This window comes from Pteronotus mesoamericanus, unplaced genomic scaffold (genome assembly GCF_021234165.1).
Source record: "Pteronotus mesoamericanus isolate MK-2021 breed Mesoamerican mustached bat unplaced genomic scaffold, CSHL_Meso_final contig_46, whole genome shotgun sequence".
Classification (NCBI taxonomy): Eukaryota; Metazoa; Chordata; class Mammalia; order Chiroptera; family Mormoopidae; genus Pteronotus; species Pteronotus mesoamericanus.
Window position 1 is genome coordinate 9,217,747 of NW_026555170.1, and position 576,716 is coordinate 9,794,462.

The window sequence follows — 576,716 nt, forward strand, 5'->3', positions numbered from 1 at the left end:
GATGAGATTAAGACCTATGAAAAACAAATTAAATACTAAAACAATAAAGCCCCAGAAATACTTGTGCAGAGTTGATCAGCTTGTAAACCCCTCCTTCATGTGCTGGTCCTGAGTGTTTTCTCCACTGTGTAAGGAAGACAGCACAGCTGTGCTTTCACCAACAGGTTAAAGTCACTAGGGTCCATGCCAAATTTTGTTTTTGGAGTTAAATCTAAGTGAAGCAGCAAAAAATTATTAATTCTATAAAGTCAGGCAAGAGAACAATCGCAGATTCAGAACGATGGCAGGGAAATTGCTTAGCTGATTGGGGCCAGTTTCTGTTGACAAAATCACCCTGTCTGTTTCAGGCTCCACATCTAAGTTTTTATTCAAGATATAATACACCTTCCTTGGGCTTTTTGAGGGTTTTGTCTGTGAATTTTTGATGTGAATTTTGTCTGGGAAAGGACAGAAGAATCGGTGTCAGGCTGATTGCAGTATAAGATAACTAACTGTCATAAATCTGGGATGTCCAGGAGAAAAGCTGGGTAATGCCTTGCATCTCCCTTGTGAGGAGGGTTTGCCAGTTCTGGCCCTTTGGAGGATCTTATTGCTGGCGCTCACAAACCATTCCAGAACCCAAGCTTTTCTTTTCCCTTTCAAGGAAGTTGAATGCTAATGGTGTCCATTTACACATTACCCAATTTCTCTGATGGCTTCATGGCTCTGTTAGGTCTCTTTACTGTGATGAAAATCCCAAAACATGCTAGCTTAAGCAGAAAAGGAACTTATTTGCTCTTACAATCTGCAGAACCAGAGTAGGGCTGATTTCTGGCCCAAGGAGTGTCATGAGAACTCAGTTTCTTGTCTTTCAACCCAGCTCTGCTTTCTTCCTTGTTGGCTTCATTGTTAGACAGGTTCTTTACTCAGGAATGCAAAATGAAGAGCAGGTTCAGATGTGACATTTTTTAAACATTCAAATCAGGAGGCAACAGTGATTTCCATTAAAATCTCATTGGCTTCAGTGGTGTCCCATGCCCGTTTCTGTACTAATTTCTGTAGGCCAGGGGGCTGATTGGCTTAGGACTGAGTTACATGCTCAATTCCTTTAGTTGGAGTTCCACCCAAAGCATATATGATAGAATGTGGAAGAGGTGATGTCTGAGAGAGAATAATAAATCCAAAAATCAGGAAAAAACAATAATAATTGAGCTTTTATGTCATTATTATAGCTATAAATTCCATTCTGATCACCAATGATTAATAATTTTCAGGCAACAGTTTCTGCTTTGCATGGTTATCTAAAGAAAGTACAAAAGATGCTGAGCACTCAACAGTAATAAGAGCCACAAATGTCCACTGTAGTTTGGTGTCCAAATATTTTTGGCTTCCAAATATTCTCAGAAAGTATATAAAGTGTACTGATTTAAGCAGCATTCACAACCAGTATGTGGTCATATAGGCATGTGGTTGAAGTGTTTGAATACTTTTATATTTTGTGCACAAAGGTTAGTTTTGAAGCCAGAATTGGGCATTGTTGATAGAGGGTTAACTAAAGCCTTTCTCCTACATGGGAGTCTGATCTTCGGTTAACTTTATAGATCTCTTCCCCTAGAAACCTAAAAATGATAAAATGTCAACAATATTTCTAGGCAACATTGCTTAAGGTAAAATTGACTCTTGGTTAGTAAAAATGGCTACCTGGAAGTAGAGAAATTCCTCTGGGTTGGCCCTAACTCTCTCTCCAAGAGGCGCTGTTTGTCCATTCTGCCCACGGGCCTGGCTCTGGGGGAGCCCCAAGAGGCCTATCAATTCATTATATTCTCTGGCTACATCTGAAGTGGGTGATGAGAGGTAAGCCTTGTTGCTCTGGATTGAGATGACTATAAATCTTAAGAGGAAGCCATAATTTGGGGCTTCTCTGAGTGCAGTGACTGTTATAACTGGACATATCTTTTGCAGGAAGTTAAAGTATCGGGAAGTTAAGCCTATGAAATTGTTACAAGATATTGGCTCCTGTGCAGAACAATGCTTTTAAGACTTTGCTCTTTTCTTGCCTAATGTATTTTCATCGTTCTTAGGCTGTTGTCTAGGGGACAGATAGAATAGCTCCTGGACACTGTGGGTGGTTGCAAGACTGCTGCAGAAGAGCAATGCCCTGCTGGCTAGCTCTCTGAGCAGACCAGTGCCAAAAGTTGACTGGGATAATCTTATGTGTCTGAATGTTCAGCTGAACTTAAGTGTGCCCGCTGATGGTGTTGCAGATACATGTAAAATGCAGTCTGAAACAAGATTCAGATTTCTAATCTCATGATGTGGCAGAGACTAGACAATTGTGCATTATACCTGTTGTTTTTTTCCTTCCTGGGAACAAAACCAGACTTTATTTACCAGCCCTTTGCAGTATGTATGGCCATTTAAATGAGTTCTAACCAATGGAATGTGGGTGGAAGTAAAGAAGAGTAGTCCTAGACCTGGCCCGTAAAAACCTTCCCTGTGCCTTCTCTAAATACCCAATGAATGCCAAGGGTTCTAAGGCTCACAGGGCTGTCCAACCTTCTGGCATCTCTGAGCCACACTGGAAGAAGAAGAGTTGTCTTGGGCTACACATTAAACACATTGCAATACATACTCAGAAAAAAAAATCTCATAGTGTGTTAAGTCAATTTACAATTTTGTGTTGGGCCACATTCATAGTTATCCTGAGCTGCATGCAGCCCATGGGCCACGGGTTGGACAGCCCGGCGAGGAAGGTGAAACCTCAAGATAGACTCCCTGGATAACCACATGCAAGGCCACCTGCAATTGGGAATATCCACTTAGACTTCCAGTAAACAAGAAATACACACTTACTGTATTTAGCTCAAATAATTTGGAAGCTTACCTGTGAAATCAACTAGTATTTCCCCAACAGTTGTTAACTAACAACTAACATTCCTCAGATCTAGGAATTTTCACATGATATGCTAAGGGATGCAGGCTTCACATCTTCAGGAATGGCTTTCAGATTTTTTAAACTTCTAAAATACAAACACAAGATGTCTATACCATGAGCTGATGATTTGGAAATGAAACTCATTTGCTCCTGAAATGGTAAGGATTTGGGTCACAACTCCTAATTGTAATTGGGGGGAAATGTCCAGGAGGAAACATTTTTATAAATGTTGCTCTGTCTGTAATAATGCCACCAAATTTCTGCCTTTCCAATTCAGGATGGCAGAGAATGATTAGAGAAAGACTGGGTTGTCCTGAGGATGAGAGTACATTTTTTTCTCTTCTATAGACTCCAGGCTGCATCAGGAGCTCTATGAGGGGGGACGTAGGGGGTTTTAATGCATGCTGTTTACAGTCATGTTTCCCATACTGTTAGCTGACAGCCATTGGGACAGCAGGAAAAAAAGAATTTTATCGTTAAATTAGGAAAGTACTATATACTATATGCCCCCCATGGGAGAGTCTCAATGCATATCAGCATATCAGTCTCTGAGGGAGTCTGTAATAAGGGAATCTGTTTTTTTGTACCATTGTCTGTTTATAACAAATAGTAATAAATAATGTTATAAATGTACTATATTAGTATTATATTTATTTTATACTTTATTAAATTGTTATTAAAATTTATCTATAAATAATTTATCTGTAATAAACTACCCCAACATCTCAGTGGGTTTATTTCTCACTCATTGCAGCTCTCTGTGGGTCAGTGGGTAGATGGGAGAGAACAGTGGTGCCTCATGTCATTCAAGGGCCCAGGCTCCATTCACAGTGTTCTCCCAGGGCTTGAGTTCTCCACTAGATTTGTTGCATCCAGGTAGAAGGGGAGGAAGGGTGGCGAAGGCACATGTGCTCCTAACCACTATCGACTTTCACTCAAATTCCGTTGCTGAGAACTAGTCCCAAGGTCCACTTAGAGGTAAGGGCACTGGAAATGTGCCAAGGAAGAAGAGGAGAACATGGATATTGGTGAGCAATTCCAGTAGCTGTCACAAGTTTTCCTGCTGTCCCCAAATATCTTTTTGCTCCTTTTCCCCTTACAACATACATATGCACGTCCCAAGGGAGCTACCCAAAGTCCAATCTAGTCTCTCCATTAAGCTAAGAATCCTGGATTTTCTTGGCGATGCAGAGTTTTCTCTGTCAGAGGCGAAATGAGAGACACATGGTCTCTGCCTCACAGCAATTTTCTGAAATCCTTTTACAGACATACCTTAGATACATTGCAGGTTCAATTCCAGAACACTGCAATAAAGTGAATATTGCAATAAAGTGAGTCATAATATTTTTGCTGGTGGAGGATCTTGCCTTCGTTTTGTAAAACACATAGCATCTGTGAACCTCAATAAAACAAGGTATACCTGTAGTCACTCAGGTCTGAAGCTCCCTGCCTCAAATCATTGATCTGGACATGATTCTGCTCTCCAGGAGAAACTTATTTGTTCATTGTTGCCCAAGACCCTGGCTCTGTGCTCTGAGAGGATCTCCTGCTCATTACCTTCCCTGAACTCATCTGAAGTGAGTGGTGAGGAGTAAGGCCTCCTTGGTAGCTGTGCAGACGTGGCTAGCCATTTCCTAACCATCTTACTTCAGAGTCAAGAATATGGCTGGATCTGTAGGTGAGAACTAAAGAGCTTCCACTGACTGGAGTGAGGAAGCTATTAATGACAATATTAACAAGGTTTGACATTTCCATGATGCTGCTGCTTTTCAAATGCTTGTATATACATTATTGTATGCTATTCTCAAAACAGCCTCATGAGGTAGGATCTGTCCGGGCCTCAAATTTGTTGTCATCCATCCTTCCCACCAAATGACTTGCTTTTGGCAAAGGAGGCTGAGAATATTCCTCAAATTTTGAGAAGTCAAATTCAAGTCTGAAACATCTGATCCCACCCTACTCTCTCCTCTCTACAGAACCATGGAATTTTGGCTCTGAAAAGGACAATAACATTGTTCTAGACCCATGATTTTAATTCCATCTTCAGATGTTGAATGATTCTTCAGTGGTGCCTTCAGGGCACATTAGGTAGGGGTTGGGGGTTGAGAAGGGTTCATTAGTCTTCACTCTTGGGTTCTTCTCCCCCCTCAACCGGGGCAGGCCAGATTTGGTTTGTTTCATTAGAAGTGGAACCCTTTGGTTCCACTTTGGTACTAACAAAGACACCTTGAAAGCCATGGTTAATAGCTAATTCCATCATATCTGCAGAGGAAGAACTTGAGGCCCAGAGAGGTTAATTGATTGGCTTGATATTACACAGGTGCTCACTGGAGGAACTGGCATAAGCATTTGGGTTTTCTGAATCCCAAATAAGTGCTCCTTGCACTGCAGTGGCTTCCTGTTACTTCCCTTGGTGTGGCATGTGGCCTAAGGTGAAGGGTAGGAGTCAGGCTCTGACCATGACCAAAAGCATGGGTAACTTGGGCAGGTAGCTTCACTTTTTGCTCTTGGTGTTCTGGTTCCTCATTAAGTGAAGCAGGAACAACCCTGGCTCCTCATCCAGGGCAAAACTGCTCTGTGCATGGCTGATGGTGCACCCTGCTAGGATTTTGGCACCTCTCATGCATTTTATCAGCCCCTATTTGACAGAGAACTGCCTGAATTCCTTCTGCCATTCCATCCCCCCACCCCCTATGCAGTTGGCTAACAGTACCATTTAAAATTTCGAGTAGGAGGAGACAACATAATTGTCTCATTAGATTTTGGACTTCTAGAATGTTGTTCTTACCCAGAGGTGAAGATGGAGTGGGTGGAGGTCAGTTTGATTTTGTCTCTATCCATGTTCTGAGAGCATTAAATATGCAAGAGATATTTAATCTGTTAAGGGCTCCTCTGTCCATGTCTCCTTCCCACTAGTTCTCACCACATCATATTTGTTTTTGCTCAGGACTGGAAATGAGTGATTGCTTTAGATTTGCTTTTCTTTTACCAACTGGAGAAATACCTCACTGTGTCCTGTTTAAATGTGGCTTTTCACACAGCCTCAGCTTTTGTGGGAGAAGGGGCATGAGTAATTTCCTCCTGGGTGTCTTATGGCCCCGAAGAGAGGAAAACAGAGCCCCAATGTTTGGAATGCCAATGATTTGGGAATTTTCTAGCAGGTCTGCCACTTGTTCTGACCATGAGATTTGGTCCCAGAAAACACTCTTGCATTTGAGCTATAAGTGGGGAGGATTCTGCAGGCCAAGGAAAGGTGCCCTAGAAGTTAAGGTTTGTGTGGTGTGCTCCACCCCCAGATTCTAAATCCCCTTCCACGTGTCTGTTTGATGCTCAAGTAAGTGCTGGGGCTTCTCTGCATGAGAGAGGTCTGTGGGTTGGTGTCCATGAGGGTAACTGGTCAGAGCAGCCTTCATTGGTAGGAGTTTGCCCCTGTTTTGAGAATTAAAGCCTATTTACTTTACAATTAGAGTCACTTTCTCAGCTGTTTATATTGCATTCTTAATTCTTTCTTTGTTCCCTAATTTGTTCTTTTGGTCTTTGGCAAATGAGCAAAAATTATTTTTGATAACTTCTAAAAAGGTATTATAATGCTGTCCGGAGAAGAAAAAGTGATCAAATTGCCTAAGAGAGAAACACTGTCCATTTGAGTCTATATTTGTTCAGTAGTAAATCTATATACTCCTCCCCTACTAAATGTGTAACAATAAAGAAGGAGGTAATTTTTATTTTTTCTGAAGTGCCTTCAGGGAAATCCCTTTTAAATCTATGGATTTTAGACCAATGAGGGATCCTCTTCCTTTGGTCTAAATTTTGCATATCGTCTGTTTCTTACAGGGCTTCCGTATTGTCTCAGGCTCCACTGGAAATGCAGCAAGGATTCCTGGCACATCCCAGTTGCCATAGCAACAGCAGTCTTTCCCATAATGAGCTGCATCATCTGAACTGATGTCACAGCATCATGCAGCAGGTCAAACAAGGCATCTCCTAGTATTGCATCCTACAGATGTGCTGTAAACATCAAAAGAAGACAGTGGGAGCAGGAGATGGTGAGTGTTAAATGTCTGGGCATTGATTGCATGGTTGTTTTGTTGGTTGGTCTGTGGCTGCTAAGGCGGAGATGGGGGATGTTGTCTGCTTAAAATGGACTAGGGAAAGAAGGGCTGTTTTACCTAAATCTGTTTTTCAGGCTGCTGGGTTAAGACAAAGGCCTATAAGACTCATGAAGAAATCAAAATGTATGAAATTATTCTTGCTCCATCTCTGCCTATTTTTAGTGTTCTCATGGAATTTTCCATAAACATAAGATAATTTCCAATTGTAAAACCCCCAATTGGCTCTAAAATGAGTAGTTTACAGTTTTTCAATATTGTAAAGATATGTATATATTTTTAATGGGACAGAGCTACTTGGTCCCCTATTTGCTCTTGTGATTTATGAAATATTTAGTGATTTGCAGTATGAAATTCAGAATTTACTTCGGTTGGGTTTTAGTTTCTTCATGGCACGGAATGACTGCTGAATAAGCATTTGACATAACCCTGATGTGAAAGGGGATCTCTCGTAAGACAGAATTTATTAAAAACTGGAGGACCCAAACCAAATAAAATTACTTGAACCTTTTTTATTTATATGATAGTCCTTCAACCCATGTCCTTCATAGTTAGTTGAAGGACTGCCACGACGTTTTTCCATCTCTAGCTAGTCTAAAATAGCTGGAGTTGTTTGCAGGCTGACTTGTAACAAGTCTCCTCTCTGCGGCAGTTGCAGTGAAGGGTAACCCTGATGAGGGCCTCTGGAAGTAGCAGTGGTGTTGCTACGTTTGTTTAACTTTGGCCAGAATCTGGTAAGATGCATAAATAGCAGGGTCCTCAGTGATTGTGAGGAATATAGCTCAACTCAATTCAGAAACTCCAGGTAAACATGTATCGTCTTCATTTCAACTCCCATCTCTGTCTTTGGGCAATTTCATTGTATGTTTTTACCCTAAAAAAATAATGTGGTCTGACAGTGTCAGATAAGGAGCAGTGTGTTGTCTTTTGTTTTGGGAAATGAGATGGGTTTCCCTGGTGCAGCTGATTGCTACTAAGGGAGAGAAAGGAAGAGGCACATGTCGGTTCAATTGATCAATATGTCCACTTGGAATCAGGGAGTGGTCTTTTGGCTCTGTGCTGTTGAGTTGATAGTTTTTATCTTAAAAGTCTTACAGGAAAGAATAGCAACCCTGAGTTCCTTTTCTTTTAGGCTGTTTGTTGAGCTAAAAAGGGATGTAACATAGGAAGCAGGAAAGGGCAATCCTCTAGCCAGCTTGGAGTCTTTTTTTTTTTTTTTTTTTTTTTTTTGCACCGAGTCAAGCATATTGGTCCCATTAGGCACTAGCTGGAATGAAAGACCTCAGATTTTAATTAGTTTGTTTACACACATCACACACATGCTACTCTCGGTCCTTTAAGCTTATGTGGCTGACATGCAGCTGTATGGGATGGGAGAGGTCAGTTCAGTCTGGCTTTATTGCAAGCACTTAGGAGCACGAACTGTTCATTGCCTGCTTTTTTTTCCCTCTCATATAATGTGAACAGAAAGCTCTGCTGGGAGCGCTGGGTGTGAACGCAGCTAAGTCAGAAGCTCTAAGGTGACAGGGAGGGGTGCTAGATGGTGATGGGGGAAGGGACAGTGTGTCTAGTGGCTGGATTATGAGTCTGGAGAAAATCACTCAGTGCCCATTAGAATTCTTTTAAAGTATTACTTCCAAGGAAATGGAGAAAGACTTGTTTGGTAACATGACTTGCTAGGAGTGAAAATAACCAAAGGCAACATTTTAATGAGTTTTTTATTTGCTTAATTTTTATTTCTTTTGTCTAACAGTGCTCTCAGCTGCTTCATCATGGGTGACTTCTACAATTACTGGAAATCTCAAAGCCAGATTCCTTAAGGGCAGTGTTAGAAAAAAGTGGAGTCATGCTCTGAGCGTGGAAGCGGCGCTGGTGGGTGTGGGCTGCCGCAGGTATCTGGGGGAATACGCTTCCAGGTCAGAAGAGCCTGTAATCTTCCCCTGCCTCTGCAAATGTGGAAAATGCAGTTACAGTTCCCCAACTTTATGCTTTTATGTTCTTTTTGCTCCAGGAGAACAAAGCCCTAGCAGTGGGAGCTGTCATTCTGGCATTCGGTTTCTTCGCAGAGGGCCACAGCCTGTGCTGCTCTTTGATTAGCTTCATGTCTTAATTACTGTTTCAGTTGCCTTAGTTTTATGTTTAATATATCCCCAAGGGGAGGACGGGGCAAGTGAGTATGGGGGAAGGGAGTGACTGCTCTATGGCTGCATTTAGAGGTGTTTCACTGAAACTTCCTAGAATTTAAAGAATTTTGTTTCACAGCGATGAGTGAAAGATTGTCATGACCATACTTTCTGTGTGGCCCAGTTTAGACTAGGGAAGCTTCTTCACAAGAAGCTAACCTCCACCATGCTTTTGGTGATGGCTTTCTTTACTGAATTACAAAGTTAGAAAGAAGTTACGTCTTTGTAGTTGACTAGTCCATGGTGGTGGTGATAAAAATAGGGATCATAATAACCATAGCCATCCTTTCATTCAGCTTTTATTATGTATCAAGCACTGGACTGATCATTGTATATATATCTTATTTAGTTCTTATAATGACATTATGAGGTAGAGAGTTAACGATCTTTATAGGATTAGGTGTTATTATTCACATTTTTGCAGAACCCAAGCCTTAGCCAGGTTAACAAATTTGGCTAAGGTCACATAGTTAAAAAGTGATTGGTCTAGGATTTCAAACCAATGTGATTTGACTATGGCACCCTCATGCTTACCCAGTCTTCTTAGTTTTATAACACCTCAACTGTGTATACTATACAGATCAGTCATCTTTTTCACACTCACCCACACCTTTTCCTTTTAATTGGAAAATCAGATATCACGTGCAGGATGCAATCCCATTTATAACACTAAGATCCGTTTTACTACAGGAATGAGCATGATTCTTGGTCAGAGTCTACTCAGATGCAGAATTGACGCTAAGACTTGTTGCCACTATCCTTGCTTGACATACTTTTCTAGTAGGATTTGAATATGGGAAATGCTACACAAATGAGCATGGGCATGATAGAGTTGCACTAAAAGCAGGTCTTACCTGAGTCAGTAGTGATTCAAATTGGTTTTACCTATCTTATCAGCTTCACATCTCATGCCCTGCTAACTTTTAGACATTTGCATTCGCTGCCAACACTAGGCAAGGATAGACGAGAAATCTCTCAGAGTGAGGAAGGTAAACTCTGAGTCCACCTCTTGGGTCAAGAAGATAAAAGAGTTATTTTGTTGAGAGTATCAGTGGCTGAATCCAGATGCTACCTATCTTTGACAAAGTACAAGAACGGCAGTCTTGTGCAATATCCTGGAAGCCCCATGTTTAAGGAGAGCTGATACAGTCATCTCTGCATCATTTTGCCCATCCCCAGCTACCCACGCCCAGCGTCATTACTGGGCTCTAAGGGCTGTTCTTTGTTTGGCTGTGGGGCTAATGCACACACTGATGGTACATTGATATTGATTCTGGTATGGTGAATGCTTACACATATTATTCCACAGAGCTCATTAGCCTTTTCTAGGTTCTGGGAGGAAGTTAACCTTTGTCCTAGCCTGCTCCAAGGAGGCTCAAGTTCGTGTCTGCGTGAGCTACAGGAATGAGAGGCTGATCAGATAACAACCAAGTTACCAAGTGCAGTGACTAAGGGAGTTAGATTCCAATTAGGGAATAAAAAAGCCAGTGGAATTCAGGGAAGTTAATTGTCCTGCTACATGTCTCATTTTCTTCTCTTTTGAATCCTAGAATCAGTAAATGATAATTTGTTTTGATCCTATGGATTCAATTCAACTCAACAAGTATTTACTGAGTATTTACTATGTTCCGGGCAATGTCAATGGACATAGCAGTGAATAAGACTGATGCAAATCTCTTCCCCCACTACATTCTAGAGGGGGAGACAAAAATGAACAGGTATATTTGTAGTGGAAAATTTGTTCTCTCTGATATTATACTATTATTTTTATTTCTATATACTTCTATTCCATGTTAATAGGTAAACCCATTATCTCTGCACATGTGTATTGGTGCAGATGCTTATATGGTCCACATATGCTGGTAAAACAACTGCACCGGGTAATAACTTTGTCTCTTTTTTCTGTTTGTGTTTGGATTAGAATCTTTCTGGGTGTGGACAAAGCCAAAATGGCATTAGCATTTTGTTGGTATATGCTATTCTGAAAACTATAACTATAATCAACCAAAAAGAACATGTCTATTTCAGTTGACATAAACCTGACATATAGAAATATGAAATGTATATGACAGATTAAAGAGAGATTTTTTTTTATCTTAATAAAAGAAATTTCTCAGCTTTAAAAACTGTTTCTCCAGAGAGACCTCTAAATCGAAAGTTCTAGCCAGCATTGTCAGTGGAGGTACGTGCCACATGGGGGTAAGTGTACGGGTTCCCTCCAGCCAGTCACCCTGGTGTGCTTTACAAACATCACTTTAAATGGGAAGCATTTCTCTAAATTATCATATTAACTAATGTATTCAAAACTATGTTATATTTTCATGAAATTTTTCAGGTGTACATTCACTCATGTACAAGGTATGTCTAACTTGTGATAATCACTTGCATGTTGACTATTCCTTTTTGATGGCAATTGCACAACCCCACTCTGCATGTGGGCTATGAGCAGAAAGGTTTTCAGGGGAATATCACTTTTTATAGGACTTTGGCCATAGACATAGATTTTTAGATGTTTTGAGTTAATAAGGTAAAAGCTTTCTTCCTCACAAGCATATATGTTAACAGCTGAATCCTCCATTTGGTTTTAAGACTTGACATGGACAAAGGAGAGACTTGATTTCCTTTGTAAGCCACCAGCCATATTTTATTCTGTTATTCAGAACACATGCTCCAAATTCTTCCCGTCATCTTGCAACTGTGTGCCTTGATTCATAAGGGGAAATGGGGAGAGAATGTGGAATCTTCCGAACAGGGCCTCAAACTGGGTGATTCATGAGCTGAAGCTGGCCTGCAGCTTGCTTTGTATGACTCCTAGGCAGGCTTCTCAGGGCCCTGAGCTCAGAAGGATCCACACTTGGTTTAATGCATCTTGAAATTCTTAATAATTTTTGAGCAAAGAATTCTGCATTTTCATTTTATACTGGACCCTGAAAATTACATAGCCAGTCCCATATGGTCCTTTTGATATAAAAAGAAATGACACACAAATCAGAGTTTTAGGCTTATCATTGAGATGAGATGATGAGGTTCACTTGTCAAGACTTCACTGCCTTCGATGGAGCAGTGTTCTCCATATTGTAATGGTCTCCCCCAGTTCCGGTCCATTTATTCCCAGTGCTTTTGCTTGAGCCCTGTGTGTGTATGAGTTTGAGACTTCTGCTCTGGAACAATTCAGATTGAAATTGTAGAGCTTAAAAAAACTAAAGGACCATTGTCAAAAGAATCCAGAGCCAAGACCCCCATGCATGGTAATTCCAAGGCATCCATGACAATTCAGCACCATGCACAGTAATTCAGTGGCATTTCTTTTATAGGCAGTGGGGGACAGATTACATTACACTTGGAGATATTTGGTAGGTATGGCTTATTTGTCACCACCATTGCTTTCAGGGGAGAAATTAAATCATCTTTGCAAAGCAAGCTAATTAACCATCCTATTGGTTCATTGTTTATATTATTTCTCCTGCCCTTTGTTTTGCTACTTGATTACTTTTATCACCTTCTTTGTTTAACTCGTTTAAATTACACAACATTTTTATGCTGGCTGGGTTTTTTTTTATCCTTTTATTTTATTCTCTTCCCTGGAGGCTGGGGCCTATAACTTGAAGTTATATCACTGCAGGAAGAGTTCACATTTTTTTTAATTAAAAAGGGAATTACAGTCAATACTTATAATGAACCTGTCTCCAACAGGGCAGTTCCAGCCATGCTAATGTTCATAAGTCCAGATCTGCCATTACTATTTACATTAATGAGATGCTGGTGACAGACTCCGGGACTTTATAGTGGGTGGAGCATTCTCACCCAGCGTGTCACAGTGAGAAGTGGCTGTGTTAATTTACAGATGTGTGGAGAAATTGTTAAAGAATTAATATGAATGACCACACTTGCTATGCAGGGAAAAGTTGTGGGGTTTTTTTTTTGGCTGAGTGTAAACAAGGACCTGACAAATCTAAAAGTGACTCTTTGTTATCTCTTAGAAGACTGGGGTGGAATAAGAACTCATGGCCTTACTCTATACCCTGAAACAATCCTAATGCCCACTATATTCACCACTGTACAAGCTATAAAACCAGCTGTGTCAGATAATTTCACCAGTATTCAGCGGTCAACAAATGTGTAAAATATCTACCATGTCCAAGATCATGTGCTAAAGGAACATACACTTTCAAATTAGGATGACGAAAGGAATGCACACATATATTATTTGGAGAGCTTGTTATAGATTTAACACTGTGTTGTTTGGTCTGTTTGTGAAAGGTCCTGTTTAGTTCTTCCCTTAGTCTCAGGTACTGAAATGGAACTCCTGCTTTTTCTTAAATAAACTCATTACTTTTCTTGGCTCACTCAAAATTATTGTCTCCCCTCCGCCCAACAGCACACACACTCAGCTTTTGCAGTTTGTAGTGCTCATAGTTTCTTTCCACCCCACCGGTCTCCTATCAGTGCCACCTGTGAGAGCTCTGAACCCATCATGATACTGCAGGTCAGGAGTCCCCCAGGCCTCCATCTCTCCTGCCACTGTTATTCCCATTACATTAGCATAAAAACAACCCATCAAAAACCAAAGAACACTGCACTTGTGATAGCTAATTCAAATATTTCACTGTATTAAAGCTGTTTTAAAAATGAAACTCAACCACCAACTTACACCATGCACAAAAATAAACTCAGGATGGATAAAAGACTTAAATGTAAGTATGACACCATAAAAGTCCTAGAGGAAAACAGAGGCAGGAAACTCTCAGATATTCCACGTAGCAGTATTTTCACCAATATGTCCCCTAGAGCAAAGGACATAAAGGAAAGAATAAACAAATGGGACTTCATCAAATTAAAAAGCTTCTGCATGGCTAAAGAAAATATCAGCAAAATGAAAAGGGAACCAACCATATGCGAAAATATATTTGCCAATGATACTTCAGACAAGGGTTTGACCTCCAAAATATATAAAGGACTCACATGACTCCACTCCAAGATGACAAACAACTGCCAATTAAAAAATGAGCGAAGGACCTGAACAGACACCTCTCCAAGGAGGACATACACAGGGCCCAGAGGCATATGAAAGGATGCTCAGCATCACTAGCCATCAGAGAGGTACAAATTAAAACCACAATGAGATACCACTTCACACCAGTCACAATGGCCATCATAAATAAATCAACAAACAACAGGTGCTGGCAAGGTGGTGGGGAAAAGGGAACCCTAGTACACTGTTGGTGGGAATGCAGACTGGTGCAGCCACTGTGGAAAACAGTATGTAATTTCCTCAAAAAACTAAAAATGGAACTGCATTTTGACCCAGCAATTCCACTGCTGGGACTATACCTTAGGAATCCTGAAACATCAGCTCAAAAGAACCTATGCACCCCAATGTTCATAGCAGCATTATTTACAATAGCCAAGTGCTGGAAACAGCCTAAGTGCCCATCAGTAAATGAGTGAATCAAAAAACTGTGATACATTTACATCATGAAATACTATGCAGCCAAAAGAAAGAAGGGACTCCTACCCTTTGCTACAGCATGGATGGAACTGGAAAGCATTATGCTAAGTGAAATAAACCAGGCAGTGAAAAACAAATACCATATGATCTCACTAATAAGTAGAACCTAATCAACAAAACAAACAAGCAAGGAAAATATAACCAGAGACCGTGAAATAAAGAACAAACTGACAGTAGCCAGAGGGGAGGAGGGAGGGAGATAATGGGGGAAAGAAGGGGAAGGGTCAAATCAAGGAACAGGTATAAAGGACCCATGGACAGAGTAGGGGGTGGAGGTGGGTAGGGCTGGGGAGAGAGGTGGGGGGAAATGGGTACAACTGTAGTTGAACAACATTAAAAAACCTGTTTTTTTTTGTGCATATGAATTAAAAGGGAATAACTCTTTAAAACTCCTATTAGTCACTCTTGCAGAGAGCCTGTGTGGAATGTAACTAGAAATAAGTAAAACAGCAGGGACTTATGGGTAGAAGACTATTTGCAAACATGAACATGGGTATGCAAAGGTAGTTTTAAAATAATTTTTTGTTTAGTGTTATTATTTTGCATTGCATTTTTAATTAGAAATAAAAAAAATAAAGGGAGGAGGTGGTGAGACAGTGAGCAGCACAGCAAGGTGCCAGCGAGGTGCACTTTTCTTCGGCTTGGCCTAGGAGTGACATGCAGCTTTATGCCACACTATAGGGAAACACCTGTCTCAGGAAAGCAGCTGCATGGAGAATATCAGTCTATGTACACATATATGTGTCAATTGTTGGATTTTAAGATTCTAGAACCTAAAATGGAGACCTTTCATTTGGGGCAAGCCATTGCAACAAATCACTTTAGGTTTGGTAATGTGGCCTTTCCATCACCATTTGAGGTTCTAGAGTATTTTTGAAAAAGGTCATTTGTTTTTATTTCAAACTGGAAGATAGCACTCATTTTGCTATTTCTTGTTTGGGTATCTAAGCATATGTGGTATTTATATAAGGATGGTGTTAAGATCTAGCACCTAGGAATGAGAGAAAATCATCATGCCAGAGACCATGATTTTTATTTTCTGAAAGAATAAATAAAAAATTAAGACAAAGCATATATTTACTCACCTTTACAGCAAATAAACCTAATAATACAATCCAGGACAAAGAACAAAAAGAAAAACAATCTAAGTTAAAAATGATTTGGAGAAACATGTCCCTTCTTAAGCTGGTTATGTTACCTTTTTCTTGGTCCTCTGCTGCTTAGCCTGGCAGGGTGGATGTTGGAGGTAGGTGTATTTATCTTTTAATCTTAGCTCTAACATAAAATTGTTAGATCTGCAGTCTTGAAAATACTCATTTCACAAGATGAAATGAAGTATTTTTTATGTAACCTTATTGGCACAAAGCTAGTATTTGATAAGTACAAGTTATTATTATTATTTCACTACTCAGATTTAGTGGGTTAAAAATATTACTCCCCCAAGAAGAAATGTAACTTTTTCTTAAACTCAATCACAAAACCAAGAAAATAATTTTCAGAGCTTTTACTAATGGGAAGAAAAGCCCTTTAATATATTTAAATGCTTATATTATGATAGGCACATATATTATATTACTTAATTACCTTTTCTCACTTAATTTTTCTCCATGGCACTTATCACCATCTGCAAAGTATACAGTTTACTTACATATTTTTTGTCTCCCTTAAGTATAAAGCTTGTTGGATGAGGGCAGAGATTTTTTTTGTCTATTTTGTTCATTGATGTTTCCTTAGCTCCTAGATAGTGCTGGGCATGTGGTAGATGCTCCATAGAATCTTGTTGCAAGAGTGAAGTGATACACATAGATAGGCCTATGAGGAAGGAAACATGATTGCAGTCAGTATGTGCAAAGTGAATTCTCTTTTGCAGTGATGCTTTTCAAGGTTCTAAATGCCCTTGAATGATTCTTGCTATTACAGATAGCATGAGAAGAAACCCTTGTGGCCGATGGTTGGAGTATCATGCATCATCCAATTATTCTAAATTCTTCCATTGAAAGGAGGAATATTGTCCAGGCAGCTCTGATGGGCCCCTCCTCCCTTTGGGATTTCTATGAGGGAGCTGGGGTTTCACAGCTCCTTCGAAAGCTCCTTCATACCTTCTACTTGTGATTGTCTCTTTATTTCCATTTTTTTAGTGTATTTGAGTCCCCTTCAGGAAAAATTATTTATTCTCCTTTAAATGATGAGTCTTAGCTGTAAATCTCAGATTGACTGATGAATTGGTTGACTTTGAAAGAATCTTCAAGAAAAGCACCAGATAGGGAGAATGATATGCTACAGCAGTCAATCCTTCCTATTGCTATTAAAAATGCTCTACTGAGAAATAAAGCAAAATGCAGGCATGCAACAGTACAGTTGTTTGGCCAGAAGAACATACAGCCTCATAAATGAAGGAAATAATTAAGATAGCTGATCTAAAAATAGGATACTGTCAAAATTGTTTAACTTTCAAGAAAAAAAAATTTCACACCTACTCACTGAGAAATACTCAGTTCAAAAGCATGACATTTAGAATATTTCTAAGTATTTCTCAGTGAGTAGGTATGAGATTTTTTTTCTTGAAATTCAAACCATTTTTTCAGCATCCTATTTTTAGAGTTCCTTCTTCTTTAAAAGGGCAAAACTATTGAATATATCCAAAAGCAATTAGAAAAACATTCTGGTAGAAGACAGTGTTCTGGTTATATCATAATAATAACAGGCTGAATAAGAAAATGTAATGTTGTTAAGTTTAAAAACAGTATTTTTATTTTATGGTTATTAAACATTTAATACACTTGCTTTTAGCAAACATACTACAAGATAAAAATTATGTCTCATGAATATTTTCTTATATCTATAATACATCCCATGGCTGTTGTAATATACAAGGACATTATTATGTTTAAATAGCATGTTATTCTGATATTTTAAAGAGCTCCGAACTGGGAGTAAGGAAGCTGAGTTTTAGTACCTGTTGACTCAATCATATTGTAAACTTTAATTTCTCTCACAATAGAACAAAAGGGTTACATTTAAATGATTTTTGTTTTTTTTTTAGCTCTAATATTTTATGGCTCACTTATAAGGATCTTTACATCTTTCAATTATTCAGCTTTGTGATTTTTCTGAAATGATATTCCATAGAATATTTTAAATTTGCTTAGTGCCCTCATGTAGATAAAAATGTTTTAATTTACATACCATTTAAATTTCATACTTGAGTTTTTCATTAGCTTGTGTTTCACAGTATTCTTGGGGGTTAAAATATAGTCAATACATAAGGTGTCACCAAAATTAACAAATTACTGTCTTTCTCAACAGACTTTTTAATAGTTTGCTTATCTTGCAAATTCATGTATTTTCTACGTTTCTTTCTCTTTTTATCTATAACATGTATTTTCTGCTGATGAGCTGAGTGAAGTATTTGGCTCTGCTCTATCTCTCCTATTGGCTGTGGAATCTCTTCAGGAACTCACACTGCTTCTCTGGACATTCATAAATAATACCAGTGTATATGCTTTTATAAGGTTAAACCTATGGAATTCCAATTTTTGTAGGTCAAAAATGGTTATTTATTGGCAGTTTTATGTGATTCAATCCAGTTGAATCTAACCCAGTTAGTTATCATAACGATGTTAGTCTTTACTATTTTTATAATTCAGTGATGAAAGTCAACCCTTAAATGAGTTAGGGAAGTAGTGGAAAGAGCACAGGGGCCTTTGGTGAAAAACAGATCTTGGACTGAATTCTGCTTTCTTGATGCTAACAATGTGCTTTGGGTAAGGTGCTCACCTTTGCTGAGCTTCAGTCTCCTTGTTTGTGAAATGGAAATGCAGATGCCTGCCTCATAGCCCTGCTGAGAGGAATGCCCAAAACTCCAGGACGGTGCCTTTGCACTCGATAACTGGTCACGACGTTGTTGCTAGTAATCATCATAGTACTCCCTCAGTCATAATTCTCTAAATGTTTAGTTAATGAAACAAACCTATAGACCTAAATAGATTAAACGGGAAATGGTCCACAGGTAGGGGCAGACTCCTGGAAGGAGAAATGCTATTCTCTAGGGCGGTGTATGCCTTTGAAAACATTCCCAGGGGACAGTTTGGGGGAGAATAGGAAAGTTGTCTTTTGTGTCCTTGTCAAATATCAACTACTGTTTCTGAAGCAGTAATTTCACAATTCATTGGGCATCTACTTCAACTATTCTTTTTATATTTTATTTTCTTGAGAATAACTCCGAACTTGTTTCTCTTTTAGAACTGTAACAGATTTCTTTTATGAAAACTATGGACTATTAAATTGTATGTATGTATTTATGTTACAGCTGTATAGAGCAATGTGATGTTCTGTGTAAAATCCAGCTCTCTTTAGATTCATGAGAAATGGTAGGGAAGTTTTAAAATTCCTTGAGTAAAAATGAATATATATCATTGTCCAATTTATGTAAATAAAAAAAGTGTTTGGGCCTTTTTCTTGATTGGGATGGAAAAAAACTTTTTCACTAAACCAGTGCTCACATACCATATACCTGAAGTCATATTCATCAGTTCTAACAAAGATGCGTCGCTAGCATGACAGTTGTGATTGAGGAAGCTATTTGTGTAAGTCAGTGGTAGCCTAAAGTTTGGGTAGGAACAAAATCTTAAACTCTCCTTTTTTGGGATGATCCCATGCTTGTCTGACTTCTCCTGTAGCCATGTGCTGAATTCAGTTTTCTAGCCTCTGGATATTTTTCCTGAGATTCAAACTATTTCTCCTGTTTTTTGTAGGTCTCTTCCTGAATCTTCCACGAATACCTTCACTCTGCACATCTAAAATGACCTCATCCTTTTTCTCACTCCGAACTTGTTTCTCTTTTAGAATTCTGTCCAGAATAAAGCCTTATCTTCAACCCCATCCTTCAGTGTTCAGACTGGGACACTCAACCTTCTATCCCACCTCTCCCCTTGCTTAAGTCCTGCTGAGTCATCAATCCTGTAGCATTTCTAACTCTCTGGAACATGGTGAAAATGAGCTTAGGATCACCCCAAATAATTTTTTATTGTGTAATATAGATTTAAGGCATGCTGTCCACCTCCTGGCTTCTCTTTTTCTAAACCATTGACTTCATATCATTAGATATTTTCTCATGGAAGTCTCTTACATCACCATGATCTTTCTAGGTGTACTCTGCACCTTTTCGAGCTCCGTTAAAGCCTGTATCCAGGACAACGTCAGGTATCCAGCGTGGCTAGTGTACAGTGGTGGAGCGGGGAGAAAATGCAGTGTGAGCACTGGATGAGGACTGTAATGAACAAGAGATGTGTTATCCTAGATGAAAAGAGTTTGTTATTTTTTTTACTTTGAAATAAAAGTTTATGACCAGAGAGTTCTAAAAGTTAATATATAAAGTTACTACATCCTGACTTAAGAGGATTACATGCTGCTGATTTCAGCACCAGGATGATTTTTTTTTCTTTTTTGCAGGCATGATTCTCATTTGTCTTTTGAATTAATTCCAATGGACAGAAGCCAGTTTTAATTCTGTGGCCCACAACAGTGGCATTGTTCACAGTAATGTTCACAAGAGAGCAAAGCAGCAGCTTTTTTTTTTTTTTTTTTTTTTTTTTACCCCTTGAAGGATTTAAATGACTGGTTCCCATGAATAAGGCAGGTGGCATGTTGGTGAGCTGGATTTGGGGTTAGTTAGATCTGAGTTCAAATCCCAAGTACACACTAGCTCTATGCCTAGTATCTCATAGAGGCTCTATGCCTCTAACTTTAATGGGCTCTGCTTTTCTTCATAGTATCTGCCTTGCCAAACTTTGTGTAGACACATTGTGTGTAAAGCACCTAGCATAGTTTTTGGCATACAGGAAATTCTCAGGAGTGGTTGTTTCAGGTTGGGGCTATTCATAATGTAAAAGGAGGTGTAACTGGTGGCCAGCTTCACTGCCTGGCCTTGTTTTAGGAGACTTTCTGTTCTCATCCCAGATCTATGGGATTTCATTGGTTATATTAGTCTTGTACCAGCATCTTGTCCAACTACCCTGCTTATTCCCTAAATTGGACAGGAATCACATCACATGGTCAAATTGATACATCGCATCTTATATTTCCTTTCTAATTTGGGGAAAATGTTTCCATAGAAAATTATTTTGGTCCCAGTGAATAATAAGTTACTGTTAAAATGCATAATCTTGTCAAGGGGAATTCCATATTTTAAAATGTGCATTTACTTCTTTAATACAGATTCAGTTCACACAATCTGATGAACACCTGTGTATTAAAATATTCTATACAGTTAATTTTACATTCCCCCACAGGTGTTGAATATGTAAGCAGACACAAGGGTTATACACCCATTGTCGAGGGACAAAATTGCCTAGAGGGGTTTTCCCAGTACAGATATAGTTTTGCCTTGGAAATGATTATGTGATTTAGCAATGAATCTTTACTTTCCTTACTCTGTCAGCTGTGGTGTAGTCTGGTGCCTCTCAGCTTGAATTGCCTCCATCACTGACATGTCTAGGCACATCTGCTGAATGTCGGCCCTATGACTGTGATGAGTTGGTAGTCTGTCCCCTCAGTGGACAGAGTATATCGGCACCAGGATCAGAAGAGGTTTCTGGAGAAAACTCATCCTAAGAGGGGTGGAATGATTCTGAGCTCAGTATGATGTGGGTCACAAGGAAGTGCTCTCTCTTGGTCATTCCCTGGATTCAGGGTGGGTCCTATAAAAGCTGAGGAGGGGCCATTGGGCTGGACATATGAGCTAGTCCACCAAAGAATCTGTGCCTCATTTGAGCACAAGACCACTTCTTTAGCAGCCTTCCGCAGAATATATTGTACAAGAGAAAGAAAGGCAGGTTTCCCTGTATCCACGGGTACTATAAGCAGAGGTTTCCAAATTATTTTGATTGATACCCTAACCTGTTAAAAAATGTCTGAACCCTCTCATATATTAATAAATTATATATTTTATTAAGCATACACAAAAGTAAAAATTAAAAAGGATGTAACAAAAATTAAACAGAAATTTGAATATTTTCTTCATTCTCTCAAAGGGTTGTCTTGCACCACCGTGGAGTTAGTCCCCGCCCTACAGACCACTGCTCTAGGCCATTAGGGGAAGGGGCCTGCCGGTGCCAGGAAATAGCAGCTCTTCCTGGCAAGTCCTGTACTGAGTGTGGGCAGCTCTTCCTGCCCACACGGTAATGTGTCTGTTCACACGTGAGACCTATGCTGAAACTGCATGAAATTTTACATAGGGCCCTCTTTTTAGGTAGCTGACTCTGGTAAGGCAGGTAGGAGAGGGAGAAAGGTTAAAGAAACAGAAAAATGTGAGACATTCCAGTAATGTCACTTTATTTGTACCTCCAGGATGATGAGCCTTGAGGAAACTTAGGTTATACAACTCAAAGATATTTCTAAGATTGTATGTTTGTACTGGACTTTAGAGTTTACCATTAGCTTTTATGTGTAACTCTTCAACAACTCTACAGGGTATGAACATTGAGAATTCCTTTAAGCTAATGTGATAACACCCAATTCTCAGATTATCTTTGAAATCATAATAACCACCCAAGAAATTTCAGGTAGTGATAGCTGCTCTTCCACATCCTCGCTATCAAGTTGTAATGAAGGCAAACCTCAGACCAAAACTTACCATACATACAGATATTTATTAGACTAACATTCATAAACAAAGTTGGCACAAAATATTTCATACACTCTGTAGGTTTGATGAAGTTTCAGCTCTATTCTCTTTTAAGTGCTCCAACTACATATTGAGTGAAAATTTTACTGGAGGTAGGACTCTGCATTTTTAGTAAGCATTATGCAATTAGAAATTTTTCTAAACCAGTGGTTGGAGACAAGAACAGATTAGGAATTGAGCTTTGAACATCACTGAAGGGTACATCTCATTTGAGAATTCTTATTCTTTCTGCTTGAAAGTGTTTCTACAATATTTTAGCAACTCACATGTCATGAATACCTTTCATTTCTTCAAGGAAAATCCATTTCTAACTTTATGCTTGCTAAATGGTCTGTTAAAGCAATGACTATTGATCAAAGTAGGATTGAGGACATCCCATTTATGATATAATACTGGCTGGCACATACCCCCACCCTTGGACTCTATATTCTAGATATTATTTTAAAAAGCTGACTATGCCCAGAAGTGAAATTTAAGTTAATTGTCATACATATCACAGATTATACTGGAGTATTTTAAAGTGAATTACAAATCTTATGGCATTGCATTACCATTTTACATTGTAAGTTATGACCTATGATTTGCTCAAAGTCTCTTAGCTGGTGAGAGATGAATAAAAAAATGAACCCAGGCATAAATGACTCTTGATCCCATGCTTTCTTTGTAAAACCAAAGCACCTGACTGTTGTTTGAACTTCCAGTGCTGGTCTCTTGGGACTGAAGCCCTCTACCCGCTGGCCACTTTTTAATCAAGTCTAAAGTTCAGTTAATATTAATATCTCAATGTTAGAAAAAAGTAAAGAATCTGCTTCTTCTGCTGACTTGGTTTCTCCTATACCTCTCTTCCTGAGGAGAGGGAAGAAAATACCCATCAGATTTATGAGGCTTTGCTTAAATATTCAAAAGGTGGCTTTGGTTGCTTTGGTTCTTATAACTTTTTTTCCTTACAGAAATACGGATATGTTTTCCAGGGATTGAAGAATATTTGTGTGAAGTCTCATGGCCCCTGAGGGCTGTCAATCAAGGCTGGGGGCGATTCTGGACAGTGAGATGTAGATGAAGGACTAAGCAGGTCAAGGACCTAGAGAAGACAGGTAGGTGGGACCATGATGGGAGCAAAAGCAAAAAGTTCAAGGGGGGCCAGGCTAGAAATAAGCTAGACAGGTGCCAGGGTGCCAGGAGATCTTAGAAGTTGCAACGTATAGTATGGATCACCTGGCTTTGCCCAGAGGAACGTAGGCCTGGGACAAAGCGAGAATAAGCAAAAATAAAATTAGTCCATTTTGAAATACCAAGAGCAAAATGCAGTTACTAAAAAACAAGTAAAAACCCCAAATGTTTAGTAAGAAGAATGTGGATACTGAAAAACTCAGAAGAATTTTGTCAGATCAGAGAACTTCAATTCCTTTCACCTCTTAGCATTCCTCCTGCAGTGCTTTTACCCAGTACCCTAAGAGGCTTCTGATATATCCTAAGCCAGAGTGGCTTTTCCACTGTGTTCCCCACCCATCAGCTCTGCAGGGCTCAGATACTGAGCTGTGAGCAGCCCTGTATCTCTTACTCATTCCTGTTCTGGTGCCCTGAGCCTGTCCATTGGTCCTAAGGTCCTTTTCACAGATTCTACCAGTACATGCCTCTGAGTCTCATGTCCGGAGGATTCCTGGCAGCCACACTAATTGGCCAGAGTACTTGAGGTAGGGTTTTCCTTTAAGTCACCCCCTTAGCACCCTTACTATTGGTTATCTGTTTCCTAAGAGGGACTGTCTAGTACCTATTATGCAAAAAGAACCATGACATTGGTGTTTGACAGAACAGGATTGTCTGAAGGGACTTTTATAGATCTATTGGACAATTGCTATTTCCATACCGATAACATTGCAGTATTTCAAAACAACAGATATTCTGGACAGGAATTCAAAACTGCACTCTATAGTTTCAAAGTGAGTTTGGTATATGGGAATGATTATTTTTAAGTGGCCTTCAAATATTTCATTTAAACTTAAAAACATTAAAGTCAAGAGACATCTTTTTCCACGGAAGTCCTTTGATTTTATGGCTTTGTGTAGATGTTAAGAAAGGAGGGAAAATGTTTCAGGGCTAGAGAATGCAGAACCCCAGGTCAGAGGTGAAGGAATGTCTATCTCTTGGACGTATATGGTTCTGAGTCTCAGAAATATAGAAAGATCTGTGGGCCTAGTAGGGCTTGATATAATGACTAATAGGATACAATTTTGGTTTAGGATTTGGAAGTTCCAAATTTATTAAAAATGTGCATAATAAAAACAATGACAACAATGATAGCTTTCTTGAATTTATTGAGTGCTTACTATAGGATAGGCTCTATATTAACAAGTGCTTCACATACACTAATTAAATCTTCAACAAATTTATTAAAAGGTAGTTGAAGGGACATACTCAGTACCCAGATCTTGTTTCTAAACTGTGTCCTTCAGTAAGAAAAGTAAGGGCTCCTTGGAGAAATGGCTATTGCTGGGCTAGGACAGGGAAAAATTAGATGAGTATGAACATCATATAGTGCAAGAAATTAAGGAAGTGCTCAGAAAACAAAAGGGCTGGTCATGACAAAGCGACACAGGAGCCAAACAGAAAGTGCTCTTAATCGCCAAATTTGAAACAGTTTGAGCAAGAAAGTAAATAATATAGTATTGAGTTATAGTCCAAGGCATAAACAAATACAAATGAATGCATATTAATATACATAAATGATTGAATAAATAAACAGGGGAGAAAAGATAAATCTTTTTCTTTATAGAAAAAGTCCAAATAATATATATAAGTACTCCTGCCTCTAGGAGTGAGAGCTTAACCCATCTCTCTGCCCTCTCAAGGGTGGGTTAGACATAGCGACTTGCTTCCAAGGAGCCAAGTATGGAAAGGGGATAATAATAAATTTACAGTGGAAAAATTTGGCAAACACTACTTTAGGCAAATGATGAAGGTTAACATCATCAGTGATGTCTTGCTGAAATGTTCTCCTGATACGATGTGGTGGATGATAAGGTCACTTCTCTATGGTGTTCTTTACAAAAAACCATGACCCTATTCTAATTACAAGGGAAGCATCAGACAAATCCAGATTCAGGAACATTCTACAGAATAGCTGGCCTGTCTTTCTCAATACTGTCAAGGTCATGAAAAACAAGGAAAGCCCAAGAAACTGTTACAGACCAGAGGAGACCAAGGGGATATGACAAGTAAATGCAATGTGGTACTCTAGACTGGGTCTTAGAACAAAAGAGGACATTAATGGAAGAACCAGTGAAATTCAAATAAAGTCTGGATTTTAATTAACTGTATAGCATCAAGTTCAGCTTTATAGTTTTTACATATATACCTTGATAAGATGAAATGTTAACAATGGAGGAAACAGAGTTGGGGGTATTATGAGAACTCTCTGTACTATCTTTGTAGCTCTACTGTAAATCTAAAATTATTCTAAAATAAAAAGTATATGAAAATGAATGAATGAATAAATAAATAAATAAATAAAATAGTTAAAAGTTTAAAAAAGTAACACAGGCCTTTTTAAAAAATCAGAGTATTGTAAAAAATGAAAAATAAAAATTTCCCTCTTCTCTGCGTAGGAACTCCTAGCCCACCCTATTCCAATCCCAGGGGTAAATATAATTTAATGGTTTGGGGTACATTTCTCCCAATAGTTGCTATGATCTATATGTACATACTTTAAAAATGTAAAACTGGAACCTTGCTTTTTATTTTGTCCTGTAACTTCTTTTTTTTCTCTACTAAACACTAACTTATGGACTTGGTTTCAAGACAGAATGTAATAATATTCCAGGTGATTCTTAAATGCTTGTTTGAGTGTATTTATTACTTTCACAGAGGACTATTGAGTCTACTTAATTTTTAAGTTTTATAGGTATACTTTTTATATGTATTTCTTAGGCATTTATAAATTTTTGTCATATTATCCAAGGTTCTTACCTACTGTGCTCTAAAAATAGCATTTGATAATCATGGATTTAAAAAAATATTTATTAATTTTTTTTTAGAGAGAGAGAGGAAGCGGGGGGAGAAAGAGAGAAACAATTTTTTGTTCTATTTACTTATGGATTCATTCACTGACTCTTGAAAGTGACCTGACTGGGGATAGAACCCACGACCTTGGCATAGTGGGACAATGCTCCAACCAACTGAACTATCTGGCCAGAGCCATAATTATGGATTTTTAAGAAACAAAAATTAAGAAAATGAAGTTATTATCATCAGAAATATATAAGTAGGAAAGATGTTGCTAGTTGACCACATTTAGATCATAACTTTGTAGATAGATGCTGACCGAAGCTGTTAATGATAGAAATTTGTGTGTGTGTGTGTGTGTGTGCGTGTGATGCCTATACATAATTTAAAAGCATTACTTTACTGTTGGTTCAGGTAGGATAAGAATAATAACCCCTGATTATTTAAATTCAGATCCAGAGAAATTACTAATATGAATAAGGTTTTCTTTATATTCACCCCTCCTATAACATAGTGGAACTGGGGCTTGAGCCTGGGTCTCTCAAGTATTATGTTACACTGCCTCCTACCCCCACTGGGTAGCCCTGGCATAGAAGGTGTCATGCAGGGGTGTCCAACCTCCCATCCATGGGCCACATGTGGCCCAGATGGCTATGAATACAGCCAAACACAAAATCATAAATTTACTTAAAACCATTTTTTTTGCTCATCAGTTTTCGTTAGTGTTTGTATATTTAATGTGTGGCCCAAGACAACTCCTCTTCTTCCAGGGTGGCCCAGAGACACCAAAAGTTTGGACACCCCTGGTAGAGTAATACAGCAGAGGGCACTGATTCCTGTGCAACCTTGGGGGACTGTGTGTGTGTGTGTGTGTGTGTGTGTGTACAGGGCCGTCAGCATGTTCCCTAGGCCATTTCTCCTGTCATTGTCCGTTCTCTTCTATTCCCAGCCACATTGTAACAATTCTTTGCTGGCCATCCTAACTACCATTCCCAACCTCCCATTTCTCAATTGATGGCTGTGAAAAGTTAAACAAATTATAGAAATCTCTCCCATATTTTACCTCCTTCATACAATCCGCAATCTGGTACACCCCTCTTACCTATTTTCTCTGAGTTTTATAGAAAGAAGCAAAATATTCAGATGTTGGTATTTTAGGAGATGTCTCAGAGTTGTCTTATTCTCTCCTCATTTTTTTGAATTCTTGTTTCTTCATTCTGTTCTGGTTGACTATTTATTCCTTCGTTGTGTTCCAAATTGTTGACTTGAACTCCGGCTTCCTTCCCTTTACTGTTGGTTCCAGAGGATTTTTCTTTATTTCACTGACTGCAGCCTTCATTTCTTCCCTTTTGTGTTTGCAGTACTCAATTAGTTATCTGAGCATCCTTATCACCAGTGTTTCTTTTTTTCAGTATTTTTCATTTTTATTTTTTTAAATCATGTTTATTCTATTACAGTTGTCTCAATTTTTCCCCCTTTGCCCTCCTCCACCCATCCCACCCCACTCCCCTCTCCCACAGTCAATTCCCACACTGTTGTCCATGTCCACGGGTCATTCATACATGTTCTTTGTCTAGTCGCTTCTCCTTCTTTCCACAATTGTCCTCCCTCCCCATCCCCTCTGTTCACTTTCAGTCTGCTCCATGTTTCCATGCCTGTGATTTATTTATTTTTTTGTTAGTTTATTTTGTTGAATAGATTCCACTTATAGGTGAGATCATTTGGTATTTGTCTTTTACCGACTGGCTTATTTCAATTAGCATAACATTCTCCAGCTCCATCCATGTTGTTGCAAAAGGTAGGAGATTCTCTCTCTCTCTTTCTTTCTTTCTTTCTTTCTTTCTTTCTTTCTTTCTTTCTTTCTTTCTTTCTTTCTTTCTTTCTTTCTTTCTTTCTTTCCTTCTTTCTTCCTTCCTTCCTTCCTTCCTTCCTTCCTTCCTTCCTTCCTTCCTTCCTTCCTTCCTTCTTTCCTTCCTTCCTTCCTTCCTTTCTAAATGCAGATTGATTTTATTTATTTATTTTTTTAAAGTCAAGATCCATTATAAAATATTAAAAAATTTAAATCCATTATAAAGTCTCAGCAGTTAAAACATTAGATCAAGTAGATCAATGAAAGAAAATGAGCATTCTAGAAACAAATGTATCTATCTATCTATCTAACAAAGTAATGTATGATTAAGCTGATATTTCAAATCAATGGGGAAAATAAGGCTTATTCAACAAATAAGGTGCATGGACCACTATTACTTGAAATAAAACAAATATAGAGCCCTGTTTCACACATTATACAAAAAATAGTTGAGTTAAAAATCAATATGTAAAATCTAAGGAGTTTTAGGGGAAAATACAAAATAATATTTTCCTTACCCTGAAGTAACCTATTCAAACCCAGAAGCTATAAAGTAAAATAATGACAATATGACTATATTAATCATTTCAGACTCTACAGTAATATACCTATTAAAAAAGTTAAAGGAGAAGTAATAGAATAGGAAGGTATTTGCCACACATCTAAGAAAGGGTTAATAGGTTTTTGTTTTTTTTAAGGGCAAAAATTCTACAAACATTTAATCAAAAAATGGATAAAGAATACCAAAAAGTCATTTAAAGCTTTTTAAAAATAATAGAAATAGGCAAAAAATATACAAAACAAGTTTAGTTTCAACAAATAAAGTAACAATTAAAATAACACATTATTGTCACAATCAGATTAATAAGTATTAAAAATATTGGTAATATCAAGTATTGGTGACTGTGAAAGGAACTGGGTATTCATAGATTCTTTTTCTTCATCTTCTTAAAGCTGTCCCTTTAGCATATTTTGCAGTGCTGGTTTGGTGGAGGTGTATTCTTTTAGCCTTCTTTTATCTGAGGAGTTCCTTATTTCGCCTTCCATTTTAATTGAGAGCCTTGCTGGGTATTGGTTGCAGGCCTTTGCTTTTCATGACAGAATATTTCTTGCCATTCCCTTCTGGCTTGTAGTGTTTCTGTTAAGAAGTCAGCTGCTAGCCATATTGGGGCTCCCTTATATGTTACTACCTCTTTCTCCCTTGCTTGCTTTAGGATTCTCTGTCTTTGATATTTGACATTTTAATTATGATGTCTTGGAGTGGGCCTCATTGGGTTCCTCTTGAATGGGACCCTCTGTGCTTCCTGGACTTGTGTGACTTTTTCTCTCTTCAAATTATGGAAGTTTTCCATCATTACTTTTTTCAAACAGGTTTTCTATCCCTTGTTCCTCTTCTTCTCCTTCTGGTATCCCTGTTACATGGATATTATTACTTTTCAGGTTGTCCTGCATTCCCCTCAACCCCTCTTCATTCTTTTTGAGTCCTTTTTTTTATATTCTTGCTCTTTCTGGGAGGTTTTTTCTACCTTATCCTCCAGCTCACTGATTTGATCCTCTGCTTCAACTAGCCTGCTTTTGATTCCTTCTACTGTGTTCTTCAATTCAGAAGTTGTATTCTTCATTTCCTCTTGTTTCTTATTGATAGTTTCTATGTCCTTTTTCATGCTGATATAGTTTTCAGGAAGTTCCTCATAGTTTCCCTGTAGTTTTTTATAATTCTCTCTGAGCCCACTGGGCTCATTGAGCTTCCTTAGAACCGTGGTTTGGAACTCAATATCTGATATTTTACTTGTCTCTATTTCATTAAGTTCTCTTTCTGTGGATTCCTTCTTTCCATTTGACTGAGGGGTGTTTCTTTGTCTTCCCATTATTTGTGAGGCTCTCCTTTTTGCTTCTCCTTCTTAAATTGATCTGTCTTGATTTCCTGACTTTGTGGTATGAACTTCTATGGTAGGAGACTGTTGTTTTTTTTCCCTCTGGATCTGCCTCTGATGATGTCAGATGTTGGCCCTGTCTGACCTTACAGAGTCTGTTCGAGACTTTCAGGAATCTACAGTCTGTGGCTGTCTCCTTCAGTTGTTAATCCAGGCACTCTGCCCTCAGCAGGCTGGCTTAGAGACACAAAAGGGCAGGGTCAAGGTCCTCCTGGAGGCGGGTTTATTGGGTCCTCTCATGCTGTTGCACTCAGGGGAGTGATCTGCCTGAGCAAGATGGCTGCTGCCATCTGGGGGATGAGTCAGCACTGGGATCCTGCCAGCTACTCTCTCTGTTCTCTCATCAAAGCCTCCTTCCCCAGTCTCTCCTCAGGCGTCTCCAGCCCACTCTGCTCCTACCTTTGCCAGAGACCAGGGTAAGTGGCTGCAAATAAAAATTGATGTTTGGCCCTTTAAACAGTTCTTTGTGTCTCCAGCCACTTGTTTCTGGAAGAGAGTAACGTTGTCGCTTTTTGCAGCTGGCTGTTTTCTGTGTACTTTTTAGGCTCTGGTGCTGTAGGCTGGAGATCCCTGCTTACGGTTTAGACCCTGTTCTTCTCAGAGGGATCCAACTGGCCATTTCAGTATCCTTCTGGTGCTGCTGCCTGTGGGTGCCCCGCCCACCTTCTCGAGTTTCTGCTGCCCTCCTTACCAGTTAGGTTGTGCTAAAGCTGATTCTCCTGTCTCTGAGGTTATAAGACTCCTCTTGCGCTATTGTTCAGTTGTTTGTTCTAGGTGATTTCTCCACAATTTAGTTGTAATTCCAGATTGGTCCAGGGAGGAGGTCAATGTGACTTCCGCTCACTCCTCCACCATTTTGATTTTTCCTTGTCACCAGTGTTTTGAACTCTGCATCTGATAGGTTGGCTATCTCCATTTCATTTAGTTCTTTTTCTGGGGTTTTGTTTTGTTCTTTCATGTGAGCCATATTTCTTTGTCTCATCAACTTGGTAGCTTCCCTGTGTTTGTTTCTGTGTATTAGGTAGAGCTACTTTGATGCCCTCTGTTGGCGCACCTGTTGTATGGGGTGGGGCCTTGGTAATCACCAGGGTGAGGCAACCCGCTTCATCACTTTATGGCTCTGTGTTGGGGAGGGGTCAGAGAGGGGACAGTGCTGCTGCTTGGCCTCTGAAAGCTTACTTGGCACTGTTCCCATTTCCAGTCACTTCGCCCACTTCCCATATGTGACTGGTGCCCCTCTAGCTGTTGCCCTGGTGGTGGTTCCCAGAGCGAGTAGGCTTACATATATTTTAGAAGTGTGTGGGCCCTTTTAAAGGACTGTCCTGAGAGACTGGCAGTTTCTTCTGCCACCCCAACCCCCACTTATTTTTACAGCCAGAAGTTATGAGGCTTTATTTTCCTGGAGCTGGAACCCTGGGCTGCGCAGTCAGGCCTGGAGCTGGGATTGCTTGCTCCCCAGGTTTTCCTCCTGATTTTTATCCAGCATATGTGACTGTGGGACTCCCAGTCCCACCCACTGCTGCTGCCACCACACCACGTCCTCTACACCCCGTCTCCATGTCTCCACCCCTCCTACCTGTCTGGATGAATATGGCCGCTTTAAATCCTTGGTTGTCAGACTTCCATACAGTGTGATTTTTGGCAGTTCTGGGTGATTTTGGTTTTGAGGTTTTAGTTATGATCCTTCTTATGATTGTGCAAGGAGGTGAAGTGTGTTTACCTGTGCCTTCATTTTGAACAGAAGTCTGTCCCTTCAATATATTTCTTATTGCTTATATTTGATAGTAGTTGGTTCTGTTGCTTACAAACTGATATAAATTCTTTGAAGCTTCTTCTGTGCCTCACATATAGTTGACCCCTCCCTCCTCCTTTCATCCTTGGACCGAGTATGTGTCTCTAGTAAAGTTCATGTTACTTTGTTAGTTCGGAATACATGAATTATAATAATGTATCCTTATATTTCTCTTTTCCACTGAAATATAAAATTTTTGATGAAAAGGACCATATTTTATCCATATTTTATTTATTTATGTATTTCTACCTCCTATCATGGTAGGTAGGAGTTCTTACCATATAGTTATTGTTCCCAACAGATGTTTGTTGACATATTTAGTGAATCACGATTATGTGAGTCACACAGAGAGTAGTTTCTTTTTTCTTCTTCTTTTTTTTCAAGGAATGAGAGCAAACTAATTAGTCTCTTCCATTATAAATCTAGGACAAAATTTGAGTGTAACATAATTGGACCTCTCTCTTGGAGAAACTAGGTCAAGGAACTGTTTTAGTGGAGGAAAAACAAAATTGTAGATATTTTAAAAGCTGGTATGAGATTCTGTACATCAAAGCTTAGCCAAATATATCTATTTAAGGTACTGTTTTAACTGTATACATTATTGTCTAAACTTATTTTTTCTTATATCTATAAATGTTTATCTAAGTAGAGGTTAGATTGACTACAAGTGGAAATTTAGAGAAATAGACAAAAAGTCGTGAATATTTGTGGGCTTTTACTGTAGATTCATATTTAAGAATTCAGGGACAGAATTACAGAGTGGAAAGCAATCTTACAGAATGCAATGAAATAGTGGCTGCTGCTAGCTCATGGGGCACCTTTATGTAAATTAGAAAAAGACATCTCTCCTCAAAACACTTAACTTGCAACTTTAGGAAATTGTCATTGTAGACTTATTTTATTAGAACAGGGTGCTTTAATGACATCTTCTGGAAACAACACTAATAAATATTTAAACCTGTGACATCTGTGATGTGAAGCACCCTCCCCCCCGCACCACCCCAGGACCCAGAAGTGGTATCCTGTGTAATGCACAGCTTACATGGTGACATGTATGACTGCCTTAGCTATGGGACTGTATTCAGCATTTTCTCCTTGTAAGCGGTTTTGCTATCAATTACTTATTGTTTGAAAGAAGGGTTGGCAGGTGAAAAATAAAAAGTATCAGCTACATTTTACTGAACAGGAGAAGTTAAATTTACAAGTGACTCTCAGGCCACCTCCAGACCATTGTCTCCTACAGAATTGAAACAGGACATCAGATAGCACTTTGTTTAGGCTGTTGCTTATCTATCTTGAAAAGTATAGCTCTCAAGGGTTATGAAACACCATTTGCATTAGCTATAGCTCCAAAATGGTACTCCTTCAACTTCTTATTCTAGAACTCTGGGACAGATTTCCAAGTACAAATTTTGGTTATGGTAAAACATCAAAAGTTGAGGTCAGCATTTGATCTTTGCCACTTCTTACACTTCCTTGGTCCAGAACTTGGAATCCCTGTTCTTGGACAAATACTGTGGTTTATGTTCAACATAAGAAGCCAGGAAACTATTTGTTGTCTCCAAAAAAATGAATCCTTGCTTATTTTCTCATAAAGAATGAAGTTTTGGATCTAAGAAATCTAGATATACTTTGTTTCTCTTGTTTTTCCCCCACTAGGTTTGGTGCCTAACCTGTGTGTTAGGTGGGGGTAGGAGACAGGTACGCAGGGAGCCATAGCAACATACTATAGGTGTATTCTGATTTTTAACTTCTCAACAGGATTGTGATAGCAAGAGAGCCATGATCTCAATAAAGCTGGTAGGTGAATGTAATATTCTGGGGATAGGTATGGGTTATAGGTGGGCTTACTTTGGAGCTGGAGTGGTGGGGGAGGGAGATAGTGGAAAGGGAGAAAAGCTCTGGTATGTGGGCCAGATAGGAAGATATCTGGATCCGTATGAAAAGCCCATTGGGTAAGGATCAATGATCGTAAATGCTGTAGTTTCAGTGGTGACCAGGGATGGTAGAGATTTGAATTGTCATAGGACTAATTGGCCTCAGAGCTCTGATATAAAGTTGCATCAGAGCGGACACCTGCTGTGATACCAGGTGCAGATGAGGCCTGGAGAAACAGCAGCTGGCAGGCTGGTCCCAAAGCTAGGGTTGGCGCAGGGACCGGCCTTGGATGGATGGGGGCTTCCTTCCATGACAATAACTCAGCTGACACTCATTGGATTCTAAGTGCTGGGTGGGATTAAATAACCCTTGCCTCAGTAGAGCTGCCAAAAAAAGAGACACATAACAACTAAAAATAAAGCAGGATGAACAGAGTGCTACAGCAGAGTTTCTGAACAGACAAAATCCCGAGGGAGTGCTGCATAAGGAGCCATTTCCCCTTGAGAGGAGCAGCCTTCACCAAGGTGGTCTTCAAATATAAACATCTTTCTGTTTGTTCCTGATTTTTCAAGGAAACATGTTCACTGTAGAAAAATGGAAGTACAAAATACATGTAAGAAGCAGAAAAAGAAAAGGAATACTTTTAAAAGCTATTTATTTTGAAATAATTTTAGATTTATAAGAGTTGCCAAGATAATACCGACGTCCCCATATTATCATTTTTTACCCAGCTTCCTCTCATGTTACATCTGACCTAACCATGGTGCCTTTTTCAACACTAAAAGTTTACATTGTAACACTACTATTAACTAAACTATAGATCTCCCCTCACCAGCCCCCACCCCCAGATTTTCCTATGTTTTCCATTAATGTCCCTTTTTTCTTCCAGATCCAGTCCAAGATCCCATATTACATTTATTCATCATATCTCTTTAGTCTCCTCCAGTCTATGACAGTTTCTCTCTTTCCTTGTCTTTTACGACTTGAATACTTTTGAAGACTAGTGGCTAGATATTTTTTCAAATATCCTTCAATTTGAGTATATCTGGTATTTCTCCTGCATAAATTGAGGATAAGATTTTGGGGAGAATACCACAGATGCGATATGCCCTTCTCATCACATTATATCTGAGGGCTCATGTTATCCACACAATTGGCTGCTCATGACTTTAACTTTGATCCCATGGTTGAGATGGGGTTGCCAGTAAAGCTACTGTTTTTTCCTTTCCATTCTCCATTTCTAAGTCCAGCCACACTCAAGGGGAGGGGACTTGAACTTTATCTGTTGGAGGGATGTCTATCAAAGAATCTGTGGACATATGTTAAAATCACCCCAGTCAATTAGTAAATCACCCCAAATTAGTAAATTTGGGTCAGGTGTTCTGAGGACATGCAAATATCCTTTCCTCTGAACATTTTGCTACTGATTATAGCATTCATCAATGGATCTTTCTTGTAGCAGTTGTTACTGTGGTGTTGTAATAGTGACTTTCTATTTTCCTCATTCCTTTACATTTATTAATTGGAAAATTTTTGGTAAGGAATTTATATATTTATTCAATCATTTATATTAGTATAGACTCATGAATATTTAATTTATATTTAGGCTATAATCCAATATTATATTTATTTATTACATTGTTCAAATTGTTTCACCTTTGGCTATTGCATATATATGTATATATGTATATATTTGAGACACTGGGGAAGGTCATCATAGGCTGAGAACACAGTTTGGGCAAAGATCTGGTAGGGGAGGAGTTTGGTGGGATCAGGGAATTGAGGGTAGGCTCTACTCTAAATATCAGAGGAGGAAGGGGATGGGGTGAGGCCAGTACTCGATAGGAGGAAGCAAACAGCCCAGTTGGCAGCTGTTTCAAAGTACAGTAATGAATCACTGGACTGGTTTAAGGGATGCCATCTAGAGTTTTGTTTTGGATTCTGCTGAGCGAAGTGTGATGCAAGGGACTAGTTAGAGTTTTCTTCATTGCCTCTGAAACCTTTCTCCTTCAGGCAGGCGGTATTTCCACTTACAGTTGTAATAAGGGTTGGGTTCTTACTGGTTTTTATTAAGCCTTTACACTTAATGTGGCTCAATCACAACAGAGACCAGGGCTCACTTAGGCTACAGGGAAAATCGTTTGATTTCTGTTTGTTCATTTATTATCCTTCGATTGCTGTCTCCCATTCATTACAGTCAGTAGGGTGCTACTGTGCTTCAGTGTTTAAAGAAGGCTCACTTCCAGTTGTGTAGGCTACTCTGTGAATTGAAGTCAGTGGGAGCTCTGCTGTTAGCTGGCTGCAGGAGCTTGGGCAAGCCTTTTCTTCTTTCTGCTCTTCTCTTTCCTCAGCACTGAAAAGGAAATAATTTGCCTACATCATAGGTCTGTTGTGAGAAATGAATAAAATGCTTTATTTTTATTTTTTTGAAATCCTCACCTGAGGATATACATATATTTTAAAGATTTTACTTATTTATTTTTAGAGGGAGGGGAAGGAATGGAGGGAGAAAGAGAGGGAGAGAAACATCGATGTAAGCAAGAAACATCTATTGGTTGTTTCTTGTACGCACCTGATCGGGTTGCTGCAACCCAGGCATGTGCCCTGACCAGGAACCAAACCAGCCACCTTTCGCTTTTTGGGACAAAGCTCAACCAACTAAGGCACACAATCACGGCCACCTGAGGATATATTTATTGATTTTAGAGAGAAGAAGGGAGAGAGAGAGAGGGAGAGAGAAAAACATCAATGTGAGAGAGAAACATTTATCGGTTGTCTCCTGTACGCGCTATGTGGCCTGACCAGGGAATGAAACCTGGAACCTTTGGTGCACAGGATGACACTCCAGCCAACAGAGCCACTCAGCCAGGGGAAGACTGATAATCACCTAGCACACCTAGCACAGTGCCTGGCCTATTGTAGGTACTCAATAATATAAGAATCAGATTAGAACCGAGAGGGTCTTTGAAGAGTTATCTAGTCTGTCCCTCTGTCTGTGGACAAATGACTGCCCCAAGCATTCAGGTTAAATGTTTTGTATTTTCTTTTCATGTACACTCCAATATCATCTTCAGGAGTGGTGAAACATTTATTAAGAACCACCTATATGTTGGTATTATATGACTTGTGTGTGTTAAAAAGATATTTGAGTTTATAAACTTATAGGGGACATAGCTGAGTAGACAAAATTAACATTCAGTTTGTTATACTACACTAGAGGCATGAACAAAAGAATGTGGGTGAAGTGTGAGAGAAATGAATGAATTCTGCTAGACTTAAGATAAGCTTCAGAGAGACGGTAACATTTGAGATGGGCCTCTATCTGAAATAGGACTTTTCCAGGAAGAGTGTGTGTGTGAGTGAGTGAGAGAGAGAGAGAGAGAGTGTGTGTGTGTGTGTGTGTGTGTGTGTGTGAGAGAGAGAGAGAGAGACTGGTGGTGGTGATTCAGGTAGAGCAAATAGCATGTGCAAAGGCATGGAAACAGGAACAAACATGGGATGTACTTGTTTAATGTAACTTGAGTGTAAGGTGAGTATATGGCTGGTTGGGGCAGGTAGGTCACAGAGGAGAGATAGAATATGGGACTAGAGAGGTGAGTTAGCACCATGCTAAAGAATTAAGGCTTTACTGCCCTGGCTGGTATGGCTCAGTGGATTGAGTGCCAGCCTGCGAACCAAAGAATTAAGGCTTTACCTATTGAATAGAAAAATTGCACCATTAGAACTGTGTTTTAGAAAATCACTTTTGTAATAACTTGAAAGATCAGTCAGAGGTGGGAAGGCTGAAAGTGGTGAGCAGGTTATTGTCATAGGCCAGGTGAGAAAAAAGAAAGGCTGGTGCGAGGCTGTGACTATGGGGCTGGACAGTAGAAGAGAGAGTCAGTATTTCAGAGATCTGTATCAGGACTTAGATGGAGTAGGGAAAGAGAGGAAAGATTGAACCAAAGATGGCCATAAGGTTTGTAGTGTGAAAGACTGAATGGGTAGAGTGAGATGTGGACTAGATGACACATTTTTGCTAGTTCAATGCCAGATGCATGATCTCTTGGGCACTGGAACTACAGAGAGATACATAGTCCCCTCTGTCAAAGAATTAACCCTCCTAGTGAAGAGACAGAAGTGCAGAACCAACCAACCAACCAAAACCCTACCAATAAACAGGCTGATTATGTATGAAGTGCTGTGGGAACACAGAAAAACAAACATTTAAGTCTACTGAAGGGAAAGAAAAAGATTTCACAGAGGAGAAACTTCCACTGGAAAGATGAATAGGTTATTGCTAATAAGGTAAGAGGGCAGTGTCTAGCCCATGATGAGGGAGTAACATTTGAGAGGTAAAAAAAATTACAAGAGGATGGATTGTAATGGAAATGGCTGATTTCCCCATTGGATTGTAAGCAGGGCAAGGGTAGGAGCTGTGTCTCTCTTGCTCAGCATTGTATCTCCAGTTTGCATGGTAGGAGAGAGAACAGGAGAAGCAGGAAGAGTGGTAGTAGGAAGCTACTTTACACCATGGTGAAGATGTAGAGACAATGAATCAGGATTGTCCTTTGTAAAAGCTGAGCAGGAAAAGGAAGGTATGAGAAAGAAGGTGGCTGGTTTTGAGGGAAAGAAACTGATGCAGAGAAACGAAGTAGATTTGGACCAGTTTAGTTCAGTACTCCGCAGAGAATCCTTCATAGTAAGCCCCGAAGGTAAGTCTCATATTTTACTTCAACCCGGGCCCTTGGAAAATCTGACTGGACCATAAGTTGTGGATGCTGCCTGGTGGGCAGGGAGGAATGGCTTCTCCAACTCTAGTTTTGCAGCTGTAACATCAATGCCCCCGCACAACTCCCCACTCCATCTGTTGAAAGGTGGTGGTGGAGGAGGAGGGAGTGGGACTATTTAAGTAAATATCTAAGTAACTACTTTTCCCTTTGGCTAAGGTAAATAGCCATAATTTCTTTTGATCTTTCACACTGGCTGTATTTTCCAATCTTTTAATTGTTCTGACTACATGCCCCCATTACTTCAGTTCTACCATTTCCTGTCTCATCCCACTCTCCAACGAAGTATAGAAATTTCAAGGGATAGGATTTAAGATTTTCACTCCAAATAAAAGCAGAGAGGTTTTTTGAATCATTTCCCACAATTTATGTTTCCAATAGGGGAAGCTACTTTTCTAGATGATAATTGATAACACAAACAGCAAATAATGACAATCACATCAGGATCCCAGTCAGAATGTTCCCATTTATCTGTTACTAAGTGATAGATTTAGATTGTCAGAGATGTTTGGACTCTGGAAACAAGCATTTAATTTATAAATAGAATTGATAAAATTATAAAGAAAAATGGAATCAGGGAACAGCTTATAAATTGTCTAGATTCTAGGGCAAACCCCATACTTTACAGAGAAGGAAGCTGCTACTAAGAGTCTAAGCCATGCGCCCAAGTTAGCAGGGGAAACCAAATTAGGCTGGAGTTCCGGGCCCAGCTCCCTGACTTCCTGGCACAGGGCTCTGCTTCAGATGACAGGATGCAGCACCACATTCCCAAACTGCTTCTGGGCTGCTCTTATCTCTCCTCTGATCGCATAAGCTACAGGGTGGCAGTATTTGTGTCAAGTGAGTCATCTCAGAAAGATAGTTAGTTTTCTAACGATTAAGTCATGGGACAGCAGGAAGAGACCTCTTTAGGCAGGCATTTTCTACAGCCCAGTAGGCATTTCCACACTCTTCCCCAGGCTGGGCTTAGAGCTCTCCCTTTTGTGGAGCACTCACAGGGACGCCTGCCTCAAGGGTGTCTGATGCCTCACCAGGACTTACTGACAACCGTAGGATGTGTTGAGCCTTCTGTTGGAATTTACCATATAATGTGAGCCTTGTATTGTCAGTTAACCCTGTGGACTACTGATTCCAGCCCTTTCCCACCTCCTCTGAATAGCTTCCTCCAAGTGTGTTGGTCCTTAGGGATTCTGTTGTCTCCTGTGATCTCCCATGGGCGCTACTGCTGGGGCATCTTTACCCAGGTTGGCTGTCTGGAGGACCTCTGGGCCATCAGGCTCTCCTCGTGGTCAGCCTTTCCTCCATCCTTTCAGGAACCAGTTTAAACGTTTACTTCAAAACCCTCGCAGCTACCTCACCTCTCCACCTGGGGGAAGACCATGCCCCCAACTTCTAGCAACTGTTGACATAGGATGAGAACTCCTCAGCCTCTGTGGCCCACGCATGCTTATTGCCATGAAATTTTCACCACTAATTCCTCCTTCCTCAGGGGAGAGGTGTCTTAGCCCTGCCTGCAGTTAGCCCCCGCCCCTCTCGCTTCCTAGGGCCATCGCGTACTGTGGCCCGCTGGTCAGCTCCTTTCTAACTGCCTATATCTTTAAACTTTTTTGTCATCATTGATCCTTCCCCTTATGATACAAATACCCTCAAAATCTCTCCCATTAAAATAACCAACACGTAATAAACCCTCACACATCAAAGAACAATCTACTGGTCCATCTCTCTCCATTCCACCCGTCCTTGTTTGTCTCCCTCCATGAAGAGCCACCTTTGCTCAGGCTTCATGCCATTGCTCCCCATCTATTTGCAGTGACCTGATGCCTAATCGCCAGACTACATTATTTTACTTGGTAAAAGTTCTCCTTCACTTAGAACTCAGGACTTGAGTGAAAGGATCCTGGGCATTGCAAGCATTAATTCTTTGTGGGGCAGTCCCTTCTGGGGACAAAGTCCCCTCTGAATGGATTGTCAAACTGAGCTGAAAGCCGATCTCTTGCACCACCCAGTGGCCAATAGTGACAGCGGGAGGGATGAGGGGATTGAAATCTTTGGCAGATACTCTCTGACTTCAGTCCAAAGTCTTTAGAAATCTCCTGGGACAGCGTGACAGTCTGTCCTGGGAACCAAGCGCTCCAATTTTTCAAATGTTGACTTTAACTGGCATTGCATATTTTATCTCTTGCTGTGTTTCTTTTCTAAGTAGAATGTGAAACCTTTCTCTAATTTGTATTAGAAAATGGGTGTGTGTGTGTGTGTGTGTGTGTGTGTGTGTGTGTGTGTGTTGGGGAACAGCAGTGGAAAGCGGTGCTGGTCACCACAACTGTCACAATCATTTCCATTTATGTTTAGTCTGTTTAATCCAAATGTTAGGAAAATTGAGGTGTTCAAATCTCAAATTTCTCCTCTAGAAGAAAGAAAGGCTTGCGCAAGGTCACAGTGCACTCAGAGGAGGCTGGGGGAAAAAAGATCCAAGGCACACACCAGGGAGCTTTACAAAGCACCCCGACCTCCCTTTTCATGAAACTACAAAATAGGTTCTTGAAAGGGGCCTGCATCACAGCCAAACACGAAGGCATTATAAAATTCCTTGCAGCGGGTTGCTTCCACTCAAACCATGAATTATCCGGAAGATCTTTTGGAAGCTGTCCCGGGACAAGCAGTCCCACTCCCCTAAGACAGGCTCTTTTGAATGAGAGAGGCCCAGCCACTTGCTCAGACTTGTAGTCAGGAATTTCTTTCCTGCCCCACAAAGTCCACAAAACAATAGGGCCTTCAAAACATAAATCAGTGTCATCAGTTTGTCACCTGCCGGCTCATTTCAGGGCCCAATAAGATGTGTACTTCTACACCAGTGACTAGAAGCTTGAGTTAAGAATATAAAGTTGTCAGAATTGTTCATGCTCATGGAATTAGGTGGTTGGAAATGCCATCTCCTTGCTTGTTTGTTTTTTAAAGTACTAATTGCTCAGGAGCTAAGATTATGAACATAAGTGCTATTAGATATTATTTATTGTGAAAAAACCAGATCTATCTCATCACGTTGAATTAAAGTGAACAGATTTTTTAAATTTGCTTTTTATTAAAAGTTGACTCTTGGTTCCCATATGTATTTGTTTATTTTTATTGTATTTTTAAACAGGAATGGTTTGCCACATTTTTATGATTTTAATTTTCTCCTCAGTGACTGTATCAGCTTTAGGATCTTATTCATTAAACCTTGTTTCTTGTCCTACTTGATCGAGACTAATTTTCTTCACAGGCGTGTGGAATGGGGTAGGGATGAATTCCCAGCTAGGTCAGTGAGGTATGCATAGGTGTCGTTTCTGTACTTCCTTTCTAATCTGACCAAGTTGCTTAACTACTTCAATTTCTACTGCTTTTACTCTTTTGTTACTTATTACTGAAACCAATCTAGCCCAACCTCACATTCCCACCAAGTCACAATTTGGCCTACCATGAATGCCTCTGGAGACAGGAAACTCAGTGCTTTATAGACAACACATTTATTTTTAGGCAGTTTTGACTGCTAAAAAGCCCAAACCTATTACCCTCAGTTTCCTTCCATTGATCCCACCAAGGCCATGTGAAACATATTTAATCTTTCTTCTAGGAATTTGAAGGCAGTTCTCATGTTCTTTATTTCTTCTTTCCCTGCCACCCTCATTCTCTCTCTTTTCTAAGTTATATTATTTCAGTTTCTGTTTTGCAGTCTGTTTACCCTCCTGACTGCTTTTCTCTGAGCAGGCAGGAGCTATGTTTCCATTCACATATGGTACTCAGGATTAACATAATCCATTCCAGAGTCAGGCAGACTGTGATCCTATTTCATCTTTATACTGTATCTTTAAGATCACATCAGCTTATTTTCATTAATTCAACAGTACTTTATTAATTGCCTCCCAGGTGGTAGACATTGTAGTAGGTCCCTGGGTTCTGGGACTATGTGTAAGTGCCATTAGAGAGCAAGCAAACCAGGAGAGAGAAATGGTGAGGGAGAGGATGCATGCAGTTAACTGGGAAGTATGCTGAGTATTAGCCTAGGAGAAGCAGAGTGGTGTGGGCATAAATAAATAAATAGTGGGGGAGGGCATTTCCTAGCTAGGGCGTTGGGGAAGGCCTCCCAGAGGAGTGACTTTAAAGCTGGCCCCTAAAGGCATTAGGCAAGAGATTAGGAAATGAGAGGTAGAGGTCCGGGAAGGAGGAGAATATATCAGGCAGAAGGACGAACATGGCAAAGGCCTAGAGGAGAGAAAGGAACCAAACATAACACAATCTAACTGAGGATTAGACTGGGAAGTAGAGAAGGCTGAGATGAAGTAGATGTAGGCAGCGCCAAACGATGGGTCCCTTAAAAGCTAATCATTCAAAACACATTCGAGCACCTGCTATGTGCCAGGTGCTATTCTGGGCTCTGGGGTTATGGCACTTAACAAAAACAGATCATAAAAACAAACAAACAAACCCAGAAAACATTCTGCCTTCATGATAATTAAAGTTTAGTGGTTATTAAGATGCTAAACAGCCTTGTTGAAGAAGTTTGGACCTTAATGGCAGGGAAAGCCACTAAAAGGGTTCAGTGGGAGAGTGAAATGGTTAGAATAATGTTGTTTAAAGTTAGGCATATAATTTCACCCACTTGGGGCCACTTTTGAGAATGAAAGTAATTATTAATAAAAGTTACTACTACTAGTAATTATTATTAGTAATAATTATTATTCTGGCACAATAGGCATAAACTAGGTGAAGCATGAGAGATGGGCACCCTTTTAGACTATGGAAAAAAGACTGAAGGGAAGCAAGTTTGGTGGCAGAGATTGGCCATTGCAGAAACCCAGGTGAAAAATAGCCAGGACTGGCACCAAGACATACAGTGAAGGGGAAGGAAAAGGCTGGGTCTGAGAAGCACTTAAAGGGAGAGGCCTGTTGGGACAGTGAATGCAGTGTGGCGCCAAACACCTTCTCCCAGACTGATAGGAACCCAGAAATCAGTAACAGTTAGACCAGGTCATTAGCTCTGCTACTTTCTTCCTGTTGTTGTATGTTGTCCACATGAGCAACTTAGTCAAAAATTTTGCTGAAATCTAGATAGGGATACACAGCTATTACATTTTTCTGAACCGCTTGTCCTGTAAACCTGTTTAAAAACAAAGGAGTAACGGGATGTTAGCCTGACAGAACTTATTCAGATATTGATCCTGATACTGTTACTTGCTTTCTTTTCAAGTATTGGCTTATGGTTAGTGCCCTGTATTAGTCAGGATTCTTCAGAGATATAGCGCCAATTATAAATAATATATATTTATAATACTCATATATATTTTAATATTTCTATATAATAAATATTCAAATAGTTATAATATAGAAATATATTGATATATATTTATATATAAATTTATAGATTTATATATAAATTTAATTAAATATATAATATATAAACATATCAATATATTTATATAAATATATCAATATAATAAATATAAATATATTTATATTTATATAAATGTATGTAAATATATATTTTTATATAATAGGATATTATATATATATAACTAGGAGATATATATAAAAATATATATAAATACAGTTAACCATTGAATAACATGGGGGTTAAGGACATCAACTCTTGACTCTCCCAAAACTTTAGTTGTCCCTTGGTATCTGCGTAGGGGGTTCCAGGACTCCTTGCGGATGACAAGATTAATGGATGCTCAACCCCCATATATAAAATTGTTCAGAACAAAGCATACTGTTGGCCTTTCATGGATACCCAGGCATGGGTTGAAAATACTGTTTTTGATCAGCAAGTGGTTGAATATGAAGATGCAAAGTCCAGAGATACAGAGGGCTGACTATATATTTATTGAAGAAAAATATGCTTGTAAGTGGACTTGTGCAGTTTAAACCCATTTTGTTCAAGTGTCAACTGTATATATGAGGAGATTTATTACAGGAATTGGTTCATGCAGTTATGGAAGCCAAAAAGTCCAACAATTTGTTGTCTGAAAACTGGAAAACCAGGAAAGCTGGTGATGTAATTCAGTTCGACTCTTAAGGCCTGGAACTGGGGAGCCAATGGTGGAAGTGCCAATCTGAGTCCAAATATCCTTGAACCAGGATCACTAATGTCTGTTTGCAAGAGAGGAATGTCACAGCTCAAGTAGAGAGAGTGAATTTTCCCTTTCTCTACGTTGTTTTCCTATTCAGGCTCTCAGTGGATTGAATTAGGCCTCGCCCCCAACATTGGTGAGAATGAGCTTCTGGCCTCTGTCCACTGATTTAAATGCTAATATCTTCCAGAGGCACCCTCACAGACACACTGAGAAATAATGCTTTATCAGCTATCTGCATGTTCTGAGGCCAGTCAAGCAGACACATAAAAATAACCATCATGCACACAATACATTTATTACATTGAATTAAAGAATCTTCCTTAACGGATGAGGGAGAGAACTGTCCATTTTAAGCAGTGAGTTTGTCCCTTTAGTGGTTGACCTTCTCCAAAAATGTAAATAACAAATCTCTTTGTTCTCAATGCTTTTTTTCCTTTTCTTTAAATGTGTTAAGTTCTCTTTAAATCATAATATCCTAGAGGAGTTTAACATTGGGCCGATATGTGTCTGTTATTTCTAAGCCAGTTTGTTGTGTTCCACTTGGGCCACAGAGCATGGCATTTTCAGGATGGGGTCAGAGGTTTTGAAAAATCTGCCATCTGTCAAGAAGGGACCTAGTAAAAGACTGAAAACACTGTGGACAAATCAGCACAAATCACGCTACAGTTGAAGAAACAACTTGGTGTCAGCCTCCAGGGAAGTAGAATCACCTTCACACAGAAGGGAGAGAACTTCTTGGTTTCTGGCCACTATCATTTTGACACATTGGGACAATGCTCTGACCCACTCAGATACCCAGCCAGGGCACCATCATTTTGCATTTTATAAAGATGATACTATTAGTCTGGTGGTGGTGCTGAACATGCTTTATATGCAGTGTCATTTAAATACTTAATTACCAGAAGTGACTCAAGTAATGACTGAGTTCAATTCCCTACAGACTAGGACTGTTGTTCTCAGTGCACGAACATTTGCAGAGTTCTGCAGTGTTTCTAATTGCACAGTCCTGAGGCTTAGTCATAAATAAGTTACTCATTGATTAAGAAGGAAACCAGTGGTTCCATCAGTGCTGGTGAAATGGAAGAAGGACCAAATAGCTTGCATTAAAACAAAAAAAAAATCATTAACTTCACTGTTAAATCATGGGGACGGGGGAAGGGAGGATAGTCCCTTAAAGTGAAAATATATTACTCTTAAAAAAGCTCTCAAAATAAACAAATGAGTAAGCTGTTAAGGATCTGTGTGGGTTTTGTATTTTCTAGGTTTACTGGCATGCAAATACTTGGGCAGGTTTTAGTACTGGAGGAACCTGCCTCGTTCTTTGTGTATTCCGTCCGTAATTGCACCCTCTTTCCTTGTGTAAGAGGAAGAGAAGTGACTCATGATGACTCCTGGTTTTAGTTTCATTGATTCCTGAAGGTGCAAAACTGAGTCAATAAATCATCTTATTTTAACTCACTCTAGTAGATCTCTATATCTTTTGAGGGGAAGCTATTTGATCATTAAAGCAGTAGTACTAGGAAGTAGAAGATTATATTGAATATATTAAACTACAGAAAGAGAACTCCAACAACATTAAAATTAACTATCTGTGAAAAATAAATGCTGATCTTGTTTTCTCTGACCTAAAAGATGCCAAATCAAGACATATGAACCATAACCCCTATCTCTCCTTTCTGTTTTTCGACCTGCCTATCAGCCTTCCTTCCTTCCTTCCAACATATGTTTACTGAGTACCTACTTTATTCTTGCTACTGTACTGTGTCCTGTGGATATAGGTTGTCCCCACCCCTGTAGAGAGAGAAACAAACAAACCGCTCTACAGAAGGACACAGGTAGTCTGAGGAGGCTAGCATGCTGAGGGCGGCTAACAGGCTGGGAGTTGGGGAAGGCTTGTTATGCAAATAAAAATGATAACCACATTATAAATGCTGTTTATTAACTTAACATTTTTCTTTTACTTTCAATGGGTCCTTCATGGATTTCTGTGCTGTAGAGGAGTTCTGAGTCAGTATCGAAGCTTTTTGTAAAGAAATATACCTTTGGCAGGCAGAAGAGGGAATGTTTTTGTTCAGTGAACCTTGGACTGATACAAATTTAGTGGATTAGATATAGTGCTTCTAGTTATGTAAGAAGGACTAGTCATCCAAATCAAGTACCATCACAATGAACCCAGAAACAGTCACATTGTTTTACCAGAGTAAAACTTTTTTACAATAAATGCAATTGTTAAAAATCACATTTTTGATTTTTGGACACTAGAGATAAAGGAGAGAGAATAGCAAGACTCCAATTTTTGGAATCAAACATTGACTAACAAATTGACAAGGATTTTTCTGAACTTGGTATAAGCAGGAATGAGGGACTCCCAAAGCAAGATTTTGGGTAGCTTTGGAGGCTCTTTCTCATGAGAATGCAGAATGATTGGAAGGAAGTGAAACAAGAGGTTGAAGTGTTACTGCTAATTGTTGCCTATTAAGTTTTGGAAAGATGGGAAGGTTAGATGCCAACTGTGATAAAAATTCTGAGGGACTTTTCAATGCTTCAGAGTCTAATGGTTTTAGTTTTTTATAATATAAAATTTTGTTTTAAAATTTCTGGGATCTTTTCTGTATAAGGTCATTTTTAGCAATTCTAAAAAATAGGTCAAGCATTAGCTAATCTTAAGGGAGCTTCTCCTCTTTTACATATTGATGTAAAAGTCTTCACAGGAAAAAAAATCTTACTACATAATTATAGAAAACAGATTTGAAATGTGTGCAACCCATTTGGATTAAAACACAGCAGCTGTACATCCTGATGTCACAGTTGTCTCAGGTTAAAGATGAGAGTTAATGGGGAAAAACTCGTCATGTGGAACAGAGGACAGACAGCTTGCTACTGAGTGAAGTAAAAGATCCAGAGAGAGCAACTACTTTCTACAAGAAATAGCACACTTAGCCTGGTGTTCGGTTTAATTCACAGTCATGTTTTAAGGGCCTAGAATGTGTTGGGACTATGCTGGATATTTTGTATGCAAAGTTTGAGAGACATATTGGGAAAAACACTTACATAAGCACCAACCATAGCTTAACAGTAACTAATATATCAATCAGTTAATTTTGTCCAGGAAGTCGTCTCAGAAGAGATCTGCTGTTAAGAACAATTAGACCTTTGCCAGAGAGGGAAATAATGCAAGGGTCTTCGAGGCAAGGACAAAGTCCTTGGTAACAGAAGAGTATAGCATGTATGTCATTATTAGATGATATTGACTCATTCCATGTGGCTATAACATAGAGTGCAAATTAGCAGGGAGAATGGGAGCCTGCCATAGTAGATTGGAGTCAAATTGTGGAAGACTCACCTAAGATGTTTGGATGCTGTTCTCTAGATAACAGGGTAGCCTTCATAGTCCTCTGCCTACCACCATTTTATTAGGAACAGTTTTTAAACATACAGCAAAGTTGAAAGAATTCTTCAATGAGCACTTGCATAACCAGCATCCAGATTGTACTATTAACATTTACTGTACTTGTTTAATCACCTGTCTATCCATTTTTTCATGCCTTTATAAACTATCAATCTATTTTTATGCATTTCAAAACAAATTACAGATTTCAGTACATTTCTCTCAAAATACTTCAGCATGAATATCATTAGTTAGAGTTTACTGTTTAACGTATTTAATATAAAATTATAACCTTTATAGTTTTAAAAGTATGTGAATAAAATATTTTATTTCATATTTATGAAATATCATGATATGGAGGATAATTTGGGAGAGAAAAACAAATTAGTAACCTGCTTCAAAAATCTAAGTGAGAGATTGTAAGAATGGGATGAGAACCTATAGTAGGAATGGAGGAGTTCCGGCTAATTCAAGAGGTAATACAGAAGTGGAGTCAATGAGTCAGTTGACCAACTGACTGTAGGGAGGGGGAAGTAGTGGAGGGTACAGACAGGGTTAAGGAAGTATAAAAAGTGAAAAATGGACTCAAGATTTTCTAGCCTGGACAACTGGGTATTTGATGATGAGATATGTAATATAGGGAGAAAGAGGTTTGGAGTAAAATGAAAGATATAGTCAATACAGTTTGCACATGTTGATCCCGAGGTGCCAGTAGGACATTTCAGATAGGCATGTTCAGGTAGTGATTGGAGATATTCTCAGGAGTTACAGAGATATCAGAACTGCGATTGTAGTTATGGGAGGTATTAGGCCAGGTAAGCTGAAGCCATCTCTCAAGGAGAGAATTTAGGGAAAAGAGGGCTAAGGAGGTAACTCTGGGGAAAGCCAATATTTAAGTAACAAGAAGAAAATGCTGAGGTAATAAGGGAGATAGAGAGGAACAGTCAGAAGACTAGAAAGGAAATCTAGTGATAGAGGTTTGTTACGTGTTTGTTATGTTCCAGCTATCATGAGTGGTTATGTTCACGGACTTGTTGAGTCCTCATAAAGCTCTTTTATAGATAAGGAAGAAAGGAAACTCAGAGACAGAAAGGCCATGTGTTTGCTGAAGGTCTTGCAGTTAGTACGTGGCAGAACTAGTTTTGTTAGATTGAAGTTATTTAGATTTACCTTATCATGGTGACTAAGGAAAGACAGAATTTCCAGGAGAGAGTAGTTAACAGGTTATAGTCCCTCCTCCATAATTTGACCCTAATCTACCTTTTCACCTTTGTCTTCTAATTACTTGATATGGGTTGATTTGTAGTGCCTCAAGGCTTTTACACAAGCTCAAACTCTACTAGAGCTTCCAGGGTGTTTTGTGGATCACTAGTTACATGAAATGCTCCGTGAAGAAAAGTGTGCTGCCATCAAGTGAGTTTGAAAAATACTGCCAACTCTATTCTCCTTGGAAATATGCAATTAAATTTGCAAGCCCACCAAAGGTATTGGGAAGTCCTGTAGTAAAGAACCTATTCTCTAACTTTGTCTACCAAGTGTTTACTAAACTTATTTGAATTTATTTGACCTTGGGATGCATCCCCCTTTTCCTCACAGAAAATCTATAAACTTCCCTCAGAACTAGGGTTCTGAAACACTTCAAGTGAAAGGTGACTTGACTTTTTCCTTAGGTGGTTTAAAGCAAGACACACATAGCTTTTATCTGCTTCTCACTCCCGATGGCCATAGAACACATTCTTCCCTGTGATATCATTATTTGTGTCCTGTACCTCCACCGTGCCCAGGAGAATGGAGTCCATGTCTATTTCATTTTGGTGTTTTACTTAAGCCTAGCACAGTGCCTCTCATACACATACTAATTTTTCATCAGATTCTATTTGAGGCTAATAAAATACACAAAACACAGAGGAAATTCGTACTTTTTCTTTCAAATAAATGTTCTCTATTACAAGGATTTATCTAGTTCAAAACATGAATGCAAATTTAGACACAAACCAGGCTTTTATTTGAGAATAAGGAGAACATATGTTTTCAATTTTTTTTTCATTTGAACTGTTTGCTTTGGGTTCAGTTCAAGAGTAAACTGAGGAAGGTAATTAACATTTTGGTCATTTCTGTCCTAAATGCACATGGGATATACCATGAAGTCTTGGAAACATCACTTGTCTTACACAGTATCTGGCCTTGTCTTATAACTTAAAGTCAGACTTGGATTTTTTTTTTAGCTAAACCAGTGCATGCCTATACTCTTTGAACATTTCTTACAGATTTGATGCAATGATTTCTCTCATTCATTCTGACTGACTGTTGTCAGTAGTCCCATTGGTTTCATTATTTCATTTGTGAGTCCTTCCGTGGAATTTAATCAAATGTAATGTTGTTTCTGATTTTTGTCTCCTTTGAATTGTGTAACACATTCAGCTATGCCTCTCTCTGTTTTCCCCTTGGGGATAGAGGACAGATTTCTCTGACTCCCTCCCACATTCTTTTCTGCTTCATGTGACTTCTAACTCCCACATATGGATAAGTCATATAGAAGTGTGTGTGTGTGTAAGAGAGAGGGAGAGAGAGAAGGTGTGTGTGTATAAACCAGTGTGAATCAGGCCAGTCATGAGCACCAACAGTCACAGCAGCATAGAGATCCCCCGGGAGGCCTGAGCATTTGGACAAAAGGGCTGCTTTCCTCTTACACATCAACCCCACCTGCAATTCACTTCTGTTTGTTTATTTGTTAGCTGGATGTCCTACCTCTGGAGGAGAACAGCAGAATCCTTGTGAGTTTGGAGAGCTCTGTCAGAGTTTTACTAGCTCACAATACTTGTTTAATCATAATTATTTTTAGAATGAGTAAGAATTTTTTTTATGGAAAAGGCAAATCCTACTTCTTGAGTGTGTGTGTGTATATATATACATACTTTCAGAGTCCCTTCAATGCCATGAAGAGTGAGTTATTTGAACTTTCATATGTTATGTGGTAATAGTACACTGAAAATGATCACTCAGTGAGGCAACAAGCACGGTGGACACTTATACTGAAAGTTCTAGGTTTCTTATATTAAATGATTTGCAGTTTGGAAGAGGAAGAAAGTCCTGAGAATCAGATCTGGCTATGAACAATAAAAGAACATTACACTATCAAGAATAATTCTTGGCACACTCTCCCTCTCGGGAGCCTTTCCTCTCTACCTCTTCTTCCCCCAAGTGCATTACCTTTGCCTTTTTCTCTCCTAAGCTCCAAGTATTAGGTTATTCTTTTTTAAAAGATGAACAACAATTATGATGTCATCAAAATGGAAAGTGCTGCAAAGGGAAGAAAACACACTTTTGGCTGAATGCACAGGGAATGCTGATGGTATTCATTAAGCATGAAATAATAAGAGGAACAAAATTTCCATCTCCATCCCCTCCCCTATGAAATATCTTCTGTGTTTTCAGCATTCCCTTTGAAGTCAATATACGGTCTTTGCTTTAATCCATTTTTAAAGCTTCCTTTGAAGTCAGTGGGAGCTCATGCCTGGAAGAGAGAAAAGTGGCTAAAGACTGGGTGCCTGCTAGGGAAGAGGGACCAGCCTAATCATCACCAGAAAATAATATTTATTGATTGTCCTCATGTGCATGGTCTATTAGACTCCACATCAAAGTGACTTTCAAATTAGTCTGATTCATTTCCGACTATTATAAAACTGTCAGGATGACCCAAACTGGTTACTTCTTTTTAGGACAGTATTTTCATTTCAAATGAGTGAAGAAAGTGTATACTTACAAATGGAAATAATTCTTTTATTTTGACTCCAGTTCTCATAAATGCTGTTTCACCTCAGTGATTTTTCCAGGTAACTGAAACTAGTAATTATCTAATGAAGGAATTTCCTCTAGGACAATTGAAAAGCTTAGGATTATTTTCTCTTATGTGAAATGACTTCAAACTGCTTAGCTTTATTAAAAAAATTTCATTAAATTCCTTGGAGAAAGGTAGCAAGTAAATGATTTCCCGTTCTTCCTGCCTTTTCCTTTTGTGTGGCCACTTGTCGTCTGTGATATAGGTCGTGTGTCTCTGTTTCCGTTGGGCTTTCTTATTTTACACAGTTGCCTGAGGAAGAACAGGGAGGCCTGAGGTAGCTTTATGACTCTCCCGCAGGGTAGGGTGTAAAAACCGCCCCTTCTGTCATTCCTTTCTCTCTCTTCTCATCTTGTCCTGTTCCTCACTTCCTGTCCCTCTTCTCCTTGATGAACTGTTTCTTTTCCTTTTCCCTGTTGTCCACTCCCACAATGTCAGCCCCTCCTATGAGCAGAGGGGCCTCCACTGATGTCCGGTCCGTGGATTTTGGTTGCAAGTTTGAGCTCTGCACCTCTGATTGGATCTTGACTTGGATGCTTCTCAGGGTCTTAAACTTAGCACTTCAATGCTGAACTCAGCAGATCCTGCCAAGTCTTTATTCTCACTCTCTGTGAGTGGCATCACTTTTTATCTAGCCTGAAAATCTGTGAATTGCCCTTGACAGCACGTCCTCCCTATCATTCCATTTCTAATCATTTCGGCTCTGTCATGTCCACCTTGGACATCCATAATCTGCCATCGCTTCACTCCTCCCTGCCTTGCTCTGATCTAGTCCTTTGTCACTTCTTGCTGATGACCACAACTACCTCCTCTCTGGTCACTCTCTTGTACAAATTGTCTTCACACTTTTGCAAGTTTTCTTCCTAAAATTTGATGCTGACCATGTCATTCTCAGACTTAAGAAACCCCTGTTTGTCTCAGTTGAGCATCTGAAGCATTTTATAAACTGCCCTGACCTGCTTTTAAGCATTTTTTCTATGCCGTAAGCCCATTGTTCCTACTATTAAAAATACTGCTTTAAACACTTGGCAAATGTCAGTGAATCTTTCAAGACTACGTGGAGTGTCTTTTCCTTGAAGCCCGCCCCAGTGTCTAGGAAGCCACCTTCCCCTTCTCTAGGCTCCCACTCTGTTCTTTCCTCACATGTAGTGCTTGGTGAGGTGACCTGTGATGATCTGTTTTTGTGTGTTTCCTGGAGAGTACAGTTTAATGTTTATTTTTTTCTTAATCCTGACCCCAGTGCCTGTTTCACATCAGCTACAATCAATAAATGTTTTATGAATTAATTAATGGCAATTTTGAGAGGTATTTTTCACTCACATTTGGACTTGAAGTTATGTTTTATGTTTTTAGAGGTGCTGGCTCAGACACTAAAATAATAAAACATTTTAACAGATTCTCCCTTCAAGCAGCATGTACTTAGAAAATGTATAATATTTTAATCTTTTTTTAAGGGAAAACAATGCCTACACACTGGGGATGGTGCGGCAGAAGGACGGAAAGTTTTGGTCCTTGGGGTGTCATAAACTCTTGCACCACCTTCAGAATCATTTGCTGTTAGCGTCCTTATCAACTAAGAAAACTAACCCTTATCATAAAGTCTTCTGCTTCAGAGCTTCTACTTCTCAAGATTTCTGAGAGGATTTCAGCTAAGAGCCCCTTACAAAGAGTTTTTTCCTTAGTGTTTTTATCAGGGCCTATACGTCAAACATCAAAATCCCCAAAGTTTGATTTTTAAAAATGATAATAAAATTAGAGAGACACACAGCCAAAGTACCAATCTATGGTAAGAATGCGAACCCTTTTTAGAAAATGTAGAAAGTATCAATGACGTCCCCTTACCTATGAAGAGAAACTTGGTTTTAACTTCAGTGATATTTCTAGGCAATGGTAAAGAGAAAATTAATTGTCTAGATAATTTAAAAATTCAGTGACAGCATCTCACTTTATTCAATAAATATGTAAAAGATGCTTCAGCTCCATTGTTTGGGAAATTAGAGAAAAAAAAATCCAAGACTGTGATGTGGAAGCAGAGCACAGCTTGTGTTAGAAGAAAGGCTGGGAGGGGAGAACAAGCCCAAGAGAGGAAGAGGTTGTTCCCTTAGTTCCCCACATGGATCCATAACCTTCTCTTTGAGGTCTGTGCTGCATTGTCCCTCCCTCCGTTATAACTTACCTCCTCTGGCCCAAGCCATCCTCCAATGGCATGTCTACTCTGGATGCTTCAGGTTCTTCCCTCGGTTTCTAATGCTATCTCTCCTCAGCCTCTGCCCCAGACCCTCACCTGCCCAGGGTCCCACTTGTTGTGGATCTCATACTCTTTCTCTCTTTCCCTAGATGAATGGAATTTCTGTCTCCTCATCTCCAGTTCAGTGGAGTTTCCTTTGGTGTATTATTTAACCTTCTGAGCCTCAGTATTCTCATCTGTGAAAAGAGCACTAGTAACACATACCTCACAAGATTGTGAGTCACCCAGCAGTGCCTTAACAAACATTCCTCCCCTCCTTTGCTCCTTGCTGCTGTTCCCATTGCCTCACTTTCACTCTGCTGACACCAGTGTTCTCCAATTTTCTCACCAACTAAGCCATCAGCTGGGAATTTGCCTCTGGAATTCTGCCTGGAGTTTACCCCCGTGTCTGAGAGTAAGGTCTCAGAGGGAGGTTCTGAAGTGAGGACATCACTTTACCAGCTTCAGAGTTAGACATCACAAGTTCAGGTCCTGTTCCCACCACATAATTGCTATGGGCGCTTTGAACCAGTTCCATACTCTGTTATTGGCCTAGTTTCCTCATCTGTAATTTGGGGATAATATCTATTTCTACTTTATAGTAAGGATTAAGTGAGCTACTAAATGAAAAATGCAATGTGCAATGCCTAGCACATTGTAAGTGCTCAATAAGTGTTTTAATAGGTACCTCAATTTGGAAAATTGGCTGAGTGTCTTATGACCAATGGAACCATGTCCTGAGTGCACCAGCTTCATCATTTTCTCTCAGAAGCAAACTTTGTCAGGATTCAAGTGCTAGTTACAATGGTGTGTCCAGCGCAGGCCCTTGATAGCTACTCTCTGGGTTCACTGCCTGTGGTGGAACGGGAGTGTGGAAGTGGTGCAGTGGCTTCATTCTGTGTGCAAGGGGAGCTGTGCCAACAGGGAAGGTTGCAGTCACTTGGACGTGGCTGCCGAGGCCAGGAGAGGTGGCGGCAGCTCAGCTAAGGAGAGTGGCCAACAAAGGGTGCTACTGCCACCACCTGACCATTTTTCAGAATCAACATGGGCCTCACCCTTTCTTTCACCCTAGCTCAGAAGTTCCCTAATAGTATCTGAGACCAACAACCACTCTTAAAAAAAATACTGCTTTAGAAAGATCATGGTGCACAGATTTAGGATTCCAAAAGAGTCTGTAAGTATGTGTTATAACATGAGAGAGATAAAGGTCCCAAACTGGAACCACAGGGTAGAGCATAGCCTCTGGTCTTGTGTTTCTACAGGGTGAGAATTAACATCCTTTCCTAGTTAACTGAAAAATATATGTTACTTTTTATTGTTAAAGTGATATTGAACGTATGTACAATTATCATTGAGTTTGTTATTAGGACATTGGTGAGGCCGATGCAAATCTAATCAGTTGAGATGGAGGAGGAGATGGAGATGGTCCTGGTTTTTTAATATCATTTTTTTATTTTTAAATTACAAGTGACATATGATATTATATTAGTTTCAGGTGTACCTCCCAGTAATTAGACATTATATAACTTACTAAGTGATCATCCCAACAAATCTTATACCCACCTGACACCATACATAGTTGTTAGACTATTATTGACTATATTTCCTATGCTGTATTTTACATCCCCGTGACTATTCTGTAACTACCAATTTGCACTTCCTAATTCCTTCACCTTTTTCATCCATTCCCCCCAACCCCTTCCCATCTGGCAGCCATCAAAATGTTCTCTGTGTCTGTAAGTCTGTTTCTGTTATGCTTATTCCTTTATTTTGTTTTTTAGAATTAATTTTTCATAGATGTGTATTTATTGTTACTTTATTGTTCATATTTTTTACTTTCCTCTTCTCCTTCTTAAAGAAGACCCTTTAACATTTCATGTACTGCTGGTTTGGTAGTTTACTTCTTTAGCATTTTCTTTTCTGGGAAGCTCTTTAATATGTCCTTCCATTCTAAATGATACCTTTGCGGGTAGTGCAATCTTGGTTGTAGATCCTTGCTTTTCATCACTTTGAATATTTTATGCCAATCCTTTCTGGCCTGCAAAATTTCTGTTGAGAAATCAGGTCACAGTCTTCCAGGAGCTCCCTTTTAGATGACTAACTGCTTTGTCTTTCTGCTTTTAAGATTTTCTTTGTCTTTAACCTTTTGTACTGTAATTATGATATAGCTCAGTGTGGGCCTTTTTTGGTTCATCTTGTCTGGGACTCTCTGCACTTCCTAGACTCATATGTCTACATCCTTCACAGGTTAGGGAAGTTTTCTGCTATTATTTTTTCAAATAAGTTTTCAGTTTCTTGCTCTCTCTCTTCTCTGTTGGCACTGTCATAATGTGAATGTTTGTACACTTGAAGTTGTCCCCAAGGCTCTTTATACTATCTTCATATTTTCATATTCTTTTTGCTTTTCTGATATATAATATATATATATAAAGTTTTCTTATGTTTCAAACCACTGTTTTGATTCTCAGCTTCATGTACTCTATTGTTTATTCCCTGTAAATTCTTCTTCATTTCAGTTAGTGTATCCTTCATTTCTGACTGGTTCTTTTTTATGGTTTTCATGTCCTTTTTTATGTTGTTGTAGTTCTGTCTAGGTTCATCTACTCTTCCCCTAAGTTCTTTGAGCATCCTATAACCAGTGTTTTGAACTCTGCCTCTAGTAGATTTCTTGTCTTTATTTTTTTTGGTTCTTTTTCTGGAGTTTTGTCCTGTTCTTTCATTTGGGCCATATTTCTTTGTCTCCTCATTTAGGTTGCCTCCATGCGTTTGTTTCTATGGATTAGGTAGAACTGGTATGTCTCCCAGGCTTGGTAGAGTGGTCTTATGTACTAGGTGTCCTGTGTGATCTAGCGGTACTGCCTTTGCATTCACCAGAGCTAGGCAGTCCAGGTACATGCCCTGTGTGGGCTGTGTACATCCTCCTTTTGTAGTTGAGCCCTGATTGCTACTGGCATGTCAACAGGTGGGATTCACTCCCAGACCAATCAGCTGCAAGGACTGGCTCTGACCACCATGGAGGATCAGCTATGCAGGAGCCCACCCATGGAGCAAGACTTATTTCAGGGGGACTCTGGTGCCTGTTGAGTTTGCTCTTTGAGTGTGTTGTTTGTGAAGGTGATTGGGTTGTGCTTCAACATGGTCTGAAGCTGTCCAGCAAGTGAGCTGGCTCTGGGGTCCCCTGGGAGGTTCAGGTCAAGGTTGACTGCTGCCTGTGTTCTGCCAGGGGTCACTCAGCATGAACTATAAAGTGCTATGTAGATGGATGCTACTTAGGCTTTGAGGTGCCCAAGAGAGGCCAAACTCTGAATCAAGACTAGCTATTGCTAGTGCTGAGCCTGGGGCCACTTAGTGAGTGATATGGGGTATGCTGAGGCCAGGTACTGCTTGTTTGAAAGATTTTAGGAAAATCTGAAGCATGGGCCAAGACAGGCCATTCATATGGAAAAGCTTCTAGGAATTGCTTGGGTAGGACAGCAAGTTGGGTACAGTAGGGTCTCAGGGAACCACTAGGACTTGGTGAACAGTGTAAGTTAGGTTGATGGAGACTCAGATATGGTGCCCTCTTGCTGGCTCTTTTTGGGGAGGGCTCAGAAAAAGACCAATAACCTGTGCCAGCGCTTCTGCCTGGGTGAAAGCTGCCCCTCCAGCTCTTGCTTGATGTCAGACAGTTCATTTCCTCCCTATATATCTCTGGTGCCTTTCAGTGTTGGAGCTCAGAGCAAGTGAGTCCAAGTAAATCTATGTGTGGGCACTTTAAGGGGGACTGACTGGGACTCTAGAAGCACTCTGCCTCACTCAGCCACAATCCCTGATGGTTTTTTATAGCCAGACGTTTTAGAGACTTCACTTTCTGGCACTGGGCTGGAGGTCCTGGTTTGGGGCTGGGACTCCTTGCTTCTCAGGGTGGAACTGTGCATCTGAAATATCCCTACTGATTTTTATCTACCACACGTGGGTGTGAGATCAGGCTGTGAGTTTCTGCTCCTTTTACTAGTCTTGGGATGTAGCTTCTTCTTTATATCCTTAATTGTAGGACTTCCATTAAGCTAGATTTCAGGTGGTTCTGAATGATGGTTGTTCTGTAGTTTAGTTGTAATTTTTTTCAGATAAATTTTTTTAAAAACTTTTATTTAATGATTTTTTGTTTTTTTGAGAGAGAGAGATTGATTGATTGAATTGTTGTTCCACTTATTCATGACTTCATTGGGTGATTTTTATATGTGCTCTGCCTGGGGGTTGAACCTACAACCTTGGCATATTGGGATAATGCTCTAGCTAACTGAGCTACTTGTCCAGGGAAGTTTACTTGTAATTTTCATGTGGTTGTGGGAGGATGAAAGTACTACATTAACCTATGCTGTCATCTGGATTCGAAGCCAAAATGTTCAAAACATGTATGTTTCTTAATTTGGGTTCTATCATTTAGTTAGAGAAGCAGTTCTTGATTTGTAGATACAGCTTTATTTATTTTATAGCATATTAAAAGCTCTATATTTGCCATGGTTAGAAAGTAAAGGAAAAAGACACTGATCTTTCAAAAATTGTGGCACAAAACAAATTGTACATATAAAAAAAATGAAGTGCCTGCTAAATAACATCATTCATTATTAAGTGGATCCTGGTGTCAGTTGGGACCACCTTGGTTTCTCTTACAGGAACCTTGGTTAACATAAGTTAGGAATTGACTTTAGGAATTAAGTAACTACTTTTAAGGATTAGCAAAATATTTAGGTGTGCAAAAAAAAATGGATTGTCTTAAAACAACTTGGAAAGAATATCTGTTACTTAACTGTGTGTCAAAAATGATATTATATCACATTCTGGACACAGAAATAGATCAATGCTTTTTAATAGGAAACAAGATAGACCTGTGCATATATATATATATATATATATATATATATATATATATATATATAAAGGACCATGTCATTTCCTAGTCTAGTTATAAAAGGCGGATGAGTTATCTTTCAAGGGCCTGTGTTATTTTATGGAATGACTGTAGTTTCTAAAGCCCATAATTTATTACATATTCTGCAGCTGAAACAGAATATCTGAATTTAGCTAGTGCTGGAAAATCTAGTATGCTGCCTGGTGACAGTGAGTTACATCAGTGCTCTATACAGGGTGGGGCAAAGTAGGGTTACAGTTGTTCATGTGGAAAATAATACAATAATTAATAAATAATAAAATAAGATTAAACTCTGTATTTGGCATACTTACAACTGTAAACTTACTTTTTCCCAACCCTGTAGTTATATAGTGAGGTTATATAGTGAAGTTACATCATGTGACATTTAACATATGTGAGCATTCTAAGGATCATTTGGAAAGATTGATATATTGCGAGTTGTTCTACATGCTGATTTACTTAACAAGCCTAGGCCTACCCCAAGAGCTCCCTTAGGGTGGGAGGTTGCTTTTGCTTTTTATCTCAGTCATCTCAGCTTCCTCAGGCTTCCCAGGGAGCAGCATCTTCCTGAACTGGGGGCGATTCTGGTATTTAAACATGACTCCTGAGTACAAGCCAAGGTTTTTGTTTCTTGTTTAGCCCCAGAAAGAGTCACCTGTTCCAGTCCTGGAGAAAAATAGTATTACAGAGGGGCCAAGTATTAATTTCTAATGTGGTGTTTTCCTAATGAATTTTCAAGGATGATTTTCAAAGTGAGCATCTTTTGCCATACATGCTGCCTTGAGAATTTAATCCCTGGTGAAATGTACCTCTTCACTCTACCATTAGTTGCCTCTCTTATCTGCCATTCCACACTCCCTTCCCAAATTTATGTTCTCTTCCTTTGCCATTGTGCATATAAATGACCAGGGTTCGGTGGAAAAAGGGCTGGGTCATGACTAGTAAGCAGCCACCAACAATGGGGTGCTCAGTGCTGGAATTAGAAGCACCTGATTAGGAATTAGCACTGCAAAATAAAGACTTAGTTTTGCGGAAACATTATGAGTGAGCAAAATCCCTTAACTTGTGAAACCAGATTCTAGACCATGAGGAACCTGGTCATTGTGCTTCTGTCTTGTTACAATAATGGGAAGAGGGCTTTCTTTCTAGACTAGGTTAATTCTCACAATACCTGGGCAATAGGTAGTCTCTAGGGTACAAATCCTGTCTTGCATTGCCCTGTTCTGCAGAGTTTTGAGGATATTTTTGATATCCTGACAAATTCTCATGGAGGAATGGGAAGTAAAACTGGGAAATTCTAAGACTGTCACCTCATGTTTTGTTACTGTTGCTTAGTGATATGGGGAGGAGAGAATCAAGGGAGAGTTGATAATGGCTACCTACAGTAAGTCATAGAATTACAAAATTTTGGTAATGGAGGTGACCTCAGTCCTACTTCCTGAGTTTTAGAGGGGTGATATGATTTAAGGTCAAATATGTGGCAGAGCTAGAACGAGAACTTCAGTTTCCTGGCCCCAGGCTGCTGTTCCTCAGGCTATTTCAAAGTCTCTGATGAACTAGTTTAATAGGAACTGGTTTAGCCTGTTTTGTGGAAGTATAGCCCCACCCTTCAATGAGCTCCCAGAACAGGAGAGAACAAAGTCCACATTATTCTTACTTGTTTTGGTTTTAGGGGTATGATTATTACTGGCAAAGTACCAAGATGCCTAAATTCTAAAAATGTTTCATGTTTGTATATGCTGGAGGTGGGGAGGGATTAGAATGGGGTGGGTTGGGATGACTGAAGGGTTATAGATGATGATGAAAGTCACAACTGTAAAAATCGATTTCACTTATGATAATGGATGCTTATGGAATTAATGGGGGTTTTATGAATGTTCCTTCCTTTTATCTGTTTGGCAGTAGGCCGATCAGTAAGGAGTAAATTTGAAATGAGAAACGGTTCTAGATGACTTTCTTGATATTTCACCTGTCATGGTGCTATCATGGGCCTTGCTTTGACTTCACATTCAATAAGGAAACTCCTCTAGCCTCAAGACACCCTGAAAAGAAGAGTGGGCTTAAGAAACCAAGAGCCACTTTTTCTGAGATGCAAAAGGAGCATCCGTTATGCAAACCAAAGCCATTTATTTACATGTTTCCTCTCATTTAAACTTTGAAGCCCAAGACTTCAGACCACATGGCCCTTTATCTTTTGGTGACATTGGTTTGAATGAAAATTCTATTTTACCAAGATTATTATTATTATTACTATTTACTTGCATTTAGTGACCTCTGTTTTTTAAATGTTGCATATGCTGCTAATATAGCATGTGCCACCCAGAAGGGAATTAACTTTTTTAGGCATCAGTGTATAAGGGGCTGCTCTCTGTGCTGTGGCAACTGGATTGACAATAGTTCTCTCAGACCACCTCTACCCAGATGTCTCTCCTCAGTAACACATGGCCAGGTTCTTTACTGGGAACCTTGTTAAAGCAACTAAGGGATTAAGTGTGCAGGACCTCAGGTTGCTAAATGTCAACTTAAAGCAAAGGAAAATAACATGAAACATCATCCTCACATTTCGATTTCAGTGCCCTCTGATTAGAAAGTTGCAAAATTCCTCAACTAAATTATCTCTGCTCTTGTCTTACTCAGATATTTTCTTTGATGCTCTGCTTTTCATTCTTTTCAATGGAGAGTTTATTTCCTTTCACCCAGGATTTTATTACCAACTTTATTCCATTCTAAATGAGAGCTTTGCTGGATAGAGTAATCTTGGATGTAGGCCCTTGCCTTTCATGACTTTGAATACTTCTTGCCAGCCCCTTCTTGCCTGTAAAGTTTCTTTTGAGAACTCAGCTGATAGTCTTATGGAACTCCTTTGTAGGTAACTCTCCTTTTCTCTTGCTGCTTTTAAGATTCTCTCTTTATCTTTAATCTTGGGTAGCTTAGTTATGATGTGTCTTGGTGTGTTTCTTCTCGGATCCAACTTCTTTGGGATTCTCTGAGCCTCTGGACTTTCATGTCTACTTTCTTCACCAGGTTGGGAACATTTTCCTTCATTATTTGTTTAAATAAGTTTTCAATTTCTTGCTCTTCTTCTTTGCCTTCTGGCACCCCCATATTTGGATGTTAGGACGTTTAAAGTTGTCCCAGAGGTTCCTGAGCCTCTTCTCATTTTTTTGAAATATTGTTTCTCCATTCTGTTCTGGTTGGATGTTTATTTCTTCCTTTTGTTCCAAATAATTGATTTGAGTCCCCAGTTTCCTTCTCTTTATTCTTGATTCCCTTTATATTTTCCTTTATTTCACTTTGCTTAGCTTTCACTTTTTTCTCCACTTTGTGACCCTATTCAGCCATTTCTGTGAGCATCTTGGTTACCAGAGTTTTGAACTCTGCATCTGATAGGTTGGCTATCTCCTCATCACGTAGTTCTTTCTCTGGAGTTTTGAACTGTTCTTTCATTTGGGCCATATTTCTTTGTCTCAATGCACCTGTTACATTTTAAGGGGTGGAGCCTTAGGTATTCATAAGGGCTGGGCAACCTACTTTGCTGTGTTGTGGCACTGTATGTGGGGGAGGCGTCAGAGAGGGAACAATGCCACTTGCTAGCTTGCTTCACTCTCGCCCCATTTTCTGTCACTTCCTTCACTTCTGACAAGCAGATTGTGCCCTTTCAGGTGCTGATTCCCAGGTGGATGGGCTTGTGTACATTCTAGGATCCCATGGACCTCTCCAATGGACTTTCCTGTGAGACTTGGAGTTTCTCCTGCTGCCACAACCCCCACAAATTTTTACAGCCAGAGGTTTTGAGGCTTTACTTCCCTGCACGGGAACTCTGGGTTGCATGGTTTGTCTCACTCCCCAGTTGTTCCTCCCGGCTTATCTGCACACGAATGTGGGGTATCCTCATCAGGCAGTCGCTGTGTTGCCTGCCCTGTCCATCTGCCACCACCTTACCTCATGTCCTTTCCACCCAACTTCCCATCTCTGCCCCTCCTACCAGTCTGGATGAATGTTTTTCTATAACTCCTTGGTTGTTGGACTTCCATGCACTTTGATTTTCTGGCATTTCTGGTTGTTTTTTGTTTTTAAATTGTTATCCTTCCTTTGGTTATGTGAGGAAGTGAAGTGTATCTACCTATGTCTCCATCTTGGCAGGAACTGAAGGTCATCATTAACTCTTTTCGATGCCCCTGGGCATCTGATGGGAGTAACTTGATGGGGATGGGGATCACTCTTAACCTATTTCTGGGTGAGCCAAACCAACATAAATTAGTACTCATGCACAAAAGACTTCGTCATGAGTCTTATACCCAAATACAGCTCAGCAAGTTACTAACTTTCTGATTGTCCGCTCTGCATCTGTCTGTGAGTGAGCAAAGAGAGGGGGAGGGAGGGGGAAGGAGAGGTAAAAAGGAAGAGAAGCATGGTGGGTACAGAAGGAGGGCAAAGGGACAGGAGGGGGAGAGATTGGGAAAGAGAGAGAGAAAATACCTACTTGGAGGTAGGAAAAGGACCCAAAAGGAGGCTCTACCTTCTGTTGGATTATGGTAATTTGTGATTTGGAAATCAATCCCATTTCTCAACAATGTCCCTGAAAATGAAGCTGATACATTCAACTGCATTTTAAAAGACAGAGATATATATATGCTAGACATTCATGCCAAAGGAAGAATTTGGCTATATTCCAGAAAGTCATTAAAGAGCAGAAAATATCTCTGAATTCTAGCATGAGAGTTGGAAAAGATCTCAACTTAATCTCTCATTTCCCAGAATCAGAAACTGAAATATAATGTTGCTGACTTTTCCAGAGAACACCAGCTGGCCAGAGGCAGAGCTGGGACTAAACTCAATTCTGACTTGTATTCTGTGTGCTTCCTATTGTACTCTGGACTTATATGTCAGAAAACTTACAATATCTAACAGACTCTAGATAAAAAAGGATTGGTTGGAATTGAGTTTGAGGTGAAGGCAGGAGAGACTGACTTGTTCTGCAGTAATAATAAGGTCGAGGTAAAGATTTTGAGTGAGGGGTCTCCCTCAGGTAGCCTGAGGTGGAACAGGATGGAATTTTCCTGGAAGAGGACTCTGGTGAAATGAGATACTGTCTTCTAATGGCACAGACCTGTACTCTTCACCTTAGCTTGTGGTGATATGTTTCATATCTTGACTCATCTGACTAAGAGGAGAGAGATATGGAGAACACAAGCCATCTTGATGATGCTGGTTGAGAAGGAACTGCAGAGAAAAGAAATGTTATAGGTGCCTGAGATTTATCCTTTTTGTGTACTCTTGAGTCTTATCTAGTACTGGTTCTTTGACTGCCAGCTGTATGCAGGTAAGTAGATTTTTTGGGCAAGTATATTTGTAGCTCCCACTGAAAAACCCTAATGGGGTGTTGTCATTGATTGATATCAAAAAAAGTATGATTTACAAAGAAATATTCACCCATGTTTCAGACCTAGAACAACCAGGTAAATACGGGGTCTGGCAGAAGTTAACACCTGCTTGAGTGTGGCTGGTAGGGTAATAATATGAGTATAATAATTTATAGTTTTAATTTGAACATTTCACCTAAAATGTCATATGGTGAGCTTGAGTATAATGTTGTTGTCTTACAGAGTTACATGCTTATGATTTTGTAATAAAAGATTTTATAACAAAAAAGGGGCATTATTCGTGCTAGACCCTGTATTTGGGGAATTTCCTTTCTGGTATCTCTCTATGCATATTTACATGTTTATACACACATTTATTTTTTATGCAAATGTGATCATACTATAATACTTCTGGTTTTACAGTCTGCTTTATTTAAGGTTTAAATCACTGTTATTGAATCCAAAACTCAAAGAAACAGATGACAATACTCCCTCCAACTTAAGCTTTAGTTTTACTTTTTAAAATCAACTTTAATAATGTATAACTTACATATATAAAATATATTTACTTTATTTTTATTTTTTTTTATGTAGTTTGGTACTGGGGAAGTTCTAGGAAGTAGCAGATAACAATTTCTCTTCCTCAACCCTGGATTCAGTCAAATCCAGTACTTCATAAACTATGTGTTTTTATAGGTTATGCTTCCCATCAACATTAAGAGGAAATGAAAAGAAAAAAAACTTTCCTCCCCCATGCTTGGTTTCAGTGTTGCAGAACGGTCCCCTATAGTACTAACACTTTCATTTCTTTATGGCTGCTGTTCTTTCTCTATTCCTAACTCTTTAATATTTAGCTTCATTTTACCAGCATATCAGAAGTTCTGAATGACATCTTTCACTGTTTCAAAGCTAAACTTCACTTGAAGTTTATTTATTTTTTATGGCTGTGTTAATTTATTGTAATAACCATTTCACAATGTACACATATATTAAATCATTGTGTTGTACACTTTATTTTTTTTCAGATGGTATTTTTATTTTTTAATTTTTTTACATTTTTATTTTTATTCTTTTAAATTTATAAATCATGTTTATTCTATTACAGTTGTCTCAATTTGTACCCTTTTACCCCCCTCCATCCATCCCACCCCTACCCCAACCCACCCCCAGCCCCCATCCTACCCCCACCCCCCACTCCCACAGTCCATTCCCACTCTGTTGTCCATGTCCATGGCTCATTCGTACATGTTCTTTGTCTAGTCCCTTCCCCTTCTTTCCACCATTGTCCTCTTTCCCCATCCCCTCTGGTCACTTTCAGTCTGCTCCATGTTTCTGTGCCTGTGGTTTATTTTGTTCATTAGTTTATTTTGTTGAATAGAGTCCACTTATAGGTGAGATCATATGGTATTTGTCTTTCATCAACTGGCTTATTTCACGTAGCTTAATATTCTCCAGTTCCATCTTCACTTGAAGTTTAGACCAGGATTCTTAGCACTTGGTGACAACTGCAATAATAGGTGGGTAGAATTTGAATGAAGAGCTACTGTAATTCAGTTTCTCTCCTTTCATCTTATTCATCCTATTCTACACACTGACATCAGATTCATTTACCCTGGTTTCCCAATGTGTACACCAGTGATCTCCAGAATAGAGGGGCATGCAAGACTTCCATTTTGTTGTGGAAAGAAAATATCAGAACTTCTATGTATAGTTATTTCTAATATTTCTAAATAAGGAGAAAACAAAGCTTTATTAGTATTCTATGGACAGATTGACACATTTCCCTTACTCAGTTTTTACATTTGAAAATTCCACATCATATGTATTATGTGCAGGTTATCCTGGGGGAAGGCTGACAATAAAGCTTTGACTAATTTTTTTTTCTCATTTAGCTTATTGCAGCTTACTGCTATTTACATGGCCAAGTTAATTGTATTTACGGGCTATATTATATGCTTTTTATTATTAAATATTTTATTTCTTCTATCTCCCCACCCCCTGCCTCTGGCAACCACCAATTTGTTCTATCTATATATATGAGTTTGTTTTATTTTTCTGTTGATGGATTCACAGCAGATTCATATAAAATAGATTCATGTAAGATAACTCATATGGTATTTGTCTTCCTTCATCTGACTTATTTCACTTAGCATATGCCCTCAAGATCCATCCATGTTGTAACAAATGGCAAAATATCATTATTTTTGGTTGAATATTATTCCATTGTACATATACGCCACAATTCCTTTATCTCTTCATTCATAATTGGATACTTAGGTTATTTTCATATTTTGATGATTGTAAATAATGCTGCAACCAACATGGGGATGTGTTTATCTTTTTGAGTTAGTGTTTTCATTATCTTTGGATAAACATCTGAAATACCCTCATTTTAACTATACAGTTTGACGAGTTTGACAAATATAAAGATTTGGATGGGCCTATAAATGAAATAAGTCAAACAAAGACAAATGCCATATGATTTCACTTATATATAGAATCTAAAAAACAAAATAGAAAAACAAAATAAGAACAGACTCATAGATATAGAGAACAGTCTGAGGGAGGGGCTGGGGCTTGGGAGGCTGGGTGAAAAAGATCAAGTAATTAAGAAGTACAAATTGGCCCTGGCCAGTATTGCTAAGTTGGTTGGAGTATTGTCAAAATACTCCTATATGTCAAAATGTTGGGGGTTTGACTCCCTGTCAGGCTAGGCTGTGCCTAGGCTGTGCATTTCATTCCCAGTTGGGACATGTATGGGAGGCAACCAATTGATGTTTCTCTCTCACATCAATGTTTCTCTCTCTCTAAAATTAATGAACATTTAAAATGTTTTTTAAAAAGTACAAATTGGTAGTTACAGAACAGTCACAGAGAGGTGGATTACAGCACAGGGAAGACAGTCAATAATGTCACAAAAACTATGTATGGGGCCAGGTAGGTGCTTGAACCATCAGGGGGACCACTTGGTAAAGCACATGATTGTCTAGCCACTATCCATACATCTTAAACTAATACAGAATAACATTGAATGTAAACTGCAATTGAAAAATATAAAAGAAAAAAATCCTAAAGTTTATCTTAAAAAAAGTCTTGTACAATTAAATTATAAGAAAACAAACAACTCAATAAAAATAGGCAGAAGATTTGAAGAGACAGCTTACGATAGAAGATATTTTTCCATTTGTTTCCATCAGTTTTTGCTTCTTGTAATTTGAAACTCTGTACTGAGTTTGAAACTGGATTGAATTATTATATCCCCTTGATGAATTGACTCCTTTATCATTATTATATGTCCCTTTTGCTCCTTGGTATTATTCCTTGTTTTGAAGTCCACTTTGTTTGATTTTGAAATAAACTCTCTAGGTTTCTTATGATATATCTTTTTTCTTTACTTTTAAACTATCTGAGTCTCCATATTTAAAGGAAGTTTCTTATAGATAGCATGTAGTTGGGTCTTGTTTTATAATTCCAGCCTTTTAGTTGAAATGTTTAGTATTAATGTGGTTGGATTTAAACTTATTTGCTTCTGATTTGCTTTCTATTTGTTCTAGGTAGTCTTTGTTACCTTTTTTCTACTTATCTGCCTTCTTTTGGGTATTTATTTTAGTATTATTATTATCTAACATTATTTAGTAGTGAATGTTTACTATTTTATCTCTGCTATATTTTCTATACTGCTTTATTGATCTAAAGTTTACAACATGCATTTTTAGAATCACAGTTTATCTTCAAATAATACTTTACCACTTCATGAATAATATATGAATCTGACAAACTCCTGGCCTTTGTACTAGTGTTGTCATACATTTTACTTCCACATATGTTATAAATGCCAAAATACATGTTGTTATTTCGATTTGAACAGTTATATTTTATTTAAAGACATTTTTAAATAGGAAAAATGCCATGTGTGTGTGTGTGTATTTACATATTTGCCATTTTATTACTCTCATTTCTCTGTGTAGATCCAGATTTCCATTGTGTTATTTATCTTTCCACAAAGAACTTCCTTTAGCATTCTTCATAATACAAGGTTGTTGATGATAAACTTTCTCAGCTATTTTTTTTTTGTCTAAGAAAAAGTTTATTTTTGAAAGATATTTTCACTGGTGATAGAGTTCTAGTTTGACAGTGTTTTTCTCCTAACACAGTACAATAGTTTTCTTCTGCCTTGCATAGTTCCTGACAAGATCCTAAGATCATTTTTTTACATGGTTCTTGTTACATAAAGTGTCTGTCTTTCCTCTGACTGCTTTTAAGATTATTCTTTAACACAGATTTTCAGCAACTTGATTTTGATGTACCTTTGTGTGATTCTCTTTGTGTTTATCCTGCTTGGAGTTTATTACTCTGGGATTTCTGGGTATATATCTTCCACAAAGGGGAACATTATCTGTCACCTTTTCAGGGGGATGTCAACCATTGTGTATTTTACATTGTGTGTGCTGGATTTTGTTGTATTTCTTTAAAGACTGTTGAATGTCTTGTAGCAGAGGTTAGATGGTTTGCGAACCATTAAAACATGTTAGAGTTTTATTCATAAGCTGTTATGGAACAGCATTTAGTCTATGGGTATTTTAGTTCTACTACTGGGTTATGACTCAAGTTTCTACTGAATACCCTGTACATGCAAGGAATTTAGTCCTAATACTACAGTATAACTGTTCTGGAGTCTCCACTGAAACCTATTTATTCAAGGAAGTGTCTCTACCCTGCCTAGTGGGAGTTAGGGTTTCCAGTTCTATGTGAGTTTTGGGAATTGTTCAGTTTATATCTCTCTTTAATTGTTATTTCCTAGGAAGTTTGCTGTCATTGAAAGATTTCATTTTATGCATGCACACATTGTATTCAGCCAAAAACTCAAGGAGGCTCCTATTTACATGTCTTGAGACTTTTCTCTTTGTAGGTAGCTTCCTCCTCTCTGGTATTCTGTCCTATTAATTTAAGCTTCCATGCCCTCTCCAAACTCCAATTGCTCTCTCCTTAATTTAGCAAGACTACAAGCACTCTTTCCACAGGCTCTCCCAGCAGAGTGTTTTGTAATTTGCCTCCAGGCAGAAATACGGGTCTACCAGAGGATTTATCTCATTCCCCACTGCCCTTTTCCAGGATTCACAGTCATGCTGCTGTCTGTGGGCCAATGGCTAAAACCCAGAGCCAAGACTTGGGTGAGGAGAGGTACAAGAGTACAAAATTTAGGAACACTCTCACTCTCAGAGTCATGCAAGTGTAGGATCAACCTTAGAAAGGAGTGCTTTCGTAACTTTTGTACCCTAAGCAGCTTTCTTGCCTCACCCTAGTCCCAGCCCAATGAAAACAATTGTTCTATATGTTTTATCCATATTCTTGTTTATGGTGGGAGGGTATTCTGGACTTTGCTAATCATTCTCATTACCCAAATTGCAAGCCCCTGTCATCTGTATGTTTAACTCAACAATATGTTACAGACATCAGTCTCCATCAAAGAATTAGATATTTGCCACACTTTAAAATGATTGCCCCGTATTTGATTGTGTGGATGGATCTGAGAAATTATGGAAAGCAAGTAAAACTCATTTCTTAAAAAGTCTCCTCATTCTCCAATGTGACATTAATATATCACTGAAAATGAAATATGTGAGTATACATTAAAAAACTCATTTGGAAATGTAGTGAGTATGTTCATTAAGAAGCATGAGTAGATGGTTTTTCTGTATACTTTTTGATTTGTTACCTGGATGTGTTTGTTAATCTGGAAGAGTGGCCTGGAAATCAAGCCCGTCACCATGGCAGTGTTCAGCATTACATTCTGGAGCTTGAGGTACCCTTAATGGTAAACCAAGATCAGAGTTTTAGGAGACTGACAAAACACATAAATATTACCTTTAGGATTTTACTCAGCTGTTTTTCTTTCTCATTAAATGTTTTTTTTTAGAAAAACAAAGATAAAGGTGAAATAAAAATATTAAGGTTAAAGTCTATCTAGTGTTTAAAACAAATGTAAATGGAGAATAGATTGTCTGACATATACTGTCATCTTTTCAGTTTAACAAACTAGATATCCAAAAAGCTTAGTTTGTTTTAACAAGTTTTTAAACTATTTAAATACTGTTCTCTTTTAATTATCATTTTGAAATTTTAAGGTATATTTTTCATTTCTGAATCAGATATAGAAATTCTTTTAATGAAAAATAAAGACATTTATTGATGAAGATATAAGACACAAGAAACATTGTATGTATGTTTCCTCAGTCCCCTACAAAGTAGGCACCTTGGGACCTTGGGACCTTGATGGCAAGTTCCAATTGCCATCAGCCTGCCCATTTTATCATAATCATTATTATTAAAAATTATGTAGAACCAATAAAAATACCAGAAGGGTATATGGGAAAATGATAAAATATTGATTTGTATCAATGGTAGGATTTGGGGCAGTATTTTTTCCCCATTTTATCCATTGTTTTTTAATGTACTTATCACACTTTTAGAGTAGAAAGTGTATTCCTATATTGAAAGTCAATGTATCAACAAAATATTAGCAAATCAATCTAATAATATATTGTATAAAAGAACTATACACCACTACCAAATGGGATTTATCCCAGGTATGCAAGGCTGGTTTCACATTAGAAAACCAATTAATGTAATCTATTACATCAAGAGGCTAAAGAAGAAAAATCATGATTATATCAATAGATACAAAAAAACCCTGACAACATTCAACACTTGTTCACAATAAAAACTCTCAGCAAACTAGGGATAGAAACTTCATTAGTTTGATAAAGAACGTCTGCAAAAAACCTAACCTACACCATACTTACAGTGATGAACTGGTAGCTTTCCTGCTATGACAAGGAACAAGGCAATGGTGGCCTTTCTCACCACTGCATTTCATCATTGTACTGGAAGTCCTAGCTAATGCAGTAAGATAAGGATAGGATATAAGAGATATACTGATTGGAAAGAAAGAAATAAAACTGTCTTTGTTTGTGGATGACATGATTTTCTGTAGAAAATCTGAAATGAATTCTTAGCTCTAATAAGTAATTATAGCAAGGTTGTAGGATACAAGGTCACTTAAAAGTCAATAACTTTCCTCTATACCAGCAATGAACAAGTGGAATTTGAAATAAAAAACACAATACTGTTTACATTAAGCATCTCAAATATGAAATACATACATAACAAAATATTTAAGCTCAATAGGGAAAAAAAATCACAAAACTCTGATGAAAGAAACCAAAGAGGAATTAAATAAATGGAGAGATATTCCATGTTTATGGATAGGCAGACCCAATGTTGTCAAGATGCTAGTTCTTCCCAACTTGATCTATAGATGCAATATAATACCAAACAAAATCCCAGCAAGTTATTTTGTAGGTACTGGCAAACTGATTCTAAAGTTTATATGAAGAAAAAGATCCAAAACAATACTGAAGGAGAGGAATAAACTGACACTACTCTACTTCAAGACTTATTGTAAAGCTTCACTAATCAAGACAGTGTGGTGTTGGTGAAAGAACAGACAAATAAAATCAGTGGAATGGAATAGAAATAGACCTGTCCAGATGTAGTTAACTGATCTTTGACAAAAGAGCAAATATAATACAGTGGAGCAAAGATAGTCTCTTCAACAAGTGGTGCTGGAAAAAATTGGACATCCATATGCAAAAAAAAGAAAAAGAAAAAAAGAATCTAGACACAGACCTTACACTTTTCACAAAAATTAACTCAAAACAGGTCATAGACCTAAATGTAAAATGCAAAACTATAAAGCTCCTAGAAGATAATACAGGAGAGAATATAGATGACCCTGGGTATGGTTATGATCTTTTAGATACAACACCAAAGCTACAACAACAATTCATGAAAAAAGGAATTGATAAGCTGAATTTTATTAAAATTAAAAATGTTTGTTCTGCAGATGAGCTTGTCAACAGAATATGATAAGCCACAGACTGAGAGAAATATTTGCAAAATACATACCTGGTAAAGGACTTATATCCAAAATACACAAAGCACTCTGAAAACTCAGCAGTAACAAATGAACAACGTAATTAAAAATGGACAAAATACTTGAACAGACATGTCACAAAAGAAGATACACAGATGACAAATAAGCATATGAAAAGATGCCCAACATCATATATAACCAGGGAATTGCAAAATAAAATAACAATGAGATATCACTATACAGCTATGAGAATGGCCAAAATCCAGAATACTGACAATATTAAATACTGGTAACAATTTAGAGCAACAGAAGCACTCATTCATTGCTAGTGGGAATGCAAAGTGGTACAGCACTTTGGAAGACAATTTGGCAGTTTGTTACATAACAAAGTAGATGTGCTTTATCATAAGACTCAGCAATTGCACTTCTTAGTGTTTACTCAAATAAGTTGGAGACTTATGTTCACACAAAAACCTGCACAAGGACAAGTACAACAGCTTTCTTAGTAACTGCTAAAGCTTGGAAGCAACCAAGTTGTGCTTCAGTAGGTGAATGTATAAATAAATTGTAATACATCCAGACTGTGGAATATTATTCAACACTAAAAAGAAATGAGCTATCAAGCCATGAAAAATCATGAGGAACCTTAAATTCAGAAAGAAGTCTATCTGAAAAGACTCACACATATGCTTCTAACTATATGACATGCTGGAAAAGGCAAAACTACGGAAACAGTAAAAGGATCAGTGGAGACATTAGCAGAGAGAGAATGATACATAAGTGGAGCACAGAGTATTTTTAGGGCAGTGAAACTACTCTATATGACAGATACTGTAATGGCCTATATGTGTCATTATATATTTGTCAGAGCCCAAAGAAAATACTCCACCAGGAGTGAAACCTAACATAAATGACGGATGTTGGGTGATGATGTGTCATTGTAGATTCATTGATTGTAATAAACGTGCCACTCTGATGCAAGATTTTGATAGTGGGGAGATTGTGCATATATAATGCAGGGAGTGCACAAGAAATTGCTGTACCTTTAGCTCAATATTGCTGTAAGCCTAAAACTGCTCTAAAATAAAGTCTATTAAAAATTCAATGCAACACTGCAAAAAAATCCTTAATATTGTAAGGCCAAGTTGAGTCTTTGCTTAGTTTTTCTAGAAAGCAGAGCCCAAGGCAAGAATTCAGGTGCTTTCTTGAAGATGCAAACTTAGGTGGTGAGAATTGAGTGTAAAAGGTAAATGAAGCAAGGAAAAAATGTCAAGATATGTGATGCAAAGCATTGTATTCGCTAGTACTTGACAATGAGGAGCAGTTCACTCAGCAGGCAGGTGTCCTTAATACTCCTCCAGAAGAGCTGCAAGAAAGATCTGCACCTTCAGGTATTCCATAATACCTTAAAGAGGAGGAGCAATCCAGTACTAGTAGGACACTAACCAACAGAAAGTAAAAGGGAGGAGGTTCAGGGAATATGAAGACATGCAAGTTTGGTAGTCCTATGCATCAGGAGAGAAAGAGTGAGGAAAATGTAGGAAGACATGGCAGTAGCCACAAACATCAGGAAGGGCAATAGGCAACTATATCGAGATCCCAGACCCATGAGGGAACAAAGAAATTAATTTTGGAGTTAGACTTGGATCGAAATCCATGTTCCATCATGCAGCAGTTTGTCACCTTGGGGGAAGCTGAATCACCTTTCTAAGCTATATTTTCTTCAACTGTGGAAATGAAGTGAAATATCACCTTATAGTGTAGTTTTGAGAAATAAATGTTTTAATTTAATGAAATTCTTGGCACTCAATGTACATTGCTTCCCTCTACTCCAATTCTGTTATCTTACTTTAATTTCACAAAAGCCTGTCATGACAGTTCTTCCCCAACATTTGTTTCTAGGAGGACTGGGACACTAGGGAGGGAAACACTCATGGTTGTTTCCTAACTTTATTGGGAAATGATCCAATAAATTTGAATTCCCCATAGCATCTTCTGTGCTCAGCGTGGCTAAAGGGGAAATCTCTTCATTTTACCATTTTATAGAATAAAAAAGACCAACATGTCTCCTTTTGAAAAGTGAGTCATTCATTCTCAGATTACTTTCTTTAGGTACAATTTAACAATCTCTGATAATATTTTTTGCCTTATATCAAAAAGGTGATTTAATTAGCACATTAACTTTTCTCTGATAGTAAGGCCATGGTATGATTCAACACTATATCACTTGGTGTTTAACTGCTCTTGGAAAGTGCAACTGCAGTTTTCTCATCAATGAAGGTTCCACACTTGGCCGTGTATAATGCACACCTGTGTTTTTGTGTGTACTATACATGGGATTATTAGACCCATTATTATACACATGGTATGAAATCTTTATACCCATGTACAATGTCCATCCTTATTTTTCCCCCCAAAATTTGGGCAATAAAAGTGTGGATTATACATGGCCAAATACAGTATTCTTCCTTACCAGTCAAGCATGAGGTCCGGTATTGTCAAAAACAGCTAACTTTACTAGGTAGCCATTTTCAACTGCTGGGGAGTCTTATTAATGAATAAAATCTGTTTTCCTTTATCCTTGACTTTATTTGCCTTATACAGTATTTTTTATTTTCAATGGTAAGCTGTTTTCTTTCCTTCTACTTTTTCTTTTATTTGTTGCTAAGTAGTTTGACACGCATTTGCTTATTTCTCATGTCTTTTCATTTTCATTTTGGAGATAGAAGACTTTTAAACAGGAAAATGGTAACATGGAAAATATCTCCAGCCTATGGTCTGAACATGGACACTATCACCCTGTCCCCCAGGGTATGAAAATTGGTTCTTGAAGGATTAAAAAAAAATCCTAGTCTTAAATATAGATTGCACAGATATACATATAGTACATGTAAGAGTATATCTGTGGTGATACATTTTTATGAAGGTGATTACAAAAAAAAGTCTAGAATAGTCTAAAACAACACCTGAAGGATGTAACAATGAGAAAAATAATTGAGAGACACTGCTGGTTCTTGCGGCTATTTTTCATTTTTTTTTCCAGTGACAAACTATATATTAACAGAATCAGAGAGGGGGCCATTGAGTTTTTGGAGTAAAGTTTGGAGTTTATAATTATTTGTTATTTTTACATTCCACAACAGATGAGTGCTTTCTCCTTTTAGCTTATGTCTCAGGCCTAAAATAATTCATTAGTTTAAAAACAAAACAAAACAAACAAACAAACAAACAAAAAACCCCAGAACCATTGGTTAAGTAATAAACACAAATTTTATGGTCTCCCTAACCATTCTATTGGACAATACTTTCCCCTTTTGAATTTCCAGGGCACTTTCTATACCACTTTCCTGGTACATAGCTTGACTTTATAGTCATTTCCTTAGTTCTGTTTTATGGTATTTCTTGTCTTCCTACCTGTAATATTTTGGTCTATAGTTACTGGCATTCAAAGGTGTTTGAAAAATATTCATCAATACTTCATTAATTTACCAGATAGTTAAAATATAGCTCAAAAGAGATATATTGCCAGAAATGATAACGTTAATTTCAAACTTATATAGAATTTTTGTGTAGGTGAGGTGCTTTATTGTAGATGAGTGAGGAGCTGTTTCATGCAATTCAAGGAGGCATCCTGCCAGGATTAGGCATGCTTATCTGTGCAATTGGTGTTTTAAGAAACATTTTTCTCTAGGGAATATTAGTTCAACCATTCTAGAATTTGAACAAGCTGTCATATCATTGCCTCCATTTTTCTGAAGAAAATTTAATTCTCACAACAAGACTTAAAAATAAATTATAACCTCTATGAGCTGATACAGAATAGTTTCCTTGATCTATTAAATGAAAAAGGCAAAGTGTAAATGACTATTTGTAGCATGGTACATTTCATGTAAGAAAGGCAGACAAACAATACAATATTTATTTGTTAAAAAAGAAATGCTGGTTGGATACTCCAGAAAAAAATGAGATCGTTTTAGAGAGCGAGGGTGAGGGAATAACATGGGTGAGGCCCTGGAGAGAATGACAATGGAGCAGAAGAGATGAAGGGGGGTGGCTCTTCTCTGAATATGCCTTTTTGTGTGGTGCTGTCTTTTAAAACCATGTTAATGTTTCACTTACAGAAAAAGAAATCTAGGATGTGGGGAAACCCAGAAGAGAATACCAAGAGTAATAATTACACCTGAATAACATAACCATAGTGACTTGGGTGCAAAAGGAGAGTTAACCCAAGTGGCTTCAGAGAACAGTGTTTGACTCTATTTTGTGAAGCAAAAGACCAAAAGCACTGCACATGAATAATTTTCTTTGGTTAAAAACATTCTTTTTCACAAGAGTGTGGGTTAGTAATTTTGAAATGATTTTATGTGTCTTCTAGAGCAAATAAGTAAGTACACTGTAGATAATAAAAACCAACTCTGTCACTGTCAGAGAAAGGTGGTACAAATAAGGAGAGAGAAGGCTAGAATCCAATCCATGTGGTAGGAATCCATGTGGTTGGAATTAAGTATCAATATAAATTCATGGTTTTTAATATATAAACAAAAATGTATAGAAATAGATACAGTTGTTTACATACGCATGGCTTAGAATGCTTACATATATTTCCTAGCCCTGTTCACTGAAAGGGCCAATTAGCAGTAAAAACCCAGTAGCCATGAACTGTACTAGCCCAGATCTTGGTTTCTAAATTGCTTCCTCAAATGAAGGGAGCTTCAGCTTCTCAGAGAAATGGCTGATTCCAGGGTTGAGAAAGAGAAAGTACAAGATGAGCCTAGAGCATCTTATTATGACAGAAAGTAAGGATGACCTCAAGAAATGATTGAGATACTACAAGGTCTGTTCAGAAAATATCCAGCCATGTACTATTAAATATAGAGACTTTTATTGAAGAAGATACAAGAAACATTGTATATAGGATGCTGACACCTCAGTCCCCTTCAAATCAGGCACTTTGGGTCCTCACACAGTTCTCCCAATCTCTATCAGCTGCACTGTTGTATTTTCCTGAATCTCATCAACGATCTGAAATCTCTACCCTTTCAAAGGCTATCTTAGTTTTGGGGAAAGCCATAAGTGGCAGGGAACCACATCTGGGCTGTAGCGGGACTAAGTCACTGGGGTGATTTGATGTTTCACAAAAAAACTCTGCACAAGATGTGATGCATGAGTGGATGCATTATCATGATGAAGTTGCCACTCACCAGCTGCCCAGAGCTGCAGCCGCCTGAATCACCCCAATAGTTTCCACAGAGGACTGGTCAAGCGTAATGCAAAATCTGATACATATTTGTTGCTCTCCTCACTGAGTCATTTTGAATGCCACAGCCACACAGTACACATGCTCACTCAGTGGCATTGTCCCTGCTCCCCACCACTGACCAGTACAGTGAAGTTGTCATTGTTTAGTCCACTCTCCTTGATGTTGTGCAAACTGTTCTCATTATATTAACAATGCCCGGACTTTTTCTGGAGATATCTCATGTGTTGCAAATATAGGAGCCAACTTGAAGGAGCTATTACTAGGCAAATTGAAAACAATTGAGCAACAAAATGAGTAATGACAGTAATGGGTATAATTCATAGAATAAAATAAATATCCAAAAGTCCATAGTGTTAAATTTAATAAATACACGATGAGAAGGGAAATCTCTTTTTATAGTAAAGTTCTAATTAATTATAGACTAAACTAATGGAAATAGAAAAACTACCATTTGTCAAATACTACAATAACAATTATTACAGGCAAGAATCATCAATTCATGATAAAACTAACGGGAAGAAATATTTACATAGTATCTCTCCACAAAATAGTTATGGATTTCAATGGGAAATATAGTAGTGTTACAGTGGCAAAACCTAGCAGACACCCCTTAACCAAATGATCAAAATTAACATCATTAATAATTAGGCATATTGATATCATGTGTCTCCTGCTGTGATTACACTTAGAAAGATACAATATCACTTCTGTGGTATTCTTGACAAAAATGCATAACCTAAATTTAACAATCAGCAAACATCAAACAAACCCAAACTGAGGAACATTCTATAAAACATTAGGCCAACATTCTTCAAAATTGTCATGGTCACAAAAGACAAAGACTGAAAAATTGTCCCAGATTGGAGGAGACATAATAAATAAATGCACACATGATCCTGAACTAAGATCTAGACAGGAAAAAGGAAAAATTACAAAAATTTTTATCAGGTTCCGAGATTAGTTAATACTGTAAGATGTTTATTTTTTTGGTTTTGATAAATTTATTGTGGTTCTATAAGATGTTAACATTTGGGGAAGATAAATGAAGAGTTTATTAATATTCTTTGTACTATTTTGCAAAGTGAAAATATAAAGTTTAAGAAAAAAATTTGAAAAACTAAAAAAAATTATAACAGTGAGAGATTTAAAGACAAATAAAGGTTCTAGTCTTCTTCTTGGTTATTATTATTTCTGGACATGATCAGTAATGATAAAAAAAGAAGAAAGTGCTCTTTTTCTAAAGAAATAGATACATTTATAAACATTGGAGATTTGCCATGTATTAAAGTCATTTGTTTCAATTCTAACTGGCAAAGTCCAATATATTAAATATGAATACTATATAATATTTAGAATGTAAATAATAGGATTAGGTAGGGAAATTAGGTGGAAAGGAAAGAATAATTTATTTAAGGAGAAAAGAAACCATATAAAAATATCTACATTCAGTCAGGTGCCCCAGGCTTAAAGTATTGCCTATTTAAAATCAGTAACAATCATCAAGCTCTCTCATCTACAGAGTCATGTTAAAGGATTATTCTTAACACAGGTGCATGAACTCTGCTTTTTCAAGTATGAAATTGACAACTGGCACTATACCATTCATTAAGGTGAGATTTGAGCAATACATGAAATTGAAAACCATTTGATAGTAGTCTTTCAGGAGTTTTTCTGATGTTCTTCTTGCAAGGTCATTTTCTATGTTCTCGTCAATAAAATTTACTGAGCATTTATGATGTGTTGACTATTGCCCATAAGGGATACATTCTTTGCTTGCATGAGGCAAAGGCAAATGTTTTATTTTATTATTTTTTTATGATTGTTCTTTTTTTAATTTAATCTTTATTGTGTTTTTTTTCCATTACCATTTAGTTCCTTTATACCCTCCTTCTCCCCCTGGCAATCACCACACTGTTGTCCATGTCCATGAGTCCTCTTTCCAAACTGTCACAGATTTAGGATTCCAGAGGAGTCTGACAAGTCTGCGTCGTAACATCAGTGGGATAAATGTCCAAAGCTGGGACCATGAGAGTATGGCCTCTGGCCGTGTAGTTTTACAGGGTGTAATGGAACATCCTTTCCTAGTCAACTGAAACAGCAGTTTTCTTAATTTGAGGTCTGTTATTTAGTTAGAGTAGCAGTTTCTGACCTGCAAGTACTGCTATATTTTAAATATTAAAGGCTCCATATTTGCCATTCTTAGAAACTAAAGGAAAACGGAGGAAAAAGACCCCAGTTTCTAAAAATTGTGGGGTAAAGCAAATTGTACATGTAAAAAAAATGAATTGTCTGCTAAATAGCATCATTCATTAAAGAGTGGATCCTGTCGTAAGTCAGGACCTCTTTGGTTTCCTTTCCAGGGATTTTGTTTAGCAAAAGTTAGGCGTTAACTCCAGGAATTCAGTAGTAACAGCATTAGCCTAGAACTGCCGTCTTTAACTTTTCCCACTAGACCATCAAAACAAATCCTGTTCATACCCAATATATACAGTCATGGGAAATCCGGAGATATGTTTCATCTCCACAAGGCCAAATACACCTCCATCCCCTTTCTCCTCCACTGCTGAAACACATGAGAATGCAAATGATAGTTACAGGATTATAGGGATAACCTGAATCTGCTCTCATTTATTAAGTGGTAAATTATTTGCCTACTCTAGTACTTTATTATTTGTAGCAAGTAAATTTCAATATATCTCAAATACAGCTCTTGCGTTCCCACAGTGAAGTGAGGCATCCTGCCTTTGGACAGGTCTACTGCTGTGTTATACAGATAAAATGCCATGTTGTCTATGGTGACTTCCAAAGACTGTCCAGAAACTTCATCCCCCGCCCCCCTAATTTATCTCTCCAAATCTTTCCGGAGTGCCACCTCCATTCCTGGTATCTTAGACAGAGTCCATTTCTTTGGCATCTGTAGCACATGTATAGTGTGGGCACACACGATCTGTTGTTGCCCACTGCACTGTGTTCGCGTGTGTCCTCCATTTACTGTGCGTCCCAGAGAGGAGGACCCACCCTTACTTACCATTGTATCTCCTTTGCTTAACACTGCCTGGCTTAGAGGTGCTGCTCTCATCAATATCTGGTAAGCTATGGAAATAGCTCCAGGGTACATTATTTGTGAGTGAAATATGTTATTAATTTTCTAGAATGTATATTCATATCACTGGGGAAATGGCCAAAAGACCTCTGCCATACGATAGAAAATTATATTGTTAGGGATGGGAGAAGAGGGAAAATGGTGGGCGGAGAAACAAAAAGTAAATAGTTTTTCTTTTTCACTTAACTCCTGAGGTTGCCTATGAGATTTGATAAATCTAATTCCAGACTAACTTTAGCGATTCATTGATAAAGGGTGGAGTTTGTGATCTTGGTTGCCAGACTCATGATGTTTAGCTTTAACAGCCATGTCAAGAACAGATGACTTCCCTTCCTAAGAGCTTGTTCTTGGAAGTGTGTTGACGGGGGTTGTCAACTTATCAGCCATTTCTTCCTCCTCTTCCCTAGCGGAACCTTGACGTCCTTTTGTTATCCACTGCCCCGCTGCAAGGGGCCATGCCTGTGGGGCGGGCCCTGACTCCACCCTCTGTTGAAGGAAAGGGCCAGATTGGTCATTCCCATCTTCCTGCCCGTAATTGGTTTGGGAATGAATCTGTGCTGCAGTTTGGATCAATGATGCAACAAGAAAGATGTGCTAGAGACCTCTGGGTAAATTTCCCCTCCCCCCGTTTTGGGGCCCGCATCCAGAAGTAAGCCCTCTCTCTTCCTCTAGAGGCTTTTGGGTGCTGACGTGACACTGAACTGCTACCATCTCACTGGCCTCCTGAGGGTGAAGTTAACCCTCATGTGGGGCAGAATTAATAGAATTCTGGGGAATCCAAGCTGGGGCTGGTGTAACCAAATTTTATGCTAGTTTTCCAGTTACGTGAGCCAGTAAGTGTTCTCATTGTTTAAGCTAGTTGGTAAGCGTTTGCAATGACTCAAAGCCAAAATTGTCATAACTCATTAACAAAACAAAACTTCTTTAGTTTGAATAGGTGGAAAGTGGAAACAATGCAAAACAGTTGACAGGTAGGAGAGCTTTTAAAAAGCAGTTTTTTTTTAGGCTAGTGCTTCTCAAATTTGAGCATACATTACAATTGCCTGACAAGCTTGTTAAAACACAAATTGTTGCATCTGAGTCCTGGATCTTCTGATTTTGTAGCCCTGGGTAGAGACTGAAAATTTTGCATTTCTAACAAGTTCCCCAGAGGTGCTAATGCTGCTGGTCCAGGAACCGCACCTTAGACTTCCAAATAGTCTGCCTTTTCCGCCAGGCTGGCCAAGGGTGGGGGGCAGGGCCATGGTGCCAAGAAATGACCTCTAGCTGTTCCTGCAGGAGTCATGGAATGCTTTAAAGCAGGCGTAGCAGGTAAACCCACATAATAGGATGTGGTATCAAAACCAAATTGGTAGTTACAGAATAGTCACAGGGACATAAATTAAAGCATAGGGAATATAGTCAATAATATTGTAATAACTGTGTATGGTGGCAGGTGGGTACTGAAATATCAGGGGATCCACTATGTAACCACTATGCTGTACACCTGAAACTAATACAAAATAATATTGAATGTAAATTGTAATTGAAAAAAAAAACCCCACAACTGTGTTCTTAAATAAATCATATACTTCATGAGGAGAGGGCTTATGGCTTGAATATCTCTGTTCCCTCAGGATTGAACACACAGCTCTAAGCACACGGCAGGCACTCAGTAACACTTGATTAATTTACTGGAAGGAAGGAGTCACCTGCCAAGCTTTTGTAGTTGGATGTTTTAAGATAAGTGTTGGTACAATACAAGGAAGGCTAAGACTAACGCAGGATGATGATTATGTAAATAAGAACTCACCCTGTTGCTAAGAAACTTCAGCAACTTGTCCATTAGAGAAATGGCAGCACTGAAATATCCTCTTTGAAATCTTCGGCTTCTGAATAGCAAAACTGTCACCTATCACTTTCTACTTTTCATACCAGCCACAAAGTAAATCCCTGATACTGCTCTACTGATTTGCCAATGTAGCTTTTCCCTTCAAGTATTTATTCCCTCTACACACACTTCAACTCCAAGTTTATAATGAAGGAGACCTTTGTGTTATGAGTAGATAAACTCTCACTTTCTAAGAGAAGAGAAACTTCTTGCCTTTACATAGCTTGCATTCAGACAAATGACAAATAACTATTTTATAAATAAGGAAGGTAATTGGTGTTTGCACAGGGCCAAGGGTGCTTGCACGCTTTCTTCCCAAGCAGCGAGGTGTGGTCCCACGGGCAGTGAGGCTCTGCCTCTGATTTGTGTGGAAGGAAGGCGGCGGTTGGCAGGCGCAAGGACCTCTCCCCAGCCTGCAGCAACTGTCTCCTCCAAACTCAGGTTTAAACCAGGTGTTCGTTCACCCTGAGGCCAGGGCAGGCGAGGGCTTCTCAGCTTTAAGTTGCTCTTGGTTTGTGTGTTTGTTTGTTTGTTTGTTTGTTTGTTTGTTTTTTGGTGTCAGGTTTGGCCAACTGATTCACCCAGAGGGGAACCTGAAGGAGCAGCCTTTTCTGAACCAAGAATGGATTCAGAAACGTCACATTTGATGAGCATGATTTGATGTAATCCCTGTGCTTTTCAGCCATCCACACCAAGTATCCAGGCCTCTCCCAGAGTTCAGGGTTCAGGCTCTAGGCTTCTGCAAGGTCTAGCCCTCAGAAGCGTGGGGCATTCTCTGTGTTTTGTGTGGTTTCTGACGATTACTGAACAGCAGGCCTTCACAGCAGCAGTGCTCCAACATGGGAATTGGATTTTTATTTTGTGAAAATTGATGGCACTCTGCACCTTGCATTTCCCCTTTATATTTCTACAGGTTATTAGATATAAATTTTCAAGGAAACACTCCTCACTTAGGAAGTCAGAGCAAAAAACAATAATAAGTTTGATAGGCAAGACTCAGATTGAACTCAAAGTGGTCGTTTCTGAAATGTTGGCCTTTGTTGTGAAGTACTGCAAAGTAAAGGTGAAACTATGATAAAGAGATTTAGCAGAGCAATAAATTTCACAGAGCTTTTCTTCAAGTGTTTCTCCCATTCTCTCAAAAATACCATCACCAGTCATTTAGTTGTTGTCCAGGTTTTCACCACATTTCAGCAGGGGACAGGGACAAAGTCTCTACGTGTTGTGGAAGGGTTGGGCACTGGATACCATTTAAGGCATGGCATTTAAGGGATTCCCTGCTTAGATACCCACATTATAAAATGCTGTATGGAGCAACAGAATCAACCTTGTATTTTCCTAGCTTCTCTGACAACTTCCGTTCCAGCCCAAGCTGATTACTCACTGAGGTCATCCATTTATTGCTGAGAATGATAGAAGCTGAAAAATTTCTTTTAGTATGTCTTTCTAACATCTGCATGGTTTTTAAAAAAAATAGTATTTTGTTCCTTTCTCATATGTTAAATTCCTTCTTTTGTTTAAAAATCATTTAATATCTGCTCTCCTGATAATTCTGTTAAGTGAGGTTCCTACTTGTCATGTCTGCTGACTTTGGCCATGGTGGCACGTTCCTTCAGGGTTTGTGATTTGGGGTTGCAGGCTGCTGTTCTCTGTGAGGACCCAGTGTGGCCTGAGTTAAGGATGCATCTTTGTAAAGCGGCCTTCTTTCATCAGCCAGGACCTCAGGGGCAGTGACAATCTGGACGCCAATTTTTATGTTAATTTCTCTATTTGGAATTTACCTGCCCTTGCAGGGAGTATGAATCCTTATATCAAACCCACATGAGGCAGGTCTGTGGTTACAAATTATCAAGGGATGGTTTTCCCTGAGAGTTCTGTCAGAGATAGAGAAGGCTCCTTGTTGCCTCTCTCTCCAGGTAGAATTTTTTCTAGTTCACCTTTCTCAGAGAGTATAACCCTTCTAGGGTCCTGGCTCAACATAAAGATATCAGTTCTGTTGCCCACTTTGTGGCTACCCCATGTGTCATTTGCATACAAGCCCCTTTGTTATTCAGAACAGCAATGACCGCCAGAATAACAGAAACCTGAGTAGCAGTTTTTCAGAATTCTCTGTTTTGGGCCTATGGGGGTTTCCCTTCCATCCCTGAAAGGAAAAAAAGTTTCTGTGTATATCTGGGCTATCTCTTGAGATCACTAAGAAGCTATTAGAACACTCAGGGAGGCCTCACAACCTGGACATTTCTTAGAATTCCTGATCCCAAGAGAGACTGTAGACTTGAAGCTATTTCTGTGGTTAATTTTCATTTAAATATAAATATCAAGGAATTTAGAGCCTCCATAGAATATATAGGTATGGGCTAGAGCAGCCTGCACATTTTAGCTTTGGCATAATGGAATAAAAACTTGACTAAGAATCAGCAGATCTAAGTTCAAATCTTGACTTTGCTATGTAAAATTGGGTGAGTTAAAATAAATTGTCTGAGCTTCCATTTCCATTTCCTCATCTGTAAAACAGAGGCTATCAAAAGTTAAAGGATATAGTAAAGGTAAAAAAAAAAAAGTTGGAACAGAGGAAGCACTCAAAAATGCTAGGTGAAAAAAAATGTTAGATGACTATAACTGCTGGTCCTCTTAAGAGTTGTGGTCTGCCTCAATTGCTGATCCCTTGGCCAGTGTCCTGGTCATTGTCATTGCAAAGGCAACACCCTTTCCACTTTCATCTAAATCAGTGGTTCACAAACTTAAGTGCATCCAGGTCTCCTGAATTCTTGGTAAAACACAGATGGCTGTGCACCAACTCTGGAGATTCTGATTCAGTAAGTCGGGAGCTGGTCCCCGTAGTTTGCATCATCCTGAACCACTGCTGATGGTCTGGGGACCACACTTCTTGGACCAGCAGTTATGATAATCCTGTTCTTCCCATTGGTGATTGGTTTAGGAAGGAGCATGTGATCTAAATCTGCGAGAAGAGATGTAAGAGGAAGTCTGTTGAAAGATTTGAGGAAAGGTTACCTCAATCCTGGGGGGGGAAAGCTAGTCCCGTTTTTCTTCTGGACATTGGTCAGGACATGAGGCTTTAGAAGTGCCACAGGCATCTTGCCTTCATCCTGAGGATGAAGCCAATCTAGGGTAGAGAGCAGAGCCGAGAGAATCCCAGGGCAGCAGAGCTGCAATTCTGACAGTTCCTCTGTGGCTGGGTACTGTCCTACCTCTGTTATTTCAGTATGTGAGATACTGTAGAAGCAAAAAATTAATTAAAAATATCAATACAGTTTGAGTCAGAGTTTTCTAGTTATTTATAGCTTTGAATAGTCTAAGTGATACAGCCATGGTATTGGTATGTTAAATCTTATTTTCTGCAACCTGCACCTGTAGAGTGCCAGAGCATTTAAGGCCATTTAAAATTGTGCTTTTATTTCTTTTTTCAAACTAATATTTTTTCTTTGATACTTTCTTACCCACTTTACCTCCCCACCCCCAATCTCACCCATTCCTCTGGGGATGTGCTGCTATGACACTGTCAAGGTTGAAAGGCAGCAACTGCTCCAGACTTGCATCTTATTTACACATGTGGGACTGCAAGATCCATTTCTGGTTGAACACAGGATGATAATTTTACTCTGTGTTTCTTCCTCATATATTCCGTTTCTATACATTGTTATCTTCTTGCAGCCTTAACTAATTTGTAACTTAATCTGTCTCCTTTCAGACTTTGAATTTCTAGAATTCCCCAAGCAACTTAACATTGATTCTACCAGAATTTCAAATATATCCTGTCCTTCTGTGTTGAATTTCTTTTCTGGAAAGAACTGCAGCAAGAATTAAGGCTGCATGATGCAAATGCCTGAAGCCTGAATCGTGACCAGGATTGCCAAGAAAATAAAAGGGAGCTCTCTCTTGGGAGCTGAGCCTGCTCAGCACCTCCACATGGAGCCTGAGGAATGGAACAGTGATTTTTTTCCCCCTTTCTTTTAATCCTAGTTTGGACAGCTTCTTTATTCAAAGCATCAAGCACAGTTGACATTTGAATAAAAAGAGTAGAGGCTCATGGGATTGCTAATGAGATACAAAACCACCTTGGAATCAAGATAAATTTCTATCTGTTGACTCCTCTGACCATGGGGAAATGAGTTAAGAGACTCAAGCCAATTTCTACTGACATGTACCCTTATCATGGTTAGCAGTGAGATGCATGTTCTAGTTGGCTTCTGAGAGGGACAGCCAAGGACTTCCAGTTGTGTGCTGTGCTCCCAGCAGGGAGCTGGGCCAAAGTGAGCAGATGGTGCTGATGTGCAATGAAGTGCACTATCTGGTAGGAAAAGAAGGTTCTTCGTAATTATAGCTAACATTTTTCATAAAATTAAAATGTTCAGCCCACCAATTCAGGCAAGTATTAAAATGAAGATTTTTTTTCTGCTTTACATGGAAATATATAATTAATCTGACAGTAGAGTGGGTTTAAAGCTTTACAGTAATACCTCAGGTGTGCAGAAATGATTGTTTATTTTTCTACTACTGAATCTAACTTAGCTCAAGCCCCTATTTGCTCAGTTGGCTGAGAAGTGTTACTCTTGCCATAGAAGGAAGAATTCTATTATTTCCTGACATCAAATGCATTTTCTCAATCTCCAATCCTAATTATTTTTCTAGACCAAGGCTTCTTTTGCAGATTTGTCTGATGACCCAAGCTAGAAGTAATATTTTTTTCTCCTGAGTATCTGGAGTTGTTAATGGCCCTATTCTTATCCTGTCTTGTTTTGCAAACTTGACTACGCAGCTTTTTGAAGTCAGGGACTATATAGTATCCTTTCTTATATTCTTCATGCAAGATTCAGCACAGTGCTTTGCATGTAGTTGTCACTCAATAAGTATTAGTTCATTAGTTGATTTTTTAAAAAATAAAATATACAGCGTGTAGACACAGACATTATCTATGAAGAGAGGTTTCTTACATAAGGCCTAAGGATGGGCATCAGGTCTTCTGCACGATCCCTGAACTTGAATGCAAAGTAAACATTTTTTGTGGAGAAGAACTATGGATGTCAACAATTCACAAAGGGGTTCTTGATTCCTTCCTAAGTGGTAGAATTACTGAACTCATTTATTCATTACCTCGTCTCTCTGATAAAACTAGGTACTAACACCATGTCCATGATCTCACAAATGATGTGAGTAATAAAAGTTCTCTTGGAACCAGTTCCATTTTTAGTGTTGTCCCTGAAAGAGAAGCTGAGATCACATGGAATTCATGTACTGTGCCAGCTGATTGTATTTTTTAAATTACACATTATGAAAAGGACTGTGTTCCCACGTACCAGTAGAGATGGTGTATCTCGGCGATCAGGTGTGTGGGCTCAAAGTCAGAGGGACTGCACTTTAATCTCAGCTCTATCTCTTACTAGTGTTAACCTGAAAATAAGAATCCAAAATGAGAGGCAACAAGCATTACTTTGAGATAAAAAAGCATTGTAATCCTTGGGACAAATTCAGGCAGAAACCCAAATTATGGGGGCAAAGAGGTTTTATGAGACAGGGAAGGGAAATAATTACATGAATAGAAGGAAGGAATTTTTTTTTTAATTTATTAATTCAGAGAGAGAGGAAAGGAGAGAGAAACATGGATCTGTGTTCCACTTATTGATGCATTCATTGTTTAACTCTTTTTAAAAAAAATATTTTATTTATTTATTTTTAGAGAGAGGAAGAAAAACATCAATGCATGGCTGCCTCTTGTACATCCCCAACTGGGGACCTGCCCTGCATCCTGCCAAGTGCTCTGACTGGGAATTGAATCAGTGACTCTTTGGTTCATAGGCCAGTGCTCAATCCACTTAAGCTACACAAGCCAGGGCAAAAAAATGAATTTTCTATTAGTGTTAACAAGTTAAGCTACTTTTTAGCAATACATGGCTGGTTATTAATTCTAAAGAATGTCCATAATCATCAGTCCTTATGGCCTGTTTGCTTTCCTGTTTGCTTTGTAAACAGTTGTTCGTAAGACAATGTTAGTTTGGCCCAGTCTGAAGGTTATTTCTCCTAGTTCAAACATTACAAAGTTTTCAAGGAGTAAGGTGTGCAAGATTGTTGTTGCTCTGTTTTTAAATGGCTCCATTTATGTCAACTTTTGACACTAGCTGTCTGAATCTGTTTCTTCATCTGTAAATGGGAATAATAATAGTGATTAATTCCTGGGGTTGCTAAGAGGAATAAATGAGTCAATGATTGGAAAGCATTTAAAACAGTGCTTTGCATGTCATAGTAATTGCATCTTCAGTGGCTGTTTTCATCACCAACTTCTTTCCTGGGTAACCACATTAGGGTCTGGTCAGATTGACGAGTTGCTTTGCAGAAATTATGCAGTTTTACTCTTTAGTAGGTATAAGTCTATGTGTCCTTGCTTGAGTTTGCTTGGTACTCTGAGGTCAAGTTTCACACTATGAGGATATTTTAGTCATTTTACAATGGCAGAGAATCAAGATGTTTTGAATTTCAATGAATGTACCTTTTTTTCTAGAAAATATTTTTGAGAAATATTAACAAAAATATTCTTTATTCTAAGAAAAACTTTTAGTCGAGTCTTTTAACCATCATTTTAGTTGCTGTTAACTTGGAAAAGGATGAAATAAAATGCAGAGGATATAGACAGATTGAAGTCAGTACTGCCTAGAATTAATTCTCTCCACTAGCTTTGTGGTTAGCCTTTTTAAAATGATGAAAGTTTTTTATAAATCACAGAATGTATAAATTTAATTTACAGAGATGATATGACCAGTGAGTTTGTAGTTCCCACTTTTGAGAGAAGGAGGAAAATAATGAAGGGATGTTTGTGGAGGGAAAGGTTGTGCTAAATGAAGCAATTTGTCCAACGCTATTTTTCTAAGGCGACTAGCAAATATTTGAGAAGGCAGGAGATGTATTGAAACTGCTGCTGAGATTCCTCAGCTAAGGGCACATCCTGTGGTATTTTTCCTGACTACCTCAACTGGAATTAAACACCTAATATCAACTACTCCATTTCCAGGGTCCTAAGAATCCACGGAATTAGAATATATATATTCAAGGAAGGGAAAATTTTCTTTTAAGTCTAGGATAATGAAGAGTTGTAAAGGCAATTGGAATTATGAAGAGTAAGAATGAATATTAAGGACTTAGCAGAAAACAGTTGATACATACAAACTGAGTAATTTTTAGAAAGTTTAAATAAAACTACATTTCTAAAAGTGTGAGCAGAGTATAGAGAAATGACAAAGATAGTGCACCATTCCTAGACTAGTTCGGGGTGAGGGCAGTGCCCGTCTATCCCTGGGCCTGGACTGCTGAGAGGAGCAGGTGCTAAATGTAATCCAGAAACAGAGAGAGAGCGGGATGCTGAGAATCAGCGGGAGGAAGAGGCCACCTGTTAGGAGCTCTGAACCCTAGCTAAAGTCAAGGGATGGTGCGAATGTAAACTGATACAGCCAATATGGAAAACAGTGTGGAGGCTCCTAAAAAAATAACCGCAAAAAAACCTAAAACTAGAGCTACCGTATGATCTAGCAATCCCATTTTGGGGTATATATCCAAAAACAAAAACAAAAACAAAAACAAACTGATATCATTATCTTGTAAAGATATCTGCATCCCCATGTTCATTGCAGCATTATCACAATAGCCAAGGTATGGAAACAACCTAGAAGTTTCTTTACAGATGAAAGTATAAAAAAATGTATTATATCAGAATATTATGCAGTGGAATATTTTTAAAAGATTTTACTTATTTATTTCTTAGAAGGAAGAGAAGGGAGGGAGGGGGAGAAGGACAGAAACATCAGCGTGCTAGAAACATCAGTTGCTTCTTGCATGCCCCCAACTGGGGACCTAGCCCACAACCCTGCATATGCTCTGACTGGGAGTCAAATTGGCAACCTTTTGGTTTATAGGATGGCCCTCAAACCACTGAGTCACACCAGTCAGGGCTATGCAATGGAATATCATTTGGCCATAAAAATGAAGGAAATCCTGTCATTTGTGATAGCATGGATGATCCTAGAGGACATGATGCTAAATGAAATAAGGCAAAGACAAATATTGTCTATCACTTACATGTGATATCATAGAAAAAGAGAGTACAGCAGTTGCTAAGGGCAGGGAGATGGGGGGAAAAGGGAGATGTTGCTCAGAAGCTACAAAGTTTAAGCTGTGCAAGATGAATAAATTTTCAAGATCTAATATACAGTATGGTATTATAGTTAATAATACCACATTATATACTTGAAAGTTGATAAGAGAATAGATCTTAACTGTTCTCACCACACACACGAACAAGAGGAAAATAGACAAAGCGATAGGTTAATTGGCTTGACTGGAAGAATCATTTTACAATGTATACGTATATAAAAGCATCAGGTCCTGATGTGCATCTTAAATATATTCAATGTTCATTCATGAACTCTAAATATATATATACTGTTTATTTGTGTACCTTAAATATACACAACGTTTATGTGTCAATCATACCTCAATAAAACTGAGGAAAAAAGTCAAAGGAGGATGCCCGGCTGGGGCGAGCGTGCGAAGCCAGGGGGGGCAGCACCGGTCCTGCTCTTTTCTTTTCCTGACCTCCACCAGCGGGAAGGCTGTCTGCGTGCTCCGAAGAGACAATGGTCTATGCAGTACCCAGAACAGATAATTTTTAACGCTCGTCCCACTGCGCATGAAAGGACAAAATTATTTGCCCTAATCATGTAAATAATCAGTCATAATCACTGTTTCCTTGATTTATCCATAAGTTTCATAGTAAGTAAATAAATCATCAAAAGAAAAGAATAAATTACAAAATTAAAGTTACTCAAATTTGGTAAAATATTTCATGTATGATCTTAAATCTGAGTTTATCAAACAGAAACATTACAGTTGCACTCTGATTTATGGTCTGCAGTCCATTTTATTGTTTCACATATTAAACATAGATTTAAAATTCTAAGTGGTCACCCGCAGTGGCAGAATAGAATAGCAGTGGCAGAAGTTTTTGTTCTTCCTCTTGGAATCACTATTCCTAATCTACTGTTTAAACAAGGTGTATGTAGTACTTTGTGCCTTGGGGGCCAGCAGTGTTCCCGCAGCAAGCTCTAAGGATTCTGGACCCTGAGGACTTACCCTGGAGAGGAATGCCTGTGGCTGGGTCTCTGAGTGTTGGCTGACAGTGTAACCAGGAGCACATTGCATTAACTTCCATGTAGAGCACAATGTTTATTAAAAGTGTGTGTCTAAAAAAAATCTAAAATCTAAAAAAATATATATATATATATATTTAAATATCTTTTCAGGCAAGGGAAACAAAAGAAATAAATAAACTAATGGGACTATACCAAACTCAATTTCTTTGCACAGGAAAGGAAACCATCAATGAAACAAAAAGACAATCTACTGAATGGGAGAACATATTTGCAATGATACTTCTGATAAGGGGTTAATATCCAAAATATATAAGGAACTCATATAACTTAACATCAAAAGAAACAAACAACGGAATTAAAAATGGAAAGAGGACCCAAATAGATAGTTTTCCAAAGAGGACATACAGATGGCTGATAAACATGTGAAAAGATGCTCAACATCACTAATCACTGGGGAAATGCAAATCAAAACCATAGTGAGATATGATCTCACACCTGTCAGAATGGCTAGCATCAATAAATCAACAAACACGAAGTGCTGGTGAGGGTGTGGGAGGGAACACTCCTGCACTGTTGGTGGGATTGCATGTTGGTGCAGACACCATGGAAAACAGTATGGAGGTTCCTCAAAACATTAAAAATAGTACTACCATATGACCCAGCAATTCTACTTCTGGGTATCTGTCTGAAGAACTCCAAAACACTAATTTGAAAAAAATATATGCACCTCTATGTTCACTGCAGCATTATTTACAATAGTCAAGACATGGAAGCAATCCAAGTATCCGTCCACAGATGAATGGATGAAGAGGTGATACATATATACAATGGCAAATTACTCAGCCATAAACAAGAATGAAATCTTGCTACAACAACATGGATGAACCTAGAGGGCATTATGCTAAGTGAAATAAGTCAGATAGGAAAAGACCAATGTCATATGATTTCACTTATATGTGGAATTTAAAAACAAAATAAATGAACAACAACAGCATCAAAACAGAAAGTCAAGGAACATATAGCAAGGACTCATGGACAAAACCAAAGGGGAAGAGCTGAGGGAGGGATGGAGGGAGGGGGCAAGGGAAAGAGGTGGGGGGGAGGCAGAGATAAATGTATTTGAAAAAATAAATTAAAATAAAATTTAAAAAAACCAACAGAAACAAACTAATAAATACAGAGAACAAACTAATGGTTGCCAGATGGGAGAAGAGGATGGGTGAAAAAGCTGAAGGGATTAAGAAGTAAAAATTGCCATTTGTAAAACGAGTCATGGGGATATAAACTACAGGATAGAGAATATAGTCAACAATATTGTAAACACTATGTCTGGTTTTAGATAGGTATTAGACTCATTGGGGTGATTACTTTGTAAAGTATATAAATGTCTGACCACTATGTGGTATAACTGAAACTAATATAAGGTTGTACGTCAAATGTAACTGAAAATAAATTAATATAAAAAACCCCACACAATGATGCATTAATAAGAAATATATTTACACGCATAGGCATGGCAGGGGGTCTGTAAAAAATTCTTGACTAGACAGCACCAGCTAATGCATCAGTGATTTCCAATATAATAAAATCTGGTATGTGCCCATTGCAAAAAAAAAGGAAAAAAAATGCTTCCTAGAGTTTTCAGGAAATAGCACTCTGAGATCATTTTGTGCATATTCTCCTTCTCTGGGAGTCTCCACCCCTCACCAAAGTGTCTCCTGTTTATCTGCCTCCCGCTTCTTTCTGCTTCTATATGGTTCAAGGATATGTTGGTTCCTTTGCCCTCTTGGCTTTCTTCTCACCCCCTTCTTGGCTACATCTGTTGGTTTTTGTGGTTTTTTTTTCCTTCTTCACTGGACCAAACATAAATTTCTTCTGGGAACTTTCAGTAATCTACAGAAAAGGTTGTTAAAGGATTCATGTCAAATATTCAGTTGCTTGGTAACTCAAAGGACATCTTGCCAAGTTTATGTTCAGAGAATTAGACAAAATGTCCAGTCCCCACTGTTTTCAGGCCTGGGCAGCATCAGTTTGCCAGCTCAACGATGTCTGAGGAGGTCCCCTCACAGGCACAGAGAGGAGCCTGGCCCTCCACGGAACACAGAGAGTGAGGGCAGAGGCTGAGCCCACCTAACTAGGCCTAAGGGGCCACCCAAAGGTGCAGCCACCTTTGCAGAGCACCATCAACTGGGTAATTACTGCATGGTGGTGAGGTGGTTGGAAATTTCTCTACTTCCTCCTTTGTTATACTTATGGTCTCTCTCTCATTCTCATTTCATTTCCTGGTAGTTTTCAGGAAACCCATTGTCTTAGACTCAGACTCTCTAACAAATAGTCCCAGGTAACCTCTATATATAATATATATAATCACTATATGTGTATATATAGAGCAATGGCATAGAGCTCACTGTTGTTGTCAACCACCACAAATACACAGAAACCAACCAAACAAAATCACTGAAGATTTTGGGTTGGAAGATACCAATCTGGGGGAAACAAGGCTTCTATCGTGGTAGGTAGGACGAATCTGGGTAAAATATATAGTTTTAATGTCTGTTAGGAGATGAAGCTCCAGAAACACCCTGAGGTCCTAAAAAGAGTTCCTTGCTGGACTGCACATGATATTTAGTGCTAATGATGTGCAGAAAAGCGCCCTAAAAGTAGGCTGCTCCTGGGCCGTGACAGGATCCGCTATCACCTGCGGAACTCATCAGCCTTGTAGCTCCCCCAAACTGGAACACAGTGGAGACGGAAAAGCTTCTAAGAACAGAGAAGCTGCGAGAGCAGGAGAAAAACCAGTGTTTGGTACACCAAGCTAGGGATGGGGAGGGGTGGGGGGAGCAGGTTCTTCTTCAAGACTGGCTGTCTGGGAGCCAGGATTATTCAGGTGGTAATGAACATGGAAAGAGGGGAAAAGAACAAAAGTCTATTGAAGGGCACAATAAAAGTTTTAATGAGCCTTCAAATGTTGTATTATCTGGCAAAATCAGTCAGTGAATAATTTACAAATTAAACTTTGAAATGATTGACTTGAATGGGTTAGAATCTTAAAAATGATTACAATAAAGGAAAAGGTCTCAGATTAGCAACAATATTTATGCTAAAAAGTGTTGAGTGTTCAGAGTAACAGGCAGGATTTTTTTTTTTTTTTTTTTTTGGTGATGGTTTTAACTGTTGAACTCAGCTCATTTAATTTTCACTTAGATGGGCAAGGAGTCTTTCTGAATAATGAAAAGTCAGGTGTCTGCTGCAGAGTTTTCCTTAAGAATGCAGGCAAGTTGCATGTGACTTGATTTTAGCCTCTTTTCATAATCAGGGCTATTCATTATACTCTGTTGTAGTTTAAAATTTTCTCCAAGTAGGAATATATAAGGGAGGAAGATGATCATTGTGTCTCTAGTCTCCCGGCACTAGAGGAGAAATCAGGACCACTGCTTGGTGGATCGGTATTGGCAAGGGTGGAGGCTCGTGTCCAGGGAGAGGGCGGTGCTGGTGACAGGTTGCACATGTGGGATGCTTAGTTGATATAGTCAGTTAAGATTAGTTCATGTAACCGATCTTGCACAGATCTTTTCTTTTGAAAATGTTAACTACCTGGTGTGTTTGAAAGGAGTTAGTGTAGGTGAGAAGGGTTTTGGTAGCATGGATGTTCTGTTACGCATCTCAGAAAGCTTATTTTGCTTCCTCATTTCCTAATGGTGCTAAGGCTTAGGAATATTTAGGGGGCTGCAAAATGACATGATTGAGGGAGGACCCCAGAACTCTTAAACTGAAACTGATGAATTTTAAAGGAAAATGCTTTTTTTTCTTTACACCAATGGATAAAAATGATCAAAGCAGATTTGTCTAGCTTTCTAATTGATTCACAATGGCTCCATTTTCTTAAAAAGGAAAAAAAAAAAAAAGCAGTCCTTTATTCCTGAACACGTTACAGGAATCTTGTTTGCAGTAGTGAATTCTTCCTGGGATGGGAGGTTGACAGGTCACTCCAGAGGTTCCTTTCTACTCTGAAATTGTGTGGTTTTCATAAAACGGTTTTTCTTATATGCAAAGTGTACTTCATATGTTGATATAGCATAATAGCAAAGGTTTTCTTCCTCCTCTAATTTGAAACTAACATTACAGCTGGTAAACATGGTGAAAGATAATACATTTCGCATGTTCAAACAGTGGATATTCATCTGTTAAAGGCCAAAACCTCAGAGGTATCCTCAGGAGAATCCACCTGACTTACTCATCTGTCCTGATCATATATGATAAGATTCTTAGAAAGAGGATGATGATGATGGTGATGCTGATAAATCTTCCTTGAGTAAAAAACAGCAAACTTTTTAGAATTTTATACAAAGTGACCCCAAATTTATTGTCAATAGGTAGACGAATATTAACAGTTTCTTTTTTGTTTTTTATTTTGTAATTCTTTTGGCATCTTTTAACTTTAGATAGTATTTTTTATAAAGTTTAGATAGTTTTTTTTAAAGTTTAGATCTTATAAAGTATTAAGTAATTTCAATGAGAAGAACTAAACCACATTACACTTCCTAAATGATTGATTCAAACATAACTTGCATGTGTTTCTATATTCACCCATCCATAATTTCAGTTAATGTCTAAGAAGCTGATTTTGAAACTCTGAGTATGTGGGAGAGACAGGTCAACTGTGAGCCTTACTGTAAGGCAATGGTTTTCAGCCAGGAGTGATTTTGCCTCCCAGGAGATGTTTGGCAATATTTGAAACCATTTCTGATTGTCATGATTGGAGAGGTGTGAGTACTGTTGGCATTTGGTAGATAGCGACTACAGATGCTGCTAAGCATCCTCTTAATGCATGAAACAGCTTCTCACAACAAAGAATGATCTGGCCCAAAACGTCAGTAGTGTCCAGCTTGAGAAAACCTGCCATAGGGTAACATAGGCTGTTTAACTGGTGGGATACCCTCCTCCAACAATATCTTTAGGTCTTTCATTTAGATCTGATCAGATTCTAATCTCCTGACTAGAGAGCTAAGGCTGTGCTGATAACATTCTGGGATCTGAGTGGAAAAAGAAATGAGATCTTAACATTCAATAGATACATTTGACCTTATTTCCCTGCTTAAGCTAAGGTGCCCCTGCCTTCAACTGTGTTTGGTATTTTCTAGAGCAGAGACTCTCCATTTTAGTCTCTCTAGAGAGAGGCAAGTTCCCAACAGAAGGAATCTGGGGTTCTAGAAGGTTTGTAAATTTACTTCCAGGCAATTATCTCTTTTTAGGTCTACTTCACCGCACTTTCAGGAGGAGCAAGATGGCATCAGTTCTAGGGCACTTGAAGTGCTCCATATATAAATTGAGTTGGTTCTCAGTTTCCTCACTTCAGCTTAGCTCTCTCATAGCTGCTTAAATCAGTTACTTCTTGCCCATTTGTATTTTGGTTTTCCAAATTCCTTTGCCATTATTATATTTCTAACTCTGTTTTAAAAAAATTTTTAGTGATATTTTTGTAGGATTTTGAGAAGGAACAGAGGCTAATGAGAGCATTTGACTTTCTGTCTTCACCAGAAGTATAAAATAATTTTTCCTTCTGCAATATGCTTTTGTAATACTGGCTGCTTCATTTGCCTGCTAATATCAGGAAATGGCTTTTGTTTCATTGTTCAGAGAATGGATTTATTTGGTATCTTGGTTTTTTTTTTTTGTTAGATGGGGTCCAGATTGAGCATTACCTCAAAAGTTTCCATTGTTACTAAAAACAAAACAAAATAAAACATTTTCCAGTACTGCCTTTAACCTCTCTGTATTTTTCTCTTTAACTATTTCATAGTCACTTATTTAATATGTAGCATACAACTGCCTACCAGCTTATTCATATAAAGCCTTTATTTCGTCACTAATTGAATCATTAATGTACTCACACTCTCACTCATTCCCTGACTCATTCACATATTCAGTACATGCTAATCACATGCCTGCTATATAAAAAGTCTGAGTGAGACAATATGTAGGATGCAAAATTGTCACATATTTACTGCTTTTAAGGAGTCTGCGATCTTCTTGGCATCTTTTGGAAGTAAATGATATGGCATGTTTCCATGATAATGTTACATACCTCATAATCTGTCTATGTAATATTAACACAATACCATTGTCCCATTTTATACCATCAACTTTGAAAAACATCTTTTGGCAAAGCCATGTCTACATAAAATTATGGATTATAAATATTCAAGGACCCCGCTTTATCACATGTTATAGCAAAGAAAAATTGCTTACTACTCACTTCCCTTTGTGTCTCTTTTGAGTCTTTAGGAGGTGAAGCTAAAAACTCATGGCTGCATACCACAAAGGTGCTTCCAATTGTCACATTCTTCAAGTCACCAGAAAACGATTTCCCTAAAATGAATCAACATATGCCATTGTATCCATATGCACACTAGATCTCCAGTGATACATGGCAGGGATGGTGGTGTCAGCAACATGCCTTGGTCTAGTCCTATATTTCTTAGGAAATACAGTACCCTTTGGTTGTGGAAAAAAGATGCTGAGGTGGGCTGAGAGTAGGTATAGACAATGCATTTTTGTTTGTCTTGATCTTGAATTTGTAGATTTTCATTGTACACAAGGCAATCAACCCTACACTTGCCATTCTATATACAGTGTCTCCTAGACTTCTACTGTGAAGGCCATCTAGTTCCTTATGAGTGGATATACAAGAGGGGACCCAAAGAAAACCTGAATTATCTTCTGGAGGGCGAGCCCTTTGTAGTACAGGCTTCCCTCACTAGATTCTAGGAACCTATCTGCATCAGTGTACCAGCTGGCGTTGTTGCAAGAGGCTGCATTTGGCTTCAGTGAATTTTTCTGAAGACTTTAAATGTGTTTGCCCATTTCATGATGGGTGATTTATGAGTGCACCTACCCAAACTGCACTGAGCAGTTTTTGACCACAAATGGCATGACCCCATACCCCGCCCTCCCTATTCCCTGGATATTACCTTGACCAACTTATTTTTTGTTTCCCTGGTTGAAAAATATCCTCAAAGAGAAATGTTTTGCCAATGTGGAAAGGGTAAAACAAACAAACAAAGAAACAAAATGGCAGAAGCACTAAAAGGCATCAAAATCAATGAGTTCAAAAACTGTTTTGAGCAGTGGAAAAATGTCTCAATAGGTCTATTGCATCAAATGGAGAACACTTTGAAGGTGACTGAAGTTTAAACATGTAAGAATAAACACACAACTTTATATAAATAAATTCTGGAGTTTTTGGGGGCTCCCCTTGTACTGCTTTGAACAGTCTGTCTTTCTTCGTAACAGCTTCTTGTCCTGATCACCCAAAGATAATATACAAGAATAGCATTGAATAAGTGAGGGAGAGTCATAGGGACTAAAATGAAAGTTTTCAGGGCAAGCTATTCTTATATTCTTGTAATACACATCCAGGGATAGGGGAACTTCACAGTTATTAAACCACAAATTTCTCCATTGCTTTCTGCCCACTCATCCCCAAAATATAACTCAAAGTGAAGTTCCCTGCCAGCATGCCTTCTGCTGAATTCTCCACAGCTTTTAACACAATGCCTTGATGAGAAGAGAAACTCTTCAAGAATATTTCCTCACTGACAGATGGATGAATCCAAGCTGCAAGAAACTTTGTTGGATTTCTGTATCTCTATAGCGCACATCCTCCTTTTCACAGTCTGGGGTTTGCCTATATTGATTAGCCACAAGAAGAAGGATGAGCCCAAAGTAGAGACCTAAATTGACAGGTCTATGCAGAACATCAAAGGGAAAACCTAGACACTAGCACCAACAATGTCAGATTCAGAAATTAGTCATAGATTCAGGTAGCCAGTATCTAGAATGCCAGATGAACAGTCCCAGTTCCTAGATATTTAATCTTTTTGAAGCAATTGTGAATAGGAACTTTTTCTTGATTTCCCTTTCTGTTAGTTTATTATTAGCATATAAAAATGCATCTGATTTCTGAATATTAATTTTCTATCCTGCTACTTTGCTGAATTCATTTATAAGTTCTAATAGTTTCTTGGTAGAATATTTGGGGTTCTTTATATATAGTATCATGTCATCTGCAAATAGAGACAGTTTTACTTTTTCCTTTCCAATTTGGATGCCTTTTATTTCTTTTTCTTGTCTGATTTCTGTGGCTAGGACTTCTTTACTATGTTGAATAAGAGAGGTAAAAGCGGACATCCCTGTCTTGTTCCCCATCTTAAAGGGAACGCTTGTAGTTTTTGCCTTTTGAGTATGATGCTGGCAGTGGGTTTGACATATGTGGCATTTATTATGTTTAGGTACATTCCCCCTATTCCCAAGGATGTAAAAGACCTATGCATGGAAAATTATAAGACACTGAAGAAAGAAATGCACAGGGGTCCCTGTTCACAGGGACCCATCCAGTGATCAGGCAGCAGTTGTCTCGGGGTCCTGGTGGGAGCTACACCTGCTGCACACCTGGTAGTAGGCCTACTATCTGAGGACACAACTGTAGACCCTGAAGTGGATACTTGTTCCAGCACCACTTTACTGAACAAGGTACTAGGGGCAGTCTTATCCACCTAGTGACACCTACTTTGAGACCCTGGTAACAAGACTGCCAACCCCCGGTCTTTCTGCATTCCCAGAGGCAGCTCCGTGGCAGCCTCACACTCACCTCTAATACAGCGCAACTGTGATTCTGGAGGTAATCCTATCAGCCTGGGGGGTAGACAGAAGGTTTTCACTTGCTGAAATGACTGGAAGACGTGTTTGTTCCTTCCAATGCACAGACACCAATGCGAGGATACATGGTTCAGGAGCAGTCAGGCAACTATGACACTAAAAGGAACTAACAAAACTCCAGCAACCAACCTTAAAGAAGTAGAGATCTACAATTTGCATGACAAAGAATTTAAAGTAATTTTCTTAGAGAAGGTGAATGAAAAGCAAGAAAACACAGATAAACAACTAAACAAAATCAGGAAGACAAGGCATGAACAAAATGAGTTTAATAGAGAAGTAGAAACCATAAGAAAGAACCAAACAGGAATATGCCCTGAAAGTAAAGCTGTCCTTCAGAAATGAAGGAGAGGTAAAGATATCCCCAAACAAAAGCTAAGGGTGTTTATTACCACAAGCCCTACCTTACAAGAAATGCAAAAGAAAGCCCTTCAAGTTGAAATGAAAGAACAATAACAGCATGAAAACATATAATACTTGTTGGTAAAGGTAAAAATATACTCAAATTTAGAATCTTAAAAATGTGATGATGGTATGTCTCACTTTTATTTTCAGTATTAAAGTTGAAACAATAATATTAAAAATAACTACAACTTCAATAATTTGATGATATATGCACAATATAAAAATATAAAGTATGCCATCAATAGCGAGGAGGGGAGAGAAAAGTGTAGATTTTTTTTTTTAATGAGGTTGAAGATAAGTGTTTATTAGCCTAAAATAGACTTATAAACCTTGTAAATATCTATAAGATGTTTTATTAAGCCTCATGGTAACTACAACAAGAAAACTTTTTTTAGTAGTTACACAAATAAGAAGAAAGGAATTAAAGCATACCACTAAAATATAAATTATAAAGGAAAACAATAAGAGAGGAAGAAAGCAACAAAGGAACTATAATAACAGAAAGCAACAAAATAGCAGTAGTGAGGTCCTTATATACAACTAATTACTTGAATAGATTAAATTCTCCAATCAAAAGATACAAAGTAGCTCAATGGATTAGAAACACAAGATCTAGTGTTATGCTGCATGCAAGAGGCTCTCTTTAGCTTTAAGGACACATAGAGGTAGAAAGTGAAGGGATAGAAAAAGATACTCCATGCAAATGGAAACCAAAAGAAGACAAGAGTAATATATCCCTCTTCTGTATATCTTCTTTTAAATTTTCATGTTATTTCACACATTTTGGTGAAAGCAAAGAAAATAATTCTCTTAGCTGTTTGTGTTTTACGTGATGTTAAAATGAAATAAAGCAAAACTCTTCATAAACTAGTTTCATTAAAGATCATTCAGAGTGCATTTTAAGAACTTAGTCAGCTGTATGTTAATGAAATATTCTGGTTTTTCATTTTAAGGCAAAGGAAGTGACATTTCTTATTGAGGAAACTCATTCAAAGGACCTTGAGTATCCAAATCAAGGTCTGAATCATATTGGCAGTGATGGATCATGGCAGAAGGCACAATGAATAGAAGCTATAAAAGCAGAATTTGTCTGAGATTCATTGTATTTGGCTGCAAATGGCTAAGTCAGACCAAAATAGCTGTGTCATGTGATGTATGATATGACTGTGAAACATTAATTCAAAAATTATAAATAGATGATTTCTAGAGCCTGCTGGAGAGGAAACAATTGTTTCTGAGTGTCCACGTCAATTGTAACTATTGCTAACAAAGCAAGATATTAAAAATTAAAAAGCTAGGGACAGTTAGCTTTCAAGTAGCTGACTAACTTCCGGATGACAGCCACCCTCGGATAGTGTTCATATGCTTGGACGATGACCATGAATGGATTTGGTTCCCGGTAAGTGATTAAGTCAAATGGCTGGAAGGGTTTTGCTTTCAGTTTAGGAATTAGCACCCTTGTGGCAGAGGGGAGAGAGTGTGGACTAGCATGTTACAGTGATGGGCAGCTTTTGTCCTTTATACTTCTGTGATTTAGAGGGGCCCCTAAGTTTTGAAAAAAAATCTATTTTTCCATCTTTGCTGAAAGGAGGATCTGGCAAATCATTCTGTAATATTCAATATATAACTTATTTTCTAGAGTTGATGAAGGATGTCCTAGGTTTATTTTAGAGGCTTTATGTCATTGGCTCTTACTCAGCAGTTTCCATTATTGCTATTTATTTCATTAAGGGAGAGAATAAATAATTTATTAAGAAAAAGCCAAAAATTCAATGAAGATAAAGATGAATTTATGTTAAGTTGGTTTATGCCTCATGCTTTTATTGTCTACTAGCATACACAGGACAAAATATTTATGAGTTTGTACTTTCTATCTGCTTATTACTAGAAAATATGTATTTTATTTTCCCTTGAAGATTCATGACCTATAACTTTTAGTTGTTCTAGGAATTATTTTTAAGATGCCAATTCATGTCAGAACAAGTCAAAATTTATCAGAAATGTGCCTTCAATTTAGATGACTGATTGGGCAGAAATGCTTGACACTATTTAATAAACTTGATGCATTTTAAGCAAAATAGTTTTAAAATATTTTAAATAAATAGATTCTACCTTGCTGAAATTGTTTCTTTGAAAAGCAGATATAATACCAGACCTTTAATTATTCTTTCTGTAATAAACAACATTCAGAAGGAGAATCTCTGATGACATCAGACCTTTGGATAGTGAGAGCCTTTGCTGTCTCCCTTTAGTATTTTTAAAAAAATCCTCACCCAAATATGTGTTTTATGAAAGATGAAAGAGATGAAAGAGAGAGACAGAGAGAGAGAGAGAGAGAGAGAGAGAAACAGTGATGGGCTGCCACCTGTACATGCCCCACAACCTAGATATGTGCCCCCACCAGGGATTTAACCTGAAACCTTCTGAGGTGCAGGGTGACGCTCTAACCAACCCAGCTACCCAGCCAGGGCTCCCATTAGTATTTTAAATCTGACATCGGAATCTTCTAAAGAAAATCCTTTTTGCTTGTCTAGGATGTTAGGGTGTGTAGGAAATAACAGTGAATAGGAAACAATGCTTTTGAAAATCCTGGTCTTTATGAAAGTTCATAACCTGTAAAATGCCTTCTGTTTATGGAAGAATAGCAGTATGGGTAGTTATTTGATGTGTTCTCATGTTGCAGCATGAACAGCAAAATCAGATGTAACATTAGTTGAAAGATTTGGCCTGAGTTCATTATTTAGTTTCAGCCTGATTTACTTGTCTTCAAAAATAAAAGTTACTCACTTCAGAATATATACCTACTTGTGGGACAAATATGAAATAACCTTCCTTTTAACTTGATTGCTTAATCACCTGTGGCTTTCATAATGAGATCAGATTTAGTGCATAGGAAGCAGTTCTTTCTTAAAGGGATTATTTGAGTGAAACAAATATTGAATTAAGTCACAGGGAGCATTTTGTATTTAAAAAAATAAACCACAGTGTTTTAGGAGGAGAGTAGGCTCACTTTTAAACTTAGTGTTTTAGCCAAATGACCCTACTTAGTTTTGGTGGAGTACCATCCTCAGGTTGGTAGAGTATCACACTCTACCAAAAAAACAAACAAAAAAGAGTCATTTTCATTTTCAAGTAAATTTGAGAATTAATGCACCTTGTATTTCTATTTCCTCTTTGGAGATCCTTAGTGTACCTGAGAGGATTAAAGCCCTGTCCTGTAATTAAGAAACTCCTTTCTTTTTTTTAATATAGATATTTTTAAGTTTTATGTTTGTGTGCGAATAGCTAAGAATCAAGTAGCTCTGAGATTAAGAAAACAGTCCCCAGACCGTCTTCTTTTCCATTTCCCATTCTTCAAGACGCAACTGCTTTTCATCTTTTAGCTGATTACTTTGGTAACTGCCTTCGTTTTGAAACAATACAATAGTGGGGCTCATTATGGAGTATTTTTTTCTCTTATCTTTATCTACCGGCTTTTCAGTACAAAAGTTGAGAATTTATTTAGCTTGTTCTCCCGCCCCACCTCTCTCTCACACCCAGGGGCACTTGTGTACACACAGGCGCACAGACACAATCCCTCGCCCTCTCCTCCCTGGATAAGTATGCGTGATTAAGTATATCAACAGTTATTGTTTATTGTTAAGAAAAAGTAAATGTAATTTATAGCTAAACCACATAGAATAATACAATTTTTCTTCTATTTTTTGTAAAATTTTATATTTTTCTTGGAGTTTATAACTATTATTTGCTCAGTTTTCTATGTGTTTATTTCTCATTCAACCCCCCGACTTTCCACCAGTTGAATAAACCTCTTCTAGGAAGATTTGTCCATTGACATTAGGTTTCCTCTCTCAAGATTGTCTGTGGACACAGTTGTTCTGAGAGCCTGTGCTCTGTTCCCCCCTGGACCGGGTGCTTTCTTGCCTGGTGCGCAGCTGCCCCCTGAAATTCCCCTTCCTTGTCACTCTGGGGAGCTCGGTCTCTTGTTTTCTACATCCCATGACCTCCTCTTTCTTGGTTTGCTTGCTCTCTCTCAGTAGAGTATATAGAGAGATTCTGGTATCTCATGAAAAAAGTGTGTGTGAGATGATGGTCTTAGGTAAACTTAAATATCTGAACATATCTTTATTCTGTCCTGACATTTGATTTCAATCACTGTTATTTTTGCTATACAATCCCATGCTAGATTTCTTTTTCCTCCTTAAATGAAACAATTGTCTTCTAGCATCCAATGTTGCTATTATGGAAAAACATACTCCTCTACTCTCAATACTCCACCTCTGGCCCTTTAGATCACTAAATAAGTGGTGGATTTTCCCATACCAAGCAATTTTCTGATACCAGATGGTTGTCCTATAATGTATCTCAGTTCTGACACTACTTACCGGAAGATGATGTCGAAGCCCGCAGTTTAAGCCTGCAGTCCCACAAGACTGTCTGCCTCTCTCCTCTCACTGCAAATGCTAATTGCCAGTCCAGATTGTTAACTGTGCATCTGATTGACAGACTGGCTATAAATTGAACCCTTCCCCAGGTCCCCACGACCCTCTCCTCAGGTCAGATTAACTTGCAGAACCACTCCCAGAATGCAGAAAAACATTTTACTTACTAGACTACTAGTTATTACAAAGGATATTAAAGGATACAATAAACAGCCAGATGAAGAGATACATAGGGTGAGGTCTGGGAGGATTCCAAGCAAAGGAACTTCTATCCCTGTGGAGTTTGGGGTTCACCACCTTCCCAGCCTGTGATGCATTCTTGTTCACCAAGGAGTCTCTCTGAACCCTGTCCTTTTGAGTTTTTATGAAGGCTTCATTACATAGGCATAATTGATTAAATCACTGGCCATTGGTGATTGATTGAATCTCCAGCCTCTCTTTCCTCCAGAGGTTGGTTGGTACGACTGAAAGTGTCAACCCTCTAATCTTGGTTGGTTTCCCTGGAAACCAGCTCCCATCCCTATAGGCTTCTCAAACGTTACCTTATTAACATAAACTCTGGTGTGGTTGAAAAAGTCTTGTTAGGAGTAATAATACACATTCTTCCACCTTTATGGCTCTGGAACTATTTTAGGAATCAAGGACAACAGATCAAATACTGTCACAAAAAGCACCCCAATTGCTCTTGTGCTTAGAAAACTCCAAGAGTCTAAGGTGCTTTATGCCAGAAATGGGAGCAAAGACCAAATATATATTTCTTATTATAAATACTGTCAGAAAAGGCACTCCCCCGTTGCTCTTGTGTTTAGGAAACTCCAAGAGTTTTAGGTGCTTTATGCCAGAAATGGAAGCAAAGACCAAATATATTTATTTTTTATTATAAATAACACTATTACAGTTACTGCTGAGAAATCCAAAGCAATCTAATTTATGATTCCTTGTGTGGGTGTGGAAAAAACTTTCTTCTCCCCTCAGGGTCATTTTGTCTGGTCTAATAAATAAATCAACATGAACAGATTAACAAGAGAAAATAACCAAATTTAATACACACATATGTATGGGAACCCTATATACACGAGAGAGTCAGAGACCCCGCGTGCATGAGAGATTCGAAGACAGAAGGAGAAAAATGGGTGTATGAGACATTCTGAGGTGGGGATGAGATAACATGCCTTGGGGGCGTCAAAGGGTCTTTGCAGGACAGTAAGAAGGGCATATGTTTAGTAAATCGAAGCTTTTCCTGCCCTATAGATACATCAGAACCCTAGTTCAAGCTCTTCTAAGTAGTTAAGGAAGGGATAGAAGTTTCTCTTGAGCCCACAACCAAAGTTACCTTTACCTCAAAACAATCTGCATAACCACATATGTATATCTTGGAGTGACTAGTTCTGAACCCCGACACTTGCATACAGGGGGGACCCAAAAAACTGGAATTATCTTCTAGAGGACAGCCCCCTTGTAACACAGGCTCCTCCCGCTGGGTGCGTGTCCCAGGAACCCATCTGTAGCAGTGTACTAGCTGGCACTGTTGTGAGAGGCTGTGTTCAGTCTCAGTGGAATTTTTTTGAAGACTCTTTCAACATGGTTGCCCATTTCATGATGGGTGATATATGAACGCACCTGCCTGCATTGCATAGCGCTGAGTATTCAGCTGTTAGGCCAAAAACGGCCTGACTCCCATGCTTCACCCCCCCAATTCACTGGATCTGGCCCCGAGTGACTTTTTTTGTTTGTTTCCTTGGATGAAAAAAGTCCTCAAAGGGAAAAGTTTGGCTGATGTGGAAGAGGTGAAACAAAAAATAGCAGAAGCACTAAAAGGCATCAAAATCAACGAGTTCAAAAACTGTTTTGAACAGTAGAAAAAAGTCTTGATAAGTGTATTTCATCAAATGGAAAGTACTTTGAAGGTGACTGAGGTTTAAACATGTAAGAATAAGCACACAATTTTTTATAAATAAATTCTGGTTTTTTTGGGTCCCTTCTCATATGCCTCTACCTCAACCCACAGATCATTTTCCCTAATATTCTGGAGATTTCAAATAAAGAGCCTTGATGTGTGTGTTTTTATACACTAGGTGGGTCTTTTTCTTTAATTCTTTCTTCCTGCTTTATTTTTTATTGTTTATTTTATTATAGTTGTTCCATTTTTTCTACCTTAGGGTAATTTTAATCTAGAAATTCATGTCCTTCATTTTCTTAAAATATTTTATTTTCCCCTTTCCAATTCCTTTTGCTTTCAAGAATTCCTATCTATTCTCCAGTCATTGAACTTCCTGGACTGGTGGCTAATTATCTTACCTTTTCTTTATCTTTTTGCTTTACTTTTTGTGAGATTTTCTTAACTTTGTTTTTAGCCTTTGCATTGAGATTTTCCTCTCTGCTATCATGTTTTAATTTTTCCAAAGTTCTTTTTTGTTCTATAAATATGAGTATTTCTTTTTAAAAATAACATTCTGTTCTTGTTTCATGGATACAATATCTTATCTCTGATATTTCTTTCCCTCCCCAAATCATCTTCTCCTTGTATAGTATGTTTTCTTCAGGTGAAGATTTTTTGTTAGCTTGCTTTGGGCCTGTCATCCATTGTAGAACTTTCTCTAAATCTCTGCTAATCCTTGCCTGCCTGGCCATATTTAAGAGTGGACCAGGCTCTCTTAAAGCTGACTGAACACCCTGAGTGTGTGGTGATTCGGATGTGTCAATTTCAGTATCTTGTCTTCTTGGATTTGATCAGATCTACAGAGGCGACCTCTGGTCTCGTGACTGGAGGGTGAGGACTTTGGAGAGTCAAGCTGGGGAAGAGGATTGAAGGGTCTCAACACTCAGAACGCCTATATTAATTCTATCTCCCTATTTTCAAGGTACTTCTATCATCAACTGTGCCCAGTGTCTTTGAGTCCAGAGAAACTTTGATTGATCCTTTTGGGAGAATAAACATCTACTCTTCCACCAGAACTGGTAGTGGGAGCAATCACCTAGCAGTACAGAATAAGGAAAGATGCAGAGTTCTGCTTTTGAAACACTTTTAAATCAAAATTAATATTCTCAATTTATCATTGCTGCTTTTGGCCCCGGAGGCCAAACTCGAGGTTAAGGGAATAGTCCCCTAAGACTGCCAGGTCTGCTCAACACTGGACATTAGCTGTAAGCTCAGGGTCCCCAGGGCTATCCTCACTTTGGACCAGCTGGCTATAAATCTGAGGATCCTCACAGATGCCTTTATACTTGATAACTTGCTAGAAAAACTCAAAGAACTCAGGTAAGCACTATACTTATGATCACAGTTTTATTATAGCAAAAGGATACAAGTCAGAACGAGCCAAACGAAGAAACACATAGGGTGGAATCTGGAACTGAGAAGTTTCCAAACACAAAGTTTCCATGTCCTCAGGGATACATTGCCTTCTTGTCATTGATGTGCAGCAGTACTCCTGGAGTATTGCCAACCTGGGCCTTTAGCGTGAGCTTCACTGTCCATAGTTTTTATTGGGGCTTCATTACTTAGGCATGATTGGTGGAATGATCGCCTGTGTGGCTGTCCATAGTCCCAGCCCTCTAATCGCATGGTTGGTCTTTGTGTCCGGCTGTCCCTCACCCTGAATCCCCTTGTTAACATAAACTGTCAGGTGTGGTCTAAAAGGCCTGCTATGAGTAACACAATTGCTCTCATCAGGAAATTCCAAGATTTTAGAGGTTACCACCCAGGAGTTGTGGCGAAGGCCAGACTTCTCTTTGAGTACAGTTAATTCTTCACTACACACTTTTCCCTCTTTACTTCCAGAGGTACCTGGTTCCACCAATTTCAAAATACTTAAAGGATCCTAAAGTTTGGTTCTTTTGTGTGTGTGTGTTCTGCACTGCTGGCTTGGGATTTAGTTTTCTTGAATTAGCTAATTTCAAGCCAGTTATTACTTGCTCATCTAATTTCCAGCTTCCAAAAATATTGTTTCTTCTCCCATTCTTGAATGTTTATAGTAAACTCCAAACCAAATAACCCTCTGCAGTAGTGTTAGTGGGGTTTCTGGAAGGAACAAAGTTACAGACATGTATTCAGTTGGCTCTCTATCCAGAAATCACCCAGCACTATCTCAAAATATTTGTCAATAGCAACTATTTGTAGAATACCTATTTATCTCTGGCAAATAAAGAGTGAATTAACGAACATTTCTACATTGCTACATTAATGCAGATAACCAGCTAATTTAGGCTTCAGAATCTTTAAAAACTTCATTTCCTTTCCGTTTTAAGTACTGAGGTTACAAAAGACAAATAGCCTCTTAACACTTATTGACTGGGGACGGGACTAGGGGGGATACTTTTGACTTCAGTGTTATCTATTTTTACAATGTTTCAATTACTCTATATTACTTTTTAATTACTTAAAAATAATTTTAGAACAAGAAAAAGATGTAAAAACATCACATAAAAGGATCCTTAAAAAATTTCCACTTCAAATATATGATGCTAGGGTTAATGGACATCTAAAAATGGATAATTCTTTTTATATTTAATGAACTAGGTAGGACAGAGCACAGAACTCCTTTAATCACTCTGATCTAAAAGTCAGACTTGTAGCCTCTCTCTCTCTCAATCTTCCCCACCCTCCTCTCTCTGCTCTCTCTCTCTCTCTTTCTCTCTCTTTTTTTTTTCTGGGCTAGAAAGAGATTTTAAGGTTATGTTTTATATTAATGAAGTTTGTCTGGAAAAGAGGATGTTGATCTTCTGATAATGCTGACTTCTCATTTCATTTTCTTGGTAAACAAGAGCACATGTATTGGCTTTTCTGTCGCATTCTAGGACACAACCGTACTCCTGTTTCCCTTCCATAATCTTTGTGGAATCCCTGCTCCATGAGAGACTCATTCTAAATTCCATGGCATGGAGTTCACAGCCCTTTTATAATAAGGCTGCAATGTACCTGTAGCTTTGTCTGTTTTTGATCCCGAGCAAGTTCCCAGTTCCTCTCACCATTAATTACTTGCTGATTCACCCACATTCTTGATGTTGAGGTGTCTTTGTCCAAGTAGTTTCCCCAGCTCTATTTTTTTCCCCACCTCTCTTTGTTTTTTTGCCCATCTAAATTATACCTATTATTATAAGCCCATCATCTCAAATGTCACCCTCTCCCCCTTACCTTTCCTCCAGGATTAATGCCACTCCACTGGGGCATCAAAGGGCTTTATTTGCCCACATCCTGCCTTAGAAATCAGTCGGTGTGTTTGAAAGGGAGAATGGAGAGAGAAATATTGTCCCTATTAAGTTATAATTTCCTTGAGGGTAAATGTGACTCATTATATATATATATATATATATATATATATATATATATATATAAACACACACACACACACACACACACACACACACACACATATAGTTGATTCTCAGTAATGTCAGTTGATTTAAAATGAATCTTGTTTCATTTTCTTTGTGTTAATAACATTGACAAAAACAAGTGTGTAAATTATGTATTAGGGTTTACAAATCTAGTTTATCTCAAGACATTTTTTTGAACAACAGAAAGGTGGCTGCCTAATGGTTAGAGGTGATTATTAGCAAGTCGGGGGTGGGGGCGGTGAGAAATATGAACCCCCATTAGCGTTCACTGAGTCCAGGTCCACATACTTATGACCATGGGCACCATTTGCAGCTGATGGCTGATGCAGCCAAGTGAATTCCAGAGTGACAGGAAGTGGCTACCATAATGGGGGAAAGAAAACACAGGAGGTAAGATGATTAGCTGAGTCAGTCTGGGAGTTCCTGCCACAGGAGAAGGATCTGAATAATTGGGGAACAGTTTGGCAGTTTGAGGGTAGGAAAAGGGTTGAAGCAAGGAAGACTGTTGGTGAAGTGTGTGATTGCTGACAGGAGACTGCGTACTCTGGGCAAGAGATTCAGTGGTGACTGAGTGGAGGCCCAGGAGAGCGTCCATGGTCTCTGTGTGATTAGCAGGATGTAATCAACCATCTGCCCAGGGGGAACAGTTTACACAAAACACATATCAAAGGGGTAAAAAGAGAGATAAGGAAAGAGAGAGGTAACATCAGTGATAACACCAATAAGATCTTTTAAAGTGTAGAAATCTGTCTGGGCCCCACTGTTCACTATTTTCATGCTGTCTCCTCCTCCCACCACCCCACCCCTTTAAAGCCTAAGTCCTTCTCACGGATATCCATTTGCAGGCTGTTCTGTTATGGTGGAAGGATTAGAATGTGAGACTAATCTGGGGCTTCCTCAGTGACCTCACTATACCGTGTTACTACAGGTGAGTTCTGGAGGTTGGGACCTGGAGGAGAAGAGGGCAAAGGAGAAGGAAGAGACAGACAGGGATTTCAAAAATTCTTTAGGAGCATCCTACAAAAACCACTCTCTTTTCCCCTAAGTACAAGTTTAACTTAATGGCTTTCTTCTTTAAGAGCTTAAAGCTACTTAAAGTTTCCTAGCTCTTGACTTTACAAGAGGCCGGGAAGGTAGGTAGACAGCAAGGCTTAAAACTAGGTGATGAATTAGGGCCCCATCCATCTAGGTAGACCAAGACATTTAATTAAGTAATTTCTTAAATGTGTTGTGTTTTTGTGTTTTTGTCACATAACCTGATTCTAGAATCCTGGAATCAGATACAGGATGCATGACTCGAGTTCATTTATTTTTCCTTAATGCAATCAGAGCATGAGAACTAACCTTAAACAAAAATAAAAACATTCCAGTGTAACTTTTTTTTTCCTTCAGAATTCAGTATCTCTATGAATAGCTTCTGTGAAGAGTAATTATGAGAATATGAAAGAAAAAAGGAAGAGGGAGAAAAATGGACACTTAGTGATGCCTCACAATGTTGTTGTTGTTGTTTTTAAGATTTTAAATATTTATTTTTAGAGATTGGGAAAAGGAGGGAGAAAGAGAGAGAGAAAAACATTGATGTGTGAGAGGAACATCAATTGGTTGCCTTCTGCAGGACCCCAACTGGGGACCCGGCCTGCAACCCAGGCATGTGCCCTGACCAGGAATCAAACCGGTGTCCTTTCAGTTTGTAGGATGATGTCCAACACACTGACCCACACCATTCAGGGCCTAATAATGTTCCCTACCTTGGTTTTATAACATGTGCTTTGTAGAAAGCGGCTTGGATCATTTGGCTAGAATTATGCTTTAGCCTCTCACTTGCTTTTGAAGAAGTAAGCAGAGCACAGAAATCTTGAGAGTGAGTATTTAGGCTTGAGGTTGATTTACATAATGGTAAGACTGCATCTCGAGCTGTACACAGAATGTTCTTGCTTGGAAAGAACAGTTTTTTCCTAAGAAACGAGAGAGAGTTTGAACCTATGTAACTCAGGTTGGCTTTGTCAGCTGGATATGTTAATACAGTACTATTAATTTACTTACAAATGTATTTATTCTGCTTTAGGATTGCTCAGTTTTCAGGGTGTACAGTCCCGATTGTTCTGAGCCGTGACTGGATGTGCTCTGCCCACCCATTCTTTTCCACAGTGACCCTTGTTTTGGCAACTGTCTCCTTTTCCTCAGCTCACTTATCACTGCTTGTTTGCAAGAGCCTGCCTATAACCGCACAGGCCTGGAGCTTATACATTAGCTTCCAAATAGGGATAGCATAGTAGCCCTCTCTTTGTAATGCGAGTTAGGCCACTAGGGTGTATGAAGCTGGTGCCCTACAGACCTGCCACTGTCCTGCTGTCGGAACCGCCCTGACACTGTCCTTTAGCTTGTTTGGCCACAAGAAGAGAACCCGAGGGGGGAGAGAAGGAGGAGCCAGACGTTTAATCCTGGAGGACCCTTAGGGACTAAGCATTGACAGTGAGTACTGGTGAGGATTCCTGGCTTTTCTATTCTTTTATTTAAAAGAGAAAATTACAAGAGAAGGGAGAAAGAGGTGGGCAGCTCTGACGGCTGTGTAGCTGCATATTCACCTACCAGTTTGGTAGAACACTTTCCTGATTTAAATGTGTCTTTTTCAAATAGAATGTATTCAGCGAATGTCAGGTTTTGACTTAAAACTTGTGGATTGGCAGGGAGAGAGCAGAACCAGTCCTTGTTAGGAAGAAATCCATGGTGTGTTTCTTCTGTTTCTATAAAATGATATTGAATAAACAGAGTGTAGTTGGAAAAGCTTTTTCACAGACTAAAAAATAGGAAAAGCTTTAAAATGTTTACTGCTTTCACCTTTTGCACTTTAAATGTGGGCTATTCTTTGGATTTGTGGAAAGGAAAGGATTTGACCTATGTTATTTTTAACAGCAGCTGGGATAAAGGTGGTATTATGTCTAATACTGGAAAGGTAGCCACAGATAAGCATTTGGAGGGGGTGGGGCAGCAATGGAGGTCATTGGGTTCCAAAAAGCTGGCTGATCGCTCCTCTCACACGGCTTTGGAGCCAGACTTGTAACTGAGTAGGTTCTTCTATGCACTTGAGTCAACACTGTCATTTGCATCTTCAGGAGTTGTCTACTGGCTTTTTCTCCTTTTTAAATTTCTCTGTGACTAGATAGGAATTTTATTGTAAGATATCTGGTAAAAGAAGAATACAAAACTTATGGAGTGTTTAGAAGAATGTACAGCCTTGTGCTGAATTTCCTACTATTTGTTTGCATTCAAATGGAATAATTAATTTTATGGGAAAACAAGTTTGAATAGTCATGATAAGTACAGGAAAGATATGTACAAAGATGTTATTATAAGGCTTCACAGTGTGAAGCAGTTTTCCTTTAAAATATAAACAAGTTATCTTTTAAATCAGATGTAACTTTGTGAGAATCAGAAATAGAGGTTGTTTATCTGAGGGTGGCCATTTAAATGTGAACTACTAGAAGTGACAATTAAATGTTTATAGTGATTATTTTCCATGAAAATGGGCAATTAATCAAATTTATGCCACTTCCCAGGTTTGCTATGCTATTATGACACATATGGTACTCCTTTCCCAGTGGCAAAGCTATATGTTAGGGAAAGTAGGTACACAGAAGCTAAAATAAAACTTGAATAACGTGCATTGTCTTACTTCTCTGGGTTAAGAAATTCTCTTGTTTATAGTCTGATCAGTTAAATATAGAAACATCACGTCCAGGTTATAATGCAGGTAAATTTTGTATTGGCAGCTTGAATGTAAGTTTTCCTTGCCTTTTACTCATATGTGATACACACCTACCAAGTTTTGTGTAATGTTTTTATTTTATTCTTTTACATATATAACCACGTTGTCTGTGTTGTCAGTCTTAAATTGCAAACTCTCAGAGGGGATAATCTCCTGTATTTGTTCCCCTGGAAAGAATTAGCAACACATACTGTATAAATAATGACTTACAAAATGTGTTTGCCTGGTAATAATTTATTTCTTTCCATTAGGACAAATCTATTGATGGTCTTCATGTGCTTTGGTAAAATGGAAGGTCATCATTTAGGATCTGCATAGCTCTCAGTATGGACAGGATATTTCCAATAGTTTTGAATCTCTGGATAAGTAAATCACAGATTTTTAGGGACAGTGGGATCTTACTGATCATGTAGGCCAATTTTGCTATTTTACAGATGAGGAAACTGAGACCTAGAGACGTGGAGCATCTTGCCCCAATTCCCACAAAACTGTGCTGTGCTTGTTTGGTGCATAGCCTGATGGTATTTATAGAAATGTATGTTGGGACATAAATTGCATGAGCCACTTCTTTGGTATATTCTTTAGTTTACAGTATGATGTACATTCCAGGGAAGGCACAGCCTTGATTTAGGAGTTTCAGAGAGAATGCAGTGACCAGGCATCATTTTTCAGCTGTGCAGGGCTGATGGGCAGAGGTCTAGGCGTGAGTGGGTGCAGGTGTAGCTCAGAGAGTTCATTGTACACTGCCCTGGTGTTTGGTTTTCTCATTTGGATGAGTCTGGTTTCTTAGAAAAGGGAACCATGGAGACATCAGTGTCCTTGTCCTTACTTACCACCAGGTCTATGACCTGCACTAGAAACTTTTATTAACCTTTGTTTATCAAATTCCTTTTCTGAGGTTGTGATTCTAAACAGATTCCCCAGAGGGTAGGAATTGATTAAAAATCTAAAAGTGCCTCTGGCTGGTAAGGCTCAGTGGATCGAGTGCCAGCTTGCAAAACAAAGGGTTCGATTCCCCGTCTAAGGCGTGTGCTTGGATTGCAGGCCAGGTCCCCAGTAGGGTGCACATGAGAGGCAACCACACATTGATGTTTCTCTCCCTCTCTTTCTCCCTCCCTTCCCTTCTCTAGAAATAAAAAATAAAATCTTTAAAAAAAAGTTAAAAAAATTTAAAAGTGTTTTGGGAAATCAGAGTCAGAGCCTGTCTGAGGCTATGGTATGGTTTATTAAGAAGTAGTATGGCACTAAATGGTAACAGAAAATAATACTTTAAAAAACAATAGAAAATATTAATTTAAAAAAAGAAGTAGTAAGGCAGTTTACTCTTCCCAGAGTTTTATGGCTCCCAGGGAAATTTTCATATCTTCTAATTTGTTTTTAAGAATAGCTGGGTATAGTAGTATTTTTTTTTAAATTGTATGCAAGGGTAGTTAGAAATGTAGGGTATAGATTTCTTCTTCTTGCAGTTAGGCAGATAAAACTGTTGAGTTGAAGCCTAAAGCCATCCTCTAACACAGATACCAAAGTGATAAATTTACTTTATAACATATTTTGCTTTATTGTGAATAACTTTGTTTTCAAAAATTCATCTGTAAACGTTCTTATCATTTAATTTAAAAATAAGGTGCTCAATAAATTGGGGAGGGGCAACACGCTGTAGCATTGGAAGGTTTTTGAAATAATATCATAGGACTAACTTATTTTTAAGGCTTTTGTTAATTCAACAAGTCTTTTAATTCCCTGTGCTCATTCCTGTATGGAAAGTTACATATTCCTAGTCAAATTGGAATCTTTCTTGTTTCCTCTCCCGCTCCTCATTTCTATAGGTACAATATTTTTTTTGATACTAAGTGAATATTAAGAATCTAAAGACATATAAGCTACTTTCTGACAATTACATTTATGTTTTATATTTTGATCAGCCACTTTTTATCTTTAGAGGAATGGAGCTATAAAGTAACTTGAATGTGTAGCACCAGAAAAAGCCTTACAAAAGTAAAAGAAACACATTGTCTTGAGTAAACGAAGCTTCCCCTGAAACTAAAAATAACATGTATTTAAAATGCCTAATGTACAAGATCCAAAATGTTATTTTATGATAGACTGGTTCCAGAAGAAACATAAATTACATAGCTAGATAAATAGTAAGCTAATAGGTTTTATCTCAAAAGGCAACCTTACCTTATTATGACTTACACTTAGGTTATTTTTAATGTATTTGGTTAACATTTGAATATTTTGTGTTTAAGTGCAATTTATTACTCTTGAAATTCCAGAGCCTCTAAAAATTTCAACATGACCAAATGTTAATGTCATTTAGGTTGAGAGTTAATTAATTATAGATATATTCTATATAATCCATGATTTATACTTTTCAGGAAAGTAAAGGTTTGGAATTCCTGCACAATAACTATTTATATAACAAATCACAGAAAGGAGCAACCTTTCCTGAATTCAGCAGTGTTTTCACTAATTCAAATATGTTCCCTCTCTTTTTATTCCATATATTGAATATATTGGTTACAATAACTAAAATGATGTTTGGATGCTTATAGTAGAAAAGCCCCGAATACTAGAGACTTATACAAGGTAGAAGGTTGTTCTTCTCTCAATGAAAAAAGTCCAGGGCAGCAGTCCAAGTCTGGTACAGTAGTTCCTCATTGTCATGTGGAACCCCTGTTCCCACCACTCTGCTCTACCATTCTTTCCCTGACATACTCAGAAGCATCTCCTGGTCTGAGATGGCAACTGGAACCCTAGCCACGAAGTCCATGTTACCACCTGGAAAAAGGAGGAAAGCAGAGGACAAAAAGGGAGCCCTTCTAACTGAGTCAGCTCCCTTTACGCACCTTTCCCAGATTTTCTACACAGGAGTTCCCTTCACAGCTCATTGGTCAGAACTTAGCCATTTGGCTGCACCTAGTTATGATAGAGATAAGGAAGGCGGTTTTAGATTCTCAGCAGGAATAGGCACAGTCGAAAATCAGGATTTTGTTACTAAGGAATGAGGAGAGAATGGATGTTGGGGTAGGCACTGTTACATTGTTTTGTGTTTCTATTATATGCTGAGTCTTGGGGCTACTACATAGAAACTTAAAACACCTCTTTCTGTTTTTGCTATGAGCTATGGTTTCTTAATTTAGAAATCTGGCTTAATTTAGAAATCCTGCTTCTTCTGCAAAGTATCATTTCTTTATTTGGCAATCTTGTCTGACTCTTGTTTTCTTCTTTCCTCTTGCCTTTCAGCTGTTTTGGAAAGAAGTAAGGTTTAGACTTCTCCATGTTAACCATGAGTGTGACACTTTCCCCCCTGAGGTCACAAGACCTGGATCCCATGGCTACTGATGCTTCACCCATGGCCATCAACTTGACACCCACTGTGGAGCAGGGTGGGGGAGAAGAGGCGATGAAGGAAATGGATTCTGACCAGCAGTATGAAAAACCACCCCCACTGCACACAGGGGCCGACTGGAAGATTGTCCTTCACTTACCTGAAATTGAGACCTGGCTCCGGATGACCTCAGAGAGGGTCCGGGACCTGACCCATTCAGTCCAGCAGGACTCAGACAGCAAGCATGTGGATGTGCATCTCGTTCAACTGAAGGTAAGGTTTGTGGGCTCAGGTCCATTCCAGAGAGGAGGCTGGAAAGGCCTGTGGCACCTAGAGCCTGAGTTCTGTCATTCTCATGTGGAAATGTCCAGGAAGAAAGAGAGAAAAACAGGTTTGAAAACATTATCTTTGCAGGTAGACATGGACAGAATTCTCTCCTGATTTTACTTCATGGGCTGAGTGTCTAGAATAAAACTGACCTTAGGGGAGAGTGCAGAAACGTGGGGAGAATAAAAATATTACAAAAGGCTTAATAAATAGATTCTTATAGGTAGCACATCCAACTGAGCTCTGATCGTGAGTGTGCATGTGATTATTATTTTCTGTTGAAGTTAATGCTGCCTTTGTGGCCGACAGTGGAGTCTGGCATGATGGGGCAGGACAGTGTTCTCTTTTTAGAACCAGTCATTTCATCCAGGGATGATGCATCATGAAGAACAAAGTTGCTTTTATAACAGCTAATCTAAAATTCAGACATTGAAAAATTTCTGTGGCTTCCAGAGCTCTTACCAAGCCTGGCTGTTGACAATAGTTAAATGGAGATGCTGTTAAAGAGTGCTGCAACAGAAGTTGCCTAGGGACTTCAAAATGCAGTCAGTCTTACCCTGCCATAACCTTTTCTCTCTTCTAAGTCTCTGAGTGCAATGCATGTTCAGATCAATGATCAGCAAAACAAGGCAGATTTATAACCAATCAGGGAATTGGATCCAACCCCTGATGTAAATTGCTAGTCAGTTAGATGAGATCCCAAGGAGAATTCCTTTACCTAAGCCAGTTCATTCTAAATGATATTGAAACCAAAGACCAAAAAAATTCTTGGCTCTTAACACTTAAATGGCTTGTAGCAGGCAGCCTTCAGGGTGAGAGGAAAGATGAGCAGTTAAGAGAAAGCATGTTCCCCAAAGCCTGGAGCACAGCTGGCTCAGCTTTCTCAGGCTGGCTCAGGGGATTCTGGACCCTGCTGCCCCCTGAGAGAATGTCCAGGAGAGGAAAGGAGGGGGTTGGTGGGGGGAGAGAACGAAAGAGCCAGGATGCCAAGGTGACTGGGCTTCTCACAGGCTCTTGAAAAGAAGGCACAAAAGGGTAACAGAGAAATGGCTAGGAACCAGCTTCCGTGGAATGCAGGCCTGGCTGGCTTCCCACTGTGGCAGCAGGGAGGAATGTGTCTCAGCCCTTGGAACACAGCTCCTTTAATTAAAGGAGCAGCTCCCCGGCAACATGAGGCTGGAGTGAAACGGAAGTCGGGGGCTCTACTTCACCCCTCGCCTCTGTTTCCTCTAATGCTACCCTTCCATGTGGTTCCCATAAGTAAGTACAGGGTTGGGTTTGTAAGAAAAGTTAACTGCTGCTCTCCAAAATCTTTGAGTTTCACAAAAAAGTACTACATGATAAAGGAGAATGGGGAGAAAATGGAAATCTCTTTAGAAGACTCCACTAAAATTGCTACAAAGAGCTCCTAGGAGCATTAATGTGTCAATTTACTTCATTTAACCACTTCAATAATACTGAAGTGAAAATTAAAACTTTAATTCCAGATAGGAATGTAAAATTTTTGAACAGTCAACCAAGTTTATATTTAGTGTTTGAGAAATCATCTCCAGGGTGATTTGCTTATCTTTTTACATTGGAACTGCCTGTCGCCTTCCACCTCAGTCAAAAAGCCTCTCACACCTGCCTCCAGCCAGCTCTGTCTCGGTGTGGTCTGTCTCCTCAGCTGAGAAAAACCCACCGGGAAGTTAGGAAGTCAAGAAAATAATCACATGGTAGTAATCAATACTGAAAGGGATGAACTGAAATTGCCTTATGTTAATTTAATTCCAGGGTTTCTATTAATACTTTCTTGACACTTATTTTATCAAGTGATTTAACAACCAACGTTCTCTTGTAATGTTCTCAAATATTCTGCAATAACAGAGCCCAAAGTCAACAACTCTGGTCTGTGAATTGTGGCCACCTCTAAACTAGGGTCTAGTTTTGGTCTCCTAACCTGTTTAAAGTTTATCCTTTATTTGTATAATATTTCTTTACTCAACCAAATAAGCACTTCAGTGCATTCTTGTAAAAAAAAGGATTTTAAATACATGTCAGTTTTTCAGATTTCCACATTGATCCACATGAAAAAAAGTGGGAATTGGGCAGTGTTTTACATAAAAAAGCACAACAAAATCTGACAGAAGCACTCAGCTGAGGTACATGGCAAAGCAGAGGGGCAGGCCCAGCCTGGGTAAGGCCAGCCATCTGCACGGGGTGTCCCAGCTTGGTTCCCCCTGCCTCGGTGTAAATTTATTAATTCACAATAAAAACAACTGTCACCAGGATGGGAATGCCATGGCTTTAAGGAACCATTTAGGCACAGATAATTTCTGAATGTATATACAGGGCATTCACTCCAGTCTTCTCCCAGAAGCCCCAGCTGCCTAACTGACATTTCTACTTGTATCTTGAGTGAGCATCTCAGACCTGATATTCCCATCAGAAAATGCTTAATCTGCTCTGGCTGGGTGGCTCAGTGGGTAGGAGCATCATCTAGTACACCAAAAGGTTGTGGATTCCCTGCTCCGTCAGAACACATACCTAGGTTTCGGGTTCAATCCCCCATCGGGGCACATACGGGAGACTACAGATGCATATTTCTCACGTTGATGCTTCTGTCTTTCAAATTAGTAAACATGTCTTTAGGTGAGGATTTAGAAAATAAAACCAAAAAAACCCTTTTAATTCCCCCTCCTCTTGCCTCCCCCACTCAGTCTTCCGAATTTCAGTGAAAGACATGATGCTTTGCCAAACCGAAGTGTGATTCCCCACCCTGCATATCTGTCTGTTAACAAGTTCTGGTGATTTGTCTCCAAAATGTGCCCCAAAACACGCCCCAAAGCCATTCCCTCTCCCCAGCACTACTGCTGCGGCAGCCCTCGTCAAACCCCATCCCTGCCGCTTCGGCTCATTTTGGAGGCCCTCTACCAGCCGGCACTTTACTCCCACCCCCTAGCCAATGGGATCTTTTAAAAATGTAAATCAGTTCATGTAACTCCCTTGCTTCCTAGTAGCTTTTAATAAAACCCAAATCTCTTTCTGTGGCTCTGCCTCTGCTAGCTCCTCCGGCCATGTTTCCTGTTACTTTCCCCTTATTCATAAAGCTTCAGGCACATTGGAAATTCCAAAGAAATGGTAGGCTAGTTCTTGTCATAGCTTTTCCTGTTCCCTCTGCCTAGAAACTCTCTTCAATCTTCATCTGACAGATTCTGGAGGTGCATCAGGCAGCCAACTGGAGGTGCAGCCAAGTTCGAACAAGTAGAAGCACAAGCCTGGGAGAGAGGGTTGGAGTGAGGTGGGGCCTTTGCTGTGTTTCCGAAGAACGAGGAGAACAAAAAAGGAGCTCCTCTTACCTAACTTGTCTGCAGGCCTCACATGCCCTTTCACATTGTTCGCTCTGTCTTAATCATTATAATCTTCTCTACCATTGTGCTGAGGTATAACTTAGAAAAAAAATAGTTGAAAAATGCTGTTAAAAATAAAATTCGACTGAGTAAATTTAAAGATCTGTTTGATTTTATTCAATGATTTCATGAATCAGGTAGCATCCCATATAACACAAAGAAAGGAGCTCCAAGGGCAGCTTTTTAGAGGCAGAAAGGGAGGAGGGCCAGGGTCCGAGTGGACTGTTGCAGGCAAAGGCCCTTCACTTTACAGGGTAAAATGGGTCTATCTAGTGCTGAACAGGAAATTCCAGACTGACTAAGATTACATTCCTGAGAAAAGCTGCAACTGCAATTAGGTTAGGTATTATTAAGTCTCAGGTGGTGACATGAGACTTAGCACAAGTAAGTCCATTATAGGCCTGTTTGTGTGTGTCTCTCTCTCTCTTTTTTTTTTTTTAACAATGCTTTTGGAAAATGCTCAGGGTAGGGTCAGCTTCTGGTTTTATATTAAATGTTACTTTCAAAAGAGCTATTCCTAATCCCTATTCTTAAAACACCCATTCCCTTCCCCCACAATTATCTAGACCGTTTTTCAGCTTACTTCGTGTAAGTGTTCTTATTACTAGCTGCAATTATCTTGTTTATTTGTTACTTGTTTGCGTTTGCTCCAAGACCTCAACTGTTTTAATTCTCCACTGTATCTCTGTTGCTTAGGACAAGGGCCCTGCTTGGTCGGGGCTCAGTTCATATCTGTGGTCGGATAGATGAGTCCAAGCTTATACGGTCAGTGCCTTCTCTCTCTATACACAGGTTTGCACCATATGCCACATAAGAAAGGCTACTTGGTGAGGATTGAATTAGGACAAAGGTCCAAGTTCATTAGGAGCATTGCTGTTTCGTCAGGGAGAGTCTGTGGGTGGTTCAGAAGTCTTGGAGATCTTGCCTGGGGAGCCTGCCTGTAGGTATCTGTGCCTAGTCTTTCTTCCACCCCCGCCCTCCTTTCTGTTTGACTCCTTCTTTAGTAAGGATTTTAGTGAACTCTGAGGTCTTCTAGACCTAGAGGCACTCTTTGTCTTTGAAGGTAACTTTGTCTTGGACATTATGTTGATCTTAAAATTTATTTATCAGAGACCACTCTTATCAGCTTTATTTCCAAGTTCTTAGGGGAAGTTTTTTGTAACTCCTAGGATGAACTATATAAACCACTATTAAAATATCCCCATGTTAGGGGTGGTGGGGATTGATTGTTCTAGAGAGTGAGTAAAAACATCTACCCTTAAGATTAAAGCATGGAAACAGTGCAATATATTATACTGTGTAGTTTCTTCCATTATTTCTAAAACTGAAAATGTAATCCACATATTTTGCTTTTGCTTCCAGATATTTAGTGAAGAAGTGCAAGAACTAGCTGAACCATTTTTAGAAACTCTGCCTCTCCTCCTCCCTTGTCCTCCTTTAGATTCGGAGATGGTGATGTGCATGAAAATCAGAGCAAGAACCTTAAAAGATTTTGATTTTTGCTGAGACTTCTGGTCTGGATGAATGTATCTGGGTGTTAAATAGGCAAATTAGACACCTCTGCTTACTGATTAACAGTCTTCTTAGAGAAGATATTATTTGTATCCTAGAACATAGTATTGGGGAAAAGGGCAAGCATATACTAAATGATGGGGCTGCATGACAAATAGGAGTCTGGAAGTGACTTGGCTGGAATCAGCTCCATAAATAATCCATATTAGATAAATTCTACTCTCATCTACCTCCAGATGAAATACCCCAAAAGCATATTACAAATCCCAGGAAACTGGGTAATGAAGTTGATTTCTCTATTGGTAGGTATGAAGATGTTATTTTTTAAAATTTTACCCAAAGCCTAATTTTGTTGCTGGAATCCCTTTTTTTGTTGTTGATATATCTTCCTTAGGGGGTATCTTCTCAGAAGAACCGGGTACTAGTTGTAAAGTGTCTAGGGAGCATGGTTCCAGTACAGTGCTTAGCAATGGAAACGTTTTTCCTATTAGCAGTATCCAGATCATGTACGAATATTTATTATCATTGACCAGTAAAGTGGATGAAATAAAAAGAATGTTTAAGGCTTGAAAGGCTAATTCTAGATATTTAGAAGACCCGAATATGTGGGGAAAAAACCTATCTTAATTATTGATTAATTATCTTCCCACCTCCTATACACATACATCTTATGCAGGAAAACATGCCAAGTGCTAAATAAATATTTTTTGATTGTTGAATGATTAATGTGCAGGGTGGGGCAAAAGTAGGTTTACAGTTGAAAGTACATGAAACACAGTTTATTTTTGTTATTATTTATTAATTATTGTATTATTTTCCATATGAATAACTGTAGACCTACTTTTGCCCCACCCTGTATTTTCCTCATGATTTTGGAGATGATCTAACAGTCTCAGGTCTAGCACATGTTTTATAATTCTTATAGACAGTCGTGGTGAAGATGTGGAAAAGGTAACATGGAATAATTTTTGGCAGTTTCTGACTATTATTATGAGTATTTGGGTAATTATGAGCCTTAGCCACACGCACTGATATATTTAGAGCTTGTGATGACAGCATTAATTGTCAAGGTTGCCCAATAAGTCTACCAGATTATCCAGCTGTGTAATTTTTAATCAGCAATAGTATCATGGAAAATGAAGAATATCATAGACTTCACAATTTGAAAGAAACCATGAAAAAAATGTTCAGAGAAAAGTAATAAATATAAAAGGACTTGAAAATGAGCTCAATGAGAAAAGCCTTAAGAAACTGGCATTATTTTGATTAGAGAAGTGTTGTTATTTGTTAGTTAAAAAAAATGGTTTTAAAATAATGTCATCATGAACTATCATTGAGCAACAATAGCCATCATTTTTTATGATTTTGGGGGTTTACATGTTTGTAGGGGCAATCCACTAGAATTAGTATATGAGTTAGCCTTTTCCTTCCTAGAGAGTTTTCAGTTCAATAACTGCATTGAATTCCTGATATGCATCAGGAATTTTTACTTAACAATATTTTATTTAGTCCTCATCATAAGGAAATTGAATCTCAGAAAGGTTGATAGGTGATCAGCCTCAAGTTTAATACTTTTTCTACTTCAGTGCAATGGTCTCATACTCCTCCATAGGTGTGAGAAATTTTAATGACTATGAAGTATAAGATAATAGTTCTAGTTTTCTTATACTATGGTTAAGATAGATGGATGTGAGGGTGGGAGAGCTCATTGTTGTTGTTTTTTTGTAATTTTAATTAAGAAGATCCAACCTACGTATAGTTTAATTCATCATAAGTAAGAATGTGAGAGTTTTGAAGAAGAGATGTAAATGAAATCTGGGGTCCTTTTGAGTAGGGGAATTAATAGCTACCCTGAACTGGGGAGAGAATTTGTTTTTTTCTTTCTCTTTATTATTTGCTGCCACTTTGTCCACTCTCCCCCCTTCAAAAATTTACCTCTCAAAAGAGGGAAATGTGAGATAATTAAAGTGAAATTATAGTACTAAGATGTGAATTGCTAGTATCCCAACATGGAAGTAGGTAGAGGAAGAGAAGAATATTTTTAATGAGAAATGTTAACAAATCAATTGATATCTAGGTATGGTGTGTATATAGAGACAGTTGTAGTACTCATCTTTGCCTACATAGTAGACTCTCCTGGGAAGCTTTAAAAAACCCATTTCCCAGGCCATGCTTCAGACTAGCTCCATCAGAATCTGGGCCTGGATGTAGACATCATTACTTTTAAAGACTCCTCAGGTGATGGAAATAAAGAACAAACTGACAGCGACCCGAGGGGAGGAGGGAGAGGGAAAATGGGAAAGAAGGGGATGGATCAAGTCAAGGAACATGTCTAAAGGACCCATTGACAAAGACAATGGTGGGAGGATTGAGTATGGATGAGGGGGTTTGGGTAGGGCAGGGGAGAATCATGAGGGGAAAAAGAGGAACAACTGTAATTGAACAACAATAAAAAATTTGCAGGGAAAACAGAAAAGACTCCTCAGATGATTCCAATACAGTTCGAGCTGACAGCCCCTGGAAGATGTTTTTGAGCAGAGAGCTTTTGGATACATCTTGTTTGTTCCATGCATTCTCCCTTTTCTCCAGAAAGACAGCCAGGGATTTCGTTATTTAGGAGTAAAGACTCTTACATATTTCTTTGAACTTCTTCAGTTTCTTGAGTGACATGATAAAGTCAGCAAAAACAAAGGGAAGGAAGGGAATAAGTTCATGCCAGTCACCAGATCGTATGTTTTAACGTACAATCTTATATTATTCTCTTAAATTTTGTTATATACAAAAGAAAAACCAAACCCAGATAGAGTAAATGTTTCTCTCTCACTTAATTCTTACAACAATTTTTTTGAACTAAAAATTATTTTACAGAGAGGTCCAGGCACAGGGCTGCCCACCTATGGTTGTGCAGGCTATAGGTGAATGGCACCTTTTGAGGTTGTTCAGTGCACCACCTGCACGGCTGTCTGTGGATGTCTGGTTTGGGATGGAAGATGGCCTGAGCAAAGTGTGCTTTGAATGTGAGAGACAGAGGGCCTCTTTCCCTGGAGCCAAGGAATGATGAATGGCATATATTATTGAGCTTAGTGGAGACATTTTAAAGGGCCATAAATACTTTGAATGCCTCAGAGGAGTCTGGGCTTGATTCAAGAGTCATAAAGACATCTGCAAACAAAGAAATACATGGTGTAAACCTGTGTCTTGGGATGAGTTTGCAGGTATGTGCATGGTTATCTGGGAAAGGGAGAGAGTGAGACAGTAATGAGGACGCATGTTCAGTAAATGGAATAGAGTGCCTGGGCTTCGGTGGTGGAAGAAGGAAGAAAGAAAAAGTCCATCAGCCCAGTAACTGATGCGGTCCCAGAGAGGCAGCGGGGGAATCATAGGCGACTGGTTCTCTGTAGCTTAATTTGCCCTCATCAGGCTCAAACTGGACTGACATGTTGATTGTCACTTGGTGTTACTGCTGAGGTCTGTATTTCTTTGTATAAATGTGAGAAGAATAAAAAGAAACAGAAAAGAAATTGATGCTGTGTTCATTTTAGCAGTGTGGCTTTTTAGTGTAAGCTGCTTCTATTGTTCTGTGACACCTTAATGCACCAATTTTCCTCATGATTTGAATGAGGCAAATATGCCAAGTACATTGTTAAAAGGAAAAGAAATATGTGAGATGAAAACAGAAAGTGACCTACTCTTCTCCTGAGGAGGAGGGAATGGGGATAGGGTCTGCTGGAGAATTTGTTCCCAAGGTGGGAAACTGGCCTTAGGCAAATTATGAAGAAAGTCTTCAGTGCTGCTTGCAGTTTTTCTTTTTTCCAGAAACCTAATTTCTGTCAAAAGACCCTATAAAGTAATTTAAAAAATAGCCTTAACAATGGCTGCAGAAAACCTTTGCCCCGGCAAAAGGGAATTCACATTATCACACTGATCATCTCTGTAACGGTGGGAGTGGGAGTCCGGCATTAGAGACAAGACAGGGAGAGAGCCCTGCAAATGACACCGCCTAGGAAGCTACTCCCTCCTCTCTGTGTGTGCCTATGCCCCCATCCTGGAAATAACTAGGAGTGAAATGTTGTTTGCAAAAATATTTTCACCACAGTGTTTACTTCTCTTAGCTTCCAGCTGGCCGCCCAGATAAAGTCCAAATGCCTGGGCATAGCCTATAATTTCCTTCATAATCTGGCCCCAGCTGGTTTATTGTTTCTTCTGACATTTCCCTTCCTGTACCTCTAAATGGCAGGTCCTTGCAGAAATCCATGACGTGGAGTATGATTTCTTTCTGCCTGGGAAATCACCTCACTCCTTAATCCAAACTTCTTTCTCTGGGAAAATTGCTACACATCCCTGTTTTGTAGCTAAAGATGTCACCTACCTGGTGAAACCATTTTGAAGGCCAAGCTGGTCAATCCTTCTGTGGGTTCTCCCCGTATCTTCATATGATGCTTACTGTAGCACGGCAGTGGATACAGCACTCAGTTTGAGGAGTTATTACTCTAGCTGTTATGAGGAATCTTTCTATTCCATAACTGATGTATTTCTGTTGCTACATTTGCATGACTTTAACACAAGTCAGAAGAAAACAATCAGCATATAAAACATTCCTCTGGTTATTTTGTTGATCAAATACAAGCCTCTAGACCCAGACCTGTGAATAATTAGCAGGTCTTCCTTAGGTAAAGTTAGTTTCCACACCTATGCTGGAAATCTGAGGGCATGCATTTTTTTCATTTTATTTGACCTTTGACAAGACATCCTACATAGTTTGCACTTTAGGGATATGATTTGGGGGAAATCCTCACCTCAAAACTGTGATTTCAAACATAGCGCATTAATGAATATTTAGAGGTGAATTCTATTGGTAATAAAAATTTGATGTCATTGAAGAGCCGTTATTGCAAGGAGACAAAGATGATGAGGCATTTTAGCTTACTTATTTGACTTTTTCTGAACCATATTTTATAGACAAATGTAGGATTTGCGTAAATGAATACACAGATACCTCATTATTGTGGCAAAACCTATTAAATACCCATGTGGGCTTGGTGATTTCCTGGGTTCTGTTTAAATGTGTTTTTAACTCGAGTAGTTTCCCCTAGAGTGTATATATCTTTTGGATTCTGATCTTCAACATTGAGTAACGAGCTAGCTAAATCAAAATTAATCAAAACTCTGCATGGATTAATACAGTAGCTACATTATTTTTTTGTGCACACAATGACATACCTTCCCTTCGATCTCTCTCTCTTTTCTGCTTATGTTCCATGTAGATGTATCTCTTCTAGTTATAAAACTGAGGGATCTATATTTTTAGAATATTTCTTTTTAAACTTTCATAAGTAAAGTTGTAGATGTATAAAAATGTATTATATTAGAAAAAATGGTAAATTTTCTTCTCAGAGCTGGTGGACATCTGTTTTGTTATTGTTGTTTGTCTTAGGTTTTAAAAATTGTTGGGCTTAGCTTTTCCTGTGAATCTACAAGCAATTTTTTTTTTTGGTCTGTGACAGGATCATAAATAAGAATGAATATTTCATAACTGTTTAATGTGGTTATCCTAAAATTTAGTACATCTTTTAAAATGCAATTCCACAAATGTGTTGCACATTTTCAGAACAAATTTATTAGAGCTCACAGTATAAGCTTTCTAAAGAGTATGTACTTATTCAATAGAATTTTATCGTCTCAGCTTTCATTTTTAAAAGCAAATGTTGTCTATTGTATTCCTCATCAAAACTTAGGTTCTTTTGTTTATTTTATTTTGGTCTTTGACTGATATTTTTGTAGGTTTATTTGTCAAGGGCAGTAAACAAAAATCTTATTCCAAACTGGAGCTATTTAAGAAGATGACAGTGCTTTGCTTATATTGTGACCCCAGCTAGATACTGCAGCACAGATTCTAAACTCACTACTATTCTTCTCCACATCTAACTGAAAGCTATTGACCCATGTTCTAGCACACAACTCTTCTCTCTGCTGTAAAGCCTTCCTGGATACTCTTATCCCACACTGCTCAGAAAGCACCTGCTCTCCTCATCCATTATTTAGCACCAGTGGTTGCTATCTCGCATTCTTACTTGCTTTTTCATATGTTGTTTTCTAATTTTCTCAAAGAAGTCTAAAAGATTTTTAAGGGAAAATTCTCCCACTTTTCTATTATTATTATGTTTTATAAAATGGCATTTTGGTCAGCTGCTTGAATCTTCACATTACTATTTTTAAGTTCTCCTTCCTCTCTAAGTGGCATTAGCATGCCAGGGAAAACCATAACTTCCGAAGGATATTTCAGTGAAATAATAAAATGTATTTCTAAGCAATTTTTAATTAGTATAATTGTTCATAGAAGTTTTGGTGCTAGGGCTTGGCCAAAACAAGCAGAATTTTGCTGGAATTAACTCAGAGCAAAATTTGACATTTTCCTTAATAAGAATGAGTAACCTTAATTAAGTTCTTTCTAAGACAACAGACTCCAGTTACCATATCCCAAAATTTTGGTCAAATTAAATCTCTAAGTTCTGTGTAAGTTTTTAATCACTTCAGTTCTTCTAAATTTTCAGTGTAACACACATTTAGGTTTGAGAGAAGTAGAATTGTGAGTCCAGCTCCATCTTGGACTACTTGGCAGCTTACTACCAATTTACATCCATTCTCTGCCCAAGTGAAAACTGGTATGGAAATGGGCTTGCTCATGGCATTCTAACAGCTTCTATAGTGGGAGTCGTTTTGGTTTCAAAGGTTAAAACAGGTACATTGATATATTTAAATGTCATAAATCTGTCCATGCACACTGCTTTTTCTGTAGTAAGGAGAACAGAGGAGGAAGAACTAGAAATGAAATGTGCTGACATTTTGATTAATGATGCTCTGGATCAAAGGTCCTCTTGCAAGAGAGGAAAAACATCTATAAATCAGGTGAAGCTGAATGTTTTTTCTTTGTAGTTGGGTAACAACAATACCTCCATGGCAGCTTCTCTTTGTTCTCAACTGCTTGGACTAGAATCAAAATCTAGTGTCCAAGTTCTCCTCATGGTCCTTATGATGTGGCAACACCTCCCTTTTCTGGGCCTCACCTTCCTTATTTGTAAAATGAGGGATCTACAGAGCTCCTTCAGGCCTAACATTTTGTGAAAATAACCAGGCACACCCTAAGCAAATTGTAAATTCTGCCGAGCTTGTGGCTCTTTCTGCATCTGGACAAGGACCCTTCCTTCCTCTTAAAGTTCCTCAAGTCTCTGCTAGTCAGAGTAGTAACCAGCTACCTTGCATTTAGGCTTACTTTCCTAAGAGTGGCTTGCATGCCTTATCTCAGTTAATCTTTCATCTATTCTTTTTTTTCCTTTTACTTTTGATTTTAGAGAGGGGAAGGGAAGGAGAAAGAGAGGGAGAGAAACATTGATGTGAGAGAGAAGCATCGACTGGTTACTTTCTGTATGTTCTCTGAATGGGGATTGAGCCACATGGGCTGGGCTATCTTGATTAATCTTTACAATAGTACCTAGACTTCTTTTGAAGGACTTGAGTCACAGAAAGGTTAACTGACTTGTCTATGGTCACACAGCTAGAAAGTGCTGGAGCTAGGAGTAAAAACTAGGCTTTTCTAATCTTCAAATCTGTGTTAACTTTTTTAGATTAAAAGTTTCTTTGAGAATATGATTAAAACTTTAAACCATCTTCTCAGGGTATTACACACAATGCCTATAATATTTTGCATACTCTTTAAAGAGCCTTTTGAAACCCATTTTTGGGGACTTCAAGTTAACTCCTATAGTATACTATTTAATACTACATCATACTACTTTTTCAGTTAATTTTTTCCCCTCATTTCAAAGTGGGAAGATTCTGAGAGAGAGAAAGAGAGGGAGAGATTAAAAATGCATACTTCATTCCACACTCTTATGTTTAGTAGACAATTGTTATCTGGATTCTTTTTTTTTTTTTTAATTAATTTATTTACTTTTTAAATACATTTGCCTCTGCCTTCCCCCCACCTCTTTCCCTTGCCCCCTCCCACCTTCCCTCCCTCAGCTCTTCCCCTTTGGTTTTGTCCATGAGTCCTTGCTATATGTTCCTTGACTTTCCCCTTCCCTTCCCTTTCCCTGCCCCCCCCCCCCTTCCCTCTTGTCTCTGTTGATTTCTTTTCCTTTCAGTGTTGCTGGTCATATTTTCCTTGCTTCTTTGCATTGTTGGTTAGGTTCCGCTTATAGGTGAGATCATATGGTATTTGTCTTTCGCCCCCTGGCTTATTTCGCTTAGCATGATGCTCTCCAGTTCCATCCATGCTGTCGCAAAGTTTAGTACTTCTTTTTTCTTTCTGCTGCGTAGTATTCCATTGTGTATATGTACCATAATTTTTTGATCCAGTCATCTACTGATGGGCATTTAGGTTGCTTCCAACACTTGGCTATTGTCAATTGTGCTGCTATGAACATTGGGGTGCATAGGTTCTTTTGTATTGGCGTTTTGGTGTTCTCAGGGTATAGTCCCAGCAGGGGAATCGCTGGATCAAAAGGCAGTTCCATTTTCAGCTTTCTGAGGAAATTTCCACACTGCTTTCCATAGTGGCTGCACCAGTCTGCATTCCCACCAACAGTGGACTAGAGTTCCCTTTTCTCCACAGCCTCGCCAGCACCTGTTGTTTCTGGATCTGTTTATGATGGCCATTCTGACCGGTGTGAGGTGGTACCTCATGGTGGTTTTGATCTGCATTTCTCTGATGGCTAGTGATGCAGAGCATCCTTTCAAATGCCTCTGGGCCCTCTTTATCTCCTCCTTAGAAAAGCATCTGCCCAGGTCCTTTGCCCATTTTTTGATTGGATCGTTTGTCTTCTTGGAGTAAAGTCGAGTGAGTTCTTTGTATATCTTGGAGATCAAACCTCTATCTGATGTATCATTAGCAAATATATTTTCCCAAATGGTTGGCTCCCTTTTCATTTTGCTGATGTTTTCTTTAGCCATGCAGAAGCTTCTTATTTTGATGAGGTCCCACTTGTTTATTCTTTCCTTTATGTCCCTTGCTTTAGGAGACATATCAGTGAAAAAATTGCTGCGTGGGATATCTGAGAGTTTCCTGCCAATGTTCTCCTCTAGGACTTTGATGGTGTTGCGACTTATATTTAATTCTTTTATCCATCTTGAGTTTATTTCTGTGTATGGTGTGAGCTGAGGATCCAATTTCAATTTTTTGCATGTAGCCATCCAGCTCTCCCAACACCATTTGTTGAAGAGGCTGTTATTGCTCCATTTTATGGATTCTTGTTTGCATTAGGTTTCATCACAACCATGGATGTCAGGGGTTTGAGGGGAGCCGCCCTGGAGGAAGGTGATGGGATTGCAGGAGAAATCTTCACCTTGAAAAATTATCTTTCCTGACTGCTCTTTAATGCATGAATATCCTTTATCCTCCACAAGGGCTTTCTTTCTATAATTAGAGATAAAGCATTAAAAATAAATGCCATCAGGATAAGTAATGCATGGGCTTACATTCACATCAAGAATAAATAGAAGAGGCTTTCTTAGAAAAGGTTTTCTGATGGAGGAGAGGGCTCTGGGCCCATAAAAGGTAGACAGAAGGGAAGGGCTTCAGAAAGGGGCCCTGCCAATAAACTTCAGTTTTGTTTTTTTTTACTTCAAGGCTTGAGGACTGCTGGTCTAATTCAAGCAGAAGAAACAAGATTCTGAGCACATTGATCATGACTGCTGAAACAGTTGAAGGCGTTCTCAAAACTGGATATGGCTGTCTTCTAGAGTTTATAGAGCGTATTGATGTCCCAGTCCCATTTCTTGATGGTAGCTCATTTAGATCAAGCTGCCTCAAGATTTCAGAAGCACATTGGGAGTAATGAAGGACTGATGTCTCATTAGTATCAACCAGCTCATAATGCTGGACTGGAAGTTCTTCAAATGAGTGACAGTTCTCATCCCGGTCCTCATGCCCGCACCCCCCCGGCCCCGCCAAACCCCATTCCTGTGGGCCCAGTGCCAGGCGTGAGGCAAGGTGGAAAGCCCCCAGGGTGTGGAGACAGCAGACCTGTTCTGATCCTGTCTCTTACTACAAGTTAGACACCAAGCAATTGAGTAATTTCTATGAGTCTCAATTTCCTTAGCTGTAACTATTCACATCTAAAGACTATTGCAAAAATCAAGGCCTGCCATTCTTTAGAAGAACTTATAAATCTCTCAGGTGCTACATAGTTCTGCTTCTAATCTCCCAGTCCACACACTGCTTGCTATTTTTGTGACTGCGGCAGAGTGAGCTGGCAAGTGAGCGTATGTGTGTGTTAGATTTGTGGCAACTGTAAATATTGCCAATCATATTGTAATACACTGTTCTGTAATTTTCTTTTGACCATTAAAACACAATAAAATATAGCCTTAATTAATGAGGTCTGCAAAAAGTAGGACATTTTTATTTAAAAGAATGAAATAAAAAACAAATTTGATTTTATAACATGCAAAAAGGTTTCCCACTGTGTATTAGTATGCTTTTCCCCCCATTTCAAGTGCATAGTACTGAACATACCTAAATCTTTCTTGGGATTAAGGATACTGCAGCTATTGAAATTATCACTTAGAACATAATTTTCACAAAATAGAGCAATGTAGATTTAAATGTGGTAAGAGAATTGTGTTCAAGTTTCTTTATCCTTAAATATTCTTTTCTGGGATTTGAAAAGTGGAGTAAGGGAAGGACCCAGTTAATTAAGGACCTTGATTAGTTATAGTTTTACTGTTAAGAACGCTTTAATTTGGGTCAATTCTGTTTTTAAGAAGGACTCTTTAAATCCCAAATATAGAAACAAGCCTGTATATGAATTTGTTTATTATATATTTTTTAAAATAGTAAAATATTAAGAAAAACACAAGTGGGGAAAGTGGTTTCACTATTATATTTCACCTACCTAATAATCTGGTAGTAGAAAAAGTTAATCTATGGAGAAAGTGTTGTTTAGATTTATAAACAGATTGGAGTTTGGAAATACCTGCAAATAAACATCCCTCCTGTTTTGTGCAGGTCTAAACATCCAATTTGCCTTAAGCTAGTTTGCATGATTCCCTAAGACTAAGTTTTATACTGGCTGGATATGAGAAACTAAGATATTTTGTTGCTTCAGTATATTTTGATATAACCAAACTTTACAAGTCGAACACATGAGCTTCCTAATCACTACAAAGCCATTCAATAAGTTGAATAATTTATCATCCTTTCAAAAATTCTGGCCCTGCTTTCAGTGCTCCAGCTTCTATTTTCTGCTTCCTTCCATTTATCACTCTTTCTTTTCTGGTCGATTCTGCAGAGCTTGCACAAAGGACATAGCTTTCTTGGCAGAAAGCTATTTATTTGCTAGTATGTGAACCACTATTTAGGAAACTTGCCAAATAGCAGGATCATGCCCAGGTAATGCCGCAGGCACTTCAGCTCCTTAGATAAAGCTGTTATTGACTAATCTATGCCTGTATCTTTTGGTTGTCTCCTAAGCCCAAGGGTTGATTTTGTTGTTGTTGTTGTTGATGTTTAAACAAAACATTGATTATTTTTTCTGATTACAGAGTAATACATAGTCATAAAATAAATATCAATGTCTACTGTGCTGTTATGGTAGCCACTGGCCACATATAGATATTTATAGATTAAATTAATTTAAATTAAATATACCTAAGAAAAGTTCAGTTCCTTAGTTTTACTAGCCACATTTTAAGTATAGCTCATGGCAACTGATTTGACAGCACGGAAGAACATTTCCACAATTGCAGAAGTTCTATTGAACACTGCTGATTGTTGTTTTAGACTATACTTCCTCCACCCTGTCTCTCCTGGCGATATTTCCATTTAATTAACTATAGCCCTGTGTTATCATTTTTAATGCTGCATAGTAATCCACTGCCTGAATGCGCCTTAATTTATTTGCCTTATCTGCTAATGATGGGCAAATAAGTTGCTTCTATTTTTTTTCTGTTATAAAAATCATGATGATTAATGTCTTTGAGATTACATTTTTTTGTACTTGTCTAAAATATTTAATATTAGAATTGCTTAGTCCAAGACTATGTATTTTACAATTTGGTATATATTTCAGAGCTGCCTTCCAGAGACTATATCAATAAACATTCCCTAAATAGATTGTGAAAAGGCAGTCATATCTCATATCACTAAACCGCTTTAAGTCTCATTAATTTTTCTATTCAAAATAGGAATAGTAACACCACTTATCTTCCTGGATAGTTACTAGAAATTAAATAACATTTATGAATAGTTTAAATAAAGAAAAGGAAAGTCACTACTGTCATGTATGATATACATATTAAACCACCTGTTGGTTGTAAGAATAGAAATCAGAGACACTTAATCCTCTGTGATCAAGTTTAACACCCAAAATAAGGAATAATGGTTGTGGTAGTTATAGTGGGAACATGACTTTGAAGACTTCATCATGGGAAAGGAACCCTTGGCTACAGAAACTTATTGCTCAATAAGCAATTACTGCTTATTGGTGCACTTATTGCTGTAGGCATAAATGCACCAATATAAAGATAGCATTTTTGTTAATACAAGGCCATTTAGAAAAGTGGGATAATTTTTGTCTTAAAATTAGAATGAGGTGAAACCTGAGAGATCATCCAACCTCACTGCTCATTATACAAATGAGAAAGCAGAGGTCCAGAGGAGTTAAATGAGTTCTCAGATTTCCATAGCTAACCAGGCTGGACCCCAGTCTCCTGGTCTCCATCCAGCATCCTTTCCTTTGCAGCCCCCAGCTCTAAATAACACAGTCAGGATGTGGCAGAATTTGTGATGTCTCTCAGACAAAGTTTGAGGCAGTGTCACAATTCAGTTCGATAACTAGTATTTATCTAGAAGTTTATTCTTTTTTTTATTTTTAGTTTTTATTTTAATCCTCACCTGAGGATATATTTAATGATTTTAGAAAGAAAAGAATGAGGTGGGGGAGAGAGAGATACATTGATGTGAGAGAGAAACATCGATCGGTTGCCTCTCTTAGGCTCCCCAACTGCGTATCAAACCAGCAACCTAGGTATGTGCCCTGACCAGGGGTCACATCCACAACCTTTGGTGCATAGGATGATGCTCCAGCCAATTAAGCCACCTGGCCAGAGCTAGAAATTTATCAAATGAGTGCTCTTATAGGCTAACTTAGCCATTTGAAAGGTAGACTGTCAAATGCTTATTAGTTATTTGAAATTCCTGTAGTGATAATAGAATTTTTCCAACTGAACTCTGTATGCCAAATTACAAATCAAATTTGTTTCTCATGAATGGCATCCAAGTCAGACGGCATTCTTTAGAAATGAATTGTTTGGTGAAGCTTTCAGAGTTTCTGTCTTTAGCTCATTTCTGACACTTGAAATTAATACCCTATTTACTTTTTGACTTTGCATAAGAAACCATGAGGACAGGCAGCTTCAAGTTTCACAGAAGATTTTGATTAGCTGCAAAACCAACCTACTGCCTTCATCCCCCCATACTGTCTGAATATGCCTTCTAAGTATTTTTGCTGTGTATATATGCCTAATTGCTTCCCTCAAGATCTCTCTTTTTAGTGGCATTTTTTGGTTGTTTAATAGCTGCTAGCAATAAATGACTTAGAGAAATTAAGGTTGATGGCCCTCCACCTAGTTGCATCTGGGTCTTGTAAGAAACTGTAAGAACTCTGAAATTTAGAAAGTGCAGACCCTTCTCCAATGAGTGCTGTGCTGGATTGAAACACAATGAAAATGCTTATCCTTCTTCAGGAAACAAACCTTGCAAGGTTTCCTGGCAAAACATAGCTTCTCCCGTGGCCATGCCAGATTCCTGTATCACAGGGTTTTCCAACATGGAAACACATCTCACACTTGCTGATGTTAAGCAGTAGAGAATGAGGTAACAATGTAAGAATCAATGGTTTGTAGGAGCAGACCAATAGGGAAATAAATTACAGTGAAAAGTTGATTTTTACATGAGAAAAAGATGTGGATAATATACATTTTTAGGTGTTTAAAGAATAATTTTTATTTCATATTTCTCTTTTGCTATGTAGTTAAAAATGCATATTATAACTATACATTTGGAACAGATAGGTTTATTTTCCTCAACATAAATGCTTCCCATGTTGATTGTTTTCTTTCTTTATTCATTTGAGAATGTGTTTATATGTTTTTCTCAATTATATAGCAACTGCATAGTATCGATGTGAGAATTACCTATTGGGACAATGTCTCAGTGTATTTGCCAAGTTGTATTCAAGTATGGTTAAGCATGGTTTACTCAAAGTCCCAAAAAGATATTTTTGAAAATAAATTTGCTTGCCTTTCCTTTTTTGTTAAAATTGGTTTATTCCAAAATTTGCCTTTGTGATGTTGATGCTAGGGGAAAAGATGATCAGCCTTATAGTCCCTGTCTCTTTGCCTCCTTCAGAGTGACTGATCTGTTTTTATCAGTGCTATCTTATTTTTAATTATATAACATTTGTATCTGCCTCAAATCTACTTTGGAAATACCTGAAGGATAAATCCCAAATAAATGACAGACTGTCCATCTGCTTAGATAAAATGAGTTGGTAGGAAAAAGTGATTGGTCAAAGCAAAATATTATGGTATAGCTACTTTGATGAAAATAAGGGACAGAGAAAGGAATTTTGTTGAAATCTTTACCTCATCATTTTTTTAAGGGCTGAAGTTTATTCTTTGTTTGGTTTTCTTTTGTTTGTTTGTTTCTGATTTTTAGTGGTAGAGGGCAGATTTAGAAAACAACAGACATACATGTATTTCAAATATAAAAGTAGTTAAGACTTACATTTTTTTCAAGGTGTGATAAATGCGTGAAAACATTTGATTAAAAAGCAGGTACAATGGGGGACTTTGGGGTCAAGATGGCGGCATATGTAAACACTGCTTGCATCTTTACACAACAACATCAACATTACAACTAAAATATAGAACAATCATCACTCAGAACCATCAGAAATCGAATTGAATGGAAGTCTGACAAATACAGAATTAAAGAAAACACATCCATCCAGACTTGTAGGAGGTTCAGAGACGCAGAACAGGCTGGTCCCACATCCATGTATGATGGATAAAACTTCAGGAGGGATATCTCAGGAGCAAGGAGTCCCAGCCCCACACCAGATCCTGGAGCCCAGGATTCCAGTGCCAGGAAGATAAGTCCCCACAACTTCTGGCTATAAAAACCCAAAAGCCAGAAGACAATGGAAGAAACTTCTAGAGTCCCAAACAGTTCCTCTTAAAGAACCCACTGATGGACTTACTCAAACTCACTCCCTCTGATCTCCATTACCAGGGTAGCAGCTTGAAAGGCACCAGTGGCATACAGAGAGGAACTGAAGTATCTGGCACTGAAGTGAGAGCTGGGGGAAGGCCTTCTCCCAGACAGAAAGGTGGCCCATTGCCTCTTTTCTGAACCTTCCCCTGACAAAGTCACAGAACCGCCAGGCAGGTGCCATATCTGAGACTCCATCAACCTTGTTAACACTGCTCGCCCTGCCCTGGAGAGCCCCAGAGACTCTACAGCCCAAATTATGGTGTCCCACCCAACTTACGGGCCCACTCAAATTGCTTTTCCCTATGAATGGCTGGTCTTGCCTCATGCGTCACAACTTTCTAAATCCTCTCATATAAGGAATAGCCAGTCTCAGTGAGCCACCAGCCCCCATACTTATGCTAAGGGGCCCCATGCCCTACACTAGCAGCAACCAGCCTAGATTCACAGCTTGGCTTCTCCTGGGAATCTCCAAGCCCAGCACAAGAGTAGCTATCTCAGCTTGCTTTATAGCTCAGATAGGGTGGCCCTGGGCAAAACACAGGAGGGTGCTTACCTTGACCTGCACCACCTGGGAAACCCCAGAGCCTGTGCACCCATTGGACAACTACAGACCATGTGGGAGCACCACCACCCTGGTCCAGCACAGCTGATCCTCCATGGAGAGCAGAGATTGGTGGTCAGTGGTCACAGCCAATCCTTGCAGCTGATTGGCCCAGGTAAATCCCTCCCATTGACCTACCAACAGTCATCAAGGCTCAACTACAAGTGGAGGGGGTCTCAGCCACATGAAGGGCACGCCTCAAGTACCCAGCTTGGATGATAGGGGAGGCTGTGCCACTGGACCCTACAGCATACACCTACTATATTAGGCCATGCTACCAAGACAGGAAGTCAAAGCAGCTTTACCTAATACAGAGAACAACACAGGGAGGCTACCAAAATGAGATGACAAAGAAACATGGCCTAAATGAAAGAACAGATCAAAACTCCAGATAAAAAAAACTAAACTAAATGGTGATAAGAAATCACCATGATGCAGAACTCATATCACTGGTTATAAGGATGCTCAAGGAACTTAATGAGGACTTTAACAGCATAAAAAGATCCAGTTAGAAATGAAGGATACATTAATTAAAATAAAGAACAATTTACAGAGAAACAACAGTAGAGTGAATGAAGCCAAGAATCAAATCAATGATTTGGAACATAAGTAAGAAAAAAACAACAAAGTAAGAACAACAAGAAGAAATAAGAATCCAAAAAAATCAGGAGAGTGTAAGCAGCCTTTGGGACAACTTTAAGCATTCTAACATTCACTCATGGAGTGTCAGAAGGAGAAGAGAAAGAGCAAGAAATTGGAAATCTGTTTGAAAAAATACTGAAAGAAAAATTCCCTAATTTGGTGAAGGAATTAAACATGCAAGTCCAGGAAGCACAGAGTTCCAAACAAGATGGGTGCAAAGCGACCCACATCAAGACACACTGTAATTAAAATGCCAAAAGTTAAAGGTAAAGAGAGACTCTTAAAAGCAGCAAGAGAAAAGTAGTTAGTTACTTACAGAGGAGTTCCCATAAGACTATCATCTGATTTCTCTAAAGAAACTAAAGGGATTGGCAAGATATACTCAAAATCGTGAAAAGCAGGGACCTACAGCCAAGATTGCTCTATCCAGCAAAGCTCTCATTTAGAATCAAAGGCCAGATAAAGAGCTTCCCAGACAAGAAAAACTAAAGGAGTTCATTATACCAAACCACTATTATATGAAATGTTAAAGAGACTTATGTAAGAAAAAGAAGTTTAAAACTATGAACAATAAAATGGCAACAAATATATCAAATATCAATAATTGAATCTAGAAAACAAACTAAGCAAACAAGAACAATAGAGACAGAATCATTGATACAGAGAGTACTTTGATGATTGATGAGAGGAGTTCCTGGGGGAATTGGTGAAGAGTCAGGGGATTAAGAAGTACAAATAGGTAGTTACAGAATAGCCATGGGAGTGTAAAATACCGTATAGGAAATGGAATAGCCAAAGCACTTACACTCACGGTCCACGGACATGGACAATGGTGTGGGGATTGCCTGAGTGAGTGGGGGTGCTGGGTGGAGGGGGCATAGAGTGAAAAGTTGGGAAAACTGTAATAGCATAATCAGTATAATTAATTTAAAAACAAAAGCAGGTACAGTGATAATGCTACAGCTGATAGGATCTGGGAAAATTGGTCAAAATATTATCACAATACCTTATTTGAAATGGAATATTCACCATGGTTTCATTTTAGTGCTAGCAGCCTCTGAATGTCATATAGTGCCATAGTATTTAATTTAGTAAATTTTTATATTGAAGAAAAAAGGAGAAATTGTCTTTACTTCACAGAAATGTAATTCAATTTTAACTTCAAAAATAACAATAAGTAGAGATAAAAATTCTTTTTACAAAACCAAAACCCAGAATACAGAGTAAAAAGCTATCATACTCTGTAAACAAATCACCAAATACAACTGTTTTTAGAAGTAAACATGCAAGATTTTTTTTTGTTTCACTATAACATAACAAAAATATGTAGCTAATATCAAGACTTATAAAATGAATTATGCTCTCAAATTGAAAAAAATAATTTTGGTGGATGTGAAATATAAATTAACCAACCTTATATTATGGTTTAATAATTGTTTGTCAAAAAATTGGGTCAAAATATCTGTTTCAAACCTTAAATTGTCATATATCTGTGGGTGGCAGGCCGGGCTGGTCATTACCTGAGTGAGAGAACTGGATCCTTTCCATGAACCTCAAATACAACTGTTAATGGACTTGCTACTTCTTTAGTGCTAATTATCATATGCATTTTAATGAAAGAAAAAATATTGTCTTACCCAAGAGGAGGGTAAAATATATATTAAGAGATATAATTTAATATGAAAAAAATCAATGGTCTTCAACCTGTGATATCCCAAATAAATGATAGTCTTCAAACTACTTTGGAAACTTCAAAAAGCCTAATAGAAATTGTATATTTATCTATGATATAGTTTCACCCACTGACATTTTTTATTGCCTTCTGTCAGGTATTCTGTCAAGCCTATGACCTAACCAACAACTCTTATCTCATATTGGTCAGGGAGCTCTGAGAAGCAGTTGTATTTGACATTGAATAAATGGGAAAATGGAAAAATAATAATTTCCAAATAAATTTAGCCCGTCCAACAGGTAGTCTTTCAAAACATAGGTTTATGGTAAGAAAGGGTTAGATATAGTGAGAAAGCTAATAAAAGAGATTTCTTGGTGAAGGCATGGTTGAAGAACTACTGAATTAATCTACCTAATAGGTCTTTATCAGCTACTGACTAGGGCCTGAGGAAATCCCATACAAAGAGGGTAGTTTTGATCAAATGGGGAGGGGAAGGGCCTGAAGCCTGGAGATGGGCATTTTCATAGGATCAGGTGAGGTCATGAAGATTTTATCTGTGTCACAGCTTGGCCCTCAAATGATGCCGGAGGGGAGGCAGCTCAAAATTAGAAACTTGCCTTGGCCAAGGGAGAGTTCTGTAGTAGAACAAACATGGTAAGGGTTCTGTAGTAGAACAAGCAGAAATCAAGAGAACTTCCCCTTGTTCTCAGCACTGGCCTGGGGCAGGCAGAACTCAGAAATCCCAAGCCTCTGTTATTCTACAATCAACTTCAGGACTTTAACACAGTGCTAGATGAGAGGGCGAAACCAAACAGAAAGATATTTGTGTTATGACCACACTGGAAGTTCGTCACTGTGTGCTGCCCGGACTGACATCCTGATAAAATTCAGGCGCCAGGTGAAGCTGCACAGACAGGGCCAAGGCTCCGGACTCATACTTCTTATCTATGTCATTAATGTTGGCATTTTCATTTCTGTTCACGGGCCGTAAACCTTAATCATGTAATTGGGACCCAAGTTATGCCAAAGTAGAAAATGTAAACATTTCTTTTCACTTGCCTGAAAACTCCCCACCTCCCCAAACTTTGCAAGGTTGATCTGGTCCTCATTTTAGCAACTCACAATTATTTATGGTGCTATTTAGGGATTCCATCAGTTTTGTTACAGAAACTCCCCAATGGTCAAAGTCACATCTTGCTCAGTCTGCTTACGTGATAGCAAATTAGTGTGAATGAAAGTTTTGGCAAACACATGGAAGTAAATAAAAGAAAGTTAACTTGTGCAAAATAACAATTCTTTTACTACCCTAAGTCTATATTAGCAAAGGTATACCAAGTTTCCTTTTATCTTCTAAAAGAAATCCAAAGCACAGGAAAGTCTACTTAGAAAAGACAATTCTTCAGATTAAGACAATGAATCCATTTTCCAATTATGTACATCTTTATATACGAGGTTAATCTGATAACTAGAAACTTAGAGTTGTAATATTTTCCTCCTGTTAATTTGATCATTTTATTTATCATTTATTTATTTTATTTTTTTCCTTTTTTTATTGCTGTGCGATTACTGTTGTCCCCATCTTCCCCCCACCATTCTCCCCCACCCTACTACGCACCCCCACCTCGCACATTCAGTCCTGCCCCCAACCCTGCACTATTGTCCATGGGTCCTTTATGCCTGTTCCTTGACTTGACCCTTCCCCTTCTTTGCCCTGTTATTCCCTGCCCCCTCCCTGCTGGTTACTGTCAGTTTGTTCTTTATTTCCCTGTCTCTGGTTCTATTTTGCTTGCTTGTTTGTTCTGTTGATTAGGTTCTACTTCTAGGTGAGATCTTATGGTATTTGTCTTTCGCCCCCTGGCTTATTTCGCTTAGCATAATGCTCTCCAGTTCCATCCCTGCTGTCATGAAGGGTAGCTCCTCTTTCTTTCTTTCTGCTGTGAAGTAGTCCATTGTGTAAATGTACCATAGTATTTTGATCCACTCATTTGCTGATGGGCACTCATTTGCTGATGGGCACTTAGGCTGTTTCCAACACTTGGCTGTTGTAAATTGCCATGCTACGAACATTGGGATGCACAGATTCTTTTGAATTGGTGTTTCAGGATTCCTAAGGTATAGTCCCAGCAGTGGAATTGCTGGGTCAAAAGGCAGTTCCGTTTTTAGTTTTTTGAGGAAATTCCATACTGTTTTCTGCAGTGGCTGCACCAGTCTGCATTCCCAGCACTGGAAACCCAGTACTAGGGTTCCCTTTTCTCCACAGCCACACCAGCACTTATTGTTTGTTGATTTGTTTATTATAGCCACTCCTGCTGGTGTGAAGTGGTATCTTATTGTAGTTTTAATTTGCTTCTCTCTGATGCCTAGTGATGCTGAGCATCCTTTCATATGTCTCTGGTCCCTGTGAAAGTCCTCCTTTGAGGAGTGTCTGTTCAGTTCTTTTGCCCATTTTTTATATTGGATTGTTTGTCTTGCTTGTGTGGAATCCTCTGGAGCTTTTAACATTCAGTTGTATCAGTTTCTTCTCTAGTAAAGTATGGATAAATACTGACTTCATAAAATTCATGGAGAGTAATAATGTTACCTACTTCTCACTAATGATGGATGTTGTATAATTATATGTTGCTGATGCTATACTTAGTTTTGTACTCTTTTCTTAGGAAGTTTTCCTATATTATATGTAATTGTAAATTTTATTTCCTATATTATATGTAAATTGTAAATTGTAAAAGGGTTATTAGTAGCCATAATATGTAAATTTCCTATATTATATGTAAATTGTAAATTGTAAAAGGGTTATTAGTAGCCATAATAGCAGTAAATAAAATGAACAACAGAAAAGGATGATTAACATATGAAATTGCTATTAAAAAAAGGAAAGAATAAGGAGCAGAATAACATCTTTATAGACAATGACAACATGCCAGAAAGATATGCTCATACAACATATGAAAATGATGCCTAATGTTTCCAACTGAGCCCAAAGCAATTAAGAAAATGATAGCCCTGGCTGGTGTGGCTCAGTGGGTTCAGTGTCGTCCCCCAAAGTGAAAGGTCACTGGTTTGATCCCTGGGTAGGCACATGCCTGGAGTTGCAGGCCAGATCCCAGTTTTGGGGCAGGCAAAAGGCAACCAAACAATGTTTCTCTCTCTCTCTTTCTCAATACCTTCCCCTTTCTCTAAAAATAAATAAGTAAAATCTTTTTTAAAAAAGAAAATGGTAGAAACTATGAAATAAAAACATGAATCACAATTAGAAAAATTCAGAAGCATGATGATTGAAGGGAAGGAAGATTTTAAGAAAGGTGGAAAACTCAGGGAAGAAATGGAAATAAAAGAAAAAATAGTTTCAAGAATGAAGACTTTAAGGAAGGAACACAAGGGCAAATAAACACAACAGCTAAAACCTTAAGAAATATAAAATATGGAAAAGAGGAAAGACATTCATAATAACCCCAAAGTGGAATTAGCCCAAATATCCATTAACTGGCAAATAAAGAAATCACCCTGACTGTTGTAGCTCACTGGATTAAGGACTGGCCTGAGAACCAAAGGGTCGCCAGTTTGATTCCCAAGTCAGGGCACTTGCCTGGGTTGTGGGCCAGGTCCCTGGTTTGGGGTACGCAAGAGGCAACCACACATTGCTGTTTCTCTCCCTCTCCTTCTCCCTCCCTTCCATCTCTAAAAACAAATAAATAAAATCTTTAAAAAAAAGAAATTTTCGTTTATCTCAAAAGTAATACTGTTTACCAATAAAAAGAATGAACATGAATAAATCTTAAAACATTATACTACATGAAATAAGTCAGACACAAAAAAGATTACATGCTTTGTAATGCTATTTAAATTACCGTATTTCGCCATGTATAACGCGCATCTATGTTTTTGTGTGCAGTATGCCTGGGATTGCCCATGGTAAGTAATCATTATACCCATGTATAATGCACAGCTTTATTTTTCCATCAAAATTTGGGCAAAAAGGGCGCATTACACATAGCAAAGTATGGTAGAAAATATAAACTATAGGGGCAGTTAACAGGTCACTGATTTGCCAGAGGCTAGGAGGTATGTAGGAGGGAAATGGAAATGGAGTAATCAACTGCAAAGAGATATGAGAAAACTTTCTGGGTTGATGGAAATTTTCTACAGCTTGGTTACATTCCTACTTACATTTGCTAAAGCTTACCAACCTGTGTGCTTTAAAAAGATTAATTCTGTTGTATGTAAAATAGACCTAAGTAAAAATAAAGACGTAAAACTCTTGCTGCTGTGGCTTAGTTGGATGGAACATCTTCCCATAAACTGAAAAGTCATGGGTTTGATTCCTGGTCAGAGCACATGCCTAGGTTGCAGGTGTAGTACTCAATGGAAGCATGTACAGCAGGCAGCTGATTGGTGTTTCCTCTCACATCAACCTTTCTCTCTTTCCCTCCCTTCCCCTCTCTCTAAAATCAATAAGCATGTTTTCAGGTGAGGATAAACAAAAAAGAAAGTAAAAAGATTCGAGAAAATTACTGTATTTTGCTGTGAATAATGTGCATTTTTTTCCCCAAAAATTTTGAGGGAAAAATAAGGATGCACATTCTACATGGGTAGTACTAATTTGTTACCAGTACATAAAATAACTTGTGCCTTGTGTTTGTTCTTGTGTTTTATAATATTTGTGACATAAAATTTTTTGTACCATAATATGTTCAGATATAAATGCTGAAGTTCCTTTATAATATAAAAAACAGGTATATAAATATACATAAATAAAAAGTTGAACTAGAAAACTAAAATGAAAGGTTTTTTTCCCCTGAAATTTTGGGGCAGAAACTTGGGTGTGCGTATACACAGCAAAATACGGTAGATAGAAGCAGATTTTTGATGATTAAACATGTACATAATAGGAATACCCAAGAAAGAAAACTAAAACAGTAGAATGTAGTCAATATCAGCAGTCAACTTCATGGAAACTGTTAAAATACATTTTTAAATGACTTAAAATATGTTAGAAAGGAACTACATGTACAAGCAAAAAAAAAAAAAAAAAAAAAAAATCCACCCAGAAAACTAAGAGCCACTGACCTATAAAGTGAAGAAAAAACAATTCTATAGACATTCAGGGTAAACAACCAAGTCATTAATAAGGGGGCGGGGGGATGAGCTTGTCACTAGATTTTTTGTCAGCTGATTTTTAATATTTATTTCCAGAAGACAAGGGAGTAGCATATTTGGGAAGCTTTGGGAAAGAAAAGGGGACTTAAGTAATTCAGCCAAAAAGTACTCCAAGTATAAAGTCCACAGAATCCCAAGAAATCAGGGTATCTTGTTTCCTGAGATGTTACTAAAGAAGCTACCTGAAGAATATGTGTTAGGTAGTCGTAATGATCAGAGTCATGTCTACATAAGGACTGCCGGCTGTGATTTCATTGGCTGATTAAAAGAACAACCATTTGCAACTCGACAGAACAGTAAAACACTTTATGAACTAGTCTTGCTGAAAAAAAGAAAAAAGAGAAAGAAAAGAAAAGAAGAGAAGAGAGAAGAGGAGAGTGAAAAGAAACCCAGTTCTGACTGGGTATTTCAGTTGGTGGGAGCGTCATCTTGATATGCCAAGGTTGTGGCTGGATCTTTAGTCAGGGCACATGCAGGAAGCAACCAATGAATGCATAAATAAGTGAAACAAGTATTGTTCTCTCTCAAGTCAATTTTAAAAAATATGAAAAAGAAACCTGAATATGACCAAGCCTTTAGGTCTATCAATTTCCAGGAAACATAGGGGAAAGGGGATTGTGTTAAATATGGGGTTGCAATCAGCAAAACCCAGACTGTGTGAAACGTGAAACTACAGAGTAGACCATCTTACTTCTTCAACAAAATTTCTGAGAGAGTGGGAGAGAGAAAGAAAACCAAAGATTAATAGATATAGGAGCCATATTAACCAGTCAATATATGGGCACTGTTGAGGAAATGACACTGATTTATTTGGTAATACTAAGGTTAATTAATTTTTGTATGGTAATACTAATGGTATTATGGTAGTGTTTAAAAAGAAGAGCCCCTGTCTTCTAATAATGCCTGCTAAATTATTTAAATGAAATGACAAGATGTCTAGGATTTGCTTTGAAATAATTTGAGGTTGATAGGAGTGGGTGGAAACACAGACAAAACAAAATTGATCAAGGGTTAATAACTGTTATTTCTGGGTAATAGGGGTTCGTTATCCTCTTCCCTCTGCTTTTGTGTTCTTGAAAATTTACATAATAAAAGATGAAAGATTAGAATAACTAACATTTATATAATATTTTTCACAAACCTGAAGTGACACTATTATTGTTCCCTAGAACAAGAACAGGAGTCTTAAAGAAGTGATCATTTGGCCCGGGACATGTGACTAGATTGTTAAAATCACAGGTCCAGTGCTGATCCTCTGATATTACATCTGGTCACTGTCTAAACCTTCCTATCTTAGAAGCAAAGGGGGCTCCTTTCTTTGGTTGTTTGGGTGAGCCATCCCAGTGTTCCGATCATCAGTGTGGGAGAGGTCAGAATCCCCAGACGCTGTGTCTGTGATTCCTGCGGCATTCATACCTTTTACTTGTCAATGAGTCTCCAGTCTGTTTCGGTTTTACCTCAGGCACAACATCTCTGTGCCAGGCAATGCCTCTTTCTTTCTTTCCTTCTGTCATTACATGTCAACTTTTCCCTGTTTTATTTGCTTTTAATTTCTATTTTCCTCCCCCGCCCTCTGCTTTTTCCTTTTTTCCCCTAGTCTTTCTGTTCCTGGCTGTGCCATAGATATTATTCCTGCTCCCTTATTCTCACCCTAATGATCACCTCTCTTTCAAAAAGCTGGATTCAAGTGTGTTTAAGAAACTGAACCAGCAAAGAGAGCTCTCATCAGGCAGCCATCATGAGATAGGAACCCCCAAAACAGTATTCAGAATCTAGGAAGACTTGTGATTTTTCTATTTAAGCATTAGTATGAGAGGAACCCTGGCACCTTGAAGAAAGTAGCTACTCCATTAATATTTATGAATGAAATGGATGATGAGGAAATGAAACAATGTACTCAGAGGAGCTGGTTTCATGACCAAAAAATTCCTTACTCTATGCCTTTTGAGATGCTGGAGTCAGTTTCCATTCCTACATGCCTTGCTTTCTCTATCCAGGAAATGGGTACTCCGTAGACTTATGAGATAATACCTTGCTCTCTACAGGGTGCAGATCAGCCTACCTCCTCAGTGTTGCACGGAGACACTAGATTGGGAGTTTCTTGAAGGCAGTGACTTTGTGGATTCAAGTTTCCGTCTCTGTGCTTAGGTACCATGTAATTGTGGGGTATTGCAGGATTTATCTCTCTTGCTCAGATCAAATGTTAGGAAGGGCCTCCGCTAGGTCACACACTTCTGCTACCACTACGTAAGGCAAACTACAACACAGGACTTCTGTTCATGGTATATTTTGTTTTCCTCGCCCCTCCCATCGTGGTCCCTCTGCTCTCTCCCAAGTACTCCACACCCTCCCGCTCCCACGATGGAAGCCTTCCCACCACCACAACCACCTCCAGAGACTTACCAATCCCCGCATGTTCTGTGTTCTAATACATTTGCTTTCTTTGCTCTAACAATCCTATTCCATCTTCATCAACATTATTTGTAGGGTGCTGATCTAAGATGGAGCATTCGTCTAGAGCGATTCTTGATAAAATGCGAACAATAGGTAAGTTTAATCCAAATTGATTTCTGCCTAATGGAACATGTGAAAAGATTGTCCTAAATTCTATAGTGGAACTCACTTTTGGAAGACATAATAATCAGGCATTCCGTAACGAAATTTGCTGATCCCGCCTCTGCTTTGTCACTGCTCCCGGACTTACGGGTTTTAGTGTGAAAACTGACACAGCTTTGGGGAAGTGCTTTGCTGTCCTGCCACAAGAGTTTGCGCCAGGAAATAATTTCTAGACATTGTCTGGTCAAGTTCATCAGCTTGCTTTGATGCTTTGAAGTAGGCCTATAAAAATAATCCAGCTCTTCAACACCTCGAAGGGAAGACCTGGCCAGTGTGGCTCGGTTGGTTGGAGGTTGTTCCGGAAGTGAAAGGTTGCGGGTCCGGTCCTGGCGGGGCAGGTACTAGACTCAACCGATCGATGTTTCACTCACATCAGCGCTTCTCTCTCACGTCAGTGTCTCTCTCCCTCTTTCTCTCCCCTCCTTCCCCTCAATGAGCATGTCCTCCGGTGAGGATTAAAAATTTTTTTTTAGATCTCTAAGGGAAGAGATTTTTCACAACCTCTTTTGTATGACTATGTATCACAACCTTGTGACCATTAAGATTTTTTCCCATGTAATTTAAAGAGAATTAAAAAATGCAGATGCACATAAATGATCATACATTTAAAAAACAAACACTACATTATGTGACTTTAATGCCGGTAGATTTCTATAGTGTTTCCTAGAAGTAGAAAACTCCTAAGACATGCCCAGTAATCTGTAAATTCAAGATAAATTTTGATATTGATCAGTAAGAAGGTAGGCAAGATTAGTGATAATTAAGAATCTAATCCTAACAAGGAAAGGTACTAGCTGTACATTTATGGTTTATTTGTATTGTAGCACCACCTAGTGTTCATAGAGAAATAAGCGCTCTACAGCTTTCCTAGCTTTCCTCTCTGCTTAACTGAGACATAGTATGAAAGTATTCTCTTGGCCTGTCAGCCCAAACAGTGAAGCTGAGAAATGTTTCTAAGTTGTAAAGTACAGATAAATGAAGTAATATGTCATCAGTTACCTAATGATCAGAACAGACATATTAACTGACATGCATATGTGACATACTGTACTGCTTTTAAGCCTAATGTCTATCTTTTTATTTCCTTACAAAACAATCTGTAGGTGTTGGAAAATTACTGATTATTTTTAACTTCAGTTTCTCTTTCAACAAACAAATCTTTAAGTGGTGAAACATCAATTCCTCCAAATATATTGACGCCATATCAGGTCCAAAGTTATTACTTTGGCGCCATTGCCCCTTGCTGCCCCTTCTGAGAGAGAATCTTCACCACTAAAAAAGCCACCAAACATCAGCTGGGGTATTGATGTTAGAATTTTGCTACCCAAAGTGTGGTCTATGGACTGGCAGGTTAGGGGACACCTAGGAACCTGTTAGGAATGCAGAATCTCTGCTGAATCAGAGCCTGCACCTTAGCAAGACCCCCAGGGGACTGAAATGCCCATTAAAATTTGAGAAGCATTGTTTTAGAGACTTACCCTACCTTCCCCAACAAAGATCGAACATCAATCAAACCAAGAATAAAGACCCATTATAATAATTTTGGATTTACGATATTTTATTCTTGGAAAAAGTTACACAATGTTTTTTTTTTTGTCTGACATATCTTACTTCATATAAATTGTGACTTTCATCAGGAAGCAACCAAAGAAGTCACAGTATTTTCCTGCTGGATCTGCCAGCTTCATCTCTTGGGAGACATAATGAGGGAGCCATTTAAAGCATTGGAGAGGAAAATCTATAACTCTGAAATTTTAGGTCAATGAAATGCTAACAAAATATTTGTTTGCTGTAATAGAAAGACTCAGTTTGAACAGACAGTAGAAGTTGAGGCTTCACTAATTTCTGGTGATTGAGATAGAAAGGAATGCTTAGAAACTGTATTATTATTAAAGTTGGAAATTTTAAAGCTTGATTTATTTAAAGCCTTAATTTTATCTCTTTCTTCTAAATATTTATACATCTAGTAAGTTTAGTATAAAAATAAGAGCAGTTACTTTCATTTGTTTTTTGGTTAATCTTCAATTAGCTCATAAGTTTTAAGAAATTAATATCATTCACAAATTTAGTTAAGTTTCCTAAAACATTTAACCTAGCAAATGATTTCAAACACCTTAGATGAATAATAGGATAAACTTAGAAACTGATCTTTTTATGCATTTAGATAAGTTAGAAAATATAATAAACCAAACCAAGTATGATAAACTAGACTCTTATATGAAAAAATAATCAAATTATTTATTTTACTAAAATCATAGCTTGTATCTATTTAGCATTTGAAATTAAAACTTGAAGGCACTATTACATTTCAGATTCTTTAAAACATTTCAAAAAATTTAAGTAGTAAACACAGAGATTATCTGCACAACTAGAAAGCTTACTACTAAATTTAGAACAAAGGACCATGGATTATGTTACATTTCTATACTTATTTCTGCATTTGCCTAGTGTTTCATAGTTGCTTGTACAACCAAAGGAAGCAGAAGTTACTGGATCCATGACCAGTCTTTCAATTCATTCGCAGACAGACATATATAGGAAGAGATACTGTGGACCAGAATGCCAGACCCAGGCACTGTTTCTGAAACTATAGATTGCCATGCTGAACATTCATATATGTATATTATATTATTATATAATATATATTATATATATATATATTATATAATATATATAATGTTTAAGCCTTTTCTGCCAGTGTGGCAATCCAGGTTCGTGGCTTTCAAGTGGGACTTAGTTACACAGCCCAGTGCCTCACTTTTCCCTAGGGGGTATTCTACCTTTATTCATTTTTTATTGGAACATTCTCTCACTCAATTTGGGTAGATGGGATTGTGTACCCCCCAGTAGGGCTGCAGCTTAATTAGCATTCATTGAAACCTGCAACCCCATCCAAGATATAAACTGTCTTTACAGTTTGTTATCTGTCTCATCTGCCTCCATTTTACAGTCATTCTATTGACATTGCCCCCATACTGGAGTTTGGCTACAAGTGAAACCTGTACATAGTGTTACTGGACTATACCGGGTAAGCACAGATATTGCAGTGAGTCAAGCGCTCTGGGTTATGACTTTTGTGCTGGCACAATTATCGTGAGTAAACTGAGAACGATAGTCCTTATGAAATTTCTTTCAGACTTCAACATATGGATTACTCCTTAAAAGAAACCAGAGGTTCGAGAGTGTACTCATTGTCATAGATTGGGTTCCTAGGAAGCAGATTCTGAGGCTCTGAGAGTTGCATGCAGGAGGCTTATTGGGAGGAGCCATTGGGAGCACACCTGTGAGAGGTGAGGCCTGTCGGATCAAGCAGGGGGAGGAGCTGAATTCCACTGCAGCTGCCATAGAGGTCTTAGTCATTCCTGTGGGGAACTCCACAGAGTTACGCTCCCACCTCCTCTTGGCCCGGTGTTAGAGCCCACCTCCCCTCCAACTGAGCAGGCATTGCGTGTGGAAATACCCCAGGGAAGGTTGTGACCTTGGGCGAGGCAGCCGAGAGCTGTTCCCAGAGAGGGTCTCAGCTGAGAAAGCCTCCAGCACCCCTGCCAACAAGGGGGGATAAGTGCCACAGTCAGAAGTGGTAGGGAAGTATAAATGCTTCTCGTCATACTCACTAGTTTTTTCTCTATTATTATCATTATTGAAGGGCTTGGCTCAGAAAGATCGTGGCCTTTAGCCATGGAACTTAATTCTAGGAGAGGCAATGTAACCGCAGCCTGATCCCTTTAGCGCAAATAAAAATGCCTCTCTTTGCTCAGGGGCATTGTGGAGAACGCATGAAAACATGGCAGTGATGTTGGCAGGGGGTGGCAATGAGGTTCCCCGAACCAACTGTCTCCTGCAGCTGTGAAAAGACACACAGCCTGGCTGCCAACTGCTGGGCTCATTGTGCTTTGGCTGAATTTAGTTCCCTCTTATGTCAACTTGGAATTCGATGTGGAAGAAAATTGGTCTGGTCTGCCACCATCTCCATCTCTTAGCAACCGAGAGTGAGTGAAACAACAGCTGGGTAATTTGATATGGGGAATTTAAAGGTCGCGAAAATGGAATATAATGGCTGTTTGTATTAAAGAAAAATAAAAGAGAAAATGATGTAACTCTAATGCTGAGAAATGTTTGGAATGCCACATGGGATACAAAGAGTAAAAATCTAGTTTAAACTGGGTGGAAACTTCCTCTCTTGGAATGATTAAGTTTGCGTCCAGAAGCACTCCCGAACACATATATTTGCCTAAATATAAGTTCCTGTGGAATGTCTGAACTGCAGTATGAAAAATAGTTTCTATATTTTGCATGTATTTTCTCTTAAGATTGACCTACTGCTTTCTTACCATAGTTCTGAAACAATAATTCCCATGTAACAGATGAAAGTTTAGAATATATTTTATTTTGCTTTTGGTGAGCAACGGGGAAGGGGACCAGAGTTGAAGATGGGAGAGGATGAGGGGTGGTTCTCCGAGGCAGCGATGAGCTGGAAGATGCTTTATTGCTACACACGCTGTCCCCAGCGTGCATGTACAGCAGGTAATAATGGAACTGCATGTTTGAAAACCAGAAAATGAACAGCCAAGTGAAATGGTTGATAACAAGTTGTTTTCCCTTTCCCTGAGGCTAGTGAAGAGGCCATCTGTTTTTCAAATTAGAAAATCCAGAAATATAGTGTTTGCTTTCAGAATAAGTCAAATGTCATACTCTAATGAACATTCCAAAGCAGAAGGAGAGAAGGCATGAGAGAAAGAGAGAGAGAGAGAGAGAGAGAGAGCAGAAGAGCTTGAAATGTTTAATTAGTAGGGCAAGCTGCTTGCTGCTTGCAGTTCTTTAGGTTCATAATTCAAGCATTTTGCAACTGCTCAGTAAACCTGCCTAGACAAGGTTCATTTGAGGAGATGTGGATTACAGGGGAGGGGACTGAAAATCTAGTGTTTTACATGGTAGGTGATTGTGTCTTGTTTTTCAGAATAACTTGGTCATCCACCACTTACGCAGCTTTTGTCCCAACACAGTGGGCCGTTGTTTTCTTTGCTTGGTTAGTGGTCCACTTCCTTGCTACCTTCTCATACAGTTGTGTCAAAATGCTGCTGTCAACATGAGTATCTCTTTCTTTTTTTCATTGATGCTAAAATTTTATTCCCTTCACGTAAGGTGGTTCAAATTCCTCAACAATTGGTTTTATGACACAACTTTGAAGATGGGAAGTAAAAATTGATTGAGAACCACATCTCTTTTTCTTATCCATCCACTTCTTTACCTCCCAACTCCCCTAAGACCACATTCATCCAATTTACAACAAATGCAGCAGAACCATATGAAACTGCTCTTACTTTTTTGTAGATCAAAGGCAGTTAAATATAGGTAATTTCACATGGTTCCCCTTCTACATTGACAAACAAATTCTCTGATAAAAACGAACCAAAAGGAGTGACTATGGGGGCCATCCTTAGAATTCTCGGAGGAGAGAAGAAAGACTTCAAGGGAAACAGAGTGATAAACTTATTTGTAACCAAATTAAATTCCGGATGGGCTGGTTTGTAGTTCACAGACAGGAAAGAAATAGGAATTGCATCTTGTAGGAAACTAGCACTTCTCCCTAAGGGAGATGAGGATTTAAGGTCCCTTTGTGGGATATGTTTCCAGTTCACTTGGTCTTGCATTTATCTTGAAAATTCTTTTTAATATTGGCATTTCATTCATTTTTCAAAATTTATTCTGATTCCAGGTCTCTGTTACATTTCAATAAATTTGTTTATGTGCTATTTGCTTTGAAAGATAGAAAGTGTATCAGCTTTTCTTAGTTTAAAACTCTAACTTTCTAATCATTTAGGAAAGAAGTACACATTTGTTCATTTCCACATCTCTAGACCATTTGTTCTCAATTTTATATTTTTATTTGAGACACAAGAAGTATATATGTTTAAACTTATTCTCCAGAAGTGTACCCAGTTATAGGTTGATGAACATTATACAACAGGATGGAATCTCAGTGTAGTACTCTTTTATACTTTATTTTTAATGGTTTATTAATGTATAATAATAATTGTGAACATTACTTCAACATTTACTATGTGTCAGGTACTATGCACATAATATTACATTTAATTCTCATCCTATGACATGAGTCCCAGTTCTAACTCACTTAACAAATGAGGGAAGTGAGGCGTAAAATTTAAGTTTCTATTCCAAGGAATCGCAGTTGTTATTAGCACTGCTAAGACCGGCTTTCAGTCTCTCTCCAGGCCTGCTCTCTTTATTTACATGTAACCTTCTGCCCTTGTGCTGACTAAAACTAATTCAGGCACCACTCAATCAATCATTTTTAGTGACTATTTTTGTTTTTAGTTCTTATTTTGAAGAGGACATTAGGCAAGGTGCCTTGAAGGACTGATGGCAGTTGTATATTGAAGAGTCTATGAAGAGCAAAGCTTCAAAACAGGCACCTCAATGGATTTTCTCAATGTGGAGATTCAAGAAGCCCAGCTTCTGTTTGCAGTACTAGCATACAACTAATCCACACACCTGAATCCTTACGTCTTAATCTGATGAGCTGAGTCTGCCACAAGAAATTATTTTCAGCTCTGTTAGCTGCCCATAAAAATGTTTTAAGTTACTTTTAGCTACATAGTATTGTAATTATTATCTACCTAGTGCCTTTAAATTTTCCTGTTTCCATGCTGAAACAAACGTTCACTATTGTGTTCCTTAACATATTTATATGCTGTTTTCTAGTATTTTATATGATATTTATCATTTCAATGAATCTTTATTGAGAGCCTATCATATGTCAGAATTCTTCTTGACAAAGCAATGAAGAAAAGTGACAAAAACCCTGACCTCGAGCACTTCACATTTTCAGAGTGATTAATTTTTTAAAGGAATTATCAACAGAAGGCCAGAAAAGAAGAGTGGATCTATAAAAGCAACTTCTAGATAGGACTGAGAGGCCTGAAGGGAAAGGTACGGTGCCTCCTTAGTTCAGGAGCCCCCAAAGCCAGCTGAGGATCTACTCAGACAAGAGCAAACAGCAAAATGGGGTTGGAGGAGGTTTAAGTTGAGCTTCCCTTGTGTGAATTACCATAAGACACATTGTATTAGGATATTTGTATAGCAATCTAAGTCTTCTGCTTGAATTTTAGCCTTATTTTCCATACATAGAATTTTATCTAGCTATATTCTAATTGTGTTGGGTAAAGATTAAAACCCTCACATGGTGGGCCCCAAGTTGAGGATCTTTCTGGATCACAGAGTTAAAAATAATAGAAAAAATTCCATAAGTGGAAGCAGCTGAAGAGGGTGAGGTTCGTAGTTCTCCCAAGTACTGGCTGAGGCTGGCTGGTTAAAATTCAGCTCTGAGGCAACTTGGCTTCCATATGCGTGTGAATGTCTGTCCCGACAAACTCATTTAGGGTCACAATTCCAGGACTGGTATGTAACTTTAAAAAATGTCTTGTGACATATTTACTACTTTGGTCCCCCAAATCAATTCAGCCAGATCTTTTTACCAACAAATTTTTCTTTAGAGATTTTGCTACAGATGAGAGGCAATTTAGAGTGGTGGTTAAAGGAGTCGGTTCTTGGAGCCCAACTGTCTGGTTTCAGATTCCAGCCCCGCCTCTTACATGGCTACACGAGACAGCTTACTCTGCCTCATTTTCCTTTTCTGTAAAATGATGGTCACAATAATAACATCTACTTCATAGGATTGTAATGCACATTACATTAAATAGTACCTGTGAAATGCTTACAATGATGCCTGGCCATACTAAGCACTATATAAATGCAGCTAGCATGATGAGAGTCTTAGATTCTCCTGTCAATACTTATTGTCTGGATGGGGTTTAACATCAACAGTGAATCTTTCATGTAGCTTGATAGGCCTGGTGGGCATCAGCCCTAAAAGCCAAAAACAAAAGCACAGAGTAAAGGCATGTGCTGAACATTGCCATGTATATTGCTGAGTTTTCTTATGCAATGATTAAGAGCCAAAACCAGAGAACGTGGTTGCCAAGAAACATCGCGCACACACACACGTGCCTGCATGCACGCACATGCACACACACACACATGTGCCCACAAGCCTGGTCCCTGTGCGATTGCCATCAACTGTGTCAGAAAGACATCATACTCAGATCGATGAAACCAAGGGACAGATGTCAGGGAGATGAAGGTCCTTCTGCCAAACAGATGACTGAAAAATTAAGTAAATGAATACTGAGGAAGGAAATTCCAGCTCCAACTGAAGTCAGGATGTGAAGCGGCAGCAGCTAAGCTAACAACCCCTGGTAACAAGGATTAAAGATGGACTGAATGTTCCCAGGGAAGAAGCCAAATGTGATAGAAGACACGACAGAGGAGACCTCCACCATCAGAAAACACAAAAATGTAACTTGATGTGTAAGAAAGAGACAACCAGCATGTGGAAAACTAGATTTGGCCTGAAATGTATGTCTGTTCAAAGTGGAGATCAGAAAAAGAGATGAATACCAGCGTTGATTTTATGGGGACCTTCCAGAATATACAGACTGTACTGTGATGACTATATAGGAAGAAAGATGATTATGGTACTTTTAGGCAGGAGATGAGGACAAGAAGAGCCTGGCTGCATGGTAGAGGGAGTTGGATTAACACAGGACATTGGAGATATGCATAAAATCTCCTTGGTATAATGGAATTCACTATTTGCCATGAGAATTCCTGATTTCTACTTCATTGTCTGCTTTGGCTCAGAATAAAATTAGTATCCTAGGGAAAGGAGCTAGTCTCAAGTCAGAAGGCATTGAGAAAAAATATATTGGGAGAAAAAGAAAGGAGAGGGGAGGGGAGGGGAGGGGAGGGGAGGCGAGGGGAGGGGTGGATAAGATGGAGTTGCCCAGTCCTATTTCCATGAAAACTTGACATGTTAAAGGACCCCCAGGGATTATTTCTATTATTTCCCCCTGATTATACATGTAATACATATTCTTATAAAAATGAGGAGAAAATAAAAATCATCTATGGCCCACTAATGATAATGATATAAATGGTAATGGGCATTACCGTTTTTGATGTATTTCCTTTTTCCAGGTTTTATTTACATGCATAAAAATCTGGACTCAGACTCCATCACAATTTTATACATTGCTTCTTTAATATTATATTCTGAACATTTTCCATATCATGTTGTTACATATATTTCTTTTCTTACAATTTATATGTTTGCGCAGATAAATGTATTTATCTTTTTCACAATTCTTGTGTTTGGGTAATCTCTAATAAATTGATTAGTAAAGTATTTGTAGAGTTTTCTGTCTTCCTTAAGGTGGTAACATGAAGATTTTAGGCCTTATAAAGCCAATTTGGGATTTGCAGGTTGCCTTGAACTGTGAGATAAAAAACAAGTTCTAAACATAAGAGAATTGCACCTTGGGTTTGGGGTTTGTGTCTCTTAAGAGTCTTCTTTTGAGTAGTATATTCTAACTATAAATGTGTGTTTCCTAATTCGAACAAATGATTGGCAGCTGCTTGTTTGGGAGAGAAATATGTCAGATTTTAGTAAAAAGCAGTAGCTGGACTATTCTTCAGGGTTGGGTGAAAAATCATAGCCCCCAAGTAAGAGAATCTTTGAAGAGGAAACTATTTACAGTCGACCTAAATAGTAAATTCTATGTGGGCTCTTGTATTAGTGAAAGTTCTGTATTAAGCCCTGAAGTCTTATGATTGAAACAATAGCACAATATGCAGAATCTTCTTAAAGGTTTGTGCCCTATTCATAATCAAAGTGACCTTTTATAGTCAGTCATGCTTCCTGATATTGAATTTCATCATGATTTGTAGATACTTGTGTAAAGTGATTCACATCGCTCTTCTGAAGGAAGGGGAAAAAAATGCTTTTGTGATTTAGCATAAGACAGTGTGGAGTCAAAAGATTATTTTAAAATCTAATTTCGTGTATAATTTTTTTGATTTTAGGTGTCGTTGTATTAGGCAAGGTTTGATATGTGAGATAATGCAGGCCATTCTCTCGAGCCAGAGTTCAATACACTTTCACCCATCAGCCCAGGCCTGACTCTTCTGTGCTCCCTCTCAGCCCCCACCCACACCCACTCAAGCCTGAAGGTCTTAGTGGCCCAGGAAGGTATCTAGTTGGTTTCTGATTACTTCAGCAAAGACAATTAATTCATATTTGCAGATTAGTATATGGTAAAAATACTTTTAAAATATAAAATATATACGTATTTTTCTGATATACAGGATGTTGTAAAAAAATCGAACAACACGTAAGTGACAACTCTCCTTTCGTGTTCTGTAGAGATAGCTCTTTTGACAATTTGGTATATATTATTCTAGACTTACAGTCCATATCTATATTCATATTAATATAATTTAAAAAATGCATTGGTTATTATGTAACCCACCCTTCACATAATATTTAAGATCTCTTTCTGTGTCAATATATAAAGATCTACTTTATCTGTTTCATTTTCATTATTAATTTGTTATTAAATAATGTATGGACAGCAGAAAATGGTAGATCCTGAATCTCCTACCCTGATTCTGCCTCACAGTTCCTCTCTTCAGGGGCAATCATTGCTATCAATTTCATATATGTCCTTTCATAACAAATACAATCTGCATTATTCCCTCCAATATACGAGCAAGCTGTGGCATATCCCAGACCGAAAGAGGAAGAACTCCACCTTGACGTGTACATTCCCTTCCAGTGACCACGCCATTTCTTCCCTTATTATTTATGTCAGTAACCCTCCCAAAATCATTCCAATTACTGTTTTCACTCCCTCTTCTTCCACCTTCTGATGCACTCACGGCAACTTCAGTTTTCATGCCATACTTAAGAATGCATTGTTATGGGGCTATAAAGCCCCATGTCATCCCAACTGGGGATATTTGAAGAGCTTTCTCAGTTTCACAGTTCCTGTCAGGTGGACTGATACATTTGTTGAGATTGCATTGCTGTGCAACTTTCCCCAATCTTGCCTACTTTCTTTCCCTTTCTCAATAGTTTATACTAAGAGCACTCCCTAATAAATTTGCTGCACACTAATCTCCAAATCAGAGTCTGCTTCCCAGAAAAGTAAACCGAGACATACTCAGAATAAAAGCCCAAAGTCCTTGAAATGGCTCTGTGTGATCTGGCTGCGTCTCCCACACTTGCCCCTGTGTTCAGTTTGTTTAGCTGTTCCCTAAGGACACTAAGCATACTCCCACTCCTGAGCCTGTTTTTTGTTTGTTTATTTGTTTGTTTTTTACCAGGGCTCCTCCTCCTTGGTGGGTTCTCAGCTCCACTCCTTGTCCCCTCATCACTGAAGACTGCTAGAAGTTCAGCTGAGCTTCTCAAGCTCTTGGCTTTGCTGGCAGATCTGTAAAGGCCTGATGGGGGAAAATAGTGCCATTTACCTCATCTTTCTCAATGTCTATTCTCTATGAGATCTTAGGCTCTTAAATCCATGTTGCCTTGGTAATTTTCTGGTGCCTTTCAATGGATTCTTTTGTTGTTGTTGATGTTCAGTTTGCCTAGTTGATCTCAGTGAAATGGTTGGTCTGCAGAGGCTAGCCTGCCATAACAGAAATGAAGATCAAACAGTGATATAAAATGGCAATTGAAGATACTGTTAAAGTACAGTAGTATTATCAGTTAATGGTGATTGTAATTTATGTACTTGTATATGCCTCTGGAAGCAACATACTACCTGAAATACCAAGAATGTTGTTTAGCCTCCGAGGGATGTGAAGGTGATCTGGTTGTTACACCTGTCACTCCCCTGATTTCAGCTTAATTCTGCTCATTTCAAGGCTACTTGGCATCTTCTTGCTCCCTAAATATCTCATATGGATCACACTAGCTACCTCCTGCGAGGTTATTCAGTCACCCCTTCCCGGAAACGAGGAGTTCGCCCTGCTCAGCGTCTCTGTTTCCTCACCCATCATGTCCAGCTAGTTACCAAATCATGCCTCTTGCAGCTCCTTAGTGTTTCTAAACTTCGTTCATGCTTATCTTTTTCATCCCCACAGCCTTCGCTTTGGTCCAAATATCATCCTTTGTGAAATTATTGAAAAGACCCCTGTACTTATTCCCCTGTCAAAACAAGGAGTGATCCTTCTAAAATACAAATCTTTCCCAAGCTTTCACTACTGTGCTTAATTTCCAACAATAACTCTTTATAAATCTTAGGATAAAATTATAACATTATACATTACCAACAAGCTCCCCCCACCCCCGCACCCAGAGCAAATGCTGAAGACAGGCACTCTGTGCTGTAAGATACGCAGAGACCTCTGTTCTCGTAGGGATTGTCCCTTTAAGCATGTGACTGGAGCAAATGACAACCTCCTTGGGCCTTGGTTTCCTCCTCTACAATTAGAGGAAATTGAATCAGAAGATTTCCAACTCCAATGACTTTGTGATTCTGAATCATTGCCTTAAAATGTATTATGTGTGCCTTTAAAAATGAAATTTACCTTTACAGTAACACCCATATATAGGTTGTAAACTCTATATAGAGAGTAATATCAAACATCAGTTATGCAATTTTTACACATCAGCAAGTGACTATCTGTGCTGATTCATGAATCAAATCGGAAACTAAATCATGACTTAATTGAATTGTTTTAATTGAAGTCCACACCATTAAAGGCCCCCAGAAGTCCCACAGGATCAAGGTGTACTGGAAACTGGTCCTAGACACCCCTTCCTCTGGGCTGGCCTAAAGTGTGAGGAGGTATTTTAGTCTGTGGTTCCATCTCTTGACACTCTGCTCACTCCCACCCTTGCATGTTAGGCTCTTCTCACACTGAGATGAAGTGTACAATGTGATAATTTCATACAATATGCAGTGTGAAAGGATTTCCCCCATGGAATTAATTAATGTACCGCAGGATGCTTTCACGTCCTCAAATGCTTTCTCCCAAAACCCAAGTCTGGCTCTCTTCCTTGTCTTTTAGAACTTGGCTTTCTCATCTCCTGTAATTGACTTCTCTGTCTTATTCTGGGTTAGGTGACCCTCTCTCCTTCCTGTTCTCATGACACGTTCTGGAGATACTATCGCTGTGCTCTTCAAACTACAATGTAACCATTTATTTACCTGTCTATCTGTTTATATTGGAAGTTTCTTGAGAACAGGACCAAGTTCTCTTCATTTTTAAAATTCTGAAAGTTGAGCCCAGAGCTTAATATATTATGGACATTGAATAAGCAATTTATGTTTAAATGGATAAATATATTTTACAAAGAGAGCCACTAAATTCATTTCCCTTATAGGAATATTAGAATCCTTCTTGTAGCTAATTCTGTCAAATACCTTTATTTGGAATATACACACACACATATAGACATAGGTACATGCATACATACAACACACACACACATATGAAATAAACTTTTGACTTGTGGCAGACTTATGGAAAATGATATTTGGATGTTTCTTAATTTCTCTGAGGAATATGTAAATTCTCAAATAAGCATAGCTTTCAAGACCGATGTTAATAGTTCGTTCTGGTTGGAAAATCTTATCTTGATTTTGTCATCTTTCTTCTTTTGTGCTGGCAAGAGCTGACAGCTATTTAAATGAGAATTAAAAATAGGAGTGAAGGACATGTTCCTTTTTTTCCCTGCCAGGACATAACTGACCACAGAACTGGGCCTATATCTCTCTGTCTTAAAAAAAAATTGTCACAGGCTGTGCTATCAAATTCTATATAAAAAGCAGTGATGAAAAAAATAGCTTCTATGAGATATTCCAGTAGTCCAAATACTTTCACCACCCCAATAGAAAATACGCTTTTTTCATATTCTTGAAAGATATTCAAAGAATTTGAAGGTTAAAGTTCCACCAGTTTGTGGCCTTTGTAGTCTGTGATTCATCCACATTGTGAGTTGACTTGTGGGAGCTGGTGTGTTAGAGAAAAGGGGTAACTGCATGATAGGGAGGGAACTGTGTGAAAGCCTTTTGGCTGTGGGAAGGCAGATTCCTATGTTTCACTGGAACTGACTGACTAGAGTAGACCTGGCTTGAAGCAGAGAATGGGCTCTAAGTATACTCATACTAAAAATTTGACATGTGGTTATTCATGTTTTTGTGCTTTCAACACACATCCATCGAGTTTATAAGGAGTCTACCTGACATCCATTGTGCCACCGCAGAGCTGCTGGTCCCCCTGAGCTAACAATGTCTCAGGAGGGTGGGAAAATGGTGGGAGTAGCTTGAACCCAGACGCAGGCCACATGTGCTCCAGTGATTCGATAACGTCCCAGAATTTAGTTTTTTCAGCAAGCACTCACTGATATCTGCTAGGGGCCAAGTCTGCAAAGATGAACCTGACAGAGCAACTGCTGCCTGGAGTGCCCGGCTGGGTAAGGAGGGGAATGCAACAAGGCCATTAGGACAGGAGGCAGCTGGCAGAGCCTGGGAGCACTGAGGCTCCTGTCGTGAGGTGACTGTCACGAAGTGTGAGAACAGTCGCCAAGGAAAGAGAAGACACTCTCAGACTTTACCAATTTTGGTGTTTTCTTTTTAGGGAGATCATGGCTAACCTTTCCCAACAGATTTATCAACACTTTTAATTTAAACTTCTCTCAGAGCAAAGTTTGACTAATTCTTTCCACAAGTAGTAAGTACTCAGCAGATCTTCAACCCAGGAAATTCTTCCTTCTAATTTATTTCCACCCCCTCCTGGGAATTCATGATTTCTCCCTGAGTTCTGACTCTTCTGGAAACCATGAGAGAGTGTTGATGAGGAAGTTGAAAGGTTTTGAATTTATCCTGCGGTGCCTGTGGGAGCCAGGATGCTCAGTGCTGCAAGGAGGCACTCACGGGTAAGGAGGCACAGTGCAATTCCTTTCTACTGTTTCTTTTTAGGTTATTTCTCTCATGACATGTATGTCTACAAAACAGCCATACCAGCCAGTAGGTGGAGTACTTTATTAGCTATAGCAGGCCTTAGTAGATGTGTACCAGTTTGTAGAGAGGAACTAACATTCATAATTATGGAAAAATATGTGGAGTATTTTTGTATTTATAGTTTCTCTGTAAGAGCCTGGAAGGGAATGAATATTCTTGATAAGATTCTGGGTAGTTCATTTGCTTTTACTGGGACTTTTTGCAGAGCAAAACACTATGTGACTGGATACTGCCAGTCAGAACTTAGAATTATTTTATAAAACAGCTGCCTGAGTCACTTGCATGCTTCTGTTGAATTATTATTATTCATGATGGTGTCTAAGCTCTCTGTGATTATTAAAAGATAGGTGTATAATTTCAATGTTTCTCTTCAGGTAAAGTAAAAACCAGGAGTTGAGGAAACAGCACACAGGAATGAACTTTCTATTGTAATCAAGCAACTGACACATTAGACACCTCTTTGCCATCAGCTTACATTCTCTGAGAACTTAGGTCAGTGCCTAAAATAACCCTGCTAACTGTGAGGGGCACATGTGGACTGAAATTCCAGTTAGCAGTCTGAGAACTGAGGGACTGAGGATTTGAAACCTTACTGTAGCTACAGTTCATAACAAGCCTCCAGGCAGTCAGACCCAAAGCCTGTATGTGTTTAGGTATGGAAGGTTCTATGTTGTGTTTTATATTCTCTGTTTCTAAAGCTGGTTAGCTAGGGGCAGCTGGTTAAAAAACAAATCTACTGAGTCACAAGATCTGGGCTATCTGTGCCCTGCTTCAGCTTGTTGGTTGATAGCGGAGCAACTGACAGAAGCGGATGACTTGGCTGAGGGACATGAAATTGCGGCACTCTGTGTAGGACCCCACAGTACTTTGGACCACTTCTTGCTGCACAGTTCAGGTAGGGTGTTGTTCATGTGAAATTCTTTATAAGATGGACAGAGCTCACCAAACTCTTCAATTTGAGAGCTGGACATGAGAGTCTCAAGTGTCTTTCCTGTATATTGCATGCCTGTCTTGGTGGGCACTGTGTTTCACCCCCTACCTTGGCATTATACCAAATGGAAGTCTTCATGTTCTTACCCGAGTGCACTAAAGTTCTAGGACATAAGGGAGACAGATGAAGTTTGCACGAAGTATGATTTTTCTGGGATGTGGTAAAATGCCTCTTTAAAAGCGACCTTCCTCTGTTTTATTTCCTTTATTCTAGCTCCAAAAGGCAGACTTTTTGTGTTTGTGGGAAACAATAGGAAGGATGTTAAACCTTACGGTATAGTTTTCATATATTTTAAAACCACTTAATAGGATCTGGGCTTTATCTTTAGACTAAGATGAAAATCAACATACTTTTTTTCCAAATAACCTCACTTGACCTTATGTTTGTGCCCCATATCAAAATAATGAACATAAAATGCTACAGTTTAATTGCTTTTCTTATTCCAATGTCGACCTACATTTTAAAGTATCAAATTTAGTTTTGGCTTTTGAGTATCTGGTATATAAAATAAGGATGTAAAAGCTATAAACTGTGCTTTGGAACTTGCCCCTGAGTGTGTTATTTAATCCAGCACTTATTCAAATTTATACATATACTTCACATCATATGACAGACACATTTCTGAAACATATGTGCAAACTGCCTTTTGTAATTGAAATGATTTGACACATACTTTGAAAGCTGATCACTTTTAAGCTTTATGTGTAAAATGAATAGGAAGTCGTGACTTAAGTTGTACTTTGATGGGTCTTCTTTGCACATCAGTTTTTTTAAAATTGAAATATGACAATGTTGCATAACCTTGAATAAATATCTCAGAAGAAAAAACCCTGCTTTTTAATGGAAAGGAACATACATGTGTATAAATATGATCCCATGAAGGTGTTTGGGTGGCCCCAGAAGATGTCTGTGTGGAGGAGTTGGGGGTGGCCTATTGGATATATTGGATATTAAATCGTGCCTTTGGTGGGGAAAATTTTCTGGAGAAAAGAGTCATGGTCGGAGAATTAAGACACTAAAAAATATAAGAGTGAAACAGATGTATTATGTCCATTTAATAAATCTGAAAACCTTCCAAATTACTGCTCTTCTAACATTTATATCTATTGCAGCATCAGAAATTATTACCTTGAACAATATGAAATTGCCAATATTTGAAAATTTTGGACCTATAAAAATGGCTATTTTGTGTGGTTCCTTGTAGTTGTTTAATAATGTTAACTCATTTTAGTGAAAGTTTAGCCTTAACCCCCCACAAAAGCAGCAAGAGTCAAATATTCTCATAAAGCATGAGAGATAGCTCATTAAGCACATGATCTGCCATGGTTACTTCCTGTGAATAGATACAGTTTGTATGCGTCCTTCTTTCAATTCTTTACTTCCTTCATCTTTTATAAAGGACTTACTGTTTCTGCCAAGTGCTTCGTACAGTGTTTATCAGATCCGATGACTGTGGGCATTCATCCTCAATGGTTAAGAGTCTTTGAGAAGGTTCATCCCTGGATTACTTATTAATGACCAAACGTATATTATACTTTTAGGGTTTCTCTGTGTATCCTATCTTGGTGCTCCTCCTTATTTCCTACAGTGGAGCTGGATGTCATTGATTTGAGACTTTTCTTCCTTTTTTTTTTTATAGGTTTCAGTGCAAAAAATTTTCTACTAAGTGCTGCTTTAGCAGCAGCAAATTTTTTGTCTTATATACTTATTTTTATTCATTTAAAATGCTTTCTAATCTACCTTTTGATTTCTTCTTTGACTTATAGATTACTTAGAAGTATGTTATTTATTTTCCAAATATTTGGGGATTTTTCAGAGCTCTTCCTACTGTTTTTTTTTATTATTCTAATTTCATTTTAGCCAAAGAACATACTTTTTATAAGTTGAATTTTTAAAAACCTTTTGAGATTTGTTTTATGATTATACCCTATTGTGGTACATGTTCCATGGGCACTTAAAAATAGTGTATATTCTGCTGCTGAGAGAGAGTTCTAAAATGTCAGTTAGGTCATGTTGGTTACTAATGTTCATATTTTCCCTCTTTATGTACCCTTGCTGGTTTTATGTTTATTTGTTCTATTAAGTATTGATATGGGGGACTGAAATATCCATTTATAACTGTGGATTTGTCTATCTCTCTTTGCAGTTCTATCAGTTTTTTAAATGTATTTTGAAGCTCTCTCAGTAGGTGCATTTAGAATTGTTATATCCCCTTGAAAAACTTTTCCTTTTATGATTAGGAAATGATCTCTTTATTCCTAGCAATATTTTTTGCTTTGAAATTTATCTTTTCTGATATTAATATAGTCACTCCAGCATTCTTATAAAGGCTTTTATCTTTTAAGGAATTTCTATCTAAAGTGTTTATATAAAAATAAACTGTATAACTATTTTATTAATTAAGGTATAAGTACAACTCACTGATAGTTTTCAGATTTCCTTCGACAATTCCATTTTCACAATGGAAAATTCATCCTCTTATGTTGATTGTCATTTTATAGTAAGTATCACTTCTTTCTATATAATGCGTGATATTCATGTATTTAACACAAAACATGAAATAAGCATTGACCAATCAGAATGGATGCCAGCTATAAAAAACAAGTGTGGCCTCAATACTGCATGCTAGCTGAAGATCTGTTCTGAATGGATAACAACTGAGGACTCCTGAGTTAGGTACAAGGACCACTTTTTCAATTGTGCCTATAATGCTCAACCTTCTGTAGATACTTTTTATTTTTTTAAAGGATCTATCAGCCTAGAATACCTAGAGCTATTCAATAATCAAATTGACATGTGTGTCAACATCTTAAGGCATGACTTCTTTGTATTAAGGAAAAATTCTATAAGACACCTATTTTTAAGCTTTTATTCTAAATTTTGGTTGAAATTTCAGGTAGCACATATTTGTTCATTAATTTACCAGTTATTTATCGAGGCCCTTTCATATGTCAGACATTAGAAATTCAAAGAGGTATGACACTATCTGGCCTCCACCCATAAGAAGCTACTGTAATCAGGGAGAGAGCCCTTTTGTGGTTCTAGCACACGGATGAGGTCCAGGGGTGCATTAGTGGTAGAGTCTAAGAGGACACCCTCTGGCCTTACAGGATCTCTTAAGGTCTATGAGCCCAAAATAACTTAGTTCACCTATTTCCAAAAACATAGCAACTGTTACACAATATAAATCCTATTTCATTCTTGCAGAGATTTGTACCATTTACCTTTGTCCATGTCTGGAGCTTTTCTGGAGATCTCTATCTGCCTCCCCATGCCCTATGTAGCATATATTACTTCACAGAGTGTCTTACACTCTTGGAGCTCAATAAACATTTGTTGAATGAATGAATAAATATTTGCCTCTGTGCCAGATATTGCAGCTTTTGTTCAGCCCTGTCATGAGCTGGATATTACCCAGAGGAAGTGACTATTGCCAGAAAACACTCCATAGCAGCACTCGGGTAAGGCATCTTCAGGGATTAGGAATGAGTTGTCATTAAAATATGCCTCAAGAACTGGAATCAGAGTGACAAAATAATTTTGTGTGCAGTCTTATGCATACTGAGAATAGAATTCGGAGAGAAACAGCTTTCAGCACCTCAGGCCCAGGTGGTATCTACATGCCTCTGTTCTTTCCTATGCAGTGTAACCTCAGCAGCTTGGCTGTGGGAATAAATTTGTTTTAGTCACCATGTAGATCAGAGTAGCTCCAAGGGGCTGGGGTTAGGAGGTCAGGCTGGTTTGGTCGCATTACTGGCAAAGGTGGAGGATCTGAACTACCAAATCACTAAGAGTTGGTACAATAACTCAATAGTTCTATACATTTTCCCTCACTTTTCTTTCTCTTGTCAAAATAGTTTGGAAACTGTTAGGAAACTCAGTTCAGAAATCAGAGAAATTTCTAGAGCTGGCTAATGGGTTACATGAGTGTTCATTTTCTTATTATGCTTTATACTTTACATACAAATTAAATATACTTCTGTATATTAGAACATTTCTCATGATAGAAAACACACAGGATATGAAATAATATTGTTAGGTTAAATATTGCTAAATATTGTTATCCAGTCATTTGTTATCTTAAAGAGGCAAAATAAAAGATGTATACTCCTAAAGTTCTTTCAAAAAGAGACTATATACTCTCTGATTCCATTTATATAAAGATCAGAAACAGGGAAAATGAAACTATTTTATTTAGACATGCATGCTAAGGAAGTAAAATGATTTAAAAAAAAAAAAGAAGCAAGAAGTGATTACCATAAAGTAATAGGCTTGATAACCTTTAGGCAAAAGGGCATATGAGGAGTAGCAGTGTTCAATTTCTTCAGCACAGTGGTGGTTACATGTATTCACTTTATGATTATTTAAGATGTAAATTTAGAATTTATAAACTTTTATGTATGCAAGCCATACTTCACAGCACAAAAGTTTGAAGCACACAAGAAAAATAAAATTAGTGGAAAAGAGAGTGAGAGAGAGAAGGGATTTTCATCCTTAATCACTTGTTTTAGGCTGTTGTTTGTTTGGTTTTTTCATTTAACAATTATTTATTGAGTTTCTGATACATCTAAGGCACTGCTACAGGTGCTTTAGATTCAGCACTGAATAAAACAAAGTCCCTGCCCTCATAATTCAAAGGACAAAACAGGAAATCCTATTTTCATATATTACCTATATACCCGGTATCATATATATGATATATATGATATATGATATATAGTATATATTTTTTCATAAATGTAGTTTCAGATGCACACTTAAAGTTCTTTTACTATGTAAGTTTTAGGTCTACAGCATTATAAATCAACATCTATATATCCTGCAAAGGGGCAACCATTACAAACACAGTTCCCATCCATCACCATACACATGGCTCCTCTTACCCATTTCACTTACCCTCCAACCCCCTTCCCTTTTGGTTGGCATGAATCTGTTCTTTGTATCTATGCATTTATTTTTTATTTATTTTGCTTGTTTGCTGTGCTTTTTTTAGATTTCACATCTGAGTGAAATCATGGTATTTTTCTCTCTCTCTGTTTGACTTATTTCATTTAGCATAATACCTTCAAGCCTTTTTTTTATGTCATTGCAAATGGCAATAGTTCATTCTTTTTTATGGCTAAATAGTACTTCATTATATATTTATTTTTATTTATATATAAATAAACTCTTCATCCATTGGTGGCAACTTAGGTTGTTTCTATATCTTAGCTATTTTGAATAATACTGCAGTGAACATAGTGGTGCATATATCTTTTTGAATTAGTATTTTTGTGTTATTCTGATAGATACTTAGAAGTGGAATTGCTGGATTCATAGTTCCCTTCTTAATTTTCTGAGGAACCTCCATACTGTTTTCCACAGTGGCTGCACCAATTTACAATCCCACCAATAGTATATGAAGGTTCCCTTTTTTTCACATCCTCGTCAACAAGTTATTTCTTGCCTTTTTGATAATAACTATTCTAACAGGTGTGAGGTGATATCACTATGGTTTTGATTTGCATTTCCTAATAATTAGTGATGTTTAACATCTTTTCATGTGTCTGTTGGCCACCTGTATGTCCTCTTTGGATAAATGTCTATTCAGGTCCTCTTCCTATTTTTAAATTGAATTGTTGTTGTTGTTGAGGAGCTATCATTCTTTATATAACCAGGAAAGCCACTCCTTGCTTTAGTTGTTAGATTATATTTGATTTTGGTCTTACATAATTAGGTCTTCTTGCATTATAATTCAATCTGTTCAGAAAATAAGTATGGTAGATAATACAAAGCATTAATATTGATGCTTAGAAAAGAATGCAGATGGCATTTTTTGACACAGTAGTAGTAACATTAAACCAGTATCACTGTTAATATATGATTTTGAGGTATCGCATATTATCAATATGTTATTATTACATATTTGATATTATTACATATTAATTATCAAGGCAAAAATTATGAGTATTGCATATTTTACGTGTTTAATTTTTTCAAGGATTAGTCACTTAAAAAGACAGTGAAACAGAGGGGCTAGATGCACTATTCATTTTATATAAGGTTCTTAACTTTATTTTTATTTTTTATATTTTTATATTATATTTTATTGCTAATACTATTACAGTTGTCCTGATTTTTCTCCCATTGGCCCCCTCCACCCAGCACCCCCACTCTCTCAGGCAGTCTCCCCACCATTGTTCATGTCCATGGTTCTTTGGCTACTCCGTTTCCTATACTGCATTTTACATCCCCATGGTTATTCTGTAACTACCTATTTGTACTTCTTTTATATATATATATATATTTTATTGATTATGCTATTACAGTTGTCCCATATTTTTCCTCCCCACCCTGCACCACCCCCCACTAGCATTTCTCCCCCTTAGTTCATGTCCATGGGTCATATATATAGGTTCTTTGGTTTCTTTATTTCCTATACTATTCATAACATAACCTGGTCTATTTTGTACCTACTATTTATGCTTCTTATTCCCTGTACCTTTTCCCCCATTCTCCCCCTTCCTCCTTCCCCTCCCCTCTGATCTCCATTTCTGTCATTCTGTTCCTGTTCTAGTTGTTTGCTTAGTTTGTTTTTGTTTTCTTTAGATTCAGGTGTTGATAGTTGTTAGTTTGTTGTCATTTTATTGTTCATAGTTTTGATCTTCTTCTTCTTCTTCTTAGATAAGTCCCTTTAACATTTCATACAATAAGGGCTGGTGAAGATGAACTCCTTTATTTAGCTTTACCTTGTCTGGGAAGCACTTTATCTGCCCTTTCATTTTAAATGATAGCATTGATGGATAGAGTAATCTTCGATGTAGGTCCTTGGTTTTCATGACTATGAATATTTCTTTCCAGCCCCTTCTTACCTGTAAGGTTTCATTTGAGAAATCAGCTCATAGTCTTATGTGAACTCCTTTGTAGGTAACTCTCTGCTTTTCTCTTGCTGATTTTAAGATTCTTTCCTTATCTGTAACCTTGGATAATGTAATTATGATCTGCCTTAGTATGTGCTCTCTTGGGTTCAACTTCTTTGGGACTCCCTGAGCTTCCTGGATCACCTGGAAGTCTACTTCCTACACCAGATTGGGGAAGTTCTCTTTCATTATTTTTTTCAAATAAGTTTTCAATTTCCTTGCTCTTCCTCTTCTCCTTCTGGCACCCCTATGATTTGGATGTTGGAATAGTAAAGTTGTCCCAGAGGTTCTTCAGCCTCTCTTCATGTTTTTGAATTCTTGTTTCTTCTTTCTGTTCTGGTTGAATGTTATCTCTTCCTTCAGTTCTGAATCATTGATTTGCATTCCAGTTTCCTTCTCTTTACTGTTGGTTCCCTGTATATTTTCCTTTATTTCACTTTACATAGCCTTCAATTTTTCCTCCATTTTGCTACCATACTCAACCATTTCTGTGAACATCCTGATGACCAGTGTTTTGAACTGTGCATAGGATAGGTTGGCTATCTGTTATTATTTAGTCCTGTTTTTGGAGCTTTGAACTGATGTTTCATTTGGGCCATATTTCTTTGTCTCTGCCTGCCTGTTACATTGGAAGGGGTGGAGGCTTGGCTATTTGCCAGGGTAGGGCAACCCAGGTTGCTGCGTTCTGATGCTACTTGTGGGGAAGTGGTCAGAGAGGGAACAATGCTGCTTGCTCAGCTCTTAGAAGGCTTTTAGTCACTTTTCCTGATACTCACAAGCAAATTGGGCTCTTCTGGTACTGATTCCTTGGTGGGTAGGTTTGTGTATATCCTAGGACGCTGTGAGTCTCTCCAATGAACTCTCCTGTGAGGCTGGGAGTTTCTCCCACTGTCACATCCCCCACAGATTTTTACAGCCAGAGGTTTTAAGGCTTTCTTTTCCTGCCCTAGAACTCTGGATTGCATAGTCTGTCTTGCTCCACAGCTGTTCCTCCTGATTTATCCACATGCAAGTGTGGGACCATCAGGTCTGCCAGCTGCAGCCTTGCCACACATCTTCTCCACCCCTCCTTGCAGTCTGGATGAATGTTTCTTCTTTAGCTCCTAGGTTGTCGGACTTCCACACAGTTTGATTTTTTGGCAGTTCTGGTTATTTTTTATATTTAAATTTGTTGTTGTCCTTCTTTTGGTTGTGTGAGAAGACAAAGTATATCTACCTTTGCCTCCATCTTGGCTGGAAGTTGTGGTTCTTAACTTTAAAGATATCACAGTTGCAGGTGACTAATCCTCATTCATAACATATCTCTTATTAAAAAAAGAGGTTTTGAGTAAGTACATACATATCTTATAAAAATTGAAGATTTTCAGTGAGAATTTGTATTTGTGTGAACCAAAACAATATGTTTTGATATTACCTATAGAAGTTTAACTGTAATTGATATATCCAAGAAATACCTGACACTCAGATTTTGCTTCTTTTCATTAGTACCTTTGTGATTAACTCTCTTAGACAAAATTTTTACTTTCAAGAAGAGATGAGAAAGAGAGATAAGGCAAATTTATTAACATGTTTTGTTAGCTTGATCCATGGAATCAATAGGAAACATAAACATACTATGCTTAGCAATGATCTTGCTTATAAAAGACTTGAATGAGTTTTGTGGAGAAGTAGATGCCCACATATATCCTATGACCAAATCATTTGACAGTTTTCCACAAAATATTTATTTGATAAGACTTTTGTTGATATTGTATGAAAATTAATATTGCAATGTATCTGAAGGATTCTTATTACAAAGAAAGAAGGAAAATGTAATATCCAGCCAATTGCCTTTTCCTGCACTGTGACATTTAACATACTGTGTGGCACTGAAAGTACTTCTCTCAAGGCCACATTTGGAAGGAGGGCACTCTCACCAACCAGGATGCACAGTGCCCGTTGTTCAAATCACTTTGAATTAGACCTACCCAGGATTGGTATGGTGCTGTCAGTGTGGGTACCAGTACTAGTTATAATGGTGAAGATTTGGAGGGACAGGTAGAACTGAGCAATTTTATACTTTAGTGTGAATTACTACCTGTGGAGGGAAGCCTCTATATCCTCCAGTTTATCTTTTTCTTTGCCAGTTTTGCCAAATGTTTCTGGAGTCATTTTGGCAAGATCATGTTCTAATATACACTTCCCTTATACCCTTTACTCTTGGTGTGCACAAATTCCTCTTTTCTTAATCTCAGTTAGGGCATGTACACATGCAGGGGCTTTAGAATAGACTCCTGAAGAAACAAGGGTTGAGCTCTGCAGTTTCCCCTTGCAAATATGTTCTAGAATAGGGATAGCACAGCACTGTAGCAGGGCAGCTCTGCCCCATGCGGTCATTCAAGGACCAAGGCTCCTTCCATCTCAAGCAGCACTGTCCAATAAACATCTAATATGAGCCACAAATGTGAGTCACTTGTTTTAGTAGCCACATTAAAAAAGTGAAACAAATAAATTTTAATAATGTATTTTATTTAACCCATTTTTCCACAATATCATTTCAACATGCAATTAATGTAGAAATTATTAATAAGCTTTAAAAATGATTCTTTACACTAAGTCGTTGAAATCCAGTGTGTATTTTTCACTTACAGCATAGCTCAGTAGGAACTAGCCACATTTCAAGTACTACCATATGGAACACAATAGAGCCATTTTTCCAAGACCTCAGATTCTTCCACTGGATTTTCTAAATCCAGTCAGCAAACAAAGAAGAGATAGTACATAGAGGATCCCAGAGGATCCCAAAGTAGGTTTTAGGTATCAGTCCTGACAATGAAGTATTACTTCCATCCACAATTCATTGGCTAATATGCAGTCATTTGACACCACCTAAGTGCCTAGGGTACCTGGGAAATGTAGTTTAGCTCTGTGCCCGGGAGGAAAAGGAAATGGGTTTGGTGAGTACATAGCAGAGTCTCTAACATAGCAGATAAGGTATTATTATCCACAATCTACAAATTAGGAAACTGATGCCCAGGCAGATTAAATGATGGGCTAGTTAATGGGAAAATGTAAGTAAAATGGAGGTCTTCCCTCCCTAGGGTGATGTTTCTTCCTTAGACTGTCATGTCCTTCCTCTTTATTTGTCCCTCAACCTCCCCTTTAATTCTGTCCATGTAGTACAATAATTGCAGAAAACCTGATGTCTTCAATATTTTATCTCATCAGCTCTTCTAAGATGCCCTGTGACTTAATGACAGTATCCTATTACTGCTGTTTTGGAAAATGATAGGCAGCTCACTATAATGAAGCAAATATGCCCTTTTACTGAATGGTTCAACTAATAGTACTATTCTGAGCCCCGTATTATCATTTTGAGTGGGCTTTTTCCCTCCACATACTGAAGCTTCTCATTCAAAGCAAAGGATTATTAAGGTCCTCATCAAGTCATTTCAATCAATGTATAAATTGCGTTTTATCTTATAATGAGCAGTCTGTTCAATTGAAGTTTTTAGCTTTTTAAAATTGCTTAGAAGAATAGTAGCAGAAGTGCTCTTAATGGTGAAATTATTGAATTGTTGTGCTTGGATAAGCTGCTTTATTTCTTAGATAGAAGAGGATATTTTAGATGGAGAAATAAGATAATATTCTTCAAAGCAGACTAGTGGTAGAGAATGATGGCTCTCCATGGACTCCAACTATAACACAGTGTCCTTAAAGAGCAGGTTTTATTGAAGATGATATAATTAGACCACGACCCTGTAACTTTAAATTACACACAGCAAACTGGTTTGGGGTTTCTGTTGTTTCAATTTTTTAAATATGAAATAGATTCACAATGTTCAAAAACTTAAAAATATTAAAGAATATACTGTGCAAGATCCCCCTTCCATCCTCCAATGAAGAGGATTGACCTTTCTGCCCAGCTTCTCCCTTCCCTACACTAACTAGGTAGGTTGTTATTCTCATTTGTTTCTTGAAGATCTTTCCTGAGTTAGTATGTGTATTTATAAGCAAATATGAATTTACTTATTTTTCTTCTCATGCTATTCTATACATACTGTTCCACACTTTGTTGTTGTTGTTTTTTAAAGATTTTAGTTATTTATTTATTTTTAGAGAGAGGGGAGGGTAGGGAGAAAGAGAGGGAGAGAAACATTGATGTGTGGTTGCCTCTTGCACACCCCCAACTGGGGACCTGGCCTACAACCCAAGCATGTGCCCTGACTGGGAATTGAACTGGCGACCCTTTGGTTCACAGGCTGGCACTCAGTCCACTGAGCCATACCAGCCAGGGCCACACTTTGTTTTTTAAGCTAAATGGGGATCTAACTGTTTTATTATCATCATTTGATTTTATAACTGTGTAGTATTCTACTGAATGAGTATAGCATAATTTACTCAACTAGTCCCTTTTTGATGGACATTTAGTCTGTTCTGAGTCTTTGGATATTACAAATTGAATAGCGATAAATAGGCTTGAACGTAACTCATTTCACAAAAAGTGTAAATATATTGGAAACATAAATTCCCAGAAGTAGGATTGCAAGTCAATGTGTATATATATTCAGAATTCGACAAATGGCCAAATCGCTCTCCCAGTGGTTGCACTAATCTGCCCTCTAATCAGAAATGTGTAAAAATGCCTGTTTCCTACACCTTTGCCAATAGTTGGTCTAATCAAATTTTTGGAATTTTAACTTACAGCTGAAAGATGATATTTTAGTGTAGTTTAAATTTATATTTCTGTTAATAGGAGAAAGGTAGGGCAGTTTTTCATTTAAGGACCACTTGTACTACTTTTCTATGAACTATATTCATTTCCTTTGCTTGTTTTTCAGTTGTGTTGTTAGGCTTTTCTTTACTGATTTGTGGGAATTCTGTTTTGATTAGGAGAATATGCCCTAGAATATGAACTGCAATATATATATATTTTCTGGTTTGTTAATTGTATTTTGACTTTGCTTAAGGTAAATATAAGAGGTCTATCTAGAAAAAGTCCAGCCATTGTTAATATAATGAGAACAGTTTGTGTGACATTGATGTAACCTGGCAGCCAAAGACAGTGGACTGAAATGCACATGCATGAACAATGACAACTTCACTGTACTAGGCAGTGGGGGCAGTAGGCCCCATTAAGTGAGCATGTGTACTGTGTGACCATAGCATTCAAAATGACTGAGAGAGTAGAACAACAAAGCTATATCATATTTTGCATTAAGCTTGAACATCCTCCTTGGAAACCATTTGGATGATTCAGACAGCCACATCTACAGGCAAGTGGTGACTGGCTGCTTCATCACAACAATGCACAACTCATGCATCACATCTTGTGCTGGGTTTTCTTGGTGAAACATCAAATCACCCAGGTGACTCAGTCCCCCTAAGAGCCCAGATTTGGTGCCCTGCTACTTCTGGCCTTTCCAAAATTAAAATCACCTTTGAAAGGGAAAAGATTTCAGGAAAACTTGATGAGATTCAGGAAAATATGAGAGGGCAGCTGATGGCATTTGGGAGAACTGTGTGAGGTCCTAAGGTGCCTACTTTGAAGGGGACTAAGGTGTCATTGTCTTATGTGTGATGTGTCTTGTATCTTGTGTCTTCTTCAATAAATGTCTTTATTTTTCCTATTACATGGCTGGATATCTTCTGGACAGAACTTGTATATATATTTTCCACTACATAGATGTTTTATTTTTTTTCCATTTTTTCCCATTGTAATCAAGTTTTTTTTTCTTTTCATGGCTCTGGATTTTGAGTCCAGAATGCCTTCCCCACTATGAGATTATAAATAAATAATTTACATATTTTTAATAGTAAATTTTACTTTTTTTACATTTAAATCTTTAATCCATTTGGGATTTATTCAGGTACACAGTGGATTCAACTTACGGTTTTTTCCTAGATATCTATCTAGTTATTATTTTCCCCTTACTGATCTGAGATGCCTCCTCTATCATGTGCTAAAATACCTATGTGGATTTGAATCTACTTATGGACTTATACTTTTCAGTTGTCTGTCTGTATTTATGTTTTAGTATTGCACAGTTTTAAATACTGAAACTTATATTTTAATACTTGCTAGACTAGTCTGCCCTCATTGTTTTTTTGTTTTGTTTTTGTTTTCTCTGGCTATTCTTATTGGTCCATTTATATGTTAGAATCAGGCTATTTCTTGTCCCCATCTTTCTACTCCTATCCCCCCAATAAAAACCTGTTATTAGGAATCACAAATAGCTTAGGGAGAGCTGCTATTTTAATTATGTGGATACTTCCTGTCCAAGAACAGGTTTTGTTATTCCATCTGTTCATTTAAAAAAAATTCTCAGTAGTGTTTTAGAGTTTTCTTCATTTCGGTCTTCCATGTTCCCTTAAGTTTATTCCAAGGTATTTTATCTTTGTTGATGCTATATTGTTAATGAAATCTTCAATTATAGTTCTCTAGACCTTATTATTTGTACAGATGATAACTATTGATAACAATTTTTTTACTCCACTACCTGATAGAATTCTTTTTCTTTGTTAGTTTTCTAAGTATGCAGTTACATCAAATTTGAATTGCATAGATTTACCCTCTCTTTCCCAATAGTAACTCCTCTGGTTTAGTTGGCTTTCGCTAAGTTATTTTTTTGGAACAAAGAACTCCTAGATCTTTATGGCCTACAACAACAAGGTATATTTATTTTTCACATCACATGACTATCACAGGTCTTAGCTCTGTTCCATGTCTTTATCACCTGGGACCAGGCTAAAGGAGAGGCTACATCTGGGATATGCTGATCTCCTAAAATCAAGAAGGAAATAATGATTGCAGAGTCACACCATGGCTCTTAAAATTCCAGCTACTTAATTTTGGCTCACATTTCATTGGCCAGAGCAAGTCATATGGCCAATCCTGATATCAATGGGGTAAGGAAGTATAATCTTTTCAAACAGATGAGCATTGACTATTAGAGATCAAGAGATCAATTAGATGATCATTGACTATAACCTCTAATTTATTTTTCCAGAAAAGCAGCAAATAACAATCACATTGAATAACATAATCATAATTCTTAATGTCCACTAGCTCCACATACTTGGTTGGTATAGAGCTACAATTGTCTTTGCTGTATCACTTAACTCTTACTGTATGACAGGCCGCTCTACAGTGTAGCAGTCCACAGTGGCATATAGCAGCAGTGTGCATTTATCTCGTATGTCTGCTGATTGGCTGGTGGTGGCTGGGCTTGGTGAAGGAGGTTCTGCTTCATGTATTTCTCATCTTCCTCAAACTAGTGTGTTGGTAGAGATTAGGTTGAAGTAGGTAAGGGACTTACTTCAGGAACAAAATTTAAGAGGGTAACAAAAATAAAGATAAATAATATTTTAATGCAGTTTTTCTTAAAATCAAAATTTATGTTAAACAAAATATCAAAATTTTAATAAAGACAAGATTAATAACAATGCTGGGTCAAGCCAGCAGTGGGGCTAAAAGAAAAAATAATACTGGTCCTGTCAATATGAACAATTATTGAGAAAGCATATTTATTGAGTTTTGCTTATAAGGCATTATTTTATGTGCATAATTTATATGTGTATCTTCTTTATGAGGTATAAGTAAATATGAATCATTCCACTTAGTTAATCAGTCATAAGATATTTGTACGAAATAAATATACATCTATTCATAATAACAGTTCAGTAATATGCAAAGTAGTTTGAGAATTCATTTTTGAAATCTTTATAGACTCTTTGAAAGTCCTTGGTGGTGCCTAATTTTCATTCTTTTAATGACAAAATGATTTTTTGAAAATAGGCAAAAATGATTTAGGGTCAAGTATTGAATAAATGTGCAGGGTTATGAAGCTGGATATTAATTTTTGATCAAAATCAGAAAATAAGTGAAGACATGATATTCATTTTATTATGCAACTTGTGAACTTGCTCTGCAAGTAGTTCTCAAAGTGGAATTCTAGAAATTTCTATGTTAACTGAATTGTTGAAAAAGGCAGATAGCTCTAGAGAGTGAGAACTTTGAGAGAAATTATTGCTTTTGGATATATAAAATATAGCATTAATGTGGCTGTTCATCCATGTCAATGATTTGAAGGAATGTCCTCAAGTCATGGAAAACAGAAAATACTGTAACAGTCAGAAACTTAATAGAATTATCTAAGATACATTGAATCAGCTTTGTAGAGTATAAAACGAAAGTCATAGTTCTATTTGTTCTGCCATAGTGTAGAAACTATGCTTGGTCAGTATTATATTTATCCATCCAACAATTGCTTATAATTTGTCAGCTATGAAATCATAGCATAGCAAATTCTCAATTTGGGCATTTGTAGAGTTACTTATAGAAAAGTAATCAGACTTGTTCCAAAATATGTAGTCTTATGAACACTAAAATAAGGTGCAATACTTCCTCTCAAAGGCCTTACCATCCAGTGTCTCAAGCATCAAAAATAATCTTGCTTTTTAGCTTTAAGTCTTTACCATTAACAAGCCAGAAACTTTGGACTCCAATTGAGTTCTACATTAAAAATAAGAAAGGGTAAAAGAAACATCAAGATGTTATGCTGGCTAGCTGTGCTTAAGTGCTGTGTTCTAGTATCAGAATGTATTTAGCTGGCTCAGCACATATAGTGGTGCTTTTTTTTCCATTTCCACCCCTTTTCCCCTTTCTTACACAGGCAGCAAGCTACTTCACTCAGCTGTGAAATAGCATTGTAAGGCAACATATACTTAAATGCTGGAATGAGTATGGCCGGCAAGTACTGTTGGAGATCAGAGGACAAAGAATTCAATGGGAAAGGCATTGTAGAGGAAGAAGGGCTTAAAGTGGGTCTTGCAAAAGATTTGGTTGGGTACAGAAGGACAATTTAGGCAACAGTAATGCTGTGAGCAAATGTCAAGAGCCAGAATGAGTCAGGCTTATTTCAGGGATGGTCTGGAAACTCTCTCCTCCGAATCTGTGTGGGAGATGAAGCTGCCAAGGTAGACTGGGGGGCAGCAGGTATGGCCTAAAAGAACAAGCCTTGGCCTGTAGACCAGAGACCTGGGTTCTGCCACTACCCAGTCGTGTGTCCTTGGCAAGTCATTGAACCTTCTTAGTTTCAGTTACTCAGAAGTGAAATGATGGTTTCAAATGGAAAATTATCTAAAGTAGCTTCCTATGTTAAAGGACTCTGTGATTCTTTTTATGGTGGTCCTTGATAAACTACAATAAAGACTTAAAATTATCCTAACATTGCGGAACCTTTAAGGTTTGAGCAAGGAAGCCACTTTAATGAAAGGGGGATTCAACACATAAATAAAGGGGTATTTATTGGTATTAAATTCAGTAAAAATGATTTAGACATATTAGAGGAAGAAAACCAGCTTGAAGACTATGTCAGTAGTTTAGTCAGAAGCAGGGTGGTTGAAACAAGAATCAAAGAAGGAAACAGACAAAAGCGATTGTTCATTCAATATTTATTGGTCACAAGAAACTGTAATAAGTTCTGAGGATCCAGTAATAAGTAAGACAGAAAAGGTCTCTATTCTCATAGAACTTAAAGTCTAAGGAAAGGAAAAATAAGCAGGATTTGTTGATTGACCAATAAGATATTTGTGTTTTTAAGAGAAAGGCACTCTAGCTACAAAAGATTGGTTAAAAAAATATTATATTTTTTTAAAAGATGGAATATTATATGGCCATAAAAATTATGACACATATTTATTGACATAAAAGATATTCACAGTATGCCATGGAATTGAAAACAACACAAATATAGAACACAAAACAGAGAGTTATGCACCACTTTGTATGAAGAGTAGGATTTTTGATGATTTATTTAATTACTCTTCATTTAGTGATTATTTATTGAGTTCCTACTATGTGTCAGGCTTTGTTTTGGGTGCTAAATATAAATGGTAAATAAGGAAGACATGGTCCCTGATTAGTTTTTTGTCTTATCTTTCCTAACTTCTTTTGCAATAAACTCATCACTTCTGTTGAAAAATAATGTTCTTAAAAAGTTTTTAAAAATCCTCCCGGAGTCATTCATATGATGTAGAAGTACATTTTATAACTCTTTGTACAAGTGAAACGGAGAATGCACCTTTATAAATGACACTGCCCTGACCTGTCTTGTTCTGGTGCTTACACAAGAGAGGAGGTGGTTCCGGGACACCAGTCTCCTGCTTGGGGTGGATCAGGGCACTGCCTGCTTTTTGGCAGGCGAAGGAGTCAGAACTCCCAGACTTGGTCTGGCCCCAAGGCAAATAGAGTTCCGTTGATGAGATGTGTGACTCTGCTGGCTTTTTATAGTCCTTCTGAGGGTTGGTTATTCCAGCCTTGGTGTCAATTTACATTCGCTGTATGTTATTCGACACTCCTTTATTGAAGTTGCCTCTCCCGGAAATCTCTGTCATTCCATAAACCGTGGCAACTGCCCTGCAGTGCAGCTGACCTCCCACAGTTTGAAAAACAAAATGTATTCTGGTTACATTTAAAGGAAGTTTGGGGTGAGTTTATGGGTGAGGACTTGGCTGTAATATCTTTGTGGGCAGAACACCTGAAGGGGGATCTAGCACCAGCTATCACCTCAGTTCCAGGGCCCTCACCCAAAAGCCTTTGCGTTACTTTTCCCACTCTCTGCTTAGCTCTTCTTCTATGATTACTACAAACTAGGTCTTTTTGCTACATCATTGTCTCTTATTTTTAAAAGGCAAGAGATTTGTGTACATGCTGAAGAACAAACAAGCAAGCAAAACCCAATAAATATTGTTTTGAAAAAGTATTTCATGTTGCTTATAATGAATTGTAATATATAGGTAAACATACAGATACAGATAAAGAAAAAAATTACCTACAATCCTAATCCCCAGAAATGTATTGGTGTATTTTATTTATGTGCTTTACTTCTACTCCCATAGTCATTTTGAGCTTTTGTTTTATTGTTACTAACAGAAATTGGGGTTCACTGCCCACTGTCACCCATAGGCAAATTCCAGAGGGAAAGGTTTGGTGAAAAAGGAAAGAGGTCTTCGATTCAAAAGCTACACAATTTGGAAGGATAGCACGCCTCTTCCTCGGATCCCATCCCTCCAGAACACCCAGAGGAAAGCCCTGCCAAACTCTATATGACCAGTCCAAGTCTGCACCTGGAGTTCCTTCTTCCACTTAAAAATACCATCCTTTGGGAACTGCAGATGGCTGTTCCATTCAGACAACCATTCAGGTGCCTTAGCTTGTTCCCAGTTGCAGTCTGGCTTCAGGCTTCTCCCAGGAGCCTGTGCTTCATGGTTCACACTGCCACACTGCTGCCGCCGCTTTTTGCGCCATGTACCTAGCGCCATTGCCAACTGCTGTGGCCGGCAGTGTGGGGACTCCATTGTGCTGGCCATGGTTGCCTGGTCATGTGGCTTCCAGTATCTACCAGTCCCTCAAGTGATCTGGCCCTTCATGGTCTGTGATGTGGAACCCAGAGGAAGAGGCACATGTTTCTCCCTTCCCTCAGATTAAATCTTCTGGCCCGATCTTTCATGCTCCCAGAAGCATCCAGTACCCCCAGCCAATCCTGTCATTTTCCCAGGCTAGACTGACAGATTTTACTTCAGTACAGCACCTCCCCCTTCCTTCTTGTACCAAAAGGGAGTTGGAGGGCTTTTTCTTTATCCAAACATTTCACCAGCCTTGCACATGCCCCTTGCAGGGCCTCCTCCTGCTGCATCTCGGCCTGGGGGTAGGAAAATCTGTTGTCCCGTGCTGTGTTTCCCTCCTGCTGCCTCGGCCATCTCCTCTGACTCCTCCCGCACTCCCGACACCACGCCAGTATCACTCACTATCACTTGTATAGCCTATTCATAGAGCTTAAGCTGTGCCTGTACCAATATTTTCCCCTAAGATAGGCATATTCTTTCTATAGTGAATGAACGCTATTATAATTAGGTACTAAGCTGCTTTTCCCAATATCAAGATGGCTTCTTGACGGTGAACATATAATGACAGAATGTTCACTTCAAAGCAACATCCACTTATTCTTTCATGTCACCTCCAACTGGGTCAATAAGGGAAATCACTGGAGTCAAGCTAGCCATTCAAATCCTCATTCTTTGTTGCACTTTGATGAATCTATAGGGACCTTTTTAATACAGAAGGCTCCTCAAGGTTGCTGATGGTCTTGACCTTTGCACCAACCTAAAGGAGGAAGGAAGAGGGGTCCCTTTGGACCATGTCATCCTACACAAACTTTCTACCCTCTGCTTGGAGTGGGAGAACTTCTCGACGTTTGTGTGACCAATCCTGGATCACACATCCTCCATATCATGTAAGTGGACAAGCAATATAGACAAAGTTTAATTATAGAGTCCACTTTTTGCTAGTTCCAGAGATACATTTTCCTTAGTAATTTCCTTGTTGTCTCTCTTCTGTTTGAACTCAGCCCTTTCCAAACTAGGCTTCTTTGCACCTGGTTCTTTCCATCGAACTTTGCTTTGCCTTCCATTCAAAGTCTGAATTATTGTCACAAAGATGCCATGCAATTCTAAAGAAGCAAGATCTTCCCTGTGTGGGTGTTCTGGGTCTTTAGTTCACACTGCTCACTCTACTGCTACCCTCTTGTATTAACTGTTGATAATTCCACTGTGACTCTAATTTCCTACAACAGGTGTTTTCCTTCAGCCATTCATTTCTGGCCACACATTTTCTCCTTCCATAGTGCTAAACTGAGGGCTTGAGTGCAGCAACTATCTTAGTCACTACTTCCCTTTCTGTCTTAAAAAAAAAAGACCTTTAATGGTATACTTTACTATTTAAAAACTACCTTCAATCTCCCCTCCCTTTCCAGGAAGTAGGTAAGGTCTAAATCATAGAGAAATAATAACATGTTGTCTTATCCTTATAAATCTCCTGCTCATTCACCCCTGTTATTTTTTCTTTAATTTTATTACTCATTATTAATTTACTTGTATACATCTGAATTTTCACTAGAAGTTTACAAGGTTCTTTTTTGTCTGAGGTTAAATATGATAGAGGGGCAGGCATAAGATTTAGGATACTATAGGATGGAGCTTATTAATCACAGATTAAATGTTGAAAGGAGTGACCTGAAGTTCATTCGATATTTGTGCTTGCTCAGAGCTCATTTGTTGGTTCTGCTCCTCCTTTTGTGATCTTTCTGAAACCCTTTTCATTAATTGATATGGATAGAATTCTGTCCATATCAAATTCTGTGTGTGTAATCAGAGAAAAGAAAGTTCTTCCTCACTAAGTTTATAGTCAATCTAAGTAAGCAATAAGGTTAAAAATAATTTTTATAGGTAAAATTAATCTGGAGTTTTGAAAGGTGCATTAAAATTGAATTTGTTCCTTAGCTTTTTGCTGATTTTAAAAGTAAAGTACAGTGTTCTTTAAGAAGCTTGAATCAGTGTTATAGAAACTATTTGAACAGATCCTTCACCCTCTATTGTGGTGTGTCATTGGGACATTAATAATGGATGGTTGCTGCACTTGTTGGTCAGATACATTATTTTGATCTATTTTTATTTCCCAAAGGGGCCTCTGGAAAAGGGCAATGAGGGTAGATTTAAAACCATGTTATTGGAATTCAATAACTTCCGTCACGCTTTGTATGTGTAGCGCTTGCTGAAAAGTAGTTCTAATGTGGAGAGTCAGTCAAGCATGGAGAAGGCAAAACACCAAAATGGATTTTCTTAACTAAGATATAAACTGAATTCATTGTTTTAATATAAGCTCTGATGCTCAACCTTAATGTTTTAGATGCATATATTTTTCTCTTTTTGATTCTGAGGATAAAGGGATGAGCACAGGAACAAAACAAATCCATTGGCATAAATTATTTGGTTGATAGAAGTAAACAAAAAAGTTCATAGAAGTCAATTAACAAAAAGTATATGTTTCAATAATTCCTAAGCAATCATGAGGAACAGAAATTTTAGTTGTGTGAAGTATTCCCCCAAGGGAGCATTGAATTCTTTTTAGATGTCTTCACTTCCTGGGTAATTACACAAAGGCTATAGTAGCTTAAAAGTGGAAGATTCTGAATCCCAGCATGTTGAGATCACTTCTAGAGATAAACAAGGTCTTACTTTGTCAACTGATAGAATCTGCCCTGAGAAACACCCCTCCCTTTTGGGTTTGTATGAAAATGTAACAGGATTGATGATCTAGTCTGTCATACTCTGGGACAAATCAATCAATCAAATTAAAAGGGAAAGAATATATTTACATTCCTATTTATTTCAGGTGATCAATATCTTTCCCTCACCTATGTCTTTATTTCAAGTCTGATAAACTTTTAGAAACTCAAAGCAAAAACAGAGTTAAACGTCTTAATAATCAGTGATATATTATTTGTCTGTTCATACCTGGCTAATAGAACTTGGCCTCTTGACACAGAGCCTTGGGAGAATGATGATAGTATGGCTGTGAATGAAGTGACTGGTCTCTCCCTACACAAAAAGAATGCTGGGAGTGTAGGAACCTGGAGCCTTGACTTTGAAATTCAATCACCTTGATATTATACTTTATATTACACACTACATAGTTTGATCTGCATTTCCTTGACTCTTTGTTTTTTGCCTTGGGAAATAACCTCACTCTGTTGTTGTTGTTTATCTTTTACTTTTTTTCTTTTTCACAAAAGAAATGAATCTTTAGTCGAAAAAATTTAAAACATGCAAACAATACATTAAAAATCACTTCTAATGCTGCCACCTACAGAAAATTCTAGGAACAGCTTTGACATCTTTTTTAGTTCTTTCTGAGTACACATAGCTGTAATTTTTAATAGAACTCTTTAACTTACTTTTTCTCAGTTAACAATATGTCTTGAATATTCAAGGACATTAAATATATTGTGCAACATCATTTTTAGCACTTGTGTATTTTTTTTCCTTATATGAATTACCACATTGTGTTAAACCAATCTCCTCTCTTTTGATCTTTTGTCTGTTAAAACTTTTCATCATTATACACAACTCTGTGATACCATTTCAACAGGTAAATCCACGATTGCCTTAGTAGGTATTCTTAGGGTCCGCGAAAGGCAACAGGAGCTTCCGAGAAGGTCTGTTGAGGCATCTTTGTCTGCTTTATGTGAAAGGGTGACATTGGCTTCAGAATCTGGATTTGGTCTTGTATCATTTTGAGTGTCTTAACCACATTCTCTGAAATTAGTTCTTCACAGGACTTGATCTTATGAGGTTTCATTTCCTGTTCCGGACTCTCAGAAGTGAGACTAAAAGCTTGTGTGTATGTTAGCCTTCAATAAGCATGTGGTAGGTGTTTGAATACAAATCAACAACCACGCTAGTTGCTGTGGATATTTATGTGGGGGAGGAAGGCATAGAAACATATCCTTGGAAGCTGTGTCATGGTCTTAGTGATCTAAATATATGAAGAGTGCATCTAATAAAGAAACTGACCTTTCCAAGTTTACACCATGAGTCAGCAATGAAATTCCAAATAGAACTTTCATCTTTTTAACTTTTTCCCCCCATCATAATAAGCATTTGTGAATAGGTCAAGAGAAAACATTTGTAAATAAATCTGTAAGACTATTTATCTTTTTAAAAATTTTTACCTTTAGATTTTATTTATTTCTTTAGAGAGAGGGGAAGAGAGGAAGCAAGACAGAGAGAAAAATGTGAGAGATACATCCACCTATTGCCTTTTGCACACCCCCATCTGGGGTCCTGGCCCACAGCCCAGGCATGTGCCCTGACTGGGAATCAAACTGGTGACCCTTTGGTTCACAGGCTGGCACTCAGTCCACTGAGCCACACTAGAATTTATAAGCTAGAACGTACTTATAAATTTTTAGAAAATAAATCTTAAATGACTGAAATGAAGAGAGAGCAGTGGGTGGTATAGGCAGACAAAATGGAGCCTCCCAGGAATGTGTGTGTGCGTGTGTATGTGTCTGCTAGGAGCTGGCAAATGAGAGGTGGAAGAGTAACGGGTTTGCCTTACTATGGTGACAAAGGAGAACGCCACCAAAGAGGCTCCGCAGGACATTTAGTGTGGAGTGGAGGATGGGGGTCTTGACCCTCATTCAGAATGACCTTCCTTTCTTAGCCTGTTGGTATAGATCTGCACTGATCTTTTAGCTACTGTGGCGGGGTCAGTTGCAGGAGCCAGAGAAATACTTTTCAGTATTCCCAGCACTGGTCTCAGGTCTCCTGATTCCCAACCTAGTACCCATTCTACTACACATAGGAAATAACATGTTACAAGGATTTTCAGAGATATACAAAAGCTTCTGGGTAACTAAAGCTCTGGTTATGCATTATGGGAAGGGTACACACAATAAAAGAGAAGAAAACAAAAGAAAATCTTGGTACTTGAGAGTAGAGACCATCCATCCAGCATTGTCTTTATAGGTGAGAAAACTGAGGTTCAGTGATCTATTGGGACACAGGTAACCAGTACACACCAGGGCCAAGAACTCAGACTTTCTGACACTCAGCCTGGTGCAAAGTAATCTAGATACATCCCAGTTTCATGGTTTGTGAATTCAATATCATAAACTCAGCATGTATTAAGAATCTATTTGCATGTGGTGCTCTACTCTATAAAGCAAAATATAAAAACGCAGTGCTTGTCATACAGGAATTTCCTAAGGCCGATAAACCTCATAGAAATAGACAGAAATGGCATATAGACCACTGAACAAACAAAGCAAATATGTAAATTGTACAACTTTTCCTTGTGAGATGGTAAATGAAGAGACCGTCGCAGTCCATTGCTTTAGAAGAGAAAACCATTGCATCATGGGACAGCCTTAAACTAATATGTAATAAGAATCATCCTATCCTATGCCCTCTGGTTGCTATTGAAAATACATTGGAAAGAAAAAGAGTGCTTTACCTGGCACAGTTAGCACTCACATGCATGGTGAAGTTGCTTTGGCATATTGTTGATTACCACCTTCATTGATTTTTGTTCTTTTGCATATTGTGTGATGGCCTGCAAAGTCTAGGGGGATCTGCTGAGGCAGGAAGCCTCTCAGGGTGTTGCCTTCTAAAACCAAAGGACTTTCTTCTCCCTTCAAGAGAAATAGTGGTCATATGATTCATAGTCATATTTTTAATGAGGCTTCTTTTTTCCTTCTAGAAGGACTTTGCAAATGATAAATGAACTTACAAAACCTCCAAATATTTAAATTGCATAATATAAATTGTAGTGAATGTGAGACTAGGGTATAAGTTCTACCCTCTGAAAGAACAGTTAAAGACAAACCAAAGGTAACCTTGTTCTCTTCTGTGGTAGCAAAAGCCACCATGTCTAGAGGTATCTTATAAATGTCCTAGTCGTTTGCTTCAGGGACAGTAGTAGTAGTAGCAGTAGTTGTAGTTGTTTTAGAGTAGTGTTAGTATTATCATTCTGAAAGTATCATACGTATAATGTGAGATAAAACAAATGAGTTACTATGGGATCTTCTAATTCTGTTATCCCCTGTGTTCTTGAGAACCAGGATTCTGATACAGAAGAGAGGAGCTACAGATGTAGTATAGAAGATACTAGGTAAAAGCACTATAGTTATGAATTTGAATTGGAAATATCAGTTATGAATTCATAAGGTGTTTTTCTTTTAAATATGCATACTTCCTAGCTTTGTTATAAAATCCTAGAAATAATGACTAACCTAGTAGTAATGAGCATCCCTATTCCCCAGGTGATAATTTGGAAAATTATTCCCATTAAAGAAAATCAAGGCCTCTTTGCAAAACGGCCCATTTCCAGTCTGACAATATATTGGATGAGCAAGGAAGCTCTCAGAGACTAGAATAGTCAACTAAATTAAATTGAAGGGGATCCTACTGACCAAAGATGGACAATTTGAGCTTCAGTATGGTTAGGAATTGTAGTGGGTCAAAACCCACCAAATATGTTTAAATTTATGAATACAAAATGATATTAAGTAAACCAATTGGTTGGTTACCTTCTGAATGTGACAGAGAACCAATTCATTATCTTGAACAGTGGGTAAAGAAAAGGAAAGAATCAAACATTTTCTTGAATTTTATCACCATAACCAAATAGTTGATAAAGTGAAGCCTCTTCTAATAAAGTTATTTCAGCTAATAAATGAAAACAAAATGATAGAATGAGAATATCATCATTTTGTAACCCCCATACATTAACAGTTTTAGGCACAGAACATCAACTACCAAAATAGTTGATAGCAACTATCAAGAAAGAACAAAAACCAAAGTTAAATGCCTCTTGAAGAAAGAACTCAATGCTACTTTTAGTTTTGTCAAAGTTTTGTCTACTGGAGCCTGAAACTAATCAGGCTCCAGGATCTGGCTGCCAATTGGTAGAAGGTGAAGAGGGCAGAGGAAACAACTCCTGCCTGCTTCAGCGGCTGCAATCGACAAATCCAAACTGTGAACACTCTGCAGGCCTAATGCCCCAGCATCTTTAACAGATAAATTATGTGAACAAACAAAGGTACATAGTTGGAATCTGTAGATTACAAAAGACTTAAAGGATATATCAAGTGAAAAGCTGGCAGAAGTAAATTATAGAATCCAGGCATGCTTACTTGGGTGATAAAACAGTAAAGAGATAAAAGAAAGCTATGCTCCTCAGAATAGCAGTCACTTTTGCAGGGATGAGAGTCTGTGATGGGGAGGGGGCACATGGAGGCCCCTCTGGGTGGCTGGCAAAGTTCTAATTTTTGACATGGGGAGTTGTTACAGAGGTGTTTGTTTGCCTTATAATAATTTCCTAAACTATATATCTTTGGGGTGGTATTTTGTAACTGTTTCATTCTATAATAAAAATGTAAAAAAAAAAATACCCCAGAAAAAAGAGAAACCGTGTTAGAGAAACTTACAAACTTGATGCTGCCCTAGAGACTATCACAGCAGTGGGTAAATAAAGTTGTGGAAAATTGTGTTCTGGGGCACAAAAGATTAAATTCTCTTGTAAAGACATCTGTGCAATGTTAGCAGCGGGCTACCTTTCTAGGTGCTGGGAGGTTTTGTTTTTCTAGTTGTGTAGCGGCAAGATTGCTTGTAGTTCCCATTTCAGTTGGAGTCTAACTAGACAGCTGACCCATTTCTGGCTCAGTGTTTTTAATGTGTGGTGTCTAGGACACCAGCGTCATGGTGGCTGCAGGCTCAAGAAAATGCAAATTCCTTGGTCCCATCTCTCCTCAAAAGGAGCAGCCCTGGCCTGTGCATGATTAGCAGGCTCGCTGTGGTGTGAGACCAGCACTGACTTCTCTGTCGATTTCTACAGGAAATCGGTTCTGTAAAGATGTCTTGGAGAAAGTACAGACCAGAGCAATTTCCAGATAAGCTGTTGAGAGTTAGTGCCATAGGTGTGATTTTCATTAATGAATGACCCCTTTTCCTAGTTGAGTCACACAGAACATTAAATGTGAATGTGACTAAGCAATAGCTCAATTAGAAAAACATTTTCTCCAGGGTGCAATAACAATTGTCAAATTTTCTTTCATCTTTTTTGCTCAGGTTTTTTTCCCTTTCAAATCAAAGCCTGGGGTTAAGAATTTAAAGTGAAATCTCAATCCGTGAATCCTCTGAAGTTTTTAAAATAACAATTCTATACTAAAAAAAAAAAAATTCAGATCATGGACAATAGAACAATTCAGATTTGAATATGGCCAGGCAAACTTGTAATGGCTCCTTTCTCAGTTGAAGGAAAAGGAGGCTTTGAGTGTGAAAGCAGGAGTGTGAAGACTGCCGAGTCTGTGTTCAGCATTTTCACCTTCTTTTTTTACTTTCTCTTTCACTCACAAATCCATACGCTTTTCAGCAGCTCTCTTGATCGAAACAGATGATCTGATTTCAGTTACCTTTGCTGACTGAGTGTTGTTTAGTGTGGATACATTTAGGAGAGTAAACTAAAAACTACTACTTGCTTTTTTCGGATTTCACTTTGACTAGAAATGTAATATTTTATCCAATTGACTCTAATTCTACAAATATCATTTGAACACTGCCCACATGCACGGCGGTGTCCTAGCCGTGTGGCATTATTTCCCGTTTCCAGAAAGGTAGTCCAATCAGGGATATGGATGAGCAAAGGCTAATGATACTAGCAAAATCATTGCGACATAAATAATCTCATTTCAGCTCTCACACTTGGAATTTTAGCAATTAAAAGGACAATCACTATTTATAACCACAGAATTCTTGAAACTTTGGGACAAAGTAGTGTGATGATCTTAAAAAGTCTCAGCCTGCCTCTCACCACACTCCATCACTGTCATTCTCAATACGACAAAGAAGAAACCAGGACCATTAGAAAATGTATTTGCTAAAGGAAGGAAAAAAGGGGGGGCAGTCTACTTTGGGGAAAATACAAATATCTTGTCAAAGGAACACGCAAGACTCTGTCTTTTGGAGAAAGTACAGTTTTGATAACCAACTGAAGATGACGTTAATAGTTTACAATAGGAAGGGTTTTTTTTGTGTATAAAGTTGCAAGCCTTAGTTCAAATGGTTCATGTATTAGATTTTTTTTTAAACAAGCACTGTAGTGTTCCCTTGATCTGTATTTTAGAATATGAAGTGCATGTATTAGGTAAGAATCTCTTCTTAGCTTTTTCTAATGAATACACACACACAGGGCGAACATAGGCATAGGCGAAGACACTTTTCTTTATTCATTTGTACAATTGCTAGTAAACAAAACAAGCAGTTATTTTGTTTTGTTTTGTTTGAATTGGCATTTAAACAAAATGCCAATGACATTGCATTTTGCAGCAAGACTAAAACATGTACAAAAATACATCTTATATTTATGTCTCTCTTACTGTCTTTAGAACATGAAAACTTTTCATTCTAATTGTAATTGTATGCTCTGGATAAGACAAGAATTCAAGATTTCTGAAACTCTGATGGGAAAAAGAGAGAAGTAGCGGGGAGAAGACTTATCTTTTAAAAGTAGGCTGTATTGATTTAATTTTTTTTTAAGAAAAATCATCTGAATGTGTCCTGCAGTTGGAAAAATGTAGGTCATGAGTGTTTTGAGAGAAACAGGGAAATTACTTCTAGGGAAAGGGAAAGAAACGTTATTTAGGGTTGTAGATGAATGGAGAAGTGCCATCCAATTACTGTTTGTGCCTATGGAGATTCAGGTTATAGGTATTAGGGCGATTTGCTATGTTTTCTCATTTAGGGGTGCATTTAGGGCAGCATGACGCAGAGGGAAGCGGGAAGGGCTTCATCTGTGGGATTTCATGAAACCGGAGTGCCAAGTGTTGCTTCAGCACCCAGGTGAGGAAGTTGCTGGAAGGGCAGGTTTCCTAATGCACAAGGAGCCCTAGAGACAGATAGTTTGGGGAACCTTAGCAGAATGCCGATCCACAGACACATAATTTCATGAGGAAACTTTCAATGTGTGTGTGTGTGTGTGTGTGTGTGTTTAAATGGTTGAAAGTAGATAGGCACAGTGGCCTCATGATGAGGCAGCAAACAGATCCCCTCCCAGGGCCAATTAACAGGAGCCAAGGAGGTCACACTCAGCGTTACCATGGTAAGCAATTAGAGCAACCGCAGGACGGGAACCCTCATTTCTGTTCTATGCTGATGACACCTGGACATACTGGCTAAATACATAACAGTTATCTTAACAGCCCTGTATTTGTGTAGAAGAAATGATACAACTAAAAATATACAACAATCTTACAAAAGAAATAAAAAAAAGAAAGAAATGATACCTCTCTCACATATATGTACAACTATAAAAGAAAAATACTGACTCATCCAGCTAGAGTGTATTTGTAAACATTCTCAGGTCAAGTCAGTGTTTATATCAGCTACTTCAGTAACCATAGAAGATTCCTGTTTCAATGACGGGCAGCAACAGCTGCAATTCGAGACGGCAAGATATATACAAGTTTGAGTGAAGTAGCAGTTGGCAACATAATGTCTCCAGTGAATGTTATGCTGTGAGTAATTCTGAAGGCTACAGGGGCTACTGTGCTATATGTGAATTACAAAAGACAATGGAGGGTATCACTTTCTCTCATTAACATAGTAAAATATACAGAAAAAATCCTACGCAATTTTGAGGAGAGATTGTTAACCATCGTTATTTGCTTTGAGATGGGCTCCAGATTAATCTCATTTTCTTTTATACTTGTCTGAAGATCATGTGGAAATTATAGAATGAGGCCTAATGATTGTAGTGCCGTGGCCTTAAGAGTGTGCTACTTGTAATTTCCAAGAATCTGAAAGGAATGTGTGACCCAAAACAAATGTTCACATGCGTTTTAATAACAGACTATAAATTGGTTTTCTTTTCTATTGTTATTTTTAAGACTATCATATAGAAAAATTACAAAAATTACAAAAATTTATAAACATTATTTTTTGATATGCAGTTCTACAGATTTTAACCCATGTGTAGATTTGTATAACCACCTCCACAATGGGATACAGGGCAGTTCCATCACCTCAGAAAACTCCCTCGTGCTGCCAGTCTACAGTCGTGCTCTCCCACCCTCAGTCCCTGGCAGCCACTCCTCTGCTCTTCATCACTGTGCTTTTGTCTTTTGAGGATTTCATATAAATGGAAATATACACTGTGTAACCCTTTGAGACTATGAGTAGAGGTTCTTTTCCTTTTTGTGTATACCTAAGCTTTCATTTCTCTAATGTGAGCACCCAGGAATGGAATCACTCAGTTATACTACTCTCAGCATATGACCAACTTCAGAAGATACTGTTAAACTGTTTTCTGTAGCTACTGTATCATTTTGCATCCCCAGCAGCAGTGTAAGAGAGTTCCAATTGCTCTGGAACTCATCAGCATTTCGTAATTTATTTTTAATTCTAGTCATTCTAATAGAGGTGTACACAATGGTATCTCACTGTGGTTTTAATATATATTCCCCTGATGGCTAATGAGGCTGAATGTTTTCCTCATGTGGTTATTTGCCATTATATCCACTGAGATTCTTTGTTCAGATCTTTTGCCTGTTTTATAGTTGGGTTGGTTGTTTCCTTATTGTTGAGTTTTGACCCAAACTTTACTTACTTAAAAGAGTGTTTTTCTCCCTCTGCTCTTTGCCCCATGCGCACAGTTATTTCCTTCTCATCGGTGCAGCCTCTGCGAACACTGATCTTCCCACCAGTCAGGGAACTTCAGGGGGTGGGCTCTGGAGTTATGGTCCTTTGTGTGCTCAAAGCATTGGCTGCAAAAACAGAAGTAATTAGTTCCTAAAGACATTTTCCTTCTATCCTTAGTAATTATGGGTTGGCCTAGGGACAATTTGAGGATCTGTAAAAATGTTATTGCTTGAAGGACGTTTAAAAACTATCTTCACTTTATATTAAAAGCTGCTGGCAAGCAGCTGGCTAGTCTTTGAGACATCTCTTGATTTAGACATCTAAATGAGCTTGCCGGAGAACATTTTATTTTTTCTCAGAAGGAAAAGATATAAGGGAATAACTGAAATCCATGTAGAATCACGGGAGATTTTAAGTAGGTAAAGCTAGTAGGCACCTGCTAGAAAAGAAGGTAGTTAGTGTGAGAGCAAAAGAGTAGTGATCAGAAAGTAGCAAGGAAGCACTGAGGCCTGCCCTTTCCCCCTCTGCCCTACCTGTCCATCTTTCAGGTGAGACCTGGATAATAGGCAGCATCCCTTGGGGGGGCCACAGGAAAGCAAGATCCTTGGGCAGAGTGAGAGTTGGGTGAGACCACAAGGTAGATGTAATTATTCACGTATTTCTTATTAAGAAGGGTTTTCACAAGGGAATGGGCATATTGACCAGAAAAGTACAGAGAATTTGGAGGTGGCCAGCAGTGAGAGGAAGGCAGTTTTCCAAGGCAACGCAGTACTCCACAGAAATGACCATCCTAAGAAGGCAAATGATGCAGAGCCTGCGTTGTGAGGTGATTGAGGTATCAGGAATCCCAGGTATGGGGGATAAAAAGAGTAGATGCTCTAAGCATGCATTAGCTGAGACTAGGGGCAGTATGGATATCTCATGGTGGCAGTTAGAGACCTGCTTTCTTATGCGGACGGTCAGCAGAGAGACGGCTAACAATGACTGTGATTGGTTCCCCTGTGCTGGTTTATAAGGTAATGTACTTTTTGCCCCAGATCTCTTTTGGACTGCCTGTGCTTGTGGGCCACATTTGCAAGAACTTTACATAATTAGGACTCCAAAGTCTAGTTAGTTTAAAGTTTTCATCTCTTTCAAGTTTTTTTTTTTTTGGTCAGGCTTAAAGGAATTTTTAAATATAATTTATTAATTAGGTACATGATTCTAATGAACTGTTCTTCACATAAAAAGTTAACATGAAACATTTGATGGTTACTATTTGATTTCTCCTAAGTTGGGATGGTTTATACCAGCTCCTGTTGTGTTTCTTCTGTGAATGCTTTTCTTCCATACTGTCTGGACACATGCAGGGGCCTGCTGTGGGCAATGTGTGTGTGGCGGGGGGCAGTTTGTGGCTAGTAGACTAGAAGATTCTTGAGGGTAATGCTGTTTTATTCTTCTCTGTCCCCAGCACCCAGTATAATACCTATATATACACAAACTTATATATACACAAACTTATATATACATATGAGATTTTAGTGCCCAGGATTCCCTGCTTTAGTCTGCCACATGTGTAAATTCTATATAATATACACATATATTTCTTTAAATTAAATTCTGAATTCCAGTGGACCGCTCCTCTGCTGTGACCTACTGACCTGAAAGCTTGCATAAATCTACACACTATGTGGATTCGCCACTTATGTTTAGAACTCATGAAATTATTCTACCACTACTACTTATTTGACAGTGTAGGACCTAAAACACTGTTTTTTCCCACATCCACACTAATGCCTTTACACCTGGTATTCTTCTCCCTCTTTATAATCACCAATTTGTATCACTATCACCAATAGTTCTTGGGTGTCAAGAACTAACATTGGAGCTACTAGAATTGTACAATAATTATTATTCAAAATTCAGAGCAATTCTGTACCATTATTCAATAGATATTTTGCCTATTTTTATTTATTAATTTTAGAGAGACAGGAAGAGGAAGGTAAGAAGGGAGGGAGGGGGGAGAGAGAGAGAGAAAGAAAGACAATTTGTTTTTTCACTTATTTATGCATTCATTGGTTGATTTTCCTGTGTACCTGACCGGGGATCAAACCTACAATATTGGTATATTGTGACGACACTCTAACCAACTGAGCTACTGGGCTGGGGCCTATTAATGTTTTAATTTAAATTGTCTAGGCCATAAAAACAAAATAAAGCTGTATTTTGTGTTTCTTCATCCTCAAGGTTTCTCTGGTTTTCCTTCTTAAGAGTGATTCTACTTGCAAAGTATGGTATCAAATTTAGATATCCATTATAAATTTAAGAATTAAATTGTGTTCCTGTGGGAATGTGACTATTGTTTCTTACATCAAAAACCCTGTGGTTCAGAGAATGGCTGGGAGATGCTACAAAACATAGATTATAGTCCATCTTTCTTCATGCTAGGTGTCTGGATGATGCTTCTATCCTGATGTACTGTGTGCTCCAATGAAGCTCACCACTAGCAAAAAGGGTAGCTGTTGGCTCGCTTGTCAGAATCACAAATAGTAAATAAAGAGAACAGAGAGTGGATTTGTGAGGTGACCTCTCACCTTGGCTGAACTTTCAATTTTGGTATCTGAAAGAATAGAATTTTTGTGGCCTAGAAAAATATCACCTTACCTGTGTGCACAAAAGGCCCAGTGCCCAGGAATACAGCCTGCAGCTGTAAGTGAATGAAAACAAAGGCCAGCTATCTAACGTGCGCTCACCTGACCTGCTGGCCCTGATAACTGGTGTCATGTGAAGGAGAGACTTTTTTTTAACTGCTGTTTCCCTAGGATAAGGCACAGTAGTCATCATATTCCTCCCTCCCCCCCTTTTTTTTTACTGCAGGACATTTGCGAAGATATTTCTGATCATGTTGAACAAATCCATGCCCTCCTTGAGACTGAATTCTCCCTGAAGCTGCTGTCCTACTCTGTCAATGTGATCGTGGACATCCACGCGGTGCAGCTCCTCTGGCACCAGCTCCGAGTGTCGGTACTGGTCCTGCGGGAGCGCATTCTGCAGGGTCTGCAGGACGCCAATGGCAACTACACCCGGCAGACGGACATTCTGCAAGCTTTCTCCGAAGAGACAACAGAGGTGGGTATTTCCTTTGAAGCCAAATAATGAATGCCTTGTCAAGTGTGACCATTTGAAAATGTTTTCAGTTCAGAAATGGAGGGTAGGAATTCTTTGTAGGTATGTTACCAGGGAAACCCGAGTCAGGGGATTCCCCGCTTCTCCTTGGTTCTTGTCTTGCTTGCAAGAGATGAATTCCAATGAGAGACAACATGCATAGTGGAAATGAGACAACAAGTTTATTTATGAAACACATATGAGCACAAAGCTGCAAGCAAGCAGCTGGCCAGTCTGAATGACCCAAACAGAGAGAAAATAAAGTTGTTAGTAAGTAGTTTGTTCCATACACTGGAGCCGAGGCTGTAAGTGGGCCCTCAGCTAAGACAGGCTCGTAGAGCTATAGATAAAACTGGAGCAAAAAATTCGAGGAACGAGGAACCAGGCTTTGAACTAATATTGTAAGTAAGCAGAGGTCAGATCATGAAGATGAAAAGGCATATTAAAAAACTGTATTAAGAGAACGGGGCTTTATTTTTAGGACAACAAAACAGTGTGTGCAGGGAATTGACATGATTAGATTCATGCTTTAGAAAAAAATTCTGGATGTAGTGAGTCAAATTAACTTTAGAGTTTTATACAATGAATAAATTTAGATTTTTCTTCACTATATTAAATGTACTTTAAAGACTTTGTTATTGTTAGTCTTGATGCATGGCTTAAGAATGAACACTGTAAATTTGAATCCAGATGAACTCTTTTATTCCCAAATAAAATAGTCATAGCGTATAGAGCAAAGCATTGTGGTAGTTAATTTAGCAGGAGCTCTGTGTGTAGGGGGGTAGATAAATTGATAAAGTAGGTAGGTATGTAGATACATACATGCATGCATACGTACATATATATCATATACAAAGTGTGGGTGTATGTATATAGTCCCTTGGATCTTGACACCCATTGAATGTTCCACGGTTAGTTTTCTGGAATATATGTACTTTTACAAGTTCAAAAAAGAACTTGTATGACTATATAAGATTAAAAGGCCTTACAAAGAGTGCTATATAATTCAGTAATTTATTAATGTTTTAATGGCTTCAACATTATCAAGTAGAACAAGTCTGTGCCTATTTTTATAAATGAATTTTACTTGTTGATTATTGTTTTCATAATAATGATGTTCTTGCTGTGGCAAACTCCCTGAAGGCCCTGGAAATATATGGGAATCAAAATCTATTAGGCTCACTTCTTACATTAAGTCATGGTCTTTGTTTTCATTTAACTTTCCCTTTTACTGTGGCAGTGAGGGAGGTGACAGACTTTGGTAGAGTCCTTTGAAAATCATAGGATGAATATGTGTGTGTGTGGGGGGTATCAGCCCCCAGATGCCAGTCCTCCCCAGTAGGATCCCTAGAGGGTCCTTGATTGGTACTCTTGTGCCTTTAGGATCCTTCAAAGAATTCCAAATGGCCTACTCAGTGCTAAATCTGGTCCCTATGAGGTGGAGATCATAGATGGGAAAGGTTTGTCTAAATTCTGAAGAGAGCTTTCTTTAGATGTCTACCTGGCGTCTCTGATGTATACATCCTTCCCGCCGCCCCCGCCTCTTGTGTGTTCTGTTGGCTCTGCCCAGCATCCAGCATTCAACAGGCATCAGATCTGCCCGCTTTCTACTACTAGAAGGGACAGTAGAAATCATTGACTCAAACCAATTCATGTTACATATTTATTCATTCAATAACCATTTAATGATTGCCAACCCTTGTAGGAGAGCTGGGGATATATGAGTGCTCTACAGTTTATTGTTCATTGTTATTATTGCTTTATGAAATATGTTTATCATGCATGTATTTGAACTCATATCATTCATGAAGTGGTATCCCAAGGAATGATGAAAAACCATTGAGGCTAACTAATTTCACAGCTATGTTGCAAGTAAGTAGCATCTATTATGGTTCCCACAATGTGAGCTCAACAATTATTTACAGACTGATTGGAAATAATTTTATGTATTTTCATGTTTGAAGTCAGTCTTTCTTCTTGTCAAAAAGATGCAACAATTTGTTGTACAAGGAATGAAGGAACAGTGGATTCTTAGCCATCTGTTTTGTGGATATTTTTCAATGAATAGAAACACTGTCTCCATTATCATCCTTCCTGAAGCTGTGGATCCCTGATCCTATTTCAAAGACTGATTAATTTTATTTGTTTCCACATTGGAATTGTGGAAAAAAGGAAGGGGGTTAGGATAAAATTCTTGGCTTTATCAGAATAAATTCAGCTGTGAAAGATTTGTAGAATGAAGAGGGGAATGGCACAAAACATGCTGATAAGCTAGAATAGTAGATGTCCTTCCAATAAAGGTGAATCCGATTTTCTTTTCTTGGAAGTTAGTTGAGTTTCAGAGCCACATTAAAGAGTAAGTTTGAAAGACAAGAAAGTAGCAAGTTTTCACCCTTCCTGTCCTTGAGAAAACAAAATATATGATTTTAATTTTTTTATTTAAATATGGAGCAGATCATATCTTGCAAGCAAATTAACAAACACCTTACTAAAACCAAACCAAACCAAACGAGCAAACAAATGAAAAACCCTTAGGGGCAAAGCTCAACATTGTGTAAAAAAATGTGTTACACTGAAATGTTCTATATTTCAGTTACTGTGACAAGCATTTTATTATATTTATTGTTTCATTTATTAAGAAGGGTAAGAGATGTTAAAAACAGTTGCAGTTCATAGATGGAAAGTGAATGCTTTGTAGGTAAATAAGGCTATAAATCTAGGAATAATCAAATAAAACAAACAAAACCAGCTCTTAACTGTTTTCTGTTGTAATAATAATTCTTTTCTCCTTCTCACCTGGAAACAGGATGGGAGAGGGCTTATTTGGGGGCATGGTTTTTGAGGATAGTGTTTTCTTTTCCAAACGAAGGACTGCATAGGGAGGGGATCTTCAGGGGAAGACACAGGAGAAGGGAGCCGTACCCTATCATCTGATATGTAGTCTCAGGTCGTTTATTTATCTGACATCATTTATTAAGTGCCTGTTATTTTCAGGCAAGACAGTATTCCTGGGTCTTAAGGTTCTGTGACTGTGAACATGGCGATCAAATACTTTCCCAAGGCTACTGTGTTCCAAGCCTATCCAGAAACAGGTGGCTGACACTTCCAGGGACTAATTTTTACCTGAACTCTCAAATGTCTCTTTCTCTACCCATTATAGAAACACTTTTTCTTAATGCCTCTAGCCTCACTCACGTAGCTGCAGTGCTGTACCTTTACGATAAATCTGATAAAAAATAATGCAAATTTCAACTGGTTAGTAATTTAAATACCAACTAATGGGATAACTTTGGAACTTAACCATCATTTATAATACTTTGTTTATAAAGGAGTAAGTTCTGAATACTAAACAGTTAAATTTAAAAAAAATAAAAAAATAATACAACCTACCTTTAAATTGGAATTTCCACCATTACTTTCTTTTTTCTTTTTTACCTTCACGTGACGATATGCTTTTAATGATTTGAAAGAGAGAGAGAGGGAAACATCAGTGCAAGAGAGAAACATTGACTGTTTGCCTCCTCATACACATCCTGATCGGGGATCAAACCCACAGCATTTTGGTGCACAGGATGAGGCTCCAACCAACTGAGCCACCCGGCCAGAGCTCTACCATTGCATTCGTAAAAATTGTATAAAGTGTGACTTTATTTGGCTGCCTCATCCCTTCGTGTTTTTTGGTTTCTGACTCCGTTATTTAAAGATCATGGTTCAGGTATGAAGCATATAAGCCACACATTTCTATTTAGGTAATTTTGGCAGTTAATATTGTTTTCTCACTTTGTGCATTATAATTTAGAATAGGGATGCCTCTCATTTTGATAAAAAATTTCTCCCCAAATATTTTTGAAAAATTTCTCCCCAAATATGTTTGAATAGTAAAAATATTATAATAATAGTGATTTGAAAGAGAGAAAGGAGAGAGGAGTGAACATTCATTAAGCACCTGTCTATGTGTCAGACTTGTATCTTACATGTATTATCTCTTTTAAGCTTCACAGCAGCCCTATGGCAGGACTTACCATTTCCTTTTTACAGATGTAGGAAATGAGGCTTAGTGACACTAAGCTACTGGGTCATGGTCACATGGCTAATTAATGCTAGAGGTAGATTTTGACTTCGGAGCACGGCCTTTTCATCACTGGAGTCAACTAAAACTACATAATCAAAGGAAGAAATTACATGAAGGCATAGTGACACATTCCAAAATGTCATAATTCATTCATTTATTCAACAGATGTGTCTTTGAAAGCTTGGTCTATGCACATCAGTATGCTAAGTGTTGCAGGTATCCTGGTGAGTCAGTTATTTTCTATGTGATTTATACTGTTGCGGTGCATACAAACTAGTGGGAGAAACATGGTAAATAATCACAGTCGTATATATTTAAAGACTGAGATGAATGCTTAAAGGAAAAACAACATAGTTTTAGGAGAGCCTATAAGAAGACATTCTGATTTAGGTGGGAGTTTAGAATTTTGAAGAAGTGCAACTTGACCTGAGATCTGAGAGGTAAGAGTCCATTAGTTACAGGATATCATAGGTGAAAAGCTTTCCTGACAGAGGAAATAGCATGTGCAAAGGCCCTAGACAGGAGGAACACAGTGTGTTCAAAAACTGAAAGGAGGGCACTGTGGTCAAGTGAAGCCAGGGAGGAGAGAGAGGCTTGAGAGAGGCTTGTTTGTGTTTGTCCTTGGAAGGGTTTGGGTTTTTAACCTAGCAGCAGGAAGCTAACAAAGGACTTTAAGTAGAGAATTAACAGTAACAGATTTGTAGAGGTTACTCCGGTGGCAATGTGGAGAGCAAACTGGAGGAGGGGGTATGCCAGTTTAAAAGAATATCCAGTGAATCACAGAAAACTATGGTACAGAGGTCAGAGGGTGGACCCTGGGTCAGGCCTCTGTTTAAGGTCTAACCCAGCTCTTAGTTCAAGGCCATCTGCTAGCTATGCACCTTTTTTCTTTTTTTCTTTTTCTTTCTTTTTTTTTTCTTTTTCTTTTTCTTTTTTCTTTTTGTCTCAGGCTCTGTTTATATAAAATAGAGACAATAATATAGACCCCACCCCAAAAAGAAGTTGTGGGAGGTTTAAATGAAAAAAATAATAGCAGTAATCAATCATCCCCATTTATAGAGGAGCCTTAAAAAAGTGAAGTAAAGCTTTTCATCATCATTATTTATTTGGGTGTTGCAGAGTGTGAGTGAGGGAAATAGGAGATAAAGGCAAAGTAAAGGTCTGAAGGAAGAGAACGCTTCCAAAACAAAACATGCAAATGAACAGGAAAACCTACTGTAAAGTCTTAAAGAGGCCAGATATTGGGAAAACCTGGTTGAAAGGACACAGGGTCCAGCAGCCATAGGAGGCCTGGCTTCAGTTTACTCACCTAGTTTCTCCTCCAGGAGAAAGGAGGTCTAGGGATAAAATGGTTTGTTTTCCTTCCTTCATCTCCTAAGGGACTGGATTAGACCAGGCTGCTTTTTGGCCTCGTACACATAATAGGATTCCAGGGCCACTTTTGTCCCAAACAAATCATCGGTCAAAAATCTCATTTGCTGTGTGATATCAGAAACTGCTTTAGTAATGAGACAAAAAACATAATCCCATAATTAAACATAAAAAAATTAAAAGTACTTACTTGTAATACTATTTTTGTTTAGCATAGGGGAGTTTCAAACTGGCCTACCTCAGATTACAGCAATGGAGGTGGGCACTTTGTATCAGACATGCACAAATGGGAGGGGGGCAGGGGGATGAGGAGGTGGGGAGAGAAATGCATGAGGAGTGATAACGTTTTGATACTCAATTTTCTTCAGGATTTTGTGTGTTTACCTTCAAATGAGTGAGGAGAAACAGAAGCTGGTCTTGGACTGTTTTTGTTATGTATGCAAATTACGTAGTTCACCTTCCTGTAATTTTGTTATATATGCAAATTACGTAGTTCACCTTCCTGTCAGACCACAGCAGGGTCTGACACAAATAATGCCCCTTTTTAATTACAAAATATTTTAGCACAAAATCATAAGCATGTCATTCTGTAACATAACATCACACTCAAGCACAGCATATGACATTTTAGGTGAAATGTTCAAGTTAAAACTAAATTATTACATCCCAATTATTACCCTACCAACCACACTCAAGCGGGTGTCACTTCTGCAGGACCCTGTATATTTAACATGACAGATTTAGTACAATTTATTATTCCACTTTAAAAAAATATTTATTGAGTATCTACTATGAGTTAGCCACTGTGGTAGGTGATGGAGTGATAGCAATAAGCGCAAGAGACATTCATAGAGGTTCTACTCTTACATTAATTTGTTCCCAGAAATTTTATATTTACTTAAGTCATTATTTAAGGAACATTTGTTAAATGAAGAATACACTACTTTAAGATAGCACATTAAGGCAAGAATGGACATTTTGGACTTGATTATGACCATTTCTATCGAGGCTCTCTTCTCCAGATTAAAGAAAAATCCTTAAATATTTAAGAACAGCACATTATATCAATATAAAGCAATATGGTAATTGATAATATGCCATTCTGTATGTCAAGCCAGAAGCAACTGAGCCTGATGCATTTTTTTTTACCTTATAGCAGCCTTTGCTGAGATTTCATTTGAATTGCAGTTGAGTGTAATTGATGTTCCATTTACTGAAACCATCACCTTTGTCTGTCTCAGGGCCGGCTGGATTCTCTAACGGAAGTGGATGACTCAGGACAGCTAACTATCAAATGCTCTCAAAATTACTTGTCTCTGGATTGTGGTATTACGGCATTTGAACTGTCTGACTACAGTCCAAGTGAGGATTTGCTCGGTGGCCTGGGTGACATGACATCTGGCCCGGTCAAAACCAAACCCTTTGACTCTTGGAGCTACAGTGAGATGGAAAAGGAGTTCCCTGAGCTCATCCGAAGTGTTGGGTTACTTACGGTGGCTACTGACCCCATCCCTTCCCACTGCAGTGAAGTATCCCTTTCAGCAGGTGATGAAGGTGGATGTGAGGAAAACAGTGCTTCTGCAGTCGAGGAGAAACCAGGCTTAGTGCAGGGGACATCTTCTTCAGTGGAAGCTCTGACAAATGCTGCCCCACCCTCTTCTGAGACTGCAAAGCAGGAATCCAATCCCTCCTCCCAACTTGGAGCAAAGAACCAACAGCCTCCTCCTTGTGAAAATGCAACCCCCAAGCGATCCATCAGAGATTGCTTTAATTACAACGAGGACTCTCCCACGCAACCCACATTGCCAAAAAGAGGGCTTTTCCTTAAAGAAGAAAAATTTAAGCAAAATCTGAAAGGCGCTGATGGAAAGAAGCAGATGGTAGATCTCAAGCCTGAGATGAGCAGAAGCACCCCTTCTCTGGTGGATCCGCCCGACAGATCCAAGCTCTGCCTAGTGTTACAGTCTTCCTACCCCAGCAGCCCTTCTGCTTCCAGCCAGTCCTACGAGTGTTTGCACAAGATGGGGGATGAGTATCTTGAAAACACAGTCAAAGGTCACCTTAAAGAAATCTCCTCCAGCCTGGGAAGGCTTAACGACTGCCATAATGAGAAACCTCGACTTAAAAAGCCACATAAGACCCCAGAAGAGGTGCCTCCATGCCAAACACCTAAAGGGGGAACCGATTCAGGCAAGCAAACAGAAAACACAAGGAGTTCCGTGGTGCCAAATGGAACTCCTTCTTGTACTTCCAAGGCCACGGAGAGGCCAGGAACAGATTCTGCTTCCACATCCTCACTTGAGCTGTGCGATCAAAGAAGCTGGAATACCAAACTACCAGTGCAGTCAGCAACATCCAGTTCACCACCTTTTACTCACAGCAGCAAATCCCCTGTTGGCTCAGACAACGTCATATCTCCAGAACCCTGTCTTTCAAAACACAAAAGCAAAAAATGTTACTCCTCTTCCCCAAGCCACATCACAAAGAATGGCCGGGTTATGGAGGCCTGGTATGGCTCTGACGAATACCTGGCACTGCCCTCTCACCTTAAGCAGACAGAAGTATTAGCTTTGAAGTTGGAAAACTTAACAAAGCTTCTGCCTCAGAAACCCAGAAGAGAAACCATTCAGAATATAGATGACTGGGAACTGTCTGAAATGAATTCAGATTCCGAGATGTATCCAACATACCACATAAAGAAGAAACATACAAGGCTGGGCAGGGTGTCTCCAAGCTCATCCAGTGACATAGCCTCTTCCCTGGGGGAGAGCATTGAATCTGGGCCCCTGAGTGACATTCCTTCGGATGAGGAGCTGGGTATGCCTCTCTCTGGCATGAAAAAATACGCTGATGAGAAGTCCGAGAGAGCTTCATCTTCTGAGAAAAAGGAAAGCCGTTCTGTCACAAAATCGGCTTTAATTCAGAAACTTATGCAAGATATTCAACACCAAGACAACTATGAAGCCATATGGGAAAAAATAGAGGTAAGCTGGTCTAATTAAGCTGAATGATTTCTTTTTTTTTATTTTTTAAAAATATTTTATTGTTTATGCTATTACAGTTGTCCAATTTTTCCCCCCTTTGTCCCTCTCCACTTGCCTCCTCCACTCACCCCCCCACTTCTATAGTCAATGGTAAGATTTCTTATCTTACCTGCTTTTTGGTAAAAAATGCTGGGAAAAGTTCAACTCACTCCCACCCGTTATGAAATGCACTGCTACTTTTGTAAACATACTGATTCCCTACAGAAAGAAAAGAAAAAGGCACAGTGATCACGGCGTTGTGACGGAGAGTGTTCATTAGGAACTGCCCTTGCCAGTGCTTCAGCTTAGGTACCCCTTCATAGTATAGAGTTCTTGTTGGCATTGCTCAGACCTAACGTGGCTCTTAAGGGACGGTGGACCCCCTTGGGTGGAGTACAAAATAAAGTAGGACAGTAGCTGTGCACGCACCACTATGTCAGGAATATGAGAATAGAATATTCCAGTTACCCTCCGTGCTTTTCGATTTGTTTGTTCTAACCATAGAATAGCTTCCATACCTCTAATATTAACTTCCTGTAGAGATAAACCAGATGGTTCTAATTTTTGGGAAACTTTGTTTTCTTCAGTCTTCCTCGTCTTTGAGGCCTCTGGTTAATAACCATGCTACCTATACTTTGTACCATCTATGGGCTCTGAGATGAAGAGTTGAAACTTTGGATAAATCTGTACTTTTAGAATGAATTATTAGATGTGGTGAAATCTTTAAGGACAGACATCAAAATTCTCAGGACTGAGCTTCATAGTATAGGATGTGATTTAAGACACTGGATAAAGTATATTGTAGTCCCCCCATTATCCATTGGGATATGTTACAAGACGCCCAGTGGATATATGAAACTGCAGATAGTACCAAACCTATATACTATATATTTCCTATACGTATTGTACATATGATAAAATTGAACTTATAAGTTAGGAACAGTAAGATATTAACAACAATAACTAATAATAAAATAGAACAATCATAACAGTATTCTGTACTAAGAGTTATGTGAATGTGGTCTCTCTCAGAATATCTTATTGCAACCATCACTAACTTTCAGTAAATGACTTAGTGTCACTCATTTTGGGGAATCCCTTGCAAATGTGTTGGTATATGCTCAATGCTTTCTGGTGCAACCCATTGTTGCCAGTTGGAACATGTTTTCTGTTCATGTCACCCACCCACAAATTTCATGTTTTTTCCATCTTAACTAAATACTTATTATGCCCTGGAGTAATAACTTCTGCAGTTTGAGGTATGGCAGCAAAAATAGCATGGATTTCTTTTTCTTCTTCACAATCTCATGAATAGAAGATCTGTTCTTACTGTAGATTTTAGTAAACCAGCATCTGATTTTTTCTCCTCTTATTATTAAGTAGAGATCTTTCCTCTTTTTACCCAAAGAAAGAACTTTAGGGCTCCTCTTTGGCATATCTGAATTGCCAGCATCACTCCTCTGGGCTTCAGGGCCATTATTAAGTAAAATGGGGGTTACTTGAACACAAACACTGTGGTACCGTGCAAGTCAATTTGATAACCCACATGGCTACTAAGTGACTGACGGGCGAGCAGTGTATCACAGTGTGGCTACGCAGGACAAAGGGAGGATTCACATCCTGGGCATGATGGAGTGAGATTTCATCACACTACTCAGAATAATGTGTGACTTAAAACTTATGAATTGTTTATTTCTGAAATTTTCCATTTAATATTTTTGGACAATAATTGCAGATAATGGAAACCATGGGAAGCGAAACCGTGGGTAAGGGGGGACTATTTGTAGTACATGTGGACAGAATAATGAAGAAAGAAAAGAAATAAGAAAGTGTAAGAAGTGTAGAAAGAAAATGAAGTTACATAAAGAAGAGGGGAAAGTTAATGGCAATATACAAAAATAATAACATGTATTAATAATTGTTTTCACGAAGCATTTAGTTTTCAAATCCTCACAATAACCCTAATATATATATATATATACCATCTGACAGATGGGGAGACTGAAGCTGAGAGGTCAGGCAGTCTGCTCTAGAATGCATGCTATTAATTAAGTGCTCCCATGTCTCTGCATAAGGAAATGATCGATATGGACTGCATATATATGTACTGTAGTATTGTAGAGAAGAAATAATATCTGCGGAGTGGGGAAGTTCTTGTGAAATCTTAAGCCTTCAGTAGGGCTTTAAAGGATATGCTAGAATTTAGACAAAGAAAAGGAAGGTGGGCATTTCAGGTAGGAGAAGAATAAACTGAAATGCAGAGGTAGGATGTGGGAATAAGAATGATAATAGGGTACATGGAATGCTGTCCTGACTGGAAGGTCTGTGATCTGAAAACTGCGAAAGTTTCCATATGTTTAATAGACCCAGCTGCCTCAAGGCCCCGATGGCCATACTGAAGCAATTAGAATTTGTTCCCTGGGTGGGCATCCATGGCAACTCCTTGGAGAGGCACTTCTTGGATCTGCGTCAAAAGCTTTTATGCTATATTCTGCTTAAGTCCTGGATGGAAGGAATTTTTCAGATGAAGCTAAGGCAGAACATAGTTAGGAAACTTGCTGAAGGCCTCACAGCTGGTAAGTGCAGAAGGCCACTTCTCTTCCTCTCTAGCACTCTCACTGTGGTCCTAGCCACCAACCATCCTCTCCGGCCCCGATACTGATGTGGTCTCCTAACTGGCCTCTCTGCTTCCATCCTGCTCCCACTGCAGTCTGTCCTCAACACAGCAGCCACAGTGATCCTTTTAAAGCACAGATCAGATCATGTCACCTTGCACTGGCTTCCATCACATTCAGAGGTCCCATGTGGACTGGCTCCCTGATTTCCCCTCTCAGCTCATTTCTAACTGCTCTTCCCATTACTTCACTCCATTCCCGCTGGCCTCTAAAAGCTCATCTCAGCCTTTAGGATCTTTGTCACTTTGCATTCCCACTTCACCGTAAGTAATCACTGTTGTTTTTTGTTATGTTCTTTAAGAAGTTCTTTACACATATACAAGCACATGCAAACATTTATTGAGCAATGTTTTAAAATCTGGGAAATAAGTTGTAACCTATCCTTCTCTGTAAATAAAAATGCCTCAGTTAACTCTTGAGTTCTTTTCAAGTCTCTCAGTTGGGGTTGAGCGCTTGTTCAAATACAGCTGCTTTCCTCGGGATCTCTGTGTAGATAAAGTAATGGAGCATCTCGGGTCTGGGTGCTCAGCTTCCATGGGAGCTTCTCAAGACCTCAAAATTAAAAGCGAAAAACTAAATCAAGCCATTGAACTAGACTCATTTGTTCTGATACAAAGTCAAAGAATACATAGAACTACCATTTGACCCAGAAATTCTACTTCTGGGTATTTGTCTGAAGAAACCCAAAACACTAATTTGCAAGGATACGTGCGCTCCTATGTTCATTGCAGCATAATTTATAATAGCCAAGATGTCCATTGATAGATGAATGGATAAAGATGATGTGGTACATACACACAATAGAATATTACTGAGCAGTAAAAAGAATGTAATCTTACCATTTGTGACAATACAAATTGACCCAGAGAGTATGATGTTAAGTGAAATAAATCAGAGAAAAACTAATACCATATGATTTTACATACATGTGGAATATAAAGAACAAAATAAATAGAGAAAACAGAAAACCCATGAGAATATTTTGATGGTTGTCAGATTCGGGGGAGTTGGGGGCTGGGTGGAAGAAGTGAAGGAATTAAGATGTACAAATTGCCAGTTATAAAAGCAGTCATGGGGATGTAAAGTATAGGAAATACAGTCAATAATATTATAATAACTATTAATGGTGTCAGATGGGTGCTAGACTTACTGGAATGATCACTTCATAAGTTATATAAATGTCTAATCACTATGTTGTAAACCTGACACTAATGTAGTATGTAAACTGTAATTGAAAAATAAAATAAATTATTAAAAAAATAAATAAAAAAAGGAGGGAAGAACATATTTGGAGCAGATGGAATCAAACAGAATGATGAAAAATTAGTGTGATATCTGGATATATGTCGTATAAATAACAAGGGTTGGCAAACTATAAGTTATGGGCCAAATCTGGCCCAAATGCCTAATTTTTAAAATGATGTTTTATTGAAACACAGCTGTGCTCATCATCTGTGGCTGCTTTTGTGCTACAATGACAGAGTTGAGTGGTTGTGATAGAGACCAATGACTTGCATACCCAAAATATTTACTACCTGGTCATTTACAGAACCCCCCACCCCCCACAAAAATTGCTCACTCCACTCTGGAGTCAAGAGGAAGGAAGAGAAATTATTTCTGATCATCAGCTACTGTATGTCAGGTTCTGACGTAGGTTCTTTCATTTAATTTTCATGACAACCCTATGGAAAACTTGTTTTATAGATGATGAATCTGAGGCCTCAGCACTCATGACTCGACCAAGGCCGCACTGCTGCTCAGTGGGAGAACTGGGATTTCATCTGGGATATCAGAACTGACTTGGTTTTCTCCTAGAGACATAGCCAAATGCCAGGGACTTTAGACAATAATCCCATATGTAGATAAAAATCTATTTAGAAACCCTGCAAACCACTGCTAGATTAGTAGGTGAGTAGTGCAACTTCTTCCTCATGACCTGAATAGAAACAAGCTGCCTGGTAAGTAGCCACTTGTCTGAGGTGGGTAATTATTGTTGTCAGGTTGAGAGCTATATGATTCCTAATGGGGACTTGCAGAACGCAGTGCAGTGTGGTGTCACCTCAGTGAAGCATTTCAAGAGATCTTTCCTTTGAGATATAGTGTAAGTTTCATTTCTCATATCACGGGCTTCCTGCTCACACCAAGTTCTGAAAACATCCTGCAAGACATGACTCTTTTGGTTTTGACTTATTGGTACCAAGCTGATGGATGCATGACATCGCTGATCCCCTTTTTCCCCCAGTAATATAAATCTCTTTAAATGCCAGATTATGGCATTTTAACCTATAGTTCAATGACTCAGCTGTTGTTAGCATTTTATCTCAGAGACATCTGTAACCTGACTTTAAAAACTTGTGGAGAAAGCTAAGGATGTCCTTGCACTTAAGAAATTTCAGATTCAGTGCAGCAAATTTTTAACTAATTGCTTGCTCTTTGTAACGAGGCTGTATAAAGTGGCATTCAAGTCTGCGGTGACAGCACAAGGCAGCCACCACTGCTACTGCCCAGAAGTGGAGCTGGGAAGTGGTTGATAATACCAGGAAAACATGAGTGCAGAAGTGTAGACCTGGGATTACCTTGTCACTGATTTCTGTATTTCTTTTTCCAAGAGGTAACATGGTCCAGACAGGACCCGTCCTGTCTTTTACCCTCATGTTGACCTCATATTGACACTCGATGATACCACGCTGATGGTGGAAGTCATTAGATATTGTGATGTCCTGAGTTCTCTTTTCCTTTTTTTCATTTTGGATAATAAAAAAACCAACCACCTAACATAAAATTTGTCATTTCAACCATTTTTAAGCATGTCGTTTAGTAGCGTTAACTATATTTACATCAATGTGAAACAGAGCTCCAGAACTTTTTCATCTCACAAAGCTGAAACTCTCTACCCATTAAACAACTGCCCTTTCCCCCTCTTCACAAGCCCCTGGTACCATTCTACCTTCTGTTTCTATGATTTTGACTACTTTATATGCCTCAGATAAGTAGAATCATAAGCTATATTTGTCTTTTTGTGACGGCTTATTTCACTTAGCGTAATGTTCTCAAGGTTTATCCATGTTTTAGTACATGGCAAGATTTCCTTTTTCTTTAAGGTTGAATAATATTCCACCATATGTATATACCGAATTTTGTTTATCCACTTATCTGTGCATGATCATTTGGCTTGTTTCCCTTCTTGGCTATTGTAAATATTGCTACTATGAACATGGATGTGCAAATACCTCTTCAAGAACTTGTTTTCAATTCTTTTGGGTATTTACTCCGAAATTGGATTGCTGGATCATATGGTACTTTTATTTTTAATTTTTTGAGGACTCTCCATACTGATTTCCATAGTAGTGCTTCCATTTTACAATCCCTACAAGAGTGTACAAGAGTTCTAATTTCTCCACATCCTTACCAATATTTGTTATTTTTTTTAATAACAGCCATCATAATGGGTGATATCTCATTATAGTTTTGATTTGAATGGCACTGGTAATTAGTGATTAGTGATGCTGAGCATCTTTTCATATGCTTATTGGCCATTTGTGTATCATCTTTGGAGAAACGTCTATTCAAGTCCTTTGCCCATTTTAAAATTGGGTTATTTGAGTGCTTGTTGTTGAGTTGAAGGAGTCCTTTATATATTCTGTACATTAACTCCTTATTACACATGTGATTTGCAATTATTTTCTTCCATCCCACAGGTTACCTTGTCACTCTGTTTATTGGGTCCTTTGATGCACAAATTTTAAGTGTCATTTGTCACTTTTGACATCTAGTGTCATTTGTCTATTTTTGCTTCTGGTGTCATCCAAAAAAATCATTGCCATGTCCTATGTCATGAAGTTTTGCTCTGTGTTCTAGGAGTTTTACAGTTTTAGGTCTTAGGTTTAGGTTTTTAAATTCTCTTTTATTTTATCTTAGTGTGATTACCTCTTATGTTTTAAAGGTCTCACTCCAGGCTTTCTTGTAGGATAGGATGCAGCTTCAAGCCTAGAGCTAAATCATCTTCTGTAATTTGTCTCTTAAAAAAAATAGAAAAACACTGGTTATTCTTTACTTGATTTGTGATTTGAATAAATCCCATTGAAACACAACTGTATCTTTCTTTTCTTTTACATATTTTGTTTATTTATTTTTATTATATTTTATTGATTATGTTATTACAGTTGTCCTGATTTTTTCCTCCTTTGCCCCCGTCCACTCAGCAACCCCCACTCCCTCAGGCAATCAATCCCCTTATCCTTGTTCATGTCCATGAGTCATGCATGTTAGTTCTTTGGCTACTCCATTTCCTATGCTGTACTTTACATCCCCATGGCTATTCTGTAACCACCTATTTGTACTTCTTAATCACCTCATCTCTCCCATTCTCCCATTATCTCTAACATTTGGCATTTTAATTATGATGTGTCTTGGAGTGGGCATCCAAAATGGATGGAGTGGGCCATCGATTTTGTTTGGTACTCTGTGCTTCTTATACTTGCATGTCTATTTCCTTCAACAAATTATGGAAGTTTTCTTTCGTTATTTTTTCAAAAAGATTTCCAATTTCTTGCTCTTTCTCTCCTCTTTCTGCCACCCCTTGAAACAAACATTTGAACGTTTGAAGTTGTCCCAGAGGCTGCTTACACTATCCTTGTTTTTCTGGGTTCTCATTTCTTCTTGTTCTGATTAGTTGTTTTTTGATTCCTTATGTTCCAAATTGTTGATTTGATTCTCGGCTTCATCCGCTCTACTTTTCTTTCCCTGGGAATTGTTCTTTATTTCAATTAGTGTGTTCTTTGTTTCAGACTGGAATTTTTTTATGCTGTTAAGGTCCTCACTAAGTTCCTTGGGCATCTTTATAACCAGTATTTTGACCTCAGCATCTGATACATTACTTACCTCCATTTCTTTGAACTCTTTATCTGGAGTTTCAATCTTTCATTTTGCCTCACTGTTTTGGCAGCCTCCCTGTGTTTGTTTCTATGTATTATGTAGTGCTGCTTTGATTCCCTGTCTTGGTAGTGTGGCCTAATGTAGTAGATGTCCTTGTAGGGTCTAGTGGCACAGCCTCCCCATCACCTAAGCTGGGTACTTGAGGTATATCCTTCATGGGGGCTGAGTACACCCTCCTCTTGTAGTTGAGCCTTCGTTGCTGTTGACAGATCAATGGGAGGGATTTACTCAGGCCAGTTAGCTGCAAGGATTGGCTTTGACCACTTACCCTCTACCCTCTCTGGAGGATCAGCCATGCAGGGGCAGGTTGGTGGTGTTCCCATGTGGTCTGTAGTTGTCCACTGGGTGCACAGGCTTTTTGGTTTCCCAGGTGGTGCTGGCCAACGTCAGCCTCCTCTTGTGTTCTGCCTGGTATCACCCTGCATGAGCTATAAAACAATCTGAGACAGCTGCTATTTATGCTGCACTCAGAGATTTCCAGGTAAAGTCTAGCCGTGAATCTAAGCTGCTAGTTCCAGGCCTGGGGCTCACTGAGGTTGCTGCTTATTGTTTGAGAGGATTTAAGAATTTGTGAAGCTGGAGCCAAGACCATTCCTGTGGAAAAGCAGAATGGGTGGGCCTGTAAACTGGGTGGAACAGAGTCTCAGGGGATTCCAAGGCAGGTCAAACAGTGTTAGCAAGGTTGATGGAATGATAGATAGGGCACCAGTCTGCTGGCTCTGTGTGTGGGGTGTGGGGAGGGACCCAGAAAAGGGACAATGGCCTCTGCTCGCTTTGATGCCTTGCACCTCAGCCTCCCCCTGCACCTCAAATCTCCACCCTGTTGCTGGAGCCCAGAGGAATTGAGTCTGAGTAGGTGAGTCTGTGTGCAGTTTCTTTAAGAGAAACTGCTTGGGAATTCAGAAGTTTCTTCCACAGACTCAATCCCTGCTTGTTTTTCAGCCAGAAGTTGTGAGGATTTTTCTTCCTGGCACTGGAACCCTGGATTGAGGCACCTGGTGTGGGGCTGGGACTCCTCGCTCCTGAGATGTCCCTCCTAAATTTTTATCCACCACATGTGTGTGTGGGACCTGCCCATTCTGTGTCTTTGACTGTCCTACTTGTCTAAATGGATGTGGTTTCTTTAATTCCGTAGTTGTCAGACTTCCATTCAACTCAATTTCTATTCATTCTAAAAGATGGTTATTCTATATCATAGTTGTAATTTTGTCGTGGCTATGCAAAGAGGTGAACCATGTCTGCATACACTGTCATCTTGAAAGGAAGTCCTGTATCTTTTGTTATTCACCCCAAAGTAACTTACAATTAAGGTCCACTATTAATTCAATTCTCACCTGCCTTTGATACTTCTATCAACTGTGTGCGTCTTCTTAGTGTTGGTGGAGTGGTAGTCTGCTTCTTGATGTCGATAATGATCTTTTAAGAGCATCTTATCAGAGAGGAAGCATTTTAAAGTTCCTAGATTCCACTGTTCTCAGTGGCATTTTATTTTGCATGTGCCTTTTCCTTACGCTAGCCTTTTCTTTCACAGTTGTTAGTCTTCCTCTTGTCTCTGAATTCTCTCTCTTTTTTTGCATTTTCCTCTCCTTTTTCTTTACTTTTCTTTACGATGATATAGATCACTCTATTTCCTTTTTAAAATTTCCTCCCCCAAGAGTATATTTCACTTTCTCCTTCTAATGCTGTTCCTAGAGAGTCTCAGATTCCAAATATGAGAACACTGTGAGTTGGCTCTCCATCGCCATTCAAGCTTGAACAATTGATCTCTTAGTGCATTCTTAGTCTTAGAAATATGTATTCAGAGAGTTGAGGAATTGTTTAGATGGAAGAATAAAGAAACAAGAATTTAGTTTAAATATATAGGAAAAAACAGATTCTGAGAGAATTGGGCAGGCTTAATTTTTACGTAAAAATGAAAGATTTAGAGCCCTGAATGATCACACATTGAACATGAGTTGATAGTTCAGATGATTATTCATTAAGAGATATAATAGCAGAATGCTATAGAAACTCTGAATACTCTATTTATACTACGCACAACCTATAACTTAAGAGAGATGACAACATAATTCTAGCCTCTGTGCTTACTAAAGAATATTCGATAAGTGCCAAGTGGAAAGTCATACGGTGGGAGAACAAAGGAAGAAGGACAATAACAAAAGTAGCTCCACCAAGCATCACAGAAGGGGGTCCGGTCCATTTGAGGTGGGCCTTTCAGGAGAGTTTAGATAGCAGACATGTAGAGGTGGAATGTTAGTGACAGAAGCTTTGGCATAAGCCAAGGTTGAGGGCAAGAATATTTAAAGGGTATTTGGGAAATAACAAAGAGAAATGCTGGGTATTTTGTAGTATAGGCTAAACCTCTATAAACAAAGAAATCTCAAAATGCAGTAAGATAGACTTGTTCTCTCAATTAACAAGAAGTATGGGAGGTGCTGGAGGACCCACAAGATGATAATTGGTGAAGCAAGTTGTCATGTTGGGGAAAGTCCACATTGGGGGGAAAAAGAAAAGCAACTGTGGACAATATGTAGGAGCTGAGAATGGCCCCCAGATGACAGCCAGCAAGAAACGGAAGCCCCTAGTCCAAGAGTTGCAAGGAAATAATTTCTGCCAACAACCTAAGTGAGCTTAAAAGCAGACCCCTCCTTAGTTGAACCTCTGATGGGAACCCAGTCCTGGACAACCTCTTCATGGAACCCTTGTGAGACCCTAAGTAGGAGACCCAGTTAAGCTGCTCATGAACTAATGATCCACAGAGACTAGGATATAATAAATGTATATTGTTTTATGTCCCCCCCTCAAAAAAAGAAGTAAGTAGACAGCCCAGGGAAGATAGAGGCCATTTAGGGATCCAGGTACCTTCTCCCTGTTGCTTTTACATTACTGTAGCTCACCAATACTGCGTCTTTGTTCCAGCTCACTGAAAGAGGGAAGTGGAGAGCACCCAGCTTTCTCCTTAAAGATGTGACTTGGAAGTTGCCCACATCACCTCTGTTCATATCCCATTGGCCCAGACTGTCATATGGCAAAGGAATTTGGGAAATGAGCCTCTAGCCTCTGAATATTGGAAGGGAGATGTCTCTTAAACCCACTGCTATCAGAATGGAGTTTGTTGACGGGAAGGGGAATATAAAGTTAGAAAGAAACAATAGGGCCAAAATATGATGGACTTGAATTTCTAGTGTTTGTGTAGCACAGACACAAAATAAATAACTAATAAATGCATGAACAAATGAGTGCGTGAATGAAATGTGATCATTCCATTTGAACTTTGTCCCCTAGACTAGGAGTTACAAACTAAAATGACTCGAAGAGGGTCAGACAGGTAATGTAAATGAGTTATACAGCCAAATGTAAGTGGCGAGTGATAGGGACTGCACCACTGGAAAGTCAGCGCCATGTGCAAAGGGCAGCCACTAGCCCTGGCTGGGTGCCTCAGTTGGTTGGAACATCATCCCCTACAGCAAAGGGTTGCAGGTTCAATCCTCAGGTCAGGGCATATACCTAGGTTGTGGGTTTGATGCCCTGTCAGGGCATGTATGGGAGGCAACCAATGGATGTTTCTCACATTGATGTTTCTCTCAAATCAATAAAATATATCCTTGAGTAAGGATTAAAAAAATTAAAATAAATCAAGGGTAGCCACTGTTCAGCCCCTAGGGATGGTTGCATGGAATGTGGGTCCTATGTGGCAAGATCTTGCAATTTTAAAAAAAGAGGTAGGAGAGCTTGATTTTATGTTACATATCCCAATTTTTAAATATTTGGTCTGAACAACTTTAAAACAGGCCAAATAAAACACATCTGTAACGGAGATTTGGCCTTCAAGTCACTACATTGCAATCTTTGTGAACATGAGAAACTACTTACATTTTTGGCTCAGAGAGGAGCTGCTGGTTTAAAGAAGGTTAATCTGGCGGTGGTATGCGGGATACTCCCCCAGCTTAGCAGTTTTTAATTGTGGCTGCACATTATAATCACTGGGGAGCTTTGAAAAAAAATCCCAACCTCAGGCTCCACCCCAGACCAATTAAGTCAGACTCTGGAGATGTGGGTATTTTATAAAGCGTTTAAAGCAATTCTGATGTGCTGTCAAGGTTGGGAGCTAATGCTCTAAGGCTGATTTTGAAGGTCGCTGCTCATGTGGCAAAAGGGCCTGCACTGTGGTTTTGGAAGTGGACTGAGGAAAGAGGAAAGAGACAAAGGTGGAAGATGGTATAAAGGACAAATCCATAAAAATTTGTGGTTTTTTTAAAATCAAAGGGTGAAAGAAAAGAGTTGAGATTTCTAGCTGAGATTTGGGGGCAGGGAGATGTAAGGAATTTAATATATGGTTCCCAGGGACATGAAATTAAGATACACAGTAAATGAATGGGAGAAAAATAAATGCTCTCTTACATGCAACTGCTGTGGCCAAATCCAAGTTGAGAATTCTAAAGTCCCATGACATTAAAATAAAAAAATAATTAGGCTACACAATTCTTTTAAAGAACAACATTTTGTGTATATTTTATTTGTTGCAATCCAGGAAAGACCTGTGAATTAATATTGCTAATAGATTTGTTGAGACAGGATGGCGAAGTCACTGCTCAGGGTTGAGGGAGAAGAACCATAGGAATTCAGAGCAAAGTCCCTTCTCGGTTAACACACTAGCAACGTCCTGTGTCAGTTTGATTTCCACGAGCCTTAGCTGGGTCTGGAGGCTTTATCGATGATGATTTACCACCACCTTGAGGCTGTATCCGGTCACTGCAGCTGGTTATCAGCTTCTGAAATACTGGGTTGGCCAAAAAGTCTGCTACATTTTTTTCATAAAGCAAAAGACACATTTTCCATTTTGACCATTAACTTCATTGATTTGGATATTTTGAGCATGTCGGCTGTCTCCCTCTATTGGCTTCTAGTGGGTAGAGGCCAGGGGTGCTGCTAAATATCTTCCAACGCGTAAGACAGCCCCACAGCAAAGAATTATTTGGCCAAAATGTCAATAGTGCCAAGAAATTTCGTAAACCATTTTTGACACGTTCCATCAGTCACAGGATCTTGTCCACACACTACACATCTGTGTGTGTGTGTGTGTGTGTGTGTGTGTGTGTGTTTCAGTGGCATTTTTACCTTTCTTGAAATAATGAAAGATAATATGCTGAAAATGTTGTGTATTTTCTTCCATCTTCAATATCAAAATGGTTGCACAAAAATTCACCAAAATGTTAAGTTTTTTTAATGCACACTGACTGATATGATAGTTGTCACAATAGAATCTAACAAAATTGTTTTGAATGAAATTAAAGACAACTAAGTATTGCTAAAGCCATCATACAGAAAAAAACATGATGGACTTTTTGGCCAACTCAATATATAGGGAAGGTGCAGTTTTTTGTACACATTTTCAAACATTAAGATGAAAATAGTTGTTTATTTTCTTGGTATGGAAAGGCTATATGATTAAGTAATATTTTGTTGTATCAAGATGCTGATAGTGCCTAACCACATTTGACAGTAAATATTTCTGTAACAAAAATCAAGAGGAGTGAACTCAGAATTTAATTTTCAAATTCAACTAAAATAATTAATAGGATATTAGTGAATTCTTCTTTATATTTAAGTCTAAAGTAATGACTGTGCATTAGTGGTAGGATATTTTGGAAAGACGGCAATTAAGAAAACAAAACAAAACCTTAACATTTATTACCCACTTGTAACATGTTATGCAAGATGCTAAAAGGTGTATTCATTTAACACATTATCACATTTAATTATCAAGAAAAATAATCCTCTTTGATGTGGACACTCTTACTGTATCCCCATTTTACCACTGAGGAGAAAGATACATAGGGAAGTTAGTAATTTACTCAAGAATACAGGACACGAAGATGGGAACTTTGGGCTTAATTCACAACTCCCCATTTTTTAGTTATGAAAACTTGAATAAGTCACTAAAAGGTTACTGTTTAAATCTCCCAGTCTTTATTTTATTTTTTTATTTTTTAAAGATTTTATTTATTTATTTTTAGAGAGGGGAAAGGAGGGAGAAAGTGAGGGAGAGAATCATTAATGTGTGGTTGTCTCTTGTGCACCCCCTACTGGGGACCTGGCCTGCAACCCAGGCATGTGCCCTGGACTGAGAATCAAATTGGCAATCCTTTGGTTTGCAGTCCAGCACTCAATCCCCTGAGCAACACCAGCCGGGGTGTAAATCTCCCAGTCTTTAAATAGAGTGTTAATTATGTTTGTCATGCCGATGCACAGATTATTGTAGGAAATTACAAAGAACAAAGGCTTGTTTTAAACTCCAAAACTACATAAATACTAATCTTTTTTGACTTTCTATGAATCCAGGGTATTAGTATCATTACTGTTACTTTTTCTATGATTCCAGGGTATTAGCAACAACAATAGTGGAAAGAACTAGAATAAGAATCTTAAATCTGCCTCTATGTAACACTGTGACCTTGGTAATTTAACTTCCTCAGCCTCAGTTTTTAGAAATAAACATTAATAAAGAAACTGAATGGACCCTGGCTGGTGTTGCTCAGTGGACTGAGTGCCGGCCTGCGAACCAAAGGGTTGCCAATTTGATTCCCAGTCCAGGGCACAAGCCTGGGGTGTGGGCCAGGCCCCCAGTAGGGAGCGCACAAGAGGCAACCACACACTGATGTTTCTTTCCCTCTTCCCTTCCCATCTCTCAAAAAATGATATGCATTTTAAAAATATTTTTAAAATAAAAAAATAAAATCTTAAAACAAAAAGAAACTGAACAGGATGACCTCTAAGATACTCCTCAGTTCTGAAATTTTATGAGAGACTGACTAGGAGGCATATCTAAGAGAGGAGACATTTTTCTACAAAATATCCACTAGAATATGTCACTTCACTATGGTTGGCTTTCTCTTCTGTGGAATTCAGGGTGAATTCCTTTGAGAAGATCCTAATGGTGAGTGAGTGTGAGGCTGTGACATTAATGAGCCTGGAGGTATGAAAGTATTCACGCTGCTTTGCTAGCAGTGTAATGTGAGGAGAACCAGACATCCTAGAGGGGTTTGTAGCCTGGTTAGAGTTTGTAAGATGCCAAGAGACTAGGGATAATGGTGGCAATAAACAAGTGAGTAACCAAGTAAGAATTATATGTGGAATAGCTCAAATTTATGGCAAATAAGGTCCGCTAAAGGAAGCAGATTGGAAACATTCACATTGGCAGATTTGCCATTGTCATGTCTTAACAATACCCATCAGCATCACTGTTTGTGCTCTGTTCAGATAACAGGGGGGGAATCATTCCACGAGCATGGGTTCCGTGTCATGGTCACTTGTGTTGTCAGACCATGTCTGAGGCTGTGGGTCTCACCATATAAAGACCATTGGCCAGGAGTTTGCATGGCGAAGAAGTAACTCTACCCAGGAAAGGTGCTGCCTGTAATTGAGGCCCAGGTTATCTTTTAGATTGATGAGGTCCCATGCCTTACTTTTAAGGAATCCAATGGCTTCATCATCTGCCTTCCTTATTTATCTAGGAATAAGGAAGTTGTTATTTTCTTTTCAATGCTTTTAAGATAATCAAACTGGAAAGTTATCACTTATAGATAGTACTCTGATATACCTGGATTTGCCCATAAACTATTTAGCACTACTTGCATGAGAAAGGTGTGTACGAGGGAGAGAGAGAGGAGAAAGAAGGGGAGAGAGTGAGAGCAAGAGTGAGAGCGAGAGTGAGAGAGGGAGGTATATGTCACAACTGGCAATCTAGTACGCTTGCTTTTTCTTCCTACCTGACCCCATTACCTAATAAAAATAAAGCTAATACTTTAAATTCATAAAATGTTTTCTTTTATTTATTTTTTTGTAGCATAGAAAAGACTACTTGTGCTCTTCCAAAGTAAAGTTTCGTTAAAATGCCTTTTTCCTGCTCCTATGTTCACTGCATTTTTGGTTTTATATTGTTTGATGCATGCCATTGTATTTAGGAGGCTACAGCTGACCCTTGAACAATACAAGTTTGAACTGCATGAGTACACTTATATGCAGATTTTTTCTTTTTTCTTTTTCTTTTTATGTTCCATGTGTATTTGAGAAAAACATGTATTCTGTTCAAGCAAGACATGGTGTATACTATAAATGTCAAGATAAGATTTTTTTCTATAAACATACAGTTGGCCTTCTGTATCTGCGGATTCAACAAACTGTGGATTGAAAACAGTACTTTTGATCTGTGGTTGGGCATCTGTGGATGCGGAGGGCCAACTTAAATTATATGTGGATTTTTTTACTGCGTGGAGGTCAGCACCCCTAACCCTCACATTGTTCAAGGGTCAACTGCATTGACCAGAATCTCCTTAATGGGATACACGGCCCATGAAAAATCATATTGTGCCCACTCCTCTCTTCAGACACTTTTATGTAAGGGAAAAAAGACTGGAAAGAACTCCAAGACTAACCTTTTCAAGGTACCGAAAATATGAATGTTCAGAAAAGCAGTAGATGGAGCTCTATGGCAAAGGAAAAGGTGTATTTGATAGGAAGAGATTTTTGGAGACACTAATGGGTGTCTAATTTGTGGGCCTGGGTGGCGGTGGAGCATGGAGGCTCAGAACGCAGGCCCTCAGGCCACACTGCTAAAGTGCTAGTGCCCCCTTTACCACTTGTCACCTATGTTATCTCGAGCAAGTGACGTGACCTCTTTGTGCCCCAGTTTCCTCCCCTGCAAAATAGGATTAAAAGTTTATTCTCCATATGGAATTGTTGTGATGATTAAATGTGATAGTATATGTAACGAGTTTAGAGTATTATCTGACATGTAGTAAGCATTTATTAAATGTCAGCTCCTGTGGTTGTTACTATTACAAATGCCCACAATGTGGGAGAATACTGCTAATATGGGAGCAGAGAGGTTAGACCATGCAGCTCCTTCTATATAGTAAAGATGACTCTGGCATTTTGGAATTAAATGCTACCACCCGGTTTTCTCCTTCCATCTTCAGCCGCTTGGCCACTATGAAGCTTCAGCCTCTTTCATGTCTCACAATAGTTGAAATCACCTCTCCCCTTTCATGGGGCCTGTTGATGGTTGCCCTACATTTCTGCACCCCTCTTCTCTGCGAGGCTGCAGGTCTCCTGCCTTGACAGATGATTCTCATGCTGTATTAGAGATAATTCTCCTCTAATTGGCCCAATAATTTTAGTTAATGCACTTCTCTGACAGCTTAGGAAGTTTATGTAAGGGAATTTATGCTATAAATATCTGTTCAAACAAGTACAAGCAACCTTCTAATTTATAATATTGTCACACAACAACCTTATAAATAATATGTAATTACTTATTTATAATTTTTATTTACATATATTATCTTTATAATTATGTACTTATAAATAATAATCCCACGGCACTCTTTAACCAGAGGGAAGGTCATTACAGTGTATTCTGGAAAATGAAAGGAAGGGCCTCCAATAGGTTTAGAATTGTCCCTCAATTCTAAGGCTAAAGATGGAAAAATGTAAAACATGGGCTAGAAAGTCAGCAATAGGTTGGGATAATTTTCTGGGAGAGGAGCATGCAGCTGATTTGCATACTGGTAAAAGAATGCCAGTCTTTTCATTATTTTTTAAAACATAGTTTTTAAAAAAATAATAATATGTGATATGTTAAGATTCAATAGATTAGTATTGTTATATATAAATAAATTAACAAATAAAAGGAGTGTTAACACTAAAAGCTTGAGAACCACTGATCTATATTAATTACCACACATGTCACACTTTGATGATTATCACTGTGCTCTGAACTCTATAAGAAGACAATTTAAGTTGTTTATGTGTGAGTTCCAGGCCTTAACACAATGTCTGATGTGTAGCAAGCTCTCAATAAATAATTATGAATAAAAATCTAATACACATGTGTGCATGTGTGCACACATGGAGTTTGAGCACAAAAGGCAATTTAATCTTAAGCTTGCCTAGTGCTACTCAATCTAGGTAGTATATATAATTAGCTAAACCAATAGTACTCTTAAATTTTATGTTACTCTTAAAAACTCTAATTCTTGTTTTTGAATTCTAGAAATTTTGCCCAAAGGATGTCTCAGAATACTTTGAAGTGAACAATTAAAACTTTCTACTTGGGGACAAAAACCTGAGATCTTTTGGCTCACTGCCTATTGGTTTTGTGTTATTTATGAAGTACTTAATCTTCCTGAGCCTCAGTTTCCTCATCTGTAAAGTGGGAGACACTGAATCAGATGGTATCTAAGGGCCTCTTGAAGACTCAGCCTGTGCTTCTAATGTGCATGGGAACTCTTCTCTTTTGCAGGTGCATGTGTTTTGGTAATACTATTTCCTGTCTTCTTGGTTCTAATGATAGCAGAGCAGCTGAGTTGTTGTTATACTTTACTGACTCGCTGCCCCGAAGTTCTCCGGTAGAAAGTTGGCTATTTTATTGCTCATTCAGCATGATAAACTCTCCACATGGAATTCCATTTTTTCCCTAAAAATACTAACTTCATTAATACTAAAGAACTATATGGTCCCTAGAGAAAATTTAGAATGTTTAGGAAAACAACTCAACAATCACAGGTGATCATTTGAACAACCTTAGCATTGAACAAACAATCCCATCTAACCACATGCATTTTTGTTTCATACATTTGATTTACAAGGAGGTCTTACTTAATAGGAAAGTATTTAGATCTAAACACAAGAATATAACATTTTCAGCTCTGCACTTCAGTGTTGAAAAGTTGGGGTTATGGGCATGTTGGGAAATGTTGTTTATGAAAAGTGACTGCTCTCCACAACAAAGTTGGGAGAAACTTTGCACTGTAGAAAAAAGGAGAAGGAATAGGCAGGGAGAGAGAAGAGGAGAGAAAGGGAGGGGAGCAAGAGTAGGGAGAGAGGAATGGAGAATGAGAAGGAGAGGTCAGCAGAAGAGGAAAAAGAAGAAAAAGGCAACATAACAGTAATCAAGAAGGAGAGAAGAAAGGAAGACTGAAAAGAGAGAGCACAGAATGTGGGGAGAATTGTCTAAAACAGATGTCTGCGATGGGAATGGTTGAAGTTGGGTGGCAAAGAGTGAGTAACAGTGGATGTTACTAGCTTTTGTTTTCCTCTCTGTGAAGCTCTTGGGAGTAAGTCTGGTTAAAAAGGTGGTATTGTATAGTAGTTCAGAGCTTGGACTCTCAAACAAATTTACTTAATATCTATTTAATGGCTTTATGACCTTTAATGAATTACATAACTCCTCTATGCTTCAGCCTCTTTATCTGTACAATAGGGAAATTAGTGGAGATTAAATGACTACTTAAGTTATTAGAAAAAATAACTAGGAGATAAATAGTCAGTACCCAAATATTAAGAATTGTTATTTATAATACTGGATGTGAAAAATCTACAATTAAGCCATTAAACTATCATAATCCTAAATTCTAAGGTATGAGCCTCTCAGATACTCATTTGGGATTTAGAGGCGGGTAAAGATGATCTCATTGCAATTTTAATTTGCATCTCTCTGGTCGTTAGTAATGTTGAACATTTTTTCATATGTCTATTAGCTATCTGTATGTCCTCTTTGGGAAGTATCTATTCAGGTCCTTTGCCCATTTTTTAAGTGGGTTGTTTGTCTTCCTGGTGTTGAGTTGTATAGATTCTTTATGTATTTTGAAGATTAACCCTTATCAGATGTATCATTGGCAAATATACTCTCCCATTCCGTGGGTTCCCTTCTTATTTTGTTGATTGTTTCCTTTGCTATGAAAATGCTTTTTAGTTTGATGTGCTCCCATTTGTTTACATACATAACACATAGACATAAACAACAGGGGGGTGATAGCCAGAGGGAAATAGGGATGGGGGTAGGTGGAGGTGCGCAAAGGGTTAGGGAACGGGACAGAAAGAGACTTTGCTTGGGAGCGTGGTACATAGATGCAGTGTGTAGATGATGTTTTACTGAGTTACACACTTGAAATCTGTATGGTTTTGCAAACCAATGTCATCCCAATGAATTAAATTAATAGTAATAATAAAAGATGATCTGATGTGCTTATCCAGTGCTTCTGGAGGACTGGGGTGCTTGAGCCCTAGAGTAAGTAACTAAGTCAAGCTTCAGGGCCATCAGGCTACCTAGTGGCACCCCCAGCAGCACTGCTGATAGCTGTATCGAGCTTGTCTATGCTTCGGTTGTCTCCTCTGTAAAATGGAGAGTATGGGGCTCTTATAGCATAGGCTTGTTGTAGGGATTAAATAAGTTTCTGGAACATAAGTGCTCACTTAATATTAACCTACTATTATTTCCAGTTCATTTAATCATTTTTATTTTTAATAGGCTTTTGTGATATGCATTTCAATGCTTTGCTTTGTCCTTAAAATTGTTGATCATTTCCTTTTAAAAATCAGCAGGAAGCAACTGAACTCAAAGGCTGTGGGTTTAAGGAGGAAACCTTCTCTCATTATGAGAGTCAGGGATCTTTCTGGGGTTTTTTTTTCCTCAGTTGAAACCACTGTCAATAGTATTTGAAGGAATTGGGGATTCAGCTCAGTTTATCCATTCTACATGATACTGAATTCTTTATAGAACTTCCTAACTGGTCAGTTTTAGATGATACCATTCTATGACCTTTTTGCTTTCTCTTTCCAACTGACAGCCTTATAACTTTATTTTAGGACAATTTTATCATGAATATTTTTATATTCTAAATGTATCCTATTTAACCTTTAGAAAGAAGCTTATATTTCAGAAAACATTTCAGTATTTGAGTTTTCTTGTGGAATCAGAGTTAAAATGGCTTTAAGCCATTTCATTTTCTCTTTAATTTTTCTTCTAAAAGCATATACTATATCCTTCCTTCTTTCAATTACTTGTATGGTTTTGGATTTTGTAGGTAGAAATGTGGGTAAGTGTATGAGGTAGGAGAGTCCAAAGCACCTCTTTTGTCTTGGGCATCTGGGTCTTAGTGACACATTAAGTACATAGATACGTGGTCAGGGAAGGTTGATTGCATTTGGGTGCTATTATGTAAACACCTAAATGAGTCATTTTGTATAGGAACTCTGTGAATAAGAATTAAGCAAAAATGGGAGATTAAATACATATATATCTTGGTATATGTAGGTATGTATTAATAGATATAAAATCTCAGTGCATAATTTTGCTTTTAAATGGAGTTCTAATTTTACCAGCTAAGCCTAAATAAAGCTTCCTTGTGAATAGGGTAGGAGGATTCCAATTACTCATTGCCAGTCATTGCTAATGCAACGACTGGGTTCAAAGCATGTGTCTCATTTGGGAAAGTTAGGCCAGGTTACTCTTAAACTTGTGGCTGTTAATAGAGAAATGCAGTCCCCGTCAGAACTACCGATGGAATAAGGAGGTAAGGGAATCTTTGCTAGCCTGCAGGTCAGCTGCTGTCCCCTCCGTGTTGCCTCCCTCCTCTGAATGCCCAGAGTAGTTGGTGTCACCTCTGTGTGGAGACTTTTCTCATCCGTCTCCCCTGAGGTGCCTACCATAGTGCTGTATGCGTGGCGAATACTCAGTATTATTTATTTATTTAATTGAATTTTTTGGGTGACATTTGTTCATAAAATTACCCGGGTTTCCGGTGTACAATTCTCTAATACATCATCTGTATATTGTATTGTGTGTTTGCCACCCTGTCAAGTTTCCTTCCATCACCATTTATCCCTGCTTTACCCTCTTCTACCTCCTCCCACCTCCCCTTTCCCTCTGGCAATCACCATGCTGTAGTCTGTGTCTATGAGGTTTTGTTTTGTTTTTCCTTCACTTACTCCCTTCACTTGTTTTTCTCAACCCTCTGATCCCTCTCCCCTTGACATCTGTCAGTCTGTTCTCTATCTATGAGTCTGTTTCTATTGTGTTTATTAGTTTATTCAGCTCATTAGGTTCCACATACAAGTAAAATCATATTGTACTTGTCTTTCTCTGACTGGCTTATTTCACTTAGCATAATACTCTCTAGGTCCATCCATGCTGTTGCAAAGGGTAAAATTACCTTCTTTCTTATGGCTGAGTAATATTCCATTGGGTCAATGTACCACAGCTTAAATGAATGAAATAAAAGCTCAGCTTGGAACTAGTTGATTAAGAATGGCTTTTAAAAATCACTTATCAAGCCCTCGTTTTACACCAGGCTTTAAAATATGTTTTCTCTTGAAATTCTCATGTAGACTCAAGATGGATATTGTTGTCCTCTCCTATAGGTGAAGAATCTGCGATTCAGAGACATTAAGTAGCTCACTTGGTATACACTGTTAGTAAGAGGTAGATGGTACCTGGAATCAAACTCAGTTTGTCTGGTTGTAGCAACCATTTGCTTGATGTTATCCACATTAGTTCACAATGAACATTGTTTTTCTTTTAATATACTCTCTCCTGCTCCTCACACTTACTTCTCATTTAAAGGTTTTTTAACTTCTAATTTCTGCCAGGGGCTTAAACAAATTGTTAGATCAACTGGCCTTTCATGATTTCATGCGGTGCCAAGTGAGGCTCTCCAGATTCAGGTACTCAGTCCACCACCTTCTCGTCCTATAGCATTGTGTAGGTCTCTTTACATCTTAGGGCCTCAGTCTTATAATCTGTAAAATGGGGGTGACAGTAATACCCAAGTGATATAATGTATATAAAATACTATTAAAAGGTCCTAACACATGGTGAATGCTGTATGAAGATTACTTACTGTTTCAGCTAGAATTGTTCAGATAAGATAATACACAGAATCCTTTAATCTTGGAATAGTAAGAAAGGAGCAAATATTTTTTTAATGGTTTAAAAGATTCAACAGTAAAGGCTCACCATTTTAAAAAATAAATATTGTTAAAATAGCTCACTTTTTTGATGCGCTTCTTGCCTGAATGCAGCTAACTTGATCTAGGCTAGGCCAGACATCATCGCTCTGTCCACTGAGAAATGTGAATCCTTTTGGGGGTGAACACACACACATCCAGACAGCAAACACCAAAAGGAAATGAGCAGTTTAGGTCCCTGGCTGAACTACCTCCTGAGAACCCACCACCATCTCTGTGATTGAGCAGAGCCGAATTAATCTGTAATTGAGACACTGGTAGAACAGGCTCATTCCAGCAGGTGCCTGGTTTAAATTTTTGGTTTAAAATTTCTGTAAAATAGAAATGAGGTTCAAAGTGATTTTGCTTGCTAAAAAGTAGTTGCTCTCCTCTCACCCTTACCCTAAGTAAATATATGTTTCTTCCTAAGCACCTAGCCTCATCACAAATCCGCTTTCAGAAAAAATGAACAGAAAATAGTGAATGTGAAGGGGGAAGGACTTAGAGTGTAGAGAATTTTACCTCAGTGTCAAGGTTGTGGGACTGGGAGAAATGTGCTTTTCTTTCATCTGGGTCTGATAATGTCGCTAGGAGTGCTGTTTCTCAAGTCGGTGTGGGAGAAAGAGACTTCGGAGTGAGGTAAGGGTTCAAGTCCCAGCCCTGCCACTAGTCAAGTCAGGGACCTCTGACCCTCGGTTTCCTCATCTGTAAAATGACCATAACCAGCTCTACTTCACAGACTTGTGGTGACAACACAACATCTACTTCCTGTTGTGTACACCCTCTTTCCCCTTTTAGAGGAACAGTTTTTAATTTCATTTGGATCTGAAATTACGTAATTGTACTAAAAATACTATCCCTAGGCTTTCAACTCTATAAGGCAGAGATCATATCTTGTTTCCTACTGTATCATTGTTACCTGGTCCCATATATGGTACAAGAAGGCTCTTCTTTTTATTCCTGCTACATGTGACAGCCTTGCCAGAGGGCAACACTAATTAATTACCCCCACTGTTTATATATAATCAAACTAGGCTTGCAGTAGGGGAGAAATAGGTAGGGAAATAAGTGAAATAATGGATATTCTTAACCTACCATCAGAGTGTAGCTATTTGCAAGACTCAAACGTATATTGATCAAAACCACCATGAGGTACCACCTCACACCGGTCAGAATGGCCATCATAAACAGATCCACAAACAATAGGTGCTGGTGAGGCTGTGGAGAAAAGGGAACCCTAGTCCACTGTTGGTGGGAATGCAGACTGGTGCAGCCATTGTGGAAAGCAGTGTGGAATTTCCTCAAAAAGCTGAAAATGGAACTGCCTTATGATCCAGTGATTCCCCTGCTGGGACTATACCCTAAGAACACCAAAACACCAATACAAAAGTACCTATGCACCCCAATGTTCATAGCAGCACAATTTACAATAGCCAAGTGTTGGAAGCAACCTAAATGCCCATCAGTAGATGATTGGATCAAAAAGTAATGGTACATATACACAATGGAATACTACGCAGCAGAAAGAAAAAAAGAACTACTAAACTTCGCGACAGCATGGATGGAACTGGAGAGCATTATGCTAAGTGAAATAAGCCAGGGGGCGAAAGACAAATACCGTATGATCTCACCTATAAGTGGAACCTAACCAACAATACAAAGATGCAAGGAAAATAAGACCAGCAACACTGAAAGGAAAAGAAATCAACAGAGACAAGAGGGAAGGGGGGGGGGCAGGGAAAAGGAAGGGAAGGGGAAAGTCAAGGAACATATAGCAAGGACTCATGGACAAAACCAAAGGGGAAGCTGAGGGAGGGAAGGAAGGAGGGGGCAAGGGAAAATGGTGGGGGGGGGGCAGAGACAAATGTATTTGAAAAAATAAAATTAAATTAAAAAATGTATATTGAATATAATTTTCAAATGCATGTTAACCAGCTGAAGGCTCTAGAAAATTATTTTTTACAAACCTCTAAGTGTACATTTGCAGGCACTTTGACTCTGCTTTTTAGTCTTTTAATAGATTGATGCTTTAGAAAGTGAGGTGGGGGTGGATGGGGCAGGGGAAAGTGGTGGCGGGAAGATGGAGACAAAAGTATTTGAACAATAAAAAAGAATAAAAAAAGAAAGTGCGAAAGTAAGATTTCTTTTTTTCAAAGCATCTCATAAAGGAATTTTCAAAAGCAAATGCTTTGAAAGTGGGAAGTGTATTGCCAGCTGATGGCTGCAAGGTTAAGCGCTGTTCCATTTTCCTCCACGTTGGGTAACCAGAGTTCCTTCTGGAGGTTGAATCCTGGCTTGGCTCCAATGGAGAGTTTACAGACTCTCAGAATGTGTATTAAATATGAGTAAGGCAAGGGCCCCACCCAGAGGGAAACAGTTTAAGGAGATGGCCTGCCAAGATGGGGCCTGTGGACAGGGTCACCCTCAGTGTGCCCCTGAAGAGCTTGACAGGGAGGCAGATAATGGAAATGGAAGAAGGGGTAGAAAGGGCCAATAAGGAAACCAGTGGAGAAGAATGTCTGGGGAGAGACTGAACAGATAGGAAATATTAGCAGGACTTTGGGCAGTGAAGGCATTAAAATGTGGCCTTTCAACAGTTTGTATTCAGCCTATAGCAGTGAGTTGAATGTGCATAGAACGTGCTTTTTATGTAGTGCAATGGCAGTATTGGATTGCATCATGAAGCAAGTCTAATTTTTATAACCTTTGACTCTCTTGGTAACCCAGAATATTAGAGAAAAAAACACAGTAGGTCAAATACTGGGAATGGAAACAAGATTGGGTACAGTCAGGATTCTGATACAGGCGGAATACATTTCAGGAGAAAACCCCAAGGGTTCCAACTCTTTATTTATTGTGAAACTTTTATAAAATGATTAAAATTACTTGAATTAAGTAGGTCAGTGCTTAGATATGCTTTATTTCTGCTGAAACTTTTTTTGTTGCAATGATATTTATCTTTTTTTATTCCCAATACTGTGCAGCAGTGTGCTTTAAACAGAGTGGACACCTAATACTTATTTGTTAAAAGAATGAGTGAGTGATCAATATTTGTTGTACTAGGATTTTATCTGTAATACAAAATAAACTTTGGTGCTTTTCCCTATTTTCCTATCTTATATCAACCTCGTTTTCCTCCATTCATACCTCCAAGACTCTAGCAGAGCTTCTGAAAATGAGCATCAAATATTTGCTTTAGATGTCCACATGTGGATTCTCTTGCACACCACACGGCTTGTATTGAGTGGCACTTGCTTGGTCTTTCTAAGAAGAGAGCCTCGTGATGTGGTGATCACTACACAGCTTTGGTGACTGTGCACACGTACAGGGTCTGGAAGAGGTAGAGAAATACCGGGTGACAAAGGTGTCAAGAATCCGATGGATTCCAGTTTCATTTGCTTTCATGATTTCTGTTTATACTCATGTGGCTACACACGTATGCGGGAGAGGAGATGGACAGCTAAGATCTCCTTAAGAGGAAGAGTGCTTAGCTTTTCATTACAAGTTACGAATAATGATTGTCAGGTTTTATTGTGATTAATGAAACTCTGGAACTGGCAAGAAAAGAGTTGAGAAAATGTGCAAAAAATGAAAATTGGTAAGGATGGAATATAATTCACAGGAAACCCAGAGCGATGCCTTGAAAGGACCTCTGTTTCCTACATATCAGACAGCCTTGGTGTTTCCTTTCTATGTAGAGAGATCGTCCAGAAACTTCTGTGGCTCCCATGGTTTTTGCCTAATTTGCATCTCACAGATTTCAGCTTACTGTGTAATCATGATTCTGTTAGGAAATCTGATACACATTGTTTAATACTCTTTGGCTAAGATTAATTTTTTTATTATGAGGTGCCCATGCAATCACACACACACATTGTTTTGTTTGCTTGTTTTTTTGGAGAACGAGAAGATGTGAATAGTTATATTTCAAATAACTTCTTTTACTATTTGTCTTTTTGGATTTAACCAATTGTTTCCAAAATAATTTACTTGACTTAATTTCCCCCCAAACCAATTTATACTTACAGGTAAAACAGCTCAAGTCCAAGTTCAATAGTATATACTATTTCATACTATAAGTACTGCAAAATCCTATATTCACCTCACAATTATCAGTCATCTAGACTGTGATATTCTGATGAGGTTCTGCAGATATTTCTATAAGTTCATTTGATCAGCAAAGGCTATCTTAGTTTTTCACAGAATATAATTATAAGAGTATCAAGAATTAGGACTCCAGTGGTAATGGAAAAAAATACAATAAAATAAATTAAAAAATGGGGAAACAAAAGGCAATTGATAGTAATAAAGTATAGCTTTTTAATTAAAAATTTAAAAAAAGAATTAGAGATTCCATTTATAACAGACTACCTATATGAGAACGGGCAGAACTAATTACTTGGCATGGATTCCTAGCATTTAGAACAAGTTGCATTATGGGAAATTTAAAGATTTTTCTAAAAGTGTGATTGTCCTATGACACTTGGCACAGTAGGGATGTTTTCAAAATGAAAAACTTGGGATAGCACCTAGGAACATGGGAAACATATGACACACCGCCACGGAGGACGACAGACTTAATAGGCTGACAACACACCAGAGCACGGCAGGACCGCCTGATCCCACCCACGGGCCCCACGTCCACGTTTCTGCTGTATCCCCCTTTGACAGACAGAAACGTGTTTCTGAGTGTTATTTGTCTGCCTTTATCTTTACTACTCTAATCAATACCACTTGCTTTCTTTCTAATAATTATTTTGAGGCCAATCAATTGCTTGAATTAAAGGTTTATGAATCTTCAACTATTATATAGGAGAAAATTTAACAAAATATAGCTTCTGAGGAGCATGATAAAGAAAATAAACCTTCACCTATTATCACTTAAGCCTTGGGATATCCTGTTAAGCATTAAAAATATTATTCAAAATTAATCAAAAAAGCATATCTGAAGAATAGATTGGTTTAATAGGTAAATAAGCACCCTAAGCCATCTCTGTACGAATGCCGAATCCTGTCTTTACTCCTTTTGACCTCCAGGTGGAGCTGTTTACCTAGACATGGGCGGCAGGCACCAAGACCCATTTCCTTGCCTTAGGTTCATAGCTGGGCTTTCATTTTTTATTTTTTTTTTCAAAATAATTTCCGTTTCCACAGATGTGTTCTTTTAAATGGTCAATAAATTTTTATAACCACTATTTGAAAAATTGCAAGATTATTTTGATTTGTGCTTCCTACTCAGGAATATTTCTTTATGTCTGGGACACACCCAGAGTCATGTTTACTTTTGTTCGTTGGTTCCACCGTTTCTACTCTTCCTTGTGCCTTAGAACCCAGGCTCAGCCACAAACATTTGGGCTGTCGTTTGAATTCATCCAAGTCCCTTAAAACGTTTCCGTGGCTTAAAAATAGATTTCTAGTTCAGTTAAGTAAAGAATACTGTCTTTAAAGAAATGTTTTTATCCCCCAAAGCCAGTGAGTGTTCCTAGCAGACCTGACCTGTTTTTTGGTGAGGGGAGCTTGTCAGACACCAGAAATGTTTTGATCATTTTAGGTCACTTTTACAATGACACCTTGGAGTCCAATCCAAATTTCTCAGAAAAGTGTTCCTAGGGAAAAAAAAAAAACAAACCAAAAAACAAAAAAAAAACTGAGAGGAAGTCACGGACAATTTCTTTCCACTTAGACTTTTAGTGCCAGGAATACTGGAAAATTCATTCTACAATGTGAACCTAGGATGGGAGCACAGTGGTATCGATTTTAACATCGGTGAGATTTGGAATATTTAAGATTGGTTTTTAAAAAATAACCAACTAACATGCTTTTCTCTCCTTTTCTTTTTTGTCACAAGGGGTTTGTAAATAAGCTGGATGAATTCATTCAATGGTTAAATGAAGCCATGGAAACCACTGAGAATTGGACACCCCCGAAAGCAGAGACGGATGGCCTTAAACTGTACCTGGAGACACACTTGGTAGGCAAGACTGGGTTGCTTTCATTGGTAGTAATGAAAGGATTTTAATGCACTGCTTGTTTGTTTATGGCGAATATCAATTTTATTTATCAGAAGTCATTATATGCTAATGAAACCAAGTTTTAATGGGGTAAACTGCAGTAGCTGAAAATTTATAGGCATTTCAAGTAAAACTATGCAATCTAACTCCTCCATATTTCAACCTATTTTTCAAAACTTTTTTCCAGAAACTTAAGTAATTATTTTTAAAAATATCTTAGAAAATTTTATTAGACCCTTACTCTCTAAAGCAGTGATTGAAGGTTTTTCTTGTCTTAAAAAAATATAAATGAAAGGAATAATTCTGATGACCATTCTAAGCTTTCTAGAATTCTTGTAAAATTAATGAACCTCTCATTATCAAGAGGGTCTACTTTATCAGTTCTACACTGGGTTATTTTAATAAAATATTTAAAGCGATGATCTCCATCATTTTTGCTGCTATGTGGGTTTTCAGCATATAATTAATACAACTGTCATTACACTCGTCCCTGTGCAGAGGGACAACCGTGGAGGGGAAGTGGAAAACACTTGGATGAATATGCTTCTGAATATGTTAGAAGCAAGAATTATAGACTGGGGGACATTTGATGAACCTCATGAGGTTTTTACTGAATGCTTCAAATGGCCGATATCAATTATGAAGGGGTGGAAACCAAGTAGTGGAGTGTGATAAAGCATGAAGAAAAAGCACATTGTCATAGGAAATGAAAATTCAAGCTTTAAGGATCTCATCTTTATTCCTTTCACCGATAGCATAAAATTGACAAAGGTAATGAACACGAATCCTTGGGTACCCAACTGTGGGGTTGATTTTCTGCCCCTTTTACACACTCAGAATACGGATTGAATAAGCATTCACAGGTTTTCAGAACTGCTCCGCTGTGTTAAGTGAGAGAGAGAGGAGAGAGAAGGAGGAGAGAGGGGGTGAGGAAAGTGGGGGAGAGAGAGAAAGAAAGAAATTTTTTGGTGTTTGTGTTTTGCAGTGTTTTATGTCATTGCAAGAAAAACAGTCTCAAAATCCTGCTGCTGCATGCAGTCTTGTGGATGGTAAAGAATGACAAACCTGTGTGGTAGAAGCTGAGTGTATTGCTTCCCTTTTTAGAGACCTTGGTTGATGGTGTGTAAAAATGCCAGTAACCTTAAACACCTCTCTTGTACATGGGTTTTTAAATACTGCCCTTAGTACTCAATTCCCTGTTGAGTAGAGCATTGATTTTTTTAAAGAGGGCATTTCATAATAGCAAGATAAAGATATTCAGTGCTTTATAATGTAAATTGTATTAATTAGAATGTCAACTTTTCACTGGCATTGTTCTGACAGAAATTCTAATCTGTGTTTAAACAGGAGTATATGAACTTTATTTCACATTAAGTGTGCTGTCTTAATCTCTCTTGATTTAATATTTTATGGAAAACACACATTATTTTTTGAGGTCCCCGAGGGCATGAGGACATGAAGAGTGCTTCAACTCTTTTTATTGAAAGCCAGGCTAAGAGAGTATGAACTGAGGTCTCTTGTCTTTTTGGGAGCTGAGTGACATGTCCGCTTTATAACCAGTGTCCTGTTCTCAAATCAGTGCTACAAATCTAGGTTCCTTACATAGCATCCTTGTAATGTCCTCTGCCTCATTCTAGTCCAGCACTATCCTCTAGAACTTTCTGCGATGATGGAATATTTTATATTGCTTTGTCCAATATGGGAGCCACTAACCACGTGTATCTATCTGCTGAGCGCTTGAAACGGAGGTAGAGCAACTGAGGAAATGAATTTTTAATTCTCATTAACTTACATGTAAATTTAAATTTCCAAATGTGGCTTGTGACTATTGTGTTCTAGCCTTATAAATAGCACAGCTCTCTACAGCTGACCACAGTGTGCTGCAGTTAGCCTTACTTGCCTCATAATGACATTGTCATCCGAAGTGTGGAAACCATTATCCCCTTTACTATGGGTCTCTTCTTTAGATCCACAGCAGAGTCCTTCTTAAAATGTTTCTCTTAAAGAACAACCTTGCTTCTGCCTAAAGACCTACACTTTCTTGAACCAGTTTTCTCCATGCTCCTGTCTGATCATATTGGTTTAAATAGAGATAAGATAGCAATGTCTTTATCTCTGCTTTGCAAATAGTGAGGGGTGATGGTATTCAGATCTATTCACTGGATGTTGGGTCACAATCTCAAATTTCACTTCTGAAATTATGAGTAATAATGTCTAACAGTTACTGAAGACCTAGTATGTGTGGATCCCACTGAGTGATACTTAAGGGTAATTCCTGAGTCACTGTTATACTGCATGCTGTGTCTGTTACTCTAGATATAGCCTTATTTTTTTAAACATCTTTAAACTCCAAATTACTTTGTCTCTCTGGGGATAATGTCTACACTGTCTTCTGATCAATATTGTTGTTTATATTTTTTATTGTATTTCCTTACTGTGGTGCTGGGTTAACATTAAATTATTCTTCTCAAAAGAAGGCCCCCCCCAAAAAAATACCTACCTTACCATAAAGGAAGTCTGCATACAACTAAGCCTACAAATTTATATTCCTTACTTCACCCTGAATAAGTCATTACTGCTTGTTAATGAGTGGGCAAATTGTATTTGCAAGATTTTTCAGCATGCAGACAGAGGTAGCTATATGAGTTTCTTTAAACATCTCTACAGATTCTGTAATTTAACAACAAATCAAAAGATGTGCAAACCCCTGAGTTTAGTATCTATTCTGGTTTAATAATGTGTTAGAATACTTGGCGCCCTGCAATGTTTATCGTAAAGAAAGACAAATAAATACAAAAACAATAACAAAGTTGTACATTTATATTTTGATACTTAATTCAATTATTTTCCATGACAGTAACCAAGGGGTTTTACCAACACAAATCAATTAAAGCTTCACAATACCTTTATGAGAGATGTGAAGGAGCTTTATTTTAACTGTAAGAAGTACTGTGAAATTGCAATGATACATCAATGATTTTCCATGATAATTAATCATCTGCTTGCAACCTGGCTGCTCCTTTCAAAAATGCAATTCCTATCTTCCTAGAAAATGACATTTTTAGGAAAATGCCATTCTAGAAAGGTATTTTGTGAGTATGGAAGATATTGAACATCCCTTTTTTTTGAAAATCACTTTTTGAAACAGCATTGTATACGTATGTCCTTACATGGACTCCCTTCTTTCTCACCTCTATCCACTTTTTAAAAATAGCTGTACTGAGGTATAACTGACACAAAATAAATTGTATCTATATAAAGTATATCATTTTACAACTTTCCACACATTGACCAATGTATATACTCATGAAACCATTACCACAATCAAGATAGTGAACAAATCCACTACCTTCCAAAGCTTCCTCACAACCCTTGTAATTTTTCCTTCCATTCCTGCAGGTTTTTCTCCTTCCCTAAGCAGTCAGATCTGCTTTCTGTTACTGTTATTGAATAAACTACTTTGTACTTTCTGAGATTCTACATAGATGGTATCAAACAATATGTACTCTCTCTTTTTGGGGTAATATCTGGTTTCTTTCACTCACCACACTTATTTTGATATTGTATGTTTTAATTGTTCATTTATTTTTATTGCTGAATAATATTCCATTGCATAGATAGAGCAAACTATGTTTATCCACTTGCCTGTTGATGGACATTTAAGTTGTTTCCCCCACCACCATTTTTATTGGCTAGAGGCAAAATTCGGCAAAAACTGCTTTTGAGTAGAAGCATCATAAGTAGTTCTTGGCAGACTATTTAGATATTTTTTTCCTTTGAAAGAATTTATAGTCTTCAGAGTTAGAGTGCCTAAAAGCAAAGCAGCAGAGCAGGACAGCAACTTCTCCTTTGCTCTTAAAAAGATAACTCTGATCTCCCAAGTAGTTTTTACGCACGCCTCACTCACCAAATGGACACCACATCCTATGCAAACAGTTGTGGAAAAACAAACCAAAGGGCTTTTTTTTTAAAAAAAAAAAATTATAGCCAATCAGAGTATCCAGTAGGAGAAACCTAAGTCAAATGGACACCAGAGAGCTGTGTGAGAATTAGGAAAAAGTCCAAGTACAGGACTTCACTTAAACTTGGGAGATAAATTTGCATAGGTCATGCTGGGCAACAATTAACCAACCAAATAGAAATAGCCTTGGAAAAACAACATTCTTAACTGAGTTTGATAAGTGAGAAAACATGGGAGAAATGGTGACGATGAGTTCATGTGTATTAAGCACCCGTGAGTGCCAGGCAGTTATTAGGTGCTAGGAATATGTGATGAATGAGTTAGGCTTCTTTTCCTCCAGGGATTTCCAATGTAAGGAAGGTGACCATAGATTAAATGTAGTCATCTGTAGACCCATAAATTAATGTAATGCAATTTGAGCAGTAAACTTCTTGTAGCATAGGCAAAGTACTGGTTAGAGCACAGAGAAGAGTTTCATTGGTTCTTCCTGGAGGATAGGGAAGGCTCAAATAGATAATTTGATGGACACCTCACAGGGTATGTATGATGTGTCAGATGGACAGGGAAGGAGAGGAGATGGGAGGAACTTTTGTGGGCAAGTGAGGGAGGTGTGGTGAGCCATCTGGTGTGGCTGAGACTGAGGTGGAGTTTTGTAGAATTTACATGTGAAATTTCTGGGCAGTAAAGGAGATTGTCTTTTTAATGGACTGAGCTTTTCTCTGGGGGAATGGAGACTCATTGAAGGTTTGCTTTTATTTTAAAACAGGAGAGTGACGTGAATCAACCACCGATTCCATGGGGTAGGATCTTGGTGTAGATGAACTGAGTGAAGTCCATGGCTTAAATAAGAGAATAACGACAGGCATCACAGACAATGGATTGAATATATAGCATTTGAAGGGCACGCCAGGACAAGGAATATGTTATGAATTCCTTTAAGTGTATTTTGGACTAATATATGGATATAACACAGCATTCTAAAGGCAAATAAGGGAGGGGAGTATAAAAACACAGAAAGTCAAAAGTAAACCTCCCACCTTTATCACCTGAGTCACTAATTATCTTCCCTTCAGGCAACCACTGTTTCTTGTTTCTTTACATCCTTTCAGAATTATTTCAGGAATTCAAAAACAAATGCGCATGTGTATTTAACTTTGTTCCTTTAATTTGTATTATCAATAATTCAAAGTTAGCATAGAGCTGCACAGTGTTCTGTGTATGAATATGCCATAACTTATTTAACCAGTCCTTTGTTGATAAAAACTTAGGTTGCTTGCACTCTTTTGCAATTATAAACAGTGCTTCCATGAATATCCTTGGGTATTCATCATCTTGCATAGTATAGGTATATCCTTAGAATAAATACGTTACATGTGAAATTTCTGGGTGAAAGATTATACACATTTAAAATTTTCATGTATTGCTAAATTGACTTTGCCAGATACTGTACCAGTTTATACTCAGCAATGCATGAGAATGTGTATTTCTGCACATCCTTGCTATTGGAGAATGTTATCACATTGGTTGAGATTTGTTCCTTTGATAGTTACAAATGGTATCTCATTGTAGTTTAGTTTGTATTTCTTATATTTAAAGTGGAGTTGAGTACCTCTTCATATTTCTAGGAGTCACTCGTATTTCTTTTCTGAGAACCACCTGCTCATATTCTTAGCCTATTTTTCTGTTGGGTCATTGGCCTTTTGCTTCAGGATTTATGGGAGCTTTTTATATATTAAGGAAATGAGTCCCTTGTCTATGATGTGAATAGAAAATGTTTTTAAAAGAAACTATTTTGGGGATTTGGTTCCAAAAGAACATGGAAATCTCGGTAGTTAGATGAATCTAGAGTTAGGCAGACCTGAAGTCCAGGCTGATAAGCATGTAACAGGCCTCTGCCTCTGGCAGAAGGATGTCTGGATTCCAGCTCTGCAAAGATCAGTATATTCTAAGGAGTTTGCTTACTTAGTCATGGGTGGAATGTGCCTAAGGTCAGGGGCGTGTTGTTGAATGAGTGGATTAAATGATGTCTGAGCAATGAAAGAAATGGAGAGGATGTGGGCCAGGGGTAAGTGGAAGGTAGATAAGAACAGAATAGAGGAAATAGATTAGAGAGAAAGGGAAGGATTGGAGAGGCAGTCAACAGCTCTCTTTTTGATGTGCTCTCTTGTCTAGGCAGACATCTCATTACTAAGTTCTGTTTCATCTTTCTGGGTCTCCTCCCAGGCTACTAATGTCATTGAGAATAGCACAGGGAGACCTGCTACCCTATAGCTGACAGATCTGACCAAGACTCCAATGTATTGAAGGCTGTGGAAATTGGCTGAAAGCTTCTCTGTGTGTGGAGTGGGACTGATGCTCCAGGGCCATTTTCAGAGTGTGTGAAAGCAGGGAATGGGAATGTTACAAGCAGTGTTTATGTAAAAAAGACGGAGCAGATGTTACAAGAGCTTAGTGACCATCAGGGCCATGTGCTGAAGGTAGAGCAAACTTTGTCTTTCACACAACTGCTGTAATTATGGGACTCTAGCTAAAGAAAAACATTCAATTATACTCACTGGAAAAAATTCAAACTGTATAAAAGAGCATAAAATTCAAAGTAAAAAGCTTACCCTCCCTTGGGTAACCAACATAGACCGTTTGTTCTATATCCTTTTGGACCTTTTATGTAGAAGTGCATGCTTTTAAAGGATTTGAAATTCATATTATATATACTGTTCAATGACTTGTTTTTTGTACCCAAATGTATCTCAGATATCCTTCTGTTAGTACATGAAGATCGCTGCACATTTTAGCAACCTCTTAATATTTTATTGTGTGGATGTGCTACAGTTTATTTAATCACTCTTATGATGGTGAGCATTTAAGCTTCCTCCTTATTTATGCTTTTGCAAATACTACTGAAATGAGCATTCAGGTTAGTTGAGTAAGGGTCTCTTTTTGGTTCCATTAGTGTCTTGTCTACAGCAGCAATTCAAGGCTCACATGTAATGAGAGTCTGTCATACTCTAGTGACAGCTTTTGCCACAGGCCTTAAAAAGTGATTTAAGGACCATGTTTGTGTGTGTATAGAGTTTTGAATTTGTGTTTATAGAGGTAGCTTTTATTTTATTGTTTTCTTTCTTTTTTAAACCTTTTCAAAAGTTCTTTTTTGTTAAATTTTTATTGTTATTCTATTTCCATTGTTCCCATTTTTTTCCCTTTGGCCTTGTCTGGCCAGCACAGCCCCTACTCTGACAGTCAGTCTCCACACTGCTGTTCATTCGGGAAACTTTTACACCCATCGTCTAGAACTTTGTTGTTCATTTTAGGATTACACCTGCAATTTGAGGTGGCTACCATAAGATGGCACAGAAGCACCAAAATCCCGTGGACAGTGCCTCTAGTCTTGGTACTCTTGAAGGGGATGAAAATTTTCCTCTATTGTGTCAGTTCCCTAAGTACTTACAAAAGCAGATTGGATTAAACTAAAAATGTGTCTGGTTAACAAAATCTCAGGAGGGATATTTTTATGCATTTATCATCTATTTTTCAACCCCTTTTTATCTTTTTATTAAATAGCTTTCATTTGTGTCATAAGAAAAATACTGTTTTCTCACAGTATTTAGCCATACAAGTTCCCCCAAATACATTCAGCTATTTTTCTTTTGTTTGCCCTCCTATCTCCACCTCTGCTCCATGTTTCATTTCCTTTATTTCATTTTTTAAAAAATCTTTTTATTTATTTGATTTAATCTTTATTGTATTTTTTTCCATTACCATTTAGTCCCCTTACGCCCCTCCCCCCAGTAATCACCGCACTGTTGACCATGTCCACGAGTCCCTTTTCCTTCTTGCTCAATCCCTCCACCCCCTAATTTCCCTCCCCCACCCCAGTGGTCATCCTGCTCTCTCTTTATGAGTCTGTCTGAGTTTTCCTTGTTAGTTCAGTTTGTTCATTAGATTCCACATACGAGTGAAACCATGTGCTATTTGTCTTTCTCTGACTGGCTTATTTCACTTAGCATAACGCTCTCCAGGTCCATCAGTACTGTTGCAAAGGGTAAAATTTTCTTTTTTTTTTAAATTTTATTTTTAAATCATGTTTATTCTATCACAGTTGTCTCAATTTTTCTCCCTTTGCCCTCCTCTACCCATCCCATCCCGCCCCCTGCTCCCACAGTCAATTCCCACTCTGTTGTCCACGTCCATGGGTCATTCATACATGTTCTTTGTTTAGTCCCATCTCCTTCTTTCCACCATTGTCCTCCTTCCCCATCCCCTCTGGTCACTTTCAGTCTGCTCCATGTTTCCTTGCCTCTGGTTTTTATGTACATTAGTTTATTTTTTTGAATAGATTCCATTTATAGGTGAGATCATATGGTGTTTGTCTTTCACTCCCTGGCTTATTTCACTTAGCGTAATATTCTCCAGTTCCATCCATGTTGTCGCAAAAGGTAGGAGTTCCTTCCTTCCTTCTTTTTTTTTGGGGGGGGGGATTGATTTTATTTATTTTTTAAATGTCAAGGTCCATTATAAAATATTAAAAAATTTAAATCCATGATAAAGTCTCAGCAATTAAAACAACATGACGCCAGCACAGAAATAATCAAGTAGATCAAGTAGATCAAGTAGGTCAAGTAGAAATAATCAAGTAGAAATAAAATGAGCATTATAGAAACAAAAGTATATATCTGTTTAACAATGTAATATATGATTAAATTGATATTTCAAATCAATGGGAAAAATAAGCTTATTCAACACATAAGGTGTGTGGATCACTATTATTTGAAATAAAACAAGTATAGAGCCCTATTTCACACATTATACAAAAAATATTCAGGTGAGTTAAAAATCAGTCTGTAAAATCTAAGGAGTTTTAGGAGAAAATACAAAATAATATTTTTCTTACTCTGAAGTCAAATATTCAAACCCAGAAGCTATAAAGTAAAATATTGATAATATGACTATATTAAACATTTAAGACTATACAGTAATATACATATAAAAAAAAGTTAAAGGACAAGTAATAGAATAGGAAAGTATTTGCAACACATCTAAAAAAGGGTTAATAGTTTTGTTTTGCTTTGTTTTGTTTTTAGGGAAAAAAATTCTACAGACATTTAATCAAAAAATGGATAAAAAATACCAAGAAGTCATTTAAAACTTTTTAAATATAATAGAAATAGGCAAGACATATACAAAAACAGGTTTAGTTTCAACAAATAATAAAGTAACAATTAAAATAACACATATTTGTCACAGATTAATAAATATTAAAAATATTGGTAATATCAAGTATTGGTGACTGTGAAAGGAACTGGGTATTCACAGACTCTTTTTCTTCATCTTCTTAAAGCTGCCCCTTTAGCATATTTTGCAATGCTGGTTTGGTGGAGGTGTATTCTTTTAGCTGTCTTTTGTCAGGGAACCTCCTTATTTCACCTTCCATTTTAATTGAGAGCCTTGCTGGGTAGAGCAGTCTTGGTTGCAGGCCGTAGCTTTTCATGACTTGGAATATTTCTTGCCTTTCCCTTCTGGCTTATAGTGCTTCTGCTGAGAAGTCAGAGGCTGGCTGCATCGGGATGCCCTTATATGTTACTGTCTCTTTCTCCCTTGCTTCCTTTAGGACTCTCTCTTTGTCTTTGATATTTGCCATTTTAATGATGATGTGTCTTGGAGTGGGCCTCCTTGGGTTCCTCTGGAATGGGACTCTCTGTGCTTTCTGGACTTCTGTGACTTTTTCTCTTCTCAAATGATGGAAGTTTTCCATCATTACTTTTTCAAACAGGTTCTCTATCCCTTCCTTCCTCTTCTTCTCCATCTGGTATCCCTATTATATGGATGTGATTATATTTCAGTATTTCCCTAAATGCCTCTTCATCCTTTTTGAGTCTTTTTTTTATTTTCTTCCTCTTTCTGGGAGCTTTTTTCTACCTTGTCCTCCAGCTTGCTGATTCGGTCCTCAGCTTCATCTAGCCTGCTTTTGATTCCTTCTACTGTGTTCTTCAATTCAGAAATTGTATTCTTTATTTCCTCTTGTCTCTTATTGATAATTTCTATGTCCTTTTTCATGCTGATATAGTTTGTATTAAGTTCCTCATAGTTTCCCTGTAGTTTTTGGTAATTCTCTCTGAGCTCATGAGCTCACTGAGCTGACTGAACTCGTTGAGCTTCGTTAGAGCCATTGTTTGGAACTCAATATTTGATAGTTTACTTGCCTCTATTTCATTTAGTTCTCTTTCTGGCAATTCCGCCTTTCCCTTCGAGTGGGAGGTATTTCTTCCCATTATTTGTGAGACTCCTTTTTTTTTTTTCGCTGCTTCTTCTTAAATTGATCTGTCTTGATTTTCTGACTTCGTGGTGTGATCTTCCATGGTAGGAAACTGCTGTTTTTTTCTTCTTGGATCTGCTTCTGATGATGTCAGATGTTGACCCTGTCTGACCTTAGGCAGTCTGTTCAAGACTTCCAGGTATCTACTGTCTGTGGCTGTCTCCTTCAGCAGTTAATCATACGCTTTTCTTTTTTATGGAAAGTTAAGCCCTACCTGGTGTGGCTCAGTGGATTGAATGCAGGCCTGCAAACTGAAAGGTCACTGGTTTGATTCTCAATTGGAGGTATGTGAAAGGCAGCCAACTGATGTTTCTCTCCCTCTCTTCCTCCTCTCTCTAAAAAATATTTTTTTCCATTACCGTTTGTCTCCTCTATACCCTCTTCTGCCTCCATCCACCTCCTCCCCCAACAATTACCTGACTATTGTTCATGTCCATGAATTCTTTCTCTTTTCTTTTTCCATTTTTGCCCAACCCTGCCACTGTCCCAACCCTTTTCGAGCTGTCAACCTGTTTTCTCTCTATGAATTTATCTCTATTTTGCTTGTTAGTTCAGTTTGTTCATTAGATTCCACATGAGTGAAATCATATGGTATTTGTCTTTCTCTGACTGGTTTATTTCACTTAGCATAATGTTCTCTATGTCCATCCATGATGTCAGAAAGGGTAAAATTTTATTCTTTTTTATGGCCGAGTGTTTTTATTACACCCCATAGTTGTTTCATCCACTCATCTACCAATGGACACTGGGCTGCTTCCAAATCTTCGTGACTGTAAATAACACTGCAATGAACATAAAGGTGCTTGTGTTCTTTCAAATTAGTGTTTTGGATTTCTTCTGATAAATTTCCAGAGGTGGAATCACTGGATCATACTTGAAGTTAAGGCAGGCCTTTTTCCCACTTCCTGGTGCCCACCTCTTCCTGCCTACTTTCCTTTGCTGCAATGATAGTCAGGCCTGGCTCCAGCAGCTTGAGCTTCTCATGACCAGCAGCTGCCACATGGCTGTACTACACTGTTAAAAGGAGGACGTCAGAGTGCAAGAGCCTGAGCTGTGTGAGTTTGGCTGCCACCTTCTCCAGCCTCACTAAGCAGGGCTGGGGGCCTTGTAGGAGCTTTGAAATTCCATTTGTTTGCCCCCCTTCATTCCCATTAGTTTAAGGCAAGTAGCTGAGAGTTTAGTAGGGAGCAGCATTACATCTCTTTGGGGGATTTGAAATACTCAGCTCCTAGGCTGGAGTTACTTCCTTCGGTGGCTTGGGGGTGGAAAGGCCTGTTGGGAATTTATAGCATGTAGGCATTTTGAGGTTGACACATGGGGATAGGAAGCTCATTTTGGATATGTGAAAGTTCTGGACCACATTTCTTTGCTCACATAACTCTAGTTCTGTGTATCTAGAAGGCAAATGGTATTGTCTTGCCTTTTCAGTTAAAAGGCTCCCTGAACTATTCAAAGCACCAGGGAATATACTTTTTTGCCTGGTTTAGTTTATGGACTCTTTGGCCATAATATTCAGGGGTTCTGATTGTTTTGAAAATTGTTGGTGTTCAGACATTGTGCTAATTTATTACTTTATTTAGTATTCTTTTCAAGGTGTAATGAGTGTTTTAAATTAGAATGCCAGGGAAACACTGTGTTTATTAAATACTTCTTATTTAGGGTGCTAAGTACTGAAGAGAGAATTTGCAGACTGGGCTTGCACTCTGCAGGTTCATGCACAGGCTAAAGGACACTGTATAGACAAGAGCCAGTGCATGGCCAAGCTCACAGGAGCCAGGGGGCTGTCACCTGCCACCTCTCTCCCTGTGTAAATCCCAGTGCATAGCCTACTTATCTACAGTGTTACATGGAATTTTGGAATGTTGAAATAATTCATCTGAAATACATGATATTAAGGTAAAAGTTTTAGGCCTGAAACAGATCTTTACATTGTCAGAAAAATGCCTGTCATATCTACTGAAGGTTTTTGTGAAGATCAAATAAACACATTATATGTGAGGATGCTTTGTTCATTTTGTGAGAATTATACACACCTTCCTTAGAGGCCTGAGAATATGTGGTATGAAAAGCTCAGGTGTTCCTAGGGATGTTGAATTTCTCCCCATCCACCCTTCGCTCAACAGTTCACCTGTGACTGTTACCTACTTTAGGGACAACTTGTGTCTCTTCGGTGTCTCCTCTGACACTCAGCCTTTCTCATGCACAATAATTACTAAAGATATCTGGTAAATGAATGAAGGAATATTTGTAAAAGCAGTGTTACAACCATCATAGACAACAAATTATAACTAATATTATAATATGATCAAACAATAACTGAGAATGTCTGCAAGTTAAATTATTTCCTCTCCTATTTCAAAATCAAAATGGACTCTGGCCACAGAGTTTTCTGAGTATTATATGGTATGTTTGTAACAAGAAAAACACCTATAGAGGGGAAAAATAGGAATGCTTTCTTCTGTTTTCAGGATGTAATTCATCCCCTATGGCAGAAAACACAAGGAAAATAAAAATGCTAACTCAGATTTACAAAGGTTAAAACAATTCCACAGGTTAACATTACCATTTCAAATATGAAGACTATATGACTAGACAGGATGTTAATGACTTGACATTAGAAAATTTATTAAATTTGTTTTTAAAGCAGTGTGGTTCCTCCTTTCAAATGCATGAAGCATGTGGGAGTTGGAATAGATCTGCCCCAGGCTGCCAAACAAATTTTAAATGGAACTGGGGTCCTTCAGGGATTGTCCTAAATCCACATAATATTCTTAAGTCCTGGTTTATGCACTGGGACTTGTATATTAGCAGATGTACGTGTGAATAATATACTTATATTCATCCATCACCTTGGTGACTCCACCACTGTGGGGGCTGTTGCTCATCAATTATTCCACCATGGGAGGTAGAGAGACATTTGGGCCAGCGTTGACCTCTTTTTCAATCAGGGCCTCAGAGCAGTGTGTTCTGGAAGTCAAGTGGTCCCTTTAGACAGAACCTCAGTGTGAGAATCCATTTGGCCTAATGTGGCCATGCTGGGAAGTCAATGTGATTACCTGTGCTGGGCGTGGGGCCGCATGCAGAAACAGAAAGGAAAATGTGGTCACTAAGAGGCACCATCTACATTCAGCATCTTTCTCATCTATCTAATTCTTGCATAAAATATTAGCAAAGTCAACTTTAGTAAAATACATTTACCTTCCACAAACAAAAGCTCAACTGTTTGTTTGAAAGAAATTATGATTTGTTGAAAGAGCTAAATTCACGTTCAAATGCTTGGAAATGTTTTTATTATCCGAGGTTTCAGAAAGGAAGGCTCCTCAGGAAGAATGAGGATTTCTTGTCTTTATGTCTTAGTGCCTTTTTTTCCCCCCGAGGAAAACAAAGGTTTTATAATGCTTATCTTCTTATCATGAACTTGAGTTTTTTCTCAAGAACACATAGTACTTTTAATTTTTAAAGCTTCTGATATCATACCTGGAGGTGTGCTGCATATTGTCATAATTGATAAATCTGTGACAAATGTAGCCACTTCATTTTGTTGGGGGAGATACAAAATTGTGATGGTAGCTGACCACTTATTTAATTATGTGGTAAGTAACATACGATGAGAGAGTAAAGTTAAATTGATGATTTGGGCTATCTCAGCCAGGGTGCAGTTTACATGGCAATTACACCGGGATCATCTAAGTGTAATTGGCAAGTAATTTTGTAAGCGAAGGAACATGACAGCTCATTTACATGGTGTTCACTGAGTAAAATTTGGGGACATTTATCAACTACCACCAAGTGAAGAGTGATTGCATCAGAATGCCATTGGCAGTTTGAAAGCTACATGTAAATTTTTTGGAATGAACCTTGGTTCATTTGCTCCTTGGACATTTTATTAGGTGTGTGCTATGTTCCACACACACTATCCTAGGCACTAAGAATACAAAAATGAGTGAAAAGTTCTACCCTCAAGGAACCCATGGATGGGATGCAGGCAGTCATCAATAGTTACACAACAGTGCAGTAGGTAGAGGTGTGAGCTCTGCACAGGTTTTGTGGATGTAGAGGAGGGGCAACTTGGAGGATGGAAGATGGTCAGGGAAACCTTGCTAGAGAGTCTGACAGCTGAGATGAATTATAAAGAAGGGCGTGCAGCTGAGCCAGGGAAAGGGGAGAAGGGCTTTCTAGGCAGAGGTGCTAGCAAGAACAGAACATTGGAGGAGCAAGATGGTTGGTGTGACCTAGAACATGAAGCAGTTCAGACACATTCAAGATAGACATAGGGCCTGGCTAGGATCTTAGCGGGCTCTGTAGGTCATGCTAGAGGCTGAACCTTATTCTGCAACCTTGGGAAGCAAGCCATAGGAGGGCTTTAAGAAGAGTAGCATCTTCTTTCAGAGTTGTTTTATAGACAGACCATCTTGTGTAGTAAAATGTTTTTATTGCACTATTGTGATATGCCAGGCTGTGCTCCACAGATACCAAGGCATTTCATCCTCATGGCAATCCTATGAAGTTGATAGTAGCATTTCTCCCTTTTTCATGGATGAAGAAACTGAATACACAGTAGTTGCTCAAAGTTCAGTGGGTGATGGAGGAACCAGGATTTGAACCAAGCTGTCCATCTCCAGAGCCTCTGCTTGTCCCTATCACCCTACACCATGTCATAGCACCTTGATGCAACCAGCTGGAACTCCCTGTTTATAAGATGCATACCTCCCACCTACCCATTAGACAGTGAGCTCTGTGAGGTCAGAGATTGAAGTTATCTTGTTCACAGCTATATGCTGCCAGCCAAGTACGATTCCTGCTCCTTCAGAGGCATGCCACAAATAAGGAATAATGTAGTTTTGAGGGGTAATGCCTGGGGCTGTCAAAGTCTACCTGGTAAGGGACGATGACAAGGGCCTAAATTAACAGCCATGGTAGTGAATATGGAAAGGTGAGGATGAAAAAATAAATTGACAGGGCTTGGTGATTGATCGGATGTGGGGATTTTGTTGGCACATTCTTACAATGTCTCTGCCTTCCAACCCCTACACTGGAGAGGTGCCTTGGCAAAAGAATCTGAAGCAGAGAGAAGCTCATGCTGCTCTTCACAGGGCTCTTAAGTTCCTGAGAAGACATGCTGTGAACTCAGGATGAGAAGTTAGAAGAAACTTACCTGGGATACTTAAAAGTAGAATGGACACATCTGCCTGGGATGGTCGAGAGGCAGAGCTGCCCTGGGGGGAGATGAGCGGTTACATGGCCTTTGGGAGTCTTCTGCCTTCGAAAATTTTCTGGTTTAGAATATATAAAAATTCTCCTATGCTACCTATCCTTAATTGCCTGGCTTAACATAAAATCAAAGAGTCCAAGGACTGAAAACTATTGAGTCCAAATGCCTGGGTTGTAGATAAGGAAACTGAAGCCTGGAAAGGTTTGATGACTAGTCCAGGGGCACACACTTAAAGCAAAAGGAAGGCCCATATCATTGGCCCCTCAGTCTGTGCTCCCTCTTCCCTGAGTCTCAGGCAGTAGCCTCTGTGTTTTGGTGCCTCCTGCGGGCAGGCCTGTGCAGGGCAGTGGCACAAAGCCTAAGAGAACCTGGTCTCTGCACATGCGGAGTTCAGAGAGCCTCAGCAGTTACTGCTTCTTGTCACCTAAAAACGCCATATAGTACCATTTACTACATAAATCATTTGGAAAGCAGAGAAAATGAATTTAAAAGTTCGTAATGATTTTTTGTTTCGGCGAACTCATTGCCAGGCACTGCTTCATTGCTTTACAATCATAATCTCTACTTCTTACAACAGCCTAGAAGTTTAGGTAGCATTATTTTCATTTTATGTTTAAGGAAGCTAAAGCACTAAGAACTCATGCCATGAGAGCAGATTATGTTAACTCCAAGTCCTACCCTGCACAATTGATGTTAACAATTTGTTGTGGTTCCCTACAGTCTTCTTTTTTACACACTGGAACGTTTACATAGTTATAATTTTATCAGAGATACGATTGTGAATCTTCATTTTTTGGCTCATATTATATTATGTGTATTACCTGTGACTTTATAATCTTCATTTTAATGGCTATATGTCTTATCAAGTTTTAATAAACAAAGATGTGTAATAAAAACCTTTCCATTGTTGGCACATATGGCATTTGGAAGGTATGGTTTTTACTTTGAGGACCATCTGACCATCCTCTATGGATGGCTTTGGGAAAAGAGAAACTGCCATGTGCTGCACAAGGCAGTGGGGGATCCTGGCTCTCCGCCCACCTAGGGCCCTCCAGGCGTGCAGGGTGTGCGGGGCACGGCGTGGAGCGGGGCCTCAGGCAGTCCGAGGCGGGTAGCAGGTGACTTTTCAATCCTCTGCTTTTCTGACTGAGCATGCAGTCTTCCCCCTGCCCTTGTAAAAAAGCAAGTTTTCATTTTCTTAGGGTAGTAAAAAATCTTTTGTGTGAAGAAAAAGTGTCATCAAGCGCCTTATTCATCAGCATATATACTATCTCTTTAAAATGACAGTGGGAGTAAAAGTTCATCAGTTCAATATGTCTTTCACATTTGGAGACTCCTGACTAATAACCTCTGGTATTTATCATCAGAACAGCCAAAGAACTAAATTCTGGCACATGCTGCTCTCACACACTGAGAAAAACTTAAAAAGACAGAAGATTTTCTCCATTTTTCCTTCTTCCATTCATTTATAAGAAAAAGCATATCTTTTTTTAATTAAAATATGAGCGTGCAGAAACATCTGGCCTGTATTACCATAGCAGCCTCCTAAAAGGCCTTGTCTCCATTCTGCCCTTTTAAAGTCAACTCTAAACAACAGCCACAAAGATTTTTCTAGAACACAGAACTTCACCAGTCACTCACTCATATTGCATCTTTTTTTAAAAAAATATTATGTACTGATTTTTGAGAGAGAGAGAAAAAAGATGGGGGGGGCGAGAGAGAGAGAGGGAGAGACATTGATTTGTCATTCTATTCCTCTTATTTATGCATTCATTGATTGATTCTTGTATATGCCCTGACGGGGGATTGAACCTACAGACTTGGCATATCAGGATGATACTCTGATCAACTGAGCTACCCAGCCAGGGCTCATTGCCTCTTCTTTCATGACTCTTTGATTTGTATATCCACAGCTCCCACTTGTGCTGCTTACCCCCTGTCCTAGTCACCAAGCTACTGGTGGTACCCTGATTCCTGCAAGAATAAAGGCTGTCCCCAGGCCTGTGTACAAATCAGTCCTTTTCCCATAAGCTTCCTGCCAGGATCTGCAGAACTGGCTCCCTACTCGGGCTCCCACAGCACCTACCCAGCACTTATCACAGTCATATGGAATACAGCCCACAGTCTTGTTTTCACTTGGCCAGCATGATCGTTTAATTTAAAAAAAAAAACAAAACAAAAAAACCTCATCAGGCAGGTCATATCATTGTTCAGTTTCCTTAAGGCCCCACTGCTCTCTATTATACGCCAAACCCTAATTACATATTTACTCAATGCTGGGTCCTATGAGGCTACTTGATCTGTTATTTTACCCGATAGGCTATAAGCTAGTAGCATGTGCCAAGATTTTGTATTAACTTTTGTATCTGTGGGCCTGGCAGAGACTGCTCAATAAATATCTATTATATTAATTTATGTTTTTTTAAAAAAAAAGGTTTAAAAAGACACAATAACTCTTTTTAGCCTTTCTGTTCACAAACATGATAAAACTCAGGGACCTCAATGGACCTGGCAGATACTAACAATATTCTGTGGGGATGGTTGAAAGTCTGTGTTCATCATAGGATGCTGCTAAGACTGAACAGCTCTGGACCTTAAGCCTCTGAATGTGATTATGGTCTTTCCCGCTATTTCCTATATCAGGACATCTATTCTTATGATCTCTCATGAGAATTATTCCTCACATCTGTCACAGTTTCATCTATTGAGTCATTTATTTCCTTGGTTTTATTTTATATTCGCATGACCTCCATAGTCCTATCCAACTGGGCTCTTCAGAAATTTGAATGGAATAGAATTAGATGCAGTATTTTATTCACTTTGTTAGGTTTGGCCATGATCTGAGAACAATCAACGTGCCTACTCAAATTTTGATCCTGCCAGGGAGCAATGTACTCAGATCTGTGCCCAGATCTGTACAGATCTGGTGAGGCTAGAGGGTGCAGTAATGGAAATATCCATTGGTCAACCACAGATGTGTCACCCTTCTGATAATCTAGTCCTTTGTCTCAGTCAGTGTATTTTCCATTCCTAAGTTATTTTCTTCTAAATATTTATTTACATGCTACTTTAAAGACACTAAAAAAGATGTGCTGTCCAATAGGACCCAGCTTACCCATATTTGTGGAATTCCACATCATTAATGACATAGGTTTGTGGCACCTGTCTATGCCAATGTCGTTGTCATAAATTAAATCTCCGGAAACTGCCCTGAAATTCAGGGAGTGCTGTGGATGTTTTAGAGGGACTATGTACCATGAGGCATTGCTGAGGAAATGTTAGCACAAGAATGGAAATATGTCCAAGTATCAAGTTCAAGAAAAATAAAAAGAGAAACCTTTTGTCTAAGTTCCTGCCCTAGGGAAGAGGGGTGCATAGAATGGGGAGAGCTTATTACAGAATGCTTTAACAACCAGAAATTTCATTGACAATTTTGTTAATGTGTCTGTTTGGCTGCATTCTCAGAGGCCTGTTGTGAATGTCTTAGTTGGTATCATGAATGGTTAATGGGTGCACCTGAAAATCAAGCAATATTGTACCATTTGGACAATAGTTATATTAAATGGTTCTTTTGTACAGCACCAAGCTTATCAGCTTAACTTTTCCCTACTAATAAATACTTCATCTTTTCCAATTTCTAATCAAATGCTTCCACATCATCTTGAGGCAGAACCAGATCCAGCTGCATCTATTCTATAATTTTGGCTTCAATCATGTCAAATTATCCAACCTACTCACAGGTCCTTAGGCTCTGTTCTGCTCTGAAATAGAGCCTGATGCATCTCTTCAGAAGCTCATGGTTACCAGCCATTCAGCACAGGCCCGTTGTAAGTAAACAGATCAAAGAGAGCACTAGGTTAAATTTACAGTTATGAGGAAATGTCTAGAATAGGTTTGTTCCTAAATTTTGGCACCATAACAGTGATTTTCAACCAGTGTGCCACGGCACACTGGTGTGCGACAAGATTTTTTAAAACACACAGTACTTGACTGTTTAGTCAGGGACACTGACCTCTTTTCCCTTAGATTGTCAAATAAAAAAATGACGACAGCCACCACAACAATAGCTGTCCCTTGTGAATGAATCAAAATTATACTGATGTTTTGTAGAATCGGCAAAAAAATATATATATTTTGTGTGTGCTGCAGAATTTTAATAATTAGTTTATGTGTCATGAGATGATCACTGCATTATGGGGTTGATCTCAAGTGATTTTCTTTTCCCTGAAACACACATGTACCTCATTATGCATGGCTTTACTTCAGAGTTGAAGATTTCCACCGCAGTGACAAAAAATAGATGCAGCCATGTTTTGGCTATAAAATAATAGATGTTTAATTTTTCATGGATATTATATTGTATGGGTTGACCAGAAGCCTCAGGCTTCCCATACTTGGCCATATTTTATTTTCTTCAACCAAATACCTGTAACTGAAAGGGGAAAATACAGGAAATAGTGAACAACCCTTGGGGACACCTAATGCTGTCTCTTTCTGTCATATTTGCCTGAAATTTTCGTATTTCTTATGCCTCTTAGTGAGGTGAATTTTGGAACCAATTTTTTTCAGTCAAAATTCTTACATTTCGGGGCTTTCCTTCATCTGTAGCATCTTTTGATTTTTGATGCTCTGCTTTTCCTTCTGAGCTTTAAAAAGACCCCCTTTCTCCACTAAGAAAAGCAGAGCCCAAACTTACCAGTGCACACCCGAGAGGACTAAGGATGCACCTCCTTCTCCCGGCAACACATGCAGGTACTGTTTGGTGCCAGAGGCCATGCTTTATATTCCCTAAATCTCTGTGTACAGGGTAGGCACAATACGTGGTTTATAAGTGGATGAACGAATGAGTGAATACCTGATTTCACAATTTATGGTTGTTTAACCTCTTCTTTTAATCCAAATTTCATTCCGACTGAGACTGTATCATCTCAAAGTTCTTCAAATAGTCTTAATACTATGGCTCAGTGGGTTTAGTGAGAGCAAAAAATGTTGTATAGTTTGGAGCCCTCTAACAGAGAAGCCAAAATGTGGCATGCACAATATCAGAATCCATGCTCATTCCAGTTAGCCAAGTGAAGGAATGAATCTTTATCCTGAAGTTTAACCATCAGTTGAACAGATTGGTTACTATGATTACTCCCCATTGCACCTCCCTCCTGTGGTTGGAGCCCCTTATAACATTTCAGAGATGGAAAAATATTTGGGAAACCATCTGTTTCTTGAAATACTGAAATGGAGACCTTCACCTTCAGAGAGTGCTACTGAGACAGTTCAAAAGATAGCCACCGTTCCTGCAAACATTTGTCAAACAGCTTGTATGTGACATGAGTTTGAGATCCATGCGACACTGACTATTGTTTCAAATTGGTTATAGTTTGGTAGCCAAGTATAGAAATAAAACAGAATACAATATGATAAATTCTACAATAGATGCATGTATAAAGAGCAGAAGTAACAGAGAGAGGGGGGTATTTATCTCCATGTAAGGCATTAAGGAAGGCTTCCTGAAAGAAATGTGAACCATGACAGCAGGTTCTATTTTTTGGATGGCCGTAATTAGTGACAAATGCCCCCGATATGCTGATTTATGCATTTATAAAGCAGGGTCACATTGTAAGAAGTAAAAATTTTAAAATCAAAGATTTGAAAAGTATTTGATTCCTCAATATATCACCTAAATCCATCTCGATATTCTATGGTTTGCATGGTATCTGAAAAACAGAGCTGAATATCTACTATATTAATGGATTTATATATGTGCACATAAGGCTAATATAACTTATGCTGCCAATTTTTTATGGTTTATAAATAGTGCTATCACTATCATTTTTAAAAAGTGAAGAAAAGAGCTCATATGTGCTGGTAGAAATTCAGTGTATTTTATAGACTACTGCTACTCTTGATATTGCCTACGGGATGTGACTTTTCATAAAAACCTAATGAACTTCTAGATTTGTCAGCTGTTTCCAAACAGATGTACTCTGCTAATCTAATGGAAACATTTTGAGCCCATATCCCAAATATCAATAGCTTTTAGTACTGCAAATTAGTTTGTCTATTGAGTAAATTGGACTCTGCAGTTCTTGATAAAAAGTAGCAAGTGATTTTGTATGGATATTTTATGTAAACTGCCTTGCCAGGATTTGATGCTCATATTTTTCCTTGCAGAGTTTCAAGTTGAATGTAGACAGTCATTGTGCTCTCAAGGAAGCTGTGGAGGAGGAAGGACACCAGCTTCTTGAGCTTATTGCATCTCACAAAGCAGGTAAATCCTCCTGAAATATTGCAAATCTTTATGTCTCCAGACTATTAAGAATGAAGAAGCGTTGCTGTAAATTACTGCATATATTCACCTCCTTATGTATTATTAATATTTACATTATCAGATTGACCTTCAAGATTTATAAATGTTTCATATACTGCATACAATGCTGTGATACTTATAAGATGAAATACTGCCTCCAAATGGTCTGCTCATTTTATTTTGGGCTTGCTGTTCGCCTGAGTTTCAATTGAAATCACATTCCTGAAAACTTCACATTGACATGCTTTTTGATGTAGGTGCTCTGGAAATAACATTAAGATAATGAATGAGAATTGTACATATCGTTATAATGCACACGCATTAAAGTACTTATAGATATCATTACAGATAGAAGGCTGGCATTCTAGAAAGATCTGATTATTTCCCTGCCAGTTCACACACATGAACATTGTGTGCATGTTCTTTGCTGGTCATTGCATTAGCAGAGTTTTGGCCTTACACCAATTCTTACCCCAGTTTTAATGTATTTATGAGGAACAGATTATAAATAAAAAATAGTTTTGTCATTTGGTTATAGTTATCCTGGTAGTAAAAGACCATAAGACAGGATGAATTACAATTTGGCTCTTGCTTTGAGCTTACCACAGCTAAATAAGAAAAGAGCAGCATTAATCGGATGTGCTAATGCTCAAGACTGCTGTCTTAATTATGGCTCATTTACTGTATTTCTCATTGAATTAACTTTACCTATCTCCATACATCTTTCTGATCATTTTTAAGTCTCCACACAGATACACATAAGAACTTTTGTTTTGAATGTGAAGCTTTAGTTAATAATTTTTACATATTATGATTTTTGTTCCACATGCATTTTGTTAGTCAATATACTGAATGCAAGTTAATTTTGAGCCATTAATCTACGTGGTTATACCGTTTTTGTGTCCTTTGCTTTATGTCAAGTCAAAAATTCCCGGTGTCTATCCTGAGTGAAAATGCTAATAGGGCAGGTGATGGTAATGGTGATTTCAAATTATGTTTATTGTTTGAAATAACCATCTGATTTACTACATAATAATGACACAAATGCAGTCAAGTCCATAACCTGTGCTTTCCCCTTTTTCTGGAGAAGGACTAAAGGACATGCTGCGGATGATTGCAAGTCAATGGAAGGAGCTGCAGAGGCAAATCAAACGGCAGCACAGCTGGATTCTCAGGGCTCTGGACACCATCAAAGCCGAGATCCTGGCTACCGATGTGTCTGTGGAGGATGAGGAAGGGACTAGAAGCCCCAAGGTAAGTAGCTTGAAGTTTGCCTTATTTCCTCTTACTTCTGTCTTTTTTTTGAACCCAGCACCACTGAAGTTCTCTGTCTACCCCTAAGGCTTTTGTTTCTTATTGTGTAAACTTTATCTATCTATCTATCTATCTATCTATCTATCTATCTATCTATCTATCTATCTCTATGTAAACAGAATGAAATGGCTCAGTTTAAAACACTAAAAAATGCCTCCAACTTTCAGGTTTTCTAGGAACAGGTCATTTTGTGCAAAGTGACAGGGTAGGAGGGGGACAGTACTTTAGCAGTAGGAGAAAGGGGGACATAAAACATTTAGTAAACAAAACATAAAGCATCTTAAACATGAATAATCAGAATGATTTTAAATTGTTTTGTTGCAACTATAAATCACTATAATCAGTGCAATCACTCAGCTCTGACATCCATTAGCCGCTTGGTTACAGCAAATTAACAAAGAAGAGAGAAAGTGATTCATTATCTCATTCCTGTTAATGACTATCAGATGCATTGCCTAATTAGGGGATGGTCATTGTAGTGGGAAGAAGGTCATATGCTTTGCTACAAATCTTTTTGCTCTGAGTGTAAGTTCTCCAGAATGGTACATGCACCGAATACAACAAGTACTTTAAAAATGAGTATTGACATGTTTTGCTTTTCCATTTTAGATTTATGAAATAACCCTCAAAGCATATGCGGTTAAACTTTAAAGGCGGCACCTTTTAATACAGTGTTCTAAAGGTATCTTTGGACTCAAGATGTGAAAAATAATTTTATTAATTTTATATTTTCATGTAATTTCTCTCTTCCTTTGTATTCTTTTGTGAAAGTAAATGCAGAAAGCCACACTCTCAGACTCTGCATCAGACCATATTGTAACATGGGAGAAACAGATTTCAGGGTTTTATTTCTGGCATGGACAAAGCAATTAATTAAATCATCATCAGGTCACATTTATTCAGCATCCATGTGGGTTGGCATTGTGCTAAATATGTGCAAAGCAATTTAAACAAACCCTTTGCCCTCTTAGACTCACATTCTTAAGGGTAGGCACAAGAGAAACACAAACTGCCCTACAATGTTGAGACCATTTGTCCAGTGAAAAGCTCAGACAATTTATAGCTTTGGAACCTCAAACAACAACCTTTAACTTTTATGTTGGAAACAGGATAGAATGATGAGCTCAGTTCCACTTAAAGAAGGTTCCACGGAGGAGGTCACATTTCAGGAAATACTTGAAGGAAGGAAGGGGGTGGCTTGGCACACGAGCACATATTTTTAGGAAGTGACGATGAGAGGATCAAAGCTGAAACGAATAATTTGGAATGGAGAGTGCAGTCAGCAGAAGTGGAGCTCTTTTAAGGAGCAGACTGCAGGCAGAAGTTGACTGGACATGATACTTTGCGGCGGTGATGATGAGAAAGGACACAAAGCTCCGTTGTGTTTTACTTATTAAACAAAAATATACCGAGTGCTTCCTTTTAAAAAGCTACTCTGTATTAGATGCATTCTGCATGCCAGACACTGTTCTACAGCACTTCCATGTATTCTTTATTTAATTCTTACAACAAACTTATAAGATAGTCCTTTTATAATCCCCAATAGAGAAAGTAGAGGCCCAGAGAGGTTAAGTAACTTGCCTAAGATCACACAGGTACCAAGTAGCAGAGCTAGGATTTGAATCGGGACCCTTTGGCCCCATAGCCCATTTTCCTCACCACCTAGAGCACTGCCTCTCACTGGCACTGCTTAGCGCAGGGTATGGTGATGAGCAATGAGCCTTAGTACCTGTCTCATGGAGCTTGCGGTGAAGTGGGGAGACAGGCTTGAATCTAATCATCGTGTCTTCATAGACTGTTGTGCTGTGAAAAAAAGGGAGGAACCAGAAGTTGGGCTGGGAGAAGTGATTTTGATGAGGATATGAAGGAGGACTTCTTTCAGGAAGCAAGTCTACGCGCATGCCAGTGTAATTGGAGAGAGGGAGGACTGTGCAAGGTCAGCAAAGGGGACGGGCTTTGGAGCAAAATGACATCATTGATTTGCAGTGAAAAGACCTGCTCTTCACTGTGGAGCATGGAGGGGGTGGAGGAAGGAGGTGTTAAAGTGGAACTGTGGAGACAGTGCAATCACCTAAATTAATAAGAGACCTATGTTGAAAATGAGTGGCTGTTTACCGGGGCCGATTTGGATCTAATACTTTAAAATCAGCTCATTTTGTAGTGAGGTCCCAAGATGGAATAAAGACAATAGCCCAATGAGGAGAATGTATGATCAAAAGAGAGACAACATCAGCATTTCTCAAAAAGAGAGCTATCTGCCCATGCCCTGCCTCGGACAAATCAGAACCTCCTGGGTGGGGCCTGGAATCTTCATTCCACAGGCTCCTAGGAAACCACCGTCACAGGCTCTCAGTAGACCCTTTTCCTGCATGGATGCATCATTCGCCCACAACCTGGATTTTCACACAACATGAGAGAGATAAGCATTTAAACATTAAGTAGAAAAATAAATGCATCCAATTCCTAATGATTCGGGTGCTAACCAAACAACAACAAGGAAAACCCTCTCTATTTGAATTGTCCCCGGTGTGAAAGTATCTTCCTTGAATCACATCAGTTTACAAGGCATAGCTTGGGTTTTTCTTATTAATAGTATTACTAGTCCAGAGCATTTCATGTCCCACTAGGTACACAGTACATCTAAAAGCACCTACGAGAAGCGGCTTTTGTAGACATCTACAGGTGTGGAACCCAAAGGAGGTACTGGCAATTTAAGATTTAATGTGGCAGAGCCAGCAAAACCCCAGGCCTCCTTCCAACCAGTTTTTCTACCCCATTTTGGGCTGAATTTTCTCTGGACAAATGAACTCATTCATAGTTGAGGGAGAAGACAAAATCAATTTTAAGACAAAGGAAATGTATTTCTAAGTTTAAGCTTAGGAAACCAAGGAAAAATCAGAATGATCATTCTTTCTATTTGTTTAAATTTTATGAACTACTTCCCTTAGTCCCTTAGGCAAACACGAAGAATAATAGGAGAAGCTCAGACTCTGAAGTCAGGCAGCCTGAGTTCAACCCCTGACACTGACTAGCTATGTGTCCGTGGGAAAATTACTTGATTCTCTGTACTTCAGATTCCCCGTTTATAAAATAGAGGCAATGGTTATATCTATCTCAAAGGGCTGTGATACCGGCTAAGGAGCTGACGTATCTAAAGAGCTTAGAACAGTGCCCAACACATACTAAGTCCGATGTAAATGTACAAGGCTTCACATTCTAGTTGTGGAGACAATGGGCAAATAATTATAATACAATCTGATAAATGTTCTAATAGAGGTAGATACAAAGTTCTGTGAGTGCACAGGGAAGGAAATAACAACCTGATTGGGGGTATCAAGGAAAGATTTACAGCAGAGTTGCTGTTTTAAGTGGTGGCAGGGGGAGGGGAATGATTTTTGCCAGAGTGAAAGTAACAGGCAGTGAGAAGAGCAAAGAAAAGATCTGGGTGTGTAAAAATGTGTTGTGGCTAAAACCCAGGATCCTGTGGACGATGTCTAGGCTGGCTTGCCACAATCTACACCAAGGCACACGGTGTGACAAAAAATGACCCTTAATGATCAGTGGTTTGAGCAATTCCTCCTATGTCCCTGATTGACACTATCCAAGCCAGAGTGAGATCATGATGCAGAATATATCTAATATGTACTATTTAAACAGAAATTTTTCTTGCCATATTCCATTAAAACCGAGCAAGCTGAAACGGGTTACCCTGAAGTTCTCCAAGGCTCAAAGCTGGATTTAACTTGGTATCTATCGTGTCAGTCCTTTTTCCACGACTGACCTTGCACGGGCCCCGTACGGACTGCGCCATGAAATGCATTTCCAAGCACAGCATTTATGATCATCTATTTCATCTTAGACCTAAAAGAGGAACTAAAATTAAAACACAATAAAAAATAACTCTAGAATTCTTTTTAGGTTTACTTCAGAAGCTACTGGGAACTTGAGAAGCGTAATAGAAAATCTGAGAAATATATCTAGGGGGTATTTTTCTTTTTTTACCTTGTTTGAGGGACTGAAGAAAAGGACTTGGTCTTAGAAAACTTGTAAAGAAGGAAGACAGGAGGAAATTCAAAGAACCTGGGAAACTTCTCCCTCAGGACTCGGCAGCATACCTTATTTGTTGTATTTCATTTTTGAAAAATGTGTTTTCCCAGGACTGTGAGATCTTTTATACATGGAAATAGGGAACAGAATTCACCAATTCTAGAAATGGAGCTTCAGCACTCACATCCAAAAATTGAAAATATGCTTGTAGTTATATGTTTTCTTTTAGACTGGTGAAAGTTTATTACCTTAAATTGGGTTTTTAGTATGTTACATTTTTGAATATGTATAGATGGAGGGATTTCAAAGCTCAATGAATATTTAGCTCCTAACAAAGGCTACAGCCTTTTCTTTTGACCTTTCACGGCAAAGCCTAAAAATCCTGAAAGCAAAAAGCTTTCTTAAACTTTGCACATTGCCTCCTTTATAATGTCTTTATCCTTTATAGCTTTACTTTTCACCTGTACAGCATGCCATCATTACAGATGTCTTAGAACCATGGCCGGGACATCCCCAACGTGACGTCACTGTAAGCGCACAACCGTGGTAACTTTGTCCTCTTTAAAGTGACAGATACATTTCCAAAACCAAGAATATTTGAACATTTTATTGTGCATTCAGAAAACTTTACAGCTACTAGAAGGGTGATGTAGCCCAGGTTCCAATCAACATCTTCATTTCCTCAGTGAAAGGAGGCAGAGGGTTAGCTGGTTTGAACCCTAGGGTTGTGCTTTCTTTCCCTCTCCCCAGTCCCCCCACCCCCAATCTGCCTTCTTAGAGGTTCTTAGATTGACGCTTTCATCCCTTTCGAAATGGACATCAGACTCTGAAGGTCATCAATGTATCTGTTCACCAGTAGTACAAAAGCAAGCTTAAGGACATTTGCTCAGCCCTACAAATGACAGTTTTGGATGTTGGCTGACAAGAGATGCATGTGTGGCCTCTGAGTTGGGTGTGTTGCCGACGACCTGGCCTTTCTTGAGATGTCAGGAGAGGGCAAATCTAATATTAATGTGCATTTTTGTGTCCTTGTTTACCAGATACCCAAGCCATAACCCAGTTTTTATGCTGAGAAACGATGGGTAACTTTCTTTAACTGAAGGGAGAGAAAGAAGCCAATTTGGGGAGCACATTTTAGATGATATTTTATCTGCATTATATAGTGCCTCTGGGATAATAGTACAGCTGGATATTATAGAATTTGATTCTGATTCTTCCAAAACTGTGGTGAGACAAAGCATTGTCTCTGCATTCTTTTTTTCCCTGGCTCAAAAGCTAACCTAGTTAGCATGCTCTTTAATATAGGATCTTCAGAAACAGCAATAAAGTAATGAATGGGAATATATTTGCATTGCTAGTCTTCACGTACATTGACACATACACAGGTAAAGAACTACTTGAGATACTTTACTCTCTTTCTCATGGTAAAAGGAAAAAGCACAGGTATACATTGTCAAAGGAACCAGAAGTGATGTAGTAAGATTAAATTATGCTTTACATAATAGAAAGACAACAGGCAAAGTCCTGGCCATTATTTACTGAGTGTTGACAGAGATCTCAGCCCAGTGCTGGGCCAGACATGAGGAAAGACATGCTTTTCTGCTCAGTGGTCTTATCTTCTCAGTGTAAGCACACAGTGTAACATCTTGTCTAATGTAAATCAGGCTATCTTAGATCTAGAATAATAGATCACCTAAGATTCAGATCATCTTAATTAGGCTGTTGGCAGATTGAAATGGAATGAGGTTCTTGATGCAAGCAAATGTGTTGTAAAAGCATTACCAATTCTGCCTCCTCTGTGAAGGATTCTTCCTGAAAGGTAGTATCGGAGCCAGTTCCTTTCCTGCTGAACTATATAAACATAGTCCTGGTATGCAGCACCTAGGGAGAGCCCTTTCTTCAACTGTGGATTCTTCAGTAGTCCTTTTTTTTTGTTATCAGACGGGCAACTTTTCTTCAAAAGTGTTTTTGAAAGACAGAAACAAAAGTGAGTTATTTCTCTGAAGATCAGTTGTGGTTACTAAATTTGTGAAAGAATTGGAATGAAAAATAGTTTCACTACTCTCCTTCAGGCACTTAAATTTGCATATTATCAAATGTATGGGTGAATCCAAGACAAGGAATTATTTTAATAGTCTGCCACTCTAATGAGGTGACTGAAAAATGATTGAGGTGATAAAATTATTACTAGGTCAAAGGACACTTAATGGTCAGCCCTATCTTGGTCCACATGATTTATAAGACCATAGCTTGCCTTGATTTTTCACACTATTTTTCCATTGCTGGTGGGCTTGAGCATGGGTAGAAATATTTGGCTTAGCAAGAATCTGGGAGTGAAATTCTTTAGTGTCTCTAATCAACACAAGGAAATGTCATTGTTCTTAGCAGGTATGTAGTTTATTTTTTTTTCCTTATTTAGTCAAGGAGTGCCTAACCTCTGAATCTATAATACGTAGAATTTCAAAGATGCATGGTTTTGGATGTAAAGTTACATTTCATGGAAAGCAGTCCAATTTTATTAGAACTTACATTTTGTAACTCAGTCTGATCTATTTTAAAGGTACTATATTGTAAACACATTAGAGGGACTTTTTGAGATATATATATATATATATATATATATATATATATATAGTGGAAGTCAACATTTAAAAAATTATCTCTAAGTGTTTAAGCACAAAACGGAAGGCAGGATACTGACTTGCTTCTAAAAAACACTGAATTTAATAAGTAAATTTTTGAAAGTGTGAAACAATTACCTCAGTGTGTGTTTGCACTTTTTCCCTGGAATGTGTTGTTTCTGGCAGGGGAGTGGGCTGAGCTAGAGAGAGCCCTGCTAAAGGGATTACTTTGCTCTGGCTCTTGTGTTTATCGAGTCACCTAGGACCTCTTATAAAACAGCAGCTTTCGAATGTACACACAACTGCGCTCGATATGCTGCATACTCCAAATGCTTGTTTAACTGTTCTCACACCCATAGTATCTCTCCCATCCAGCGAGGTCAAAAAGCATTGAGATGTCCACATTCTGCTTTTTCCCTTTTAGCTGGAATATAGCCATTTATGTGGTTCAGATGCTTACAGAGATGGAGATTTTTTTTAATGTACTATACCAGGACTATACCTTTGATACCAGGACTCACAGAACCTTCCCAGTATTACCTCTTACTGCGCCTAAATGAAAGTTAATATTTCTCAGGAAACATTAACAGGATTGGAGGCCCTGCTGAGCTAGAGCCCAGGGACCCACATCTCGCTGCAGCTTCCAGGCCATTGCACATTGGGTTGAGGTGGTGGCTTCTCATCTTTATACAGCTGACCCTTGAACTATATGGGTATGAACTGTGCAGGCTCGTTTACATGCAGATTTTTTCAATAAATACATTTAGCACTATAAATGTGTTTTTTCTTCCATATGGTTTTCTTAATAACATTTTTTCTCTAGCTTACTTTATTGTAAGATGCATATAACATACAAAATATGTGTTGACTGTTTATGTTATCAATAAGGTTTCCAGTCAACAGTCGACTATTTCTAGTTAAGTTTTTGGGGAGACAAAAATCATACATACATTTTTGACTTGGGGGGGCGTGTCATGGGAAACTGTAATTACTTGTCCTGCAGAGGCTAACACTTGTTTAACATTGCCCACCCCAGGGCTAAGCAAGGCCATAGATTTTAGATTTTGCTGAATGAGAAAGGGAAGAGGTAAAAAAGGAACCCTAAAGCAAGAGCCTAAGACAAAGGAAAGGAGAGGAGTAAAGAAAAAAAAAAAAAAAAAGGAAGGATCAGAGGGAGAAAGATAAAAGAAGGAAATATGGGTCCAGTGAAGCTAACTGTCCAAGTCTGTTTCATGGACATTAATGCTTTCATGTCTCTCTCTCTCATTCTTTTCTTTCTCTAGCTCTGGAGATGAAAGCCATAAAAAACTTTCTTCATTTTTTTTGGTCATCCTAGATATTATTGTGTGACCCTTTGTGTGCATGTGTTTATAATACACTCTGTTAATAAGGTTAGCATTTAAAGCAGGCTTACTATGGTCTAGGTTTGTGTCAAGCATTTTACCTGGATTCTCATTCATTCTTCCCAACAATACCAGCAGTCATAGCTCCTATTATCACGTTCACATTACTGATGGAAAAACTTGGGCTCTAGCACATGCTAGATACTCAGGCTTATTCAGAGTGTTTTTCAAAACCTAACCTGACAGGGTAAAGGCCAAACTCCTTACCTTTTCATTGACTCCACCTCCTTAGTCAAGTTTCACATTACTGTTCCGTTTCACAAATGATCTAGTTAATTCATCATCTTCCAAATGTATTTTTTCTTTTCTTTTCTCTTTGCTTTTGCCCAGGGCTTTTCCCGTTTACTCTATATATACTGGTCTGACCTATCTTAAAATCAATAAATGTTAACTATATAACTACATTGTGATTTCATAGCTCTGGAGAGAATACTCTAACTCTCTTTGCTCACTGCTTGGTGGGGAGACAGATATGCACATATGTAATTCTAAATTAATGGAGACTGTGTGATAAATAGTATAATAAGGCACTTAAGAGATAGGGGTATTGGGGGAGGGGACATTATTTCAATCTGATGGAGTCTGGGAAGGCTCCTCCCGCCCCCAATAGTAGATGGATTTTTGTGGAGGTCTCTAATATTCTAATAAATTGTTCATAGAAAGATACGAGAGGGAGAGCATTCCAGGTGGAGGAAATGACATAGAAATATGGAAAAGGGAAACTATGAGAGACATGCGTTTATGGGAAGGGTAAGAATCTTGCAGAAAATAGAGCCTGAAAAGCTTTGAGCTGTCTACTGGAGAGCTTTGAATATCAGCTGAAGAGTTTGTTTTACTAGTGTGCCGTGAGTGTTTTTAACAATTAGATTTAGCCATAGAGAGCAGATGGCAAAAAATAGGATGAGAGAGGAAGGACTGACAATAAATTGGGAAACTAGTCCAATAACTAAAGTCAGCTAAAGTAAAGCTGCCTTTACTTGAATAGAGAGAAAAAAAAGAAGTGATATTATGGAAGAGGAAATATTGGGATTTGGTATCTAGGGAATGGAGGACTGAGGGACGAGTTAACGATGGCTCAAAGGAATTGCGCGTGAGCAGTTAGGTGAATGGGTTACCGTTAACTGAGGTTGGGCACATTTTGATGTTTTGAAAATGGAGGACAGCGACCTTGGTGTCCAATTAATAAGAATATCTGGGCACATAACCTGGGCATAGGTATTTTTGTAACCTCTGCAGTTGATTCCAAAGTGTAGGCAAGTCTGAGAACAATGATTTAGGAATAAAAGAAGGCTGAAAATCATCTCTATTTGGTTATGTGCAATACTCAGTTGAAAATGCAAGCCTGAAGCTTCGTGCAGTGAGAAGCAATGCTGACAATATAGGTTTGATAGTTTAAATAGAAATAATAGCTGTAGCCTTGGAAGTTGATATTGACAAGAAGGGACTATTGTGTGAGAATAAAGGAGAGTTTTGACAGAATTTTGAGGAATGCTTAGAATAACTCAGAGCAAGGATGCCATGTTAAAATTGGAGATTAAGTGAGAATCTACATGCTCAACAGTGAAGCTCCCAGCCTGCATCCCAGAATGCTGGCAGCCAGGGTAGAGTAGGGATATAGGTCAGAGGAACTTTTAATGGGCTAGGGTGACCTTAGCATGTTTATAGGATACAGAATAGGACTTGTTAAAAAGGGACAATTGAAGAAGATAGTTTCAAAGAGGATGTAAAAAAAGATGAATTAGCACGATGATTCAGAAGAGGGAGAGAAAGTGAGTCAAGTGGAGCTGTGAGTTTCAGGAAGGGAAGACATAACTTATGAGACAGAAGAGAAAGAAGGAATATTGGGCGGTAAGCAAAATAGTAAAGAAGGGAGAAAGCCAAAGGATTTAGAGTGAAGGAAAATTCACTGTAATTACTCAGTGGGGCAATTATTTGAATAGAAGGGTGGTTGAAGGTGAGGAGGGACTGGAGAACAAGAGTGGGATTCAAAATGCACCTTTTCAATAAAAATTTCCTACAATTTTAAGGCCTAAGTGATTGCTACCCCTTCTGAATTCTATTGCATTTACTCTTTGTGCCCCATATTTGGTGATTATTCACACAAAGCCTCATGACACCCCTTCTCTTACTGCACCTAAATGGAAGTTATCTTGGACGTCCCTTTGAGTCTTCTATAGTGAACACTGAAGGGGGCTACAATCCATGCCTTCTCAGGACAGTATTTACATCCTACACTTTTTTGTTTGATGGGCTTTAAACATTATTTGAGCTAAAATTTTTAAATTTAATTTTATAATTAAATTGATATATAACATTGATGGTTGATTTATAATATTATTATTAAAGCTAAAGACAGAACTTCACTTTATCTTCTCATCTTCCATGATATTTTATCTCAGCTGTAATGGCATAATCCTGTCTTGCCATCTGCTCTATTTTTCTCCAATTCTCTCCCATTTCCTTTGCCTCACAATCTTTAAAAGAGCCATTTCAAGTATTCTCCCCAAGTAACTAACAATTTGTATTATAAAAAGGAGAAAATTGATTTTATTATTATTTTTGTACTTCCTTAAGTTAGATCAGTTGGTTAATTATTTTAATAGATTGTTCGAGTTTCAAAAAGTCTTCATTTAAGAAGACTTGCTGAAAGAATATACTCTGAGTTGCTACTTTGGAAAAGGGTAAAAGCATCTAATGTGACTTAGCAGCTGACCAGCATACCGTTTGATGAAATTTGTAGTCTTTGCTCTAAAGCTCTCTAACAAAATTAGGTGAGCTTGAACTGAGAAGGTAAAGGTCTCTAAATTGACATAAATTCATGGAACAGAACTGAATCATACCACCATTTGAATCTCTAACAAAGTCTAACCTCTGACATATTATATTTGGTACACTATAATCTGTGTACATATACACATCCTTCTAGTAAATGATGAATGTGGTTTACTTAATATAATATAGTTTATACAATACCAGCCCTTTGTAGGAAATACAGGTTTGGGCAGCTCTCCTCTGTAAAATGGCCTGGACCACTTCTCTGGAAGAGTCTCTATAAAACACACACTCATGTGTTTTTCCACTCGAGCTTGGTCAAATTTATTTCCCTGCTGTCATTCATTTGATGCCTTTTCTGACTGTCATTAGATAGACGGGGGAAATATTGAATTTCACTGGATAGTTTTCTCTGGCTAAAACCAGTAAAATCACTAATTTTTTTGTTAGGAATTTTTGGTCTGTGAGACCAGAAAGAAATTAGCAGTTTCATCAACATATTTAAATTTCAGTACTTATCTGAACCTTCTGAAGTTTGTCCATAATTTGAGGGCTATGCAGTTTGAATTATTAGAAATTTTGAAAAACTCCTGTTTGTCTCAGCTCCTTTCTCCTTTTTAGCCACTCATGGCCAAAGCCTCTATTTCTTTCCTAGCTGAAAGTAAACCAACAAGCACATGACATAGACTCGTGATGCTGGTGCTAAGCAGACTCAGTAGTATCAGTGATCTTGACTATTGTTGATTGATACCAGCCAGCTTAATGTGTTGGGATTTTTCCCATTACTCAAGACTTTGGGAGGTTCCAGAACCTGGGCTTCTTTACACTGATCTCCTTTTTGGATCATACATTGTTTCTTATCTTCACAAACTCTTCTAAGACGTACACATTTAGAAGACTTTCTGCCATTCTCATAAATAAAGTTGTTATGTTGCAATGTTTTTTCCTCAAGTAAATTAGACTAATTTGATTCAACAGAAAACAAAATGTATTTTTCAGAGTTATTAAATTGTGCTATTAATTTTTATTATGTTTTATAATGAAATGAAATCATCTCATTTCCTAATAAATAAAAAGTTTGTAACTTACTGTTAACCAGTAATTGAGAATTTTCCCCTTTTTTGGTTAGTCTAAGAATTATTAACTGTATAATGTGGGACAAAAGAATGATGTAAACAAAGGTATCACTGGATAAATTTGGCATTTGGAGTGTTTTTCTTCCTTTGCAATTACCTTCATATTTTATCCAATTGTATGGTAGTTTTCAGTTGTACTCCTGTTTCAGACCTTTGACAAATAGCATTTTCTATCATTGTCTGCAGATTCTTCTAGTCTCAGTTGTACACAAAAGCTTAATGATTATGCCTCATTGATTAATATACAAAAGGTAAATTGGGTAAAAGAGTTTGAAGATAGAATCTTTGGAAATCCTGCATTTTAAGCAGATGTTTCACAACAACTTCTTTTGATGAATACATTGAAATAGCAACTTTTGTGTATTTTTCCTAGACAATCGTTAGTTCTTTCTTCCCATAAATGGTAAAATTGGATATTAGAAAGTATAGACACACTTCTCATTAAAGGGAAATGGGCTGGGGATGTTGTACTAATGCTATAATCATCAACAGCAGTATCAGCCAGTGGTTATTAATCTTAATTTGCAGGCATGTGGACCACCTAACCAATAGCCATCTTCCTCCTCTTTCCTAACAGAATAAACTATTTTTGTCCACATACCCACCTTCTTTCATACTATATAGTTCAGGTAAGGTGGGCCCTATTCCCCAGTCCATGCAGTGAATCATAGTTAGTAAATCACAGTTGGTGAATTACAGTTAGAATCAAACAACCATGAGCCCCCTGCCCCCTGCTATGTTAATGGTGGGTTTAGGCACAGCCAATTGATGCACTTCTGACCATGAGATATGAAAGAAATCTCTTGCTTTGAAAAGATTTTCTTTCTTATAGAAAAAGACAAGCAGGAGGAAAGGTTCTATTTCAGATTCTGGGTACTTTCACAAGGAGATGAGGCTACACTGTGAAAGCCATTTTGTCTCTGTGAATAGAGCTAGGTTGAGGTCAGAGCTTATATGCCAAGGATGACAGAGGGAAAAGATGCACAAGTATTCTTTGTATCATTGAACAGCCAAGTTGACTAACTCTTCAGCGTTTTAAATAATTTTCCTCTTTGCTTAGCCTTATTCTATTAGTGGAGTTGGAATTTTCCATTATACCCCTATCTGGACACAAACATCCTATGCAACAAATTCACTGTTTTAGGGAATTGTTATAAGCTGTTGAATATTACTAATTTAAACCTTTCTCTACCTGTCACATCTCTAAGTACTTTCTTTTACTTTGTTGCCCCTACTGCTAAACTGTCATATTTTTTTAACCTCTTACTTTTCATTGTATTGCTACATGGTGCCTCTGGCCACAGTCATTATTGAAATTATTGTCATTAGTGTTCACTCATGACTTCTCAGATCCCTAATCTGTAAATAAAACATTTGATCCTGACTGGTAGTTTTAATTTAAAAAATTATTAGCCAATAACTGTTTTCAAACCAAATCTTACTTGTAGCCCCTACATGATTAACAAACAAAAGTAAAACTTCTTGGTTGACTCAGAACCTGGAAACTTGGTCCCCTGCATACTTCCACCTGGGCCTTTCACAGCTCTCCCTGTCCCCAACCTCTGCAGAGTTTACAGGTTCCCAGGACACAGTTTGAAAACTAGCCTCTCAATTTGATATTCCTGTCAGTGCCTCTCCTGCCTCTTTTTCACTTGCACAGCAATTACTACCCACAATGCTTCATTGGTTTTCTAACATCTACGGATAAAGTTCCTTTCTCTCGAGTTTTGTTCCTTTGAGTCTCTTTTGTCTTCCTTTACTGCTGTCATATGGGGCTACTTCTAGTCTCCAAAACTGACCAGTTTGCCCCTTTTTCTACACTCTTCTCATATTGCTCTTTAGTTCTTTGCTTATCCCCTTTTAACTCACACCCAGTGTCCCTCTGAGTCAAGTGAATTTGAATTTTCTCAATGTTCCTATATCACATTCTGTTTTTGAACTTTGTATTGAAGATATTCTTCAGGTTGCATGCTCTCTAAAGGTGGGGAAACTACAAGGGGAGGGTCCCCCCTCAAAAAACACAATGCAATCAAATTATCTTCTGGAGGGTGGGCCCCTTGTAGTACTGGCTTTCCCCACTATATGAGTGTTCTAGGAACCCATCTGTACCAGGTGGCGTCATTGTGAGAGATTGCAGGCAGCTTCAGTGAATTTTTCTGAAGACTCTTTCAAAGTGTTTGCCCATTTCATAATGGGTGATGTACCAGCACACTTGCCCACACCGCACTGAGTGTTCAGCAGTTTGTGAACAAAAACAGCAGGAGTCCCATGCCCCACCCTCCTTATTCACGTGCTCTCACCCCAAGTGACTTTTTTTGTTGTTGTTTCCCTGGATGAAAAAAGCCCTCAAAGGGTAATGTTTCACTGATGTGGAAGAGGTGGAACAAAAATGAATTTTCCACTGTTTTGAGCAGTGGAAAAAACATTTCAATAGGTGTATTGCATCAAATGACGAATTCTTTGAAGGTGACTGAAGTTTAAGTATGTAAGGATAAATACACAATTTTTTATAAATAAATTGTGTTTTTTTGGGAGTCCTCCTTTATATTTCTTGTTCATTGTTCTGTACACAGCAGTGCTCAGCTTATGTCCCTCAAATACTACTTTCAAAAAAAAATGCTTGTTAATAAACGATAAACTTACAATAGATCAGACTACTTTAATTATATGGGTGTTCTTTAGATTATTTATTTCCAGTAGTTCTTTAAATATTTGTATCAGTTTTAAACTGATCTGCACTTTCTGAGATTATGTAGATTAAATTGATTAACTTAATCAAATGTAATTGATATGATGGAATCTGGGCCAGTCTTATAAAACTAAGATGAAATATACTTTTAATGCCAAATGTTTTATAGCTTTACATTTCATAACTCAAAAAAAGAAATAAAAACAAATACCCAACTATTGTCCATATTTGGAAATTTGGCCTTTTTGACCAAACTTGGCCTAAAATAAACAGGGTTATTTTAGAGTCAGCTCACTAACATCCACCAGTTGTGAATTAAGAAGAGTGGCAGCTGACATCATGCTGTAATTTTTAAACACCTAACAACCTAATACTTGTTAGTGAGTTCCCAGGGAGGACAATCGAACATGTAATTTCAATAAAATGTCTTTTTTGTTTTTATTTTTTATTTTCTCTAATTGGTATAAGAACACCATTCTTAGTAGAATGTGTTCGAGAATTCCATTAAGTTTAATAAAAGTTACAGAACTTGGTGAAGAATGTACCGCTGTACACCTATTTAGTTTCCACTATTTCATTTTAATTGCTTGGTGTTTCATTTTATTAATATCTTTAAATAGTTCTGAGGGCAAAGAAAAGGTATGTTGATTTGGTAAAGGAAATATTTCAGACAAACTGTAATAAGAATATATCGTATGACATAGCAGTGATAGTGCAGTGACCGACATGATTCGAAAGGAAGAAAGATACATTTTTTCTGAGACTAAATGTTATCAGTTATTTTCATAACTGGAGAGAAACTGACTTTGAGACTAGAAATAATGATGCAGACAAATAGAAATATCTCAGAATTGGATAACTGAGAGCTTAAACTAAGTCCATAAGCCATAGGCAAATGTAAGGTGCTGTCCCCAGGGATCATCAAGCCAAAGAGTTCCTTCTCTGCACATGCCTGGTGATCTGCAGGAGGGATGGTAAGGATACTGTCCTCCCTCATGGGCTGTGGAAGAGATGAGACGATATACATGGAAGTATTATCAGAGTTGGATGGTTAATTCATAAGTGGTTGCGAAGATGACCAGGGTTATTTCATACATTCCGAAGCTCCTGTAGTTGCTACCAGAGTAGGAATTCAACACCCTGTTTTCATGTAAGAGTGGGCGAGGGGCAGTGGCCATGGTCTGCTCTACAGTGAGGGACTTTGAGGGGGACATGGAACGAAGGAGAATCACTGCATCCAAGGAGGAAGTGGGCATGGGAACCAAGACACAGTCTGCAGCAGAGACTGCGTCTGCCACTGGAGGCAGAGGGAACAGATGCAGAAGGGAAAATGAACCATGAACCTGAGAAGAGCCACTTTCAGGCACCAATACACAGAGCCAGGTCTGCACAATAGGGACCTTGGATGGTACTTGAGATGGTGCTGGTGGGAGCTGTTAAGGTTCCAGAAAAATCAGTCCCAGCATAGGCCATGCCTGCCACTCACTGTCCTGTCATTCCTGGGCTTCCTCTTCTGAGAAACACATGGGCTCTTGGTACTCTACAGATTCGAGATGTGACATTTTCACACTTTTTGAACTCTAGCATTATATCCTAGTGATTAGATCCTGAGATTTAACAGATACAGGATCTGAATTCTTAAATTATGATTTCAGTGTTTGTAATTGTTATTGGAAATAATTACTATGATACCATTAACATTAAGATTTTATTAACATTTCTCTCCATACAGTAAATTACTTCTATGACCGTGCATTCATTATTTACTCTTGGTAGGTCTGGTATTCATGGGGTAACATTTGAAATTTGCCAATTAGCTGGCAATTGAACATGAAGCTGCTGATTCCTTTCCACATCCCACATTCCCCTACCCCTTGTCCATTAATTTTGTAGGACTCAGTTTGAATCAGGAAAGGAAAACCGGTCTCTTAAAATGAGTGTAGTCAAAGAAAGGCTCTAGGTCTTACGGCCTTACCAATAGGAGCTTCAGGAAGTTACTTTGTGGAGTATTTGATGCTTGCTGCTTCACTTCCACCGATGCCTCTGTGGGGTCAGTCCCTAGAGGAAAGAGAGCTGTGACCACTATTGCTGACAAAGAAGACAGAAAAGAGGGCAGAGTAAGGAAGCTTTTTCCAGGGAGCTTTTTCAGCACATGCGGCCTACTCTTTAAACTCCCAGCCCATAAAGTAGTGTTTGCTGTCTTGATAATTTCCATATCTTGGTCTCCTAACAAGCACTGAGCAGTAAGTGGATTCCGCTGTCTGTCTGCAACCAACTGCTCGACTGTGTTAATCGTCGTTGGCTCAGAGAGGAGCAGAAACACTGGGGATTAGTGTGTAGCGAAGTCAATAAATTGTTTAGTTTGTGCAAATTTTTTGGAGGAGAGAGTAAAGTGATAAAGTGAGTTAACATGAGTAAAAGTGGTGCTGAAAGGGCAGAGGGACAGTCTCTCCTATTTAATTGTATTGCGATTTTGAACAAAAAGATCTTTGTTAAGTAGAAGCTTATTTTAGTTATTTTCAGTGACAGTAAGAAGTTACTCATCTAGTGCAAATGGAAAGCAAGGTTTTGGGTTCTGAATCCAGGGCTCCATGCAATTGTGGAGAGAAAGCTTTGGAAGATACTTGCTGTGTTAGATGGCCATACATGACAACAAAGCGCTCGACAAATAGGACAGATGAAAAAATGCTGTTCAAGAAAAATAGTCTCCTTTTAATAAAGTACATGAAATTCTTGCATCCTGCATCTGCCATGATATAATGACCCTATTAACAGAAAAGAAATGAAAAATAAGAAGTCAGCATGGTTGTTACCTAAGCTCATCATAACATTTTAAATTGCTTGAAGTTGCAGTTTCCTGAAAAGAAGTTACAGTTGTTGAGTGGCTCTTTTGGGTGCTTGGCAAGATCTGTAATTCAGGCAGGCAGTTTGGGACTTCATTCTTATGGAATTTTGCTTCACTTTTTCCTATGTAAAAGGGTCATAGCATTTTATAAATTATAGAAAAAATATGAGATGATTAAGGCCAGAAAAAAATGAGCAGGGAAAAATAAGAAAACATACTTCTTTCCCTGTTTCATAAAATTGTGGTAGAGTACTAAGTAAGACAAACAACTTTATAATTAGAAAGAAAATTATGAGAAGTCATTTTTATTCTAAAAATCACATTAATGGCTTTGTCTGCAGCACAGTTATTACCAATTGCCATTAACTTGTTGGCACAAACAAGCTTAAAATTTATTTCATATTCTGTAGTCCTAATAATTTTTTTGAAAAAGTGTGGCATTCAAATGGTGTAATTAAAACAAGTAGAATAATAAACATATATTTATGAAGGGTTTTGAATGTATTTGTTTTAAGTTAAACAGATAATTTCTAGTGATTTTGTGAGTCATACAGTAAATAATTAAAATAAATATAAATTCAAATATTAACATTTCAATTTCCAGTTTGGTGAACGTAAGCAAATTATTATGTTTGTTTTCGATTCCTGCAAAGCATATTAAAATTAACTTTTCCTCCATTTAAGTAATGTGTATAACTAAACTTCCTTCCTACTGTGAAACAGTTTCATTTATTGCTATTTGTAAACTGTCTAGGATAGATGCGGAGTGGATTGGGCTCAAAACTCCTTGAACAATTTCTTTTGAAATAACACTACATACGTTAAGCTCAATTACACATCCAAACAGCCACAGCTCACTTTTGGTAATTTATTCATTGATTTAACATAGTACCCAGAAGAGCCATGCCTGCTGTCATTTTTGTAATATATTATGTTTTAAATATACTCATGCTCACCCATGCACACCATTAAGGTGTGCATAAACCTGTGTTTTTCTCTCTTGACAGCTATAAATGTTTGTTATTATTACACAAAACATATGTTCATGTTGTTTTTGTCTAAATTATTCTATCTGGGGCTATAAAGTTTTAATGTTATTAGTTGCCCTTAGAATTTTAATGTTTCACTGCTATAACCTTCTTAGGATTTCTGTGCAATTAAATAGAAACTATTTCACTGCAGCCTGGAAGAACAATATATTTTATACAAATAAAAAAACCTTGCTCCATTTTCTTTCATTGTAGTAAAAATGTTTGCTTGACAATTTTTCTTTCTGGTCTGTGGAAGTCTCACCTGTGGTCATACCTGAGCACCAGCTGCATGCAGAACATGACTGTTCTTCCTGCTCCTAGCATCTGCTGGAAAGACATAAGTTAAGCACCATTTCAGCCAAAGGGATGATTTTTCATCAGCCTGTCAGAGGTCATTCCAGATGCGATTTAGTGGACTCCATTTGGGCCTGGCTTTGGGATAATATGTATAGAGACCAATAGGGACCAAATGGGAAGTCCATTATAATTCTAAATATGTGTCTAACCATTTTGTTTTCCCAGCTTGAGTCAGGATGGTTTTATTTACAAATTAGTGGAAACACTTTCATTTGGTAAGCCATGTACATGCTTTTCTATTATGGTTCATCTCCTTTCTATACCCAGTCAGTCACTATGCTTGGTCTAGACCTCATTGTTTCAACCTCTAGGGTTGCGGACTAATCTTGAAATCTAATTTCCCTTGGATAGAATCAGTCAGTTGCAAGTAATTTGTATTTTACAGATGAAGTTCTAAGGGTATCTTGACTTGTCTTCCTATGATCCTGTAGTTAATGTTGGCAGTGCCTTCCCCAATCCAGATCTTCCCCTATAAAGTGTTGGGGCTCAATAATATCACTAACGTTTCATTGACTCTCAGCTTCTATTTTACTTCTATGTACCAATCACTCTACTTCCATCGTCACTTTCTAAAATACATGTTGGATCACATTAAACTCCAGCTCAAAAGCTTTGCCACAAATAAACCTGAACTCCTTAACAAGGTGTTCAAATTTTTTCTTGATCCAGCAGCAAAGAACTTTTGCAGGCTCACTGGCCCTTAGTTCTGTTACACAGCCCATACCTCAGTCTGCTTCCCCGACACCTTCTTTGGCCAAAGCTTCAAGACTGTTCCCTCTGGGTGGATGTTCTTCTCTGCTTTCTGTCCACCCAAACTCTGTTTCTGCAAGTCCTGCTCAAGTACTGCTTTATTCATTAGGCACTTCCTAATTCTCCCTCAGACAAAATTAATTACAACTGCTACATTTTTTTTAAGTTCCCTTAGTTTTCTTTTCTTTTTTTAGATGGAGTTTATTGGGTGACATTGATTAACAAAGCCATACAGGTTACAAGTGTACAACTCAACGATATATCATCAGCACACTGCGTCACTCACCCATTGCACAAAGTCTCTTTCTGTCCCCATTTACACCTGCTACATTTATACAGAACATTGCTTCTGTGGGATTTCTTATATAGTTCATTTTGTCACTGTTCACTAGATTATAAACTCCTTGAGGGGAGGAGTTGCATATACCTCTTTCACCTTTGTTTTCTTACCAATGCCTTGCAGAGTATGTAATAAGTACTGCTTTATTGATGAATGAATTAACAATATTTCTTTTTCCTTTTCTTAACCTCAAAATAACTGGGAATCAATGAATATTAAGCTGATATCAACTGAAGTTTTATCCAATCTCCCTGCTTTTGTTCAGGTTTTATGTGCATGAATATAGACCTAAAGCACATCTGACAGACTTATAGAAAAGGAGATTATACATCTTCTCAGACTAACATGTTATGTTAGTGGAAAATGACCTTGTTAATATATATGTGTTTTTTGCTTACATCTGAAAGTATCATCAAATGCTCAGTTTATCTTGTATCTGTCTTCTGAGGAATCAAAGATTATCCGGCCTTCATTCTTTGAATAGTCTTTTGAAGTAGAACCTCAGTGTGAATATCAGAGAAACAAAATAAATGAACTTTGAAGTAGGAGTATTGTATATTATTAGCACTGCTTCACTTCTGTTTACAGGTCAGTTTGACTTGTGAGAAAATTAGCTACTTATTAATCAGTATTTGGTATTATTTTGTCTTTCCAGATCATGAGTATGAGTTACCACAAATACTGGAATTATTTTCTACCAAACTGACTAATTCTTAATTAAGATATAAAATTTCAAAGCATTATGAGGGCTTTATTTTTTCCCCTTTCATGGTGCCTCTCAAATATATTATGGCATGTGAATTTCTCAGTGCTCTCAGGAGCTGAACCTACTAGGATGTTGTTTTAGCAGAAATTGGGTGTTGTCTCTTCTTTTTTCCTCTGGTGCTTCCCAAGGTTAATGGTAGTCTACAGGAAAGGAAAACAGGAAATGAAGTTCTTAAAGGATCTGTGGAAGTCTCTCTTGTTAAAATCACCATTTTGGACTTTTCTTTTTTTTCCTCACATGCTTCCCAGTTTAACACCATATGCAAAGCCCAGTTGGAAGGAGACTGAGAAAGCCACATTTAACTCATTTTAAGCATTTATTTATTTACTTACTTATTTATTTACTTACTTCTTAGAGTGGTCTCAAATGGTGGAGATTAAGGTTTTAACAAGAAGCAGTTAACCACTTATGGATAGACCTACTCTGATTTATACCATTTCAATTATATTTGAATCGGTTCCCCCCTCCCCCAATTATATTGTAAACTTTCTGCAGAGCAAAAGGAGAGGTGGGAGTGGGGTGAGGGCAAGGAGAGTGCTGTGGAGCCTGAGTAGCTTTTTCTTTTAGAAATAGAAAAAACCCGTAATGGAAAAATGTGACCGTTGTTGAATTGGAGATAACAGAGAATAGTAAATCAAGGTGCTTGGTTGCAAAGTAATCTTCCACAGAGTGCTTATTACTGCTAAATAATGGGTTATATTACAAGAAATTTTCTCAGTAAGGGAAGGTTCAAGGAGGTCTGTCATTTAACAAACCTCCTTGAACCAGTTAGTGGTAAAGACCACAGTGGTCATTAGAGGGTATTAATGCTATTCAGATTAGAAATTTAACTTTCTATTTAAATTTTTATTTAAATGTTATTAACTCCAATTCAACTTTTAATTGATGTGCAACCATCCAAATTCTACCACTGGGCACCCAGAACTACTGAACACAGAACTACCTGTGCTTCTGATGGGCCATTGGGTCATTACTGGAACTTCGGGGACCTCCACAGAGCCGCTGTTAAGCACAAAGTGCTCTGAAGTCTTCTGTTTGAATTTGCGCCGGGTGAATGATCCCAGGAAATGAGTTCAACCCGGAAAAAAGAAAAAAAGGAGGGAATAATAAAAAAGAAAGTTTTTTGTTTGCTTTTGGTTTGTTTTTGAAAGAGTCCCTTTATATGGATAGTTTTGAATCCGTTTGCCGGCCCTTTTAAACACAATAGCAAACCTTCTTTTCTCCTTTTTTCCTTTCTTTCTTTTTCCCTTTTTATCTCTATCTAAATGGGAATAGAACTCACCCTCCCCACCCCCACCCCCCAAAAAAGAGGGTTTTTTTCTTTCTAAATTTTAAGGAAGCTCATCTCTCAGAAGAACCCCACACATCTGCCTGTCACGGGCTCTCTCAGGCTAGCGGTGCCAATGAGAAGAATAAAGCAAACAGTTTATCAAAATATTTAAGTTGAGCCAAGCAAAAGTAAGAGTCAATGCCAGAACTTTGCCATCCACAGTTTGTAAATAAGCTGTTTTCTAAATAAAAACATCCAACCACCTGCAGTTCGGATCTCATGGAGAAGTGGGAAGAATACGCAGTTGGGGAAGGAATCTCCTACTGCTCCTTTTCTAGGAACAAAAGAGAGAGAAGGCAATTTCAAGGTTCATAGTTTTACCTCTTAGAGCCAAGAAGGAAAGAGCTATGGGTAGTGAACAATTTCATAAACAAAGTCATTCCATACCTAAGATCCTTTGTTTCGTTGTAATCATAAACTTTGTTAAGATTTGGTGTTAAGTTGGTTGGCTGCCATTTTACAGCAAAGAAATTTGCTAAAGGGATGGGTAATGGCCTTTTTTATTCTCCTTTGTGAAAGGATTTAACCTACTTTACATTTTTGGTAGATAGCCAGCATTTTGTCATTTAGACATGTCACATTACTATGAAAACATTATGCATCATAACACAGAGTAACTGTGTGATTTACTGAAGCTCTTGTTTCTTGGGGGGAAAAAAGAAGAAAAAGGGGAGAGAAAAAGAGAGAAAAGGCAGGCATATTTTTTCTCAATGTGAAAGTCATTCCGCATATCCCCCCAACCCCACCCCAAGAACTAGTAGAAGTTAAATTCTTAAACTAGCCCCATAATTCTGCATGTCCAGGTGTTAGTGGGCTTGTGTGAATGTGAAAGATCAACCCTGAAGCTTTGTTTCTAATCAGAGAACATGCATATTTGGTTATGACAGGTTCCAGTGGAGCTAGTTGCATATAAGCATTCATTTGTCAGGAAGCTGGAAGAACTAGACCATGGATTTTTAAACACTACTAAACTTCTTCAGAGATTTGACATCGTATCTTTTGTAAGAATGACAATACTCTGCTATATTATGATGACTAACCAACATTTGGAATAACATTGATGTGAAATGAACAGAAAACTGATTCTCAATAACATGGTGAATATGACTATTTTTGTGTGATAACTGGAAATTTATTATTCTAATACACAGATTTCTCTCTGTGCAAACTGAGGCCGCAGTTCTCAACTGCCTCTGCCTGTCCCCATTAAATAAAGTCACAAGTTAACATGTAAAATGTTTAATTGAAGATCTCATCTCATTTTAAACTTGGATTTTGAGAAGATCTTGTTTTATAGGCTAGCTTAATTTACTTCAAACCATCTTTAAATTGCAATTAGAAATAAAGTCCAAGATGAGAATATAAGCAAGCAGCCAGTTCAACATTTAGTAAATGAAAGATTTTTTTCCCCCCAAGTATAAAAAGAGTATAATTGAAATTGCCTCATGTTGCTATTATGGAAAAGAAAAGCAATATAATGCATTACTTGTAGAATTTAATGAAAAGCCTGCTTGTGCAATGGAGTTGGGTATCAGCATTGATTTTATTTTCCAAGACATTTTTGTAGTAATTTTTACAATTGTTCAGGGAAAAAGGCAAGAGATGATTTTGGAACAGAGAGACAGTATTTCTTTCAAAGCTAACATCACCTGCTACGACTTAGATGCAAGCAATAACCCCCAAAAAAGTGAAATTATAACCTGGTAATGTAAGCCTCTGATGTTCTTTAAAATTTGAGGTAAAATATAAGCCCTTCTACATAGAATGTATTAAATCTGCTTAACAGTGTAACCCCTTCTTGATACAAAGGGGTTAGTTCTTTTAATGATTTAAATTACTCCTTGTTCTTTCTAATAATGATAGTAATAGATGTTTATTGAAGACAACCTGGAAAGTACAGAAAATGATAAAAAAGAAATAAAATCACAAATATCTTATCATTGAATGGTAAGAATGGCTAACATTCTTATGTATGATATTCCCTTCTACTCTTTTTTCTACTGCCAAAAATTTTTGAGATTTTTAAAAAACTCACAGATTATATAAAGAGATTTAAATCCAATCAAGATTTTTATACTTCATTTTTTTTTATTAAGAAATATGCTTTCCATACCTTCTTTTCCACAAATAGCATTTCATTTTGTTTGGGAGGCTTGTTCTCATATTTATTCTACTAAAACCTCACCTTGTGCTTTAAATACCCCACTTATTGTTTACCATGTCATTTTTAGAAAGTTATTTTTGGAGCACCCTATATTTGTGTATAGGATTAAGATTAGCACCACTCCTGTGCATATGCAAATAAACTCATGATGTTATAATGACAGTTTATATTTACTGATTTTCCCACTTTTAGGAATGCCTTCTTAGATAGTTTATGATTTCATGATTGGATTTTATGATTGAATAGTTTATGATTTTTTAAGATTGAGGTTGGTTAGATTTTAAATAGGTTTTACAAATGTAGCAAAACAGAAATAGTAAACACTATATATTACAGTTGTGCAGTTGTACAAAACTAGGAGAAATACATTTATTGATCTCCTGAGAGCTGTAATTGCAGCATAAAGAGCTGGAATTCTATTCACCCTTTTTTAGTGCTTCAAAGTTTGTTGCTGTGATTGAACCCAGCCCTCCAGCATTTCACCAATAAGATAAAGCTTATACGAGTATTTGAGTTACTCTATTGAAAGTAACCTTAGAGTAAGCCCTTGAAGATGCCATGTAAGTGAGATGTTTAAAATGATTTAAAAATTTATAGCAGCATTTTGATTGTCAATTTAGGTAAAGGTCTTTAGAAAGCAAATAAAATATAGTCTAGATGTGGCTCTGCTGTGAGTTGTCAGTGTTCTTTTATAAACATGGTTACATGAGCAGATCATTATAATACATAGGAAGCCTTCTTAGACATTCTAACAACATTCTGTAACATTTACAAAAATGGCATAGATGATGGGAAGTGAGACAACTTTCTCCCCCTAGTGTTGGAATTTTGAGCATTATATTTATTCTTTTCCTCGAGGGCTTAAAAACATTTGTTTTAAAAAAAATAGGGGTGTTGGGAGTGGGGGTTGGGTGGGAAGTGTTGTGGCTGGACATCTATTTTGCTATAAACCATTAACCATACTTCCTCCTCCTTGCTCAGGGAAACAACAACAAATATTTCTTGAGCATCTTACATGAAAAATATATTGAATCCTTTTTAAGTGCTCTTAAATAAAAGTTTAGGAACTTTTGCTATACAGAAGGGGCTTAATTGCTAGAATGATCAGCCAGTTCATTTATCCATTTGTTCATTTATTCTACAAATATTTACTAAGTTCTTAATATTTACCACACATTCCAGTATGTTGTCTTCCCCAGGCTTTTTAAGTTTTGTGTTCTGGGAAAACTTGGGCTTCCCCTAAAAGATTTGGTAGGATTGCAAGAAAGGGAGAGACTTGTTTTTAATTGAATGTCAGGCAAAATTGATCTCTAATGGGAATGTTCTGGTATCAACAAACTGTGCCTGGACAAAGTGGTAGGTTTGCAGACGTACACATCTGTTTCAAAGAATCCAAATAGGAGAGCTTGACGGGGGGCTGGAAAGGGGGTCAAAGAACCAGGCTTTGGACCAGAGAAGCAATGACTTTTTGGAAAGACCTTGGACACTACAAATGACCAGTAAGGACAAGGGACTTGAGCAAGAAAACCAGACAGTACAAAACTAAGATTCAGACCTCAGCTTTATAGGTTTTAAAAATTCCAATTACAGGCTTGGAAATGACTCATTCTAAGAATACTATTACATCATTTTTATTTGATGTAATGATTTGCATATTTTGGGGTGACTTGTTTAGCACCAAAATGATTTAAATTAGTTCATTTTAACTATCAGTCATTGTATCACATATATGTGACTGGAATGTTTTATTAGGTCAGTGGTCATAGAGAGTCAACAGGTAAAATCTCAATTGTAATGCCATCTAGGATAGAAAAATCAAGAACGTATGGGCCCATGTTAACTGGGTCCTTTCTCTGTTTACTTTTCTAATTTAATTTAGTTTTCATTGTAATGAAACAGTATAAAAATTCATATCTACCCCTTCAATTCATAAAATTGTCTTTCGACTCACTTCTTAGTCTTTGACGCATTTTAGGCACTGGATGATAAAACCATACGGCATGAGGCTTTTACATTGGAAAATATGGAAATAGAATAGCAGTTATTCTCCTTAGGATAGAGCCCTCTATCTGGGGGGAACAAGAGATTTTACCCTCTTCTATGAAGTTTACTCATTTCAGTCTGTCGCTTTAATTTATAGTGACAGCATCTGTAAAGGAGCACAGACTTCCTCTGGTAGATTGCATTATGGTTCCCAAGATTCACTCCCCTTTCCTGTAAGAGAATTATACACCCCTGCCCAGGACCACGTGACTTGCAGGCCTCCTGTGGAGGAGGATGCACCCCCTGCCTCAGCAGGGTCGAGCTAGATCTTGGCTGTGTAACTTGCTTTTGACAATGGTAAATGAGCAGATGTTTTAAGAGCCATTGCATGCCTCTGTCAGCTAGATCTCTGGCTCCTTCCCTCTGCTACAAGAATAGCATGTCCAAATAGGGGCTGCTCCTTAAGCTTGGTCCAGGAATGAAGAAGACAGAGGGGGAAAACTCTCAACTCACTCACAGCCATCCTTAGCAGACATGTAATGTAAGTGGGATGAAAATGTTATTCTATAAGCCCCTAACATTTGGGGGTTGTTACTGTAGCAAATCTTAGGAAATACAAATACAATTACCAAAGGCCTGACCAAGTATTTTCTTGTGTTCATCAAACCTGTCTGTACTTTTGTGTATCTCCTCAATTCTGCCTCCCTCCAGCACTACTCTCTTGCTCACAAACCTTCCACGGTTCCTTATTTCAAATTCAAACCATTTATATTTCTAAGGCAGCCTACGATCTAATTCACATGTCAAACTTATTTTTAGTTTTTACTCCACACAGCCTCTATCACTAATTGAGCCAATTTCCTCACTGTTCTCCAAGCTCCGCACATATGTTTAGATCATTAGAGTGTAGTGGCTACGTGTGGTTATGGATTCAGACAGCTTAGGAGTGAACCCTGCTCCCACCATCGACTAGCTGGGTGATCTTGAACAAGTTACTCAGGCTATCTAAGTTCCAATTTCCTTATCTGCAAAATGGGGATAACAAAAGTACCTAACTCACAAGGCTATAATACTAGCTAATGTTAAGCATGTAAAGTACTCAGTGCAGACCTGTGACATAGTAAACTCTCAGTAAGTGTTAACTAGTATTATGTTGTTGCCTTCACCTGCAATGCTTTTCTTCCTTCTGATTATCTCAATTCTAACCAAACTTCAGGTCTGAGTTTAAAGCCCACTCTCTGTGTGAAGTCTTCTCTTCCAGTTTTGGGGTACTTGCTGTATATAGTTTCTTCCTGATTTTAAGCTTCTTGAAAAAACAGTTATGAGTTTAATCTACTCTATCCTTCTATAGATTGAGGATATCATGGCTGTCCAACCTAATTGACATTCGGAGAGCTAGTTATTTTGTCCAGGGAGAGGCATAGAGTTAATGTAGAAATGGCTGTAGTGTTAGCAGAAAACTACTTCCGGACTACTCTGAAATGGATTGACACATGATATATCATCTCTCTTCCTGAATACATCCCAAACTTGAAAGAGTCAGGTAGTCATAATAAAAGGATTGTGTCATGATAAAAACATGTTAAGAATTTAAAGCCAAAGGAAGTGAGGACCAGACACTAAGGTTAGTTTTCAGTGTAGAGTTCAAGAGTGACCTCAATATTACTCAGCTTAATGAGTGGAATTTTGAAGGGGAAAATCATTGCTAGCTCACTGAAGTGTATGTTCTGCCAAGGTCAAGTTGTCTTACAGCATTTGGGACTCACTGCTGAGTGCTTTATTAATTGTTTTCAAATTGGAAAATAAAGTTACAGCCTTTCCAGGAAACTCTGGGAATTAGTTTATTTTAGAGGGGGAATGGGGGCATGGAAATTCTGCTGGCCAATTCTATACGACTGTGGAGAACAAGGAATTATGGAAAGCTAGATGTATGAGTCATTGGTCAGACTAAAAATCTTTGCTTCAGGGCTTAACGTGTGTATAAGTTATGTACAAAATAAGTAACTGGGGCTCTCTTTTTGAATGCTATATATTGTCCACTTTAATTTGTATCATTCACTTAAAAAAAAGAATTACATGAAGCAAACACATCATGGATTCATCTGTAATTATTAAATTGAAAGTCATTTTAGAAAGTACTACCCTCAACAGAGAACTCTATTATTAATTTAGCTGTAATAAGGAAGCTGTCTCGCAGCTGGGAGCTAGTGTTGTAGCTTAGGTTAGATAAATGAATTAGAACAAAGTATGATTGAAGAACATAGACAATGGTTATGTTCAAGGTATCGATAATTATAGTAGGGGAAAATAATTTCAAATATTTTTATAGGAAAATGACAGTGTTTCACTGCATATATTTTACTAAATACATAAAGAATGTTGAAAATGAGTGATTAATTATGGTACCTATTTTTTTTTTAATGAATACATATGTGAAAGTTGTAGGGGTATATATGTTAAGCCAAATAATAGTAGAAGAAGGAGATTACTTCAAAGAACAGGGTATTATGAAGCCATATTTATTAGCTTTGTGATAACAATGTGGCACCATTCAATTTATTCCATGTTTTATGTTAGTTCTCAAGAGACTGGAAATCCACCATTAAGCTTACTGATTTACATGCAAATAGTAGTCTTCTTGCTCAGTTGTATATAGACTAGTATTTGTAAGGGCTAAGTATTTTACCCAGAAATATTGTGCACTCACTTAAAAAATATTTAAAATAAAATTGCCCCAGTATCTGTTAGACATTTTAAACCAAAAAACCTATATATCTTTAAAAATAATAGACTCTGAAATGCCGTAAGTGGTACATATATAACATAATTGCTGGCAATCAAATGACTTGCCCATCAAAACAAGCAAATAGTGTCTGTTTTACTCTTAATTTATGGATATTGTCTTCATTAGGGGTTTTAGCTTATCAAAACATTGTTGCATGTGGAAAATGATAACAAAAAGTCCCTAGGTATATGACAAATTTTGAAAAACATACTTTTGACGTGTGAGTTCAAATCAGTATAGCTAAATTAGAAAGAAGATATTGAGAAGTAAATATTTCAGTTTTATATTGACAGGCACTGAGAATGGAACTGGTGGTTCAAAATTAGGACAACCACTATACTACTAGTCCTACAAGAGGGCATGGTTGAGTGTGAGAGAGTGTTGCAAAGCTCTGTGCTGTGAGTGCAATGCAATAAGGCACAACGATGGAGAAGGGCACCAGCAGCAGGCATGACGAAGGTGTTTTGGATGGATTATATGGAACTTACTTTTAAAGAAGGAATAAAAATCAGTTGGATGAAAGTATGCTTCAAATAGTGGTCACAGCATGACATTATCAGGGAACAATAAGCAATTCCATCTGGGTGTTGGGGAAGGAAGAAGTTGCATACGTTGAGGCCTGGGAGGAGGGCAAGGGGCAGACTGTGAACAGATTTGTGCTCTAAGTATGACCATTGAGCTTTAGTACGATAGTTAAGAGGCAACTGTGCTAGCCTTTTAGCAAGTGGGTGACATGATCAGCTGTGGAATTTAGAGGGTCTTTGATAGCAATGGGAAGCATGGATGGGCAATACAAGATGGAGCCAGGGAAAACAGTGAGGAGAGGAACCTCCTGATGAACTGGTATAGGCAGTGACAGTGGGAAGAGAGAGAGATGGCTCCAAGAGGAGTTAAGGAGGCAGAAGGACCTTGGCCTAGCCTATCATCTGGAGCTATACTTTCCATATCTATAAAATGGGAATGATAATAATACTATGGACTCCAGAGGATTGTTGTCAGGATTAAATATAAAGCACTTAGCAGAGGATCTGGCACATAGAATAAGTTCAATGAATATTAGCTTATGATACATGTTAAAGATGATGCCAGTTCTCAGTTCTTGAGTTTGGAAAAGCAAGTATTCAGAGCCAAGAATTCTAGTGCAAGGGGAAGTTCATTTAGCATGCAAAGTTAAAGTTCACTTGAAGAGAAGATTCTAGTGGACTGCTCAGAGTGCTGCCTTGGCCTTTTGGAAAGAAAGTCACAGAGGCAGGAACAGTGAGCCAGATGGGCTGAGTGGACTCAGGAAACAAGTTACAGAGACAAAAGAAGGGCCGTTGGAGACAGGTTCAGGGGGTTAGCCCAGAATGACCTACTGTTGCCCACTGCTCCCCTGGTTGCAAGTCTCATGGGGACCTTTAAAGCTTAGGAGAAAGAAAGCAAAGATACACACCTGAAGAAAGAAGACATGCACATGCTCTAGAGAGAAAGTGCACACTGGGTCCTTGGTCTTAAGGGCTTTTATCTGTTTTCTAAAGGCAGAAATGCTACAGGAGATCTCAGGGGAGGATCTCAATATAATATTCACGAACTTCTCAGATTTGTTTTTTAATATGGTGATTCATCAAAATGAGCATATAGCGTCAGGGTCATGGTCTCTACTGATTGGTTGGCAATAGGGTAGGGGGTCACTGGTCATTGCATCTGGTCCTAAATGCCGGCCATGGTGTCACTTCCTTTGGTTTTACCGCTTTTCTGGGCCTGAAGCTGAAACACAACTGAGGCCTAAATGTTATCTGTAGTTTTACCAAAACTCTGTCTCTGTGGTCAACAGAACAAAGGCTTTGTTTCTAAGATTATCTGATGCTGACAAGAACATCATTGTTCTAGGGGCTTAATGCTTAAGGGAGTAGTTGTGCCAGGGAGAAGAAGGCAGGCCAATCAAGGTGCTGGATGAGGCCAGTTTGAATCAGCTGTCTCAGTTTCCCCATTATACTTGCTAAGGGATTTTCCTGGCTTCTTACTATCCTGTGTCATACGTCATAATAAATCAGTGTAACTTGGTAACTGATGGGAAGTGAGAGAGAACATAGCAACTGCTGGCTTTTCATGATGCAATGGGTGAAAAGTAGTATATTAAGACAGGTACTTGAGGAGAGGGACCAGTTCAGGAGAACAGAAGGCAGATTGTAGAGGGTTTAAGAACATCAAGGATGAAGAATCATAGAAATGATAGGCTACTCTAACAAGATATTTGACTGTGAAGGGAAGGAGAAAAACAAGATCAACAAGATTTGAATGTTTCCTTTTTGTTTTGTTTTTATTTTGTATTATTTGTTTGTAACATATATATTACTATGTTTAATTGAGTCAAGAGTCCATTGGAAATAGTGGCAAGAGATTAATTGGTATAGTGACCCCTGAGATCAGGCTGGGAAAAACAGGAAGACAAAAGAGAGATGCTCTAAGAGCAGAGATTAGAATTGTTCAAGTCACATCTGGAAAGAGGAAATGTATTAACAAAGAGGGGAGAGAGAGAGAAGGAAGGAAGGATGGGGACATCAGGGGAGGGGAAGAAGTGGAAGGGAGGGGAGGGGCAAGAATGGGAGGGAAAGGGAAGAGAAAAAGTGCTGGAAGAATTAGAGAAGTTGTGGTCAGATAGTGGGACATAGGAGTTTGCATTTGCATCCTAGATGTAAGAAGAATATGATTTGGGAGTGTGTTGCAGAGTGCTTAAGTTATCAGAATTGAAGACGTCAAGGAACTGGAATATGAGGAGGGTCACCATCACATACATTGAACTTGTCCAAAGCAGCTGGGGATGGGTATAGAATCAAAGATCCTGAGGCAGGTGCCATAATCTTCAACCAATGGATGGGGAAAACAATCCAGTACTAATGAGATTAGTATTCATCACACAGAGATTCAGAATGAATCTCAAGGGATGTGTTTTTAAATTAGGGTGAAGGAGCAATGATTTGGGAAAGGCCATCTCTCTTGTGTACATTCTGATTAGTGGAGAGGAGAAAATGAGCCCTTTCCTGTTTCTGAGAAAAGGGCTGGTGGGGATGTCAAGAGGAAGTTGAGCTAGGAGCAGAATTGGATGAGAGCAAATGAAAAGACAGAAAAGGGTGCCTGTCCTTGGAGCAGCAGTAAAGAATGGCAAAGATGGGAAGCACGGTAGAATCCACTGGTCCCAAACTGTTACAGAACCCAACCAGTAGGGGAGGTCCTATTGATCACCACCTACCAGGCAAATCTCCAAAGACAGAGTTCAGTGGAAAGTAATTTAAATATTTGTCATTACAACTACTACATAGGTTCAAGAACTGAAAATAACAGAAGAACAAAATTCTGTTTACAGTGCTGACTATTTTCACCAAGGTCTTTGGAAATAAAGGCAAGCTTTTGCCTGAAAGTCTATCTCCTCTAAGACACCCAAAGAAAAATCACCCTGTCACCGTCCGCCAGCTCAGTTCAAAGTTGCTCCATGAACCTCTTTTCCCACCCAAAAGTATCGTAAGCATAGGTGGCTTAGCTGGCCTCCTGTCGCTGTCTAGCTTCAGGCATCTTTTGGAGTCCGTGCCCCCAGGCCTCTGACTGGTGGTGCCCTGTCCTCTTCCTGCCTCTGCGCCCAGGCCTGCCCTGGTGACTGCTGGCGGCCCGGGGCAGCGGACCATGGACAGATCAGCACGTGGGAGGTGTGTTGGGGCTCCACGTTAACGGGTCCACCCTGCATTGTAAATTTTGAGGCAGGGAGCCTGCCACTAACAAGCCCAAGCGTCCTGCCGCCCCCTCTTACCATCCTTAATGTCCTCAGCTGGGAAGGAGGGGAGATCAAAAGGAGGATCCATGTTTCCACAGGGGCTCCTTTTTTTTTTTTTTTTTAAATCCCTTTAATTGTTCCTGTGGTCCCGGTGGCGGGGGTGATGCACGCATGCGCAGCTCTAACCCCACCCCGATTTTGGGGATTATGTCCCCCTGTTACTAAAATTCTCTTCTGACACAGGTGATGCACTTTAGGGTGGCAGAGCCTGTGACCTAATAGGCAATACATTTAACACTGCTTTACATGCCTCTGCTTAGTTTATTTTTCTCTTCTGGATCTAACATTCTGACTATTTTACTATTAACATTTTAGCCAGATAAATGAGGGAGAGGAATAAAAGAAATAAGAATCTGATCAGTAAGTGATTGCATATTGTGATGAAACCTTAAAAATTGTTGAGTTTTTGTGAAATAACTCCTGAAAATAGTTAGTATTATCTAATGGCCTGATCCAAACATCAATGAAAAAACTACTTTTTGCACTTACTGTCTTTTTTTCCCTCCTTCCCTCTTATTTTGTTCTCCTCCCTTACATTTAAAACATGTATAAGTGTAGTGTTTTTAACTACTAAAACACTGTGCTTGGTTGTTGGTGAGGTAATGTGTTGGATGTGGTATACAGTGAACTAATTAGGTTCCTACTTCTAACGTCATTATAGATAAAGAGATTGGCAGAATACATAGTTATAATGATAAAACCAGCCAAAAACAAAAAAAACCCATGGACTAAAATCGGGGAATAAATGATATCTTATGGATGTATGGAGGGAAGAACAATTAAAGAATATGAAATACTTTATGAATTTATATGCCTCAGTGGGAATTTTGGTCCCGGTATGGCAGTAACACGTTCTAAATTTCAAAATCTAGATGGCTTCATGTATGTAGGATTTATTTTTTTTCTCTATCATCAGCATGGATAACTGACATACATGCTATATATAATAGTCAAATACTATTACTACTGAACAGTTCAAAATCTATTAAGGTTATGAATAAGCCTTGAAGAAAGATCTATAGATGATCAGAAATATGTAACTTGTTTTGCATGAGTGCACATGGACTGATGGATTGTGGCTAGTCATTGATGTACTCAGCAAGGAGAGATATTTACTCTTGGAGAAAAAGTCTAAGTATGTATAAAATTTTTACAGAGAGAATGATGCACCTATTTTCACCTACCTCAAGACTAGAACTAATAATTAACTGTGTACAACACCAGTTATTTCAATAAAAAGTGAAAATTATTCATTTGTTCATTCATTCTTTTAGTTGTCAAATGTTCACTGAGTGTCCTGTGGTAGGACCCACACAAAACTTTGGGGGAAATGAGAGTAAGCAAAACCAGATAGGATCTGTCCCCTCATTAGGCTTGAGGAAGATGGACTATAATGATGTTTTTGCACAGATGAAAGTAAAATCACTCCTATGAAAAATACCACAAGGGAGAAGTCCAGAATCTTAGGAGAACTTATAATTGATTCGATCTAGTCAGGGAGGTAGGCCAAGTATTCACCCAAAAGCAAAACGGAATAGAGATCTAACTAATGATGAGGTATGAAATAGGTGAAATAGGTAAAGTTGGGGACATGGAGTGATGCACTGAAAATATTTTCTGGCTGAGAGAGTGTTGGTAATTATGCTCCATGGAGGCTGGAGCAGAGAACATGAGGAGGGCCGTGGTGTGGGGCGAGATTTGGGAGGGAAGGTGCAGCGAGGCAAAATATACAGCAAGTAACTTCAATTTTTATTCATATCTTTTACTTTAAGATAGATACATCTCAAGGCAAATGTCTTTTCCAAGAATAAAGTGAAGAAGACATTACAGTTATGATAGAATGTATTAATGAAATGTAAAAATGGTAATATTCTTTATTTTCTTGAGTAACGGCAAGATAGCACACCTCTTCTTCAACTCATAAAATAAATATATAAATAAGAGAAAAAAATAAGATCTCTAGCTCCTATCTTGTTTATCCTAATCAGGATTAGCTTTATCCTAATCAACATTCTTATATTCAACCTTAATGATATTTCATTAGCTTCTCAGAACCACCTTTCCTGTCTAGGTCTAATTATATCTAATGTAATGTATCTCAACTCACTATATTAAATCATTTAAAAAAAACATTTAAAAAACATTTTTAAATCACTCCAGAGCTTTGATGTAGGCTTTCGGGAGGGTTGAGTCTTTCTCTGTCCTTTTGGAGGTCCTTGACCTTCCAATTTTCTTCTCAACATTTCTTCTTTATTTTCCTCATTTCTAATCTAGGGAGATGAAAAGAAATAATTTTCTTTTGTAACAGTGTATAAATATCTGCATAAATAAAATACAAACATAAACATCTGTTTTAGTCATCCTTAAAATAGGTCAGTTATTCAATGTGCTTCACACTGTGAATAGAGACAACTCTTTCTTGCCTGTGCTCATATTAGCCCCTACAGATAACCCTCAACTGATTAAGAATCTTAGGCACATGTAATGGTATTATTATAGGCATACGCAACTGTAAAACAGAGAATGATAAGAAAGGAAGGTTTTTATTAACTGGGTGCCCAATTTGGGAGAGTTGCTCTAAGCCATTGCCTTGTGCAAAACACAGAAATCTTGTTCCTAAAAAGACTGAAAGCCAAATCCATACCCAGAAACCTCTACTCTTCTTATCTACCCTTTTGGTGTCCAAGGCTGTTGCATGTGGGGATCATCTCTCCAGCTCCCGGCTCTCTCTCTGTGGAGCGTGCACTTGTGAGACCAGTATCTCCATTAACTCACCACAACTTTTTCCCTCTCCCGAGCTGGGGCACACTGCCAGGCCACTGCAGCCAGTCATGCAAAAGGCTTAGTCCACTAGGCCCCCCGCATCCAGGACTTCTGGTGCCTTGGAGCCAAGGAAGATTCTAGCCCTGCATCTGTGTGCTGCTCTCAGGGGAAGAGGATGGGAGCAGTCATGGACCCACGCCATAGGGGTTTCCTCTGACCCCACCCTTCTGGGGGGAGCAGCCTCATGTGCAAATCAGGGTTTCTCTCTGCTACCCTAGTGATCTGGGCAGACCTCCTATTATAGTACATTTTAATATCCTATTATCTCCCCAAAGTCATCAAGTTTTTAAAACTTAAGAATGCTGAACTTTGAAGTATGTGGTTTAGAAATGACACAGAAATACTACCTTAGGGAATCTATGTAGTAATGACATGGTACTCTTTTTACTGAAATATACAAACAAAAATCCAAAGATGTGAAACAGGGATATAGGTAAATATGGCTTCCCTCCTTGCACAACCACATCAAATTTACAACTAAATTATAGAATGACCATTACTCAGAACCATCAGAAATCAAGTTGAATGGAAGTCTGACAACTGTGGGATTAAAATCATATCTATCCAGTCTAGTAGGAGGGGTGGAGATGCAGATTGAGCTGGTCCCATATCCACATGTGGTGGATAAAAATTTGGAAGGGCTATCTTGGGAGTCAGGAGTTCCAGCTCCATACCAGATACCCCCAGCCCAGGGTTCCAGTGCCAGGAAGACAAGTCCCCATAATTTCTGGCTGTGGAAAAACTATGGGGATCGAGACAATGGAAAAACTTCTGGAGTCCCAAGAAGTTCCTCTTAAAGAACCCACACATGGACTTAATCAGACTCACGGCCTCTGAGCTCCTGTACCAGGGTACCAGCTTGAAGGCACTAGTGGCATACAGGGAGAAATTGAAGGGTCTGGCATCAAGGCGAGAGCTGGGGGACAGCTTTCTCACAGAGAGAAAGGTGGGCAGAGGCCATTGTCCCTTTTCTGAACCCTCCCCCAACACAGTCACAGAGCCAACAGGTGGGTGTGCCATATCTGAGACTCCATAAACCCGCTTAACACTGTTTGCCTACCCTGGAGATTCCCCTGAGGTTCTGTCCCACCCAACTTACAGCTGTTAACAGTGGCTTTTCCATATGAATGGCTGGTCTTGGATCATGCTTCACAACTTCCTAAGTCCTTTCAAACAAACAACAACTGGCCTCAGTGAGTCCCTGAGCCCCCTACCCCTTGTTAAGTGGCTCAATGTCCAGCAGCTAGCCTAGATTCATAGCTTGGCTTTGCCTGGGAACCTCCAAGCCCAGCACAAGTAGCAGCCATCTCAGGTTGCTTTACAGTTCAGGCAGGTGGCCCTGAGCAAAACACAGGTGGGGGCTGATCTTGGCCTGCACCACCCAGGAAACCCCAGGGTCTGCACACCCAGTGAAGAGCTACGGAGCATGTCAGAGCACCACCACCCTACTCCTGATCCTCCATGGAGGGAAGACATTGGTGGTCAGTGGTCACAGCTGATCCTTGCAGCTGATTGGAAGCAAAAAACAACCAATCAGAACAACAAGAAGAAAAAAAAATCCAGAAAAATGAGGATAGTGTAAGCAGCCTCTGGGACAACTTCAAGCGGTCCAACATTCACATCATAGGGGTGCCAGAAGGAGAAAAGAAAGAGCAAGACATTGGAAATCTATTTGAAAAACTAATGAAAGAAAACTTCCCTAATTTGGTGAAGAAAATAGACATGCAAGTCCAGGAAGCACAAGAGTCCCGAACAAGATGGATGCAAAGAGGCCCACTCCAAGGCACATCATAATTAAAAAGCCAAAGGTTAAAGATAGAGACTTAAAAGCAGCAGGAGAAAAGCAGTTACTTACCTACAGAGGAGTTCCCATTAGACTGTCAGCTGATTTTTCAAAAGAAACTTTTCAGGCTAGAAGGGATTGACAATAACTATTCCAAGTCATGAAAAGCAGGGACCTACAGCCAAGAATGCTCTACTCAGCAAAGCTATCTTTTAGAATCGAAGGGCAGATAGAGAGCTTCCCAGACAAGAAAAACTAAAGGAGGTCATTATCACCAAACCATTATTATATGAAATATTAAAGGGACTTATTTAAGAAAAAGAAGACCAAAATTATGAACAATAAAATGGCAATAAATACATATCCTATCAACAATTGAATCTAAAAAACAAACTAAGCAACAAGAACAGGGACAGAATTATGGATACAGAGAGCGTTTTGACAGTTGCCAGGTGGGAGGGGAGTATGGGGGAATGGATGAAGTGTTGAGGGAATTAAGAAGTATGGATAGGTAGTTACAGAATAGCCATTGTAATGGAAAGTACAGTGCAGGAAATGGAGTAGCCAAAGAACTTATATGCATGACCCGTGGACATGAACAATGGTGTGGGGAAGGCCTGAGGGAATGGTTGGTATGGGTTGGAAGGGGTCAAAGGGAGAAAAATCAGGACAACTGTAATAGCATAATCAATACAATATAATTTAAAAAATAAACAAAGATGTGAAATAGTAGAGAACCATTAGCCATTACCATTTCTCTTCAAGACCTTTTGGTGGTGTGTTTTCATAAACTACTGCCACTGAATATACTAAATAGAGCATCCTCAGATTTCTTTCAAGTCATATTGTGAATACCATTTTTTGTAGGGATGCAGGAAGAATAGATTACTGATCTGCTACTCCCTGATAGAGGAAGAGGGTTATTGGAGTGGGTGAAAAAGTTGAAGGGATTGAGAAGTACAGATTGGTAGTTACAAAACAGTCATGAAGATGTAAAGTACAGCATAGGAAATATAGTCAATAATATTGTAATAACTATGTATGGTGCCACATGTATACTGGAAGTATCAGGAGGAACACTGAAAGTATATGATTATCTAAAAGGTATGTTGAACACATGAAATTAATACAAAATTAATATTGAATATAAACTGTAATTGAAAAATTAAAAAATAAAGTACACATATATAAAATGTAGAAAGATAATCTTTTGGGTCTAATAAAGAAAAATATGCCCATGTCCCCTCTGATGGTAATGACTAATCAGGTGTGCATTTGATTAAATCTGGCATGCTCAGTGTACAGAAAGGTTGATCTGAATGCAAGAGAAGAATACAAATTATGTAAATGGGAGGAGTGGAATATACAGAACAAGAAAGAAAATTGGAAAGCTAGGACCTTTCCAGCATAGAGAAAGAGGACTTCTTTCTGTTTTCTAGATGAAAAAAATGAAAGAATTATATCAACTAAGCCTACTGGACTTGAACGTTGGGGTTATCTCTAAGATCAAGGGACAAACAATGGCCTCTAGAGGACAAACCTTGAAGACTACTGTTGGAAATCAGTTGAATTCAGTATGGTTCCCAACTTCCACTCTCTGAGAAATAACAGAGAGCTACAATTGAAACTTGAGTAAAGTGTAGTTTATTTGAGGGGACTAAAGATGGTGTAATCTATAGGTACATATTGGACAGAATTTTAAATGATAAGGCTCAAAGGATCCATTAAACAGAGTGGAGGACATTTTTATGCTAGAAGTTGTTTTTGAAAATGTTCTTCGTAGTTGGAGACTTGGAAATGGCAAATCAGCAAATAAATGAAGGTATCTTTAAGGAAAAAGGCTGTTAACATTATTTTTCCAGAAATGCAATATCATTTACTTGGAGGAACAGAAATGATTAATATCATCTTTTTGTTGAGGGAAGCTATTCCCCAAGATAAAAGGCTAGTAATCTAATAACTAGCATATCAGTATTATTTTATTTGCCTTTTCCTGTTTCAAAATAACTTCAGTGCTATCTTGTTATTGTTGTTATACTTGGCTAGTTATACATCTATGATAAGAGAACATAATTAATGTGAAAAATTACACTGAAATGGTTGTGTTTATTTTGTGTCACCGTAGCAATGCCCCTTCAGGAGTGCTGTGCTTATTTTCCACTTGCATTTGGTAATAGGCTTGCAGCCAGTGGCGTTGTATTTATACAGTTTTGGTCAGAACAATTTTATCTCTAATAGATTTTTATCTACATCAACTGAAAACTCTGTTTCTGTTTAAAACTTTAATGTAATTTCTTGCTTCTCTATTTCAGACAATAGAAAAACTTTTGAACTTATGTAAGCTTGGAAGCTATATACTTTTTTCTTTCACAAAGTTGATTTATTTTTTAAAATAAGGGGAAATGTCCTTACAATTAGGCATCTTGTTTTTAAATGGGTTTTGAGGAAAACAACACATTTGAACACAGTCTATTCTATTCATTCACTGCAGAAAGAAGCATTTAAAGAATACTTCACATGCTATGACCTTCAGATGATTAGAATTGGTAACAAATATAAATGAATCCCCCACAAACATTAAATGAACCCTCAAGAAACCTTATGTGAAACTATGTGGAAATATATTTTCATTTTGATGCACAAGGATTTACATGTGTGACTGCCTATTAGCATCATTCAGGTAAATCTCATTAAAAGATGCATATGCCTCTGTGTATATAAATTTATACATGAAGCACAGTAAAAGTGTATCATGTTAATACTGTACCATGGGAATACAATATGATGAGGAAATTGGCAATACAATTAAAGTTCACATAGTATTAGAGTTTTTTAATTAGGATAAAAAAGTTTTCATGACAATATAAGAGGATAAATTGAGACTTACTAGTATAACTAGAACAAATATGTACACTTTAGTATAGGTCTTGTGAAACAAATATAACAAGGAAGATTAATGTTATGGATCTCTTGAAAGGGACTCTCTTACCATTGTGTTATCCTAACAAGTGTTTGCAGTCTTTTAGCCCTAAAAGTAGAAAGTAGAAATCAGTGGTAAAAAAAAACCCCATCTCAAGGAGGCATATGTTGAGAAAGGTGTTTCCTGCTTTCCTCTCTCACTTCGTTTCTTTGTCTTTTTAGTTTTCTTCCTACATTCTCTTCTTATCTCCTGCTTTTCTCCTTTCCCTCTCCTTTTTCTGCCTCCTGATTCATGGACATGCCTTTTTTTCCCAACATTTGTAGTGTTGAAGAAGATTTACAGTATTGCCTTACGCCAATTATGTGTCATCATGGGGAAACATAAAGAGAAGAGACATGTCTTTACATAAATGGACATTTGAGCTGTAATGAACTTGATACTTACTCTTGATTCTCTGCTCAGATCAAAGCGATCTGAAATAGAAATGAAAAATGCTTGGTTCTTCATCTTTAGTTAGGGTTTACTCTAAGTTTACATATACACATAATGCTGATTTTGGTTATTTGCCTCTTTTCCTTATTTCTCATAAATATATTTACCTGACATACTGAAATGTTAATGAATCCTACATTAGATTTTTTATATATGTGCACATATAGACCCACACACACAGAGTGAATAATATTGAGTTACAAAAGCCACTCAGTTGCAGACCCTTGAGGATGAAACATTACTTGGAGTAGACCATTTCTAACAGATCATTTGATGTTAAATGGCCTGTCTGAGTTTGGTGATCTTCTGTTTGTTGCAGAATGATACAGAGGCATTGTAAGCCCAACATCCACATAGATCTCAGTCTAGATGGAGTTGAGATAGCACTTTAGAAATTTGAAGAGGTGGTAGGGATTGTAAGTTGCTACCTTCTAAAGGCTGTTAAATTGTGTCTAGAAAAGTGGTTCTTCCTATGAAGGTTATTCCTCCCTCCTGTCAGTGTTTCCAGGCCAGCATCAGAGAGGAAAGCTGTCAGTAATTTCTAATCTTGCTGGGTTTTATCTGGTGACCTTAGAGCAAAGCAGCTCTAACAGAATGCTCACCTTGAGACAGTCATTTGATCTCTCTGTAAATACTGTCCACAGGGTTTTGTTTCCAGGATGTTGTTGAGAGTTTTGCTGGCCTAGGAAGTAAAAAGAGTTTTAAGTACTTGAATTTTTTTCTAATTTGCTATAAAATGGCACAGAGTCTATGTAACAAGGCCTTGGATTGTTTTGGTTAACTCTTCTATTCTGACCAAGAATTTTTTTTGTTTTATCTTGTAGCTTCTTTATTTCTCTCTGTCTCTGTTTCCTTTTCTCCATTCTCTCTACTTACCAACTCTTACATACTGAAATGTTCATGTTTACTGAAATATTTAAATAATTTTTTAGCCTCCTCACCTAATCTTAATTTCTTACACGAAGAACTCAAAAGGTCTTCATATGATTGCCTGATAGAGGCCTCCTTTTTTTTTCTTTCCTAAAAAACTGCCAAGCTATGATGTTTCCCGTCTTTGACAGACTAACAGGTGTGTTTTTAAGCCAGTCACCTCTCAGTGATGGATTTACCTCTGTGACAAACCTAAATATTTTGTTATCATCTTCACTGTAAAACATTTATCAGTATATTGCTTACAATGGTGCTATTATCCAGCTAAAGGAAAGGGATATTTACTTTCAACCATGACCTAATCTGGAAAGGTTAGATGCTACTTAAATCCTAACTCTGTGCAGAGGAAAATTAGGTCATTAAATAAAAATTCAATTGCTTATTTGTATACATAGTATCAGGGAAATCTATTTTATCCTACAAGGGGCTCACATCAAAGAGCAAGGTAGCATGAGGAAATTTTCAACCTTGGATATTTTATATAAATGCCATCAAACTGTTAATAATATTAAATTCATTTTTTTCCCCAGCATTGCTGATTGCCAATGTATTTGTGAGAAAACAGACGATCTCTTTTGTAACTGGCCTCCTCCTACCTTGTACACTTCTTGATGGTACTGTTTAGTGTGGGTGAGAGATGTGTTCACTCCTTTGTGGATGAGCTCCTCACGCAGGGCTGTGTTGAATTCAAGTAAGTCTGGCAAGAGGAGTAGGAGGATGGTAAGGGAGGCAGACTGTCTGAACACAATTCCTGAGAACCTGGCAGCAGAATCAAAGCATGGGCAGGGAGAAGGAGTCTTCAAAAAAATATCACACAAGGCTGAAGAGCATTTTTTAATAGGAAATTCTTGTTTTGACTCCAATTTTATGCTTAGATGCTTTTAATTTGATCCACATTTAATTTACCATTCCTTGGAGAAGACATTGATTATATGAAAAACTGTCTGCTCTATTGCTAACAACACAGGATTAGTTTCAGGGACTACTACGATGGCGCTGTATTTTAATAGTGCCCGACTGGAAACCCTGAGGCACGCACCTCTGGAATCACCTCTGTCACTTCTACACCCACCACTCTGGCTGGGATTGCCTACAAGCCTTGTTAAAGTCATAGTTCTGCAGAAAAATGGGTCAAGGTTAGGTCTTGAAAAAGCAGGAAAAAAGCCAAGTTTGGGCATTTGAATTTTAAAGTGTTGTAAAGGTTCATTTGAAGAATTAAATGACAGTTGTATATCTGAGAACACATAATAATATATACTAGATGTATTGACATGTATTTGGATTACCCCAAACTCAATCACGTTGATATTTTAATGAAAAATAATGTGTTCCACAGTAATACAACAAGTTTCAGAGAGCCATTGATAGAGATTCTGAGTTTAGGCTAAGCAACTACCTAAGAATTATTTTAGAAATCTGCAGCTGCATTCAAGATCTACCACAAAAATTCAGGTCTTCTACATTTTAAAAATTAGGCTGCCATTATTTCTGAAATTCTAATGGCTGAATAGCAACAGTGAAAATGTCCAGGTTTTAATGAAATATATTTCATAAATTAGTTTATCATTGCACTGATTTAGCATGCCTAGCAGGTGAGAGACAAAAACATGTGTTATCTTCCCTAGGGAACCTTCAGTGAATGTCATTCTGGCTTCATATGTCTTTCTTCTCTCCCCTTCTTGAACTGATATAAAATTGTAATGTGTGCCCTCTAGTTCCATCTTCATTGAAATCTAGCAAAACCGCTGAAGGTAAGGTAGTGGCAATGGTGCATGAAAAAAGGGAAAAGGAATACAGTGATTCATAGCATACTTGAAGAAAGTTGCAATTGTTAACCGCACTACTTTTGTATGTAGACAGGTTAAAATGTGTCATTTATCAGTGATAAAAATAAAGTTATTCATCTTGGCTAGTTTCTTAAAGTTCATGAGAAAGGCACTAAAACGATATTGGTAACTTGAAAATATTCCCATATGTATCTAAGGGCATACCAACTCACTGTCTCCCAAAATAAGAGTCAAGAAAGTATGTGCTAGGACTATAGGAATATCAGTAATATTGACAAGTGGTTGTTGTTTAACAGAAATGGTAGGTATTACAAAAAACCCCCTGCTTCTATTGTTATGAACATGAAATGTGACATTTTTCAAGTGTAGTGATTCAGGCCAGCTTCCCTTATCTCCGTGTCTTTGTTCTTCTATGCAAATTTGAACCACTAATGCAAATATCATTTTGCAAATGGTGTTTACCAGTCTTTACATTTACAAATGCCAGTGCTTTCAGAAAGGAAAAATCCTTCTCCTTAGGCATTATTCCCATTTTCTAGATGAGAAAACTGAGATATATGACCAAATATGTTTCCTTTTACTAGTTAAAAAAAATAAGTTCTTGAAATTCTGCTCATTTCCACTTTTTCTAGTCCCCTTTTTTGTGAATGAAAATGCACAGCCCATATTCCTTACCTTTTGCTGAGGGAGCCTGAGTAGATTTTAAGTGGCATCTTCACTTTTTGAATGAAGCTGTCTGGTAAAAGCTTCAGCCAAGATTTTCTTCCAATAATAGGACAGGATGAAAATGTATCAGTGATTTATAATGATCTTTAAGAAAATCCACACAGTTGAAATTAGACTGCTAAAATCTAGCCAATAGATGTTGGCACAACTAGTGTAATTTAGGAATATGAGTGCTAAAAATTACTATTCTTTTTAACATTGAAGCTCAGAACTTCATGTCTATGGAGTGCTGTACCACCTTGAATTCACCCTGCCCAGCTCTATGAAATATGCTTTTTATTCAGAGCATAAATGTATTCAAAAGCCCTTCTGGGATTAATTGAAGAATTCAAAGAATTATATTATCTGCATGACTTTTTTTGTTGCCTTTCTCCATCAGCAAAGTACATATGTAAGTGTTCCTTGAAATGGTGTACATTTAAGCTATAAAAATAAGTAAATAAATAAAACACCTAAATCGTGATCCATGGAAGTGTACCAAAATAGGAATTTCTCTAGAGTCTTTAGGTCAGTATTTCTTTCTTTATTGTCTTTCCGTTTAAAATAATGCAAATGGCCACCATTCATTTTTGCAAACTCAGTAGTCTTGGGCATGAGAATTGTATGTGTTCTCTCATTTGTGTGACTGCAATAATTTAACTGTGCATTAAGTCCCAAATTTAGCAAGAGGAGAATTTAGAAGGAGTTGTGTTAAAGGCAGTCATTTTAGAAAATACGTTGATTTGAGGTGATTTCTATTAAAGGCCACAGCAAAATGTCTCATTCTTGAGTAAGATTTGGTTTCCATTAGCTCTCTCTCAGGTTATGGTTTTCTTATTAATTACAGTTTGCTTATGTAGAAATTAGTTTTTTTAAGCACTGTTTCATGAACAATAGTGGTGATCACTTTTAGACTTGCCTTTTTGAGGAGTGTATTTGAGTGTATTCCTTTTTGGTCAAGAGCCTTAGGCAAGAAGGATTGGGTCTTCCTTTCCTGTTTATTCCACTTTCCACTCTGTCATTATCAGGTCTGATGTTCAGCAGAAACGGTTTCCAATTGCCTGGATGTACTTTGACAGAACTGACAGTAGAAACTGTATCTTAACTTACTTGAATCGGTGCTGTAGAAAAGCACCCAGGCATGCTGAAGACAGCTTTTATGAGGTACATTTTGTCAGTGTAAACACTATGAAATCCAACACATTTGGAAGAGCATAGTCTGTATTTGTTAGAATGAATGAATCACTAATGTATTAAGGAGCACAGCCAAGTAAACCTAGACTAGTCATAAGCATATGTGGCCTAATATTCAAATGTAGGAAATTCAATTAAGCTCCAGCTCTCCTTGGTTTTCCATTCATGAGGCGGTAGCTCTACTGAAAAAGCAAATAACTAAAAAGTTTCTTTTACCAAAAAAAGGCATTGCATTTTTAAAATATAAGTTTGAAGTTAGTCTTCCACAGATAGCCAATTTAATTATGCTAAAAATGACATTTTTAATTAAACACCAAGGTAAGCATAAATGGATTTCAAAATAATTAATCAAACATCAAAAAATTGAAACCTTTTTCTGCTTGAGCAGCAGAAATGAAAGAACCAGTCTTCGGGTCTCATAGAGATTCAATCTAATTTAATTCTCTGTCTTCTCTAAATAAACATTCCTAAAACCTTTTTTTCATCTGGGGGAATAAGGATGAGAGGGGTAATCAATATTTCTAGCATTTTAATTAAAACCGTTAGTGGAATAAATCCATTTAATTATCAGTTAATGAAATACAAGGTCATTTACCTGACAGGAACTTTGAGGGTGGATTACTAGCTGGAATAAAACAGAAGAACCCAATGTCACAGCCATTTAACTTCTGTCAAATTTAAGGTTAAAATCCTTTCAGACTGTTTAACCTATTCTCTACCATTTTTCTATTATGTATGCCAGTTGGCAGAAGAAATGCATGTTAAAACTTATTTTACATTTAATTGTGCTGCAAACTTTTCATTAAATTTCTCCAAATACCTTTATATTTCTAAGGCATGAACTGAGAGGCTATACTGGATTCCAATATAATTTTATTTTTATTTTGTGCTTATCACTTATAAAGAGGTATTTGTTTTTTTCTTACTGAAAATCATATACGTTTTTTCCCCTTTTTAATAAACATGAATTAATTGAATATAAGTTTTAGTTGTCTGTAAATTTAGAATGCAAATATGGAAAAATATGCAATAGTTAACAAATCACTTCAAATAATTAATGATTAATTCTATATAAACTCTTACAATGTGAGCTGTATTTCATAAGAATAATATAAAAAAATGAGAACTGATCGGTCACTAAGCTAGCTTTGCAAATTGGTTTGATAAATGGTTTTAAGTAAGTTTAACAAAGAGAAGGCAGAAAGTATATTGTAGATAAAAAATCCTTGTCTTTGATGGAAACAGAGGTTTTCTCTAAGCAGCACATGCTGTTCACACTTTATCTAGATCACTTTTTAAAATAGAGTCTAAGAAGGGCTCTTGTTCTTTCTTCAACATAGATGTTGTGATTAATGATCCAGGGTTTGGGATTTTATTTTAATTTTATAGATTTGAGTTTGCCTTATAGTCATAAATTTCAGAGTTAAAAAAGGCAACTTGTTATTGGGGTCTCATTCATTTTTTTCTAAAAAGAAACTCCCTAATTGTTAGGTCCTACATTATATAAACAAGTACAGTCATGTGTTAAAAAGTCTGCAGGGACTTTGTTCCAGGACCCTACAGATACCAAAATCTGCGGATGTTTTAAGCCCCTTAGATAAAATGGTTTACATATAACCTACTCGCATCCTCCTGTATACTTTAAATCATCTTGAGATTACTTACAGTACCCAATACAAGGTAAATGCTATGTAAATTGTTATATACTGTATTGTTTAGGGAATAGTGACAAGGAAAATAAAAGTCTGTGTGTGTTCAGTATAGACACATCATTGCAGGTTTTACTAGTAGTACACGGCAGCAACAACGTAACAATTTTGTTCCTAATATTTTTGATCCAGTGGTTGGCAGAACCTGTGGATGTGGAACCCACAGATGGTGGAGGGCCAGCTATACGTGCGGTCTCCTCTGCAGCATTTCATTCTGAGGCATGATAGCTGTGTACAGTATAAGAAGCCCAATATACCTTGCAGTAGTTTGCCTTACAAAGACATACTGGTGATCCATTCTAACTTCTGAATGCTAAGTGCAATTAATTTAGAAAAACCCACGTCTCTTAGAAAAGAAAATAAACTAGTTATCAGCTCAAATGTGTTTTAATCAGACCAGCGTTCCCCATGAAGATTTACAAATAGTAAAAGCAGCATTATTATGTCCTGTTTAGCATTTACCTAGACTGTACATAGATTTTTATTACTTGTAGAAAATAACAAAACTGCTAGGAAGATTGGTTTAGGTCAGATGGTTACAAGAGCTCTCTTTCTCTATTTTATGTTCCTTAAAATGTAATCCTTGTGAGTTGCCAAAGAGAATTATAAAATTTGCGTGTTCTAAACCATAAGGGGAGGTATATAAAGGAAAAAAAAAGTATTTATGATACCTAATTATTTCAATGTTGATTGGAATACTACCCAGAAACAAACTAGGGATATCCCCATGAGGACACACAGGGCGTTGTTGCTTGTATAGGTTATTAGGTGCTCTTCATATTGACTAGTCATAGGAATTTGCCCACGAGCCCCTCTTTGCCCTTTAACATACTTTAATGGCTCCCACCCTCGGTCTCAGGTGCCCACACTTATAAACTATATAGCGTCTGCCTTGTCCATTCCTCAACATTACCAACCACTTTCTTTTCTTCGGGCAAGGTGCCCATGCCTATTGTGTGTGTCATAATAGCCAAGTGTCTTGGGCTTGACAGATTCATCACTTTCTTGTTTGAATGGCTCTTTTTCACATTGGTGGTGGTATGGTCTATTGTTGCCAATAGACCTGTCCGTGTTATGTGGGGTCAATTGCAGTTCTGTGTACTGTGGAAGATCGCCTTCCTCTAGAGGTTATTAACAACAAATCAATGTAATTTCCTTTTGGTTCTCTTACATCTTTATTTATTTTTATTGACTACTCTTTTCCTCTTACCTTTTGACTGTCTTCAAAGTCCATCCCAGATCCTCTCTCTATATACATATTTTCTTGGAAGTCTTATCATTTAGGATGATTTCAACCATTACCACAAGCAGTGGTACTCAGATCTCCATCTTCACTTCAATCTCTGCCTTCTTTGCATCCTACAGTTTACTCTCCAATATGCCATTGACATCGAAAATTTTGCATCATAACTAAATGTATATCTTTCTTTTCCGTTTTTCTTGTCATTACACTGTCAGTACTTACCAGGCTCCACAGCATTGGACATCAGAAGTCATTTTCACTGTTCTTTTCTCCTTTATTTCCCAAATGGGAGCCATGAGCCGCCAAGTCCTCCTCGATCTTCCTTGACAAGGCCTCTTGGAGCCTTGCTCATCTACTTCCCCGGCCGTCACACCAGACGAGGCCTTCATCTATTTACGTCTAGATTACTCCACCAGCCCCTTACCTGATCATCTTTTCTGCTCTTAGGAACCCAGAATATCATGGAGCTGGATTATTTTTAAGCATTCTTTTGCCTTCTGATCATTAAAAAACACATTTTTTTAATAAAAGGAAATTCCACACATTATAATCATTCTTGGTGGATCAAATCCAAGGTCTTTGTCTTTTCTTTAAAGATATTCCCAGCCATCATACCAAATTAATTTTTCATTTCCTGTGAAGAAAACTGCTCTCCATTAAGCTTACTCTACTGCTCTCCTCTGAGCTGGTTCACCTTTCTCCTCAGTTGTATTTTCTCCTCATTCCTCTCCCTGCATGCATACCTCTCAAACTTTTATAGCCAGCACTGATTTATTCCCAAGCAACTTTGGGTGTCTTCACATTTAACATGTAGAAGAGTCACTCTATCAATTGGTACATATTTGACCTTAATTTAGGTATTCCACCAGTTACCGCAGTTGGCTGTTTCCCCCTCTTTTTCTCTTATTCATCTATAAATAAGGTTTGTGTATCAATTTCCTCATCTATATAATGGGAATAATATTTATTTTGAAGAACAAAATAAAATTGTTAGTGATATTAAGTAACAGGTTTTTATTTGTTCATTTTCTTTCTCTGGTCTCTGTGTTAGCAAAACTAGAGCAAACAAAAGATTGCCTCATTTCTGTTTATGGCCATGAATTGATATGTTCAACAAATAAGCACAATAATTGATTCCTATCATTTCACATTCATGCAAATTGAATGAGAGGCAGTTTTCAGGTTGCTGCCCATTATAAACCTGTGCAGAGTCATAGTAACAAATCAGAAGACCTATGTCTTGGGCCATTTGGGTTCTTCTGCCATGTGCACAAGTCTAATTTGAAAGCATTGAACCTTAAACTCTTATTAATTGCTCTAAGTTAAAGTCATTCTTTCAGACCATTATTAAAAAATCAGACTTTGCCCTATAAAATGCCCATAATTTTTAGCAGCTATATATCTGCTGTGTAATTTCCTCTTTCAAAAAATGTCATGCTCAATTTAATACTGGTATGTCATTTACAAGTGGCTGGGGGACTTTGTGAGGCCATTACAAACTCTAGTTTCATAAGAAGTAGACTCTGAAGTCTGTACCACTGACATTCTGAGTCTGTTTTCCTGACACAGTCCTATAGCATATTTTTCATACCCTAAGGGCTCCCCTAGGGCATGTTCTATCATGGAGTGGAATGGCATTGATTAAAATGAGAATTTTCTCCTCTGTGAGAAAGTGAATTGAGAGGACCCAATCATAAATGCAACAAAACAAATAAAAACAGAACACACAATTCTGTGTGCTTGTTAGTTAAGAGTAAGATATACCACACTGATAGTCTTTTAGGAAGATACCGTGTGTATAATTAGAAATATTCTTAAGCAGATATTTTTACACAATATATAGAGGATACAAAAGAATTATATCCTGACTTTTATACATTCACAAACTCAGTCTTCTTTATTATTAATTTTTGGTTGTAAAATAGTGTGATGAGGAATATACAAATTTAGTTGAATTCAGAAAAATTTATTCATACAGATACTGTATCAATGGGTAAAATTGATTACTGAAATAGAAATAACTATCAAGAAAAGCATGAGTATGCAGTAGATTAAGGAAGAGGTGTGTAGGACACATGGACGAAGACAAAGTGGGGAAGGACTGAGGAGGGGAGGTGGGGCGGGTGAGGCAGGGGAAAGTGGTGGTGGGTAAATGGAGACAAATGTATTTGAAAATTAAAAAAAGAAAAATAAAAATAAAGAAACAGTTGATTGTGGCAAAGATTACTATCTCATGAGAAAAATATTTTATTTGAAAAATTATTTTGAATTAAGATATAAATGCCCTTTTGTAATAAACTATTTTATGAATTGGTAAGCATAGAAATCACTGTGTTTTACCATACAGCTTACCATTTAATGTTCAATTGAGAACAGAATTGAAGGTCCAGTTTATTTCACATATTGTAAAACACTCACCTCTGGTTCTTCTCAATTTTTAGAAGATTCCTACAAATTCCTTGAAGGGACCAAGTATCTCACTGATTCTGCCATGTTTTGCCACAGGGTGACATATTCTTTATCTGAACAATATTAGATTCAATATTTTAGGGGAGAGAGAGGGAAAGAAGGAGAGAGGGGAGAGAGGAGAGAGCATGTGTAAGAGGAAAGGGGAAGATGGGAGAGAAGGGGAAGGAAAGAAAGGAAAACAGGCAATACAATTAAAAATTGTTTCCTAAAGTAATTTTCAATCATTCAGAAATGTGTGGGAGATAGAAACAAGGTAACGTATACTTTTAAAAGCCAGAGCAATGCTGCCACATTACTTTATGCCATGTGGATGTGTATATGTTAGAAGTAATTGTTTTTTATAATTTTACTCTTTCCTGTTTGTCTTTCAGTTATTTCTAGTTCAGATAATATTGATATTTCTTTGTTTACTTTTGAGGGATGGTAAGTAGCCTTGACACTTCCAAGATTGCATAGCGTTGTGTTTGTGCATACCCTTTTACTGAAGAAACTGCAGATTGCAACTAAGGGGCAGTTGAATATGCCCAAAATGTGTTACTTTGGCATATGGACAGTTTTTGAGATGAAGGCAATTAAGACCCAGCAGATTCAGAAAAAGTGTTTTGCCTCTCTCATAACTGTCAAAAAGAATTTAGGTAGGATCCTGTACCAGAAAGAGAGCTATTACCATAGACCTGTTTACCAAACCTTTGCTCTCCTCAATTTCCTGTGAAATTGCCTTCCTCCCTTTTGAAGTCCTATTTCCCTACCCTCTTCCCCTTAGCTCAGGATGGTAGTATAAGCCTCAGTTGCCTCATTGCCTTTGAATCTCATGTCTTTGTGGGATTCCTGTACCTTTGTAGTAAAATTTGGTTTTCTCCTATTAATCTGTTGTATGTCAATTTATTTAGTTAGTTCCTTAATTATTTATGGGCAGTCTATTATATTTGGCTTGATATTTTGAAACCAAGTGAAATTTGAGATATTTTACTCTCCTGTTCTTGTGAGTGAAACAAATCCTCTTAGTATTCTGCTGGTCTTTGTACTGTTGTCTATCAATTTAATTATTAGACCAGCCAAAGAACCTAGAAGGGGAAAAGAGAAAAATTTTCTTCCTCAACACAGCAAAAGCCTCATACCTACTTAGAGTTACTGGTAGACAAAAAAGTACTTTTACAATTTTGTGTAATTTTTCTTAACAATATCTATTATTCTAAAACTTTTTCAAAAATTGAATATTTGGAAACGGTTGAAGTCAACTGTAGCTGTAATAGCCTGTGATTCTGCTAATTGAACTTCTTTTACCTCCAATACTTACCTAATCACTAACATTTTATTTGACTACCTTGTTGACATCTATGAATTATATGAACATATATATGGTTTTCAGCTGGACTATAAGTGAAAGATTTTATCAGTAGCTCAAATTAAGGAATAAAGCCTATAGCATATTTGAACAATTTATTATTGGATTCTGAAATAATTTTAAAAATTTCTTTGTTGCATTTTTTCCATTACCATTTAGATCCCTTATACCCTCTCCTCCCAGCAATCACCACACTGTTGTCCATGTCCATGAGTCTTTTTTCCTTTTTGTTCAATCCCTCCATCCTCTCATCTCTCTCTTTCACCGCTAGCTGTCATCCTGCTCTCCATCTATGAGTCTGTCCACATTTTCCTTGTTTGTTGAGCTTCTTCATTAGATTCCGCATATGAGTGAAATCATACGGTATTTGTCTTTCTCTGACTGGCTTATATCACTTAGCATAATTTCACCAGATCCATCCATACAGTCAGAAAGGGTAAAATTTTCTTCTTTTTTTATGGCTGAGTAGTATCCCATTGTGTAAATGTCCCATAGTGCTTTTACCTACTCATCTACTGATGGACCCTTGGGCTGCTTCCTTATCTTGGCAATTGTAAATAATTCTGCAATGAAAATAGGGGTTCTTATATCCTTTCAAATTAGTGTTTAGGGTTCCTTCAGATATATTCCCAGAAGTGGGATTGCTGGGTCAAAAGGCAGATCCATTTTTAATTTTTTGAGGTATCTCCATACTGCTTTCCATAAAGTTGCCAATTGGTTTAAGTAAAGTTTTTATTTACTTAAATTTTATTTATTATACATTTTATTTGTTTGATTTTTAAAAGCTTTCTATTTTCCAGTCTCATTGAAATATGAGGGGGCCCCCAAAAACTAGAATTTATTTTAAAAAATTGTGTATTTATTTTTACATGTTTAAAGTTCAGTCACCTTCAAAGTATTCTCATTCAATGCAATACACCTATTGAGAAGTTTTTTCCACTGCACACAACAGTTTTTCAACTCCTTGATTTTGATGACTTTTAGTGCATCTCCCATTTTTTTGTTTCACCTCTTCTACATTGGCAAAATATTTTCCTTTGAGGACTTTCTTTTCATTTGGGGAAACAAAAAAAAATGTCACTTAGAGTGAGATTGGGTGAAATAGGGAGGGTGGAGCACAGGGGTCATGCTATTTTGGGTCAAAAACTGCTGAACACTCAGCCCATTATGGGCAGGTGTGCTCATAAATCACCCATCATGAAACGGGCAAACATAGTTGAAAGAGTCTTCAAAAAAAATTCACAAAAGCTTAATGCAGCCTCTTACAACAATGCCAGTTGATGCACTGATACAGATGGGTTCCTAGAACACTCACTTAGCAGGGGAAACCTGCACTACACCCTCCAAGAAGATAATTCTGGGTTCTTTTAGTTCCCCCTTGTATATTTGACATATAACATTATATAAGACTAGGGTGTGCAGCATAATGATTTGATCTTTGAGGTCTATTTAGAAGTTATCCAGCCATATAATATGAAAAATAGGGACATTTATGGAGGAAGATACAAGATACAAGAAACATTGTACATAGGAGAGTGATGCCTAAGTCTCCTTCAAACTAGGCGCCTTGAGACCTCACACAGTTCTCCCAGTTGCCATCAGCTGCCTTGTTGTATTTTCCTGAATCTGACTGAGGTCTGAAATCTCTTCCCTTTCAAAGGTAATTTTAGTTTTGGGAAACGCTAGCCTGAAGTCTCAGGGCACCAAATCTGTGCTCATAGGGGGGCTGAGTCACCTGGGTGATTTGATGTTTTGCCAAAAAAAACCTCTGTACAAGATGTGATATGTGAGCAGGCACATAGTCGTGATAAGGCTGCCAATCACCAGCTGCCCATAGCCGTGGCCTTCTGAACCATCCAAATAGTTTCCACAGATGAATGTTCAAGGTTAATGTAAAATTTGATGCAGATTTGTTGCTCTACTCGCTCAGTCATTTTGAATGTGATGACCACACAGTACACATGCTCACTCATCAGCTTCTACTGCCCCCACTGACTCTTACAGTGCAGTTGTCATTGTTCACACATGCGCATTCCAGTCCACTTTTCTTGGCTGCCAGGTTACATCAATGTCCCGCAAACCATTCTCATTATATTAACAATGGTTGGAAATTTTCTGGACAGACCTCATATTTATATGTTGCAAATGATTGCCACAGTAAAATTAGTTAACATCCATCACCTTATATACTTAAAATTTTTTTCTTTGTGTTGAGTATTTTAAGACCTACTTCTTTAGCAACTTTCAAACACACAATACAGTATTGTTAACTATAGTCATCATGTTATATATTATATCGCCAGGACTTATTTATCTTATAATTGGAATTTGTACATTTTGAGCACCTTCACCCAATACCCCTTACAACCCTCACCCTACCTGTAGTAAATCTTTTTAAATGTCAGAATCAAGTTTCCAAGTATTAACTCCGATGTGTGAATCAAGGTTCTAAATGCTTTGGGAGATTCCTTGATTATAAGGAGCTCGTGATTTAGTGAGGAAAATAAGACTTAAACACCTGAACAGATAGATCTCTACCAATGCAAGGTGGTCAATGATATACAGCAGAAGAATAGAAGTGTAAGTGTTGAAATTAGAAAGATGAAAGAGCTGTTTTGTATTGGCCCTTAGAGGGCTTTTTGTTTTTATCTAAGTAAGAGAATAGGTCAGAGAGTGTTTTATGCAGAAGAAATGTTGCTTCTGAAGACTGGGGGATGGTTGCAGGGAGAGAGGGGAGGAGGTGCTTCTGTTTAGGAGCCAGTGATGAATAGACAAATGGCCTGGGGGAAAAGGTTGTGTGGAAAATAAAGGGAGATAAGATTGAAAAAGGAGATTGAAGTCAAATGGGGGGAAGCCTTTTTGCCAGTCTATCCTTTTTGTCTAGGTAAGTGAGTTGAACCATATTTTCTCAGATTTATGGTGATCATGTCATGTGGAATACAATAAAAATTCTAAAGAAAGTCAATGTATGTAAAATCTATCTCCTGTAAGATAAATCTGTTTCTCTCAAGATAAGTTTTTCACTTTTAGTTATTTCAGTTAAAAATCATAAGGAGTTGGTTGACATGAAACATAGCAAAGATTCAGCTATCTATTGGTGAAAAAAAATTAATAAAAGTAGAGTACTCTCCCAATGGAACTAACTTTTTTTAAAGTAATATGTTTGAAAATTCCAAGAGTAAAATGCATTTATGAAGCAGTATTTACAACAGGGATGACTATAAAAATATGTTCAAAGTGGACATAAGTCTTTATGTTTTTATGTGAGCTTTATCTGATCACCCAAGTTTGTTAATTATTAAAAGTGACTATTTTTAAAATCTTTCTCCCTGCAATTTTATTTTTTCTCCAATATTAATCTATAGGGAAGTTAGGAGGTTAAGTGTGGAGCATGGGTAATACTGATATATGGCAACCCTATATAAAGAATTTTGTCATAATGTAATCTCCAGAATAGAGGAAGAATTTGATAATGCTCCTCAAATTCATTTAAACAGAGGTGCCCTTGCGCCTGTTTCCAGAGCACTCCGCTCAGCACTGAGCCAGGAAGAACGCCTGGCTCCCACACGGGTCTCCTGGGAGCCCAGACCCTGGTGTGCCATAGGAGAAAAGGCCAAGGGATTCAGTGTAACAGCTTGGAGGATGACTTTGCAAACCCAAGAAACAGTCATTGCCCAATTTGTCTGCTGAAAAGGAGTTCATTCAGTGACGGGTAAAGATACTGCCTCATGCTGATGCGCGACAGGCTGTGGTGAAGTGGCCCGTGGACGGCGGGAACAGGACAGAAGCTCAACTCTCTTTGAAGTCACTGGGAACAAGCTGTTCCAATGTCAGTAACTGCTTAAAACAGCAAATGAGCCTGCAAAGCGGAGTTCAGCCTGCTAGTTCTCTTCCTCTCATTGCACAATGTTTGCTACAATGGCTGTGATTTCTGTTGTTTTCAGTTTCAGATTCAAATCTAAGCTCATGAGGGATGCTTGTTGTCTTGGCCACTTGGGTTTCTCTGTGTCTGAAATACTGCCTAACAGTAGAGAATCAGTTCTAATTTCGTGAAATTTTATGAGTGTTTTTAATGCTTAATCAGGATATGATCACTTTTTCTATAAATGTGTGTTTTAAAGGCTTGCAAAGGTTTTTTTTTTATTTTTTGCTATAATTTTAGCATGTCTTGGGAGAAAATAATTCAGTGGTGTGCTACATGGGTACCATTTATTCCATATAATAATGAAACTGTTTTCATTAAAATGATAAAATAGTAAGGTACAGAATATTAATAGTACTTGAAAATTGGCACACCTAATTGATTATAGTAAGGAAAGAACATGAAAGTCAATTTTGTTTTTAACAAAAATGCATCCTTAATAATTAATTGTTGGTGGTCTATCCATGTGGTAGTCTGTCAGTAAAGAACTATTCTAACTCATTTATATCTTTAATATAAAACAAGACAACACAGACTGTTTTAAAATGAAGTTTCCACTAGTTTGAGACCTCAAGCATGAAATGGCATTGCAGCTGATGCTTCCTTTGGTCCCTGCGGGGTAAGAAGAGGTTAGGAGGTAGGTAGTCATACTGATAATGTTAACTTTGTTATAGTCATGTGTTTATTATATATAGGGAAGGTGACAGAGAGTCTATGGAAAATTTTTCCAAAGTCTTGTGCCCTCTGAACGATTGCTGAAAGATTATGATGTTTAAAATCTGAAAATGGTTTGGCTTTATATTTTCTAAAGAATATTCTTTTCATTTTAATGGGGTTTTCACTTATTTTTGTATATGTCTCCCTGTTTAATATTTTAAATATGGTGTGTACTTCAAAAGTGATCACTGTTCTGTGATTTACAACCTTGGAGAAAAATAACATAGTAGTCACAACTTTGCAGTTTTTTTGTGATGCATGAAGATCGGATTTTTTAATGTTGGTTAATGCTTTGCTAATTAAAGTGTGCATGTTAATTAAAGCAGAGGCTAATGTTAATTACCTATATTAATGGAATCTCATGTAGCACCTGCCTGAAGCAATGGGTTCAATTTTCAAAATATCTCAATTAAGGCTGAAACTTTTGATTTGCATTTAGTAGTGTTTCAATTAACTGCATTGAAAACTTAAACACTCTTAGGGGTGCAAAATATCAGTGATTATATGAAGTATGGTAGAGTTTGGTAGATTCATTTACAGAGATACTTTTTTTCAGTGTAACTATATTTATTTCTTGTCTAATGGTCAAAATCATGTTCATCCATCAAGACCCAGTTGAAAACACCACCTTTTCCATGAAGTATTTTCCAGTCCCAACATACTGTCAATGTCACTTTGTTGTTTCTTTTACAGCTTGACAGTCAAGCTGACAGACAGTCTATGGAAAATTTTTCCAAAGTCTTGTGCCCTCCAAACTATCACTGAAAGATTATAATGTTTAAAATCTGAAAATGGTTGGCTTTATATTTCTAAAGAATATTCTTTTCATTTTACGAGGTTTTCACTCGTTTTGCATATGTCTCCCTGTTTACTATTTTAAATATGGTGTATACTTCAAAAGTGATCACTGTTCTGTGATTTACAACCTTTGAGAGATCAATTTGTTGCTTCTTTTATACCTTATATTATAATTACTTGTAACAGTCTGTGTCCCTTAAAGTCCTTGTCTTTATCCCTTTCAAGGACCAGCACACCTGATAAAATGCTAGCATGTTTTGTAAGTTGAAAACACTCTTTAAGTGTCTGTAGAACAACAAAATACATTTATTGGCTAAGGGAGAAATGGGTGAACTTCTCACTTTTACCACAACAGTTGCAACGTTGCTACATTCACAACTGCTCCAAGTAAAGCATTAAGCTGTTGTTTGGGATTTTATAGCTTTGTCAAATCAGAGAGAGAGAGAGATTTTTGTTAATTTCAGTTAAATATGAGCTAGAATGTGGAAGAAGCTGCTTGTTCAAGATAAAATAGTCAGTGTTATGAGGCCAAGTGACATGCTGGCAGGCATGATGTTAATATAGTCTTTGAGTTCCCAGGTTTATAATCTTACCATTCTGCATGCAGACCTGGCTTGTAACCGTAAGTACAAATCCCTTAAATTAGCAATTCATTCAAGAGAACCATAGAAAGCTTGTTTTATCTTGGAAGATAAACATGGGGTTTTCATGTGGTGGGCTGGAATCTTACAATAATCAATTAAAAATATAAACACATGTCTGGAGGTAGGTACATTGTAATTAATATGTGTAACATTCTCCTGAATGAACTGTTATGTTTGTGGAAGTCCTAATAACAATTATTCTCATTGGGCCTTTGGAAGGGAGTATAAGCTAATGGTGCTAACCTTTTTGACATCTAATAAAACCATGGTTTCAGAAAAATAGTTTCCATTACCGTACCAGGGGCGTCCAACCCATGACCCATGAGCTGCATGCGGCCCAGGATGGCTGTGAATTGACCCAACACAAAAATCATACATTTACTTAAAACCTTTTCTTGCACATCAGTTTTCATAAGTGTCTGTGTATTGAATGTGTGGCCCAAGACAATTCTTCTTCCAGTGTGGAAGACTGGAAGAAGACACCTAAAGGTTGGACACCATGCTTACACAATTGAAGGGAGAAGTACTCTTCTCAATAAGTATACAAAAAGATATCACACACCGATTTACAGCCCCTGAAAATCAGCACCAGTTACCGCTGTCCTTTGGAAGACTTTGACTCTAACTGAATGTTGATCTTGGAGGACCAGGATTTGTCTTCATTCAGCTGTAAAGATTCTCAAATGAGTGTAACATTTCCATGTGCAAGGCGCAATCAGCAAGGTGGCAAAAAGGTACATAAATGCTTACTGTCCTGATGATGTGCTATTGGCATACTGGTTTAAAAAAAATTAAGGTAAATAGGAGTAGTATTGATTGGGTAAGAAGATATCAGGTGCCATCCCAATAGCAGGACATATGCTTGCTGGAAATGAGATGTGTGTCCATTCATGAAGAGCCATACAGGCTTAGATGTGATAGTGAGGGTTCACATTCTTTATGTCCCAACTGGCTTCATGTTGGTTAGTTAGTAGGTAGAATAAGTGCAACAACTAGTTGGAGAAATGTGACAAATATGCAGACCAGACTTTCCCAGGATGAGGCAATGGTCCAGGTCTTTACAACTCAGAGAGCAAGTCACCAAAGCATCCATTCCCTACTGTGGCACCATTAAAGCAGCAGATGGCAGAGCATTAACAGAAAGACATTGGGGACAGCTGGAAAACATCTGCTGGGAAGCAACAATCTAATGGGTGTTCTGGGTTTTTCCTAATTGTGGGGGAATCACTCAAAAAGCCTGCAAAGAAACTTTGATGTTTGGTGCTGGGAGGAAGGAGTTGGCTGGAGCACTGCATTCTGACTCAGGGACTTGAGGGACTTCTGAAAATAGGTGACTTTGGAGCCCGGTGAAATGTTAGAGGGAAAAATATGCAAAATTAATTTGTTTTTTCCAAGTGTTAAATAAGAACAAACTTTTAAAAGGCAGACACCTTTTAAAAGGTGAGATTCGCATGGACCTGGAATCCGCTTTAGGAAGATACTTGATTCATCACTAGATTATGAATAGTTAAACATAGTAGAGAGTTTTGATTGAGTCCAAGAATCACAAGACAGGGGACCTTGAGCGCTGCAGAGAGAGGCTGACGTGGGTACCCACCCAGGGACTTCGTGCCACCCCCAACTGTTGTAGTTGCCTTAGTCAGGGACCAGCTGGGGCCTCCAAATCATGGCTGCAGGCCTGCTGGCTAGAGCCAGTACCAGGCTGGCTGGTAGGGGAAGCACTGGACGTGGAGCCAGAAACCCCTGCCTCTTCCTCTCATTAGCTGCATGGCTTTGGACAAACTAATTTATTTGATCTCTGGCTTCTACATCTGTTCAGTGGGGATAATAATACCTGATCAACCTGAGCACAATACAAGGTTGTTATAATTATCAAATGAGAAAATGTATGTGAAATCACATAAGCCATAAAAGTATAAATGTAATTTATTGTCAAATTACCAATATCCTATTAGCAAGTGATTCCTGAGCAAGCAGAACATTATTCTCAAGGATGATTTAAGCATTTATCCAGGTACCCAGTGAATAGTGAGCTGACTGAGGTGAGAGATAGTGAAACCAGGATTATCACATCCAATTACCCTGTTAATCGTGCACACTGGTTCAAGGAACAGGGCTAAATCAATACTTGTTTCAGAGGAGAACAGATTATTTGGAATGGAACTATAAAATATAAATATCTAATGATGTAAAATATAAAATATTATTGTTCTTTTTAAACATCCAATAAAACAATGGAGAGTTTCATTTTGGGCATAGATTCTGACTAAAAGAAAGATGTTTATCATTTTTCTTAATACAGTTATCTCTTAGGGCTGCTTCTCAAGCTGTGAAATAGCATTTTGAAAACAGCAGTGCATTTAATGCTGATATAAAATGACTTTGTTTCTCTCTGTCGTCTTTTATTCCAACCCTTTCTTTCTATCTCAGAATTCAACTCAAACTGAGGTCCCAGCAACCTTTAAATACCAATTTGAAGAAACAAGTGAATTGTCATGTGAAAGGTTTTATATTCCATATTTGTCTGATTGTTTCCTGATGGTGTCTTGTAACTTTTTTCTCTGCCCCTTATTTCCTATAAACTGGAAACTTTGTCTAGAGGTTTGCTTGGATACAGGTTGAACATTTTTAGCATGTGTACTTCATATAGTGTCTCATCATGTCAGGTTGTCTGCTATTTGTGATGCAAAAGTAGTGACAGCCAGATACCTTCTTCATAGAGATGAGATTTCCCTTGTAATTAACAGGTAATCTGTGGGGCAGTTCTTTGACAGCATATGAATATTCAGTTCTCCATGAAAAGTTTGCTTAATGGCTTTGGAATCCACTGATGATTTTTGCTGGGATCAATTATTTTTGGAGGGGTAGTAAAATGATAGTTTTCTAATTCTATTATTTCTTCTGCATTTTTAACTAGCTTTTAAAAAAACTATGTTTATTGACTTGAGAGAGACAGAGAGAACTCTATGTGAGAAACATCAATTCCTCACTTCCCGTATGTGCCCCATACCAGAGATCAAACCTGCAACCTAGGTATGTGCCCTGCCAGGGAATCTGACCTGCAACTTTTTTGTTTATGGAATGATGCTTCTACCAATGGAACCACTCTGCCAGGGTACTAGCCTCTTTTTTTTTCTATAAAGCTTCCTCCTATCAACTTCATATGAACTACAGTTTCTTTTTAAAAAGAGAATTGAACTACCTAATTTTTCCTCTTTACTTACCAATTTTGGGGATAAGGAGTTAGTGTAATAGTCACCTTCCACAGTGACACTTTTTTTCTTTCTCTCTTTTGAGTATACTTATAGATTGTTTGCTTACTGTTTATTCAACATGCTACAATCAATTACAATAATTCTTCTTTTTGATGCTTAGATTGTCCCAAATTTGCCAAAAGTGAACCTCTTCATGATGATTCCTGTGTCCTTTAGACATAACCCCATTAGTCAGTGAATGCTTCTTTGCTTTCTGGCACAAGAAGTTGTCTCAACCTCACTTTATTATTTTCCTTCCCCAAACTTTTAAAATGATTTTAAAAATAATATTTTAGCTCTTTTTAGATAGAAACAAATGGTACCAGACCATCTCTTTGCCTCATTCATTCATTTAACAAGTACTTATTGAGTGTCTACTATGTATCAGGAACCTATAACATCGTAATAAACCTGACTCATATTCTATTCTTAGGGAGCTTAAGATGTAGTAGGACAGAGGAGTCTTGAATATGAATAAGGAGGAAAGAGATATACATTTTATAAATAGAGGGACAGATCATGTGTCCCGGGGGTTCAGGTGAGGTGGAAGTTTACTGAGGCCGGAGGAACGTGCGAGTGAGAAGTCACAGAAATGGAGGAAAGCCTGGGATGCAGAAGTGGAAGCTATATACCTGGGAGGATAAGGTTTAGTCAGACGTGAGTGTAAGTAGGGTTTACTATTTGTCAGAAAAGGAGGTCACAGAGGGCATAGGGGAAGGTGGGCTAGTACCCAACCATGAGCAATGTTTAAATTCTGTGCTCAGTCATTTGTATTTATTCTAAAAAAATGGCAATCACAAAAGTTCTTTGTTGTTGTTATTTGATTTTTAAATTAAAACCATGATGTGAGTCAAAATATGCTACCAGCAGCCTCAGAGAGAGGCCTTTTCTCATGCAGGCTATCATAAGGAGAAATGTGATCACATGCTGGTATGTTGGATGTTGAACAAGCTGTCTAGTGGTTGGTATCATAACTCAAATACAAGGGCAGTAGATACTCCTATGGTTTGTGTTTCACATTCAATGGCAGGCCACAAAGAGTTTTTTTGTTTTGTTTTTGCTGCAAAGAGCTTTATTGTTTCCATTTGGTCCAGAAACCCCTCCAAGGCTGCTGGGCTTGGCGGCTCAGGTTAGGGCTTGTGTGTGAGCCTTTGGAGAGGTACTCTCCCAGCACAGCCTGAGGAGGTCGGTCAGGTGGTCGCCCATCTTGGTGAGTTTCACCTCCTCACTTAGGAAGTAGCTGTCCCGCAATTACCAGAGATGGGCATCTGTGTGAACAGAGCCCGGGACGTGTAGATCCAAAAGGGCCTGAATCAAGTACTTCTCCAGGACCGTGGCGGCTCCCATGGCATCCAGAGTTTTACCCCACTTATCTTGGGATGGCTTCTGCACATCCTGGAAGGCATGCCTAGGATGGCCGAGAAGGTGGTTATGAATGTTGCATCTGGAGAAGAGGTTGGACAGCGGTTGGAGGCTCGAAGAAGTGGGGGCCCTGGGTCTTGGCTGTCATCCATGGAACAGGTTCTGTCTAAGGATGCAAAATACCTCTGACTTCAATCCTAAATATAAGAAATAAAATTCAAAGAAATATTCTTAATACTTTAAGAGGTGAATTGCTCCATCCCTCTGCTTTTGAAAATTGACAGCCTAATGGAGGGGCTTTGGAGACTCTGAACTCCTGTTAGGGGTTTGACTATTTATTAAGCATTTTCTTTTTCCCTTGCTTCCTTGTGATTTGAGCATTTCCTTTCCTATTATACCTTGTTTAACTGTTCTGTCTTACTGTAACTTTGAGAATTCTGCTTTACACTATGGCCTGAAATGTGATATATTTTTCCCATGTCTTTGCTCAGTGGTGCCTTTTATCACCATGGCTCAAGTGTCATAGAGACCTGCTAAATTTAAATATCATCACTTTAAATTAAAATGTGTAACATAGATGCATAGAGCCTCCAGGAGTTTTATTATGTGTAATTTTTAGACAATCCCAATCTATTTCTTAAGCTGAAGGAATCTCTGGAGACTTTGGTCAAAGCATCCATTTTAAGGGTAATTATCCTGCCATAGCTTAGAAAGTCTTTTGAAAGCCCCCATTCACATTTTACCTCTGATTGGTAGGTAACCTGAGGTGTTTGCCAGCACAGGCCAAGGATCTGTGCTTTCTTCCAGGATATTACCTCTCCTTCCAACCTCCTTCTGAGATTGTTCGTGAACCTTCCCTCAAAAACCCCTTTATTCATTCAACACAATTCTGTACAATGAGAATACAATCATAAATAAGAAAGATGAAATCCCTGCCCTTGTGGAATTTTCATTTCAGTGGCATATGGATCAGAAAAAGCAAATAAGCAAAAAAAAAAAAAATTCAAATAAGCAAAAGAATCACTTAACCAAATAAATATAATTGTAAGATATAATAAATATTAGGAAGAAAATAAATAATACTTTAGAGAGAATAATCAGAGATACCTTAGATGACCAAGGAATGAAATTTTATTTATGTATATTAAATTTATTGGGGTAACATTGGTTAATAAAATTTAAAAAATTTTAAAAAATTTCATTTATCTATTTTTAGAGAGAAAGGAAGGGAGGAAGAAAGAGAGGGAAAGAAACATCAGTGTGTGGTTGCCTCTCATGAGCCCCATGATGGGGACTTGGCCGGCAACCCAAGGTATGTGCCCTGACTGGGAATTGACCAGTGACCCTTTGGCATTGACTTGAGGGGCAGTGACCCTCAGGCTGGCATTAAACCCACTGAGTCACACCAGCCAGGCCAAGATTAATAAAATTATATAGGTTTCAAGTGTACAATTCTATGATACATCATCTGTAATCTGTATACTCATTGTGTGCCCACCACCCAAAGTCAAATCTTCTGTTCCCATATATTTGCTCCCCTTTACCCTTTACTACCCCCCACCCTCATTTCCCCCTGGTAACCACCACACTATTATCTGTGTCTATGAGATTTTGTTTGTTTTTCTTGTTTGTTCATGTATTGCTTTCCGTTTTATAATCCACATGTGAGTAAAATCATATGGTTCTTGACTTTTTTGTCTAACTTATTTTGCTTAGCATGATATTCTCAAGATCCATCCATGTTGTTGTAAATGGCAGTATTTCATCTTTCCTAATGGCTAATATTCCATTGTGTATATGTACCACATCTTCTTTATCTAATCATCTAATGAAGGGTTCTTCAGTAGTCCCCATGTCTTGGCCACCATGGATAATGCTGCAATGAGCATAGAAGTGCATATATCTTTGCAAATAAATGTTTTCAAATATTTTGGGTGTGAGACCTAAAAGATATGAAGGCAACAACCATGTAGAGAAGAAAGAAGGAATATACCAGGCACAGGGAATGGCCTGTCCAAGGTGGGAAGGAGCTAGGTTCATCCAAGGGATTGAGAAAAGCCTAGCATAATACGAATGTGAGTAACTCATGGTTAGAGCAACTCAGAAGGTAGTGATCATTAGTAAAGATCAGACAAAGCAGGCCCCTGAAGTCTCTGGTACCCATGGGAAGATATATCTACAACACACTGGTTAAGGATGAGGTCAGATCTTTCCTTTAAAGAGATTGTGAGCATAGTATCTAATACCTAACACTGTGTTGTCAATAAGGGGACCTATAGAGTAATGAAAATATAAAATAATAATGAAATAATCTGTTGGAATGTATCTGCTTTGGACAGTGATATTTAGGGATGCTTTTGTAATTAGTCTTTTGGCTTAGGAGACAGAACTAATTCATTATTTTTACTTTGGTACTAAAATAAATAGAAAAAGATATAACTGAGGTAAACAGAAGTGAGGAGAAAAAAGGAGTATATAATTACGTTTAACCTATTGCTTACTTAGAATAGCAGTGTGCCTGATGTGTAGGAATGAAACCATCAAAGAGGAAAACAAATGTGCATTTGTATTTTTTAGGTCTCCTCCAGATATAATAACTGAGCTACTGAGCATTTTCAGGAACAAACTAAGCAACAAGCCAAACTTTATAAGCTCTAAGCAGCAATGATGATCAATCTATGTAGTCATCTACAATCTATATAGATGATATGAATACATGGGACTTATTGTTGCAGAGTTGTGTGTGTGTGTGTGTGTGTGTGTGTGTCTGTCATGGATTTTCCAGAAAATAGCCCCAGTAGTTTCTTTTAATATTTAGTGAACTTTTGGGAAGGAGAGGACTGTTATTGGATATTGTCTTTGTCTGCTTGTGCTGCTATAACAAAATACCATAGACTGGATGGCTTATAAACAACTCAACATTTATTCCTCACAGTTCTGAAGGCAGGGGACACCAAGGTCAATATGCTGGCAGATCCCATGTCTGGCAATGGCCTGCTTCCTGGTTCATTGTGTCCTCACATGGCAGAAGGGTGAGAGAGCTCAATAGGGGCCTCTTTTGTAAGGGCACTAACCCCATTTATGTGGCTCCACTTTTCTGACCTAATCATTTTCCAAAGGCCTTACCTCCTAATACCATCATATTGGGGGTTAGGTTTCAATATATAAATTTTGGGAAGACACCAACATTCAGTCTATAGAGACTATGTGAGTTTTAGTTTGGGTTCTAGAGTTTCACTTTTGAGGATATTACATCTTCAACCTACAAAAGAAGTTTGTTTAAGTCAAAATTTTGTTAAGAACATTTCATTTTGGGTTCCGTGGGCAGTATTATGATATCTGTTCTTCACACTTATCATATACACTTGCTTTTTGTCCTTGCTCTTCCATTCTGCCTTTATTCTCATTTTACTTTCTTCCTTGTTGGGACTCTTCTCCAGTTGGCATGCATACACTAACTTCTGAAGCTTTGTGATCTTTGGGCTGTGCAGGTTGGGGCCCCATAGTAAATCCCAGCTTCACATAATCTCTTTTTGTTTTATACTTGGACCCATGGAAGCCAAGCCAGGATAGGTCTTAGGAATAAATGAGGGAGGTGAACGTTCAAGACTTGGCTCTCCTTACCCCTGCTGTGAAAATAGATTTCTACCCATAGCCTTTTTTAAATGTATCTTGTAGATTAATGCATTCAATATTTAAGTGATGAAGACTGAAATTCATAAACTTGGAGATAGGCACCATGTTAAGATGTTAATGCCTGTGAATATTTGATATGAATTAGTATATCAGATACCTTTCTAATCTATCAGTTGGCAAGAGTGAGGCTGTGGTGGGGTGCACAAAGCTCGTGGGAGCTTTTGTGTGGAGCCTATTAGATATGGCTTTGAGATTTCCTTGGATATTCTTATCTCACACTTGGGGTCCGGCCTTACTCCTAGAAAGCATCCTCTGCTGCCATTAGAATTTCCCAATTATACACAATTCTCTGCCTTTACACTTTTATTATGACATTAGCAAATTGATTAATAATGAATATATTGAAAAGCAAAGGGTTTTTCCTAGAAAAGTGTTTTGATATTTCCTACAAATAGGGCTTTAAATAAATATCTAAGTTTTAAAATGATTCTTCTGATTTTCATTCTTTCTTCATCTTTAAATATTTCTTATTTATCAGTGAATCACATCTCAGTATAATATCTAGATAAAATACATTTCCCTCCTTTTAAATACTTTTATATTCTCATCTGTTTTTATGGCATGTTACTGCATGTCTCCAGAGGCACACAGCATTTTTATTTTCAAGTAAATTTATATTAGTTACAGTCTCCAGCTGTTTTAGATATAGGATCATTTCCTGTCGGTACTGTTTCCAGGACAGTTCTTTTTTCCCAACACAAAAATGAAAAATGTAATTTAACAAAGACATCCTATAATTGCCTTCATATCTAGCAAGGTATCTAGCAATCTAAATACTTATTTTATTTAAAACATCTGTCTACATAATATCTAGTGATTGTCCAGGGCTATATCATCTTTGGGAAAGACAGCTGCTGCCATTTTTATTTAATTTATAAGGAACCAACAAAACTGTCTCTTTAATATTGAATTTTCTGCCACTATGTCTTAATTGAGTTTTGTTTTGTTTTTTAAATCGGAATATCTTACCTCTTTGGTGCTTGCAATTAGTCTTTTTAAAATTGGGGAAGACCATGTTTTTAAAAATCACTATGGAAACATTCTGCAAGAATAACACTTGTTTTATATATCAATGCATCATAATAAAATGGTGGCATGCTGCTTTACTCATATAACTAGCCTTGCATAAGAATCACATTTCAATTTCCAGGTTCTTTTAGCATTATTTGTCTGTTGTGCATGTTATTTTCATTTATAATAAAAAATGTAAAGTGTTTTTTATTATTAAGTCATTCTGCTGATTACAGCACTTAGTTGATATTTTCTTGTTTTTTTTAAAATACATACAAAAAAAAACTCGGAGAAAGGTGGCAGCTTCTATAAAACCTCTTTGTCTTGGGGGTGATACTGAATGTTACTTGTAGAAGAATTTTTATGTAAACTCTTATTTATTTATTTTACTTATTTGTGTGTGTGTGTGTGTGTGTGTGTGTGTGCGTGTGTGTGTGTGTTCTACCCTTGGAGAGGAAGATGCAGTGTTTAACTTTTAATAGATCATATCAATTTAGGCTCAGCTAAGTGCCAAAAACAACAGACACCCAGGCTTGCCATAAGTGTGTATAAATGAGAAAGTTTACCTTTTCCAGGGAAGTAATCAAAATATTCCTTTTTGGAACACCGAGAGTATGAAAGGGAAATGATTACAGCTCCCTACTGACATACTGTTATGATTGACAGGAAAAACCAACATGCATGCCACCTGAGACATCTTGTTCAGGAACTTTCTGGAGGGTAGTAAATTGGCGTTGGCACAAACACAAAAAAATAAAATGACTTGATTCAGCACTTTTCAATTCTAAATCCCCAAACACTAAAGTAAGAAGTAAATATTCATCAAATGATCAAAATTTATATTGATTTTTATTCTACATTAGCAGCTCAAAGTGGAGATTTTTTGACAGGATGGACGTTGCTTTGAATGATTCTCTTTGAAATGAGGATGTAGGCACTGAGCTGAGTGCTGCCATGCATTCCTGAGCCATAGGCCCTGATTATCAGAACCCTAGGAGGCTAAATTTTTAAAAGAACAGTATAAAGACATACTTGTTCAGTTCTGTTTTCATAACTAAATTGTTATTATTAGTATGTAAAGTAATTCTTGTTGTTCCTGTTTCATTCCTTCCTTCCCATCACCATCTAAAGATGACTATTTTATAGAATTTCAAAGGAACTGGAGTGCATGTTACAGTCATAGAGTTAATAGCGGTATTTGCCAGCACTTGGGAAGGACCTGCCGGTCCTGCAGGGCACAAGAAGCTAAGATTGTATCTTCACATTATACATCTTTAATTTTTTGTTTTTGCCAGAAAGTAAATAAGGATTTGCTATAGTGAAATTTGGAAGATGGGAATAAGGACACAGCCATAGAATATAAACACAGACTTGATGTCTGTGTCATTGTGTAGAGATTTGCTAAGGAAACAGTAAGGGAAAAGCATCGAAATTCTAATCATCCCCTCCAGTCGACACAGTGTAATCGTACTCTCTTCCCACCCTTGCTCATGACATAAAATGCTGAATTTTTAATGATTTTAACTACTTGCATTACAAAGACAAGGAAGGCAGTGGTGAGTAAAGCTCCCCACAAATGCAGCTGTGCGATATATTTGTTCTTTATGTTTGTTAGGTGGATGTGTTGTTGTGGTTGTTAATAAACATCTCATCTATCATTAAAATAGAGGAAGAGGACATTTTTATTTACATATAAATAAATGCAAAATAAATAATGAAAATAGCATTTATGTTAATTTTCCTGCTTTGTATAAAAATGCTTACTATTTAACAAATATAATTAAAGAGTTTTAAAAGTGGATTTTCTAAACATTATAGTGAATGTTCTTAATGGTTTGCTAACAGCATCAAGTCAATGGAAATAAAGATGACCTTCTAAAGAAATAAATATAATATTTTTTACTTACATTTGTTATCTTTTGGAGTTGTCCTGAGTTAGTTATCCATGAATACAAACTTAAACCTTCAGAGCCTAAGGCTAGTTTATATGGAGCTGCCAATATATGCGTAGAAGTTTTGTATCCTAATGTACAAAGATTAGTATACAAAAGGTTTATACTAGTCTTTTCTGAGTTTAATATTGAAATAACTTTGAGATTCTTGTTAAATTCTTGGTATATATTTAATTTTTAACAATGGGAAAATATTCATGTTTTAAAATACTTTTATAAATCTCTTACCCAACGATAAAAAGAACACTCTAACAAACTGTTTCTTTGGCAACATTTTTGAAGTATAACATTGGTCTTCTTTTTTTCTTATTTTAAAGATTTCATTTATTTATTTTTAAAGAAGGGGGAAGGAAGGAAAAAGAAAGGGACAGAAACATCAATGTGCAAGAGAAACATCGATTGGTTGCCTTTTGCACACCCCCAACCAGGCACCAGGCTCACAACCCAGGCGTGTGCCCTGACCAGAAATCAAATGGGCAACCTTTCAGTTTGCAGAACCATGCCCACCCTACTGAGCCTCACCAGTCAGGGCCTGGTCTTATTCTTGAATGGATATTTTAGCTCCCATTATTTAGTATAATTTTTCTGTAATTCTAGGTTATACATTGCCTGAGAACAGGCACCATGCCTGACCCAGGTGTGTATCTTGTTTGATGTTTTACACATAAGAGATTCTCAAGATAAACTTGTCAAATGAATAAATGAAGACCCTTAATCAACTTTACGCTAAAGAAACACATTGTTCTCTAGTCCTACTACAACTCCATAGGAAAAGAAAGCTTTGGACTGAAAAACAACTTGAGATTCTCATTCATTATAATACCAAATGTTATTTGTATTTAGCCAGAATGTAGCTAATTATAGATAGGTGAATAAATGACTTTAGAGGGTTCATTTATGGGCAAAGGAAATGCAGTTTAAATTCAATCTCTAAGGTGAGTACTTTCAGGAAATTATGAACCACCAGCGATGGTGACGAAGGCAAAAATGCAACAAATAGCCAGGATCTTAGGGGGAAAAATCCACCATTGTAAAGGTGATAACTCTAAAATCCTGGAGTGACTATGGGAACTCTGCCAAATAAAAGGATGGAGATTTCCAAGTGTAGATTCTAATCAGTCCTGAAAGAGCTTGTCAGGGCCTTGAGATCTGGAGGTATTTCTAGAAGTAAACAATCTGGGCCAGTTGCAAGAGAGGTACTAAGGGGAGGAAAGAGAGAAGGCATATTAAATATTTGTATAAGGGAGAAGAAGAAAGGCATGTGTTTAGATATACTGCATCAAAGATAGAAAAAAAGACTGTATAGTAAAAGTAGGAAGTTATTCCCCAATAACAATATTATAGCCAGAAAAAATACTGTTCTCACCTATTATATTGAAGGATCCCCATGATTGTCTCTAGTTAGTGTGGACTCTTTCAAATAGATTATATATTAAAATATTTCCTAAAATATAAATATTCTTAACTTTTAAAATAAATATGCCTTTCTAGGTTCAGTTTCCTAATTAATAAGTAAGACAAACTGTGGCACTGTTAATATCTTCTCCAAATGCTCAAATGAGGTTTTTTTTTTTTTTAAATGGGAAGTCAAATTTTATTAAGCTAAAACAAGCTCCTACCCAGGAGACTTAAAACTTTGTTTTGATATGGATTGTGAAGATTACCACACAGAGACAATGGCCAAAGTTTTTATTCTATATATGTGTGACCACCATGGTTAGTTTCAAATATAATATGCAACATGTAAGATCACTTTGTCAGTTGAATTAAACATTACCAAATGATTCTTTAATTAAAGAAGCCTTTTCTTTTTACTTCCTTTTTTTGCCTAGAAAAAAGTAAACAAGGTATACATTTTAATAATTTTTATTTCTGTCAAAAAAAGTCTTATTTTTAAGGGAAAATGAAGCCAATGATTTTAAAAATCAAACCGAGACTACAGACTTCAGATTACCTGTTTTATTTCTTTGTACATTTTAAACCACTTGAGATTTTCAAACTCAGTAAAATTTATCCAGACAATTTGTAGAGTGGCTGTCACATACCCTGTGCTGTGCTTGGTGCTGAGGATTCAGCAATGAACACATAGACAGAAGTCCCTGCCCTCATGGGGCTTCTAATCCATGGGGGCAGCACAGATAGACAACACAAAATAAATTTTGCCTAGATATAGTGAATATGTATGAAGGAGGATAGCGATTGCTGCAGGTGGAGTGAGTTGAAATTTTAAGTAGAAGATCAGAGAACACCTGAGTGAGAAGATGACATTTCAGCAAAGACCTACCTCAAGAGGGTTAGGGACTGAGCTGTCCTACAAACAAGACCAAATGCCTCTAGACAGTGTCTACCAGCTCTGCTAGAGCTGGTCAGCATAGGTTGAAGACTGAGGATTAACTGCTGGCATGGAGCATGTGGACAAAATCCAGACTGGAGTGTGTTCAAGAGAAAATAGGAGAGGAATTAGACACAGTGAATGTAGATAAAACATGTAAAAGTGATTTTTCTGTAATCAAATAAATGTAATCAGAAAACAGAGACATGGAACTTCAGAGGATAGATTGGGGTCAGTTGGCATCTAGAGATTCTTTATTTCCTTTTTTTCTTACCAAGAAAAAACACTTTGGGGGACTAGTGGAGAAGATTGATCTTAGAACTATGACCAATTTCCACAGAAACAGAAGGGATGGCAAAGAACATGGACCTGGATTTAAGTAGGAGGGTAGATGTGGTGGGAAGCTAGGAAGAACAATATAGTATGAGTGACCAGACAGACCTACAAGGGCATGAATTAAAAAAGAATAACATTAGAACTTCTGGTCAAGATGGCGGCAAAGGCAGACATGGCTCACCTCCTAACACAATCACATCAAAATTATAACTAAAGTATAGAACAACTACCACTCAGAACTGTCAGAAATCAAGTGAGTGGAAGTCTGACAACTACTGAATTAAACCACATCCATTTAGACAGGTAGGAGAGGCAGAGATGTGGAACAAGCTGGTCTCACAACTACGTGTGATGGGTAAAAATTTGGGAGGGGTAACTCTGGAGTGAGGCGTCCCTGCCCCATACCAGTTTTCCCAGCCCAGAGTCCTAGTTCCAGGAATGTAAGTCCCCACAACTTCTGGCAGCAAAAACCAGCAGGGACTGAGTTGGTGGAAGAAACTCCTGGAGCCCCGAACAGTTTCTCTTAAAAGAAACCGCACACAGACTCGCCTACTCCAACTCACTCCCTCTGAACTCCAGCAAGGTGGTAGCAACTTGAAAGGCACCAGCTTCATACAGGGAGGAACTGAAGTATCCAGCATCAAGGTGAGCAGAGGCCATTGTCTCTATTCTGATCCACCACCCACAGAGCCACAAAGCTGGCAGGTAGGTGCCATATCTGAGACTCCATCAACCTGGCTAACACTGTTTGCTCTGGGGAGAGACTCTACCCCATTCAGCTTATGGATCGACCCAAGCTGCTTTTGCATATGAATAACTGGTCTTGGCTCAAGCTTTGCAACTTCCTAAATCCTCTCAAATAAGCAACAACTGGCCTCAGAGGGCCCCAGGCCCAGCACTCACAGCAGCCAGCCCAGATTTACAGCTAGGCTTTGCCTGGGAATTTCCAACTCTAGCACAAGTAGCAGCCATCTCAGATTGATCAATAGCTCAGGCAGCATGGCCCTGGGCAAAACAGGTCGGAGCACACGTTGGCATGCACCACTCAGGAAACCGCAGAGCCTGAGTACCCAGTGGGCAGCTACAGACCACACTGGAGCATCACCACCCTGCCTCTGCACAGCTGATCTTCCATAGAGGGCAGAGGTTCATGGTCAGTGGTCACAGCCAGTCCTTGCAGCTGACTGGCCTGGATAAATTCCTCCCATTGACCTGCCAACAGCAATCAAGGCTCAATTACAAAAGGAAGATGTATTCAGCCCACAAGAATTATGCACCTCAAGTACGCAGCTTGGGTGATAGGGGAGGCTGTGCCACTGGACCCTATAGGATACCTACTACATTAGGCCATACTGCCAAGACAAGGAATCAAAGCAGCTCTACCTAATACATAGAGACAAACACAGGGAGGCTGCCAAAATAACGAGGAAAAGAAACAGGGCCCAGATGAAACACAGATCAAAACTCCAGATAAAGATCTAAACAAAATGGAGATAAGCAATCTATCAGATGCAGAGTTCAAAACACTGGTTATAAGGATGCCAAAGGAACTTAGTGAGGGCCTCAGCAGCATAAAAAAGATCCAGTCAGAAACCAAGGATACAGTAATTGAAATAAAGAACAATTTACAGGGAATCAATAGTAGAGTGGATGAAACCAAGAAATAAATAAATGCTTTGGAACATAAGGAAGCAAAATACAATCAGAACAACAAGGAAGAAAGTAATTTTAAAAAATGAGGATAGCATCAGCAGCCTCCGGGACAACTTCAAGAAGTCCAACATTCATATCATAGGGGTGCCAGAAGGGAAAAGAAAGAGCAAGACATTGGAAATCTATTTGAAAAAAATAATTAAAGAAAGCTTCTCTAATTTGGTGAAGGAAATAGACATACAAGTCCTAGAAGCACAGAGAATCCCAAACAAAATGGATGCAAAGAGGCCCACTCCAAGACACATCATAATTAAAATGCCAAATGTTAAAGATAAAGAGAGAATCTTAAAAGCAGCAAGAGAAAAGCAGTTACTTACCTACAGGGCAGTTCCCATAAGACGGTCAACTGATTTTTCAAAAGAAACTTTGCAGGCCAGAAGGGATTGGCAAGAAATATTCAAAGTCATGAAAAGCAGGGACCTACAGCCAAGAGTGCTCTACTCAGCAAAACTATCATTTAGAATCAAAGAGCAGATGAAGGACTTCTCAGGCAAGAAAAAACTAAAGGAGGTCATCATCACCATACCATTATTACATGAGATGTTAAAGGGACTTATTCAAGGAAAAGAAGACCAAAACTATGAACAATAAAATTGCATAAATACGTATCTTATCAACAATTGAATCTAAAAAACAAGTTAAGCAAACAAGAACAGAGACTGAATCATGGATACAGAAGGAATTTGATGGTTGCTGGATGGGAGTGAGGTGTGGGGGAATGGGTGAAGAGGTGAGGGGATTAAGAAGTACAAATAGGTAGTTACAGAATAGCCATGGGGGTATAAAGTACAGTACAAGAAATGGAGTAGCACAGAACTTATATGTATGACCCATGGACATGCACAATGGTGCGGGAACTGCCTGAGGGAGTGGGGGGTGCTGGTTGGATTGGGGTTCAGGGGGTAAAGTCAGGACAACTGTAATACCATAATCAATAAAATAGAATTAATAAAAAAGAAAAATAAGGAGAAAGAATAAAATTAACTTTAACATTATCAGGCATTATCAGGATACTTAACAAAGGAGGCTGGGACATGCAGTTATAATGAAACAATTGATACTTATTAACTAAATCAGTGCTTTTCAGAATAAGGCATATATTTGCATGTGATTACAAAAGTGATTATGTGTTTAATTCTTAAAGATCGTTAGAATGACTAAAATTTACTCCCCAACTATTTTGTTATTAGACATAATATTAGAGGGAAGTAAATGGTTGAGTAATTATTCAGGCTCCAAAGATCATTGAATTTGGATAACCACATACCAAGCCAAATTTAAATAAAACATTTCAGAACACTGTGTCTTGTGTTCTGACTAAATTATTAATTTGTAATCTAAATTTGAAGAGGTGTATCTCCAGTGATTTGGGTTCTAGGTGCATACAAAATAAAGGGGAAACATGCTACTAATGATAAGCAGCAAAGCAAGTGTATTAAACCTCAGATGAAAAGGCAGTGCTTCTAACTTTACCATGTGTATTAGTTTGCTGGGGTGGCAATAACAAAATACCATAGACTGGGCAACTTAAACAACAGACATTTATATATCACAGTTCTGTAATCTGGAAGTCTCAGATCAAATTATTGTCAGGTTTAGTTTCTTCCTTGTAAGTGACCACCTTCTCACTATGTCCTCTGATGGCCTTTTCTCTGTGTGCCCCCTCTTCATCTTCTTAGAAGGATACCATTCCTATTGGATTAGAGCCCAACTCTTGTTGCTTCAGCTAACCTTAATTACCTCTTAAAGACCCTATCTTCAAATGCAGTCATACTGGGCATTAAAGCTAGAACGTACAAATTGGAGGGGACATAGTTGACTCCATACATTATGTTATAGGTTTACTAGAGGTATGAGCTAAAAATCTCTTAGGCATTCCCCCTGTTTGGGACTCTGGGCTTTTGGCCTGATGGAAACTGTTGATTTCCTTCTCAATCAATGTTCTCAAAGTATGCCAGTAGGTAGGAGCTTTATGAATTTATTTGTACTAATCCATCAGGTGACTATGTTGACATGACAGAAAAGGTGAGATGGAAGAAGATGAAGGCCAACACAGAACAATGATATTTTTTATTGGCACATTGTTGGAGAGCTTCCAAATTCCCTAACCTGACATCCTCCATAATCTATCCCCTTCTACTTTAGGCTCTGCCCAAATTCCCCAAAGCTCCTGCTATCATTCTGTGAACATGCCACATTCTTTCATGACTCTGGGCTTGTGACCAAAGGAGTTACTCTGCCTATAAAAATATTTATCTACTTATTCACCCAAACAAAGTCATACCCATATTCCCAGATCAAGTTTAAAAAGCTTAAATGCTACTTCTATCAAGTTTTTACTGCTCATTCCTCACCTCCAGGCAATTTTTTGTTTTATTTCTAATTTCCCCCACAATCATTTCAGTTGGCATACTTGTAGTTATCTGTTGGCACGGTTCTTTCCTCCACTACGCTGCAGTCCCTTGAAAGGAGGGATTATGTTTTGTTCCAATTTGCACCCAGAGGCCCTGGTACAGTTCTTGACACATGATAAAGGCTCAGTGAACATATGAGTAACAAATAGATGTATGAATGTGCAGTTCATTTATTCAACAATTCTTAACTGAGATCCTATATGTTCCAGATATTGCCAAGGTGCTGGGAATTTAAAATGGCAAAGGAGACCTAGAGAACACAGTTCCTGTACAGAGCTTTGAGTCTGGAGACAGAGAGAGAAAAAGTGTAGGCCAGCAAATACAAAAAGAAAAAAAATTAAATTGTGTAATGTGTTTTTAAGGAAACTACGACTGTTCTAAAATAGACAAAAACAGTGGACCTACTTTTGATAGGATAGTCAGGAAGGGCCTTTCTGAGAAGTAACATGTCAGCTGAGAGATGAAGGGTGAGAAGACATTAGCAAGAGAATGTGCCAGAGAAAGGGAACAACATGTGCAAACGTGCTGAGACAGGAAAGAGCTGTTTAAATAGCTGAAAGGAAGCAAGGATGACTGGAGCATGGTGATCAAAAGTGAGATAAGTAGGTCTAAGAAGGAGAAATATGGTCTGAGGTACGCCAGAACCAAATTTCATGTGTCTTGGAAGAAGTTTGTTTTTAGGTTTGACTGCAATATGAAACCAACTGATGTTTTATAAAGACCACTTTAACCACTGTAAGGGGAGAGACTGGAGGAGCAGGAATGGGTGAGGCAAATACAAGTTAGAAGGTAATTGCTGTTCTGCAGGGGAGGGATGGTGAAGACTTGGATCAGGCTGGCGGCAGTGCAGGTGTGGCGGGGGCGGGGACATCCTGGAGAGACATCTTGAAAGAGGATTCAACAGATCTGAGGTAGTAACTGCCTGCCATAAATGAAGATGAAGAGTCAAGGGTGACTTTCAGGGTTTCTGACCCAGCAACAGATAGTGCCAGTTATTTAAAAGGAAAAGCCTAAGTACAGAAAATTTTGAGGGATGTGGGGAGGATGCAAATGGCAATTTCTGTTTTGAACAGTTATACTTAAAGTGAGTCCAAGTAGCAATGTCAGGTGGTTGGTTAGATATTTAAGTGTGGAGCTCAGAGGAGAGGAGTAGAAGCCATTACTATACCAATGGTACTGAGAGCCATAGAAGAGAATATAAATAAAGTAAAGAGGTCCAGAATTAAGCCTTTAAACAACAACCAGTGATCTCAGGTGTGATTCAAAAAGATTAGTCAATGAACCATCTGTAAAATGGGTTTGGGGGTGGTGGAGAAAGACGGAGGGAGAGCAATGGAGTATCCTTCACATTAGGTCAGCCCAGCAGTAATGCAGGCCTAGACCAGAATAAGTGAGAACTGATCCTTTTTCTCCTATCATACATTCTCTTCCATGGTATTCTTATTTCATCTTCCAGTGTCAACCGTTGCCTCTCGGTTTCTATTTCAGTCTTAATATTTCTGCTTGCTTGCTGACTACCTCATTTTGGATATCCTACCAATACCGAAAACCAAAAGATTCAATCAAATCCACCTCATTTGTTCCATTTACTATCATGTGGTTCTTTATACTCCTGCTCCCACTGATGGTACCAACCAGGAAACATGAGGCAGATCTGTCATTGAGTCTGTTCCTTTTTATTTTCCTTAATGAGTTAAGTTACTCAATCTTGTTGGTTCACATTAGGAATATTATTTAATCAGGCTATGTTTCCATTTGTAAAATATTTTCACTTTTAAAAGTGCCCACTTATCATAAATGCTAATAAATAAAATTCTTTTAATTAGAGGTTCAGTGTTACTATTTTTTGTAAATACTTTATTTTCTTCAAACATTTCACCAAAAATTTTATTTTTGGACTAAGATGTAGTATGAAAAAAGTTAAGACAGTTTGCAAAGAGATTTAGACTGGCAAAGTCATTCAACCTTAGCAGAAGGATCTATGTTAATTCTATTCTTTATCATCACATTTAGGAATGAGTCATTGAAAGCAGAGAAAGAAATAGAGATGGATAGGAAAGACTTGGACCATCTAATTCATCTCTTAGTTAGTGCAGGGAATTTTTTTATGTCAAATACCTGTGAGACATTGTGCAATAAAAGTCTTAGATTACAACATTTCAATCATTTTTGAGTTGCTCTCAGCATTGTTCTCTGAAGTCCTTTCCGTGTATCCTTGTTATGTGAGAGGTGTTTCCCTTTCTGCATAGAAATGGCCTAGGATCTAAAAGGGATAAATTCAAATATTTTTTTTGTAGTAGTGATGAGTCTGCATTAAGTCAATATCCCTCTTTATGATCCTTTTTTGAGGCCAGTGGCACGCATTTGTGAGATCATTACCCTGAACAAGCAGTGGTCCAGCTTCTTACCATAAGATGGTTAAAAACTAACAGGAACATCTAGGGATCAAACATGCCCCTTGGCACCTTACGGTGCAGATACATTATTCTAATGGGGTTTCCAATAGCATTCTTGGTGTGGGATGACCTCTTCATTATTCATATTGCTTTGGGGAAAGGAGGAGTGAAGGGGGGATCGCATTTGGGAGCATTTTTTTAAAAAGTTTTTTGATTATTGTTCAATAGCTTTCAGATAACTCATATTTATATAATCACATAAAATATTGTATGCCTTTTTGAAAAATATATATCGTTGTTTTTTCCGAACCATTGACTCCCACTCCCTCTATTCCATTTCTTACCACCCCCCATTAAAAAATTCTCAGGTCTGTGGGTATTATTCCTCCAAGTTCTATGATATCTGCATATCTCCTGGTTCAGACTCTTCTATAATGCCATTAACAAGCTCCATACCTCCTCTTTGACATCCTTAATAAAGATGCTAACCTTTTTGCCTTCCCACCAGACACACCCTCCCCCCAAAACTGAACATGCTCCATGAAACATTATCCTTTGTTTATGTAGTGTTTGACATAATTCTTAATCCAGCTGAGTCTATTCTTGTTGAAGCCAATTAGTTTGGGCAAGAAAAGTTCACATGGATGGATATAGAGCTTTTTAACTGATTTCTGAAACTTCAATTATGTGAACATAGTAATTTTAGCACTTTTCCAAAACTTCTTCCTTGGCAAGCCAAAGCATAAATAATTATCTGCTTGTGGAAAGCAACAACACAGGAGATCTAGGATGGTTTGAAATCATATATTTAGTAAGATACCCATTTCCTTTACAGAGTCCTGATTTACACTTTTAAGAAGCTGCCACTTTATAATACTCTGCACCCTCACACTCCCGACCGGGTGGAATCTATAAAACTAGAGACCAGGCAAAAGGCTGTGGTTGGCTCTGGACATGAAGAGTAGAAGTTGGGTCTGACTCTGTGTTTCTCACATGTTACAGAATCCTGGCAACTGCCCAAGAGCTGACCCAGAACTGTTTTTCTTAGGAGAATACGTAATTAAAATATAAAGAAGTAGCAGTTTTAAGGCTTTTCAGAAATGTTAATGGATGTTCTTGGATTTAATAAAGTATGCCAAAAGAAAATGAACTTCTTGGGTCTACAGTGCACATGAGCCCAACATTTCCCCCTCCCCTTTACTGTGCACAGGCAGGCGTGCCCCTGAGAACATTTTATTCCTGGTCTCATCTGATATAGTAGGGACCCAGGAGCCACAGAGATCACAACAGCTGCAATAAATAAAGCATCTATTTAATACATTTTCATGCCAAATATTATTCAGCATTCTTTTGTCCTTGGTTTGATAGAAAACAGCATGGTGAACTTACTACCTCTCCTTTATAGAGGGAGCCCCAGGTAACTATGAAAGATTTAACAATTCAAACGTGCACATAAGCAAAACCACCATTCCCTCTGTTTTAAAATTATTAAGACAATAATACAGAGAACTGAAAAGAAGGTAATAAAGGAAGTCTGTCGTCACCGTTTAAGAGGTATTAGAATTAGTGCTAGGCTTTTTTTATTCTCCTCTGGGAAGATAATGAGAAGCATTCCGAGTGTGTCCATGCAAATGCATGGGTTGGACGGGGATCTTTAAAACATAAATGTTACATATGTGGCAATATGAGTAAGAATATTATTAAGGAATTTCACAGAATTTTTATGTAAAGTCTCATCATACAGCATTATGATCTCGGGGATATTTTGTGATATTTACTGGGTCTTCTGAGAGTTCATTTATTCAGGTCATATTTTAAGGAAGAACTTATAAGATTCAGATCTCAACTATAATTCTGTAATATGCCCAGCTGATCCCATTAAATCCAACCCCAAAAGGAGCAGTATAATGATATGAACAATTCCCATTCTTTGAGTTGTTATACCTCACTTGAAATGCATTCCTTCTGGATTAAAGCAGCAATTCCTCTTTGTTTCTCTCTCCAGGCTGAGGTTCAACTATGCTACCTGGAAGCACAAAGGGATGCTGTTGAGCAGATGTCCCTGAAGCTGTACAGTGAGCAGTACACCAGCAGCAGCAAGAGGAAAGAAGAGTTTGCTGATATGTCAAAAGTTCATTCAGTGGGAGGCAATGGGTAGGGAACTATTCTTTTTGTTGTTTTATTCTCACTAATCTCTACTTTTTCAATGATTTTCCACTGGTAGGCGTTAGGCAGGCATTTCCTCCCTAGCTAACAGACAAGAAGAAGCTCAATAGACTAGGTAGGCATTTATGTTCTTTTTTATTCGTGCTAGAAGTGAAGACTGTGGATTCTATCAGCCTCTGTCACCTAACCCAGAACTTCCTAAGTTTGTTATGATTTATTTAAACACAGCCTTGTTATTTTACGGGTGTTTGTGTGACTATACTGTGCCTATAGTATTGGTTGTTTTTCTTTATAAATTTATGTTTCAGTGTATTTCCCTCTTTTTAAACTCAACCATTTATTTGGTAGAACATAATTTTCCTGAAAAAATGCAGATATTTAGTAATTGTTTAGAGACCATGGGCTAGCCGGTTTGTTTCATGTAAAGTCAGTTAGAATGATAGACTAGCACTTGAATTGTCTATGGCGTGTGAAAGGACTCAACCACTTCAGTGACCCATCAACATTTTAATTCAGCCTGAGTTATAGGGCTGTATTTATATTATTCTAACTACCATCCAGTTGTCATACAGTCAAATATTTCCAAATGAATTTAAAGTTATACAAGCATTATGTGTAGATATTTTTCTTTTTTTGTCTTTTGTCTTAATTCTAATATTTAGTAGGTAAATATTAAAGAGTAATAATGAAATTTAATTATTTCATAGTCTTAATGATTTTATAATAATTATAAAAATGAAAACAGTAACCTATTTTACTTTTATACTTGAGCCAGGCAACAAGGGGGAGAAACTGTTCCCCAAAGTCTGCTACATATTAATAGCATCTTATTACCCTATGAGGTATAACTCTAGCTAAAATATTCCTTGAAAAGACAGTCAGAAAAATATCTTTCCATGTGCTTGCTTGCATTTTATCTTTTAAGTACTTACAGTTTTGACTGGACTTTAATCCTCATATAAATTTTTAGGATAAATTAAGGACACTGATTACAAATTCTGTTTTGTGTTATAATCCAGAGTCTAAGAATACAGGAAAAGGATCAGAGTCATAATTCTGTTTGGAAAATGGGAAATAAACTTTTAAATTTACTTATCTATATAATTTGTTGTTTTACCAGGATTTTTTAATCCATATATATGTTATATATATGTTTGATTTCTCTTTTGTAATTCAGTAGACATTTATTCACAAGAAGAAAAGCATAGAAGCAAGTAAGAAAGTAAAGGTTAAAACTTGGAGCATGAACAATAAGCTGTTCTGAGGCCTTAATGTGCTTTAATTTCTCTAAATGCCTAAGTAGTCTCTGGTGTACATGCAAGCACAAACTTTAGGTCACATTTTCATGTTTTCTAAAAGCCCTGGAAATTGAACAGGCACCACGTGCTCCTGACCTCAGATTCCAAGGACCCAACCTGAGCACTTACTCTGGGCTCCACAAATCATAAATCTGCCCTGGGAATTGCTTAGTTAACAACAAGCATTGTTCAGTGAAGTGGGAGTAGGTGAACTTGCCTGATATCTTTTGTTTATGCTCTTTGGGGTGCTGAAGGCTGTGCATTGTGCAGAAATTTAAGAGGGTGCTGAAGAAAAGCAGCTATTTAATAGTAAGGACAAAAAACCATATACTCTTTTCTATTTTCTGTTTATATACAGAAAAGCATTGTGTGAAAAATGCATGTGGGTGAGGTTATCTGGGGTGTCCTGCCCCGAAGACTCTTTGCCCCCACAGTCAAATCCTTAATTCTGAAGCCTTAAGAACATAGCCTTGTAAAATTATCTGCTCCAATGACACACAAACTCCATTAACTGTTTCTTTTATAGCATTGACTGATCATTATTTCTGATAAGCAATTGTGGGAATAGTGTGGGCTTTCTACAGTCTTCATTCCACATGCAGATATCCAATCTACTAAAGAAAAGATTAAGTTGGTGATACAATTCATATATTTTTATTTTCTTCCCATGTCTACATGCATGTTAAGAAGAGTATGTAGTTGAAAAACTTATAAGACTACTCCATGGAAGACTCAGATGCTAGATAGAATAGTGATCTTAAAGTTCTAAGAATTTTACACAACAAAAATATTATTTAGAAATTGCGCTGACTGGTGTGGCTCAGTGAGTTGGGCATCATCCTGCAAAGGAAGATCACTGGTTTGATTACCGGTCAGGGCACAAGCCTGGGTTGCAGGCCAGGTCCATGACTGGAGATGTGCGAGAGGCAACCGATCAATTTTTCTCTCTCACATCAGTGTTTTACTTTCTCTCTTTCTCCCTCCTTTCCTCTCTTCCTAAAAATAAATAAATAAAAAAATTAAAAATCTCTAAAAAGAAATGAATATACCTCTCTGGCTGGACAGAAAGGTGTATATCAAGGTTATATAACACAGCTTATATACAGCTATAAACTATATGTTTAGCAGTCATGAATGTGTGGTTGGAAGATTTCCCTGAATGCATGCGAGGCTGTGTGAGCTTTAGTAACAGAGTGTATTTACCTGTGGGAGGCATTTGTCACAGGCTCCAGCATGGCAAAGTGGGGAACCATAGCTTCCTGAGGGGTATGAAATGTGTGAGTCACTCAACATGATTCTCTATGAGAGCAGATTGGTGCCTTTTTGATTCATGTCTATTTAAATGAAAGCATTTATTGTTTATGTTTTTTTTCAACCAATAAATATACACTGAAGGCCTACTATGTTATGTTAATAGCATGATTCTCTGAGCAGAGTTTGTTAAGAACATTTACATTTTATATATTTGGAAAGTATAACCCTCTTTCTTTCCAGTACCCCTTTCTACGATAAGGTTGTCTCATTTCATTTTTTAAATGTACTTCAAAGATGCCGTTTAATTCATTAAGTTGCAACCTACTTGCTGCCAAGGCTTAGTGTAGATTACAAGCCATGTCTTTTGTTCAACTTCTAAATGATGGAACTGGAAGGCCAAAAGGCTGGGAGACCAGCTTGTCCGGGATGACGGTGTAAGGTGGAGCTAAGGCCTCAACTCAGAACCCTGGGTCAGAATGCAGTGAGCGGTCCCTAAAATCATGCCTTGCCCACTCTCTAAAAGATTTAATTCAGACCCTTGATAAACATTTTTCCCTAAATTCCATATTATGCATATTCCATACTCCATGAAATTTAAATTGTGGTTCCTTCCTACTACTGAGACGTGGAAGAATCTTAACAAGATTTCATTAAAGCCACAAGGTAGTTTGGTCAAAAAGATTGCAGAGCAGGCTTAAGTGAAAACAAAAGTGACTTATTACCTTAACAAATAGTACTATTTACATCCTATATGAAGTACAGAAATTAAAAGGCAGAAATTGTACCTTACCTTGAGAGGCTCACAATTTGGTAGGAGGAGACAGATCTGTAAACAACATGGGGTAAAAGATCACAAATGTGGAGTAAAAGATCACAAATGTGGAGTTAAAAATCTTCATGGGTTAAGGGGTGGGGCTCATGGAAGGCAGAGCTCAGTCCTGACTGTGATGAGAGTGAATTGGAGCAGGTCAGGAAAGATGGCACAGAGAGAGGACTCTGGGGGTGATTTTTGAAAGAAGGCAAGGTCAGGAGCAGAGCTTTTCAGTTTAATCTGAACAAACATTTATTGAGCATCTACAAAGACATACCACAGTCTCTGCCTTCATGAAATTTACAGTCTAGCAAGAGGGTGCAGTATTTGCCTGTGCCGTGAGAGAGAAGGGGAAGCATAGGGTGATGGGGGAGTTCAGAGCAAATGGGGTTGCCTCCATGAGGCAAGGCTGCGTCTTTTACCACATTGTACTCTGAATCTGGTGCAGTGCATGGGAAATGCTAGGTTCATGAATTAATAACTAAAACTACTCTGGGATTCAAAGAGAGTGAGCAAAGTTCTGGAATCATCAGATTCCCTGCTGTTCTGTATAACTGGAGAATAGGGTAGAAAGTAGGGGGGGGGTGTGAAAAATATGGCTTAGGAAGAAGGGGAAGTCCAGCTCCTGGAGTTAATCATTGAGTTCATGGTTCTTAACCAGGATAGTGTATCAGGATCACCTGTGGAGCTTGTGCGCTGAAAAATGCCTGCCTTTTCCACCCCAATGAAACTTGATTTAGTAGGTAGGAGTAGGCCAAGATTGATTATGTTCTAATGTTTACCATTGTGAACCATTGCTCTAATGGTTTTCAAAATACTGACTCCGGACCAGGAGCATCAACATCTCCTGGGTATTTGTTAGGAATGCCAATCATTGGCCCCACTTCAGGTCTACTAAATGGGGAAGATGGGGGTCCTGCAATTTTAGTTTAACCAGTCCTCCAGATGATTCTGATGCTGTTTGAGAAACACTGCTTTGGTGTTGATTTTAGGCTAAAAATTAATGGAAAAGGAATTAAAGAATACAAATTGGTAGTTACAGAATAGTTGTAGGGATGTAAAGTGCAGCATAGGAAATATAGTCAATACTATTATGGTAACTATGTATGATGTCAAATCGATGTTAGATTTATCGAGGTGATCATTTAGTAAGTTATGTAATATCCAATCACTGGGTTATACACCTAAAACTAATATAATATTGTATGTCAACTCTAGATGAAAAGTAAAAATTATTTTAAAAAGAAATTAATGGAGAATGTGGACACTGAATTAAAAACTAAAGCCTGAAAGAATCAATAAATACTGGGTGAGGGGAATGATGCTCCATTTGCTGGTTCAAGGAGGAGAAAGAAAATAGGAAGCTTTGGATTCAAGTGACTTTGATGTCATTCAACATTTAATATTTTTTGAGCTACTATTTTTAAATCATTTTTATTCTATTTGAGCTGTCTCAGTTTTTTCCCCTTTGCCCTCCTCCACCCATCCCCCACTCCCACAGTCAATTCCCACCCTGTTGCTTATGTCCATGGGTCATTCATACATGTTCTTTGTCTAGTCTCTTCCCCTCCAACATTGTTCTCTTTCCCCATCCCCTCTGGTCACTTTCAGTCTGCTCCATGTTTCCATGCCTCTGGTTTATTTTGTTCGTTCGTTTATTTTGTTAGATTCCACTTACAGGTGAGATCATATGGTTTTTGTCTTTCATCAACTGACTTATTTCACTTAGCATAATATTCTCCAGTTCCATCTATGTTATCACAAAAGGTAGGAGTTCCTTCTTTCATTCTTTCAAATACAGATTGATTTTATTTATTTATTTATTTAAATGTCAAGATCCATTATAAAATATTAAAAAATTTAAATCCATTATAAAGTCTCAGCAATTAAAACAACATGACACCGGCACAGAAATAATCAATTAGATCAATGAAATAAAAGGAGCATTCTAGAAACAAATGTATATATATCTAACAATGTAATATATGATTAAATTGATATTTCAAATCAATGGGGAAAATAAGGCTTATTCAGCAAATAAGGTGCATGGACCACTATTACTTGAAATAAAGCAATATAGAGCCCTATTTTACACATTATACAAAAAATATTCAGTTGAGTTAAAAATCAATATGTAAAATGTAAGGAGTTATAGGAAAAAATACAAAATAATATTTTTCTTATCCTGAAGTATCATATTCAAACCCAGAAGCTATGAGGTAAAATATTGACAATATGACTATAATAAACATTTTATACTATCCAAAAATGTACATATAAAAAATAAAGGACAAGTAATAGAATAAGAAAGTATTTGCAACACATATAAAAAAGGTTTAACAGTTTCTTTCTTTTTTTTAGGGAAAAAATCCTACAAACATTTAGTCAAAAAATGGATAAAAAATACCAAAAACTCACTTAAAGCTTTTTAAAAATTGAAAGAGGCAAGAAATATACACAAACAGGTTTAGTTTCAACAAATAATAAAGGAACAGTTAAAATAACACATCATTGTCACATTCAGATTAATAAGTATTAAAATATTGGTAATATCAAGTATTGGCGACTGTGAAAGAAACTGGGGGTATTATTAGGCACATTTTCTTTATCTTCTTAAAGTGGACCCTTTTGCATATCTTGCAATGCTGGTTTGGTGGAGGTGTATTCTTTTAGCCTTCTTTTGTCAGGGAAACTCTTTATTTCGCCTTCCATTTTAAGTGAGAGCAGTCTTGGTTGCAGGCCTTTGCTTTTCATGACTTGGGATATTTCTTGCCATTCTCTTCTGGCTTGTAGCGCTTCTGCTGAGAAGTCAGCTGCTAGCTGCATCAGGGCTCCCTTATATGTTACTACCTCCTTCTCCTTTGCTTCCTTTAGGATTCTCTCTTCGTCTTTTGATATTTGCCATTTTAATTATGTGTCTTGGAGTGGGCCTCTTTGGGTTTCTCTTGAATGGGAGTCTCTGTGCTTCCCGGACTTGTGTGACTTTTTCTCTCCTCAAATGATGGAAGTTTTCCATCATTACTTTTTCAAACATGTTCTCTATCCCTCCCTCCTCTTCTTCTCCTTCTGGTATCCCTCTCATAGGGATATTATTACATTTCATGTTGTCCTGCATTTCTCTAAAGACCTCTTCATTCTTTTTGAGTCTTTTTTCATTTTCTTGCTCTTTCTGGGAGCTCTATTCTACCTTATCCTCCAGTTTGCTGATTCGATCCTCTGCTTCATCTAGCCTGCTTTTGATTCCTTCTACTATGTTCTTCAATTGAGAAATTGTGTTCTTAATTTCCTCTTGACTCTTTTTGATAGTTTCTATGTCCTTTTTCATGCTAATATAGTTTGCAGGAAGTTCCTCATAGTTTCCCTGTAGTTTCTTGTAATTTTCTCTGAGCTCACTGAGCTCATTGCGCTTCCTTAGAACCATTGTTTTGAAATCAATATCTGATAGTTTACTTGCCTCTATTTCATTTAGTTCTCTTTCTGGGGATTCCTCCTTTCCCTTTGACGGGGTGGGGAGATGTTTCTTTGTCTTCACATTATTTTTGAGACTCTTTTCTTTTTTTTTGCTTCTTTTTCCTAAATTGATCTGTCTTGATTTCCTGACTTTGTGGTGTGAACTTCTATGGTAGGAGACCGCTGTTTTATTCTTTCTGGATCTGCCTCTGATGATGTTAGATGTTGACCCTGTCTGACCATAGGCAGTCTGTTCGAGACTTCGAGGAATCTACTGTCTGTGGCCGTCTCCTTCAGTTGTTAATCTAGTCACTCTGCACTCAGCAGTCAGGCTTAGACACCTCATGGTGGGACACATTCCCTCCTGGGGGCGGGGCTATTGTGTCCTCTCATGCTGCTGCTGCTCAGGGGAGTGGTTTGCCTGAGTAAGGTGTCTGCTGCTTTATGGGGGAGTAGTCAGCACCAGGATCCCGCTGGCTACTTTTTCACTTCTCTCCCCAAATCCTCCTTTTCCAGTCTCTCCTTAGGTGACTCTAGTCCACTCTGTCCCCACCTTTGCTGGAGACCAAGGAAAGTGGCTGCAAATAACAATTTATTCATTGGCCCTTTAAACAGCTCTTTGCATCTCCATCTGCCTGTCTCTGGCAGAGAGAAATCCTGCTGCTTTCCACAGCTGGTTGTTATCTGTGTACTTTTTGGGCTCTGGTGCTGCAGGCTGGAGATCCCCACTTATGGTTTAGACTTCGTTCACCTCAGGAGCATCCAACTGGCGGTTTCAATATCCTTCTGGTGCTGCCACCCATGGGCTCCCACACTGCCTTCTCGAGTCTCTACCTCACTCTTTATGAGCTAGGTTGTGCTAAAACTGATTCTTCTGTCTGTCGAGGTTGTAAGGCTCCTCTCTCACTATTGTTCAGTTGTTTGTCCCAGGTGATTTCTCCACAATTTAGTTGTAATTCCAGATTGGTCCCCTGATTTTAAACTGTATGACAAAGCTACAGTAATTAAAAACAGTGTGGTATTGGCATAAAAACAGACACATAGATTCATGGAATAGAATAGAGAGCCCAGAAATAAACCCATGCATATATGGTCAATTAATTTATGACAAAGGTGCCAAGAATATTCAAGAGGAAAAGAATAATCTCTTCAGTAAATAGTATTGGAATATTGGACAACCACATGCAAAACACTGAAACTTGATTATTTTCTGAAACCATGAAAAAAATGAACTCAAAGTTGATTAAAGAACCGAAGACCTTAAACCATAAAACCTCTAGAAAACATAGGCAGTAAACTTTTGACATAGGTCTTAGTGATGATTTTTTAAATCTCACAACAGTAGCAAAAGCAACAAAAGCAAAAATAAATAAGTGTCACTACACCATATTAAAAAGCTTCTGCACAACAAAGGAAACCATCAACAAAATGGAAAGAACCTACTGAATGAAAGAAAATATTTGTAAATCATATATCTCACAAGGAGCTAATATCCAAATAGATAAAGTACTCATACAACTCAATAGCAGAAAAGCAAACAATTCCATTGAAAGTGGACAGAAGATCTGAATAGACATTATTCCAAAGAAGACATACAGATGGCCAGCAGGTACATGCTCCATGTCATGGATTATCAGGGAAATGCAAATTAAAATCCACAATAAGCTATCATCTCACACCTGTTAGAAAACCTTTTGTCCAAAGAACTAGAAATAACAAGTGTTGACAAGGATGTGGAAGAAAGAAACCATAACCACTATCGGTGGGGATGTAATTTGGTGCAGCCAACGTAGAAAACAGTAAAGAGGTTCCTCAAAAAATTTTAAAAGAACTACCAATTGATTCAGCAGTTTCATTTTTGGGTTTATTTGCAGAAAACAAAAACACTAACTTGAAATGATATGTGTGCCCCCATGTTCACTGCAACATTATTTACAATAGCCAAGACATGGAATTTCCATTGATAGATGAATGGATAAAGAAAGTGTCATATATAAATACAACAGAATACTATTCAGTCATAAAAAGAATGGAATCTTGCCATTTGTGAACCTTGAGGGCACCTTGAGGACCTTGAGGGCATTATGCTAAGTGAAATAAATCAGAGAAAGGCAAACAATATAAGATCTCTCTTATATCTAGAATCTAAAAAACAAAAACAAAAACTAAAAATTGAACTGATAGATACAAAGAACAGATTGGGGGTTGTGAGAGGTGAGATTTAGGTGGAGGAGGAGTGGAGAACTGGGTGAAGGTAAAAAGAAGAAAAGGCTGCTGATATAAAACAGGCATAGAAATTTTGAGTATAATAGTTTAAAAATAAAAACAAAAAAAGTGCTTATTTGCCTCAAAGAGTCTGGATAATTGGAACATTTTGATTTCAGTTAGAATTTTTCCTGCTGTATTGGACAAGTCTTCCAAAATAAAACACTGCATCATTGAAAATTTCAGATGGTATCTTGATTGGCAGGAATGAGGACTACAGTTGACTATTATTTGCTGCCTTAAAGCTGTAGGTAAGAGCTTCTGGTCCTAGATATTAAAATATATTAGGTCTTCTCAGATTCCTTTAGGGATAATAATGTATTCATCATAGTCTACTTTCTTAATGGAGGAGAGGGTTTACTAGATTAAAAATTAAAAACTGGAACTGAAGGTGGCATTCTGCTACTTCCTAGCTGTGTGATTGGGAGACTTAACCCCCTCAAGATGCAATATCTCAGTCTGTAAAATGGGAATAGTTATCCTAGTCTAGTTAACATGTTTTGCAGCACAGAAATGCAATAATTTATAAGAAAATGTATAAAATACCCGGAATGTAGTAGATATGTGAAAATTCAGTTAGTGAAATATATATTGAGCAACTATGAAGTGCTAGGAATGAAAAAGATACATAAGACTCAGTCTTAACAATCCTCGGTCTCACAAGAAAGGTACTCAAATGCATCCTTATAAAAGAATGGGCAAAATTCAAGATAGTGAATATTATGTGTGTACCTAGGAATAATGCCTAATCTAGACTGGCTAGAAGGAGTCAGGGAGGTTTATGGGAGGAGAGAACATCTGAGCTGTCTTAAAAGGTGCATAATATTAACCATTAGAGAAAGGCTGGTTACATAAGAATGAGGCTTTCAGCCACAAGACAACATCCATGTAGAGTGTATGTGTGCGTGCATGTGTGTGTGTAGGGTTACTATAAATCATAATTTGAGAAGGGCACGGAGACGTTTTCCTGACTCTGATTGGGAATCCCAAGGGTGTTCTTAGGGTCTCCTGCTCTCAGTCTCATCAGCCTTATGCCATGCTTCTTCTGGCTTTGGGTGAATTTGGACAATGTCTACAAATTGAGATGTAGTCAAGGTTTAGACCCCCTAAATAAGAATATGGGAGTAGTTCACCCCTCATGAGGCAAGGTGTCAGTATAAATTTTACTCCCAAATCCAAATGGTATATGGAGGTTATCCTAGTTTAAATAGACCAAAGTTTATAAGTTTGGCAAGAAGGATGAATCCCTTTTGTTTAGGAAAAGAGGCATCTCTGGATCGGTGTGAAAACACACACACATATATATATCTATAGCCCCAAAGAAAAATTATATTGACAAATGAAAACAAATAAATCACTATTTAAGGTATTTTTTAATTAAAGATCAAATTTGAATCTCTATATTAAGCATTAAGATACACTGACTTACTGTAACCACCTGGGAAGGGATATAATCATCCTGGATTTTGCCACTGCAGGGTGATATTTCTGGTTTTCTGTTGAACAGGTTGAAAGTAGTATCTTTGTATAGTTGAATTAATATTTGTGTTCACTCATAGTCTCTGTCTCTCTCTCAAGCAGACAGACACACACATACACAAAACACAAAATGACCATTTTGAATTTCTCTTCAATGGAATATTGCTACATAAAATATTTTCTCTTTGGTACACACCAGCTGTAAAATGAAGTACTTATCTCTTATATGTGCTGATGCTCAGAACACTCTTGCAAATAAATCACTATGCATTTCTAAATGCTTTCTTCCAGACTCTTGACCTATCTTAATCTAATTAATAGCCGACCAATGTTCAATTCAGGTCCTTTTTGCTCCTTCTCTTATACTGTGGTGTTATTATTAAATAGTATGATTACAACGCAGCATGCAGTTAAAAAGGAGCAAAAAGTGCCTGGCTGCTGTTCCAGACACTATGCAATTACTGAAATAGGTCTTTCTGGGGGAAAAAAAAACTCACCCATAGAAATGTATTCATTTGGGGGTTGTGATAGTATATCCTTTCAGTGTGCAAATACATTAAATTAATTTTAGACCTAGACAGTCTTACATTTTAGTGATCTAATGCCATCCATACAGGTAACCAACAAAGCACAAACCAGAGAGGCAGTGATGCTTTCTGGGGAAGTATTACTTCAAAGTTAACAGTAAAGTCATATATATCTTACATCTTAGCAATACTCAATTTCTGTAATGCTTTGGAGCACTGTTAGGGCCCACTGAAAAGGGAGAGAGGTACTAACTGAAATAATGAGAAGGTACCTAAGACGAATCTAATCCACCTCCTTTTAATGTGCAAAGCTTAACTCTTTTCTTTAAAATGTGTTTATTAATTCCCCCTTCTCATTTACAGAGGATTTGAGTCAAATTACAAAAATATTATAATGAAATGGAATAAATTTTGATGGAAGCGAGTTAGGCAAGAGTAAAATATCTGTAAGGAAACAAACCAACACATAGTCTGCATATCCTCAAGAATACTATCTTTGGCTCTAAGTACCCAAAGAAAAGAGTGAAATTTTATCCATCAGAAAATTCAGTGTCCTAAGAGTAAAAGTAATACATATTGGAGGACGGTTGGGTTCTTAAGCCACTGAGCCCTGAGAGAAATTTCTCCTGTAGTTCTTTGAAGAGAAGATGGGCATCTGTGATATTCCATCCCTACAAAATAAACCCAATTCCCAAGGCATTATTTTTATGAAGGCTGCAGAAGGGATGTTAAAACATAGTTCAGTGAGGGCAGCTCTATGGGTAACAAAACCTTACTGTCTGACCATAGCACTCTGCGGGCAGGGCCAGTCATCTTGGGAGCGGTCTCCATAGCAAATCTGTTACCAGGCTCTTGGTAGGGATCGGGCAACAGAGAGTTATTTCCAGGTTATTTACCTCCTGCCCTAACTCTAAGGGTAAATATTCTCTATTGCCTATTAAATTTTTGGAAACCAGTGAGGCTTACGGTGGGGTAGTACTTTTACAACAGGGTGAGTCACCCCACCTACACCAGTGTGCCGGTAGCAAGTCTGGATCCAGTCACCTCCGACACACAGATAAAGACAGGAAGGTTTTGGTTTAGTTTTGTTTTTAAGCTTCACCTTGCTTTGTCTTCTGAAGAACGGTTTCCCCATTTGTATTAGAATCACTACCTATTTTAAATTCTTCAGAATGTTTTCCAGCTCTTTGGATAGCGCTTAGATATTATATGAAAATTGAGACAAGGTTTTGACTTCCTGACAGCCTAACAGAATTCTCTAAATACATTCAAGAATCAACATTGATATTTCTAATTTTATGGCTAATCTTGGAGGCTAGAAATTTTTCTTTATGGTTTTTATTTCAATAACAAATGTTTATGAACAGATGGTCCATGGGTTCATTAGAAAGTGGGGCCAGTCATTAACAAATTTGTAGGGTTGATTTTATTTTTCTCAGACATTTACACATGTACGTGGGTATATATGAGAATTGAGAAAATTACTGCTGTAGAGAACTCCATATTCCTTTTTACTTATTAATGGCAAAGGCAGCCTGTTTTTCTCATGAGGAAGTTGCTCATGAATTTTCATTCAAAATAGTAAATTAGTGTCCACACTTTAATATGTTTAGAGTGGAAAGGGATTCTACATGCAGCTGTGCATATCAGATACCATGTCTGGAAAGCCAAATTTTATTCTTTAATGATATGATGATTGAGCAAGGTGCCACTATTGTATGTCCCTTCTGTGCTTACATGCCACATGGAGTAGAGGGTGATGGGAAATTCTGATCTATTAGTATTTTACTTCGGTGAAATTATTAAACTATATTTTTACAAGATTTTGTTACCCCTTCCTTTAGTGTGGTTTTTGAAAACCAGAGGCAAACTTCCTTGAGCAAATACTGTGAACAGTGAATACTTAGTGAGTATTTGGGGAAAGAATCAATATGCTAAAGAAGCTAGGAAAATTGGATCATTTAATAGAAGTCCCAATATAGACAAGCTGGTATTTTAGGAATCAGTCTTGTGTTTTTGGATGTGTTGGTATGAAATGAACCAGTAAGCATACAAAAAATTGGTTCTTAAATGCTTAGGTTAAAAAAAAACTATAAAGACTTTTTAGTGTTTTCTTTAACCAAAAATTGCTCTATTTTGATGATTTCTTCATTTGGTGGTCTGTTTTAATGAAAATTCCTTAGTGGGCCAAGTTGAAACCTCATATATTCACACACACCTCCCATTGATTTCACTTGGGTGAAACTTTATCTTTTAAGCAAAGTTTAAGTTGAAATGTTCAGTTAATGATGCTCACTTTAAATACCAAAGGCTGAATGCATTTATGTATTCAAACACTTAGCTAGTCAAACATAACTCCCATCAGGGTTTAGAGGAAGGATTATTTCTTCAACTATACCAACCTCACAAATAATATATTGCTATATAATATGCAGAAAAAATGATAATAAATAAGATTGTTAATGTTTTATTTCTGTGGTAAAAGACCTAGAATCTTTTTATCTTTAAAAAAGGCAGAGTAAATGGTAGACAAGATGTTGGGAAATACTTTTGGCTATTACCCATTGTAGTTGACCCAAACTTAGAAATAAACATTGAAGAAAAATGACACATTTATTTCTTCATAGCCTCGTCCTTTTCTCTATTAGATTCTCAGATTATGGAATAAATACATTATAATTCTATGTTTAGCTCACAAAAACTGACTTTGAGGTAGAAGACTTTTTCTCCTCATAATGTGATTAAGCTTTTAGTCCTCCTGAAATGGGAATATTATACATACAAATGTCCAACTCTTTTATTGTGAACCCTTAAGGTATATAGCAATTTAAAGGAAAGTTATCCAAAAGAATACCATTTTTGTGATGTGTTTGCTTTATAACACTTTCACAGGGTAAATATCAGTTTGCTTTCTATAATTTCATAAATATGATAGCATATTAATAGAGGACCAAAAGGTCTGTTTTGAGACCTTTTAACAAGAGGGAGATTATCTATTTGAGTGAATGAGTTGACATAAACCCAAGCACAGTGACATAGAAAATTTTATGAGGAAAACCCCTCCAAAACAGTAGTTCCCATTGTCATATCTCTTACAAGATCCTGAGCTACTTGCCACAATTTCAATATCTTCTTTCTCCCTTTTTGAAAGACAAACTAGAGTCACCAGGAATTCAAGAAAAGAACCTGGTTTGGAATTCAGCTGATCAAATCAATATATCTTCAAAGGAATATAGAACTGTTAACTAGTTTCATGCTACCCTTAATAAATTTGCTCATCTATGATTTTTTTGTTGTTCTTTATAGTAGCTGTCACTTTTCCTAGAAGACATTATCTTTTATAAAATCACTTGAAAAACACTTCTAAATAGAACTCTAGGTAATGCAAACATAAGAAAGTAAAAATTCTTACCTAAGAATTTTCCTGATACAATTAGCACATTAAATTGTAGTCATTTCAGAAGGTTTCAGAAGAACCAAAAAAAGAATTCTAGTAATTAATTGCTGATTTGCTACAAAGTTATATATTTGATTTCTCTAAATTTGGAGAACTGTTAGGTCTTTCCTAAGCTGTGAATGAACACATGGCCAAGAATTTGAAATCAGGCACAAATGCTTAAAAAATTTTTTTTGTCTTCAGTATTTGGACCTTATGCAAATTTGTTGTTTGGAAAACACCAGTGCTGATTCTACACTCATGAAACAAAATAATGGAACCAAAGCATTTGCTGTATCTAAGAAACTCAAGCCTACATATTCTCAGCTATGAAAATAGTCTTGACTAGAGAAAGAATGAGTACAGTACCTGTATTAGGTTCATTCACCATTTGCAGGTCTCCAGTGTGGACTGAGAAGGAACCTCAAGCACATTTAATTAGAAGAAATTAAATGCTTTTGTTCTATAAGGAGGGTAATAGGACGGAGCAGTTAAATGGACGTAAAGGCATGGTAAAGAGGCCGTGAAAAAGTTTCCATTGTCCTGAACATTTTATTATTCTGTGTATATTTTTCATTTGTTTAAAGTCTATTTCTAAATCTCCTTTAATTTTCACTAGAGAAAAGAGGAGGATGTGAAAGGAATGAGAAGTCAACTCAGATTAACTGAGAATCGACTGTGTCTAACCATTTTAAGTAAGCAAATGTGCCATTCTCGTACACTAAAGGCAAAAATCTCACCTTCATTGTGAGTGAAGAAGCTTGTCAATTGTGCCCTTGTTACTTCGGTATTAGCTTTGGGGGATGAGATAGATGCTGCTCTTCTGAAATCACTCTTGCCCTACTAAAGGTTTTTGGTTTCATTATCTAAATTCAGTCACATTCACCAGGTACTATGGTAAGCTCTATGGATGCAAAAATAAATTCACATCTTGCCTTTGAATTGTTTAGTCATAATCAAAGTTTCTTTTTTATCTTACACATATGCAAAATAAAACAAGCTTTTATATTTTTCTCTTACTGACTGATAATTTTTATGAGACACATACTTTCCTGGTAAAGCAAGAAATAAAAAAACTTGCTTTAAGATCAATGTTCAGGTTTTCAAACACAATGCTTATAGATTCCCCTAATAAATTAACATTCTCTTTAAAGAACAACTGTTGGGATAAATGCTGTTTTTCAGATTTCCTATTCTTCTCTCTTCCTTTGGACATGCATAGTATCCAAAAGAGCATATAGAGGGCATTACTTAACCTTGTGATTCTGGAATGCAATAAAGTCTCCAGTCTTAATGTGGTCCATGGGTGCAGGCTGGCTGGGTTCATTGAAATGGGTCTCACCCTGGGCATTGTGAGGTTGCCTCCCGCAGAGAGCTATGGCTGTGTAGTTATCTCTTGACTTGGTCAGGAGGTATTTCCTGACTAAGGTCTCGTCTCAGGCCTCACTGCTCTTGTGAACTCTGAGGTCTGGCTTCAGAGCCGCTCTCCTCTCCTACTCTCCTTGGAGGCCATTGTGCAGTGCCTTGGCCAAGTCCATCAGCTGAACTTCCAGAAAGCGCATAGGGAGTGGGGAGGATGAGAGAACAGGGTAGCAAAGGGAGTTCTGACCAAAGATCTCCCTCTGACTCCAATATCACCACTCCAGGTTACTGTGAGGACACTGATTAAGGTGCTCTCTTCCCGGACTTCCTAGAGGAAAGTGGAGCAGACATCCTTGTGCTTTTGGCTTTCCCTCCAACCATCTCATGTGCCTTTTCTCTAGTCTTAGTTAAAGGGATGGGAGGACACACACCTGAGTCCATGCTCCTCTTGCCTTTATTTCTTTCTTATTCCCCAAGTCCTCTGAGAGGAAAGGGTTTGCTTTTCCTTTCTTTCCCGTTTCCTTTCAATATTCCTCTGGATCATTCTCTCCTAATTTTGGGGGTGGCATTCCACATTTCCCTTGTTTTTATAATTAAAATATGGGAGGGTACAAGGAAAGAGAAATGATGACTATAATTCAGAAGGTATATCTAAATTGTTGTACTTGTCATATGAACAAGTGCTCGTTAGGCATTCTTTATTAGTCACTCATCAAGTTAATGAAGAAAGCCTGATGGTTTACTTTTCCCTGTTACAGTGTTTTTTTTGTTTGTTTTTATAGTATTTTGAAATATATATTTGCAGATTTCACATGTATACTGCAAGCCCTTACTATTCAAAGTGAGGTCCAATAGCATTGGCCAGTAGCATTGCCGATTGCTAACATTTGTTAGAAATGCTGAATCTCAGGCCCACCCTAGAACTACTGAATTAGTACCTGCATCTCAACGAGATCTGCAGCTGTGCCATATGCACATTAACATTTGAGAAGCACTGCTCTAGGCCACCATAGCCTTACTAAGATTTTGGCTATATCAGCTGTACCCATCATCAGCATTTAGTAAACATTCATTAATAAGTTCTGTGTGTTAGCCAATGACAATTCTTACCCTTGATTACTTATGGTCCTAATCAAGAATCTTTATAGTTATGGTAAAGTAATTTAAATAAAATTGGCAATTTTGAGTCTAGTCCTCCATCGCCAGATACGTCATAATTTTTTGACAAAATCTATTAAGATTAAGTTGTATGTTATAAAAAGTGAATGTTCATTTGCTTGGAGAGCAGTTATTCAGCATGTGAAGACAGGAACAAGATAGTAATAAGATACTCACTTGGTAAATGCAGGTTCATACCTGAGGCTACTGCTTCACTAGTACAAATAGGGTTTTGTTCAGTTACAGTTTGACAAGAGTCTATGATTTCTTTTAGGGAGATGATTTTTGAGGGGAAGGAAAGAAATCACAGTTTTTCATCTGCACTTTCATTTTCTGATCACAGTGTTTCAGAGGAATCTGGGCTTTACTTATTCACTGGGCTTTCAATAGAGAATCACATTAATCCTTTTAAGCTCCTTATTCTAATGATTTATTTTGTTGAAAACCATAGTGATCCTCCTTTGAATTTTAATGATTGGTGCCTATTCAAAGATTCATTGTTTTGACTTCCTGTCCTTACCTTTGTTTCCTACATGTCTGTGGGGAGCACCTGTCTAATACTGGATCTGCCCCTGGTTCTCACTGGCTTACTAGAGTCACTCAAGCCTTTCTCTGAGTGTTCAGCTGAAAGGCTGGCTATTCATCCATGACAATAAATATAGGATATATGTTTGTAGAGATAGGCAGATAGACAGCAGAGGGACAGATAAATGATTGATCCATTTCCCAGTGAAAATTGTATTTTGGGTATGATAGTGAATTATGATTATTGTGGAGAAATTAGTTAACTTTGTATTCTTAATCATAAAACTGTTGGGATATAGTATCTATGGAAAATCTAGTCGGTGAGAAAGGGGTTTGAATTTTGAGGCTACTGTTTTTACCCAAAATTCTTGACCATGTAACCTTCATAAGGCACTGACCCACCATCTCTCAGCCTGTTAAATATGTGGTAGGAGTCATTTTGTTCAAGTGCTGCAAATTCTCAGAAAGGGTTAGCAAATGGAAATCACCGTGATAATATATCTCAGGTCTGAACATCAAAATTACATGTTATGACTTCAGAATCTAAGAAGTAGCTTATGTCTCAAGCTTGAATTCCTCTTTTGCTCACTCTGTAACCACACAGAGAGATTTTTCCTGCTCTCTTTATAGGTATCACCTAGGAACATCATGGGTTTTCAAGAATATATTATTCTAATATGAGATTTTAACAACTACACTGTATTTATGCATAATACATTTTGTGTCTTATCTTCAGGCTTCTGGACTTTGATTCAGAATATCAGGAGCTCTGGGATTGGCTGATTGACATGGAGTCCCTCGTGATGGACAGCCACGACCTGATGATGTCAGAGGAGCAGCAGCAGCATCTTTACAAGGTTAGAGCCACCCTTCTTGCCTTTACCTTGCTGTGGAAGATCTGATTAGCCTGACAAGACTCTCTCTCTTTCTCTCTCTCTCTCTCGGTATCTTTGCGTTCATTGTATGTATCATGGTGTCTATTAGAATTCTCTTCCCTGTCCCCAAACTCATTTCCATGCCCTGTGTGCTGACAGGCTGCTCCGACATCATAATTGCAAGAAAGTTCCCTTTATCACATTCTATTTGGTGTAATTCTATAGAAAGACAAAGATTTATCTTCAAGATGAATAGCAATAAATAAAACTGCATTAATAAGTAAACTGAAACAAAATGAAGGGTAAACGGACTGGTAGCACTGAACAAAATGTGCTTTGATTGGATCACTCAGGTAAATTCTATCTACTCCTTGGATCTTCCCAGAGGAAAAAGAAATTTGTCTTTATTTTGGCTTGCTGCTTTCAGGGTACAGGGCTTGTCCAATTTAATGCTTATTAGTGATACATAGAGCAGACATTGTCATATTAAGTCAATACATTTGTGTGTGATTTAAGAAAACTAGCTTGGAACTCCCATATTGATTGCAGGCAATACATCTAATAACTATCTATATTGTTTTCCCTGTCTGCCAATTCACCCTTGGCCCACTGTGCTTTACTAATTCCACTTAAATAGTCTTAGAAGTTCTTAGAAAACAACCCTGCGATTTTGATTTAAAAAAATGGTTGCATGATTCACAGTGTCTGAAAAAGCTGTTGGGGATGGTAGGGGGACTTTCCACTGAAATATCAGACTGTAGTAAATCTTCCTCATTTAGGCAATTTTTATTGGAGTAATTCTGACAGTTGTCATCCTTGAATTGCTTTGAGCATATGGCATATTTCAAAGAGCAGATTGTGAATCATAAAAAATAAAATTAATAACTAACCACAGAATCAGCAACAGTATAATGACAAGAAACAACCACCCTCTAGCTTTTTAAAATTTCTTATAGAATAAGAAGTACATTCAAGGTCAAATAAAAGTTGTCTTTTTTCTTCTTCAATCTTTATCATTTTAAGTTACCTTTTCTTAATATACTCCTTTAAAGAGAAATATTTATTTGTACTTTCTCAGGGTCTGGCTGAGTTTAATTAGTGTCCCCTGGGAATCATCTTGGTTAAGAGAGGATATAAGCTCCCTGGGGACTCAGCAAATGGTGATATTTTACTCCCTAAAGAATTCTGTCAATCATTAATCCAGTTTGATGACTATTAGCTGTATCCTGTATGGATAGCTGTCCACATTAACAAAAAACTATCTAATATATCTTCTGACTTAACATATTGATAGAGTAACAATCTCAACCAAATGTAACCAAAACTAGGTGATTTTACATTTTATGTCAGAATCAAAAATTACTTATTAAAATGCGTATAAACCTATATTAATTTGTGATGCAAAATATTAGTTTTATTCCTAGGCTTATGATTAAAAGTTGAGCCAAACAGGAAAAAAACATAATATAAAAGTTACCTAATCATAAGCCATTATCTCAGATTTTATTACACTTGAGCTGCCAAATAACATTTTTTCTTCATAATGCATTTTGTATTTTGTACATAAACCACTATTTTTTTCAGAAACAGGGCTACTCTTTGTCAAAATCACATCCATATAATTTACATCACAATTAATAGGAAATCACTGAACAAAAAGTGCAGTCTTTTTCTTATGCTTTCCTTGTAAGTGCTCTGCCTGAGAATTCTCATTCTGGCACATTGAAGGCCATTATTCCACCCACTCAGTGCTTCTGGGTTGTAGTATTTTTCCAAACGTTTTCCTGCTGGAGTTCTTTATTTGTGACCATGTCTTGTCATCTTTTTTTTTTTTTTTTTTTTTTTTTTGGTTTTTAGGTGTCCAACGTATCTAAGTTTATTAGACTAACACTAACTTTGCATTTGGCTTATAAGCAATACTAAAATTTGAATTAGAAACCAAGGGCGAATGCTACAGGTTTGTAGGATTTCTCTTTATATAAGCCCCCAAATTATTCCAGAGGTTTGGAAACTTCCAAAGCAATTCTGAGGATATTAACTAAGGAGGCTTTTAGAACTTGGGGTGGCTTCTGAATTAGAAAAATTTATGAAGGAGAATTGATATCAGGTCTTTGCAAGAATCTCCATTTCAATGTCCCATTCCTCTGTTTTTGTCTGCTTTTCCAGGAATTAACTGAAGGGGTGCCTTGAGGGAAGGAGGTTTGGAACCTGTGGGTTGTAGAGACTCCTGAAGGAGTAAAGCTTCTCAGTAGGGTCCCCAGGCCTTCTTAGGCTTTCAGTACCATTTGAGATCACCGTAATCAGTCATTTTTTAATCTTTACATTTGTTGGCCTGAAAAATGCCAATGCTTTATTGGCGTTTCTCATCAAGGGCATCACTGACATTTGGGACAAAACAGTTTTTTTTTTGTTAGTTTGTGGGACTATCCCTTTTGCTATATTTACTATTCATTTACCCCCATCATTGCAACAACTGAACGGGACACCCAATCCATTCCATGGCATTTCCAATCCATCTCAACCTATCCATGCCACCTTCATTTTTTTAAAACACTTGATAACACCAAGAAAAATACCTGGCACTTGTATTCTATATGTTGTTAAGGAAAGCACTTTTATACAGTTATAGAACTAATGGTGTTAAGTTAAAAAATTGAGGATGGAAATGAAGTTCATGATCCCTGGTATTACTGGAAAGAATGAAGGTGAAACTTTTATGAGAGACCTTCAGCTGAGTGTTGGTAGAATCCCCACAACTACAAACCAGGACATAATCGTTGTTCTTTTTATCATAGAATTCAAAATGTTGTTTTCCTCTAAGAGGCATTCTGTATATTTCATCACACAACTCCTTACCTGGCATAAATAGTCATGCCCAGACCTCAATATACACATTGCACAGCCCTAGGTCAGCCCTTAAGTCCACATTTGGAAATGCAGAGTTAGAGAAAATAGAGTAAAATGGCTCTTATGAAAATGAAGATTTTTAGGTACCTAAACATTAAGTACCAGCTTCCTGAATTTATGTATTTGTTTTATATTCTGGTCTCTGCTAGAAAGTCATCTGACCTTAACTCCTAGATATGGAACTACAGATAAATACCCCAGACTGTGCTCCCAGCAGACCTCATGAGTGGAGTACCTGTTGTGATATCATGGTTATCCAAAACCAGCAAACTATCCTAGGAACTTATAAAGGAAAGGAATTATATTTAACCAGCAAAGAATACATTTATATACACTGACTTAATTTAGAACCTTACTATCATAATGGGCTATAAAGTAGATTTTCTATTTATATCATTTCTTGTAATTTTCAGATTGTTAGAAATTTAAGACCATTTTCTTTCTAATTTTAAACTTCAGGGTCCCAGGAGCAACGTGATTCTTACTGAAAACTAACCACTCCCTTAAATATATTTTCTTCTGTTTTTGGAGACAGTGAGCCATACTGCCAATATCTTTCCTTCCCTCTTCTCTGTCTTGTCCAACATTTGAATCAAGACCTTCTGTAATTACTTTTAATAAACATTGGCAGTACCATCAGCCCAGGAAACACAAATGTACTTTTTTCTCATTTTTTTCTTTCTAAATCTGAGAATCATCTCCAAGGAGAATTTCCTCCTGCTCCCTCTCTTTCTCTTCATTCCTCCTACCTCTTTAAGAAAGACAATTTAATTTGTCAAAAGTAACCACCGTGATTTTGAAAGTTCAGCTCTTATTTGTACTAGAGTTACAAAGCCAGAATTCATAATCAGAGGGAGCTGTCACTCTGCTGGTCTTTATGTGCATTAACTATTAATGGAGAAATATTTAAGACCCACTTGCAAAGAAAAAGCTCCATTTTTTCATTTCTGCAGATCAAAGGTGGCATTATTCTTGGGCTCAGGGAAGCTCAAGACATCCCCTCCCCCATCCTATAAATTTTATGGGCTAAGTGACCTAGAAGCATTTCTTCAGGCTGCTGCTGTTGCCGCGCACCGCCCTGAGCAGAGGGCAAGCTGACTCTGCCGCGCTGTGAAGGTGGCCCTGTCAGGGCGCCCTGCCTTGCTGCGCTGCCCATTCCCTACCCACAGAGCACAGACGACAGCGCTCCTCACAATCCTGGAGTGGGGTGGGGTTCCAGAGTCCAGGTGTTAATTTCAAGAGCCAAATTTAGAAGTTGCAGTCTGGTGATTATTGTTATAATTGAGTAAGAGCTGTTTTCAGATAATACGAAGCTCACTAAAATACCATATTTATAGATTTGTTTCTTGAGTGAATGGCTTAGCTGTTCCTCATCAATAAAATATTCGGTTATATGGTTTCTACAGGATTAAAAATAACCCTCCCAGCTTAAAAATAGTATGAAATTGCTACCCACTTTAACTGAAACCTTTATACTTTCAAGGAACTTACACTAAAGATTTTATATTTAATTTTGAGGATTAGTCATTCACATAGTTCTGCTTTTATGGGAAAAATGCAAATATCTTCTTTCTCCATTGGTATCAGTATTATACAAATATATCCTGTGTGCAAAAGGAAAATTCATTTTGCATAATACAGTGCTCTGTATGGATTAATTACATATTTACTCTGCTATGGATTTGAGGTTGTTTATAAGAATTCACAGGAAAATAATAAAAATATTTTAAAGTATAAATAAATTAAAACTGGGAAAATATACAAAGATAAATCTGTTTCTGTGAGAAGAGTTAACACGTAGGCACATACACTGTAAGGTTCTATGCAGTTACTAAAGATGACATCAAAATTTTATTCTGGGTTTTCTAGTAGTGAAAGCAAAGAAGGAAATGTGTTCCATTACAAAATTTCCACTTTCCACAAGGAAAAAAAGTCATACTTCCTTTGAAGAAATTAAGTTTATTTTGCTACTTAGATATGAGAACATTTTCTTTTAGGATTTTTTATATAAGGGGTTAGAATGGTATGGTAGAGTCATGTCTAACCACAATATTTCTTACAAGTAAAGTTTTAAACATGATACTTTTCACAAGTGAATTAATTATTTTTCTCTGACTCTGTTGCCAGGTAATGTTTAGAGAGTTTGAGCACAGCTCTCACTCAAAGGGGGCTCCTTTTGATGATAGTTTGGCCAGGTGGGATTAATGAGAGAGGATATCTATATTATATATTGGAAAAGAAGGTATCAGTAAAGTGAAAGAGAAATATAAGCATTAAAGAGAAAAGAAATCAGTAAGACTTCATTTAATATAGATCTAATCAAACAAAAAAAGGGGTAAAGGAATAAATTAAAATCATGGGCAGATGAATGAATAGTAAAGAAAACACTAGAACCCAACACAAATAAAAAAAAACTAAACAATGAAAGAAAAATTGTTTCAGAAAAAAGAAATAAAAAAAAGGGGTAAGTTTTAAAGGAAAAATAGTACTTTGGAGAATTTGGGTATGTATTTAAAGATTAGCACTATGACTTTTGAAAGAAATGTGCATGGAATAGGATTAGAAATTCTAGGGAATAAGAAATGTAGTGTAAGGGAAGAAAAAATGTGACCTAGTTGACTTGTTATTTTATAATTATTGATGCCAAAATAAGGTTGTCATAGCTATGAACCAAACATAGAAAACAGATTAATCATGCTGCCCCTATATTTTATAAATTCACAAATTTCAACCCTCTATAATAGTTCTTGTTCATTTTGTACTGGATCAGGTTGATCTAAATAATTTCAGATGTGGCTTGATACCTTTATGACTCAACTTGAGCTCCTAAAAATGTAGTGCTGGGCTTATTCATGGTCTAGGTTACTGTAGCTAAGCTTAAAATAGAAGAAAATCTATTAGCTTAAAAAAACAAAAAACAAAAAGAACTTCTACATGTTGTATATAGAAAAAATACACACCAAAAAATTAAATCCTGGACCCTGGTGGGTGTGGCTCAGTGGACGGAGCACCAGCCAGTGAACCAAAGAGTGGCTGGTTTGATTATCAGTTCAGAACACATGCCTGGGTTGCAGGCCAGGTCCCCAGTAGGGGGCATGCAAGAGGCAGCCACACATTGATGTTTTTCTTCCTCTCTTTCGCCCTACCTTCCTCTCTCTAAAAATCAATAAATAAAATCTTTAAAAAAATTAAATTCTGTTAATTAGGCCTTATGTTGGAATTTCATGTTACCAAAATTCCCTACCATGATTTTTCAAAATGAAGCAAATTCCTGGTTATTGAAGCAATCAAGGTAAAAATGTACCAGATATATCAGATACAAGAACCTAATGATAATTTTTTACCTCTTTCCCAGTAGATTAATTGTAGAGTTTAATTGTATGTTAGATTAAAACTCCATTAAGATAAGAAAAATGTGTTTAAAATCATTATAATATTTCAAATAACATTATCTAGTCATTTTTAAAGTGATCAGAATAGAAAAGCCTAAGCTGTCTCCACTGCTCTCTAGAAATGAATTTGTTGTTTCATTTTTATTAAAATTCAAAAAGTCCTTAAATTAACTGTCATATTAATTTGAGCTTTGATGAATCAATGTTTGCTATGAATATTTGAATATATATTTTTTTCTTTTTTGAAAGAGGGCAAAACTCATCGTGAAAAATGTTTAGAAGAAAAAGTAGGTGGGTATGGTTTTTGAACAATATATGAAACATTGTTCATGCTGGACCTTGTAATTCCTGTTTGAATCACTTTTTTTAAAAAAGGATGTTAAGAGAAGAGTACGCCAAGAACTAGTTGGCTGTGTGTGCAGAGGGGCAAGGAAGGGAAGCCCCGCCAGCAGTTTTTGTCTCTGGCGAGTGAGCCACTGTCCGGAAGGTGCGTTGGCTCTCTGGGCAGCTCTGCTGTATTGTGCTGCTCCCGCTCTCCCTGGCCTGGCCTGCTCTGGCCTAGAGTGGATCAAACAAGCCGTGGGGAAAGTTCCCCTCATTTGCATCACTTCTAGACAGCCCTGTCGTCCTCTTTGCTGACAGGAAATCACTGTCTTTGTCACCTTTTCTCAGGGCCCTCCTTTTGGCAGAGATGGGCCATGTGACCACGTTTAATCACAACAGCAGGGCTGGCTCAGGACTCAATGACATGTTTTCCTCGGCACTTCAATAAATGGGGTAGAGGAGTCAGTAGGAAATGAGTACATTAATTTTAGAATGAAAGATAATTAACACTCGAAGGACTAATGCTACAACCTATGGAATTATTATTCAGATTGAAGTTAATTTATCAAAAACTTGTGAAAACTATCTCCCCTAATGCAACTATTTAGAAAAAAAAATCTTGAAAAGTGAGAGTTGGGAGAAGGGAGAAGGCAGGGGGAAACTTGGGCTTTGGATGACGGGGAGAGAGCAGGGGAGAGAAAGGGAGAGGGAAATCATAGCAAGCATTAACTGTGTTTGAAAAAAGCAACTTAAATAAGCAGAAACTTCAACATTTGGGAAGCTGGAGCATGTAAAACGCTTACTTAGATGATATGAATAGGACACCGGCACACAAAAGCAGCAGTGTGCTCCTAGAAAACTGTGCTTAAAGGAGTTTCCTTGGCAACAGAAATGCAGTTCCAAAAGTAGACAGAACTTTCCTCAGAAAACATACTATTAATAACAACCTTCCGGAACAACTTGGAACAATTTGAGGACTTGGCAATAATAATGCCAAGTGTTCTGCAAATTAATCTAACACATAACAGTTATGTTCCCCTTGCCTGTAATTCTGCTGGACCCTACCTTACAACTCACTGCTTTTCAGTGGCACAAATGTGAAAAATATTTCTAAATGCTGTCATGGAAAAAGAAAACCAAAAGACATGCTAGTGGCCAACAGTGAACCAATGACTGTGTTCAGCCTTTTGGAATCTGCAAGAGAACTTACTTCAATGAGATAAGTTTATTCCAAAGAAAGTTACTACATTTAATATCTCATGCAGACAAACTTAGTAAAGGGTTAATAGCCTGAGACTTGCTGAGATGTGAGGCACATCTTGAGGCCATTGGTTATATAAATGTAACACTTCACTAAATACGTGCTGGGTGTTATTTTTAAAAGCATCATCATTTCTTGTCAGCCCAGAGAATAAACTAATCTTGAATCTATTTGACCAATGGGAATCATTTGAATTCTCCTGAAGGCTATACATTCAGCAGTCAAGGAAGAGTGTTCCCCTCCTTTGACCTTTCTTGAATTCTTGGATCTAAAGGTTAAAAGTAATCAATATCTCATTGCGCTGCTTGGTTTCAGGGTAATAAGTAATAACCATCATGTTAAAATCCAAATGATTATAGATAGCACTTAAATGAGTTGACCTGTTTGGGAGCTTTCATTAATTGCAATCAGGATAATCATTAGACTTTGCTAATAAAATTCTGGATTAAATTGCAAAAATTTCAGCCTTTAGCTTTTGAAAAATGACTTTTATTTAATTAGACGTGAATATGCAGTGTTTCCTCCTGGGTTGGACTGAGAGATTTGGCTTTAACCCCATATATTTGTGATTTTCTTTCTGATTTTATAAAATAAATTTGAGGAACATTAAAATTCCTTGTAAGAAAGAGTGTTTGGTTCACTGCCACTTTTGGCTCCTGATCTGCTCAAGACGATGTATGTGTTTCTGGTCAGTGAGTTAATGAAAATGTCCCTCACCTACTTTTGAACATTTCCTATTTTTAAATTACTTATCTTTGGTGGTTATATTCATATTTGGGCTAATCTGGTTTGAAGCCAGAAAAATATATGATGTGTGATTAAACTTCATAGACAACGATGGTATTAACTGAGGCTTATTTGTTTTGCTTCTTTAAAAAAAAGTAGCAAAGTTTAAAGATGAAAATCAAGTATTATCACTGACAGAAAATTCTTAATATAAAAAGGATAAATATTAGGTTTAATGTTCCATGCAGTTATGTCAGGAAGTCATTGGTTATTCTTCTAATGACCACAAGGAAGTGTATAAGATACATATGCTACTGGATCCAAACATTTTTTCTTTAAATCATTCTAATTTTTATAATTTATTAGAATTTCATGCATATATCTCTGAAGCATAAAGGTAGGGCTAGAAGGCAACCTAGATAATGTTTTAGTTATTTCCAAACAAGTCCTGGCACCTGTTCAGAATAGGCTGGTGAGCCCTGGGGTGGGAGGCGGGGAAGCTCAGCCATAGTGCTTTCACAGATAAAGTCATTAACCTTCTTCCTTCTGTCATTATGTCATTACCGTGTCTAACTTTACAAGGAGGTAGATGAGTTGTCACCTAAGGAACATCATTTCTGGAGTATTAGGAAGTCCCCAGCCCAACTATCTTTATTGTTAAATGTCCATACTGCCTTAAACCCCATCCTTAGGGTTTACTTCTTTGGGGTAAAAAAGAATACATTCCACCAGATGCAGATATATGATAGGGTGGTAGGAGAATAATATCGAATTAAATGATCATTTTAAATCTAATTTAAATGGAAGGATGCTGGGAAGGGAAGACTGAGTGGATAGAGGGAAGAAATCCAGAAAGGGATCCAAGAACAGATGTCATCTACTTCATCATTTTATAAAAAGAGAAGTGTGCATATGTGTGACGTGAGTGTGAGTTTGAGTGTGTGTGTGTGAGAGTGTGTGTGTGTGTGTGTGTGTGTGTGTGGTATTAGATAGGGATAAGATAGGGGGATAAAAAAACTAACATCAGCCAAATCTTTCTATTTGACTCTGTCAATGCCATATGTACATTTTCTTATTTAATGTGCACAATGATCATGGATTATTTTCCCCATTTCAATGGACTCGGAACCTGAAACACAGAGAAGTTAAGTGACTAACCTAAAAGACAGAGCTAGCTTCTCAGTCAGGTTAGGCTAGGGTTTGCTAATACAACACCCCTCAAATCTCAAAGGTTTAAATCTGCAAAGATTTATTTATCGTACATACATGTCTATCACAGGTTGGCTATTGGCTCTCTTTGGCATGTTCTTTCTCCAGGGCTCAGACTAATGGACCAGCCACCTTCTGCAATATTCCTTCAATCAGGCAAAGAGAAAAGGAACTTTTGCAGGGTCTCACTTAGCTATTAACTTCTACCTGAAAGATAAATGTCATTTCCTCTCAAAATCATTGGCCAGAACTAATCGCATGGCTCCACCTTATGCCGTACTGGATGGGGAAATTCATCCCCACTATATACTGGAAAGGCAGAAAGCTAGACATTATATTTTTTGAGCTGTACCAATAACTACGACAAGAAATAAGTAAATAAATCAGGATTTGAACCCAATTTGCTTCTAATACCCAGTCTCTTTTCTAGATGTTGCTTGCCTGCTCCCTGCTGCCTCATAGCCACCTCTCTCCAACAGGCAAATTCTTCCAAGAACATTATATCCTTCCACTGTATAAGCTTTTGGTGCTAAGATAGAAAAAAGAAGATCTTAAATGTTCAGATGGTACATCTGCAGAGAAAACATGGTGAACTTGGGTTAGCACTTTAGCTAATCATCATGCAGTCCTGTGAATGCTCCTAAACTTTCCTAAGCACCTCAGCACCGTAGGGAAGGGTGCCATGTTGAGCCTCACAGGAACCTCCTGTATTCTGTCCAATTTAGGAAAGCTAAGGCTCAAAATATATATGTTCTGGGGGGAGATGCACTAAAGGCCACATTGCCCTAGGAGAATTCAACCTTGTGGATCCTGTTTTTGCCAAAGGGAGCTCACTTTAGAAGGGCCCCCATGGAGAGATGTTCAAGAGGAATATCATTTGCAGAAAAACCACTTTTCAGTCCTCTCAAAGAAACAAATGCACTTCTCAGAAATAAAGGCATTCCCAAGCACATTCTTAATAATGTGGGCATTTGTGAAGCTTATACATTTTTAAACTAGGCACCTGCGCTACACTGTGTCCCTAATGAGGCACGCTGGGGTAAGCTAAGTGGGGACCAGTGGTCTTCCTGCTGAACCTTGATTTATTTACATAAGACCCAACACACACACACACACACACACACACACACACACACACATCTATGCATATTTTCTTTTTTCTAAAGCTAGAGAAGAGTTAACCAGATTAATACCCTTATTGCTTTTGTGGCTGATTTTAATTTTTTTTCCAAATTTTTCCAGACCACAGAGCTGCAGCCTTTCTCCAGAAGGATATCTATACACCCCTGAAACTCATCTGTACTTACTATTGCAGCTGCTTTCCTAAGTAGTTGATTCCATAGGCTCATAGATATTTCCATCAAGGAAGTTTGTGAATTGTGATATTCCCCTTGCCATCTCGTTGTAGCCATTGAAAACTAGGAAGTTTGTGGAAGAGGTACACATAAACATAGCTATGCACACACTTTTATGTGCATTTACACATATACACACATGTATACAAAGTATTGACTTGTTTAATTTTTTTAAATCTATCATCAGGATTGAATTTGAATGAAAGATTCCTTGGACCAGATATATTTGTAGTCCCAAGACATTTAAATCATGCATACATATATAAATAACTATATAAACTCCCTTCTATATGCCAAGTTTCAGTCTGGAGCTCATTTCTCTGTTATAAATCTCGGCATATTGGATTTTTTTGCCTTCATCACAATTGCATTATCCCTTTCAATACTCACAGGTGCCTCCTTGAGAGGTTCCTCCTTGAGAATAATTTAGCTGTGAGTTCTTCCTTATTAATTAAATGCATATTTTTTAAAATAGTCATGATAGATTTGGACTTTGTGGATCAAATTTGAGAATGAATGATTGTATTTTTTGTTAGACTCCATACTCCAGGAGGGCAGGGCTCATATCTGGGTTGTGTTTATCATGTATCTCCAGTGCCTAGCAGAGTACATGCCACAGAATAGAAACTCAATAGTATATGCCCTAGCCAGGTGGCTCAGTTGGTTGGAGCGTCATCCTATACACCAAAATGTTGCAGGTTTAGTTCCCAGAAGGGCACATACCTAGACTGAAGGTTCAGTCCCTAGTTGGGGTGCCTACAGAAGGCCACCAATCAGTGTGTCTCTTACATCAATGTTTCTCTCTCCCTCTCTCTTTCTCTCTCGTGTGTGCTTTCTCCCTTTTTCTCCCTCCTTTACACCCTCCCTCCCTTTCCCCCACCCTTTTCTCTCTCTCTAAAACCAATGGAAATATTCTCAGGTGAGGATTAAAAAATAGTATTTGTTGAGAAACATTTTTCCAATAAGGCTTCTTCAATAATATAGTAATAAAATTATATTAATCAGAACTATGCTATCAATTCATTACTTTTTCAAGAAAACAATGCTATTTTCATGCTCTTTATGATTATTGAGTCTAAAACTTCATAGCCTCCTTTTATATTGCATATAAAAACAAAACAAAAATCTCGTTTTTTGAAAAACCGAATCTTAATACTCAGAGTACTCAGATTTGGCCAGGTTGATATGAAGGAGAAAGAATGGGTGGTATGGAAGGAAAAAATGAAGGGTGGAAGGGAAGAATGATGACATCCATATCTGAGACAAATGCTACAAAAATGTACAACTAATCACCGTAATTCTACAACTAGTCTTCAAATTGTAATATTCACTCATGTATTCTTGACTTTGTAGACAATCCCAGTATAATTATTTATAAATCTGAGGATGACATGTGCCATTCATATGTGACACCTAAAAATAGACTAATAGATGTTAGGTAAACACAAACAGTCATTAGAAATGGTAAGTATATCAGCACCATTTGTTCTTATACCATAGTTAGCAGTAGAGTTTATTGACACATTCATTGTAGGAAATTCCATTTGACTTTAAGTGAAATGTGTGTGTCTAAAAACGTAATAATGAAAGGGGTGAGAACAACAGTAAGAAGTCTGGATTTGGGGTGGCTCTTCAATCCGAGTCTATCATGATGAGGATGAAGGGGGAGAGAGTCTAAAATGCTGACTCATTTTTCCAAAGCTATGTATAGCTAGCTAATTGAGAATATGAAAATTTAAAAAAAAATTAAATTTCATTGCTATAATGTCAAGAGAAGGCTGAAATTTTGGAAGTTTCTCCGATTGTTTTTTTAAAAAAGCTTTATACTCTATAACTTTTAAAAATAATCTTCATATATGATTATATTTTTAACTTAGAGATTAATTGTAAGCATTAATGATTTCAAGCAGTTAAGGTTAAAAGATGCACCATTTAAATTTAAAATTTGATTAAGATTTGTGATGAATTCACTTCTTGCCCCAGTTGGTGTCTACCTTGATATCCTTTTGGGTTTACTGTCTTCCCATTGAATTTTGTCTTTTCTCCTCAGCTTTCCTGAGCTGGGACAGGCTGAGATTTGAAAGTACACAGGAAGAACTGTCCTCTCCGGCTAATTTCTCTCTCCTTTTTCTCACTCTCTTTTGCCTGGTGATGCTAGAGACCTGATTTTGTGAATTATACTGGTTTCCATACAAGCTGCAAACAAAAATCCTCATGTTCATTAAAACTTAAATATAAATGAATCTCTAGAGTTGAGCTTATTGAATTCTTTTTCTACACCATGGGAATATAGCAAAAGAACTCAAATTTAGCTAGCATTTTATAATCCATGTTTTGATGACAGTTTAAGATGCTCTGTCTGTCCAAATTTGGGTTAGAAAAAGAAATAAAGTATGGAAACACCGCCCGAAGCCTTTTTTGTTTACAAAAATTTCCAGGGATACCATGAGTACTGCCAGAACTCTCCTGTGACAGCCAGCGCCTGTGGGATATTTGAGCTCACCAAGTTCAGGAAATCGTTCCAGAAAGCTGATTGGAGCTCAAACATTTTTTAAAAATTAACTGAAGTGAGTAATTTTGTTCCCTACCCATTGTTCAGATTGCCGCTCAGGCTCAAGTCCTCTTGGGGTGGATGTCTCCCCAGGGCTGGGTAATATTTGGTACTCAATGAATAATTTCTGAATTGGATCACTTGCTTAAAGAGTGTTTTCTCTTGAATAGTGCAAAGTGAATCTCTTAGAGATTTTTGTACAGTATTTATTTCCATGGGAAGTGAGAATTTTACATGGAGTTTCAGGACTGCAAGTGACCTAGAAAGAACTTTTATTTCATATCCTCTCTTTCGATGGTTTTTTTTTTAATACATTCCAAACAGGAGAGAATTTGTCCTCCATTAAAGCTCTTTCCGGAGGGAATTCACAACCTCCCATTAAAATGTTTAACAACTCTCCCTGCCCTGAAAGTCTTCTTACATCTAGTGTAAATCCCTTCTGTTGTTGGGTTTAACTGCTGGATCGGCCAAAATCCATGCTGTGTAATTAGACTTCTTCTGTTTTCTGTATAGTCACATTTATCAAGCTTTTGCAGTTTTCTTGTCAAGTTAAAAAATCTTTTTAAAATCCTTTATTTCAGTTTTTTCTATACTCCATCCGACTGAAGCTACTTCCATCTTCTTTTGTAGGAGAAAATATGCTAATATTGAAAGACTGCTGGTAAATCTATATATTTGTAGGGCTTTAAAAGCTCATGGACTTCTCCATCAGGTTTTTCAACTTTCTTCTATTAAAAGTTAATAAAATAGTTCTTGGATGGTTTGGAAGAGGAATATGGCCTGTCTGAAATGGTATGACTTACATTGTATACCTAGGGGAAAGAAGTTTAAAAAGAAAAAGGAAATGACATAAAAATGGAGCAAAGAACCTCTCCCATTTAGGGAGAGAACTGCTTTTTTTCTCCCAGTGGATGCATAATATGCTATTTAAGAATGAGCAGTATGCTTTTGGCTCACATTCCATTTGGAACATATACAGCATGACAGTTTCCTTGGCTTGTTGTTGTATATGTGGCTATCTATTTTTAATGCGTTGCTTTTGTCCTTCTTCATGCTTGCTTACATCTGTTGCTGTAAAAACCAACATAAAGTTTTTAAACATACAAAAGAAATGAGGGAGAAAGAGATGTAAGAGGCAACATCTCAGGAAATGCGAAGTGAAGAAATAGGAGCAAAGTCTCTGTGAAAGGAAACCAAAAGCAGCCTCTGCAGGGTGGGCGGGAGGGAGGGCCCGAACTGGGGTCTGCAGCCGCAGAGGAAAATAATGGCATAAGGCTACATACAGCATTCCTAAGTGAGAAGAAGCATAGGACACTTTCCACCAAATTATCTGAACTCCTCAAGTTGGAATTTTCAAACTTGTGAAATGGGGGTGACATCCACCTCAAAAGGTTACTAAGATTCAATGAGATAATCTATGTAAGGGGCTCAGCCCTGTGTACAGTAAACAGTGTGAGCGCAATACATAAAATAGAACCAGAGGCGGACCAACTATAGCCTGAAGGTCAAATCCAGCCTGCAACCTGTTTTTAAATAAAGTTTTATTGGAACACAGCCAGGAGCATTCATTTATGTATTGTCTATGGCTGTTTTTATACAATAATAGCAGAGTTGAATAGTATCAACAGTGGCCATCTGACCTGCGTGCCTAAGCTAATTTACTAGCCGGTTCTTCACAGGAAACGTTTACCAGTAGTAATATACATTATTCTACAGACTTGAATGACTTTCCAATTCAATTTTATGTCTGTTATAATACCTGTTGACTATCATTATTTTGCCCAAGGTTCTCGAGGTATTTTGTTTTTGGTTTTTTGTCACAACCCAAAATCTGCTTGTTTTGCTTGCTTTCCCAAGTAGCATAAATGGTTAATTGGTTTGTTTCACCACCAGGTGGCCTCCTACACACTAGTGTGCTTGTGGGACCCAAAGGGAAGCAGAAAGTGGATCTCACACACTTCTTTCAACTTTGGCTGTTACTCTGCTCCTAGCACTTCTCTGGTTGCTTGCCTGCTCTGAAATCTCTGTCTGAACCTTGCATTTTGTGTTTGGTCCTGAAACATAAATTCACAGTTACTCTCTTAGAAAATGAATTATACATCAGAGAAGCAGTTAAAACTGTAAAAACAAAATAAAAATATTGAAATGCATGCCTATACATACACACACATAAAGTGCATTTAAAATAAAAGCTAGGCTATCACTCTAAGAGGTTTACCATGATTGAGCGCCACTTTTACATGCATACCTTGTGATCTTGAAGCTTCCTCAGGAAAGACAATGGCCATTGCCACTCAGATCTCCTTATGTTAATTTCTCTAGAAGAGCATGGAGGGACTTCATTTCGGTGCCCCAGGTCCTTTATGTTATTTTATTCTCTAGATCCCCCTTTGAGTTTTCTTCAGTCTTAGTTTTTAAGTTTCGCTAAAGACGAGTGATAGGAAAAAAAAGATTGGAAATGCTTGTTAGCACCAGAGATGAGGCTGGATTCTCCTTGGACAGTGACCCTTACCTTCTCAGCTTTCCGTTTTCTTCATCTGTAAAGTGAGGGGTGTGCGGAGTGGCTCTAAGGTCCATTCCCCTTGTTCTCTCTTTGCTGAAAAATCAAAGGCTGTTTTTTATTAGTAATTGATTTTGCCTATAAGCAATTTGGCAAAATCAGAATTTAATTTCAAAGCCTAAGGAAACAAACATATGAGTAAATTTTTTTTTTGAAAACTACAGAAAAAGTGTGTAATTTCTAAATGCCACATTGTTTTTTGTTCATTTTAGGTACTAGCCCTAAATATATATTTTATCAGCCTTCTTAGACCCTTTTTTTCCATTTTATTTTTATTCAGTCATAGATGATTATTCATTTGAATTCTCAACAGTGTCTTGCTAAACCTGTCATGGAAGTTCAGCTTTCTCTTTGACATCTTATTTTCCACACTTTTTAATTTTCCTACCTTTTTTCTTTAGGCAGAATTACCAAGTGCTCTTCAAATTTCTTTACAGCTTAGAACAGATATATTCACTTACATTTCCATTGAAAAGGGGTCATTTGATAGCTTATGTACAACCTGTTCTTACCTTCGGCTTGTGTTCTAGTATGTATACATCACTGGTTTGTATTTGAGTTGTCACATTGGATGTCATGGCAAATATGGCTAAAGGCATTTAGCTGTTTGTGGGAAAAAGACCATAAAGGTCTCTCGGGCGTTTTGGTGAGGCACAGGCTTACACCGGAAATCAAAGTCTACCCTGGGAGGCCTAGTGACAGTCAATCACACTAATTCCAAATTCCCTGCTGGGGCTACTTCTCTGGAGAGCTATCTGGTTAAAAGCAGACTCATATTTGCTTGGGGCAAGATTAGCTACAAGTTTTTTTCCACTTTTCAAACTGCACTAATTAGTATCAAACCCAGCTAACATTTCCTGGGTGCCTAAGTACAAGGACGTATCCTACCTTAGTTCTCTTTTCTCGCATATAATTTTTTAAATTATGTGTGTCCATGTGTTCTGATACATATATTAGGAATTAATGATCTAAAAGTTCAACATTTACTTTAAAAGTAAGAAAGAGTAAGGAATGATTCTGTCAGGTATTAGTGACTCTGATGAAGATGAAGCAATAAACATTTGTTAGGTGTTACTATAAGCTATACAGAACAAAATAAAGGAAGGTTGTCCTTTTCCTTAAGTAATTTATAATTCACTTAGAAAAGAAAAACCAAAAAACATGAAATAATATCAAAGAGCACATTGCATAGTACAAGAAAATAACTGCTGTTTTTAGAATGTCTTCATAGAAGAAATGAGATTGGAATTGGGCCTTGCTAGATAGAATATCAGTAAGTGGAATGGAAATAGGTGTATTACAAAAGATTACAATATGGAGGAAAACTTCCCCCCAGACCTGGGAATTAGTTTGTAATGCTCCTAGGACTTTACCAAAATCAGGAAGACACTCTGGGGGAAGAGTAGCAAAGCAATGAAAACTCCTAATAGCTTTCATCCATGTGTTCAGTGAAAGTCAATAAAAGGCAAGGTTTTTTCTTCTTTTCTATTGAATAGTGAATCCTAGATTCATTGTTTCCTTCAGTGAAGGGAAGTTATACACATATATATGCAAACTAGTGGCATCAAAAAATGAGAAAAGTTATGCCAAAGGTCATATTTTCTTAGCATGGAACATTTGGATGAAGTTTGAATAAACACTTGTATATAATGCTTATTATGTAAGAGGAATTGTTCCAGGATCTTTGCATATATTAGCACATTCAGTCCTCACAGCAACCTTGTGAAAGAAGTATTAACATTATCCCCAGATGAGCAACTAAGGCACAGGGAATTGCACAGCTAGTAAACAATGCAAACACAGTTTTGTTTCTGTTTTTAATGGACAAGCTGATTCCAGGCAGATATTTTCATTTGATTATTTTATTTATTTATTTACCTACCTCTTCGTTTATTTGTTTTGCCAACTCATTGATTCACAAATAAAAAGGTTTAGCATGAGTCCTTTTTTGTCACAATGTTTATAAAACTCAATGATTAAATGATTATATGTATGTAGGTTTTGAAACGTAGTGTATTATTATCACTGGGCAATACCTACTTGTTCCTTCCTCCCTTTATTAAGGTAGAGAAAATAGTAACATCTAATTGATATATTTTCTAAAAGATGGAAAAATGTGTATGTATACAACATGTATTATATATATATGTATCATTTCCCTTTTTAGTGGCTCCTCTTGCATGTGACTTATTTTACACTTTTACATATTTTACAATACCGTATTTCTAAGACAGGTAATAAAAACGAATGGAAAATTTGCAGGCTTACTTGCAAATGGGTAACAAACCAAAATATTTTATTATAAAAGTTAAGTGTTTTAAAATTAAAGACTTTTTTTTTAAATGGTGCATTGACATAGAGATCTGAAACTTTCTACAAACACCATCTAATTACTTATGAAAATATCTGTGGTGCATAAATGGTATGTCATTGTCACTATTTTACAGATGGGATGGCCACAGAGATATGAAATGACTACCCTCAGATGATGTAGTGAGCCACCCATAGAGCAAAGGCAGACGTAATGGTCGAGGGAAGATGGTCCCCAGCAAAGCTGCTCCCCTATCGCTGATGCTTAGGGAACATTCTCAAAGTCAAAGTTTTATTTCTTCTTGAAGGATTCTTTGTTGTTTTGGCTATAAGCTATGTTAAATAGCCACATCCTGGTTCTTCTGCCTCTTTTTGTTCCTTTTAGTGACTGTTTGCAGTCCTTGCGCAAATTTTTAAGTCATTGTTATGATATTCTCTCAACTGATTCTTTCAGGGAAGTCATTATCTGAAGACTTCTCTAGCTATGATGTCCTTCCTCTTCTTCAATACTCTGTATTTTTACGTAGTTTTTGCAATTTATTTTCTGTACACTAGACATGGTTTCCCATTTCTGGTTAAACCTTTGTAATTTCCCCTACCTACTTTCTCTCCATCCATCTATGCATTTTCATCATTTTGTTCTCTCAATTTTCACTCCTTCCTTGTCCTTACTTTATCACTCATGTGACTGGAAACACACACATACACACACAGTTTCTCTTTAATGAAGCTCTTCTTGTAAACTTTCTTGAATGTTTATAGCAAGCTCCCTTCCATAGTTTGAAAAATGTGCTCAGCAGTTATCATAAACCAGATTTGTTCTTCATTGTCTTAGTTTACACGAATAAATTTTGCCTGTACCCTAGAGCTTCTTTAAACTGTGCCGTTATTCTTCAGAATGACCAGCTTCACTATGGATGAGAACCCTTCTATCTGGTCTTTTAGCCTCAACCTCAAGATACTAAAAATCTATTGAGGTTCAGAGGATGAGTCCATACGAAAATGAATCTGGCCATTAAAGCCACAAGGTTGGGGTTTTTAAGTGTGTTTTGACTGCTCCAAAGACATTTTGAATGACATTCTTGACCTTATTTACATTATATTCCCAGGGGTCGCGAATTTCCTTAGATTTCTGGACTGATATATAAAGATATATTTTTAAGAATTAAAGTTAGTATGGCCTAGAAAACTAAACTGAAATCCCTCCTGAAAATTCCATTTCTGGGTTTTAGTACTATTTTACTGACCTTGGGCACATCATTTAGCTTCTATGTATCAATTTTTAATCTGTGAGACAGAAGTGATAATACTAACTTTCCCTATGGGCTTGCCGAAGGAGAACAAAAAGAGAACAATCCATTGAAATGACAGTCAAGCTCTCTGAGGCTGGAGTAACAAACAGTGCTTAACACTTAAAACCTGAAATCTCTTAAAATTGTTTTCCTAAAATCTTTCTCTGATAAATATAGATATGTAACCCAAAGGGGGGAGGAGAAGAGAGAGAAAGAGATAGGTTTTAAAGTCTTTAGCAGACTGGTGATAGAGATGGAAATTGGACCCAGCCTTTTGCATTCTGATCAAATGTTATTACTATGAGAAAACACTGAACTCATAAAAGGTGTCCTTAAATATTTAAAGAATCGCTGTCACCTTTCTCTTTTCTTTGATACGTTTTATAGAAGCTTTTCTTATGTTAACCATTCCTTGCCATGGGAAACAATTAATTTTGTTCATGGTTTCTATGTAAAAGTTGAGAGTAATATTTCTGCTTTCACCAAACATGTTTTTCACTGAGAATGATATTCAAAGATAAATAAGGCAGTCACATAGTGCTCATTTCTGTGTACTAAAACTATACCTGGCATATATTTCAATAGCTGATACATGTTCACTGGGTCTTTCTTTTGTGGAGAATTCAAATAAGTAAATATTTCCCAACTGCCTTGTACATCCATAATGCTAAGAGTTGCTGTAAATAAAGAGTGAACAACACGTGGTCCCTGACCTTAAGCACCCCATTGCAGAAGTTTATATTCTAATTCTGAAAGCACATTCATCCTCATCTGATGTGAAGACTCACTAAAAAAATTGGCCTAACGAATCAAAAACTTTTCTACACGGGGATTTAGATAGTCACCAAGAAAAACCCATGGCATTATGGGTCTCTTAAGGTTTTGGATGTGAAAACCCTTTGAAAAGTTAATGACAAGAAAGAGTCATGACGTGAATGCATAAAGGTATGATAGCATTTCCATCCTGTTTTGGGAGCAAACAACCTTGGAAATGCTTTGATTGGCTCTTTCTTACTATCTATCACACAGTGAGTTCTGGATTTGCTTTTCAGGGCTGAAGCCCATAGCCCCTGAGGAATGTCCATTTGCACTCAACTTGAAAAGTTAGTTTTTGATGATGACAATAAGGCGGACAGTGCTTTCAGCCTTCATTTCAGCCACTGATTCGCATAGATTTCCAAAGTAGCCATGCTCTGCGACAGTGTCTTTTTGGTGAACTACACAATGGCCCCTCTCTTTTTCTCTCAAAATGCCTGACCTCTCCATTTTTCTTGTTATCCCCAAAGAGAAAGCAAAATATTCTCTTTGAAGAAACATCACCAACAGAGTTCATGGAAGAAATATATAGTCTCTTCCTTATGAAATTAATTTGGCATTATTTTTAAGGTGTGTGACGTCTTGGTAACTTGGCTTTGGTTTAAAACTCTATGTGATTTGGGAAAAGCACGTTTCAAAATGTTTAATTCAGCAATACAAAAGGCACTAATGAAATATGCATGTATGAATTTTATATCATATTAGTTCCCTCTTTCTTGAAATCTGAATAAAAGCCAAACATCTGGATTACGTTTGAAAAGCCTGAATTTTCAATTTTCAGAGAGATTCAATCTATTTTGACATTGCACACTTAGCCTTAACATTTACAGTGTGCTATTAACATTACTTGCAATTGTAAGAAAAAAAATCTAGATTTAAACAAACTTGGTGCCTCCTAATGCTAAAAATATATCTATATTTGAAATGGCTGCTGCTGCACAATCATATACATCCACAGTTTAGGCTTCATCAGCATTTTTATGATAAATACTTGCATTTAACAGTCTTGTAATTCAGCTATAGAGATAATGGATAAGTTTTTATATATACATTCTCCTATGGTTGTATATTAAAACAACAAATAGCACTTCATGGATCACTTAGTTTGAGAAACTATTCATTGGCACAGTGTTTTCTGAAGGCCTCAAATATTCAAGGTTCTCCATGGTTGACCAAAAAAAGAATTGCCCTCATCTGTTGAGAGTTTATTCTTCAAATATATGACAAATAATGAGGTTTCTATTTTTATAGATATTTGGGTATATTTTGGAAGCTAGACTAGAGGCAAATGAATATTTATGCTCATAATTTAGGGAAGTAGATATGGTATTAACACTTTATCTCAGTGATTTTCAACCTTTTTCATTTCACGGCACACATAAAACTAATTACTAAAATTGTGTGACACACCACGAAATGTATTTTTGTGGATCTGACAAAATAATAGGTATAGTTTTCATTCATTCACACCGGATGGCTATTGCTGTATTGGCTGTTGCCATTTTTTTATTTGACAGTCTAAGGGAAAAGAGGTCAGTGCCCCTGACTAAATAGTCAGATGTTGCATCTTTTAAAAATTCTTGTGGCATATCAGTGTGCTGCAGCACATAGGTTGAAAATCGCTGCTTTATCTCATTATCATAGTTTGTTTATTTAAGATATACCTGGTCAATTGAGTTTTAGGGGGTGAGTCAGGAAGTTCTATGATTACACAAGAGATCAGGGAAGATAGATGAATGTGACATTGTGTTTGAAGTTTGCATAATGGTAAGCCTTCAGTGGACTTTAATTTACTACATTTAAGTTTTGACAGGATTTCTTGTAGCCTATGCTAGGCGAATCTCATTCTCCTGTGACATGTAGAACAGCTAAAGTCAGGGATTTCCCTCTTCTCTTCTTATTTTGCTTTATTTTGAAAAATCCATTAAATTATATAGAGTAATGCCCAAGTAAACAAAAATAAATGTTTTAAGTGGCATTTGTTTAGTTTGGGAGATGAGAAACAAAAGACATGATACTTTTAAACTGAAGACTTTTAAAGGAGAAAACTGAGTTTCATTACATTAATTGCTGCTGCTTGTGTCTTTTTTCGATTCTCTACATTGCATACTCTAACAGATATTACATAATTGCATAACTATTCTTACTATGTGCTGACATGACATTACGACAGCCCTGATATGGTGCATCATAATGAAACCGTAATTAGAACAGTCATGATGTATTATGGCAATGATCCACATTGTCACTGAAGTGCATTGGAATGCACAGAAAACCCTTGAGATGTGCAGATTTCGACATAATACAGCACAACCATGAAGTTTCCTAGCATGGAGGAGAAATTGCCATTATGCCCACACTGCTGGCAGGAAGGGTGTTAACACATTTCTTAGATATCTGTGAGCGAAAGTCCTATGTTGATGGAAGAAAATTTTTGAGAGTGGCATTTGTGACGTTTTTATCTTAAAAATATCTACATTAAGGACCTTGTTGAAATATGACTGAACTGCATCAATTCTATATGGAAGTTTTATATAAAATATTTATACCCCAAATTCAATGATATATTTCTCTTAAGTAGGACAGATTGAAGATTATTTGAGAATTTTCAGTTAACTTTGCTTTTTCTTTTTAGTTTCTGTGTCCAATCTTGAGTTTAGATTGTATAGCTTATATTTTATGTGGTCATGTCTTCACTCCATTGTTGTACTCCTAGGTTTTTCTGCATAACAATCTTATATTTGAGTCTTGTTCCAGCAAGAGAGAGCTTCTCCTTAAATTGGTGCTTTTTGATCTTGGTATTTCTTTTACACATAATAATGTGATGGTTATGGCTGGTGAATGTGGGCCTAAACAAGCTCAACTTTCTAAAAGAGAAAAGAATTTTAGACCTTTTCTTCTAGGCCAGTTTTCATTCAGTACCTCATTAACCCATAAAATATCCCAACCGAGTAGACTTCTGGTCTCTGCTAAATATTGCTGGTGAATGGAAATTCACTGTTGCCCAAGCTACATCCCTATATTCAATCTTTGATCCCATGCTTGACTTCTGAGGTTAGATGAAACAGAGTAACATTTTCTATGTAAAAATCCTCTAAAGTGCTAACATAACCTTTCCTTCCTTCTCTCATCTTCAACTCACACTTACTCCTTTGCTGAATATCTCCAGCTTCTTAGACAGCTTGCTCCTTGGAGAAGTGTTGAATATTCTACCTCCCTGGACTGCTCCCCTTTGGACATTTGATACATTGTCTATGTCCCTCTTTGAAAATGAAACCCAACCAGAACCAGGACTGCAGGTTTGGGTCTAGTAAACCATAGTCAAACTGATTTATCTGTTACCTTTCTTATTTTTGAACCTCTGTTTGTCTCATTCCAGCCCCACATCATATTTCTTTTTTTGTTTACATTTACCTTTCACTGTCCCTTGGCTCAATGAACTTAAAGACAACGAAGCCTAGTCACCTCCATTCTTCATGCAGTTTTGTATTTTTGTTTTTTTGTTAACCCTGTTAATAACTGTTTTTATATTCCCACATGGAAACAGCTGGCAGAGATGAGTAGTGGTTGCCACATTTAGGTGGACATTGTGTCCTCTTGTCCTCCACAATCCATACTACTTCCTCTTATTTTCATTTTACTGGGATCAAATGTTGGTGTTCATCACATTTTTTTTTCCTTTTAGTAGAGAAAATAGCTGTCTCTTTTCATGACACTAGCAATAGTTAGAAGATGAAAGATTAAAGAGGACTAATCTATGCTCTATTCAACTGCTTTATATCAACGGCTAGGTAGTGGGGGCTAGGTAGTGGGGTGCTGGAGCTGGCTAGTGCTGGCTTTTGAGAACTAATTACTAAATATTCAAGAACTTTGCCTGCAGCTGTTTCTATTGGTAGCTTAGAATGTTGGTAACTTGGAATCTAGCACGGTGGGAGTGTTTACATCAAGGAAATCAGCAAACACTGTTAATTGGGCCTCCTTCCACACCCCTAGCCAACTTATTCGTATACTCCTACCAACAGGTATTTGAGTTTATGATCTATGGGCTAAAATATTATTCTTCACTGATCAGTGAATTTTAGTATAATCTGGCATTCTGATCAATGTATCATGCACATATTTTACTAATATATGTAATTAATAAAAATATTGAATAAGACTGACCAAAAAGGAGCCCTTGGCATAACATACCCATTAAGCAGCAATCTTTACATTTGTTCAACAATGTAAAGGTTTTCAGTGAAACTCCTTATACTTCTGAGCTTCTAAATGATTGAATCCTTCTACTCACTTTAGGCTTATGAAAATCTAATAGAAACACATATATCGGATCCAGGAATTCATATCTTTGCTGCAGGGATTTAAGTCATTAGATTTTGGGTGTATGTTCTTAGCAATTTAATTATGTTTAAAATCTGGTTAGTAGTGTAGTAAATAACTGGTATTGCTACAAAATTGCATTGAGAAGGTAATGGGATTGAATTTTTACACAAGTTGACACTCAATTAAAATTTCCATATATCCAATGAGTTAGCCAGTTCTTGACCAGGGAGTTAGAACAAATGCCTTCGTCCTAAACTGATCACTTCAAAACAGGCAAAATGTATAATGAAGTCAAATCAAGATTCGATGCATCAACTAAAATTTGAGTTTGGCTTATTAAATACAGATCTAAAGCAAGAAATAGGCTACAGACACCCTTGATATTTCCTGCTCAAATTCCTCTATTTTTTATTGACAGTGGAAGAAAAATAACACATTAAAACCTCCTTACTGTGAATTACTGTCCTAAACCAATAGATCCATGGGGCTTGTTCAGCTAAAAGCCACAACAGACTTTGTAATGCAATGATGTAATCTTGGCTTTGTGTCATTTATATTCAACCTAAAAAAAAAAAAAAACAATTTTCCTGAATAGACAGGCTGACAACAATATTGTTCAGTGTGGGTTTTTATTTGGATTCTTTCCAAATGGTTCACATGCCTTCACAGTAACACATCATGCCTGCTTACATTTTTTTTTTGCCTGAATTTCAAAGTTTTTCCCCTTTACTAGCTTTCTGTTTTTCTTTTAAGGTCTCAGTTATGTTTGTAAAACTAACCAGCTCCACCACAAAATTAGGATGTATCTTGCAGAGTGCATTCATTTTACTTTTTGCATATTTTTCCCGAGGTCATGTCAAGGTTAGTTTGAATTCCATCCTACATTAAGACTTCTTTCACAGCTATTTAGCTCGGCAGCCTACTCCCCGCTGGGGTCTGCCCCTTGGGCACGTCAAAGCTTCAGACCTGACAAATCACACACAGATGAAGCTGTACAGTTTTTTAAACAGTTTCATCAGTAACTTTTTTTTCTTTTTCACTATCCTCCTTCAGCTGAGATTTTTTTCTCTGAATTACCATTTCAGGAATGTTGATTTCTATTTGCGACAGTTTGTTTTCAGAGTTGCAAACTTGCAATATCATTTATTTTACAGTAAATCATACTAATAGCCTTCTAGTCACCAAGATTATAGATCGAGATACCCACAGACCATTCCTGATTATTATAAATGTAATTCTGTTATTAGAGCCTATTTGCAGCAGGAAGCTTAGCTTTGGAAAGGTAGCTATGTCACAGAGTGTACCAGAATAAAAAAAATGTCAACCATAAAAATGCACTGAGTTTATAACATGTTATGCCTTGAGCCTGGAGATGTTTCTCAAATGGTTAGTAATATACTCTTATCAGTATTTTAGCAAATTGTGAAACTAATGGTGCAACTCCATTTCCTGTTTAATTGATGAAGTTAAAATGGTTGGTTGCTAATGAGTGTATTAGCAAACAATATACCCTTTACAGTCTTAAGTAGATCAGGATTTTTTTTTTTACAAACAGCTTACTATCCTTATTTTTATCCAATATTTTTAAAAATATTGAATGCCACAAAATTGTAGATCGACTGAAGAAATGGTATAATTATTGCTGTATAGTCAGTTTGGCAATGTCATATGACCATATTACTGTTTTTAGTTCTCACACTAGAAAATAGCTATTTTTCTTTTACAAACATAGGCTTTTCATTATAAGACCTGAGGATCTTAACTGCACACTAAGCAGAAAACTTAGAAGTGAGGGGTGAAAATAATATTTGAATGATTCTCCTCTCCTCCATTCTCTTTTACAGTTAGTTCTGTATGTTAAGTACCCAGCCAAGAGTTCTATAAAAGGCTGCTTGGTTGAAACTAATTAAAGACAGGTCTAAAAAGAAAAGAAAAGGGGATCAAAGGAATTACATTAGGTGTCAGGATGTTGTTTGGGGAAATTTTATTTATATTTTTGTAATTATATTCCAGGAAAAAACTAAATTCTAAAAATGTCAGTTTTGTACCATAATTTCATATTCATGTTATTTTTGCAATAAGATACATGTCAACAGGCAAACCTCTTGAAGAAATCATTTCTGCATTGGCGTATTAACACATTATGGTGAAAAGAGAGGCTTGTGCTTTTCACGCAGTGCATTTCAGTCTTCAATTAATGTGAAAGCACTACAATGCCTATGCAACTTCTCTTGCCTAGTGGTGCACCATTTATCATTGCAGTTTTACATTGACCTTGACACCCACTTCATTAGAATAAAGATTGTCTACCATTTAGGTTACATTGTTCCTCTGCACAGAGACCCCATGCAAATTTCTGTTCAGATAGAAGAGCTGCGAGGCTGTCAGAGGTCATCTGCATTAAATGATTGCAGCTATTTTCCAACTGCTTCTTTTCATTCTACTCAATTCAGGCTAGGAGGATCAATCAAGTCCTCTGCCTGAAACAGTAGGACTGCTGGGAATATAACTGTTTTTGGTAGTAGTGGGTATGCTCTAAACAGTATTAAATATTTAATATAAACTCATTAAAGACCATGCAAAGGCTTCAAAAAGATATCATCAAGTTTATAGAAAAATCTAAGGGGCTGTGGAAACTTTTAAAAATAAATAGAAGAATAACAATCAATTTTATAATTTTAAAGAGTATCATTACAATAGTTCTTAAGCTTAGTAAGTTTTTTCTATAGGAGACTTTTTCTTGCCCTTGACTTGGGTACAGAAGGGAAGAGACAGGAAAGCTTGGTGTTCTTGTGCAGTATTTTACATGAAATTGGCACAAAAGTTTACAGTTATTGGTGTTTTTATTTTTGTTTTGTAACAATGAATTCAGTGCTGGGTATTGATTTTAAAAGGCTTAGGTATTTGTTATGTAAAAGAAATGATTGGAGAAATAAGTTGCCAGGTTTTCTACTTAAGTTTTCTGAGTGATATAATTGGAATTAAATTATTAATGGGAGATACTTCTAAAAAGATTGTTTTATGATCTTCTATTAGGGAATTTGCAATTCATTTTAATATTTGTCGTTTGATTTATATTAAAGATAATGCAATCTATGTCCAATTAACAATACATGGCCAATGTAATGTGATTTTGAGATCATGCAAATGGAATAAGCTAGGAGAGGGGGGAAAACTCAATTCTTAACCTCAGATGTAATTTGCTGTGCGAGTTCTGGCAATTTTAAATGACATTGCACTTTTTAATTTTTCCAAAGGCTCAGCAGCAAATTTATCCCAATCAAGAAACCTATTATTAATTTACAAGGACAATTGTAGGAGTCTTTATAATTTCTTTGTGCAATTATTCCCCATAAATTGCTAATGGTAAAACACAAGGAGTTTGGAAGAAATAACGACTATTATTTGTCTTGGGCTCGAACACTCTTCTTCAGTCTTGGACACAGTCCCAAAGCGATATTGGTGATATGAGCTCCATGTGGAATATCACACGCATTGTAAAATGCTGGACACTGGCGATGTCTAAAAAGGAGGCAGCACAAGCACTGCTGTAAAGGCGACCCTGGCCTCTAGCAGAGCCCTGCACTCGGCATGTACAGCTGAGCTGTGGATCCTGGACTTTCCTATAAAAAGACCTTTTGTTCACCACTGAATGGCATTAGGCATGGACTTGCTGAGGGGCCACCATGAAGCCTCACATGAGGAGGGTAAACAGTAGCCAGAAAACACAATATCAGAGTCATAGACAGATACACCCCTGCATTTTTGTGCAAAAATGTGTATTTTCACACATAATTTTGCCAGGAGTTTGGTGTTCTTATATGTTCCCACCATATGCTTTCTTACTGATTGATTAAATACATTTTATTTTCTCAGTGTATTTTTTTCTGTCTGCCTATCATCTATCTGTTGTTTTTATGGGAGAGTGGATTATGCAGAATATATTGGTGTTTGTGTTATTACTTTGTACTGGGGGAGATATTCAAATATCTTTATTATTATATCTGCCATTCTAATAACTTGATTATTTTCCCTGCTTTACCTCTTCCTGATATAAAGTCATATAAAGTGCAGTTAAAATATAGTATAAGATGTAAACACTCAAATCCTGAAGACACGGAACCTGGCAGCCTCATTCTAATAACGGAGAAAATGCTTTGGTTTAATTCTCGTGTTTCTCATAGCCAAAACTTCACTTTCCACTCAGCAATGTCTGGTCTCTTTTCAGCATAACCAACAGAAGCACCATACAAAAGTCTTACAATGGATGTCTTAATCTCTCTGTGTGCTTTTAGAGCATTATTTTGAATTCCATCATGCTGCCTTTTTTCTTTCCTCTTCTGAAGTTTTATTACAACAGCAGAATTCCCAGGGAGCTTTGGGGGCAAGGTTCACATAATATAGCCCTGAAGTTTTGCTTAGGTGGAGTCTATCCCCCAATCCTGGCCATCTTTTGATGATCTTTCTATTTCAAAGAGATTCACTGGGTAGAGTCTTACAGCATTAGCTGCGTATAGTTTATTTTTTATTTTATTTTTTATTTACTAGACAGTGAGCATCTATAACCCTTTCATGATGCTTTCTTTCTCTGACCTCACAGTGACAAGGCATCTTGTTCTTTAACATTGAGGGAGGCAGAAAAATGCTTGAGTTGCTCAATGTGTGCCTTCTATACCAGTTTCAAAATGGCTTATTCTTCTGGTTTCCATGGTGACAATTAACACTGTTTCAAGGCATTGTTCCAGTCTCCATTTGCGCAGAATTTTCGGTGTGATTTTTAACAAAAAAAAAAAAAAAAAAAGAAAGAAAGAAAAAGGTTTTAAGAGGGAAAAAAGCCTTTAGCATAACTGTCAAAAAAGTTATCTCAATCAAGTCTTCATGCATTTCTAATTATATTTACTTCAGAAATCCCTGTTTTTGCTGCTTTGTTTTAAATTCTTTTGGCATTTGTGCTTTTAAAAAGTAAGCACTGAGTAAGAATTTTCTCAAAACTTCTGTAATACTTAGTTAAAACAGTGTGCTTGTGTCTGTGGTTATTTTTCACTGTTTTTAAAGTTTTCTTTATATATTCTCTATACGCACAGAAGTGGCATTTAGAATAGGAGGGGCCTGTGTCTTTAACTTAGATCATTCACGTATCTATTAGGCTTCATTAGTCAAAATTGAATTGGCCAAGCAAATATACCTAATAATGCAAATATGCCCTTACAACAGAGTGTGAAAATATATATGTGTGTGTGTACACACACACACACACACACACACACCCCCCACACGCGCGCGCGCGCGCATATACTAGATACTAGACAGAGAAGTCCACCACAAGTGCTTTATGGAAATTAAATACCGGATGCTTATTTACCTCAGCACTGAAAAAAAGCCATCTGACTTTAACTTCTCTGCTTTCATTTTTGGCTATTGAAGAGTAGTCTACATAACATCCCCAGACTACAGGATACAGCGGGGCAGCCTCTACTCACTGCTGTGGGTGAAATTAATTATGAAGATGAAATTATTTTATCACACAGGACAAAGTAGCCCTACCTGATAGTTTGACCAAGAACTGATTGAGCTGGCAGTTGATTGTCTCAGTCTAATACCTTCGAAAAGACGGAGAGAGAAGAGCAAAACCAAACTAGCATCAGCAAAAATTCAACCCTTCCGGCATTATTATGTATATCGCATACAGCCCTAAACCATATCTGGTTCAACTTTCAGAGTGTTTCAAATATGAAATATTTTCACCTTAAATTACATGACATTCTAGTAATACCTTTTATGCTCATGTACCAATACATCTAACCATTAGCTGGATTCTCCTAGCCGTTATAGTTTGAAGGCATTGTCCATCAATCATATCTTTCATCAACCTGTTTATACAGTAGGTTATGTGGTGACAAAGACAGAGAGCATGCATAAGACAAGTTTCTTTAATGTAATAACCTATTATAATAGCTGTTGCAGTGACTACTTAGTGTACCACATTTCACAGAGAAAATTATTTTATATCAAATGAAATTAATTGCTTTTTATATATTATTACAAAACTATCATGTTTATTATTACAAGACTATCATGTTTATCTAAACTGCTATCTTTCTTGATTATCTGCTGTGTAGGAGCCATTCAAAGTTGGGGCAAACAGTGGGGATGAGCTTGTCATAGGTGGAAGTGATACCTGTCCAGGCTGCTCCCAGGTGGCACAACCAGAGGACACCCTCTGTCAGTCGTAGTATGTGGTATAAGCTTAAGATTTGGATAGGATTCTTCAGCCTGCCTGAGATGCTGGTTTCCCCAATGTTATGTCAAAGAAGTCTTATTAAATTAATTATGTAAATCTCTGTCAGCAATATCGTCTTTAGATGGGTCTGTGATTACATAAAGCAGATTGCCCTCTCCTTCAATCAGCACTCTGACAAATAAAACACTATGTAGGTTTCTAGAATAGTTGTTAAATGTTCAGTCCAGAATTCTCAAGTGGACATTGTGTTTTCTAAGTGTTGAAGTAACACGGGCCTGGAAATTGTCTGCTATTAGAAAGCACAGTCAGAATTCCCCATGTATATCACAGGCCAAATTCTGAAAGAGCTCTAAAGCAACCCTTAGTTTTTTTCATTATGCATTTCACGCAATTTTGGGTACTCTGACATCCTGATCAGCGTTCGTTAATACTTTGAAATGCTTTAAATCGCCTTATTTAAAATATTTTGTTCTGTGACTCACAAATGACTAACATTTGGAGAAGTTTACCTAATATAAAATGTGCATGTTTAGTGCAAATGAAAGATTAAAAAATGAAACTAAAATTATGCAAGTATTTGTATGCAAATATTTGCATACAAGAAGCAGAGATTTCACACCTTTTTTTCCTTTAAGCTGTTTCCAATTGTATTTAATTTGGGATCTCATATAATATCATGTTTTCGAGGTAAATAAAATCACCCAAGTGCTTGGGCATGTTTTGAACTTGCTGATTTGCTACTTTGTTCAGACAAAAGCTTTTCTTACCAGATCTGATAAAGTGCTCATCTTTGCTCAGTTAGGGCAATGAATGGAGCAATATTGTCAAGGACCTCAGTGACCTAACTTTTATCCTGGGGTGAAAGACGTTTTGGAATTACCATTATATTTTGGAAATGAGCTAAAATTGCAAAATATGTTTCATATTTTAACCATAATCTAGTTTTTCTTCTTACAGATGTTTTATTATATTTTGGAAATATGCTAAAATTGCAAAATATGTTTCATATTTTAACCAGAATCTAGTTTTTCTTATGACAGATGTTTTTATGTGTACATTTTAAAACTACAGCCACAGTCATTTATAGTTGTTCATAATACAGGACTTGCTAACTATGAAGTTACCCAAATAGTTATTTGAAGAGAATCACCATAGTAACTGTCATATTCAGTAGCACCTACATTATCTGTAGCAAACATCTTTTAGGAGAAACTCACTTGGCAGTGTATTACAATACAATGTGTTTTGGGGGAAAGGATCCTGTAGTCAATTGTGACATGTGAGACCATTTTATGGTATTCAATAACGAAGCATAGATTTATAACCATTCTTATTTTAGCTTTTATTATTCTTTTTAAAATATATATTTTATTTATTATGCTATGACAGTTGTCCTAATTTTTCCCTTTTGCCCCACCTCCACCTGGTAACCCCTTCCCTCCAGCAATCCACCCCCCTTAATTCATGTCCGTGGGCCATGCCTGTAAGTTCTTTGCCTTCCCCAATTTCCTATACTGTCCTTAATATACCCCTGTCTATTTTGTATCTACCAGTTATACTCCTTAATCCCTGCACCTTTACCCCCATTCTTTCCCTACCGCCTCCCAACCGATAACCCTGCAAATGAACTCCATACCTATGATTCCGTTCCTGTTCTGGTCGTTTGCTTAGTTTCTTTTTTTGTTTGTTTGTTTTTTAGATTCAGTGATTCAGTTGTTGATAGTTGTGAGTTCATTGCCATTTTAATATTCATAGTTTTGATCTTCTTCTTTTTCTTAAATAAGTCCCTTTAACATTTCCTGTAATAATGGTTGGGTGATGATGAACTCCTTTAGCTTTACGTTGTATAGGAAGCACTTTATCTGCCTTTCTATTCTACATGATAGCTTTGCTGAATAGAGTAATCTAGGTTGTAGGTCCCTGCTTTTCATGACTTTGAATACTTCTTGCCAGTCCCTTGTTGTCTGCAAAGTTTCTCTTGAGAAATCAGCTGACAGTCTTATGGGGATGCCTTTGTAGGTAACCCTCTGCTTTTCTCTTGCTGCTTTTAAGATTTCTCTTTATCTTTAACCTTTGGCAGTTAAATTATGATGTGTCTTGTTGTGTTCCTCTTGGGGTTCAACTTGTTTGGGATTCTGTGTGTTTTCTGGACTTGTCTATTTCCTTCACCAAATTAGGCAAGTTTTCTTTCATTATTTTTTCAAGTAAGTTTTCAATTTCTTCCTCTTCTCTTTCTGGTGTCTCTATAATTCTGATGTTGGTACATTTGGAGATATCCCAAAGACTCCTTATACTATCCTCATTTTTTAAAAATTCTTTTTCTTTTTTGCTGTTCTGATTGAATGCTTACGTCTTCCTTGTGTTCCAAATTTTTTATTTGAATCCTGGCTTTATCACCTTCGCTGTGGTTCCCTGTAGATTTTTTTTAAATGTTACTTAGTGTAATCTTCCTTTTTTCCTAGGTCTTTTTTTGTTTGTTTGTTGCCATACTTAATGAGTTCTTTGAGCATCCTGATCACAAGTGTTTTGAACTCTGCATTTGATAGCTGGTTATCTCTATTTTGTTTTGTTCTTTTTCTGGGGTTTTGTTCTATTTTTTTATTCAGGCCATACTTCTTTGTCTCCTCAATTTGGCAGCCTCCCTGTGTTTGTTTCTGTGTATTAGGTAGACTCCCTGTCTTAGTAGTATGGTCTATTATAGAAAAGACACCTATAAATTGTGTGGGGTGGAGCCTAGGTAATTGCTAGGGTGGGGCAACCCACTTCACTGCTTTGTGGCTGTGCAGGGAGGGCTTGAGAAGTGACAGTGCCATTGACTGGCTTCTGGAGGTTTGCCTGGCACTCACCCTGTGCGACTGGTGCCCTTCCAGCTTTTGCCCTGGTGCTGAATCCCAGAGGGGTGGGTGTGCATATGTTTTCAGTCCATGCAGGCCCTTTAAGTGGAGTCTCCTGAAAATCTGGCAGTTTCTACCCCTGCCCCAACCGCCACTCATTTTTACAGCCAGAAGTTATGGGGATTTATCTTCCTGATTCTGGAACCCTGAGCTGTGGGGTCTGGCTTAGAGCTGGGATTGCTTGCTCCCAAAGTATCCCTCCCAACTTTTATCCACCACATGTGAATGTAGAGCCACCCATTCTGCTGCTGCCACCTCTCCACACCACGCCGGGTCTCATCTCCACACTTTGCTGCCTGTCTCTGCGTCTCCACCCCATCCACCTCTCTACCCCTTCTACCCGTCTGGAAGAATGTGGCTTTAAATCCTTGGTTGTCAGACTTCCTTACAGCTCAATTTTCTGACAGTTCTGAGTGTTATTTGTTTTGAGGTCAAGTTATAATTCTTTCTGTGGTTGCATGAGGAAGTGAAGTATGTTTTCCTACACCTCCATCTTTACTGGAAGATTTGTAACCATTGTTAAAATACTGGTTTCCTTTTTCCTCTCTACATGTACTTTTTCTCCAAGCCCAGCTAGAGTTTTTAAGTAAAATAAAAATGAAAAAAAAGTTAACTGAGAATTCAGAGAACTTACAGAATAAGGAGGAAGTCACACAATCTTTAGGGATCATTTTATTTGTACCACTCTGAGACTGGGCTTTTGTAGGGCAGAGAAGAGAGATGGGCAGTGCTCTGGAGCCAAATGTTGACCAAAATTAACTGCAATATTAACTCCTCTTAGACTATGTATCTTCCTATTTGGAATTCTTTCTTTCTTTCTTTCTTCCTTTCTTTCTTCCTTTCTTTCTTTCTTTCTTTCTTTCTTTCTTTCTTTCTTTCTTTCTTTCTTTCTTTCTTTCTTTCCTTCCTTCCTTCCTTCCTTCCTTCCTTCCTTCCTTCCTTCCTTCCTTCCTTCCTTCTAGATTTTATTTATTTATTTTTAGAGAGAGGGGGAGGGAGGGAGAAAGACAGGGAGAAAAACATCGATGTGAGAGAAAACACGAATTGGTTGCCTCTCATAAGTGCCCCAGCTGGGGACAAAATCCACAACCCAGACATGTGCCCAGACCAGGAATCCAGGAATGAACCAGTGACCCTTCACTTTGTGGGACTACACCCAACTGAGCCACACCAGGCAGGGCCTGTTTGGAATACTTTAAATTAAAGATCAAATGTGTGTGTGAACTTTAGTTTAAAACTACTTCAATCTAAGTTAACTAAATGGAATACCTTGGATGTTTGTCTATATGATACACACACACACACACTACTTTTGAAATATTCCTCCACCACTCAAGTTACTTAGGTTTAGTCTCGTCATAAATATTATTGGAAACCAAAACTTGAAACATCTATTAGCATCACTAATGCTGTGCTTGAAGATTTTTCAAGAACAACTCTCTCTCTAATGATATATGTTCTCTCTTCTTGTTTTAGCGATACAGTGTGGAAATGTCCATCAGGGACCTGAAAAAGAGAGAGCTGCTTAGTAAGGTTGAAGCTTTGAAGAAAGGTGGCGTTTTACTACCGAATGATCTCCTTGAAAAAGTGGATTCAATTAATGAAAAATGGGAACTGCTTGGGGTATTTGCATTTTTATTACCGTTTGTAGGTTATGTGTACATTTTTTTTGTGCAGTGAAGTACTCTATCTGTCTGATTTCTAATCTGAGGCACAAATATCTCTCTCTTTCAATTCACTACCTACATTTCAAACAAGCTATTCATGCTATTTTGGGGGGAAACACTGCTTTTCCTTTTCTGTTGATTTCTTTTTACTCTCAGCTTGTCTCCTCTCAGATTTTAATAATTTTGGTTCTTTAATACATAAAAAGTAAGTAAAATATGCCATGTATTATGGGTATGCACCAAGTCAACTATAATACAGTATATCTGATATACACTGACTGTCATGCTTGAATGAATGTTAATAGAATTTATTCTGAAGGTACATGTTAGAGACATCCCCTGTTTAACTATTTAATGTACCCTTCAGATGAAAAGTGGAGTTGTCACTACAGCTTTCAAGTCACACTAAGCCACCAAAACAAAGATGCAGATTTGACTCACATCTGAATTGCACAATTAAATTGGCCTCTGTTTTGTGCCTCAATTTCCAGCTCACTTTTAACAAAAGCCAAAAAAAAAAAAAAGTTTCATGTAATTCATTTCATGCAATGATGGGCTGGGTCTCAGCCAAAGACTGAGATGCAAGAATCTGGCAAAAAGGCAATAGAGAGGTTCTGTTACCCAGAGACCAGGATGGCACTGTGCAGGAGACAGCACTGTCCTTTTGTTGGAAGACAGCTGAGAGGGAGAGGTTAAACTGTATTTTTGTCATCAACTTCTCTCCTAAATTGCCTTCACTTCAAATCAAGGGTAAGCTAAATTTGTCAATTACTTAAATGATTAATTATAAGAGCTAAGTATGGATGGTGTCAGTTATGGAGCCTAATTCTGCATGCCTTCCATTTCCTGCCTTTTCTTAATTTTTAAAGAAATAATACTCCAAAAATATTTTGAATAAAAAGCTCTCCATGTACCTTGATGACTTGGAGGAATGCCAGTGTTCAGTTTCTGCCATGCTTAATCTGGGTGATTAAACAACTGCACGTTTAAATCCCTGCTTTCTCATCTGAATTCACTACACTCTGCAGTTGTGCAAAGTAACTTAAAATGTTAAAAGTTTTTACTCTGACCTATTGTTACATTACTCTTTAATAGTAATTAATGGCTTTCACATTATCATATGGCGATTTCAATCAGAATTTACTAAATTCTATAGAATGCATTGATCTCATACAGAAGAAATGTGGCTAGTGTGTGACATTTTAAAAGTTATTTACTGAATGAGAACAGCAACTTTATGTGCTTAACAGATAAAGTGATAGTCTGTTTATATAGAAATAGAACTATTGTTTCTAATTTGATAAATAATTAACAGTAATCTTTTTGAAAATTGTTTAATGTCACGTATATTGCTTTCTCAGCAAAACATTTAAATCAACATTACATTGAAAAAACAGAATATTTAGCTATCATTTATGAGTCAGATGCCTTAAAATGGTTGCCATTTTGACAAAAATATAACTTGAATACAGTATGCAGAGTTTTGTAATGATTTCGGGAGAGGGAAGGGTGGAGGAAAGGCTTGAACAAAACCTGTGCCACGCTAACACCACCAGGCATACTTTAATTGGCATGATTACATTTTAATTGGCATGAAAAAAATTTAAAGACAAGGATTTTAACTTCTAACAATAGTAAAATAGAGGGATATGGTTTTTAATATTACTTTCATCTAAGGTGAACAGTGTGGAATGGAAATACATTAGAATGAAATGTCAGTGGTGCGTACAGTTTAATCTGTGAAATTTTGTCCCCTGTGCTGCATATTACTCTGTCTCAATTGCATATTAAACAACCCTATCAAGGCAGCATTGGCATCTGCTGTGCTGACACAAATTGTGAATTAAATGAAATTGATGTCCTCTGTCGTATATTTATGAAGACGGACCATTCTCTGAAGTATTCTGTTTATGAAGAATTTATGATTGCAAACTGTTCCAGAACAAAAAAGTGGCAATAAATTCTTTTTTGTGATCCTATCCTCCAAGGGCATTGATTTCACCTCCTGCTGCTACTTTTGTTACAGCATAAAAACAATAGCTAAATCTGGATTCCACTGAGGGCCTTCAAATTATCAATATTTGCACCATGAAAGTATAAGGGTGTTGGCAAGAAAGGCTATTTTTCTGTTATGATCTCCTAAAGACACTATTTACAGAACACTACACAGCAGACAAACATTTGTTGACTTTATTTTATTTGTGTTGTAAAGCTTATTTTTATAGATTTAATTAATCGTTATAGATTAACTCCTACTGATTCTCCAAAGAGTGTTTTCTCCAACAACAACAAAAGGCCTCCCTGATTATACCTTCATGACATAGTAGTTAATCTAAGAAGGCTCCTAGCATAGCGGATTGGGACTTATTTTAACACATATGTTGGGAAGGCTAGCGTCCACAAATGCAAAATGGGAAGAATTGCGGGGCTGAACACTTTCCAAGTCAGGTAAAATCAACAACATCACAAAGGAGGTTATCCCATCTTAACAGCCCTCAGTCATATGGTTTAGTGAATCATACTAAAAACAAAAAGGAACTTAATTTTCCATGCACAGTCTTCTCTCAGCCTCTTTAGTATATTGATTAAACTCAGACTTTTATCTCCTGAAAATTTTATACAGAGAATTTTTTACTATAAACTCCCATCATGAGAATTCAAATGAATTTTTATCAGTGACCATGGTGAACTTTTGGGTCAAATCTCCTTTCTGTTACAGGAAATTATAAGTGAATGAGGTCTTCCTAAGCCTCTAGTGGTAGTCAGAACAAAACACATTGCTCAAGAATTCAAATCCTAAATGGGGCAATGAACTAATCTGGATTGAATGTTAGCTGTGAGGTGGCAGGCATGGCTGGACACCTTCTAGTTGGTTCTTGTTACCAGCCAAACTGTGATATGTTTTGGTACCTAAGCTAATCTATGTTTCTATTTTTTGTTGGCGTTTTTTGTTTTTGTTTGTGTTTTTGTTTTTGTTTCCAATTTGCTGCATTAGAAAACCCTAGGAGAGAAGATCCAGGACACAATGGCAGGGCACAGTGGGTCGGGCCCACGTGACCTGCTCTCTCCTGAAAGCGGAAGCCTGGTAAGGCAGCTGGAGGCCAGGATCAAAGAGCTGAAAGGGTGGCTAAGAGATACAGAGCTTTTCATCTTCAATTCCTGTCTGAGACAAGAAAAGGAAGGAACAATGAATGCTGAGAAACAACTGCAATACTTTAAGGTAATAAAAAAACAATCAAACTTGATAAAAAGCTTTCTTTATGGTAGGGATGAAATATTTATCAAGTACATAAAGTATTATACCCATGTATCTATGTATCACGGTGCACTTAAATGTTTCCTTGAATTTATAGACACCCTCCACATTTCTTATATGCCAATGCCTTGTGTGTATAAAGATGAACATTAAGCATATCAAATACACATTGTATAGGGGAAATCTCTGCTCCTTGTGTGTTGTGTGTAATGCCTGTGGAGGAAGGGCTTTGATAAATTAAAAGCAGACCTAAAGATGAGGACTTTGAAAGGCAGACCTAAATGCTCTATAAATAATGTGGCTAAAAATACTTCCATAAATTGATATGATAAAAGCACATGATTTAACTGAAGACCATTAATGCTCACAAAAGGAAACATAATTTTTACATATGAAAGAATCAACTATTCATTGAGGGAAGAAATAAAGTAAAAAAGGTCCCTACATTATAGGCATCTTCCATCGTAGACAAATGCCAACCTTAGCAACGCAGCTGTGTGTGTTCACTGTATGTCCTTGAAGAAGTATGTCCCCTGTTTGTTTCCATGGTCTTCACAATATCTATTCAAAAGCAGTTTAAAATTCAAATGTTTTCTCTTACTGCTCTTGCTAGCCTGTGCTGTTTGAATCCTCTCATAAAGGCAGTGATTATTTGGGCTCTGACTGGTGTCAGCCTGAGGCTTTGGAGTTATAGAACATGAATTCAGTAACAAGAAACCTTCTGACGTGAAAGGTCTTAAAGAGAAGAAAGGGGAGAACTAAGAAAGAAAGAATTTTTGGGGACCAAGCAACTGTTTCTTCTTAAGGCCTCCTGGGACCAGGTCTTATTTATTTCTCGCCCACTGCCTGCAGCCCTGCAGCAGTAGATCAGGGAATGTAGTCGTTACCCCACGTGGCCCGCCCTCCCTCTGCCAGGCAGGCAGGGTCACCTTGCTCACTGGCATAGTCCAAGAGAAAGCAACCTCAAGGGTAAGGTCACAATGTTTGCCAATTAACTGTCTGTATTCCACACGCACAAAATACTTTGGTTGAAAACCACCTCTCCTGCCATTGAATTGACAAGACCGAACTGGAAGTTATATAAATGCCTCTCACCAAGTCTTCTGCTGTCTAAAACCTAATATCCAGATAATTTGTTATTTCATCTCTCCTTGTCCCACCCTCATCTCTGTTGCAGGGAGGTGATGGAGTCTTCAGATATTCCCCTCGGTGTTATTTGTTATTTGAGATTAATAACTTGTACCTTTTAAAGCATCCTGGTCATTAGTAGGCAGGATGTTGTGAAGTATGTTTTTTCTCTGTAGTATCTGTATTGCAGCTTTAGTGAACTGGTTAGTGGCCCCAGCCAGTTGTCTAATCTTGGTCATGTTTCTTGTATGATCCCTTGGTGCCTCAATTTCTTTATCTAAAAATTGGGATGCTGCTAGTATTTATCTCACACAATGATGAGTTCACATAATTAAATTATTATTTCTACTTTTTGTACTGGTGCATTCATAAGAGATAGAAATATCTTAACGTAAACCCAAAAATGTTTACATAATAATAGGAAACAATAATAGGAAGTTTGCTATTGTAGATATTTATATACCTACATTCCTACCCACATATCTCATACATAGGTATTTGAAAACAACTTTTTTTCACATTTTCTATTATTAAAAACGAAAGCATGAGCAGCTCTACATTAATTTTGCTAATGCTTCCAAAGGACATTAGCTTTATGCTTCAGCTTTGCACAGTTTGTCAACATCATTTTGAGCCAGGTCCTATTAATAAATTTCAAAGAGTCTAAGAGACAGAGAGAGAGACAGAGAGACAGAGTCTCTCTAGACTTCTGATCATTAGTTAGCTCCTGGGAGTCCTAGTTATTTGCTAACATTTTCTAACCATAAGGGAAATATTCACTACACCTAATTCATTATTTACCATGTGCATCTTAGTGCCTGAAAATAATCATAGATTTTCATTTCAAAAGTACCAGAGATTACTCCATGCTTTTTGCTATTTTACTTCTACAGGGATATTTTTCCTTAGAGCATTTTTATATTTTTATATCACTATTTATTAAACTAACTGCTCTTATACCCCAATCTTACTTATTTAGCTATTTTAAAAATAATATAATAAATTCAGAGACTTTCCTACCCCAAACAAAAGGTAGGATCTTTATGGTTTCCCCAGTCCTGCTCCATCCTCTCCTCCTCTCACCTGAGGTAATCATGTTCCTGAGCCCCATGTTTATTATTCAACTTGCCTTCCTTTGATAGGAAATGATATTTTAATTGCAGTTGTCTTTAACTTTTTAAAAAGATATCATCCTGTATTATTTTCAGGACTTTCTTTTTAATTTAATATTATGATGCCGATATTTGTCTATGTTACCGAGGATGGCCATAATTCACTTATTTTGACAATTGTATAGTATTTCATTGTGAGTATATGCATGTATCTCATTTAAGGATAGCAACCTCTGAAATTGGTGTTAGGATCCTGATTCTGGAGATATGGAAAGAGGCACATGAAAGTTAAGTTTTGTATGTCCAATGTCACTTACCATGAGTGCCAGAGTTAGGTTTTAAATCCAGAGCTGTTTGACTCTAAAGCCCATTCTCTGAAATACTAGGCAAAATTAATATTTATTGATATTTATTGAATGCCCTTCTATGCAGGGTGACTCAAAAGGAATAACAAGAAAAAACTAGATGGCATTGTTGCTTTCTGGTAGTTTTATCAGCCACAATCATCAGCAGTTTAACCGGAACTGTAAATAGCTTTAGCTATTGAAGATTTTGAAAGTTAAAAATATTTGCGTTTTGTTTTATACTTTTGTACTATATCAGTGTAAATTTCTTTGCCATGTGTTATTTTTTAAAATGGAAACTTTTCAAACTTTCTTTGAGATTATGGAGCTCTGATGATTTTTCTTTATGATCAGAAACTCTAGTCCCTTCTAAAATTTTTACCTTGAGGAGTTTGATCAGATAATCTAAGTGGATCTAACATGATAACATTTCTTTTTAAAGACAGTTTTATGCATATCTGTTGGAATAAATGTCTTCTCTAACCAGAATTTTAAATATTCTGAGCTGTTTACTCTTTAGCACTTAGTGTGTGATTAACCAAGTGTTCTATATATTACCACATTCATTGGAAGAACGAAAACAAATGTTTGTAATACACTAATAATGTAATGCTTATAACCTGTCAAAATCATAATTGGTAAGCATATGCAGAGTAAAAACTTTTTACTTACTACAAATTCAAAGAACAGATACTCTCTGCCTTTCCTAGTGATAAAGCCTCTCAGATAAGAGAGTTATTAAGGAACCTTTACATGTGGAAAATTGTTGCCATGTTCCACCTTTTCTTGATGGTTCCCAAATATCTCCTGTCATTGGTCACACAGAGGACAGGCTTTATCTACAGGGTTTATTTAGCTTTATGATTCTTCATTCTCTGAAATCTTAGGCTTTTACGAGAGATAAGCCCCAGTGCACAGCCCAGGGAGAGCAGGGAGGAAGGGTGGGCGCTGAATATGAAAAGGAAAACCCATTGTTTTGTAAACACAACTGTTTCCTTCTCAGAGTTTGCTTTGGGATGAGAGAAAGGATCTAGACCTTAAGTTTTCAAAAAAAAGAGGAAAAGCAATTGTAGAATGTATTCTTTTACTTTAAGGCAGTAAGTGCGATAAATGTGGAATTAGACACAAGGCAAAAGCCTATCTAGGAAAGAAAGGCAAGCCCCGCACAGGGAGAGACATGAAGGTACGAACCTAACAGCCTTGGGACAAAAATACAAAATTCTCAAGGAGAGAACACACCATGACAACAGAACGGGGAGAGCACATGAGAGATTTAATGAGACAGCTGGCAAAGCTGCGTGCAGCTTAATGCCATTGGCTGGAAAGTACTACTTTTTAGTGATGACTAGAGAGAAAATAAAATAATTACTTAATCATATGTTCCTTGTATTTCATAACCAAATTCATTAATTTAAAGACTCAGATCGAGAGAACTTATCCACTACCAGCTAAAGAAGGCAGAAGCGCTAGACTGGGCCTAGACCAGCCCAGGGAGGACAAGGTTCGACCTCTGGAGAAGCTTGGTAACCAGGGACGTGAATGAGCGGAATAGATTTGGCAACCTCATCAATGATTAATGTCCCAAATTTGCTTAGCAATTTAAATTTGACCAAGAACTTTTATGCTTGTTATGATACTTAAACCTTACACTAATTATGTAAGTTGAAAATTCTGAACACCTTCTTAGGTGTATTTTTATTTATTTTTATGAATGAAGACTTGAGATGTGGAAAGTTAATGTGACTTGTTTGAATCCACACAGAAACCAGCAGCAAAGACAGAGCAAAAACAATGGTCTTTGGTTCCAAATTCCAATACTCTGCCACTCCGTCATTCACTAAGCCTTCAAAAATAAACATTGAAACCTCGTTTTACTCTAAATCAAGTGTTAGCAAACATTGTCGGTAAAAGGCCAGCTAATATAATCTCTGTTGCAATTACTCAACTCTGCTGTTGTAGTGTAAAAGCAGCTATAGACAATATGTAAGTGAATAAATATAGTGTGTTTAATAAAACTAATTTACAAAGCTATTTACAAAAGCAGGCAGTGGGCAGGACTTGGTCCATAGGCCTTACTGTGCTGACCCGGCTCTAAGTTACAAAAATCATCATCAACGTGAGGGTGGTTACTGTCTGAACTGCCTTGAAGGAAAAGAGGTTATACTAGAATTGCATTTGGAGGAACAAAATATTTCATTTAACAATGAAAACTAATACTTATAGAGTGCTCACAAGACATAAGTCACAGTTTCAAAATGTTTTACTTGCATTTGCTTATTTAATCCTCATCATGATCCTCCGGCAGGCCTAAAGATAAGAAAACTGCGGCAGGGAAAACAGAAGTAAGTCACTCAAGATCATACAGTTAGTGATTGAGTCAGTAGACGTAGAAAGTCTATTTCAGAATCTGCCACTACTTTGTAGACTCAGTAGTCCCTAGTGTTTCTGAAAAGAGAAAAGCACATAATAGCAGCCCTCCTTTATCCACAGCTTTGCTTTCTTCAGTTTGTTACCCACCAAAGCTCTTTAATAGGAAATTTGTAAGTTTTAAACAATTCATAAGTTTTAAATTATGCACTGTTTTGAGGATCCTGAGGAAATCTCATGCTGCCGCCCTCTATTCTGCCCAGGACGGGAACTGTCCCTTTGTCCGGTATATTCATGTTCTATAGGCTACCAGCCTAATAGTCACTTAGTAGCCATCTGGGATATCAGGTCGATTGTCATGGTATTGCGATGCTTATAATCCTTATTTTACTTAATACAAGTTTCAAAGTGCAAGAGTAGTGATGTTGGCAATTCAGATATTCCAAAGAGAAACACTTTAAGTAAAAAGGTGAATATGGTACAATAAGATATTTTGAAAGAGAGGTTACACTCCTATAACTTGTATTACAGTATATTATAATTGTTCTATTTTATTATCAGTTATTAGTGGTACTCTCTTTCTGTGCCTAATGTATAAATTAAACTTTATCAAAAGTATATATAGGAAAACACGTAGTATATACAGGGTTTGAGACTACCCAAGGTTTCAGACATCCACTGGGGTCATGGACCATATCCCCTGCAGATAGGGGTGCTACTGTAACTGGCAGTTTACTCTGTTGCTCCTCATCTTATTTCTGAATTCTCTACAGCTGGAGGAAGTCAGCAAGTCAATGTTTAAAATCTTGGAAATTAAAACTTTTAGAATAGGGTCTTTAAAATGATTTCGAATTAACTATGAAACATGGAACATCACTAATCACTCTGAAAAGGAACATCACTAATTACCGAATAAAGAGATAAACACAATTCATGCGTTTTAAGAAATATTTTCCAAATGTGTAATTTCCAGAAACAAAAATAGGACCAATCTAATCAAGACGTTTTGAGGAAATGCCCACTATAACCAGTCTCAAATGGCACTGAAAATAATCACACTTCCCATATCCCCCAAGACCCACATTTTTAAGGAGATTAGGTTGAAAGACAGAAGAAAATATTTTGGTAGTTTTGAGATACGAGAAAGGGGGCCATGGTTTCTACAGGCCCGGGACCATCCCTGCTGCTGCGACCTGGAGCCATTACAGACCTCGTAATGGTGCTGTGGGCCAAGCTGCAACAAAGACCTAGAGTAATTCAATATGGCTGCAACAAAAGCATGCACAATGCTTTCGGAATCAACAGACGTCAGACAGGATTTAATAATCCTTTCTATATGTCTTAGATAATTTTTAATAAAACACTATTACATAAGCCATGTATGTTTATCAAAAGGAAATACTGAATTCAGCTTTTATCAGATATTTTTCCATACTATATATAAAAAACCCATCACCTAACACTTCTTTGGAAGTAATTTAAGTAATTGGATACAATCCAGAACTGCCTTGTAAAAATAATTGGCTGGGTTCAGGTTGAAATTCAAAGATAGATTTAAATAAATGTTATTCACACTACCATCTGTGGGGGTGGGGGGTAGAGGTGGGGCGGATGGGAAGATCCCCAGGAAATTTTTATAGGCAGGCCCGGTGCAGCCTTCTAAAGTAAAAGAAAACTGAGTAACAGAGACGTAATTCTTTCTGAGTACACCCTTTACTAGAATATGATGCTGAAAGATTCCTATCAAGTGAGGGGTTCTGCCCCTGAGTTGAGGATGCAAAGGTATAGCCATGTGCTCACTCGCTATGTGCTGTTTGTATTACTGTCATTAGGTAAACCAGCTTCCTGGAAGTTCAATACTGCAGTGCTGGTCTGGCAGGATGAGAGGGAACTCTCACCTGCTCTGCCTAGAAAACCAGACGAAACTGCATTTAGACTCTGAAACCACTGTGATGAGGTTTCTATTTTTAATTGTTTTGTTAAAATTTCTTAAATGTTTTCACTGTTAATAAGCTCAAGTTAGGAAGAAACTGGGACAACAGAATTGCAAAGGTGTCCTCATGTTCTCCATTTAGATCAGTGTACCAGTAGGGTGGTGAATCTGATCCACCGTAGTGCAGAGGTGTAAGCATGTGGGTTCAAGATGCTTGGGTTTATACTGGCTCTACCTATGTATGATCCACAATTTCCTTAACGCTTCAGGTTTCTTTTCTTAAAAATAGAGATAATGATAGCACTTACCTTATAGGGTGGTGAGAGTGTTAAATGAGATGTATATAAAAGATGCTTAACCTGGAGCCTGCCTAGTAAGAACTCTATATATTTTAGCCATTAGCATTATAATTACTATAAAATAAACCTGTTTTCATTATTAAGCACTTATTTTTAATGCAGCAGGGTAAATCGATAAAATAAATAGATAAATAGTAAACAGATTAAAATCCATGCATGGAGGTTTCAGTTTTTTTAGGTGAGTTGTATGATTTATAGGAACTGGATTATCTGTTAGTTAGATAATTGACCTGTTATCATCTCAATAAAACAAGGGGAGAATTGTTTTCCTCTCAAGACAGAGTAAAAGAAGTTAATCGTACACTTCCCAAATTTGCCTTTTTACCTCTAGAAAGGGTGTCGCAGAAAACCAGGTCTCAGATTATGCAAGGGGAGGTCTCCACATGGATAACTTGCAGATTTTGAGCGAGGTGAAAGACAGTCACCCGGAGTCCATTTTCTTCCTTACTTTCTGTTTCCCTCACCTTCTTTTGTAAACACTTCCTTAGTATCTCCCTCACATTTACCCCAGATTAGGACATATGTGTACACATACACACACACGTGCGCGCGCGCACGCACACACACACACACACACACACACATTAGACCATCAAATTGAATTGTGTTCATATTGAATTGTCAATCATCTTCTGTAGCTTTACTACCACATCATTCTTTTAAAATTTACTAATTGATAGTATTGATTGAGCACTCTTGCTAGTTCTGTTAGTTGGCAACATTATGATAAAAGGTTTTCAGTTGTGTAATGTAGCTATGTAATTTCTCTTTGCCTGATAGTTTTTCATTTGTAAATTTAGGTCTTTGGATTGAAAGGACTCCCTTCAATTTTAGTATTCTGTGATTCTGTAATAGCCACCTTTTTCCATTTGTAAATTTATTCAATTATAGATACCATTTGAATTCCTCTAAACACCATTTTTAGTTGGGTACGAATTCTGGTTATACAGCTAGTTCTGTACACTAGGATTTATGTTTGCTTCATTGAAAATGATGCTTCAGAAGGACAAAGGAACCTTTTGAACCAAATTTGCAATGTTATTGCCTTTGGCACCATGGTAGCTAACTATTTCTTTACATCCATTCCCTTTATAACATTACAATATCTTTATAATTGTAATAGAAATGCTGATCTAAAATGGGAAAGAAAAGATCTTTCTAGTAGTGAATTTCAGTGAGGATGATGGCGAAGGTAACATGAATATGTGTTTTTATATGTTTTATAAATTTGAACCTAAAAGAACTAACCAGAGACCCTGCAATCAGAGACCTAGACTTAAATTCCTTTCTCATCTCTTAGGTGCCGTGAAGTCCTTCACACTGTATCTAAAGGCCTCACTATACACTTGCCTGTCCTTTTGTTATAAATTTTTAGCATATTATTTTAAGCAGATTTCTATAAATTACATTCTAATCAAATCAGAAAATCTGTATCTTTTAATAAGAATATTAAGCCCATCCACATTTATTTTCTTTTATACAATATATTTTTTATTAATTTTGTTGGTATGATGCTGATTAATAAGATTATATAGGTTTCAAGTATACAGTTCTATGACACATTATCTGTATATGCATTATGTGCTCACCACCCAAAGTCAAATATTCCATCACCACATATCTGACCCCCTTTACCCTTTACCACCCCACTCGCCACCCTTCTCTCAGATGACCACCATACAGTGGCCTGTGAATTTTTGCTTGTCTGCTTGTCTTGTTCTTTCACTTGTTGCTTTCAGTTTTATATTCCACACATGGGTGAAATCATATGATTCTTAACTTTTTCTGTCTGACTTATTTCACTTAGCATGATATTCTCAAGATCCACCCATGTTCTCATAAATGGCAATATTTCATCTTTTCTTATGGCTGAGTAGTATTCCATTGTGTATGTGCATATGATCTTCTTTATCTATTCATCTGTTGAACGACACTTTAGTTGTTTCTGTATTGCCACTGTGAATAATGCTTCAACAAACATAGGGGTGCATGTATCTTTGTGAAAAAGTGTCTTTAATTTTTTTGTGTGTGGATACCTAGAAAAAGAGTTGCCGGGTCATATGGAAAGTCTATTCTTAATTTTTGAAGAGTCTTTATACTGTTTTCCATAGTGGCTCTACCAGTTTACATTCCCACCAGCAGTGACAGAGGGTCTACACATTTATTGTCTTGATTAAGATTGTTGAACTTTAATCTCATTACATTTATTCCTTTAGTTATTCAATAAATATTTATTGGACACCTACCATGTGGTAGGTACTGGCCTGTGTGTTAGCAATGCATAAAGCTTACAGTATGGTCTTGTTTAAATATTTTGTTATAAGGTATGCCGTTGTTCATTTTTACTCTATTAAATTGGAAGGTTTTCAAAAAATAGTTTCTTTACTTCCAATATCAAGAATAAATCAGCCTCTCACCAATGCCACTTTTAAAATGAGAAAGGACTTGAATTGTTTTCTGCGTTCTGCACTCTATTTCTCCTTTTTTATTGACATAACCTTGAATTTAATTATTAGCTAATAATATTTTACTAATAAAATTATATTCCTTCTCATACTTTCAATAATTTTTCTTGATATTTACATTATATTTTAAAATGTGAAAAACAATTCAAAATTAATTCTTTTTAATACTCATTTTCTTGCTCAACATCAGTTTTTTATGTACCATATTTTTTCTCTTTTTTTAAAAAATAATTATTCTTATATTGCCTACTGGATTGTCTTCTAATAATTTTTTTAGGAAAAGTGGATTCCTAGTATTTCACAAACCCCTGCATGTCTGAAATGTATTTTGCTTGACTCTATATATAAACAATTGATAGGTTGAATGTAAAGTTTTGTTATGGGGAGTATAATCTTCTTCTGTCAAAACTGCTATTGACATTTATGGTCATAAAGGAGAAGTCTGATTTTTGTTCCCATATAGTAACATTGTTATTCATTTGTATGTGACTGAGTGTTGATCCCTTGGGATTTGGGATTTGCTGGTGACTGGGTGAGTCCTAATTGATTTTGAAAATTTAAATCCTGTGGTATAACAGAAAGTTCTACCTACTATTTGATTACCACAAGTTCTCCATATGTTTAGTTCTCTCCTTTTGGAAGTCCTATTCTGTGCATATTGAGTCCTGAGATCTTGCTTTCACTTAAAGAAATCAATTCTCATTTTCACTGAGTCTTTATCTGGGACTTCTAGTACGACTCTCAAAGTTGCTTTGTGTTTCTGCAGTGCCTAACTTTGCAGCTTACTGTCTTCATTGCAAGTTTTGATTCAACAGAATTTTTCATCTTTGTACAATCTTTGCTGATCTTTCTTTCTTTCTTTCTTTCTTTATTTATTTATTTTTTAAATTTATTTACTTTTTAAATACATTTTTCTTTGCCTCCCCCCCACCTCTTTCCCTTGCCCCCTCCCTCTTTCCCTCCCTCAGCTCTTCCCCTTTGGTTTTGTCCATGAGTCCTTGCTATATGTTCCTTGACTTTCCCCTTCCCTTCCCTTTCCCTGCACCCCCTCCCTTCCCTCTTGCCTCTGTTGGTTTCTTTTCCTTTCAGTGTTGCTGGTCATATTTTCCTTGCATCTTTGCATTGTTGGTTAGGTTCCGCTTATAGGTGAGATCATATGGTATTTGTCTTTCGCCCCCTGGCTTATTTCGCTTAGCATGATGCTCTCCAGTTCCATCCATGCTGTCGCGAAGTTTAGTAGTTCTTTTTTTCTTTCTGCTGTGTACGTAGTTTACTGATCTTAATTTGTTCCATCTTCAAAAGTGCCTGTCTCAGTGCCGTGGATGCAATATTCTTGGGCATATTTTCAAGAAATGGGTTGTTATTTTCTAAAGTTTTCTTTTTTCTTTTATTAATTCTATTTCTAAAAGAATCTGTTAGCCTATTTTGCTTTGAGTCCTCAAATTGGGCCCCCTTTTGAATGATAATTTTTGTTAGTATATGTGTTGGCTTTCTATCTCTGTTTACGTTTAAAGAGGGAGTTTTTGTTTTCCATGACTGGGCATTGTGATACTTCTCAGGGATTTCCTAAGTGGCCCCCTTATTTATATTATTTATATTTATATTTATATTTATATTTATATTATTATATTTCAGGTCCAGACAAAATCTAAATGGAAAATTCAGATTTCCTTTAGTTTTATCAAAATTCAGGGATAAGAAAGTATAGACCATATACATGAGATAATAATTTTTGATACAGAAACATAGAGGTACCTACATGTCTAATGTTGGGTGAGGTAGAGTGCCAGCCACGGAGCCTATGCATTTATCACCCATCAGAGGCATCCGCAGTGTCCCAGAGCAGGAGAATGGTCTCACAGGGCTGTGCGTCCGTCAGCAGGAGGGGGGAGAAAACCCCATTAGGAGGTAGCTATCTGTAATATTGGTGCTATATCCTGGGAGCTTGAAATAGTGTGATTACAGTGGAAGAGAGGAAGCTGGATTTAAGAGAAACCGCAGGGTTAGAGATGACAGCATTTCGGAACCGCTTTGCTAGTAGGGGTGAGGGACAGGAAGGAGCCTGAGGCTTTCTTAGGCCTCACTCCCACCAAGAGCCCCAGTCCCTGGAATGCTGCTGTCTCTGCATTGCCTCACAATCCCCTTTTAAATGAAGAAAATCTTCCACGAAAGGCTGCCATAGAACATTTGTAAAGATGGAGAGGTTCTGGTACCGAAAAAGAGGAGCCAGTTCAAAATTATTTTGGGAGTGTGGATAAATTTTTTAATTCATTCAACATCAGTCTCTTAACCAAACACCTATGTCAGGTGCTGCTGTGCTGGGCACTGTGGACACTGTGGTGAGTCATCCAATGTCCTCCTCCGAGGAACACACAGTCTAAAGGGAGATACAGGCAAATCAACAAATAAGTGGAATAGAATGTGGAGTGTACTTTGACAGTGTGCTGTGGAAGTCCCTGGGACCTTCCTGGGGAGGACAGGTCCTTGTGGGGAGAGGAAAGGAAGTTCCTAGGGTGTGTGATTCCAAATTGAGATCTGAAGTGAAGGGGAGGATAGGCAGAATAGCATGTGCATGTATTGAAATGGGTGACTGAAGAAATTCCTGTATTGTTTTATGGTTTTATGTGCTTTTCTCAAATTTTATTCAGGTGTGTATAGGTATGCATCTCTGTCTCTTATTAATAGAGTATAAACTTTTTAAGATTTTATTGTTTTAGAGCAGTTTTAGGTTCAGAGGACAGTTGAGGGTAAGGCACAGCAATTCCTCACATACTCCCTGCCCTTACACATACTTAGTCTCCCCCATTATCAACATCCCTTACCAGAGTGGTACATTTGTTACAATTGATGAACTTTTGTTTACACATCATAATCACACAAAGTCCATAGTTTATATTATGGTTCACTCTTGGTGTTATGCAGTCTATGGGTTTAGACAAATGTATGACATGTATCCATCCTAAAGGCATATACCAATTGTTTTCACTGCCCTAAAAATCTCTGTGCTCCATCTATTCACTCTTCTTCCCCCTCCCCCACCCCAACTTCTGACAACCACCACTGATCTTTTTACTCTCCATAGTTTTGCCTTTTCTAGAATGTTGTATGGTCAAAATTATATTTAGCCTTTTCAGATTGGCTTCCTTTACTTAGTAATATGCATTTAGGATTCCTCCATGTCTTTTCATGGCTCGATATCTCATTTCCTTTTAGCACTAAATAATATTTCATTGTCTGGAGGGAGCATAGTATATTAAGCCATTCACCTGCTGAAGGACATCTTGGTTGCTTCCAAGTTTTGGGAATTATGACTAAAGCTGCTATAAACATTCATGTGCAGATCCTTGTATGAACATAAATTTTCATCTTCTTTAGGTAAATACCAAGGAACACATTTGTTGGATCTTATGGTAGGAGTATGTTTATTTTATAAGAAACTATCAAACTGTCTTCCAAAATTCCAGTATCATTTTGCCATTTCCCATTACCAATGAATGAGAGGTTCTGTTTTTCCATATTCTTGCTAGTATTTGGTATTTTCAGTGTTCCAAATTTTGGCCATTCTAATAGGTATGTGGTGGTATTTCATTGTTTTAACAGTATAACATTTTTAAAGTAGGAGTTACCTTGAAGTTGTATTTGTTTTGCATGCCCTTCATACTACCATAGGCAATGCCTTAGAGTCACTAGATACTCATGAAGTACTTAGCAGGTTGTAAAATTTCATCATGAGATGAGACCTGAAATCATTTAGCTAGCTCAACCTCATATTCCAAAGAAGAGAAAACCAAATATCTGATAAATTAAATGACTCACCCAGGACAGACCCAGAGCCAGAGCCAGATGGCAGCTCACAGCTACTGAATCCTAATCCAGGCTATAGACCAATAATACTAAACCAATGATTTCATGTGAGGCATCATTGATGTCTTTGCAATTTGCACATCTCAATTTTTCCTCCAAAAAAGGAGATAATAAGCCTATCTCATTTGATGAATAGAAATAAAAATGATTATCACAAGGGACATTGTGATTAATAGGAAATTCAGAAATGCTTATTAATACAAAAAAGCACTATTTTAGGCAGTATCTTAAGTACATATAAAAACACACCAAGGCTCCTCTGGCATTGGAAATAAGAGACTTGACATCTTTTCTGCAAAAGCTTCTCATTTCCAGGGTCTTTACTCTCAAGAGTTCACCTCACTATAGAGTTTGCTATCATTTTTTACCTTGTGTTTATGTTGCACCTTCATACGAGGAGCTTAAAGAGCTTTATACACATTAGCTTCTTAATCCTCCCAAAACCCCTCTAAGATAGGGCAGAAGCATAAATCATTATTCCCATCTGGAAAAAAATAGCCTTACTTATCTCTCTTAATTTCACTGATGCTCTAAACTGTTGATTAAATCCTAATTTATACCCTGTACATTTAGAATATCAAATTCTCTTCCCCAAGGATATTTTTCTTTCTTTTTAAATTTAGTGTCTTGAGGATAAATGTAAATATAGATTGACAGGTCTGGTGTTAGAAGCTCCTTTGAGAAGGATAGACTAGATAGTAACCGGGTTCCTCTCATGCTCTCCTCCTTTTATCAACATGTTCTTTATTGTCCTTCAGTCATGACAGGAGACATGACTTTTAGGAATTGGAGGGAATGTTTCAAGACTCGCTCCTTTCTTTATCTGTTAGCCAAGACCAACCAGCAAGAGAACCAATAGATATTCATTCAACCATGTCGTTCTAACTTTCAGTAAAATACTGGTGCAACAGACTTCAAAGCTTTACGAAAACAACAAAGGAAGTTAGATTTTCAGTCTGTGTGCTTTGCTTAGGCATGTGGTTCTCACTATAAAGATATTTGGTATTAGACTTTGAAGATGTTAGAACATGACCAAGACATGAGCAGAATCTGAGGCCAAGTAAAGTTGATTCATGCAAATAATTGCAACAGCACCCTTGTCCAGTTAGAGCGGTGCCTGCAGTTCAGGTCAGTGAAAAAGAAAACAAGTACAAATGATAAAGGCAAAATAAAATTAATACTTTATCAATCCTAGAAGTTTATCAGAGGAGGTGAAAATCAACTTGCAACTGAGAGATATTCCAGGTTGTATTTTATTATTTTTAAAAGTTCGTCTCAGACCACCATATGATATTTTTCCTGTCTCATAACAGAATAAGGTTATGTAATGATATGATGCCAGGAGATGGTAAAGGCTAAAGGAACATTGCTTTTTAGAGAAAGGGTATATAAAAGTTACTGGTTTACTTGAGACCACACAACTAGATATTCCAAACTAGAACACTAAATAGTGGTTTTTTGCTTCATCTAAGTGTCTCAAATGTTCCACTAAAACACCTTTATGCTCAGATGATTTATATTCTGCCTTGCCACCAAAATATTAGATGGGACAAATGAGAGGGCTACTCCCTCCTCCATGTAGTCAGTTTTTTGGGGGGAATAAGCAGAAGAAAGATATAGTGTCCCTTCTCAAAAGAAAAAATATATATATTCCTCTAAAAGAAAAATTAGCTTTATTCAAGAAAAAGTTCTCAAAAAATTCCCCTGGACTTCTGTTTTGTTTTAGCTATGGGAGTGTTTAACGAAAGATTATTACATTTCTTTTTCACAGGGTCCAGAATATTGTTTTGAGCTAAATAATCATTGTAACAATTTACCAGTTGGCTAATATTTAGTCTATTAATACAATAGTTGAAGAGTGTTTTGTTGTTATATATTAGTTAAACTTCTAAATGACCCTGAGAGTGTGGTTAGTATTAGTGCACATCTGGGAATACTGAAAACTGATGAAAAAGAGTTGAGTTGCCCTGGGCTTCCACAACAAACACAAAGGGAAGAGCAAAGACACAAATTTCCAGGGGTCCAAACTCACAAGAAAATGTCCTATTTATTTTATATGCTATGAAAATAAAACCAGAAATATGAAGTTTATAGAGCTGTCTGTACCTCAGCTTCTTCTAGGTTAGGGAGGAGTAAATGAATGAACAGAAGGATCTTTCTAGTGCTGCCTTTTTGCCCCTGGTATCATTTTCCTCCTTTTTAAGTGGTGCTATTCCCCGTAGCCTAACTCTCCTCCTGCATTCTTATTGTTTTCCTAGAGTTCTTTAATTCATTTATTTCCCACCTGTAGGATTCTGGAATTACAGGAATACTTCCCCAAAATACCAGTTCCTAGCTGTTATCCTTGAACTAACACTATGAACTTTGTGATGAGTTCCAGGAATGGCTTCATAGGAAATAAAGAGTAAATTAGCCAGAAAGAAGTCTGGAAAAATTGTTTTTTTTAGGAAAGAGGGGTGAAGAATAGCCAACTGTGTATGAACAAGAGCTAGAGAAATACCATGCATCAGAGTTGAGTGAGTCACGAAACTAATTAGTCTGATAGTCTGTCCTCCCCTGTGTGTTTTGTATTTTCTCTGGGAATTCCTCTTGGGTCAGCCTTGCACCAGTGTTCGCTTGCTTTCCTTCTTAATAGCCTTTCATTCTCCAGGTGTGGTCTTTACGATGATCCATCTTTCAAAGATTTAGCCTCATGTGTGGATTGCGCTATACCTTGTCATAAAGAATTCTTTTCTTCCTCTCCTGAAGACTGTACTGTACATTCCTTTAACCTGGCCAGTGAATACGCAAAACCCATTAAAAGCACAGATGAGTTCAGGTGCTGGGACTGACAGATAACCTAGAGAAGAAAATCACCTTCATCCACTCCCTAGAATTATATTGAAATGATTCCCATGGAATCAATAAGAGAAAAAGAGCACGGTAGGTATTGTAAATAGATTTCAAAATATAATGATGTAAAAATAAATGGCAATTAATGCTTTATCTGTGTCTAAAAGGAGTGATTGTAGGACTTTAAGAAAAGATATTTTGTAGTAAAATGGCTAAGTTGCATTTATATCCAGCAGCCTTTCCCCTTTATTGCTAAAAGTACCTTTCTATAATTGCAGACTAGTTTAGCATCTTAACAATAATGGACATGTTTTTAAAAGATTATTGCCAAAAGTGCATTCTTTATTCCAGGGAGACTCTGTAATAGATACCAGCATTTTAGTAATGATACAAGCAATCTGTAAGCTATTACAGTTTTCTTTAGTGTAACTTAATCTTCATATTGTTTTGTATGTCTGGAATTTTAATAGTGTTTTTAATTTAGAAAAGGAAATATATAACATATTACTAATTACCTGTGAATATGAACTAAGCACATGACCACTGAGCTTGATTCTTAAAAACAAACATATTTATAAGTACTTAACCTAGTATAGGGAGACACACAAAGAAATAAAGAATGCCATACAAGGACATCAACAGTTTTCATGGAATAGTACAGTGAGGGTTTGAATTTTAGAATGGTTATTATATTTTGGTCCACAGCTAAAAAATAGCTAAGGGGACTAGCAATATTCTTTTCCAAATATAATTAGTTTTTTTTAACACATGAAGGTACAAACAGTGAAAGCAAAAGTATTTATAAAATAGCGATTACCTTTTTCGTTGATGACACCATTCAAGAATTTGTAGTATTAAATAGTTCTGGTGGCCCTTAATGATTCAACTTAATTAGTGAGGATACTAGATTGCAAGAAAAAGTGAGATTTTTCTCTAGGTCAAAGATCAGGCTCATTAGGCCATGGAGGTAAAGGTGACTAATCTTTGGACCTCACTGCTACCTAGATGAACAGAGGGGAGATAGTTTTTCTTAAAAATAAAAGTATTCACTGAAAATATTGTGAATTTAAATGGTTATAAGAGATCATTTAGTCTTAGAATCTAGACTTAGATTGTCATGTACAGTTTCAAAACTATTTTGACACATACCCTAGACCCCCTTAAAGGAGCCAATAGAGATGTGCTTAGTGAACCAATTTAGGAGGCTTTAATGCCATTTTTAAAATCAGGTTTTTACATTAAATAAACCAGTTTGCTATTTTGAATGAAGTTATAATCTACTTACAACTGTCATCCTCTGTTTCTGACTTGCAATTAGGTGGTATTTCCAAAATGTCAGACCTAGATTCTGCTTCTACCATCACCATAATAAAATGTGACAGCCAAGATATCATATCAATACCTTTTCCATAATTAGCAATAAGGATCCTGCCAAGGGTTAACTAGAAAAGTTTCATAAACATTTTTCTACAAATGGTCCTGATGGCAGTATTATGCTTTTAAAATCTGCTAATGTAGCAAAGACTCATGACAACCAGGAGACAAATCTATGAACAAAACTGTTTGGAGAGAATAGTTTTGGAGTGTATGATGTATGTTATGTAAATGAGCTTATTAGGACACTCATCTATTTTATTATTGGTGACCAATTTAATAGAGGCATTTAAAAAACAATATTTCTGCTTGACTCTTAGAAATGAAGAAGATACATTGATATAATTGAGAGCAAATGATTGCATGTCGTGCCATTTAATCATGTCATTTTTCAATTACTATTTTTTGCACTTCACTGCATGCTTATAGAATATTTAGTTTCAATATAGATTAAGTCCCAGAGTTTGAAACTGAACTAAATCCCTATATTGTCTGACATTGTCTTTTAAGTTTGGAATCAGTTAAAACACACAAATGTCATTTACTCACATTTTAAAAAAATATGCAAGCCATCACGCATACTTCACTTAGGTATTTTAATTTTTTGTTATTTGGAAGAATTACTCTTTTACAATTTCAGGATGAAAATTTTTGTTTGCAACATTTATACATTAGGTATTTTTAAGTTAAGCATATAATTGACTCAAGAACAGAGCTGTCAGGACCAAAAGATCTGCTGACCCCTTGTTAGAAACTTTGACAATCATTTGCCTAATTTATGTTTCCTACTTTTGTTCTATCTCTTCTTTATTATTTATATAAATTATAGCTTTCTCAGAAAAGAGATTACTTCCTGTTGTCTGCTATAGTATGACGTTCTTGAGGGCAGAAAGTTTTGTCTATTTTGTTCACTGATAATATCACAAACACTCAGAAGAGTGCCCATTATAATAGGTGTTTAATAAATATTTGTTCAATGAATGGATTAGGATTTTTTTCCATCTCCATTATCATAACCACCCTTCAGAGCTGCATAGATCACTAATCATTAACATATTTTCAGGCTGAGTAAAAGGTAGATGGTGTACAAAAGTTGTTGGCTGTCTTAACAAAAATAATGACTGTATTTATGACTATGGCCACTTTTGGTTAGAAGTCAGGGGCAGAGATAGTCTGATAATGTCAAAATAGTAATATTGTAAGTTTTTAGTTTTTTTTATGAAAGGCAGTGTAGCATAGTGTTTTTGTGAATTGGGTCTCTATTCAGGTTGCATGGGTTAAAATTCTGCTTTTGGGGTTTATTAGCTGTGTTACAGCTGATCAATTACTTAATCTCTTCATATCTCCATTTTCTCATTTGTGAAATACGTAGATGAAAATAATGCATATTGAGTTGGCCAAAAAGTCAGTACAGTTGTTTACAGAAAACAAAAGACATAGTTTTCATTTTCACCCTTTATTGATTTGGATATTTTGAGTATGTCAGCTCTCTCCTGTGTGGTATAACACCAGTTGTTCTCAATTAATGTCTTGATTTGATCTCTACCAACTTCAACTGGTCTTCCCAACTGTGGAGCATCATCCAGTAAGAAATCTCTAGCATGAAACTTCACAAACCACTTTTGACACATTTGATCAGTCGTGGCACCTTCTCCATACACTGCACAAATCTTTTTTTGTGTTTCAGGCATGTTTTTTAACTTTCTTGAAATAATAAAGCCAAAAATGTTGTGTATTTTCTTCCATCTTCAATATTAAAATGGCTACACAGAAATTCACTAACTTCGATAAGTTTTTTTAATGCACACTGATATGACAGCTGTCACAAAACAATCTAACAAAATTGTGTTAAGTGAAGTTAAAGACAACTAAATACTAGTAAAGCTATCTTACAGAAAAACCAAATGAACTTTTTGGCCAACTCAATATTTCATAGTACTGTTGTGAGAATTCAGTGAGTCAATACATATAACAGGCTTAAAAAATGCATAACACAGAAATACAAAAAATGTTTGTTATTGCTATAGGAGATTAGTGAAAAATAGCTAATGAAAGAGCTAAGAATAGTACTCTAGCAATTAATAAGATTCAATGAGTGTTGGTTATTATTCTGTATTCAAGTAAGTCTTGATTGCATATTTAAAGAAAACATAGCATTATTTTCATTTTGTATTTATTCAGATACCTTCTGAGTCAACTCAAAATGGTCCTTGGTAAAGTACATGAAGTATATTTGATATGTCAGTTCTCTCATTTTTATACTGACACCAACAACACAGTAGATTAAAATTTCATAATAAGTATATGATTATATATGAAACGCATGATTGCAATAATTAAACATAACTAACATTCTTAAACTTTCACATTTTTAACTCCTTTTTCAGATCCATTGTCTTCTATGTATACTTTCCTGTTTATGTTTTATGATATTTCTAGAAGTACAACAGCTATATTTAAAAAGGCAACTGCATCATTTTTATTATATAGAAGAATGTCTTATCTGAGATTTATAGGTTTGCAGTTATGGCTCTATCCCAGGAAATTATATAGCCATTACTTTTTAAAAAAATAAATAAAAGCTCTAAGTTTGCATGTTACTAATATATGTATTGACCCATAGTTGCAAAACCGTGGTGACTGGATGGTATTAGTAATATTATAGGGTTTGTTGTTGTGACATACTCTGAAGGAACGGTAAATTCTCTGATTATGTAATCAGTTATATGGTTGATAATATATACATGGGCTTACCAAGCAATTTTTTTAAAAACAACAGCTTTAGTGAGATATAATCCACATACCATAAGATCTAATTTTAGAATAGATTTACCTGACCCCCCTCCCCCACCCCAAAAAAAGAAACTCCTATGCATTGACAGTCATTCCCTATTGTCCTTGGACTACAACCTCTGGTAATCACTAATAAACTTTTTGTTTCTATGTATTTGCCTATTGTGGACATTTTATATAAATGGAATCATGCAATATGTGGCCTTTTGTAAGTAGCTTCTTTCGCTTAACATGATGTTCATGTTGTCATATGTATCAGTGCTTCATTGATTTTTATTACCAAATAATATTCTGTTGTATGGATTTACTACATTTTTTAAAGTCCACTTATCCATTGATGGATGTTTGGTGTATTTCCACTTTTTGCTATTATAAATAATGCAGTTATAAATATTTGTCCATAGAATTGTATGTGTTTTTTTTATATGTTTTCAATTTTTTTAGTATTTACCTAGGAGAGAAATTGTTGGATCATAAGGTAGATCTATCAATATGTTTAACTTTTTGAAGAAATATCATACTGTTTTCAAAATGAGTGCACCGTTTTGCAATCTTGCAAGTAATGCATGGTAGTTTTAATTTCCTGACATCTCATCAACATTATTTCTATTTTCTTTCTTTTTTGTTTTTTTTTTGTGGGGGCATCCTGATGACTAATGATATTAAATGTCTTTTCATGTGTTTACAGGCCATTTGTATGTCTTTGTTGGAGAAATATTTATTCAAATATTTGCCCATTTTTAAAATAGTTACTTCTTTATATTGTTGCATTTTAAGAGTTCTTTTTATAGTCTGGATACAAGGCCTTTATCAGATACGTAATTTTCATATATTTTTTTCCATTCTATGTGTTGTCTTTTTACCTTTTTATGGTGTCATTTGAAGGCCAAAAGTTTTACATTTTAATTAAGGTGTCTAAAAGTTGCTTGTAATTTTGGTGTCATATCTAAAAAACCATTGCCTAGCACAAGGTTATGAAGATTTACTTCTATGTTTTCTTTTAAGATAGTTTTAGTTGTAGCTGTTGCATTTAGGTCCATGATCCATATGGAGTTAGTTTTGCTTATGCTGAGAGGTGGGAGTCCAATTCATTCTTTTGCATGCAGATATCCAGTTGTCCCAGCACCATTTTTTGACAAGACTATTTTTCCTGACTTAATTGTACCAAGAGCTTTTTAAATTCCATTTAGTTTTGGTACACATTCAATCTTCAATCATTAATATCCTGTACTTATCATAAGTAAGCCTTTTATGGCATAAATTAGCCTTGATTTTATAGACATTATCTTGTCTGAATTATTACAGTGTAAATTATATTTTGTTTGTACATCTGAACTTGATTTTATATGATGGCCCTCCTCAGAGAAGCTCTACTGATGATCCTGTCTGTAGTAACTCCCCCCGCCACCGCTTTCTCTCATGGCACCCTGTTTTGTTTTATAGCTTTTATTGCTCTTTGATATTTTCTAGCCTATTTGTTTTATTTCCATCCTTTCACCACATCTCCCCAGCCCCCACAAGTGTGAATGTAAGTTTTATGAAAGCAGAAATCTTGTTGCTCACAGTTATATTTCCACCACTGAGAACAGTACCTGGCATACAAAAGGCAACTCAGTAAATCCATTTGGGTGGGTGGATGGATGATGGAATTATGATTATCATCGTATTCCACTTGAACTTCCATTCTGTTTTAAAATGTTACAAAGTTTGTTGTTTCTTGACCTTTTCTTATGTGAATCCCCCAAATGCAATGCCTGACCTCCCTTTCTTTCTTTCACCTTTTTGATATTCAGCAACTTTGACAGCCTAGTTCTAATCCCATGAATCTTAATCTGTCTACTCCAGCAAGTAATGTTCTTTCTCAACCCCCGAAATCAATGTCTATCATTTAGCATGTATATCAGTCCCACCTTACATTTGGGTCACATCCTCTGTACTCACAAAGCACATTCACCCTTCTTACCTCATTTAAAACCTGCAACAGCCCAATGGGTTAAGTGTTATCAAAAACCTTTGCTTTTCATTGATCTCTCTCACTTTGAGGAGCCAGTGTCTTCTATTTACAGCCAAATTACAAGCACCTAAGAACAGGTACTACATCTTATATGCCTCTTACCTATAAATGACAATCCTGTAATGAAAAGTAGAGTGTTTGGCACATAATTGATACCAAATAAATGTTTATTGCTACAAGAAATATTATTCATGTGATCTTTGCAAACCTTGCTCCAAAATAATGATTCCGATCCAAATAGTGAAAAGCATCTTCTGAAAAATCAGAGATACTAGTTATAGCATCTCGTATTTCCAACCTACTATACATTCTTATTAGACCATGGCTGCAGATATTAACATTACCTGTACCTGATGTCTTACACCTTTCAAACAATCCTTATGTTTCTGTCTTACTATGTAAGCTTTCTGAGAGCAAAGCTTCTATTTAATTTAGCACAGTGTGTTAGAGTCATTCATTACTAAAAGATTCCTTTGATTAACTGGAGAGCATTATGCTAAGCGAAATAAGCCAGGGGGCAAAAGACAAATACCATATGATCTCACCTATAAGCGGAACCTAACCAACAATACAAAGATGCAAGGAAAATAAGACCAGCAACACTGAAAGGAAAAGAAATCAACAGAGACAAGAGGGAAGGAGGGAGGGGGATCGGGGAAAAGGAAGGGAAGGGGAAAGTCAAGGAACATATAGCAAGGACTCATGGACAAAACCAAAGGGGAAGAGCTGAGGGAGGGAAGGAGGGAGGGGGCAAGGGAAAGTGGTGGGGGGGAGGCAGAAACTAATGTATTTGAAAAAATAAATTAAAATAAAATTGTAAAAAAATGACAAAAAGGGCAAAATCCCTAAATATGGTATTAAAAAATCTAATATATCAGCATTCTTAATAATTATATTGAAAATTCTGGAGATCATCATATAAATAGTAATAATATAAAGATAACACTGGTTGAAAAGGTCTATTGATTGATTGATTGAGTCAGTTTTTTTCAGTTTGATAACAACAAAATAATTGATCACCAATGGCTATGGTTCCTAGCTTCTTGCCTACCAGTGTGACCCCAAAATTAGAAATTGTAACTTCTATTCTATACTTCTAAAAAAAATCTAGTCTAACTATATTGATTCTCTTATCTGAAATGCCAAGGTCCTCTGTTTCATGTAGACCAGTGCTCTCCAAATGTAGTGTGTATCGTGATCACCCCCAGAATTGCTGATTCAAAAGATGTGGAGTAATACCAGAGAATTTGCATTTCCAAGTTGCTAGGAGTTACTAATGCTGCTTGGCCTGGGGAACACACTCTAAGAAACTTTGCTCTAGAAAATCTGGTCACAGGTAAGCAGACCAAGAGAAGATAGTTACCCACTTCATGAAATTGAAATGGTAAAATACAGAAAATGCAAAAAAGGAAAACAAAGGCATGAAAAAGTACGAGTGACCCTTGCAACAGAGAAATGGAGCTAGCCACCTGACACTGTTTAAAGTAGAAGAACTCACCTGTGTTTTTTCACTTTTCCCTTCTCAATATATTTCCACATTCCAACTGTATTGAAGATGGGTACATATCATATGTGATGGTCTCAAATTCATTGTTTTTGCCACACAGAACGCACACTCAATAGGTATCATTAAACAGTTAATCAATCTAAAGGGCAAAGTCATATTTGTCTTTATAAGTGGAATTGCTCCATAGTTCTTTTTCTCTTTGACAGACAACTTAGAGTTATACCACTTTATTCATATAAACTTACCTAATGATGTTACATTAACCTGCTGAATAAAATTATGTAAGAGATATGGAGATAAATTACTATGGAGTTTCTCAGCTAAAGTTATTTGTTCTCTCTTTTTAACATATGCTTGTTTTTGGTATTTTTAAAATATTATTTTCCTCCTCTATCTCTTTTCCCTATTTGGTTCTTAATTTAACTTACTGCACATTTTGATTCTTAGTGTAATTACAGGTTTTTTTTTAATTTCTTCCTGAAAAATTTTTTTTTAATTTATTTACTTTTTAAATACATTTGTCTCTGCCTCCCCCCCACCTCTTTCCCTTGCCCCCTCCCACCTTCCCTCCCTCAGCTCTTCCCCTTTGATTTTGTCCATGAGTCTTTGCTATATGTTCCTTGACTTTTTTTATTGTAAGCTTACATATGTACTTTTGTAAGAGATGACACTATTGTTTAATGTCAAGAATATGGCTATACAAGCAAATATACTCATTTTATGCAATATGCATTATACATACATTTAATATATAATGGAAAAAAGTACTAATATTGAATGCCTTACCTTTAATGATGATAAACTAAAGACAATGTCAGGAATGATGTTATATCACATTTGGCTTGATAATATGAGTGATTAAGATGGTTAAACAAATTGAGAGAAGAAATATGGAGAGGAAAAATAATCAAAAACATCACTTTGCTCCACCAGTGGTGAATTAAAAATCAAATTGACAGCCTACAAGTATAAAACAAAAACCTTCAGCCTGTTGGCAACTTCTTGTTAACATGTCTAAAAAGATGTGTTTAGAGCATTGGAGATCTGATAAAAGATCTCCAATCTTTTGTAAAGAAAAAAAACAATTTAGAAATTTTGATTTTTTTCTACAGGTTTCATTTTTTATAGCAAAACTGCCTTTTTAGTAACATGAAAAAACTGAATAGAAATGCAAAATAAGTAAATAAAGTAGGTCATTAGTCATTTAAAGGTAGCACATCAAACTGTATCCCAACAATTGGATTCTGAGATGATACCAAGACAACTACCTCTATACCAACTAAGGTAGCCCTGTAGGAAGAAATTGCCTAAAGATTACCAAATAATAAGGATAACTAAACACAAAGGCGCCTGGAATCTCTTTCCTAGGCATATTAATAATTAACTGGGGTTTTTTTCCTTTTAAGTTTTCTTCTTTTGTATTTATACTTTTCTGGGAAGACAATGTGACCACTCTTGGGAACCAACATGATTTCTTTAGTAATCTAGGAAAATTCTTCAAAATTGGCGATAATGAAAAGCATTCCAAAAATTTCTGGTCTCCTTTTTCCAGCTGCTTCACTCTCTTCCCTCACCCCCTACACACTGGGCACTCTACTGCCCCAGGCTACTTGCTCCTGGACCTTCTAAATACCACCACCCAACTTGGACCATCTGCCTCACACTGAAGATTTCACCAACTCCTCCAATAGCAAAAATCCTGTTAGTGCCCCCCTTTCTGCACTGTTCTTGGTATCCTACTTGTATAATCCGCCCTAGTAGACTCTCAGGTCTTTGAGAGAAGGAACATTAACTTGCTCCTTTTTGAAGCCTCCATGCCTGAAACAATGCCTAGCAGATGTAAGGTGCAATATACATTTGAGGAGGTCCAGGAGACAGGGATAAATTTGTCTTATTTCTGTGGCTTAGTTTGTTTAGCTTGAGTTTCTGTTTAAAAGTACTTTTCCCTGAAAATGTAAGCCAAAGATAATATAATCATTTGTTCCCATGTAGTTATATTTAACATTTCTCTATGCATAGTTTATCATGGAAATAATGGAAACTACTAATTCTAAGAAATACTGATTTTATTTTACTATTATAAATAAATATTTATATTTTAGTGCTTGTCATGGAAACCCGTTTATATAGAAGAATATAACTTTATCAACTTTATCTTCTAAATATAAAAAAGTACTAAAAAATAAGTTGGCTGTGTAAAGTTCCCAATTTTCCCCTCCTTTTTAAAGTGCTGTTATTCCCCAAGTGTGCCTATGGGATAAAATATTAATCCAGAATATAGACTAACTTCTTTGGAGATTAAAAAAACTTGCACAATTGGGAACATTCAAAAATCAAATATTGAATGTCAACAGTTTTTTAAAAAACTGTTTCAAATTTCAGAGACGGAGAGAGAAGGAGAGAGAATGCATGTGGGGTGGGACAGTTAGCAGGATTAGAACAGTTGGACACAGTGCCTGCTACTTTAGTAGACCTCAGGTTTTATCTTTGAATGTTTGGGGGTTTCTCCTCATTCAGCATAGAGCTAATGAATTGCATCAGTAAAGAAATTTGTCAGACCTCGTGATTATATCAGGAGTTATGTAGGAAAATAGTAATGAACCCTAGGAAAAGAAATAAGGGAAAGTTCAGAAAACGTAACTAAAAATGCCACATTGGTGAAATTGAATAATAAAATTCCTAGTCATATTTTTCCATAAATAGAGGTTTGGGAAATTGTCATTCACCTTATTTAAAATTCATAAATATTAAGGGTCCAGGGTTCTCTCATTACAGGAATAATAGAATTCAAGCTATTACTGAGTTAGGGTCATTTAAACGGCTATAGCGTGTACTATATCAATAAGTGGAACATCTGTATGAAATGTCCACCTGCTGATCTACTACCACTCCATGCACATTTCAATGAACCACACTTAATCATTTTAAGACTTTTAATGAAACCTTATCTAGATTAACATTTTAAGCACAAATACTTTTAGGCATTAAAACTCTCACACTAAATGAAATTGCATTGTCTTGTTTACCCTTGTTGATTAATAAGCAATCTGTTAACTGTTGGAACAGTCCAATTGTGGCAGTAGCAGGAGATTAGTAATTCAGAGATGTTTGCAGATATAATCATTTCTCCTGAAGGCTTTGAATTAGACTATCACTTACACACTATCCGTAGGCAATGAAAAGATATAATATTTTTGACATATGTATCCACTGTTTTGCTTGAATCATTCAGCTTAGGGTCACTGCAGCAGTACAAATGTTTCTGGGGCAAAATGCTATTTTGATGCATGCATATCCTTCTTAAACAGTGTGAATAGCTATTAAAAGAAACACAGCAACAAATAGTGCAGTAATAATCCAGTATCCTAATTTCTGTTTTCAGAACATTACTGCTTTGTTAATCAAGCTTTGGAAGGGAAATGTTGCTAATGCTTTTTTTTCTTGGTCAAATAATAGATGTTATATATTAAAGTTCTTTACAATCTTATTTAACTTATTCCCAGTCAGTAGAAGACTAAGCTTTTGGCTCCAAAAATATCTGAAAGTAAACTTGGAAAAAATGTCTTTTCTGAGAACTTCTGTGTTTTGTGTTTCCTGGGACTTTGAATCAAAATGTATAATCTGTTTGGCATTCATATGACTTAATGACTTATTTCATTAAGTTATAATTGTTAAACACCTGGGTGTTAAGGTGAGACCTGACACTTCAGACGACAAAATCAGTGAAAAAGGGAAGAGGATTGGTGAGCAGCTAAATTCTTTGGCATTAGTTGGGTATCTGTCTGTAAGAGACCTCTAATCTAAAGGCGACTGCAGAGTCCTTCTTGTTCAATTGTTCACAGCTGAGCATATCACTACAGCCTAAAATTAGGGTGGGAAAGTGTGTTTTATATCTTAGGGAATCTGTCCTGCAAACACTCACGACTTGGTCCCTCTCTGTGTTGCAGTCCCTGTGTCGTGAAATCAAGCAGCGGCGCCGTGGAGTGGCCTCCATCCTGCGACTGTGCCAGCATCTCCTGGATGAGGGGGAGACCTGCGACCTGAGCGCAGACCACCAGCCCATGCAGCTGATCATCGTCAATCTCGAAAGGAGGTGGGAAGCCATTGTCCTGCATGCCGTCCAGTGGCAGACGAGGCTTCAGAAGAAGATGGGAAAGGACTCTGTGAGTGGTTTTGTTTTTAAAGCATAATGGTCTCTCATTTTTCTCAGGAAAAAATTCTTTCAGGGCTTGTGTTCATGTTACAAGTGGTTTTATTGACTCAAGGGATAGAAATCTCCAAGCACTGAATGAAGCTCCATTTGTCATAACTAAGAGATTTATTTGTCTACTAATAAGATGCATTTAAGTGTATCTCATGGTCTTTTTTTAAAAAAATCACATGGATATTTTGCTTAATCTTACCAAATTAAGCCATTAATTCTTTCCATCATTTCTTCACCAATGATATTTATTAATCGTACAGTGACCTAACAATATCTTTCTGGAAGGTAGCTTACCACATTCAGAGCATGTGGAGCAATGTGTATGTTCTGCTGATAAGGCAATGCAAAAAAGTGTACTGTTTATCTTTTTTTACATGATACAACATTTGTATAACAATCTCCATTGTTCTTGCTTAGAGCTCCTTCTGATAGAGTTGCATTGCTGACAACCAGCAAGTTTCCTCAAGTGTTTTAAGGCAGTGCTCAAGGTAGAGGTAGGGATCTCTTTGAAGAATTTTCCAAATTTACTGTGATTCAAGCTATTGCTATATGAAGAAAATATATGTGACTAGAGTTGTTTTATTATAATATAGAACAGGTACTTATCCAGAAAACCAAGAAGATTGCATTCCCCAAGTGACCTTGAAATCAGTATCTATTACTTGAAGGCCTAATTCTTATGTTTGACTTACATAAATGAAATACAAACAAACATGCATTCATACATACACACATACATACATAGAATGGAAAGTGTTTCTTATGTTTTTATCATCAAGTCTATCTTTATGGAAGGTTCAAGATTCAAAATTGAAAAATCAAATGTAATAGTCTTATCTTAAAAACAAGTTTCTCTTATGAATTATAATTCTTACAAAGCCTTAATATTTGCAATCTGATGTGTTTGGCATTGGGGACTGGGAATAGAAGAGAGAACCAATCAGAAGGCCTTCTCACTCTCTTTGCATCTGTAGCTCATATATTGAGTCTAGGGGGTGATTTTATCAACAGTCCAGTTTAATTGTTTTGAGCTGAAGTTGTTAAATTTCTTAAGATTTCTGAGTTATTATCAGTAATTAGAGTCTATATAATTGGGTGCCTTTTTTTGAAATGAACTGTTGTGAAGCTATCTACCTGGAATCTTTTCTTTTCTGTGTTTGAAAGGGCAGAAGAGGTTATTTTTTATTCTATAGTTTGAAGCCTCTAAGCATAGTAATGGTCCTAATAAAGCTTACACAAAAACCTACTGCTCCTGGAGAAACTCTGACATTTTGGAAGCATTTAAACTGCTTGAAGGAGACAAAACTGGGTTTCTTTGGAGATTTACTTGAAATCATATGACCAGGGATGATGGACTAGATCTTTTCAGACTAGACATAGATATTTTTACCCTATTTCTGTGGCAAAGGTAAGCTTTAGCTTTGAAACCCAGGCTCAAGCTACTACATAGAAGTAGATATAAATTGCAAATAGAGAAAAGTCTCCCTTTTCTTTAGGTTGGCTGCGGAATGCTTTGGTTGTTTGGAATAATGAAGCAAGCGAATAAGGTTCACTGTGCTAAACAGGGTTGAAAATCACAGTCAAGGAAGGACTAGAAGGGTACAGAGTGGCACTAATGCAACAACACAGAGAGCACAGCGTACTTCATTATGTTGGAAATATTTCTTGCTTCTGATCTCTGTGGGTCAGGTAAAGATTCTAAGTTGCTTTGATGGGCAGAGTAGTGTTTCACCAGTATGGGAGGCTGCCTTTGTGGAGAATCAGAAGTCTCTAAGTGGTCTTTTGTTTGTTCATCCCACCCCTAAGTCATCCCCTTCGTGTGCACAAGGACTTTCGCTGCTATATTTCTAGGCCCTGGGACATACTTGCACATAATAGATACCTGGTAGATACTTGATAAATGAGTGAGTATATGCTTTCATTTAATAAATTTTGTTTCACATTAGTATTTGATTTGAAGTTACTATATCTATATTAATTTTCAGTGTTTATATTTTCACAAAATGGCTTTAAATGTTATGTTTCTTCATGAAGGCTATTTCACCTTCATGAGACCACCATGAAGATGCCTTTTAACCTTTCTTCTTGTCCAATGGGGACAATGTCTTAAGTTCTGAAACATATTGTGAGGTATCCTATAGTATACTTTCTGTTCTTCAAAAGTTACTTCTGAAGGAAATTCTGTTTGAGGTATTGGATAAAGTGGTTCTAAAAATGTGGTGTATGTTAGAATCAGAGGCTCTGTTTTTCTCTTTGTTATAGGATTCTCTTCATTAATCATTTTAGAAATAGCTTGTATAAGAAATGTCACCTAATCATCCATCCAGTGCTCTTCATTGTTCAGTTTACATCTGTTTGTGTGATGATTTGATTCCTGTTTGTCTTCTCCACTGGTCTAAAGAAAGCATCCACTCAGTCACTGTCTACTCATCTTTGCATTCCCAAAACCCCATAAAGTACCTAGGACTTAATAGACACTCCATACTGTTTGTTACGTAAGTGAATTTTCTCTAAGTAATGCTCTATAGTAGTCAATGTTAGAGATTCAGAGGTAAATAAGAAAACTTCCCTCCTCTCAAAAAGTGAACTTAGAAAGATATACAAATAACTATAATACTAAGTGATATTCACAAGTACTGCCTTCAAGCTTACAGTTAATACTGACAAAAAAATGGAAAATCTTTTAATAGGATTCAGAAAATTTCAGATAAATGATTAAATATCAATTAAACAAATTTATTACTCCTAACAAGGTAAATAATGAATATATCTCCTTTTAAAAAATTGCAAGAAAATAAGAGTTCTTATATTAGGTTCTGTAGGTCAAAACAGAAAAAACCCCAAAGTATCTATGTCCTTTATCAAGATTTGAAATTGCATAATTATTTGACACAATGCTTTATTCTTCCTATACTCAAGTTCTTTGTCCAGACTTACTTTTGTTTATTTTGTTACCTGTAAAAATTAATCTCTTGAATTTTGTCCCTTTGACTCTGTTCTCTGAAATGATCATTAACAGGAATAAGAGACAGATCCCTAGAGATTCTATGAATTTTAAAGGAAATAAAGGGAATATTGTGAATAATAAAGATCAGAACAGAAATTATTGAAATTGAAGACAGAAAAGACAGAAAGAGAAAAAAATCCATTATGTTTAGGCTGTTTTTTAGAAGATCAGTGAAATTGATATATCTCTAGCAAGAATGATCAGAAAACCACAGACCAATATCCCTCATGAATATAGATAAAAAGATTCTTAATAAAATTTTACCAAATCAAAACATCAATATATAAAATATATATTATGACCATGTAAGGTTTATCGAAAAAATGCAAAGTTAGTTTAACATTTGAAAAAAAAGTCAATGTAGTTCACCATATTTATAGACTAACAAAGGAAAACTATGTGATTATCCCAGTGGGTTTAGAAAGTACATTTGTCAAAATCCATCACCTTTCCTGATAAAAACTCAGAAACCTAAGAATAAAGTAAGAGCTTCCTCAACTTAATAAAAGGCATATGCAAATAATCAGCTGATTGCTTTTCTCCTAATATCAGAAAAATGGCAAAGATGTTTATTTTTAGCATTTCTATTGAACATTGTACTGGAAATTTTAACCAGTGCAATAAAGCAAGAAAAAGGAATTAAAGACATGCCACTTGGGAGTTACTGAGCAAAATTATCTTTACTCACAGACCTTATGATAATCTATATAGAAGATGTTATAGAATTTCCAGAAAGATCCGAGAGCTAAAAAAAAAAAAAAGGAATTTATCAAGGCTACAAGATGGAAGATTAATATACAAGCACCAATTGTATTTTTATGTATTATAAATGAACTATCAGAAATTAAAATTAAAACAATATCATTTATTATATAATAGCTGCAAAAACATGAAATGTTTAGGGATATATTTAACAAAAAATATGTAACATCTATTTTATGAAAACTACAAAACATTACTTAGAGAAACTAGCTGAATGAGTGATGAACTATACTGTGTTTATGAATCAGAAGGCACATTATTGTTAATGGATTGATTATTCCCAGATTTATCCATAGAGTTAATGTAATCCAAATGAAAATCTCAGTGATGCTTTTGGCAAAAATTTATAAGCTGATTCTAAAAATTCATATGGAAATGCAAAGGAGCTAGAATAGGCAAAGTGATTTTGGAAAAGATAAGTAAAGCTGGAGTACTTACAGGTCCTAATTTCAAGACTTACGAAAAAGGCATAGTAGTTAAGAGAGTATGGCGATAGTATCAAGTCAAAAATAGATCAATAGAATAGGGTATAAAGCTGCACATAAATGGTCAATTGATTTTTGACAAAGGTGTAAAGGCAATTCCAAGGATAATATTTCAACAGATGATACTGGAACAAATGAATATCCATAAACACAAATATGAAATTGAATCATACACTGTACTACACATAAAAATGAAGTTAAAATGGATCATAGACCTAAATGTAAAATGTAAAAACTATTTAGAAAAAAATTATAGGTAAAATCTTTGTGACCACCAGAGGAATTATAAGGGATAATGAGGAAGCTTTTTGGGGTGATATATATACTCATGATCTTACTTATAGTGATGGTTTTGTGAGTATATTCATTTATCAAAACATCTAATATTATACATTTTAAATTGTGAAGTTTATTTTATGCCAATTATATCTCAATAAAATTGTTTTAGAAAACGCATGAGCATATACAGAATTTTACATAATTAGAGATGGGTCAATTACCCTGAGGCCTGGCAGTAAAAAATGGGTATTCCTTTGTGAAGGAAATAAGTAATCATAATAATAATAATAATAATAATAATAATAATCAACTAACACATAGCTATTATTATATGTATCAAGCACTGTTCTAAGTAATTAACATGTTAAGTCACTTAAGACTTTTAACCACTATATAGTATATATGTACTATTATCCTCTCAATTTTACGGAAGAAAAAATTAAGGCAAAGGAAAGTTTCAACAACTTGTTCAAAGTTACACAGCTAGTTTGTAACTGATCTGTCATTCAAACCTAAGCATTTTTGTCTCCAGAGTCAGTGTCCTGAATCAACATCCCAAACTATTTAAAATGAAGTCTTCTTTAATGATAAGAATGGTGCATCTGCAACCACTTTTTTAAAAATCAAGTAGATTAACAGAATTTTTGTTTTTTTTAAAGATTTATTTATTTATTTATTTATGGGGGGAAGGGAAGAAAAAGAGAGGGAGAGAAGCTTCAATGTGTGGTTGCTTCTCGTGCACCCCCTACTGGGAACCTGGCTTGCAACCTATGCACATGCCCTGACTGGGATCAAACCGGTGACCCTTTGGTTTGCAGGCCAGCGCTCAATACACTGAGCTACACCAGCCAGAGCGATTAATGGAACTTTTGTAAATGCAAATCAAGCCTATTGTATTTTGAAAATATGAGTAGGTAATCTCGTTTTTTCCAGCACAATTTAAAAATACTGCATTAAATTTCTTCATTATCACAGGTGATAAATGCCCCAAATGAGCCAAACCTAAGTGGGCTAGGAAAAGCAGTAATTTCTTATGAGAACTTTAACAAAGAGGAGTAAGCAAGCATTTTCCCTTTTAAACTATCAGGAACAATAGAAAAGAGAGAATTTGGGCTGCCATGTGAATTGGTTGATCACTGATAGCTTACTGACACTTAAGGATTTTTTTCTAAGTATTTGGGGCTTCTTACTAAATTTACACATGCTTCACAGAAACTCCTGACTCACATGGAATTTGTATTAAAAAGACCAGTTTTTCCAGCCAAAATTTGTTTATATTACAAATTAGATTTCTTTTTTGAAGTGCCATCTCAAAAAACCTCTCTTTTGGACAGGTTCAAACTAATACAGACCAGTTTCCTCAGGGGAATCAGTTTATTCTGTTTTCTTGTGTTAATTTAGTTTGTTTGATTGGCTGGCAAAGATCCCTCTAAAGGCAAGTGGTACACGTGTGAATCATAAAAGAAGGGGGCTGTTGGGTTACTTGCTAGCAGCGTTGAACATGCACAGTGTCTTAAGTCACTGAGTTGCCATTTTTCATATATCATCTTAGTTAATCCTCATAACAACTATAGATGAAGAAGTTAAATTTTTAAAAGATTAATTACCCAAGATCATAGAGCTGGTAAGTAGAGGAAGAAGATCGGATCCATGCATATCTGACTCCAGGACTTTAAGCTCTTACAGTGCATAAAGGGTTTATTGATGGTTTCTCTACAAGGCTTCATTGGTTGGTTATTGTATCCTGTATTAACAATTTATAGTCTTATTTTTTCTTTTTATTGGAAACTGCCTGGAATTCTTTTTTGAATTGAATGAAAGAAGGATCATAAACAACTGACAGCACAGTAATTTCTGTTAATATACTATTTTCTATTAGTTGGTCCGTCCTAAGAATTTTTGCATGTTGTGTTAAAGAGTAAAGACTCAAGCTAAATTGGATTTAGTTAGAAAAGTCCATCTGGTAGTAAATCCAGTGCTTCCCTACACTCTCATCCTTGGCTCTTCTGTGAAGAAAGACTTGGATTTATTGGGAGAAATGCATGGATGGAATCAAGTATTGGGCTTATTTGGAAAAAATAAACACACCAAATAATGAGAAATCACTGAATTAAAAAATAAAACTTGAGAGAGGAAAAAACTTCTTTTGAAAAATTGAGAAGTTTGACTAGTAAAGTTTAGATTTTAGCATGTATCTTATAAATGAATAAAATGCTCTGGATTAGGTCATTACATATCATCCTTCTATAGTCTTTACTTCAAAGCTATTTCTAAAAATAATGAGTTCTATGTAAAATTTGTTTGACAAAAATAAAGGAAAAAATAACCCAACAGTTAATATATGTGTAAAACTTAGATGGGAAGGTACTTTCAAAGTGTTGCAAATATAAGGCTTTTTGGGTGTTGATTTGGACATAAAATCTAGTATTCTACAACCATGTCTATGCTCCGCTGGACTTTAAAAGATCTTTGTACATTACAACTCCTCCTTTCTCTCACAGCTTTCCTAATTCAGTTTCTTCTGTCATCTGCAGCATACGAACAAATGCTGTACCTATTTGGAAATACTCAAACTAAATCAAGATCTAAACACATAGGACAGAAAATTTTTACAGTTTTCAGAAATCTGTGAACATGATTTTTTTTTAAAATAAAACCTGGTGAAGACACAGGGATCATACTCCGAAAATGAAACTGGTTTGACAAAGTTTCTCTTTTTTTTAAAAAAAAAAGATTTTATTTATTTTATTTTTAGACAGAGGGGAAGAGAGGGAGAAAGAGAGGGAGAGAAACATCAATGTGTGGGTGCCTCTCATGCAGCCCCTACTGGGGACCTGGCCCACAACCCAGGTATGTGCCCTGAGTGGGAATCAAACTGACAAACCCTGTGGTTTGCAGGCTGCCACTCAATGCACTGAGCCACACCAGCCAGGGCTAACAAAGTATGTTACAGTTATCAACGATGTCCGCAAACAATGGCCTAATTCACTCCTAGATTTTTGTGGAGAAACGTCCAGAAGTCATTCATAGTAACAGGACACCACTAACACTAAGTGGGCAGGTGTGGACGAGAACAACAATGCATAGAATAATCTATGGCTTCTTTCCCACAAACACCAGCAATGTCACCCTTGGGAAACACTATGTGGTAACCACTTCAGAGTGCTCTTATCTTCACATTCTTACCGGGGACATGTTTCTGTAAAATACCATTTTGCTCATACTATATATGCATCCTATAAAGTACTCAGTTCGGCTCTGCCTAGCCCTTTTTGAAACCTAAACCTTTACCTAAAGAGAAGGGAAACTTGTCTTTCTCAGTTTCCTCACCTGCCTAACTTGTCACAGAAGGCCTCTGAATTGGTACCGTTTTTTTCAAAAAGATGTTTTAAACATGAATAATCTGGATTCCTTTGAAATGCCTTTATTTCAGCAAGTGTACCTTTGAGTCATTAACAAATTTAAGGTTTTAATTTTTTATTCTTCACAAAAATATATTTTTTTTCCTTTTCCTCTGCCACTCCGGAGCTCTAGCACTGAAAACAGAACCTTGTGTGCAGAAAAATCTCTGCACATTTATAGGCCTTGAAAGTATGCAACACATCTAACCACATAATTGAAAATAATAAGGGCACGATAAATGGGATGGCCCCAGGGTAAAACACCCAAGGGATTCAATTGGTGTCACTTTGCATCAATGTCCATGCATCATGGTAATTGAGGTAACATAACCAATTACCACATTTTAATTAGAGTTCTAAGAACTTGAGAACATTTGCAATGATGAGACAGCTCACTTTTAAAAAGAAAAGATAGAAAGAATGAAAGAAAATGGTAAAAAAAAAAAAAGAAAGAAAGAAAAAAGAAAACCCACACATTACATTACCCAAACTTGTTCCTCACAAGCAGAGGTTACATATGAATAAAATGATGTTTTCTGAGTCTTCTTTAGCTTTCTATCTCTCAATCTTATTATTCGGTTATACATTTTGAGAAACCAAGTATTTTAAAATATCAGTTTGAGACTAGAGCATTCTCTAATATAATATAATATAATATTAGAGCAAACCCTAATATAACTGATGATTTTAGAAATTTATGACTAAAAATATTCTCTAGATTATGGCCTTGGCTTATAATTTCACTTCCCACCTAAGTGTTCCTCACTATCATAACTTGGGTTTTCATTCTAAGTTTAAAGTCAGTTTCTGAACAAAGTGACACATCATTAAATTACTTATTTCTCTGGCTTTGGTTGCTAAACAAAAATAGACCTAGATTTCACCCCCCTTCAAAAAAATTAAGAGCAGAATTACTGCATTTAGAAAATAATTTTGACTTATGGCAATTATTTTTATAAGGCTTGAGTTTAAGTGAAAAACCTCCTGTAAAATTTTAGTGCTGCTACATAATCAAGTAATTATGTAATTACTTGTACTTAATTACTTACAAGAGAGATGGTTGTTAAAAAATCTTTATACATGTCAAAAACAGCTTCCTTCTTTAGAGTATTTCTAGCCAAGCTCCAAATAGAAAAAAGCTCTTTTTAAAAGTAATTTCCAATAAATTTATTTTTCTTTCATAATTCTGTTACCATTTTCTTTATATGAAAGTGCATTATATACAGGTCTATGTGCCCTATCTCTTGTTTCCCCTCAACATAGCCAAAAAAGAAAAGAAGAAAAGAAGAAAGGGAAGGAGGAAATGAGGAAGGGTGGCAGAAGAAAAGAAAGGATTTTAAATGACAGTAGAAGGGCTTAATTTTAATTATAAGACATGTGTCCTTAATGTGAAAATTCCCATTAGGCAGAGTAGATTTTCAAGGGAAGTCAAGGAATTTCCTTTCCTTGATCATTAGAATAGAACGTGGTAACCAAGAGTTCAGGCCAGATGGTGCCATGCCATTTAGTTGCCATGTGATTGTGACAAATCATTTAATTCTTCTACAGCTCAGTCTCTTCATCTGTAAAATGGAAATAACAATAATACCTGCTTCAGGTGGTTATGTGAGGTTTAAATGAAAAGTTATTTGAACGACTGCTGCTACAGAGTCAATAAATGTTAGCTGCTATTATTTATCTTATTGCAAGGACCAAGTCTTTTTTATCTTTGTAATTGTCTAGAAATTAACGCATTGCCTGGCATGCTAAACGATTAGTGTATTTTTTTACTTAATATTCACATGAGCAAATGACAGAGAAGTGAGTAACTGAGGAAATCCGTCTTAAGTGCTATATTTCATGATTGACATGACCCCCCACCCTGATGCTCCCCTCCTTTCCAGCCAGAATTGGTGAAAACTGAACCAGTTGAATTACCTTTAGACACAGCCTTCTCAGTTCAGGTTGATTTTCTTTATTGTTCTCCAATGTTCAATTTTATTGATTTTTATTCTAGTTTTTATTACTTATTTTGCTTGTTTTAAGATTAAATTGCTCCCTTTTTCTCAGTTTTCTAAAGTAGGTGCTTAGGTTACTGATTTTTTAGATCTCTCTCTCTTCATTTCTAATATATGCACTTTATGCTATAAATTTCCCTCTAAGCACTACTTTTACTGCACCAAACAAACCTTTGTAAATTTTATTTTCATTTTTAATTAGTTTAAAATATTTAAAAATTTCTCTTAATGTTTTCTCTTTAACCTGTGTATTACTTGGAACTATACTACTTAATCTCCAAATATTTTGTTATTTTTAAGTTATCCTGTGAATGATTTCTGATTTAATTTTATAGTGATCCAAAGTCATACATTGCATGATTTCTATTATTTAAAAATTTTTAAGGTGTGTTTTGTGGCTCAGAAGGTGATCTTATCTTGGTGAATGTTACATGTGGGTTTCAGAGGAATTTTATGCTTTTATTGAATGAAATATTCTATAAATGTCAATTAGATCCAGTTGATTGATAGTGCTGTTCAGGTCAACTATATTCTTAGCAGTCTTTTGGCTGATTGTTATATCAACTACTGACAGAATAGAGCTAAAGTCCGAAGTCCTCAGTACTGATTGAAATCTAGCTACAATAATGGATTTTCTATTCCTTCTTGCAGTTCAATTCATTTTTGCCTCAGTATTCAATGTCCTCTTGCTAGATCGATACACATTTAGGACTGATATATCTTCTTGGAGAATTGATCCCTTTATTATTAATGCTCCTCTTTATCCCTGATAATTTTCCTTATTTTTGAGTCTGCTTTGCCTGAAATTTATGTGGCTACGCCCACTTTCTTTTGATTAATGTTAGCATGATATATCTTTCTCCATTCTTTCAACTTTTCTGAGTGTTTCTGTTTAAAGTGGGATTCTGTAGACAACATGTAGTTGGTTCTTCTTTTCTCAATTCTGGAAATATTTATTTTTAATTGTATTACTTAGGCCATCCACATTTAAAATAATTATTAATGTAGTTGGAATAGTATCTATTAAATTTATGACTATTTTCTGTTCATTGCATTTGTGTCTTGGTTTCTATTCCCCCTTCTTTAATTTTAATGGAGCATTTTATATGATTCCATTTTGTCTTTTTTAGCATACCAATTATATTAATTCCCGGAAAATTTTTAGTGGTTATCCTAGATCTTGCAATATATACATTTTAAACTAATCTAAGCCTGCCTTCAAATAACATTATACAGTACTACTTCATATGTATAGTGCTGATAACTTATAACAAAATTTTCTCAAGTTTCCCTTCCTATTTCTTAAGATATTGCTGTCATTTATTTCCTAAAACATTGCTACTATTACTACTTTAAGTAAACAGTATCTTTTAGATCAGTTAAGAATAATAAAAATAAAATTTTTTATTTTGCCTTGATTTATTTCTTCTTTCATACTTTCTTCTTTATACAGATCCAAGATTCTGACCTGTTATAATTTTTCTTCTTGAAGAACTTCTGTTAACATTTCTTTCAGGGCAGATCTGCTTAAAATGAATTCCTTCAGGTTTTGTTTGAGAAAGTTTTTATTTCTTCTCTGTTTTGAAGGGAAGTTTTGTGGATATAGAATTACAGGTCAGTGATTTTGTTTTTGCTTTTGATAAATTAAATATTTCATTCTCATCTCTTCTTGCTTGCATAGTTTCTGATGAGAAGTCCACTGTAATTCTTGTCATTGTTCCTCTATAGGTGAGGTATTTTTTTCCTCTAACTTCTTTCAAGATTTTTCTTTTTTGTCTTTGGTTTTCTGTAGTTTGTATATAATATGCTTAGGCATAGAATTTTTTGGTGTTTATCCTGCTTCCTGGCTCAGTGGTTTCCTATCTGTCATTAGTTTTGGAATATTTCCAGCAATTCCACTTTATTTCTTGTCCTCCATTCTCTCTTTTTTCCCTTTCTCATATTCCAATAACATCTGCAGGGTCCAGCAGAAGTAACACCTGCTTGAGTGTGGTTGGTAGGGTGATAATATTGGTGTAATAATTTATAATTTTAATTTGAATATTTCACCTAAAATGCCATATGGTGTGTTTGAGTGTGGTATTTTATGTTACTGAATTACATGCTTATGATTTTGTAATAAGAGATTTTGTAATAAAAAAGGAGTATTATTTGTGCTGGACCCTGTATATTTGAAATTGTACCTTTGAAATTGTCTCAAAGTTCTTGGATGTTTCCTTCTTTTTATCACTTTCTTCTATCTGCATTTTATTTTGGAATTTTTTATTGACCTAGTTTCAGCTTCACCAGTTAATTCCTTGGCCATGTCCAGTATACCAACATATCCATCAAAGTCATTTTTTACTTCTTTCATAGAATTTTAAGAATTTCTCACATTTCCTCTTAAATCATTCTTGGACTTTTCATCTCTCTGCTTACATTACCCATTTATTCTTGCATGTTATTTACTTTCTTCATTAGAACCCTTACTATATTAATTATAGTTACTTAAGTTTTTCTGTTAATCCCCAAACTTGTGTCATATCTGAGCCTGATTCTGATGATTGCTTTGTCTCTTTAGACTGTGTTTTTTTCTTGCCTTTTAGTATGCCTTGTAAGTTTTTTGTTGAAAACTAGACATGATATATCACCTAATAAGAATTGAGGTAAACAAGGCATCAATGTTAGGTTTTATGCTAATCAGGCAAGAAGCTGGGTTGTATTTAATGTTTGCCATAGCTGTAATTCTTTTATGCTAAACTTCAAATTCCTTCAGTGTCCTTGTTTTTGTCTCCTCTGTTATACTTGAGGTCTCCTAAGAATTATCCCTCAGATACCTGCAAGTTATTTTTTAGCTTAAATCCTATTATTATTATACTGTTATTATACTGGAACTCTAATGGCATAGTGGTAATAAGTGAGGAAGGATAAGTGTCCTATATTTTAAGACTGACTCTCAGTTTTCATGGGCCTATGCCCTTGGGATGTGACCTTCAGAAATATTTCTCAGCCCCTCCACCCACTTAGATGAGATAGGAAGGATAGAGGGAGTAAACTCAGAGAAATGCTTTTCCCCCAGGTGGGATAAGGTCTCATGAAGATTTTTGCCCTGGCAAAATAGTCCTTTGTTATATATTGTGTTTGGATGTGTTTCACAATGGTTACTCTTCCATTCCCACTATCAGAATCACAAAGAAATCTTTCTTAATATTTTACTGTGAGCACCTTCTGTGGTTCTGGGAAGTGAAAACCAGGAAAACATGGGGTTCTGCTAACATTATGGCCCCTAGCAGTTTTTCACTCTCAAACTGTCCACACACAACCTTCAGCAATTCATTAAAATTTCCTACTTAAGAATTGCTACCTGTTTATGGCTCCAGTGACTTCTGCTTCAGGTAAGTAGATTTCATCTGAGATTCTCTGGATTTACTTGTGTCTGCAGATTTCAGGGTAGCAGTTAGCCCTGCAACTTTAGTTCTCTGGTGTGTCCAAGGAAAGTTGTTGATTTTCAATTTGGTTAGATTCTCCCTTTTCTGAAAACAGGAGCAACAACTTCCAAAGCTCTTTACCTACCAGAGCTAAGATCAGAAGTCTTCATTGCTGGTTGAAATGAAGGACTCTGACTCAAGTTAGGGGTCCAGAGCTTAGACCTAGGTGCAGAAGAAGGGTAAACCTTACCCAAGACTGTAAGATATAAATGCAGGAAAAACGTAAGATGCAGGATCCAGGTCAAGCATGGCTAAGAATCCACTCCCCAACTGCCCGCCCCCACTCCAGCTGTCACTGGATCTATAAGTCTTCCTCTATTTTGCTTGTTAGTTCAGTTTGTTCATTAGATTCCACATATGAGTGAAATCAGTGGTTTTTGTCTTTCTCTGATTGGTTTATTTCACTTAGCATAATGTTCTCCAAGTCCATCCATGCTGTTGCAAAGGGTAAAATTATCTTCTTTTTATGGCTAAGTAATATTCCATCATGTAAATGTCCCATAGTTGTTTTATCCACTCATTTGCTGATGGACACTTGGGCTGCTTCCATATCTTGGTGATTGTCAGTAACACTGCAATGAACATAGAGGTGCTTATGTTCTTTGGAATTAGTATTTTGAGTTCCTTCAGCTATATTCCCAGAAATGAGATCACTGGGTCCAAATGTAGATCCATTTTTAATTTTTTGAGGTATCTCCTTACTGCTCCATAGTGGCTGCACCAGTCTGCATTTCCACCAACAGTGCAAAAGGGTTCCCCTTTCTCCACATCCTCACCAGCACTTGTTGTTTGTTGATTTATTGATGATAGCCATTCTGACAGGTATGGGATGTATCTTATTGTGGTTTTTGTTTGCATTTCTCTGATGATTGGTGACACTGAGCATCTTTTCATATTTCTATTGGCCATCTGTATATCCTTTTTGGAGAAGTGTCTGTTCAGGTCCTTTTCTCATTTTTTAATTGGGTTGTTTGGTATTTCTTGTATTCAGTTTTGTAAGTTATCTTTAAAATTTTGGATATTAACCCCTTATCAGATATATCAGAGAATAAGTTCTCCCATTCCATGGGTTATCTTTTTATTCTATTGGTGGTTTCCTTTGCTGTTCAAAACTTTTTAGTTTGAGGTAGTCTCACTTGTTTATTTTTTCTTTTGCTTCTCTTGCCTGAGAAGATACATCAGATAAAATATTGCTATGAGCAATGTCCAAGATTTTACTGCCTATGTTTTCTTCTATGATTTTTATAGTTTTAGGACAAATATTTAAGGCTTTAAGCCATTTTGAATTTATTCTTTTGTGTGCTGTAAGGATGTGGTTTAGTTTCATTTTTCTGCATATATCTGTCCAATTTTCCTAAAACCATTTATTGAATAAACTATTTTTAACCCATTGTATGTGCTTGCTTCCTCTGTCAAATATTAATTGACTATAAAGGTGTGGGTTTATTTTTGAGCTCTCTATTCTGTTCCATTGATCTATGTGTTTGTTTTTATGCCAGTACCATGCTGTTTTGATTAATATTGCCTTACAGTATAGTTTGATATTAGGTAGCATGATTCTTCTAACTTTGTTTTTTCTCAAGATCACTGTTGCTATGTGGGGCCTTTTGTGGTTCCACATAAATTTTTGAAATATGTATTCTAGTTCTGTGAAATACATTGTTGGAATCTTGATATGAATTGCATTGAATCTCTAGATTGCTTTGGGTAGCATGGACATTTTAATGATGTTAATTCTTCCTATCTATGAACATGGCGTGTGCTCCCACTTATTTATATCTTCAGCTTCCTTCTTCAGTATCTTATAATTTTCTGAGTACAGGTCATTTACCTCCTTGGTTAAAATTATTCCTAGGTATTTTATTCTTTTTGAAGCAATCATGAATTTGATTATTTTCTTAATTTCCCTTTCTGAGAGTTCATTATTAGCATATAAAAATGCAACTGACTTCTGGATATTAATTTTTTATCCTGCTACTTCATTGAACTCATTTATCAATTCAAGTAGTTTCTTGGTGGAATCTTTAAGGTTTTCTATGTACAGTGTCATGTCATTTGCAAATAAAGATAGTTTTACATCTTCCTTTCCAATTTGAATGCCTTTTATTTCTTCTTCTTGTCTGATTGCTGTGGCTAAGACTTCCAGTGCTATTTCCAGTACTATCTTGAATAAGAGAATTGAAGGCAGAAGTTTCTTGTCTTATTCCCGATCTTAGGGGCAATGCTTGTAGTTTTTGCCCATTGAGTATGATGTTGGCAGTGGGTTTGTCACATACGATCTTTATTATGTTTGAGTATATTCCCTCTATTCCCACTTTGCTGAGAGTTTTTATCAAAAATCGGTGCTGGGTTTTATCAAAAGCTTTTTCTGCATCTATTGACCATGTGGTGTATGCATTTATTGATTTGCAAATGTACAAACAGTGTATTCCCAGAATAAATCCCACTTGATCATGGTATAAAATCTTTTTGATACATTGCTGTATTCAGTTTGCTAACGTCTTGTTGAGGATTTTTGCATCTATGTTTATCAGGGATACTGGCTTATAATGTTCTTTCCTTGTAGTGCCTTTATCCAGTTTTGGAATTAGGATAATTCTGGCCTTGTAAAATGAGATTGGGAGTCTTTCCTCCTCTAGAATTTTTTGGTATAGTTTGAGAAGGAGAGGTATTATTTCTTCTCAGAATTTTGGTAAAATTAACCTGTGAAGCTATCTAGTCAAGAGCTTTTGTTCATTCGGAGTTTTTTGATTACCGCTTCAATTTCACTAGGTAATCTATCTATTCCAATTCTCTGATCCTTTCCGAATTAGTTTTGGAATATTGCATATTTCTAGGAATTTATCTGTTTCATCCAGGTTGTCCAATTTGTTAGTATAGAATTGTTCATAATATTTTCTTGCAATCTCTTCTATTTCTTTGGTGTCAGTAGTTGTTTCCCCTCTTTCATTTCTGATTTTAATTATTTGTATCCTCTCTTTATCTCTTGATGAAACTAGTTTGAGGTTTGTCAATCTTGTTTATCTTTTTAAAGAACAAGCTGTTGGATTCATTGACCTTTTGTATCTTTTTATTAGACTCCATTTTGTTTATTGCTGCTCTTATTATTATTATTTCCTTCCTTCCTCTCACTTTGGGCTTTGTTTTTTGTTCTTTTTCAAGTTCTTTTAACTGTAAAGTTAGATAGTTTGTTTGAGCCTTTTCTTGTTTCTTGAGATAGGCCTGTAATGCTATGAATTTCCTCCCTAGGATTGTTTTCCTTGTGTCCCACAGAATTTTGATTGTTGTGTTCTCATTTTCATTTGTTTCAAGGAATCTTTTGATTTCCTTCTTGATCTCATTGTTGACCCATTTATGGTTTAATAACATGTTATATAGCTTCCATGTCTGTGTATTTTTCAGTGTTCTTGGGTTTGGTTTCTAGTTTTTTAACATTGTGTTCAGAGAAGATGTTTGATATGATTGCAGGTTTCTTAAATTTACTGAGACTTGTTTTGTGTCTTAACATGTAGTCTATCCTAGAAAATATTCCATGTGCACTTTAAAAGGATGTATACTCTGCTGCTTTGTGATGAAATGCTCTGTAGAGATCAATTAAATCCATTTGATCCAGTGTGTCATTAAGGCTGCTGTCTCCTTGTTGATTTTCTGTGAAGAAGATCTATCCATTGAAGTCTATGCAGGTTAAAGTCCCCTACTATGACTGTACTTTTGTCAATCTCTCCCTTTATGTCCATCAAGATTTGTTTTACATACTTAGGTGGTCCTGTGTTGGATGTATAAATGTTTATTAGGGTTATTTCCTCTTATTGGATTGTTCCCTTTATCATTATGTAGTGTCCTTTGTCTTTTACTATAGCGTTGATTTTAAAGTCTACTTTGTCAGATATAAGTATTGTTACCCCAGCTTTTTTTTCCTTTCCATTTGCATCAAATAATCTTTTTCCTTCCCTTTACTATTACCCTCTGTGTACCTTTCAATTGAAGTAGGTCTCTTGGAGACTGCATATGGGTCTTGTTTCCTTATCCATTCATCTACCCTATGTCTTCTGATTGGAGCTTTTAAGACAGATACATTTAAGGTGATTGCTGATAGATATGTATTTATCGCCATTTTAATTTTTTTTTTTTTTTTTTTACTTTCTTCTCCTCCTTGTTCTCCAAGCACGTGCTTTAACATCTCTTGCAGTAGTCGTTTCATGTTAACAAACTCCTTTAGCTTTTTCTTGTCTGGGAAGCTCTTTATTTCTCCTTCAATTTTAAATAACACCCTTGTTGGGTAAAGCAGCCTTTGTTGTAGGCCCTTGCTTTTCATCACCTTGAATATTTCATGCCAATATCTTCTGGCCTGAAATGTTTCTGTTGAGAAATCATTTGACAGTCTAATTGGAGCTCCCTTGTAGGTAACTAACTGCTTTTCTCTTACAGTTTTAAGATTCTCTCCTTGTCTTTAAGCCATTTTAATTATGATGTCTCTTCATGTGGGCCTCTTTGGGTCCATTTTGTTTGGGACTGTCTAAACTTCTTGAACTTGTGTATCTTTTTCCTTTACTAGGGTAGGGAAGTTTTCAGTGATTATTTCTTCAAATAGTTTCTCAATCCCTTGCTCACTCTCTTCTTCTGGTATCCTCATTTTGTGATGTTGTTATGCTTCTTGTTGCTCCAAAGATTTCTTAAGCTCTTCTCATTTTTTTAGAATTCTTTTTTCTTATTTGCTGCTCTGCTTGGGTGTTGTTTTCTATCTTCTCTTCCAAATCACTGATTCAATCCTCTGCTTCAGTCTAACCTACTGTTTATTCTTTCCAGTTTATTATTTATTTCAGATATTACATTATTTAATTCTTACCAGTCCTTTTTAATGGTGTCTATATCTTTTTTATGCTGTTGAGTATCCTTATAATCATTACTCTAAAGTCTATATCTGATAAATTACTTACCTCCATTTCATTTACATTGACCCACCTTTCTACCTTCTCATATGTTCATGGCTTTCCCAACCAAAGAAACCTCTAATTTTATTTGTGTTGTGTATAGCTAACCAGCCAAGTACCATAAAGCAGTTAGCGGTGAGTTAAGAGAGTAAAACCCTTATCCCTCCTGGCGTGTGGGGAGAGGGAAAAAAGGAGAAAGTAGTGCAGGGTCTGGGAGGAGTTTGGACCATTTACCTTCTGCACTGAGTAACATCCTCCTTCTTTCCCAGTGCACAAGCCTGTGTTAGCATTTTTTATATGTCACTTGAAAATGGCTGGGAAGCACTCGTCTAGAAATAATAGGTATTAAGCCTTGAAACCAACCCCCTGATCATGAAGCAATAGTTACATTTAAATTTTGATTGAAGAGAAAACATTTAAGTGGAAATACCAATGGGGTCAAATAATTTTGTTTTCCTTTAGAAAGATAAGATTAACTCTAATTTTCTTTTTCATTCAGGTCTAATACTTTAGGTCCATTTTTTTCACTTGCATTATGTTTGTGACTTTTTAACTTAAAAATAGCTAAGTTTACTGAATGTCAAAGAAAAAATTCTATGTTTAGTCATGCAGGAGGTTAAAATTAAAATAATATTGAAAAAGCTAATTTTTTGCATAAAGGAATAAAGCAGTTCATAAAAGCATAGGCAGGCCCACAGGTCTAAAGACTAAAAAACTAAATCTGTTATAACTTAGGTTAAATATCCTTCCCATGAACATAATAGTATCAGTGTATTACTGCTGGTTCTGCAAGTATTGAATATTTAACTGAGTAGTGAACCTATTTGCAAAGACAGTTTGTTGTCTGATCCATACTGATCACAGAATTGGAAAGAACTAAAGTATCCCTTGAGTACCTGCTATGTGCACCGTATTGTTCTGAGGTTTGTCTCCACAGAAGTAGTACAGGACATTATCTTCCTTCTCAAAGAATTTACAAACTACAGAGTGATAGTAAGATAATATTGACATAAATGAGGCAATAGTTATTTCAAACTGTGTCTGGGCTGAAAATGACAGCACCCATTACAAAACTAAATAAAAAGCTGCAAGATAATTGATATGTGAGCCTGCACTCAATTTACCTTTATATTGGCCCAGTGCCTGGGCAGAATTATATAGTAAGAAAAGAAGGAAGGAATGAATGAATGAATCAATCAATCAATCAGCAAAAGCAAATACTAAATTGTGTGGTTCTATTACTACTCTAAGAATCAAATGAGAGGGAAATCACTGAGCACTAAGTACCTAGACATACTTTTGTAGAGGAGTTTAAGATAGAATTTTGAGAGAATTGGTGAAGGCAATAGAAACCAAATTTATTCATTCATTCAAAAAATGTTTATTGAATATCTACTATGAACAGAGAGGAATGGTGACGTAAGTGAGCAGGGAACATTCATGGGGCAGTTCCTTATGGCGAAGGTCAGCTTTGGGGGAGCATTCAATTAAACTGTAGTCATTTTCATATTACCAGATTATAGAATGCCTTAAAAGTCAGAATAATGTAGAGGAGAAAATGGCCACTGAAATTTGTTTTCATCATTTGTTTTGTTTAATGAGAGGAGTAATGCAATGAAAGGATTTATTTTAGGAAGCTTTGTTTGCAAGCGGTATGTAGGATTATCCTGAATACATTGTTGTCCCTTTTTAAAAAAAAAGGGTCTAGGGACAGATTTTTTACAAACTTTTATGGGGTTTTATGAGAATGTTTAGTTGCCATTTTAATAACAAATCTTCTAGGTGTATCTCATCTACTCATATTGCTGCAATGTAATTTCACTTCTTGAATTTGAAGTTGTGGAAATAGAGAACTCTATCATTATCCTACTCATAGTAACTTCCCAAATTCTATAGAAAATAAGTCCTGATATAGCCTTTTCCTTACCTGGTAAAACAACTCCAACTCCCTTGACCTTTTTCAGATGGTTTGTTTCTTCAATGTTACAGTACATTCTTGACTATTAAACTTTAATGATATCTAACTAACTAGATTCTCCCACATGGCCCCACTTCTTCCTTTGTTTTTACATTTATGCAAGGGTAGGCATAATGACAATTCTGAAGATTAAGGGCTAGAAGCTCCTAAGAGAATTTCATTTCAAGAGCACTTTTCCATGTAAAGAAAAGTCAACCTTGTTCAACACAGAATGAAGAATTTTTAACTTGGTAGAAGCTAAAATGTCTTGCAATCTCTTTATTTCTCATGCTATCACTATCATCATTTGTTAAGTGTTACTTTCTTAGCTTTTCATATAATTCTTCTTGTCCCCAGGGACTAGAAAAGGAGTTAGAGCAATAAATATCAAGAGAAATATCCCTTCCTCCCTAGGACACCTGTCCGTCTAGCTACGGACAATAATCGATTTGTTGCGATTAGCATATGCAGGAATAAGGAAAGATGATAAGTTAGCTGAGGATTCTAGGCAAGTTCTACCTCTGGATGGTATTCCTGATGGAGCTTTAATGGGCTCACATGGCCTACGGGAATTCCTTTCCCAAGGATCCCATTCATGGAACTTAGATTCTCAATTAAAGATCATAGTTCTCAGCTGAAATTGTCAATGGTTTAGATAAGAAATCACGTGTCTTTGTATATAAAAGGTTATTCCTATAAGATCACTAACTCACCTCATCTAAATTGATTGCACATTAAAATTGGTTTAACACACAAGACAGAAGCACAGAATACTAGGGGATCCAAATAACCTGTGCCATTTTGCTCTCTTCTTGTTTTACTGTTTGAAAGAACCCACTTCCATTAAGGGAGTCCAATTTTCATACAGCGATTTCTCTATTTTTTTTTTCCTTTCTGAGTGGCACTCACACAGTAGCAGTGGTAAAATAAACAACAATGTGTTGGATTTTGTTTCTCTTTGTCTATATGACATTTGTGTCATCACTGTAGCTCTAATCCATATTCAGGTCTTCATGTTTGGTGCACAGTAATATGTAAATTATCTCACCAGCTGCATGGAGCAGTGTTTGTTTATTCTATTTCTTTTGGCACTGCACAGAACTGAATTCCTGCCAAAATGGGGCTGCTTCAGGGAGCACTAATGCTCCAGGAGGAAGTTTTGAAAGGAAACACACATCGTAAGTCTTCACTCTGTGAAGCAGCAAAATCAAAACAAACTTTCTGTTTACTAAAATATCGGTATTATGAATGTAAAGTAATGTGTTTGTTAAAATATAATGAGCATGCTGCCCATCTCCAGGATGCTTGGTGTACGTGGGTTTTGGAAATGAGGACACAATGCTGAAGAAGCTGGTGCATTTTTATTCTTGGACAGAAAGTAGGTGAAATGAAAGAGACAGAGACAATATCTAGAAGTTTAAGGGGGAAAGAAATGTTTTAACATGCATATTAATCTCTGGAAACACATGGCATTTACATGCATTTAAATGTGGACAGCTGTGGCGTTTAAGTGTTAAAAAATTTCATTAATGATGCATAGAGCTATCTACTTCTGTTGGCAGGCCTTTCAGTCTTCAATCTGACACTTCCTTTTTTATCCAGCAAGCTAATTTCCCCTCTTTTGTGAGGAGTAACTGTTTTCACACTACTGCTTACCCAGCAAGCCTCCTTATTGTTTCATGGTTAATTATCTTCTCCAGCTTCACCTTCCCCAGTGAAGGGAGGGACCCTTCCTCCCCAGCACTAATGAAAGCCTGGTTTTTACGGGTACACTGTGTAAATAAACACAAGGTCTGATCAGTCAACATAATAAATGAGTTCCTAAAGTTTATGGAGTCACAGCTCATCTAGTGATTTTACTGAATAATGAGGAAAAATGATTAATCTGGTGGGAGGGGGTACTTTAATTTTGAAGGAAAAAATGAAGCCTTTGTTGCCTTAATATGGAACCTATCTGCAGATAAACGTAAGGGATCTCTATTTATACAAGTGTTCCTCATGCTTCCTAACAGCAGCAATAACATTGTCTGGAGAATGTCTTGCATAGAGTATGCTTGAAAAATACTGTTGATTTGTAGGAGGTGGAGGTCACTTGGCATTGGATTTCCCTGATTGTTGCTATTTATTAAGAAAAAGAAACAGCCAAGTTGTATGTAGTGAAACTATGCTACACTCTTCACTGACTGCTTGAAAAGCAGAGAGAAGTCACATGCTACCATTGTCCAGTGCCTAGAGTGGTGAAGTAAGCAGCTTTGGTCCAGGTAGTTAGCTCTGCTGGCTGTCAATATCTTGCCTTCCTGGACTATAAACTCAGCATATTCTCTTAGTTGCCAGCTCAAGGACCCATATCGAAAGAGTTTGGAGCTCTCCAAACTCTTTTTTTTTTTTTTGCATTGCAAGAGGATTTTAAGGGATTATGGTGATTCTAAGCCTCTAATATTGCTTTTTAAAATTTAAAATGAATTCACATTTTGAGATCATTTTTTTTCTAGAATGAAATTTACATTTCTTTGATTTGGGAACCTTTGATTTGGGTTACAGTTTGAATTAAGGTCCTGACATTTAATAGTCTCAAGAGCCTCCTTCATGAGAGCCCAGGACCAGAGCTTCTATTCCAATCAAGACTGAGTTTTTAAATCTAATCAGATCTCAGGATCTTTAGCATGTTCCCCTTCAGATCTCAATATGAAAATCCCCCAGGGATTCTATGTTTTTAACATGTCTAAGGACTCTAGGAATCAGAAGTATATTATCTCTAGGAAACTTACTTCAAAGACATTAATTACCTTCTAGGAAATCATCCTGAAGTTTCATGTAACTTTTCCAGCATCAGGTATTCTTATATCCTCTCCAGTTATTTATTTATTTATTTAGTTTGTTTGTTTGTTTGTTTGTTTGTTTATGGAGACAATAGTGACAGCTCAAGGGAGATGTTATAGCAATTTTGAGACTGACTAGTCATCCTTAAGTCTAAAAGTATTCATCATTACACTATCATCGTTTTGAAGCATTCCAGCATTCGAATCATAGGGGTAAGAGAAGGAGAAAAGAAAGCAAGAAATTGGAAATCTATTTGAAAAAATAATGAAAGATAACTTCCCTAATTTGGTGAAGGAAATATACATGCAAGTCCAACAAGCACAGGGTCCCAAACAAGATAGATGCAAAGAAGCCCACTCCAAGACACATCATAATTAAAATGCCAAAGGTTAAAGATAAAGAGAGAATCTTAAAAGCAGCAAAGAAAAGCAGTTAGTTACCTACAGAGGGATTCCCGTAAGTCTGTCAGCTGATTTCTCAAAAGAAACTTTGCAGGCTAGAAGGGATTGGCGAGAAATATTTGAAGTCATGAAAAGCAGGGACCTGCAGCCAAGAGTGCTCTACCCAGCAAAGCTATCATTTAGAATTGAAGGGCAGATAAAGAGCTTTCCAGACAAGAAAAAACGAAAGGAGTTCATCATCACCAAACCATCATTATGTGAAATGTTAAAGAGATTTATTTAAGAAGAAGACCACAACTTTGTTTATGCTTATGAACTTTATTGTTTATGAACAATAAAATGACAATAAATATATATCTATCAACAGCTGAATCTAAAAAACAAACTAAGCAAGTAAGAAGAGCAGGGACAGAATCATGGATGTGGAAAGTGTTTTGATGGTTGACAGATAGGAGCAGGGTGTAGGGGAATGAGTGAAGAGATGAGGGGATTAAGAAGTACAAATAGGTAGTTACAGAAAAGCCATGGGACGTACTGTGTAGGAAATGGAGTAGCCAGAGAACCAATATGTCTGACCCATGGAAATGAACAATGGTGGGGGTATTGCCTGAGGGAGTGGGGGGTATTGGTTGGAGGGGGCAAAGGGGGAAATTTGGGACAACTGTAATAGCATAATCAATATAATTTAAAATAATAAATAAAAGTAGTTATCATTAAAGGACGCAATTAAAACAAAGATGTAAGTCAAGTGCAATTAAATCAGATGTAGAAATAAGGGTTAAGTCATCTTGTGAAAACAAATCATAGCTGACTTGCCTGTTAACCATCTTAAACCTTGGGTCAATCAAATGATAATCTGAGAAAAGCAAGATGAGTTTGGTTGACTGGTGTGGATGAGATGGAAAAGAGATGAAAATGATACCAACCATTTTTGATACTTCTTAATTTGCTTTTCCAAACTGGCCAATGCTTTATTCTTAGATTTTTGTTTTTGTGGGAGGTGTTTTGTCCGAATGATGGGTTAGAATCACATTCTTAGAATTAAAAACAAAAATCCCGCACCCCATTTTGTTAAGAGAAACAGACAATTCACAGTAATAACATAACGTTGGCTCTTGATGTGTGCCTTGTTGAAAGCAAAAAGATACAAACTTCTCTCTAATAATATATACTTTGTAAAGGGCATGGATCCTGAACATGGGTGAACTCTCTCATCTGACGTGTGGCTTCTCAGGCAGACCTCTGAATGCTCACAAAGCTGCCTTTGTGCATTAAGCTACCCCAGGATCGTGGCACAAGTCTTTTGTTCATAAAATTCAGTCTGATAAGTAGGAACCTAAATCCGTATCACAGAAAAGCCCGTGTGTTAGTAAACTTCATTTGTTTATAAGACTGTTTATTCCCTCTTTACTACAAATATACATTGTAGGTTTTAAAATAATAGGTTTTTATTAATGAGAGAGTGTCTTAACATAAAGCAGAGACGATAATGTACTTTTCCCTAAGGCAAAGGTGAGGCTAATATTAAATCCTGAGGCACAAAACTTGAATGTTTTGTCAACTATAGACAGTCAAAAGGTAAACACCAAACAGATACAATAATGACAGAAAAGTTGGGCCAGCTGTTATCATTAGGGGGAAACTTTTTTTACGTAACTTGGCTTTTCCGTCTGTTATTGTCATCCAAATAGGTTTGCCATAGGCTAGAATGTGGAAAATGCCACTATTTTATTGCAGCTGGGTTTTTACAACTTTATTAAGGTTAATTTTTTTCTACTTACTTCTTTTGTTGTTTTAGTTCCACATGATACTGAAGAGGTCAGAGATAGAAATTCCTTTTATTTAAAAATCTCTTTCAAAGTTTCTTTAAATTCATTTTTAAATAATCCTAAATTTAGGTACTTTCTTGAAACTATGGGAAAAAATTTCAGGGAAACAGAATAGTGACTAAGATGAGAAAAATAAACCAATTTTCCTATTCAGTCTATTCTGAGTATAATACAAATTTCAATGTGTGCGCATATAAAGTCCTGATAAAGCAATTTATTCACTAACAGAAGTAGATTACTTTTTTAGTTACTTCCAGTAAAACATTCAGAATTGGGTGAGAAAGTAAATTTTCCTGCATTGGATGCTTAACAAATATGAATAGTGATGTCTACAATAATTAATTTGATTAAGAAAAACATAGCTTGATTCAAGGCATTCATCTTTTGGCACTTAGATTTAATACTACCAACACTTAGATAGATACAGCGAAGAGTTATTTAGAAATTATGACAGTATCTAAATTTATTTAATTTGTTGTCACAAACATATTGCCTCTTAATCAAAATACCGCTTCTTTGGGGCAGACCTCCAGTGAAACTGAAGTTATAAAAAGGGAAGAAAGAAGTGCTTATGTTTTGTGTATCTTTTTTTCTTCTACAAATTCCTTCTTATGGTTTCACAATCACCCTGTTTACAGAACTTTAAAGTTCTTGGCAAACTTATTCTTCATACACAAAATCAAATTTAAAAGTATTAAAAAGGGGTGTTTTTTTGTTGGTTTGCTTTTGTTTTTTTGTTTTAAAAGATACAGAGTCAGGATGGGCTGCAGTGTCTGGAGTTGAAGGCAGACATGTTAAGAGCAGTTGAAGGGTTTCCTGTAGATTCAGTAGCCTCCAGAGTTTCTTCACGCCTATTCTTCTTCCAGCACTGGTGCCAGAGGATAACAGAGGTGGTGAATAGCATTTACTAGGACTGGGCTCACAGTTTCAACAGAGGCTCTACCATAGAACCTGATCCCTTCAGACAGCTACCTTGTCTGCTCCTTTCCTAAACCTCCAGCCTCTCTAGCGCCTGCCCTCTCCGTGGTCCCAAATGACTCTTCTTCTTGCTCATTCAGTGGCTTTCTCTCACCCCCCATTCTTCTTATCTCTCTGACTGTAACCCTCTTCAGCACCCACTACTTTAAAAGTTTCCATCTCTCAGCTTCCAGAATATTATACCAGTAGTTCTACCTGGATTTTCCTGTTTCTTTTGCTGGTTGCTCCTTTCTCCTTTGAAGGCACCCACAGGGCTCTATCTGTTTTACCTTTGCTTCTTACTGTTCCCTCTTCTTGCAATGTCCCCCTCCCCCAACACTTTCTCTGAATTTCTTTCTACTCAAAGTTGCCTATATACCCTTCAAAATAATAGTCCATCAGACCTCAGGTGGCTAAACCATGGCAGGGAAGTCTATAGGTATAAAGAGGCGAGAGGAACTGATTTCATGAGGATGCTTGGAATCAAGGTACTCAAAGGTAGAGAGAATGTCAAGAAAAGTGGAGTCAAATGCTATAGAGGGATCAACTAAAATAAGACCAAAGTATGTTTGGTTGGCTCAATCAGAAGGGCACCGGTAACCCTGCCAGAGGGTTCAGCAAGTGAGGGTTCTATTAGTCAAACTCCTTGTTTCTCTTCAAAAGAAACTGTTGCATCAAAAGGAGTGAAGTTAGCCCTGGCCGGTGTGGCTCAGTGAATTGAGTGCTGGCCTGCAAACCAAAGGGCCATTGGTTCGATTCCCAGTCTAGGGCACATGCCTGGGGTGCAGGCCAGGTCCCTGGCAGGGGGTGGGGAGTGCATGCAAGAGGCAACCACACATTGATGTTTCTCTCTCTCTCTATCTGCTTCCCTACCCCTCTCTAGAAATAAAATCTTTTTTAAAAAAATGAGTGAAATTGAACTAAGGGAAATACTATACTTTCCTTCAGCATTTCTGAGAATGTGAGCATGCATGTAGACCAAAGAAGCCTATAATAAAAAGTTATTTTTATTGATAGTATATGCACAGTGATATAACTAAATTCAGAAATATTATCTGTTGTAATGTTTGTTTTAAACAAGATCCTCAGTAGAGTGATGAAATCCTGTTATCTTTGATAGTGCCTCTGGCTCTGAAACTCAACAGAACTGAGGATTCCTGTTACCTTTTTTTAATTGATGTGAAATTAACATAACATAAAATTAATCATTTTAAAGTGAGCAATTTAATGGCACTTAGTACATTCAGAATGTTGTAAAACTATCACCTCTCTCTAGTTCCAAAACATTTTCATCACTCGAAAAGGAAACTCCACACCTATTAAGCAATTATTCCCTACTTTCCCCTTGCCCAAGCCCCTGGGGACCACCAATTTTTATTCTGTTTCTGAATTTATCCAGTCTGGATATTTTGTGTAAATGGAAGCATACAATAAGATTGACCTCTGAACAACACAGATTTGAACTGCATGGGTCCACTTATATGTGGACTTTTTTAGTAAATGCAGTAAATATATTTTCTTTTATGATTTTCTTAATAACGTTTTCTTTTCTCTAGCTTACTTTATAGTAAGAATACAGTATATAATACATATATAAAATGTGTTAATTCATTGTGTATGTTACCAGTAAGGCCTCCTGTTGACAATGGAATATTAATAATTAAGTTTTGGGGGAATAAGAAGTTCCATGGATTTTGGACTGCACACAGGGGGTTACTGCCCCTAACCCCTATATTGTTTAAAAGTTAACTGTATATGAGCTTTTGTGTCTGGCTTCTTTCACAGAGCACAGTGTTTCTGAGGCTACTAGCTTTTCTAACTGAGAAGTGGCACCAGCTGGGAAGTCAGAAATTCTCCAGGTAGTTTTGCCATGGCAGAGTTTGACCTCGGGACCTCTCCCCAAAGCTCTTCAACCGTTCGTGAGACCATGGACAAGTCTTTATTTCTTCAATTCAGTCAGTTCACATTTTTTGAGAACCAGCTCTCTTCCAGGCATTATTTTATGTGCTGGGGCGCTAGTGGAGACAGAACAGAAAGAGCCCATGGAGCACAGGTCTGGGAGGAAACCCCCTGCTTCCCAAGATTGGACTCCCTTTTGCCTCTGGTCCCTCTTGAGAACTATGGCAATCTCGTGATTGTAAAACTTACTTTTACAACATCTAATGGATTTTTTTATTTTCAACTATTTCAGAAACATCTTTGTAATCAAGGCTAAGAAGTATGTCCATGTTGGTAATCATTTTAGCGATATCTGTGAGATAACTTGGAGTCCTACTTGTTTTGAGTTTCCAATCAGCTTCATTATTGAAAAAGATCATTCACTAGAGCAGTTTTTGTTCATTAATGTAAGATAGACTTTCAAAGGGTTTTCTAAAATGAGGCAAGTTACTTTAACATTATTGTCAATCTGATAGAGAGTGAGCAGTAGTTGATTGTTGTAATGTGTCAGTTGTGAATTTCACAGATAATGGATTTGCATTCTGTTAAAAATTATTTCCAGGAAAGAGGGAAGTCCTTGTGCTGTAAGTCTTACTGAGGGTTGGGCAGGTATCATTTCTCATCTGGTTATTTCTGAGGGATGAGCCCAGTCAAAACATGCAAAGACAAACCGACACCCCATTTTCAGTGCTGTGGGAGTGAGTACGGGACCTAACTGATGTTTATTACATTGGATTCCATGCATGTGGTTGTATTAAAGAGATTAGTAGACCAATCACCAGTTTTAATGCAAACACTGTTACAATTATTTAACAGTTAGCCATACTCTTGTGCTATCATTCTTTCACTTCGGCACAGGGAACATGTGCTGAGAGAGAGCTGCTGTGTGCCAGGCCCTCGGCGTCGGACTTGACAAACATTTTCTCATTTCACTCTCCCAACAATCTCTAAGGTAGACACAATGACCTGTGATTATCTTGGAAAAACAAATGATGGAACTGAGGCATGTAGATGTTTAATAACTTGTCCAGGATCACAGAGCTAACATGAGAGGGAGGATCCAGAGTTCAAACTCAGATCTGTGAGTTTCAGCCCAAATCCTAAAATAGTTGATAGTGAACAGCATTGCTTTTACTCTATTTCTTTCTTCATCTATCTTTTTTTTTTTAATCGTTCAAATACATTTGTTTCCATTTTCCTGCCACGACTTTCCCCGGCCCCATCCATCCCCACTTCCCACCCTCATCTATCTTTTTTTTGGTGCTAACTGGGAGTCAGTTCTCTGCTCAGGAAGAGGCAGAATAATACAAACTCCATTTTCATAAAATTTGTCATTCCATTTTCTGAAAACTCATTGTGTGTTGTGGTCATTGATGCATTTTTTCTTTTTCTTTTTTTTAAAAAAAGTTTCTACCTAAGTCTAATTTAGGAAAATAAATATGCAGCTAATGCTCAGACACTTTGGATTTAGATTTGGGGATGGGTGCTAGGGACACTATTGCATCAAAAAATTAGAGAGAGTATATGAAGATTGGAATTTCCCCTCATTTCAGTTGATTCCCCTGCCTTCATGTATATATGATTTTCCCTTCCTGTTTGGCCCCCTCACACCATGGGTCTGCCTTTTGCCTAAGGATGAATATACATGTCTTTATTCAATTAAAGCTGTTTATGCTTTATTGTTTTTGTTTATTTGTATGTTTTTTGTTGTATCTTACTTTTCTACAGATAAATATCCTCTCCCAGGGCTTTGCAAGTGGTATCACTCAGTAAAGTCCTGAATCTAGAATAAGCAGGGGGAACACAAATTACAAGCCCTCCTAATGGTTTTTCCATTCTGAGCACTAAAAGTTTGAGTAGAATCAGAAAAGGAACATCCTGCTGTTTTTGAGATTCTTTAGATTTTCAAAAGATGTAATATTTTAAAGGAAATTAAAGGAATCCAGATATAGCTATATCAAATCTCTGTTGAGTTGTTTTATAGAATGCCAGATTCCTTCATCTCTCCTCTTTAGCTGATAACGTATTTCTTATCACTTACAAAAATTCACTCTTTAACCTCAAATTTTAAGAAAATCCCAGAAATGCAATCCTGGGAAACCTTACTCGATTAGAGAGATACAAGAGGAGAAGGAAGATAATTTGGACTGTATTAGTTACTGGAGGTGAATCTTGGTTCTTTCCTCCTCCTTCTCATACTCTTCCTCCTTATCGTCACTTCTCCAGAAACTTTTAGTTACTTCCTCTATTATGTATTGTGCTAATATAAATAACCTGCTTCCAAGAATAAAAATAAACTAGCACCGATTAATCCTACTTGTTTCTTGAGCGGATCTGTAAAGATGTATGCTTGTGTATAATTATTTATCTAAAACCCTTGGGTTCGGCAACAATTCTGTACCAGTCAAGCAAGTTTATAAGTAAGAGACCCCCTGCATGAATTAACTTAGCTCAGAATTATCTCTGGAATTGCAGAATCTCTGCTGGTACCACATGTACTACTCACCAGTCTTTTGACTTCAAATGTTCTTAAATTTTGTTCACATCAGTTTTTTTCCATGTGAAGATGAGATGGGAGGTGAGTTACTCCCCCAACCCCAGTACTTGCGAAGCTCGATGGTCTGACCACACAGCTCACCAGCTCACTCATTTTTGATTTATCACTTTCTTTATCAAAGACAACACTTGTATTTTTTTAAGTATCAGACACTTCCTCTAGAAAAATAATAACAACTAATTTCCCTACCAACTATATTACTCTCTATATACACCTTTCCTTCAAAGACCACTTTTTAGTTATATACATATTCTAATATCCTTTCTCTTGGAAACTCTCTGCACATTCTTGCCCCCAGGGTATGTTTTATGTGTGAGTGTAAATCTTGAGAAAATGGAGATTTTATCAAAAATATTGTCCGAATTTAATCCATGACAGAAGAGAGGGAATGATGGCAGGGCGAGTAGTACTTTTTTAATACGTAAAGTTTAAAGTCTAAGGTGAACGATTTACTAGTGGATGTTGTCAGGTATCCCTGGAATTGACATACAAAAAAAAATTCAGAAATTACAATGAATTTAAGACATATATAGAAGAGAATTTAGAAGGGGAAAAGATAATATTATATCCAAAAGTTTAATAATTTTCTGTGGAAATTTTCTACTCAACCACTTTATTGAACAAAGGATTTGTTCTTCTAGGTACTGCTGTAAGTTTTATACTTTGTTAGGCTTGCATTTGGAAAGCTGATAAGGCGGCATTTGGTCAGAAAATGACTCTGTCATGGAAGACGAGTCCGAGTTCCCGGCATCGCTTGGGCTAAGCTCCCGGCACACATCCAGATGGCACAGTTCCTGCATCCAGGGTGAGCCCCGGGCTTGGGACTCTCAGCGAAAATCTGTGCTGCTAAATGTTAGCATCAACCAGAGAGTGACAAGGAGAGCTCCTTTGAAAGACTAGTTCAATTATTTATTAGCGCTCTCTGAGTATATTGTCAGCCAAGATAGTATTTGAAATTAATATACTATTTGATTTGACTGATTGATCGTTCCTGCAGCTGAAGATTTTAACATTCATTAGCCATACTAACCAGTCATTAGTATTGCCTTTATCAGCAAGCAAAGAATAAACAGAAATTCTAATAAAAATTCATCACAGTGTATGCACTCCATACCTAAGCAGGTGTGATGAGTGCCAGTGCACTAAATTAACTGCGGTGACATTAGCAGCAGGAAAGATTTCTGTTATAAAATTTAAAAATATCCCTTAATTAATGTTTACTTTGTAACTGGACTCTTTTAAACTTAAGTAGGCCATACAGATAATCTCTTACATATCCCGTATAATAAAGTGCTAATAGGTATTTTATACTTAATGTGTCTGGTGGTATCCTTTAACTATTAGCTTCAGGAAGGACTGAGGACTTAAGAAAGTTCTGCTAATGTTTTGCTGGTGAAGTCTTTTTCCCACTACCAAGGAATAAAGCATGAGGCTTGGTTTTCAACTAGACTATTAAAGTAAGTCTGAATTGTAATGCAAATATGCTGACCTGTTATACTGTATGACACCTCTCTCTACTTACCCAGTCATGAATCCCTTGTGGTTTTAAGAGCAAATTGAAAGGAATGATGTGAACAAGAGACTGAGGTAGGCAGGGAGAACCCTTCATGAGTTGACTCAAGGCCACTCTAGAGCAATTCTACCTGCATTAAGAATGACAGCTACCTTAAACCGACTGCCTCCTCAGCCCTTCATGTGCATAGCACATTTAGTGCCCAGAATTAGCTTGAAAGATACCGTATTTTGCCATTTATAATGCACACTTTTTTGCCCAAGTTTTTGAGGGAAAAATAAGGATGCACATTGTATGTGGGTAGTACTGATTCCATATCTATATAAATGTTTTTAATTCTTTTATTTATGTGTATGTGTTAAAAGTGCAACTCTAGAAAACAATAATGATATTCATATGCAAAATAATAGCCTGGAATACGATAATCAGTTTTGTTTCTAAAGATAAATAAATACACAATTGAATTAAAACATTAAAATGAAAAATTTTTTTCCTCAAAGTTTGGGCCCAAAATGTGAGTGTACGCTACACATGGCAAGATACGGTAGCACTAGTCCCTTTTAACAAGTTACGTGAGGAGACTGGTGCTTAGATAACAGGTTAAGCAACTTGCCCAAGGCCATGCAGATCAGTAGCAAAACTGGCACTTCCCCCACTTGGCATACACAGTTCTATAGTCATGCCCATGTGTCCAGCTACCCTGCGCAAGCATAGGCTGAACTGTGAAGTTCTGTTTGCGGTTCTGTTTGTCCTTGACACTGACAGGACCTGCAGTATCTAAATCACCTCCCTTGGCTTTCGCATGAATCGAGACAACACCTGGACAGCGAGTGAAGATGGTGAAGGATTCTGGACAGAGTCCAAGAGCCATTTCAGCTTCTACTGTGCCCCAGAATGTGTCGAGTTCCATCTCAGCAGGGCTAAAAGCATGAAGCCCACACAAGTATCCAGGATCCCAATTGTGCAGGCAGAGAGCAGTATAATTATGAGGATCTGGGCTACTGCATCCTTGGAAGTCAGAAAAGTCCTGAGGTGGTTGTTATTCTAGGGCTGGAGGTGGCTAGAGAGGGAGGTTCCCACCTGTAAGAAATAGGAGTAGGACTGAAAATAGTGAAACGATTTAACCAAGGACCAAAGTGAAATCTCTGTCAGGGAGAAAGGCCAGGGAAGAGAGAGACTGAGAGAAGTGTGATTAAGGGACTGCCCTGGAGTGCTGGTCCCTGGACTCAGGGTCCAGGAAGATGTAGGTGAGGAAACAGGTCCAGTGTTGCTCATTTTGGGTCTGATTGGAAGCAGGGCAAATTCTAAAGATGCACTGCCCTGAAAGGAAAGGCAAAGGGAAGAAAAGACATGGCCCCACAGGTGGCTACACTTTTATTCTATTTCCCAAGTCAAAAGCTGCTTCAAGTGGAAAATTCAGGAATAGAGGCATGAGGGGCTTTACTATATGTGGCTGCAGATAGTATCCCACTGCGGCCTCCAGAACTAAGACAGTATCAGAGTGAATGTATCTTAACAGATATGATAGGCTATATATTTTTTCTTTACCTGACAGTTTTATCTTCACTCAGTCCAAAGTTAAAAATGTAGAAGAATCAATAGGAAATGGTTAATTCCATAAATTACAGTTTGACTATGATAATCTTACATTTTAATCTATGTTATTGCTTTCGGTGACAAATTATTATTGATAGAACAGCCTATTTCAATAATTTTGGATATTATTCCATAGAGGAATAAAGCTGATAATTATGCTATCTTTCAAATCTATGCTTGGAGCAAATTTCTTCCATGACTCTTCCAAGAGATTTTTGAATGGATAAAATTTTCATGCCTGTGCTCCCTAATTCTTCTTTTTTTCCCTCCCCTTACACAGGAGACTTTGAATGTGATTGACCCTGGCTTGATGGACCTAAACGGGACCAGCGAGGATGCCCTGGAATGGGATGAAACTGATATAAGTAACAAGTTAATTAGTTTGAATGAAGAATCAAATGATCTCGATCAAGAACCCCAACCTGTCACGCCTTCCTTAAAACTTGAAGAGACAGGTAGTGAAGGACCTGATTATGAAGATAAGGCAGGTGACCACGGGGGATCTCCGTGTACCTCAAGCGTTACCGCCCCCTCCAGTCCACACATTTACCAAGTATACAGCCTCCACAACGTGGAGCTCTATGAGGACAGCCACGTGCCGTTCCTGAAGAACAGTCCGAAGCTCACCAGCACGACACAGCCTAGTATTTTAACTAAGAGTCTCAGTAAAGACTCTTCGTTTTCATCTACCAAATCTTTGCCGGATCTTCTAGGGGGTTCCAGTTTGGCGAAGCCCTGCCCGTGCCATGGCAGAGACGCGAGCCAGAATTCAGGCAGCGAGAGCGGGATCGTCAGCGAAGGAGACACTGACACCACTGCCAACTCCGAAGCGTGCTTGCTCAGTGTGGGAGATGGGTCCCCAAGTAACCCTGACGCTGAGCATCTGGACCCACCAATGCGAGATGCCATTAATGTGTTAGAGCAGAAATTTAAAGATGAGGAGGAAGCCGTTAAGCTTCCAAACAGCTCTCAGTCATCCACTTCACCAGTGGGTTGTGTAAATGGAAAAGTAGGAGATTTGAACAGTGTTATTAAACATACCCCTGACTGTTTGGAAGAAGAATTACAAGGAAAACATGATGTGTTTACATTTTATGATTACTCATACCTCCAAGGCTCAAAACTGAAATTACCAATGATAATGAAACAGTCACAAAATGAAAAAGTCCATGTAGAGGATCCCTTGCTTCATGGCTTTTATTTTGATAAAAAGTCCTGCAAATCTAAACATCATGCTACAGAGTTACAACCAGACGCACCTCCCCATGAAAGGATTTTGGCAAGTGCATCCCATGAAATGGATCACAGTTCATATAAAAGTGGTGATGTAGAGAAGACATTCACTGGCATGCAGAATGCCAAACAGCTCTCCCTTCTATCTCATAGTTCCTCTATAGATTCCCTTTCTCCAGGGAGTGATTTATTTGGATTGGGCATCTTTAAAACCGGCAGCGACAGCCTCCAGCGAAGCACTTCTTTAGAAAGTTGGTTGACATCCTATAAAAGTAATGAAGATCTTTTTAGCTGTCACAGCTCTGGGGACATAAGCGTGAGCAGCGGCTCAGTTGGTGAACTGAGTAAAAGGACATTAGATCTTCTGAATCGTCTGGAGAATATCCAGAGCCCCTCAGAGCAAAAGATAAAGCGAAGTGTTTCTGATATCACTCTTCAAAGCAGTTCCCAAAAGATGTCCTTGACTGGCCAGCTGTCGTTGGACATAGCCTCTTCTATCAATGAAGACTCGCCGACATCTCTTACAGAACTCAGCAGCAGTGATGAGCTCTCTCTTTGCTCAGAGGATATTGTGCTGCACAAGAACAAGATCCCGGAATCAAATGCTTCCTTCAGGAAGCGCCTGACTCGTTCGGTGGCTGATGAAAGCGATGTCAATGTCAGCATGATCGTGAATGTCTCTTGCACCTCTGCTTGCACTGATGACGAAGACGACAGTGACCTCCTCTCCAGCTCCACTCTCACCTTGACAGAAGAAGAGCTGTGCATCAAAGATGAGGATGATGACTCCAGTATCGCGACAGACGACGAAATTTATGAAGACTGCAACTTGATGTCAGGGTTGCACTATATAAAGAATGAACTGCACACCTGGATTAGACCAAAGCTTTCCTTGACTAGAGATAAGAGAAGATGTAATCTCAGTGATGAAATAAGGGGCAGTAAGGACATTAGGAGTGAGATGACCAATCCTTCTGACACCCTGAGCATTGAGGCCCTGCTAAATGGCTCCACAAAATGTTTCTCTGAAAATAACGGAAATAGTAAGAATTTATCCAACACCCATGAGTTAGGGACAAAAGGTGAAAATAAGAAAAATATTTTCAAAGTTAATAAAGATCCATATGTGGCTGACATGGAAAATGGCAATATTGAAAGTACTCCAGCAAGACAGAAGGATGAACTTCATGGGACTTCAAAGGAATCAGAAAATCTTGGTGTAAGCAGGAAAAGGATTTCAGAGGGTGAGCATTGTGAATGTAAAGCATTTGTGGATAGCTCAGGTGATTCAGACGTTGCTAGAAAGGAATTTGTCCCCCAAACTGCTAGACATCTTCCTCAAAAATGTCAGAACCACCACCATTTTGAAAATCAAAGGGCTGCTTCTACTCTCATTGAGAAGTCTTGCCCAGAACTGCCTTCAGAGACCAGAGTTATCAACAGACCAGACTCTGACTTACTGAAATCTTCATCTAATGGTGCACCAACTAGGGCTGGAAAATCTGCTGATTGCTGCCTAGCAGTTGAACAAAATCAAATCGAGGAACATGCCTCTATTAGTGACAACACTTCCTGTTGTGAATGTGAGTCAATTGTTTTCCATCCAAAAGATGCTGAAGATTGTTCAGTACACGACTTTGTTAAGGAAATTATTGACATGGCTTCAACCGCCCTAAAAAGTAAATCTCAACCTGAAAATGAGGCAGCTGCTCCTACTTCATTAACCCAAATCAAGGAAAAAGTGTTAGAACATTCTCACCGGCCCATCCAGCTGAGAAAAGGAGACTTTTATTCCTACTTATCTCTCTCATCTCATGACAGTGATTGTGGGGAGGTCACCAATTACATAGAAGAGAAGAGCAACACTCCTTTGCCACTGGATGTCACCGACTCTGGCCTAGAAGACAAGGAAGACATTGAATGCTTCTTTGAGGCCTGTGTTGAGGATGACCCTGAAAAAGATGAGCCCCGTTTCTCCAGCGCTCCTCCAAATGAACCTGTGGGTACCAGTGCGGCCACGATGCCATTACAAGCAGCAGCAGGCTCTTCTAGATTTAGTGATATTTCTCTCGTAGCTGATGATACAGACATGGTGGCTTTTTCAAATCCTCCCCCTCAGGAAGGATCTGACATTGGAAAGGAAGTGGATGGTTTACCCCAGGCTTCCAATGTCTGTGGAGAAAGCTCCAAGTCCACTATGCCCTCAAGGCTGGGCAGTGAAAAAGGAAGTTCAGAACACCCGGGTGAGCCTGGAATGCTGGAGGAACATAATGCTGCTTCAGCCAAACCTGGAGTTCCAGGACTCTTGTCAAAGGCAACAGAGCCCAAGGACAAAGCTGCATTGCATCCCAACTCCAAAACTTTAACCTGTGAAGGAAATCCTCTAAACCTTGATGAAGAACAACATAGAAATATGCATAGGTAGAATGTAACCCTCTCCAAGCATGAAAATCATCTCATTGAAAGGTATGTATAGTTCTCATGTTTTAAATACACATTTTAATAAATTTTAGCATATGTATTTTATATGCGTTTGAGTCAACAAAGCCATGACAGGAAAAAAGGCTAGTCAGAATGACTGGTCATGGCACATACATATCTGAAGAAGACAAATAGGTGGAAGGCACACTCCCAACAATGCAAGTAATGTGAAGCAAAAGGGGGGAAAATCAGTCACAAATGACATGTTTAGTGGCTATTGTATTACATCATTCTGGCAAAAAGAGTACAAAATTTGTGGAAGTAACTGGATAATTTAGGACCTCAAATTCTTCCATTGAGGGAGGAAAACGTAGTTCTCCAAATTGCAATTATACCCTCTGGTCAAATGCATGCACGACGACAACGCTCCCCATTTCAGCTTCCTGTGCACAGAGCTGCCGCTGCCTTTGCTGCCTGAAGATGAACACTGATTAGGTTAAAGGCTGTGTCTCCTGATCTGGACCTTTCTTTTATGCTTCTGTCTCAAGTAACTATCGTCACATTTGCTTCCCCAGTGGAAGGCTGGGCTGTCACACTCCTAATCATGGCCAAGTCTAGGGAATCAAAGAGGGAGGAAAAGTGGATGTTAAAGAAGGGGCTCTTATTTATCCACCCAGAGAGACTGAGGACAGGCCTAGACAGCAAATGCAGCAAGAATATGGGACAAGTTAATGGCGTTTTGATAAAAACAGAATTTTTGAATTTCGCCTGAAGTTGACAGGCTGATTTCCATCAAATTTTTAAAGTCATTTCACCCTTCATATTTAATCAGACGGCTATTGATTGATAATTCTGAGATGATGATATAGTTCTAAAAGTGACACAGAAATTCTGTTATTTTCCATTTCTAAGCCCCAGTGATGTATATACTATCTCAATCGAGTGTAAAGAAAATTTGAGCTTTTGTATGTGAGAGTTGTGTTTTACCGAAGTGTGGGGTGCTAACTGCCATCAGCAACCCCACTCCAGGAGCTTAATGCCGCAACCTAAACTTGTGCTATAGGAAATGAATTACAGAAGCAATCTACCCTAATTTGTTAACTTATTCAAATAACAGTTATTATACTTAACTATGCTAAAGATTATCTTTTTTGTGGCAGATTGTTTATTTTTTGATGAGCCTAATTACTGATTTTCTAAAAGTAATTTACATTTATTACAAATACATCTTTTAAAATGTGACAGATAAATGTTGTTCCCATAATGTATTATGAAAAAAGTTACTATTTAAAAACACATTATTTAATTTGAAAGATGAATGGCAAACATCATTATTTTTTTTTCCTGCAACACCTGTGCCCTAGGCTCATTAAAATGTGTGATTCTATGTGGAGCTGCTAGAAAGGAGGAGGGGGAATCTATACCATAAATAAATAAATAAATAAATAAATACACACACACACACACACACACACACACACACATTTATTTCCTAAAAATAAACTCAGTATGCAAAATTGAAGAAAGGCACTCTACTTACTAATGTAGTTCAACTAATTTTCTATGTTTCAGACTCTTTACAATTGGCTGCAAATGAGAACAAAAGTGGGAGAGAGAGAAATGTACTTTCTGTGAAAGATGTCCACCCTGTAATCACATTCCCTATCAGTATGCCATAAAAGTGACCGTTAAGGGAGAGTAACTGCATTTCCATAAGCTACTTCAAAACAAGTTTTGTGAGAACCAGTTGTACCGCTGGCTCTGCCAACCTCCGCAGAAGGGCTGGTAGAGCCAGGCTGATTTTCGTTCTCTGAGAGGGGATAAAGACTGGAAAGCAGCACCGCTTTGAGCGTGACATCATGTGACCATGACCCTCAGGTCACCCATCATGCAGATCCGGAGCTCAAGAAGCTCTGGCACTGGGGAAGCCTCCAGGATGCACTACTACCTTTCTGATACTCTGGGCATTTCTTCTTGCCCTTATACAGACGTAGTATTGACATGAAATATGAATGATAAGCAGCTCCATCTTTAGACTCAGGGAAGTGAATGCGCTGATGGGTCTGTGTGGCCCTCACATTTTACAGGCAGGGACAGTGTAGAACTATCAGCCAGCTTGCCTGCCAGTCAGCAATATTTTGTTGAGCCCCCCGGGATGCAGGGTCTGGCCCTGTCCCAGGCTATGAAAGAAGCAGCCAGATTTTACTTCTGCAGAACTCACATCGCCCCCAAGTGACTCGTTATCAGTCTAGGGCCATTTAAATAGCCGTATTTACTAGTCCTATTGAGTTTTTTCAGCAGCATGTACACAAAACATCTGGATACCTAAATTTTTCACCAGTCATCAACATGGGTACCTGGGTAGAAAGATTTACATATTGTTAAAATAATACCAACCCAGACAAGTTAGTTAATCTCAAAATGTTGAAATAACTTCAGGGTTAAGTGTCAGGAATGCATAGTAAAATTATTTGGTGAATGTGAGGTTCCACGCCTACAAAAGCTTAATTGTTGTCACTGTTCTTTGCATAAAATTTAAAAGAGCAAAAGAAAAAGCTTACCTTTCAGTCCACTTGAAAACTATCAGTTGGAGTGCTCTTTTTATCAGGATAATAAAATTCACCAAATTCAACTTGCTGGGTTTTTCAAGAAATAAATTACTAGATGATGCAATTATGTCATCTAGAAGAGCTATAGCTTAGAATAATAGCAATACAGTTTGCAACAGTAACTTTTTTTCTCAAAAAAATTTTGTAAAGGTTTTTTTCATTTGCTGTGTTCTAATTAAAAACCCACTGAAACGGTATGAGAAGTTTGAACATGATCTAACACAGTGTGCATTTGCACCAATTTCCAGGCACACTGCTGTGCTTTTCACTACTTTCATTTATATGCCATGTTTCTATAAAAATAGAGAGGTCAGTTACAGCAAATCGCATCAAAGGAAAGGTAACTGAATAGATCAGATATTTCTGCCTAACTTGGAGGAAGCATATAATGTATGTCTGGAGTGCCTCCTAGGACCCGCCTAAGAGATGTACTTTGCACTAATCTTTTTGCTGTATTCTGACAGTTATTTCTTCATAATCCTCATCATAAGCCTCTGGTCTTTGGTGAATGATTTAACCCTAAACTTCATGCAGGATAAATCCTGTGGTATAAAAATTTAACTCATCACATGCAGCTAGTTTGTACTTTTTATTTTTTCCTCTTGGTTTGCTCTGGTTTTCAGCTTTATTTTACTCTGTGCATGTGTGTGTGTGTCTGGGAGGGGCTATGTTTACTTAGGATGCAAATTTCCTTTAGAGCTTTTTAGCCTTTCCTACTTTACTGGTCTGCAAATGTGATAGTTGGTTGCCCATAGATTTTAGATTTTAGACAATTACTTGTAGTCACGCATGCTCAAGTACACACATGCACAGTTAATAGTGCTGCTGCTCAGTTTTTACAAACTGAGAAAGCTGTCAGAGCAAACATTTCTCATGTACACACCGCAAGTTTTCATTCTGTTAATTAGATTGACACTAAGTGTTTTAATATGACCCACAGCTGGCCAAACAGGTTTAAGAAACTACTCTTGGTGATAGTGTATTTATTTTTCACTAAACAATACAGGTGTAATCGTATCAAATATACCTTAAAATAATTTCAATAAAATCAAGGTCCTGGTGGATGTGAGATATTTTTTAAATTAACCAGCACTTCTGATTAACTAGCTTTGTCATGATAAATAAGATTTTATTGGATATCACCCCCATAAACACACACACACACACACACACACACACACACACACACACACTCACACAGCCCAGCCAGTTTGGCCTGCCCCTTTCCAAATGGGCCAAGTTGAAAGAATTGATTATCCAGAGAAAATTTAAATACCAGCATTCAGTAAGATCAGCTTTGCCTCACCTAAAGATTTCCTACTGAGTGGCCAGTTTTCAAATGAGTCATGTTCTCAGCATTTGAACAATGCACTGTGCTCTTTCTTGAGTTCCTGCATTATTTTACTATACCAAATTTCATCCCATCTGTTCCTGTCTGTCTCTCCCTATTCCTAAACTTGCCTTCTCTCCCCAACTTCCTGTGACTCCAGCCAAACCATATTAGCTAAAGATTTTCTGGCTCCTAAACCGGTTGTAAGGTTGCTGAGAAAGAGCCAGACAGAGAATGAGAATGTTTAGTTCTGAAAAGACAATAAAGCAACCTGACATCAGAATTCAGAACCAGACAAGAAAAGCCTGCTTTATTTGAGAGCTGGTCGGGGGACCTTAAGTAATTTCATCTTGCCTTGCCTAAACCTGGAATTTAGTTGTTCCTCACATTCGGCAGGTTGCTTTTAGACACTTAAAAATAGGGAGAACTAATTGAGTTTGGAAGAAATGTGTATCTGAGCCATCAGATATACAGAAATAATTGAATCATTCTCATCGGCACAATGCTGCCTGTACCTTCAATGAAATGCATTCGTATTTCAGCTAAAAGCCCTAATTACATCCTTTTATAGGCAAGGGGATGAAACATTTGGGATTATCACAATGTTATGAATATTCACCATTATATAATAGTGGAGTTGTTCAATTCCACTGCCACACATACAGTATCACTGGAGGAAGGGTTACACCTGAGGGCCCAGGTTCCCAGCCTGTGAAGGACTGTTGATACTTTGCTGATGCACTTGGCGCTGGCAGACCCACATTTTCGTAGTGAGGAGAGGCTGTCTTGAGTGCTTGAAACTGAGTTCACAAGCAAAAGACTAGATGAGATCAAGAGGAAAAGTCAAACCTGATGATTTTTCTTGTTTTCTTTAAAACCAAGTCTCAAAAACGAGGTCAATGTATTTTTCACATAGATTCTGAAACACTTTTATTCAGTAACATGAATATTGGGCCATTAAAATAACTTTATATTATATGTATCCTTTTATTTCAGAACACTGGAAGGCTGTCCCAACACGGCAGCCTTCAGGGGTTCCTCAAAGGTCTGGGTTTTACAATGAAACAGACATTCCTGAAACCGTCTTTTTTCCACTTTTTTTTGTCTCCTGTAGATAAGCCTGGCTGCAACCCAGGGGCAGCCTCATACTCCCACCCCAGGCTGGTCTCTGTTCCACCGCGTCACTGCCGTTTGTGACACTGACCTCCCCCAAGATGACCCTTCTGAATGCGGTTTGCCCACGTGCCCTCGTGATCTGGATGTGTGCACTGGTTCTCTTTAGGTGACTGTCTCTGAAGTTCAGCAAAACTGCTTATTCCCCGCGGATTCCCTTCCCAAGCTACCTCTGCCAGCCCCGCCTCTCCAGCAAGACTTTTCTGTTCGTTTCTCCCCCTCTGCATCTGCTTTCTAAAGTTCTGCAGCTCACCGAATTGATGGTCCATTAAATTCTCCTGTCTGGAATGAGCCCTGCCAGTACTTGACCAATTTTATGTTTCAATATGAATTTTTGGTAATGATATGATGCTTATGTTTATTGAAAGAGTTTTACCTAAAAGGGCAACATTCGATGTGATTACAGCACAGAGAAGAAACACTGGTCTTTCGTTCAAAATTAAGCAACTTTTAAAAGCACCATTTTATTTATTTTATTTTAATAATAATAATCTATGCAGCACTTCAAGAAACAACTATATGGTGTTGTATATTATAAACTGGTGACATTCTATTAAATCATGTACAACATTTTGGTTTTCTTATGCTTCTTGAGGTGGTAATGCGAAAAAAGTTTTTTAAAAAGTGTGCCTTGCTGTATTTCTTATACCATTTATTAAAAAGCTGCTTTCATGGTAAAATTAGGTTGGTTTGAAGGGAAGAAATAGCAAGGTTAGGATGTGTGAATAATTCCTGTATATATGTATAACCAAGTACAAACATTGATGTATAATGACAGTATAAAATGCTTTCATGTTTGTGATGTCTAGTGATGTGGAAAATATAAGCCTTAAATCCATTAGATTGCATGGTAATTAAAATTGGCATAATAAACATAGCTTATTAGGGGAAAAGGGAAATTAGTGATCTCTTCTACCTGTGTTCTTTACCAAATTATTGCATCTGGTTCTGGAAAAAAATATTACAGATAGCAGCTTCCAAAATATCTATCTTTCATATGAGGCTTAAAATGACCTAAACTAGAATCTACACATGAAGTCTTTTCAATTTTCAGAATATTTCCAATCACTATAAAGATCTTGGAACACAAATGATTTAATGATATTTCCCCTAAAACAGTAAAAAAAATTTTTAGGTTTTTTATTTCTGTTTCTCGTTAATGGTATTAATGTTGAATTTCAGGATACATCTTATATTTATTTTATATAATTCTTTTGAATGGGTTTGATACAAAAGATGGTAGGACAATATAGAAAATTTGACTATTATTTTGATTTAGATTACTGATTTCAAGTGTATTTATTTTGTGTAAAAGAAATCAACTACAAAATAATCCGTTTGGTCTTCACTGCTCTTGTTAAATGCAGTTTCTAACTTTATTCTAATGCCTACTAAAGTGCCTAACACAGTAGGTATTCAATAAAAATTTGTTGAATTGAAATATTGAGTTAGGTAATATGGATAACATTGATCTTTTCATCTAGAGAGATCTACACCAAAACCTGTAAACAACTAGAAAAAGACAAAACACAGTTAGAAAACCGCACATAATAGAAGGCCCGGCACAAATAACGCCCCTACTTAATTACAAAATCTTTTATTACAAAATCATAAGCAGGTAATTCTGTAACATAATATCACACTGAAGCATACAATCTGACATTTTGGGTGAGATGTTCAAATTAAAACTACAAATTATTACGCCTGTATCATTGTCCTACTCACCACACTCAAGCAGGCGTTACTTCTGCTGGACCCTGTATATAACCAATTTATACCAAATTAAAAAAAAAATAATGTGTGGATTTATACAGTCCCAGAAATGACAATCATTCATTCATCTGATAATTAATTAACTTCTTTTACCTGCAAGGCACTGTTCTAGATACAGGGGACACAATGATAAGTGAACAGAGGCCCTGCCCTCCGCAGGCCCACCTGCGTTCCTGACGAAGTGAACACAGACGTGAGAGGCAGTCGTTGTCCTGCAGGTGATGAAAAGAGCAAAGTGGTGAAAGAGGTACAAAGACAAGCAGCAAGGAGGGACAAGGAGGAAGGGAAGAGTTAGAAGAGAGCAGAGTTAGACAATAGGGAATTAGTGAAGCTTATTGCAGGAGTAGTGGGAGAAAAGGTAAGTTGGGAGACTTAATGGAGGGTCTTTCTAAAAAGTTAAGTTGGAGCTTTTGTATGTGATATGCTAGGTAGTAAGGAAATTTTGTCAAATCTTTGCTTTGCACTGGATATTATTTATTGTTAGGACTTTATCAGTAGCACACCAAGAACATTTAAGAAAAACTAGTCTATAATTATACCATTTTAATAACTACTTGTATTTTTATTCCCCTTCTAATATTTTTCCATACATATTTCAAAACTGATGAATCATATTAGGCTTTTGACCAGACAGTAATTTGATCACAAGGGGTTTTAGGCAGACATTTAGTTGCAGTGTTCAAGATGATTAAAGGGGAAGAAACTAGAGATAAATGTCTCATTAGGAGATAGTTTTAGAAAATAATCTAGTATTGAGAGGATGACAGAAGCTAACAGGGATAGTGGCCTGCGATCTAGAGGAAAAATATCCTATTGTCTTTGAAATACCTAAGAACATTCTGGATACCTGTTGAGGTATGTTATTATTTTATATACTGAGGAAACCTAAATTTTCCTTGGGTACTAACTAATGCCAAGTCTACATCTACTAACTAATGCCAAGTCTACATCTATCAGTAAAACATTCTAAGAACAAGCAGATCATGATACTCTGTTTACCTGTGATGTACTCATTAAAAACCTTGAGGTATTGAAAATATTTGTTTATTAATACTCTATTTAGTGTAAACACCGCATTTGTAGAATGACTTTCAGGTTTATTGTACTGATACAATGCTTTTTCAGGTTGGAAGGGATGGCATAGCCTCAATCTCTTGCTCTATGTAGATGCTACCTCCTTAGTTACCCTGGAAAATGGTCATACCAACTCTACCCACACACTTCCAGTGACACTCTTAAGGCAAACTGTCCCCTCTGGGGCATGTCTCTCTGCTGGAAAGCTATTTCTTGGGTTGCTAAAATCTGCATAGTGGCCCCCATCCCACCTTTAATTTTGCTTACTGGTCCTAATTCTTTCCTGATAAGCTTCTCAGAGAATTTCTACCCCTTCTTTTTCATGGTAACCCTGAAAATAATTGAGACCACTTACTCACCCTCCCCCAGCTGTTATGATTTCTCTTTTTTAATTCCCTCAACAGCCTTTCATATGCCATGAGTTTCAGATCCATTTCAACCTGACTGAATGTTAACAGACAGAATCCTTGAAACTGAGGAACTGTCTTCATCATCATACATGTAGAAAAATATCTGAACATTTAAGTGGTAAGTTTTCTCTAAAAATATATTAAGATATATGTTTATTCTATTATTGTAAATTTCAATAAATAAATAAATAAGCAAATAAATAAGAATCCATTACTTCCTTCAGTGGATCAGTCCAGTGCCAGAGTAATCTTGAATCTTTACCTTACATCAAATTGAAATCTAACCTGTCTCCATATAAATCAGGGTCCCCCCCTTTCATTTATTCATTCATTCATTCATTCATTCATTCATTCATTCATCGAGTGGCTACTTGTGTGAAGTACTCTGTTTGGCATTAGAGATACAAAGGCAACTAAAATGTGGTCTCTGCCTTCAAAAGTTTACAGTTTTTCTTGTGAAAGTGCCTTTCATGTCCTCAAATAGAGTGGTTTTTCCAAATTAAATGATGACCCATTAATTTTGTTTCCTATCTAGTTTCTACATTTAAAAAAAAAAATCTAGTGAGCAAAATGGTATGCAGAATTATATGGATCTCAGTGATAGAAGAAGTGAAGTGTTTTTTGTATTTGAAAGTTTTAATTAAAGAAAACATATATTTCAGAATTCTGGTCACTGAATAAATATGCATCTCGTGCAACAACAGAATAATCTAAATTCAGAGATTTTGAGAAGCTAAGTTTGATGATTTTGTTGTTTTTGGTTTGTCCAGCTTAGGTTTTACCCATTCTATAATTCCTGGAAATAAATTAGATGAAAAAAACAAAACACATTGAAATGATTTAGCTCTTTCTTACAAGTCAAATTATTTTAATTTCCAAAGGAAATTAGTATTATTTTATAATTTTAATGAATACCTTATGTTTCAAACACTATAATTTTATATTTCAAATTTTTCTAACTTGAACCAACTGAATTTACAACTGTGTCTTTTTTCCTATGTATATTTTCCAATTTTCATTTGAGTAATTTCAGACCTATGTACAATTTGAATGAGCAGTACAATATTTGCATACTCATCTGTCAAATTCATTTATTGTTACTGTTTTACCACATTTGCTTCATCTCTCCACTCACACACATATGCACATACACACACACACTTCGTGCGTGTGATTAACCATTTGAAATTAAATTACAAATCGTAATACTTCATCTATAATTCTTCAGCATATATCACCTAAGGACAAGGGCATTATTTTACAAGCCCACAGTATCATCATCATGCCCAAGAAAAGTAACAATACAATAACATTTGATAATCCATACTCACATTTTACCAAATATCCTAATAATGTTCTTTTACAGTTGTTTTTGTTTCAATCTATGATTCAAAAATAGATCACACATTGCTTTCAGGCTTTGTCTTTTTATTCTTAAACAGTTTCCCCACACTTGTATTTTTCCTTTGGGCCTTCCTGACTGTTCTGACGAGTCCAGGCCGGCTCTATAGGATGGCCCACAATCTGGATGTGTCCAGTTGTTTTCTCATTATCCAACTCAGGGTAAACTTTTTTGACAAGTATAGCCCATAGGTGATGTTATGTTCAATAGCTACTCTTTAATGAAGAACGAATGAATCATTGACCTTCTTGATGTGTCCTGAAGTTTCTCTTGCAGCTCATGCTTCATTCATCTGAGGCAGTGTCAGCAACCACAGTCTGTGAGCCAATCTGGTCCACTGCTTATTTTTGTTTGGGCTTTGAGCTAATGGTGGTTTTTACATTTCTTAAATGATTAAAAAAAATCAAAAGAGTATTTCATGCCATATAAAAATTATATAATATTCAAATTTCAGTGTCCATGAATAAAGTTTTATTGGAACATGGTCACACTTATTTGTTTACATATTATCTATGACTGCTTTTGCACTATAGCTGCAAAATGAAGTAGTAGTGACAGAGACCATATGGCCTGCAAAGCCTAAAATGTTTATACTTGGCCCATGACAGAAAAAGTTTTCCCGTCTCTGGTTTATGGCATTCTAAATTCTGACACCATTTTCTTAGAGGTAGGTAGATTTCCATTTGCAAAATCAATGTAACATATTAGCACCTGTAATAGCTATTTTTTGCTTTCTATATTTTGAGTTGGCATTTTCTGTTTCATGTTATCGTAGTAAAATAAAGTGTGCTTTGTTTCATAAACTTAAAGATTGTTTCACATCCACAGTTGGTTTAAGGATTTAAATTTAGTTAACCTAATACAGCATGGCTTTGATTGATTTCAAGGGCTAGTCAATTACAAACTAAGTCATTTGTTCAATCAAAACCATCAGGAAAATTGACACAACCTAAATTCTCTTCAATTTACCAATAAACTGGAATCCTTTCTCTCAATGTTTTTGCTAAAGCAGTCCAAGGAAATTTAAATTCAGCCCATTTCAGATTCAGTTTTTTCAAATGTATTTTTCAACCCAAACAAAGGTAAAAGCTTGATCAATGATTGTTTATGATACACTTTCATTTCCCAAGAGCTAGTCACAAATAAGCTGAATTTGCCAGGGAAATAAGTCTTCTTCACAGACCCTGCTGTGGCCACAGTGGGCCCTCTCATTGAAAAGATGATGCTCAAAAGGTAACAGGCTTCTACTTTATTCTATAATTCATCTTTGACAGCACTAACAACCATTGCCACATGCCTAGAGAGGGGACACTCAAGGAAGGCATTTAGCCACTTCTGCCTCCTTAAGAAACAACCACACACTTTCCATGAAATAATGAGAGATTTTATGTATTTGCATTTTCAGACTAAAATAAAATGATGTGTGCAAGTCATTCCCACAATATTAGAGTTTCTGCAGCGAAGGCATTTTGCCAATGCCTTGGGGTCATTATGCTCCTTGATTCCCGGGCCCTCACCAAAGCAGACAATATGCAAAGATTACTTGTACTTGTGTATTGAAATAAACCAGGGCCTGCATAAAGCAACTTTTCTCACTCTCTTTTCTGTTTCAACACATGCAAGTTGGAAGATGTTCACATGTGTGAGGCACTGGTAGGCTTTTGCCAAGCATTAACAATGCTTTCCAAAAGGAAAGCCTCTGCCCTCTTCTCTGCCACTCATGGAGGGGGTCTTCATGGGACTGAGTGGAGTGGTAATACTCTTTAAATAACTTGGAAGCCAATCTAATTCATACTTAAATAAAAAGTTATTCCTGAATATTGGTCCTTCATTATTGGTTATAAATCCCTTGTAACATCATATTTTAGAAACACTGATGTTGAGGTTTGTACTCTCTTGATTGAAATGCCCCAAAACCAAAGAACATGAGAATCAACAACCCTGCGTGTGGATGTACAGCCCCAGATGTTCCACAGCCATGAAGACCTTGATCTTTCTGGTGAGTACGTTCTTTAGAAAAATAATAAATTCAAGAGAAGCAAATGTAAAATGCAACAGCACTTGACTTCAAATTTACAAGGGAGAAACGGCTGGTTCTGATGATTTTGCCTAGGTAACTTCATCCCTTATTGACTATAGATACACAAGATATGGAACAGCAAGATTTTCCAGATGAATACAGAACTTTTATGTGGTAGAGAACTTTTGTCTCTACCACATAAGCTGTTCATCAACTGCTTAGATTGTGGCATTGTTCTTTTCCCCTTCATCACTTATTTATGGGGAATTTGGGCTAGGATTACCAGATGTGAAATTTGGTATTTTTTTCTACACCATCAAGGCATATATAGTAGTAGATTTATTAATGTAATTAAAATTAATAAATACACAATTTAAGCATAAATGACACTAAAATTATAAAAACATATACCTGTGTCCTCACACTAAATCTGCCATTTTAAAAACTTCCAACTCGCTATAAACAAATGGGCCATTACAGGTATAAAAAAATATTATTCAGCAAAATTTTTTGAAGGACTAAAATGATTGAAGGCATTAGAAACATAAAAATACATATGATCCTCTTTAAACCCCAATACTCCCTAACCACTGGTTTATAAAAAATACTCTAAAGTTTATAGAATTAGTCTGGTTCTATTAGTTGATCTAGTTACTTACACTGTCAGCAATTCAAAACAAATAATTCCCTCCGTGTTTGCGTGTTTGCTTGCTTGCAAATATGTTTCATTTATTTTAAAGCGTCATCTTATATAAAAATCCAAGTTGCTGAAATTTATCTTGTCATTAAAATAGTGTGAAAATCAAATCAGTCTTCATATTGGTGCACTTATCCCTGCTGATCTCAAATGACTGATGATGCTTACAGCAAGGTTTTTTAAAATAGAAATTCCTTAACCATTCAGGAAACAATTCTTCTTTTCCACACAGACGTGATTTGCCTTTCTTCTCAATATTTTTTTTATCACTGTTTTAAGTTCAGGCTTATTCTCTTACCAATGATGGCCTTCCACGCAAACTATATGTAAAAATGTTTTTAGAAAGTAAAATTACTAATTATTTACAGGTTACAAGGCATTTTCTATAGGAATGAAGTAATACTTAAAGGGTAATTATTTTTTAAATGAAAAGAAAATAAACTCTCTTTGGTTCAGAATGATGGAGCACCAGGATATTCTTGTTCACCTCAGAGTCTCATTATTTAAGTCACCTGTGACTTAATGACAACTCAAACATTTTTAAACAAAATTTAATCTTTGATGATGTGGTTTCACTGTAATAATTACCACTTATTATTTAGTGTAGTAAATGAGTAAGTTATAAGAAATCAGGCTAAAATCAGGCTAAAAATATAAACACACTTTGGAAATTATTTTTTAAATCTAAATAATAAAATGAATCATTATCACCTGAGTGCTAAAGACAATGTACTCAATTTAACTTAATCCTTACAACACTCTATGATTGGTGACACCCATTAGGAAATTGAGGACCAGAGAGGTAAGCTAGTTATTACTTGTTTCCTCATAAAAGGGAAGTGTGAAGGAATAAACCTGTTTTAGAAATTCATTGTCCATGTAGACAAATTAGGATTATTTTAGTGTTCATTTAACATACGCTGTTGCTAAATTTCCTGCCTGACCGTATAATTCAGTCCAAAACTGAAGAAAGGACTTTCATTTTTAAAAGTATTTGTTATACTTATACTTGTACTGTTTAACTTATACTGTTAAAAGTATAAGAGGGAAGGAGGGAGGGGGAGAGGGGAAAAGGAAGGGAAGGGGCAAGTCAAAGAACATATAGCAAGGACTCATGGACAAAGCCAAAGTGGGGAAGGATTGAGGGAGGGAGAATGGGGAGGGGGCAAGGGAAAGTGGTGGGGGGAGGCAGAGACAAATGTATTTGAAAAAATAAAATAAAATTAAAAAAATAAAAGTATTTGTTATAAAAGTTACATGGGGAAAAATGATAGCTAAATTAGTACTTGAAAAAGGCCAAAGACAATTGTATACTGTATATAATTATGCCTCATTATGACCTCTGCACATTTTCCAGAAAAGTTAGGAATTAAAACACACACAACAAGAACACCTTAAAGGTCGGAGTCCAATGAAAGAATTATGAAGGACGAGATTCATGTTCTAGTAGGAACATACATTCTTTTTGGTATTTTTAAAGTTAATTTTTCATAACACTTTCCAGTACTTGTTTGAAAGATACTATATCAAGCTTAAAAAATGCCTAATCATGAGAAATTACAAGAAAAAGTAAAACCCAATATTAGTAACAAAATATAAAATGGTGCACGTGCATAGTTTATAAGGGCACTATGTATTCTCTAACAATTGCACATGTAATTATTATTCTTTCTCACAAAACAATAATTTCTCTGATATATTTATTTAATTTATTTTTCAATGACAATTTACATTTAATATTATTTTGTATTAGTTTCAGGTGTACAGAGTAGTAGTTAGACAATCATATACTTTACAGAGTTGTTCATCTGATATTTCAAGTACCCTCCTGGCGGTGTCCAACCTTTTGGTGTCTCTGGGACACTCTGGAAGAAGAGTTGTCTTGGGCCACACATTAAACACATTCCAACACATAATCCAAAAAAATCTCATTAAGTTTTAAGTAAATTTACGATTTTGTATTGGGCCGCATTCACAGCCATCCTGGGCTGCATGTGGCCCACGGGCCATGGGTTGGACGCCTCTGCATAGTTATTACAATATGATTGACTATATTCCCTATGCTGTACTTTATGTCCCTGTGACTATTTTTGACTACCAATTTGTACTTCTCAATCTTTTAGCTTTTTTCACCCAGCCTTCCAACCCTCTCTGTTCTGTCAACCATCAGTCTATTCTCTGTATCTGTGAGTCTGTTCCACCTTTCATTAGGAACATACCATTTTATCATTACATTTTGTTTGAGAAATATTTTAAAATATGTAATTTTCCATCTGTGTTTTTTGTTTCATATCTGGAAGAGGTGGTGGAAAGAGACAATTTTTTAAAGTACAAATGGTATTAAATTTTAATTTAATAAAATGAAAATGTGGGCTTTGCTGTAACCCCTAGCATTCTTTTTGTGATTTTTCTTCACAGGGGTCTTTTCTCCCTAAAGGTATTCTAAATTTTAGAGTAAATACTGAGATCTCAGTTTGCATAAACTGTACCTCAGAAATTTTTATTGTCTTCAAAATATTTCTAAATAGTAGAATTCCAGAATCATATTTTTGGGGGGTATCACCCTGGTGACAAATCTAATGATAAACATTTAAAATGACAACAAATGACCCTGACTGGTATGACTCAGTTGGTTAAGTGTCCTCCCACAAAGAGAAAGATTTTGTTCAATTCCAGTGTCAGGGTGCATGCATGGGATGTGGGCCCTATTCCCACTAGGGACTGGTGGGAGAGGCAAACAATCCATGTTTGTCTCTTACATCGATGTTTCTCTCCCTCCCCTCCCCTATTTATTTATTTCTAGAGAGAGGGGAAGAGTAGAAGAAAGAGAGTGAGAGAAATATGGATGTAAGAGAGAAACATCCATTGATCGCTGCCTCTCTTATGCACCCCGCCAGGACAGAAACTACAACCTAGGCACGCGTCCTGACTCAGAATCAAACTGGTGACCTTTGCAGACCAGCGCCAAACCAACTGAGCCACACTGGTCAGGGCAACAAATGAGAACTTTTTAAAAGTTTTTTATTCATTAAAAAATAACTTCATATTTACAAGATATTGCAAAAATAAAAATACTACACTTTAACCGGGCTCACCTAATGTAAATACCTTAGCTCATTTGATTTATCATTTTCTATCTATCCACTTATCTATACAATTTTTTCTGAACCATTTGAAGATAAGTTACATACCTCATGACCTTTTATCCCTAAATATGTCATTGTATTTATCCTAATAGGGATACAGGTGTATTCTCTTACATGACCACAACATCAACTTCATACATTTACATTGATAGAATATATTTATATAATCTACCTTTCATATTCCACTTTTGTCAATGTTCTCAATAATATCCCTTATGTTACTTTTTCCTTCCTCAGTATGCAATTTGAATATTGAACTTAATTGTTGTATCTCTTTAGCATCCTTTAATCTGGAAACATTTCCCCAGACTTTCTATGCCTTTTTATGATACTGATAATTTTGAAGAAGAGAATCCTCCTTTTACAAGTGGATTATTCCTCATTTTGTGTTTGATCTTTCTTCATGATTGAATTGAGGTCTTGCATTCTCAGCAGGAATATGGCTTTGGTGGTGCTCTGCCCTTAAGGTATCATGTCCAGAGATAAACAGTGACCATTTGTCCCCCATTAGTAATGCTAATTTTGATCATTTTGTGGGCACTTTTAATTTTTTAATCTTTTTCCCTTTTTAAAGTATATTTTATTGATTATGATATTACTATTATCCCATTTTTCCCTTTTATCACCCTCCACCCACTACCCCCATTCCCTCCAGCATTCCCCACTCTTAGTTCATGTCCATGGGTCACACATATAAGTTCTCTGGCATCTCCATTTCCTATATTGTTCTTAAACTCACATTGTCTATTTTGTACCTACCAATTATACTTCTTGTTCCCTGTACCCTTTCCCCCCATTCTCTGCCTCCACCTCCCCACTGATAACCCTCCATGTGATCTCCATTTCTGTGATTCTGTTCCTGTTCTAGTTGTTTGCTTAGTTTGTTTTTGTTTTTATTTTTTTAGGTTCAGTTATTGATAGTTGTGAGTTTGTTGTCATTTTACTGTTCACAGCTTTGATCTCCTTCTTTTTCTTAGACAAGTCCCTTTAACATTTCACAGAATAAGGGCTTAGTGGTGATGTACTCCTTTAACTTGACCTTATATAGGAAACGCTTTATCTGCCCTTCCATTCTAAATGATAGCTTTGCTGGTTAGAGTAATCTAGGTTGTAGGTCCTTGCTTTTCAAGACCTTGAATACTTCTTTCCAATCCCTTCCTGACTGCAAGATTTCCTTTGAGATATCAGCTGATAGTCTATGGGAACTCCTTTGTAGGTAACTGTCTCCTTTTCTCTTGCCGCTTTTAAGATTCTCTCCTTATCTTTAATCTTGGGTAATTTAATTGTGATGTGTCTTGGTGTGTTCCTCTTTGGGTCCAACTTACTTGGGACTCTCTGAGCTTCCTGGACATGTAGGTCTTATTTTCTTCACCAGACTGCAGAAGACTTCCTTCATTATTTTTTCAAATAATTTTTCAATTTCTTGCTCTTCCTCTTCTCCTTCTGAGACCCATATGATTTCGATGTTTGAACATTTAAAGGTGTACCAGGAGTTCCTATTTATTTATTTATTTACTTACTTATTTAAATCATGTTTATTCTATTACAGTTGTCTCAGTTTTTCCCCCCTCCACCATCCCACCCCTGCCCCCCACTTCCACAGTCAAGTCCATGGGTCATTCATACATGTTCTTTGTCTGGTCCCTTCGTCTTCCTACCATTGTCCCCTTTCCCCATCCCCTCTGGTCATTTTAAGGCTGCTCCATATTTCCATGCCTGTGGTTTATTTTGTTTGTTAGTTTATTTTGTTGAATGGATTCCACTTATAGGTGAGATCATATGGTATTTGTCTTTCATACACTGGCTTATTTCACTTAGCATAATATTCTCCAGTTCCAGCCATGTTTTTACGAAAGGTAGGAGTCCCATATCTATTTCTTTTTCTTTCTTTCTTTCTTTCTTTCTTTTTTCTTTCTTTCTTTCTTTCTTTCTTTCTTTCTTTCTTTCTTTCTTTCTTTCTTTCTTTCTTTCTTTCTTTCTTTCTTTCTTTCTTTCTTTCTTTCCTTCTTCCTTCCTTCCTTCTTTTCTATCTTTCTTAAATGCAGATTGATTTTATTTATTTTTTAAATGTCAAAGTTAATTATAAAATATTTAAAAATTTGAAAGCATTATAAAGTTTCAGCAATTAAACCAATATGACACCAGAACAGAAATAATCAAGTAGATCAATGAAATATAATGCGCATTCCAGAGACAAATGTATGTATCTAACAATGTAATATATTGTCACACTGTGTGGCAGCTATAGGGGTGCACCACCATTGGGGAGCACCACAGAGAGCACAGTGCTCCCTGAAACCTGAAGGAAACTGGCTGGGGCCAGCTGAGGTGGGAGCAGGGCTCTGAAACCTGCAGAGCCCATCCCGGGGTTGTCTCGGATGAGGGGGCAGAAAACACAAAATGTCACAAACACGTCTCTGTTTGCTGGGAGAACAGACAGGAGCACTTCCCTCTTGCTGGAGAAGCCCCATGGCACATCCCCCTAGTGGGGAAGGCCGTGGCACATATCCCTAGTGGGGAAGGCCCTGTCGCTTTTTGTTCCAAGGCTTTTATTGAAAAACTTATCAGTGGGCTATGTAACAGGAATGCATGCATACACTCGTTACATTAGCATGTTAAGTTTCACAGAGAATAGATACTTTTAAGAAAACAAGTGACAGGAATTCACTTATTTACATGGGTCCGAGAGGAGACCAGTCTAAACAAAAGAGAATGAAGATAAGGACAAGTGCCTTAATGATAAAGGGCAAGGGGTGTAAATAATGTGAAGGTCCTTCGCAGCATGAGCTGACCAGAGATCTGAGGGAGGAACAGAGCACACTCTAAAGAATTTACTTGTAGGCCTGATCACCACGGGACCCACCAGATCTGATTTAGGGCTGTTTTTCCCGCACTGTTTCAAGCCTGAGCCAGGCGGCGGAGGAGGGAACCACCAAGGGATAAGGAGACTGCTTGTCGGCTGCAACGAGGACTCTGGCCGTGTCCAAGCTGAGCCGAGAGGTGCGAGGGACCTCTTTGCTCCTTCTCCATGTCCCCCAATTTCTTATCTGCTGCCAATATCTGACAATACCTGTCTTAGGTTGCCCCTCCTCTGAGGGGTCTTACCCATCCTTGGCAGGGAACCATCACAAGGCAAAGCAGAGGGGCAGGGGCAACACCCATGCCTGGGAGAACAAGTCAAGTCACCTCAGGAGCCTGTTTCTCCACTGCCTCTTGATTATTTCCAGCCTTGGGGCCCTCCAGCCTGTTGGAAGGGTTACAGCTCCTGAAACCAGGTGAGGCGTTTCCCAACAATATATGTATGATTAAGTTGATATTTCAAATCAATGGGTAAAATAAGGCTTATTCGACAAATAAGGTGCATGGACCACTATTACTTGAAATAAAACAAATATAGAGCCCTATTTCACACATTATACAAAAAATATTTAAGTGAGTTAAAAATCAATATATAAAATCTTTGGAGTTTTAGGAGAAAATACAGAATAATATTTTTCTTACCCTGAAGTAACATATTCAAACCCAGAAGCTATAAAATATTGACAATATGACTATATCAAATATTTGAGGCTGTACAGTAATATACATATAAATAAGTGAAAGGACATGTAATAGAATAGAAAAGTATTTGCTATACACCTAAAAAAGGGTTAATGATTTGTTTTTTGTGATTTCTTTAGGGAAAACATTCTAAAATGTTTAATCAAAAAATGGATAGAGCATACCAAAAAGTCATTTAAAACTTTCTAAATATAATAGAAATAGGCAAGAAATATACACCAACAGGTTTAGTTTTAAAAAATAAAGGAACAATTAACACATCATTGTCACAGTCAGATTAATATGATAAAAAATATTGGTAATATCAAGTATTGGCATCTGTAAAAGGAACTGGGTATTCACAGACTCTTTTTCTTCATCTTAAAGCAGTTCCTTTAGCATATTTTGCAGTGCTTGTTTGGTGGAAGTGTATTCTTTTAGCCTTCTTTTGTCTAGGAAACTCCTTATTTCACCTTCCATTTTAATTGAGAGCCTTGCTGGGTAGAACAGTCTTGGTTCCATGCCTTTGCTTTTCATAACTTGGAATATTTCTTGCCAGTCCCTTCTGGCTTGCAGTGTTTCTGTTGAGAAGTCAGCTGTTAGCTGTATAGGGGCTCCCTTATATGTTACTACTTCTTTCTCCCTTGCTGCCTTTAGGATTCTCTCTTTGTCTTTGATATTTGCCATTTTCATGATGATATGTATTGGAGTGGGCCTCACTGGGTTCCTCAGAATGGGACCCTCTGTGCTTCCTGGACTTGTGTGACTTTTTCTCTCCTCCAATTAGGGAAATTTTTCATCATCACTTTTTCAAACAGGTTCTCTATCCCTTCCTCCTCTTCTTCTGGTATCCCTATTATAGGGATATTTTTACATTTCAGATTGTCTGCATTTCCCTAAATATCTCTTCATTCTTTTTTAGTCTATTTTATTTTCTTTCTCTTTCTGGAAGCTTTTTTCTACCTTGTCCTCCAGCTCACTGATTCAATCCTCGGCTTCATCTAGCCTGCTTTTGATTCCTTCTACCGTCTTCTTCAATTCAGAAATTGTATTCTTCATTTCCTCTTCTCTCTTATTGATAGTTTCTATGTCCTTTTTCATGGTGATGTAGTTTGCAGGAAGTTCCTTATAGTTTCCCTGTAGTTTTTTGTTATTTCCTCTGAGCTCACTGAGCTCATTGAGCTTCCTTAGAACCATTGTTTGGAACGCAATATTTGATAGTTTACTTGCTTCTATTTCATTTAGTTTTCTTTCTGGGGATTCCTCCTTTCCCTTCGAGGGGGGTGGTATTTCTTTATCTTCCCATTATTTGTGAGACTCTTTTTTGCTTCTGCTTCTTAAATTGTTCTGTCTTGATTTCCTGACTTTGTGGCGTGAACTTCTATGGTAGGAGACTGCTGTTTTTTACTTTCTGGATCTGCCCCTGATAAAGTCAGATGTCGTCCCTGTCTGACCTTAGGCAGTCTGTTCAAGATTTCCAGGAATCTGCTGTCTGTGGCTGTCTCCTTCAGCTGTTAATCTAGTCACTCTGCACTCAGCAGGCCACCTTAGACAGCTCAGGGTGGCACGGAGTCCCTTCTTGGGGTGGGGTTATTGGGTCCTCTTGCTGCAGCCATGTGGGGGAGGAGTCAGCACTGGGATCCTACCAGCTACTCTCTCCGTTCTCTCCCCAAAGCCTCCATCCCCAGTCTCTCCTCACATGTCTCCAGACCTCACTGCACCCACTTTAGCCAGGGATGTACTATCTGTGGCTGTCACTCTACATTCAGCAGGCAGCTTAGACAACACAGGGCGGGGTGGAATCCCATCTTGGGGTGGGGCTATTGGGTCCTCTGATGCTTCTGCTGCCCATGGGGAGTGGTCTCTGCCTGAATAAGATGGCTGCTGCCACATAGGGGATGAGTCAGCACTGAGATTCTGCTGGCTTCTCTCTCAGTTCTCTCCCCAAAGCCTCCTTCCCCAGTCTCTCCTCAGGTGTCTCTATCCTTCTCTGCCCCCTGCCTTTGCTGGAGACCAGGGTAAGTGGCTGCAAATAAAAATGTTTGCATTGGCCCTTTAAACAGTTCTTTGTGTTTCTTGCCGCCTGTCTCTGGCAGAGAGCAACCCTGCTACTTTCTGCAGCTGGCTGTTTTCTGTGTACTTTTTGGGCTCTGGTGCTGTAGGCTGGAGATCCTCGCTTATGGTTTAGACCCCACTCTTCTCAGGGGGATCCAACTGACATTTTCAATATCCTTCTGGTGCTGCTGCCTATAGGAGCCCCTCCCACCTTCTCGAGTCTACCACACTCCTTACCAGTAAGATTGCGCTAAAGCCAATTCTTCTGTCTCCGAGGTTACAAGGCAGACACTCTCAGTTGCTTGTTCAGTTGTTTGTTCCAGGTGATTACTCTACAATTTAGTTGTAATTCCAGGTTGATCCTGGGAGGAGGTCAGTTTGACTTCCACTCACTCCTCCGCCCTCTTGATTCCCCCAAAGTTCTTCCAGGGGTTCCTAAGCCTCTCCTCATTTTTTTTGAGTTATTGTTTCTTCATTCTGTTCCAGTTGAATGTTTATTTCTTCCTTTGTTCCAAATCATTGATTTGAGTCCTGATTTCCTTCCCTTCAGTGTTGCTTCCCTGTCCATTTTTCTTTATTTCACTTTGTATAGCCTTCATTTTTTCCTTTATTTTGTGTCCATACTCAATCATTTCTGTGAGCATCCTGATTACCAGTGTTTTGAAATCTGCATCTGATAGGTTGGCTATCTCCTTGTCGCTTAGTTCTTTTTCTGGAGTTTTGATCTGCTCTTTCATTAGGGCCATATTTCTTTGTTTTGGCACACTTGTTACATTTTAAGGGGTGGAGCCTTAGCTATTCCCCTGGGTGGGGCATCCCATTTGGCTGCGTGAGGCTGTATGTGCAGGAGGGGTCAGAGAGAAAACAATGCTGATTGCTTGGCTCTCATCCTGCTTTTGGTCACTTTCCCTGCTTCCCACAAATGAATTGTGCCTTTTCAGGTGTTGCCCTGGTGCTGATTCCCAAGTGGGTAGGCTTGTATATGTTCTAGGACCCTGGAGTCCCTCCAAGGGACTCTCCTGTGAGACTGGGGGTTACTCCTGCTACTGCAATCCCCCACAGGTTTACACAGCCAGAGGTTTTGATGCTTTCTTTTCCATGCTGGAACCCAGCATTGCACAGTCTGTCTCACTCCCCAATTGTTCCTCCCAGCTTATCTGCACATGAAAGTGGGATCACTCCATCCACCAGCCCCTGTCTCCCCCATCCAGTCTGCCAGATGCTTCCTTGCCATGCATCCTCTCTGACCTGGCTGCCCATCTGTGCCCTGATGAATGTTTCTTCTTTAACTCCTTGGTTGTTGGACTTCCAAACTGGACTGCCAGTTTTATTTTCTGGCAGTTCTGTTTGTTTTTTGTTTTGTTTTGTTTTTAAATTTTTATTCTTTCCTTAGTTGTGCAAGGAAGCAAAGCATATATACCTACACCTCCGTCTTGATCGGAAGCCAGAAAAATGCTTTAAAACCTTGCAAATACTGTGCCCCTTCTCAAAAATTTTCTTATATTTAGCATCCAATGATAATTCTTGCCTGATCCAATCCATATGAAGATGTTGCAAAATTATAATTTTCCAACTCCACCACTCTCTCCACATTTACCAGTTGATCCTAATATTCTGTCTTACGGTCTTTCACTTTTCCCATATTTATTTATCTATTTGTCATAGGTATAGATTTATTTTTCTCAGCTATGTACAATCCATTACTATATTCTATTATAAAGCTCAAATTTCTCTAGATTTTGTTACGAGAGCCTCTTCAATCCAGCTCTTGTATTCTTATGACATCTTTTAAGCAATCCCTTATTTTGTCATATGAAAAGGAGTTCCAGACTTTTCTTGTACCTACCTTCCCCAATCCTTGAATCAGCCATTTCTCTTCAGAGCCTTGGTTTTTTTGAGATTGGCATGAAAGACCAAGATCGGATTGCTACGTGTGCTTGTGGCTACTGGGGTGTGTTTGCTTCTTGTCCCAATCTTTTCAGCCAACAAAGCTAGAAAGTACCTGGATGGGTTCATGCATATATGAACATATACATACAATTATATCTCCAGAAAGACATATTCAGACATACAGCTGTGTATACATCTATATATGTATACAGACATAAACATGCATTCATTTAAACACATATACACATTTTAGAAATTGGGATTTCACACCAGTTCCTCCAAATTCAACCAAACCCACACGATTCTTTCTTGCCCTTTCTGATTTCATATTTGTATTTCCCTTCTTCTACCATGAAAACCCTGGATATCAACAACATCAACACATTTACTCATTTGGTGAATAATATAATACATTTAAAGTAGTTTCAGAATTGCTTCAGAACCATTATAATAAACAAGTCTTCTAAAAAGAGTTCAGCATTCATTTGCACTTCCCTCATCCACACACTCTCCTTTCCATACACTCTACCCTGTTCAAGATTGTAAGGGTGTGATTAATACTCTTTCAAATTTCTAAGTTATTCCATTACTAAGCTATTGTCACCCTTCTCCTCCTTTCCCCTCCCTTCCTCCCTTCCTTCCTCTTTGATTTTCCTATAACAGTTGTCCCTATTCACCTGTCTCTTCCTTGAACTCCACACCATCCTTACCCCTACCCAAAACTGGCAACTTCTTGTCTAAAATCATGCTTAAATATCTGCTGTCATCACAAATTTTCTCTCAAAACTGTTGCCTCTGTATGCTGTGCAAAGACTCCCAGCTGGAGGGGCCTGCTGGATGAAAGTCATGACAGCATACAAAAGGAAATATGTCTACCCAGAGCAAGGGACAGTTTTCCTAATTTTTAAAAAGGCACCTAGAGTCTAGAAGTAGCCCTTCCTCAGTACTGCATTCCTATCATGTTATCATCATATCTCTCCATTCTACACCAAGTGCATGTATATTTTTGAGTTAGTATTTTTATTGTCTTTGCATAAACACCCAGAAATGGAATTGCTGGCTCACATGGTAGTTCTATTTTTTATTTTTCTGATGAACCTCCATACTATTTTCCATAGTGGCTGCACCAATTTACACTTCCACCAACAGTGGAAATTGGTTCCCTTTTCTCCACATCCTTGCCAATACATTATTTCTAGTCTTTCTGATCATAGCCATCCTAATAGATGTGAGGTGATATCTCACTGAGGTTTCTATTTGTATTTCTGGGATGATTTAGTATTTTTACCATGTACATCTAGGCCACCTGTATGCCTTCTTTGGAAAAATATCTTTTCATATTTTTGGATTGATTTTTTGTTTCATTTTGCTATTGGGGTTATATGAGTTCTTTATATATTTTGGATATATAGTATGATACATAATATTATATCCAATATAATCAGATAATATGATTTACAAATATTTTCTCCCATTTAGTAGGTTGCCTTTTAATTTTGTTGATGGTTTCCTTTGCTCAGCAGAAGTGTCTTATTACGATGCAGTCCAACTTATTTTCACTTTTTTTGCTTTTAATTTAGGTGTCAGATTTTTAAAAAATCATCTCCAAGACCTGTCTCAAAGAGTTCACCATTTAGAGTTTTCTTCTAAGAGTTTTATGGTTCTAGGTTTTGGTTCGAATATTTAATCTGTTCTGAGTTATTTTTGTGTATGGTGTAAGATAGTGGTCCAGTTTAATTATTTTGCCTGTGGTTGTCTAATTTTCTCAATACCATTTATTGAACAGACTGTCTTTTCTTCATTGTGTATTTTTGGCTTCTTTATCATAAATTAATTGACCATATATATGAGAGTTTATGTCAGGGCTCTCTATTCTGTTCCATTGACTTATATTTTTATGCCAGTACCGTGCTGTTTCCTTACTATAAAGTTGCAATATCACTTGAAATTAGGGAAAGATGTCTTCAGCTTTGTTCTTCTTTCTCAAGATTGCTTTGGCTATTAGGGGTCTTTTATAGTTCCATATAAATTTTAGGATAGTTTTTTCTGTCTTTGAAAGTTGCCACTGGAATTTTGATAGAGACTACATTCAACCTGTAGATTGTTTTGGGTAGTAGGACCATTTAACAGTATTAATTCTTCCAACTAATGTTCACAGAATCTCTATCCTATTTCTTCTTTCATTTCTTTCTTTATTGTCTTGTAGTTTTCAATATACAGGTCTTTTCACTTTCTTGGTTACATTTATTCCTAGGCATTTTATTCTCTTTGATACAATTGTAAATGCAATTGTTCTACAATTTCTTTTCAGACAGTTCATTATTAGTGGATATGAATGTAACATATTCCTGTATATTGATTTTGTATCCTACAACTATTTTGAATTCATATATTAGTTCTAACAGTTTTTTATGAAGTCTTTAAGGTTTTCTACATATAATATCATGCCATCTGCAAATAGTGACAGTTTTATTTTTTCTTTTCTATTTGTATGCTCTTTATTTCTTTTTCTTCACCAGATGTTTGGCTAGTACTTAGTGTGCTATGTTGAATAGAAGTGACTAGAGTGGACATTCTTGTCTTATTCCTGATGTTGGAGAAAAAGCTTTCAGCTTTTCACCATTGTCTGTGATGTTAGCTGTGGGCTTGTTATGTGGCCTTTATTATGTTGAAGGATGCTCCCTCTGTGCTCACTTCCTTGAGACTTTTTATCGTAAGTGAATGTTGAAGTTTGTCAAATACTCTTTCTGCCTCTGTTGAGATGATCATATGTTTTTTATTCTTCATTTTGTTAATGTTGTATATCACATTGACTGGTTTCAGATTTTGAACCATCCTTGCATCCGTACAATAAATCACATTTGATCATTGTATAGGATCCCTTTAATGTATTGTTGAATTCAGTTTGCTAACATGTTATTGAGGATTTTTGCAGTATCCTTGTTTAGTTTTGATATTAGGGTAATTAATGCTGGCCTCATAAAATGAGTTTGGAAGAGTTTCTCCTTTTCTGTTCTCAGGAAGATTGTGAGAAGTGTTGATGTTAATTCTTTGAATGTTTAGTTGAATTCACCAGTTAAGGCATCTGGTTCTAGACTTGTTTGTTGGGAGATTTTTGATTACTCATTCAACATCCTTACTAGTATTTAGTCTGTTAAGATTTTCTATTTTGTCATGATTCAATCTTGGTATGTTGTATATTTCTAGGAACTTACCCATTTTTTTAGGTTGTTTAATTTGTTGGAGTATATAGCAGATCTTCAAATATCACTATTTCATTCAGCATTGTTTTGTTATAATGTCGATGAGATGCTGTAAGAATTAAATTATGTTTATATCAATTAGCCTATGATTAAAGGTTTTATTATACATTGTTTTGCTTAAAGTCACAGAATCTATTGATGATGTTATTTAAAAATTATGTAATTGCTCATTGTAGTTTCATATTTACCTTGGTATTTCTGTGATATCGGTTGTAATATCTTTCATTTGTTATTCCATTTATTTCAGTTCTCTCTTTTTCTTGTACGTTTAGGTAAGGATTTGTCAATTTTGTTCATATTTTTAAAGGACTAACTCTTACCTTTTTTGACCTCCATTGTCTTTTTAGGCTCTATTTCATTTATTTCTGCTCTAATCTTTGTTATTGCCTTCCTTTTACTAACTTTGGGCTTCACCTGTTTGGGGTTTTTTTTCCTAGTTCTTTGTAGTATAAAGTTAGGTTGTTTATTTGAGACTTTTCTTGTTTCTTTATTTTAGTTACCCAAGGGCATGCTTATTGATTTTCTATAGAGAGAGGTGAAAGGAAAGAGGGTGAGAGGGAGAGAAACATTGATATGAAAGAGAAACATCGGCCAGTTGCCACTTGTACACTCCCTGATCAGGGACCAAACCCATAACTTAGACATGTGCCCTGACCAGGAATTGAATCTGGGATCTTTTGGTTTATGGGACAATAGATGCTCCAGCCAACTGAGACACGCAAGCCAGAGCTAGGCTTTTCTTGTTCTTCAGGTCATCATTTTTTGCTATGAATTTCCCTTTTAGAACTGCTTTTGCTGCATCCCATAAATTTTGGTATGCCACATTTCCATTTGTTTCCAGTATTTTTTATTTCTATTTTGATTTCTTCGATGATTCATTCATTGTTCAATAGCATATTGGTTAATCTCCACATATTTGTGAAATTTTCAGTTTTCTTCATGTAATTAAATTCTAGTTTTATACCATTGTCGTTGGAAAAGATGCTTGATATGATTTCAATCCTCTTAAATTTATTAAGACTTTTTGTGTGCTAATATATGGTTTTAGAAAATGCTTCATGTGCACTGAGAAGAATGTGTTTTCTTTTGCTTTTGTATAAAATATTTCATAAATATCTGTTAAATCCAACCAGTCTAAAATGTTATTTAAGGCCAACATTCCTTGATTTTCTGTTTGGATAACCTATCCATTGATGTAAGTGAGGTATTAAATTCTCTACTATTGTTCTAATACTGTCTATTTCTCCCTTAAGATCTGTTAATATTTGCTTTATATATTTAGATGCTCCTGTGTTGAGTGCACAAATGTTTACAAATGTTACATCTTCTTGTTGGATTGACCCTTTATTGTATAACTTCTTTCTTTGTCTCTTATTATAGTCTTTGTTTTAATGTTTCTTTTATCTGACATAGCTACACCAGCTTTCCTCTGAGTTCCATTTGCATGTAGATGGGTCTGGTATTTTTTTAATCCATTCAGGCACTCTATGTCTTTTGATTGAAGAATTTAGTCCATTTACATTTAAAGCAAGTATTGATAGTGTATGTTTATTGCTGTTAAACATATGGCTATTTTTATAGTTCCTCTCTGTTTCTTTCTCTTCTCTTTGCTCTCTTCCTTTGTGATCTGATGACCTTCTTTAGTAGTATACTTATATTCCTTTCTTTTTATGTTTTGTATACTTACTGTAGAATTTTGCTAAGTTTCTATGAGACTTACATATAACAAGATATATCTATAAGTCTATTTTAACTCGATAACTAAGTTTGATCCTATTGTAAAACTCAGCATTATTTCTTTCTCCCTATGTTTTATATTTTTAATGTCACATTTTATACCTTTTTGTCTTGTCTATTTCTTAACAAATTATTACAACCATAGTTATTTTTGCTACTTTTGCCTTTTGACCTTCATACGAACTCTATAAGTGATCAATAAACTACCTGTACTATATATTTACCTTTTCAGCGAGATTCATTCTTTCATGTGTTCTTGTATCTAATTAATGCCCTTTCTGTTCAGCTTAAAGAAGTCCTTTTAACATTTTTTGTAAGGCCAATTTAGTGGTGGTAACCTTCTTTAGCTTTTGCTTGTCTGAAAAACACTTTATCCCCCCTTGACTTCTGAATAGCTTTACCTGGTACAGTATTCTTGGTTGGAATTTTTTTTTCTTTCAGAACTTTGAGTGTATTTTGCTGCTGCCTTCAGACCTGCAAAGTTTTTGCTGAAAAATCTACTGATTGTCTTATTGAATCTCACTGTATGTAACAAGTTGTTTTTCTGTTGTTGCTTTTAATGTTCTCTGCTTGCCTTTAACTTTTAAAATTATAATTAGAACATGTCTTTGTGTGACTCTCTTTGGGCCCCTCTTACTTGGAACTCTCTGGGCTTCCTGGATATGGATGTCTGTTTTCTTCCTCAGATTAAGGAAGTTTTCAGCCATAATTTCTTCAAATAAAAAGAAGAAATTCTAGTTTCAGTAATATCTGAACCTATTCAAAATGTTAATAAAGGTTTTAAAAAAAGAAGACATGATTTAAATCCTTAAAAAAATAACTTTGTATAGAGTTACTTCTTACAATAAACCTAGATGAAAACTTGAGGTGTTTTGGAGAATTTTCAAAGTGAGTGATTAGAAGATCCCATCAATAATCCCTTCTAAGTAATAGGCTCAACCAGACTTCTGACAGGAGAAGAATAATAGACAATTCAAAACTGAGATTACTATTTAGGTCCACTCACAGATAGTCCATATTTTTGATTGACAAAGAAAATCTCATGTGTAGATGACAAAGATGCTGTTTCCTTATAAAATAAAAGGAGTTTTATAACATTTTTACTTTAATAAAGAGTCACATAACCTGTGTGCAACAGTGAGTCAAGTAAGCAGTTTTAAACAGATCAAGGGCAATTCTCACAAAACAATTCAGTGTCTGTAAAACTTGATGAAAATGCCAGAACTCTATACCATAAGGCCAAGAATATACCTATCTGAAAATACTTTGAGAATGAGAGGTACTAAAGAGTTCTGTTGACTGTAGAAGACCATTAACATGATCTCTGTAAAATGTTCCATTTTGAGAGCATCTGAATACTGATGGTTAATGAGGTAAATCACAAACTGTGACCCTAAGAAACTACAAATGGCAATCAGTTGAGCTGCCTAGTTTAATGTTATCCATTTAGATGTCAAAGTGTGCCTGCCAAAATTGATCATTTTGGTTTTAGAAGAATAATATTTAGCAGCTTTTCTTGACATAAATTGGCCAATAGGTTGAATTGCTTGTCAAAGTCACTTCTATGACCCTATAGGAAGCGTGTCATCAACATGAGAGGTACTTGTCCTGCTGTGGCTATGTCATCTTAAAGACAACTAATTTGTTCAGTTATAAAACTAAAAGGAGAGCACTTGGGATCCAATCCTGTTTTATGCCGTTTAAAATAGACATTTCATCTGTCAAAAAGAAGGCCTTCCCTATCTATGTTAATTTGTGCCATATCATCCAGCAGTAATGGCTCTGAAAGAGAATTATAAACCTTGAATCTATGTTGAGATCATACACTTAGGCCTCTTTATGTATTCAATGACCAATGATAAATCAATAGGTTTCATGAAAAGTTTTAAAATACTCCTAACTGTTTGAAAGACTGCAGCTTATCTTCAGAAATATAATGCTTCATGCTGGTTTCTCATCCTCTGTTTAATTGTCCAAACTTATTTTCCCAATCTACCCTCTTTTCCAATCTTCTATATTATCTTATATTATAGTTATTTTAACATATGTCTTATAACCTAAATTGGCTGTCTGTTTTATTGGACAAACCAAATCTTTCATTCCATAAGTATATGAGGGAGTGCTCTAAATGTTTGATAAATAAAAGAATGAATGAATTTTAGGTAATTGAATAAATGGATGAATATTTTCTACTTGGGTTATGAGCAAATATAAAGTTCTTAACCATTAAGCTTAGAGATGCAGAGGAAAAACAAAAGGTCAAAGAACATGGTGTATGTGATCCATGTCCTTTAGCTCAAGAGATTGTTTTGGATTCCTTTCAAGGAAATTTGGAATCCTGTCACTCCAGATTTTCAAAGTACAGATTGTTGAAAATGGATGGGCTTCATCAGCACTTGCCATGAAGTTATAGACCTTGTCATGCTGGCCAAGCCATTGTAATGTTCCAGTTGGATTCCTCTGATGTTCTTTTCCTGAGGAAAATACACAGAACACCTACACAGCCTGTATACTGAAGCCCTTGCATTCCTTAATGTTTGCATTCCTGTCCAGGTCACTATGTGTGTATCTAGGTGTTGGATTTAGCTTCAAGAGGTTTTCAGTTATTTAATAACATATTTGTGTTTAGATGCCAGCTCTCCAAAGCCAAGTCCATGACTTTCCTTGTTTTTTACCTCAGGGCATACATAAGAAGTAATGAAATACTCTCTGCAAAATGGAGGTGGTTCTTTGTGGTGAGGGGTTTGAAGGGCCACACGAGGACTGAAAGGTCCAGCCTCAGCCCAATGGTGACACTGCATTCTGGTAACTGAGAGAACTAAGTTTGGGAAGCTCTCATCTTTAGTATACAAAACCAAATGTTGGAATAGAAAGTAGCTATCAGGTCCAATTTTTCTATCCAAGGAATTAGATTGAATTACTCTAAATATCCAGAATAGTGGTTGTTTATCCTATGTTTGAAGATTTCTACAGGTTGTGGAGAGACTGTCTTGCTATGGAAACACCACGCGTGAAAATCTTTATGTCATCCATCCTGCTCTCCACTATTTACAGTCAGCTCCCTTAATCTTCTCTTAAGTAGAAGTCAACTTTCTCTAAAAACTATCCTTCAGCCCCATGAGTAAGTCACTTCTCAGTTTCTCTTCAGGTAAACAAGACCAATTATTTCTATTTTTTTTCTCCAGGGCTGGTTTCTGACTTCCTCAATATTTTATTTTATCTTACTTTATTTTATTTTGAGTACTTTACTTTGGTTTCTCCACATATTTTTAAAATACAGAAACCAAAACTTCACAAATTATTCTGTAAAAATCTGGTCATCACACCATATGTTTATATTCACTTATCTTTTACCTATGATCAACTGACTTTCTCAATATTATATGGAATAATATAGAAAGTAGTTATAAATATGGAAAATTGAGGTCAGAAATGTTGAATAATTTCCCCAAGTCCCAGAAATAGTATGAAAATAGAACTGAGATCTGGATCTAAGCCCAAGCCCTTAACCACTCTACAATCATCTATTGCTTGCTCAACAATGTGTTATTTAGAAAATGAATGAGGACTATTTTTAACTGTTACTGAATTTAAAAACATAAAGTGTGTGTTGATGGGTAGGTGTGTGTAGGTAGACATACACATACTGATACACCTTTTAAAATTTTAAATAGAAGTGAAAACATGCCCTATTGTCCAGAGGTACTTTATTCACAGTAACATATTTGACAGAAATCTATGGTCAAACACAGACATAGACCTCAAATTTCAATGCTTCCAGTGCAGCAACATAAACAGGAAGTTACCAACCACCTTACCCCTAGTTTGGGATACTGGAGTTTTCAAGTGGACCCCAAATTTGGTGTCTTGACTTTCACTCCAAGTAGTAGAGCCAAAGGAGTGCTGAGAGCTCTGCAAATGATCCTGGACTTGCCCATCTTCAGGGCAAACTGAGGGGCCTTGAACCTAGGTAGGCATCGTCTGCCTCTAGTTTCATCATGGGAGAAGATATTATTATTATCTGTCATTTTTTAATGGCAACTGCATAAATACATCATGATTATTTTACATTCTCAAATGTTGATCATTGTCTCTCTCATGAAAGGATTATTTGGTCTGATTTAAGCAAAGAATTTTATCCATGACACCCTCTTCCTGGTTAATTTTAAATAATGTAATTTGAAAGATATATCAAAGTTCTTTTCTATCTAATTTCCCTAAAAGAGGTCTGGGACTTTTTGACTCTTCTTGAAATCAGCGTATGTTTCAGTATGGAGAAAAAAAAGAGGCATGTTTCTTCTTTCAGCTTATGTAAGCACCTTAAACAAGACGCTAATTGTCAGATGCCAAGTGGAATTTTAACAGATACTATATATAAATAAAGGTATTGCCGAGATAAGCAGTCAAACCTACAGGCAATGCTGCCAAAAAGCGGGTAAGCTTGATGGGTTTGGGACACACACCAACCACAGTGGAGGAAGAACTCTGGGCATTGGAGACACAGGACCTTGGTTTGAACCCCAGCTTTGCCCCCCGCTATCTCTATGTCTTCAGGCACAAGGCTTACCCTTTCAGAGCCTCACATCTCTCAGTTTATAATGGGGTGGGAAATAATTTGTAAGGTTGCTTTAAATATGAGATATAACAAAGTAATTAGCCCAGTTCCTGGCTCTTTATAAATACATATATAAAAATAGTATTCTTTATGAAGACCTATTTTGATGTCAGAAGTTAACAAAGAGTAAGGAAATGCTTTTGGCATCATCAAAATGGTAAAAAGAAGGTTCTAGGTCCTTTTCCGTTCTCAAAAGTCTGATGTTAGGTGACTAACACGTATTAATACAACATATTAAGTGTGGTCATGTTGGTCAAATGTTTGCTCTAACACCCTGGTCCAGTGTGAGATATTTTATTTGAAACAAAACCCCAAAACACACAACTTCATTGACTAGCTAAGTTTCCATGATGCCGGCAAACTTATCCAAAGGGGAGTCATCTTACACAGGCTTAGAGCCATACAAAGTGTCATAGGCAGCGTGTAGCCTCCGTACACTTTCCCAGATGTAGCAAATGATGATAAATTATATCTGAACAAAACTACTCTTATTTAAAGCAAGTTTGGAAACAATATTTCTAACCCTTCTTTAATCATATACTTTGATGGAAGAATGTTCTTATGCACATCAGCTCAGCTCAATTCCTTCCAGGACTGACATCTTAAACTGCACTAAACAATGAATCACCTTGTCAAATAAAGTGCAAAATGGAAAACCTGTTACCAAACTCATCTGATATAATGACATTTACAACAACATGTTTGAGGTGATAAACCGACAATAATAATTATATTTCCTTTAGACTTTGATTGTACTTGGAAAGTTCGATGCAATCATACTTTCTTCCTTCAAGAAAATTTTACACCCCGACATTTAATTTCTGAAACTTCAAACCTTCTATGAATGTGCAAATCACCGTTGGCATTAAAAGAAGCACTCTCGGCTCCCTTCCAGGAGTCTGGAATAATGATGGAAGAGCACTTTTTCTCTCCCTAACAACAAGATTTTGCTGATGGACTTACTTGAAGAGAATAAAAGCAGAATCAAGGTCATGTAAAACACCAGATTGCAGCTGCACACATAGCACCTTTGTCATAGTAAGCAATTGATTATTCTTAAATGAATAACCATTTCTGGGAGTTTTCCATATACTATTTGGAGCATTTAGAAGACTGGAGCACTCCTCTCGACATGGGGTTCTAACAACCCTCCCAGTGCAGGCAGGGGCTTTCCCTGCCATGAGTTTCCAGGCCTTGCGGACATCCCTGGCTCCCTCAACTGCCGATAATCCAGCTTGGTGAACAGCCCACAGGCTGCTGGGCAAAGGCCTGGCTCCCCTCTGGGGTGGCTGGGCGCTGGATCCTCTTCCACATTCCTCAATTCTCACTGCTTCAGCAGCTGTGTTCAAAGCCTGTGGGCTTATGCTTACTAGCTTTGGACATCTATTTTGCTGTTTGTCAGTGGTTCTGGCTAAAAGATCAGTAGAGGGAAAATGTTAAATGTTTCACTAAAATGAGATTTGATATACTATTTGCAGGTTCCAGTTATCCATGCTCCATCTGTCTCAGAACTCCCCAGAGAATCAAGCACAGGCTTTATCTCTTTTCAGAATATTTGCGATTATAAGATCTACATATGACCCAAACAGTTTAGACAACATAAAAACTAAAGACAACATAGATTAAGAGACAACATAAAAACTAAATCTCATGTAAAAATACGACTTTTATTCCTAGACATAACTGTTTTAGGTGCTGCAGTGAACATAAAAATTGTGTGTTTTTTATGTCTAGGAAATTGTAATCTTACTTAAGTGAAAGACATGCTATATACATAGTTTTGTTTCTGTGATCCTTTAGATCTTAGATGCCATCTTATGATACAAATATTAAACTATAATGTTTCAGGCCTAAATTATAGAGTGTTTATTAAGTTGTTTGTTTGGAATACTTTGCCTACAGCTGGGTCAATGATTAGACTGCAAATTCCTAGTGATCTGTATCTTGCTCATCTAATGCTACCACCATATCTTTCAAAATAGTAGCATCCAATAAGTTGGTTAATGCTAAAATGAATATAAATATTTAAATAAAGGATATAAACAAGATAGACAGGGTCCCTATGGAGCATCATTCTGAAGAAGGAATACAGGCAATGTTAAAAATCAGGAAAAACCAGTTAGTGGTTAGTATACCATTACTAACAAAACAGGGTTCCGTTGTTGGAGACAATGGCCCGAAGTAGAGATGCATTAAATTTTATGTTTGGGTCTCCATATTCAGACAAAATCTGATATTTGTCTTTAACATCTCAGCCTTTGGAAGACAAAGGAGCTAAATGCCTACTTCCAGGTCAGTTTTGGCATTCACGACTAGTCAATTATTAATGATTAGATAATCAGTAGGTTTCCAGCATTACTAGTCGAAGTAACATTAGTGATACAAACAAAGTATATCATTAAGACTTACTGATTGTGGGGGTTGAGGGACACATAAGGGGGATAAATGGTAATGGGAAAAATACAATTAAAAATTGATAGATAGATAAGATTTATACTTATTACCTAAATATTCATTTTCAACTCTAGATAAACATTCTAGATATAATTTGGGGTGAAAATCTACTTATGCTTTAAATTCTACAAAGAGTCAGTTAAAATAAAAATATGTATTTATACTCACAAGAATAACTGCTACACTACATAATGATTAGGAAAGCTATTAATTTTATTTATGTAAAAATTTAATTGTGAAGAACTCTCAACCAGTTAAGTAAGGATTGACTGATAAACAAAAAACCTTTAAGATATATAAGTTTTAGTTAAATCCCATTTAGGTTGTTATTTTAAGAAAATATCTTCTTTTTGATTTTTTTTTTTTGCCTCTTGTTAAGATGAGTTAAAAGCAGAATGCCAAATTTCATATCTTGAAATTTCCTAATGAGGCAAAACTTTAAAAAGCTTGTTCAATAACACCCATGATAAGCCACCTTTAATCCGATCATACTGCAGATGACAGAGAGCATGAAGATGAGAAGCTACCAGGGAAAACCCCAAACTTTCTTGCTCCCACACTGAAGTTAGTGGGAAGTAGCAGTACAGTGGCTACAGGAGCTGTCTGGTGGCTGGCGGTGCTGAGAAAGTGTTTCTGCACTGTGGTTTCAAGCTTCCAAAATCAGCTACTAAAATTTTCCATGGCACATTTGTAGAAATAATTAAATTTATTTATTCATGTATTAGATTTATTTCTAATGCAGATATTCTCTTTATAATAAACTAAATACTGAATCTAACAATTAGCAACTCATTATTGATCCAAAAAAGGTATTAGGGATGCATCTAGCAAGAAGAAAGGATGGCTTCTTTGAGAAGGCGACTAAGCTGTGACCTGAACTAAAGAATGGGCCATTCAGGTAATGAGTGAGCTGGAGGAGGAGCATTCCAGGCAGAGACAGTAGAAAGTGCAAAGGCCCATGGCAAGCAACCAGCTTATTGCATCTGAAAGGAAGAAAGAGGAGGCTGAAGGACAGGAGGCAAATAGGGAAGAAATCCCCAATGAGGACTGAGAGGCCAGCAGGATCCAGATTAGACCTCTTCTTCTACTCGTGTCCCCCTCCCCACCATCCTGCCTCCCTGGCCCCATTCATTCCACCATCAGCCTCTTGCAGAATGATGTTTTTACCATGTAATCGCACGTTATCACTCCTCTGCTTAGCATCCTTCTGTGGCTTCCCATAACGCATCACATGCCACCCAAACTCCTGGCCAAGCCTCCGAGATTTGGCCCCTGCCAACTTCTCTAGGCCACCTCCCCTCCAGGACTGTCTCCCCTTCACTGATTAATTTCTAGCCCCTTTTCTCTGCTCATTCACATACAGGCTCCGTTAAATCTGGCCAGTTGTCCATACTATCTCTTTACTAGGATGCCTTCCCTTCAGCTCTTTTCATGATGTCCAACTCTTTTCTCAGGTTTCCACCTCACTTTTTAGAGGTCTTCTCGGATAACAATGGCCAAAGCTGAAATCCCTCCCCCACCCCTTGCTAATATCTCCTGTCAGCTATTTTTCCCCTTGAATTTCTTTTCTTGTTAATTAACATCTTCCCCACTAGAGCGAAAGCTACTTGAGAGCAGCTGCCAAGTTCATTTTCTTTACCATTGTACCCTCAGCACCCAGCATAATGCCTGACAATGGTGGGTCTTTGATAAGTTTCCATTGAATAGGAAATAGAAAACTACAAATAAAAACTTTAGTCCTTTAAGGGACAACCTAATAGGGGAATAAAGAAGTAAATCATGTTATAGAAAATATGAACTGAATAACTCCCACTACTAACTATTCCCTATATGCCATACATATGGTGTGCTCAGTGTTTTATCTCACTTATGGCCCATAACACATCCATAAGCAAGACGTTACTGTCCATGTATTTTTAAAAACAATTAAGAAACTGGAAGCTCAGACAGAAAAAGTACCTGGCCCAAAGTTGTACTTGGTAAGTAACAGAGCCAGGGTTGGCCATGAAGGCCTTGACTTCCATACTCAGAATGAAGACTTTATTTAATTGACATCTGGGAGGCACTGAAGATATTTTGGGCAAAGTAGAATAATTCTTAAAACATTTTATTAGTAGGAGTATTCATTCCCAGAATTATAATAAATCATTCGTACTTTTAACTCTGTGAAACTTAAATGGATATTCCGTTTCCCGCCCAGGTGGCTTTGCCCGAGGACTCCATTTCTGGTTCTGTTCCCTCAGTGAAAGGGAGCTGGCTAACTCTTAGAACGGGCAATGCTCCTCCGACTCATGAATAACCACAAGGACAATTAAAGTGATACAACCTTGGGCTAAATGTGAAATAAAGCCAAATATAATTTCTTCTGAATGTTTATAATTATTTTAGACATAAAATCATATACTTTACAAAAATTCATGGACTCTAATTCTCAGGAAAGAAAACTGCACTATCCCATAAGCCCTGCATAAATGTGTTTTTATACATATTATTTATACCAAATTTTTAATATTAAATATTAAGAATTTAAAAATTCATTCAGTGTGCCTGGTTTAGTTTGATCCTGTTAAACAAACAAACAAAAACACTGCAAAATGTATTTCTCTGTGTGGCTCGATATAACTCCAGGTTTTGAAGAAACAGATTATGTACTTATGTTCTTCCTTCTTCTCAATTATGAATATAGAGTCCAGGACAAAAAAATGCATCCTTGGGCAACACAATAATTTGCAGTTAAATAAGCATTTTGCCAAGACTTAAAAAATATAATGAAGCATGCAAACACAAAGGAAATTAAATTTCAAGCTGAAAGGGCTGATTTGAAATTTTTAAAGAGAGGTACAATTCACATACAGTTAAGTCACTTTTTTACCCTTAAAAATCTATTCTGGACATGTAGACATCATAAAATATTCTTCTAAACATTTTTTACTAAATATATAATTCTTCAACATGAGACCATGCCATTATTCCTTTAAAAAAGCTTCCTTTTCTATAGCAAAACTTTTTTTCCAAGATTTTTGTTTTTAGTTTTTCAGTTTCAATAATGTAAAAAAATCCCACTGGGATGAAAATCTTTTTAATAATCAACTTTATTAAAGCATACTTTACCTACAGTAAAACACATCCATTTTAAGTTTATATTTCAAGGAGTTTTGAGAACATGTATATCCATGCAACTACTGTCACAATTACGATACAGAATATTTTAGCCAAAGGGAGTGTTCACCTGCGTCTCCCACTTTCCTGACCTAGACAACCTTGATCTGTTGTCACTAGATAAGTTATGCCTGTCCTGGACTCTCACATAAATAGAATCTCTGCGTGTATGCTTTTTGTTCTGGTGTTTTTCACTCAGCATAATGTTTTCGATATCCACCCATGTTGTTATGTGTGACAGAATTCATTTCTTTTTATTACTGAGGAGTATTCTATTGTGTAGATTTATTACAATTTATTTTTTCTTCCATTGAGGTATTTCAGTTGCTTTAGTTTTGGCTATTTTGAAGAAAGCTGCTATGAACATTTGTGTACAAGTGTTCCTTAGAAGATGCTTTTATTTCTCTTGGGCAAATACCTAGGAATGGGATTTCTGGGCTACATGGTAAGTAAATGGTTAACTTTTAAAGACAGCACCAAACCATTTTTCCAAAGTGTTATCCCATTGAACATTTTTACCAATAGTGTATCAGAGTTTCAGTCGCTTCACATTTCCCAACACTTGGTACAGCCAATCCATACTAACCTATACATGTAGTAGAATCTCAATGTGGTGTTGATTTGCATTTCCTTAGTGACTCATGATACTGAGCTTTTTCATGTATTTATTTGCCATCTGTATATGTATCTCCTTTGGTGAACAGTCTCTTCCAAACTTTAGCCTGTTTTTTAAATGAATTGTTTGTATTCTTTTGAGTTTGAGACTTCTCTAATTATACTGCATAAAAGTCCTTTTTGACAGATATATTTAATGCAGATATTTTATTATAATTTGCAACTTGTCTTTTCATTTCTTAATAGTATATTTTGAATATCAAAAGTTTCAAATTTGACATTCAATTTAAATTTTTATGATGCCTGTTTTTTGTGTCTAATCCAATAAATTTTCTTACCAACAACATTTCAAAAATTGTGCTAATTTGGTGTTTTTCTGAGATTAAAATATACTCAGACTCTATTACTTCATAAGGCTTGTGTGAGGACTGAGATCCATGTAAAGCATTTCAGTAGTCTGGTGGCTGTGCTACCATTCTACACTTGTTAAGTCTTATGATTACATTTATCAGAAACTTAAATTTCTTCTTTTATAAATTCTTTTACATACAAACTTTTATAAACTGAATAATCAGGAAACAAACTTTTTTCACATTTTTGTTGCCAAATTATTTTTCCTATGAGAACTTTTTATCTTTTTCATTTTTCTCATGTATTTCCTCTGTGATTTTTCCCCCAATTAGTTTTCACTTTTGGAAAGTCCGTCCTCCTCCAAAATCTGTTCCAGATATAAGAATTTCATATATGATGCAACTGGCACCATAAAATGATGAGAAAAGAAATTAACAAACTACTTGGGGACTATTAACAAGCAATTTTTAAATTTAGAACCTTATTTCACATCATAATTTAAAATAAATCCTGTTAAAGATCTAAATTTAACAATGGTGCAAAAATGAAATAAACAGGGCCATAGCCTTCCGTTGCCTTTGCCATATTCTGTTAGTAGCAAGTCATAGGTCTCATCCACACTCAAAGGAAGGGGATTAAAATTGGTGTGGCCCAGTGGAGGTCACATTAGTTAGGGTGTGTCCATCAAAACTATTGATACATGCTACAACACAGATGGATCTCAAAATTATTATGCTGAGTGAAAAAAATAGACCAAGGAGAACACATACTTGGATTCCACTTACATAAATTATGGAAAATGCAAATTAATCTATAGTAATGTGTCCTTCCCCAAGTACAACCTGGAAATTCAAGGGAGTTAACACCGTGTGTGGAGAAACTTTGGCCAAGAGAGGTGATGCAACCACTGGCTAAATGCACCTCTCCTTTACCTGCATTACTCCACTTGTCCCTCATTTCTGCTCCCCAGGACTGTATTTCTCTTTTTTTTAAATTTTTTAAATTTATTGATTTCAGAGAGAGAGGAAGGGGGAGAGAGAGAGAGAGAGAGAGACAGAGATAGAGACAGAGACAGAGACATAGAGAGAAACATCAATTTGTTATTTCACTCATCCATACATTCATTGGTTGACTCCTGTATGTACCCTGACTGGGGATCAAACCCACAATGCTGGCATACTGGCACAATGCTCTAACTAGCTGAGCTACCAGCCAGGATTGTATTTTTTAATAAAGGAATTTCACATAGGCTTTCTGCCTGAGGCTCTGTTTTCTGGGAGGCTAAGACACTCTTACCAATAAAAGTTTTCATATTATTGTTATCCACATAAAGACATTCTTAAACTATTCTTGTACCACTTGCAGATGTTAATAAGCTAAAATGTGACATACTCATTAGCCACCATTTCTGGCTACTTGGAGAAGTGTGGGAAATAAGTAGAAAATGACATGAGGGAAAGTATCAAGGTAAAATCTGATGGTGGCACAACCTTTCTTAATTGACCTAACCTTGCAGCTGTGGCCAGCACCATGTGGATATTTTTTCCCTTCCTTTCTTCTTTCTTATCCCCATTTCACAAAACAAAGAAAAACCTAAGGTAAAACTAATACACTGTCATCAAGACACAGTGGGGTCTTCCTCAATGTCTTATTATCACAAATCCTCAGGTCACGATATTTGGCATCCTCTCTTGCAGATGCCTAAAGAACATGGAAAACATTTGAGGATTTCATTAAAATGCTCAGCCACCACTGTATACAAGAAATGAGAGCAAATGCCACTTTCCAAAGCCACAAATCTAATGGTGTGGTGTCACGCCAAGCTTATAGACAAACCTTCATCTTTCCTGAATTGGCCAGGTGAAAACTCAGAGAATAGATTATAATTCAGAACCAACATCCTACAAATGTTGGAAGCTTCCTACATGCTGTGACTGGAGTTGCTCAAAAATCTCTGTCCTTCATAATCTATTTCATTGACTTTCTAACTTTCTTAAAATTCTTTGGATTTGCCCCTTTAGTTTAATATAGATCAGCCAGCCATTGGACATTGTTAAACTGTAATATGTTATCTTATAGTGCTCAAACCTTAATCCAGAGCCACTTGTTGAGGTACTTGAATAGATTTGTTTACGAGTTTGTGAGAGAACTTAACTTTAAAGAAGTAGTACATAGGAAGGAAAATGTTCTGGAAAGAAGATTTGATAGATTCCAGAAAGGGTCTGGAAATAGGAAGGCACTGAGTAATAAACTACGTTGGAATAAACTACGTTGGTGTAACAAGCAGACCCCCTGCTTCCCCAAAATTTAGTGGCAGCAGAGTAAATGTCACTTCCTGCTCAAGAAACTGTCCCCATTGCCAGTGACCATGCCTTTTCAACAAGTCTTCAAAGGTCACACAGAGGATTGCATCTCAATCAGGCAAAAAGTGAAATTAAGTGTGGTAGCACTTGGGAGGTTTTATGAGCCAGGTTTTAAGTTACACCACACTCCTTTGGCCAGAGCCTAATCACATGGCCCCACCTAACCTCCTGGGAGGCTGGACAATGTAGTCTTACCTGTTTGCTCAGAGAGCTGAAGAAAATAGATTTTGATAAACAATTAGCAATTCACAAGGAGATGAGGCCTGAGTGGGGCTTTGTTTCCAAGTTTAGGGGTTTTGGGGCAACATGAGTAACCTGGAGAAATCAGATGGAAAGTATGGAAGGTGAAGTTCAGTATTAGCTATCTATTGTTCTGTAACAAATTACTACAAAACTTAATGTTTTAAAATAATAATATAATTTCTTTACTGTTTCTGAGGATCAGGAATCCTGGACCAGCTTGGCCAGGCAGTCCTGGCTTAGAGTTTCCTATGAGGTTCATTCATATTATATATTGACTAGGGCTGCTGTAACCTGAAGGCTCAACTGGGGTTGGAGGATCCCCTTCCCAGGCAGCTCCCTCACATGGCTGAGAGCTGGGGCCTGGCTGTTGGTGGGAGGTCTCTCCACACGGGCCTCTCCATAAGGCCTTTTGAATGTGTCTTCATGACATCATCACAGCTTCTTCCAGAAAGAATGGTCTAAGAGAACAAGGTGGAAACCACATTGCCCTTTATGACCTAGCCTAGGAAATCACCTCTGCCATAGTCTATTGGTCATACAGACCACCCATGACTAAACGTGGGAGGTACAACATAAAAACATGGATACCAGAATGCAAATATCATAGGGGAGCCATCTTAGAGGCTGGCAAGCAAAGGTTCAAAGATCAACTTGAACTAATCCACAATCAACTGCTCTATTAATTAGCACCTCATTGGTGAACTGTATAAATTAGCTGCACACAATAAAAGTAGTATAAGTCAATCTGATTTGAAGACTATATATCTACCTTTCTTGGACATGAATTGACACCTCAACTAAGTCACCTAACAATCTTTGAAGTAAGCGTCAGGAAAGATTTCCTTGCTCACTGTTTTGTTTTGTTTTTCTTTTATCCTCACCTGAGGACATTTTTTCTTTTTCTTTTCTTTTCTTTTTTTTTTTTTTTTGACAGAGAGAGAGGAAGAAAGAGAGAAAGGCAGGGAAAGAGAGAAACGTCGTATCAATGCAAGAGAGAAGCATTGATTGGTTGCCTCCAGTACATGCCCAGACTGGATTGGGGACCAAACCACAACCTACGTGTGTGTCCTGACCAAGAATCAGACCCATAAATTTTCAGTTATGGATGTCACTCCAACCAACTGAGTCACACAGACCAGGGCCTTGCTTTCTGTTTTAAGTTCTCATTCTCTCTCTGCAGTGAGCTCACTCCACCATCACAGCCCTCCCACCTGTCCCTGCCCACCTGCCCAAGAACATACTTCTTAGATTTTAATCTGAAAGCCTACATTTATAATTCCCACCATTCTCTCTTTTTGTAATCCCCACCTATTAAAAAATTAAAATAGGAAATAAAGGAAAGAGACACAAAGCCTCACCTGCCTGTTTTCTCTCTAAGGTTTTTATTATGAATAATCTGGAGTTTCTAAGAAGAAAACTGACACCTAAGGAGCCTAGTTTACCCTGGCTATGATCAGGTGCAAAATTTACTAACAACATGGCTGTTGTTGTGCATAGTGTTTATTATACCTGTTGCATGTAGAGTGGTTAACCAGGAATGAAAAAGATCCAATGTTGGCATGGTGCCCAGTGTCAGTAATTTTGAATCTAGTACCATATAGAACATATGCAGTTACAAGCAAGCTCAAAAAGTCTGGAAAAAGAAAACTTTATGCATCACAAAACACTAATTTGTAGCTGATAATCTAAACTTTATGAATTTTTGGATGCTTTGAAATAATGTTTTTAATCCTGAAATACTTTTATAGCTTGATCTACATATGCAAGGGGGTTGCTATAAAACCAGAAACCTGGATAGTTTCACGAAGCAGAAAGAATGTTTATCTTCCTTTCACCAATTAATCTACCTTAGCAATATAATGTCTCCCAGGATTCAGTAAATTGAAGAAATGGATGAAAAATTCTGTGAAAAAAGTAATCCTTGATAAATAAAGACTGGACAGTGGAAGAACCCACTATTAACATCACACCTGACAGGTTCAGTCCTCAAGCAGGAAGATTTTCTGCTTCTTCCTGAATGTAGATGTGGACTTGAATGTCTGTGGGTAGCATCTTTTTTTAAATTATATTTTATTGGTTATGCTTCTACAATTGTCCTGATTTTTCCCCATATACCTCCCTCCACCCAGTGCCCCCTATTCCCTCAGGCAATCCCCCCACCATTGTTCGTGTCCATGGGTCATGAGTTAGTTCTTTGGCTACTCCATTCCCTACACTGTACTTTACATCCCCATGGCTATTCTGTAACTACCATTTGTACTTCTTAATCCCCTCTCCTCTTTACCTATTCTACCCATTCCGCACCCAGGTCTGGAAACCTTCCTGTAACTAACTTCTTTTCTCTTGCTTTTAACAGTCTCTCTTTGTGTTTAACCTTTGGCCTTTTAACAATGATGTGTCTTGGAGTGGGCCTTTTTGGGCATCTTGAGAGGCATTCAGACATTTGGTGGGGACAAATTATGTATTATCATTGCCATAATACCATTTTCACAGTGGAAATTACTGTCAGTTCTCTTCATATTGCCTGGGTCGGAAAAAAGATAGTTTGGAAACTTTTGTGAAATTGTAAGTGATGAGCAGGCAACATGACTGTGATGGACGTTCAGTGTGGAAGGGCTGCTTCTCCCCCTGGGCTCCATGGCCTGAGCTTCAGAAAGTGGGAGCTGCCTGCAAGGAAGCTCGGGTTGTCTCATTGTTGATTTCTTCTGATGAGAAGGAGAATATTCATCAAATCTGGATCAGATTAAAATTGTTGCTTCCTCAAGGGAAACACTGATTGAAAATACTCCCTTTTGAATTTGGGATTATTTGTTGAGAAGATTGTCTTCATCCACCCTGTCCTCCACATACAGGAATGACGTTTTCTAGAGGCTCCAGGATTGTGGGTTGTTTTGGTTTTTTTTCCTTACCTCCAGAGCAATTTACTTTTCTGGCCATTTCTAAATAAATATAACTCAAATTTTAAAAGGAGTGGGGGTAGTGGTGCAAAAGACTTAGATGCTTTACAAAAGAAGATATAAATTGGCAAATAAGCGTAAACAAAGGTTTATTAAGCATAAGGAAAATAGAAATCAAAACTGCCATGAGACATTGCTTCATAACCACCATAATGACTAAACATTCTGACAATTTTGAATACTGGCAAGGCTGGGGAATAACTAGAACTTTCCTACATTAGCAGTGAAAATGTAAAATGTTTGGCAATTTCTTAAGCATGTACTACCTCATGACCCAGTGTTTCTACTATGTGTTTGTCCAAGATAAATGAAAATGTTTGTTCACAAAAAGACTTGTTTATAACAGCTTTATTCATAATAGCCAAATCTGAAAGCAACCTAGCTGTTCAACAGAAACATGGAAAAACAAACTGTAGTATATTAATACAACAGAATAGTATACATTACAAAGAAATGAACTACTTACACACAAAACATGGATGAAACTCAAAAACATTAGTGAAAGAAGTCAAATAAAAAATAATGTATTTTATAATTCTGTTTATGGAAAGTTCAAGATTAACCAAAACTAACTTATGGTGATAAATATCTAAGACAGCCATTGTTCCACTGAGGTTGAGAATTGGCTGGTAAGAGGCACAAGCACACTTTTTCAAGATGATGGAAATATTGTTGTGATGGACATGGAACTCTCTGCTCCTTCAGGGAAAGCCTTGTCCCGGCACCCGGGTGTGCTGTAGTAAGTGTTCAGCTGTCAACCCTTTCTAGGATGGCCTCATATGTGGGGACCCACCTGTGGAAGCCTATCCCCTTCTGAGGGTCACATACATCCAATAAAAACATAGGTGAAAGGCCTGGCCCTTGTGGCCCAAAATGACACTACTACTTTGGGCCATCCCAGCTCCAGAACTCACCATGGAGTGGGCTGAGGCTGTTGGGCTTGCTTTGCAGTGAGCAGCAAAAGAATATAACACTATTCCAATATTTGTGGAAAAGGCTATTCTTTCCCCCTTTAAATGGTCTGAAAACACTGTCAGAAGTCAATTGACTATAAAGAGTTCATTTCTGAACTCTCAATTCCATTCCATTGATTTATATATCTATCATTATGCCAATGCTATTCTGTTTTGATTATAGTAGTTTTGTGGTAAGGTCTGAAATCACTGGGAATCCTTTAATGCTTTTTATTTTTTTCAAAAACCTTTGTATCTATTAGTCCCTTTCATTTTTATATGAATCTTAATATCATCAGCAATTTCTCAAAAATAATAAAGGCAGCCCTGGGCATGTGGCTCAGTTGGTTGGAACATTGTTCCGCACACTAAATGGCTGCAGGATCATTCTCCAGTTGGGGTGTACATAGGAGGCGACCGATCTCTCCCTCTCTCTCTCCCCGCCACCCCTTCCTCTCTCTCTCAAGTCAATAAACACATCCTCAGGTGAGGGTAAAAAATAATAACAATAAAGGCAGTTACATTTAGATTGGGATTATACTGAATCTGTAAGTGAATTTTGGAAACATTGCCAAAACATTTCATAGTTTTCAATGTGTACATCTTGCACTTCTGTTAAACTTATTTCTAAGTATTATGACTTTTTTCATGCTATTGTAAATTGTTTTCTTAATTTAATTTTCAAGCTTTAATTGCCAATACATAGAAATATTGATTTTTATAGAATGACCTTGCATTCTGCAAACTTGCTGAACTCTTTTTATTTTTTTATTAGTTCCGATAGTGAGTGTGTGTGTGCGTGCGTGCGTGCGTGCGTGCGTGTGTGTGTGTGTTTGGGATTCCTTCGGATTTTCTATATATTATTATGCCATCTCTGAATAGAGATTGTTTACTTCTTCCTTTTTCAATCTAGATGATCTTCCTTCCTTCTTCCCTCCTTCCCTTTTTCTCTTTTTCTTTCTACCTCTCTCCTCTCTCCCCTTCTTATTCTAGCTCTCACCCTCCCTTTCTTTCTAATTGTCTTGGCTGGAACGTCCACTATAATGTTGAATAGTAGTGGCAACAGTAGACATCCTTGCCTTGTTTCTGATCTTGGCAGAAGTGTTTAGTTATTTAGTCTTTCACCACTATGATGTTATCTGTGGATTTTCTTCACAGATACGGTTTGTCAGCCTGAGGAAGTTTTCTTCTATTCCTAGTTTGTTGAATATTTTTCTCATGAAAGGGAGTTGGATTTTGTCAAATGTCTGTTGTGAGTTTATTGAGCTGATCATATGGTTTTTGATCTTGATTTTATTAATATGGTTTATTATATTGATTAACTTTCATACATTAAACCAGCCCTGCATTTCTAAGATAAACCCACTGATCACAGTATATAATAATTTTTTATGCTGTTGGATTCAGTTTGTTGAGGATTTTTGCATCTATATTCATAAAGGATATTGGCCTACTGTGTTCTTGTTTATCATTTTTATTGTTATTTTATTACAGTTGTCTCAATTTTTCCTCCTTTGCTCTCCTCCACCTATCCAACCCCCTGCTCCCACAGTCAATTCCCACTCTGTTGTACATGTCCACGGGTCATTCAAGCATATTCTTTGTCTAGTCCCTTCCCCTTCCTTCCACCATTATCCCCATCTCCCCTCCTCTCTGGTCACTATCAGTCTGTTCCATGTTTCCATGCCTGTGGCTCTATTTTGTTAGTTTATGTTGTTAATTAGATTCCTGTTGTAGGTGAGATTATATGGTATTTGTCTTTCACAGTCTGGCTTATTTCACTTAGCATAAAACTCTCCAGTTCCTTCCACGCTATTGCAAAAAGTAGGAGTTCCTTCTTTCTTTCTGCTGCATAGTATTCCATTGTGTAAGTGTACCACAGTTTTTTGATCCACTCATTTACTGATGGGCACTTAGGCTGTTTCCAGCACTTGGCTATTATAAATAGTGCCACTATGAACATAAGGGTGCACAAGTTCTTTTGAATTGGTGACACAGGATTCTAGGGTACATTCCAGCAGCAGAATCACTGGGTCAAAAGGCAGTTCCATTTTTAGTTTTTTGAGGAAATTCCACACTGCTTTCCACAGTGGCTGCACCAGTCTGCATTCCCACCAACAGTGCACTAGGGTTCCCTTTTCTCCACAGCCTTGCCAACACTTGCTGTTTGTTGATTTGTTTATGATGGCCATTCTGACCTGTGTGAGGTGGTATCTCATTGTGATTTTAATTTGCATCTCTCTGAGAGCTACTGATGTTGAGCATATTTTCATATGTCTCTGGGCCATCTGTATGTCCTCCTTGGAGAAAGGTCTGTTCAGCTACTTTGCCCATTTTTAATTGGATTATTTGTCTTCTTGGAATTGAGTCATACGAGTTCTTTATGTATTTGGGAGATCAAACCCTTGTCTGATGTATCATTGGAAAATATGTTCTCCCATATGGTTGGTTCCCTTTTCATTTTGATGATGGTTTCTTTAGCCATGCAGAAGCTTTTCAGTTTGATGTAGTCCCATTTGTTTATTTTTTCCTTTATTTCCCTTGCCCTAGGAGATATATTGGCAAAAATATTGCTACATGGGATATCTGAAATTTTCCTGCCTATATTTTCCTCTAGGACTTTCATGGTGTCACAACTTATATTTAAGTCTTTTATCTACTTTGAATTTATTCTATTGTATGGTGTAAGTTGATGATCTAGTTTCATTCTTTCTTTTTTTGTTTTCTTTTCTTTTCTTTTTTTTTGCATGTTTTCCTATGTCTTTGTCTTGTTTTGGCGTCATGCTGGCCTCTTAAAGTCTTCTAAGCTTCAGGATGTTGGTTTCCTCTGGGAAAATAAGAAGAGGAATGGGAGATTCAAATGTATTGGTTGACATCTATACCTTTAAAAAGAAATTTGTAACATTTATTAAATAAAAGTGGTAGATAAGATAAAATTATCTTATTCTCTGTACCTTATGTATGTTATAAATATTTTTCAATTAATTTAAAAACTAGATCATGTTACTGCTTTGCTTAAAACTATTCAGTGGCATCCCAGTGCACTTAATAAAATTTTGATTCCCTGCCTCAGTCCCTACATGATCTCTTATCTCTAAAACCACATCTTATGTTGTTCTTCCCTCTGCTAGCTAAGAAACATCCAGCTTGGGGGAGCATATTTTTCCAACTCAGGTTTCCTCATCTTCCCTCTTTCCAAGACACTTCTGGCTCCTTCAGCTTTAAGCTGAAATATTACCTTAGCACAGCCATCTCTGACCACTCCATATTAGTATCTCCCTGCACTTGCACCATCCCTGCAAATTTCTTTCCAGTACTTCTCTTTACAGAATGATTTTAATTTTATGTCTTGTCTGTCTTCCTCACTATGATGCACAAGCTCTAGCCAGGGACACTGTTCTATTCCTGGGCTCTAGGACAATGACTGTCATCTACCTACACTCACTTAAATGGTCCTATGTAGTGAAAAGATTGTGAATCTGCAACCATCACTTTAGTATCTTAGATATGTCACATATCTTCATTTTCTTTAAAAGGATTGAGGGAGGGAGAGGGGGGAGGGGAGGGGGGAGGGAGCAGGGGAAGTGGTGGGGGGAAGGCAGAGACAAGAGTATTTGAAACAATAAATTAATTAATTAAAATTTTTTAAAAAAACAAGTTAAACTCAGCCTTAAGCCCAAATCCCACATGGATGGTGGGAAATGCGATGTTAATCAACAGTGACGGTTGGGGTTGGGGGCGGTTGTGCTCACCATCTCTCCACCATCCCTGCAGGTCCTCAGCCATGGGACTCTGGGGTTGCCACTTGTGACCCCACTCCACTTGCATGAGGTCTTCTACATCCTCTGGCCCCCATCCAATGCTGATCTTGGCAGGTACCACCATCTCTTCCCTTCTACTCCAAGTCACCTAAAATAATTCCTTCAATGATAAGAAACTTTTGCAAAAGGGAGAGCATTTACTTCACATTCTTCCCTGAAGCAAGGGAGGTCCCAGATGGAAGTGGTGAGGGAGAAGGAAATGTAGGAGGGAAATCTGAATAAATACCTGGAGAAACAGTTTTTCCATGGGGAAAAAGAAATGACTAAATGAATGAACACGTGTATTCAGGTGAGTAAAGCTAATAATCTGCTATTATTGTAGTCATTGATTGTCTCAGCTGCCATTACATTTGAATATCTACATTTCACATGCTCTTTCAAGGGCTTGCCATTGCTTTTAGTAGAAAGACCAAAAACATTAACAAAGCATGCAAGGCATTACGTGATCTAACCCCAAGCTTTTTTTCCAGCCACACTTGTCCCCACCCCCAACTGTAAGGCAGTAGTTCTGGATTTTGGCTGTGCATTAAAGTCACCTGGGAACTTTGAGTACCATACGGATCTCATCCCAAAATGATTCTATCTAAGTATCTGGCATTCCTTCAAAATCTCTAGCTACACTGGCCTTTTTTTCCCCTACATATTGAAAAGTAGAAGGATGCTTCTCAATATTTTAAACTAGGTCAGCAAACTGGCATTCACTTCTAGCTGTTTCTATAATGAATAACTGGCCGGTAATCTTCATACCTCAATCCAGCTGTTCTCCCGAGGGGAGTCTTCCCTGAGCCACCCCACCTAGTCAAGTCCCCTGTTCTCTGCTCTCATGGCACCCAATACATTTTCTTTAGGGCACTTGTCATGGTTTGCAATTATTCTCTTGTGTTACTTTTTTAAAAAAAATTAATGTATGTCTTCCACATTAGATTGCAAGGTCCATGAGGGCAGGGGATATTGTGGAATTTGTTCATAATTATATGCAGAGCTTAGGTCATTAAAGGGAAAAATAACAAAAATTTGTAGAATGAGCAGTTGAATGAATGAATGAATGTGGAAGCCTGTGAACATTATACTTGGAGTAAATGATCAAGTACATAATAAATGATAAAGACAAGAAATGGCACTTTCTCTTTTTTCTTTTTTATTTTTTGACAAAATTTGGAGGTCCTTGAAAATTTTTCATAGATGGTAAGTTAACAGCCTAATTTTCAAATATTTTGTGATTTTTAAATCTACATCAAACAGCATTAGTAAATAGTTACAAAGTTTCTGAGAAATATTTGCTACTTTAATTATTTTAACTTAATTTTCCAAGTTGAGTTAAGAAAATCAAGTCTTATAAAAAAAATCTTGGCATGTCACTGAATAAACAAACAACTTCCAAAGCCATGCAAATGGCAATATTTGTACCTAGGTGCAAAAGTCTATAAGCACCCAAAACATGCCAAAACAAATGTACAGTATCCTCTCCAGGAATTTTTTAGGAGATAAAAACAGATTCTGGGTTCTCTAACACAGAGTTTTGATCATTTATTTATAAGCACAACAAAAGCTCAGTTCACGTGCACCATAAATTTTCAGTGAAGTCAGCTTAATTTCAAATATTGTATTTCTTTTAAGAATTTTATAAACATGTCTAAAAAACCCTTTACAAAAAATTATAAAATTTTACTTCAATATATTTTTTCTTCTTTAAAAATGTGTTATTAATAAAAGATTATAGTTTATTATTTAAACTCAAATATAAAAAAATAATCCTATTTCTCAACAATCCAAAGTTTAAAAAAAATGCCTAGGTGATGAAATTATAATTTATAGATTTAGTCTTTATTTAGATCTTAGGGTGCTTTTTAATAATTAGCCCTATAATTGCCTTCATATGTGACTTTGCTCATTGGAATGCCTCTGATAGATATATTGGAATATATAAGATAACTAATTTTGTTTCTTTTAAAAATTATATCTGGGTATCTCTGTTCTCTCCTTTGCAGATAGAAGTATGCATGTCGCTATTTCACGTTTAAGGATAAGTAATAGTTACAAAGTCCTTAGACAGCTGTTTCTAATGTTCTGCTCTGTGAGTTGTGTTGATTAGTGGCACGTGGCGTGGCAGTCACACTGTTTGAAAGGGAGGCCGTTCAGAGGCTGTCACTGAGCTCAGGAACTTGCCTCAATCATGGATGCTCGCTGGCAACATTTTTTTAAATGGCTTTTGCTCCTCCATGGACCTTTAAAAACGGTTGACCTATTTACATTTATAGGGGGCATTTTAAGCAATACTTACAAAGCAAATATTATTGAGTATTTACTGTGTGCCAGGCACTGGCTGGAGCCCTGGAAACACAAAGGTAAATGCATTTAGTGTTTTCAGAAAAGTTATTTCCTTCACTTTATTGTTGGAATTTTTGTTGTCAAGGAGTTGGTCTTTACCTATGTGATGCCGTTTTAGTAGCAGGAAAATAGTGACATTTGTTGGTCACCTATTAAGTGCCAGGTATTTCATCACATTAACAAATCCAATTCTATGCCTCCTAACAAACCCTATGGGTTAAGAATTATTTTAGCTTCATTTTGCAGATGTGAAAACTGAGGCTCAGAAGACTTGAACCACATGCTCATGAGTGAGTGGTAGAATATCACCACACTTTCTGGGAAAGAACGTCTCTGGATATGAAGAACTCAAAAGAAAATGCAGAAGATGGGTCCCTATCTCTTTTGCTGAAATATTGCTCATTAGAGAATCAAAGCAAAACGTCACTGAGAATATTAGAGGGAGGGAGGCTGTAACAGCGGCTCAAGGGGAGAAATAGATGCTCTGGCAGATGGCAGAGGGGTAAGCTTGAAAATGAGATCACCCTATCCAAAAGTTCTGCGTTCAAAAATTACTCACAATTTTTCACTGTGAGCCTGTGAGTTTTAACACAAATAGTTCTTTTGTATGACAAGCATGACACCCATTTTTCTGGTACTCGTACCAAGTCACTTAACAACAAAATGATGCAAATATTTGTCTCCAGGAACTGTATTTCAATCTAAGACCTGCGAGTAGTAGCATATGAGCCACTTCTAATGGTACTGAGCATCTTTCCTCAATCTATATTCACATCAGTTCCATTTTCAAATTAGTCAAATGGGAAGCTGAAGTTAGCCAGTCAGAGCTTAACACCTCTGATTTATGGTCAGAAGTATCTTAATAGGATCATTCATTTTCCTTCGCTTGTTGAGAACATCTGATGTTACAAGTTTCTAGAAATGTTCGTGTATCCTCTGGTTCTGCAAAAATATAATCTTTATCTCCAAAAGTGACCTTCAAATGAGCAGGAAATGAAAGCCGGCCGTTCTTTCTCAGTCACCTTGCCTAGCTTTATTGATGTGTTATAATGGAAATCTTGAGAGCCAGAAATCTCAGAATTATTATGATATTTTAATCTTTTTAGGTTAAGTGTAAATGTGAAGGTGGAGGGCAAAAAGCATTAGTTTAGGCCTGGCTTTATGAAGTATCTCTTTCTTGCCCTTTTTCTCCTTGTTCAGTTCCTTCAGAGAGGATGTCTCTTCTACAAATCCACAATTTCTGGGCTTCTGTGAACTTCGTCTTCTACTCCTTATACCTTCGTAAGTGACTTGATTTATGAAATTGGTTGGAACAACACTAAAGGTCCATCCCCCAAACTCCTTCTCATCACGGTCCCTTTCCCCCTTCTCCCCTTCCCCCACCTGAGCACCTCCGCACTAGGTCCTTTGTTTCTACTACATATTTAAAAATATTTGCAGACAGACAAATATAACTGCAGTGTGGTTACTAACCCCTATTCTCACAGGAAACATGTCTATTTAAACACATGCTTTGTTCAGTTTGAGACCACACATGTCAGGACACAGAGAGCTCTATGCCCAGAGCACTTCAGCTTTCTAGTATCATAGACTTGTCAACGATCCTGCTCAAAAGCTAAAATCTTGCTGTCATTCTACTCCTGAGCATGAGCTCTCAATTCCAAACCATCAGAGGATGTCTTTTTATAACATGCACCCCTAAAATTGGTACTTTAAAGTAGTCTTTTGTTGGAATGAACTCTTAGTAATGGATCAGTTGCTCAGCTGGGGTAATCATTCATTCTCCCGAGGCAGAAATAATTGCTGACTACTTGATTCTAAATGCATCTCAAGGGCAATACAAAATTAGGCTGAATTAGTGAATTTACAGAGCCACTCTAGTAAACATAAACATAACCCTTCCGACACCATGACTGCTGTTTTAGCCCCCCACAAGCTCTCCATAACATTTGGTTTTAACTGTGCACTGAACTTGTCTGAGACTACCAGATGTCTTTAAATGTCTCCTATCCTTCATATGTACTTTAGAAAAAACTGCATGAACTTTTATTTTAATCGCTAAATCAATAAGTTCTCATTGTGAAACAACAAATACAGTAATGTACAAAACAAAAAGTAAAAGCTGCTTCTTACCAAACTCAGTCTCCATAGATAACCACGCAAGAGTTTAATCGGTGCCAGCCCATGTCTTTTATAGAAATGTAGATGTATAGGTATGATATTCACACATATTAAGGAAATATATTATGGCAGTGTATTTCTATCCTAATATTTGTATTATGTCCTTGACTTTATAGTTTCATCTCTTTTTGGAGGGCCGTGGACTGTGTCAGTAACACCAGCAGGACTGGCTTGAAACTGGGCAGACTGACATCATAGCCATACAGTTGGCCCATATTGAATGGATTGGCCATCTGACACATTACATTTTAAGGTTTCAAGGAGATATTTTATAGTCAGATTTAACAGACTACATACTCTTTCCTTTAGGGAGGCCATAAAATTCCCAGATTATGGAAGCAGATCCTGTGCTCAAGTATTTAATTTTCTATTTTAAGCTTGACTTTTCTTTTATTAAGATCTATCAATGGTACTTTGGCTAAATTCCCTCTTGTGGCCAAAGATTCCTTTCCTACATATTTGTTTTTATAATCATGTGGTTTTTAAGAAGATGAACTTCCCATCTATGGGACTATAATAAGGAGCATTCTTTCATTGCTTATAAGATCTAGCTGAGTTAATGAGATTGTTAATATAAACCGATGAGATCAAAATGTTTGTGATAGCTCAAAAAATATCATAAGCTAATGGGAAGTTTCCATAATGTAAAAAAGTACCTCTTCTAATTGATAATAAACTAAAAAGAGAAGAGCCTGCTTCAGTCTTTTATTGACAAAGAAGGGAAGCAGGTCGGAAGGCGGAACCCCTCCCCCCCGCAACCCATGCATACATCAATATGATATAAAAGTTAAGTCCAAGTAGAGAAGTCAAATCCTGGGGGTTTTTCTTTAGGTAGATTTTATTAACTGAAATACAAGTCATGAATGAAAGAATGTTTGAGTTTTATTTTCTACTGGTAGCTACTTTAGGTTAGATGTTATGTCCCACAAAATAGGATTTCAAAATCTTTGTTCCTACAGGTATACAATTGTCCCATCCAACTAACTCTGTCAGCTCATTTCAGTGGTTAGAAAACTTCATTGCAAAATAGCCAGGCTGCAGCTCTTTTTAATTGCCTCTTTTTCATTTTATTTCTATTGACTATAATCTTAAGACAGCAGAATCAGTTGCTTGCATTCCCCTTGTTCAATGTCCACTAGAATAGGTTAAATTTCTCATTTTCCCATAAATAGGAACATAACAGGAGTCCAGTCTAGTTTCACTTTCTCTTTTTTCTTCTTTTCAAAATCAAAGTCAATAGTCAGCAGTTTGCACAAACATAAATCTTGTTTTTGTTTATACCAACTCACCCTTTCTGATGCTATTAGAACCACTGTGGACATAGACCCCAGAGATTTGCTCATCTTAAAGCTCTAAAATGGCACCACTTTTATGACAACAGTAAAGCCTTGAGCTGTCACTTTACTCCTAAGACTGTTACTCACTGTGATTACTGGCATTTCTTTCTTTCTTATTCCCTCCTACTCCCATCCCCCACTTGATTGTTTGTACTGACAATTAGCAGTTCTTAGTTGAGCTATATAAGCTCTGTGATGCCTAAACTGAATCTTTGTTCCATGTGAGATAACTGTATCTATGTCTCTATATATCTATACCATCTATATCATCTGTATCTATATACTCCTTCCTGAAAATTCATCCCATTATTCCAGTGGGTTTTAAGGGAGCTCTGAGAACAAGAAGAAATAAAGAAAAGCATGGCCTTCTTCTCTCTGATAAAGACCTGGCTGTGTTACCCATGATCCTGCATGGGCTACATGACAATTTGACCCAGCAGACCCAGGTTTAAGGCTGAACTCTACTGCTTTCACGTTACGAGCTTCAGGCAAGATATTAGCCTCTTTTTCCTTCAGTTTCCTCTCTGGAAACATCACATCTGCCTCACAGAGCTGCTGTGAGGATCAAATAAAATGATATATGTGGAAGGGTATTATAAACTTGTATCACACTATAAATACTCAAACTTAAAAAGCTTGTTGATTAAAAGAAAGGGGAAAAAAGTTTTGGCTATGCAAAAGAACTAGAACTCACCTGTTCAGGCATTTAAAAGTCTAAGTCAGATGGTCTGGTGATTTTTATATTTGAAAACAGATATTTTAGAGTGTATCCCTATAAAATTAAAACTTTTAAAAATATTTTTTAGTTTTCAAAATGTTGTAGAACATGAATGAATGAGGACAATGGTGTAAAAAATTATGTCACTTGCCCCAGGCCCCTTATTACTTAGAATCAAAAGCTTTTCAATTTTGACAGCCTAGATATTTGTCTCCGAGCATCCACAGAAGGAGAGGATTTATGTGGGAAGTTCATCCTGGGAAAGGTTACATGTTCTCTAAAGTATGCTCATTTTGCATTAACACTGATCCACCCTGGAATTGTAACTGTATCTTAAGTTTTATTTTGTTTCCCTATCTGAGTAAATCTGTTTTTTAAAAATCTCCTTGTATGTTTACATGTTTGTAATGAGAAGCAGAGTTAATACATAGAGAAAACAGAGCAGAGAGACTTCCTAAGTGCCTAAGTCAATATATCTTCAGGTTGAAAACTCCCTTTTTTCATTTTCTTTTCCTTCTCTGTTCTACGCATCCAAAACATGTAAAACAGAGGCTTTTGAATGAGGTTCATACAAACACTGTGGGATGGTGAAAGTGGCATGAGGACTGATCATTTCCATTCAGTCATGGAAGAATTGAGAGTTAAAATCTATTGTCTTTCCTACCCAAAATGATTTTTAAAAATATGTTCACATTTAAAACTTCACTCGGAACAATGCTTTGGCTCACTTTTTGACAAGTGAGTTTATATATGAACAAAATAACAATGTGCAGATTTTTAATGAGGTAAAAATCTGTAGAGTAGATGTGCCTTGGAATTTCTAGTTATTTTGGTCTCTGAACCTTTTCAGGAAATTACTTAGCCTAACTTCAGCTTCTCAGCCAATATTGCAAATAATTGACCTTGGAAGAATAATCCTAGAAGCTCTCAATTTATGAATGTGTTCATGTATAAGTCAATTGTCTGAAATTTGAAATTTACTTTTTTCTGTCAGTATTTTTAGAAATGCAATTTGGTTCCTCAACTAGTCTGCAAAAACTTCACCCACAGAAAACCAGAATCTCTAATGTTATTCAAGTAGCAACAAGCACTGGTTTTTGTACATCTCTCTGCCATGGTGGCATCAGCATTAGAGGGAGAAAGATTCAAAAAACAATGACTCCTTCAAAGAGCAGGTAGATAGATATTTTCAAGGTCCAGTGACTTATCCCTTATGGTTTGTTAGACAAAGTAGTTTCCTAAATTACTCTTCATATGTGACTGGGGATCAAAGGGATGGTGCCCATAGGACCTGGGGGTTAGGGTCTGCTTCCTGCAGTAAATTTTCCTGCATGTAGGTTTTTATGTAGCCAAGCATTTATTATGCGGGGGCTCACTGTTGGGATGCCTTCATCCCGTGTGCACAGGGCAGGGTTTGCAAGTGAATGTGTTGGGAGAGTGCTCTGCCTGAAGCCAGAGTTTTAGAGATATACTCCTTAACAAACAACTGTTATTTTCAAAACAAAAATAATGTCTTAGGATGGGAAAATGGCTATTAAAAATATGTAAGCTATACAACCTCAAGAGCACCAAATCTGAGTTGGGAAATGCACTGTACTCTTTCATTTTGGATCAAAAAATGTTTTATTACATAGCATTTTCTAGAAACTTCTTTGTGTTTAAAGAAGGGAAAACATATTCACAATTTAACTTCCATGCTATGCAGATTTACTTTCAGCAGATGGCTCCTAAAAGAAGACAAATTAAAATTTACTGGTCTCCAAATGGATATGTGAAGTCAAACATTGGTTTTATGTAAACTTTTGGTAGTAGGGGTGGGTGGGGCATGGGAAAGGGGTGGCAGGAAAATGGAGACAAATATATTTGAACAATAAAAAAATAAAAGAAAAAAAGATTAGCTCAAATATGTGAGTGAAAATAAAGCCTTACATTCACCCCCAGCACCCTCTCTTTATCAAAGACCATGGATATGATATCCTAAACTAAAAATGAAATTGTATAGCAGAATAAGTAGATCTTACAAATAGATGATTAGCCTACGCCAGATTTTGAATATATGCCATTATATCTATGTTATCCTCTTCTTAGCAGGCCAGCAACCACAAGCTGGGTTTTTCTCAGTCCCTGGGATGACTTCTCCGGGGTGGGGGAGGTAGGGCACACGGCCACGTAGGAAGTCGTCTTATCCCAACATTCGGATCTTTGTGTTTCAGAGTATTAACCAGATTATAGGTCATAATCTGTAAAAGCTCCCCTGCTAGTGCCCTGCTTGACTTCTTTCCAGATGAAATCTCTTCAAACAAATCCTGGATCACAAAGATACTCTGTTTTGTGTCTGGAGCCAAAGAAAAAAAAATATGCATATAGAAAGACAAGTATCCGCCAAGGGTAAGGAGCTAGATTGATGAGGTTCTGCGTTTATCACCTCTGGAAAAAAATTGTTCCTGTAAAAGAAGCCAATTGCAACATTTAGGATGAAGTAATTCATCTAGTGATCCTTCTTCCATTTGAACTTTTCATTTCCTTGTGCTGTTTTATGGATGCCCAGTTTGAATGTGTCTAGATAAGGACATGACTTATTTATTGGCACTAAGAGCTTTTTATAAATTTAATGTAATTTATGGATTTTTAATAATCCCTCTAATTGTTTCTTTACATGAGTTACCACTTTTTATAAAAGCCAAATTTCATTTGCTTTATGACAGCAAACGAGTGAAAGAGAAAATTAAGGCTTAAATAAAAACTTATCCTACTTGGCAGCCCAAACCCATCCTTTGGCTCATAAAACACTCCTGATGGGGGCACCCTATTATTTTAAGGGGCTCGTGAAATGGAAAGAATTCAATTGTCCTCATTTGTTCTCTCAGCATGCCTCAGACAGGATATTTATGGAAAAGCACTTTAAATTAAAAAAAAAAAAAACCTTTCATTCTCATTGGGAAGGCCTGGGCTAACGCTGCTGTGATCAAGCTTGCCTGCTGAATAATGCCCTCAGTTTTTCACATGCATATCTCCCCCAGAGGATAACTTTTTAACACAATGAATATTCACTAGTATTCCTTAATTTTTCACTTATAAGTGGTTTAGAACTTATTTTTAAGGCAAATAACCTGGTGACATCTTTAAAATAATTCTGAGAGGACTAACCTATAACAAAAGGTCATTGGTCTCTAGACAAACTAGACTTGTGCTCACCACAGATGTGCACGCTGCATACCTCTCTATGTCTCCTCTCATCTGTTACAGCCCTTCCTGGTTCGGACCACCTGTGTTGTTATGTTCCTATCAATGAGCTCACTCAAAAGGCCTCATTCCACCTATAGGCATTCTTAGGTAGAGCTTTGAGCCACCTGGATATCTGATGACTTGTGGCACTGAAGCCAACTAGCAACATAAACAAGGGTGGGTGGAGAAGCTGCCACTCTAAAATAAGAGGCCTTCTCCTCACCCTTAGACCTCCGAAGTGCTTCCTCAGTTGGGACCGGCCAGCAGCCCCAGGCCATGGACAGCTTTCCCAGACCCGAGCCCATGCCTCCCTAGAACTTCCTCTGCTCTGATAAAATCTGTTCCCACATGTATCAAGTTCACTTTATAATATTAGTTTTATTGAGGTATAATTTACATAAAATACAGTTCACTCATTTGAGGTATACAGCTTGATAATACTTGGCGATTATATATAATCATGTAACCTCCATCACCAGCGAGGTACAGAACAATCCCATCACCCTAAAAAGTCCTCCTGGGCCTCTTTGTGGCAGATGCCTTCTGATTCTAGCCCTAGGCATTCACTGATCTAGAGTCTTTCACTGTAGCTTTGTCTTTTCTAGAATTTCATTTAAGAAGCACACAGCATGCAATCTTTTATACTTGAGCTATTCCACTTAGCCTAATGTTTTTTAGTTGAATCATTATAGTTAAGTGGGTTAATATTTCTTTGTATTTTTTATATTTTGCTGAGAATATACCACAATATGTTTATATATTGACCAATTGACTGATTCATATTGACTTTGCTCCATGTCTTCCATTCTCTTTAATACTGATTTAGAAGTGAATTCCTTGTGTTTCAAAGTGCCTGCTCTAAAAACTCAATGAATTAAACACATGCATTTAAATGGAATAGAAAATGTCCCAAAATGCAGAGGGATCCACAGGGTCCTCACAAATGAAGACTATTTCATTTGTACTGATGCTCTCTGGGAAAGAAGGAATTATTCAAGTGCAGGAAATTAATGCCATATTGGAGGTGTAAAGTTAATTCAACATCAGAAAGAACAAATACTGAATAGTCATGTTTCTGCTGAGGTCTGTTTTGGTTCCTGCGCCTCCTGAAGGTAAAATTACTTAATTTCCCCCTCCTACCTTTCTGTTTCTTTTAATGGCCACTTAGATTACAGGTAAAACATGACAAATAACTTCTGAAGTTATTTAAACAAGTAAGTCCCATGACAGTTCTACATATGTACCCTTAACTAGTCATCCTTTTCTACTTATGTCAATACTGGCATTTTAAAATCTGATGGTCAATTATTTGAAAAGATTTGTTATTTGATAGAACTCACCAGTTAAATTCACAAAAACTGGTGGATCTGAGTTGATATAACCTAAATTATGACTTCAGTTATGTTATTCAAAATTTAATGTGCATAAAATCACCAAGGGTAGCTTGACCAATATGAGCTTCCTAAGTTTCACCTTTATAGTTCTCATTAAGAAGTTTGGGAGACAGCCTAAGAATCTGCATTTTGTAAGCATTCCAGCTGATTCTGTAGCAAGTGGTATACAGATCTGACTTTAATAAGTGCAAGAATGCAAAAGATTTGATACAAAAGGCTGGTCAAGCTGCTTATTTGGCAAACTCCATACATTAGGAAGGACTCTCTTAGTTATGACAGGAACCCAAGTCAAGCTGGCTTACACAACGCAGATATACATGGGCTCATATAATTGGAAGGTGTGGGCGTAGAACTGGCTTTACTAAAGGTCTGACCATTGTCTGGCTTTCAGAGGATGTCATCATGACTTGATTTCTCTGTCTATCTTTTGGATTTGTTTCCTTTTATGCTGGTTCCTTCAGGGAAACTCTGTAAGAATTGGCAAGATGGCCACCAATAGTTCTATACTTTTATGCCATCTTCCCATGAATTTCATTAGAAAATCAAGTCTCATGATCGAGTATCATTGCATTGAGTTTCAGCACATTCATTTCCAAAAACATTCAGAATGTACAGAATGGCCAGCCCAGATTCAGGTGCCCATTTATTCCTCCAAAGTGAGTGAGTAAGTGTACATGTGAGTGCATATAAGCATAAGTTTGTGTATGTTGAAAGATGGAGGGCAAGGATCAGCTCCAATTAAACCCTACGAGTTGACCATGGGAAATTTTCTCCAACAACAACAACAAACAACAATAACAACAACAAAATAATGTGTTGGTGATGGAAACCAGCCCAAGTCTATTACATTACACATTTCACATAAATAAATGCTAGTAAAAACTATATTTTCCTCCAACTAGCTGTACTAATAGATAACTTTATATTTCAAAGTCCTAATGACTGAGTACTAAAACTAACTTGTTTTATAAGCGGCTTAGTGAGTGCCTGTCTGTACGTGCTTAATAGCTATGACATCTGCCCAGAAAAAGTCCAGCCATTGTTAATATAAGGAGAATGGTTTGCACAACATTGATGTAACCTGGCAGCCAAGGAGAGTGGACTGGAAGGCACATGTGTGGTAAATGATGACTTCACTGTACTAGTCAGTGTGGGTACTGGACACCACTGAGTGAACATGTGTACTGTGTGGCTGTCACATTCAAAATGAGCAAGTAGAGCAATAAATCTGCATCAAATTTTGTGTTAAGCTTGAACATTCCTCCATGGAAACTATTTGGTTGATTCAGAAAAGTCTGCAGCTATGGGCAGCTGGTGATTGGAAGCTTCATCATGACAATGTGCCAGTTCATGCATCACGTTTCATGCAGAGTTTTTTTGAAGCACTAAATCACTCAGGTAACTTAGGCCCCTTACAGCCCAGATTTGGCAGCCTGAGACTTCTGACTTTTCCCAAAACTAAAGTCACCTTTGAAAGGAAAGAGATTTCAGACTGTTAGTGAGATTCAGGAAAATACAACAGGGCAGCAGATGGTGATTCCAGCAAAGGATTTTGCAATGTTTTGAACAGTGAAAGAGACTCTGAGAGAACTGTGTGAGGTCCCAAGGTGCCTACTTTGAAGAAGACTGAGATGTCATTGTCCTATGCAAAATGTTTTTGTATCTTTTATCTTCTTCAATAAATGTTTTTTCATAGTACATGGCTGGATACTTCCTGGACAGACCTCACATATTTTAATCTTAATTATTAGCATCGCTACGACCAAGTAGCTTTCGGAGAGCATAGCTACTCAGGAAAAGAGGGAGGGTACTCATAAGGCTCTTTCAGTAGATTAGAGTCTGTGGATAGTTAGGATTATTTATTTAATTATACTTTAAATTCATAACTTAAACTGCCATTACTAACTATGATGATGGGGTAAAGAAGTGTGTTTAAGAAAAAAAATGTCTGCTAAAACTACCTCATCATTTAGGGGTAAGAGGCAAAGTAAGAGGAATTAAAAAGCAAACAGCAGAAATAATTGAATGAGCCTGGATACAGAAGATGAATTCTACAAGCGGTGAGTACAAATTACGCGCAGACTGTGAGAGTGAGCCAGCTCTGACGCGCCAAGTGTGGGCTGGCAAGAGCGGGGTGATGGACTTGGGTAAAGAGAACTTCGCTCTGCAGTCAGGTAGACCAGACCTAGAACTGATATGGACAAGAGACCTACAAATGTTAAGTCGTTTTATCAGTAATATTATACTGAGGAATAATTTCATAAAGGGTTGTCTGCGAACAAATCTAAGGCTAGGGTGAGCAGTACATGAAAGAGAAAACAATACAAAATGGTGGCATAAAAATTGTCAGGAAATAGGGAACCCGTGACCTTCAAGTTCTCTTTTGATCTTTCTTCTATGATTCCAAAACAAATGTGTGTCCTTTGTGAATGTTTTCTAAGCAATAATAATTTGAGGGTCAGTTGAATGTCAAACATGCAGGCCCCTCTCCCAGGCTTGTCTAATGCGGGTCTGGTGAGCCTTGATGGCTTTTGATTCAGCAGGTGCAGGAAGTGACAGTGGATGTCGTTTCTCTGTTTGTTACAACTCATGAGCAATGCCTCTTATAATCTAAAGTTTTAAACAAAATGGCCTAAAAAATGTCTAAATATCTAAAGTTAAAAACCAAATGTCTCAAAATGACCAAGTCCATCTCAGAATAGACTCAAAATATTTTATGATTTATTACTTCAAATTTCAAAAGTTCAAGTAATATGGCAAAGTTTTGTGGTGATATTGTGAAAATTTCTCCAGGATCTAATGATCTCTCAGAATTGTATACTTAAAATAAATTTACATGTATATTTTAGATTATGTAATTTCATATACATTATATTCTTAAAACTTTCCCCAGTAGACACTGAATGATATCATGTATATATCTGGCTTGTTTCTTGACATTTTCTCTTAAATAAATTGATCATGGCTCCTACTTAAGGAAAAAGAAGTTCAATGAAACTATAGCAAATTAGATACCAAGAAAAAGACAAAAGACGTGAATGTAAATTGAAGTGACTTAAGACCCGGATATAGGATGACATCAGCATGTTGGCAAGAGAGAGAGATATACAGGGAGGCTAGACTGTCTGATGTTCTGTTCAGGGTGGGACAAACGAGGATGAAGGCAAATGCAAAGCTACAGCGATAAATACAATTGTCTAAAGTGTGCCCTTCATGGTTATCAGTATATTCATTTTCTACTGTAGAGGATATTATTTAACATATACAATTTATATTTCACCTCCCTCCCTTTTCCTACCGTGCCTTCATCCCTATCAGCCTTGCTCTAGCTCTGACCTGCCAACTACTCCAAGAAGATTCTTTTGAAACGTGTTCTATGATAAACTTCTTCATTGCCTTTCAGGACTTCTTCCTTCTCAAGGTAACTGAACCTTAACTTTTTTTTTTTGACCATGAAACCTTCATATTTCTCACTTAATGGCTTCTACTTACAGATAAGGGCCTCAGGTTCCTCCAAGAAAGTAGGTCTGCAACAAGGGCCTGCATTCAGGCAGTATATCTTAAGAAGCAATCCCAGGGAACAGGGTGGGGGGAATGGGAAGAGTGAAGAAGGAAATGCCAGTTCAAAGATGTGTTTCAAATTGATCACTGCCTCTAACAATTGGAGATCAATGTATCTTTGATGCTCTGAGGAGCCATGTACAAAGCACCTCAGAAGTAATGCCCAAGGGATGGAAGAGGAGAGCATGTACCACCAGCTTAGTGTTGGTCAAGTTTTGTCCTAATTGGTGCCAACTCCCTCCATTTTTAGATTGCACATATGTGAGCGCCATGTTTTAGTATAAGAAAGGCCCTGGGGCAGAAAGCGAGAGCTGAGAGGTATAGCTGAGCTGAGATGCTGTCAAGTTACATCTGTGGGAAGCTGCTTGGGCAGAAATTTCTGACATGAGCAGTGGCCGAAAGGGGTATGATGAGAGGCACAGAAAGTGTTCCATACAAGGAACAGCCAGTTCCTTCATCTTTGCTGCATCTAGTCCATTATTGTCCTAACTTTACCCTGTCTCTGGAATCCATGATATCTCCTCACCTCCGCTTCCAGCCACCAGGATGCTGTTCTAACCTCCTGGCACTGAAACCATCTTCCTCTACAACCTGGGTCTGTCACCATTTCCCATGCTTCGGTACACATGATAATGACCCTCGAAGTCCCTAGCCTCGCTCTCCTTATTTTCAGGTGTCACTTAATCTCATTTACTCCCAGCCCAGCCACACCTGTAGCTACACTGTCACCCAGGCCTTCCATCCATCTTGAACACAGGAATTTTCCCCCCATACATTACCATTTCACTTCCTCATCCTTTCTGCTCTCTTCTTAGTTCTTGCTGCACCTTTTGATGCTCCCCTACTAACCAACCCATATCCAGCAATTCTGGTTTTATTTGTTTCCTTACTTAGGGTGGACTCAGGTCAACAACATGTGAGATACCACCTCAAAATCGTATGCCTCTTTTAACTACTGTCTTCTTTCTTAGTCTGCATCCTTAGTTCTCACCAAAGGTTACTGGAGACAATTCTCAAAGCCATGTTACCAGACTCAGATACAAACTCATACTATTTCATCTCTGCTTAAATAGCAATCTTATTTATTTATGTGCTTTGGATCTCTAGACTAGTGCACCCCATACCTGCCATTTCCACATTACCCATGCTTCCATCCCTAGCGTTATTTTCTTATCATCAGTAGGTGCCCTTGCTTCCTGCTTAATTGAAAAGAAAAAAGAGACATAACATAAGCCCCTCAACTTCTCTTATTTCCACCTCCAAATTTGTACACTTACCTGAACTTCCCTTCTGTCTCTGAAGAAAAACTAATTCACTTCCCTGCAGGGTTAATTCTACGCTTTAAGGCTATAATATCAAAATAAATGCAACAGGCTCTAACCTGAGTTCATTATTCAACTGTTTGTGTCAGCACACCAGCGTTCTAGAAGTTCTCCAAATTTGCAACGGCATTTCTTTCTGATTTGCCGCCGTCCTGCTATGTACCAATCCACAGTCAACTGCCATGTATTCATTTTTTGAAACAGCTATTTCCATATTGATTGCCCCCTGGAGGAGTCCTCTTCACACCCTACCTGGATCAGAGCGCTTGTCTCCTGGCTGGCCTTCAGGGTGCTTTCATCAAGAACTAACAGAGCGCTGGAGGTTTCACCCTGATGCAGAGTTCAGGACCTCTATAATCAAGCTTCTCGCATACCCACACATGCTTCAGCTTCTCTCTAATGTAGAAGTCCATTTCTTAGCATATAATGAGTCTGTTTCTTATATTGTTTCCCCTCCTTTGAACTATCCACATTCTACTCATTCCCTTCAAATTACATCAGTGTGTGTTAATCTTCCCCTTCTCCAAATGTCTATTGTATATGTAGTCCATAGACTATTTGGGTATATACTGTTCTTTATTATTTTTAATTATTTCTACTGTTTAGGACTTGTCTTAATGAGGGCGTATGCTCCCAAGGACTTCCTCTTATGCACCTTTTGTCTGATAATGGTGGCCACTCATTAAGCACTTTGTGCAAATACCCGTTGACCTCACTTATGAGTCAGAGCTTTCATTTGAAAGAACCTGCCTGTGTGCATCTGAATCTCAAATAGTATATATCAGCTCTTCAAAATTCCTAATTGGAATGACTTGGCACCACTAGGATCATCTTATTTTTTTTCTTTGAAAATTGGTTGGGAATGACCTAGCTTCATGGGAATCTTGGACTATGGGAATCATGCCTAAATTTATAGTTCCAACTAAGCGCAGTGCCTAAGTGTTGATCCAAAACTATGTAGATGATGAAATATAAATATAGCCTGTGTCTACACATCATAAACACTCAAATCAAAATATGAAAATATAAAAACAAAGGTTTGACTGTTTTTTTAAAAAAAGTTCTTATGGAGATGTTGACAGCAATAACTTAGGGATTTAATTTTATAATAGCTTTGGAATATATACAAATCAGAGCTAAAACATAAGACTTTCATGGACATTTAAGAGTCATTAGAATAAAAATAAGTTAAACAAACAGTACCACCAGTCTCTTTTGAAAAAAAAAAGTATAAATGCCAGTATAGCTTAACTTCCAGCCCCACACAAGAATCTTCCCTATAACATCCGGGTCAGCCTATGTGTGCACCTCAATCTCAGACGGTATATACCAGCTCTTTAAAATTCCTAATTGGAATTAATTGGCACAATTAGGATCATCTTCTTAAGCTCCACATTTATTAAGGCACAGCTATCACATCTGGAGGTGCAGAATTTCTTCACCACTTTCTCTTACAGGAGTCACACAGATTCAGTATCTAGGGCCAGGCACATACATAAGTGAATACAGCAGGCCAGGTGTGATGCAATAGGGAGCGGCAGGAACTGAGGTGACTGGAAGGTGCTACTCGGCCCCAGCTGAGCGCAGCCAGAGGAGTGAGGGACCAATGTTGCCAGATCCTCCTGTGACTCAAGAGAAGCTGACAATTCAGATATTTAAGTTAAATCTTGTGTCTTTTCAATGAGAGAAACTAATTCAAAATGTTATCTAAAACAGTACAGCGGGACGGGGAGGGGGTTGGTAAATAACACAAACACAACTCTGGGCAAAACCTGGCTCGAGGTTCTTTGGTCTTAATTTCTGAGTAAGGCCTGCCTTACATTTTTACCTCTGGAAAATAATGTATTAAATTTGTACTCTTTTACTTAAAGAGGGAGAAATAAGTATGTTATTTAAGGATAACTATTGTTCTCCATCCTTATCCCTGTCTTTTTTAAATTCCTTGAGTCTTTTTAATCCAAAATATGTTCTGTTCAAAAATCATTTATGTGTATCAGTATTGAGAGATTCATGAGTTAGAGGGTTCCTTCATGCAAAAGACTAATTTCTATTATGATTGTTTAGCTTAATTTTGGTCCATTGTTAATGTCTTTATTTGGAAACTATGCATTGTATCCTCTAGGCCTCCCAACTTTATGTCATAAGCAAATCTGATAAGTATAGTATCTATGTTCTCATTTGGAACATGAATTAAAATTAAGCTGAGCTCTTCTGGACTGAGATACCTACCTTATGGGAAGCCACTAGGCCTACTGCCCCCACCCTTGACCAGCTGACAACAGTCTGTCTATGATTTTTAATCTCTGGAAAAAATATTCATAATATTTTTAAAATTATACTAGTATCTAAACTATATTTCTCTTTCTTCACAAGAAGATGGCAGGGAGAAGTTTGTCAAATATTCTGTCAAAATAATAGTATATTGTTTAACTTATTTTCGTATTTACCAACTTAAATTCCACTTAAAAAGGACCTTGAGTCAGTACCATCATGCTGTACAATGCAAGGAGCTTCGTTCCTTTTGTCTTTGCTCAAAAGGCAACCCCAGAGCATAGCACACTCACAGAATCCAGTGTGGCTGGTGCCCCCAGGGTTGTGGATCTGCCTGCCTTCAATGAGGCTATTTGGCAACAATACCTTTGAAGCTTTTGTGTATGCCTGCCAGCTCCGTGATCATGTTCTTAGACCAGGCTTAAAAACAAAACAAAACAAAAAAACACCGGGTTAACAATTTGCTGGCACCAAACATCAGGCATAATTCAGAATATTTTCCAATGATAAGTATTTTGGTAACATTTGAATTTATCAATGAAATTATAATTTGGTTATGTAATCGAATTTCAATCTTGGTAAATGGTATGTAATCCCAGAGGAAATCTAAATTTACTCATTTAGGCTTACTAAATATACCTATTGTAGTCAAGATTACCTATTAGAACAGAAATTGATGAAAACTTTTGTAAGGGGCTAGATAGTAACTATTTTTTTGGATTTTCAGGCCACATAAGGTCTTTCTCACATATTCTTTCATGGTAACTTGTTTCTAGCAGTTACAAATGTTTCAATCACTGTCAGTTTAATAAAAGGTAAGTACTGCCTAACTGCTTCATTTTTTTCCTCTTTATTTTTGGTACTATACACTGTCCTAAGCAGTTTTTAGGTATCAACTTTGCAGATCCTCACAGTAACCCAGGATAATAGATTGTACTATTGATTGTCTTTGGATTTTTAGATTGGGAAACTGAAGCACAGCGAGGGTTAAGCAACATGACCACATTTTCATGACAATTTTGCCTTTACAAAGAATTTCTTAAAATTGCATCTTACATATATTAAAGGGTGAAAATATGTTCAAAATGGATACAGGGAATTGTTATTTATTTCAATATATCATAAAGTGGCCTCAGCCTTTTCCATTTTTTTTTCCTTTTTACCACAGGGTACAACTGCAGGTGTGTGTGTTTTCATTATGTTTTGGAGTGATAAACTGATATGAAAATATTTTAAATAGTATGCCAAAACTGTCTTCACTGTGCACAAAATGGGCAAAGTCCAAATGTTAGTTTAAACTTCATATTATCTACCAATCTTCCATAAGAATCTGAAAGATGTTATTGTTTAAGTCACGTATTTCTTCTGTATCATCTTTTCTTTGTAAACAGTTGGCAATCCAAACTCAGGATTTTTCCATTTAAAGTTCAAAGGAAGCTCATTTTTAAGATCTTTTTTAATCAGCATATCTGTCACCTCTTTTTTTAACCTTTTTTGCCATTACTTTCTGGTGCTCGTGGTTATTTGACTTGGCACCTTTAAACTGCTCTTCATTTTCTTGTGTAGCACTGCAATTTCCTATTCACCAAGCCTTGCATTTCCCCCACATTTTCTTCTGCAACTAAATATTAGGGGTTGTTTCTCTAAAAGCTGTAATTTTTATATTAATCTTGTTCCTTCTTTTATTTTTATTTATTTATATTTTTGATCAGACAATGGTAGTGGGCTGGTAGTGTTACTTATTTTGAGAATCCTACTAAGAGAAAGGGAACACATTAAACTCCTTTTAGACAAACAAGTGAGTATTCACATTTTTTATCTTTTCTTGGTTTCCCTTTCAGTGGCTACCATGCAGCTACCATCCACCACTAATTGTCCATTTTTAAAAGATACATCGTAGTTAAATTGTTTATGTTTAGCAAGAATTAAAAAATACTTCTGAGGAAGTTTCCCCTCACCTAGAGGTGGTTTATAAACATAAAGCAGGGTAAGGAAATAAATCATATGGAATTTCAAACATAAATCATTTTTATTTTAATTTGGACAAACAAAGTGGGCTAGAGAGTTAGATTTAGGTACTATTATATTTAAACTATAAATCTTAATTCAGTTAACACTTTTTAAGCATTCCTTCAAGTTCAACATAGTATAGTTCCAATTTTAGTTCTTTGATTTTACACAAACAACAATTGAAAGAAAACATATTAAATATCTCTGAAAATTTCAGTTAAAACTCTGGATTTTTAAATGTTATTGCAGATATCCAGTATTTGAAACTCACAGTTGTTCCAACCTTCCTCCTCCCCCTCAGTTTCTATGACTTTAAACATCTGATGGTGTTACATTTAAAAGTTATCTAATTCTAAGCATTGGTTTTCCTGCCTCAATGTTTTAATTAATAAAACTGTGTTATTTTTAGCATGGTAATCTACTTAATAGGACATACTTCTACTATATTACAATAATTAGAAAGAGTCATTTATAATAGAATCAACATTAATTTCCTATAATGTAATTAATCATGATAAAAATAGAATACAGTATAAGAGGAGATCAAAGCATGGGATGATTTTGTATGGTGCTTTCAAATCAACACTCAGAAAGATGACTTACTTGCCAATTCATTCAAGAACTTAGCTGATACGATTTTCACGTTCAGGAACAAATATTTGATGTCCCCTTAACTGGTCGTTATTAAGCAAATTCCACATGCAAGACCCTGAGCAGAGTGTGTTCAAATAGTTCACTGGAAATGCTGGGTGAAGTTCAGCACGTGCCCACTAGGAAATGCTGCCAGTAACAACCAGTGGGGAAAACCCCAGGCCCAGATGCTTTTCCAAATTACAACAAGCCATTTATTGTGCAGAACAGACTGACCTCATCAGAAGGATGTGCTTCTATGGAGAGGTAGGTGGGTATGTAGAAGGTAGACACATAAGTACATCTCAAAATAAATATTTATTACATGTAGAGAATGCTAGTAATTGTTAGATGCTGGGAAGATTTTTAAAAGTTTATTGAAGTATAACTTACATGCAAAAATTGTAGGTGTAGAACTCCAAGAATTTTTATAAATTATACTTATATAATCAGCACCCAGATCAAGAAACAGAGCCTTATAAGCACTCCTAACACTACTTCTACTTCCACCTCTGAGGGTAGATAACCCCTTTTTTGTTCTAAGAGCATGGAGCAACTCTGCCTATTTGAGAACTTTATATAAATTGAAACATTCTATATGTACTAGTGTAAAGTCTCACTTCTTTCACTCAACATTTGGTTGGTGAGATTTAGTAGCCACATTATATCTAGTTGTAGATCTTTCCTTCTTATTCAACCTTGAATAGTCCTTGATTTATTTTTTTTAATTATTGATTTTAGAGAGAAAGAAGGAAGGGGGGGGGGAGAGAGAGAGAGAGATTGAGATTGATTTGTTGTTCCACTTATTTATGCATTCATTAGCTGATTCTTGTATGTGTCCTGACCAGGTATCGAACCTGCAACCTTGATGTAGCAGGAGACTACTCTAACCAACTGAGCTACCTGGCTAGGCAGCCTTGATTTATCTATCCATTCTGTTGTTAATCTGTTTGGGGAAGTTTTCTAGCTTGGGATTCATAAAGTAGTGTTGCATGAACACCCTTGCGCATGGCTTCTGGTTAATAGATGTACGTGCTTCTGTTGGCTACTTCCGTAAGGAGGAGATGCGGGTCACAGGCATGCTTGTTTGGGTTTACTGGACAGTGCCAGTTTTCCATGTGGCCATACCGTCTCTGTTCCACGTAACCTCAGGCACTTGGTCCATTCTGTCCTTTTCATTTTTGCCATTCTAGAGAATACATAGTAGCATCTCACTGTTTTAATTCACATTTTCTGGATGACCACTGTGATCAATGGAAAAGCACACTGTCCCATCGTCAAATCCTCATAACAATTTGTGCTGGTGAGGATGTCGGGTTTTAGTGGATTTGTGATTTACTCAGATTAACTTGGGCTGGATGTGGTAAACCAGCATTAGAAATGGTAGGTTTTGCTCATTAACGAGGCACAAAATAATAGAATTTTAGAGTTAGAGGGTAGTTTTGAGATCATGCCATTCAAAATTTTCTCATAGATGAAAAAGCCAAGCCATAGGATTGGCTGTGGTAATCACATAGGCATTAGATTACATTTCTTTTTGGTTTTGTCTAGAGGAATGCACTGGCCTAGACGTCTGGATTTGATTCTGGGTTCTACCACCTACCAGCTGTGCAGTTGAGTCAAGTCACCTGCTTTGTCTGGGCATCTATTCTTTAATGACAGCTATATGAGATTGAAAAAATGTTTTGTTATGTGTTTATAGCTACCCGGGAGACAGTTATGATAAAAAGTGCAACTTTCTGTGGCTTACAGCTGACATAGCCTTGAGTAGCCTACCAAGGCCCGTCCCCACTCTGTGCCATGACTGCTGGTCGTCAGCAAGCCTCAGCAGCTGGATGCTGTCCTCATTTCACGGTCACATTTCAGTGATCTACTGGGCAGCTCTACCTGGATTCCCACAGGCACCTCAAATCTACATGTGCCAAATCCAACACGTCTCTCCTCTCCACCCCACTCTACAAACTCTTGGCCCCAATCTCACTTGTAAACCTATTCCTCTTCCTGTTTCTGATCTTCATTAATATCACCTGCACTTATGTTTTCTTCACCCCACTGCATTACTCCATTCATCATTACATCATTAATCATTACCATTCTGCCTTCTACTGGAATAGTTTTCTAAGGGGTCTATAGCTCTAGCCTTTTCCCCACTAATCTATCATCTGCTATCCTGAAGATTTTATCTTTCTCTTTTCTGACATGACCACGCCATAATCTTGCTAAAATAAAATAAAAATATCTTTGATGACTATCTATGGACAATAAGATGAAATCCAAAATCCATGCCTTGTCACTCAAGCTCTTTAGACTCTGGCAACTGCCTGTCTTGCACACCTGAGTTTAATTTCCTGTTGATCATTTTGCTTTGCTGCTTCACTTCCATGTCCCACCACAGACCCTGCCTGCTCTTTAACCACCCTCCATTCATCTACACCTCTTAAATTCCTACTGGTTTTCCAGCCCATGAAGCCTTGTTTACCCTTCCATCCATTGGCCCAGGTCATCTTCACCATCTCATCTATGCTTTCATATCAATCATAAGAAAGTTCTCCTGCAACATTTCTCTCATGGTACCCCAGTTGTTTGTTTATACATCTGTCTTCTCTGATTCTTTAAGCTCCTCAAGCATCAGGACTGGATCCATCCAGTGATCTATCCCCTGTGCTGAATGAACTAGATGTTCAGTGGCTACTTCTTAAATGTATAAATGAATTTGTTAACTTTGAAGAGGCAAAAACCAGGCTTTCTTTGCTAGTGAAATAACAAGATACTATTTTCATCTTTTTGTTATTAATGTTTCTTTCTTTTCTTTGCTTTTCCTGTTATCGATATATTTTTGTAAGGTGTTTGTAATCATAGCACTTTTGTATATACTTTGTCATCTATTCACAATTATGATATCAAAAAATTTAAAGGTTTGTGTGAAACTTCTTGAAACTTTAAATTACCTATTACCGATGAATACCCTGAAATCTAATGTATCTTAAGAAAATAGATGCCCAGGGAGTTGCCCTCTTCAGTTTTGGTCTGCACCTCTCTGTGTCCATTTTGCAGTGTGTAAAACTGATCCACTAAGCTAATGTTGCTTTTAGAAAAATCTGGAAAATATCCCCAAATCTGGCATATGAAAAAATCCAAATACGTTTTAAAATTAGAAATAATGTATGCCTAAGTTAAACAAACAGAAACAATTAAGTCTTCTCTTAAATATAGAACCCCAGATGGTTTTTAAGTGCTTTTCTAGAAAATAAAAAATTATAAAAGAATCAATTACTTACAAATGTATAAATGCTTCACCTTTTCCTTAAGGTATTTTTGTTGGCACAGACATCACTCAAAAATTTAGCTTTTAACTTAACCTTTAAAACCTAAGAATGCTGATTTTTAAATATGCTACTATGAGAATACATTATGAAAACAAGGCAGTGGCACTCTCAAGACAGAAGAGTCTTGAATTCTTTACAATAATTAGGAAAATAACAATGCACTAGGAAAAGTTCATTTAAATTTTCCAAAATGCTTTTCCTCTTACAACATTCCAGATTTTACAAATAAGTTCTAAATAATAGAAATGTGAAGAACAAAGAAAAGGGACAATTTTGGGCACATCACAAAAGGAAAAATTATTAAGGATTACACATTTTTCACACATTGTTCAAAAGTGCATATTTTGATTTTGTTTTCACTTAAGTAATGCTAAATTATTGTATGAAGCCCATTAGTAACTACTTTCAATAGCCACATTATCCAGGATTAATGGCATTAAATACTAAATTAGCATTAGCTGACTTCTATTGTTTATAAATTAATTTTTTTTCTGTTTCTGTGAGTTCCATGAATTAAATTGTGTAATCTCCCTTCTCTCGAGGGACATGGGGTGTTAGAGTGAGTATAACTGTAGCCTAGAAACTGAGAGTTAGATCCCTCACTGGCTTGGCTCAGTGGGTTGAGTGTCTCCCGCAGACTGAACAGTCACCAGTTTGATTCCAGGTCAGGACACATGTGTGGGTTGCAGGCCAGGTCCCTGGTTCGGGGTGTATGAGAGACAGCCAATCAATGATTCTCTTGCCCATCAATGTTTCTTTCCCTCTCTTTCTCCCTCCCTTCCCTTCTCTCTAAAAATAAATAAATGAATGAGTTAATGCATTAACAAACTAACTAATTGAACTGAAGACTCAGAAACAAAATGTGATTTCCCAGTGAGTGGCTCTGTGACCTTAGATGAGTCACTCAACTTTTGCTGACTCTCTTTTAAAAGCATTGGATTGGAACTGGATGATGTGTGAGATCTTTTCTAATTCTGATAATAAATGGCTCTTCTTAGGCCCATATTAAAAGGGATTATGCCTGATAACATACCGCTGTTCCAGACTCAGTTCCTTCTCTCCCATTTTTGTATTAGGGCTCTTCTACTTCACAGTGACTAAATCTATCTCAAACAGCCTGAAACCAAAGAGATACTTTAGGAGTAGATCTAAGTGTCAAAGACTGGGGGTATCTAAGCGCTCCTGTGTGTCATCGAAATCCAGTTTCTAAAGGTGTTTTTCTCAGCGCTGCTGTCCGCTGACTTGGCTTCATTCTTTGGCAGGCTCTCTTCATGTGGTATTATTCTCTGGTAGCTCCAGACTTGCCATCTTTACAAGCAACACCAGTTGGGCGGGGTGTAGGGGGAGCATATTTCCAACAAAAGTCCTGAGTGGCCAGGTCTGAGTCCTGCCCTCTCCTGGTGCTGATAGGCATGAGTGAGGTGGGGCATTTATACCATAAACAGAGAGAGGTGGTTCCCCAAGGGAAAATTGAATTAGAGTTTGCATAACAAAGGAAATGAAAGCTGAACAGACAAAAACAACAAATGTCCCCTGAAACTATGCATGCAAACTAGGGATGACTTCTTTGTATTGTGCATGTCCTTTCACCTTTCTACATTGCCAGCTCCTTGGATAGCAAGACTGTATTTATTCGCACTGTATCTCCAATCAAAACTATCATTGTTTGAGATGAGGAGAAATAGATACCACCACAGCCTTTAACTGAAGTAACTACAGGATCCCTCACAATGTTTGAGCCCAGGCCAGGCTTTTCCCAGGCTGCCCGATGACTGAGGACAGTAGGGCTTTAGGGCCTGGCCATTTCTTCCCAATGCTGTACTCCCCAATGGGCAATTTTTTTTTTAATTGGGAGCTTCCTTTCGGGTTGGCCAACGCTTTGCTAGATGTGCATGGGAGTGCAGGGCTCTCCCAACTTGCTTCCTCCCACTTTCACACTGTCAGGTCTGCATCTTGTCTGAACGTTTTCCTGGTCTAGTCCTGCTTCCTTGCCCTTTACCAAGGACAATGTAGCAGTGGAGGGGAACATGCTGATTGCTGCAATCGTACGGAACTTCAAAAAGTGCCGAGAAGGACGGGATGGGTGGGGAGTGCTGCTACGAGGATCATGCAGTTGTATATTTTTGTTGTTAGATTAAACTGAAACACTAGAGAATAATGAAAAACTAAGGGCAATTAACAAACTGAAAACTGAGAAGTCTAGGGGACCTCTTGGGCAGCTTAAAAAGCAGTCTTTATCTCCTGCCACGAGAAAGCAGAAAAAGCCAAAAACCAAACTCCCCACTTAGAATCCCTGAGCTTCAGATGACTGAATGCTCAGTGGAGGCAGGTCTAATGATCAGGGTGCCAGCTAGGAAAAATGGGAAGCTTGACGTATGAAATGGGGGCATCAGAGTAGATACTGCAAGGGCTTCCTCCCAGGGAGGCAATGGGGCCTTCCTCTCAAGATCTACTTCTACCATGTGGATAACTAGGATCAAGTCCCAGCATAGCTAGAGATGTGCTAAGATTGAGAACAGAGAAAGCCATCCAATCCTAAATTTGCTACAAAAATTAGCCAGCATATCCAACAGAAGCTGTGAAAGTACCCTTGGGATTAGATTTTCAGGATGCTGGACAAAGGGGGTCAGAACATGAGACTTGATAAAGATTTGTTGACTGAGGGGTACTCTCTGGGAGTATAGGATTTCACCTTGAGAAGGGCCTCAGGGCATGATATGCAGCCTTTGATTTGGCAAAGGTGTTCATTCTTTTCTATCCTAATCAAGAAAAGTAGACAGTAATAGTTCACACCCACGTGCTATGTAAGACAATGTGCATTCACAGTTTTGCCCCAAGGCTATGTAAATCCTACCACAATATAGTCCATAGAGATCTGGACCATCCAATATCCTTCAGATACCACATTTATTCACTTCGTTGATGAAACTGTGCAGCTCAGACAGGTGGAGTAAGGAGTGGCTGGCATACTGAAAGCCTTGTTAAGACACATATACCAGAGGCTGGGAAATAAACCATGTGAAGATTCAGGGGCCTGTCACATAAGTAAAGTTTTAGGGGTCCAAAAATCAGAGACACGCTGTGACATCTCCAAAGTAAAGCAAAAACAAAAACAAATTGCTGCAACCTGTTCACTCTGCGACAACAAAAAAAAAAAAAAAAAAAAAAAAAAAAAGCATGATGCTGGCTGAGTAAGTTTCTATGAATTCTGGAGGCAACACATTCATCCTTAGAAATACTGCTTTGGCCCAAATACCAGGGGGCAGGGCTCTGCAGCAGGTGCAGGCTGCATTTGCCAAGTAGCCCTGCTGCTTGGACTACGTGATCAGGCAGGCTCTATGATTCTGAAGATGTCAGTGGTGGACGAGATATGGTGGAGCTGGTGGCAAGCCCCAGTTGGAGAATCTCAATGCATGCCCCCACCCCGGGTTCTGAAAGAAGTCCAAACCATCTGCAGCAGAGAAATAGACACTTTTGACAAACCATCAAGATGGGTAGAGGTGAGGACTGAGGGCTGGGGGAATTTAGAGAGGAGAGTAGAGAAGGGCAACAGTAAATGCCAGTTGCAAGGAGGACTGCAGTTTGTTTAAGAAGAAAGGCCCATTGCTGTCCTGGAGGACTGCTTGGATCTTGCTTTAGGAAAGAACTTGCCCTCTGCTGTGAGGAATGTGGATAGCTGACAGCTGCAAGTGGTAGTGCCTTCAGAGTATATCACAACTCCTGAATCAAGACCACGTTCTTCCCTGGTGGTCCTCAAAAAATGACAGAGCACCCAGCCCTGACTGGTGTGGCTCAGTTGGTTGGGTATTGTCCTGCAAAGTGAAAGGTCACTGGTTCAATTCCCAGTCAGGGCACATGCCTGGGTTGCAGGTTCATCCAGGTTGGGGATGCATATGAGAGGCAACTGAGCCATGGTTCTTTCTCATATCGATATTTCCCTCCCTCTCTTTCTCCCTTCCTTCCCCTCTCTCTAAAAAATCAATAAATAGAATCTTTAATAAAAATGACCAAACAGAGTGCAGCCAACAGGGCCTGAACACTACTGCCCAATGTGGAATCCCTCTAATGTACAACCTAGCCCCCTAGTACTTCTCAGTCTGAGACGCTCCCTGCTTGATTTGGCTTCCTTTCACTTTCCTCTCACAAATCACAGACTTATATCCTGGTCTAAAGGCTTTCCTTGACCAATCCTGCTTTCTCTCTCTTTATCTTTAACAGGAATTAATTACTACCTCCCCCCCATCCCATGTGCACCCCCAAACCTCTTGCACTTCTACCTTCATCTTAGCATTTACTTCCCAGTCACAATAACTAAATTACTTGATAAAGATTCTGATTTTGGCTAAAGTTCACACCGCCCACCTGCTTCCAGAGCGCTTCACCTTTCCTCCAGCGTGGCTTATGGGAATGGTTCACCAGTGCCCCATTCAAGTAAATCAGCAACACCAGGAGGTTTGCTGCACTCTCACGTTAGCCTCCTTCCTCAAAACTAGAGTGCAAGCCACAGCTCTGTGATGAATAGACAGAGGTGACAATTTAACCTTCAGGAGTGCTGTCTTTCCTAAAAATAACATATGAACATATTTTATGAAATAAAATTTAGTCTTCCTTGCTCCCTTCTCATTTTATCTTCCAACAGGTCTCTGTCAAACGAGTTCCTGATTAAATGGTGAGAAGCACATCTGTACCACAAAAAGGTATACCTGTGACAGATACAGCTACTCTGAATGTGACACATAATTTTGCATCCTTATATCATATGTTTCCCATATTATGCTGAAGTTTAAGTCTCCAAATATTATTTTGAATTATTTGTTAGTCTCTTCCTCTGTTTCAACAGTACCTCTGCCAGAATTTGGAAGGTATTTTCTTTCATTGATATGGAAGGAACACTGATTTTAAGATGGGGATCTCATTTCCTTTTTCTTACCCTCTCAGTTTTTCCTACTGGCTTTAGTCTTTTCTTTAACTTTTATTAAGACATCTGGAAGTTCAGAAGGCTGAGAGAATTTTTCTTTTAAAAAGGAAAACTTGCCTACCAGCCAATTTTATATTTTTCCCCAAGCACTCAACAGTCTAATCTTTTTCCCATTTAAAATGAGAAAGAGTTTAGCAAAAATTGACTTGGTGTTAGGTCAGGAGCTTCAGGAAGCTCTAATCTCAGTGACAGCTTTAACAAACCAATCCCGCTCTCCGGCTTCCTGCATATGGAACAGGGCCTGCCTTCTGGCCCTCCAGGTAGGAAAGTTAGGCTCTAAAGCACATCTGTGTTCACTTTTTCTTTCGGTTTTCTCTTCTGTACTTTCAGGATCTTCAGTCTTTGCAATATATTCTCTACTCTTTTGAGAAGCAGAAGAACTTAGAAAGGGAATCGGACTTGGTTGCCTTTGAAATATTTGCTCTGGTTTTACTATCTGTGCAGCACCCAAATTGGTAATATTTGAAAATGTCTTGAAATTTTGAATCTTAAAAAAAATATCGTTTTGTTTTTTTCTTTTCATGGAAGAAACCAATGCCATAATTTTTTTTAGGCTAAGCAGGAGAGACTCTTGCCTCAGAAAGAGATAGTATTATAATTATGTGTGACATCATTCCTCGGATACTAGTAATGATCCATGTCAGTGGCCCTCGAATTTTAGGGTGCATCGTAATCACCTGGAAGACACACTGAAATTTAGATTTCTGGTTTCTACTCTCAGAGTTGTTTATTCAGTAGGTGGGGGTGGAGAATCTGCAATTCTAACAAATTTCCATGTTGATGACGATGATGGTCTGGGGACTGTACTTTGAGAACCACTGATCTATACCATTGCTATCATTTACACAATCGAAAAAAATTTAAATCTAAAATTTATATGAGTGTTTCTAATTGAACTAGAGTGTTATGAGCATTTATAGCATAACTTAATGACCTAAGTAAGGAAAGCAAAAAACCAAATATATTTTAGGACAAACAATTATCAAGATATAAAAACTGTCACTTAGTTTCTCAAGCTGATTGATAGTATTACATTCTTTTGTTTCTTCAGGAAAAATACATGTGGATAAAATACATTTATTCATAAAACAGTAACTGGCAACTAAAAATATAGGCTGTTTTAGTTGTTTTTATTTTTCTTTAGTTGTCCCCAGCACTTACTGGAGTCCGTGAAATTTATAAGGTTTTTCCATTTGTAAAGGTGGGGCTAATAACATTACTTTGTAGAGTTGTTATGAAAGGTGAAAGAGTATGTATAGAATGCCTAACATAGTGCCTGACTAGTAGCAGATCCACACAAAATATTAATTGTTTATTATCATTTCTTTACCCATGTTAATGCTATTAATCCTTTGTGGGTATTTTTTTTAAATGTGTTATACTCTGAAAAATCAAGAAATAAGACAGGGAGATACAAATTATTTTAACATGGCATTATTTTCTATTAGAAATTGAAGAAATTGGGTATTTTTTTTTTTTTACAAAATAAGAATCAGAAAGTAGGAATAACGCCTTCAATGCAGATGAGGCATGTTATTTTAGACTATTACTGTCAACTCAAATTTTTTGACTCATACTATTCCCAGATCCATGTAATAGCATCAATAATAGCCTCCACCTAGAAGTATGTTTGCGTGTCAGGCACTAGGCTGAACACTTTATTGTTTACCTTATTTCATCCCTGTAACAGCCCTATGAAGTTGTCTTTTCTGATTTATATAGATGTTTGTTTGATGCTATCTCCTCTTTTCTATGACAAAAACTCCACATGAGCAGTAGCTTTGTTTTGCATGCCTCTGTAGCCCCATGGCTTCAGAAAACACTTGGCATATAGTCGTTGCTCAAGGAGTATTTTTTAAAATAAATGTATGCATCAATGGAAGGAAATAAATAAAAGGAACTCTCCCCTACGAGGTTAGTTTACCTGAAGTCCCCAGCCGGTTAAAATCCAGGGGCTCTAACTCAAGTTTTTCCTTTCCAGACCCCCAATATACACTGCAGACATGAGCCTTTCCAAACTATCATTAGAATGTCTGAGTTTCTCCCTAACTTTCAAATGTTATTTAAAAAATTAACAACTGTTTGTATAATATTGAAATGTGCTTGAAAAGAAACCTAGGGTTTAGATAAAAGTTTAAAATCAGCCCAACTTGAAGGCTGAGAGTCTTTGGTAGAGAATGGTTGGAGGGAGCAAGTTATTTTATGGATGTATCTTGTCTTTGTGCAGAACAATATGGTAAATGCTAAGACATCTGAGATTACCAACGGGAGGTTTTCTTCATTCTCAAACTGTTGAATGCCTGCAGTCATTCCCTCAATGGAAAGTGTGATAGAGGCTTCCTGGATTCCATGTCCATTCTATATCCTACAAGCATAAACATAATGATAGGATTATCTTAGTCCTTGATACTCCTCCCTCATATTCTTAATATTGGCCAAAGGAACAATAGTGACCACATTACTATTGAATAAATATCTGCATGTTTGCCTGGGTTTAACTTTTTTTGGCATAAATCAAATGAGTATTACACCTCCTAATACAAAATTTCTTATACTGGAATTCTTAAAAATTTGTCATCTTCATCCTTTTAACAAAAGGAAAAGTGTAATCACATTTTATTCTTATATCCCCTTCCCTTTGGCTTCAATGGCAATCAGAAATGCATCTTTGTCATCTTCATTGGTGCATACTTCAGAATATGGTTATTATATCTCAAATAAATACTGTTGGAAACTAATCCTCATTAACTTCAATGAAGAGTTTCTTCTAATATTTTAGTTTCAGATTAAGTGGATTTATTTTTGTCTCTTAATTTCAAGTGGATTTGAAGCCCAGGTTTATGCATAATAAAATGGAGTACCTTTGTCTTGGACCATCTACTTTGAAACATTTACATGAGAGAGAAATAAATTTCTATTTATATAAGCAATTATTAATTTGTGTTTTTGTCATACAAAGCTGAAGTAACTTCATATACAGTGTATTTTATTTCTATTATGTTCAATACTTCCTTTTAGAAAAAGTTAAAAAAGGAGAATATCATCATAAGCCAAGATTTTTGGCAACAAGGAAATTTCTAAGTGAAACTATTTTGTATCATTTTACAAAATAAGATTGACAAAACTTTGAAATTTGAACAATTTAAGTGTTTTCCCTCTTATATGATGTTATAACTCTCAATGAATCTTCCAGTTTATACTTTTCTTTGGCTACAACCATACAGATCACTTTTGGGGAGGAATCATTTCCCAAAGTAAGTGAAATCAAAAGTCATGTTAGCATCTTAGCTTTGTGCAGAGGTACACAGGTAACATATCTCTGATGCATATGCTTTCTTTATTCCCCTGAGATACAAACACTGCAGCGTTGTCTCTGTAAATAAATCAGCTAAGAAGCTGCTGCTTCTAGAAATTTCATCAAAATATGTCTGAGAGTTGGGATAGAATTCCTGGACAAGATTACTTTAAATTTTATAATAAATGGTTAATTCTTCAGTAGTTTATCATCTTTTTGAGATATGCCTTTGGTTATGAATCACTAATAACAAATAATTATTAAACTTCCAAATGTTAAGTTACTCTTACGTGTTCTGTAGCCTGAGCAGCTGTCCAGGGTACTTAAATAAAATTAATTACTGTAAATACCTAAATTATAGCTCTTTCCCTCTTTCTTTTGGATTCTGGGTTTGGGGAAAGTGAATATGCTTTGCACAATTCAGTTTTTATCTCCATTTTGAACAAGACTTTGAAATTCCCCAATCTGAGAATAATGATAAACAATGAAGTATTTGTGGTAAACCATGTTAAAAACATTGTACAACACTTCTTTGAAAACAGTGTTATAATGTTTTCCTGATGGTATAATATGATTAAATATTATGTCTTTAAAAATTATGAGCTTAAAGGAGATTGGCTCCAACAGGCCCCCAGTGAAAAATTTTTTCATCTAAATTCCTAGAAGGTGGTCACCCTGTTCTGCTAAATTATCTCTCAAGCCAGGGAGGCTCAGCACTTCCTTCTTCATGTTCTGAATAGTGGAAACTTCTTTCTGCTATGGAACTTAATCTGGCTCCTTATGTGTCTCATCTTTGTGTCCTTCTGGAGCACCACTCTGATTTTTTTGTATTTCTATCATTTTCTTGGAGAACAGAAGGAAAATTAAGTTCCTGGCCCGAACTTCAACATTAAGTATTTACATTTTTTTTTGCTCAAAACTATAACCACTCTTTAGATGACAATATAAGAAAACAAAGTACCTTTTTCTGTGTTTTCATGAAATTAAAATCCTAAGTACACTATTCGTAAGAATTCATGATTTTATAGAAGACAATACCTAACCGCAAAGTGCAAGTTCTCAAAGTGCAAGTTCTCAAAGTGTGGGCTGATGACCTTTTCTGTATGTTCATGAGGTCAAAACTATTTTATAATAAGACTAAGACATGATTTGCCTTTTTCATTGTGGATGGATGAACTGAGAGAGTGAAAGCAATGGTGAATAAAACCACTTGATCTTTAGCCTGAATCAAGGCTAAGTATTCCAAACTATACCAGTAGTCATTGTATTCACCTCTGCTATATTCAGAGTAAAAAGCTGCCAGTTTCTTTTCAGAATGTCTTTGATGAAACAGTAAAAATTGTTAACTTTATTAAATCTGGACCCTTGGACACATATATTTTTAAATTTTCTTTGTGATGAAATGGGAAGTACACATTCTGCTGCATATCTGTAAGTATCTCAAAAAAAAAACAAAACCCAAAAACTTTGCCACTGTTTGAGTTCCAAGCTGAACTAGCCAGAGTCCACATTATAGATAACTTTAAGAAATTGCCTCTTGTTGAGTGTGGATATAATAGCAAAGAAGAATATCCGTAATTAAATAACTTGTCCTGACCACTCAGTCAGTGTGCTGCCAAGTCAGGATCTGGGTCTCGACCTCCCATTCCAACCCTCTATCATGAACACTGCAGCTCAGTGGTTCTCAAATATGGTGCCTGTGCCAACTGTATCAGTGTTACCTAGGAATTTGTTGGAAACGCAAATTATCAGGGCCACCTCAGACCTACTGGATAAGATCCAGTAAAGATAAGGCCCAGAAATATGTGTTTTAATTAGCGCTTCTTGTGATTCTGCTGCACACTAAAGTTTGCGAATCACTCTTCTAGGTGAAGAGACATGACAGTTAAATAAAAACAGAATGGTTGACTCAGCCCATAGTATAATTTGTTTGATTTGTTGTGTGATTAGGTTTATAAAATATCCTATCCTACGTAAAATAAGAAATTTGAGTACAAATTCATCTGGTATGGTTGGTTTCATTTTGGGGAAAAAAAATGGATTCAAAGCAATTAGTCACTCCTTCAATCAGCCTGGCCCTGGATTAATAATTTTACAATTGACAAGAAAATTCAGTAAAGAATAGAGTCCATTGGCTTCATAAGAATTCCTACCTAATGGAACCAAATCAAACAGAAATAAAATTTCCACTTAGCACTAGGTATACTTTTCATGGAAACAAAACGTAGTGTGGGCTGTTGGATCTGTGGTGTGAGTACTTACTCACATCTCAGTGACTCCATGCAAATCCCGCGTATGCTAATGGTAACAGAAGAAGAAAATTAGAACCAACATTTGGGGCTCCTTAATAATGACAGGTAGATTTTAATTGTCTCCTAAAAATGAGACATAATTCAACTCCAAAATTAATTCCACTCTCATGAAAATATAAGCAAAAGCAATTTCAAGATTGGTCTTTAAAGACAAATTAATCTTTTGAATATGTTGAGAGTATTTAGTTATTTCACATTTAAGTCTAAGATTAGCTTTAGTTAGATTCTATTGATTTGCACATATTTTGGAATAATATGTGCCATGATGTGTGAATATTTTAACTAAAAATAAAACCATGGATTTGAGACCCTTTCCTACTCATCAATTAAAAAGAACAATTTCTTTTCCCCTACTGCCTGCTGCTGACTTAAAAAAAAATAACTAAAGGATTTTCCTTGCTCTTTAACTAAACCTCTTCTCTTTCTAGATATATATTTATGAAATCATCTGAGAATTAGTTTAGTATAATAGCTTGAGATATTCAGTGTTTGATATAGGCTGTATTAATATGAAAAAATCATCAGTGTTATTCCTATATATTGTATATAGGCATACATATATTATAAATAATGGTTTATTAGATATTTTCTCTTAATTCCTTAGTTTCTCTTCTCAAATATCAAGAAAGACTATAATGCTAAGTTTATGTTATATTGTTCTCTCCTGACATTACAGTTTTGCTTTTGAATGAATTACAGGACATATTAAAAGCATGGCAAATTTAGTAGTAAGAGGTTGAATTCAATTTAGATTGAGGAGCAAAGATGAAAATTGTTAAAATCAAATATTTAACTCCTTTATGGAACATAAAATACTCCCAGGATACAGAGGGACCTTAGTTTTAGCTCATGGCTCTTCTTACAATGAAGGCTCATCTCTCTGATTGTTATTAATTGTCACATGGGATTTTTTTAGTAGAAAACATTTTTATATATTTTTTCTACTAAAAGTCTCTTGTTGCAGCATGATCACTTCAATAAAACATTTGACATTTCAGAGTAAAACACTTCTTACCTTATTTGTTACATATCATATTTCCATTCTCTTCATTTGGTTTTGCTTTAACTTATCCTGATCTCTGCATATGGTTTTATTTTCCTCTCAAATATCTGACCAAAGCAAAGCAAAAATTAGGTACAAAAAAGTTTTGTAGCTTCTCTCTTCTACCTGTCACTGGAAGCTTCTGAGCCACTAGTGAAAATTCAAAGTAAAATCATTTAACTTGAAGTGGATGGAAATGAATTTCCAGAGAATAGATATTTTTATCATACGAGCAAAAGGCACAGTTGTATGCTGGCCTGAGGATGGAGATGTAACTGTAATTGTGATAGATGTGTAATATTATATGTATGCATTCAGGTTTAAAACAGCAGAAAAAGAAAAATCTATATCTACATACACTAATATGTAGATTTCAGAGGAGGGAGAATGTGAAATGAGAAAGTATACAGTTAAATGCTAACTGCAGCCCTTTTGGTTGGATGAGTGCCAGAGCAACTTTCAAAATATTTCAAAACAGCTGCCAGCATGTAAAGATTTTAACTGAAGGAGCGGAGTAATGAAATCTGAATCACTAATGAGTGAATTAACTTATATTTTGCTTAAGGTCTTTAATGAACATGGAGATAAGCAGATCCAATAAGGAATTTGTCTCTCATGCATGCAGACCAAACTTCCAGAACTGTGCATGTAGGACAAACTTCTGAAACAGACTTATATGCATTCTAAGGTAACCTACTGTGCAAGTCTTCTTTGAGTATTCTATGTATTTCTATTATAGAAAAGAAAGTTTCTGGAGAGCAGGAGTCATATTAATTCTCTTAAATATGGGTTGTTGAAAGCTCGGAATTTTGGAGTTGAATGTGTTCATTAAACTCTATTTTAATGTTATATATGTTATATAGTACAATTGAAGTAGCTTCAGCATATCTAGTTTTAAATGTCTAACAACAGATCTCATATATTTTTTTAGTTGGGACAATTGTGCCCTTTGGGCTTCCAAGAAAAGCTTGCCCTACAAAAGGGAGGGGAAGCTGGACCATATATTTCTGCATCAACTATTCTATAAAGTAAGTAGTTTAAAAAATATAATCCTTGGTCTTTTCTATTCATAGAACCGGTATTGAAACAAAGAATGGTGATATTATCTGTAAATATAACTCAGTGTTGATTGCACAGAAGGACTTTAACAGGGAAAGTAATTTTCTAAAAATTCTGCCCTTTGGCCAAAGAGGGTTCTCTGGCTTTGGCATCATTTAGCACATTGGGACTGGCTCAGGATCAACAGGACCCAGGCTGGGATGTTGCAGTCCACTGCTGGAGTTCAGCTACACATGGAATCAGGAGCCACTTGCTAGAAGCCACCATCAACTAGTGGCCAAGATATCAGGGGGCAGGCACAGCACCACCCCGCAATGACTCAACAGTGCTGACAAATGCTATTTTATAGAAAGCCACTGCCTCCATCTGTGTTTATCTTTAGCCTGTTTACCAGGTTTCCTTTGGCCTACAGTGCTGCAGTCCTTGTCCTGTGCAGTCAGAGGAGAACTTTTCCCAGCCCCTAAAACATTCCTGATCCCTCCAGAATTGGCATGGACTTGTCTTTTCTTTCAACAGGAAAGCCTGCGCACAGCCAAGAGAGATTTGAGATCTCCTCCTCTAATCCGGCCCTGAGGATGAGAGGTGAGGAGGGGAGCGTGCAGAGAGGTAAGTTAACCCGCAAAGCCTGGCCGCGGTGGCCCTCCGAGTGGAAAGAGGACCAGATCCTCACAGGGCGGCTTTCCACCTACCCAGGACCTCCAACCAACCCTCTCACCCCCCGCCCTTGTCCAACGACCTTTGTTTGGCCTTTGAACAGGTACCTCCGAATGAAACGCCGTTAAGCTAGAAAATGACCCCGTCCCAAAAAGGAGGGAGTCAGGATCTCAGTTAGTTTTAACTAGTGGGATCCCTAGAACACGCCACAGATGCTCATTACGATTCTTTTTACGTGCAACATGTGGGGGACGAAGCAGTTTCATATCTCCTGATATTATCTGCCGTCCAAAGCATTTTCTTTGAGAGGAAAATGGAAACGCAGCTGCGCCGCGGACCCGGCCAGCCAGAGCTGGGGCTCCCTCCCTCTGTCTCCCTGCGGCTGCGGGCGGCTCCTCCGGAAACTGACTCGGGTTAGGGGAGCGCAGAGCCGGCCTGGGCCGGCGCGGGACGCCGCCGGGGCGCGGACGGGCCTTTGTACAGTTAAGCTTTTTCCTGGGAGCCATGAGGATGGAAGGGGACTCCCAGGTCTGCAGCTAATGCAGACGTCTGGTCCTTAGACCGCGTGCGGGGACACTGTCCTTGGTCTCTACCGCGATTGGCCTTGGCAACTTCTGACCAATCTGTCCTATCCCTCTGGGTCCGAGCTGGGCGGCTGCGCCCCAGGCTCAAATGGTTAAGCAGGTGCCTGCCCGGCGAGGCGCTGTGGGTGGAGGGCCGGGGCGGCAAGACCGTCGCCACCGCGGTCCGCCAGCCCAATTTGTCCCCCGGCTGCCGGGCCAGAGCCTCGGCGCGCAGCAGAGAAAGGTGAACCAGATAGGGAACCAGCGGCAGCACCGGCAAACCGGGTCCTGGGTGCGGGAGCCCAAGAGGAGTGGAGCCCAAGCCCCGCGTCGCTCAGGGACTGCACCATCTCTCGGCCTGGCAACTCCGGTCCCGGCTCTAGACCCATAAGAAAGACGAAGGAAGTGGGACAACATGGGGTCCTGGGCATGGGGTGGGGGGACCGTCCACTCTCACCTCCCCCACCTAGTCAGCCGAAAGTGCAAGTTGTGATTATAAAGGCGCGCCCACACCACGAGCATCCCTCCTCACCCCCCTAAGGAAACACTGATGTAACAATGTGGAGAAGTAACTGGGAGACGCGAGGAAATAAACGCACGTGTTTTCTCTTTTTGTTTCCCCGGTGGTTGGAATTAGCAGAGTTCTCTTCAGTTGTGGCTGCGAATTTATTTGTTTTATCTTTCGAAAGGGGCGTATAGAGATAGATCATTGTGTGTGGGTTGCGGGGGGGCGGGCACGCTCGGATACCTCTAGCTGGACCTACAGTTTCCACCTCGTAAGTTGGTCCGAGACCAACGCGCCCGCCCACCAGGAGCGAGGAGAGTCCCTTCTAAAGGGAACAAACTCTCCATTGCACAAAAGCGGCTTTTTTCTCTCCCTCCTCCTCTGCACACCATCTCTCCTCGATAAGCATCAAGTTCTCCGGTAGTCCAACTTGAAGTTGGCAATCCCAGTGCTGCTTGGTGTGCAGAAGACTGGCAGGAAAGGGTCCCGGCTGGGAGGGGAGGCTCTCTGCGCCCCCATTCCTGCACACGCGGGCTGGAATCCAGGTTGCTGGAAGCGGCGGGAGGCTCGAGCCTGCCTGGATTGTGGTGGTTATTCCTCTAGAGGAAAGAGGGGATAGAGAGCGCTTGTCTTGCACTTTGGGTCGGAAGTGCGTGCGTGTGTGTGTGTGTGTGTGTGTGTGTGTGTGTAGGGGGCGGGAAAGAAAGGCACTCTCCGCTGCCTGTCATTCCCATGCACCGGCCAAGTCCTCGCCAAGCCTCCCGGTGCATCCTTCCTCCGCCACCCCCTCCCCTTCTTCCCTCAGCTGGGCTCGCGCGGCGCAGCCGGAGCAGCCAGTGAGAGCAACATCCTAGAAAGAGGGGGGAGCACCACCGCCCCCCCAAAGAGAAAAAAGGCCCCACCCTGACACGTTTTGCAGTTTGCAAGTCCCTCGCACCCCGCCACCCCCGCACCTCCTCCTCCCGCTCGCGGTCCCCCCACCCCAGTCCTCTGCGCGCACATCAAAGCTCCTCTCTGCCGCGCTCAGTGGCCGCGGCTCACTAATGGGATTGCAGGCTGGTGCCTGGCTCCGCTGCTGCCGCCGCCGCTGCTCGCGCTGCTGCTGCCGCCGCCGCCGCCGGAGCCCCAGCCCGAGCCCCCGCCAGCCCGAGCCCAGAGCCGCCGCGCCCAGGGGCCGAAGCCGCGGCGATGATCCGAATCTTTCCGGATTTCAGCGTGCAGGTGACGGCCGCAGCGGCTGGCGGGGCGGCCGCGGGGGTACCGGCCGGCGCGGGCATGGGGAGGGCCAGCGCCGCGGCCAACGGCACCCCGCAGAACGTCCAGGGCATCACCTCCTACCAGCAGCGGTGAGTAGTCCCACCTGGGCTGGGAGAGTGCCCCCCACCTCGGGGTGCCGGGGTGGGACTCACTTTGCCTTCTGTTTTATGCCTTAAAACCCACATGCACATCGCTAGGGCTCACTTTGCTTGCCCCTTGTCCTACAGATGAGAAAGAAAAATATATTTCACAGTCCTGATTGAAAGGCACTCCGATGTGCTGGCAAAGTGAAATCATCTTTTTGCCTTCTGCCCTGCCCCAAATCCAGAGCCTCAGCCCCGCGTAGCCAAAGAGTTGCAGCGAAGTCTGAGACACCGCACAAGGTGCTTTTGCAAAGTTTGGGATCCCTGTCCCCTTCAGAGGTATTTTCTCAGTGCCTCTGCCGGGTGCGGACTGGTGCTGACGGGCAACCAGGGCGGCAATTGATCACCGGAGGCTGATTGATCATTTGTTTCCAAACAGAATAGGAACGATTTTCACGTGTAGCTGCAGACTTGCAATTCTACATAATAGTGTTACCGTGTCACCTGTTACTACAGGGAAATACAGCCTGAAATCCGAGTCTCCTCGCGCTGTTAAGTATTCATCTGAAACGCTTTATAATGCAAATACCTAACATTCAGAGATGCGAGTTAGGAAGCAAAAGGAAGCAAATTTTACAAAGTTAGGCTAGGTGGTGAGAAACAAGCAAGTTTTAAAGTATGATTTGTTTGCATTTCTCCCAAATGTTTATAGAGTTTTTAAAAATGTGACTTTTTGGCGTTGAAATAATAAACGTTCTTTGATTCAGTTAGGAAAAACAGGGGGAAAATTACCATCACCAACGCCCTAGAACCCTAAAGTTTTTCCTTAAGGACAACTTGTGATGTTCCAAGATTTTATGGAAAATGTAATCACAAAGATATGGTGAGAAAAACTAACAATGTAGTATGAAAGGTAAGCTTCCCGTGTGTGGGGCTCAGTTTTTTTAGAAGATGAAGAAAAAAGGAACACATGAAAATGTGAAATTAAATATTTGTGTTTCCCAGATTGCACACGATTAAACATCTGAGAAATTTGCCAATGGCATTTGACTTAAAATATACACAATGCATAATTCAAACAACAGTTCCTATTTTTACCTTGTATTTCAAACTTCATTGATTTGAGAACCTTTGATTTGAACCAACAGTGTTTAAACTGAAAAGGTTAAGATAATCTATCACTGCCATATTTTGTGCCTTCTAACCAATGGCCCAGCCACCAGAGGAGATTTTGCATAACACGTTGAGTGTTTTCCAAGTTGATGCCCAATGTTGCAAATATTCTGTAGAGACTTCATTATATGCTCTGAGTACTGTCAGAAGTTTTAAAAAGAGTCTTGGAAATAATTCAAAAAGAGGGTGTTCCTTGTACAGAGATTTTTTTCTTTAAATTATTCTAGCCTTGTTTTACTTCAGTGATTACAAGAACCTTTAATACAAAAGATCTGGGAATCTTTCAAACATAAAGGACTGAGAAAAGAATTCGATTTTTTTCATAGTTCAGGTATTTTTTTTTTTGTCATTATAAAATATTTAAATGACAACAGACTCTGGTGGTCACTTTAACTAGGAAGTGCAGGCAATAGTCACAATAGTGTGGACTGTGAAGTAGGGATAAAGGGTCAGAAATGTCAGATGGCTTTTGGATAATTCCAGGGAATTCCAGGCATTGAGGGAGGCTGTGAATTCAGCCTGTGGGTTTGTTCTCAGTGTTAGTGTCCTTCACCAGGGAGATATTCCCAGGTCCAATTTCCCTGCAAATCAGGAGTATCCAGGGGTAACTCTCCACAGTTCCCTACTCCAACACTGAAAGCTCGCTGATGCTTTCCACCTTCATCTTTGAATTGGGGCCACTTCATCAAGTCACATAATCCCACTTCTAGTTCTAAGGACTAAAGCTTTAAAAATAATCAACTCTAAAATTTAGCTTTTGGGATATGTTATTCCCTTCCTCTCTTTCTCTGTTCTGTTCGGTTCTGTTCTAGCAGGGAAAAGAAGGTGCTAGCTGTGAAAAAGGTAGCCTTTGGTTTCTTTACTCTGATTTGATGACACCTGTTACTGCTTTTAGTTTTAGTTAATTTGGAGACAGGAGAGTGAGTCATGTGGGTCAAGATTATTGGCAGGTGTTTGAGGGAGGGTCTGAGCCAGGAGCAAAGTCTCTTCTCTTCCGGCACTTCATCCGGAACATAGGCCACCAACATGTTAGGTTTTAGAGGCTATGAGGGACGGACTTAATTTCTGCCTCAAGTTCTGGATATGATTGCTAAAGTGAATGGTGACACATCATTTTACCAAAAATATTTTTGCATTAAAAATTTCTGGGGAGTCTGATGAGGACGTGATGTGAATGGTGGTAGTGGTGGTCCAGGGGTGAGGGTCCCTGCAGAGTGGCCTGTTTGGAGAACACAAGCTCTTCTCATTTTTCATCTTTGGGCAGAAAAGCCCTGGGCTGGCTGTCCTGGAGTTGTCCAACTGGTGAATTTCCCTCCTCCCTGCCAGCCCATGTATCTTGGACTCAACACTCTCAAGTTCATTTCTTCAATCACTCTCATCTTCTACCTGTAGAGTGTACTCCAAAGATAATTCAAACACCATCATACAGATTGAACACCTCTGTTATGAAAAACACGTATTTTCAGTTTCCAACTCTGAACTTCACTTTACTGGAATGGTAGGTCCGAGTGGGACCCCTTTTCAGTTCTATTTTTTTTATTAAAAGTAAAGTGCAAAGCCTCACATAGGACTGATATTTTCCTCCTGGCTCTATCATTTATTCAAGTGCTTTGGGAGTCCTTTCCACTTTCCTAGTTGACACAGGACTAATCCAACTCTCTTCCCCCAAAGCTGCCAACAGCAAGTAGAGTGAGTTAGTGGAAAGAACGCTCTGACCAGGGTCTACCCAGGTAACAGGATTCCGGCATTGGTCCTGCACCCAGAGGCGCTTTCTCTAGGCCTCGCTGGACTGCAAAATGGGGAGCGCAGCTGGGCTCTATAGAACCCCCGGCCCATAGTTCGGGCCGATCCCGTCCCAGGTACCAGGAGCCCAGTCGGGAGTAGCGTTTGTGTGTAACTGCATTTCAAGTCCTGGGGATTCACATGTGAACCCCGGAGTCTAAAGATATGTGCGGGCCAAATGCAGATGCTCCTGCTAGGGAAAGGCAGCGGCTGAGAGCGCCGGGATCACAAGGTGCCTGTGCCGCTGCGCCCGCCCGCCGGGCTCTGGGGCCACCGGCTTGGCCAGCGCACTCCCACCCGCGTGTGTTTCCGCTGTCCCCGAAGGCGCGCCCTGGACGCTGTCCTGCGCGAGCCTGCTCCAGTGGCCTCCCAGTTCCTCCTCTCCTTCCCCCCTGGCTGTGATACTCCATAGAAGGGAAGTGTTCAAAACTGCAACTGAGTGGCGTTGTTGCGCCAGCAGCCGAGCTTCCCAGTCCCCGAGCGAGCGAGCGAGCGAGCGAGCGAGAGAAGAAGAGAGAGAGGGAAAGAGTGAGAGACGAAGGGGGAGTGGGGGAGAGGGAGGAAGGAGGAAGAGGGAGGAAGGGTGGGGGAAGAGAAGGGGGGTGTGTGTGTGTGTGTTTGCGTGCGAGAGCGCTTTGGAGCAAAGGAGCTGGAAAATGCCCAGAAACACTTTCACAGCGGTCAAGCTGGGAACCCCCTGCGTGTCCTCCTCCTCCCCGCCCCTCCTGGCGTAGGCCCCGACCGCCCCCCGCAGGAACGGTGTGTGCCCCACCTGCCACTGGCCCAGCTCTGGGTGGCGAGGGTGAGGGGTGACTGTGGGGGGTGTGGCGGCGCGCAGCGGTGAGAGCCCGGAGGCGGCGGGGCCCTGGGCCGGGCTGCCCGCGGGGCCGCGCGGCAGCCTCCCCCGCCGCCTCCCCCTCCGCCGCCGCCGCCGCCGCCGCCGCCGGTCGCTGTCTCCACGCTGGGCATGTCTTGGGAGCCGGAGCGGCCCGGGCCGCGGGGGCTCTGCGGCGCATGGACGGCGGCGGCGGCGCCCGGCGAGCAGGGGGAGCAGAAGGCGCAGGCGGCGGAGGAGGCGGCGACCTGCAGCGAGAGGCACCGGCGGCGCGAGGGGACGGCCGGCCGCCGGTGAGGCTCGGCCCCACTACTTTTCCGTAGCCTCCCTGCCTCAGCAGCACGGCCGCCGCCGCCAACACGGCCTCGGCCACGGCCACGGGCGCCGCTGAGCGCCGCGCACGCCCGCACTCACTCCCGCCACCCCACGCACACGCACACCCCCCGCCCTCCCCACACCCCCCACCCGGGAGGGGGAAGAGAGGCAAAAAGTAAGAGAGGAAAAAAAATAGCAGGAAGATGGCGCCCACCAAGCCCAGCTTTCAGCAGGATCCTTCCAGGCGAGAACGGTAACACTTTTCTGTTTATTGAACCTGCCGCCTGGGCGGCTGCTCCCGCCGCCTCCGCCGCCGAGGTGGCGGGGCTCGCTCCGCAGCCCGCCTCCTGGGCCGCGAGCCCGCGGGACCCGGGCTGCCGGCTTGCGGCGGAGCGCTCGCCCGCGGTCCCTGTGCGCATTGTCCGCCCGGCGGCGGCGGCGGCGGCGGCGGCGGCGCCAGGCTCTCCGAGCAGTTGCACCAGCTCGGCTCGGCTCGACTCGCTGACAGGAAAAAAAAAAAAAAAAAAAAAAAAGAGAGAGAGAGAGAAAAAGAAAGAAAGAAAGAAAATAAAAGAAAAAGAAAAGAAAAACAAACAAAAAAGAGAAGGGGCTGCTGTGTGCCGGGGAGCAGCAGTGAGGGTGGGGGCCGGGGGATCCCCGGGGCCGCCGCAGATCCCTTGGCAGCTGCTCTCTAGGAAGGAATGAGGCTGGGGAGGGGGAGGGCAGGCGGGCGAGAGGGGCGGAGGAGAGGAGGAGGAGGAGGAGGAGGAGGAGGCCGGGGGCGGGGAGCGCGGGCTCGCGCCAGGCCCGGGCTGAGTCGCCGTGGAGCCGTCTCCGCGCGGAGCTGCTAGGCCAGGCGAGGAGCCGAGCGGGGCGCGTGGCCGCTGCCTCCCGGCTGCCCAGGCTGCGCCCTTAGCCTCGGCAACTAGTGGGTCCCCGACTTTGCCCTCCGCTCTCCTTTTGCCCTTCTCTCCTCTCTCCCACCCCACCTGCCCACCCTCCCCACCCCCGCAGAAAAAGGAAGAATAAAGAGGAAAACCCCCCAATTCAAATAGGCAACCAAACAGCGAGATGTAAAATGTGCCAACAGTTGTAGCATCTGTGCCCCGTTAGTTACTGTTCTGGGATCTGTGTTTTAAAAAGTTCCTGGTGAGAATTGCATATCCAGGCAAGGAGCTCATCCCAGCATGTCTGTTTGAAGTTAGTTAAACTAAAGCCAAAGGGAAAGGGAGTTTGAATTCAAATTATCCCTCACCGTCCTTCCTACATGAATGGCGTTGTTAGGTTTCAGAGGAACTAAACACCCCCACGTGGTTTCCCCTCCTGCTGTCCACGCAACCTACTTTGTTTGGCATCGTTTTGCTATTAATTGGCAACCTCAATGACATTAATTGCGAATAGCATATTGGTTTGAGCAAAGTGATTATCTCTGTCTCTGAAGAGGAAATGCTCCACTGGAAGTAGGAAATGTTACTTCCATGGATTCATGAGGAAAACTAATAGAGTTAGATATATGTACCCCTCACCCCGCCCTCCGCAAAGATGTTTCCTTTCCTCCCAGGCTGAAATGAACTTGAAGATGAGGGAAGTTCTTAGTTGCAAAATTTAATTATTATTACACGGGCATTTTAATATTTGGTACAACATAACATTTAACCTATAGCTTATATCCAGAGAAAGCAAGGAGATAGTTAAACAAGGCGTTTATTTAAAAAGCTTTAGTTGCACTATTGCTTGTTTCCTTCATACAATGAGGACTTCAGAGTGATCAGGATTAAGGAAATAATTTTGTTAGGTAGGTACATACTAACTCGAAACTCTAGATAATGTCTATATAAATCATACACCTGAGAGTAAACCACACATAATCCAGCTTTTAGAGATGTTAAGTGGGTATAGCATTTGCTACTGAAAACTCATATAGCTGTAATGAACATTTAATATTAGTGTTTTATGAAAAATTTACATATCAAATACTTTTTTGATAGACAAATTTTATCAACATGACTTTGAGAGCTTTTGAAATCAGATTTTTATTTCCTTCCTTCCTCCCTCGCTTCCTCCCTTCCTCCCTTCCTCCTCCTCCTTCCCTGGTTCTGTGGGTTGTAGATGTATTTACTGGGATGGCCCCAGTAATCTCTCTAGCAGAAGCCTATTTGTGTGCCATTTTGGGAATTTCTCTGAGATAGGAATCTTGAAGATAGAATTAATTTCTAGAGGAAACTTCATAGCCTGTGCATGAGTGCGTTCTTTATCACCTGTCTCCATTTGGCATTCGAAGAAGGTAAATCAAAGTGCGCGATTTGTTATTCTGCTCCACTTGAGAGCTGAACTAAATAACACTTGGTCTGAAATTCTGATTGAAGTTGTAGGAGGATATACTGTATTTAATTTAATGCCCTTTAATAGCATCTTCTTGTTCAGCTCGGATGCTGTCATTTTAAAGGTTGAATCTGAGAAGGTTTAACCTGTAGGGAGAGGGAGGAGTAATAAGGAGGTAGGGGTGTAGAAGGAGCTGCATAGAGGAAGGAATGAAGGAGTTACAAACTAAATGTTTCAAATAGTAATAACCGCAGACTTGGCCCGGTATCCAAACAGTTGTTTTATGCCCTGAGGGTTCACTTTGTTTTTAGGGTTTTAAATGTTCTTAACACTTTAAGTGTAAACATTACACATGTCAGTTGTTTTGGTTTTGTAATGAGAAATGGTTAGTCAGATGGTTTGTTCAAGAGGGGTTTGTTTTAATAGTTACTTGTGAAGTAGAGTTATTTCACCTTGATGTTCACTTTGTGCCTGAAACTGGTTGGTTAGTAGTAGTATTTCTTAATAATGGTTGAACACAAATAGGTTTATAAAAGATGACTTTCTGTGAAAATGCTTTGTCAGAGACTTTTAAGCTTTTCATTTCATGGTCCACGTAAACTAATTACTAAAATTCTGTGGCGCACCAAAAAAATATATGTTTTTCCAATCTGACAAAAAAAAATAGGTATACTTTTGATTTATTCATGCTGGATGGCTACTGTTGTGTTAGTTGTCATTTTTTAATTTGACAGTCAAAGGGAAAAGAGGTTAATGCCCCTGACTAAACCGGCAGGTATTGCATGTTTTAAAAACTCTTGCAGCATGCTGGTTGATAATCACTGCTTTAAGTGATATTCTTTCACTCATTTAAAAAACTGTTTTCAAATCACTAATTTCATAAAGGCATTGATGGACACTATTCTTGACTGCTTTTCAAATATACCAGTAATAAAAAACTTACATAGAAAAATATCTTTTGAATTGTCTTACTATTTTTGAAATATCTGACCTGAGTAAAATAAGGCAGTAAAATATTCATTTCCTTCTAATAGTGCTTACGAAGTGAATTTTAGAAATGAAAAAACAAGTTGAAAACCTTGTATATTTAAACTTGTTTGACTTTTCTTTAAACTCCAATAGGTTGCAAATTATGTAGCACTACCAAAGACTTTTTCCACTATGTGGATGTATAACCAAGCAAATTGGACTGACAGAAGTGTCAAGCATGTGATATACCCATGCTGGTTTGCAAAGCATATTTCTGTAGCACAGAGCTTTTGGTTCAAAAAGTAAAGGTGGTGGTGGAGACTTTTGGGGAGGCATTTCTTTCTACAGTGTAAGCTTAAACACAGAGTGATAAATGATGATATGCGTTGTCTAACACTTGCTTATATATAAATAGCTCCACAAGATTGCTTAAATGATAATCGAAAATATGAAATAGGATGGCCTTCATATCACAAGGCCAAGGGTCTACAAATGGAAAAACTGAAATAATGAAATATTTCCAAGGCAACAGACTGTCAACAAGAACTGTAATGCATGGGCATATCATGGAACCACCAGAGAGGATATTAGGTCGTGTAGCTCCAGAGCCAGGAGTTATAATGATCTTTATTATGTAGCACCCTCCCACATTACAACATCGTTTCATATTTCCAATTTCTAATTTATCAATTAAGAAACATATAGCTACTCCAAATCTGTAATGTGCCAATTACTAGGTTTGATTTGTTACAATGAGCAAACTTGAATTCTATGTTATTTGATGCTTTTGGTAAAAAAAAAAAAAAAAAAAAAAGTTACATGAGGTAGTTTTAGTACCTAATGGTATCGTGAGTAAAATTTAGGTCCCTGGGTCTTTACATGTTCTTGGAAATACGACTTTTATTTTTACTTAAAGTTATGTGAGAATACTTTAACTCTCAGCAATAAATTGGTAAGAATTGCATTGCAGCTTAAATAGAATCTAATGATTGGAATAGCTTGATATTTTTAGTGATATGAAGTTTGATTTCCCCCCAGAATTCTTCTACATGATGGTTGCCCCTACAGTAGAGCTATGTTATAGGAATATCAGGATTTCCATGAACCCCTTGACTCTTTTGCTCTGCCCCTGATATTAGACTGGAATCCACTGGCTTGTTCAAATTGCATGTATATGGCTTGTTCACATTGCATGTATTTAAAGCAGGACCTGAAGTCCAGAATTCCCTTGCTCTGTAGCGAGATTTTCTACAACAGTATATATATGTGTGTGCGTGTGTGTGTATATGTATATATAGGCATATATACACACAACAGTATAGACATGCATATATACATGTGTATGAATGTGTATATATGACACACATATCTATCAATCTATCTATCTACCTACCTACTTACCTATGCAGAAAGTAGCCAGCCAAGTAATATGAAAACCAGAGATGTTTACTGAAGAAGATACAAGATACAATAAACATCGTACATAGGACAATGCTGCCTCAGACCCCTTCAAAGTGTCAAAGAGGCACCTTAGGACCTCACACAGTTCTCCCAATTGCCATCAGCTGCCCTGTCGTATTTTCCTGAATCTCATTGATGGTCTGAAATCTCTTTTGTAGAGGAGGCTGAGTTACCTGGGTGGTTTGATGTTTTGCCAAAAAAACTCTGCATGAGACGTGATGTGAGTGGGCATGTTGTCGTGATGAAGCTGCCAATTACCAGTTTCCCATGGCTGTGGCCTTCTGAATCATCCAAATAGTTTCCATGGACGAATGTTCAAGCTTAATGCAAAATCTGATGCAGATTTATTGCATTACTTGCTCAGTCATTTTGCATGTGATGGCCACACAGTACACATGCTCAGTCAGCAGTGTCTACCACCCCGACTGACTAGTACAGTGAAGTCATCACTGTTCACACGTGCACATTCCAGTCCACTCTCCTTGGCTGTTAGGTTACATCCGTGTTGTGAAAACTGTTCCTGTTATGTTAACAGTGGTTGAACTTTTTCTGGACAGACTCCTGTATTTGGAAATCCTCACTTTGTGGGTAGGCAGGGGGTGGTGATGAAGGCAGTGTAGCTTTTATTTAGTTATTTTTTTCAGGCCGTGGAGCTTCGTATTCTGTGGGATATTTGTGGGAGATGTGTTATGAAGATTTCTAAATCACTCCTAGTAATGTTCCCCCCCCTCTGTGAACTTCCGTAAGTGCTTGAATTGATTTTTTAATTTATTTTTAATTGTTATTCTATTACAGTTGTCCCCATTTCCCCCCCTTTGCCCTCCTCTGTCCAGCCCACCCCCTGCTCCCACAGTCAACCCCGCACTGTTGTCCATGTAACGGGTCACTCATACATGTGCTTTGACTAGTCCCTTCCCCTTCGCTCCACCCTTATTTTCCTCCCCCTACTCTGGCCACTCTTGATCTCTTCCATGTTTCTATGTCTCTGGTTCTATTTTGCTTGTTAGTTCTTCAAAAAATTAAGAATGGAACTGCTTTTTGACCCAGCAATTCCGCTGCTGGGAATACACCCTAAGAATCCTGAAACACCAATTCAAAGAACCTATGCACCCCTGTGTTCATAGTGGTGCGGCAGCATGGGTGGAACTGGAGAGCATTAAGCCAAGTGAAATAAGCCAGTTGGTGAAAGACAAATACCATATGACCTCGCATATGAGAGGAATTTAATGAACAAAATAAACTAATAATTAATTCTTAAAAAAATTCTGCATTGTCACCCTAGGCAGGTGGCTCAGTTGGTTGGAGCATTGTCCTGTACACCAAAAGGCTATGTGCAGGTTCAGTCCCCACTCAGGGCATACTTGGAAGGCAACCAATATGTTTCTTTCTAACTTTGATCTTTCTCCCTCTCCCCTCCCCTTCTTCTTTCTCTTAAATCAGTAAAAAATCCTTGAGTGAGGATTTAAGAAAAAAAGAAAAATTCTGCAGTGCCCTTGGTTTAGGATCTAAGTTCAGATGGTTTATAGACATTCCTTAATTGTTTACAATGGACAAGGCTGAAACTTGGAAGAGTTAGTGTTGAAATTTTTAGTTGATTAATTGATTAAATACTAATTTAAAAATTTAAATGCTACCAAAGTTGTACATAATGGGATGTATAGAACTTTAAATATTTCTGTCTGTGCTATGATTAGGTAAGAACCTCCAGAATTTATGGAAAAATTCAGTTATGTTTGCTTTGCATTAAGTGATGTTAGTATTTTCACAATAAATAGTGCTTCCCCCCTTTCCCCTTGTTGGGCAGTGTAATACACCAACTGTAACCAAGTGGTATTTTTACTGTTCTGGGCCCCATTAGTGTGAATAGGATGTTTGCACTATTAAGTTTGATAGAACCTTACGTAGTTAGAATAATTTGTAGTAGTATTAGTAATACTAGAGGGCATAAGCAAGACATGGCTTGGTAAGAGGTGATTGCTGTTATACCTGCAATGACTAGGACAAGATTGAACAACACGGGAAGTTATTGTCTGTATATATTTCTAAAGCATAATATTTTGGTGAATTAATTGCAACACTTGAGGTCTTTTGTACAAAATCATGAGGTACGGTATGAAAACCCCCTAACACCATGGCTCAAAGTGCTTGTGGCCCTTGACTGTAATTATTGACTATGGACCATGGGTTAGTAGTGAAGAATACACCCCTGCCAGATCTGTTGCTCTGATTATAGACTTATCCTTATATTGGTCATGTAAAATATTAGAGAAATGTATAAAACACCTTTTCTGAATGAGGAAGAGGTACAGAATTCAGTGAAGTATAAATAAGACTCCCTATTGCTTTTGACTTGTTAGTTTAATGTCCTGGGGGGAACAGGGATTCAGCTTGTAAAATATTGTAATTAATGACTGAAATGATTAGTTCTTGGAGAAAAGAAAAAGATGCTATATAAATAAAAATTATAGCAAATTTTAAAGAAGATGTTTGATGGGATTTAAAATAAAAAGAGATCACTTATGATAATAATAAACATTTATTGGACACTGCTATGTTTCAGGCCCTGTGCTGAATACTTCACAGTAATTTTCTCATTAGTTTCCCTACTACCCTATGAGGGAAGTGCTAGTACCCCATTTATAGATGACAAAATAGTGGCTTTTCAGTCCCGAGGAAGGTGGTAGAGTTAGAAATTGAATACTGGAAATGAAATTGGTTTGTTTGGGTAGAAATGTACCTTAGCAGTGTGGAGGGGCCTGCATTTTTGGATTTTTGAAGTCAGGGATTTCTGAGCAGTTGCCGGAGAGAGTTCCTATCACAGAAAGACAGTATATGCTATGAATAATGAACTAGATCTCTGCTTCTTGGTCCTTCATCAGATGTTTGGAAAATTTCAGAAATGCGGTGTTTATAAAGTTAGAGGAAGAATCAATGTTTAAATTATTCTCACTCTACTCTTTAATATTCCAGTAGATTTGTCGGCAAGCTCTATAGCTATATATACTTTAGGGCACATTTTTTTACTGACTTGTTAGAAAAGAAGCAGTTTGCTGTGTGCATAAACCTGTTTGGTCAGAGCCTGTGAAGTACACAGGACCTCTTCTGCTCCTGATCCATGCCCCAGAGTGTTCCACAGTTTGTCTAAAGATTATAGTTGAGGTGTTTTTGTTTTGTGATAGTTTTGCCACCAAGTGGTTAGAAACAGCCTCATAGCTCTCTGAATAACATACTTTAGTGCCTGTGTTTCTGGATATTGGACTGTTTCTGGATAAGGACTTGTACAGGTTGGCCTCTTGCCAACTTATTTGGCATTATAATAATGACAGCAAACATTTATATAGCACTATGTGCCAGGTACTTTTCTAAGAGTTTTGCATATATTAATGACCTCATTCAATTAAAAACATAACATGTTAAAAATGGACCACAATAAATACATAGATGATCATTATTTCCTGCCCCTCACTTGCCCTACTTGTAGCATCTTGAAAAAGGGAAAGTTTGTTAATATTTTTATTTCTCTAATGCCAGGTATGATAGGGGTTAGTTTGGCATGTAGCAATTTCTTGATAAGAATTTAGGAAACTGCCCTGGCTGGTTTGGCTCAGTGGATTGAGTGCTGGCTGACCTGCAGGTTTGATTCCCAGTCTAGGGCACATGCCTGGGTTGCGGGCCAGGTCCCTGGTAGGGGGCGCGCGATTGGCAACCACACATTCATGTTTCTCTCCCTCTCTTTCTCCCTCCCTTCCCCTCTCTAAAAAATAAATAAACAACAACAAAAAAACCCCTACAACTTAGGAAACTTTGTAGCATCTGATTCCCTGGCTGCTCTTTGTATTCTATATTTGAGGTAGCAGCAAGCATGCCACATTTAGCTGAATGTTTTTGGATGTAATGCTGTAATACTGTCAACCAAATAGCTTCTTCTTTTTTTTCTTTATTTTCATTGTTGACACTATCATGGATATCCTCACTTTCCCCACCTCTGCCCACCTCCCCCCAGGCCCACCCTGATTCCCCCTGGCCATCAAACAGTACTTGAATATCTGTGGTTGGATGAGTTGATTATTTTGCTTTTGTATCTTAATTAAATATTCACTTTATATTCACATTTTTTTGTTTATGTAAAGAATAGGTTGCCTTATAAAATGTTGAAAAGAGTTCATTTAGAGAGACGATCTACTGAGATATTGAAGATAAAAAGCAACAGTCAATAGAAAGTATAAGTGAAAAAAAATCTACAAAATTTAAAACAGCATTCAGATCATCTTAAAAGAAGTTATATCTGATTGTTTTATTTTTATCAGTATGTTAATGCAGAATTAAAGGGCTCTGACTTGGGTACCTAGGTTGTAACTTAACAAATCTTTATCACATATTTTGAAAAGCAGTACAACATAGCATTTTAAGACTGCTTTATGGAATCATAGGTCATTTCAGTAATATCTTGTAACTGCTGGTAGACTGGGGCTTTTTTTATTTGTAAGATTTGTAAAAAGAATTTTATATGAAGAAAAATTTAATATTGGATCCAGGGCCATCTTTATATGAATATAACTGAAATTAATACCCTCCCTCGTCCCTCACCCCTAATATGTAAATATTTCTTCCTGCAGAAAAGGATACTAGTTCTAAACTTCACACAGAAGGACTTTACTTAGAAAAATTGCAGTATTTTGGTAGGGACAACTGGAAATATTGGAACTTTGTAAAACCTACCTCTTGTCCTAGAAAACAGAGACATCAATGAATAAAGATATTTTAGTAACTAATATGTATTACATTGATTGAAGGGACATTTTTCCTTACAAGAATAATTTATTTCTCAGGATCTATTTCTGAAAACCATGTATATTCTATTCATTTATATGAATGGGATGATTTTTTACTGCACACAATATCTGTAATGGTATACATATGGTTTATAAACAAGCCATATATATACTGTTTACAGCATTATATAAACCAGATATACTATGTTTATATATATCTACCTAAAATAGGACAATATTACAAAAATGTCTTGAACATATTATAAATGTCTTACTTTAGATCGAGTTAAATTTAAATATATGCTGTGGATTAGTGACTTTTCGTTTTCCTAATGCTGTAAGGAAAAGTAGGCTCATCATTTTTTTTTTGCACATTTTTATTGTTCTGTGTAAATGTAATTTGTTAATCCTGTGAAATTTGTCATAGATAAATTTGCTTGGATTATCTTGTCACCACCGTATCTGCATTCTTTTGTTCATTGCTTATTCATAATTTAACAGTCTGGCAGTGAGCCTTTTTGGGATGCTCACAAAAGATATATGACCTCTACCAGCTGCTACTATAACCTGCAGAATGCACAGCAAGACATTAGAAACGTGAGGATTCCTCTACTGATTAAAGTGCTCTTCATTTAAACAGTCTGTTCATAAGAATCTCAGGAATCTTTTGCTACCAGCAGTTTTGATTTTTTTCTTCTTAACAGAATTAGTTCTAACAATTGAATCTTCACTTGATACGAATTTTATAGATTATCCAAAGGAAGTTAATTTCTTGAATGCTGTTTCTTCTTTATATCTGAATACTTAGGTTTTTAAAACTTCAGGGTGTTAAAGTTATCCAGAAATGTTTTTTTGGGGGGAGGAGGTGGGCAATGAAGAATGGAGAGTGGAGAAATGATCACATCCTAATCTTAGAGCCAGTGGTTAGTTTAATCCTACCCGAGTCAACGTACTTTATAGTGTATACTCTAAATACCCTATATTATGTAATATGTGGCATATATTAAAAATAGAATGTTACTTGAAGTGTAACCACATCTTTAGGTTTTTATTATTCTGAATTAGTTTAGCATATGAATTTATTCTCATTCCCCTCCCCTACTCCCCCTCCCCCTCCCTCAATCAGCAGATCGGTTTATGAGTAATGGCTAGTTTCTGCCTCTCTCTGTGCAGGCATATGATTGCGGTTCAAAATAATTCATTGCTAATCCATGCAGTATTGGTTCATCTCCATCACTCTGTTCTGTGATTAGAGCCTCAGGCCTGCTGCCTCCCTTTCTGCCCTGATTTCCTTTAACTGCAACCCTTGTTTTAATATAGTTCTGTAGTCACCACTCTCATACTAGCCTCCCTCCATTCCTCATATATATCGATTGCAGTAGATTAATATTTATTTGAAGCTATTTTTCAGACTTTGTGAAAAATGTGACTCTTCATCTAAAGGGAAGGGGAGGGGGAAGGTGAGGGGGAAGACAAGGGACTCACGTATGCAACTCTTTTTACAGAGTAAAGCTGTGACGTTCCCCACCTTCATTCCATGTTATGGTCAAGGTTTGTTCTTTATACACAAATCAGGCAGTTTAATTTCCTTTTAGACAGGTTAAGCTACAATGTTAACAGTTGAACTCTTGTTTATAACCGTTCTAAAATGGCTTTGTGTATTTTCCAAGTACATGCTGTAGTCCGTGCAACCACCATGATGTACATTGATCAGCTGCATGGAATATTTCCAGACAGGGACACAAAGCTATCATTTTCCTTAACATCAAAATTTGCCAATTTTACCAGGAGGTCATCTAACAGATTTTTAAGACTGTTGCAGATCTCAGTAGTCCTGTGTTCCTTTTAACAATTACTTTTGTCTCATTGTGGCCGTGTGTTTGAAAGTGTAGGTCAATGAGGATGATTGCATTCAGAATTTCATGATCTGTGTAGTGGAACAAATTGAAAGCAAAGCCTGTATCAATCACTGTGAAGGGAGGGTTAATTGTTACCGCTTCTCAAGTCTCTGGACAGATAAACCAGTAATGAAATACTTATTGCTCTGATATGTGAGTGCTAAAGGATGAAACAATGGAAGCAGAAGCAGTCTTCAGAGATAACCAGAAAGGTAAAGAAAAAAATAATAAACTGGGTGAAAGTATGGAACTGTGTACTGCATTAACTCTCTTAAAAGTACTATTGTTTTTTAGCCTCCTACCCATCTTTTCCTGGCAGGTTAGGGCAGTATTATGTATCAGGTTGCTACAGCCAAATAAGAATATAAATGGAAAACTCTCTTTCTGTTAAAAAATAATCTGTATAAAGTACAGTCCTATGCTTCCTATGAACTCTGTGTATTTTATAAAATAATGTTTGAGTTACTATTTAAGGTTTTCTCTTTTAAAAGACTAGTGATGTGATGTAAGTAAAATAATTATAAATGCACAAATGGCTTAAATTCCAGAATGTTTGGTAGGATTGTTTTGTTATCTTTGAAGAGATTTTGGAATTATTGATCCACTGTAGACCAATGCATAGAGGACATTGTGAAATACATAAAGAAATAATAACAATGATGATGATCATGATAATAATAAATAAGAATTAGTGTTGCAAAGAAATCATGACATCAGAGTAAACACATTTAACCATTTCTCCCATATGAACTTAACATTTAAACATCTGTTAGTTACTTATATGTTGAAATATATGCAAAAATATTTAGCCAAATTGAAGTCTTAGGCCCATGACAATCATCTCAACACAGTGGGTAGTTCTGAAAATTAATGAGAATGATAATACTGTAAAGACTGTTCCAGAGTTTGCCCAAATTCATTATCTAAGACTCTTGTTAAGAACATCTCAAAGAATTTTAACCAGGAAAATATATTAATGGTTCAAAAGCATTTTCAAAACCCTGAATTATGAAAGTATAATGGAATTATATATGCAAGAGTTAGAGTTACTAATACAGATAGCAGGAGACATTATGAAGGCATATTTTTCCATAACCTATACTGCTCTTGCATGTGGTTTCATCCATAGGGTTTAATCACATAGATCTTTTTTTTGTATTGAGGATAAGAAAGCCAAGATCATTTGAAAACACCATGGATTCCTTTTCATTAATGAAGGGAAGCATATAGCTATTAAAATTAGGTATGCTTTTTAGTAGTCATTTTAGGTTTGATGAAAACAACTGCTAACAAGGTAGAATTCTTCTCAAAAAGGGAGAACTGTTCCACATCTTTATATTTGTCTCCAGAATGTCAAGAATTTCCCAAGGCCTGTCTCTATGCAGTATTGATGTGGCTGCACAGCAGTTTAAACAAATCATTGGGCATAGCCTTTCGTATGACAGTAGTACCATCCTCTACCTAATGTGGTTTTGTATAAGAGATAACTGTAATAGCAATTCTATAACATCTCGGGATCAGGGGATATTTAAAGTGCTACTAAAATGCCCTAGGACGCAAGTCAGTAGAGAGCCCTAAAAGTAAAACTGTACCAAAGGGTGTCAGTTATTGTGTACAGTAAAGAAGTGACCCATTACTCAGTAATGGATGTGTACTTAAGACAGGAGTCCATGGGTATGGGGACTGTTGGGGCAGTACATTATCTATATTACCATGGGAGGTTGCTCTTTGGGTACTAGTAGAACAGTAGGTAATGGCATAATCTGGTCACCAGTGTGAGTCTGCCCTTATCCTTACAGGAAGGTGTACTCTACACAGGTTCATTAACCATTAAAGCTTGTCTCCTCATTTGTATTGTATTGAATTGCTAACATTTCCTTCCAGTTACAAATACTTATAACTGCAAGGTGACATGGATATATGATATAATCAACTGAAGTGTATGATATAATGGACATGAAATATATGAAGTATATTTTTTCTAATTGTATGGACATTTACAAATATTCTTTATTATAAAACAAATAAACTAAGTTTTTAAAGATCAAATGTGATCCTTGTCATGCAGGTTTCTGTCAAAACAGAGACTATTTAAATATTTTTCTTCTATGAAAACATCTTTGGAAGGAGACCTCTTATTGCAGGAATGTCCAGAGGGACATTGCAGTGGAAGAAATAGGCTGGATTAAGTTATTTTTTTAAAGTGACATATTATGCACATGACTCAATGTAGCACTAAAGAAAAACACTAAAAGTGTTTAGCAATAACTACATTTGTTGGTTAAATTCAATCAAGACAGTAGAATAACTCTGAAAGTATTTGAAAATCAGATGATGTACCATAAAGAAGGAAGTTAACAATGTAATATTTGATGGACAGGAGAGAGCTTAGGGGAATAACTAATCTCTGAAAAAATTGTGTGTTCCTAAAACATTTATAGAGGAATAAATTTCTGCAGTAAAATATTTGCCCAAACTACAACAATTTTTAAACTTTGTTTTTCAAAGGAGCTTTCCTCTACCTCCCCTTACCACAAATAAGGTGAACTGATTCAATGTTTGTAGTATAGACAGATTTAAATATTTATGATTGGATAAGATTTTTTGCTTCTAATAAATAAATGACTTTTAAAATAGATGTATCATTTAATCACTTATTTATTATCATTTAGTCATTTATTGTTTTAGGAAACTTACAATTAATGATAGTAACAGATACTGCAAGTATATTATTATGAGGTAATTAACTTTTTTGCTTTATTTCTATATATGTAGATTACTTATATCTATATTCCATATATTATTGGTAGGTTAAAATTATTTTATCCTTTAAACATATATTTTATGCTTAATTGTCAGTGACAGTTTAACACTACTGATACACATATTTTTCCATGAAAAGCTCTGTTTCTCAAGACGGTAATTTCACATTTTTTCTGTTATGAAAACATTAGGGAAAAAATTTTTAAGCATGGTATAGTGGACTTGTATAACTCCTTTTTTTTCCCTCTTCACTCATCAAAACCCTATTTTCTCAAAGCTAATTTTGACTGGGTTTTTGGAGATAATCTGATCATAGCAATTAACAAGAAAGAAGCATATTTTCATTTTTTAAAAGGAGCCAATAATAAACAAAATTTCAATTAATAGAACATTGAGAATCTTAAATGTACTTTGCCTCTCTCTTCATATCAAGCATATATACCCCTTTCCAACAGATACATTACTCAGTGCTTTGAAATAACTCTTCTGAAAATTTAACACTTACAGTGACATGGTTTTAGGAATACATTATTTTTCCCACATTATTGTATAAAATGGGCAAATAACAGCAGCTTGGTTAAATACATGTGTTGTATACAAGGTCATGGGTAACCATTTTTTTCTATCTAGTTAAAAGTCTCTCACTGTGGTGAAGAGCTACCATCAGGAGAAGAAATGTAGAATTGGGTTGCACGTTGTGACATCAGTGTTGGATTGTCTGCTCAGTGCTGAAATAGAATTTAAATGTAGATGGCTATGGCATTCTTTCTAGAAAAGAATCCACAGCAGATATTCAGACTTTGGTTGAACCAAACTACAGCGGACTTACCAGTAGACTTCAGTCTGGCCCCTTTTCCATTTTTTCTGCATTTGGGTTCATTTACCAGGTCATGTTCCAAGGGCAGACATTACCATCTAGCTACATTTTGCTGTTATTTGTCTGAAGCATCTGTTCCACACATGGAATGTGACCTCTTTTGACTTAAACAGGGACTTTTTAACTCATGGTCCTTAATTGTTATAGCAGTCAATGAATGGGCTTCGGGGGATCCAAGAATCTCCTGAGGTGGCATAGTCATACATTTTTATCAGTTACTCAAAGGGGCATATATTCCCAAAAAATCTGTGTCAAGAATTGTGAAGAGTGACATTTTACCCTGCTTACAAGCTAGTAAGTTAGCTTGCCAAAGTTTAATGGATGCTGGTACAGGATTCAAAAACCTTGGATCAAAGAGGAAGAAAAGTTTAATACAGCCCTGACCACTGTGGCTTAGTTGGTTGGGTGTCATCCCCCAGAGTGAAACGTCACCAGTTTGATCCCAGTCTGGGCACATGCCTGGGTCGTGGTTTTGGTCCCCAGTCTGGGCATGGACAAGAGGCAAATGAGTGATGTTTCTCTCTTACAAAGATGTTTTTCTCCCCCTGTTTTTCCTTCCCTTACTCTCTAAAAATAAGTAAGTAAAACCTTTTAAAAGAAAGTTTAATACAAAATTAGCAGTAGCCAGAGTATAAGTATTTAAGGCAGTTCTCTGAGCCCCTGTTCCTGAAGGGTGATGCAAAGAGGGCCAAATAGTATCTCTCCATATAGGTGCTGTGCAAGAGGAACATGAGCTTAGGGAACCTGAATCTTTTATAATGGACAGTAAATACATCTTCCCTTTCCTCTGGAAGGAGAAACAGTAGCTCTGTACTCCAAGTCTATTCTCTTTACAAACAAAGTTGAATATATAGTTAAGAACAAAGGGCAGCTAGTGACTTGCATGCAAGATGTGCAGAAATGCAAGAGACTCATAGAAACTTGTCTCTCAATGGTCTGAACCACTGTTGTGGAGATTACTATAAAAGCAATGAGAGGATCTAGGGGTGAAATAGTCCTATAGTTTAGAGCTTCTTTGAGCTTAATGCAATGTAAAGTCAACTATTGAAAGAGAAATTAATAAAGATTTTGAATATGTAATTTTCCCAAAATTGTACATGATGCAAATGTATAGTTTTAACTGACTCAGTAGTGGGTGAATCCTTACAATGTTAATATAGTCACATTCTCATGACATATATTTTATCACAGTAGATGTTTGTCTTATTTTGTAAGCATGTTCTCTTCCTGGTTTGCTGTATTTATCCATAAATTTTGACTTGAGAGTTTACTTTGTGTCTTTGAGTTTCTGCATAGCTCAATAAGTTAATTCTGTCAATATTTCCATTTTACAGATAAAGGCAAAACTACTTTTATCAATTATAATTAGTAATTACAATTAGTAAAGATTTGAAATTGGTCTCAAGCCTCATTCTGTATTGTCTTATATGAAAAAGGACATTCTTTTACAATATCAGCTCCCTTCTGATTCTTGTAGATTTCTTTTTTCTCCTAATTGTACAACTTTTATTTTAAATCATTTAAAAAACTTTTCAATTACAGTTGATGTATATTATATTAGTTTCAGGTGTACACCCCAGTGATGAGACATTACATCAGTCTTGTACCCATTTGACAGCATGCATAGTTATTGAAATATTATTGATTATATTCCCTATGCTGTACTTTACATCCCCATGACTATTCTGTAACAAACAATTTGTATTTCTTAATCCCTTCACCCTTTTCACCTATATCCCCCCTAAGAACCCTCCTATCTGGCAACCATCAAAATGTTCTCTGTATCTATAAGTCTGTTCTGCTTATTCACTTATTTTATATTTTAGATTCAATTGTTGATAGATATGTGCTCATTGCCATTTTATTGTTCATTTTTTATTTTTTTTTTCTTCTTACAGAAGACCCTTGAACATTTCATATAATACTAGTTTAGTGGTGGTGAACTCCTTTAGCTTTTCCTTGCCTGGGAAGCTCTTTATCTGTCCTCTGATTCTAAATGGTGATAACTTTTCTGGGTGGACTAACCTTGGTTGTGGGTCCTTGCTTTTCATCACTTTGAATATTTCTTGCCAATCCTTTCTGGCCTGCAAAGTTTCTCTTGAGAAGTCAGCAGGCAGCCTTGTAGTTAATTAACTGCTTTTCTCTCTGCTTTTAAGATTTTCTTTGTCTATAATCTTTGGCATTTTAATAATGATATGTCATGGTGTAGGCCTCTTTGGGTTCATCTTGTTTGGGACTTTCTGCACTTTCCAGACTTGTATGTCTATTTCCTTCACCAGATTAGGGAAGTTTCCTGTCATTATTTTTTTCAAATAGGTTTTCAATTTCTTGCTTTCTCTCTTCTCCTTCTAGCACCCCCAAGATGCAAATATTGGTATGCTTGAAGTTGTCACAGAGACTTTAAATTTATTTGCTATTTCATTCTTTTTTCTGGAGCTTCTCCATTTTCCCACATTTTCTTTCTGTATCATAATGTTTTTCCCTTTCCTGTACTCTGTTCCTCATCCCATATGGGCCCAGCTGATGCTGTAGGTTCTGTCATATATGTTACCTTTTAATATGTTCCATGGACTTGTAGGGTCTTTCTGCACCCCCAAATTATACTAAATCATCACTTTTCTTACCTTCTGATTTCATAATAACTATCTCTATAAAACTAATAATTATGATTACAACATAAATAGGTTAACCATAAGTTTGCAGCTCAAACCTAGCGTTATGCTGTTATTACATTAAAAATTGTGAGGAGATTATGGTCTTTTTTAGCAAGTTATAATATGTAGTTCTACTTCCTACATAGCTTTGATAACATTTAATTGTGAATAGATACACATTTTGTCAGTTATGGTGACAAGGATCATACTATATTCCTTTCTTTTGCAGAGCATTGCATTTTTGTGCATACCATAATTTGTTGATGTAGCTTACTTAAAAAATCTTGGTTACAATAACCCATGGCAGGAGAATCAAGATGGCAGAAGAGTGAGTGGAAGTCACATGGACCTCCTCCCAGGACCAATCTGGAACTACAACTAAATTGTGGAGATGTCACCTGGAATGAACAATAGCGAGAGAAGAGCCTTGTAACCTTGGACAGACAGAAGAATCAGCATTAGCACAACGTAACTGGTAAGGAGTACAATAGAGACTCAAGAAGTTAGGTGGGCGCCCACATGCAGCAGTACCAGAAGGATATCGAAATGGCCAGTTGGATACCCCTAAGAAGAGTGGGGTGTATACCATAAGTGGGGATCTCTAGCCTGCAGTACCAGAGCCTAAAAAGTATACAGATACCAGCCAGCTCTGAAAAGTGGCAGGGTTGCTCTCTGCCAGAGAGAGGTGGCTGGAGATGCAAAGAGTTGTTTAAAGGGCCAACGCATAATTTTTTATTTGCAGCCACTTACCCTGATCTCTGGCAAAGGCAGGGGCAGAGTGGGCTAGAGTCTCTTGAGGAGAGACTGGGGAAGGAGGCTTTGGGGAGAGAACTGAGAGAGTAGTCGGCGGGATCCTGATGCTGACTCGTCCCCCAGATGGAAGCAGTCACTGTGCTCAGGCAGACCACTCCCCCTGAGTGGCAACAGCATGAGAGGACAGAATAGCTCCGCCCCCAGGAGGGACTCTGCCCTGTCGTGCTGTATAAGCCTGACTGCTGAGTGCAGAGTGACTAGATGAACAGCTGAAGGAGACAGCCACAGACAGTAGATTCCTGGAAGTCTGAAACAGACTGCTTAAGGCCAGACAGGGTCAACATCTGACATTATCAGAGGCAGATCCAGAAAGAAAAAAACAGAGGTCTCTTACCATAGAAGTTTACACCACAAAGTCAGGAAATCAAGACAGATCAATTTAAGAAGCAGAAGCAAAAAAGAAGAGTCTCACAAATAATACAAAGGCAAAGAAACACCCCTCAGTCAAAGGGAAACGAGGAATCCCCAGAAAAAGAACTAAATGAAATAGAGGCAAGTAAACTATCAGATATTGAGTTCTAAGGAAGTTCAATGAGCTCAGTGAGCTCAGAGAGAATTACAAAAAACTACAGGGAGATTACAAGGAACTTCCTGCAAACTATATCACCATGAAAAAGGACATATAAACTATCAATAAGAGAGAAGCGGAAATGAAGAATACAATTTCTGAATTGAAGAACACAGTAGAAGGAATCAAAAGCAGCCTAGATGAAGCAGAGGATCGAATCAGCAAGCTAGAGGACAGAAAAAGGTAGAAAAAAGCTCCAGGAAAGAGCAAGAAAATGTAAAAAGGCTCAAAAAGAATGAAGTCATTTAGGGAAATGCAGGACAACCTGAAACATAATAATATCTGGATAATAGGAATACCAGAAGGAGAAGAGGAGGAGGAAGGGATATAGAACCTGTTTGAAAAAGTGATGATGGAAAACTTCCCTAAGTTTTGGAGGAGAGAAAAAGTCACACAAGTCCAGGAAGTACAGAGGGTCCCATTCAAGAGGAACCCAATGAGGCCCACTCCAAGACACATCATTATTAAAATGGCAAATATCAAAGACAAACAGAGAATCTTAAAGCAAGCAAGGGAGAAAGAGGTAACAACATATAAGGGTGCCCCAATAGGGCTAGCATCTGACTTCTCAACAGAAACACTACAAGCCAGAAGGGAATGGCAAGAAATATTCCAAGTAATAAAAAGCAATAGCCTGCAACCAAGACTGCTCTGCTCGGCAGGGCTCTCAATTAAAATGGAAGGCGAAATAAGGAGTTTCCCAGACAAAAGAAGGCTAAAAGAATACACCTCCAAAGAATCCACCAAACCAGCATTGAAAATATACTAAAGGGACTACTTTAAGAAGATGAAGAAAAAGAATCTATGAATACCCAGTTCTTTTCACAGTCACCAATACTTGATAATACCAGTATTTTTAATACTTACTAATCTGATTGTGGCAATGATGTGTTATTTTAATTGTTACTTTATTATTTGTTAAAACTAAGCCTGTTTTTGTATATTTCTTGCCTATTTCTATTATTTTTAAAAAAGCTTTAAATGACTTATTCTTTACCCATTTTTTGCTTAAATGTTTGGAAAATTTTTTCCCTAAAAAACAAAACAAAACTATTAACTCTCTTTTAGATGTGTTGCAAATACTTTCCTATTCTATTACTTGTCCTTAACTTTTTTATAGGTATATTACTGTATCACCTTAAATGTTTAATGTAGTCATATTATCAATATTTTACTTTATAGCTTCTGGGTTTGAATATTTTACTTCAGGGTAAGAAGACTATTTTGTATTTTCTCCTAAAACTCCTTAGATTTTACATATTGATTTTTAACTCACCTGAATATTTTTTATATAATGGGTGAAATAGGGCTCTATATTTGTTTTATTTCACGTACTAGTGGTTCATGCACTTTATTTGTTGAATAAACCTTTTTTCCCCCATTGATTTGAAGTATCAATTTAATCATATATTACATTGTTAGATATTTATGTTTGTTTCTAGAATGCTCATTTTATTTCATTGATCTACTTGATTATTTCTGTGCTGGTGTCATGTTGTTTTAATTGCTGATACTTTATAATGGATTTACATTTTTCAATATTTTATAATGGATTTTGACATTTAAAAAGTAAATAAATAAAATCAATCTGCATTTAAAAAAAGAAGGAAAGAAAGAA

At 37.6% G+C, this 576,716-nt stretch overlaps 2 protein-coding genes across 7 annotated transcripts in view; both read left to right on the forward strand.

Annotated features, from left to right (window-relative positions):
- Nucleotides 1-6,850: 6,850 nt before the first annotated feature.
- On the forward strand, nt 6,851-471,163 carry AKAP6 (A-kinase anchoring protein 6). Of its 2 annotated transcripts, XM_054577924.1 has the most exons (14): nt 6,851-6,960; nt 117,697-118,054; nt 197,625-197,876; nt 204,597-206,339; nt 234,624-234,746; nt 256,438-256,534; nt 257,661-257,827; nt 338,664-338,812; nt 357,126-357,246; nt 392,902-393,048; nt 396,088-396,312; nt 424,388-424,603; nt 458,822-462,240; nt 467,249-471,163. In XM_054577924.1, exons 2-13 carry the CDS (start codon nt 117,731-117,733, stop codon nt 462,197-462,199), a joined length of 6,942 nt encoding a protein of 2,313 aa, XP_054433899.1. In that variant the 5' UTR covers nt 6,851-6,960; nt 117,697-117,730; the 3' UTR covers nt 462,200-462,240; nt 467,249-471,163. The 2 variants fall into 2 exon arrangements, with proteins under 2 accessions (XP_054433899.1, XP_054433900.1); XM_054577925.1 differs by lacking the exon at nt 6,851-6,960 and having other exon boundaries at nt 117,694-118,054; nt 257,664-257,827.
- Nucleotides 471,164-551,744: 80,581 nt separating this feature from the next.
- NPAS3 (neuronal PAS domain protein 3) overlaps nt 551,745-576,716 on the forward strand; it is an 853,586-nt gene continuing 828,614 nt past the window's right edge. For 2 of the 5 annotated variants that reach the window (XM_054577926.1, XM_054577927.1), the window contains exon 1: nt 551,745-551,902. In XM_054577926.1, coding sequence (XP_054433901.1) covers nt 551,745-551,902 — 158 coding nt within the window. Of the gene's footprint in view, nt 551,903-555,933; nt 556,255-576,716 lie in introns of those variants that run through there. The other 3 variants (XM_054577928.1, XM_054577929.1, XM_054577930.1) reach the window with 2 other exon arrangements.

Bases quoted from the DNA above. Each gene is read 5' to 3' on its own strand.
- AKAP6 (XM_054577924.1), top strand. From the start codon at position 117,731: ATGTTAACCATGAGTGTGACACTTTCCCCCCTGAGGTCACAAGACCTG. The intron at 234,747-256,437 runs GTAGGCAAGACT...TTTTCCTTGCAG, and splicing joins TGTACCTGGAGACACACTTG to AGTTTCAAGTTGAATGTAGA. The intron at 256,535-257,660 runs GTAAATCCTCCT...CTTTTTCTGGAG, and splicing joins TATTGCATCTCACAAAGCAG to AAGGACTAAAGGACATGCTG.